Here is a 564,726-nt window from a genome sequence, read left to right as displayed (position 1 = left end):
TTGTCTCTGATGGCCTTGGAATGCTCCTTTTGTCTTTCCCATGTTGACCATGTATGAGTGCTGTTCACAAGTTTGGGGAGAGTCTTAAATAGTCAGAAAAGGCTGGAAAAAGAGATAATTAATCCAAACATGTGAAGCTCATTGTTCTTTGTGCCTGAAATACTTCTTAATACTTTAGGGGAACCAAACAGAATTCTGGTGGTTTGAGGGGTTGAATAATAAATGACCCTCTGAATAAACTTTTCACAATTTAAAAAAAAATTAAAGAAATAACATTCTTTTTTGCTGCAGTGCATTTCACACTTCCAGGCTGATCTACAGTCCAAATGTCACAATGCCAAGTTAATTCCGAATGTGTAAACCTGCTAAATCTGCAGGGGGTTGAATACTACTTGTAGGCACTGTATATAAGCATGTATATGTGGAGATAGAGATAGATATATATACTGCTCAAAAAAATGAAGGGAACACTTAACAGAATATAACTCCAAGTAAATCAAACTTCGGAAAATCAAACTGTCCACTTAGGAAGCAACACTGACAATCAATTCCTCATGCTGCTGTGCAAATGGAATAGACAACAGATGGAAATTATTGGCAATTATCAAGACACACTCAATAAAGGAGTGGTTCTGCAGGTGGGGACCACAGACCACATCTCCTTACCAATGTTTTCTGGCTGATGTTATGGTCACTTTTGAATGTTGGTTGTGTGTTCACACTCGTGGTAGCATGAGACAGACTCTACAACCCACACACGTGGCTCAGGTAGTAGTGTCCAGAGGCTGGAGGCACTACCAGGAGACAGGCCAGTACACCAGGAGACGTGGAGGGGGCCGTAGGAGGGCAACAACCCAGTAGCAGGACCGCTACCTCCACCTTTGTGCAAGGAGGAGCACTGCCAGAGCCCTGCAAAATGACCTCCAGCAGGCCACATATGTGCATGTGTCTGCACAAACAGTTAGAAACCGACTCCATCAGGATGGTCTGAGGGCTCGACGTCCACAGATGGAGGTTGTGCTCACAGCCAAACACTGCAGGACGCTTGGCATTTGCCACAGAACACCAGGATTGGCAAATTCACCACTGGCGCCATGTGCTCTTCACACATGAAAGGTTCACACTGAGCACATGTGACAGACGTGGCAGAGTCTGGCGACGCCGTGGAGAGTGATCTGCCTGCAACATCCTTCAGCATGACCGGTTTGGCAGTGAGTCAGTAATGGTGTGGGGTGGCATTTCTTTGGAGGGCTACACAGTCCTACATGTGCTCGCCAGAGGTAGCCATTAGGTACCGAGATGAGATCCTTAGACCCCTTGTGAGACCATATGCTGGTGTGGTTGGCCCTGGGTTCCTCCTAATGCAGAACAATGCCAGACCTCATGTGGCTGGAGTGTGTGAGCAGTTCCTGCAAGATGAAGGCATTGAAGCTATGGACTGGCCCACCCATTCCGATCCCTCAGGAGACCATCTGCCGCCTCATCAGGAGAATGCCCAGGCGTTGTACAGTAGGGAGGGGTCATACAGGCACGTGGAGGCCACACAATACTGAGCCTCTTTTTGACTTGTTTTAACCCCTTTACTCCCAAGGGTGGTTTGCACGTTAATGACCGGGCCATTTTTTACAATTCTTACAATTTATTCACCCTTCAGGTGCTTTACAGGAATTTTTTGAATGTTTAAAAAAAAGAACATTTAACTTTTTTTCACAAAAAAAATTACTTCAGGTCCAATTGTTTTTATTTTTCCAAGGGTAACAGGAGAAATTGGACTGCAAAAGTTATTGTGCAATTTGTCCTGAGTACGCTGATACCTGATATGTGGGGGGGAACCACTGTTTTGGCGCATGGCAGAGCTTGGAAGGGAGCAATTGCGGTTTGACTTTTTCAACGCAAAATTGGCTGGAATTGAGATTGGGCGCCATGTCACATTTGGAGATCCCGTGATGTGCCTAAACAGTGGAAACCCCCAAGTGACCCCATTTTGGAAACTAGACCCCCCAAGGAACTTATCTAGATATGTGTTGAGAACTTTGAACCCCCAAGGACTTCACAGAAGTTTATAACGTACAGCCGTATAATTAAAAAATCATATTTTTTCCAGAAAAATGATCTTTTCACTCGCAATTTTTATTTTCCCAAGGGAAACGGGACACCAAAACATATTGTACAATTTGTCCTGAGTACGCTGATACCCCATATGTGGGGGTAAACCACTATTTGGGCGCATGGCAGAGCTCGGAAGGGAATGAGCGCCGTTTGACTTTTTCAACACAGAATTGGCTTGATGCCATATCGCATTTGGAGAGCCCCTGATGTGCCTGAACAGTGGAAACCCCCCACAAGTGACCCCATTTTGGAAACTAGACCCTCAAGGAACTTATCTAGATGTGTGGTGAGCACTTTGACAGAAGTTTATAACGTAGAGCCATACAAATAAAAAAAATCATTTTTTTCCACAAACATGATCTTTTAGTCCCCAATTTTTTTATTTTCCCAAGGGTAACAGGAGAAATTGGACCCCAAAAGTTGTTGTCCAATTTGTCCTGAGTCCGCTGATACCCCATATGTGGGAGAAAACTACTGTAGGGGCATACGTCGGGGCTCGGAAGGGAAGTAGTGATGTTTTGGAATGCAGACTTTGATGGAATGGTCTGCGGGTGTCATGTTGCCCTTGTAGAGCCACTGATGTGCCTAAACTGTGGCAACACCCCACAAGTGACCCCATTTTGGAAATGACCCCCCCAAGGAACTTATCTAGATGTGTGGTGAGCACTTTGAACCCCCAAGTGCTTCACAGAAGTATATAACGTAGAGCCATACAAATAAAAAAACATTTTTTTCCATAAAAATATTTTTGCTTTAATTTTTTATTTTCCCAAGAGTAACAGGAGAAATTGGACCCCAAAAGTTGTTGTGCAATTTGTCCTGAGTAGGCTGATACCCTATATGTGGGGGTAAACCACTGTTTGAGCGTTTGACAGAGCTTGGAAGGGAAGGAGCACCGTTTGACTTTTTCAACGCAGAATTGGCTGGAATTGAGATCAGATGCCATGTTGCGTTTGGAGAGCCCCTGAAGTGCCTAAACAGTGGAAACGCCCCAATTCTAACTCCAACGCTAACCCCAACACACCCCTAACCCTAATCTCAGCCCTAACCCTAGCCTTAACCCTAGCTCTAATGGGAAAATGGAAATAAATACTTTTTTTAATTTTATTTTTCCCTAACTAAGGGGGTGATAAAGGGGGGTTTGATTTACTATTTATGGCGGGTTTTTATGTTCGGCAGCTGTCACATGCTAAAAGACGCTTTTTATTGTAAAAATAGCTTTGCATCACCACATTTTGAGAGCTATAATTTTTCCATATTTTGACCCACAGTGTCATGTGAGGTCTTATTTTTTGTGGGACGAGTTGACGCTTTTATTGGTACCATTTTCAGGCACGTGACTTTTTTTATCACTTTTTATTCTGACTTTTGTGACGCAGAATGAGCAAAAGCCAGCATTTCATGAATTTCTTTTTTGGGGGGGGCGTTGACACCGTTCTGCATGTGGTAAAATTGATAAAGGGGTTTTATTCTTCGGGTCAGTACGATTACAGCGATACCTCATTTATATCATTTTTTATGTTTTGGCGCTTTTATACAATAAAAATAATTTTATATGAAAAAATTATTTTTACATAACTTTATTCTGCGAGCTATAAATTTTTTGCTGATGACGCTGTGTGGTGGCTCATTTTTTGTGGGACAAGATGACGTTTTCGGCGGTACCATGTTTATTTATATCCGTCTTTTCGATCGCATGTTATTGCACTTTTTGTTCGGCAGTATGATGATAAAGCATTGTTTTTTGCTTTGTTTTTTTTTCTTTTTAAGAGGTTCACTAAAGGGGTTAACTAGTGGGACAGTTTCATAGGGCGGGTCGTTACGGACGCGGCGATACTAAATATGTGCACTTTTATTGTTTTTTTTATTTAGAAAGCGAAAGAATTTATTAGGGAATATTTTTTTTTATTTAGGATTTTTTGAAAATTATTTTTGCAAGTTTTTTTTTTTTTTACTTTGTTTTATTGTCCCGGGGGGGACATCATTGTCTAGTGTCAGATCGCTGATCTGACACCTTGCACAGCAGTTGTGTCCGATCAGCAATCTGACAGGCAGTGAAGCAGGCTTTCTCAGCGCCTGCTCTAAGCAGGCACTGAGGAAGCCGCCTCCCTGCAGGACCCCGAAGGCCCCTGCGGCCATATTGGATCCGGGAACTGCAGGGAGGAGACCCTTGGAGCAGCGCGAGCACATCACGCTGCTCCGAGGGTCTCAGGGAAGCACGCAGGAAGCCCCCTCCCTGCGCAAATCTTCCCTGTGTCCCCGGTACACTGAGATCATGTTTGATCGCATTGTGTCAGGGATTAATGTGCCGGGCGCGGTCCAAGACCTCGCCTGGCACATTGTGCCGGATGTCAGCTGTGATAATCAGCTAATATCCGGTCTTGATCAGCGGCGCTGATCGCGTGTGACGTACTATTCCGTCTATGGGACTTAGGTCCCAGATCACATGGACGGAATAGTACATCCAATGTAGGAAAGGGGTTAAAGACGTTACATTCCACTTTAATTTTGTGTGTGACTCCAAATCCAGGCCTCCATTGGTTAATAAATGTGATTTCCATTGATGATTTTTGTGTGGTTTTGTTGTCAGCACATTCAACTTTGTTTTCCAAACGTTTTGGAGTTTTATTAAATGGGGAAGAAGGGGAGGGAAGGAAAGATGAAAAGTAAAAAAGGAAGGACAACAATGTCCAAATGTAAAGAATACATAAAATGTAACATGTTAATGCAGAAGCATATTATACAATGAACTATTACAAAGGTAAGTATTTAAGCATATATTAAATTTGTTCCAAGCCAGAGACCTAATCCCAACGGGGCCTAGGCAGACGCACTCTGCACTCTTCCTTCAATGGAAGTCTTCAAACAGGGGCTGGACAGGCATCTGACTGGGATGATTTAGCGAATCCTGCTTTGAGCAGGGGGTTGGAGCAGATGGCCCAGGAGGTCCCTTCCAACTCTACGATTCTATGATTCTATGAAGACCTTAAGAGAACAGCTCCAGCCATCTAGACCATTTACTAGCAAATTGATCATGCATATGTGCAAATTTCAGTTCAAAGGAATGGTGAAGGCTAATTTTGTCTATAATATCGTTAATTTGTGGAGGTTTTGGATTTTTCCAAAGGAAAGCGATATTGTGTTTGGAAACTAGTAAAATGTGCATAATCAACAGCCTGTTAGTAGGGTCAATTTTGTCAGTGTCTAGAGAAAGAAGGGCCAGACGAGGAGACAAAATAAGGTCGCATTCCTAAGATAAAATCGATAAGATTTGAAACCTTTCTCCAAAAGGGAACAATTTTGGGACATTGCCAAAATATATGCAAAATATTTCCTGGCCTTCCACAACCCCTCCAACAGAGCGAAGAATTGTCAGGGTTGATTCTATGGAGTTTTACAGGGGTATAATACCATCTCGTTAAAAGTTTGAAGTGGGTCTCTTGTAGTGATAAGGAAATGGTAGAGGCGTACGAGAGGGAGCATGCCTGTTCAAGGTCAGGAGGGTCAATTATTGTATGTAATTCGTTTTCCCATTTGATAATATTTTGAGTCATGACCACTGCAAAGCTATTATTACACCACTTGTAAGTATACTCAAAACTCCAGAAAATATTATGGTCTATATTACAAATAAGATTAACTGCTGGTTTAGAAATTCTTGGTGAAATAGCAAGGAACTCATGGAGTTTGTCTTTAAGGATGACATATTGTAAGAAAGCAGGATAGTAGATTGAAATCTATTCTTGAGTTTGTTATAAGGTGTACAAAGAGCACCATGGTATAAATCTTTGAGTCTTTTGAGACCAAGTGCAGACCAAACGGGGTCAATAGTCTGATTGGATGCTTGAAATATAACTGATAAGGTCAAATTTTTTAATGTGGCTTCTTTATTAGAGCCTCTTTTGGGAACAGAATTTTTTTGCCAAGCTTCAGAAATACCTTGAAAAATTGGATGAGAGTTTTCAATTAATTTTTTATGAAAGAGTTGGTTGAATTAATAGGTGAAGAGGTTTATAATTGTTAAAAGACAATTCTAGTTCATGCCAAGCTGGTGTCATATCATGTGGCCACCAGAATGCGCTTTGTTTGACTAAATTTGCAGTGTAATAAGCCGTGATATTTGGGGAACCAGCTCCACCACAAGATTTATGACTGTAGAGAATGTTTTTTGCTATTCTGGGTCTTTTGTTATTCCATATAAAGGAATTCAATGAGGCTTGGAGATTTGTAAGAGAAGAAGTGGGAACTTTTAAAGGAAGAGAGCGAAGTAGATATAGGATTTTTGGGAAGATGTATGATTTAACCATCATGATTAGAGTTGAGCGATACCGTCCGATACTTCAAAGTATCGTATCGGATGGTATCGGCCGATCTTTAAAAAAAGTATCGGTATCGCCGATTCCGATACCGGAAGTCCCATTCAAGTCTATGGGACTTCCGGTATCGGAATAAGAAAAACCCTTTCCTGCCCTTGTACAGCCTCTCTGGGGTCTGTACGGGCCTTTCGGGGGGCTGTGCCGGCCTGCCAGGGGGTCTGTGCAGGCTCCGGTGGTCTGTGCCGGCCTGCCGGGGGGCTGTGCAGGCTCCGGGGGGCTGTGCCAGCCTGCCGGGGGGCTGTGCCGGCCTGCCGGGGGGCTGTGCCGGCCTGCCGGGGGGCTGTGCAGGCTCCGGGGGGCTGTGCAGGCATCGTCCGATGGGACTACAAGTCCCATCGGGCGATGCCTGCTACCATGACAGTGATTGACACATTAGCCAATGATGGGACAGTAGTAGTCCCATCATCCGGCTAATGTGTTAAATGTTAAAAAAAAAAAAAAAATACTACATACATACTACATGCATGCTACATACATGCTACATACATACTACATATATACTACATACATACTACATACATGCTACATACATACTACATGCATGCTACATGCATGCTACATGCATGCTACATGCATGCTACATACATACCACATACATACTACATACATGCTACATACTACATACATACTACATACATACTACATGCATGCTACATACATACTACATACATACTACATGCATGCTACATACATACTACATACCACATACATACTACATACATGCTACATACATACTACATGCATGCTACATGCATGCTACATACATACTACATACATACCACATACATACTACATACATGCTACATACATACTACATGCATGCTACATACATGCTACATACATACCACATACATACTACATACATGCTACATACTACATACATACTACATACATACTACATACATACTACATGCATGCTACATGCATGCTACATACATACTACATGCATGCTACATACATACTACATGCATGCTACATACATACTACATGCTACATACATACCACATACATACTACATACATGCTACATACTACATACATGCTACATACTACATACATGCTACATACATGCTACATGCATGCTACATGCATGCTACATACATGCTACATACATGCTACATACATGCTACATACATACTACATGCATGCTACATACATACTACATATATACTACATGCATGCTACATACATACTGCATGCTACATGCATGCTACATACATACTACATACATACTACATGCTACATACATACCACATATATACTACATACATACAATACATTCATACAATACATACATAGACATACAGTACATATAACATATAGTAACATACTTACCAATACTTGTCACATTGTTCCCCGAAGCCATTGTCTTTTCCGGAATAAATATTAACATAACAAACCACAAAAATACTCACCCACGATCCGAAGCAGTCCACGAGTGTGTCCCACGACGATCTTGGGTAGAGAACGGCAGCATCAGATGATGCTGCCGTTCTCTACGGGCTGCAGGAATCCAATGACGGAAGGTAGGTATCCTTCCGCACTGTATTCCTCCGCCACTTAAAAAAAAAAAAAAGTCCCTAGTCTCACTTTATGCCATTGCTGTGTGGGAATTTCCCACGCAGCAATGGCATAAAGTGAGACTAGGGACTTTTTTTTTTTTAAGTGGCGGAGGAATACAGTGCGGAAGGATACCTACCTTCCGTCATTGGATTCCTGCAGCCCGTAGAGAACGGCAGCATCATCTGATGCTGCCGTTCTCTACCCAAGATCGTCGTGGGACACACTCGTGGACTGCTTCGGATCGTGGGTGAGTATTTTTGTGGTTTGTTATGTTAATATTTATTCCGGAAAAGACAATGGCTTCGGGGAACAATGTGACAAGTATTGGTAAGTATGTTACTCTATGTTATATGTACTGTATGTCTATGTATGTATTGTATGAATGTATTGTATGTATGTAGTATATATGTGGTATGTATGTAGCATGTAGTATGTATGTAGCATGTAGTATGTATGTAGCATGCATGTAGCATGCAGTATGTATGTAGCATGCATGTAGTATATATGTAGTATGTATGTAGCATGCATGTAGTATATATGTAGTATGTATGTAGCATGTATGTGGTATGTATGTAGCATGTAGTATGTATGTAGCATGCATGTAGTATGTATGTAGTATGTATGTAGTATGTATGTAGTATGTATGTAGTATGTATGTAGTATGTATGTGGCATGTATGTAGCATGTAGTATGTATGTAGCATGTATGTAGCATGTATGTAGCATGTATGTAGTATGTATGTAGTATGTATGTAGTATGTATGTAGTATGTAGCATGTATGTAGTATGTATGTGGTATGTATGTAGCATGTAGCATGCATGTAGCATGCATGTAGCATGCATGTAGCATGCATGTAGTATGTATGTAGCATGTAGTATGTATGTAGCATGCATGTAGTATATATGTAGTATATATGTAGCATGCATGTAGTATGTATGTAGTATGTATGTGGTATGTATGTAGCATGTAGTATGTATGTAGCATGCATGTAGCATGCATGTAGTATGTATGTAGCATGTATGTAGTATATATGTAGTATGTATGTAGCATGTAGTATGTATGTAGCATGCATGTAGTATGTATGTAGTATTTTTTTTTTTTTTTTAACATTTAACACATTAGCCGGATGATGGGACTACTACTGTCCCATCATTGGCTAATGTGTCAATCACTGTCATGGTAGCAGGCATCGCCCGATGGGACTTGTAGTCCCATCGGACGATGCTTGCACAGACCCCCGGACATCAGCACAGCCCCCCGGCAGGCCGGCACAGCCCCCCGGCAGGCCGGTACAGACCCCCACAGGGTGCACAGCCCCCCGGCAGGCCGGCACAGCCCCCCGGCAGGCCGGTACAGACCCCCACAGGGTGCACAGACCACCGGCAGGCCGGCACAGCCCCCCGGCAGGCCGGTACAGACCCCCACAGGGTGCACAGACCACCGGCAGGCCGGCACAGCCCCCCGGCAGGCCGGTACAGACCCCGGGCAGTCCACACAGCCCCCCGGCAGGCCGGCACAGCCCCCCGGCAGGCCGGCAGAGACCCCCGGAAGGCCCGAAATGACGGCGCATCATGATGCGCACACACCGCGCATCATGATGACGTCAGTCTGTCAATCAACTTTGAACTTCCGATTCCGATGCCGAATTCCGATATTGAAAAAATATCGGAAGTCGGTATCGGAATTCCGATACAGCAAGTATCGGCCGATACCCGATACTTGCGGTATCGGAATGCTCAACACTAATCATGATTCTTCCCCACCAAGAGAGTCCATCATCTCTAGATATACGAAATTCGTTAAAAAGCTTTTTGGTAAGAATCTCTAAGTTTAATTTTATAAGAGAGTTTATATTTTTGACAAATTTTAGGCCTAGGTATGTCAGCCCATCAGTAGCCCCAACCCCAAGGCGAGAGGCCCTCAATTTCTCCTTGGTCTATTCCCAGGTTAAAGCCAAGTATTTTGGATTTAGAGTCATTTATTTTAAAATAAGAGACCTTGGAAAAAGTCTGGATTACAGTTTGTAAGGCAGTGATAGAGTTGCTTGGATCGTTAAGGGTAAGAATTATATCATCTGCATATAACGCTATTTTAAAATCTCTATGCAAGGTTTTAATTCCTGAGATCTTTGTAATATTCCTGTTTAATTGGGCCAGAGGTTCAATGGCCAATGCGAAAAGCAATGGTGACAAGGGGCAGCCCTGTCTAGTCCCATTAGCTATATTAAACGTAGGGGAAAGATGATTGTTGGAATATACCCTCGCCCCAGGGCCCGAGTACAAAGCTATAATACCTCCCGTGAGTCGAGAATTCATTCCAAATTTTTTGAGAGTTGCTTTGAGATAAGACCAAGTAAGGCGGTCAAACGCTTTCTCAGCATCAAGAGAGATAACAGTGACTTTGAGGTTTTTCGAGGAAATGAGCTTAATTATGTTAATGAGCCTTTTCGTACCATCAATGGATTGTCTTCCTTTAATGAAGCCTATCTGATTGTTGGAAATTAGTGTCGGGAGAAATTGATTTAGTCTATTAGCCAAGATTTTTGCGTAAATTTTTACGTCTGTGTTGATGAGGGATATAGGTCTATAATTAAAAACTTGGGTAGTGTCAGAATTTGGTTTAGGGATTACGACAATGGTCGCTTCCAGCATCTCATTGGGAAATTGACCTGATTGGAAAGCTGAATTAAATACTTTTACAAGGTGAGGGGCCAATAAATTACTAAAAGACTTGAAATAATCATTACTAAACCCGTCTGGTCCGGGTGATTTAAATGTTTAAGCTTTTTTTTATAGTTTCAAGGACTTCTTGTTCAGTGAAGGGAGAAGACAAAAAAGATAAGTCTTCAGAGTTGAATTTTGGAAGGTTCATGCTGGAAAGGAATGATCCAATCTCTGAGGTAGTTGGCTGCAAATTAGGGTAATCCTGATTAATATTATGCAGATTTTTGTAATAATCGGCAAAAGCCTTTACAATATCTTTAGGGTGGACCAAAGATGTACCATTAGAGGAAGTTATATTGTCAGTTCTATTCCGTTTCTGTATATTCTTAATTCTGTTTGACATGTATTTTGAAGGGCGATTTATACATAAGTGAAGCTTGCATTTTGCCGATCTAATAGCTGAGTCGTAAAAATTGAATATGAGTTTCCTTAATTGCATTCTAAGATCGATACATTCTGATAATACAGCTTGTTTGCTAGAGGAAACAGAGGATCGACAAAGTTCCTCTTTAGATTTAATTGACTGTTGTAGGGTAAGGATTTTATCTCTGTTAACTTTTTTTTGTCTGGAGGAAATTTGGATCAAAACTCCCCTCAATACCACCTTGTGAGCGTTCCAACAGGAAAATGGATTTAGGAGGACGGAGTCGGTTTCACTAAAATAATTCTGTAAGGCTGAGCTGATTTCAGATTTGGTGGAGGGGTTATGAAGCAAAGAGGAGTTGAATTTCCACATGAATTGGGGGTGATTTGGAGGCCCTATTGTCAATTCTGCAGTTACCGGAGAATGATCTGAAATAGATTTATTAAGTATGGAGACGGAGGAGAACCTTGGCAAGGAGAAGACATCTGTGAGTATCAAGTCTATTCTAGAGACCGACTGATGGCCATCAGAAAAATGAGTAAATTCTCTAGATGTGGTGTTCAAACAGCAGAATGACTCGAATAGCTCGTGATTATAAATCCAGCTGTTCAAGGATTGCGATCTTTGCTGGGGGAGGTGGAGTCTAGTGTATTATCTGGCACCATATTAAAGTCACCTAATAAAAGTAGAGTTCCTGAGCGTAAGGTGTCGATTTTTTTCATTAGCTTATTTAGAAAACTAAGTTGTCTGATGGTGGGAACATAAGTATTAACTATTGTGAAGGTGTGGCCGTTCAATTTGCATAGGAGAATATGATAGTGACCTTTTACGTCCTTGACTTCAGAGAGAAATTCAAAGGAAATTGAATTACCAATCAGGGTTAAAACTCCAGCTTTCTTTCGTGGCCCGCAAGACTCAAATACAAATGGGAAATTTTTGAGATTTATAGAAGATTGGTTGTCTTTTTTGAACTTAGTTTCTTGGGGTTATTTGTATAACCCCAAGGATGTAACCCGTTAATTTCTTTACCAATGGAAAATCTCTTCCAAGGGCTATTTAGCCCCCTGACATTATAAGACACAACTTTTATTTTCATGTTACAAGAGTGGCAAGGACCGTATGAAGTGGGGTAGATGAAATAAGGAAACCAGAGTGCACCTACCTTTGAAGAACTTAGTTAACAAAAAAAGCAACCTAAAACTGAAGACCTGTTTAAAGCCGAAAACAGAAAAATACAAAACAGTAAGAACAAAATTGTCCTTCAGAAAGAACCTAGCTGGTAGGCTCTAATTCCTTAGTGCAGGAAAGTTTGTGCAAGGATCCCATTAGAGGCATCCTTTAGCTGTCAATCATAACTGCACTGTTCCTAGAAGGAAAATAATCTCATGTGATATATGAGTCCATAAAGAAGTAGAGAAGTAAGAAAACCTGTGGAAAGAAGAATAATAAGCAGAGTAATACACTGAACAAATAATCAAAAAGTGTAGCGAGGCCTTTTAACCAGGAGAGCAAATATGTAGGCAGGGTCTTTCCGTTGGATCATCCCGTCTCTGAAGAGGGCCTGGGGTCTTGATAGTTAGAGTTTCTATGGCGATCGGGTATCCTGCAGTAGGACAGGAAATCTCTTCCTTCCTTAGGCGAGAATAGGACGGTCGTCTTTCCTTTGTAGAATACCAAAAGTTTAAGTGGAAAGCCCCATTTATAGGGGATATTATTTTCCCTCGAGGTGACTGGCTTAAAAGACTTTCTTCCTTCAATAGTTTCCTTTGAAAGATCTGTGAATAGCTGAAGGTGAGCATAGGGTTCTGGAAAACCTCCTAGATCTTTAACCAATTTTTGAATTTTTTCCTTGATCTTGAAGAAGTTGACCCTTCAGATGGTATCTCTAGGTAGATCTTTATCGATATTCTGTGGTTTGGGAAGTCTGTGGATCCTATCTATGATGAGATCCTGGTCTGTAAATGCCGGTAGTAATTTTTTGAAAATTGTCTTGACGAAGTCTTCTTGTTTATCCGGTGAGAGAGATTCTTGTATTCCTCTTATTTTCAAGGTGTTTCCTCTGTTCCTGTCTTCTATATCCGCAACTTTAATTTTAAGTCTGTGAAATTCAGATTTGAGGTCATGGGTGTCTTTTGATAAATCATCAGTGTGTTCTTCCACTACAGTTAGACGTTTTTCGTGGTTGTCTAACCTGCTGCTAAATTTATCCAAGGTGGACTGTAAAATTTTATTTTGGTTTTCAAATGATTGAGACATACTGGACGTGATTTTCTGGGCGAGAGTATCCATGTAAGAGTGTATGGATATAACATCCAGATTTTGGGAAGGAGAAGGATAGGTGTTATCCATCTTAAATTTTGACCTTTCCAGCGAAAAGTTTGGTGAATTATCTCCAGACTCAGGACTTAAAGCGTCGGCTGGCGATGTGAATTTTTCAGAAGTTTTACCAGGATATTTCCTTTTTGATGAGAGAGATGTATCCATGACCTCTTTATGAGGAGATCTGGCCTTAAATGGGTTAACGATATCCACTTGATCTTTAAAGTGAGGATTGTAAGAATCCTGAAATTTTTGTGCTTTTTGAGGAGTTGTATTAGGCACTTTCATTGATTTGGACACTGGAGTAGCCTTGTGACTCATCTTGTGCCCTTTTTTGAATCCTGCCTCGCAGGGATTATATTAGAGAGAATTGATATTATTGGTGATGTTTATACTGAATAAACTTTAAAAATATAGAAAATTATTGTGTCTTCCTATGCCTTTTTATAAAAGGGACCGTGAGGAATGAGAGACACCACAGAATCAGATGGCACTTTTAATATTGGGTGATGCATACAGTAAAATCCTTTATTAACTGCGCGCCGATATAGACGCGCCGATATAGACGCACTCCTTGTGACTTTAAATGCAGCCGTGACAGGCGGCTAGTCTTCACACAGGGCTCAGTGACGTAAGTCCCCGCTCATAAAATATGCAACAGGGGAGCCGGCAGCTTTAACACGGCGCCGCTGAAGAAAGGCAGATCCCTCCGCCTCTGTCGTCACCCCAGTTGAGCCGCACAGTAGCGGTGGGGAGCGGAGGTAACATAGGAATAGGCACAAATCCTGGACTATTTTGTGTCCTTCCACCTCACAGATCTTTTATGACAGGAAAATGGCGTACTTGAGATAGGACGTTGAGATGAAAGAGATCCCTCCGCAGCCGTTATAGCGCCCGCAGCCTCACACAAAGGCGGGGAATATAGCTAAATTAGGACACCCTGGGACTTCCAAAGGGTCTAAAACAGACGAGGAGATTCCAAAAAAAGTCAATGTCTTTTAACCCCTTCACCCCCAAGGGTGGTTTGCACGTTCATGACCGGGCCAATTTTTACAATTCTGACCACTGTACCTTTATGAGGTCATAACTCTGGAACGCTTCTATGGATCCCGGTGATTCTGACATTGTTTTCTCGTGACATATTGTACTTCATGTTAGTGGTAAAATTTCATTCAAATAACTTGCGTTTATTTGTGAAAAAAACGGAAATTTTGAAAAAATTTTGAAAATTTCGCAATTTTCCAACTTTGAATTTTTATGACCTTAAATCACAGAGATACGGCACACAAAAAACTTCATAACTAACATTTCCCACATGTTTAATTTACATCAGCACAATTTTGGAACCAAAATTTTTTTTTGTTAGGAAGTTATAAGGGTTAAAAGTTGACCAGCGATTTCTCATTTTTACAACACCATTTTATTGTTAGGACCACATCACATTTGAAGCCACTTTGAGGGGTCTATATGATAGAAAATACCCAAAAGTGACACCATTCTAAAAACTGAACCCCTTAAGGTGCTCAAAACCACATTCAAGAAGTTTATTAACCCTTTAGGTGCGTCACAGGAATTTTTTTGAATATTTAAAAAAAAATGAACATCTAACTTTTTTTCACAAAAAAAATACTTCAGGTTCAATTTTTTTTATTTTACCAAGGGTAACAGGAGAAATTGGACTGCAAAAGTTATTGTGCAATTTGTCCTGAGTACGCTGATACCTGATTTGTGGGGGGGAACGACTGTTTCGGCGCATGGCAGAGCTCAGAATGGAAGGAGCGCTGTTTGACTTTTTAATGCAAAATTGGCTGGAATTCAGATCGGACGCCATGTCACGTTTGGAGAGTCCCTGATGTACCTAAACAGTGGAAACCCCCTACAAGTGACCCCATTTTGTAAACTAGACCCCCCAAGGAACTTATCTAGATATGTGGTGAGAACTTTGAACCCACAAGGGCTTCACAGAAGTTTATAACATAAAGCCGTACAATTAAAAAATCATATTTTTTCCACAAAAATGATCTTTTCACCCTCAATTCTTATTTTTCCAAGGGTAACAGCACCCTAAAAGTTATTGTGCAATTTGTCCTGAGTACGCTGATACCCCACATGTGGGGGTAAACCACTATTTGGGCGCATGGCAGAGCTCGGAAGGGAAGCAGCGCCATTTGACGTTTTTGGCTGGAATTGAGATCGGACACCATGTCGCGATTGGAAAACCCCTGATGTACCTAAACAGTGGAAACCCCCAACAAATGACACCATTTTGTAAACTAGACCCCCCAAGGAACTTATCTAGATGTGTGGTGAGCACTTTGAACCCCCCAGTGCTTCACAGAAGTTTATAACGCCCGGGCGTGAAAATAAAAAATTCGTATTTTTTCCACAAACATGATCTTTTAGTCACCATTTTTTTTATTTTCCCAAGGGTAACAGGAGAAATTGGACCCCAATAGTTGTTGTCCAATTTGTCCTGAGTATGCTGATACCCCATATGTGGGAGAAAACTACTGTATGGACACACGTCAGGGCTCGGAAGGGAAGTAGTGACGTTTTGGAATGCAGACTTTGATGGAATGGTCTGCGGGTGTCATGTTGCCTTTGGAGAGCCCCTGATGTACCTAAACAGTGGAAACACCCACAAATGACCCCATTTTGGAAACGAGAACCCCTAAGGAACTTATCTAGATGTGTGGTGAGCACTTTGAACCCCCAAGGGCTTCACAGAAGTTTATAATGCCCGGGCATGAAAATAAAAAAATCATATTTTTTCCACAAACATGATCAATTAGTTCCCAATTTTTTCATTTTCCCAAGGGTAACAGGAGAAATTGGACCCCAAAAGTTGTTGTCCAATTTGTCATGAGTACGCTGACACCCCATATGTGGGAGAAAACTACTGTATGGACACACGTCGGGGCTCGGAAGGGAAGCAGTGCCATTTTGGAATGCAGACTTTGATGGAATGGTCTGCGGGTGTCATGTGCGTTTGGAGAGCCACTGATGTACCTAAACTATTGAAACTCCCCACAAGTGACCCCATTTTGGATACTAGACCGCCCACGGAACTTATCTAGATGTGTGGTGAGCACTTTGAACCCCCAAGTGCTTCACAGAAGTTTATAACGCTCGGACGTGAAAATAAAAAAATCATTTTTTTTCCACAAAAATGATATTTTTGCCCCCAATTTTTTATTTTCCTAAGGGTAACAGGAGAAATTGGACCCCAAAAATTGTTTTGCAATTTGTCCTGAGTAGGCTGATACCCTACATGTGGGGGTAAAACACTGTTTGGGCGCATGGCAGAGCTTGGAAGGGAAGGAGCACCATATGACTTTTTCAACTCCGAATTGGCTGGAATTGAGATCAGACGCAATGTTGCATTTGGAGAGCCCCTGATGTGCCCAAACAGTGGAAACCCCCAATTCTAACTCCAACCCGAACCCCAACACACCCCTAACCCTAATCTCAGCCCTAACCCTAGCCCTAACCCTAGCCCTAACCCTAGCCCTAACCCAAGCCCTAACCCAAGCCCTAACCCAAGCCCTAACCCAAGCCCTAACCCCAGCCCTAACCCTAGTCCTAACCCTAGCCCTAACCCTAACCCTAATGGAAAAATGGAAATAAATAAATTTTTTTAATTTTATTATTTTTCCCTAACTAAGGGGGTGATAACGGGGGGTTTGATTTACTATTTATGGCGGTTTTTATGTTTGGCAGCTGTCGCACGCTAAAAGACGCTTTTTATTGTAAAAATAGTTTTTGCATCACCACATATTGAGAGCTATAATTTTTCCGTATTTTGACCCACCGAGTCATGTGAGGTCTTATTTTTTGCAGGACGAGTTGACGTTTTTATTGGTACCATTTTCGGGCACGTGACATTTTTTGATCGCTTTTTATTCCGATTTTTGGGACGCAGAATGAACAAAAACCAGCATTTCATGAATTTCTTTTGGGGGAGTTTTCAGCGGTACCATGGATATTTATATGCGTCTTTTTGATCGCGCGTTATTACACTTTTTGTTTGGCGGAATGATAATAAATCATTATTTTTTGCTTCGTTTTTTATTTTTATTTTTTAAGGGGTTCGCTAAAGGGGTTAACTAATGGGACAGTTTTATAGGGCAGGTCGTTACGGACGCGGCGATACCTAATATGTGTACTTTTATTGTTATTTTCAAAAAATGAATTTATTGGGGAAAATTTTTTTTTTTTTTTTTTTTACTAATTTATTTGGCGATTTTTTTAAATTATTTTTACACTTTTTTTTTATTTTTTTTTTACTTTATTACATAGTCCCAGGTGGGACATCACTGTCCTGTGACAGATCGCTGATCTGTCACATCACAGATCACTGTGACAGATCAGCAGTCTGTCACAGGCATTGAAGAAGACTTCCTCTTGCCTGCGCTTTGCAGGCACTGAGGAAGCCAGCTTCCTCCAGGCCCCCGAAGGCCCTCTGTCGCCATCTTGGATTCGGGGGCCTGGAGGAAAGGAGCCCCCCGCAGCAGCGCTGCACATTGCGCTGCCGTGGGGGGCTCAGGAAAGCACGGAGGGAGCCCCCTCCCTGCCGATGCTTCCCTTTAACTCCCGGTACACCGCGATCATGTTTGATCGCGGTGTGCAAGGGGTTAACGTGTCGGGGGCGGTCCGTGACCGCCCCTGACACATTGTGCCGGGTGTCAGCTGTGATAATCAGCTGACACCCGGCCGCGATCAGCAGCGCTCACCACATGGGCGCCGCTGATCGCGGTAGACGTACTATCCCGTCCATGGGCATAGGGGCCCGGGTCCCATGGACGAGATAGTACGTCGGATGTCAGGAAGGGGTTAATTATGCAATGAGAGAAATCCTGTCAGATTAGGAACAGGGTAGGGACTATTTTGTATCCTTCCGCCAATCAGCTGGTATATGACAGGATTTTTGTAAACAAAAATCTCCAAAAGACAATAATCTTTAAAATGTGGTAGACAAGCGTGGAGATACTTTTTCTGAGGACAAGGACTGCCGGTGGGTAATGGAGGGAGCAGGGAAAGGATTTTTTCACTCACAGTTCAAAATGGTGTCACCTTGCAGTAAAATGGCGGGAAAAGGCCTCAGATTTCAAAAATGTCTTTTTTAATGTCCAAAGCTCAGACAAGGGATATCAGAATGTACCTCTGAGTAACGAGAAAACAATTTGAACATTGCTGCCCTGATGAAGTGGCCAGGAGGCCATGTTTTTTTGGATGTGAATAAAGGTTTGCTTGCATCTTCGATTGGTTCCTTGTGGTATAGCGCAGACGAACCTCGGCTTTTCTCTTCTCTACTGTTTTATCTGCATCCCGGGATCTGCAGCGGCCAAAACTTCGTTAGGTGGTTATGACCCTTCACAACCACATCAGGTGAGTGGATTACCTTTGTTATACACGCTGGTGTCCCTCATTTACCGCCTTAGTGCGCTCCCCCTCTTTTTATTTTTATTTTTTGCAGCTTTATTTTTTTTGAGCAGTGTTATATATATATACACACTTTTTTTTCTTTTTTTGTCTCCTGAACTCAATAAAATAAAAGTACAAAATCAAAATAAGTACATTTTATTTCTAAACTAAAACTTGCTCCAACTACAGAATAATTGACTGTGCGGCATAATAACGAGCTAACGCGGCGCCTCGGTAGTGAGGCCAGTATCTAGTTTGACAAGCACTGATCTGGATTTATGGGATAGGAAGGGATAGGTTTAAAGGGGATGTCCAGGCATTTCACAAAAGTCTAAAGTCACTCTATATGACTGCAGACTTTTGAATCCTCGCAGTGCACGCTGTGAGGACTCTACGGTGCATGCTGCGAGACCAAAGCATCATGTGACTAAGTATGCAATATGTATACTCCTGACTACATTCAGGCTAAACGTACACAATCTTATTCAACTCATTTATATTAAGCAAGGCCGCGCATGTCTAGTCGGAATGTGGCCCAGCGTATACATATCGCACACTTCAAGTCAAATGACTGCTCGCACTGCTGACTCTAGAGAATCCTTGCAGCGTGCGACGTGAGGATTCACAAGTCTGAAGTTACACATAGTTCCTATTCAAGGGAACATAGAATGATGCTTTTATCAATACTGAGCAGAAAAGTTGTCTGAATGGGAGAAATGCTGTGTAAATCAGTACATGGAAATGTAAAAGTTCCTGCTTAGTTAAAGCTTGAAAGTATTGCTGAGATTCGTCATACAGGTGTGTCCAATTCTGAAAGGGTTGTTGTGTAGCCATAGATTTCACTACGGAGGTAGGGCATGCTGCAATGTTTTTCACCCCGACATTCAGTCCATTTTAAAAAAAAAATTGGTCCAAGTGCTGTCAGTTTTTTTCCCTGGATAGTACTTGGATCAAAAATAGTCGCGTGAACATAGCTGAACTCAGTTTTACTTGGGCGCCTCAAATTATATTACGTGCAGGAAATTTCTGCATGAGACAAAATTTATAGTCCAGTTTTTGACAATAAAGTGTTAACATGTTAGCATATCAATGTAGAATACCATTAAACCTCCCAATATTGTAAACGCACAGTGGCTGCGCATTCACTGACCTCCTGAGTCTGTTCTGCTACCCTGCTTTTCTAGTAACACTGGCCTTTTAAAAAGCATACAAAAGTGTTCAAACTAATAGCCGTGTCTTCAAAAACATTAGCTGATCACAAAATCTTTATACTAGTTTTTATTTCCAGCATTGGGAACATTGCACATTGTTTTCTAATTCAAAACATGAAGAGAAATGTATATAATCTTTAACTACTTTACAGAAAATAACAAAAAATGAACATTGAGCCATTCTAAAAATAAATAGCAGTGTCTGCATTTGTCTTTACAAACTCACAATATGTACTATTTTTTTAATGATGATTTAGCATTCCTGTGAATCATTAACCTAATATTTAGTTGTGCACCCACAGTTTTTTTTAGATCTGCTTCACATCTATGTTGCTTAGAGTCAGCCAACTTCTGGCACCTGTCAACTATTATTCCAGCCTAGGATGCTTGGACTACATACCACAATATTTGGCATTTGTTGGTTTTGCCTCAGAAATGACATTTTTTATGTCATCCCACAAGTGTTCTATTAAGGTTTGGGGGATTGGGCTGGCCATTCCATAACCTCAATTTTGCTGGAATGGAACCAAGATTTTTCTCGTTTACTGGTGTGTTTAGGGTCGTTGTCTTGTTGAAACACTAATTTCAAGGGCATATCCTCTTCAGTGTAAGGTAACCTGACCTCTTCAAGTATTTTAATATATGCAAACTGGTCCATGATCCCTGGTATACGGTAAATACAGTAGGTCCGGCACCATAGTAAGAGAAACATGCCCACCACGCTTCACTGTCTTCAGAGTGCTCTGTGGCTTGAATGCAGAGGTTGGGGTCATCTGACGAACTGTCTGCGGCCCTTGGACCCAAAAAGAACAATTTTTACTTTCATCATCCACAAAATGATGTTTCTCCATTTCTCTTTAGGCCAGTTGATGTGTTCTTTGGCAAATTGTATCCAGTTCTGTACATGTTGTTGTGTTGTTGTTGTTGTTTTTTTTTTTTTTTTTTTTTTTTTTTTTAACAGTGGGACTTTGATGGGGACTTTTTCCAAGGATTAGCTTCACATAGATGTGGCGCCCCTGAGGCTTCAGTCGCCACAGAGGTACTGCACCTTCTCCTAAGGTGTAGTGCCCCACCATCCAGGTAAGGTGGGAACTCCTGACCACGCTCCACACCTGCATTCCACACACAGGATAGTTCAGTGGGGCCACCTAACAGCTACAGGCTGGGGGCTAGCAGAGCACCCCTCGTGGAACCCTGCTTCGTAACACGAGATGCGTTGGGAGGCTGGTGGAGTTAGATGATTTAAAAGAGAGGGAAAGTGTAGGATTTCAGTTCAGTCTGGGAGAGACCCAGAAGAGTCCAGTCTGGGAGAGACCCAGAAGGGGTCAGTCAGACGAGGGTCTGAGAGAGAGAAGAGAGCAGGCTGACAGCAGGTCAGCCTGAGAGGAGCTCAAGGCGGAGGAAGGCAGTCAGACAGGAGAGGCTGAGGACTGGTCTTAGTGGAAGGAGCTTCTCAGGGAAGAAAGAGAAGGAGAAAGAGACGTAGACTGAAGACTACAGATTCCATAAGAGAGCGATAGAACAGATCGGAACGAAGGAGAAGGAGAACAGAGAGGAGGAGTGGGTTGGATAGGAACCCTGCCTATAGGTTCTCAGCCCAAAGGCCAGGGCCCGGTCCCCGAGGTTGATTGGATCTTTATATCCGGCAACAGACACCGGAGGAGTAGTGAGCCGCTAACGCCTTACTCCCACCATAGACTTGGGACACAACAGCGAAACGGATAGAGAGCCGGGACTCAGGAGAGGAGTCCCCGAAGCAGGCTACAGCTGTCTATCATACAAGTAAAGACTAGGAACATCTAGAGAGAGGCATTCCAGGGTAACTAAGTACTGGAGTGCTTCGCACCTAAAGGCGCATTTGAGGAGTCATTTAGTGAAGGTACATATTGGCAGAGTGTGGAAGGGAGAGTCCTATCCTGCCTGGAGGTTGGCTGGAGCCCTGACCTGGAGAACACAGTACGGAGGCAGGCAGTGGTGTGAACTGCAAACAGTGAGTAAAGCTTTGGAACCGCATACTCTGGTGTCCTCCAGTTATTCCCGCATTGCTATACCTGGGTAACAACATCTACACCATTCTGTGCCTCTCCTCATCCATTGCACCTACTCTGCCCTGGGACTACAGCTCCACCTGTGGGGAGCTATACCAACTCTGCTGCACCACACCATCAGTCCCAGAGGATCTGTACGCAGCGTTGGCTAACACCTCACTTGCCAAATACCACAGGTGGCATCACAAACTATACCAATAAACTCTAACACCTTTAACACCACCGCCATTGATATTGGGCGCCCAGGGCCACTGACCGGGTCACCGCTGCTGTGACACATTCCCCTGACACCGGCCCAGTACCGAGTACCCCACAGCCCTGCAAGGGCGACCCATAGACATCTTCTGTCACTGTAGTCACAGGTACCTTGAGACTGTCTTTCATCATCCTGAAGCTGATCAGTGGCGAAGCCTTTTGCCATTCTGGCTATTCTTCCATCCATTCGCATGGTAGTCTTCCATTTTCTTCCACGTCTCTCTGGTTTGGCTTTCTTAAAGCATTGGAGATCATTTTAGCTGAACAGCCTATCATTGTCTGCACTTCTTTATAAGTGTTACCCTCTCCTATCAACTTTTTAATCAAAGTACGCTGTTCTTCTGAACAATGTCTCGGACGACCCATATTTCCCAGGCTTTCAAGGAGAAATGTATGTACAACATGTGCTGGCTTCACCCTTAAATCAGAGCCACCTGATTCACACCTGCTTCTTCACAGAATGATTGACCTCACTAATTGGAATCCACACTGCTATTATTTTGAACACACCACCTTTCAATTAATTATCCTAATACACAGACTCAAAAACCTGCAGATCATGAATGCAGAGGGTGTTGGTTTTCTTAGAATCTACTGCACCAACTGGTAAATTGCATGTCATGTGGTAATATAATTTATAACAAAAGCAGTGATTAAACTGGTTAGTCATATTGGCCTGCTATTATTTTGAACACTACTGTATTTTGTGGTTCCAGCAGCAAGGATGATGTGATGTAGCAAGAACTACATTTCCCAATGGCGCACTAAGGCCGCGTGTGCTGAGCAGTTCGCACTTGCCTTGTTCTCGGCCAGTACAGTACAGCCTGGATATTATAGTGTGCACTGCTGAACCTGTGCTCAGAGTAAATAAAATGGAACTTAAAAGTTTTTCTGCGTTTTTTTGTTTGTCACTGTAAATATTCTTTATGCATTATTTGTTATGGTGGGTGGGGGTGGAATAGTTAAAAGGAAAGCAGAACATACTCAACCTGTTAGAACTACTACAGGTCATATCCAGGGACAACAGCAAAACATCAAAATGCTGGGGATGGTGTTCCAGTGGTGGTGAGAACGCCTTACTGCTTTTATTTTAAAAAAGACTTTATTTACACATATATTTATAATATAATTGTAAAAGATATTTTCATCTCTAAAGCAATTGACCAACCTCTAAATATTGGGACCAGGGGCAGATCGAGTAGCCAGGACTCTGGGAAGTTTGAGAGCCCCCCACCCCTCGGTACCTGATGTATCACATCACATGTCACATGATTCCCTTGATCGATCATGTTATAGATCCATGTTCTTAACACACAGGTGCTCATCTTTAGATACAAAATGACAGCGACAGCAATTTTTTTTCCCTTATGTACAGCGTTATACATAACATAGAGCTATATATAATAGAGCAGGTAGGGAAATTAATTTTCCTGGGGGCCCACATGAGAGATCGTGACTGTTGTGGAGGCCGAACCAATATGCTGAAATGAAATCTACTCAAATTAAATATTAACTACAATTAATATTAATATAGAATAATTGTATAACTTAATATTGAGCAGAATTAAGTATGCTGACACCGTCTATATACAGCATGAGCCCGCACACAGCCCCCATGTATATAGCATGAGCCTTCACATAGCCCATATATTAAATATGCTCAATATAAATATGATTTCATATTAACCCCTTTACCCCCAAGGGTGGTTTGCATATTAATGACCTGGCCAATTTTTACAATTCTGACCACTGTCCCTTTATGAGGTAATAACTCTGGAACGTAACGCTTCCATGGATCCCGATGATGTTTTTTTTAGGGACCACATCACAAATGAAGTCACTTTGAGGGGTCTATATGATAGAAAATACAAAAAAGTGACACCATTCTAAAAATTGCACCCCTCAAGGTGCTCAATACCACATTCAAGAAGTTTATTAGCTCTTCTGGTGCTTCACAGGAATTTTTGGAATGATTAAAAAAAATTTACTTTTTTCACAAAAAATTTATTTCAGATCCAAATTTTTTTTTTATTTTCCCAAGGGTAACAGGAGAAATTGGACCCCAAAAGTCATTGTGCAATTTGTCCTGAATACGCTGATACCCCATATGTGGGGGACCCACTGTGGGGGAACCACTGTTTGGCAGAGCTCGGAAGGGAAGAAGCGCCGTTTGACTTTTTCAATGCAAAATTGACTGGAATTGAGAATTAACGCCATATAACATTTGGAGAGCCCTTGATGTGCCTAAACAGTGGAATTCCCCCACAAGTGACACCATTTTGGAAACTAGACCCCTCAAGGAACTTATCTAGATGTGTGGTGAGCACTTTCAACCCCAAAGTGCTTCACAGAAGTTTATAACGTAGAGCCGTGAAAATAAAAATCATATTTTTTTCAACAAAAATAATCTTTTCACCCCCATTTTTTTATTTTACTAAGGGTAGCAGGAGAAATTGGACCCCAAAAGTTGTTGTGCAATTTCTCTTGAATATGCCAATACCTCATATTTTGGGGAATACTACTTTTGAGGCAGAGTGCAAAGCTCAGAAGAGAAGAGGCACCATATTGGAGTTCAGATTTTACTGGAATGGCTTGAGGGTGCCATGTCACATTGGTAGAGCCCCTGAGGTGCCAGAACCACAGAAACCCCCTATATGTGAACTCATTTTACAAACTACACTCCCCAAAGAATTCATCTAGGGGTGCAGTGAACATACTGACACCACATGTGCCTCACAGAGTTTTGTACCACTCAGCGGTGAAGAAAATAAATTACATTTTTACCACTAAAATGTTGTTTTAGCCCCAAGGTTTTAATTTTTCTAAGGGCTAATAGGAAATTTTTTTTACAACAATCTGAGATACATTTTTTCCTGAGTGTGCCAATATCCTACAAGTAATTGGGAAATATTTTTCAGACACAGTGAAAACCTCAGAAGGCAAGGAGTGCCAGATTTTACTATTATGGTTTGCAGGTGCCATGACCCACTAGGAGAGGCCAGGAGGTGCCAGAATAGCAGAACCCCCCTATAAGTGACCCCATTTTACAAACTAAACCTCTCAATGAATTCATCGAGGGGTGCAGTGATCGTACTGATACCATGGGTGTGTCATACAATTTTATACCATTGGGCAGTGAAGACAAAGTAACTACATTTTTACCACCAAAAGTTTGTTTTAGACAAAGATTTTACATTTTCACATAAGAAGTTGGTAAAAATTGCACCAAAATTTGTCCCACAGTTTCTACTGAACGTGGCAATACCCAATATGTGGCTGTACAGTACTACTTAACTAAACAGACTCAAGAGGAACAGAGAGCAAATTGCCTATTAAAGTGAATGGGTCTGTGCACATGTCAGTGTGTTTCCATGAACCGTTCGTCCGTGGGCAAAACATGCTGACATGACCATTTTTTAATGTCAGCACGGGCCACAAAACGTCCCACACAAATGGATGTCATCCATGTGACTTGCATGGGAAGAATCATTACAGTAAGCGCTGTTCCCCAGCACCGGGTGCTGACTCAGTGATCAGGGGTGACTTTATAGAGGCTACCTCCGGTCACTGGACTCCGTTGCCAGCCGGGCTGAGATCTGGTGAGATCACCGCTAGCACTGTGAGCACTCATGGCTCACGGTGCTACCGGGGATCTCACCGAAGTCAATGCAGTTATATCCGGTCACTGGGCTCTGTTCCCAGCCAGGCTGAGCTGTGGTGAGATCCCCGCTAGCACCGTGAGCACTCGCGGTGCTAGCGGGAATCTCACCGCCGCTCAGTCCGGCTGGGAACAGAGCCCAGTGACCGGAGGTAACCTCTATGATGTCACCAACTCATTCACTATAGTGGAGTTTGGAGTGTGACTGTTTGAGGTTTTCTATTTTGTCCCACTATGGGACAATCATTTTTTTGCAGGCTGATCGCTTCTATAGCATGCAGATGAAGCAGCATCTGCATGCTATAGAAGCTGTCAGTGCTGCACTGATAGAGAGACTTGCTGATCATGCACTACGCATGATCAACTAGTTTCCTAGCTCTGGTAACCTTGATGTCGTTATGACAACATCGGTTCACCATGGCAACGATCAAGACCCCGCGTCACTCCGCGGGGTCTCTGATCCAAAGACGGGATGTCAGCCATCTGCCAGCTTCCAGAATGCAGAATCAGCTGACACCCGGCGATTGGCTGCGCACCCCCCGTGAGCGCAGCCGATCGCGATGACTTAATATTCCATCCATGGTCAAATTGGCTCAGGTCACATGGACGGAATATTACATCTGATGTCGAAAAGGGGTTAATATTATTTTCATCACTTAATATTGAGCAGAATTAAGTATGCTGACACCTGTCCATACAGCGTATAAGCCTGCACACAGCCCCTATATACAGCATGAGCCTTCACATAGATACCTATATACAGTATGAGACCCCATATAGCCCTCTATATACAGAATGAGCCCTCACATAGCTCCCTATATACAATTTTAAACATCATACAATTTTAACTCCCATACTGTATGAACCCTCACATAGCCTCCTTTATACAGGATGAGCCCTCACATAAATCACTATATACAGTATGAGCCCCACATAGCTCACTACATAGAGTATGACCTCTTGCATATCCCACCTATATACAGTCTAAGGCCTCACATAGCTCACTATGTACAGTATGAGCCTCTTATTTACAGGATGAGCCCCCACATAGCCTTCTATATACAGGATAAGCCCTCAAATAGCCTCCTAAATACAGGGAGCCCTCACTCAGCCCCCATATACACAGGATGAGCACTCACATAGCCTCCTATATACAGAATGAGCCTATCCCCTTCTTCTGGTCAATGCTATAAAATCATCACGCCGGTATGTCACAGAAAAGGCATTGCACTGGCACATCACAAAAATCCCTGACTGGGCATTAGCGACGCCAATGGTGATGAACAAGCATTATAGTAAGGGCAATCTGACCATGAGCCCCCGGAGCATCAGGCCCTAGGCAGTAGCCCAGATTGCCCTCATTCATGGGTCTACAAAAAATATTTTTGTAATCATCGCAGGTGACTTTGTACTTTTCTGACTCATTTTTTGGTCCTGGTTTCAAATCTGGCTATAGTTTTTCTGTAGCATGTATAGTTTCCATGTAGCAGCATCATTATTAGAAGGTATAGGAAATATATTCTGGCGACATTAAGAAAACAGTAATCTACATATCAGAAAAAAAATGCTTCACCTTACAAAACTGGTTTTCTTGAACCAAAATAATTTCACATGCAAAATAGAAACCAAGATATGAGCAGAAAATAAAAGTGCTTGACATTAGACTGTCGTTGATATTATTTTTCAGGGTTGTCCCTATATAACATCCAACAGTAATCTGCCATCATTGAGTCATTCCGAAAACCCTGGTAGCGGTTTTCCATTACTTTAATGTCCTAGTGAAACCGCTCGCCATCTTCATCGCTTACATCCCCAAGATTTTGAGGGAAGAAATCTAAATATGAATGCAAAAAGTGCATTTTCAGAGACATGCGACATCCAAGACACTGGTATGCATTTAGCAGTTCCTCAACACCTTCAACATATTCTGGAGATTTTTTTTTTCCTAAGAAGTTTTCAAAGATCCACTTGAAGCTTTTGCAAGATCTCAATTCCTTATCATTTAGAGAAGTTCCTTCAAACACATTATCTCTCTTAAGCTCTCTAATCTGAGAACCAACAAATACTCCTTCCTTCAGTTTTGCTGAAGAATTTCTGTGAAATGTACTGGAACCCTTGTGAATTTGTCTTTGCCATGGCTTTCACAAAGTTTTTAATCAATCCCAAATTTATATGTACAGGAGGAAGAAAGATTTTTTGTTGGAGCAACTAAAGGATTATGCTGAACATTGTCTCTACCTGGAGCATAGACGTCTCTCTGTCCCCAATCACGATGAACATAATGCTCTACTGCATTTCTACTTTCCCATAAACACAAGAAGCAACAATATTTTGTGAAACCTCCTTGCATTCCCATTAGCAGACCAATCACTTTCAAATCTCCGCAGATATTCCATTGATGATGCTTGTATTGTATAGCATCTACAACAACTGACAGATTTTCATAACTTTCCTTTAGATGACATGAGTGTGCAATAGGGATTGGATTGATGGTTTCATATTTCCATTGAGCAACACTGCTTTCAAACTTTTCTGGGATGAGTCAATAAACAATCACCACTCTGCAACAAAATACTCTTGATTCAGTTCTTCAAAGAGGCCATTCACATTGTTACAGTACACCATTAGTCCATCAACTGTGAAAAATTGTGTTAAATTGTTACTTCTGTTTTGGTAATAACACACTTTGACATCATCATGGAGAAGATTCTTCTGTTTCAACCTACATGCAAGAAGTTCAGCTTTATCTTTTGACAATGAAAGGCCTCTGATGAGATCACTTAATTCATGTTGAGTAAAGCGTTCTGGCTGCTCGGCTGCTCTATCAGGTACATACTCATCTTGACTTGAGGTCTCCATGTCTTCGCCGGCAGCTTCAGCTCCATAGTCTACTTCATTTTCATCCAATCCAGACAACAGTGGTACAGGAACTGGCAAGGTACCATCATGTGGAACTGGACTAATCGCAGATTCAAGTTCAGGGTAATTAATCTTATGTTTGTTCTTTGCAGAAAATCCCTTCAGTTTGACAAAACTAAAGTAACAGTCATCACTATGATTTTTGGGTTCTCTCCAAATCATGGAAACAGCAAGTGGCATAGCCACTTTCCTCATATTCAACCAGTCACGAAGACTATTTGAACAACTTGAGCATATCACATAAAGGGCCCAGCTTTTGTCTTGATCACCAAGTGGACACTTAACCCTCAACTGGTGAGGTGGGGTTTCCAAAACCCCAGTTTTTAGAAATCCCTTATTTTTACAGAAAATGCAAAGATCATGTTTATTTTAATTGTATTCTTATTGGCGAGTGATTACACATGAGTATAACAAATTTTTGACACCCACAAGTATCACGAACAGAAACTTTGTTATAAATTTGTGCAAAAATAAAGTTTTCAAAATTTGAAAATGTGTAAAAACAATTACATGAGTGGTGATGTGGGGTTCAGCAAGGCCAAGACAGCACTTAGAGACAGCTAGCTCTGTTATGCATGGCCAGAAGAGAGAGGCCTTGACAACATCCTGTTGACAAGGAAATGGATGGAAGCTGGTGAGACATGTATCCTCATACCAGCATTTTTCAATGAATGGCAGCCGAACAAAAATTCCCTGGGGTGTGGCAAACCCCACCTCACCAGTTGAGGGCTAAAGTACATCTATGGACAAGAGCGAAAAAGCAATGTGTACAACGGACATGATCACTAGAGTTGAGCGATACCGTCCGATACTTCAAAGTATCGGATCGGAATGAATCGGCCGATCTTAAAAAAAGTATCGGTATTGCCGATTCCGATACCGGAAGTCCCATTCAAGTCTATGGGACTTCCGGTATCAGAATAAGAAAAATCCTGTTTTTCCCTTGTACAGCCTCTCTGGGGTCTGTACGGGCCTTTCGGGGGGCTGTGCCGGCCTGCCAGGGGGTCTGTGCAGGCTCCGGTGGTCTGTGCCGGCCTGCCGGGGGGCTGTGCCGGCCTGCCAGGGGGGCTGTGCAGGCTCCGGTGGGCTGTGCCGGCCTGCCGGGGGGCTTTGCCGGCCTGCCGGGGGGCTGTGCAGGCTCCGGGGGGCTGTGCCGGCCTGCCGGGGGGCTGTGCAGGCTTCGGGGGTCTGTGCAGGCATCGTCCGATGGGACTACAAGTCCCATCGGGCGATGCCTGCTACCATGACAGTGATTGACACATTAGCCAATAATGGGACAGTAGTAGTCCCATCATCCGGCTAATGTGTTGAATGTAAAAAACAAAAAAAAAAAAAAAAATTACATGCTACATACATACAACATGCATACTACATACATGCTACATTCATACTACATACTACATACATGCTACATTCATACTACATATATACTACATGCAACATACATACTACATACATACTACATGCAACATACATACTACATATATACTACATGCATGCAACATGCATACTACATATATACTACATGCTACATACATACTACATATATGCTACATACATACTACATATATACTACATGCATGCTACATACATACTACATACATACTACATATATGCTACATACATACTACATGCTACATACATACTACATATATACTACATGCATGCTACATACATACTACATGCTACATACATACTACATATATACTACATACATACCACATACATACTACATACATACTACATACATACTACATGCTACATACATACTACATATATACTACATGCATGCTACATACATACTACATGCTACATACATACTACATATATACTACATGCATGCTACATACATACTACATGCTACATACATACTACATATATACTACATGCATGCTACATACATACTGCATGCTACATGCATGCTACATACATACTACATACATACTACATGCTACATACATACCACATATATACTACATGCATGCTACATACATACTGCATGCTACATGCATGCTACATACATACTACATACATACTACATGCTACATACATACCACATATATACTACATACATACTACATACAATACATTCATACAATACATACATAGACATACAGTACATATAACATAGAGTAACATACTTACCAATACTTGTCACATTGTTCCCCGAAGCCATTGTCTTTTACGGAATAAATATTAACATAACAAACCACAAAAATACTCACCCACGATCCGAAGCAGTCCACGAGTGTGTCCCACGACGATCTTGGGTAGAGAACTGCAGCATCAGCTGTTGCTGCCGTTCTCTACGGGCTGCAGGAATCCAATGACGGAAGGTAGGTATCCTTCCGCACTGTATTCCTCCGCCACTTAAAAAAAAAAAAAGTCCCTAGTCTCACTTTATGCCATTGCTGTGTGGGAAATTCCCACGCAGCAATGGCATAAAGTGAGACTAGGGACTTTTTTTTTTTAAGTGACGGAGGAATACAGTGCGGAAGGATACCTACCTTCCGTCATTGGATTCCTGCAGCCCGTAGAGAACGGCAGCAACAGCTGATGCTGCAGTTCTCTACCCAAGATCGTCGTGGGACACACTCGTGGACTGCTTCGGATCGTGGGTGAGTATTTTTGTGGTTTGTTATGTTCATATTTATTCCGTAAAAGACAATGGCTTCGGGGAACAATGTGACAAGTATTGGTAAGTATGTTACTCTATGTTATATGTACTGTATGTCTATGTATGTATTGTATGAATGTATTGTATGTAGTATGTATGTAGTATATATGTGGTATGTATGTAGCATGTAGTATGTATGTAGTATGTATGTAGCATGCATGCAGTATGTATGTAGCATGCATGTAGTATATATGTAGTATGTATGTAGCATGTAGTATGTATGTAGCATGCATGTAGTATGTATGTAGTATGTATGTAGTATGTATGTAGCATGTAGTATGTATGTAGCATGCATGTAGTATATATGTAGTATGTATGTAGCATGTAGTATGTATGTAGCATGCATGTAGTATGTATGTAGTATGTATGTAGTATATATGTAGCATGTAGTATGTATGTAGCATGCATGTAGTATGTATGTAGTATGTATGTAGCATGTAGTATGTATGTAGCATGCATGTAGTATGTATGTAGTATGTATGTAGCATGTAGTATGTATGTAGTATATATGTAGTATGTATGTAGTATGTATGTAGTATATATGTGTTATGTATGTAGTATGTATGTAGTATATATGTGGTATGTATGTAGTATGTATGTAGTATGTATGTAGTATGTATGTAGCATGTAGTATGTATGTAGTATGTATGTAGCATGCATGTAGCATGCAGTATGTATGTAGCATGCATGTAGTATGTATGTAGTATGTATGTAGTATATATGTAGTATGTATGTAGCATGTAGTATGTATGTAGCATGCATGTAGTATATATGTAGTATGTATGTAGCATGTAGTATGTATGTAGCATGCATGTAGTATGTATGTAGTATGTATGTAGTATATATGTAGCATGTAGTATGTATGTAGCATGCATGTAGTATATATGTAGTATGTATGTAGCATGTAGTATGTATGTAGCATGCATGTAGTATGTATGTAGTATGTATGTAGCATGTAGTATGTATGTAGTATGTATGTAGTATATATGTAGTATGTATGTAGTATCTATGTAGTATGTATGTAGTATGTATGTAGTATGTATGTAGTATATATGTGTTATGTATGTAGTATGTATGTAGTATATATGTGGTATGTATGTAGTATGTATGTAGTATGTATGTAGTATGTATGTAGCATGTAGTATGTATGTAGCATGCATGTAGCATGCAGTATGTATGTAGCATGCATGTAGTATGTATGTAGTATGTATGTAGCATGTAGTATGTATGTAGCATGCATGTAGTATGTATGTAGTATGTATGTAGTATATATGTGGTATGTATGTAGCATGTAGTATGTATGTAGTATGTATGTAGCATGCATGTAGCATGCAGTATGTATGTAGCATGCATGTAGTATGTATGTAGTATGTATGTAGCATGTAGTATGTATGTAGCATGCATGTAAAATGTATGTAGTATGTATGTAGTATATATGTAGTATGTATGTAGCATGTAGTATGTATGTAGCATGTAGTATGTATGTAGCATACATGTAGCATATATGTAGTATGTATGTAGCATGTATGTAGCATGCATGTAGTATGTATGTAGTATGTATGTAGTATATATGTAGCATGTAGTATGTATGTAGCATGCATGTAGTATATATGTAGTATGTATGTAGCATGTAGTATCTATGTAGCATGCATGTAGTATGTATGTAGTATGTATGTAGCATGTAGTATGTATGTAGCATGTATGTAGTATGTATGTAGTATATATGTAGTATGTATGTAGTATGTATGTAGTATGTATGTAGTATGTATGTGTTATATATGTGGTATGTATGTAGTATGTATGTAGTATGTATGTAGCATGTAGTATGTATGTAGCATGCATGTAGTATGTATGTAGTATTTTTTTTTTTTTTTTTTTAACATTTAACACATTAGCCGGATGATGGGACTACTACTGTCCCATCATTGGCTAATGTGTCAATCACTGTCATGGTAGCAGGCATCGCCAGATGGGACTTGTAGTCCCATCGGACGATGCTTGCACAGACCCCCGGACATCAGCACAGCCCCCCGGCAGGCCGGCACAGCCCCCCGGCAGGCCGGTACAGACCCCCACAGGGTGCACAGACCACCGGCAGGCCAGCACAGCCCCCCGGCAGGCCGGTACAGACCCCCACAGGGTGCACAGACCACCGGCAGGCCGGCACAGCCCCCCGGCAGGCCGGTACAGACCCCCACAGGGTGCACAGACCACCGGCAGGCCGGCACAGCCCCCGGCAGGCCGGTACAGACCCCGGGCAGTCCACACAGCCCCCCGGCAGGCCGGCACAGCCCCCCGGCAGGCCGGCAGAGACCACCGGAAGGCCCGAAATGAGGGCGCATCATGATGCGCACACACCGCGCATCATGATGACGTCAGGCTGTCAATCAACTTTGAACTTCCGATTCCGATGCCGACTTCCGATATTGAAAAAATATCGGAAGTCGGTATCGAAATTCCGATACAGCAAGTATCGGCCGATACCCGATACTTGCGGTATCGGAATGCTCAACACTAATGATCACCCTTAAAATAATAACTCAAAAAATGACAATTTTTATTAATGCAAAAAAACACAAACAAGACAAAGTTTGATTAAAAACAATTAAAAAGGCCAAAGGGGCGTCCGTACTGCTAACAGATCAGGTATACTTATTGGTGTGATTTTCTATTTTGAATCACGACTCGTTCATCTTGATATGATCTCCATCAACCCTTGCTGCTATGCACCGTTGCACTTTGCAAGTTAGATAATTATAATGGATAAATAATTTATGTGAATGCAATTGTTTACAATCTGGTAAAGCTGTATTATTATTGCACCAAGCACTTTTCTCATGTATCTAAAATATGCATTTATTATAAATTTGTTATTTTAAGGGCACCTATTTGCATAACAGTACAAAGAAATTAATTCACTATACAGAACATATGCTATGTGGGTTTTATAACCACAAGCACTTATTAGTATGATATTTAATGCAGTACTATATGCAATGGGAGTCACTTACCATTTAGCATGACCTGTAATCAGCATTAATCATTTGCATGTGTATCTCTGCTATTAACTTTTTAAAATGTTTGCCTAAGGCTATGTGCCCCACGTTGCAGAAATGCTGTGGAATTGTCCGCAGCATCTCCGCAACTCCCCGCCGCGAGTAAAACGCATGCGGAATTCACATGCGTTTTTCCGCAAAACACAAGCGTTTTGCAAGCGTTTTTAGCTTGCAGAATGCTAGAGCTTTCCAAGCGATTAAAAGCATCTCTTGGAAAAGTGATTGACAGGTTGCTCTCACTTGTGAAGCACAGTGCTTGACAAGTGTCACCTACTTTTTACTATTTACTATGCTGCCTATGCAGAATCAATAGTAAACGATAGAATGTTAAAAATAATAAAAAATTGGGATATACTCACCCTCTGTCGGCCCCAGGAGTCCTCCCGGTTCTTAGGGGCGCTGCCAGCAACTTCCGTTCCCAGGGATGCATTGCGCGAATGACCTCTGATGACGTAGCGGTCACGCGAGACCGCTACATCATCAGAGGTCATTCACGCAATGCATCCCTGGGAATGGAAGTTGCTGGCAGCGCCGCTAAGAACCGGGAGGACTCCGGGGACCGACAGAAGGTGAGTATATCCCAATTTTTTATTTTAATTCTATTTTTTACAGGAATATGGTACCCAGGGCCTAGAGGATCGCAATGCGATTCTGAAGTGAAAAATCCACAGCATGGGCACAGCAATTGCGGATTCCCATAGGATTGCATGGGAATGCATTTTGTTAGTGTTTTTTAAGCATTCCCACAGCAGCAAAAACACGGCGGAAATGCTTAAAAAACGCAATGTGGGCACACAGCCTAAATAAAGATGGATCAGGATTTGTTTACATTTGGCGTATACTTCCAAGTTTTTGTAGGTATTTTCTAAAAAGGCCAAAGATTTGCCATATGACAAAACCCCTCGAGGTCCATATAGGGACTAAAAGACTGACCTCCTTAACTGTGCTAGCTGCATTTACAGATAGTCAAATATTGACAAAGATGAAAAACCGGTGTTACAATGTTACAAATCTAAATTTTAATGGAGTGAGTTCCAACTGGTGAGCGTAGCCCATTAAAAAACAAAAAATCCAATATCTATATGATAAATTAAATAGTTAACTAATCAAGAACAATAAATGGGCACCAATCCTATTGACTATACGCAATTATACGGGCTAAAATAAGCATAAAAATGCAACAACTACAGACAAAAAATTCTATAGGTGAGAATATTATCCTGTGTGTTTGAAGTAACAGAAAAAGCATACAACCATAGATTATATAATTGTCCTAAGAAAGCAACATGACAAAATTAATATAAGAATACATAGATTCATGAATAAAGATATTGTCTTCTATGAGCAAAAGGACACGATAAATGAGGACACAGATCTATGAAAGAAGCTAATGTCTTGTACACAGCAAAGAGTCTGTACTAAAAAAAACAGAATATGATCATTGACAAACATATGGAAATGAAAGCCCAAATGAGCTAGAACAGAGGACACAATTAAACATCCTGACTAAGAAATGAAAAGGCCAAAGAGTAAAATGCCAGTTGGAGAACAATAACCTCATGGAAAAATCAGGGTAAGAAAAAGACCTGCTGCCAGCATGATGGTACAAGGGAGGAGTACCCCAGTCATGTCGACACCTGAATGCGTGGCTTCTTCATGGGAAAGTGGACTAATTGTCCAAGTTTGTGTCTTTATATACATAATAAATGAGTAGGAATGACTTACACATGAAATGGAGCATCCAGTGAGACGGCGTCCGGAAGCGGCAACCGCACATGTGCGGCTCACAGGAACCGGAACATCGAACTACCAGCACTGTCATGGAAACAGCATAGCAAACAGAAAAATCATGCGTGTGCAATACAAACAATGCTTCAATAAGCAGGAATGAAATGCGCGTGCACAGTACTATGGGGAGGAAAAAGGAAAAGAAACTGCGCGTGCGCGATAAAGACACGCCGCTTCAATAGACGAAGTAAGATGCGCATGCGCAATGTTTGATAGAGTAATCACACACGCGTGTGTAGTAGATATTCAGCGCGCAGTACAAGCTGCTGTTGTCACATAGATAAGGGGAAAATGATGCACGTGTGCAGGATGAGTGCACATTGCGACTATAAGACAATCTCGTCATGCATAACGCAATGGTCCCTTAATGCACATATGAAGTGGAAGAAAAGACAGACATATACATAACGGGTGAAATGTCCACTATGGTAATGTTTGTTATACCCAGTACATAACGAACCTAAATAAAACATGAATAGATTAATTAAATTATTTATTGACAGTGTCATTGAAATGATTAGATGGAAATGCACAACAAAGTGGAAGAGGGATCTTGAAACGATGAGGCCAAATCACCAAATTTAACTAAAGCAGTACCAGTTCTAATGTGTCTACGGTTACCAACATGTGTCCACCTGTAGGCCTTCTTGCTATCAAAATCACATTTATCTCTAGCAAACTTAAATTTTTTTCCCCGTATTATCCCCTTTTCAAATTTGTCCAAATTGTCCTTTAACCTTTGTTGGAACGGTAACACATACCTTCAATATGTACATAGCACCACTTCGTTGTGCGTTTCCATTTAATAATTTCAATGACACTGCCAATAGTTTCATTAATCTGTTCATGTTTTATTTTTATTTTGGATCGTTATCTACTGGGTATAACAAACATTACAATAGTGAACATTTCACCCATTTTCATTTCTTAATCAGGATGTTTAAATATGTCCTCTGTTCTAGCTCAACTGGACTTTCATTTCCATATGTTTGTGAATGATCATTTTCTGATTTTAGTAGACTCATTGCTGTGTACAAGACATTAGCTCCTTTCATAGATCTGTGTCCTCATTTATCGTGTCCTTATGCTCATATATGACAATATCTTTATTCATGGATCTATGTCTTCTTATATTCATTTTTTCTTGTTGCTTTCTTAGGACAATTATATAATCTATAGGTGTATGCCTCTTCTGTGTCACTAACCGTAAACACGTTAGAACTGGTACTGCTTTAGATAAATCTGGTGATTTGGCCTCATCATTTCAAGATCCCTCTTCCAGTGATTTTTTATCATCGGACACCGACCAAGAAAACCAACCAGGAGGGGCAAGAGGCGGGGCAAATCCACCAAATCCAAGGAAACGACATTGGCAATACATACAAAGCTTGGTCACAGACTTACAGGAGGGAGACGAGATAGAATCAGAGACGTTAAAGGACTTCAACAGGTAGTCTTCAGATTATTAACCTTTTAACGTATTCACTTTCTGCATATGAATCTAGTCTCTTGTCCAGAGGACTCTTCTTCTCCCCCACTAAGGTCCTTGATAAGTTTGAACTGACTAAAGACCTGTATCTTTTTTAAATTATTATACCATCAGTCTTCCATTATTGACACTCTCCTGGAAGAGGATCGACAGACTTTTCGGGACACTTATTAGGGTAAATCAATCAGGCCTAGGTAAGAGAACAAAATTTACACAAAGGTTACCATCCCAGGCTACCTACACCTTCCTTTTCCCTCTTTCCAGCAGTGGAAATCTTTTATAATACCACTTATCGTTACATTCAAGATCTATCCGTAGATGTTAACAAAGGCAATAACCTCAGTAGAGAAGAAAAACTATCTTTAAAGAATTTGCAGAACAATAAATCCATTATAATAAAAGAAGCCGACAAAGAGGGAAATGTAGTACTTTGGTCATTTGAAATGTATATTAAGGAGGCACTTAGAGAGCTAGACAATGTGACATGTTACAGGGCATTTCCCACAGACCCTACAGAGACTTTTAAATTGAAAATTGACAGACTGTTCAAACGGGTTATTGACTTGGGCACAATTAACAAAAAAGAATGGGGCTTTTTGACCACTAAACATCCAGTGGTGCCAACCTTTTACATGCTTCCCACGGTCCATAATTCTATGCAAGAACCCCTGGGACGACCAATCGTCTCGGGCATTGGAAGTTTGGTTGAACGCCCCTGTATGTACTTGGACTTCTTTCTTCAGCCTCTTGTCCTTTCTCTAGGATTTTACATCAGGGATTCTTCCCATCTCATCAACCAATTGGACGGCTTTACCATCAATGAGAGCACTTTGATGATCACAATGGACGTTGAATCCCTGTATACATGTATTCAACATTCCTTGGGACTACAGGCTGTCTTCTTTTTTTACTCAAGAACAACAGGTGACCGTATGCACGATTCTTTTATTCTTGATTTACTCAAGTTTGCACTTGAGAATCATTATTTTGTTTTTGATAGTACATTCTGTAAACAAATTTCCGTCACCACCATGGGTGCAAGATGTGCGCCATCTTATGACAACCTATTTTTATTTTTGTGGGAGGAGAAGGGTGTGCCTCTTCTTCCCTCATTCAAAGCACATATCAAATGGTACCTTATATAGACGAAGTTTTGTTCTTTTGATCTGGATCTCTCACAGAGTGTGAGAGATTTATTTCTGATCTAAATTGTAACTCATGGAATATTTCTCTTACATCTAGTGTTTCCATGGATGTGGTGGATTGGCAGATCACCAAGAAGGGAGTCCTCATTTCACTTTTTCGAAAGGAGACTGCCTCTAACAGCTTGCTCCATTACAGCAGCTTCCATCCACTACATGTCCGCAATGGAATACCAAAGGGTCAGTTTTATTGTGTAAGATGCAACTGCAGTGAACAGGATTTCTTCCTAAGAGAAGCAAGATCGTTCACATCTCGCTTCAAGGAACGGGGTTACCCCAAATAGATCATCGCACAGGCCTTCCAAGCCTCTGCACAAAAGGAACGCAGTGAACTACTCAGGCCCAGATCCAGGAATTAATTTTCAAATACAAATATCATCACTCCATATAATAACCACTGGACTGAGATCTACGGCATACTACAAAAAAATTGGAACATATTGTTGAGTGAGCCGAAAATAATACCTTTTATCACTGAACGCCCAAGGCTTATTGCTAAATGTGCTAAAAATCTTAGACTCTTTATGCTGATTGGCACGTACCCTTGTGGCGGATGCACTACAGTGGGGAAAAATGTATTTAGTCAGCCACCAATTGTGCAAGTTCTCCCACTTAAAAAGATGAGAGAGGCCTGTAATTGACATCATAGGCAGACCACAACTATGAAAATAAATATTTGGTCACCTAAAAACATGCAAGATTTCTGGCTCTCACAGACCTGTAACTTCTTCTTTAAGAGGCTCCTCTGTCCTCCCTCGATCTGGGGCTCCACACAAGATTTCTCCCCATGGAGGCAAAATGATCACAAGAACGGTGAGCAAAAATCCAAGAAGCACATGGGGGACATAGTGAATGACCTGCATAGAGCTGGGACCACAGTAACAAAGGCTACCATCAATAACACACTACGCCGCCAGGGACTCAGATCCTGCAGTGCCAAACATGTTCCCCTGCTTAAGCCAGTACATGTCTGGGCCCGTCTGAAGTTTGCTAGAGAGCATTTCGATTATCCAGAAGAGTATTGGGAGAATGGCATATGGTCTGATGAAACCAAAGTAGAACTGTTTGATAGAAACAAAATTCATTGTGTTTGGAGGAGACACAATGCTGAGTTGCATCCAAAGAACACCATGCCTACTGTAAAGCATGGGGGGGTGGCAACATCATGCTTTGGGGCTGTTTCTCTGCAAAGGGACCAGGAAGACTGATCCGTTTACATGAAAGAATGAATAGGGCCATGTATCATGAGATTTTGAGTGCAAACCTCCTTCCATCAGCAAGGGCATTGAAGATGAAACATGTATGGGTCTTTCAGCATAATGATCCCAAGCACACCACCAGGGCAACGAAGGAGTGGCTTTGTAAGAAGCATATGAAAGTCCTGGAGTGGCCTAGACAGTTTTCAGATCTCAACCCCATGGAAAACCTTTGGAGGGATTTGAAAGTCCGTTTTGCCCAGCGACATGCCCAAAACATCACTGCTCTAGAGGAGATCTGCATGGAGGAATGGGCCAACATACCACCAACAGTATGTGCCAACCTTGTCAAGACTTACAGAAAACGTTTGACCTCTGTCATTGCCAGCAAAGGATATTTAGCAAAAAATATTGAGATTAACTTTTGTTACTGAGTAATGACTGAGTACTTATTTTCCACCATAATTTGCAAAATAAATCTAGCCAATTCAGACAAGGTGATTTTCTGGATGTTTTCTCATTTTGACTCTCATAGTTGTGGTCTACCTATGATGTCAGTTACAGGCCTCTCTCATCTTTTTAAGTGGGAGAACTTGCACAAATGGTGGCTGACTAAATACTTATTTCCCCACTGTATCTGTCCTAACATTGTATCCAATGGATTGACTACTCTCTCAATTTTTCCAGGTCAAGTCCAAACTAACTTTTATTCAAACTGTAGAACAAGGAATGTGATTTACATCCTAGTTTGCAGTTGTCTCAAGATTTATGTAAGTCAGACAGGTCAGAAACTCCGTCGTCGAGGCATACAGCACCATGTTTCTAATATTACATGTGCACACAAGGACAAAGCGCTGGGCAAACCAGTTACTTCTTTGGCTAATCATTTTCTTCTTTACCATAATGGGGTTTGGGGACACCCATGCATCATGGTAGTGAATAAAGGTGAATCTTCAATAAGAGGTGGCCACTGCACCGCTGTCCATCCTGATAAATTTTCACTTTGGACAGCTTAGCGCCGAACGGCTTAAATGAAGAATTATTATTCACTGGTTATTATAAACAGTAGATTGTGTGTTTTTGTTTTTGACATTCTTTTTCCTTTTTTCTCTCCTTTTTTTTTTTTTTACTCCTCCATTGTGCTAGACATTCATGCGGATAGCATGGCGCATGTTATATATATTTAAGCCAACTGAACAATTATGTTGTTCTTATAACTCTCTCATGCGCATTGCTCTCCGCATTTTCATGCATTTATCTTTCATTCATGCTCCATTTTTCATTTATTAATATATTATTTTATTTTTTAATTTTTTTCTTTTCAGGTTTTTTTATCATACGAAAATTACACACTGTCTTTCAAATAAGAGCCTTTTGGGTTTTATTTTTGGTATATTATTGAAATTCATTTATTGCACAAGGATGCTGGATCCCTAGGATCCCTTATCTTTTGTTGGCGTCACATAGGGTTGCAGTTTATCATTTGTTGGTTTCATTATTTATCTTTTCATTTACTTTTTGATACACATGGAACCAATAATATTATTCTATTATGCCATACTTACCTTCAATATGTTCATAGCACCACTTCGTCGTGCATTTCCATCTAATCATTTCAATGACACTGTCAATAAATAGTTTCATTAATTTATTCATGTTTTATTTTGGTTCGTTATGTACTGGGTATAACAAACATTACCATAGTGGATATTTCACCTGTTATGTATATGTGTGTCTTTTCTTCCACCTCATATGTGCGTTAAGGGACCATTACGTTATGCATGACGAGATTCCCTTATATATGTGACAACAGTGGTTTGTACTGCTTGCTAAATATCTACTACACACGCGTGTGTGATTAATCTTTCATACATTGCGCATGCACACCTAACTTTGTCTATTGAAGCGCCATGTCTTTATCATGCATGCGCAGAGTTTCCTTTCCTTTTTCCTTCCCATAGTACTGTGCATGCGCATTTCATTCTAGCTTAATGAAGCGTTGTTTGTATTCCGCACGCGTGATTTTTCTGTTTGCTATGCTGTTTCCATGACAGTACTTGTGGTTGAGATCTTCCGATTCCCGTGAGCCGCGCATGCGCGGCTGCCGCTTCTGGACGCCGTCTCCCTGGATGTTCCAGTGCATGTGTAAGTCATTCATACTCATTTATTATGTATATAAAGACACAAACTTGGACAATTAGTCCACTTTCCCCTGAGGAAGCCACGCTTTCAGTGGCAATACGTGTAGGGTCCTCATCACTTGTACCATCATGCTGGCAGCAGGTCTTTTTCTTACCCTGATTTTTCCATGAGGTTATTTTTCTCTCTGGCCTTTTCATTTCCTAGTCAGGATGTTTAAATGTGTCCTGCGTTCTAGCTTATTTGGGCTTTTCCTTTCCATACGTTTATCAATGAACATTTTCTGTTTTTAGTACAGACTCATTGCTGTGTACAAGACATTAGCTCCTTTCATAGATCTGTGTCCTCATTTATCGTGTCCTTTTGCTCATATAGGACAATATCTTTATTCATGGATCTATGTCTTCTTATATTCATTTTGTCTTGTTGCCTTCTTAGGACAATTATGAGGTCTAAGGGGTAAGGTTTCTCCTTGTGGAGAGTGTCATGCCAGCTCTGGCTTGTCAAGGTAAGGAGGCTTATTCGCCGTGCACTGCTCCTCTGGGAAAATAATATGCAAATTGCCTCTTCAGAGAAAAAGAGGACTTGAACTCTATAGCGCCACCTGTTGGTAGTAGTGATCCTACAAGTCACAATCAACCCTTTACGAGTCTTGTAATATGACTTAGGATAAAAGCCAAATCAGAATCTCAATTTGCAGACACGGTGTTTCAAGCTATTGGCTCTCGTCAGTGCAAAGTATGAGAACTGATTTGGCTAGGTGAGAGGCTCTGGACTGAGGTCTAAAGGGTAAGGTTACTCCTTGTGGAGAGTGACATACCAGTTCTGGCTTGTCAAGGTAAGGAGGCTTATTCACCGCGCAATGCTCCTCTGGGAAAAATATAATCTATGGTTGTATGCCTTTTCTGTTACTTCAAACACATAATAATCTCACCTATAAATTTCTTGTCTGCTTTTTTTAGCCCGTATAATTGTGTATAGTCAATAAGAGATTTGGTGCCCATTTATTGTTCTTTATTTCCTATTTCATTTATCATATAGACATTGTATTTTTAGTAACTCACCCCATTAAAATCTAGATTTGTAACATTGTAACACCAGTTTTTCATCTTTGTCAATATTTGACTATCCGTACCTGCAGCTAGCACAGTGAAGGAGGTCAGTCTTTTTGTCCCTACATGGATCTTGAGTGGTTTTGTCATATGGCCAATCTTTGGCCTTTTTAATTGTTTTTAGTCAAACTTTGTCTTGTTTGTGGTTTTTTTTTTTCATTAATAAAAATTGTAATTTTTTTGTATTACTTTTTGAGTTATCATTTTAAGGGTGATCATGACCGTTATACACATTGCTTTTTCTCTGTTGTCCATTGTTGTTAATTTCCATGTTTGGTCATTGATCCCCTTTAATACTTTGTAGTGCCCTCAGGTCTCTATTTCCAAACTTAAAGTAAACCTGGTACATCTTTTTAATATCATGAGTGATTGAACGTACTAGGCCTTTTGATGTAAAAGAACCACACACATAGCAAAATCTGTTCGGATGATTGATGCACTGTCGGGGCATTTTTCTCTTTTAAATCAGATCAAACAGTAGAGTATGTTCAGTTCAATGGTGGTGAAAACGCCAAAAAAAAAAATGTGATGGGCCGACCAACTATATGTAGATATTTCCCCAGAGATGACAGAGGCAGCTTGTATTGTACTGGAGGTTTTCTGGTGGATAACTATATACAGTTGTGAGGTAAATGGGTCAGCCTATTCCTTACAGATGAACATTTGCAGACAGGCAGTTTCTCAGTGTGATATTGGCTGCTTTCAGGTTCTCAGTGGAGACCCTCACTCAGTTACCCCTCAGTGGCTGTATTCTTCCCTCTGAGGGGGCTTACCCTCACAGAAATGCAGTGAAAATCCTCTCACAATGGCGGCTGTCCGTTGCCTTCCCTTCTATCTCCCTGTGGCAGGGCTCAGATTCCTGTAGAGGCCTATCTCCTGTCAGAGTCTCACATACCAGTCCTTGCTGCCATCACCATCCTTTTCTGACTGACTCAAATCTTACCGCCCTATAACAGTTAGCTCCTCCCCATAACATGCGACTTTCTGAGAAGCAGCCATTGGTTGACTGCATTGTCAGTACTCCTTCCCATAAAACTCACTAAAACCTTTACTGATGTGTCCCTGTAAGAAAATTCACAATTAAGTAAGAAAAGCAAAGAAATGGGAATAACATAGGAAAAACCACATACACTGAAAATGCAGAAACACAACAAAAATACTTCTATCTCAGAAACTTTATGTGATAGAGCAAAACTAAGTATATTTTTGGAATCAGCGCATCAAACTCCATAAAACAGACATATTACCTTTGCTGATGATTTTTTTTGTGTTGACCAGTGATATAATCTGCCTATGAATGGGACATCCCCTTTAAAACCTCACATGGCTATAAAACAATACTTATAGAAATATAAAGAACAATAATGCATCAACTATGGCGAGCTGCAGGAAGAGGGAGCGGGACACACAACAAAACTTCAAACTCCTCTCTGACTCCCATAACCTTTTCCACCCCTTACACCAATCAATTTTATCTTATCAAAAAAATCATTCTCAAGTATTTACCTGTAATTAATCAGGATGATCGTCTCCATGATATCATTCATGATGGATGCAGGGTGGTAGCTAAAAGGGGCACTTCACTTGGACACTTGCTATCTCCCAGCTTCGTACCAGCTCACAAATCACCCACTACATGGCTGTCAATCACAGGTGTGCACAAAGCAGATATAATGCGTGCCGATATGCAGACGGCAATAAACATTCTTTTTCTTCTTCGCTTAATGTTTCTTTTCAGTTTATTAACTGTGACACAACACATGTAGTTTATTGCATTTTTTTGTCATGTATGCCAATCACAATACATAGGGTACACCACCCGTAAATTAAAGGAAAGGATAGCTAAACATCTTACCAACATAGACAATGGAAATGCTGGTTACTCTGGAGCGGCTAAGCATTTTGTCACAGTTCACAAGAAAGACATTTCTAAACTTTCATTTGTTGGGCTTGAAAAGGTCAATCAACCCATCCGAGGAGTCAATTGGTAAAAACAGCTAGCTCTCAGGGAGGCCTACTGGATACAATGAACACTATGCATCCGAACGACCTTTTCTTTATTTATTAATTTTTTTTTTTTCATTCATTAAAAAGTGCAGGCAGTGCTCGTCGATTGCTCGGTAACCAATACATTTATAATTTGTTGACATTGTTTATATTTTTTGATTTAGGAATGATTTTGTTTCTAATTTTTACAACTCGTTTTTTTATTTATTTTTCTGGGGTTTTTCTATATTTTCTGTGATGTGATTTTTTGATATTATTATTCTCACTCATTACAAAGGTTCAGGCAGTGCACATTGTTTGCACTGTCACCAATTCACCAATGCATCTGTGTTTTGAGACTTTGTTTATATCTTTTGATCTGGGAATGATTTTGTTATCTATTTTTGTAACTTGTGTTTTTCATTTATTTGTTTTTCTGAAGTTTTTTTTAAGTTTCCTGCGATGTATATGTTTCATGTTTCAGCTTCCACCTAATGTTTTTTGGTATCAGGTCTTGTCATAGTGTAGCCTAAATTTTTTTATCTAAGTCTACGTTTTTTTTATATATTTCTGCCATTCTATGTATGTTTATGTGGTTAATAATAATTGCCTTGATTTATGGTAGAAACATTTTTGTACCTTTTCATGTGTTTTATGCTTTTTTGCTAAACATTTTTTTTTCTGACCATTAGAATGTGGATCTTATGTGCACTTCATTGCATGCATTGCATTTATTCTATTACTATCATGTGTGTTCCTCTCTCCTCTCCAGCCACAGGTGCCAGATTATGGGCGTTGTCTTTGTTCTAACCTATTGTAATTGTCCTTATGTTAGACAATGTATATATGTTGGATTGTTACACTTATGCCTCAGCCTATAACTAAAGGTGTCAGGTATGAGGCCTCGCCTTTTAATGTTTTAACTACGTTTGAATAAAGAATTTATTTTATCCCTGGGTGGTTGTGCTGGAATCTTTCCCCATTTTTCGTCTACTGCATCAACTATATGTCTGATTACACAAAGTCTAACACTGAATAAAAATCTATATTTTTTTGTCATGAGATGTTATACTAATGGAGTATTCTCAAGTTTGAAATGTATGACCTATCTGGGATAGGGCATAAGTTCTCAATAGCTGGAAGTCTGACCACATGGACCTACTCTGCTCACAAGAGCTGAGTGGAAGGAGCGAAGGTTGATCATGCACACTGCCACTCCATTCATTCTTATGCGAGTGCCAAAGACCAGCTGAGCGCAGCTCTCGGCTGTCTCTGAAGGTTCCATTAGGAATTAACGGAGTGGCAGTGCGCCTGATCAGCTGCAGCTCCTTTCACACAAGGATCTTCAGAGTCCCAGTACTTGTGAGGGGTGTGGGTTCCAGCGGTCTGACCCCCAGTGATCTATTGGATTCGGGATAAATTCCAAACTTGAGCGTATCACTTTAAGGAATTTGTCACTGCTTGTGAGAAGGTTCACCTCCATAACATAGTGCAGTAAAGTACAGCTTTGTAATGTGAAAACACAGGGACTCCAAGGACCAATATTCAGTCTCTGTGAATGGATCAATAGAGGTCATTCTAGAAGCTTCATAGAATGGGAGGAGAATGTTGACCACATATGCTTTATTCTTTGTTAATTTTATCTGTTTATGAGAAGGCACTTTGGCTTTTCCGGGACTCCTACAACAATTAAATCACAGAAGAAAACTAGAATTTTGCTTGGAAGCATTCCTATTGCTGATACCGATCTGGATCACTGCCGTGTTCTGGAGTTTTGCCTGATGAGTCTGTAGAAATAAGTGATACATGTTACTATTTGACTGAAAATGCATAAACACAAGCAAAAGAAATGCTCGCAACCAATTATAAAATCAAGAAATGAAACTTGGAAAAACTAATAAATAGTATTGGCTTTAGCTACAGCCTACATATTACAAGTCTTCATATAAAGAAGATGGGCTACACTAAACTGAGTACATTTTCCTTGTCTAGATTGGTTTTACATATCAGTTTTACAGTCCAAACATCAACAAATGAACCGAACTGAACTTGGATCACCATTGAACTCCATGGTGGCTGGAAGTCTAGATGTGTAAAAACCATGTGAAATCAGCCTACAGCCGGCTGGCCGTACGTGTATATGTCGGCATGGGTAGGTCCACCTACATTTAGGCTGAACACTTGAGCCTCTGATGTGTGTATGCCATGCACCTATGATTAAAGGGCCCATACACTTTAGATAGTTGCCAGTTGACTGCTATTTCTCCCATATTCAGAAGTGTTCCCTCTGGAGAGTGCCCTTGTGTTAGTTATGAGAAAGCTGATGCCAGACTCCTCTGGCTGCATCTTGTTTCACCAGAAACAAGAGGATCAGCAATCCAAACTCGAACACCCGAAATCCTTATTTCTCCCAACATCATCTGTTGGGGAAGAGTTGAGAGGCACCAGTACAGATTAGACCAGTGGATTCAACCGACGGTAGTCTAATGTGTATCAGGGCCTTAACAGCTGATGCTACTAAAATTAACTGGATCTCCCAATGTTCAGCAGATCTCATTTCTTGGCCAACCTATGGGGGGGGTGTCTATACACTACTAGACTCTCCCATACATATGAATACTTTGCTGGGCAGTAGTTTTCAATGATTAGACATGAGAAAACAACTACCAAACATATCTAGTAGCGGTTTATCTCCTGGGAAAACAAATGAAGCAGACATCATCTGCGGGGAAGATTAAGCAAGCTGTAATGAAGATAGGGTAGTTCACTTCTGCCAAAATCATTTAAATTAATGGGGCCTTAAAGGGGTTGTTCTATACTAAACCAATTACCTATCCGTAGGATAGGTCAGCAGTATGAGATTGGTGGGATCCTGGCACCTTCATTGGTCAGCAGAAATTTGTTTCAATGAATGCTGAATATAAGCAAAATACGAGATGGAACACAGCCGCAGTGTACATTGTTTGGTGGAGACTGCCTGGTGTTGCACCTTATCTTCACCTACTTAAGGCATGAATAACAATAGATTCACTAGTAGAGTTGAGCGATACCATCCGATACTTCAAAGTATCGGATCGGAATGGATCGGCCGATCTTTAAAAAAAGTATCGGTATCGCCGATTCCGATACCGGAAGTCCCATTCAAGTCTATGGGATTTCCGGTATCGGAATAAGAAAAACCCTGTTTTTGCCTTGTACAGCCTCTCTGGGGTCTGTACGGGCCTTTCGGGGGGCTGTGCCGGCCTGCCAGGGGGTCTGTGCAGGCTCCGGTGGTCTGTGCCGGCCTGCCGGGGGGCTGTGCCGGCCTGCCGGTGGTCTGTGCAGGCTCCGGTGGGCTGTGCCGGCCTGCCGGGGGGCTGTGCCGGCCTGCCGGGGGGCTGTGCAGGCTCCGGGGGGCTGAGCCAGCCTGCCGGGGGGCTGTGCCGGCCTGCCGGTGGTCTGTGCAGGCTCCGGGGGGCTGTGCCGGCCTGCCGGGGGGCTGTGCCGGCCTGCCGGTGGTCTGTGCAGGCTTCGGGGGTCTGTGCAGGCATCGTCCGATGGGACTACAAGTCCCATCGGGCGATGCCTGCTACCATGACAGTGATTGATACATTAGCCAATGATGGGACAGTAGTAGTCCCATCATCCAGCTAATGTGTTGAATGTAAAAAAAAAAAAAAAAAATTACATGCTACATACATGCTACATACATACAACATGCATACTACATACATGCTACATTCATACTACATACTACATACATGCTACATTCATACTACATAAATACTACATGCAACATACATACTACATATATACTACATACATACTACATGCATGCTACATACATACTGCATGCTACATACATACTACATGCTACATACATACCACATATATACTACATACATACTACATGCATGCTACATACATACCACATACATACTACATACATACTACATACATACTACATGCATGCTACATGCTACATACATAACACATATATACTACATGCATGCTACATACATGCTACATACATACCACATACATACTACATGCATGCTACATACATACTACATGCATGCTACATACATACTACATGCTACATACTACATATATACTACATGCATGCTACATACATACTACATGCTACATACATACTACATATATACTACATGCATGCTACATACATACTACATGCTACATACATACTACATATATACTACATGCATGCTACATACATACTACATGCTACATACATACTACATATATACTACATGCATGCTACATACATACTACATGCTACATACATACTACATATATACTACATGCATGCTACATACATACTACATGCTACATACATACTACATATATACTACATGCATGCTACATACTACATGCTACATACATACTACATATATACTACATGCATGCTACATACATACTACATACATACTACATGCATGCTACATACATACTACATGCTACATACATACCACATACATACTACATATATACTACATGCATGCTACATACATACTGCATGCTACATGCATGCTACATACATACTACATACATACTACATGCTACATACATACCACATATATAATACATACATACAATACATTCATACAATACATACATAGACATACAGTACATATAACATAGAGTAACATACTTACCAATACTTGTCACATTGTTCCCCGAAGCCATTGTCTTTTCCGGAATAAATATTAACATAACAAACCACAAAAATACTCACCCACGATCCGAAGCAGTCCACGAGTGTGTCCCACGACGATCTTGGGTAGAGAACTGCAGCATCAGCTGATGCTGCCGTTCTCTACGGGCTGTAGGAATCCAATGACGGAAGGTAGGTATCCTTCCGCACTGTATTCCTCCGCCACTTAAAAAAAAAAAAAGTCCCTAGTCTCACTTTATGCCATTGCTGTGTGGGAATTTCCCACGCAGCAATGGCATAAAGTGAGACTAGGGACTTTTTTTTTTTTTAAGTGGCGGAGGAATACAGTGCGGAAGGATACCTACCTTCCGTCATTGGATTCCTGCAGCCCGTAGAGAACGGCAGCATCATCTGATGCTGCAGTTCTCTACCCAAGATCGTCGTGGGACACACTCGTGGACTGCTTCGGATCGTGGGTGAGTATTTTTGTGGTTTGTTATGTTAATATTTATTCCGTAAAAGACAATGGCTTCGGGGAACAATGTGACAAGTATTGGTAAGTATGTTACTCTATGTTATATGTACTGTATGTCTATGTATGTATTGTATGAATGTATTGTATGTATGTAGTATATATGTGGTATGTATGTAGCATGTAGTATGTATGTAGCATGCATGTAGCATGCAGTATGTATGTAGCATGCATGTAGTATATATGTAGTATGTATGTAGCATGCATGTAGTATATATGTAGTATGTATGTAGCATGTAGCATGTATGTAGTATGTATGTAGTATGTATGTAGCATGTAGCATGTATGTAGTATATATGTGGTATGTATGTAGCATGTAGTATGTATGTAGTATGTATGTAGTATGCATGTAGCATGCAGTATGTATGTAGCATGCATGTAGTATATATGTAGTATGTATGTAGCATGCATGTAGTATATATGTAGTATGTATGTAGCATGTAGCATGTATGTAGTATATATGTAGTATGTATGTAGCATGTAGCATGTAGCATGCATGTAGTATGTATGTAGTATGTATGTAGCATGCAGTATGTAGCATGTATGTAGAATGTATGTAGTATGTATGTAGTATATATGTAGTATGTATGTAGCATGTAGTATGTATGTAGCATGTAGTATGTATGTAGCATGCATGTAGTATATATGTAGTATGTATGTAGCATGTAGTATGTATGTAGCATGCATGTAGTATATATGTAGTATGTATGTAGCATGTAGTATGTATGTAGCATGCATGAAGTATGTATGTAGTATGTATGTAGTATTTTTTTTTTTTTTTTTTTTTAACATTTAACACATTAGCCGGATGATGGGACTACTACTGTCCCATCATTGGCTAATGTGTCAATCACTGTCATGGTAGCAGGCATCGCCAGATGGGACTTGTAGTCCCATCGGACGATGCTTGCACAGACCCCCGGACATCAGCACAGCCCCCCGGCAGGCCGGCACAGCCCCCCGGCAGGCCGGTACAGACCCCCACAGGGTGCACAGACCACCGGCAGGCCGGCACAGCCCCCCGGCAGGCCGGTACAGACCCCCACAGGGTGCACAGACCACCGGCAGGCCGGCACAGCCCCCCGGCAGGCCGGTACAGACCCCCACAGGGTGCACAGACCACCGGCAGGCCGGCACAGCCCCCCGGCAGGCCGGTACAGACCCCGGGCAGTCCACACAGCCCCCGGCAGGCCGGCAGAGACCCCCGGAAGGCCCGAAATGACGGCGCATCATGATGCGCACACACCGCGCATCATGATGACGTCAGGCTGTCAATCAACTTTGAACTTCCGATTCCGATGCCGAATTCCGATATTGAAAAAATATCGGAAGTCGGTATCGGAATTCCGATACAGCAAGTATCGGCCGATACCCGATACTTGCGGTATCGGAATGCTCAACACTATTCACTAGGTACATTTTTGCAAAAAGTCCAATTAAACCATAATAAGGCCCTACAAATTGGGGTGGTTATTGATGCCACTCCAAAGAATATATAGCAATAAGACAAAAAGGAGTTTATGGCAGAAGAAATTTACACTTTATTTAACAATTATAAAAAACACACACACTTTAAAAATGGATAACAACCAAAAACCAATACCAGGGTGACAGATACAAAAGGAGTTATGTAATGTGACAAAATTAGAGGTCCCAATGGAGGAAAGCGCAGCAAAAAATATTGTAGGGATAAAAAATGCATTGTCTATATCGTAAATATAACTATAACCATTGAAATATATATACAGTGCTGTGCAAATTAATTGGGACAAAGCATTTTTTTTAAGTAAAATCGTAAGTTGGTTACCAGTCAGTCATTCAAACCAGTTTTAACTGCTTTGAACAGGCACTCACACCTGTTCAAAGCAGTTAAAACTGGTTTGAATCACTGACTGGTAACCAACTTACGATTTTACTTAAAAAAATGCTTTGTCCCAATTAATTTGCACAGCACTGTAGCAGGGCAGCACAGTGGCTCAGTGGCTAGCACTGCAGCACTGGAGTCCTGGGTTCAAATCCCACCAAGGACAACATCTGCAAAGAGTTTGCATGTTCTCCCCGTGTTTGCGTGGGTTTCCTCTGGGCACTCCGGTTTCCTCCCACATTCCAAAGACATACTGATAGGGAATTTAGATTGTGAGCCTCAACGGGGACAGCGATGATAATGTGTGGAAAAACTGTAAAGCTCTGCGAAATATGTTGGCGCTATATAAATAAAGAGACTATTATTATATATAGATATCACATCCAAAAAGATCCATACACTATAATTTTCAGTAAGTCATATTCCTAATATTGCACTCTTACCTATATGGAGCCGAATAGCAGTCACCAGGACAAAATAATATATTATTAGCCAGCAGAGAGACAGCTGACAGCTGGAGGCAGATGAACTGAGTTCATTGGCTGTGAACTCCCAGCACCTTTCTGACTGCACAGCAAGCGTGTGAACTTTCTCATGCTAGTGGTGACCTCAGTGAAGTGAAAGGAGTTCACGACAAGGCACTGATCTAAGCAAGCATGCACAGCTCAGTGTCTGCTCAATGGCAGGCTGTATAGTTGCATCATGCAACAATGCAGCTTGCCTTTTAGAAGTAGCAGAGCTTGAGGTGTCGCAGGACAAATGGATTATTACCTTCTCGGCAGACAGGTGAGGAATAAGGCTGTTTATTATTTTAATTCTGTTACAGGAGACAGTGTCTTCAGTGGGTTGGGCATTGACAAGAGTATAGCTGGTTTGGTTTAATTTAGAGTCATTAAAGGAGTCTGTCATTATTTCAATTAAAAACTTTGTTGTGGGTGTTTTTTTTATACAATACAGAGGTGACATCACCCCCCCAACTTTTGTGGGACAGCTGAGAGCTGATGTTTTTAGTCTGGGAGGGGACCAATATCCATATTGGCCCCTTCCTAAGCTATTAATATCAGCCCGCAGCCTGGGAAGCTCCATAGGTATTATCCACTTCCCTGGCTATAAACATCTGCCTCCAGCTGTCCTCTTTCTCTCTGATGGTTAATAAGGATCCGACACCCATTTTTTTTTTTCAGAAAATAATTTAGTAAGTAAAAAAATACATATACAGTAAACTGTACAAGCAATGTCTAATTATATATGTCACTGACATTTTCATATCTATCTATCTATCTATCTATCTATCTATCTATCTATCTATCTACAGTGCCTACAAGTAGTATTCAACCCCCTGCAGATTTAGCAGGTTTGATAAGATGCAAATAAGTTAGAGCCTTCAAACGTCACACAAGAGCAGGATTTATTAACAGATGCATAAATCTTACAAACCAAAAAGTTATGTTGCTCAGTTAAATTTTAATAAATTTTAAACATACAAGTGTGGGTCAATTATTATTCAACCCCTAGGTTTAATATTTTGTGGAATAACCCTTGTTTGCAATTACAGCTAATAATCGTCTTTTATAAGACCTGATCAGGCCGGCACAGGTCTCTGGAGTTATCTTGGCCCACTCCTCCATGCAGATCTTCTCCAAGTTATCTAGGTTCTTTGGGTGTCTCATGTGGACTTTAATCTTGAGCTCCTTCCACAAGTTTTCAATTGGGTTAAGGTCAGGAGACTGACTAGGCCACTCCAACACCTTGATTTTTTGCCTCTTGAACCAGGCCTTGGTTTTCTTGGCTGTGTGCTTTGGGTCGTTGTCTTGTTGAAAGATGAAATGATGACCCATCTTAAGATCCTTGATGGAGGAGCGGAGGTTCTTGGCCAAAATCTCCAGGTAGGCCGTGGTATCCATCTTCCCATGGATGCGGACCAGATGGCCAGGCCCCTTGGCTGAGAAACAGCCCCACAGCATGATGCTGCCACCACCATGCTTGACTGTAGGGATGGTATTCTTGGGGTCGTATGCAGTGCCATCCAGTCTCCAAACATCACGTGTGTGGTTGGCACCAAAGATCTCGATCTTGGTCTCATCAGACCAGAGAACCTTGAACCAGTCTGTCTCAGAGTCCTCCAAGTGATCATGAGCAAACTGTAGACGAGCCTTGACATGACGCTTTGAAAGTAAAGGTACCTTGCGGGCTCGTCTGGAACGGAGACCATTGCGGTGGAGTACGTTACTTATGGTATTGACTGAAACCAATGTCCCCACTGCCATGAGATCTTCCCAGAGCTCCTTCCTTGTTGTCCTTGGGTTAGCCTTGACTCTTCGGACAAGCCTGGCCTCGGCACGGGAGGAAACTTTCAAAGGCTGTCCAGGCCGTGGAAGGCTAACAGTAGTTCCATAAGCCTTCCACTTCCGGATGATGCTCCCCACAGTGGAGACAGGTAGGCCCAACTCCTTGGAAAGGGTTTTGTACCCCTTGCCAGCCTTGTGACCCTCCACGATCTTGTCTCTGATGGCCTTGGAATGCTCCTTTGTCTTTCCCATGTTGACCATGTATGAGTGCTGTTCACAAGTTTGGGGAGGGTCTTAAATAGTCAGAAAAGGCTGGAAAAAGAGATAATTAATCCAAACATGTGAAGCTCATTGTTCTTTGTGCCTGAAATACTTCTTAATACTTTAGGGGAACCAAACAGAATTCTGGTGGTTTGAGAGGTTGAATAATAAATGACCCTCTGAATAAACTTTTCACAATTTAAAAAAAAATTAAACAAAGAAATAACATTCTTTTTTGCTGCGGTGCATTTCACACTTCCAGGCTGATCTACAGTCCAAATGTCACAATGCCAAGATAATTCCGAATGTGTAAACCTGCTAAATCTGCAGGGGGTTGAATGCTACTTGTAGGCACTGTATCTATCTATCTATTCTATGTGTATATATCTATTCTATCTATTCTGTCTATTCTATCTATTTTGTCGGGTCACACTGTGATTTTACTGTACGCGGTAGATGAATTGACGGCTTTTCAAAGGACATGGGTGTGTCAAAATCGGACAGCACTTGCATAGTCCGAGTGACATGCAATTTTTTAATCACATCCATTGATTTGCATTGGCGAGTCTCATCTGACATATGAAGATAATTGCAGTATGCTGCAATTTTTTTCTCACTCCGATTACAGCTGAGAAAAAAGTCATGCATAAGCAGGGAATCAACGGTTAACACTGGTCAGAGTGCAATCCAATTTTTTATCGGATTGATATAGTCAAGGGGACAACTCCTTTATCAGCCATTCATAGAATAGATGATAACTTATAGAATGGTGGGCTTCAGCTGCTGGGAGCCCCACTGTTTTCTAGAATGCATGTTCTGTTGATTGGTGGAGGACCCAGCACTTGTTCCACACCAGTCTACAGATTATCATATAGATAGGTGAAGGCTTACAGTGCCTTGCGAAAGTATTCGGCCCCCCTTTTCAGCCTTTTCCCACATATCATGCTTCAAACATAAAGATACCAAATCTAAATTTTTGGTGAAAAATCAACAACAAGTGGAACACAATTGTGAAGTTGAACGAAATTTATTGGTTATTTTAAATTTTTGTGGAAATTCAAAAACTGAAAAGTGGGGCGTGCAATATTATTCAGCCCCTTTACTTTCATTGCCGCAAACGCACTCCAGAAGTTCATTGTGGATCTCTGAATCATCCAATGTAGTTCTAAATGACTAATGATAATAAATATAATCCACCTGTGTGTAATCAAGACTCCGTATAAATGCACCTGCTCTGTGATAGTCTCAGGGTTCTATTTGATGCACATAGAGCATCATGAAGACCAAGGAACACAACAGGCAGGTCTGTGATACTGTTGTGGAGAAGTTTAAAGCCAGATTTGGATACAAAATGATTTTCAAAACTTTAAACATCCCAAGGAGCACTGTGCAAGCGATCATATTGAAATGGAAGGAGTATTATACCACTGCAAATCTACCAAGACCCGGCCGTCCCTCTAAACTTTCATATCAAACAAGGAGAAGACTGATCAGAGATGCAGCCAAGAGGCCCATGATCACTCTGGATGAACTGCAGAGATCTACAGCTGAGGTGGGACAGTCTGTCCATAGTCGTACACTGCACAAATCTGGCCTTTATGGAAGAGTGGCAAGAAGAAAGCCATTTCTCAAAGATATCCATAAAAAGTGATGTTTAAAGTTTGCAAAAAGCCACCTGGGAGACACACCAAACATGTGGAAGAAGGTGCTCTGGTCAGATGAAACCAAAATCGAACTTTTTGGTAACAATGCCAAACCATATGTTTGGCGTAAAGGCAACACAGCTCATTTATTGGTTATTTTAAATTTTTGTGGACATTCAAAAACTGAAAAGTGGGGCGTGCAATATTATTCTGCAACTTTAACTTAAATACTTTGTTGCACCACCTTTTGCTGCGATTACAGCTGCAAGTCGCTTGGGGTATGTCTCTATCAGTTTTGTACATCGAAAGACTGAAATTCTTGCCCATTCTTCCTTGGCAAACAGCTCGAGCTCAGTGAGGTTTGATGGAGATCGTTTGTGAACAGCAGTTTTCAGCTCTTTCCACAGATTCTCGATTGGATTCAGGTCTGGACTTTGACTTGGCCATTCTAACACCTGGATACGTTTATTTGTGAACCATTCCATTGTAGATTTTGCTTTATGTTTGGGATTATTGTCTTGTTGGAAGACAAATCTCCGTCCTAGTCTCAAGTCTTTTGTAGACTCCAACAGGTTTTCTTCAAGAATGGTCCTGTATTTGGCTCCAACCATCTTCCCATCAATTTTAACCATCTTCCCTGTCCCTGCTGAAGAAAAGCAGGCCCAAGCCATGATGCTGCCACCACCATGTTTGACAGTGGGGATGGTGTGTTCAGAGTGATGAGCTGTGTTGCCTTTACACCAAACATATCGTTTGGCATTGTTGCCAAAATGTTTGATTTTGGTTTCATCTGACCAGAGCACCTTCTTCCACATGTTTGGTGTGTCACCTAGGTGGCTTGTTGCAAACTTTAAACAACACTTTTTATGAATATCTTTGAGAAATGGCTTTCTTCTTGCCACTCATCCATAAAGGCCGGATTTGTGCAGTGTACGACTGATTGTTGCCCTATGGACAGACTGTCCCACCTCAGCTGTAGATCTCTGCAGTTCATCCAGAGTGATCATGAGCCTCTTGGCTGCATCTCTGATCAGTCTTCTCCTTGTTTGAGATGAAAGTTTAGAGGGACGGCCGGGTCTTGGTAGATTTGCAGTGGTATGATACTCCTTCCATTTCAATATGATCGCTTGCACAGTGCTCCTTGGGATGTTTAGAGTTTTGGAAATCATTTAGTATCCAAATCCAGCTTTAAACTTCTCCACAACAGTATCACGGACCTGCCTGTTGTGTTTCTTGGTCTTCATGATGCTCTCTGTGCATCAAACAGAACCCTGAGACTATCACAGAGCAGGTGCATTTATACGGAGACTTGATTACACACAGGTGGATTATATTTATCATCATTAGTCCTTTAGGGCAACATTGGATCATTCAGAGATCCACAATGAACTTCTGGAGTGAGTTTGCTGCACTGAAAGTAAAGGGGCCGAATAATATTGCACGCCCCACTTTTCGGTTTTTGTATTTACACAAAAATGTAAAATAACCAATAAATTTCGTTCAACTTCACAACTGTGTCCCACTTGTTGTTGATTCTTCTCCAAAAATTTACATTTGGTATCTTTATGTTTGATGCATGATATGTGGGAAAAGGTTGAAAAGTTCCAGGGGGCCGAATATTTTCGCAAGGCACTGTATTTTGATCTGACAACCACTTTATCACCTGTTCATAGGATATGTGATAACTTATAGATCTGTGAGGGTATGACTGCCAGAAACTATAGGTGGACAAACCCGAACAGTAAAGTTCGGTGTTCGTACCAAACACGAACTTCACCAGGAAATCCATGTTACTGTTCGGGTCCGGCCCCCTGAACACCGGGTGTTTGTCGCGTTGTCATGTGCAGCATAATCACATGCGGTTATGATAGTGTGTGAGGTTACCACTGCTCACTGATGCTGCGCTCGCAGCAGCTCGGTCATCAGTGGTTTTCAGCCTGGACGGTCGCATCTTGGCACCGTCCAGGTTGAAAACTGTTTCTCTTCCAGACATGGATTACTGCGTAGGACAGAACGTCAGACAGGTGAGGAATATTGTTGTTTTTCATTCTTCTTTTATTACCGGGCACGAGGGATTCGAATGGGAGTATAACTGTGTTTGTTATTTTTAAATGCTGCCATGTCTTGATCCATCTGCTTTCATCCACAGGTAAGTCTGCTGAACCCACTTCTTAATCCAGAATACTCACTGAACCTCTGAACCCTCATGCATTGTTCACCCTCTGTTTTTTAATTGGTACGTCTGTACTCTGTTTTTTCCCCTGAATTTAATTCCATGTATCATACTTCAAATTGACTGTATGCATATTGATATACCCATGCTCCTCACACCTTCCATCCTTCCATCTTATCCCACCTCTTTCTTCAACTTTGATGCTAGTAAAATGTCCCATTAACTGTAATCTGTTAATTGCCCCCTGCTGTGAACCGTCCTCCAACCCCCTCCTCCTCCCTCCCTCACTCACCTGGCTTCATTTCATGGACATTTGAATGGTATAAGTTGAACAGAGAAGGTCAGATATGACCTTGGTCAGATTTGACATCATTTCAAGTGACATATTTAAAGTGATAAATGAGAAATATACCAGAAATAGTCCAGAAATCGGTCAGACGGTAAGACTAACCACTGCTTTCTTACTTTACCTGCTTATTTATTTTTTTTTTTTACTCTGCTCTTTAACCATGCTCACATTTGCCATCACCGTTTTTGCTCCACTAATCTTCACTCTCCTTCGCTATCCCCAAACCCCTGCACCCTCGAACCAAATAACAATCTCCCCCTCTCTCTTACCCCCCCACCTCGCTTTATCTGCAGACATACTCCTTAACCTCAGACCTCTCCTACTAAAATACAATACAAGACGATCACTCTCCCTCAAACCACCTGCTTTCCCTTTCCCTGCTTCTTCTCACTGCTGGTGACATATCCCCCAATCCTGGCACCCCCTACCTCATACATCCCACTAATCCTCACCCCTATCTTTCTCACACTAAGAGAAACTACCGCAATCCCTCACACTTAAAACCTGTGCCACTGACCCCCTCCCTCCCGCACCCTCTTTCTGGAGCACTGTGGAATGCTCGCTCCATCTGCAACAAGCTCCACGTGATCTACGACCTTTTTACCTCTCGCAACCTTTCCTTCCTGGCCCTCACTGAGACCAGGCTGACACCCCCTGACACGGCCTCCCCGGCCGAACTGAGTTATGGCAGCCTCCACTTTACCCACACTCCTGGCCCTGGCAACAGACAAGGTGGAGGAGTGGGTTTCCTCCTTTCTAAAAACTGCTCCTTCAAACCTATTCAACCCCCACCCTCCCTTATCCTCCCTTCTTTCGAGGTTCACTTTATCCGTATTTACTCTCCCTCTAATCTCCAAATGGCTGTCATATACCGACCACTTTGCTCAGCCACTGCCTTCATCGACCAATTCTCCACCTGGCTCCTCCACTTTCTCTCTGCTGACATCCCCACCATCATCATGGGGGACTTCAACATCCCCATTGACACCCACCAGCCAGCAGCCTCCAAACTCCTGTCATTTACCTCATCCTTTGGACTTACTCAGTGGTCCTCCACAGCCACCCACACAGATGGACATACACTAGACATCATCTTCATTCACATCTGTTCCCTATCTAATCTCACAACCTCTTCCTAACCCCCTATCTGACCACCATCTACTCAGCTTCTCATCCTTGTCCTTTTCACCTGCCCCCCCATGTCCAGCCACTAGCAAATCCTCGCAGAAACCTCGCACATCTAGACATCCACAGACTCTCAGACTCTCTTCTACCTCTGTCCTCCATATCTTCACTCCACAACATGGACAGTGCCACCGGTTTCTACAATGCCACCCTCATATCAGCCATAGACTCAGTCGCTGCTCTCATGCATGGCAAAGTGCGACAAACCAATAGGCAACCCTGGCACAGCAACCTCACCAAAAAACTTCAACAAGCATCCAGGGTCGTGGAGCAGCATTGGAAGAAAACACGCCTGCCAGACGACTTCACTGCTTTCAAACAAGCTACACTTGCCTTTAAATCAGCCCTCACCTCTGCTAAACAGACCTATTTCACAAACCTGGTATCTTCATTATCCCACAACCCAAAGCAACTGTTCAGCACATTCAACTCTCTGCTCTGCCCACCACTGCCACCTCCAACTCCCCTCATCTCTGCTGAGGACTTTGCCACCTACTTCAAAAGCAAGATTGACCAAACAAGGCAAACCTTTACAGTTCCACCACCCCAACCGCTCCACATACCAGACCTCTGCCCTTCCCTAATAACCTCCATCTCGAACATCACTGAAGGAGAGCTTACTCATCTCCTTTCCAAATCACGCCTCACCACCTGTGCACTTGACCCCATCCCTTCCCACCTGCTCCCCAACCTCACTAACATGATCATTCCAGCCCTAACCCATCTCTTCAACCTATCCCTAACTTCTGGTACCTTCCCCTCTGCCTTCAAACATGCTACCATAACACCCATCCTCAAAAATCAAACCTTGACCCAACTGCTATGCCTAGCTATCACCCCATATCACTGCTCCCGTTTGCTTCCAAACTCCTTGAACAGCATGTCCATGCTCAACTTTCCTCCAACCTCTCATCTAACTCCCTCCTTGATATCCTGCAATCTGGCTTCCGCCCCCACCGCTCCACTGAAACTGCCCTGACCAAAATTACTAATGACTTACAGCCAAAGCTAACAGACAGTTCTCCATCCTCCTCCTTCTTGACCTGTCCTCTGCCTTTGACACAGTTGACCACTGCCTACTGCTACAGATTCTTTCTTCCCTTGGCAAAAAAGACCTTGCCCTGTCCTGGATTTCCTCATACCTTTCTGACCGCACATTCAGCGTTTCCCACTCCCACACTACCTCCTCATCCCGCCCCCTCTCTGTTGGAATCCCCCAAGGCTCTGTCCTATGGCCCCTACTTTTTTCCATCTATACTCTTGGCCTAGGACAACTCATAAAGTCCCATGGCTTCCAGTACCACCTGTATGCAGATGACACTCAAATCTACCTCTCTGGCCCAGATGTCACCTCTCTGCTGTCCAGAATCCCAGAGTGTCTATCAGCCATATCCTCCTTTTTCACCTCTCGCTTCTTAAAACTCAACGTAGACAAAACGGAACTCATTATTTTTCCTCAATTTCACATATCTTCCCTACCCGATCTATCTATTATGGTAAACGGCATCACGCTCTCTCCAGCATATGAAATCCGCTGCCGCGGTGTAACTCTCGACTCTGCCCTGTCCTTCAAACCACACGTCCAATCTCTTGCCACCTCCTGTCGCCTCCAACTCAAAAATACGTCCCTTCCTCAGTCCTCAATCTACTAAAACTCTTGTACATGCCCTCATCATCTCCCGCCTTGACTACTGCAACACTCTCCTCTGTGGCCTCCCTGCTAACTCTCTTGCACCACTCCAGTCTGTCCTCAATTCTGCTGCCCGACTAATTCACCGCTCTCCTCGCTACTTCCCTGTCTCCCCCCTCTGCAAATCTCTCCATTGGCTCCCAATTCCCCAATGAATCCAGTTCAAACTACTAACACTGACCTATAAAGCCATCCACAACCTTTCCCCTCCCTATATCTCTTAACTAATCTCCCAATATCTTCCCTCACGTAATCTTCGATCCTCCCAAGACCTCCTACTCTCCTCCACACTTATTCGTTCCTCACACAACCACCTCCAAGATTTCTCCCGAATATTCCCTATCCTCTGGAATGCCATGCCTCAACACGTCCGATTATGCACCACCCTCGGATCCTTCAAACAGAACCTGAAAACCCATCTTTTCAGGAAAGCTTACAGCCTGCAATGACCATTCTGCCACCTCACCACCGCCTGAGCTGCCGCCTCATCACCACCAGAGCTGCTGCACCTCGACCTTCTGTCTCTTCCCCACTATCCCGTAGAATGTAAGTCCGCAAGGACAGGGTCCCCTCCCCTCTGTACCAGTCTGTCATTGTAAATTTGTTTACTGTTAATGATATCTATAACTTTGTTTGTAACCCTCCTTCTCATGTACAGCACCATGGAATTAATGGCGCTATATAAATAATAATAATAATAATAATAATAATAATAAATAATAATAATAAAAAAGGAAAACTATGTTTTGTTTTTATTTCAATAAAGGACTTTATTCTTGCTGTGTGTTTATATACAATATAACTATAGGATTATTAATGAAGAGGCGTTTTATAGACGCCTGTCCATTACTTATCTGTGGGCTTGATGTCACCGGACAATACAAAGGTGACATCAACCTCACAAATATGAACCTTTATTGCCGCCGCTACAGGGCAAGTGGGAAGAGCTGTGTAAAGCACCAGAATTGGCGCATCTAATAGATGTGCCTTTTATGGGCGGCTGCGGACTGTTATTTTTAGGCTGGGGGGCAATATACATGGCCCCTTACCAGCATGCGAATTCCAGCCCACAGCTGTCTGCTTTAGTAAGACTGATTGTTAAAAATGGGGGGGGAAACCCACACAGTTTTTAAATAATTTATTTAAATAATTTTAAACATCAGTGTGGGGACCCCTCCATTCTTGATAAACAGCCTTGCTGAAACTGACAGCTGAGGGTTGCAGGCCACAGTTTTGCCTGGCTGGTTATGAAAAATACAGGGGAACCCCTGTCTTTTTTTTTAAATTATTTATTTAAGAGCAGGAACTGGCTGATTAATACTGTCATCAGCTGCCGCCTGCTCTCACTGCTGTTAGTGGCAGCAGGCTTCGGCTGATGGGAGCATTAATCCCATCAGCCGACCCCAGTGACCGAAAGGTAATGTTTTTACCTCCGATCACAGCTGCAGGCTCACACCCTCATTTGACAGTGTGGGAACCATGGCTTTATGACCGGCGGTAATGATTTTACCGCCGATCAGAAGCAGTGTTTGTCATAAACTGTTCATCCGAAGCTGAACTTCCAGGGGTCTGCTCATCTATACTGGAAACTCCACAATGGCATTTTTATACCCTGTGAATCGAATGGCAGTGTGCATGTTTACCATCCGTTCTATTCTTTCTTTGTAGGACTGCCAGAAAAAGCTGAGCGCTGCTCTCCGCAGTCCCATATAGAATAAATAAAGCGGTATGTGTGCACGCGCTTTGCCACTCCATTCTAAAGGACATAAAAATGCCCCATTCTGGCAATCAGTGGGGGTCTCAGCTGTCAGACCCTAACAAATCTATAAGTTATCAGCACTTTTCTGAGGTTGAGTGATAAATTCTTTCAACCGGACAATCCCTTTTATATTCAGGTGTGCCAATACTGTTGACCCACAACTGTACTTAATATCGATAAATTATATTTGAGGAGCACTTATAACTCATACTATTATTTTTCAGACCTTGTACTTCAAGGTGTGTTTTAATTAAATCGTCAATCTTCCCATTCTTTATTAAACCAAATATGGTAAGAACTTGTGTAACTATATTCAGTTTCAAGGATATTTTAGGCTAGTTTCCCATTTCCGACTTTCACAGTCTGAGTATGTACCACGCTGACCATCATCTGCTGGTCTCCCTACTTGGAACTTAACAGCCTTATATATGCTTACGGGCTACTGCGTTCAGATCAGGAAACTTGCGGTCTATCCAAACATCGTAGTCCTTGGACTGTGAAAGTCGTTTGACGTAGTCAAAGGCTGGTAAATATAGTTCAACAGCAACATTAGAGAGGGAGAGGGAGTCACTAGCTGCTCTGCCCACTTTCACTAAATACAAATCAGTACCCTTGATGGCCTGAGGCACGAATACATGAAAAGATTGGTAGAACATGGGAATTTTACTAAACTAATTCAGTAAATTTTTTTCACTTCAAAACTTTTCTAGTATCTAGCGGTCGCAGTTCAAGGAACACTTTATATGCAGACCCTACATATAGAGCTGTGAATGCCCCAGGCATAGATCTTCATTCCTCGAGTCTAGGCACTCTCTGCACCATGATCATTTCTTTGCACTAAGCTTTTGTATAGTGTATGTTAGCAATTGTGAGCCTGTCTTGGTATAACACGGGTAAAGAACTTCCTTGGTGAACCCACAATTTGAGTTTACCTGAATATATAATTTCTCAGAACTAATTGTCTGACAAATCAGAAGTGAAAATTTGTGGGGTTTAGCAGGTGAGATCCTTGCTGAACTGAAGAATAAGTGGACCCCACTCTCTACTGTTGAAGTGGCTGCACCTGCTTTGTTCACCTACTTGAAATCAATGGGGGAAGGGGATAGCCGCAAATGCTTTCATTGTATTTTGGTCATGAAATGGCATTAAGGCCCCGTCACACATAGTGACTCACCAGCGATCCCGACAACGATATCAACATGTCAGGATCGCTGGTTAGTCGCTACATGATCGCTGGTGAGCTGTCAAACAGCGATCAGGACCAGCGACGCCGAGCGCGCGGCGTCGCTGTGTACTTTAGTCACCAGCGCGTTGATGCAGGGAGCTGGTAACTAAGGTACACAGAGGGTTTCTAAGGGACGTGCGTCACTTAGAAACCCGATGTGTACCTTAGTTACCAGCTCCCTGCATCAGCTCGCTGGTAACTATGGTACACAGAGGGTTTCTAAGCACAGCGCAGTGCTTAGAAACCCTGCGTTTACCTTAGTTACCAGCTGATCGCTGGTCTCCCGCCTGCCACACGCAGCGATAAGTGCTGGCCAGCGGGAGACCAGTGACCAAAAAAATGTCCAGGGCTTTCCTACAGCGATCAGCGATACCGGCAGGGGGGCCGGTCGCTGATCGCTGTCACACAAAGCGATCTTGCTGGTGAGATCGCTGTTACGTCACAAAACTTGTGACTCAGCAGCGATCTCGCTAGCGAGATCGCTATGTGTGACGGGGCCTTTAGTGATGAATGAATGTACACTGATAAGGTGTCATCCAAGGCTGCTAACTAAGTGTTTTTGGCGTGTTCGAACAATATGTTCGCGTCCTCGCGGCTGTTCGACAGCCACAACACATGCAGGGATTGGCTGCTTATTAGACGGTCGCAACACATGCAGGAATTGCCTAACAGCCATGAGACATGCAGCTGCAGGGACTCGGACATATTTTTCGAGCACGCCAAAGTCACTTACTTAGCACACGAGCATGCTAGGATAAGGGTACTGTCACACTTAGCGATGTACCAGCGATCCCGACTAGCGATATGACGCGGTCAGGATCGCTGGTGCATCGCTAAGTGGTCACTAGTGAGCTGCCACACAGGCAGATCTCACCAGCGACATCGCTGGGTACGGGGGTCGCTACTTACCTGTCACACCAGGCGATCCTGACGTCCTCCCGCCCGGCTCCACGCGTCACTCGTCGTCACAGCAGGAAGCGCCGCAGGAAGCTGACGATGAGAAACAGTCCAGCCTGTTCTCGCGCGATCAGCGATAAGCAGCGGGGGAGCGGGTTGTAGGTAAGTATCACACATAGCGATATTGCTAGCGATATCTCTTAGTGTGACAGGCCCTTAACACCTTACCCGAGCATGTTTGCTCATCGCTAATTGGCATACCTTATTGTAATGGAAAATATTTAGATATTTTGTATAGTTAAAGCCTTAGCTTTTTCAAGCTTTTAGCCCTTGCTCTTTAAGCTTTAACTGAGAGAAGCTATGCCAGAAAAATAAGACACATGTAAACTAAACTAGGACAGAACTCACCTACTTATAACAAATATTTTGTGACTCCCACAACAAACAGAAAATGCAACTTTCCTAGTGTGACCACATCAAAGACTAAGAAACTGTTATAGTCTCCTTGGTTCTTTGTTACCGGCACGCAATCAGTTACTTTTTGCTCTGTCTTGGACTATATGTGCACAAGTTACTGCTAGTAAGACCTTATAGAAAATGTGTTATCCTTACCTTCTAAGCCCCGGGGATGCATGTTGTCAAGTACTAGCAGCAATACAAACACTGTCAGAGCCAGTATAGACAGACTGACCCCACAAACCAAGAAGCTGTAGCTACCTTGTATCTGGATAACCTGCATTTGAGAAAATATAAAGCAATTAAATTCTGTAACACTGGCTTATTAATGGCATATACATATCCTCTATATACAAAGTCTACACAATACCAGTAATAGTATAGGAAACATTTCATTATTTTCTTTGAGGCAAACAGACTTAGCTGAACTATCAATTGCAAGAAGGGTTTCTCATATTCCATCAATCTGTCATATGCACTAATTTAGCAAGATCTAACATGATAGTTTTTCTTGATTTTCCCACCAAGACTGCAGTGAGAGTGTGCCAGATCTGTGCTTTTTCACCACAATGTCAATGTAAAAATATCAAGTAGCAATATACAGAGATAAAATGTTTTTTAATTAACTCTGCAGGGAGGTTGTGCCAAACATCTTGGAGAACTAACCACAGATCTTCTGAGGATGTAGGCTTGCAAAAGTACTTCTGTCTCTTCATATAATCCCAGACTAAATGATGTTGAGATCATGGTTCTGCAGTGGCCATTTAATCACTTCCAAGACTCCTTGTTCTTCTTTACACTGGAAATTGTTCTTAATGAAAATTGGTTATAAATGTTTAGGGTTGTTAGTCTACTAAAGGATATGTTTAGGTGCCTCCATGATGGTGATGCATGATGGATAAGTATCTGCCTGTATTACTTATCATTATCTTAATCAAATATTCAACTCCATTTTCTCAAATGCATTCTCAAACTTGCAAGGAACCTCCACCATGATTCACTGTTTCCTGCAGACACTCATTATTGTACCGCTCTCCAGCCCTTCAATGAACACATTTTTTTACTCATCTTTTCAGAGCACCTGCTGCCATTTTCTGCACCCTGTACCTATATTTTTGTGCATAGATTAGTCACTTAGCCTTGTTTCTGTTTCAAAGGTACGGTTTTTGGCCGCAATTCTTCCACAAAGACCACTTCTATCCAGACTTCTACGAACAGTAGATGGGTGTAGCTAGATCCTACTGGTTGATTCCAGATTTCTGCTGATGGCACTGCTGGACATCTTCTGATTTCGAAATTAAGTAAAGCACGATGTACCTTTCATCTGCTGCACTGTTTCCTTGTTCAACCACTGCATCTACACTACAGTCCTCAACTTTGCCCATTTCTTGGTGCCCTTTAATACTGAGAAATATAATCAGGTAGTCATCATGCAATATCATCAGAAAGTCATCTCATTGGCTCCTAATATATTTTGTAGCATAAAGATAACTCCAAACATACAATGTCATTAACCCCTTTGTGACATGGCTATTTTCCGTTTTTAATTTTTCCTTTCCATCTTCCAACAGTCATAACTTTTTTATTTTTGCATCAACAAACAGTAGCTATATATCGGGCTTTATGGGACTAGTTGTTCTTTTAGATTACACCATTCATTTTATCATGTGATGTACGGAAAGCAGGAAAAATTGGTACTGATGGATCAGACTTTTACGAACATAATGTACAGGTGCACTCTGTTTGTATTGACTCTATATAATATATGAGTTTTACTTTTTTTATTGAAGAACTGAAATAAATTAACTTTTTGATGATATTCTAATTTTGCACCTGTATATGTGTTATTTTTAATTAATTTATTTATTTTTAATGGGTGGTAAAAGGGGTGTGATTTGAAGTTTTCTATTTTTTTTCTTATTTTTGAAAACTTTTTTTCACTTTCCACTATATTTGTTAGCCCCTTTAAGGACTGCGATCGTCTGATCACTTTTACTACACATTATGCCATTGTGCCAGTATGGCCGTGCCTTAAGTTTATAGGGCTAAATTCTGCTGACAAGTTCTCTTTAAAACAAAAATTAAGAAAAAAAAGTACCATGGTATCACCATGTCCAAAATGATCCGGACTATGTAACTGTCAACTTATTTATTCCAAATGACGAAGACCGTAAGAAAAAGAAACATGGCAAAAATTCATCATATTAACACACAAAAAATGCAATAAAACGTCATATGTAAAGGAAAAATGTCTAAAAGAAAACACCAAATTGTCCTGCAAAAAAACAAGTCCAAATATGGCTCATTTGGCAAAAACTAAAAAGGTTACAGCTCTCAGAATATGGCGGCACAAAAACAAATTAATTTTTGCAAAATATTGTTTTTAGTGTGTGCAAAGTTCAAAAAAATTATATAAATCTGGTATCTGTATAATCGTACTGACTCAAAAAATAAATAGGTTTTATCACTTTTACCGCATGGTGAACCGCACAAAAATAAAAAAAATAACTGAATTGTGGGTTTCGGTCATTCTGTATCTGACCAATCTGCATAAAAACTGAGCAAAAAATGTCATGTAACACAAAATTGTACCAAAAAGTTCTTCAACTCGTCCCGCAAAAAAGAGCCCTCATATACAGTAGCTCTGTTCACCAAAAAATAAAAAGTTACAGGTCTCAGAATATGAAGGTAAAAAAAAAGCATTTTTACTGAGTGATAACAGCAAAACATAAAAAAACAACATAACTCTGGTATCGCTGTAATCGCACCGATCAGAAGAATAAAGTGTTATCACTTATATACTACAGGAAAAGCAAGGCAAAAATAAAAATTAGAACTATTCTTGTACTGTTCCAAAGATAAGATAAGCGTCAGTCACCATGAGCAGTAAACAGGTAATTTCTTTATTGTACTTCTTTAAAATTTCTTGTCAGTGAAGACAGCAGGGGGAGAGAGTAGTAGGTGCAGTGAAACAGGCCGTCTCTTTTTACTGCTGATGGTGAGTGCTGCTTATTTTATGTTTGGAATTGTATCTGCTCTTTCTCCATGGGAACTCTGTAGCTGAGCACAACAGTATCACCTGGCTTCCACATGTCAGACTGTACTTGCAAGTCCTCCACCCCAATCTCATGTAGCTGCCAAACCTATTCAAACCTGTTAAAGTGACTATTCTTGGTACTGTTTGCTCATTCCACCTTTAAAAATCGGAACAAGGTTCAGTTCACATTTATCCTGCGCTTTCCGCTGAGCACGTAAGTCGAGGTTTCCGTGTAAATCCCAAAAACTGCAATTCAGACAAAACCCCCCAAAAAACCACTCACTATAATGAAGCAAATAAAAGCCACTTTGGACTCTGTCTGGTCTCTGTTTTTGCAATATCCCATCATTTTAGCCGTCTCTTTTTTCACACAAGTATGGATACCACCGGAACAGACTCCAAAGTGTTTGCATCTGTCTCAATATATTGAGTAGTTCTGTTGGCGTTTCATCTGAATCGCATTTTTTGTGGGATTAACACAGAAACCACCATATAAGTGCTCAGGGCAGAACACAAGAATATGATCCCAGCCTTGTACTGAAAGCAATCAAAAAATGTTATGTACTCCAAAATGTTACCAATAAAAACCCTAACTTATCCTGCACCAAACCAATCCTACTAAGGATGTCACAAATAGATAAGTGATCAATTATCACTCTCAAGGATATATCATGAGGACCTTACTGAGCATTTATATAGGCCTTGACTGTAGAGTATTGGGAATAATGAGAGAAATTTAATTGAGGGGACATGTGGATCAATTATATGTCCTTTAAGATACACACTAAATGGGAAGGCATAGCTCAGAATCTTTCCATTTCTGATGTCCATATTGCTGGATAGACCTATATAGGCCCGTTTATATACAGGTCCTCATGATATATCCTTGAGAGGGCGTAATAATTGATCACATATCTATTTGTGATGTCCATGCTGTTGGTTAGATGTGTACAGGACTTTGATTGTAGGACAAGTTGTATGTTATACCTATTGTAAACTCCTGTCTAAAATACAATGAATTATCTCCCTATGTATTATGTCCACATTATTGGGTAGACTGATACAGGTCCATGACTGTGTGAATAGTCTGGTGCTATGCCTAGTGTAATATATTGTGTTCATGACACATAAGGACGGTAACACCCTTGATCTGGTCTTCTGCCGGCTCTGTTCAATCTCCCACCTAAACAACTCACCGCTTCCACTCTCTGACCAAAACATTCTCTCCTTCACGCTCACAAATCCTCGCCCACCCCAGCTCATTCCTACCTACCACACAGTCAGAAATCTACAAGCTATTAACCCTCAGACACTTTCAGATTCCCTACACTCATCTCTGTCCCCAATCTCCTCTCTTTCCTGTCCTAATCTGGCTGTTCATCACTACAATGACACTCTTAGAAGCACCCTTGACCAAGTAGCTCCCCTCACCCTCAGAACCTCCAAACACAGAGTAAAAGAGCACTGGCTCACATCGCAAACTCAACTTCTCCAGCGATGCTCCAGGAGTGCTGAACGCCTATGGAGAAAAACCCGCACACCAGAAGACTTCATCCACTTCAAATTTATGTTAAGAACCTATAACGCTGCCCTTCACCTTGCCAAACAGACCTACTTCACCACCCTGATCTCCTCACTAGCCAACAACCCCAAGAAACTTTTTGACACTTTTCACTCCCTCCTCAGGCCAAAAGCACAAGCCCCTATCACAGACATTTGTGCTGATGACCTGGCCTCCCACTTTACAGAAAAAATAGATAATATCCGTCAAGAAATCTGCTCCCAACCACCAAGTGCTGTGACTCCCATCCCTTCCTACATCTCCCCTGGCTCACTCTCCACATTTGATCCCATAACAGAAGAAGAAGTCTCCAGACTCCTCTCTTCTTCTCGTCCGACTACATGCACTACCGACCCCATTCCCTCACATCTCCTCCAGTCTCTCTCTCCAGTCGTCACAACCCACCTAACTACAATCTTTAATCTCTCCCTCTCCTCGGGCATTTTCCCATCCTCCTTCAAACACGCCATCGTTACTCCACTACTAAAGAAACCTGCTCTCGACCCATCCCGCACAAACAACTACAGACCAGTCTCCAATCTCCCCTTCATCTCTAAACTTTTGGAACGCCTAGTTTACTCCCGCCTTACCCGTTACCTCTCCATTCACTCCCTTCTAGACCCTTCACAGTCCGGCTTCCGCCCCCTACATTCGACTGAAACTGCACTCATTAAAGTGACCAATGACCTTCTGACAGCAAAACGTAACGGTGACCACTCTCTGCTCATTCTTCTTGACCTATCTGCAGCTTTCGATACTGTTGACCACCATCTCCTACTCTCTAGGCTCCAGTCACTAGGCATTAAGGACACTGCACTCTCCTGGTTCTCTTCCTATCTCTCTGACCGCTCCTTCAGTGTTTTGTTCTCTGGCTCCACGTCATCTCCTCTTCCTCTTGCTGTCGGGGTACCTCAGGGCTCAGTCCTTGGCCCCCTTCTTTTCTCTCTCTACACGGCCCCAATTGGACAGACCATCAGCAGATTTGGCTTTCAGTACCATCTTTATGCTGATGACACACAACTATACACGTCTTCCCCCGACCTTACCCCCGCTGTACTACAGAACGCCAGTGACTGTCTGTCCGCAGTCTCCAATATCATGTCCGCTCTCTATCTGAAACTCAACCTCTCCAAAACTGAACTTCTTCTGCTCCCGCCGTCTACTAACCTCCCTAAATCTGACATTTCCTTCTCCGTGGGTGGTACCACAATAACACCCCGGCAGCAGGTGCGCTGTCTGGGTGTTATGTTTGACACCAATCTCTCCTTTACATCCCATATACAATCCCTTGCCCGCTCTTGCCGCTTACACCTAAAGAACATCTCTAGAATCCGCCCTTTTCTCACTATGGAAACAACAAAAACCCTCACTGTTGCATTGATCCACTCTCGCCTGGATTACTGCAACGCTCTATTAATTGGCCTCCCCGTCACTTGACTATCCCCTCTCCAGTCCATACGCAATGCAGCAGCCAGGATCGTCCATCTGGGTAATCGGTACTTGGACGCGTCCGCTCTTCGCCAGTCCTTACATTGGCTGCCCATTCATTATAGGATCCAATTCAAAGTACTTGTTCTCACCCACAAAGCTCTCCACAGTGCGGCACCCCCTTACATCTCTTCTCTCATTTCTGTCTATCGGCCTAGCCGATCGCTGCGCTCTGCAAACGATTTTCGACTAACCTCTGCACTAATCCGTACCTCCCACTCCCGACTCCAAGACTTCTCCCGTGCTGCTCCTATCCTCTGGAATGCTCTACCCCAAGAAATCAGGACTATCCACAATTTGCATAGTTTTAGGCGCTCCCTCAAAACACACCTGTTCAGAGCGGCCTATCACATTCACTAATCAAAGTCATTCTCTGTGTAAGTGTGCGTGCGTAGCCCATTCACTATCTCCATCCATCCTTCACTCCTGCAAGATGGCTGGACCTTCATTGTAAATACACCATTGTAAATACACACCTGTACTCTGTATCTCCCTCACCTCATTGTAGATTGTACGCTCTCACGAGCAGGGTCGTCTTATTTCGTCTTATTTTGCTTTAATTATTGTATTGTTAGCGTTGTTACTTATGACTTGTGTTTTGAAACTGTTAAACTGTAAAGCGCTGTGGAATATGTTGGCGCTATATAAATAAAGGTTATTATTATTATTATTATTATTGTTCAACAGATAGATCTATTTTACGCACATACCTATACCCTTTTTTGATTGCTATTAGGGTTTTTTAAGGACAACTCAGGGATATAGACATTGAGCGGGGGCGCCATTCTGCTGAACATTTGGGTGCCAACCTCTGCAGATAAGTAAGGAGTTTAGAAGGGATTGATAAGGAATTGATATATTCGGCTCTGAGTTTTCAGGGCCCACAATCTAGGCTAAAGTTATATTTATGTTCAGCCAGTGTGTGTTGGTCTGATATTCATATTTCTCTGTACCCGTTTTTTCCCTATTCTGTGTATTTGTGCTGTATTTGAACTATAGACACAGTGTTGACCAAGGAACTCAGTGATATCGACGTCGCGCGGGAGTGCCATATCGCTAACATTAGGGTGCCATCTTTCGCAGCTAGGCAGGGCAACTAATAGAGTTTATTAAGGAAACGACAGTCTCCCTTAAATCTTGCCCAGTCTGTTATTTGTAGACTAACAATTGAACTACCCTGAGTGATACATAGTGGCTACACTCCATTAGGTCTTCTTAAAAGGAACCTGTCACCTTGTTTTTGAGCTATGAGCTGCGGCCACTGCCTTTTGGGGCTTATCTACAGCAGTCCGATGGACGATGGACGTCGTAGGTCCGGTGCATCCCATCTTCTTGCAATGTCGTCATCTTCCTTGCTTCGTGATGTGGCTCCTGTGCAGGCGTACTGATCTGCCCTGTTGAGGGCAGAGCCAAGTACTGCAGTGTGTAGGCGCTGGACCTCTCTGACCTTTCCCGGCACCTGAGCACTGCAATACTTGGCTCTGCCCCAACAGGGCAGATCAGTATGCCTGCGCAGATGCGCGGCACGAAGCAAGGAAGATGACGACATCGCAAGAAGATGAGAGTAGCCGGTCCCAGACCTGTGATACCCATCGGACCGGACCGCCCCCGGGTGAGAATAATAAAACTTGATTTTCTTCTCTTTCAGGTTAAAAAGAACTGAACCATGTGTTTTTTTTCCCTTGAGTGGGTGGATCCCTACAGCCTCACAGACTGTACTGTATACTATTTTGTTTTTATCATTATGCCAGAAGGGTGTGTTTATTTACATAACTTTGCACTGGTTTATGCAGCATGTTTTATTAGAATCATAGAATCGTAGAGTTGGAAGGGACCTCCTGGGCCATCTGGTCCAACCCCCTGCTCAAAGCAGGATTCGCTTAATCATCCCAGCCAGATGTCTGTCCAGCCTCTGTTTGAAGACTTCCATTGAAGGAGAACTCACCACTTCTCTTGGCAGCTTGTTCCACTCATTGATCACTCTAACTGTCAAAAAGTTTTTTCTAATATCTAATCTGTGTCTCCTCCCATTCACTTTCATCCCATTGCTTCTAGTCTTTCCTTGTGCAAATGAGAATAAAGTTGATCCTTCTACAATGTGACAGCCCTTTAGATATTTGTAGACAGCTATTAAGTCTCCTCTCAGTCTTCTCTTTTGCAAACTAAACATTCCCAAATCCTGCAAACTTTCCTCCTAAGACAGGGTTTGCAGACCAGTCACCATTCTGGTCGCTCTTTTCTGAACTTGCTCCAGTTTGTTGATGTCTTTTTTTAAAATGTGGTGCCCAAAACTGGTCACAATATTCCAGATGAGGTCTGACCAAAGAGGAGTAGAGGGAAATAATGACTTCACGTGATCTAGACTGTATGCTTCTGTTAATACATCCTAGAATTGCATTTGCCTTTTTTGCTGCTGCATCACACTGTTGACTCATATTCAGTCTGTGATCTATTAGTATACCCAAGTCGTTTTCACATGTGCTGTTGCTTAGCCCTATTCCTCCCATTCTGTATATGCTTTTTTCATTTTTATTGCCCAGATGTACTACTTTGCATTTTTCCCTGTTAAAAAACATTCTGTTAGCTGCTGCCCACTTCTCCAGTTTATTTATATCTTTTTGAATCCTCTCTCTCTCTTCTCTAGTATTAGCTATCCCTCCTAGCTTTGTGTTATCAGCAAATTTAATCAGTTTACCCTCAATTCCTTCATCTAAATCGTTGATAAAGATGTTAAACAATACAGGGCCAGGACAGAGCCCTGTGGTACCCCACTTGAGACATTCTTCCAACTGGATGTGCAGCCATTTACGACCACTCTTTGGGTCCGATCACTAAGCCAGTTATGAATCCACCTAACAGTTGCCTTGTCCATTCCATACTTAGTCATTTTTTCAATAAGGATTGTATGAGATACTTTGTCAAATGCTTTGCTGAAGTCAAGATATACTATATCTACAGCATTTCCTTGATCCACCCAATCAGTGATTCCGTCATAGAAGGAAATTAAGTTAGTCTGACATGACTTATTAGTTACAAACCCATGCTGACTCTGTTTAATCACTTCATTCTTATCCAGGTACTGACATACATGTTGTTTAATAATTTGTTCAAAGATCTTTCCTGGTATAGAAGTCAGACTCACCGGCCTATAGTTGCCTGGGTCCACCTTCTTCCCCTTTTTGAAGATAGGAACAACATTTGCTCTTCTCCAGTCTTCTGGGACTTCTCCTGTTCTGCAAGAATTTTCAAAGATTATGGAGAGGGGTTCATAAATTTCTTCTGCTATCTCCTTCAGTACTCTGGGGTGTAATTCATCTGGACCTGGAGACTTGAATTCAATTAGGTTAGCTAAGTGTTTCCTCACTATCTTTCTGTTTATAGATATCCTGGATTCTTCTATTCCCTTAATAGGACAGTGAAGAACAGTTGATGTTACATTTCCTTTCTGAGAGAAAACAGATGCAAAATAGGAATTTAAAAGTTCAGCCTTCTCAACATCCTGTCTTACCATTTCATAATTTTCATCCTGTAAAAATCCTATAGCATCTTTGACTTTTCTTTTACTTTTGACATATCCCCAAAATCCTTTATTATTGCTTTTGACATCTCTTGCAAGCCTCAATTCATTGTCAGCTTTGGATAATCTGATTTGTGCCCTGCAGGTTCTGCAGACAGCATTATTTTCTTCTTTAGATATGCCTCCCTCTTTCCATTTTATAAACATTTTTTTCTTCCTTTTTAGCATGTGCTTAAGTTCTGTGTTCATCCATCCTGGCTTCCTTAAATGCTTACTATTCTTCCCTCTTTTCGGAATTGTTAACAATTGTGCTTTGAGAATTTCATTTTTCAAGATTTCCCATCCTTCCTGGACATTTTTGTCTTTAAGGATATCCAGCCATTGGATCCCTCCAATTCTCTTTCTGAATCCCTTAAAATCTGCCTTTCTGAAATCTAAACTTGACATCTGAGTCTTCACAGGTATTCCTCTAGTTATCCAAAATTCTAAAACAGCATGGTCACTACCTCCTAGGGTCCCAGCCACTTTTACCTCCTCAACCATTTCCTCCCTGTTTATAAGGATTAGATCCAAGGTAGCAGTTCCCCTTGTTTTCTCCCCTACCTTTTGGAAGATAAAGTTGTCAGCAAGAGAGGATAAGAATTTCCTTGACCTATTTTTTGGAGAACTTGGCCATTTGATGCATAAAGAGTTCATCCATATCTTCAGCTTGCACAGGCGGCCTGTAGTAAATGCCTACAATGGTGTCCTTTCCATTGTTCTGTCCTTGTATTCTTACCCAAAGAGTTTCCACAGAACTCCCAGTCTCTGAAGCTTCAATCTCTGTGCAGATATACGCGTTTCTAACATACAATGCGACACCTCCTCCTCGTTTATCAAGTCTGTTTCTTGCAAATAAGTTGTATCCTTCTAGTCTTGTATTCAATCATGTGTATCGTCCCACCAAGTTTCAGTGATTCCAATGACATCATATTTCTTTTCCTGTGTTAGTAGTTCCAATTCTCCTTGTTTTTTGCCCATGCTTTGTGCATTAGTATAGAAACATTTTAGTTTGTGATTGGTTTCTCTTTCTCCAATATTTTTATTATTTAGATTCTTTTGTCATTGTTCTTCCTTTCCACTTCTAATAGCAGAGTTCTCAATAGCATTTGTCAGGTGTATTAAACCAGTTGAAAAAAGTGTTCCTGTGACTACCTCTTTGAGCAGCTGAGTGAGCCAATCTATCACAATAGATTAATGAAAAAAATTATTTCCAATTTAGAATAAAGCAGAAAAGTGCAAGTGTTCTGAAAACTTTCTATAAGCACTATATGCAGTTATATAGTCACATATTTAGATTTAAAATTTTGAAAAACAATTTGCACGCTTCAGATGCCCAATATAGACAATGATGACTACATGGTAACTACTTGCTTCAATGTACATGACAATAGGGGTTCATCCACACTTTAGTTTTTCTGAGACACAACTGGATCAGATTTCAGAACAGGTACCAAGAAGAGCAATTTCATAACGAAAGATTTTCATTGTCCACCAGGATTTCTTCCACATTTTAAGAACAAAAATAAAGGTTACTGTCACAAATGTGCCACACCCTGCTGGGACCTGTGGTGCTTCTGAGGTCAGAAGATCACAGAGATTAGCTGATCACAGGTCCTTTTTAGAGTCTATGTGGCCATTCACATGATTGGTGCAGGTTTATTGTTTCTTATGGTACGTAAGGGGTTAAGAGTTCCTGGTTTAAATCTGCTGAGATTCCATTTGGCTTTTGTTTCAGCTGGTGCTCATTGGGACCATTCCCCTTCATTATATAAACCCATTTCTGGCTTCCTACCATGCCAGCAATAGAGTTTCTGTCCTGAGCCTGACTTCTGTAGAGAAGGGGTTCTCAGCAGATGCTGTTGTGCCTTCCATTATTGCCATGGAGTTAAATTTGTTTGTGTGTTTTTCCATGCTTGTCTTCTTCCCTGTGTTGTCTTGTGGTAGTAATAAGACCAGTGTTTCACTAGCCAGGACAAAGCCAAAGGTCAGCCAGGGCTTAGGCACGTGACAGCGCACAGGGAGAAGGACCCGTCTAGGGTGAAAGAGAGTGCAGGGCTCAGCATTAAGTAAGTGTTGAGGGGATACTATCTCCCCCTCTCCCTATGGTCATAGCCTTCCTTTTGATGTTTCCATCTTCCTTTGAAGAGCTCGCCGGGCATCTCCCTGCCCTGGCGTGACAGGTAATCAGGGCTGTCACCATAAAATAGGCAATAGCAGAACTATGAACCAAACAGTCCCCACAAACATAATGTTGTCTTACCGTTCCTACTAGTATCTGAAGAACCATCTCACCCATCCCAGCGGCGGTAACAAGAACTGTTGTAGCACATCCTGTGGATGTAAATAGAAGAGAATAGTGTAACAGGTCCTGTGGCAATAAATATAGAAACTAAACATAATATGGTATGATGCACATTTATCACATTTTTTATGTCATATTTGGAGAAAAAAACCACTGTGTGGGTCATATAAATAAATTGAAGTGCTTTTTTAGTGTTCTGAAGTTAGATGACACACTACTGATATTGTCAACTTAGACTTAGGTTGAACGTAAAAAGCAAAAAAGGGTAGCAGTTCTTAATGGGGTTATACAATATTAGAAAACATCATGATGTATTGGTGCCAGCATGGATGCAACAATCTTGCCTGCTATAAGAGGTTTCATTGAAGAAATGTCACACAAAGCTTGTGACCACCATTTATCTCCATATCACTTTATCTATGAAGCTGCTATTAAGCTACTATATGTCGGCGCTATTTCTTGTGTGGCACAGCTTCTTAGCACTGTACAATAGATTATGTTTTGCAGCATATGGCAGAAGAACTGTATCATATTTTTGTTGATGAAACTTTGTTGTAGAAGCTTTTTGGTCAATGTATGGCACCCTTTTGGGGCACCATACTGTATGATATAATCACTCAATGTATGGTATTTGTACTGTACTTTTCTCTGAACTGAGCCGAATGTCAAAAAAGCACTAAAAACACTATAAAAACTTTTAATCTTAGAAAAAAATGCACCATTCTCTCATACTGCCACAAAACCATAGTGATGATCACTTTATGCAATGTACAGTATGCATTACCATTCACCAACTTCAATACGGATATAATACCACATGTGAATCACACAACATATATATATTGTGCCAATTTAAATGCAATATGTGGAAAATGCATCTCAATATTAAAAAACTATTCTCGTTATTAAATTGGTAGAGTTAGACAGCATGAAAATAAGCAAGTTAGCAATTGACATGCTTTTTCTGTCTTCCTGCTATGACAGCTTTTATTTTACATAGTGTACAGCTTGGTGCCAACCAAGGAAACGAGTGACTGGCCAACTATGAGCAGCAGTTACATTTGAAGAGAGAAGTTAACTCCCAAGATACTAGTCAGCTCTCTCAGCTCTCAGGTCCATTAATTTTTATTGGGCAGTTAGCTGCTCATCTCTCTCCCTCTCCAAGTCAGCTCCTAACATCAGCAAGACATTTATGTGATGCTTTTCTCGCAAACAAATGTTCTTAATCATAGAAATCATAGCCATTTATAATTTTCCAGTCAATTTTCGTATCTTTAATATGACCGATTGTATCTTGTACTAATGGCTTCAAATAATGGTCTATCTATGCCCCTAGTTTTTCTCCAAATGAACCAATGCTGGCTACTATGGGTCTGAAAGGGGGTGGAAAAACATTCCTGTGTATTTTTAAAGCAAAGAAACAGAAGACCAGGCTATGAAGCGCTTCCACTCAGATACACTGAGAATCCAGAGGTATGGATGGATGTAAATTTTTAATTTAAAAAAACTAATAAAAAGGGTTGCTAGATGACTTTTGACAAATTTAAAAACCTTAATAAAACATAAACACAACACGTTTCGGCTGTCTAGCCTTCATCAGGTGTCACCCCTGACGAAGCTGTGGTGAAACACGTATCGGGTGGGTGAGATAATCAATGTTGTTTTTGATCTTTGTTGTGTGCATACTGGGTACATTCCCCCATTGGTACTTATCATTCATTACTTTATTATTCCTATGATTACACAGGTCAACGAAAAAAATTTTTTTTTCTGGTGTCCAAAATATTTTAATGAATTTGGGGTATTTTTGGGGTGCTGATTCTGAATATGTCATCAGTTTTGCCAGATTGGCTCAAGTTTTTGAGATTTTTGGTATCTTATTTATAGCACTTGTTGGTAAATGCGACGCATCATCTCATTAATTTCTTTGGATTAGTACTTGAACTGAGCAGTTCTCAATATAGTTTTGTGTTAATTAGTGTTCTAAAAGTTTGTTCATAGCTTGATTTTTGCACTAACTTTATGTTGTTGTCTGTTTTCCAGTGAAAAGCATGAACTCATCATGAAGAAGTTGTCTTAACGATCCAGACTCATTCTGTTACATTTGTGGTGAATATACACTGCCAAAACATAGAAGAAACATAACACACTTCGTAAAAAAAGTGTATTTTGCCTATTTTGGGGTTATGCTTGGGGACCAAGACAAGTTTTGGGCACCACACATAGTGTGCAAAGCATGTATCGAATTATTACGAAAATGGAGCAAAGGACAAAGAAAAAGCTTCAAATTTGGTGTTCCAATGGTGTGGAGAGAGCCAAAAAATCATCATGATGACTGTTATTTCTGTGCAGTGCAAGTGCAAGGATTCAATAAGCATAAGAAACGAAAATGGGAGTAACATGGAATCTGCAAGAAGGCCTGTCCCTCATTGTGAAGATGTGCCTGTACCTGTGTTTACCATAAATAACAGTCATCATGATGATTTTTTGGCTCTCTCCACACCATTGGAACACCAAATTTGAAGCTTTTTCTTTGTCCTTTGCTCCATTTTCGTAATAATTCGATACATGCTTTGCACACTATGTGTGGTGCCCAAAACTTGTCTTGGTCCCCAAGCATAACCCCAAAATAGGCAAAATACACTTTTTTTACGAAGTGTGTTATGTTTCTTCTATGTTTTGGCAGTGTATATTCACCACAAATGTAACAGAATGAGTCTGGATCGTTAAGACAACTTCTTCATGATGAGTTCATGCTTTTCACTGGAAAACAGACAACAACATAAAGTTAGTGCAAAAATCAAGCTATGAACAAACTTTTAGAACACTAATTAACACAAAACTATATTGAGAACTGCTCAGTTCAAGTACTAATCCAAAGAAATTAATGAGATGATGCGTCGCATTTACCAACAAGTGCTATAAATAAGATACCAAAAATCTCAAAAACTTGAGCCAATCTGGCAAAACTGATGACATATTCAGAATCAGCACCCCAAAAATACCCTAAATTCGATGAAATATCTTTGGCACCAAAAATGCTGTTGACCAGTGTTATTGCTACATGTGGGGTTCTTTTCCAGGCGATCTCATTTTTTCACTTATTTTTTGTGACATTTTCTGCACTCAGCCAATAATTATCTTGATTAGCATGTAACTTTATTGTTGCTTGAAACATCATTTTCTCTTTACTTATTTTGTTGAGGTATGTAAAACTATTGTACTTGATTGGCTAACCCACCAAATGTTTTCTGTTTCCAGGTTATTTGCTTTGAATGTGTAGTATGTTATTTGTCATGTGCTTTTAAAGAGCATTATTTAACAAAATTTTATTTTTATTAAAAACTTTTTGACGTACTCCTTTCCTTGGCACATTTTTTTCTTTATTGGTTATGTAATCTATGCAATATTGGACTATACATTTCAGTCGGATTTTTGGGTAGTTCCAGCTATGTATCTGAGTTTTCTAAATCTAACAAATTCATTTTTCTGTACAGTCCTCCCTTGTACGCTTGGCTTGTGAATAAACCTTTATTGTTTTTCACTTCCTTCAAGGCTTCATAATTCACAGTAAATTGTTCTTTGTGAATTCCTTCATTTCCACTTTTTTTTCCAGATGTACTACCTTGTTCTTTTTCGTTAAGTTCTGAAATTGGTCCGGTACTGATAGCTGAGATTGTAAAGGATAAAAAAGGGATTCCCTGTGGTAAAGCTGTCATTACTGTGGCATTCCCATCTCCAAGATGCTATCCCAATATTTAGTAGGTGTAATAATAATAATATTAGCAAATACTACATACTGGGATAGGATCTTGGATATGGGAATAATCCTTTAAGTGTAACTGCAGCAGTCAAAAATTCCACTTCTATTAATTTAAGGTGCAGTAATGTATTTTGTTCCTCAACTGTTCCAATATTTAATGTTCCTTGGTTAATAAATTGTAATTTATAGGGTCTTATTTGTTTGTGATGTTCATTGAATTATCTAAAAAAGGGACTAATCATAAAAAATATCTTTATGAATCACGTTAAAAAAACCATAAAAAAACAAAAATTGAAAAAACCAAGCAACCAAATTGACAAAACAAACACACAAAAAAAGAAAAAGTGATCAGAACATAGGAGGGATGGAAGGCCTAAATACCCCTATTAGGCCCTAACCGATGCCCCTGCCTGACAGCGGAGGTTGACACCCTCTTGAGATTCAAATGGCGACCCCCACTCCATGGCGGCTGTCCCTACAAGCCCTGTTAAACCCTACTTAGAAGGGATAAACAATAAAACAATAGCCACAACCTGGATAACAAAGATGTCTGTCCAATAGCTACAGCTGAGCAGTCCAGGGATGTACAGGGGTGAAGATACACATTAAAAAATACCCCCTTGATACAAAATCACCAACCACAAGCACCAAATCAGATAAACAAATGAATAAGGGTTTAATCAGTAATATCATTAATATTAATATCATCCCCTGAGGAAGAAGTGGTTTTAACTTCGAAACGCGTTGGGACTATGAACAAATCTGCAATTCTTTTATGAATGAATGAATCCGTGTCATGTCTAGCAGCGCAGTAAATCCACAAAAGGCTCCATTAATCTGAATATTCCTGCGGTCACTGGTTTAACTTGTGGATGTGCGGCAGCTGACTGACAATTCCATGTGCTTTACCTCTCCTACATCAGGTGAGTGGAACTATAATATTCTACCCCGTCTATCAGATAAGACCGTATTTGCTTTCTCGATTCCTACAGTGTGAATCAGTGAACCTCCGCTGTCAGGCAGGGGCATCGGTTAAGGCCTAATAGGGGTATTTAGGCCTTCCAAACCCCCTATATTCTGATCACTTTTTCTTTATTTTTTTGTGTTTGTTTTTTGTGCACCATTGTGTGAATTCAATGAGCAATTTGTTTGCTTGTTTTTTTCATTTTTTGTTTTTTGATGGTTTTTAACGTGATTAATATAGATATGTTTTATGATTAGTCCCTTTTTTTGATGAGCCCGGTTGTAGAACTAATCTTTTTTGATCGCTAATAAATAGTTCATTGAATCATCTTTCAAATCTAAAAAATTACATTTTATTATTAGGCTTTGCGCTAATTTCTTGACATCCAAAATGGTTTTTAAAATGTCAAAATTTTTTGTAGGAAAAAATCCCAGTTCTTTAGATCATTAAGAGATTTGTGGTTCCGATAAGATGTAGCTAGGTAGATTCCATACAAAGGTTTCTAGTAGTTGCGATTCCTTTTCCGTTTGGGGTACCTTCTTGTACTTTCTGCCTGAGCTTTTCCTCCGTTCCATGATTCCATGTTGGTTATAAATATTATTTTTCCTAGATCTTCCATCTGAAATGTCTCCCATTGATCCTATTGAGGAATCAGAATAGTAATTTGAGGTTGTTAATTCGGATATATCTGTGGTATTGTCTGAGTCTCTGAATCGTACTTTGCCTTCTCTGTGGACGCATTTGTTGGTGCGATTTTTCAAAATAGAATGTGTATTTTTTTAATTCCAGTTGTATATTTCATTGTTGGAGTAATCTTCACTATCTTTTTGGAATTTAGATTTTTTTGTTATAAAGGATTCCAGTGTGGATAAATTTGTATTCATTTTTTTATTAAATGAATTAAATTCCTTGTGTTGTACATGTTTACTTAATGAAACTTGTACGGTTTTGATGTCTGTTTTTACTTTTGTCAATTATATTTCTTAATGGTTAATAATACGTTGCATAAGTTTGAGTGAGCATTGTCTTAAAAGGTAATTCTGGTTGTTTCTTATTAGTTTAAATTGACATAACTTGGGACCAAAAGGATGTCATGTGTAGCAAAATGTATAACTTTGTGACCTTTATTGTTTATGAAGGTGGGGGCAAAAATAAAAACTTGCCCATTATGATATTTTGGTACAAGTCTTGCTGCTTATATTGGGCACAATTGTGACCAGGTTCAGTGTGTGTGGACTCAATTGTTTTGGGATAAAGCTGAGGTAACGCTTGTGGGTGTGGACCCACTGCGCCACGGGCCGGTCTTACCTTGGAGGGGCAGAACTAAGTGACTATTGGGTATTCACTAGACCATCTGATGATGAGGATAGGCTTTGACACTGGTAGTCACAAGGTACCCCTTCAGAGCAGTTCTTGTGTCTGCAGCATCTGAATGCTGAGGGCTATGAGATACAGAGGGGCGAGACAGAGGTTAGGTCAGACAGTACGAGGTCAAGGCAGGCAGCACAGGAACAGCAAATGTAGCCGAGGTCAGGAGCAGAGAGGTTAGACCGGACGGGTAAACAAGCTGGGTCATTAATGGAGAGCAGAATACGGAGTAATGCATAAACGGGTGCTGTCATTGTAATAACCAATGTTTAGGCGGGGCGTGGTAGGAGGAGCTGCCTAATAAAGGGAGTTCGGCCACACCCCACTAAGGCTAAATGAATGCCATAATAAGAAGTAGCAGACTTAGCCTGACTCAGGGAGAAACCGCACCATGAGTAGAGGGGAGCTTAAGCGGCATCCTCATTACCGCCGTGACAGCTGATTTTTTACTAATAACTCCCTGGATGCTGGACTTATATGTATCTACAATTATAGGCCTATAGCACAGTATTAAATAAGTATTAAGGAGACCCACAACATGCATCGATTATGCAACCTTACTCATGAGGCCTAATTTCAAAATTTTTGTGTACATTTTTTATATCTAGCATGCAGGAAAAAGATGACAGCGTGTGAATTTTGTAGGTCAGACCTACTCTACGCACCTTTGTAATTTAGCATATCTTCAGTATAAGCCAACATACTGGGGAATACACTACTGAGGAACAGACCAAGGAAAGCTGTGCCAATAAAAAGACCAGGTACATTGTTCTGTGACAGCAGCAAGAACAGAAATGTTGCAGACATTCCGACCTGGTAAGAGTAGAAAGAAGATTCACACAATCTGTTACGTTGTGGCGCAGTACATTTACTCCAATGAATTCTAGCTTTCTATCACTAGTAATCATCCTTAAACCAATAGAATCTGAATTTTAGCTTTGGTTACCAACCATGGCTAGTTCTTCTTGAAAAGATATGTTATTTCTGATACAATAGGGCGGGAAATTACCAAGACTAGTATTTCACATGCCAGTCTTGTACTCAAAGCCACTGAAGTAAGGTAGGTTCCCATGCAAAAGAATGACAAAATGGTTTGATACCAGAAAACTAAAGTAGAGAGAATGATACATTTCCTCCTATGTAATGTAATATGTAGTTTTTGTCTTATCATAGCATAACAGTGAACGCTGTTATAGTTTAGTATGTTTCATATAAGCAACAATAATCCGAAAACCAAACAGCAAGTTGTTAGGAAGAACTTTAAGGGACTGTGTTCTTTCTTACCGTGAAGTTACCATCATAAAATGACTGGAGATGGGAGAATCCATTAGCAGATCAGTGATCACAGATCAATAATCTCTGACCACTGGATGGGAGGCCTGAGAGCCTTCTTACCTTCTGCCATTCCAGGCTCATTTTTTGATTAGTCAGGTATGGGCAATGTCTGGCTAATCATAAGAAGAATGCCAGGAGGTAAGGAGATTTGCAGGCCTCGCATCCAGTGGTCATAGATTCAGGTGGTTCCTGCAAATCGATTCTCCCTTATGAAAAAAAATCACCTATTGTTTAAAGCAGGTTTCATGTAGTTTGTATAAAAAAAGGGCAGTGAGTTGTTTTTTTTCAACAAAATTGGTAAACTTGCAAATTTCACACTAGCTATTGAGGCTTTTTTAGACTCATACCTGCTGTCCTTTCAAGAAGACTAAAATGACAGGTAACACAGCCCATAACACAGGCTCCACCATTCACAACACTCCCTGCAACGCCGCCCTTCACAATGACCTTTACCTGGGCTCATTAGACACTTCAATGCAAAATAGTGTCAGGGTCTGTTCATAGTAGCTATGAAACAACAGAAACTTAAAGTATAAAAAGCCCCAGTGTGAAAACTGCAAGAATTTTATTTATTATTTATTATATAGATAGTGATATCTAAAATAAAAAACCTGCCAGAAATATTTCAAAAATAATATTTAACTCAAAACATCATTTAAACAATAGGTCATTTTCTGATGATAACATGAAAGTCTCCCCCTTTTATCTAAACAAAAAATTCTCTCCACATCTCATGAAGTTTGCTGAAGGTGATGGAGTTTTCCCACGTGGGTAGAGTTTGGTTATTTACAGCTGACTAGCCAGGTTCAGATGCAGATTGGTGCTTGAGGTACTGCTAACGTTTCCTGCTGTAAGATGGCGTATGACCCTCTTCATTACCGGACAGGACATACAGTGGTTTGCGAAAGTATTCATCCCCTTAGCATTTTTCGTGTTTTGCTACCTCACACCCTGGAATTTTGCCTACAACTGTGAACATTTAGTTTTCTTTCTATTGTGAAGCAAGCAACAAATAGGGCAAAGTATCTGAAAATTTCAGTGTACATAATTATTCACCCCCTAAAGTCAGTGCTTTGTAGAGCCTCCTTTTGCAGCAATTACAGCTGCAATTCACTTTGGATACGTTTCTATACATTTTCCACATTATGCCACTGGGATTTTTGCCGATTCCTAAAGCCAAAACTGCTCCAAGTCCTACAAGTTCTATGGTTTCCTCTCGTGGACAGCAATCTTCAAGTCTGACCACAGATTCTCAGTTGTATTAAGGTCTGGGCTTTGACTAGGCCACGCCAAAACATTTACATGTTTCCCCTTAAACCACTCGAGTGTTGCTTTAAGTATTTTAGTATTTACCTTTGGCTTATTCTCTTGTTGGAAGGTGAACCTCTGTCCCAGTCTCACATCACTCAGACTGAAGCAGGTTTTGCTCAAGAATATCCCTGTATTTCGCATCATCCATCTTCCTCTTGACTAGGACCAGGTCCCTGTCCGGGCTGCCAAAAAACAACCTTGCAGCATGATGCTGCCACCACCTTTTTTTTACTGTGGAGATGGTGTTCTCGGGGTGATGAACTTAGGGTGTGTGCACACGTTGTGGATTCTGCTGCGGATTTTTACCGTGCGGATTTTGCAAAATCCGCAGGTCAAAAGACCTGCGGTTTATCTGCGGATTAGCCTGCGGTTTTCCCCTGCGGTTTGACACCTGGTAATGGAGCAGATGTAAAACTGCTGCGGAATCCGCACAAAGAATTGACATGCTGCGGATTAGAAACCGCAGCAAATCCGTGCGGAAAAATCTACAGCATGTGCACTGCGTTTTTGTTTTTCATTGATTAGAATGTACTGTACAATGCAGCAGAAACTGCTGCGGATCAGCAGGGCCAAAACCGCTGCGGATCTGCAGCAGAATCCGCAGCGTGTGCACATACTTATTTGGCGCCAAACATAGCGTTTACCTTGGTGGCCAAAAAGTTCAATTTTGGTCTCATCTGACCAAAGCACCTTCCTCCATACATTTGGGGAGTCTCTCAACATGAGATCATATGGACAGATACTCCAGTCTCTGCTTGAAAACTCTGCAGCTTAATATGATGTTTGAATAGAATTACACCCTTCTCCTCTATATATGATTTATTTAGGGCTGATTCATTACACACAAATCAGATTACAAAAATATTTAAGCACAGGTTGTAATTTAATAAGGGTACCGTTACACTTAGCGATGCACCAGCGATCCCGACCATGATATGACCCGGTCAGGATCGCTGGTGCATCGCTAAGTGGTCGCTAGTGAGCTGCCACACAGGCAGATCTCACCAGCGACATCGCTGGGGACGGGGTTCGCTACTTACCTGTCAGATGAGGCGATGAAGACGTTCCCCCACCCGCGTCCACGCGTCACTCGTCGCCACAGCAGGAGCCCCAGCAGGAAGCTGACGACGAGAAACGGTCCAGGATGTTCTCGCGCGATCAGCGATAACCAGCGAGGCAGCCGGTCGGAGGTAAGTATCAGACATAGCGATATCGCTAGCAATATTGCTGCTGCGTCACAAAATCAGTGATGTTATAGCGATATTGCTAGCGATATCGCTTAGTGTAACGGGCCCTTAAGATACGTAAAAAAAAATCAAGGGCAATACTTTTGCAACCCACTGTATAGCTGGACACATAGTTACTTTAGTGACCACACAGAATAATGTTGATAAACTTGAGAATTTACACCTATTTTTAAAGTTGGACGTCATAAGGGAAAAATGCATTCGAAACGTGCAACAGTTGTGAATAGATGGTTAGCGATACTGGCCAAGTTAACCATTGCTACTGAACTTCTTGTTTGCATGATGTGGTTAAGAACCAATGTTCCCCTCTGCTCTGGGACAACTTACAAGGTTAATAAAGAGCATGGAACGTGGAGGCACTTTGTAGGATACAGGTATGGAAATGAGTCTTCCAAGGGTAATGCATGCCCAAAAGATGCTGGGCAGATATCCTGCAGTCTTATGAGTTAATGACAGTGGTTCTTCCACAGCGTAAGTGTAGATAAAGCCAGAGTATTCACCCTATGAAAAATACAGACATATTAATAAGAGTATACTTACACTTTTGAATACATTGTGTTATAGTAGAGGGCCTGAGACGGTGGTACATAACATGTTCTACCTTCTACACCATGATCTGCACTTGGCATAACATAGTGGGTTGTTTTTGGCAAAAATTTCCATTTACTTCACATACTATATCAGTCTTTTATTGCAAAAAAAAGGAATGGGTTAATGCAACATATGTAGGATTGTCATGCCAATAATTCACATGCATGTGTTTTTAGGTCTATATGATATACCAGTACCAAATGCAGGGGGCGACAGACGCAATCAACTATTGCAGAAAGAGTCTGAGCTAATACTACGGATTGAAGCTCTATGTTCAGGTGCACTGAATGATCGCAATGATTTAAGTCCATTTCTGCACAAATAAATATGAAATATAGCAATGATTTTCTGTCATATTTAATAACAAAGTATGTAATGTACTGTAATAGTTTTCATCACTATGTATTTATATTTGTAATATTATTGTTTATCAATTGTTTGGATGTGTTAAGTCTCCTATGTAAGGAGGCAGTGATATACAGTATATTGTATAGGCTCAGAGGAAGCGAGATACACATGCGAAATGGCTGTCAGACAACGTCTAGCTCCATATTCTTTTTTATGGAAGCGCAATAAAGTTCCATTTTAATGAGTAGTGATGAGTGCACCAGTTTTCTTTCTACAGTGTATTTCAAAAAGAAATATATAAATCACAAGACATAAATGTTATATTTAGATGACCATGATTCGGGCTACTTTCCTCTTATCAACTTATGTGGGTTTACAGAGATTTCTAACTATTTAAGCCAAATAATGAAATTAGGAGAGCTTACTCTCACCACTCTAGCCCTAGCGAGCTAACCCTTATAGCGCCTGCCACTACTTCCATGAGCCTCAGGTATGTCAGTCTCCATAAGGAGAAACATTACCCCATAGGCGGGGATCACACTACCCTGTGTGATGCGAGAAACTCGCACGAGTCTCTTGCATCAACACCGCCGGCACTCAGGACCAGAGCTGCGGCTGCATTTATTTCTATGCTGCCGCAGCTCCGGTCCTCAGTGCCGATGGCAGCCCCGGGGTGTTGATGCAAGAGACTCGTGCGAGTTTCTCGCATCACACATGGTAGTGTGATCCTGGCCATAGACCGAAATCAGTGGTCTTTCATACAACCAAATCAGATCTCATGCTTTGCACTGAGAAGGGGCAACACCCTGAAACTTGTGTCTGCAAACTGAGATTCTGGCTTGGCTTTTACCTTAAGTCACATGGCAAGGCTTGTTAAAGGGTCTCTAGTGACTTTTAGGATTGCTACTTACAATAGGTGGACTAGAGTTCAAGTCCTCTTCCTCTCTGAAGAGGCAATTTGCATGTTTAGTTTCCCAGAGGAGTATTGCATGGTCTATAAGCCTCCTTACCTTGGCATGTCAGGCATGTCACTCTCTATAAAGAGAAACATTACCCTTTAGCTCTCTATCCTTTGGGACAGGCAGAAGAATTAAGAATCCTGAAAGAAGTTGGCCGTATAACTTATGGGGCATATATGCAAATATGTCATTTGAAGAAATTGTCTCTCCAACTTTGACTGTCCTGATTCCTTTGTCTATTCCACTCCATTCAATTAGTAAAGTATAAAAAGATGTTGTTTGGGCCAGGGCTGTGGAGTCGGAGTCGTTGAGGCGGAGCCCATTTTGGTAGAGTCGGTATAAAATGGACCGACTCCGACTCCTAAAATATATAATAAATTGGGTACAGTAGTTCAGTGCAGTTTGTGGGGAATATTTTTTTCATAAGAACTTGGAAAAGTTATGAAATATCCTATAAATGTCTGTCCTATTCCTGATCAAAGGTCTAGACTTTTAGGTGAGATGAATCTGTGCTGCAGTTTATGTTCGTGATAAGTAGTGAAGCTCCTCCTCTACAGATAAGGGGAAAAAATAACAAACACACAGGGAAGGAAAGCCTAGATTCATCTCATCTCAGAATTTCTGGAGTGAACAGGAAAGCGGGATTAAATAAGGTAAGTACTTCTTAAAGCATATCTAAACTTTCAATAAACTGTGCATAAATCAATAGTCCAGTATATGTTGTCTTTGTATGTTTGATGTTTTAGTTTGTTTTTCCTCTTAGCTCAAGTTTGGAGAATTTAGCTGCTCTGATGACTTATATACACTATACACAAAATATAAGGAGAAAACTGTTTTCTAACATCTCAAATTCGGAAATACAGTACCAGGATCAATAAGTACATATATATTTGAGTGTGTGTGTGTGTGTGTGTTCTGGAATGTGATTCAGCACAAACATGCTTCCTCCCTCCTACCCTCTTCATAGACTTTGAAGAAATATGATGTGGAGCATTTAATGAGCTGTACCCTGCTGAGACAAGCATTGACAATGAAAGTTCAGAGTAAAGCTATTTAACAACACATTTTACAAACTTTATTCTTATCATCTGTCCTATTGATTTCTGCAAAGATTATTTTATTTCTATCCCAAATTATAGAGTGCATGATTCCCGATTCTTGCAAGAATTACAATATACTTTAGTTTTTTTAGAGTACAAAATTATTTACGTAATTACAAAATGTCTAAGAAGCATCTTATTAAGTCAGCTGTATTTGAGCATTTCACGGTGACTCAAGATAATAAACATTTTGTGTGTCAGTGTATAAATGACCCAGATGAAAACAAATGCTGTGATGCCAAAATCAGTGCATACTCAGGCAGTGGTAAAAATGCTCCTTCAAGAGCATCAAATCTTAAAAATTAGTTGACCTTGATGAAGCTGCTTCACACCTCTTTCCTATTCCTCACATGTGCTGTGTTATGCACAGGCTGCAGCTGGCAATAAGAGATAGTCTGCAAGAGGGACATGCTGGAACTCTGATTAGCAAAGTGAGGAAATTGGCTATTGTTGCCAGAACCCCTACAATTGATTCCATCTTGAAGAAACATGCTGAAAATGGGGCAATTGTGGATCAAGCCACTCGGTGGGGCAGCACTTATTTAATGATTGAGCAATTGCTTGAGCTGAAACCCTTCCTTGTAGATATGGCCAACCCTCAGGTAACAATACATGAAGGTCAATGGACACAGGTGGCTGAATTGAAAGAATTGCTTCATCACCCATTACAGTGACTAAAAGTTACAAGCTGAGGATTTAACTCCTGCCATTTTTATAAAGGAGTGGTAGAACTTGTTGTTTTGCCTGTCCCAAAGATGAGGTTTAATCGCAGATGGCATTGCTGCTTCAATGAAATGGAGAGAGACACTGCTATTAGAAAATAAAATTCTTCTGGCAGCTGTTTATGTGGGCCCGAGTCATCATATATTGCTGGATGATTAACAGCTTACTAAAGAAAAAGAAGTTTTGATTGAGGTAGCAGATAGGATGAGTGATCTACAGGACGGCCAAAAGCAAGAGGACTCGGGTCCTGCCAGTGCTGCTGCTGGCCATCCTTCATCCTCATCAGATGAGGAGTTTGATTTCGACAAGCACAAGTATTTGGATGACATGGACCAGGCAAAGCGTGGCCGCAGGGAAAAAGATTCCACTACCATAGAAAACAGATTGACCATATTTCAGCAACATTTTTCACTTGCTCTCAAAGAAGTAGAAGAGTTCAATCTTTCATCAAAACTGATTGTGCATGAGGCAATTCCTTTATACCCTGAAATTGATAGAGATGTTGCCCATGTGGTAACTGCTTTGCCACCAACCCAAGTTAGTGTAGAGAGGTTGTTCTCTAGCCTTAAAATAATTAGGTCAGATTTGAGGTTATCTATAAAGGAGGATGTGATTGAGGCGATACTATTTCTCAGAACAAATTCATAGACTGCACAAATGCTATTCAGTACGTTTTTGTTGAAAGCTGTTTTTTTTTCCACTTACAGCATAGTGTATAATAAACTGTAAATATGCAAAAGTTTTTTTGTTCTAAAGTTGTTTTCCACTAAATATATTTTATGTTCTATCTAAATGACTTGATTATTGTATCGTAATAATGAATAAAAGCCTGATGTTACAATTTTACTACAGTAAATTTATCACTTAAACTTAAACATGAGCCATGTATGAGGGAGTCGGAGTTGTGGAGTCGGAGTCAGTGTCATGGGAATTGAGGAGTCAGAGTTGGAGTCGGAGATTTGGCTTACCGACTCCACAGCCCTGGTTTGGACAATGATTCTAAAGCAATCCACAGGGAGGCGATTGGAACAAAACAAAATCCTCTAAACTGCATGGTCGCAAATGCCAGAAGCCTGACAAACAAGATGGAAGAACTAGAAGCAGAAATATCTACAGGTAACTATGACATAGTGAGAATAACCGAGACATGATTAGAGGAAAGCTATGATTGAGTAGTTAATTTACAGGATTACAGTCTGTTTAGAAAGGATCATAAAAATCGGAGAGGAGGAGGGGTTTGTCTTTATGTAAAGTCTTGTCTAAAGTCCACTTTAAGGGAGGATATTAGCGAAGGGAATGAGGATGTCGAGTCCAAATGGGTCCTAATACATGGAGAGAAAAATAGTAACAAAATTCTTATTGGGGTCTGTTACAACCCCCTAAATATAACAGAAATCATGGAAAGTCGACTACTAAGGCAGATAGATGAAGCTGCAACCCATAATGAGGTCCTTGTTATAGGGGACTTTAACTACCCGGATATTAACTGGAAAACAGAGACCTGCGAAACCCATAAAGGCAACAGGTTTCTGCTAATAGCCAAGAATAACTATCTTTCACAATTGGTGCAGAATCCAACCAGAGGAGCAGCACTTTTAGACCTAATACTATCTAATAGACCTGACAGAATAACAAATCTGCAGATCGTCGGGCATCTAGGAAATAGCGTCCACAAAATATTGTACAGTTTCACTTGTCTTTCGCTAGGGGGACATGTCAGGGAGTCACAAAAACACTGAACTTTAGAACGGCAAAGTTTGACCAGCTTAGAGATGCCCTTAATCTGGTTGACTGGGACAATGTCCTCAGAAATAAGAATACAGAAAATAAATGGGAAATGTTTAAGAACATCCTTACTGTAATAAGCACTGTAAGCGGTTTATATCTTGTGGGAATAAAAGGACAAGAAATAGGAATAACCCAATGTGGCTAAATAAAGAAGTTAGAGGGGCAATTAACAGTAAAAAGAAAGCATTTAAACTACTAAAGCAGGATGGCACCGTTGAAGCTATAAAAAAAACTATAAGGAGAAATATTCTTTATCTAAAAAACTAATTAAAGCTGCCAAAAAGTAAACAGAGAAGCACATTGCTAAAGAGAGTAAGGGTACCGTTACACCTAGCGATGCACCAGCGATCCCGACCAGCGATATGACACGGTCAGGATCGCTGGTGCATCGCTAGGTGGTCGCTAGTGAGCTGCCACACAGGCAGATCTCACTAGCGACATCGCTGGGGACGGGGATCGCTACTTACCTGTCAGATGCGGCGATCCTGCGTCCTCCCGCCCGGCTCCACGCGTCGCTCGTCGGCGCCACAGGAAGCGCCGCAGGAAGTGACCGACGAGGAATGGTCCAGGAGCTTCTCGCGCGATCAGCGATAACCAGCATGGGAGCCGGTCGGAGGTAAGTATCACATGCAGCGATATCGCTAGCAATATCGCTGCAACGTCACAAAATCAGTGACTTTACAGCGATATTGCTAGCGATATCGCAGTGTGTAACGGGGGCTTAAAAGTAATCCCAAAATGTTCTTCAACTATATCAGTAGCAAAAGAATCAAAAGTGAACGTGTAGGCCCCTTAAAATATTGTGAGGAAAGAATGGTTGTAGATGACGAGGAAAAAGCTAATATATTAAACACCTTCTTCTCCACAGTATTCACAGTGGAAAATGAAATGCTAGGTGAAATGCCAAGAGACAAAGAAAACCCTATATTAAGGGTCACCAATCTAACCCAATAAGAGGTGCAAAACCAGCTAAATAAGATTAAAATAGATAAATGTCCGGGTCCGGATGGCATACACCCATGAGTACTAAGAGAACTAAGTAATGTAATAGACAAACCATTATTTCTTATATTTAGGGACTCTATAGCAAAGGGGTCTGTTCTACAGGACTGGCGCATAGCAAATGTGGTACCAATATTCAAAAAGGGCTCTAAAATTGAACCTTGAAATTGTAGGCCAGTAAGTCTAACCTCTATTGTTGGTAAAATATTTGAAGGGTTTCTGAGGGATGTTATTCTGGATTATCTCAATGAGAATAACTGTTTAACTCCATATCAGCATGGGTTTATGAGGAATCGTTCCTGTCAAACCAATCTAATCAGCTTTTATAAAGAGGTAACCTATAGACTGGACCAAGGTGAGTCTTGGACGTGGTATATCTTGATTTTTCCAAAGCATTTGATACCGTGCCATACAAGAGGTTGGTACACAAAATGAGAATGCTGGGTCTGGGGGAAAATTGTGTGTAAATTGTGTGAGAATCATGTGGGAATAGTGGATGAGGGCAGGTATATCTCGCCCAGATTCCTTTCCTATGTGGCCTAGTCTGGTCAGTATCGCACCTGATTGCTAATGAATAATGGGAGGTGGATATAAAAGGATGCCAGGTGGTTGTGTGAGTGTCTCAGCCTGGGAACACTGAGAGTCTGTCTGTGTGAGAGACACACGTGAGTGGAAGCAGTGCCCACTGCAACTGTGGTTTGGCTGGACGGGAGAAGCCCGCCAGTTGGTAGTTAGGTGATACCTTGTTTAGTTAGTGCCGGACAGGCAAGGATTTGTTTTATGTTTTATTTCTTTATGCATTGCTTTCACCATTAATAAACCTGACCCAGTGTCAGTTATACCCGAATCTCTGCGCCTGAGTTTCATGCTGAACGCACGTGACCTTTGACCCCAGCAAAGGCGATCCCGGAGTGTTTTATCAGATTGTGGTGGAGAACGCGGGCATCACGTTGCAAGCATGAGCATGGAGGACGTGGTGAAAGCGCTGGTACAGTCCACCGCCGTCCAGCAAGAAGCTAATCGAGTGATGATGGCCCAGCTGAAGGAGTTGGTGGACATGACAGCTACCGATCATTCGCTTCTCCAACAGGTGGTGCAGCGCCTGGCAATCCTACATGAGGTTAACGTGGAAGCCGAGTCGAGAGTGATTCACGTGAGTCGGTACTGGCAGAAGATGACGACCGAAGATGACGTCGAGGCATACCTGACCACGTTTGAACGGACGGCGGTGCGAGAAAAATGGCCGAAGGCACGATGGGCCGGCCTGATTGCCCCGTTTCTTTCCGGTGAGGCCCAAAACACTTATTATGACTTAGAGCCTGAAGCTGCGCAGGACTTTGACAAACTGAAGGCGGAGATCTTGGCCCGACTGGGAGTGACGACCGCTGTCCGTGCACAGAGAGTGCATCAATGGACTTATCAGCCGGATAAACCACCGCGGTCACAGATGTTCGACCTGATCCACGTGACGAAAAAGAGGCTACAACCCGAGGTGCTGACAGCGCCAGAGATAATCCAGAGAGTCGTCATGGACAAGTACCTGAGAGCTCCAGTCCTGAGGAAATAGGTAAGCCATGGAAATCCTACGACGGCAGATCAACTGGTGGATCTGGTTGAACGCTACTCCGTGGCAGAAGGACTCCGAGACGACGCTACCCCACCTCGTTCTTCATCGTCTCCAAGTGGAACCGGTAAGACTGTTCCAGGGAGTAGGGGAGATGGAAAAATCCCTAAGACAGTGGGGGAGGAAAACGGGACTGCCCGCACTGCGAGGCCGAGAGTAACGAACTATGGTCTAAGCAAGGGGCCCATTAGGTGTTTCCGCTGCCAAGAGATGGGACACATTGTTGCGAACTGTCCGCTCACTACTGAACCCATGCAGTGCGACGTCACAGACTCTAAAAACCGCATGTCTATGGTTGCACGGGTAGTGAGTGTGAATGCTGGTCAAAAGGAGGTGGAAAAACACTTGTGTGATTTAACTGTTGATGGAAAAAATGTGGTGGCATTGTTAGACTCGGGAAGTGTGGTGACTCTGGTGAAGGCCAGTCTGGTGTCAGCCCCGACTGGACCATCAGACAAATTTTCTGTAACGTGTGTGCATGGAGACACCTGTTCGTACCTCACCACGGTCATATGCATTACTACTTCCTATGGGTCTGTGCAACATAAAGTGGGACTCGTCCCGGCGTTATTGCATGATGTTATCCTGGGCCGGGATTTTCCCCACTTCTGGCAATTGTGGGAGAATCAGTTGATACCCCAGGGTAATAATGTACATGATTCTTCTCCCCGGGCGCGTGTGGGTCCCGAACCCCTGGAAGAGGTCTCCCCGGAAGACTCAGGGGAAGAGTCTGCTGGAAATGACCTACAGTTCCCGTTTTCAGTCATGGCGGGTGATACGGAGGAGACCGGGGAAGAGGAGGAGGCCGACAGCCGTCCACCTCCCCGTTTGCCGGATTTAGAAGTTCAGAAAGATGACTTCCAAAGCGAGCAAATAAAGGATCCTACCCTTTCTCAGGCTAGGACAAATGTAAAAGTGATAAATGGGGTACCCGTAGAATCTGGCTCTAGGCTGGCATATCCTTACATGGTTCTGGAGAATGATTTACTCTATCAGATAGAGAAAAAGGGGGAAGACCCGGTGCAACTATTAGTCGTGCCAAAACCCTACCGGTGGCAGGTGCTGGACCTGGCCCACGGACATGTGATGGGAGGTCACCTGGGCGTCCAGAAAACCACCGAAAGGATATTACACTGTTTTGTTTGGCCAGGCATGCATCACGATATTCGTGTATATTGTGAGTCTTGTCCTGACTGCCAAGCCTCTGCACCTAAGCCCCGGTTCTGTAGCCCTTTGGTACCCCTACCTATTATTGAAGTCCCGTTTGAGAGGATTGGGATGGATTTAGTTGGGCCCCTTCCACGGTCTGCACGTGGACACCAACATATCCTGGTCATCTTGGATTATGCCACTCGTTACCCGGAGGCCATCCCTTTGCGTAACACGGCCACCAAGACGATTGCCAAGGAACTGGTGCATGTGTTTAGTCGGGTCGGTATACCAAAACAGATACTCACCGACCAGGGGACCCCCTTTATGTCCAGGGTAATGAAGGAGCTCTGCTGATTGTTACAAATCGAACCGTTACGCACATCCGTGTATCACCCTCAAACAGATGGGTTGGTCGAACGGTTCAATAAAACTCTGAAGCAGATGCTGAGAAAGGTGATAGACAAGGATGGGAAGAACTGGGACTATTTACTTCCATATTTGCTTTTTGCCATCAGGGAAGTACCTCAGTCTTCCACGGGATTCTCGCCTTTCGAGTTATTGTACGCCCGACGTCCTCGCGGACTGTTAGACGTTGCAAAAGAAACCTGGGAGGGTCAGGTCACTCCGTTTAAAACAGTGATAGATCACGTCACACAAATGCAGGACCGTATTGCGGCTGTTATGCCTATCGTCAAAGAACACATGATACAGGCTCAAGGAGCCCAAAAAAGAATCTATGATAGGGGCGCCAAGATCCGTACGTTTGCACCAGGAGATAGGGTGTTGATCCTGGTCCCCACGGTGGACAGTAAGTTCCTGGCAAAGTGGCAGGGCCCCTTTGAGATTAAGGAAAGAGTTGGTGAAGTAAACTACAAAGCATACCAGGCAGGTAAACGGAAACCTGAACAGATTTATCATGTAAATCTGATAAAACCCTGGAAAGATCGGTCTGCCTTGTCAGCGGAGCTGGCCCGTCCCGTCTGCTCGCATACCGTACCGGAGGTACGGGTTGCAGAGACTCTCTCGGAGCGGCAAAAGACTGAGGTCAGGCAGTTTCTACTTCACAACCAAAAGTTTTTCTCAGAAAAACCCGGGCAGACTACGCTAATGAAAAATGACATCGTAACGGAACCTGGTGTCACAGTTCACGTAAAGCCCTACCGAATCCCGGAAGCACGCCGTGAAGCCGTTTCCCGAGAAGTGAAGGCAATGTTAGAGTTAGGTGTCATTGAGGAATCGCACAGTGCTTGGTCCAGCCCGATTGTGCTAATTCCTAAACCGGACGGCACCATCCGGATCTGCAATGACTTCAGGAAACTGAATGCGGTCTCAAAATTTGATGCCTACCCTATGCCCCGGGTCGACGAGTTAATAGATCGGTTAGGAAAAGCCCAGTATATTACGACCCTAGACCTAACAAAGGGGTATTGGCAGATCCCTCTGGCGGAGGCTGCCAGAGAAAAGACGGCATTTGCTACCCCAGAAGGTCTATTTCAGTATGTGTATATGCCGTTTGGACTGCACGGAGCACCGGCGACCTTCCAGAGACTGATGGATCGAGTCCTGAGGCCACATAGGCAGTACGCTTCGGCCTATTTGGACGACATTGTCATTTACAGCTTGGACAGGGAGACTCATCTCCAGAAAGTACAAGCTGTGATTGACGACCTGTGGGAGGCAGGTCTAACCGCGAACCCCAAGAAAAGTCACATCGGGCTAGAAGAAGCCCGGTATTTGGGGTATGTAATTAGGAGGGGTGTTGTTAAACCCCAGGTTGATAAGATTCAGGCGGTTCAGGACTGGCCAACAAGAAGCAGGTGCAAGCCTTCCTGGGGATCCCCGGCTATTATCGCCGGTTTATACCCAATTTTGCAGCCATCGCTACCCCCCTGACGGATCTTACAAAAGGGAAAGACTCCGTCATGATTAAATGGAGTTTAGTGGCTGAAGAAGCCTTCCATAGCCTAAAACGGGCACTTTGCTCTCAGCCCGTACTGGTGATTCCGGACTTCCACAGCGAGTTTCTGGTACAAACGGATGCCTCTGATACCGGTATCGGGGCCGTACTCTCACAAGTGAGGGACGGAGTGGAACACCCAGTCCTCTATCTCAGCAGGAAGCTGAATAAACACGAGCAAAGGTATGCAGTCGTAGAAAAAGTGTGCCTCGCCATTAAGTGGGCTCTAGAGGCCCTCAAATATTACCTGGTGGGCCGAAAGTTCAGGCTGATCACGGACCATGCCCCTCTCAAGTGGATGCACTTGAACAAGGAACGGAATAGCCGGGTGACCCGGTGGTTCCTTGCCCTGCAGGCCTACACTTTTACGGTGGAGCACCGCCCAGGGGTACAGATGGGAAATGCAGATGCCCTGTCCCGAGTGCACTGTTTGGCGGGTGTCATTGCTCGACCGGAGTGGTCTGAGCAGAGGGGGGGGATATGTGAGAATCATGTGGAAATAGTGGATGAGGGCAGGTATATCTCGCCCAGATTCCTTTCCTATGTGGCCTAGTCTGGTCAGTATCGCACCTGCTTGCTAATGAATAATGGGAGGTGGATATAAAAGGATGCCAGGTGGTTGTGTGAGTGTCTCAGCCTGGGAACACAGAGAGTCTGTCTGTGTGAGAGACACACGTGAGTGGAAGCAGTGCCCACTGCAACTGTGGTTTGGCTGGACGGGAGAAGCCCGCCAGTTGGTAGTTAGGTGATACCTTGTTTAGTTAGTGCCGGACAGGCAAGGATTTGTTTTATGTTTTATTTCTTTATGCATTGCTTTCACCATTAATAAACCTTACCCAGTGTCAGTTATACCCGAATCCCAGCTCTGCGCCTGAGTTTCATGCTGAACGCACGTGACCTTTGACCCCAGCAAAGGCGATCCCGGAGTGTTTTATCACAATGGGTAAGTAACTGGCTTAGTGATAGAAAGCAGAGGGTGGTTATAAATGGTATATTCTCTAACTGGGTTGCTGTGACCAGTGGGGTACCGCAGGGGTTGGTTTTGGGACCTATTCTCTTCAATATATTTAATAACGATCTGGTAGAAGGTTTATAAAGTAAAATATCGATATCTGCAGATGATACAAAACTATGTAAAGCAGTCAATACAAAAGAAGATAGTATTCTGCTACAGATGGATCTGGATAAGTTGAAAACTTGGGCCGAAAGGTGGCAGATGCGGTTTAACCCCTTACCTACAATGGACGTAATATTCCGTCCATGTGACCCTGGACCTAATTTCCATGGACGGAATATTACGTCACAGCGATCAGCGGCGCCCACGTGGTGAGCGCCGCTGATCGCGGCCAGGTGTCAGCTGATTATCACAGCTGACACCCGGCACAATGTGTCAGGAGCGGTCACGGACCGCCCCCGACACGTTAACCCCTTGCACACCGCGATCAAACACGTCCCTCCGTGCTTCCCTGAGCCCCCCACGGCAGCGCAATGTGCAGCGCTGCTGCGGGGGCTCCTTTCCTGCAGGTCCCCGGATCCAATATGGCGGCGGGGACCTCCGGGGGGGCCTGCAGGAAGCTGGCTTCCTCAGTGCCTGCAAAGCGCAGGCATGAGGAAGCCTTCTGGACTGCCTGTGACAGATCGCTGATCTGTCACAGTGATCTGTGATGTGACAGATCAGCGATCTGACACAGGACAGTTATGTCCCACCTGGGACATTGTAATAAAGTAAAAAAAAAAAAAAAAAGTGTAAAAATAATTTTTAAAAAATCGCTAAATAAAAAAAAAAAAAAATATTCCCCAATAAATTCATTTTTTGGAAATAAAAAAAATAAATAAATAAAAGTACACATACTTGGTATCGCCGCGTCCGTAACGACCCGCCCTATAAAACTGTCCCAATTGTTAACCCCATAAGCGGACCCCTTAAAAAATAAAAATAAAAAACGAAGCAAAAAATAATGATTTATTATCATACCGCCGAACAAAAAGTGCAATAACGCGCAATCAAAAACACGCATATAAATATCCATAGTACCGCTGAAAACGTCATCTTGTCCCGCAAAAAACGAGCCACCACACAGCATCATCAGCAAAAAAATAAAAAAGTTATAGCTCGCAGAATAAAGTGATGCAAAAATAATTATTTTTTATATAAAATTGCTTTCATAGCATAAAAGCGCCAAAACATAAAAAAATGACCTAAATGAGGTATCACTGTAACCGTACTGACCCGAAGAATAAAACCGCCTTATAAATTTTACCGCACCCAGAACGGCGTAAACGCACCACCCAAAAGAAATTCATGAAACGCTGGTTTTTGTAAATTCTGCGTTCCAAAAAACAAAATAAAAAGCGATCAAAAAATGTCACATGCCCGAAAATGGTACCAATAAAAACGTCAACTCGTCCCGCAAAAAATAAGACCTCACATGACTCGGTGGGTCAAAATATGGAAAAATTATAGCTCTCAATATGTGGTGATGCAAAAACTATTTTTACAATAAAAAGTGTCTTTTAGCGTGTGACAGCTGCCAAACATAAAAACCGCCGTAAATAGTAAATCAAACCCCCCGTTATCACCCCCTTAGTTAGGGAAAAATAATAAAATTAAAAGAAAATGTATTTATTTCCATTTTTCCATTAGGGCTAGGGTTAGGGTTAGGGCTAGGGTTAGGGCTAGGGTTAGGGCTAGGGTTAGGGTTAGGATTAGGGCTAGGATTAGGGCTAGGATTAGGGTTAGGGGTGTGTTGGGGTTAAGGTTGGAGTTAGAATTAGGGGTTTCCACTGTTTGGGCACATCAGGTGCTCTCCAAATGCAACATGGCGTCTGATCTCAATTCCGGCCAATTCTGCGTTGAAAAAGTCAAATGGTGCTCCTTCCAAACTCTGCCATGCGCCCAAACAGTGTTTTACCCCCACATATGGGGTATCAGCCTACTCAGGGCAAATTGCAAAACAACTTTTGGGGTCCAATTTCTCCTGTTACCCTTAGGAAAATAAAAAATTGGGGGCAAAAATATCATTTTTGTGGAAAAAAATGATTTTTTTATTTTCACGCCCGGGCGTTATAAACTTCTGTGAAGCACTTGGGGGTTCAAAGTGCTCACCACACATCTAGATAAGTTCCATGGGGGGTCTAGTTTCCAAAATGGGGTCACTTGTGGGGAATTTCAATAGTTTAGGTACATCAGGGGCTCTCCAAACGCACACGACACCAGCAGACCATTCCATCAAAGTCTGCATTCCAAAAGTCACTACTTCCCTTCCGAGCCCCGACGTGTGCCCATACAGTAGTTTTCTCCCACATATGGGGTATCAGCGTACTCAGAACAAATTGGACAACAACTTTTGGGGTCCAGTTTCTCCTGGTACCCTTGGGAAAATAAAAAAAATTGGGGACTAATTGATCATGTTTGTGGAAAAAATATGATTTTTTTTATTTTCATGCCCGGGCATTATAAACTTCTGTGAAGCCCTTGGGGGTTCAAAGTGCTCACCACACATCTAGATAAGTTCCTTAGGGGGTCTAGTTTCCAAAATGGGGTCACTTGTGGGGAGTTTCCACTGTTTAGGTACATCAGGGGCTCTCCAAAAGCAACATGACACCCGCAGACCATTCCATCAAAGTCTGCATTCCAAAACGTCACTACTTCCCTTCCGAGCCCCGAAATGTGCCCATACAGTAGTTTTCTCCCACATATGGGGTGTCAGCGTACTCAGGACAAATTGGACAACAACTTTTGGGGTCCAATTTCTCCTGGTACCATTGGGAAAATAAAAAATTGGTGATTAAAAGATCATGTTTGTGGAAAAAAATACGATTTTTTTTATTTTCACGCCCAGGCATTATAAACTTCTATGAAGCACTGGGGGGTTCAAAGTTCTCACCACACATCTAGATAAGTTCCTTGGGGGGTCTAGTTTCCGAAATGGTGTCATTTGTGGGGGGTTTCCACTGTTTTGGTACATCAGGGGTTTTCCAATCGCGACATGGTGTCCGATCTCAATTCCAGCCAAAAACGTCAAATGGCACTCCTTCCCTTCCGAGCTCTGCCTTGCGCCCAAATAGTGGTTTACCCCAACATGTGGGGTATCAGCGTACTCAGGACAAATTGCACAATAACTTTTACGGTCCAGTTACCCATGGTAAAATGAAAATTGGGGGTGAAAAGATCATTTTTGTGGAAAAAATATGATTTTTTAATTGTACCGCTGTACGTTATCAACTTCTGTGAAGCCCTTGTGGGTTCAAAGTTCTCACCACATATCTAGATAAGTTCCTTGGGGGGTCTAGTTTCCAAAATAGGGTCACTTGTGGGGGATTTCCACTGTTTAGGCACATCAGGGGCTCTCCAAACGCGACATGGCGTCCGATCTGAATTCCAGCCACTTTTGCATTGAAAAAGTCAAACGGCGCTCCTTCCCTTCAGAACTCTGCCATGCACCGAAACAGTGATTCCCCCCCACATATCGGGTATCAGCGTACTCAAGACAAATTGCACAATAACTTTTGCAGTCCAATTTCTCCTGTTACCCTTGGTAAAATAAAAAAAATTGAACCTGAAGTATTTTTTTGTGAAAAAAAGTTAAATGTTAATTTTTTTTTAAATATTCAAAAAATTCCTGTGATGCACCTAAAGGGTTAATAAACTTCTTGTATGTGGGTTTGAGCACCTTAAGGGGTGCAGTTTTTAGAATGGTGTCAATTTTGGGTATTTTCTATCATATGCACCCCGCAAAGTCGCTTCAAATGTGATGTGGTCCGTAAAAATAAAATGGTGTTGCAAAAATGAGAAATCGCTGGTCAATTTTTAACCCTTATAACTTCCTAACAAAAAAAAATTTTGGTTCCAAAATTGTGCTGATGTAAAGTAAACATGTGGGAAATGATACTTATCAAGTTTTTTGTGTGCCACATCGCTGTGATTTAAGGGCATAAAAATTCAAATTTGGAATATTGCAAAATTTTAAAATTTTTTTGCCAAATTTCCGTTTTTTTCACAAATAAACGCAAGTTATTTGAATGAAATTTTACCACTAACATGAAGTACAATATGTCACGAGAAAACAATCTCAGAATCACCGGGATCCATGGAAGCGTTTCAGAGTTATTACCTCATAAAGGGACAGTGGTCAGAATTGTAAAAATTGGCCCGGGAGTTAACGTGCAAACCACCCTTGGTAGTGAAGGGGTTAACATTGATAAAATTAAGGTTATACACATGAGAAGAAGGAATCAATATCACCATTACACACTGAACGGTACACCACTGGGTAAATCTGACATGGAGAAGGACTTGGGGATCCTAGTTAATGATAAACTTACCTGGAGCAGCCAGTGCCAGGCAGCGGCTGCCAAAGCAAACAGGATCAAGGGGTGCATTAAAAGAGGTCTGGATACACATGATGAGAGTATTATACTGCCTCTGCACAAATCCCTGGCTAGATCGCACATGGAGTACTGTGTACAGTTTTGGGCACTGGTGCTCAGGAATTATATAATGGAACTAGAGCAAGTACAAAGGAGGGCAACAAAATGAATAAAAGGGAATGGAGGAACTACAATACCCAGAGTGATTAGCAAAATTAGGATTATTTAGTCTAGAAAAAAGATGACTTAGGGGCGATCTAATAACCATGTATAAGTATATAAGGGGACAATACAAATATCTCTCTGAAGATCTGTTTATACCAAGGAAGGTGACGGTCACAAGGGGGCATTCTCTGCTTCTGGAGGAGAGAAGGTTTTTCCACCAAGACAGAAGAGGATTCTTTACTGTTAGGGCAGTGAGAATATGGAATTCCTTGCCTGAGGAGCAGGGGCATAGCTAGGGTTTTGGTTCAGGGGGGGCGAAACTTCTGAGTGGGCCCCTAACTAGGTAACTGTGATTACAACTTGGTGACGCACCCTAATAGTGGATGTAGGAGATGACTGCGCTGTTACTGAAAATAATCCCTATATAAAGATCAATATGGATATTACCGCAATATGGTCAGTGGTAAATACCAGTCCTACAAAACATATGTGATTACTGCACAGGTATAGTTGGTGTCTTACCGCTGACGTTCTTTCTGATGGAATCGGTCACTTTTCACATCTTTTCCATCTGGCCCAGACCGACATGACAACTTCTCCAGCCAGGACTCTGCTACAAAGAATACAACACGACACGTTTCACTTCTCATATTCCAGCCCCATCACCATGTATCCCCAACCTGCACAAACCCCTCATCCTGCTGATACCCCAATGCTGAGCCGCTGCTGCCGTATGTGTCCCTATTATTGCACCTGATACCCCAATGCTGAACCGCTGCTGCCGTATGTGTCCCTATAACTGCACCTGATACCCCAATACTGAGCTGCTGCTGCCATATGTGTCCCTATTACTGCACCTGATACCCCAATACTGAGCCTCTGCTGCCGTATGTGTCCCTATTACTGCACCTGATACCCCAATACTGAGCCGCTGCTTCCATATGTGTCCCTATTACTACACCTGATACCCCAATACTGAACCGCTGCTACCGTATATGTCCCTATTACTGCACTTGATACCCCAAAACTGAGCCACTGATGCCGTATGTGTACCTATTACTACACCTGATACCCCAATACTGAGCCTCTGCTGCCGTATGTGTCCCTATTACTGCACCTGATACCCCAATGCTGAGCCACTGCTGCCATATGTGTCCCTATTACTGCATTTGATACCCCCAATACACACACGGCTCTGCTTCATACCCCCTATACACACACGGCTCTGCTCCGTACACCTTGTACACACGAGGCTCTGTTCCGTACACCTTGTACACATGCGCCTCTGTTCCGTACACCTTGTACACATGCGCCTCTGCTACATACACTCTGTACACACGCGCCTCTGCTACGTACACGCTGTATACACGCGCCTCTGCTAAGTACATGCTGTACAAACGCGGCTCCGCTCCGTTCACCTTGTACACACCTGGCTCGGCTCTGTGCACTTGTATACATGCGTGTTATGAGCTCATTTTCTCCTTCACCTTTGATGTCCGATGAACTCCCTCTGCTGGTGAAAGGAGGTAGTGATATTGATTTGGATGGGAAAAACCTGTCATCTGAACAGGTGGAGTGTGATTGGACATCCGGAATCTCTGAGTGGATATAAGGCCGCCGACGCCCTGCTGGGTTGCTGGTGATCCTCTCTGCTCTGAGCTCTGGCCTCCAGTTTAGTCCTGTCTACTAAAGCTAAGTTTTTGCTCTGCTGTTGTTCCATGAGATTTTGTCTGGTTTACTTAGTGTTTATGTTCAGCCAGCCCTGGTTGGGACTGGCTGAACTCCATTTTTGTCTCTGATCAGTTGATCTCTTTGCTCTGTTTTCAGAATATGCCTGAGTGCTGATATAGTGATTTTGAAGTCTAGTGACTTCAGGGCTTTTTCTATCAGACGTGTTGGATATTATTTTTTGGCAGGGTTTTTGCGTGACTGCAGACAGTTGCTTTACTTTCCTTTCCTATCTAGTTAGTGAGGGCCCCATCGTTTGCTCAGCCTGTCTTTCTGTCTGTGTTTGTGTTTTCATCTGTTTTCACCGTCAATACATGTTGGGGGCTGTCTATTGCTTTGGGGTCTGCTCTGGGGCAGTTTAGATTTCCCCTTTCTTTCTTTAGGTTTATTTAGTTCTCCGGCTGTGAACGAGGTGTCTAGGACCACCGTAGGAACACCCCACGGCTACTGTTAGTTGTTGTGAATAGGATCAGGGGTCTGCAATCCGCTAGCTACCAACCTCTCCGGTTTTCTGGACTTAGCTTGTATTTTTGCTTTTTCCTCCTCTGGTGACTCATTCATAACACATGCGGCTCTGCTCCGTACACCTTGTGCACACGCAGGTTTGCTCCCTACACCCCGTACACACGCGACTCTGCTCCGTACACGCTGTACACATGCGGCTCTGCTCCATACACACTGTACACATGTGGCTCCGCTCCGTACACCTTGTACACACACGGCTCTGCTCTGCACACCCCGTACACACGCAGCTCCGCACCATACACCTCGTACACATACGGCTCCAATCCGTACACATTGCACACACGGCTTCACTCCGTACACCCCGCACACACACGGCTCTGCTCCGTACACCCCGTACACACACGGCTCTGCTCTGTACACCCCGACCCATACACACTTGCCTCTGCTCCGTACACAAACGGGTCCGCTCACCCCATACACATGCGGCTCCGCTCCTCTGTACACCTCATACATGCATATCTCTGCTCCATACACCTTCTACACACACGGCTCCGCTCTGTACACCTCATACACACAGCTCTGCTACATCCACCCTGTAAACCCCTCCTGAGCCCACACAGAAACTTACTTCACCTCATCCAGCACCATGACAACCAGCACAGCAGAGCCCTGCAGCCGCTGAAGCCCCTGATCATGTGACCCCCTGACTCCGCCCCTCCCGTGACCTCATCACAGGTCCTGTGCGCACAGAATAGCCCAGGATGACATTGCTGGCTGTGAGGTGGGAGGCGCACTGCTGGCACCGGGGCACCCCACCACCGCCTTCTCAGGGGCCCATAGCGGCTGGGCGGCAGAGTAGGGAGATCGATTCTCCCTGCTCTGCCGCAGAATGTAACTGTATGGGCGTGCTCTGCACGCCGATACAGTTTAAACAGTAGCGTAGCTCCGGTGGGCCCCCTCAGAGCTCGGGGCCCGGGGCGACCGCCCCCTCTGCCCCCCGGTAGCTACGCTACTGCTGAGGAGGTGATGATGGCGAATTCAGTCAAGGGGTTCAAGAGAGGCCTGGATGTCTTCCTGGAGCTTAATAATATTGTATCTTATAGTTATTGGGTTCTTTAGAAGGATGTAGATCTGGGGATTTATTCTGATGGAATACAGGCTTAACTGGATGGACAAATGTCTTTTTTCGGCCTTGCTAACTACGTTACTATGATTCCTCTATAGCCATTGCTTTCCATTCATATCATGATTAAACATAAATTGTGATGTAAAAAGTGTCGCTTCTCAGCCTTTTGGCTAAGATCAAGTGTAGATGGTCCTGGTCTAGCACACTAGTAGATGGACTCTGGGTTTGGTGCACTTGTAAGTATTCCACGTGGCTTACAATGTCATCTGGTGGAATGCACGCCTCCCTCAGGATTGAAGCCCCTAGCCTGGGTAAGTGAGGCCTAATGGTGCAATATGCCTGAAAAGTGGCCTCTCTGGTGGGAGTCTGAACTTACTGGGTGTGGAACCCCAGCTGAGTCTCAGGTTTCATAGCACACCACCCCTCACTTTTCATACTTTCTGAGCACACCCCTTTATCCCTGGCCTTCTGTGTAGGAAAGGGAAATTTTATAACCTGTGACGATTAGGAGCAGGTTACGTCCGAGAATGGACCCTCTGGATCGCGGATCTGGTGCCCCTGGGGTGAGCACGCCAGGTGAAGACCGACCCCTATACAGAGATCGTTTGGGGCAGGACCACAGCGGACAGAAGCGCGACAGCCGGAACCAAGAGGGACGGCTCGAAGGACAGCAAGGCTATGGGAGACACACGGAACTTAAGGAACTAGAGCAGGAGTTCCTGGGTGGGAAGGAGGAGCAATAGAAACAGCAGGGAAAGGTACAGAGAGACTGGCAGAGAGGCTCATACACAGCCGACAGACAGGGAAGACACTGGGGGAACGCACGGACAGAGCAGGGCAAAGGCAGGCAAGGCGAACGGCACAGGAACAGGGACAGAGGCGGAACAAACGGGTGACAAGGAATGCATGTGAAGTGAGAACTACAGTGGAACTGTAGCGGCCAGAAAGGTGCAGGGGTACGACACGATCACCAGGCGCCCTCCTCATAGGGAGGACGCCTGAAATATCCTAGAGCCAGGAAGTACGTCCTCCAGCCCTGCCCCTCAGCGACGCCCCCCACCAGAGGAAGAGAGCGGGGGCGTGCAGGTGAGGAGACGCTGCGGCGAGCGCCGCCGCTGAAGGGGCATCGGCGGTCACGGCCGCCGATGTCACATAACCCTTCATACAACTCCCTGCTTCACTAGGTTTGAAGCTTGGATGGAAGCTGGGAGCATGAAAATGCCTTTTCCCCTGCTTTGGACAAGGAGGGTACAGAAGATCCCTAACCCTTGCTGTGGCCTTCTAGCTCAGAGGGATCGGGATGGTATATTGGAGCCCAGCTCCTCACGGAGTTTGCTATGATGTATCTTGTGTGCTGTTTTTTTGTGACTCCGGTCACATTTTTCAGTGCCTTGGATGCTGCTTCAACAAAAAAAAATATGCAAGTATATCACTTTGTCGTTCATTGTGAAACGTTACAGGTTCTATGAAGCTTTTAACTTAGACTGTCCTGATTCCTTTGTCTATTCCACTCCATTTAATTAATAAGGTATAAAGAGATGTCGTTTGGACAATGATTCCTGTATAGCCATTGCTTTCCATCCATGTCATGATTAAATACAAATTGTGATGTAAGTATTTTGTGATTCTAATGATACACTTGGCTGTAAACATGTACAACTTCTGACTTTGACTATTGTGCCATGCCCTTTATGTATTCTTCCCTTACTTTTATTCACATATTTGTTTTGTCACCTGATTCTTTTTAAATCTCTTATCCTTTACTGGTTATTCTTATCTGTTATCTGGACAGTTTAGTAGCACATGATAATCGCTGCTACTTCTGTCTTTCAGTTTGTAGTATCTTCAGTTTCCATCAGTTTTTATCTATTCCTCCCTCCTCATTTTCACACACAGCAAATAACGCAGCATTAACAAAAATATACAGTACATACAGTATATCTCACCATTATTCCATCCGTCATGAAGAGGATGATTGCTGAACATACATGAATGCCAAAATATGTGGCGGGGGCTTTCCAAAACGTGTTATTCTGGCAGCAATTTAAGCACACTCCATGACCTGGGGGAACAAGCAAATTACAAATGTACATATATAGCAATCTATGCAGAATTGCAGGAGATGATGGTTGGGCAGTTGTGCATGTTTAATGTCAACTCATTCATTTGCAAGAAAAAGTAAGTGGACCTGGAGTGATTCTAATAATTATAAAAATAATATTTATTAGTAAAATGCAGTCAAGTTGTCTTTTAATCACAATTAAAGACAAAAGCAATGTAACTAATCTAATAATACACAAATAGTTTTAAAGTTCATAGCTGTTGCTAAGCACATTGAATAAACATCCACAATGCAGGGAGAAAAAGTAAGTGCACCTCTGTGATAATGACTTCTGATAGGCAAAAGGTGTTTCCGTTAGTGAAGTGAGATTGGACATGTGAGTTTTGCAGGAATGTTGCTTCATAAAGAAAAGTGCAAGCTCCCAAAGATTGGTTCCTATAGATGGGCAAATTTATTTGAATAGAATTTAATTCTACTTGAATTTTATAAAAATACGGATTCGGTCCACACAAAAACGGCAGCCAGATTACTAAACATTCAAAACACAAATTGCCTAGAAGACAAATGGCTTCGAAAAAATATGCATCCAAAACGAGCAAAAGAGAAGCAATATCTAAAAATCAAACTTTATTGGAACATGATTAATCATAAAATCATTTCATGAAAAGCATTATACAAATGAAATGGAGGACACGACAAACAGATAACCGCACCATAAGGTAAGCAGCAATATTGCAAATATGTATACAAATTTGAGTGGATAAAAATCGCTCCTGTGGGAGTTTGCTATAAAATAGCCATGTGCATAAGTGCTATTATAATCAAGTAAAAACCAAAATTAGTTCAATGAGGTGCATAGATATGCTAATCATAATTGCATAGCCGATATACACATATGAAAAATACAGCAGTGAAAGACTCCAAATGGATGTGATAAAGATCAAAATTTCTACCACAGGAACAAGCCAGAGAAAAATAAATACTGGGACTATCTGGAATCAGTATGCGCATGTGCAAAAAGAAACAATGTAAGATCCAGTAAGAACCTCCAAGCTAGTGACAAAGAAAAACAATGATGTTACAAAAGCATGTTTACCTTGGGGTGCGGGCAAGAGGACCCCGACGTGCGTTTTGCGGTAGCTTTATCAAGGGGCATGTGGTGGAGCCGTTTTTGCGCCCTTTTATATGGCAGTGCGATGTGAGAAGCAGGCGTAATGCAGCGCTTCCGGTGAGCGGTCCGGGCAGGTGCCGCCACGGGCCGGCGTCAAGCAAAGCCGCGCCTCCTCCCAGCTCAACGCGTCAGAGCAGGAAGGAGGAAGCGGCAGCTTAGAGACGCGTCACCATGACGACGCCGGGGGCCGGACCACAAACAGAGCGCGTCCTGCTGCTGAAGAAGGAAGGAGTGTTGGAATTGTTTGAGTACTTGTGGTGAAGATGTGCAGAGCATGTAGGAAAGGAAATTAAGGCCTGTTTCACATTTCAGTTTTTTTGTGTCAGTTAAAATCCGCCAAAATGGCGGAAAGTGGATCCGTTGCTAACTGATGTGAACGGATGCCACCGGACCGTGTTTTTGATGGATCCGATGAATGAAGAATTTTAAAGGAACCGCAGCCCGGGAAGAGAGAAAGAAGAGAGAGAGAATTTTTTCTGTCCGCCAGAAATGATTTCAGGGTTAAATTTCCGGCTGACTTCATTCCTCCGGGCATGTGCACTAAAAAATACGGATCCTGCAGCAAAAAAAAACGTTACATGGTCCGTCCAGGCATGTCGGCGGACGCAAAAAAATTGACGGATCTGCAAAAAAACGGATCCAATGGATGGCCATCTGTCAAGATCCGCCAGTAATGCAAATCAATGGGGAAAAAAACGGATTGGCCAAAAAAAAATGGCGGATCCGTTTTTTTTGCAAAACGGTGGATTTTGACTGATGGTCAAAAACGGAAGTGTGAAACAGGCCTAACACGTGTAAGGGAATAAATAAATAAGTGTGTATACACATCCTACTACCAGAGAGAGAAATAATGAGATTAATTGTGTGCTTTGTGATGACAATATGCAGAACATAAAATGACAATGTACAAAACAAGAATGGACACAAATAAGTGAGTGAGTAAGTAGATTAATGCATATGCACATAAAATAGAAATAAATAAATAACACAATTACATATGCTATAAAAAATAACATAAAAAAGTGTATATATTTAAATATAGAGATCTGTAGTAAAGATCCCTGTATCAATTTATGAAAATTCACAAGATAAAAAGCAATAGTGCAATTATATATATTTATAATAAATAGTGCAATTACATATATATCAAGAGACCCAAAATAGAGGTCCAGAATAGTGACTTCTACATTAAGAGATACAAAAATCCACTAAGTAAAAGAACTATGGTGTAATTAAGAACATCATGAATATATGGAGATCCATGAAGGAGACCCCTTCAAAGTTGTGCAAGTCCATATATAAACAACAGCATGTAACACAACAAACATATACGCATGAAAAATTCATGGAGAAAGATCCTTCCAAATGGGACAGTCAGGGACAAGAAGCGTGAAACACAACATCCGACTTGGCATACAGGCAAGGGTAAAACAGCAACACCTCAATTGAACCAAAAAATCCATAGAAAGATAAATAAAAGCAAAGATAAAATGCAGGTATAAAAAATTAATTAAAAAAAGGGAAAGAAAAACAGAGCTATAGAAAAGGGGCGAAACTGATGACCTCATTAAGACCATTTGGCTGCATTGATCCAATTCTGGAGATCCATTGCGCCTCTAACTGTGCAAGCGCCTTTCTCCAATTACCACCCCTGACATCGATGTGTATCTTGTCTATGCCAAAAGCCTTCAGAAGACCCGCATTACAATTGTGTGTCAATTTAAAATGCCGCGGTATAGGTTTTAAGGAGGAGATGTCTTGTATATCGGTAGCATTAATGATGTCACGATAATGCTCACAATAAAAAAACAGCTCCACCACATGCCCCTTGATAAAGCTACCACGAAACGCGCGTCGGGGTCCACTTGCCCGCACCCCAAGGTAAACATGCTTTGATAACATCATTGTTTTTCTTTGTTACTAGCCTGGAGGTTCTTACTGGATCTTACATTGTTTCTTTTTACACATGCGCATACTGATTCCAGATAGTCCCAGTATTTATTTTTCTCTGGCTTGTTCCTGTGGTAGAAATTTGGTCTTTATTGCATCCATTTGGAGTCTTTCACTGCTGTATTTTTTATATGTGTATATCGGCTGTGCAATTATTATTAGCATATCTATGCACCTCATTGACCTAATTTTGGTTTTTACTTGATTATAATAGCACTTATGCACACGGCTATTTTATAGCAAACTCCCACAGGAGCGATTTTTATCCACTCAAATTTGTATATTTGCAATATTGCTGCTTACCTTATGGTGCGGTTATCTGTTTGTCGTGTCCTCCATTTCATTTGTATAATGCTTTTCATGAAATGATTTTATGATTAATCATGTTCCAATAAAGTTTGATTTTTAGACATTGCTTCTCTTTTTCTCGTTTTGGATGCAGATTACTAAACAGTAGAGGATCAACAAAAGGATAACAGAAAGAACAAACATACTCACCTCACTGCTCACCTTTCTGGTTGGCCCTGCTGCTCCTTGTCAACTGCCCAGTCTTCCATTGCAATGCATCTCCAGCCCTGTGATCACTCTAGTCCTAGGCTTCTGGCTGCGAGCAGACACTGCAGTGCATCCATTTTTAACTCTGGGGTCTGCTCATGACCGGAAGCCCCAGTCTAGAGTGAACACAGTGCCGGAAAGGTGACAACACCGAGGTGGAGGAATGAACAATGAACAGGCTACCGCGGTATTGAGCGCTCATGTGAGCATATTTGTTTTTTCTTACTTTTTACATCTTACGTTTATTATGCTCTAGGGATCGAGTTTCCTGGGAAAATCTGCACAAATAGGCAAATTTGAATTTTGATTGATCTTCTCATCTATACTGGTTACTGACAAATCTGCTCTTCAGTACAAAAATTGGATAGTGTGTGAACGATGCTTTAAGGCCCCATCTCGAGATCGCTAGCGAGATCGCTAATGCATCACCGATTAGTGATGCAACAGCGATCTTGCTACATGTGACACGCAGCGGCGACGGGGCCCCCTGCTGGATATCGCTGATCGTGCAGTAATGTCCTGGGCCATTTTTCGTCATCGGTGTCCAGCTGGCCAGCGCGCATCTTTGTGTTGGATCATTGCTGCATCGCTGAAGAGATCTGCCTGCTTGGCAGCTTACTAGCGATCATTTAGCGACGCACCAGCGATCCCTACAAGGTCGTATCGTTGTCGGGATCGCTGGTGCGTCACTAAGTGAAATGGGACCCTTAGGAAACTAGCTCTCAAAAGACCTGATAAGGTGTGTCATAAGAGACATGTGAAGCTGCAGAAGGCTACAGTAAAGGCCCTTTTACATTTAGCGATGCACCAGCGATCCAACCAGCGATCCGACCCGGTCAGGATCGCTGGTGCATCGCTAAATGATCGCTAGTGAGCTTTCATACAGAAAGATCTCACAGCGATGCAGCAGCGACGCAGCGCACGATACTTACCATTCACACACAGCGATCCTGCGTCCTCCCGCCCGCGTCCAGCGTCGCTCGTCGTCACAGCAGGAAGTCTCAGCAGGAAGCGCCCGACGAGAAATGGAGCCGGACATTCTCGCGCGATCAGCGATGGACAGCGGGGGAGCCGGTCGCTGGTAAGTATCACACATAGCGATATCGCTAGCAATATCGCTATAACGTCACAAAACCAGTGACGTTTTAGCGATATTGCTAGCGATATCGCTTAGTGTAAAACCCCCTTAAGGCTGGTTTCACATTAGCGCTTTTTAAGTGCACACACGGCCGGGGGTAGCTCCGCCCCCGAGCCGGCTCTCTGCCCGGCGTGCCCGCCCCTTGCTTGTAGCGCCACCTCCTAGCGCACAGCGGCGCCTGCGATCGGCACACCCTATCTTTAGCATAGGGTGCGCAGATCGTGCGCAGGCCATGCGCTAGTTGCGCTTTGACCTGCGCTGCGCACTTTTGACGGTGCGCCGTGCGCGCCAAAATCCGAAAAGTTTGATTTTGGTGCGCACGGTGCACCGTCAAAAGTGCGCAGCGCAGGTCAAAGCGCAACTAGCGCACGGCCTGCGCACGATCTGCGCACCCTATGCTAAAGATAGGGTGCGCCGATCGCAGGCGCCGCTGTGCGCTAGGAGGCGGCGCTACAAGCAAGGGGCGGGCACGCCGGGCAGAGAGCCGGCTCGGGGGTGGAGCTACCCCCGGCCGTGCGTGCGCTTAAAAAGCGCTAATGTGAAACCAGCCTTATATTGCTACTCTCCCTAGGAGTGGGCAATATTAATATCAATCTAAGAGCACAATGGTAACCCTGAAAGAGGAAAGAAACAACCTAAGAGAAACAGAAACAGTTCTACTGAAGACTTTACAAAATGCAAAAACCTCTATCCATGTGTTCATTTTTTTTTTTTTTAAAACAATGAACAAGAATAGTACTCTTGCAACTTTGGAATATTTTGTCTGGTAATCTGGTAAGTTACCTATGTTAGGCTACTTTCAGACTTCCGGCTTTGGAATCGGGCGGGCTGCGGTGAAAAGCTGTAGTACCGAATGCAGCTGAAAACACAGACACCGGATGCTACATTTGGCCGGATACAGTGGAGGAGAAATTTAAAGGAACAGATCAGCAAATGTGAGTGAATATGAGAGAGAGTGAGAAAGAGAGAGAGAGAATGAGAGAGAGGGAGGGAGAGTGAGAGTGAGAGAGAGGGAGATTTTATTTTTGCCACCGCTTGCAAGGTTAATTGACGTGGAGAGATCCGCTTGCAGGGTTGACGCGGAGAGATCCGCTTGCAGGGTTAATTGACGTGGAGAGATCCACTTGCAGGGTAAATTGACGCGGAGAGATCCCCTTGCAGGGTTAATTGACGAGGCGAGATTTTATTTTTGCCGCCGCTTGCAGGGTTAATTGATGCCCGAGGAAATATGCCGGGTGTTACGAATGGGTCACCGAGGAGAAAAAACAAAACAAGCTAAGTCACAGAAAACCAGAGAGGATAGTAACTATGCAGACTGCAGATCCCTGATCCCAACCACACAACTAGCAGCAGCTGTGGAGCGTACCCACGATGATCCTAGATGCTTCGTCACAGCCAGAGAACAACATAAGCCCGAAGCAAGAAAAGGGGAAAACTAACTGCCCCAGAGCAGACCCCAAAGGAAAGACAGTCCCCACACATGTATTGACGGTGAAACAAGATGAAAGCACAAACACAGGCAGGAAAATAGGCTGAGCAAACAATGGGGCCCAAACTAACTAGAAAGGATAGGAAAGAAAAGACATTGTCTGCAAAAAACCCTACAAAAATAATGTCCAACACTTCTGATAGCAAAATTAATCCTGAAGTCACTAGACTTCTCCCACTATATCAGCACTCTGAAATATTCTGAGACAGAGCAAAAAGAGGCCAATCTAATAAGGGACAAAAAGTAAATTGGCAAATACAGGTAAATAAGAGTGGAAATTCAGCACAGCTCCAGCCGGGGCTGGCTGACCACACAAAAAACTGAATAGACCAACAAAATCAAGTGTGAACATTAGCAGAAAAACGTAGCTTTAGATGACTGGAACAGAGCTGAAAACCAAGACCTGACAAGCCAGAAGGAATCACCAGCACCAGAATAGGGAGTCGGCTGTCTTAAATCCAGTCTGAGATTCCTGAGGTCCAATCCTCATTCTCATTATCAGGTGGCAGATCTCTACTGATTAAATCAGCCTCACTACCTCCTGTTACCACCAGAGGGAGCCTGGCAGGAGAACTCACAACTGGTGGATCAGAAAATGAACTCACAACAGCCGGGCATGCGCAGTAGAGAAAAGCGGTCCGGCAGAGGAAAAAAACGTTGCATGCAAAGGTTTTTCACAACGCCACATCATCACTTTTCGCCGGATCTGGGAAAAGCCAGACGCGCCGCGTGTTAATGCGGTGTCATCCAGCAACAATGTATCCCAATGGTGTAAAAGCCGGACCCGGCACCACATATCGCCGGATTCGGTTTGGGAAATTTTCGCCGCAGGGTGCCGGAATCAAAAAGCCGGAAGTCTGAAAGTAGCCTTAATCAGACAGAAGTCATTAAAAGAACAAAGTCAAACAGCAGGTTCAGCTTGGGTTGTGGATGTTTGTATATACTTCTTATACTTAAATTCATGGGTGGTTCATTTGTATATTTATGAAGTGTGTCAATGGGAAAACTGGACTGGAAAGAAAAATATTCCAAATATTGCGACAGATACAACCTTATTAGCTGCACTGCATCTTCTATGAATTTACAGAAAAGAAGTGATTGTGATTTCTCCTTTATTAATCGTAAAAAACAAATAACTTTTAAAAATCTAACAAACATCATCCATCATGCGTCGACAACTCTCTTGCTTGAGTAACAGACTTTCAGCATGTTTCCGTTTAATAGGTTTCCCAAGAAATAGAATATAGCTGAGGGTATTACTTTTCATTTTAAGCATTCTCATCCCTTTAAAAATATTTTTATTCTCTGGAAAACTCTTTTAAGGAATATAGTTCTGAACTATTTCAAGTTGTAAAAGACCAATGGCAGAAAAGTTTATCAGTTCTTAATGATATAACTTGAAAGCAACACTGCTTTTCTGACAAATACAAACATTTTGCGGCCATTAAAATTAACCTTACAGCAGATTCATGCTGAATGAATTATGGGCAGCATGAATCACAGATCAGCAGTATATGTTTTACTCTGATACTCTTGAACTAATCATCCGAGACACATTTTTGCAGTCTGGTCTCTGCAGAATTTCAGAATATGCAGCCAGTGTCTAATTCTTGTTGCCCGATGTTCTGGCAGGATGAATCTGATGTTCCCTCTAATGAAAAGATGCCAAGCTACTGCACAGGATGGACAGACATGTTAAATGACCTGCAAACAATACAAATTTTCAAAACATCTCAATTTATTCAGTATTGAATATGAATGCCACAAGCAAAAATACAAGAACTTACATGCCTTTGCAAACTATCAATGAGGTTATTAATAGTTCTGCCGAGCTTCACTTCGGCATTCAACTCATCAAGATCCGCTGATGGCAGCTCCTTTTGCAATTGCCAACTGATGACGTATCAGATATGTTTGGAGGGAGATAAGTCTGGAGATACTGCAGGCCATAGTAACAGGTTTGAGCCACACAGGCTGCACACAGGAGTACAGGCAACATGCTGCCAAGAGTTGTCATGTTGAAAAATGGCTCTTGCGACACTTTGGAGAAATGGCCGTTCTATTGGTCACACAAGCATATCAATGTCACATCAAGCTGTTAGCGTACCTAAAATGAAGACTAGAGAGGTCTAGCAACTGTACATTATACCGCCTCATATCATAATCCTAGGAGTAGGACCAATGTGAAATTCCCTCATGAAGGCCATTTGGGTAATAACACGAAGATGTCTTCATGAAGGAATAACACGTCGGTTCTACTCCTAAGGTGACATAATGTATGGTGGCTGGACACCTCTTATCTGTATTCCTAATACAATAACAGCTTGAAATTTCATTGACTTGGTGGAACCAGTGGTATGGCAATTTCCCTGGAGTGTCCCAAGGGCTCTTTTTCAGCATGCGGAGCCAGGTTGTATGTTGCTTATGCTGCTAATTTTGTTTCCATTTTTTTAGCATTTGCATTTCATTAACACGTCTATCCATCCTATGATTTCAATAATTCCAAGATTTTTACTTCTTGATGTTGGAATTTGAATGATGAGGAGTGTATGTACCACAGATGGTGCATACTATTTGCTTTTGATGAACAGTAACCAATACAATGACATCTTCTTGAAGAATTTCTTACTTTCTTCGTGATGATATATTTCTTGTGTTTCTGATTTCTTCCCATCGTCTATCTCAGTTTCCTCATGAGCCTCCATTGCTAGCTCATCTGCAGTCAGTAGCGATGGACGCCTCCTATTACATCCAGGCACCATGCCTTTTTTGTACATTAACAGAAAAACTGCAATAGGCACAGGAAGCTGCAGGAAAGTGAAAGAAAGAAAAATTCCTGGGTCTAGTAGCTACTTAAAAAAATAATCTATGTCAACTTTACAGATTTTTACATTGACAATAAAAAGATCCTGTAAATATATCAAACACAAATTAGCCATATTGTTAAAACCCCTTGTTAATATTATGTAAGTGCACCTCTTGCCACCCATTGAGGCTAGGACATTATTGACAAAGTCATGTCATTTTAGGTGGCCAAATAAGGCTTCTATGGATTGGATTTGTTTTTCCAGCACATCACACATACGTGTGGTCTACAACAATATTTTTAGGTGGTTGGCAAGTGTCAAAGTAAAATCCATACAGCAGAACCCAAAGTTACCCCTCAAAGAATCACACTGCCCCTGCCAGCTTGCCGTTATCCCATACTGCAGCTCGCCATATGATTTATCATACCAGACCATCTTCTTCCATTGCTCCATAGTGCAATCAGGATTTTCTCATCGTAGACACTGTCTAGAAAGCACAAGTCAGCATGGCCACTGTGACTAGTCTGCGACTACGAACTGTATGTTCTTACCGTTTTCTTTCATAGCACAGACTAATGTATCTATTATGTGATATTAATGATTTCTGCAATTCATTTCTGTCCTCTCTTTTCTCTCCAAGACATTCATCTAAGATCCAGATTGATTTTGATTTCATGATTAATCAAGATTAATTTGATTCAATTTGAGCTTAGATGAGTGTAGAAGAGAGTAAAACATTCAAGCTGCTAATCTAAAAATTTTGATTACTTTTTATTAAAATCGGTTGCAGACATATTTAATTTGATATAATGCATACAATGTAGAAAAACATTACAAAGGTGCCTATAGCCTTTACCCTTTTTAGCAATTAGTACTACAGTATCTTTTCTGAGGGAAAACCCCAGGTGGACAAGCCTTCATTCTGCACAGCATTGATTAACCTGGAATATCCTTAACCCTGTCAGCGGTTCTCTGGTTCATTGAACAACTTTTTGTAGATACTATCCACTGCATACAGGAAGCGCCATACAAGATCTGCCATTTTGGAGATGCTTGGACTCAATCATCTTGCCATCACAAATTTGCCCTTGTAAAAGTCACTTCCTTATGCTTGCCAATTTTTCCAGGTTTCAGCTTGAGAAGAACTCAATCCCCGATTCATGAAGACTGGTGTTTTGTACACCAGTCTTAGAGTGGATAGAGTAAAGTGTGCAAAAATAAGATGCGCTGATTTCATTAAAAGGTCACTTAATGAATGCTGAATTCATGACCTTATCGGTGGCATGCAGGACTGCCATGAGGGCATTACTGCCCTTATTGTTGTTTGGAGCTTGGTAAGCAGAAGCACAAGAGACCTGGCCCAGATCCGACCCAGTCCACCCCCCCTCTTGTGTTTATGCTCATTGGGTCCCAGAGCGTAATAATGTAGTGTGCGCCAGCATGCCACCACCAACGGCACACATCTCGGCGCAGGGAGTCCCTCTGCCTATTCTGTGATGCCGCGTATGCAATGACGTCATCACGTACGCGCCGGCATGTACAATCGCCATTCGCCAGGAGGACACTATAAGTGGAGCTAAGTCTGCAGGGGATTGTGTGAAAGATAAGTATGAAAAACATTTTAATAAATATTTTTAATAAACATTTTAATAAAATGAACTAAATGTACTTGGAGGGAGCAAATGATGATGCATTCAGGGTGGGGGAAGGGGGACAGTGAAAAATGGTGTATTGTGGTGGGGGATGAGAGACAGCAAATGATGGATTGAGGGTGGAGAATGGGAGACAGCAAATAATTATGAATTGATGGTGGGATACATCAAATGATCAATTGAGGTGGGGGACAGCAAATGATGAATTGAGGGTGGGGCGGGAACAGTAAATGATGAATGGAGGGTGGGGATGGGGAACAGAAAATGATAAATTGAGGGTGGGGCGGAAACAGTAAATGATGAATCTAGGCTGGGAGACAGCAAATGATGAATAGAGGGCGAGGACAGGGGACAGCAAAAGAAGAATTGAGAGTGGGGGGTGGGGACAGCAAATAATGATGAATTAAGGGTTGGATACAGCAAATGATAATAAATTGAGGGTGGGGAGTGCAAACGACAATGAATTGAGTTCGAGTGTTGGGAGAACAAATAATGAGGAATTGAGGGTGGGGGAGAGCAAATGATGGTGAATTAAGGGTGGGAGATGGGGACATCAAATATTGAAGAATTGAGGGTGGAGTACAGCAAATGATGAATTGAGGGTGGGTGGGAGAGCAAGTGATGATGAAATAAGAATGGGGGATGGGTGACAGCAAATGATAATAAATTGAGGGTGGGGGTGGGAGAGAGAGATGACATGACATGATTAATTGTGGCGGTGATGAGCATGTAAATAAAATGAATCAGGGGAGCGAGAGGTACAGAGTGCGGGTGCATTGAAGATGCAGGCATGTGACTGGTAATGAATTGTGGGAAAGACTACAGGTTATAACATACAGTATATATATATATATATATATATATATATACACTCACTGGCCACTTTATTAGGTACACCATGCTAGTAAGGGGTTGGACCCCCTTTTGCCTTCAGAACTGCCTCAATTCTTCGTGGCAGAGATTCAACAAGGTGCTGGAAGCATTCCTCAGAGATTTTGGACCATATTGACATGATGGCATCACACAGTTGGCGCAGATTTGTCGGCTGCACATCCCTGATGCGAATCTCCCGTTCCACCACATCCCAAAGATGCTCTATTGGATTGAGATCTGGTGACTGAGGAGGCCATTTGAGTACAGTAAACTCATTGTCATGTTCAAGAAACCAATCTGAGATGATTCGAGCTTTATGACATGGCGCATTATCCTGCTGAAAGTAGCCATCAGATGTTGGGTACATTGTGGTCATAAAGGGATGGACATGGTCAGCAACAATACTCAGGTAGGCTGTGGCGTTGCAACGATGCTCAATTGGTACCAAGGGGCCCAAAGAGTGCCCAGAAAAAATTCCCCACACCATGACACCACCACCAGCCTGAACCGTTGATACAAGGCAGGATGGATCCATGCTTTCATGTTGTTTACGCCAAATTCTGACCCTACCATCCGAATGTCGCAGCAGAAATCGAGACTCATCAGACCAGGCAACGTTTTTCCAATCTTCTACTGTCCAATTTCGATGAGCTTGTGCAAATTGTAGCCTGTTTCCTGTTCTTAGCTGAGAGGAGTGGTACCCAGTGTGGTCTTCTGCTGCTGTAGCCCATCTGCCTCAAAGTTCGACGCACTGTGCGTTCAGAGATGCTCTTCTGCCTACCTTGGTTGTAACGGGTGGCAATTTGAGTCACTGTTGCCTTTCTATCAGCTCGAACCAGTCTGCCCATTCTCCTCTGACCTCTGGCATCAACATGGCATTTCCGGCCACAGAACTGCCGCTCACTGGATTTTTTTTCTTTTTCGGACCATTCTCTGTAAACCCTAGAGATGGTTGTGCGTGAAAATCCCAGTAGATCAGCAGTTTCTGAAATTCTCAGACCAGCCCTTCTGGCACCAACAATCATGCCACGTTCAAAGGCACTCAAATCACCTTTCTTCCCCATACTGATGCTCGGTTTGAACTGCAGGAGATTGTCTTGACCATGTCTACATGCCTAAATGCACTGAGTTGCCGCCATGTGATTGGCTGATTAGAAATTAAGTCTTAAAACACAGTTGGACAGGTGTACCTAATAAAGTGGCCAGTGAGTGTATATATACAGTCATATGTTAAAGTTTGGGCTCCCCTATTAATGTTAACCTTTTTTTCTTTATAACAATTTTGGTTTTTGCAACAGCTATTTCAGTTTCATATATCTAATAACTGATGGACTCAGTTATATTTCTGGATTCAAATGAGGTTTATTGTACTAACAGAAAAGGTGTAATATGCATTTTAACAAAATTTGACTGGTGCAAAAGTATGGGCACCTCAACATAAAAGTGACATTAATATTTCGTAGATCTTCCTTTTGCAAAAATAACAGCCTCTAGTCGCTTCCTGTAGCTATTAATGAGTTCCTGGATTCTGGATGAAGGTATTTGTGACCATTTCTGTTTACAAAACAATTCCAGTTCAGTTAAGTTTGATGGTCGCGAGCATGGACAGCCCGCTTCAAATCATCCCACAGATGTTCAATGATATTCAGGTCTGGGGACTGGGATGGCCATTCCAGAACATTGTAATTGTTCCTCTGCATGAATGCCTGAGTAGATTTGGAGCGGTGTTTTGGATCATTGTCTTGCTGAAATATCCATCCCCTGCGTAACTTCAACTTCGTCACTGATTCTTGCACATTATTGTCAAGAATCTGCTGATACTGAGTTGAATCCATGCGACCCTCAGCTTTAACAAGATTCCCGGTGCCGGCATTGGCCACACAGCCCCAAAGCATGATGGAACCTCCACCAAATTTTACTGTGGGTAGCAAGTGTTTTTCTTGGAATGCCGTGTTTTTTAGCCTCCATGCATAACGCCTTTTTGTATGACCAAACAACTCAATCTTTGTTTCATCAGTCCACAGGACCTTCTTCCAAAATGTAACTGGCTTGTCCAAATGTGCTTTTGCATACCTCAGGCGACTGTTTGTGGCGTGCTTGCAGAAACAGCTTCTTTCGCATCACTCTCCCATACAGCTTCTCCTTGTGCAAAGTGCGCTGTATTGTTGACCGATGCACAGTGACACCATCTGCAGCAAGATGATGCTGCAGGTCTTTGGAGGTGGTCTGTGGATTGTCCTTGACTGTTCTCACCATTCTTCTTCTCTGCCTTTCTGATATTTTTCTTGGCCTGCCACTTCTGGGCTTAACAAGAACTGTACCTGTGTTCTTCCATTTCCTTACTATGTTCCTCACAGTGGAAACTGACAGGTTAAATCTCTGAGACAACTTTTTGTATCCTTCCCCTGAAAAGCTATGCTGAATAATCTTTGTTTTCAGATCATTTGAGAGTTGTTTTGAGGAGCCCATGATGCCACTCTTCATAGGAGAATCAAATAGGAGAACTACTTGCAATTGGCCACCTTAAATACCTTTTCTCATGATTTGATACACCTGGCTATGAAGTTCAAAGCTCAATGAGGTTACAAAACCAATTTAGTGCTTCAGGAAGGCAGTAAAAAATAGTTAGGAGTGTTCAAATCAAGAAAATGATAAGGGTGCCCATACTTTCGCACCGGACAAATTTTGTTTAAATGCAGATTGCACACTTTCTGTTAGTACAAAAAACCTCATTTGAATCCAGAAATATAACTGAGTCCATCAGTTATTAGATATATGAAACTGAAATAGCTGTTGCAAAAACCAAAATTGTTATAAAGAAAAAAGGTTAACATTAATAGGGGTGCCCAAACTTTTACATATGACTGTATATAAATATATATATATATACTGTCTGGAAGAAGTGATGAAGGTCTGTGCTGAAGTAAAAAGAAAAGCGAAGATGAAGGACTTTAACTAGAAAAGTCACCAATGAGTCAGTGTTTAACCTGTACACTTATTCTATACACTGTATACATTTTACAGAGCTCCTGTATATAATGTCACTGGTGATCACTGTATTATCTATCTGTACACTAGATACAGAGCTCCTGTGTATTAAGTCACAGGTGATCCCTGTACACTGACGCTACATAGAGAGCTCCTATGTATAATGTTTCTGGTAATCACTGTATTATCTGTACACTATACACTATATACAGAGCTCCTGTGTATAATGTCATTGGTGATCCCTGCATTACCTGTACGCTGTACACTATATTCAGAGCTCCTGTGTATAATGTGATTGGTGATCCCTGTATTACTTGTACACTATATACAGAGCTCCTGTGTATAATGCGACCAGTGATTACTGTACTACCTGTACACTATACACTATATACAGTGCCTTGCGAAAGTATTCGGCCCCCTGGAACTTTTCAATCTTTTCCCACATATCATGCTTCAAACATAAATATACCAAATGTAAAATTTTGGTGAAGAATCAACAACAAGTGGGACACAATTGTGAAGTTGAATGAAATTTATTCGTTATTTCAAATTTTTGTGGAAATTCAAAAACTGAAAAGTGGGGCGTGCAATATTATTCGGCCCCTTTAACTTAATACTTTGTTGCGCCACCTTTCGCTGCAATTACAGCTGTAAGTCACTTGGGGTATGTCTCTATTAGTTTTGTATATCGACAGACTGAAATTCTTGCCCATTCTTCCTTGGCAAACAGCTCGAGCTCAGTGAGGTTTGATGGAGATCGTTTGTGAACAGCAGTTTTCAGCTCGTTTCACAGATTCTCGATTGGATTCAGGTCTGGACTTTGACTTGGCCATTCTAACACCTGGATACGTTTATTTGTGAACCATTCCATTGTAGATTTTGCTTTATGTTTGGGATCATTGTCTTGTTGGAAAACAAATCTTCGTCCCAGTCTCAGGTCATTTGCAGATTCCAACAGGTTTTCTTCAAGAATGGTCGTGTATTTGGCTCCATCCATCTTCCCATCAATTTTAACCATCTTCCCTGTCCCTGCTGAAGAAAAGCAGGCCCAAATCATGATGTTGCCACCACCATGTTTGACAGTGGGGATGGTGTGTTCAGGGTGATGAGCTGTGTTGCCTTTACGCCAAACATATCGTTTGGCATTGTTACCAAAAAGTTCGATTTTGGTTTCATCTGACCAGAGCACCTTCTTCCACATGTTTGGTGTGTCTCCCAGGTGGCTTTTTGCAAACTTTAAACAACACTTTTTATGGATATCTTTGAGAAATGGCTTTCTTCTTGCCACTCTTCCATAAAGGCCATATTTGTGCAGTGTACGACTAAGGACAGACTGTCCCACCTCAGCTGTAGATCTCTGCAGTTCATCCAGAGTGATCATGGGCCTCTTGGCTGCATCTCTGATCAGTCTTCTCCTTGTTTGAGATGAAAGTTTAGAGGGACGGCCGGATCTTGGTAGATTTGCAGTGGTATAATACTCCTTCCATTTCAATATGATCGCTTGCACAGTGCTCTTTTGGGATGTTTAAAGTTTTGGAAATCATTTTGTATCCAAATCTGGCTTTAAACTTCTCCACAACAGTATCACGGACCTGCCTGTTGTGTTCCTTTGCCTTCATGATGCTCTATGTGCATCAAATAGAACCCTGAGACTATCACAGAGCAGGTGCATTTATATGGAGACTTGATTACACACAGGTAGATTATATTTATTATCATTAGTCATTTAGAACTACATTGGATGATTCAGAGATCCACAATGAACTTCTGGAGTGCATTTGTTGCAATGAAAGTAGAGGGGCTGGATAATATTGCACGCCCCACATTTCAGTTTTTGAATTTCCACAAAAATTTAAAATAACCAATAAATTTCGTTCAACTTCACAATCGTGTCCCACTTGTTGTTGATTCTTCACCAAAATTTTACATTTGGTACCTTTATGTTTGAAGCATGATATGGGGGAAAAGGTTGAAAAGTTCCAGGGGGCCGAATACTTTCGCAAGGCACTGTACAGAGCTCCTGTGTATTATGGCACTTATGGTAATATTAGTATTGTGTTTTTCTATTAATGATAAGTATTGTAGTATTCAGTCACTATTCAGTCACTATATGGTGGTAATATATGGTCTGGTCATGATATGGCGGTATTTGCTCCTTGTATGTGGTATTATTTTGTCACTATGTGGTGGTAATATGTGGTCCGGCCATGATGTGACAGTATTTGTTCCTTGTATGTGGTATTATTGGTCATTTCTAAAATTTATGAGACACATACCCTTAAAGAAAAATAAATAAAAAAATACCTAAAAAGAGTACTGGATATTTTAAGAAATGTGTAATAGGTTAGAGAATAGTAGGGCCTGGCTAAAAAAAAAGTCTATACTGTTGTGGTGGCAGCCCTTAGAAAATCTTTTGACCTAAACAAAAGCTGATGGCTTTGCATGTGATATGATGTGCAATGGGAACTGTTAATGTGTGATTGGTGAGGACGTGGTGCAGAAGTAGAGTTTTTCCAAGAGTGGGCAATGGGACTGTGGAAGGGTCGAGATGTGGAAGCAGAGCTGAGATGAAGCCTGGGCGGAGTCTTAAGGGTGCCCAAACATTTTTGCCACTATGGGGCCCTGAAATTCTTGGTAACAGCCCTGATGGCATGTGCCTCATGAGAAATGTTACAGCAGTCAAGGCCTGGAGTAACATTTATGGCATAAGAAATGGAGACACTTGAATTTGAGCGGGTATGGCCACACCCCGCCCCAACCTGGTTCCTCCCCAGCTCTGCCTATTTTGCAGGAGCTGCTTAAGACTGGCTTGAAAAAGTTACAACACTTTTGTACAACTCATGCAACTGTTCAAAGTCTTCTGATGTAAGTTAATTGATGTATTAGCCCCTCAATGTTTACTAGCTGTCTAATTTACATTTACAGATGCCATAGTAATGAGATAAATAGTGCTGTTTCTTTTGTCAGTGGTTTTTATTGTATGATTGATCAGTGTATGTGTATTTACAAGAAGAACCACAATAAAGAACTCACATTGATAGCAGCCATGATCCAAAACGCATAAGAGACATTTGTCAATACAGGTCCAACAAGAGGAAGGACATAGTGAGATACATTGCCTGGATGATGTGGAACAATTGAATTTCTGATGTGCTCAAGGTTGCTGCTTCCATTCTGTGTGGCATTTGATTGTATACAGTTGGTGTCAGAAAGAAATGGGTCCGCTATTAATGGACTCAGCAGAGCTCCAAAACCAACAAAGAAGTGAAGTACCTGAGGAAAAAAGCAAAGGTTCACTGTCCTGTCATCACTTATTTAGATGGATACTTATTGTGTAAAATAGACAAAATCTAACCAAGAACTACAAAATTTATCATACCCAGGGTTGGACTGGCCCACCAGAGAATCCTCCGGTGGGCCCTAGCTTCTTCTTTAGGAGAGTTCCAAGTGCAAACCTTGCAGCAGCCATGGGACTCTTGAGTGGAGAAGAAAGGTGGGCCCCCAGGATCAAATCCTCTGGTGGGCCCAATGTTCTTCAGTCTGACACTGATCATACCTGTTATTTTATTGCATGATTTTCAAGATGTCTCACTTTTGTGATCTTTGTTATGTACACCCTACTTTACTCAACTGATCCAAGCCAGTCCAGCTTCTGGTACCAATATACACAGACTTACTGTTCTTAATGAGGAGGTGCTTCTCCTAGGCTCACTATTGTTCTCATTGCTAGGAAATTCATTTGGTCATAGATTTCCCATACTTTGCCTGCTGCAGGAAAATGAAATATTACATGTTTGTTTTTATGGTCCTAATGAGCAGGTCTGTGATTTATAAAGTGGAATTTTGAATGAAGGACCACTTCTATGATGTGTACATGTGACTCAATCTCTTTAAAACATTAGTCTACCATACTAATGTATCCATAGGGTGGGTAAGTTGCTGATTGCTGGGGGTCCAAGCGCAAGGTCCACCACAATTACGAGAATGGGTCTCTGCATACATTTCACACTTTTCATTACATATCAAGTTGTACTACTGGTCAAAAACTTGTGAATTGATAGTCAGTCCTTTCAAACCCCCAAAAATTACAATTCACAATTTTGAGTTTATAGAAGTGTTAATAATTTATTTGTATCAATTAACAAAATGTAAGGTGAAAGGACATAAGAGAAATATAAGCCAAATCAATAATTGGTGTGATCACCCTTTACCTTCAATCTACCTTCATCTAAGGATGTAGGCCTGCAGAAATCCTTCTGTCTCTTTGTGTGATTCCATACAGACTTAATGATGTTGAGATCAGGGCTCTGTGGGGGCCATATCATTACTTCAATGACTACTTGTTCCTTTTTACACAAAATATAGCTCTTACTGAGATACAATCAACAATGTGCCACTCTTCAGCCTCTTACAAACAAACTGGCTTCTGTTACAGCCAAATGTTCCAAATTTTGACTCTTTAGTCCAGAACACCTGCTACCATTTTTCTGCTCCCCAGTTTCTATGTTTTCATGCTAGGTTGAGTCATTTGACCTTATTTCCATGTTGAAGGTCTTGTTTTGGCCTCAATTCTGCCATGAAGACCACTTTTGGTCAGACTTCTCTGAAAAGTAGATTTGTGTAGCGTGCTCCCACTGGTTGATGTCAATTCGGAGCTGATGGCACTGCTGGACATATTCTGATTTCGAAGGACAGCAAGCATGATAGATCGTTTATAAGCTGCATTACGTTTCCTTGGCCGACCACTGCATATATGGTCCTGAACATTGCCCATTTTTGGTGTTCTCAATGCTGAGAAATACAGGCAAATACTTATCCATCATGCAATACCATCAGGAGACGTCTGATTGGCTCCAAATTATTTGTGTCGCTGGACAAAGACATCCAACACATGGCCTCCCATAGAGCCTTGTTTTCACTAGTGAGTCTGTCTGGGAATACATGATGTGGTTAAAGATTAGAGAACAGGCACTTCAAGATGATCACGCTGCTGTAATTAGGTTTTACACTCAAGGTAGATTCAATTACTACATGATGATACAGAAGCGTTTGAGTAAGCCTACATCCACAGAAGCTATGGATATGTTTTCAAATGTTTCTAACAACTTCTCTGCCGAGTCCCTTCAAAAACTGTGTGCAAGTGTACCTAGAAGAATTGATGCTGCTTTGAAGGCACACTAAACATTAATGTGATTTAGATCTCTCTTTTGACCATTCGCTTTACAAAATATTATTACAGTAACACTTCTATTTTAGAAACCATTCTTACTTGGCAGTAGTTTTTCAACACCCAGCTAAAACTTTTGTACAGTTCTGCTGTTACATATTTGCTATAGTAAATTTGGTGGCTTAATTTTGGAAGAAAACAAATTCGCAAGACGACTTCACCGCATTCAAGCAGGCAACACTCGCTTTCAAATCTGCCTCTGCTAAACAGGCCTACTTCACAACCCTCGAATGTTCCCTATCTTACAACCCCAAACAGTTATTCAAAACTTTTAACCCCCTCCTCCGCCCACCACTGCCCCCTCCAACCTCCCTCCTCTCTGCCGAGGACTTTGCCACACACTTCAAAAATAAGATTGACCAAACAAGGCAAGTCTTCATCATTCAACCACCACAACCCCTTTGTATACCAGACTAATGCCCAAACCCCATAACCTCCCTCTCCAATATCACTGAAGGGGAGTTTAATTGTCTCCTCTCTAAATCGCACCTCACAACCTGTGCACTCGACCCCATCCCATCCCACCTCCTCCCCAACCTCACCACCACACTTATCCCATCCCTAACCCACCTCTTCAACCTATCACTAACGTCCGGTACCTTCCCTTCTGCTTTCAAACATGCCATAATCACGCCTATCCTTAAAAGCCAACCCTCGACCCAACCGCTATGTCGAGCTACCGCCCAATATCGCTGCTCCCATTCGCTTCCAAACTCCTGGAGCAGCACGTCCACGCTGAACTTTCCTCCCACCTATCATCTAACTTGCTCTTTGACAAACTACAATCTGGTTTCCGCCTCCATCACTCCACTGAGACAGCCCTGACCAAAATTACTAACGTCAAAGTTCCTTACACTTGCCAGTCCTACTCTAACATGAAAACCACAGAAAGAGGAAAGAATCCTCCAATATTTGAAGAAAAAAACAAAACAGGCAGAGATGCTTACTTGTATAAGCAGGCCTCAATACAAATGCACTGACAGGGTGCAGCGGACCCAAGTAAAATGGCAACTGCACAGGTGCAATAATACCTAATGAAACAGCCAGCCTGCAATCAAGGATTGGCCGTGTGGCACACTCCAACAGAAAGGTATTGGTTAATATTATATTAATATATTATATTGTGGTTTTCATGTTAGAGTAGGACTGGCAAGTGTAAGGAACTTTGACGTTAGTTTGCCAGCTTACGTATTATGGCCATAATATTAACGTATACCTTACTTATATTGACATGTTTTTGTGCACTTTTTATCTTTTCAGGGTGCAGTTGGGCCCAAATGGTTCTGTAAACTGTGGCCTCTGTTCACATGGGATGCATTATAGTTAGCACTGGGCAGCCCCCCTATATGGTGTTACTAAGAGGCTGTGAACCATATGCTCTGCATTGCCTGTGTGAACATTGCCACATACGGATTATTTTTTTGCACTGGTGTGCCACACGGCCAATCCCTGATTGCAGGCTGGCTGTTTCATTAGGTATTATTGCACCTGTGCAGTTGCCATTTTACTTGGGTCTGCTGCACCCTGTTAGTGCATTTGTATTGAGGCCTGTTTATACAAGTAAGCATCTCTGCCTGTTTTGTTTTTTTCTCAAAATTACTAACGACCTACTTACAGCTAAAGCAAACGGACAATACTCTATACTCCTGCTTCTAGACCTGTCCTCTGCATTCGACACAGTTGACCACTGCCTCCTACTACAGATCCTCTCCTCCTTTGGCATCAAAGACCTCGCCCTATCCTGGATCTCCTCATACCTTTCCAACCGCACATTCAGCATCTCTCACTCCCACACTACCTCCTCATCCCACCCTCTTTCTGTTGGAGTCCCGCAAGGCTCTTTTAGGACCCCTACTCTTCTCAATCTATACACTTGGTCTGGGGCAACTCATAAAGTCCCACGGATTCCAGTACCACCTTTATGCTGATGACACTGAGATCTACCTCTCTGGCCCAGACGTCACCTCTCTGCTGTCCAGAATCCCAGGGTGTCTATCAGCCATATCCTCCTTCTCCTCTCGCTTCCTCAAGCTCAATGTGGACAAATCTGAACTCATCATCTTTCCTCCATCTCACAGATCTTCCTTACCCGAGCTACCTATAACAATTAATGACATCATGCTTTCCCCAGTACCGGAAGTCCGCTGCCTAGGAGTAACCTTTGACTCTGCCCTGTCCTTCAAACTGCACATCCAAGCTCTCTCTACCTCCTGTCACCTCCAGCTCAAAAATATTTCCAGAATCCGTCCTTTCCTCAACCCTCAATTTACTAAAATGCTTGAGCATGCCTTCATCATCTCCCGCCTTGACTACTGCAACATCCTTTTATGTGGTCTCCCTGCTAACATCCTCGCACCTCTCCAGTCCATCCTTAACTCTGCTGTCCGACTAATTCATCTCTCTCCTCGCTACTCCTCTGCTTCTCCCCTCTGCAAATCTCTTCACTGGCTCCCATTCCCTCAGCGTATCCAGTTCAAATTACTAATACTGACCTACAAGGCCATCTATAACCTGTCTCCCCCATATGTCTCTGAACTAATCTCCCGATACCTTCCCTCAAGTAATCTCCGGTCCTCCCAAGACCTCCTTCTCTCCTCCACACTTATTCGCTCATCACCCAACCGCCTCCAAGACTTCTCCCAAATAGCCCCTATGCTCTCGAATTCTTTGCCCCAACATGTCCGACTATCAACCACATTCGGATCCTTCAGACGGAACCTGAAAACCCACCTCTAAAAGAAAGCCTACAGCCTGCAATGCCCCCTCTACCTCCTCACCACTACCGGAGATATCACCTCAACCAACACCGGAACTGCTGCAACCCACCAACCTACTTTCTCCTTTCCCACCATCCTGTAGCATGTAAGCCCGAAAGTGCAGGGTCCTCTCCCCTCTGTATCAGTCTGTCATTGTTAGTTTGTTTACTGTAAGTGATATCTGTAATTTGTATGTAACCCCTTCTCATGTACAGCACCATGGAATCAATGGTGCTATATAAATAAATAATAATAATAATAATTTTACCTAACCACCTTTTTACTACCTTGTTACACCTCTAATTAGGGCCATTATGTGAACAAACTTCTATCTTAATGTACGGTATGCTTTAAAGATAGATTTTGGGTCTTTGTTTTTAGATAAATCACAGAGAATTACAGAACTAAAGAGAATGGAGTGATAACTTCATAAATATGAACAAATACATTTTATTAGTCAAAATCAATCGTAATAAATATATAGGTATATATATATAGACTATAATAAGCCAAAACAAAAAATCAGCACCTCTTAGGCCTCTTTCACACTTCAGTTTTTTGCATCAGTTATAATCCGCCAAAAAGGCGGACAAGCGGATCCGTTCTCAACTGATGTGAATGGATGGCACAGGATCCGTTTTCAGACGGATCCTGAAAATGAAGAAATTTAAAGGAATCGCTGGCTGGGAAGGAGAGAGAGAGAGAGAGAGAGAGAGAGAGAGAGAGAGAGAGAGAGAGAGAGAGAGAGAGAGAGAGAGAGAGAGAGAGAGAGAGAGAGAGAGAGAGAAAACGTTACAAGCTCCGTTCTGAAATCTTTGAGGATGGTGACGGACAGCAACTTTTGGCGGATCCTCACAAAAAACGGATGCAACGGACAGCAATCCGTCACAATCCGCCATTAATGCAAGTCAATGGGAAAAAACGGATCCTCAAAAAAAATTTGAGGATCCGTTTTTTTTCAAAACCTGGCGGATTGTGACTGATTGTAAAAAACGGAAGTGTGAAAGAGGCCTTAGTGTGAAAGCGTGCAAGCTGCAACATTATCCAAATTGAATGGTTTTAATGTTTTTCTGTGTTTTCACATGGCCTAGATTCAAGCACATGTGCTCATGTATTCTTTTTGTTTGGATGCTGGCTGCCTCCAGTCTGATCTTGCACCCCTCCCATTGGCCTTGCAGGTTCCGCAATCAGCTCTACCAGCCATAAATTGTAGGCTTAGCCCATTAGTGACATGTTTGTCCAAAATTGTAGGCTGGTGGCCCGGAAGTGGCTTGTAGTGTAGAGCAGAGACCCATCAGAGGGAGGTCACCTTGCCATGGTTGACATGAATTGGCCAATTTGTGCACTAAGAACCTTCATTTTCATCTATTACTGTAAGTTTAAAAAAAACTTTTTTGAAACAAATATTTTTCAGGATTATTATCCAAATTGAATGGTTTTAATGTTTTTCTGTGACCTAGATTCATGCACATCTGCTGCTGTATTCTTTTTGTCTATATTGTGCAGTTTTTGCAGCTTGCACGTGTTCACACTAGGAGGTGCTGATTTTTTTCCATTATATATATATATATATATATACACACTACACACTGTATATATATATATGTATATATACAGCTCTGGCAAAAAGCGAAAGACCACTGCAAAATTTTTAGTGTGTCTGATTTTTCTCTTTATAGCTATATTTTTGAGTAAAATATAAATTGCTCTTTTATTCTATAAACTACTCACAACATGTCTTCGAATTTCCAAGCACTAAATTTTGTATTTGTTTTTAGAAAATGAGAAATGGTCAAAATAACAAAAAAATGCAGTGCTTGCAGACCTCAAATAATGCTAAGAAAACAAGTTCATAATCATTGTATGTGGCTTAATTCATATGTCCTTCGCAAAGATTAACCTGCCCAATTCCAGCCTTGCTGAAGCATCCCCAGATCATCACCTATCCTCACCAAATTTCACAGTGGGTGCAAGACACTGTGCCTTGTATGCCTCTCCAGGTCTCCGTCTAACCATTAGATGACCATATGTTGGGCAAAGCTGAAAATTAGACTCATCAGAAAACGAATGTGAACTTCACCATCTCTGCCTCCGCTTCCATTCGTTACACAAGGTATACATCAAGAAGAAAACAACAAGTGTCACCTGGAGAACAGTCACAATGATTGGGCTGTCACAATACAGAGGAGTTGTTTAACTATATACAAGCGTATATAAGTTCAATATTATGAGTCACACATATACAGATCCCTACTATTATGAACATGTCTCAAGTACTTCCATATCCTAGTGATACACTTATCCCAAAGGAGGAATGACATATACAGGTGACTCGTGTAGGCTTATTAAATCAATGCCTACTCCACTGTGGACACAGCTTACCCATATTTAAGGTGCAAGTGCAGATCAATGTTCCCAGATGCGCGTTTCGCATTTGCTTTCTTGCAGGAGTACTTGAGACATGCTCGTAATAGTAGGGATTTGCATATGTCTGACTCACTATATTGAACTTATAAATGCTTGTATATGCTTAAACAACTCCTCTGTATTGTGACAGCCCAATCATTGTGACTATTCCCCAGGTGACACTTGTTTCCTTCTTGATGTACACCATATATACACTCACTGGCCACTTTATTAGGTACACCTGTCCAACTGTGTGTTAAGACTTAATTTCTAATCTGCCAATCACATGGCGGCAACTCAGTGCATTTAGGCATGTAGACATGGTCAAGACAATCTCCTGCAGTTCAAACCGAGCATCAGTATGGGGAAGATAGGTGATTTGAGTGCCTTTGAACGTGGCATGATTGTTGGTGCCAGAAGGGCTGGTCTGAGTATTTCAGAAACTGCTGATCTACTGGGATTTTCACGCACAACCATCTCTAGGGTTTACAGAGAATGGTCCGAAAAAGAAAAAAAATCCAGGGAGCGGCAGTTCTGTGGCCGGAAATGCCTTGTTGATGCCAGAGGTCAGAGGAGAATGGGCAGACTGGTTCGAGCTGATAGAAAGGCAACAGTGACTCAAATTGCCACCCGTTACAACCAAGGTAGGCAGAAGAGCATCTCTGAACGCACAGTGCGTCGAACTTTGAGGCAGATGGGCTACAGCAGCAGAAGACCACACCGGGTACCACTCCTCTCAGCTAAGAACAGGAAACTGAGGCTACAATTTGCACAAGCTCATCGAAATTGGACAGTAGAAGATTGGAAAAACGTTGCCTGGTCTGATGAGTCTCGATTTCTGCTGCGACATTCGGATGGTAGGGTCAGAATTTGGCGTAAACAACAGGAAAGCATGGATCCATCCTGCCTTGTATCAACGGTTCAGGCTGGTGGTGGTGGTGTCATGGTGTGGGGAATTTTTTCTTGGCACTCTTTGGGCCCCTTGGTACCAATTGAGCATCGTTGCAACGCCACAGCCTACCTGAGTATTGTTGCTGACCATGTCCATCCCTTTATGACCACAATGTACCCAGCATCTGATGGCTACTTTCAGCAGGATAATGCGCCATGTCATAAAGCTCGAATCATCTCAGATTGGTTTCTTGAACATGACAATGAGTTCACTGTACTCAAATGGCCTCCTCAGTCACCAGATCTCTATCCAATAGAGCATCTTTGGGATGTGGTGGAACGGGAGATTCGCATCAGGGATGTGCAGCCGACAAATCTGCGCCAACTGTGTGATGCCATCATGTCAATATGGTCCAAAATCTCTGAGGAATGCTTCCAGCACCTTGTTGAATCTCTGCCACGAAGAATTGAGGCAGTTCTGAAGGCAAAAGGGGGTCCAACCCGTTACTAGCATGGTGTACCTAATAAAGTGGCCAGTGAGTGTATATATATACATATATATATACACACACTAGTTATTAAACCCGTTCTACGCCCAGGTGGCGAGCATTTACATTGGTATATGGTCTCCATCCTGGTATGTGCTGCTTCCATCCTGCACCATAATCTTGTCATGTGCTGCTACCAACTTACGCCCACATCCTGTCATATGCTACTCCCATCCTGCGCCCCCTTCCTGTCAAGTGTAGCCCCATCCTGTGCTATCATCCTGTTTTGTGCGCCTCCATCTTGTCATGCATGTGCTACTCTCTTCCTGTGCACTCATCCTGTTATGTGCTCCCATCCTGTGCCCCAATCCTGTCATGTGTTGCTCCCATCCTGCTCCCCAATCCTGTCATGTGGTGCTCCCATCCGGCGCCCCCATCCTGTCATGTGGTGCTCCCATCCTGCACCCCCATTCTGTCATGTGCTGCTCCCATCCTGCGCCCCCATTCTGGTATGTGCTGCCCTCATCCTGGTTTGTGCTACTCCAATTCTGCACCCCCATCCTGTCATGTGGTGTTCTCATCCTGCATCCCCATCCTGTCATGTGGTGCGTCCCCATCCTGTCATGTGGTGCTCTCATCCTGTGTCCCCATCCTGTCATGTGGTACTCACATCCTGTCATGTGCTGCTCCTATCCTGCATCCCCATCCTGTCATGTGCTGCTCCCATCCTGCACCCCCATACTGTCATGTGCTGCTCTCAACCTGCGCCTCCATTCTGTCATGTGCTGCTCCCATCCTGTGCCCCATTCTATAATGTGCTGCTCCCATCCTAATTTCCGCCCACCAACAAAATGGTGCCTGAAGTGCGATATACACATGCGCCATTTCCTATGGAGGATTCATGTCCCGGACTCCAGCCCGAAGAGACCCCGTGGCAATACCGGATAGGTAAGTTGTTGTGCCGGAGATCGCAGTATGCATTCACTGCTTACGCATACCGTGATCTCCTGGGCCACAATCCTCATCCCTAGATGCGTAACTCTGTGGGGTCCAGACTGTGCAGTCTATAAAGGCTTCGGACAGAGTGACGCTCCTAGCATTATAATATAGATATATGTATATATATACAGCTCTGGCAAAAGTTAAGAGACCACCACATCAAAACCTTATCATGGGCAGCCCATTCTCCAGACCTGAACCCCATTGAAAAACTCTGGAATGTAATCAACAGGATGATGGATAGTCACAAGCCATCAAATAAAGAAAAACTGCTTAAATTTTTGTGCCAGAAGCAGTGTGAAAGACTGGTGGCAAGCATGCCAAGACGCATGAAAGCTGTTTTTACAAATCATGGTTATTCCACAAAATATTGACTTCTGAACTCTTCCTGAGTTAAAATATTAGTATTGTTGTTTCTAAAAGATTATGGACTTGTTTTCTTTGCATTATTTGAGGTCTGAAAGAATTGGGTTTTTTTTAATTAATCTTGACCATTTCTCCTTTTCAGAAAAATAAAAACTAAATTTATTGCTTGGAAATTCGGGGACATGTTGTCAAAAGTTTGTAGACTAAAAGAACAATTTACATTTTTCTCAAAAATATACCTATAAAGAAAAAAATCAGACAAACTGAACATTTGGATCTACCTGACAAGGATCTACAGTGAAGACATCGGGATGTCCTTGGGACTGAAGAAGTGCAGCCAGTTGGTAATAAAGAGAGGCAAGGTAGTCATGACTGATGGAGTGGAATTACCAGTGGGGCATATAGCAAATGTCCATACATGCTACAAGTACCTCGGCATCCCACAGGGTGATGGTAACCATGATGAGGAGGCAAGGAAAGTAGCAACATCCAAATACCATCAAAGGGTAAGACAGATCCTGAAGAGCCAGCTCAATGGGAAGAATAAAATTTGCGCTATCAATACATATGCCCTGCCAGTCATCAGATACCCTGCTGGCATAGTGTGCTGGCCCAAAGAAGAGATGGAAGCTGCAGATGTGAAGACACAAAAAGCTCATCACAATGCATGGAGGTCTCCACCCTAAGTCTAATACCCAAAGATTGTATACCAACAGAAAGGAGGGTGGTCGAGGCTTGATAAGCATCCAAGCCACCATCACGGATCAAACCAGGAGTATCCAGGAATACATCAGGAAATTGGCACCAAAAGATGAGATGCTGAGAGAAAGCCTAAGGCAGCAACAACAGATCTGGAAGGAAGAACAGGAACATGTAGCGCCGAGGCAAGACAAGCTACTGCATGGGATGTACCATCGACACATAATGGAGGTGGCTGACATGGAGAAATCCTGCCAATGACTGGCACAAGCTGGAATCCGAGACAGCACAAAGGCACTAGCAGCACAAGAGCAAGCACTAAGTACCAGGTCCTTAGAAGCAGGAATCTACCACACAGGACAAGACCCAAGGTGCAGACTATGCAAAGAAACCTCAGAAACAGTCCAACACATAGCGGCAGGATGCAAAATGCAAGCAGGAACAGCGTACACCGAACGCCACACAAAAGTAGCGGAAATTGTATACAGGAATATCTGCACAGCATATGGGCTAATTCCCCCTAAGTCCAGGAGGGAGACCCTAGAAAAAGTGGTGGAGAATGAAAGGGCTAAAATCATGTGGGACTTCAAGATCCAGACGGATAAGCAGGTGTTGGCTAACTAACCAGAAATTGTGATAATGTAGGTAGGTGTGCCAACTGGGGGGTGACCCCTTTCTTCACCGCGAACAGACTTGAGACAGAGTCAAAGGTGCATCCAACAGGTCCTCTTTATTGCTCGTACTCTTGTAGGGTTGAGCAGGTTCGCAGGATGCAGTGACGAGACACTAGACGAATGGTGGTTTACGAAATTACTTTTATATAACTTTAGCCGCTGGGCTTGGCTGAACAAAACAAGTATTAAGAACAACACAAACAGTCCACGCAGGGACTCATAATCTTAACCACATATAATGCCACTTAGCCTTCCAGGGACTGCTGGTTTCGGTAGCGTGGCCGCGTTGAGGTCGCTGAGGCGGCTATCCTGAAGTCTCGCTTCCCCGGGAAGGAATGGGGCTCAACAGGTCCTGAAGAAAGTGATGACGGTGGGGCGCAACAGGCCCTGAAGAAAGCAATACCGTTGTGGCGCAACAGGCCCTGAAGAAAGCAATGCCGTTGGGGCGCAACAAGCCCTGAAGAAAGCGAGGCCGTTGGGGCGCAACAGGCCCTGAAGGAAACGCTGCCCCTGGGGCGCAACAGGCCCTGAAGAAAACGCTGCTGCTGGGGCGCAACAGGCCCTGAAGAAAGCGAAGCCGTTGGGGCGCAACAGGCCCTGAAGAAAGCACTGCCGCTGGGGCGCAACAGGCCCTGAAGAAAACGATGATGGTGGGGCGCAACAGGCCCTAAAGAAAGCGATGCCGTTGGGGCGCAACAGGCCCTGAAGAAAGCGATGCCGTTGGGGCGCAACAGGCCCTGAAGAAAATGATGGAGGTGGCGCGCGGTAATGACGCAGTTCCCCAGATGACCTGTAGCCGTCCTTTATCAAGGAGTCTCTCCCAAAGCCAGGGTAGCGAGCCTTTTATCTCGCCTGTGACAAGGTGGCGTATCTTCAGGCCGGTGATGGCCGGGTCGGCGTGATGAGGGAAGGCTGGGGGGGAAGGGCCCAGGCCTCTGTCGCCTGGTTACCAGTACTCACGGCCACAACCTGAGGTAAAGTTCCTCTCTCACCAAGGCAGGGGGTAGCGGGGATGATTCTCTCAGAACGGGAGCGGGGAGCAGTCTCTGGGAACAGTCTCTCACGTCTCTCTTGTCGGTAAATGTCCAGCTTTCTACTCGCAGGCTCCTCTCGGCACCCCTGCAAGTCACCCTGCGTCCTGCCTTCACTCCCTCTCTTCCCCAACTGCCACTTCAGCGCGTCCCCTGTTCCTTTTACCCTAGCCCCGCCCCCTGTCGCCCTGACAACTTCAGTCACATGTCTCCCTTTGTAATCCTGATGTGATTCCTTCAATAACTCTGATGGCGGTCCCCTTGGTTCCGGCCCAATCACTATGTGGGGGTCCTCCTCCCCACATTCCCCCACCCTGTAAGCTCGCCAGTCCTCGGGCGAGGGAGTTAGTCTATTGAGATTGGCCTGTAAAGGTGTCAATATTCGTTGCCATACGAACTGGTCTTGTTCATACCGTTCGTGGGGTTTGCCGGCTGTTGACCGCTCGGATCGTCTAAGTTTGACTGGGGTGGAATCTTCTGGGGTGGTGGACGTCGGTGGGCTGCATGATGCCGGTGGGTTAATTGTGTCAACTGGCTCATTATTGGGTGGAGGGCCCTTGGGAACTGGAGGGAAATCCTCGTCGTCCGAGTCCCAGCATATGGACTCCGGTTCGGATGTCTTCGGGACGAGCTCCAGTTGCTTCGGGTCAGTGGAAATACACGGGCGTAACATATTACGATGCACAATGCGGGTGGGCAGTGTTTCATCCTGCTCGGGCCGTATTTCGTACACAGGTCCTTCTGGATGGATACGGCGTAGTACCCGATAAGGACTCTCTTCCCAACGTGACTCCAGTTTATTCTGGGGGCGTTGATCTAGTACAAGCACACAGTCCCCGCTTTGGAGATGGGGAGGGGAGGTTGTATTCTTCCCCGGGTGTTCCCAGTATTGAAGTTTGGTATGTACAATTTGGTGAAGAGTTTGCAGCCTGTGGCGATGATTTCGGACCCAAGACGACACTCCGGTCCAGGGCCGAGGCTCTTCGGGGTCCAACTCTACCTCCGTGATCCCTTTACCCTCTCGTCCGAACAGCAGGAAATAAGGAGTATAGCCCGTAACTCGATGTACCCGATTATTATAAACCCATACTAATTCAGAAACATATTCAGGCCAACGAGCTTTCTTGTCACTCTCCAGAGTGCGTAGCATTTGAATCAATGTCCGATTAAATCGCTCACAAGCCCCATTCCCTTGCGGGTGATATGGTGTGGTCCGGGATTTATCAATCCCATAAAGATGAAGTAGTTCCTCCATAACTTTCCCCAAAAAACATGCTCCCTGGTCGGAATGTATACGTTGAGGACAGCCGTACACTTGTATAAAGTTTCTGCAAATCGCGGAGGCGGCTGACTCCGCGGTCTGGTCTCGAGTAGGGGTGACCACAGCGAACTTGGTGAAATGATCCACCATGACGAGGCAGTGTTCGTATCCCTGGAATGCGGGACCAATGTGCAGATAATCCACCGTCAGGAGCTCAAAGGGTGCTGAAGTCACAATCGTCTGTGTTGCGGCCCTCTGAGCGGGCGGTTTGGCCAATTCACATAAGCGGCAGGTACAGCAAACTTCGTCCACAACAGCCGACAAGCGTGGGTGATAAACTTTCTGTTGTAACCATTGCAAAGTCTTTTTGACTCCAAAGTGGGCCCCTTTTTCGTGAGCCTCTCGAACCAGTTCGTATAGTTGAGCTCCGGGCGTAACCACCTGCCAAACAGTCGTTGAGGTTGTTTGCGAAGTGATTTTACGGTACAGTAGTCCCTTTCAGATAATCAGTCTCTCCCATTGTCGCAGCATCAGCGACAGGTCTTGGGTCAAAGTTTGTCGTTGAGTATCAGTGGGTAATTGACCAGTGGCGACCCATGTCCGGAGAAGTCCAACTTCTTCATCTTCTTGTTGCTGTTGTACCCACTTATCCCGAGATTGTTCCAGGATGCCCCTGTGGGCCTCTGGGGAAGATACTTTTGCATCAACATTGGTGAGCACGGCAGCGGTAAGAGCGAACGGTATTTCCTCTCCTTCTAATTCTTCGTCTCGATTCTGTCCGGGAGTCGTATGTCGAATCCTGGAGAGAGCATCTGCATGAACATTCTCGGCCCCTCTTTTGTAAATAATCTTGTAATTGTACTTTGCCATTCGGGCCACCCATCGCTGCTCCAAAGCCCCCAACTTGGCGTTTTCCAAATGAGTCAGTGGGTTGTTGTCAGTTCGCATTCCACCTCGGAGCCCGCTAGGTACTCTGCGAATCTCTCCATCATAGCCCACACCACTGCGAGGAGCTCGAGCTTAAAAGAGCTGTAATTGTCAGGGTTACGCTCGGAGTCATGGAGTGAACGGCTTCCATATGCGATCACCCTCTCCCGGCCATCCTGAACCTGTGACAACACAGCCCCAAGCCCGTGAAGACTCCCGTCAATGTGCAGGATGAACGGCTGAGAGAAATCCGCATAAGCCAACACTGGGGCATCCGAGAGTGCAGCCATCAGATCTCGGAAGGCCTCTTCCTGAGGGTGTTGCCACTGGATTTTTCGCCCATTGGCCCCAGCGGGAGCCCCCTTCAGCAGGTCATGCAGGGCTCGAGCTCGACATGCAAAATTCTTTACGAAACGACGGTAATATCCAGCTAACCCCAGAAAAGCCCGCACGTCTTTCACCGTCTCGGGGGTAGGTCATTCCTGGATAGCAGCAATCTTCTCCCGGGATGGCCTCACACCCTCTGCCGAAACGACATGACCCAGATACTCAATCTGAGAGCGAAATAGGTGGCATTTATGAGGCTTCACCTTCAACCCGTACTTTTGCAGCCGGCTGAGTACCTGTCCCAACCGCTTCAGGTGGTCCTCGAAGGAGGAGGCATAGACAATGATGTCGTCCAGGTAGATCAACGTGGCCTCAAAATTGAGATCCCCTAGACATCGCTCCATCAATCGCTGAAAGGTCCCGGGGGCATTGGCCAGCCCGAATGGCATTCGATTAAACGCAAACAGTCCCATGGGCATTATGAACGCCGTCTTAGCTCTGTCCTCTTCTGACATGGGCACCTGCCAGTACCCACTGGCCAAGTCCAGGTTTCTTTGCCCAATGCAGACAGAGATTCTTCTATGCGGGGCAGTGGGTATGAGTCTTTAATAGTGCAAGCATTCAATTTACGATAATCCACACAGAATCGTAGTGTACCATCTTTCTTCCGGACCAACACGATGGGGGCCGCCCAAGGGCTTTGACTTTCCCGTATCACCCCTTTTTGCAGCATCTGAGCCAGCAAAGTTTTCACCTCTTGATAGAGTTGTGGCGGTATCTGTCGATATCGTTCTCGGATAGGGGCCGCTACTGCTGTGGGGATCTCATGAGTGATGGCGGTGGTACACCCAAAGTCGTCCTCATGGCTAGCAAATACTTCATGGTACTGTCCCAGCAATGCCTTTACTTGTGAAAGTTAGGCCGCAGTTAGTCCAGAAAGCTCGGCCCGCATCTGTTCCAAAATATTTCGGCCCTTCTCTTGTGTCGAGACTTCGTGGGCCTGTAAGGTTCGTATTGTTACCTCCCAAGGATCCTCGGGGTGTACTCGTAATTGAACCGCAGGAGCGGGCAGCACTTCTTCTAAAGGCTTTACTAGTTTGGCCAGTACAGTCCGTGCTTTCAGAATGGTATCTCGGTCTCCAAGGTTAACGCAGCGGGCCAGGACGGTTCCTTTTCACACCGTAGCGAGGGAACGGGCCACCAGTATGCCAGGAGGTAAGTGCTCTGAGTGACACGGCTCCACCTGCACCTCTACGCCCTCCAAAGGTATCGGGGCCCGAATTGGCAGGGCCACCACTGTCTGTCCAGGAGACAGCACAAGCAGGGGTGCCCCTGACGCGATGACCTTGCCCAGAGCCTCACCCTCCTGGCAGTCCCGATGCACCCGCGCACCTCGCACCAGCTGCTGGAATACCTGTCCCTGAGCTGTGCGAGAACCCCACTGCTTCAGTGTCCTTTATGTGGGATCATTAAGCAACAGGTTACCAAACTCTTTTAAAATATTCATGCCTAGGGTGACGGGGTGTCGTTGATCAGCTTCTCCTTGAGTCAGCACCACCCCTCTGCAGCCGAGGGGTTTACCGCACAACGTCATCTGCACCCACACTACCCCGGCAACCGGGACCGGCAATTGGTTGGCGGCTACTAGTCTAATCATGGGCCCCCACTGAGGCCTTGCTGCCTCCGGAAAGTTTTGTTGAAAGTATGCTGCGGGCATAGTGGTTACTTGTGACCCCGTGTCCACCGGACGGGCCCTCTACTTCTGCCCAAACTACCGGACACTTTGCTACCAAATCTTCGAGACTTCCACCACCCCTAGTTGTGGTTTTCGGCTCCGAGCGGCGTCCCCCCAGCCCGGAGCCCTTTAGTTTAATGGCCGCCGGGGTGGGTATCTCCCACGCCGCGGACACTCTCGGGTGAAGTGGCCTGGTTCTCCACACTCATAACACCGGGCCGGTATAGATTGACCACCCCGCGGAGAGCGTGACCCCCAGGGACCGGGATTAACACTGGGTCGTCCAGTCTCCGGTTCGGTTCTTCTCTTTACTTCAGCCAACTCGCTCTTAATATTTTTCAATTCTCGCTTCATCTCCTCCACCCACTGAGGTTCCTCAACTGTGTTCGAGGAGGCCTCCACACCTTGGACCTTCCCCACGGGGCCGCCATCCCCTGCTCTTGCTCCCGAACCCGTGCCTGACTTCCCACTTCTGAAAAGTCTATTTGGGGATTCATTCTGATCTGTTCCCGTAATGCCTGCTTTATCAGTGGATCTCGCAGTCCAGTCACCAGTAGGTCACGTAGGGTAATGTCAACAGGTCCTACCCCTACCCCGTCTTTTCTTTCAATAGCCGTATGCAATTCTTGGAGTACATTCATATACTGAGTAATCGTCTCCCCCTCTGCCTGCATCCGGCTAAACAGACGGGTCCTTAACTCTCCCACATTAGTGGGATCCCCGTGGGTCTGTTCCACTATCTGCAACACCTTTTCAAAAGTGTTGCAGTGCCCCGGAGGTTTCAACATCACTGACCTCCGCACCTCCCCGTCTAGGGCCATGAGTGCCACTTCAGCTTCCAGGTCAGGGGTCATTGGGTGCATCCGAAAGAGCCCCCGCATTCGCTCTGTCCAGCTCCATAGCATAGTATTGGAGCCGGAGAATCTAGGCAGGTTGTTCAGCATGGCCCCCAATGAAATGCTAGTACGGGGGCCCTCATTATCTACAGAGTTTACGGCTTCCCCCTGACCTGGGCCACCACCGTCTACGCTCGGAGACTGCATCCTGCCGACTACGCCAAGTGTAGGGTTGAGCAGGTTCGCAGGATGCAGTGACGAGACACTAGACCAGGGGTCCTCAAACTTTTTAAACAGGGGGCCAGTTCACGGTCCCTCAGACCATTGGAGGGCCAGAATATAGTTTCTAAAAAAAACTATGAACAAATTCCTATGGCCTGCCCTATGCACACTGCACATATCTTATTTAGAAGAAAAAAGAAACAAAACCAGAACAAATACAATTTTTAAAATGAAGAACAAGTGTTAAATTAACAAACTTACCAATATTTCAATGGGAACTGTGGGCCTGCTTCTGGCTAATGAGATGGTCAATGTCCGGTTCCATATTTGTCACTGCTAGTCGTAACAAGTGATGCAAGTGTTCATCAGTTAGACTAGATCTGGTAGGAGATTTCAGGTGTTTCATTCTGGAAAAAGTCTGTTCACAGACATAAGTGCTGCCAAAGATGGTTGCCATTTTGAGTGCATGCTTCCTGAGATTAGGATATGTCTCAGAGGGGAGAGATGCATAGAAATTAGGAAGGCTGCTTGACTTGAATGCGTCTTTCAGAGAGTCACAATTCTGTAGTTCAGCCAGTTCCATTTGGTAAACTGTATCCACATTTTCAATGTCAATAGAAAATGGGTTACGGAACAGCTGTATGTCCTGTCCATGGAGATGAAGCTCTTTAAATCTAAATTCGAACTGCTTTAGTAAGATTTCCAGTGAATCCACACATGTTTTGTTTGGGAATGCAACCAGTGGTTTTTCCGCTAACAAATTTTGAGTTGTGGGGAGATGGCAGAAATTTTCCTCCTTCACTTGTTTGATGAGGAGGCCTAATTTTACTTCAAATGCTTTCACATGTGATTGCATATCACAGATGAGCTTCCGCTTTCCTTGAAGTTGCACATTGAAACTGTTAAGTAACTCTGTTACATCTGTCAGAAAGGCGAGGTGCCATTTCCATTCTGCATCATTGAGCTCTGGTATTTCTTTGTTTTTTGAAAGCAGAAATTCTGTAATCTGTGGAAGCAAGTCATAGAAACGTTTCAAAACTCTCCCTCGACTCAGCCAATGGACTTCTGTGTGGTACAGAACATCTTCATAGCCAACATTTAGCTCAGACAGAAATTCCTGAAATTGTCTGTGGTTTAATGCATTAGCTCTAATGAAGTTAACACAAGATACCACCATTTTCATAACAGAGTCCCACTTCAGTGATTTACTACACAGCGCCTGTTGGTGGATGAGGCAGTGTATGGCTATTGGATGAGAATTGTTATGCTTGTCCATCTCTTGGTTAATGCGAGCAATTACTCCTTTCTTAGACCCCACCATGCTAGGAGCACCATCAGTTGTCACACTGGCTAGTTTAGCCCAGTCCAGCTCCAAACCATTCACAGTTTGGCAAACCTTTTCATAGATATCCTCTCCTGTAGTTGTTCCTTTGATGCTTTGCAGTGCAGCAAGCTCTTCTGTGACTTCAAAATAATCATTCGTCCCATGAATAAAAATTCGAAGTTGTGCAGAATCACGAATATCATTACTTTCGTCGAGTGCCAAGGAAAAATAGGAAAGTTTTTTTGCGGAGTTTTGCAAATGCTGATGCAAATTGTCTCCCATTTCTTCAATCCTTTGTGTAATTGTAGGTCCTGAAAGACTCACTGTACTAAATAAATCGACCTTCTCTGGACACATCTCTTTGGCTACAGAAAGAAGGCATTCTTTAACAAATTCTCCCTCCACGAATGGTCTGCCAGTGCACGCTATTAGCTTGGCAACTTGAAAACTTGCTTGCAGTGATGAAATATTTAGCTGCTTCTGCTTCACAAACGTATTTTGCTGAGTTGTCAATGTATTTTTTAGTTTTAATATTTTATCTTTTCTCACTTCTCCGACCAAACAATCATATTTATCTTTATGTTGAGTTTGATAGTGTCGACGCAAATTGTATTCTTTGAACACAGACACTATATTCTGGCATATCAAACAGACAGCTCTTTCCTTGTACTGCATGAAAAAGTAATCATAAGTCCACTGTTCCTTGAATATCCTACACTCCGAGTCAATTTTTCTCTTTCTCGATGTCATTGTTTCCTAGAAATTCAAAATCGCTATTAGTAAAATACCAATATATATACAGCTCTACAAAAACTACACCAGAAATAAAATTGCACACACAGAGACATACAGACTGCACTGCCCATCATTGCAATGTCATCAGTGCCTATCAATGCAGCCTTGCCAGTCCCCAATAGACAGGTAAATGTCCCCAATAGGCAGCATAATCCCCCATAGGCAGCATAATAGTCCCTAATAGGCAGCATAATCCCCCATAGGCAGCATAATCCCCCATAAGCAGCATAGTAGTCCCCCATAGGCAGCATAGTAGTCCCCAATAGGCAGCACAGGTCCCCAATAGGCAGGTAAATGTCCCCAATAGGTAGCACAGGTCCCCACTAGGCAGGAAAATGTCCCCAATAGGTAGCACAGGTCCCCATTAGGCAGGAAAATGTCCCCATTAGGCAGGGAAATGTCCCCAATAGGTAGCACAGGTCCCCATTAGGCAGGAAAATGTCCCCATTAGGCAGGAAAATGTCCCCAATAGGTAGCACAGGTCCCCATTAGGAAGGAAAATGTCCCCATTGGGCAGGAAAATCTCCCCAATAGGTAGCACAGGTCCCCATTAGGCAGGGAAATGTCCCCATTAGGCAGGAAAATGTCCCCAATAGGTAGCACAGGTCCCCATTAGGCAGGAAAATGTCCCCAATAGGTAGCACAGGTCCCCATTAGGCAGAAAAATGTCCCCACTAGGCAGGAAAATGTCCCCAATAGGTAGCACAGGTCCCCATTAGGCAGAACAATGTCCCCACTAGGCAGAAAAATGTCCCCAATAGGTAGCACAGGTCCCCACTAGGCAGAACAATGTCCCCAATAGGACCCAGCAAAAAAAAAAAAAAAAGTACTCACCTATGTCCCCGCGCTACTCTGAAGAGGCGCCCGCTCGTCTCCGTCTTTTTCCGGCACAGGCCCAGGCGGCGTGACATCATCAGACCGCGCAGGCGGCGTGATGACAATCACGTCATCTCTGTGCACTGTGCTGCGGGAGGGCTGCGCAACGCCTTTCCTCGGCGCCTCGTCCCGCCCGCAATTACACGGCCCGCCGGCACTGAACTGCAGTGCCGTTCATGAGCTCAAAGTCGGCCTGGCGGGGGGTCGGATAAAAGTCTTTGGAGGGCCGCATGCGGCCCGCAGGCCGTAGTTTGAGGACCCCTGCACTAGACGAATGGTGGTTTACGAAATTACTTTTATATAACTTTAGCCGCTGGGCTTGGCTGAACAAAACAAGTATTAAGAACAACACAAACAGTCCACGCAGGGACTCACAATCTTAACCACATATAATGCCACTTAGCCTTCCAGGGACTGCTGGTTTCGGTAGCGTGGCCGCGTTGAGGTCACTGAGGCGGCTGTCCTGAAGTCTCGCTTCCCCGGGAAGGAATGGGGCTCAACAGGTCCTGAAGAAAGTGATGACGGTGGGGCGCAACAGGCCCTGAAGAAAGCAATACCGTTGGGGCGCAACAGGCCTTGAAGAAAGCGATGCCGTTGGGGCGCAACAAGCCCTGAAGAAAGCGAGGCCGTTGGGGCGCAACAGGCCCTAAAGGAAACGCTGCCGCTGGGGCGCAACAGGCCCTGAAGAAAACGCTGCCGCTGGGGCGCAACAGGCCCTGAAGAAAGCGATGCCGTTGAGGCGCAACAGGCCCTGAAGAAAGCGCTGCCGCTGGGGCGCAACATGCCCTGAAGAAAACAATGATGGTGGGGCGCAACAGGCCCTGAAGAAAGCGATGCCGTTGGGGCGCTACAGGGCCTGAAGAAAGCGATGCCGTTGGGGCGCAACAGGCCCTGAAGGAAATGATGGAAGTGGCGCGCGGTAATGACGCAGTTCCCCAGATGACCTGTAGCCGTCCTTTATCAAGGAGTCTCTCCCAAAGCCAGGGTAGCGAGCCTTTTATCTCGCCTGTGACAAGGTGGCGTATCTTCAGGCCGGTGACGGCCGGGTCGGCGTGATGGGGGAAGGCTGGGGGGAAGGGCCCAGGCCTCTGTGGCCTGGTTACCGGTACTCACGGCCACAACCTGAGGTAAAGTTCCTCTCTCACCAAGGCGGGGGGTAGCGGGGATGATTCTCTCAGAACGGGAGCGGGGAGCAGTCTCTGGGAACAGTCTCTCACGTCTCTCTTGTCGGTAAATGTCCAGCTTTCTCCTCGCAGGCTCCTCTCGGCGCCCCTGCAAGTCACCCTGCGTCCTGCCTTCACTCCCTCTCTTCCCCAACTGCCACTTCAGCGCGTCCCCTGCTCCTTTTACTCTAGCCCCGCCCCCTGTCGCCCTGACAACTTCAGTCGCATGTCTTCCTTTGTAATCCTCCTGATGTGATTCCTTCAATAACTCTGATGGCGGTCCCCTTGGTTCCGGCCCAATCACTATGTGGGGGTCCTCCTCCCCACACTCTCACAACCCGCAGCACCACACAGCAGCTGCACGACAAACTCCGTAGCACCACACAGCAGCTGCTCGACTCTGCACACAGGCCCGGGTACCTTCATTTGCCTCCTCCTCGCCTCTATGACATCCCTCGCGGCTCTTTCACTGTGGCTGCCCTAGGCCTACCACCACAGCGCTTCGCCTGCCCGAGTAAGTCCGTCTTGTGGTACCCCCACGCTCTCTCTCTGCCTGCGGCTTCTCCTGTCAGGGTCACCCGCCTGACCGTCTCTATTGTCAGTCCCTTCCGGAGCATCCATCTCCTGCTTCAGTCTTCTTCTCTCCTTAGCTCCTCTCCCTGGACTGACTCTTCTAGAACTCTCTGCCTTCTATATATCCCCTCCCTGGGAATTCCCCCTAGAGTCCTTGTAACCCCGCCCCCATGACTGTGCAGTTTCGTAGCCATAAGCTGATGTTCAGTCCTGCTCTCACTGCTCCCTGCTCCCATCTTGTGGCCAAACTGCAATACTACACCTTCCTCCATTTCTGCTGTCCTTGGTCCCCCCCTAGTGGCAGAAACCCTGTATTACAACATCCTTCTCCTCTGTCTAGCTGTCCCCCACCTTCCTATACATCAGTCTATGTCCAGCATATTGTACATTAACCCTTCCTGCTGCAGACAAGTCCATATGTCAGCCCACTTCCCCTACAATAGTATACAAGGAAAAGAGATATATATATATATTTATGATTGATTTTGACTAATAAAATGTATTTGTTCATATTTATGAAGTCAGCACTCCATCAGCACTCAAATCTCCTTAGTTCTATATGATACCGGAGTTTCTTTGTTTATTGTTCAGCTGATACATCCAGAGAGGAAGTCACATGATGCAATTATTTTCTACCTATCTATGTATTTTTTTCTGGAATTTTCTTAACCTTAAAATCACAGAGAATTGTAACTATATTCATCATTGCAGTTGGACTCCTATAAACATTGGAGTCAATAGTTATATAATGTTTTAGACTTCTCTCTTTCATTGTTATTATTTCTGAGTCTTGGTGTCCGTGGACATCTATTGCCCACAATGTTTTGCAATATTGTGGAGCTAAATCACATGCATTGTTTGAGCAGCATTTTTAGACCTTGGAATGAGGTGTGGGTCTCTGAGCTATGGCAATCACAAAACTGTATACACAATATGAGTACCATTATACAAACCCAAGTAATGGAATATTATTATTTTTGGCAATTAAATGTCTTCACATCTCTATGGAATTTCCACATATCTCTTACCTGTAAGAAAACTGCTGAGTCCTGCTGATAGATTTTCACAAGCTGCATGTTGGAGATGGTATCAATGTTGCCCATTGCTAGACCAGCCACTGCCATAACCATTGCAAGAACTCCAACATGATCACAAAATGGAATGATGGCGAATACCAATGAGATGGTCAGTGAACATATCAACAAAATGAACAAACACAGCTTCAATCTGTGGATAGCAAAGTAATAAGATCAGCAAGAAGAAACTACAGGGGTACATCATGTATACCCAGAAGATTCATTATAACTTGTCCTATGCCAGGTACCCATTGATTCAACGGGACAGATAAAAATGATTATTAGTAGAAGAATATGTGTGAGGACGTCACAGTAATAAAATAGGGTGCAAGCTATAGCAATGTCAACATATGCACTTCACAGTTTACACTTTTGTCACAATTAAGGTGCCCAAACACATGTGACAGCGGTTGTCTGGGCGCTAGTTTGGTGAACAGCTATCTACTATCAATATAAACCGTTGCCACCAGAATTACAAATCAAATATCACATTGTCCTCTAGGAAAATGGTTCAAAATTGTTTCCATATAATATCTCATTCTGTATGAACAAACAAAGCAGTTAAGTACTGTATATATTTCACACTTAGTACTTTTCATGTATAAATGGGGCCTACCCAGTATAGAAGCTAGGTAACAGGAATAGAAACCATTATCCTTATTAATTAGATCATAAAAATTAACCCAGCACATAATACAAACAGACTGCCCTATTCGGAGCACATAACACAAAACAGACTGCCCTATATCAGAGGGCAGAACAATGTTCATTGTTTTTAACATGTATTGAGTAGAGTTGAGCGAAACAGGTCGGTCAGATTAAAAAGTCGCCGACTTTCGCCAAAGTCAGGTTTCATGAAACGAAACCCGACCACAGTGTGAAGTTGGCCATGTGGTCGGCGGCCAAGCGCCAAAGTCGGGTTTCGCCGAATGCTTGCACGTGACTTTTCAATGAGAGAAGCGTAGCGGGAGCGTAGCTGGAGTGGGAGTGGGAGAGAGAGAGAGGGAGAAGAGAGAGAGAGAGATTTCGCCGCCTCTAGGGTTAAAATTCATGCCAGGTGAGTTTACAGTCCACTCACTGCCGACTTTTCTCCCCATTGACTTGCATTGGGTTTCGTGTTTCACGACTTTTCCCTATAGTCGGCCGATTTCGTTCGACTCGACTTTTGAGAAAGTCGGGTTTCATGAAACCCGACTCGACCCTAAAAAAGCAAAGTCGCTCATCTCTAGTATTGAGCACTTATTCCACCAGGTAGCTGCTTGAAAAAGGCGCTGTGTGAATATATCTTTACTATAGCAGATTCCTATTGCGTATTGTGTTGCAGACTCCTGGGGAGAACTTGTAGAACAAACTCCACACATGGGAACATGGCCTAAGATTTAATAGACACATCAGAACAACTAGTTTTAAGGAAGATTTTCTTTTGTAGTCTTAGACAACGTGAACATGTTGAGTATTTGGTCAGTTTTTTACCTCAGTATTTGTAAGCCAAAACCAGGAGTGGGTGATAAATTAAGAAGTGGTGACGTGTTTCTATTATACTTTTCCTCTGATTGTTCCTCTCCTGGTTTCATCTTACAAATACTGAGGTAAAATACTGACCATATACTGAATGTGTGAATGTGGCCTTATAGATATGGTGTAAGATTTCACAAACACATATTCTCGTAAAATGTACAATATGAGGATATAGTTCTAGTTAGTCATAGAGTAGTTAAGCATTTTATTGCTTTCATAAAAAAATTGTTAAAAACAGAAGTAGCTCCTTTAAGGAAGCGGCTCAAATCATTTCTAGCTATTGTGTAAATACAATATATTTTATATCTTTACCCTTTGTCTGTCCTTCCAAGTCTTCTGTAAGTTCTTATCTTTTTTTTCTACCTCACTGTATGTGACAAACAGTATGAATAAAATGTGGAGAGAATGAGTCTATATTGTGGTTCTCACTTGGGCCTCATTCAGACTTCCGTGTTTCACATACCGTATATACTTGTGTATAAGCCGACCCGTGTATAAGCTGATCCCCCTAATTTTGTCACAAAAAACTGGGAAAACTTACTGACTCGTGTATAAGCCTAGGGTGCACAGTGAGTGGCCCCAGTTTTGCTGCACAGTGAGTGGCTCCAGATAATGCTACACAGTGAGTGGCCCCAGATAATGCTGCACAGTGAGGGGCCCCAGTTTTGCTGCACAGTGTGTGGCCCCAGATAATGCTGCACAGTGACAGTGTGTGGCCCAGATAATGCTGCACAGTGTGTGGCCCCAGATAATGCTGCACAGTGTGTGGCCCCAGATAATGCTGCACAGTGTGTGGCCCCAGATAATGCTGCACAGTGTGTGGCCCCAGATAATGCTGCACAGTGAGTGGCCCCAGATAATGCTGCAGTGTGTGGCCCCAGATAATGCTGCACAGTGAGTGGCCCCAGATAATTCTGCACAGTGAGTGGCCCCAGTTTTGCTGCACAGTGTGTGGCCCCAGATGATGCTGTACAGTGAGTGGCCCCAGATAATGCTGCACAGTGAGTGGCCCCAGATAATGCTACACAGTGAGTTGCCCCAGTTTTGCTGCACAGGGAGTGGCCCCAGATAATGCTGCACAGTGTGTGGCCCCAGATAATGCTGCACAGTGTGTGGCCCCAGATAATGCTGCACAGTGTGTGGCCCTAGATAATGCTGCACAGTGAGTGGCCCCAGATAATGCTGCACAGTGAGTGGCCCCAGATAATGCTGCACAGTGAGTGGCCCCAGTTTTGCTGCACAGTGTGTGGCCCCAGATAATGCTGCACAGTGAGTGGCCCGAGATAATGCTGCACAGTGAGTGGCCCCAGATAATGCTGCACAGTGAGTGGCCCCAGATAATGCTACACAGTGAGTGGCCCCAGTTTTGCTGCACAGTGAGTGGCCCCAGATAATGCTGCACAGTGTGTGGCCCCAGATAATGCTGCACAGTGTGTGGCCCTAGATAATGCTGCACAGTGTGTGGTCCCAGATAATGCTGCACAGTGTGTGACCCCAGATAATGCTGCACAGTGTGTGGCCCCAGATAATGCTGCACAGTGAGTGGCCCCAAATAATGCTGCACAGTGAGTGGCCCCAGATAATGCTGCACAGTGAGTGACCCCAGATAATGCTGCACAGTGAGTGGCCCCAGATAATGCTGCTCAGTGAGTGGCCACAGATAATGCTGCTCAGTGAGTGGCCCCAGATAATGCTGCACAGTGTGTGACCCCAGATAATGCTGCAGTGTGTGGCCCCAGATAATGCTGCACAGTGAGTGGCCCCAGATAATGATACACAGTGAGTGGCCCCAGATAATGCTGCACAGTGAGTGGCCCCAGATAATGCTGCACAGTGAGTGGCTCCAGATAATGCTGCACAGTGACTGGCCCCAGATAATGCTGCACAGTGAGTGGCCCCAGATAATGCTGCACAGTGTGTGGCCCCAGATAATGCTGCACAGTGAGTGGCCCCAGATAATGCTGCACAGTGAGTGGCCCCAGATAATGCTGCAAAGTGTGTGGCCCCAGATAATGCTGCAGTGTGTGGCCCCAGATAATGCTGCACAGTGAGTGGCCCCAGATAATGCTGCACAGTGAGTGGCCCCAGTTTTGCTGCACAGTGTGTGGCCCCAGATAATGCTGCAGAGTGAGTGGCCCCAGATAATGCTGCACAGTGAGTGGCCCCAGATAATGCTGCACAGTGAGTGACCCAGATAATGCTACACAGTGAGTGGCCCCAGTTTTGCTGCACAATGAGTGGCCCCAGATAATGCTGCACAGTGTGTGGCCCCAGATAATGCTGCACAGTGTGTGGTCCCAGATAATGCTGCACAGTGTGTGGCCCTAGATAATGCTGCCCAGTGTGTGATCCCAGATAATGCTGCACAGTGTGTGGCTCCAGATAATGCTGCACAGTGTGTGGCCCCAGATAATGCTGCACAGTGTGTGGCCCCAGATAATGCTGCACTGTGAGTGGCCCCAGATAATGCTGCACAGTGAGTGGCCCCAGATAATGCTGCAGTGTGTGGCCCCAGATAATGCTGCACAGTGAGTGGCCCCAGTTTTGCTGCACAATGTGTGGCCCCAGATAATGCTGCACAGTGTGTGGCCCCAGATAATGCTGCACAGTGTGTGGCCCCAGATAATGCTGCACAGTAAGTGGCCCCAGATAATGCTGCACAGTGAGTGGCCCCAGATAATGCTGCACAGTGTGTGGCCCCAGATAATGCTGCAGTGTGTGGCCCCAGATAATGCTGCACAGTGAGTGGTCCCAGATAATGCTGCACAGTGAGTGGCCCCAGTTTTGCTGCACAGTGTGTGGCCCCAGATAATGCTGCAGAGTGAGTGGCCCCAGATAATGCTGCACAGTGAGTGGCCCCAGATAATGCTGCACAGTGAGTGACCCAGATAATGCTACACAGTGAGTGACCCCAGTTTTGCTGCACAATGAGTGGCCCCAGATAATGCTGCACAGTGTGTGGCCCCAGATAATGCTGCACAGTGTGTGGTCCCAGATAATGCTGCACAGTGTGTGGCCCTAGATAATGCTGCCCAGTGTGTGATCCCAGATAATGCTGCACAGTGTGTGGCTCCAGATAATGCTGCACAGTGTGTGGCCCCAGATAATGCTGCACAGTGTGTGGCCCCAGATAATGCTGCACAGTGAGTGGCCCCAGATAATGCTGCACAGTGAGTGGCCCCAGATAATGCTGCAGTGTGTGGCCCCAGATAAGGCTGCACAGTGAGTGGCCCCAGATAATGCTGCACAGTGAGTGGCCCCAGTTTTGCTGCACAATGTGTGGCCCCAGATAATGCTGCACAGTGTGTGGCCCCAGATAATGCTGCACAGTGTGTGACCCCAGATAATGCTGCACAGTGAGTGGCCCCAGATAATGCTGCACAGTGAGTGGCCCCAGATAATGCTGCAGTGTGTGGCCCCAGATAATGCTGCACAGTGAGTGGCCCCAGATAATGCTGCACAGTGAGTGGCCCCAGTTTTGCTGCACAGTGTGTGGCCCCAGATAATGCTGCACAGTGAGTGGCCCCAGATAATGCTGCACAGTGAGTGGCCCCAGATAATGCTGCACAGTGAGTGACCCAGATAATGCTACACAGTGAGTGGCCCCAGTTTTGCTGCACAATGAGTGGCCCCAGATAATGCTGCACAGTGTGTGGCCCCAGATAATGCTGCACAGTGTGTGGTCCCAGATAATGCTGCACAGTGTGTGGCCCTAGATAATGCTGCACAGTGTGTGGTCCCAGATAATGCTGCACAGTGTGTGGCCCCAGATAATGCTGCACAGTGTGTGGCCCCAGATAATGCTGCACAGTGAGTGGCCCCAGATAATGCTGCACAGTGAGTGGCCCCAGATAATGCTGCACAGTGAGTGGCCCCAGATAATGCTGCAGTGTGTGGCCCCAGATAATGCTGCACAGTGAGTGGCCCCAGATAATGCTGCACAGTGAGTGGCCCCAGATAATGCTGCACAGTGAGTGGCCCCAGATAATGCTGCACAGTGAGTGGCCCCAGTTTTGCTGCACAGTGTGTGGCCCCAGATAATGCTGCACAGTGAGTGGCCCCAGATAATGCTGCACAGTGAGTGGCCCCAGATAATGCTGCACAGTGAGTGGCCCCAGATAATGCTACACAGTGAGTGGCCCCAGATAATGCTGCACAGTGAGTGGCCCCAGATAATGCTGCACAGTGAGTGGCCCCAGATAATGCTACACAGTGAGTGGCCCCAGATAATGCTACCCAGTGAGTGGCCCCAGATAATGCTGCACAGTGAGTGGCCCCAGATAATGCTGCACAGTGAGTGGCCCCAGATAATGCTGCATAGTGAGTGGCCCCAGATAATGCTGCACAGTGAGTGGCCCCAGATAATGCTACACAGTGAGTGGCCCCAGATAATGCTGCACAGTGAGTGGCCCCAGATAATGCTGCACAGTGAGTGGCCCCAGATAATGCTGCACAGTGAGTGGCCCCAGATAATGCTACACAGTGAGTGGCCCCAGATAATGCTGCACAGTGTGTGGTCCCAGATAATGCTGCACAGTGTGTGGCCCCAGATAATGCTGCACAGTGTGTGGTCCCAGATAATGCTGCACAGTGTGTGGCCCCAGATAATGCTGCACAGTGTGTGGCCCCAGATAATGCTGCACAGTGAGTGGCCCCAGATAATGCTGCTCAGTGAGTGGCCCCAGATAATGCTGCAGTGTGTGGCCCCAGATAATGCTGCACAGTGAGTGGCCCCAGATAATGCTGCACAGTGAGTGGCCCCAGATAATGCTGCACAGTGTGTGGCCCCAGATAATGCTGCACAGTGTGTGGCCCCAGATAATGCTGCACAGTGAGTGGCCCCAGATAATGCTGCACAGTGAGTGGCCCTAGTTTTGCTGCACAGTGTGTGGCCCCAGATAATGAGGACAGTGAGTGGCCCCATCATGTTGCTGCTGCTGCCGTTGCCCCGTTACAAAAAACAAAACAAAACTGTATACTCACCTCCTGCTGCCCGCTGCTCATCAGCATTGCCGGCTCTGGAACGGGGACAGGTGAATATGGCTCCCCCCATTCATACTCATCCCCACCTGGCACTCGTCTCTGCAGCGCAGCCCCTGCTTGTTCCATGTTCTCGGTGCCGCTGTGCTTTTCCTGCTTCAGCGGTCACGCGGTACCGCTCATTAAAGTCATAAATATGCGCATATTCATGAGTTTAATGAGCGGTACCACGTGACCGCTGAAGCAGGAAGAGCAGGGGCGCTGAGAACCCGGAGCAAGCAGGGGGGCTGCAGAGACAAGCCAGGAGGGGGTGAGTATGATCTCTGACACCCCCGATCCCCCTCCCCCGCCGACTCCCCGGTATATGACTCGTGGATAAGCTGAGAAGGGGACTTTCAGCCCAAAAAAATGGGCTGAAAATCTCGGCTTATACACAAGTATATACGGTATGTCTTCATGTTTTTCACAGACAGAACTTGTATATTTACCTATTCTAACTTACTAGCTTGTTCACGTGTCAGTTTTTTAATTTTTTGAAGACAGACTGATAAAGATAAAAAAGGCAGGTCTGATTTTAATCCAATTTGTGGGTCAAAGGCCAGGGTCAGACATGTGAGAAACTCGCATGAGTCTTGCATGTCAATACCCGGCACTGCTGCCAGCACTTGGACAGGAGCATGCAGCGGCATGTATTTCTTTGCAGCCACATGCTCCGGTCCCGAGTGCCGGCGGCAGTGCTGGGTATTGACATACAGTTAGGTCCATATATATTTGGACAGAGACAACATTTTTCTAATTTTGGTTCTAAACATTCTGTAAAACATGGCGGAGGCAGTGTGATGGCTTGGGCATGCATGGCTGCCAGTGGCACTGGGTCACTAGTGTTTATTGATGATGTGACACAGGACAGAAGCAGCCGAATGAATTCTGAGGTATTCAGAGCCATACTGTGTGCTCGGATCCAGCCAAATGCAGCCAAACTGATTGGTCGTCGTTTCGTAATACAGATGGACAATGACCCAAAACATAAAGCCAAAGCAACCCAGGAGTTTATTAAAGCAAAGAAGTGGAATATTCTTGAATGGCCAAGTCAGTCACCTGATCTCAACCCAATTGAGCATGCATTTCACTTGTTAAAGACTAAACTTCAGACAGAAAGGCCCACAAACAGCAACTGAAAACCTGAAAACCACCGCAGTGAAGGCCTGGCAGAGCATCAAAAAGGAGGAAACACAGCGTCTAGTGATGTCCATGACTTCAAGACTTCAGGCAGTCATTGCCAACAAAGGGTTTTCAACCAAGTACTAGAAATGAACATTTTATTTACAATTATTTAATCTGTCCAATTACTTTTGGTCCCTCTAAAAACAGGGTGGAGCTGAAACTCCTAAACCCTTCATCCAATTTTAATGTGGATACCCTCAAATGAAAGCTGAAAGTCTGAAATTCAACTGCATCTGAATTGTTTTGTTTAAAATTCATTGTGGTAATGTCTAGAACCAAAATTAGAAAAATGTTGTCTCTGTCCAAGTATATATGGACCTCAAGCCCCCGTTACACACTGCGATATTGCTAGCAATATCGCTGTAAAGTCACCGATTTTGTGACGTTGCAGCGATATTGCTAGCTATATCGCTGCATGTGATACTTACCTCCGACCAGCTCCCCCGCTGCTCATTGTTGGTCGCGCGAGAAGGTCCTGGATCATTTCTCGTCGGACACTTCCTGCTGCGCTTCCTGTGGCGCCGACGAGCGATGCATAGACGCGGGCGGGAGGACGTCAGGATCGCCGTGTCTGACAGGTAAGTAGCGACCCCCGACCCCAGCGATGTCACTGGTGAGATCTGCCTGTGTGGCAGCTCACTAGTGACCACTTAGCGATGCACCAGCGATCCATATCGTTGTCGGGATCGCTGGTGCGTCTCTATGTGTAACGGTACCCTAACTGTACGAGACTCATGTGAGTTTCTTGCATGTCTGACCCCGGCCAAACTCTGCTACTCAAATGAGTAGGTTCATGATCAAAATGGACATCACTCGGATGTCATCTATGCTTCATCTGAATGCTGTTTGTTTTTTCCTGTTTAGTGGGTAGGAGAAGCTTGGATTTTTTTGTTTGCACACAAGAAAAACATATGCTACACTGATTGTAAAAACCGACGCACACCAAAAATGGATTAAATCAATCTAGCAACTGATAAAAAAACATATTTACTTAGATACTAAGAAATGGTTATCTGTGGCCTTCGGTTTATGTTCATTCCATAATCATTAGATCATTCTCATTTCTTTCCTTTTCTTTTCTTCCTTCCTTCTGTATTGAAATAGCTATGTGTCTACAGAACTTCATTTGCCAAATATATGAAAAAAATGAGAAAAAATAAGCACACAATACCTGAATTCAAAGGTTTTGCACATACAAAACACCTGGTCCTTAAAAGGTCTTAACATCAGGTAAATGCAGCCTCAAATGAACAATAACAATGTTCTTTACAACATTTCTTAAAGGGAATATCCAGGATTTTACAAAAAGCAAAAATGTATCTAAGCACTAACAGGCAGGTAATTGCAGCTTCCCTGCCTCTTGTGTGCAGCGCCGTTCTTCCCCGGCACAGAGCAGTTACAGACCGCTCCTGTGGGGGATACAGAAGCCTCTCTTAATGTCATATCTACAGAGTGGAGACTTATTTTCGGGTCTGCTCTGTTGACGGGGTGGGACTGCGTAGGTCATTCTGATTGACAACCGTATCTGCGCTGCCTAACTAGGGGAGCCGGCTGTCAATCAGAATGACCTCAGAAGTCCCACCCTGTCACGTCAGCAGAGGCATCTGAATCCCCAGCAGAAGCAGTCTGTGACCACTCTGTGCCGTTGAAGAACGGCGCTGTGCACCATAGGCGGTTAAGTTTCAGTTACCTGCCTATTAGTGTGAAGATAAATTTTTTGCTTGACTTTTGGATAGGGGACGGATCCCCACTCCATCTTAGGACAACCATAACTACAGTAAACCTAGGCACTAGAATAAATACACATGCTATTTTGGTTGTCAAACTGGCCACAGCTTTATTTAAATCACAAGATTAAAACAACCACAGTAGGAGTCAGGTGAAGTGCTTGTACATTGAGATTCACAAGTACTGTGATACCCCCAGCTGTCTGACATATAGCACCAGGACAGACAGCCATAAAAGGGGTGGCACGCACTGGCTTGCCATTCAAGCATAGCCAGTAAACTTTCAGGGCACCAATAACCCTATTATCCTCACTCCTGTGCTTAGCCACTGTGCCCGCCCCTGATTGACATTACCATTACAACATCCTTGAGGCTGGCCACCAAAGCCTAGCCTGTTCACCACTATGAGGTTTTTACCTGCTCTATTACTTAAAATGAGTCCACCTTAACTTGTTTTCAACTTTCACCCGACTCTTAAACGGCAAAGATGTGACGGGTTATCAATTCCAAGTCACATTTTTTTTTACACTTTTTTATAAATCACTTTTGTAAACTTATAAACTGAAAGTCCCTGCAAAAGCATTAAGGGAAGTAAACTTGTCAAACCTCTGACTCACAAAGAGTCATCCTACAGCGCTCAGGAGAGGAAAAACCCCCTGTGGAGGAAACCTCTAGGCAACTATGGTTGAAGGATTGCCCTTCCCTTGGGCTTAGAAGGTTAATGCCAATGTTAACTCTTTATAATCATGATAAAATTGGACCTGGTAAAACATATACAATAGCAAATTCAGAACAAAAAAAATACAATAAAGCATTCATCATTATACAAATAATAATTAAAATGTTTTAGGACCGTGATTATAACAGGGCAGGAGGGCGGGTGATGTCTTCTCCATTTCATCTTTTGAAATAAAGAGGTAGAAAGAAAATTTACCTCCTCTATATAAACCCCCACCCCCCTCACAGAGAGAGACCAGCCCCCGCCATCCTCACAAAAGAGACAGACTTACCGCACCTAAATAAGCCCCACCCTCCTCACAGTGGCACACCAGGCACAAACTCTTGCTTAAAATCAACACCACTATACACACAAAACTGCAGGAGTTAAAAGATCTGCCCATCCCAAAAGTCATGCCCTCCTGCGCTTATAGCTCCTGTGGTTTCTTTTCGTAAAGTCCTGGATACACCCTGTAAGTTGATTGAGGTTTGTGGACAATAGCTCTGCTAAGGTCTCACCAAAACATGTCAATTGAGTAGATATCTGGACTCTGGGTCATTGCAACACCTTGATTCTTGTTGGCAGCAGATTAATATCTATACTGTCCCGCCATTTAACAGTGAATATATATTTATTCAGGAACAAAGATAACACAGCTTACAACTGGCATTTCTTATAGCTTAGGATCTTAGCTTCTTGTCTGTCAGCTTGCAAAGTTAAAATAAAGTGTCCTCCAGCTACACACACAGTGAGTGAACAGGTGCTTCCTGTTGTTTTGTTGTTTTCTTTTTTTAACAGAGTTTTATTGGCAATATAATACTATTTCTGGAGACAGAAACTCATGTCTATTAAACAGCAGCTAATAGTACTTGATGCAATATATACAATAATATGCATTATTCCAACACCTCCACTAAACAACTACTTATCCTGTTGGTCCCATAGTGGTTCTGAATTCTTCAAGTTTGGCTCTTGGAAGTGGCTTTATCAAAACATTAGCTATCATCTGGTCAGTCTCGCAACAACAAACTCAATTATGCCATGTTCTTTCAACTCACGCAAGTGATGATGTTTAATGTCAATGGGTTTGGTTCTCACATTGATTGTCTCACTGCATGCAAGTTTAATGTATCCATGGTTGTCTTCATAAATCACCATCGGCTGAATTGATTGATTTCCAAGATTGCCTAACAATTGGTTTAACCAAATTACCTATTGATTTGTGTGGACTGCAGACACATATTAGACTTCTGTAGATGACAAGGCTACAGACACCTGTTTTCTGCTAAACCAAGAAACTGAACTTCCTCCAAGCTTTAACAAATAGCCACTTGTCAATTTATGATCACTTAAGTCACCAGCCCTGTCTGCATCCACATAGCCTGTGAGTTTTAGATCTCCTGTTGCAGATATCCTTAAATTTGTCTTGAGTCTCTTTCAAATCTCAAAGAACTCTCTTAACTGTATGCCAGTCCTTTTGGTGCAGTTTTTCCACATATCTGCAGAGAATTCCAATTTTTGCTGTAATGTCAAGTCATAGGTGTTATGTATAGAAGTTCCCCCCCACTGCCTGACTGTATTTCTCATTGCTAGGTAACAGATCATCTTCTCCTTCCAACTTTAAGTAGCATGGTTCCTTTGGCCTTTGCCATTCCACTTTAGAAAAAATGTCCACAAGACAAGAGAGAGAAAAAACGTTTGTGAATATGTAATCCCTTAAAATATTAATTTTATTCTGATTCCTATATATCTCTAACGTATCCTTCAGACAAACAAATACCTAAATGGTCTCTAGAAGCATCCTAGACTGATCCTACCTGATTGCGAAGGTTGGCACCCTAAGGCTGTGTGCACACGCTGTGGATTAGGTGCGGATTCATCCGCGCGGATTTTGTAAAATCCGCAGGTGAAACCGCAGGTCAAAATACCTGCGGTTTTACCTGCGGATTGCTCTGCGGTTTTTCATCTCCTCATTGGAGGAGATGGCAAACCGCAGGGGAATCCGCAGAAAGAATTGACATGTCAATTCTTTCTACGGATTGAAAACCGCAGATAATCCGCGCGGAAAATTCCACACCATCTGCACTGCGGTTTTTGATTCCCATAGGGAATCATGCTACTGTACACCGCAGCAAAAACTGCTGCGGGTCTGCAGCGGCCAAAACCGCTGCGGAACCGCAGCAAAATCCGCAGCGTGTGCACACAGCCTCAAAGGTATGAGATGTGGGGCCCCCACTCGTCGGCAGCTGACCCTGTCTTCCCTAGCTGTCCCTGTTGTAAGCAGGTGGGAAAAGAAAGGTTAAAAAGTGATGAAAACACAATATAAAAATGTGAAAAACCTTATCTATAAGGTATAATAGCTTATCGGAAAAAAGGATATTGGATGTTTAGGAAGATAATAATATCACTCTCATAGGGAATGGATGATATTGTCACGCCGCCTGTCACACCGCTCCCACCTGGGGGCAGGACCCCAGGTTCGTCCTCACCACTTCCGGTGCCGCGGCCGCTCCGAGGGTCCCGTCGGGTGCGAACGCGCACCTCTCGCTCCTAGCTCCGTGGTTGCGCTATGTTCCATTGTGCACGCGCGCTCTCCTCTGCTCTGTCTCCAGGCTTGTCCTCTCTATGGTATTGGAGGACTTGACCCGGAAGTCCTAGTGATCATGTGCTATATCAGGCTACCTCTTCCTATGGAAGGTGCCTGATTATTGTTGTGCTTCCTGGCTTGGTCTTCCTTGTCTGGCTGTGCGTTGTATTCGGGTCCTCTGCCTCGCACTCAGTTGTGCCTCCTGGCACACACTCTGATTCTGTCCTCTGCCTTGCCCTCAGTTGTGCCTCCTGGCACTCGCTCTGATTCTGTCCTCTGCTTTGCACTCATTTGTGCCTCCTGGCCCTCGCTCTGATTCTGTCCTCTGCCCTGTGCTCGGTTGTGCCTCCTGGCACATGCTCTGATACTACACTTTGCTCTATGCTCAGTTGTGCCTCCTGGCACACTTTCTGCCTAGCCTTGCACTCTGGCGTGCTTCCCTGCACGTGCTCCGTTTAACTCTGTACTCAGGTGTGCTCCTTAGCACGCACCCTGCTTTGCTCGCTCCCAGGCATGCTTGTCTGTGCACACCATACGTGCTCTCGTGTAACCACCTTGCACGTTCCTGCAGACACACTCACTCGTGTCTCCTGTGAGCCGGCCACCTGGTGCCAGCAGTCGTGGTACCTTACCCCCTGGGGCTTGCCCCTGACACTCCCCTGTACAGGGGGTGGTCCTCACTAGGCCAGCTCGCCCTGGAAGGGTTGGTGCCTCGACCCAGAGGGCCCACTCCAAGAGTCGTCACAGATATCTCCCTTGTAGGTACGGCACGGTGGCTCAGTGGTTAGCTGAGGGTCCTGGGTTCGAATCCCACCAAGGACAACATCTGCGAGGAGTTTGTATGTTCTCCTCGTGTTTGCGTGGGTTTCCTCCGGGCACTCCGGTTTCCTCCCTCATTCTAAAGACATACTAATAGGGAATTTAGATGGTGAGCCCCATTGGGGACAGTGATGATGATGTGTGCAAACTGTAAAGCGCTGCGGAATATGTTAGCGCTATATAAAAATAAAGATTATTATTATTTATTATTAGGTATTCATTAGGAGCTGAAAGATAAGTGAAAGCTGAACTTCCAGATGGCTATGATTTATCCTAGGGCTGAATCTGTCTAGCAGTGGAGGTTATCGAGATGTGGCGCCCCTACTTGTCGACACCTCTACCTACCTTTTCCTACTAACACATTTGTAGGAAATAAGGATGAATGGGAAGACAGGTAAGATAAAAAAAACTACAGCTGGTTAGTCCTTATAAAGAGACCCCAAATACATATAAAGATATAGAAGTCCAAGAGAATATATAATTGTCTAAAAGAGTCATAGTGAATGAGAGGGAGTTATCATGGAGGTCAGCAGCCATATTGATTCAGAGTTGAGTTGATTATTGCATTTTGATTTAGTAGAAAGCTTCTATCTTCTACTCATTGGACCTGGATTCCTAGATATTTCATATTTCCAAGGTATTTTGTCTCAAAATGCTGATTCAGAATTTTAGTCATCTTTGCAATTTCTGTTTCCTTTTGATGAACCATAATCACATCGTCCACATATAAAAGCATATACATCCACTTTCCTTTTGTACATTTTGTGGATAAACATGGACCAGATTGACCTGTTTTAAATCCTTCTTCCAATAAGATTTTGTTTATTTTGGTGTTCCATGCTCTTGCTAATTTCTTAAGATCATAGAGAGATTTTTTTAGTTTGCACATGAGGTTCTCTTTACTCTCTTCGATATAACCCTCAGGTTGAATCATGTACAAGTCATCTCCAATGTCACCATTTTAAAAGGCAGTTTTAATGTCCAAATGTCTGACAAACATCTTTTGTACAGTACATATAGCCATTACAGTCCTGAAAGTGGTCTTCTTAGCAACTGGATAAAATGTGGCATCATAATCTTCACAATATTTCTGAGAATATCCTTTTGCGACTAATCTTGGTTCAAATCTGTGAACCCTGCCTTTACAGTCATACTTGGTCTTATAAATCCATTTACGTTTGATTGCTTTCTTACCTTGTGGTAGTTTGGTGAGTTTCCAAGTTTGAAGTTGAAGAAGGGACTTCATTTTCTCATTAGCAGCATTAATCCACTTCAGATTTTCATGGAAAAGTAGTTGTTGCATCTCATCTCATGACTGTGGATCTGACTCAGGTAGTGTTTTGACAAAGTAGGATAGATGCTTAGCTGGTATACCCTTGTTTGATCCTGATGATTTCCTGACTTCAGGTTCACCTGATTTTTCTGTTGCTTTCTCAGTTGTTGAATACCCTAGCCAAACTTCTGCATTCTTTTTCTAGTTATTTTGAAATTGTGACTGAAATTGCTGCTTCAGAAGAACTACAGATATGATGTCATGAAATCTGAGAGACACGAAGTTCACATCAATCATTACATCTCTGCTTATTGTGACCATGTTTGTTTCTGGGTGCAGGATTCTATATCCTTTTTGGGTTTCACTGTAGCCCACTAGGATACTTTCTTTTGCATGAAAATCTCACTTGGTACATTTTTTTTAATATGTACATTTAGTTTACTTCTTAATATTTTTATGTGTTGAAGTTCAGGTTTGTTGTTGTTTCATTGCTCAAATGGTGTTTTCTCAGTAGCATTAGCTGGTAGTCTGTTTTATAGATAGCAAGCTGTCATAATTGCTTCACCCCAAAATCTGCAACAAATATCATACTTCTTCCACTTTCACAAAGTGTTCGGTTTCTTCTTTCAGCTCCACCATTTTGCTCAGGGTTATATGGGCGGGCCCACCTCACCATACCTCTGCAGCATAAAGGTAATATTACCATCACCATATATCGTTCTTTTCATGGCATACTATGAAGCCGTTTATTCATGTGAGCACTTGCTCCTTTCAGCCTAAAATGCATATGCAATATAGGCTATTCATTGCTGCGGTGTGGATGGGTGGAGAGTGAGCCCGATTTGATGTGTGATCATTGGGTGGTTGCATTTATCCCCCCTCTCTTCCAATATTCCTGGTTGTTCACTTTTATATTTGCAAATTTAATAAAGTAAATATTTTATGGGACGTTCTGACTGCGCTTTTGTTTGGTGCTTATCTGCATACTGCAGTTTGTCCTAATAAGTCCAAAATTACATGGATATACATGTGTGGAGTAATTGATCAATTCTTTTCCACTCTGATCCATATGGTCTTTCTTTCTCATGTATAATGCGTGCCACAATTCTGTTATGCTGTATGCTGTTTTGCGTATTGTAGATGTGATACTTTGTGGCATTTGCTCAGTAATGGCTTTCTTCTGGCGACTCGACCATGGAGCCGATTTGACTTCAAGTGCCTTCTTATTGTGCATCTTGAAACTGCCACACCGCTAGTTTTCAGAGAGTCCAGTATTTCAGCTGATGTTATTTATGGGTTTTTCTTTGCATCCTGAACTATTTTTCAGGTAGTTGAGGACAAAGTTTTTGTTGGTCTATCTGACCGTGCTTTTGTTTTTACAGAGCACCTGATTTTCCATTTGTTAATCACAGTTTGAATGCTGCTGACTGGCATTATCAATTCCTTGGATAACTTTTTGTATCTCTTTTCTGTTTTATACAGTTCAACGACCTTTTATCGTAGATCCATTGACAATTATTTTTCTTTCCCCATGACTCACAATCCAGAAATGTCAGTGAATGAAAGATGCAAAAGTCTGTCTGGATCCCAGAAACTCAGCTTTCATGCACACACACTGATTACAAGTAAACAGGTCACAGGTGAGGATGTTACCCTTAGTAGCCAGTCAAACCCATTTGTGTCAACTTTTGTGCATGTTATCAGGTCAAAACCACCAGGGTATGTAAATTTTTGATCAGGGTCATTTGGATGTTTTGGGTTGTCATTATAATTTAAATAGAGTAAGCACAGTAGTTTGACAATAAATGGCTTCACCATGAGGGGAGAAAAAGTTTTAGTGTTATCATTCATATTCTCTGAATAAAAGGCAAAGAAAGCAAAAATTCTGCCAGGTTATGTAAACTTTTGAGCACAACTGCGTGTGTGTGTATATATATATATATATATATATATATATATACACACAGTGGGTACGGAAAGTATTCAGACCCCTTTAAATTTTCCACTCTTTGTTTCATTGCAGCCATTTGGTAAATTAAAAAAAAGTTCATTTTTTTCTCATTACTGTAGACTCTGCACCCTATCTTGACTGAAAAAAAAACAGAAATGTAGACATTTTTGAAAATGTATTAAAAAAGAAAAACTGAAATATCACATGGTCATAAGTATTCAGATCCTTTGCTCAGTATTGAGTAGAAGCACCCTTTTGAGCTTGTACAGCCATGAGTCTTCTTGGGAATGATGCAACAAGTTTTTCACACCTGGTTTGGGGATCCTCTGCCATTCTTCCTTGCAGATTCCCTCCAGTTCCATCAGGTTGGATGGTGAACGTTGGTGGAAAAATTTAAAGGGGTCTGAATGCTTTCCATACCCACTGTATGTAAATATATACATATATATATATATATATATATATATTGTATATATATGAATAGGAATCTGCACACAAATTTAGAGGAAGCAAACACAAAATGTACATTGTGTTAAGCTGTATTGTCGGCATCATATTGTTTTAGTACTTGCTTTCACATTTGTTTCTTAGTCTTATATGTATATATAACCTTTTTTTTACCTATCTAGATGCATTATAGATTGCCCCACTTTATAATGCTGGGTGCAATTTTCCATATGCTATTGTTATTTGATTTTATCTGAATGTAATTACCTTCAATAAAGATGAATTTGTGTCATAATTCTAATATGTGCAGTTTACCATTGTTTCTAGGAGTTGAGTTTTCAATTGCGATAGCATGACCATACACACAAATGTTATACTGCTCATTAGCAGTGTCACCACTAGAAGGAGCCTTGGAGGTTACTACCTACTATTTTATTATTGAGTTACACGAATAGCCAGTGCTTACCAAGCACCTTATGTTGTGTCTATAGGTAAACCAGAAAGCTTTATTATGGGTCAGTAAAAATATTCTATTTATGCTCTCACATCTCAAAGTACGTCAAGACTTCACCAATTTTCCAGGTGGAAATCAACTAACAAAAAGTAGCATAGTCTAGTAAGTAAATATGGAAAGAAAAACTAAACTGACATATATACTTTCACGATGATCTATCATCGGAAAACAATACTGTTAATTATGTTATCCCATGACCCAGGAGTTCAGAAGGAACTGCACCACAACTGAGGGATTGAACATCACTTTGCTTACTTATATAGTTTCTATATAATGAGTCTCCATTACATAAAGATTGAGAAAAAGTATATCTGAAACAGGACAATTGAGATTAGGGAAAACAAGCCCAAATGTTTGCTTTTGCAAGTCACAGAGACACCAGTACTGTAGAGTTTAAAAGTGGAACTTAGGCCTGTTTCATACATCAGCTTTTCACAATCAGTCAAGATCCGCCGTTTTGTGAAAAAAACGGATCCGCCAATTTTCCTTGCGGATCCGTTTTTTTCCCCATTGACTTTCATTATCGGCGGATTTTGACTAATGACTGTCCGTTGCATCCGTATTTCTGCGGATCCGCCAAAATTTTGGCGTCCGCAGAGATCACCGAACCTTTTTTTGCAGTCCGGATCCGCATTTTTGCCTTTTAACCCTGAATCAAGTATCGCTGCTGGTTGAAATCGCGATCTCCAGCCCCCACATCGCGCGATCTCCAGCCCCCACATCGCGCGATCTCCAGCCCCACATCTCTCATCACGTGATCTCCAGCCCCATCCCGCGAGATGACCGGTATTAATTTTTTTTTTTGTTTTCAACTTTTCTTATCTTGAGAAACCTATTTCAGCTCTGATAGAGGGTCGTGAGCTTCTTATAGAGTCTTTGAAACCAGAAAAAGAGTTAGACCCCTAAAAAATTAATTTTATTGATATATTGTTAAAGAAAATATTGGACTCAGAAATATCAAACACATCAACAACAAGAAAGCTCAGGGTATTTCAGGATCTGATCAGGGTTAATCTCATTATGCCAGTGATATAGACAGACCTATAAAGTCCCTATTCGTCCATTTCTCTCACCTTACCTGGTAGTGGAGGTTGCCACCCTAGTATTTTGCGAAATGTTCCCCCCACTCAACGACTGTGTCCCTGATACCCTATCAAAGTTCAAATAGACACAAACAGTAAAGGAATGAATAATAATAATTTTTATTTATATAGAGTAAACATATTCCGCAGCACTTTACAATTAAGTGGGGACATGTACAGACAATAAATTCAAGTTAAGACAATTTAAACAGTGACATTAGAAGTGAGGTCCCTGCTCGCAAGCTTACAATCTACAAGGAAATGGGGGGACACAGTAGGTGAAAAGTGCTTGTTATTTCAGGTCTGGCAATTATAATAAATAGGGATTTTCATATAAAGCTGCATGATCCGGTCATCAGCCTGTGTGTTAAAGTGCAACAGTCAAGTATCAAGTGCAGTTATCGTGTGCATGGAGGGGGTGGAGACAGATGAATAGTAGGGTGCAGATTCAGAATAATATTTGGAAGGAGGGAACAGGGCAAAGTTAGTTTACTGAGTAGTTGATGTGGTAGGCTTCTTTGAAGAGATGGGTTTTCAAAGCGCGCTTGAATAGGTCGGGGCTAGGTATCAGTCTGATCGTCTGGGGAAGTGCATTCCAGAGAGCTGGCACAGCACGAGAGAAGTCTTGGAGACGGAGGTGCGAAGTTCGGATTACGGGGGATGTTAGTCTTAGGTCATTTGTAGAATGGACGGCGCGTGTAGGGCGATAGACAGAGATGATAGAGGAGATATAAGGCGGTGCAGAACTGTGGAGAGCTTTGTGGGTGAGAGAGATGAGTTTATACTGGACCTTGTAGCGAATAGGTAGCCAGTGTAATGACTGGCACAAGATGGAGGCATCGGTGAAGTGGATGGACAGAAATATGACCCTGGCTGTCGCATTCAAGATCGATTGGAGAGGAGAAAGTTTGGTAAGAGGGAGACCGATCAGAAGAGAGTTGCAGTAGTCCAGATGAGAATGAATAAGAGTGACAGTAAGAGTCTTAGCAGTTTCAAAGGTAAGAAAAGGTCGGATTCTGGAGATGTTTTTAAGATGCAGGTGACAAGAGCAAGTGAGTGATCGGATATAGGGAGTAAAGGAAAGTTCGGTGTCGAATATGACCCCAATATAGAAAATATAACATGGCACTGCTGTGAGTGGTGCCTAAGTAGGATCCCAGCCCGTGAGTAATATCAAGAGAAAACTTGGCACTCAACTTTTGATGATTCTGAAAATTTTAATGCGGTCCAAAATCAACAACTTTTTGTCCCAAAGTGAACCTTCATCAAGTACCTACTGCTCAGTGTGAACACACTCCAATATGTTGGGATAGAAACCAGCCGTGTAGCCTGGGGTGCACCTTCAAGAGGTATAAAAAAAGAAAAGAGAAGCCAGCGTTGCCAAGGTCAGAACGCATAACATAAAGTGCAAATGCACATAACATCTAACTGTATTCAAAATGAGATATTTAGCAAAAAAATTGATCAATTCAATTGAGCCACCCCGCCGTGCCAAGGCAATCTCATGTGGGGGGTCCTACTCTACGATTTTAATAAACACTGTGCCATTACGGCCTCCTAGATACATTAAAAGCAAGACCACTTTAAATGCAATTCGTACCTGAGCATTTCTGGATCGCTCCCATGATGCCAGAAAAGGCAAGTGCGGATGAAGGCCAACCAGGTCTGAATGTAGACGTGTCAGGTTTAGCCTCCACACATTGCCTGACCAGCAAGCATAGATGAAGGGCAATGCAGGTTCAGATACAGGTGCACAATTAAATAAAGCTTGGGGCAGGGTGGGGCTGCTGTGTATGTGTGCACAGCAGCCTAGATCCATCACAGTGAACACAGAAAAAATGGCGAACATAACCCAGCACGCACGGTGGTGGTCAGCCACATACCAATGTACAAAAAAAGAAAAGAGAAGCCAGCGTTGCCAAGGTCAGAACGCATAACATAAAGTGCAAATGCACATAACATCTAACTGTATTCAAAATGAGATATTTAGCAAAAAAATTGATCAATTCAATTGAGCCACCCCGCCGCGCCAAGGCAATCTCATGTGGGGGGTCCTACTCTACGTTTTTAATAAACACTGTGCCACTGTTGCCGTGCGCGCTGGGTTATGTTCGCCATTTTTTCTGTGTTCACTGTGATGGATCTAGGCTGCTGTGCACACATACACAGCAGCCCCACCCTGCCCCAAGCTTTATTTAATTGTGCACCTGTATCTGAACCTGCATTGCCCTTCATCTTTGCTTGCTGGTCAGGCAATGTGTGGAGGCTAAACCTGACACGTCTGCATTCAGACCTGGTTGGCCTTCATCCGCACTTGCCTTTTCTGGCATCAATGGAGCGATCCAGAAATGCTCAGGTACGGATTGCATTTAAAGTGGTCTTGCTTTTAATGTATCTAGGAGGCCGTAATGGCACAGTGTTTATTAAAAACGTAGAGTGGGACCCCCCACATGAGACTGCCTTGGCGTGGCGGGGTGGCTCAATTGAATTGATCAATTTTTTTGCTAAATATCTCATTTTGAATACAGTTAGATGTTATGTGCAAATGCACTTTATGTTATACGTTCTGACCTTGGCAACGCTGGCTTCTCTTTTCTTTTTTTTTTTTTCAAGAGGTATAGTTAAATAATCAGTGTCTAAATTGACCCAAATTGCTCATTTGTATAAATTTCATCTAATGAGCATCCACTACCATGGGTATCAAAAAGTTTTCATGGATGGCATAAGGCACTTAAATATGGCCAGATGTATTCAGGAGAAAATGTCCTCTAATAGGATAATGGCAAAGTGTTTAAATCTCTCATATAGGGAAAAGCCTTTACTTATGTATGGTCTCACTGTGTCCCCAGGCAGTATTAGCATCAGCCCAGTGGTGGTTCAGTGGGCGATGTGCCAGGCTAATCAGCACGGTGTCCATCGGTACTTGATGAAGGTTCACTTTGGGACCGAAACGTTGTTGATTTTGGACTGCATTCAAATTTTCATAATCATCAAAAGTTGAGTGCCAAGTTTTCTCTTGAATATGACCCCAAGACAGCGGGCATGCTGCTTAGGAGTTATGGTTGAACCCTCCAGGGTTATTTCGATGTTAGGTAGAGTGAGGTTAGTAGAGGGGAGAAACACAAGAAGTTCAGTTTTGGAGAGATTTAGTTTCAGATAGAGGGAGGACATGATGTTAGAGACAGCAGACAGACAAACCTTGGTATTTTGAATTAGGGTAGGGGTGATGTCAGGGAAAGAAGTGTATAATTGGGTGTCATCAGCATAGAGATGATACTGGAACCCAAATCTGCTGATTGTTTGTCCAATAGGTGCAGTGTATAGAGAGAAGAGGAGGGGGCCAAGGACTGAGCCCTGCAGGACCCCGCTAGTAAGTGGACGAGGAGAGGAAGAGGAGCTGGGAAAAAAAACAGTGAAGAAGAGGTCAGAGAGGTAGGAGAAGAACCAGGAGAGGGCTGTGTCCTTGAGGCCTATAGAGCGGAGCATAGTGAGGAGGAGCTGGTGATCCACAGTGTCAAATGCGGCAGAGAGATCCAGGAGAATCAGCAGGGAGCAATGACCTTTTGATTTAGCTGTTATTAGATCATTAGAGACTTTAGTAAGGGCAGTTTCAGTGGAGTGTAAATAGCGGAAACCAGATTGTGAGTTGAGAAGAGAGTTATCCGAGAGACAGCGGATTAGACGGGCGTGGACCAAGCTTTTCAGGAGTTTAGAGATGAAGGAAAGGTTAGAGACAGGTCTGCAGTTAGCAGTGCAGTTCTGGTCCAGGGATGGCTTTTTAAGTAAAGGGGTTATGATGGCATGTTTATATGAGGAGGAAAATATACCTGAAGAAAGAGAGAGGTTAAATATTTTAGTCAGATGAGTGGTGACCACTGATGAGAGAGACTGCAGGAGATGTGAAGGAATGGGGTCACTGTTGCAGGTTGTAGGCCGTGCAGAAGCGAGGAGCTTGGAAACTTCTTCTTCTGAAACAGGCTCAAAGATGTCTTGTGAGCTTGAGGTGCGGCAGGGAAGGGGATCCAGGCACTGAGGAGATTGGGCTGAGATATCCTGATGGATGTGGTTGATTTTTTCTAGGAAATAAGTGGCCAGACCCTCACAGCTGAGGTTGGTGATGGGGGCCTGTACTTTAGGTTTCAGGAGGAAGTTTAAGGTTTCAAAAAGTCGTTTTGGGTTGTTGGATAGTGAGGTGATGAGGGTGGTGAAGTAGGATTGTTTGGCCAGATGAATGGCAGAGTTATAGGTTTTGAGCATGAACTTATAGTGGATGAAGTCTTCTGCTAAGGCCTCTTTCACACTTCCGTTTTTGACAATCAGTCAAGATCCGCCAATTTTGACAAAAAACGGATCCGCCAATCTCTTGGCGGACCCGTTTTTTTCCCCATTGACTTTCATTATTGGCGGATCCTGACTGATTGCCGTCCGTTGCATCCGTTTTTATGAGGATCCGCCACAATGTTAGTGTCCGTCAACATCCTCAAAGATTTCCAAATGGAGCTTGCAACGTTTTTTTGGCCGGCGGATCCTCCAGACACTGATCTCTCTCTCTCTCTCTCTCTCCTTTAAATTTCCTCATTTTCAGGATCCGTCTAAAAACGGATCCTGTGCCATCCGTTCACATCAGTTGAGAACGGATCCGCTTGTCTGCCTTTTTGGCGGATTGTAACTGATGCAAATAACTGAAGTGTGAAAGAGGCCTAAGAGAGATTTTCTCCACTGCCGCTCTGCACACCTTGAGCAGCGCTGAAGAAAGCCTGTTTGCATTGTGTGCCTGGGCTGCCGTTGTCTGTGTCGGGTCTTTCTGCATGTAGAAGGTGCTGCTTCATCTAGGGCATTCTTAAGTGTATTATTGAAGCGTGACAATGCTAAGTCTGGACACGAGAGGGAGGAGATGGGGCTAAAGATGTGTGGAGATTGTCCATAAGCTGCTGGGTATTAATGGTACGTGTATTCCGATAAGTGTGGTAAGTGGGGGTGTCCCGGGTGAGGAGACAATTTTTGACAGAGAAGGAAAGAAGGTTGTGGTCCGAGAGCGGGAGAGGGGAGTTAGTAAAGTCGTGCAGTGACCCGGGACGGGAGAAAACCAGGTCCTCATGTGTAGGAGAATTACTAAACTGTGAGAGGCCGAATGAAGAAGTTAGAGAAAGAAGATGAGAGGCAGATTGGGAGAGGGGATCATTGATGGGGATGTTAAAGTGAAAATTGAAAAAGTTAAAATGAATGTATATTAGGATATCTCTGCCAAAGATTCCAAATGATAGGCCAAATTATATACCATGTGTGGAGCTGGCACTGTATCAATGTTTCAGGTTCAGAACATGCTGAGAACAAATATTATCTAAATCCCTCTAGTTCAATCCCAAAGGGATAAAAAACAAATCTCAGGTGACAAGTTAAAACAGACTGTATACCATATGTGCAGTTATCACCTTATCAGAGTTTCAAGTTCAGGGTCAGTGAGAAAAATTATTACTCCAGGATATCTCAATCTCACTGGTCCAATCCCCAGGGGGAGGGGGTACAAAGACAAACTTAGGTAATTAGTTAGGGCAGGCTATATACCATTTATAGAGTTGTCATCTTATAAGTGTCTCTGGTTCAAAACATAAGGAGTAGGGTTGATCAAATAGCTTTGGATAACTGTTTATCCGAATAGCTAGAGCGCTTACCAAATAGCTGCATCGGTAACCTGGATACATGGAGCGTTCCCAATAATCAGCTGTTCGGCGCCGCAGCTACATGTGTAACGGCTGTGTGACAGTCACAATACAGGCTCTCAATACATGTGTTGTGACTGTCACACAGCCGCGAGACATGCAGCTGCGGCGCCGAACAGTTGATTATAGGAATTTTGGGTTTCCGTGTGGTCACCGCACACATCAAATAGCCGCATGCTAACGCATGCGCATAAAAGGCATGTCCCTGCGTACCCAATGTTAAATATAGGTGCGCAGGGAAACGCAGGACGCATGCAGAAGTAGGCGGAGAGTAGGCGGAGCTTCAGGGAGGAAGAAAGGAGGAAGTAGGCAGCCATCCGCAGCCCTCCTGAACCCAAATGTGAACTTAGCCTTAGACATGCAGGAATTGCATAGCAAACAGGCAATTCAATCATGCAGCTGCAAGAATGCAAACATATTATTCAAGCATGCACAAGACACTGGGATAACAGCTGAGCACATTCGCTCATCACTAATAAAAAACAAATCAGAATCTCAATTTGCAGACACAGTGTTATGGGGTATTGCCTCTCATTAGTGCAAAGCATAATAAATGATTTGGCTGGGTGAGTGACTCTGGATTGAGGTCTAAGGGGTAACGATTCTCTTTGTGGAGCGTGACATATTGTCTCACACATGCCAAAATAAGACGGCTTATTTGCCGTGCAATGCTCCTCTGGGAAATGTAATATGCAAATTGCTTCTTCAGAGAGAAAGAGTACTGTATTTTCCAGTGTATAAGACGACCCCCCCAATTTTTCCAGTTAAAATATAAAATCTTCTTAAAAGTTGGGGGTCTTCTTATATGTCGGGTGTCATCTTATAGGGGGGTGCGGACCAATCTGCATATAGTGGGGGAGAGGGGTCCCGATGACGAAGGGAGGAGGTGTCTCAAACTGAAGGTGTAAGTGGAGTATCCCCCTATTACGTCATTGTGGCAGCGGTGCTCTCTGCGGGTCTCTGTGCTGGGGGGCGGCGGCAGCGGCGGCTCCTCTTTCAGCAACGTGGGGGCTCAACGTGGGGGCTTCAGCAACGTGGGGGACGGCGGTGGCTCTTTGTGCAGCGTCGGGGCTGCGCCGGCATTTCCTCAAAGCTCGGAGGCCCAGGCAGCTCCATTGCTGTGATGCGGTGGCCTCCGGGAAAATAGTCGCTGGGGGCGGCGCATGCTCAGATTCAGATTTCGGCTCCCGGAAAATATGGTACTTGAACTCTATAGCGCCACCTGTTTGAAAGCAGCGATCCTACAAGTCACTATTGACCCTTTAACAAATCTTGTAATTACGATGAAAACTAAATCAGAATCTCAATTTGCAGACACGGTGTTTTGGTGTTCAACCCACATGATAAGAGCTGAATACAGGGGCTCCTAGAAAAAGAACTCTTTTTTTCCATCCATCATGAACACATGCCTGTTTTATGTCAACCATTGATTTCTACGTTGATAGAAACATAATCGTCTGTGAGACAGCAATGTCACCGCTTATCTTAGAAAAACAACAGTTTTGAACAGGTTGGAATCCAATCTGTCCTGTTCCAACTTTCCTTAGAGGTAAACGTCTTGTCTAGGGCCAACTTTAATCTGATGTTCTAAAGACTCAACATCTGATCTTGGATGAGTCACAGTATATGTTAAAGAACAGGAATTGTTGGTATATCCTTATGCCGCACCTGTCTCTAGGTAATATTTGCTTAGAGGGAGGCTCCAGGATGTACTGAAGGCAATTAAATGACATCTTCTCACGTCTCCAAAAGCATCCATTATAACTGTTATTAACTTTATCATTGTGAAACACTAGGATGAACACACAATGATGGACCAATTTTGGAGGCTTAATGTAAGGCTTAATTGCTATTTTAATGAAATACCGTAAATACTCGAGTATAAGTCGAGTTTTTCAGCCCCCTTTTGAGGCTGAAAAAGACCCCCCTCGACTTATATTCGGGTCACGGTGCCAACTTACCTGGTCCCCGTCATCTCCGCGGTCCCAGTCGTCTCCGCGGTCCCCGGTGTTCGTCTGCTGTCCCCTGCAGCGTCCTGGCGGCGGCGGCGGGTGATGATAGGGCCGCGCCGGCGTTCAAAATCTCTGCGCGCCGCTCTCTCCCGTCCTCCGGCAGTGACGTGCAGGGGGCGCGATGACGTGGAAAGCACACGCCCTCTGCCTGAGTCACTGAAGAGCCGGCGACGCTCAGGAGCAGCTGTCATCAACGTAGGTGAGTATATAGTGTTTTTTTTTTTAAATTCCAGCAGGGGCAGCGGCAGCGGCAGCAACATGATAGGATTACCAGTAATCCTTTCACTTTGGGGGCAGCATTACGGTATTTGGGCCACCATTCACTGTGCAGCATTTATGGGGGCATATGTTGTGCAGCGCTATTTGGGCCACCATTCACTGTGCAGCATTTTGGGGGCATACTGTATGTTGTGCAGCATTATTTGAGCCAGCATTCACTGTGCAGCATTTTTGGGGCATACTGTATGTTGTGCAGCATTATTTGGGCCAGCATTCACTGTGCAGCATTTTGGGGGCATACTGTATGTTGTGCAGCATTAAATTTACCAGTATCTTTGGCAATTCCCACCCTAGACTTATACTCGAGTCAATACGTTTTCCCAGGTTTTTGCGGCAAATTTAGGGGGGTCGACTTATACTCGGATCGACTTATACTCGAGTATATACGGTATTTATATTGTATATCCAAGATAAAAAGCAAAAAAATCCACAAAAAACATTGCCATAAGATATTTCAGCATTATAGTATGAAACATCAAGGCTTTTTTATAACTGAGCTGACTGCCATATTCCTGTATATGATTGGACTATGTTTCATGCTGGGGTCCTGGGTTCAAATCCCACCAAGGACAACATTGGCAAGAAGTTTGTATGTTCTCCCCGTGTTTGCGTGGGTTCTACTGTTTCCTCCTACACTCCAAAAAACATACTGATAGGGAATTTAGACTGTAAGCCTCAATAGGGACAGTGCCAATGATGTCTGTAAAGTGCTGTGGAAGTAATGGCGCTATATAAGTGAGTAAAATACATGGCCTGCTATACTACAGCAGATATACGGAAAAAGGAAGAGGCTGGGACAAACATATGTAAGTCAATTACTACATGGAATGGGGAGAGCAATGTTTATGAAATAATTCAATTTTTTTTAATGGCACATGCTAAATTAATGTTTACTTTATGAAATATAATATTCTTTATGTCTATATAGATTCATTTTCTGGGAACCTCTTGAATTGTCTATTATTCAGACAACCCCTTCTCAATCAGAATATTTCCCCCATGTATAATAATAACAGCTACAGTGGCATGTAAAAGTTTGGGCACCTCTGGTCAAAATGACTGTTCCTGCGAACAGTTAAGCAAGTTGAAGATTATATGATCTCTAAAAGTCCTAAAGTTAAAGATAATATTTCCTTTGTATTTTAGTATATACGTATATATATATATATATATATATATTGTGAGGAAGCGCTGTCGTTCAGCTAGGGGATCCTCGCTAGGCAGCGAATAAAACTCATCCAACACCGGGTTTTCATAAACGATAATATAGTCCATGCGGTTTATGCCTCCATCATAAACCCACAGAAGCAACATAAACAACAGCTTAGCGTCCATAATAGAGCTTCACTCTGGTTATCCTGTACTCACACAGGTTAAACAAATGTCCATTACACAGGCTCTTCAGCCTCAGTGTTATCTCACCCACGTCAGGGTCACTCATGGTTCCTTCACCATCATGCGGCAGACGTCCATTCCCTCCAGGGAATTCTCAGGCACATGCAGCCATTAACACAGCATTCCCTTGCTGTCAGAAGGCAGCCCCATCTCACTCAGACGGGACCTTCCACACTGGACCAACCAGGTCCCAGCGTTTGCCACATGTGACCTACCCTGGCCACATTATGTGGTCCATAGCCACGCCCACCGGGTCACATGAGGTCATAGTCATCACAGGGCCTTCACCCACTCACACTCTTTACAACAGTGTTCTTTAAACAAACCCCCTCGGTGGGTTTGTAGGTAACCAGGACTGCCCATCTCCCTAGTTACCTGGAGACTTCTCCCTGACACATTGAAGCAACACCTCAGCAATGTCATTGCTGATCCACACACATACATAAGTCTCCATCTCAAGGCCACCCACCTTGCGATACATAACAGTCCTTCCATATTCTGCCACTCATCCTCTCTCTTGGGACATCCACACAGCGCCCCCTAGTGGACACAGTGGTCATTACACCACAATATATACACCGTATTTTTCGCTTTATAAGACGCTCTGGATTACAAGACACACCCCAAATTTTGAGGAGAAAAATAGGAAAAAACTTTTTTTTTAATAAAATGGTGGTGCTTCTTGTAATCCAGGCGTTTTATTGCTTACCGCTCTGTCCCCCGGTGCTGACACCTGCTCTGTCCCCTGGTGCTGCCACCGCGCTCTGTCCCCCGGTGCTGCTGCTCGCTTTGTCCCCTGGTGCTGTTGCTCGCTCTGTCCCCCGATGCTGCTGCCCACTTTGTCCCCTGGTACTGTCGCCCGCTCTGTCCTCCGGTGCTGCCGGCATGCTCTGTCCCCGGGTGCTGCCGCCTGCTTTGTCCCTTGATGCTATCGCCTGCTCTGTCCCCTGGTGCTGCCGCCGCACTCTGTCCCCCGATGCTGCCGCCTGCTTTGTCCCCTGGTGCTGTCGCTCGCTCTGTCCCCCGGTGCTGCCGCCGCGCTCTGTCCCCCGGTGCTGCCGCCGCGCTCTGTACCTGGTGCTGCCGCCCGCTCTATTCCCCAGTGCTGCCGGGTGCTGGTGCTGCCACCGCTGCGCTGTGTCCCCTGGTTGCTGCCGCCGCCGCGCTGTGTCCCCCGATGCTTGCCGCCGCGCTCTGTCTCGTGCTGCGTGGGGGGCTCTTCCGTTCCATCCCTGCTTGCAATGCCCTGTGCGGTGGACTGCTTCCGGGAAAATGGCCGCCGCACAAGCGCAGATGGAGATCTCGGCACTGAAATCTCATCTCATCTCCCGAGATTTCAGTACCGAGATCTCCATCTGCGCTTGCGTGGCGGCCATTTTCCCAGAAGCAGTCTACCGCACAGGGCATTGCAAGCAGGGATGGAAAGGCAGAGCCCCCACGCAGCATGGAAAAGGGCGCGGCGGCAGCAAGCACCGGGGGGACACAGCGCCGCAGCGGCAGCACCCGGGGGGGACACAGCGCGGCAGCGGCAAGCACCGGACACCCGCAGCGGCAGCACAAAAAAAGGTATTTCCGCATTGCAACTCGCACCCCTATTTTCCCCCAAAATTTGGGGGAAAAAAGTGCGTCTTACAAAGCGAAAAATACGGTATATATATTTACACTGCTCAAAAAAATAAAGGGAACACTCAAATAACACATCCTAGATCTGAATGAATGAAATATTCTCATTTAATACTTTGTTCTGTACGAAGTTGAATGTGCTGACAACAAAATCACAGAAAAATCATCAATGGAAATAAAATTTATTAAACAATGGAGGCCCGGATTTGGAGTCACACACAAAATTAAAGTGGAATGTAATGTCCTTAAAACAAGTCAAAATGATGCTCAGTAGTGTGTGTGGCCTCCACATGCCTGTATGACCTCCCTGTGCCTGTATGACCTCGCCACAACCCCTGTGCATGCTCCTGATGAGGCGGCGGATGGTCTCCTGAGGGATCTCCTCACAGACCTGGACTAAAGCATCCACCAACTCCTGGACAGTCTGTGGTGCAACGTGACGTTGGTGAATGGAGTGAGACATGATGTCTCAGATGTGCTCAATCAGATTCAGGTCTGGGGAATGGGCAGGCCAGTCCATAGCTTCAATGCCTTCATCTTGCAGGAACTGCTGACATACTCAAGCCTCATGAGGTCTGGCATTGTCCTGCCAGAGGACAGGAACCCAGGAGGAACCCAGAAGGTACCCAGGGCCAATCGCACCAGCACATGGTCTCACAAGGAGTCTGAGGATCTCATCTCGGTACCTAATGGCAGTCAGGCTACCTCTGGCAAGCATATGGAGGGCTGTGCGGCCCTCCAAAGAAATGCCACCCCCACACCATTACTGACCCAATGCCAAACCGGTCATGCTGAAAGATGTTGCAGGCAGCAGATCACTCTCCTTGGTGTCTCCAGACTCTGTCACGTCTGTCACATGTGCTCAGTGTGAACCTGCTTTCATCTGTGAAGAGCCCAGGGCACCAGTGGTGAATTTGCCAATCCTGTGGCAAATGCAAAGCGGCCTGCACGGTGTTGGGCTGTGAGCACAACCCCCATCTGTGGATGTCGGGCACTCAGACCATCCTCATGGATTCGGTTTCTAACCGTTTGTGCAGACACATGCACATTTGTGGCCTGATGGAGGTCATTTTGCCGGGCTCTGGCAGTGCTTCTCCTGTTCCTCCTTGCACAAAGGTGGAGGTAGCAGTCCTGCTGCTGGGTTGTTGCCCTCCTATGGCCCCCTCCACATCTCCTGGTGTACTGACCTGTCTCCTGGTAGCGCCTCCAGCCTCTGGACCCTATGCTGACAGACACAGCAAACTTTCTTGCCACAGCTCGCATTGATGTACCATCCTGGATGAGCTGAGTTCATCTCTTGCTACGAGTGTGAAAGCACAACCAACATTCAAAAGTGACCAAAACATCAGCCAGAAACCATTGGTACTGAGATGTGGTCTGAGGTCCCCACCTGCAGAACCACTCATTTATTGAATGTGTCTTGATAATTGCCAATAATTTCCAACTGTTGTCTATTCCATTTGCACAACCGCATGTGAAATTGATTGTCAATCAGTGTTGCTTCCTAAGTGGACAGTTTGATTTCACAGAAGTTTGATTTACTTGGAGTTATATTATGTTGTTTAAGTGTTCCCTTTATTTTTTTGAGCAGTATATATATATTTTTTTCGTCTGTTGCATTTTAAAAATTACAAAAGGAAAATGGGCTGATCCAAAGGTTTAGGCACCCTGCATGGTTAATACCTAGTAGCACCCCCTTTTACAAGTATCACAGTTTGTAAATGCTTTTTGAAGCCAGATGAGAGTCTTTCACTTCTTGTTTGCAGGATTTCCATTCATTCTTCCTTGGAATATTCTTCCAGTTCTGTGAGATTCCTGGGTTGTCTTGCATGCACTGCTATTTTGAGGACACAGATTTTCAATGAAGTTCAGATCAGGGGACTGTGAGGGTCATTGTAAAATCTTCAGCTTGCATCTTTTGAGGTAGTCTATTGTGGATTTGGATGTGTGTTTAGGATCATTATCCACTTGGAGATGCCATCCTCTTTTCAACTTCAGCTTTTTACAGATGATGTTATGTTTGCATCAAGAATTTGTTGAAAATCTCATTGAATCCATTCTTTCATTCAAATCAAATGGTTTTTTTTCATTCGAAAAAAACACCGGTACGGCGTTGAAATGTGCTGTGGATAAAAGGCCTTTTCTTCATCTTCCTTTCTGAAGAATCAATTCACTCCAGCAGTGAAGCCCACCCACATTTATCCAACTGGATCCATGAAGGCCATATTGGTGCAGGTGTCTCTGAACATTAGAACAATGAACCTCAATTTCAGAGTATGCTAATCTTTTTGACAGTCTTTTGCAGTCAATCAGAGGTTCTGATCTGCCTCTTTAGCAATTCTACGAGAAGCTGTCACTGAAATTTTGCTTGGTCTTCCAGAACTTATCTTGAATTGCACTGTTCCTATTAACTGACATTTCTTAATTACATTTTGAACTGAGGACAACTTGAAAACATTTTTCTGTCTTATTATAACCTTCTCCTGCTTTGTGGACCTCCACCATTTTCATTTTCAGAGTGCTAGGCAGCTGCTTAGAAGAACCTATGGCTGCTATTTTTTTTGTACAAGGTTAGAGGAGGCTGGTTTTTACAAAGCTGAAAAATTTGCATCACCTGGCCTTTCCTAATAATGATATTAAACAAGACATAACTCTAACTGGCTAGTTAATGTCTGAAACCTTGGCCAAAGTTATCTGAGTACACAAATCTCCAAGGGTGCCCAAACGTTTGCATCGGCTCATTTTCCTTTTTGTAATTTTTAAATGTAAAAGATGAAGACAGCTTAACTGTTCACATTAGCAGCAATTTTGACCAGGGGTGCCCAAAAGTTTACATTCCACTGTATACTCAATTCCTGTGCTGGTGCTGTAAACTTTTTTTGGTCAAAACGGACATTCGTAGGATGTCAGCGAGCAGTAGCAGAGCTCTCACTACTTTCGAGTGTCAGTTACGTTCAAGGGAAGTAAGAGTGAAGCCGTCGCTGATTGACTGTAGGGTTCACGTGACATATCACCTGAGCCCCGAGTGACCAGGTACCAACACTGCTGGAACTGCAGCCGCATCGAAGGGAAGAGTAGATGCTATAAATTTACAGGGGGGAAATATAGTGATTGAGAATGGGTTGTCCAAGTAATGGACAACCCCTTTAATGCAAGTGTGAATGGAGCGCTTCAAAGATTCCTACTGGATTTTGGCTTTTTCTATAACCTTGAAAATCTCAGTGACTTTACAAAGTAAATGAGTTGTCCCCTTTCAGAAGTTTTTTCCTAAACGCTTAATTAGTAGTAAAAAAACGAAACATGCTTTACTCGCCCTCCCAGGTCTAGCTCATAGTTCTACACTACTGCTCCCGATGTCAGTAGCAAATAACTGAGCTCAGCGGCTCTGACCGGCTTGTTCCATCTGCATTGGCAGAACTGCTAAGCTCAGTTAAAGGTGTTATCCAGGCCTATATTAATTTTTTGTTGTGGTCCTATCAACTAACAGGAAGGAAGTTGCTAGCGAGTTACTTACTGCTCTTGCTGGAGATTCTGCGGATTCTGCTGACGTCACTTTGACAGAGCAGCTACTTCTCTCCAACACTCTGCTCTGTTGATGATGCGGGACTGTGGACGTCATGCTGATTGACAGCTGGCTCCCCACTGCCTAACTGCTGGAAGCCGTCTGTCAATTAGCATGACGTTGGCAGTCAAGGCCCGATGACAGAGAAGTCTGGAAAAAGAAGAGAAGTCTGGAAGAAGAATAGCTACTCTGCTAACATGGAGCAGCTGAATTGCCAGCAAGGTTGGTCAGTGACTGTTCTGACCTGATGCTGGGTAGAACAGGCAGGTAGTTGGAAATACCTACCTGTTAGGGTTTTGGCTGTTAGTAAAAAAAATAATTTAGCCCTGGATAACACCTAAATGTCTGAAGCACTGTTGGAGTGATATCAGCACTGCATACAACAACAGAAACAGGGAGCAGCAGCGGAGACTCAGGACTGGATCAGGGGAAGGTGAGTAAAGCAAAGTTTGTTTCTTTACTACTAACGTGTTTTTTTTTCTGACAGCAGACAACCCCTGCTTCGCAAGTCTTACAAAGGCACAATTTCCAAGTTACGGAAATTACTATGTGACAACTGCCTGGTTTATGTTTTGTAACCCAACTAGTCTTTACCCCACTGAGGCTTAGGCGTATGTGTACTGCTGGATCATAAATGTACAAATTTTTAGCTTACCACCTAGAAACTGTTACGGACCCTCACTGGACTTCCAGTTTTATGTCATGCCATGCAGCATGAGATGTAGTGTCTATAACACAGGTCAACGAAAAAAATTTTTTTTTCTGGTGTCCAAAATATTTTAATGAATTTGGGGTATTTTTGGGGTGCTGATTCTGAATATGTCATCAGTTTTGCCAGATTGGCTCAAGTTTTTGAGATTTTTGGTATCTTATTTATAGCACTTGTTGGTAAATGCGACGCATCATCTCATTAATTTCTTTGGATTAGTACTTGAACTGAGCAGTTCTCAATATAGTTTTGTGTTAATTAGTGTTCTAAAAGTTTGTTCATAGCTTGATTTTTGCACTAACTTTATGTTGTTGTCTGTTTTCCAGTGAAAAGCATGAACTCATCATGAAGAAGTTGTCTTAACGATCCAGACTCATTCTGTTACATTTGTGGTGAATATACACTGCCAAAACATAGAAGAAACATAACAGACTTCGTAAAAAAAGTGTATTTTGCCTATTTTGGGGTTATGCTTGGGGACCAAGACAAGTTTTGGGCACCACACATAGTGTGCAAAGCATGTATCGAATTATTACGAAAATGGAGCAAAGGACAAAGAAAAAGCTTCAAATTTGGTGTTCCAATGGTGTGGAGAGAGCCAAAAAATCATCATGATGACTGTTATTTCTGTGCAGTGCAAGTGCAAGGATTCAATAAGCATAAGAAACGAAAATGGGAGTAACATGGAATCTGCAAGAAGGCCTGTCCCTCATTGTGAAGATGTGCCTGTACCTGTGTTTACCATAAATAACAGTCATCATGATGATTTTTTGGCTCTCTCCACACCATTGGAACACCAAATTTGAAGCTTTTTCTTTGTCCTTTGCTCCATTTTCGTAATAATTCGATACATGCTTTGCACACTATGTGTGGTGCCCAAAACTTGTCTTGGTCCCCAAGCATAACCCCAAAATAGGCAAAATACACTTTTTTTACGAAGTCTGTTATGTTTCTTCTATGTTTTGGCAGTGTATATTCACCACAAATGTAACAGAATGAGTCTGGATCGTTAAGACAACTTCTTCTTGATGAGTTCATGCTTTTCACTGGAAAACAGACAACAACATAAAGTTAGTGCAAAAATCAAGCTATGAACAAACTTTTAGAACACTAATTAACACAAAACTATATTGAGAACTGCTCAGTTCAAGTACTAATCCAAAGAAATTAATGAGATGATGCGTCGCATTTACCAACAAGTGCTATAAATAAGATACCAAAAATCTCAAAAACTTGAGCCAATCTGGCAAAACTGATGACATATTCAGAATCAGCACCCCAAAAATACCCTAAATTCGATGAAATATCTTTGGCACCAAAAATGCTGTTGACCAGTGTAATAGATTGTGGTGCTTCATAGGGTCAAACAGACTCTGTATTAGGGACTGACAGGGACTGTGTAGGACACGTTACAGGTTCCTACATATAGGCCTTTTGTGGAGAAAAAAAACAATATTTCAGGTGTTTCCAGTAAGCAATGAGTCAGAAATGTTGTGTTTTCATAAGAGGGCGCATTAGGAAGAATACGTCTTGGCATTTCAGTGTTTGTTTCATTTTAACACGTCAGCGCTAGCAATGGCAAGTAGGTAAGACAATGTGACACTAGGCTAACAAAAATAATCTGCTTGTTTAAATATACGAGCCTTTGATGGTAAAGCAGGAAATACCACATGACAGCACTACCTGAGAGGCGGCGAAGCATTTACACATGAATGGCATTCAGGTAGAATCGATGTTCACAATTATACAGGTAGCGCTCCTAATATCGTTAGCAAGCACTTCATGACTTTTGCCAAATTCTAGTTAGAATTATTACCAAGATGTGCAGGTGTCAAGAACAGCATATTTCTTGAGATACTTTCTCCAATTCTCCCAACATAACGTTCACTCCATTCACTCCAATTCAGAGCATTAGTACAATACATAATATTTAGCGGGGCAGAACAAGATGAATTTTGTAATTTGCTATACAGTATTACAGATTGACGTATCCATTATTCCATTATCCTGCAAGATTTTTTAGCTTCTCAAACAGTGTGTGGTTGCCTAGGAAGTGCCCCCTTTAATGGGAATCTGTCAGCAGGTTTATGCTATAGAATCTGAGAGCAGCATAATGTAGACGCACTTATTGGACTGCATTTTGATAAAATCCCTGTTTTGTCTGCTGAAGATATGGCAGTGCAATGAATGCTGAGCCCACACCATTGATTGGCATCATCCTTTGTACACTTTGCATAGGCAGAAAGATGCCAGTCCAAGTGCAGGCAATGGAGGAAAATGAGAAACTGCTTTCTCCGTCTCCTCCGCACCTGTGCCGCGATTCTCTCATGCGAGAGGATCGGAGCACAGAGCACTGACACTCGGCTCCAACTGTGACAGAGTTTCAGCAGAGTATCATTTGCATAATCGGCACGATTCTCTTGCATGAGAGAATGTAAACTCGTGTAACCCCGGGTCACACTTACGAGTGCAATGCGAGAAACTCGCCTCAATGCCCGGCACTGCCGTCGGCAGATCGGACCGGAGAGTTCAGCGTTCCCGAGTGTCGGCGGCAGTGCCGGGTATTGAGGCGAGAGACTTGTACGAGTTTCTCGCATTGCACTCGCGAGTGTGACCCCGGCCTAACTCCTCTCCTGGGAATACAATCACACATTGTGGGTGTAAAATAGCATGTGCATGGGTATGTGCAAACGTTAAGTATTTGCTGCAGACATTTCTAACCAAACAATATTTCATAGCAGTAAAATGAAATATAAAATGCGCACGTTTTTACTGCATTTTTTACTTGCATTTTTTGGGGGGGATAGGGTGAAAAATTCTGCAAAAACGCTGAAAGAATTGACATACTGCATATTTGAAACTGCTTGAAATCTTCAAGGAAAAAGCAAGCAACGCGTGCATGAGACTTCAGGATTCTCATTCACTTTGGGAAGGGGGATTACGAAAACACAACAGATACCTAAATATACACATACCCAAAAGCTATAATCTACACTCTGGACTGCAGAACCACAAACCTATCCTGAAGTGGCAAATTTCCATTTCTGAACTTTTGTTTTTTCCTCATCTTCCCACAGCCATAACTTTTTTATTTTTCTGTTCAAATAGACGCATGTGGACTTGTTTTTAGCGGAACGAGTTGTACTTTTCAGTGACACCATTCAGTCTACCACACAGGTTACTGGAAAACAAAAAAAATCCAAGGGTGGTGATATTGCAAAAAAAAGTGCAATTCCACAAAAAATGTTTGTTTGTTTTTTATTTACCAAGTTCACTATATGATAACACTGACCTGGCAATATGATTCTCCAGGTAGGTAAAAGTATGCAGATACCAAACATGCATAGTGTTTTTTTATTTAACTGGTGAAAAAACTGTGGAAATTTGTTTAAAAACATTTTTTTGCTTTAGTCACCATTTTCATTTTTCCTGGATCTTGAGCTGGGTGAAGGTTTACTTTTTGTGCTGTGAGCTGACATTTTTACTGATACCATTTTGGGGTAGATATGATGTTTTGATCGCCTCTTATTGATTTTATTGCAATGTTGCGGCAGGAAAAAAACCCATAATTCTGCTGTTTTGATTTTTTTTCTCATTACGCCATTTACTGATTGGATTAATTTATTTTATATTTTGAAAGATCTGACATTTCTGAATGTAGTGATAGCAAATATTCATACTTTTTAATCTTGTATTTACAGTTTATTTATTTTTTTCCATGTTTTTAAAAACTGTTTTTTTTACTTTATACTGTATTTGTTAATCCTATTAGGGACCAATAGTCCGATTGCTTGTGCTATACTTAGCAGTGCATCAGCACAGCTGACCCGTGACTATCATTATAATTATAATGTCATTATAGCTCTGGCATTATGTTTAGGGTCTTTGTCCTGTTGGAAGGTGAACCTATACCCCATGTATAAAGTCTTTTGCATCCTCTAGCAGGTTTTCTTTCAGGATTTGCTATGTATTTAGTTCCATCCATCTTCCCATCAACTCTGACTAGCTTCCCAACCTGAGGAAATGCAGGCCTACAGCATGATGATGCAACCACCCCCATGCTTGACGGTGGGGATGGTGTTTGCAGAGTGATGTGCAGTGTTAGTTTTCCACCACACATAGCGTTTTTTATTTAGCCTCAAAAGGTCCAGTTTGGTCACATCTGACCAGTGCGCATTCTTCCTCATGATAGCTGTGTCCCTTATATGGCATGTGAAAGAAGGTCTTTTAAAAAGAGGCAGCTACATAATACCTAAACCCTTCCTTCAATTAGAATATGAATACCCTCTAAGTAAAGTGGAGAGTCTGTGCTTAAGCCCATATCTAATATATAAAGCTCAATGTGTGTGTATGTATGTGTGTGGGTGTGTGTGTATGTCCGGGATTAGCATCCGCACCATCGCAGTTACAGCCACAAAATTTGGTACAGTCACATGTCTGGACCCTGAGAGCGTCATAGGCTATGTTGTAAGGCAAAATTTTAACCCCATGCGTTCCAATTCACCAAACAATTTTGCCCCTATCTACATAATGGGGAAAAAGTGTATGTATTGGCATCTGCTCCGTCGTAGCTACAGCCACAAAATTTTGCACAGTCACACGTCTGGACCCTAAGAGCGTCATAGGCTATGTTGTTAGGCGAAATTTTAACCCTGCGCGTTCCAATTCACAAAACAATTTTGCCCCTATCTACATAATGGGGAAAAAATGAAAGTAAAAGTTTTGGAGGCAAATTGACAGCTGCCAGATGTGAACACGGGGGACTTGAAGAATGAGAGCGATGGCGCCAAAGAGTACAAACCGTACAGTTGCTAAGGTGGGACCCTGACATGGGATACTCACCACACACGGGGATATAAGCACACACACAAAATGCACCACACACTACCACGTGCTTCAACACATATACCACCCTCAGCACACATTTCACCACACATACACCAACCTCGCCACATAACAGTCGAAACACAAAAGTCGCCACTCAGAACTCACCACGCTGTCCCAGGGCTGTTTAAAAGATGAAAAATGAGCTGTGATTGGTTGCTATCAGCAACAGTTTTCTTTGTAGACAGTTGTGGTAACTGAGGCCTATTATTCTTATCATTTCTATGGTGTTATCGTCTATTAGATACACGGCTCAGCAGTCAGTATCACACAGAATAGGATTAGATACACGGCTCAGCAGTCAGTATCACACAGGATAGGATTAGATACACGGCTGAGCAGTCAGTAACACACAGGATAGGATTAGATACACAGCTCAGCAGACGGTATCACACAGGATAGGATTAGATACACGGCTCAGCAGTCAGTATCACACAGGATAGGATTAGGTACACGGCTCAGCAGTCAGTATCACACAGGATAGGATTAGATACACGGCTCAGCAGTCAGTATCACACAGGATAGGATTAGATACACAGCTCAGCAGACAGTATCACACAGGATAGGATTAGATACACGGCTCAGCAGTCAGTATCACACAGGATAGGATTAGGTACACGGCTCAGCAGTCAGTATCACACAGGATAGGATTAGATACACGGCTCAGCAGTCAGTATCACTCAGGATAGGATTAGGTACACGGCTCAGCCGTCAGTATCACACAGGATAGGATTAGATACGCGGCTGAGCAGTCAGTAACACCCATGATAGGGTTAGATACACAGCTCAGCAGACGGTATCACACAGGATAGGATTAGATACACGGCTGAGCAGGCAATAACACACATGATAGGATTAGGTACACGGCTCAGCAGTCAGTATCACACAGGATAGGATTAGACACATGGATCAGCAGTCAGTATCACACAGTAGAGGATTAGATACATGGCTGAGCAGTCAGTATCACACAGGATAGGATTAGATACACAGCTCAGCAGTCAGTATCACACATGATAGGATTAGATACATGGCTCAGCAGTCAGTATCACACAGGAGAGGATTGGATACACGGCTGTGTAGTCAGTATCACACAGGATAGGATTAGATACACGGCTCAGCAGTCAGTATCACACAGGATAGGGTTAGATACACGGCTCAGCAGTCAGTATCACACAGGATAGGCTTAGATACACTGCTCAGCAGTCAGTATCACACAGGATAGGATTAGATACATGGATCAGCAGTCAGTATCACATAGGAGAGGATTAGATACATGGCTGAGCAGTCAGTATCACACAGGATAGGATTAGATACACAGCTCAGCAGTCAGTATCACACATGATAGGATTAGATACATGGCTCAGCAGTCAGTATCACACAGGAGAGGATTGGATACACGGCTGAGTAGTCAGTATCACACAGGATAGGATTAGATACATGGCTCAGCAGTCAGTATCACACAGGATAGGGTTAGATACACGGCTCAGCAGTCAGTATCACACAAGATAGGATTAGATACACTGCTCAGCAGTCAGTATCACACAGGATAGGATTAGATACACGGCTGAGCAGTCAGTAACACACGATAGGATCAGATACACAGCTCAGCAGAAAGTATCACACAGGAGAGGATACTTGGGTAATCGTTTAGTTAATTTGTGCTGCAAATCTGTAGTGTTGAATATATGATGTGAAATGGTTTTATGTGCAATATAATCATTATAATTTGTTATAACTAACCACAGTTGGTTACTATGCCCGGGCAACGCCGGGCTCTTCAGCTAGTTGATTATATAACTGTATCTTGAATATGTTTTGGTAAGCAGCTAAAATGCCAAAACTTGTGTCACTGTCCAAATATTTCTGGACCTGACTGTACATTATATTTAAAAAAATATTTTTTTTTCCATGGGAAATTGTTCTATTTATAAATGTTTCTTCTTATATATCCTGTTCTGACGTTCAGTGATTAAACTGAAAACTGCAATATTTTTGCCATTTGAAGCAATGTTTTGGGGTTTTTGCCACTCAACATAGAAAAGGGGGATAACTGGTTGGCTGGATGAGAGGTCTTTGACAGAGAGGTAAGGGGAAAAGGAGAAAACTATTTCAGTGTAGGGAGTCTTAAAGAAAATACAATGCTGCTCAGAGAAATGAAATATGCAAAAAGCCTCATCACAAAGGAAGATAACTGTGTCTCTAGTGCCATCTTTGAAAGTGGCAATCCTAGAAGTCAATATCAACCCTTTAAGAGCCTTTCCACATGTCTTTGAATATACAGCCAAACTAGAACTGCCATTGGCATATACATGTTTCTGGGTTTTTACCCCTCATTACTGCAATCAGCAGAACTGAATGGCAAACATTTGTAGCAAGGGATTATAAAGCCTCTATATTGAGTTTTAGAATTGCCAAAGTGATGTATTTCCATAATATGAATGAGTTATAGTGTAGGGTGGTGGTATCATATATAGAGTAGAGTAAGCTGTACTGTGTGCTGTGCTCTTATGGTAGACATGGTAAAGGTTATTACCATATATACTTGTGTATAAGCCGATCCGAGTATAAGCCGACCTCCTAATTTTGCCACAAAAAAGTGGGAAAACTTATTGACTCACGTATAAGCCTAGGGTGGAAAATGCAGCAGCTACTGGTAAATTTCAAAAATAAAAATAGATACCAATAAAAGTAAAATTAATTGAGACATCAATAGGTTAAATGTTTTTTAATATCCATATTGAATCAGGAGCCCCATATAATGCTCCATACAGTTCATGATGACCCCATAAGATGCTCCATACAAAATACGCCCCATATAATGCAGCACAAAGGTTACTAATGGCCCCATAAGATGCTCCATAGAATATGCCCCATGGGCTGCCCCATAAAATGCTCCATAGATTATGCTCCCATAAGATGCTCCATACATTATGCCCCCATAAGATGCTCCATACATTATGCCCCCATAAGATGCTCCACACATTATGCCCCCATATGATGCTCCATACCTTATGCCCCATACGATGGAGTTCTCTTCTCCGAAACGCGCGTCGGGGCGCGTTCCCAGGCATCCATCTTTGGCTCATGAGGTATTAATTCTCTTATATTCTTTTTGCTCCCAATTGTACAATACGATTTTTGCTCCTTGCATGATGAATCTCTATTACACATTGGAACTCACTGTTCTTTGATTTATGTATATTTACATTGTTATTGTATTTCTCTTTAGCACCATACATTATATTATATATAACTTTTTTGGGGACCCTATTTAGTATATATATTTTTTGTATTTTTTATTTTTGAGCCTGCATTATAGGGCTATTTATACAACTTTATGTTATAGCCTACCATGCTATCATTCTATGTATAAACTTTGGTGATGCCTTTTTATGTTTTTTATGTGTACACCCATTTTTTAATAAAGGGTATTTCATCTATTTTGCATGTTGCCATATCTATTACAAGTATATGATACCTTGTCAGTTTCAACTTCCACCTCACTCAGTGTGCATAGTGGTCTTATGCCCCATAAGATGCTCCATACATTTTGCATCCATAAGATGCTCCATACATTATGCCCCCATAAGATGCTCCATAGAATAGGCCCCATATGCTGCTGCTGCTGCAAATAAAAAAAAATGACATACTCACCTCTCGTTGCTTGGGGCCAGGTGCTGGTGTCCTGAACAGGTGGGGACACTGGCGCGCTATGTGGGACAGGTGTTGGTGTCACCACTGGCTCAGGACCCTGGCATTGGTGATATTCACCTGTCCCCGGTCCACCTCTGTCTTCCGGGTCCTCTGTCAGTGATGTTCAGGTAGCAGAGGGCGCGGCGCGCACTAACTACGTCACCGCGCCCTCTCATCTGAATATCACAGCCAGAGGACACGGAGGACAGAGCCGCCGGCAGTGGACCGGGGACAGGTGAATATCGCTATACTCACCCCCTCCTGGCGCGGTCTCTGCCGCCCCGCTTCTCCCGGTCTCAGGCTCCTTCCTTCAGCGGTCACGTGCTACTGCTCATTAAAGTCATCAATATGCGCATATTCATGACTTTAATGAGTGGTACCATGTGACCGCTGAAGGAGGGTGCCTGAGACCGGGAGAAGCGGGGGAGCTGCGGAGACTGCGCTGGGGGGTCAGTATGATCTGACACCCCCCGCTCCACCTCCCACGCCAACCCCCAGTATATGACTCGCGTATAAGATGAGAGGGGGACATTCAGCCAAAAAATGGGCTGAAAATCTTGGCTTACACGAGAGTATATACAGTATTTATTGTGAACTGCCTGTGCTACATCATAGTGCACTGTGTGTTTGTGTTTGACAAATGTTAATAAAGTATTTTCAGTTACACCTTCACTATTTATTTTGATTGTTTTCAAACTGTGTAACATTTCACTGTGGCTTTTCAGGTGTAATCCTATTACAGGTTCTGTAATAGTGTCTATAAATGAAGGTTCTGGCCTGTCGTTATATAATAAGTTTAGCGTTAAGAGTTGATATTTACTTTTAGGATTGCTACTTCTAATACATGGCACTGCACCCCCTGTTCTCTTCTATTTGCATGTAAAATATGGTGCTTCATTTTTATGTCATTGTCATATTTTCTTTTTTTTGCTATCAGTCGATATTGGTGAAAAGATAACCAAAATAAATGGCTGTTTTCCCATTTCTTTTAACGCTCCATATGCTGCTCCATAAAGGTTATGGCCCTATTAAATGCTCCATAGATTATGCCCCCATAAGATGCTCCATAGATTATGCCCCCATAAGATGCTCCATAGATTATGCCCCCATAAGACGCTCCATAGATTATGCCCCATATGCTGCTCCATAGATTATGCCCCCATAAGATGCTCCATAGATTATGCCCCATAAAATGCTCCATAAAATATGCCCCATAAAATGCTCCATAAACTATACACCATATGCTGCTCCATAGATTATGTCCCCATATGCTGCTCCATAGATTATGCCCCCATAAGATACTCCATAGATTATACCACATAAAAAGCTCCATAGATTATGCCCCCATATAATGCTCCATAGACTATGCCCCCATAAAATGCCCCATAGATTATGCCCCATAAGGTGCTACATAGATTATGCCCCATATGCTGCTCCATAGATTATGCCCCCATAAGATGCTCCATAGATTATGCCCCATAAAATGCTCCATAAAATATGCCCCATAAAATGCTCCATAAACTATACCCCATATGCTGCTCCATAGATTATGTCCCCATATGCTGCTCCATAGATTATGCCCCCATATGATGCTCCATAGGGTATGCCCCCATAAAATGCCCCATAAGGTGCTCCATAGATTATGCCCCATAAGATGCTCCATAGATTATGCCCCATATGCTGCTCCATAGATTATGCCCCATATGCTGCCCTATAAGATGCTCCATAGATTATACCACATAAAAAGCTCCATAGATTATGCCCTCATATAATGCTCCATAGATTATGCCCCCATAAAATGCCCCATAGATTATGCCCCATAAAGTGCTCCATAGATTATGCCCCATCTGCTGCCTCATAAGATGCTCCAGATTATGCCCCATAAAATGCTCCAGATTATGCCCCATAAAATGCTCCATAGATTATGCCCCCACATTCTGCTCCATAGATTATGCCCCCATACAATGCTCCATAGATTATGCCCCCATAAAATGCCCCATAGATTATGCCCCATATGCTGCTCCATAAAATGCTCCATAGGTTATGCCCCCATAGGCTGCCGCTGCTGCAAGAAAGAAATGACATACTCACCTCTCGTCCCTGGGGGCCAGGTGTTGGGTCCTGAGCAGGCGGAGACACTGGCATGCTATGGGGGCCAGGTGCAGGTGTCACCGCTGGCTGAGGACCCAGCACCTGAGATATTCACCTGTCCCCGGTCCCCGTTTAGGCAGCAGAGGGCGAGGTGATGTGGTTAGTGCGCGCTGCGCCCTCTGATGCCTAAACGTCACTGACAGAGGACGCAGCAGACAGCAGCAAGTAGCGATGGACCGGGGACAGGTGAATATTGGATATATTTACCCCCTCCTGGCGCAGTGTCTGCAGCTCCGTTCTCCCACTGTCTCCCTTCCTTCCTTCAGCGGTCACATGGTACCACTCATTAAACTCATGAATAAGCGCATATTCATGAGTTTAATTAGCGGTACCACGTGACCGCTGAAGGAAGGAAGACTGTGGGAGAAGCGGGGGGGGGGTTGCAGAGACGCGTCAGGGGGGTCAGTATGATCTTTGACAACCCCGCTCCCCCTCCCCCACCGACCCCCAGTTATATGACTCGTGTATAAGCCGAGGGGGGGACTTTCAGCCCAATAAAATGGGCTGAAAATATCGGCTTATACACAAGTATATATGGTACTAAGAGACATGCTGGTAGCCTTCAGCAGTTCTATGCAAAAGGACACTGCCACTTTAGTATTGCCTATACAAACTCTAAGCTATGTGCACATGTTGTGGATTTGCCTGTGGAATTTTCTGCACAGATTCTTCCTCTCTTGACAGAAAACGCAGGTAAAAATCCATGCAGATTTGATGCATTTTTCATGCGTTTTTTTATGCGGATTTGTATACGTTTTTGTAAGCTAAATAAAGATATATTATTTAACAAAAAAATTGTGATGTCATTTCTTTGTTAACCACTTCTTTTACATTCTCCATTGGATACCATATGATCACATACCATGTTCACATATAATGTTTACACACACAAAACAAATATAAGTGAATATCTATAGATAGATACAGTAGATAGATAGATAGATAGATAGATAGATAGATAGATAGATAGATAGATAGATAGATGTGTAAAAAATAGGAACAGCACAAAATACCTTAGAGCAGTGCACGCTTCTGCAGACACCTCAATGTCCTTAGATAATAGCAAAAAAAAAAGAAAAAGCAGCACCAAAATAGTAGTGGTGTGAACTGTTTAATAGCCTAGTGGCGTGTCGACGTTTCGGATATGGCAATCCTTTCTCAGATCTATCTATCTATACATCTAAATGGAAAAAAATCAGGCAGCACTCCAGTTCAAGGAAAAATTGTGGACTTTAATCCAGCACCAAGTGGTGCAACGTTTCGACCTCACAACACGGTGTTGGAAGGATTGTTTGCACCCCTTGTATTCTTTTGGTGCTGCTTTTTTATTTCTACTTTTGTATCTATAGATCTATCTATCTATAGATAGATATATTCTTTTTATCTATATATCCATCTATAGATGTATCTATCGTATGGTATGGTGAGTATGTACTGTATGTGTATGTGTTTTTTTCTTAGGCTGGGGTCACACTAGAGAGGAATACGGACGAGTGAGAGGCGTTAAAAGCACGCATTACACACGGACCAATGATTCTCTATGGGGCAGCTCCCATCAGCCGTATATTTCTCGTCTGTATTCTACGGTCCGTGCCAATCGCAGCATGCTGCGATTGTCAGCGTACTACGCCCGTAGTACGCCAATGCAAGTCTATGGGTGCGCTAAAAATACGCATTACACACGGACCACACATGTGACTTGCGAGAAATACGCACCCGGTGTCCTTTAGAAAAGCCGGCAATTCAGTGCACGATACAGTAAACTCCCGCATGGACAATTTACCGCGGGAGCCCACACATTTTTTTACAACGAATTAACCCCTTAAATTAACACCTACACCTCCCAAATTTTACACATCAACCCTCATCTAATTACTAATGAAAGACATAAAAAAAAAACCATGAAATGAAATGGTTTACTGAATGTAAACCATGTATCATTTCATGTCGGGTTGGGGAATGATTTGACAAAAGCCGGCAATTAAATTATCGGCTATTCTGCTATGAAGAACTCTGTGAAATATAAATATATATATATGTGTCTCAATGACTTGTGTGTGTATATATATATATATATATATATGTATTCTACGTGTCCATATCTATTCTTTCTTTTGTGTTATAAAACCTGTCATAGGGCTCCATTATATGTCCATTTTGCAAGCCGGCGAGAAAATCTCAGCATACGGATGGCATACGGATTACATACGGACGCTTACATGCGCAAAATACGCGACCACACCTTGCTTACGGATGACATACGGAGCACTATTTAGGGGTCATTCATCCGTATTATGCCTGTAAACTACGGACCGTATTTTGCGTTGGGTAGTGTGACCCCGGCCTTACACTAGAACACAGTAGCCGGATGATGGGACTCCATCATTGGCTAATGCTGTAACTGTAGCAGACATAGTTGGATGGGACTAGTAGTCCCATCAGACGATGCCTGCCTACACACAGACATTACCAATAATAACAATAATCTTTATTTTTATATAGCGCTAACATATTCCGCAGCGCTTTACAGTTTGCACACATTATTATCACTGTCCCCGATGGGGCTCACAATCTAAATTCCCTATCAGTATGTCTTTGGACACACACACACACAGCCGCGGACACACCCGCACACACACACCCGCACACACACACAACACTAAGGCTGTGTGCACACGCTGTGGATTTTGCTGCGGTTCCGCAGCGGTTTTGGCCGCTGCGGACCCGCAGCAGTTTCTGCTGCGGTGTACAGTACCATGATTCCCTATGGGAATCAAAAACCGCAATGCAGACGGTGCGGAATTTTCCGCGCAGATTATCTGCGGTTTTCAATCCACAGAAAGAATTGACATGTCAATTCTTTCTGTGGATTCTGCTGTGGTTTGCCATCTCCTCCATTGAGGAGATGGAAAAACCGCAGGGCAAAACCACAGAGCAATCCGCAGGTAAAATTCACCTGCGGATTTTACAAAATCCGCGCGGATGAATCCGCACCTAATCCGCAGCGTGTGCACACAGCCATATACACACACACACTCGCACACAGACATGCACATATTCACCGCACACACATAGTCTCCGCCAACACACTCTTCCTCTTGATCTGCAGCGTTTCTTGCACACAACTCCACAGAAAAACCGCAGATCTTTTTAAACCTGTGGTTTTGCTGCGGATTTGACTGACTCAATGGAAGTCAATGGGTGTAGAAACGCTGCAGATCTGCAAAAAGAATTGACAGCTGCGGAAAAAAAACGCTGCAAATCCAAATTCAGGATTCCCATAGATTAACATTGTTTGTGCACTACTGTACATTGCAGATTTTGTGCAATTCTGTGCGTCCAAAAACACTGCAGATCCGCATCAAAATCTGCAACGTGTGCACACAGCCTAACTAAGTGACTAGATAAGAGAGTATCTCACATGGAAAAGAAAATGGGAGACTTTGCTAAATCACCTAACAAGCTCATAGATGCACATAATGAACTCTCAAATGATTTGGAAGCCATTCAAGATAAACTTGTGGATTTGGAAGATCGCTCTAGGTGAAACAATGTAAAATTGCAAGGGATACCAGAAGATGTGCCTCCTCAAGAACTGAGGGGATTCCTTCAAGGTTTGATTAAAGCAGCTATCCCTAACTCCTCCTCATTAGGCACTATCATTGACAGAATCCACAGGGAACAACGCCCAAAGCATATACCTGACTCAATGCCCAGAGACATCTTGGCTCGTATCTATTTCTTTCATATAAAAGAAGACCTACTACTCTTTTCTTGAAAAAAAGGGAGAACTCCCACACCCTTATCAACAAATTAAAATCTTTGCAGATGTTTCGGCAGCGACTCTCTGTTTCCGCAGATTATTGAATCCCATCACTTCCACTCTGAGAGGAAAGTAAGTGGCATATAGATGGGGTTTCCCACTGAACCTTCTCATAAATTACAGAGGAGAGTGGCACATGGTTAACCTCCTGCTTAACTGGAACTTTACACTAATAGAACCCACTCGCCATCACAGATCCCACCCACAATTCGTGGAAGCTGGCTGGCAACTTTCTTCAACTAAAAACAAGCCTAAGCGCTGAATGATAGAATCTTCTTCATCTGGGTAGAGAGGGAATCGTGTACCTTTTTCGGCCAATCAGGCAGAACTATTCCCCCCTCTTCTGGGCTACAGACTAGTCAGTCGCACAGAATAAGTAGATCCTTTAGTTGATCTGCTACTTAATTGTTAATGTTGGTCAAATTAATGTTTTGTATTTTTATGTTCTCTTTTACATACAGGCTAATTCTGAATGTTTGGTGGCTTTTGGTTAAGATGGAGTTGATGTTGCACATCTGTATATGGTTGGTCCTAGATTTTATCTATTTTCAGCATTTTCCTAAGTATAAAAATGGTGATTAACATGTGTTTAATTAATGTTAATGGTCTTAACAGTCCATAGAAAAGATCTTTTATGTAGAAAGAGGCAGTTTCCTCGAAATGCGACATCTTTTGTACCCAGGAAACTCATAACATTCATAGAGATGCTGGTAGACTGTGACACCCCCTTTTTCCACATGTGTTACAGGCCAATTATAAGACAAAACAGAGGGGTATGATGCTAGCTATCAGCAGCTGTGTGGCTTTCTCTCCAATATGCTTGGATTCTGACTCACAAGGGAGAGATATAATTCAAGTATGTTCCATTAATAATGTAATATACTATTAAACTTTCTGTGTAAGTTAATGAAAAATGTAAGCAAGGTAAAACAAGGCCATGTCATCTTCTGTGGAGATTTCAATTTAACACATGATCATGAATTGGACTCTTCATCAATTTCCAAAAGACACTCCCCCCAGTTGGCATCTTTAATTAACAAAGAGGATCTATATGATATTTGGCAAATCCATTATATGACTTCTTCTCATGTCCATAACACATAGTCACGCATTTATTCTTGGTGAGCAGATCGCTTCTAGATGATATTGTACTCTCGTCCATAGACCTTATTACATGGTCGGACCATGCCCCATTAATGTTACATGTGGGGGAGAGACACTCGTCCCCTCCCAATTATCTTTGGAAAGCTAATTTTTCCAAATTGACGCCAATTCAGTAGATAATCCTTTCCCCCGATGGAACTCACACAAGGCATACATGTGAGGGATTCTCAGTAAACTCGGCCATAAAATTAAACGAGAAAGGGATAAAAAAAATTCAATGAAATTCTCTCTGAAGTTCAGAATCTAGAAGTCTTAAATGTTCCTTCAGTAGAGAAAGAGGTGGTAAACTATGTAATCTTCAAATTCAATTGAGAGAATGTTTATTGTATAAATATGAGAGAAATCTTCAAACAATAAAAGCACATTATTATTCTCAAGACAATAAAGCTAGGAAATTGTTAGCGGATAGACTAAAATCCTGGGAAATTAAAGCAAAAATCCCCTATCTCAAAAATGGCCCTCAACAACAGAAATTATACAGATCTAAAGACTTTGCACATAAATTTAAGGAATATTATCCCTCACTTTATAACTTATCATCTGCTCCTGACCATATCCCTCCCAATTTGTTGGACATTGAGTTCTTCCTAGCTAATCTTAAGGCCCCGTCACACTAAGCGATATCACTAGCAATATCGCTATAACGTCACTGGTTTTGTGACGTAGCAGCGATATTGCTAGCGATATCGCTATGTGTGATACTTACCTCCGACCGGCTCCCCCGCTGATTATCGCTGATCACGCAAGAACGTCCTGGACCGTTTCTCGTCGTCTGCTTCCTGCTGTGGAGACGAGCGACGTGTGGACGCGGGTGGGAGGACGTCAGGATCGCCTCGTCTGACAGGTAAGTAGCAACCCCCGACCACTGCTATGTCGCTGGTGAGATCTGCCTGTGTGGCAGCTCACTAGCGACCACTTAGCGATGCACTAGCGATCCATATCGTTGTCGGGATCGCTGGTGCATCGCTAAGTGTGACAGTACCTTTAGTCTTCCTTCTCTGTCTAAGGATCAGTTGGCACAGTTGAGTGCCCCTCTTACTAATGCAGAAATAGAGAATACCATCTTATCTCTAGCATCACATAAAGCGCCAGGCCCTGATGGTTTTTCAAACATGTATTACAAAGTCTTTATAGATAAATTAACTCCATATCTGACAGAGACCCTTCAGTATGCGGTTTTTCAGGGTTCATTTCCCAAAGAGATGTTTTCAGTCACAAAAATACCAAAACCCGGCAAGCAGCCGCACAGCCCACAAAATTTTAGACCCATATCCTTATTAAATGCCAACATTAAAATCTATGCTAAATGCCTAGCGTTACGCCTCGCCTCCAGTCTCACATCATTAATATCAATAGATCAAACTGGATTTATAAAAGGGAGACAGGCAGTATAACACAAGGAGGGTCATAGACTTGATTGATGTTATAAACAAAAGGAGGGCTCCTGCGGTCCTGGTGGCTTTGGAAGCCGAGAAGGAATTCGACCGGGTTAACTGGTCGATTGCCTTTTCGGTGTTGGATCGAATGGGGTTCAGGGACTCAATACTAAATGCCATTAAAGCCCTTTAGCCCACACCCTCAGCAAAAGTTTATGCTAATGGCACCTTATCGGATGAATTTTTAATAACAAACGGAACAAGACAGGGATGCCCCCTGTCGCCCCTGGTGTTTGTGTTCATTATTGAACCATTTGCACAAGCTATTAGGCAAAATGAAAGAATAAAGAGGGTGGAGATATCTGGACGTTCACATAGCATTTCATTATATGCTGATGACGTGATTTTAATCTTAGAGGAACCTGAGAATTCACTTGGGGAAGCTTTAGAGACAATCAAACATTTTGGAAACATGTCAAACTATAAAATAAATGAAAACAAATCCCAGATTCTGCCTTTAAACACCCCAGATGAGGTTCTACTACATTTACAAAAGAATGATCCTCTTGATTAGCATCAGGACCATATTACATATTTAGGAACATCAATAACTATATCTACATCAACTTTATATAAATCAAATTATCTTCCTTTATTGCAGACTCTAGAATGTGACCTAAATAAAATAGGCCAATATGAGATTTCATAGGTGAGACTTGTTGCAGCCTATCAGATGTTCTCATTACCCAAATTATTATACTTGTTTCGCACTTTTCCAATCTCCTTCCCAAAATCTTTTTTCTGTCAGATAAACAGAATCTTAAACACTTTTGTGTGGAGGAACAAAATACCTCGTTTATCTAATCACCTCATGAGAAGACCTAAGAAATTTGGAGGGCTCAACCTCCCTAAAGGCCCCATCACACTAAGCGAGATCGCTAGCGATATCACTAAAGCGTCACCGATTTTGTGACGCAGCAGCGATATCGCTATGTGTGATACTTACCTCCGACCGGCTCCCCCGCTGTCTATCGCTGATCGCGCGAGATCGTCCTGGATCATTTCTTGTCGGCCGCTTCCTGCTGGGCTTCCTGCTGGCGCTGACGAGCGACGTGTGGACACGGGCGGGAAGACGTCTCCATCGCCGCGTCTGACAGGTAAGTAATGACCGCCATCAGCGCGCACGGCGCACCATCAAAAGTGCGCAGCACGCTACTTTCACACTGGCAGCGCATGATCTGCGCACCCTATGCTAAAGATAGGGTGCGCCGATCGCATGCGTGCAAATGCGATAGTAGGCGGTGATCCCGGATGGGGCGGGCAGGGAGCCGGATCGGGGCGGGGCTTACCGACGCAGTGCGCAGCGTTGTTTCAACGCTAATGTGAAACCAGCCTAACTCAGTATTAATAGTGTCTCTTTCTATATAATTTAATAGACATGAAAATTGTTTTTATAAAGTCAACTCCCTTTTTATTGTGGGAAAAAGAATTGAATAAAACATTCTCCAGCAGTGAATGGACAAGCTCACTAGTTTTTGCTGCTCACACCTTCAAATGTGCCTCTTATCTTGAGTCCTATATGAAAACAGTTTTAAGATCCCATTACACCCCAATGAGGCTTCACTATCTGTTCCCCTCTTCTACTCAACTCTGCTGGCGTAACTGTGGTCAAAAAGGTTCTTTAATCCACACATTTTGGAGCTGTCCAGTAATCACTTCCACCTGGTCATTTACTTTTCATCTGATCTCTTCTCTACTCCACCAAAAAATAAAACCATCTTCTTCTTTAGCACTACTTTTGTTAGCTATACTGTGCTGTGCAAATTAATTGGGACAAAGCATTTTTTTAAGTAAAATCGTAAGTTGGTTACCAGTCATTGATTCAAACCAGGTGTGAGTGCCTGTTCAAAGCAGTTAAAACTGGTTTGAATCACTGACTGGAAACCAACTTACGATTTTACTTAAAAAAATGCTTTGTCCCAATTAATTTGCACAGCACTGTACATTCTATTCCCGCCAATGGCGGAGTAATTGCTCTCATATTCCAGCTACAAAAATAGTGATTACAAGTAGTGATGAGCGAGTAGCATTGTTGCTCAGGTTTTCCCGGAATGCTCGGGTGTCCTCCGAGTATTATGGCGTGCTCGGAGATTTAGCTTCTGTCGACGCAGCTACATGATTTGCGGCTGCTAGACAGGCTGAATACATGTGGGGATTCCCTATCAAACAGGCATTCCCCACATGTATTCAGCCTGTCTACAAGTTGCAAATCATGCAGCTGCGTCGACAGAAACTAAATCTCCGAGCACGCCATAATACTCGGAGATCACCCGAACATGCTCAGGGAAACCCGAGCAATGAGTATACTCGCTCATCACTAATTACAAGATATTGGAAGTCCTCAATAATTCCTGCCAAAGAAGAGATAATACAATCGATAAATAAAACTTGTGCTTTTGAAAAAATGATAGCACACAAAAATATTAAGTTACAAGTTTTCAATGTTAACTGGAAGAGTTGGTTGAATTATCCAGAAAATATTGTTCTAATTTAATTGTAGTCATTAATGATTGTGATCCTTGAAATCTGTTGAATGGCAGCCCTGTATGTTATGTTGCATTTTATTTTCTGTTGGTTTAATCCCTATGTAGACTTTAATGTTTATCAGTTTAAAGTATTGTATACACTCTTGTTGTTATTTTTTTTTAAACCAAATAAAAAGATACTGTTTAAAAAAATAGAGTAATTTGTATTGACAGTCACATTTCTATTTTGCATTTATTTTTTATTTATTTTGAACATGGTGACCCTCTAAGGTCATAAAAGACCTTTAGGGGCATTTAAATAATGAAATATTTTTATTTTTTTTATCTTACTTCCCTTGTAACTGGGGCTGGTATATCAGTCACAGTTACAGGGGAAATGCAAGCTCCTGTGTAGGTCTCCTATGACCCAGAAACTCGTGCTCTCTTCCTATACAGTGCTCACATAACTACTGTGTATGGAGGAGGAAGTGACATCAGCATTTGCTATTACAGTGATCTCAGACAGCTGGATCCCTGCTCCCACAGCTAAATGATCAAAATTAGGCTGCGTTCACACGTCACATTTTTTCGCGGCGGTTATAAACGTGCGATTTTGCAGCGAAAACGCAAAAAATAAGCATCCCATGCAATTCTATGGGATTCCGCAATGCTGTCCTAATGCTGCGTTTTTTTCCGCGGTGGAATCGCTTTGCGGTAAAAAACGCAGCATGCTCATTAATTTAGCGGAATCGCGGTGATTCCGCCCACATAGGAATGCATTGTTCTGCTTACTTTCCGCATGTGGCTGTGCACAACATGCGAAAAGTAAGCAGAACATTTGCGGATAGTACTCATGGACCGGAGGAGAGGAGACCATCCTCCAGGCTGTGGGTACCATATCCCTGTAAAAAATAGAATTAAAATAAAAAATATTGTCATTCTCACTTTTCGGCATCCCACGCAGCCTTCCCGCCTCTCTCCATGCTTCTGGCATCTTCTGGTCCTAGTAATCCTTTGCAAGAATTACCGCGATGACGTCACGGTCTCGCGGTCATTCGCGATAGCGTCTTGCGGTCATTCGCGCAAAGGATTACTGGGACCGGAAGATGCCGGGAGCGTGTAGAGAGGCGGGAAGGCTGCACGGGACACCGGAAGGTGAGAATAACAATATTTTTTATTTTTTTAATTATTTTTTACATCCTATCTTTTACTACTGATGCCGCATAGGCAGCATCAGTAGTAAAAACTTGGTCACACTCGACAAACACTGTGTTTGACGAGTGTGACCAACCTGTCAATCAGTTCTCCAAGCGATGCTACAGATCGCTTGGAAAACGCTAGCATTCTGCAAGCTAATTATGCTTGCAAATCGCTAGTTTTTCCGGGGGAAAATCGCGGGAATTTAAAATGCGATTTTTTCCACGGAATGGAATTCTGGAATTCTCGCGGTAACTTACGCAGGAATTCCGCTACGTATGAACTTAGCCTCAGCTATGCTAATATGCAGTGATGTTTTAGAACATAATTTTACTGTACATATGGATTCACTATGTATTCATATCTAGGATGTGAAATTGTAAATAATAATTAGACACAAAGTGCCATAGGACTGGAGTGGAACAAGGGAGAGGAAGGGACGAAAATATAGATTTGTAAAGGCATCATTTCTCAAGTTGTCGTCTACTTACTGGTCTTCTTGCCAGCAGACCATGAAGCCACACAGATTTTGGGCTCAATTCATAATATTACTGGCACTTTTTTCTGTCTAGTTTTGGATGTTCTATGCTGCTTTTGATTTGCACAAAATTCTTCTTTTAATTTGCACCTTATTTATGTTTGTTTTATGTGTTCACTTGTTTTTTTGGGGAGAAACTGGCACCAAAATATGCAAAAAATTTTGCACAACTTTGCATTGTGCAAAATTTTTGCATCTTTTCAAAGCAATTTATGCCACAATTCTGTTAAAATTGCTCTGATGAATTGGGGCCATAGTTTAAAGGAAACCTGTCAGCAGTTTTGGCCTATATAAGATGCGACCATCACCCATCAGGGCTTAGATACAGCATTCTATAATGCTGTATATCGGCCCCCAACCCGACCTGGAAGAGAAGAAAAATAACTTTTATTATACTCACTTGCGGGACAGTCCGGTCAGTGTCGCTGATCTTGGTCAGGCGCCTCCCATCTTCTTATGATCGCCACCCTCCTGCTTGCTTATTGTGGATGATGCGTTGCTGCATCATCCACACAGGCTCCCAGGCATTAAGCACCTGCACCGGCGTACTTCTTTGCCCTGTTGAGGGCAGAGCAAAGTACTGCAGTGTGCTGGTGCCGGGAAAGGTCATAGAGCTCGGGCACCTGTACTCTGCAGTACTTTGTTCTGCCCTCAACAGGGCAGAGAAATACGCAATGCTGGGTAGACTGTGTGGATGATGCAGCGATGCGTCATCTACAAGAAGCAAGCAGGAGGGCGGCGATCATAGGAAGATGGGAGGTGCCGGATCAAGACCAGCGACACCCATCGGATTCTACCACACCGCAGGTAACTATAATAAAACTTATTTTTCAGTTCTTCCGGGTCGGGTTGGGGGCTTATATACTGCATTATAGAATGCTGTGTATAAGCCCTAAAAGGTGATTGCCATATCTTATATCGGTCAAAACTGCTGACAGGTGCACTCTAAAGTTTTGGCAGAAGACTATAAAGAAAGATGAAACTAATATGGCATCAGTACTAGTCAGCTTCTTCCCACAAAAGGTGAATGACAGATCTCTCACAACACACGTGGTCAAAATTGTTGGTACCCCTCGTTTAATGACAGAAAAAACCACAATGGTGACAGAAATAACTTGAATCTGACAAAAGTAATAATAAATCACAAATCTATGAAAATGAACAAATGAAGTCAGACATTGCTTTTCAACCATGCTTCCACAGAAATATAAAAAAAAAACTAAAACTCATGAAAAAGGCCTGGACAGAAATGGTATCTGCAAAAATAATGTGACAAAAGGGACATGTTAAATCAAGGTGTGTCCACTAATTAGCATCACAGGTGTCTACAATCTTGGAATCAGTGAGTGGGCCTGTATAGAGGGCTACAGATACTCACTGTGCTGTTTGGTGATATGGTGTGTATCACACTCAACATGGACCAGAGGAAGCGATGGAAAGAGCTGTCTCAGGAGATTAGAAAGAAAATTATAGACAAACATGTTAAAGGTAAAAGGTATAAGACGATCTCCAAGCAGCTTGATTTTCCTGTAACTACAGTTGCACATATTATTCAGAAATTTAAGCTCCATGGGACTGTAGTCAACCTCCCTGGACGCAGCCGCAGGTGGAAAATTGATGACAAACCAAAGAGACGGATAATACGAATGGTAACAAAAGATCACAGAAAAACTTCTAAAAAGATTAAAGGTGAACTTCAAGCTCAAGGAACATCAGTGTCAGATCGTACCATCCGTCGTTGTATGATCGAAAGTGGACTTCATGGTAGATGACAAAGGAGGACGCCATTGTTGAAAAAATATCATAAAAAAGCCAGACTGGAATTTGCCAAACTACATGTTGACAAGCGACAAAGCTTGTGGGAGAATGTCCTATGGACAGATGAGACAAAAATGGAACTTTTTGACGAGGCACATGTTCACAGACAGAAAAATGAATCATATCAAGAAAAGAACACTGTCCCTACTGTGAAACATGGAGGAGGCTCTGTTATGTTCTGGGGCTGCTTTGCTGAATTTGGCAAAGGATGTCTAGAATCTGTGCAGGGTACAAAGAAATCTCAATACTATCAAGGGATTCTAGAGAGAAATGTGCTGCCCAGTGTCAGAAAGCTTGGTCTCAGTCACAGGTCATGGGTCTTGCAACAGGATAATAACCCAAAACACACAGCTAAAAACACCCAAGAATGGCTAAGAGGAAACCATTGGACTATTCTGAAGTGGCCTTCTATGAGCCCTGACATAAATCCTATTGAGCATCTCTGGAAAGAGCTGAAACATGCCGTCTAGAAAAGGCAACCTTCAAACACGAGACAACTGGAGCAGTTTGCTCTTGAGGAGTGGGCCAAAATACCTGTCGAGAGGTGCAGATGTCTCATTGACAGTTACAGGAATTGTTTGATTGCAGTGATTGCCTCAAAAGATTGTGCAACAAAATATTAAGTTAAGGCTACCATCATTTCGGTCCAGGCCTATTTCACGAGTTTTATTTTTTTTTAAATTCTGTGGAAGCATGGTTGAAAAGCAATGTCTGACTTTCATTTGTCCATTTTCATAGATATTTGATTTATTATTACTTTTGTCAGATTCAAGTTATTTCTGTGATAATTGTGGGTTTTTCTGTCATTAAACAAGGGGTACCAACAATTTTGACCACGAGTGTGTGCACACACACAGGAAAGATCTATTGATCAATTCAATTACAGCAGTGCAGAAATATTTTAACAATGTTTTCTTTGAAACGCTAAAAAGCTTCCCTGACTGCAATTGTGCAGCCAGACATTGATTCATGCTGCCGATAGTTTGGACAGCATGAATTGATTGATAGGTTCCCCTTAATTTTCAAAAAATGGTATTTCTATTCTTTAGTTGGGACTGCCATATTACTTCAGTTAAAGGGAGAATAAGGCCTCCTGAGACATACAGCAGAGTTGTTCTGGGCCTTCCATGACTAAGTGCTCTTGCAGCTAAATTACCATGACCGGAGTGGGAATCCTAATAGCTGCTTCCTGCATTGCATTCATTGTGTATACAGCAATCTGGAGAAAAGCATAGACACAAATAAATCATCTCTGCCTTCTCTATGGGGAGTCCTGGCTGCTGCAGATACAATATCTCCATGCAGCTGTAGACTCTAGCTGTCGACGAATCCGTGGTTTGGCTATTTCTCCTGACTCATCCATGCTCATGGGCACTCACTCTGCATCACACTCTTGTGTCCTCTACAAGAGAGCAGCTACCAGACTCCTCTGGCGGGGGCTTACCAGACTCCTCTGGCGGGGGCTTACCAGACTCCTCTGGCGGGGGCTTACCAGACTCCTCTGGAGGGGGCTTACCAGACTCCTCTGGCGGGGGCTTACCAGACTCCTCTGGAGGGGGCTTACCAGACTCCTCTGGCGGGGGCTTACCAGACTCCTCTGGCGGGGGCTTACCAGACTCCTCTGGCGGGGGCTTACCAGACTCCTCTGGAGGGGGCTTACCAGACTCCTCTGGCGGGGGCTTACCAGACTCCTCTGGCGGGGGCTTACCAGACTCCTCTGGCGGGGGCTTTTCGTGCTGTGAACGAAAGTAACAACAGTCTAAAATTGGATGCGATGGATCCTTATCTCCCTTGACATCATCTGTTGGAGGAGAGTTGAGAGGCCCCATAGACAGTAGACTGTTGTCTGTGTCAATCAATATCGGGCCATAAAGGGGATGCTGGTTTTGTGTTGCATCCTCTTGGTTGTTGTTCCTCAGCACAGAGGAATGTTTGGAAAAGTTTTTGTGGAGTCATATGCTGTCCGTCACGATATTTAAAGTCGGCCATTGGTCTGCATTTATTTTAATAACCACTAAATAGAACCACTTTTTGTAAGAGCCCCTTGCACCAACTATGCATGTTTTGAATTATTTACCGTAAATAGATAATACTACTGCACCCAATCTTCCCCAAAACAACTGATCCGGTAATTAATCTACAGGAGCCTTCCGAACAGACAAGAGCAAAATTCATTAGCAATTACTGTTGGCATCTATGTTTGGCTCTGCCATGCCTGATCTAATCCAATTCTACCAGCTGTCACAAGACATATGCACGTAAATATGCAGAGACGCTATATTCTTCATATATAAAACACATGGCCATATGCTTCACCATTCATTTAGGGAAAAATATAACTCACTAAGAAGCAGAGACAATGTAAGCTGTGAACGTCACTGAAAATACCATCCTGTTGCTGAGAAAAGGCTACCATGTGGAGTGCTAAAGCTCGAGATTTTTGTATGTGTGTAGGCAGTCGTAAAATCTTACCTATTGGCTGTGTTCGGACGGCTGTATTTTCAGCCACTTTGATGGATGGCCCCAAGTCCCTTCTGAAGAGGATGAGAAGGTTCTCACCCCACCACATCCCTCACTCTTGAATCCTAACCAGAGCAGGGGCGCTGCTTCAGCGATACATCTGTGGGCCCATGCTTTATCTTTGACTGCTGATGATTTTTAAGGAAATCAGTCACCAGTTTTTTTCCACCTAATCTGAGCACAGCATAATGTAAAGACAGAAAAACTGATTCAAGTGATGGGTCACTTACTGTGCTGCTTGCTGTAGTTTTGATAAAATCAGTCTTTATTAGCAGAAGATTATCACCAAAGGACTAGTAAACCTGCTGCCATGTATTCTATTATATTCATGAGCTCTGATCCCAACACTAATTGACAGGTTTCTGCCTATGCACACAATACACAGAAAGCTGCCAATTGGTGGTGTGGGCAGGGATCCGCTTTCAGAGAACTGCTGGATCTGCAGCAGAAAAAACAGTGATTTTATTAAAACTGGAGCAAGCAGCCTAGTAAGTGACACATCACTGGAATTAGGGTCTCTGCTCCTACAAAATGCTGCTCTCAGATGGGGTAGCAAACCTGGAAACAGATTTAATTTATATTGAAACATAAAAGTGCATTAAGCATAATAATATATAACTGAGATAATCGCCCCTGGTCTGGTCATCTTGTGAATCATAATGGAAAACCCAGGCTATCAGGAGTGGAATATATGGCATTAACATGCATTTGTATACCTCTCCTGAGGGGTTAAATGATGGGAAATAGTTTCCCACCTAGTTTTCATGCTCTTGCACAAGGGGAAGGAAAGATTTGGATTAGGTATAACCATTAGCCAGTCAGCGGCACATCACAGGGGAAGATTGTGTTTCTTCCACTGCGACGCCCGTGATAGGGCACAGTACGAGGAAATATGGGGACCTTATGGGTTAAAAGATGACAGCACCGAAGGGCTGTGTCAGTCCTCAGCACTGCCATATCAGAAGTGATGCCCAACCCTCTCTTCTCATTTCTTTACTATTTGTCACGGCCTGTGTCAGTCAAGGAACTGAATGGACAACATATATTGTAAATGGTAAACAGGCTGGAGCTTTGGCTATGCTGCGGTTTTGGTTATAAGTAGTTTATTGCATGAATTGTTTTAAGGGTATATACAGAGAGGAAAATAAGTATTTGAGACACTGCCAATTTTGCAAGTTTTCCCACCTACAAAGAATGGAGAGGTCTGTAATTTTTATCGTAGGTACACTTCAACTGTGAGGGACAGAAACTAAAAATATAAAACAGAAAATCACATTGTATGATTTTTAATTAATTAAATTGTATTTTATTGCATGAAATAAGTATTTGATCACCTACCAGCCAACAAGAATTCTGGCTCTCACAGACCTGTTAGTTTTTCAAGAAGCCCTCCTACTCTGCACTCATTACCTGCATTAATTGCACCTGTTTGAGCTCATTACCTGTATAAAAGACCCCTGTCCACACACCCAGCCAATCACACTCCAACCTCTCCACCATGGCCAACACCAAAGAGCTGTCTAAGGACACCAGGGAAAAAAAAGTAGACCTGCACAAGGTGGGGAATGTTTACAGAACAATATGCAAACAGCCTGGTAAGAAGGCAGTACTGTTGGCATGATTATTAGAAAATGGAAGAAACACCAGATGACTGTGAATTTTCCTCAGTCTGAAGATCCATGCAAGGAGGATTCTGAGAAAATTCAGGAATGAGTCCAGAAGTACAAGGAAGGACCTGGCCAATGACCTGAAGAGAGCTGGGACCACAGTATTAAACATTACCGTTAGTAACATACAATGCCGTCATGGATTAAAATCCTGCAGGGCAAGCAAGGTCCTCCTGCTCATGCCAGCACATGTCCAGGCCCATTTTAAGTTCGACAATGACTTTCTGGATGATTCACAGGAGGCATGGGAGAAGGTCATGTAGTCAGACGATACCAAAATAGAACTTTTTTGTATCAACTCGACTCGCCATGTTTGGAAGTAGAAGAAGGATGAGTACAACTCCAAGAACACTGTCCCAACCGTGGACCATGGTGGGAGAAACATCATACTTTGGGGGTGCTTTACTGCTAAGGGGTCAGAACATCATATTGAAGAGAGGATAGATGGGGTTATGTATCACAAGATTTTGACCAAGAACCTCCTTCCCTCAGTAAGAGCACTGAAGATGGGTCGTGGGTGGGTCTTCCAGCATCACAATGACCCAAAACACACAACAAGGACAACTAAGGAGTGGCTCCGTAAGAAGCATTTCATGGTCCTGGAGCGGCATAGCCAGTTTCCAGATCTGAACCAAGTAGAACATTTTTGGAGGGAGCTGAAACTCAATGTTGCCCAGAAGATCTAGAGAAGATCTGTATGGAGGAGTGGGCCAGATTCCGTGTTACAGTGTGTGCAAATTTCATCAAGAACTACAGGAAACGTCTGACCTCTGCAATTGCAAACAAAGGTTTCTGTACCAAATATTAAATTGTGTTTTTCTATTGTAGCAAATACTTATTTCATGCTATAAAATGCAAATTAATTATGTAAAAATCATACACCATGATTTTTTTGATTTTTTTTTTTTAAGATTCTGTCTCACACCTGAAGTGTACCTACGATAAAAGTTACAGACCTCTCCATTCTTTACAGGTGGGAAACCTTGCAAAATGGCAGTGTATTAGATACTTTTCCCCATTGTATGTATTAAGAATTTTTAATAAAGGTCATGGCCAAATTTTTTTCCATTAAGTCAACAAGTTTTTTGTCTATTTATTAAATATACAGTTGTGCTCAAAAGTTTATATACCTCAGCAGAATTTTTGCTTTCTTGTCTGTTTTTCAGCTAAGATAACACCAAAACTTTTTCTCCACTCATGGTTAGTGGTTGGGTGAAGCCATTTATTGTCAAACTACTGTGTTTTCACTTTTTTAAATCATAATAACAACCCAAAACATCCAAATGACCCTAATCAAAAGTTTACATACCCCATTTCTTAATACCGTGTATTGCCCCTCTAACGTCAATGACAGCTTGAAGTCTTTTGTGGTAGTTGTGGAAGAGGTTCTTTATTTTCTCAGATGGTAAAGCTGCCCACTCTTCTTGGCAAAATGCCTCCAGTTCCTGTAAATTCCTTGGCTTGTCTAGCATAAACAGCGCACTTGAGATCTCCCCAGAGTGGCTCAATGATGTGGAGGTCAGGAGACTGAGATGGACACTCCAGAACCTTTATTCTGCTGTAGTCTTGTGTTTTGGATTGTTGTCATGTTGGTATGTCCAAGTATGTCCCAGCTTCCGGGCTGATGTTTGCAAATTTGCCTCCAGTATTTGCTGATAACGTGCTGCATTCATCTTTCCTTCAACTTTGACCAAGTTGCCTGAGCCATTGTAGCTGAGACATCCCCAAAACATCAGTGATCCACCTCCATGCTTTACAGTAGGAATGGTGTTCCTTTTATCATAGGCCTTGTTAACCTCTCTCCAAATGTAACATTTATGGTTGTGGCCAAAAAGTTCAATTTTGGTCTCATCACTCCAAATTACCTTGTTTCAGAAATTTTGAGGCTTGTCAATGTGCTGTTTTGCGTATCATAGGTGAGATACTTTCTTCTGGCGACTCGACCATGCAGCCCATTTTTCTTCAAGTGCCTCCTTATTGTGAATCTTGAAACAGCCACACTGCTAGTTTTCAGAGAGTTCAGTAATTCAACTGATGTTATTTATGGGTTTTTCTTTGCATCCCGAACAATTTTCCTGGCAGTTGTGGACAAAATTTTTATTGGTCTACCTGACCGTGGTTTTGTTCATACAGAGCCCCTGATTTTCCATTTGTTATTCACAGTTTGAACACTGCTGACTGGCATTATCAATTCCCTGAATATTTTTTTGTATCCCTTACCTATTTTATTCAGTTCAACTACCTTTTAGAATCATAGAATCATAGAATCATAGAATCATAGAATCGTAGAGTTGGAAGGGACCTCCTGGGCCATCTGGTCCAACCCCCTGCTCAAAGCAGGATTCGCTAAATCATCCCAGTCAGATGTCTGTCCAGCCTCTGTTTGAAGACTTCCATTGAAGGAGAACTCACCACTTCTCGTGGCAGCCTGTTCCACTCATTGATCACTCTAACTGTCAAAAAGTTTTTTCTAATATCTAATCTGTGTCTCTTCCCATTCAGTTTCATCCCATTGCTTCTAGTCTTTCCTTGTGCAAATGAGAATAAAGTTGATCCTTCTACAATGTGACAGCCCTTTAGATATTTGTAGACAGCTATTAAGTCTCCTCTCAGTCTTCTCTTTTGCAAACTAAACATTCCCAAATCCTGCAACCTTTCCTCATAAGACAGGGTTTGCAGACCGGTCACCATTCTGGTCGCTCTCTTCTGAACTTGCTCCAGTTTGTTGATGTCTTTTTTAAAATGTGGTGCCCAAAACTGGACACAATATTCCAGATGAGGTCTGACCAAAGAGGAGTAGAGGGAAATAATGACTTCACGTGATCTAGACTGTATGCTTCTGTTAATACATCCTAGAATTGCATTTGCCTTTTTTGCTGCTGCATCACACTGTTGACTCATATTCAGTCTGTGATCTATTAGTATACCCAAGTCTTTTTCACATGTGCTGTCACTTAGCCCTATTCCTCCCATTCTATATATGCTTTTTTCATTTTTATTGCCCAGATGTAGTACTTTGCATTTCTCCCTGTTAAAAACCATTCTGTTAGTTGCTGCCCACTTCTCCAGTTTATTTAAATCTTTTTGAATCCTCTCTCTCTCTTCTCTAGTATTAGCTATCCCTCCTAGCTTTGTGTCATCAGCAAATTTAATCAGTTTACCCTCAATTCCTTCATCTAAATCGTTGATAAAGATGTTGAACAATACAGGGCCCAGGACAGAGCCCTGTGGTACCCCACTTGAGACATTCTTCCAACTGGATGTGCAGCCATTTACGACCACTCTTTGGGTCCGATCACTAAGCCAGTTATGAATCCACCTAACAGTTGCCTTGTCCATTCCATACTTAGTCATTTTTTCAATAAGGATTGTATGAGAGACTTTGTCAAATGCTTTGCTGAAGTCAAGATATACTATATCTACAGCATTTCCTTGATCCACCCAATCAGTGATACCGTCATAGAAGGAAATTAAGTTAGTCTGACATGACTTATTAGTTAGAAACCCATGCTGACTCTGTTTAATCACTTCATTCTTATCCAGGTATTGACATACATGTTGTTTAATAATTTGTTCAAAGATCTTTCCTGGTATAGAAGTCAGACTCACCGGCCTATAGTTGCCTGGGTCCACCTTCTTCCCCTTTTTGAAGATAGGAACAACATTTGCTCTTCTCCAGTCTTCTGGCACTTCTCCTGTTCTCCAAGAATTTTCAAAGATTATGGAGAGGGGTTCAAAAATTTCTTCTGCTATCTCCTTCAGTACTCTGGGGTGTAATTCATCTGGACCTGGAGACTTGAATTCATTTAGGTTAGCTAAGTGTTTCCTCACTATCTTTCTGTTTATAGATATCCTGGATTCTTCTATTCCCTTAATAGGACAGTGAATAACAGTTGATGTTGCATTTCCTTTCTGAGAGAAAACAGATGCAAAATAGGAATTTAAAAGTTCAGCCTTCTCAACATCCTGTCTTACCATTTCATCATTTTCATCCTGTAAAAATCCTATAGCATCTTTGACTTTTCTTTTACTTTTGACATATCCCCAAAATCCTTTATTATTGCTTTTGACATCTCTTGCAAGCCTCAGTTCATTTTCAGCTTTAGCTAATCTGAGTTGTGCCCTGCAGGTTCTGCAGACAGCATTATATTCTTCTTTAGATATGCCTCCCTCTTTCCATTTTATAAACATTTTTTTCTTCCTTTTTAGCATGTGCTTAAGTTCTGTGTTCATCCATCCTGGTTTCCTTAAATGCTTCCTATTCTTCCCTCTTTTCGGAATTGTTAACAACTGTGCTTTGAGAATTTCATTTTTCAAGATTTCCCATCCTTCCTGGACATTTTTGTCTTTAAGGATATCCAGCCATTGGATCCCTCCAATTCTCTTTCTGAATCCCTTAAAATCTGCCTTTCTGAAATCTAACCTTGACGTCTGAGTCTTCACAGGTCTTCCACCTCTAGTTATCCAAAATTCTAAAATAGCATGGTCGCTACCTCCTAGGGTCCCAGCCACTTTTACCTCCTCAACCATTTCCTCCCTGTTTATAAGGATTAGATCCAAGGTAGCAGTTCCCCTTGTTTTCTCCCCTACCTTTTGGAAGATAAAGTTGTCAGCAAGAGAGGATAAGAATTTCCTTGACCTGTTAGTTTTGCCTGAGAGAGATTCCCAACAAATGTCTGGATAGTTGAAATCTCCCATGACAACTATGTCATATTTTTTGGAGAACTTGGCCATCTGATGCATAAAGAGTTCATCTATATCTTCGGCTTGCACAGGCGGCCTGTAGTAAATGCCTACAATGGTGTCCTTTCCATTGTTCTGTCCTTGTATTCTTACCCAAACAGTTTCCACAGAACTCCCAGTCTCTGAAGCTTCAATCTCTGTGCAGATATACGCGTTTCGAACATACAATGCGACACCCCCTCCTCGTTTATCAAGTCTATTTCTTGCAAATAAGTTGTATCCTTCTAGTCTTGTATTCCAATCATGTGTATTGTCCCACCAAGTTTCAGTGATTCCAATTACATCATATTTCTTTTCCTGTGTTAGTAGTTCCAATTCTCCTTGTTTGTTGCCCATGCTTTGTGCATTAGTATAGAAACATTTTAGTTTGTGATTGGTTTCTCTTTCTCCAATATTTTTATTAATTAGATTCTTTCGTCTTTGTTCTTCCTTTCCACTTCTAATAGCAGAGTTCTCAATAGCATTTGTCAGGTGTATGGCTTTTTCTGGTCTTTTGCTTCCCTTCCCATGTTGTTCTAGTTTAAAGCTCTCCTTACAAGTGTAGCAAGGCGACTTCCAAATACATGCTTTCCAGTCTTCGTAAGGTGCACCCCATCTCTAGCAAGTAGTCCATCGTATAAGTAGTTCACTCCGTGATCCAGAAATCCAAATCGTTGCTGACGGCACCATCGACGTAGCCAGTTGTTCACCTGCAGAATCTTATTCCACCTCCTTGTTCCATGGCCATCCACTGGGAGGATGGAAGAGAAGACCACCTGCGCTCCCAGTTCTTTCACTTTCTTGCCTAAGTCTTCCCGTAGAACCGTTAACAATTCATTTGCTTTCCCCATGACTCACAATCCGGAAGCATCAGTGGCTGGATGAAAGATGCAAGAGCCTGTCTGGATCCCAGAAACTCATTCAGCTTTTATGCACACATTGATGACAAGCAAACAGGTTACAGGTGAGGATATTGCCTTTAGTAGCCACTCAAATCCATTTGTGTCAACTGCTGTTGCGTGTTATCAGGCAAAAATCACCAGGGTATGTAAACTTTTGATCAGGGTCATTTGGATGTTTTGGATTGTCATTATGATTTAAAAGAGAAAACACAGTAGTTAGACAATAAATGGCTTCACCCAACCATTAACCATGAGTGGAGAAAAAGTATTCGTGTTATCATCCATATTCTCTGAAAAAAGGCCAAGAAAGTAAAAATTCTGCTGGGGTATGTAAACTTTTGAGCACAACTGTATTTGGATGAGGGTACACTTAAGGTTTATTTAGTAATATGCTGTGTAATGCCATGACTTATTTGTAGATCTGTAAACCTTTTATATACAGTATATATCATTGATCAGTGGTGTTAATATGTTTTATTAAATACTACTGATTTTTATTACCTTTTGCTAGTAATATGCTATTTAATAATTAATAAAACATTTTATTATGGATCTATCATCACACTATGATGTACAGTATAATGGCAGTTTATTACAGAGACCGGACCACTGCACTGCTTTCATAAGGGAAGCACTTCCCCCAGCTCTCTCTGCCTCCTCCTGCCCGTCTGACCAGTTCTTGGTGGCTATAGAAGTTAGAAGTTGGGAGGAGAAAGACTGGCACACTGTCCTTTTAAAAGAATTCTGTGCTTGAGGAAGGGAATCGTGGCCCAGACTAGTAGAGGTAGGAACCTCAGTACCACAAAAGAAGATGAGACTGTAGGTTTTCTTTTGTTGTGGTGAGGTCCCTACCGCCAGGGCCGCTATCAGGGCATGACAGCCCTTACTGCTGTATGGGGCCCGGTGAACAGCTGTACAGAAGGGGCCCCACAGATCAGGGGCCCCGCTCCTGTGCTTCCAGTCATCGGGCTCCAAGTGCTGTGTGTCTGCGGGCGCCGGGCAGGCCCCAAGTGTGCGCTGCGGCCGGGCCCCAAGTGTGCGCTGCGGCCGAGCCTGCAGCGCACACATCAGCAGAGCCGCCACAGCGGTCAACATCGGAAAGCTGCAGAAGTGATGAAAGGACCTGTGGTGACGTCATCTTTATCACAGGCCTTCAGAATTGATCAGCTCCGCCCCCTGATAACATGATGATGACGTCACCACAGGTCCTTTCAGCTCACACAGCAGCAGCTCTACCTTCATTGCAGGAGCGCGGTCAGGTAAGAAGAAAGTTTTTATTTTATTTTATTATTTAAAGGGGCAGAATGGAGACACACAGAGGCAGAATGGAGATTTGGGGGCAGGAATGGAGAGACACAGGGGCAAATATGTAGACACGGGGGCAGAATAGAAGACATGGGGGCAGAATGCAGACATGGGGGCAGAATGCAGACATGGGGGCAGAGTGCAGACATGGGGGCAGAATGCAGACATGGGGGCAGAATGCAGACATGGGGGCAGAATGTGAGCCATGGGGGCAGAATGCAGACATGGAGGCAGAATGTGAGCCATGGGGGCAGAATGTGAGCCATGGGGGTAGAATGTGAGCCATGGGGGCAGAATGCAAGACATGGGGCAGAATGCAAGACATGGGGGCAGAATACGAGACATCGGGGCAGAATGCAAGACATGGGGGCAGAATGCAAGACATTGGGGCAGAATGCAAGACATGGGGGAAGAATGTGACAGTAAGAAACAGGAGGGGGCAGAATGTGAGACATGGGGGCAGAATGCAAGACATGGGGGCAGAATGTGACCGTGAGACACATGAGGGGGCAGAATGTGACAGTGAGACACAGGTGGGGGCAGAATGCGAGACATAGGGGCAGAATGTGACTCACAGGAGGGGGCAGAATGTGACCGTGAGACACAGGAGGGGGCAGAATGTGACAGTGAGACAGGAGGGGGCATAATGTGAGGCACGGGAGCAGAATGTGACAGTGAGACACAGGAGGGGGCAGAATGTGAGGCACGGGAGCAGAATGTGACAGTGAGACACAGGAGGCGGCAGAATGTGACAGTGAGACACAGGAGGCGGCAGAATGTGAGGCACGGGGGCAGAATGTAACAGTGAGACACAGGAGGGAGCAGAATGTGACAGACACAGGAGGGGGCAGAATGTGACAGTGAGACACAGGAGGGAGCAGAATGTGAGACATGGTGCAGGATCATGGGGCAGGATGGATACGATGTAGACAGATTGGGGCAGGATCGGGAGATCATATGGGGGCAGAATGGATGCGCATGAGGGCAGGATGAGAGAAAATATGGCTGGAGCCAGGAATGAGACACACAGGGGTCAGGATAAGGGATATTATTACCATAGGGGCTAATTAAGGGATATTATTACTGCAGTGATGTATTTCTTTTATTTTTTTGAGGATAAGGTTAAATGGGGGAGGTTCTGTTACTGTGCAGAGGGATACCATGTCGCCTTTTTTTCTTCATCTGGTGTAGTGTAGAAGTTGGGAAAAAATTAAGTAATGTGTTCTGCAAGTGGAGCTCTAGATAACTGTGTTATTTCCTGCAGAGACGAGTCCTGGCTGGAAGACGTGAAGGCGGTCTGTGCTGGATGAAAGATGAAAAGCAAAGATGAAGGACTTTACCTAGATACGTCACTGGTGAGTCAGTGTGTTACCTGTACAATGACACTATTCACAGAGTGCCTTTGTACAATGTCACCAGTGATCACTGTATTACCTGTACACTGAAACTATATACAGAGGTCCAGTGCATAATGTCACCGGTGATCACTGTGTTACCTGTACACAGACACTACATACTAAGTACAGATCTCCTGTGTATAATGGCACTTATGGTGATAGTATTATGTTTTTTTTCATTAATAATCAGTATTGTAGTATCCAGTCACCATGTGCTGGTAATATGTGGTCTGGGCATGGTGCGGTGGTATTTGCCCTTTGTATGTGCTATTATTCTGTCACTGGTGGTAATATGTGGTCTGGTCATGGTGTGGCTTTATTTGATCCTTGTATGTGGTATTATAGGACACTATGTGGTGGTAATATGTGGACTGGACATGGTGCCGTGGTATTTGTCCCTTTGGATGTGATATTATTGGTCATTTAAAATTTGAAAAATAAATAAAAATATACCTAAATTGTATTGGATATTTTAGCAAATGTTTAATAGGTTAGAGTAGAGTAGGGCCCGGCCAAAAGAGTCTACCTTGTCGTGGTGGCAGATTTAAAAAATCTTTTGGCCAAAACAAGAGCTGCTGACTATGGGTGTGATCTGGAGATGGGAACTGTTAATGTGTGATTGGTGTGAAGTGGTGTTTTTCCAAGAGAGAGCGGAGGGGCTGTGGACAGTTCAAGGGGTGGAGGGCGCGGCTGTGGACAGTTCAAGGGGTGGAGCCTGGGCGGAGTCTCAAAGGGGCCCTGAAAATTTTGCCAGTATTGGGCCCCGAAATTCCTAGTGGCAGCCCTGCCTACCTCCATAGAGGACAGAAAGAGAGGGCTCCCTATTTAAATGCACAATGTACTAAATGTAAATGTATTAAAGTTTAGAAAGACGAAGGAGCATCCTAGAAATTCAACCAGTGTCGGACTGGAGCACCGGGACACCAGACGATTATCAGATGGGTCCCGGGTCCTCGGCGGGCCCCCGAGCAGGACATAGAGGGGGGTCTGCTGGTTTCACCTGAATGTGCGTCCGAGGATGCATAATCAGTTGAAATGTATTGAGGTGCAGCAATTAACATGGCTGCTGACCTCACAGGCGGCGCATGACAATGACCTCATAACTTGGCAATGTCGCCTCTGATAGGTCAGCGGCCATTTTAAAACAACCGTGCCAGATCAGAAGGAAGAGGACACCGCGCGGCACTGGAAGCGCAGGCAGGTAAGAGGAAAATATTTTTTTTCCTTTCTTCTGCAGATGTGGCATTATGCGAGCCAGCACAAAGAACATGAGCCCTGGATAAGGGACATGGTGCCAAGACAAGGTACATGGGGCCGTGACAAAGGACATATGGGCCAAGACAAGGGATCGGGAAGAGGAACATGGGGCCAGGTCAAGGGACATGGGGCCAGGTCAAGGGACATATGGGGCCAGGACAAAGGACATGGGTCCAGGACAAGGGACATGGGTCCAGGACAAGGGACATGGGGCCGGGACAATGAACATGGGGTCAGGACAAAAGACATATGGGCCAGAACAAGGGACATGGGGCTGGGAAAAGGGACATATGGGCCAGGACAACAAGGGATAATTTGGTCCAGGACAAGAGATATGAGGCAGGGACATGGTCCCAGGAAAAGGGACATGGGGACACTACAAAGGGCATATGGACCAGGAAAAGGGGCATAGGGCCACGAAAAGGGACATGGGGCCAGGGCAAGGGACATATGGGCCAGGACAAGGCACGTGGCATTGGGACAAGGGACATAGGGGCTAGGATAAGGAACATAAGGGCCCGAGATGGGGTAACATTGACTCCCAGGATTGTGGACATAGGGGTCAGGAAAGTGGACATAGGGGCCCAAGATGGGGCACATAGGGTCCCAGGATGGGGGACATTATTAAATAAAAGGGCCAGGTTGAGGGACTGAATTACTGTATGGAGGCCAAAATTAGGAACATACAATATTAGTGTATGGTCACAAGTTGGGGATATAAATACTGTAGGGGCCAATTAGGAAACATTATTACTACGCTAATATAATTTACTTTTTAGAATACTGTTTTTACTGTTTTACATGGGGGGGAGGAAATGGGAGGTCCTGTTACTGCGCACAGCAGCACTATGTTATTTTTTTTCCTTATCTAGTGTAGTGTATTAGTTGGGGAATAAGTGGGGAATGTCCTCCGGAAGCAAGCAGTTATACATAACTGTGTTATTTTCTGCATAGACAAGTCACGGCTAAAATAAATTATGGTGGTCTATGCCAGTAGAAGAAGAAAAGTGAAGATGAAGGACTTCATCTAGAGATGTTATTAGCAAGTCAGCGTGTTACCTGTACACTGACAATATACACTATATACAGTGCTCCTGTGTATAAGGTCACTGGTGATCTCTGTATTACCTGTACACTGCATACTATATTCAGAGCTCCTATAATTTAACCTGTGGTAATAACAATGTTGTTAGTATTGTGGTTTTTATTAATGATCAGTATTGTAATATTTGGTCACTATGTCCTAATATGTGGTCCAGTCATGGTGTGGTGATATTTATCCCTGTATGTGGTTTTATTCGGTCACTATGTGGTCTGGTTACAGTGAGGCGGGATTTCTCTATCGTATATGGAATTATCTGATCGCTATATGCTGGTAATATGTGGTCTGGTCACAGTGTGGATGTATTTCTCCTTAGTACAGTATTTGGTATTATTCTGTCACTATGTGGTGGTAATATGTAGTCCAGTTGTGGTGTGGCGGTATTTCTCCTTTGTATGTGGTATTTTTTGTCTTGCTATAGTGGATTGTGTTGTGTATGGTAGTCATTTGTCCTCTCTACTATTAATTAGGAGAAGATTGCTTATTTCCATAAGTGATTAAATACTGTACTTGGAACAAGATGCACTTACAGGGTTTCTCCCGTGAAAACAAGTAATCACCTCTCCACAGGATAAGTGATAACTTATTGATTGGTGGGGTCAGACTGCTGAGACCTGCACCGATTGACAGAATGTGGAACTCTTATCCTCACTGAACTGGAGCGGCATGTGAGACTTGTCCACTGATCCATTCATTCCCTCAGTGGCTGTGAGAGCTGTACTTGCATTTTTCTGGGAGCCCAAGGAGAATGAATGAGGCTGGGGTCAGACATCCCACCTGCCGCTCCATTTTAAAATGGGGATAACAATGTCCCGACAGGTATAAAATTTCCCCATTATTTTGATTAGATAGAATAGTCGGACCCAGATGACCAATAAGTAATCATCTATCCTGTGGAGCCCATGGATCAGTGTGTTTTAACCATAGAATACATTTTATGCAAACTACTGCAATTGTACATTGCAGTTATGGTGTGGGAACAGTAGATGAGCAGGAGCCGCCTGTGTTTTACAGTCGATGCTCCATTATAACGGGGATAATGTATAACTGGAATTTGAATATACAGTAGCTGTAGGATGGCTTTTTTTAATAAATTGGTGAACAAGGGAAAAATTTGGGGAGTGATTTTTAAAATAACCTGTTTTCGTGTTTGTGTTTTTTTTATATTTATACTTACTGAATTAGTAGTGGGGGTGTCTGATAGATGGCTCTCCATTACTAACACCAGGGCTTGATGCCAGCTGACATTACACAGCTGACATCAATCCGAAAAACCATTACCCTGATTGCCGCTACACCAATCTGATGTGATGCGCCAATTCTGGGGCGGCTGCGGGCTTGTATTTTTAGGCCATGAACATTCTCAACCTGATAATATCAACTCACAGTTGTCTGCTTTAACTGGGCTGGTTATTATCAAAAGTAGGGAGGATCCTACGCTGTCTTTTTAAATTATTTATTAGGTTAAACCAGGCTAAACATCATTTAGTGCCACATTAAAGACAAATTTATAATATGCCAGGGGGTTTGGAAATTAGATATTTGCAGGATATCTATCTATTGTATCTCTATTCTATAGATAGATAGTTTTGAGGCCGGTTTCACAAATCCGTTTATTTCCAGTAGCGAAAAAAACAGTACCGGAGATATCTGTGTCCATGTGTGTAATACGTGCGGCACACATGTGGCAAACGTGTGCCGCCTGTGTGCCGCATCAGTATCACATGGACGGCTTCGGGGGAAGAAGCGCTACAGTAAGCGCTGTTCACTGGCGGCAGGTGCTGAAGACGGCTCTCATCATTCTACCCTGCTCTGTCGGCGATCAGCACGAGCAGAGAATGATGAGAGTTAATTTAAAGTCAGAACGATGACAGCATGTGGGGGTTTTTGGGACAATTACTCCCATCAGCCGACAGTTGCTGCCACTGATAACAGTGACAGCAGGAGCGGATGATCGGGGTTTTCCTCAGCCGTCGCCTGCGATAATATATGAAAAACCCGACGTGGGTTCGCCCCTATATTCTTGAACCAACCAGGCAAGACTCACAGCTGGGGGCTGCAACCCTCAGCTGTCAGCTTCAGCAAGGTTGGTTATCAAGAATAGATGGGTCCCCACGCTGTTTTTTTAAATTATTTAAATAAATAATTAGTGTGTGAAGTGTGAAGTTTCCACAATCTGTGATGGTTTGGGGAGCCATGTCATCTGCTGGTGTAGGCCCACTGGTATCAAGACCAAAGTCAGCGCAGCCGTCTACCAGGAAATTTTAGAGCACTTCATGCTTCCCTCTGCTGACAAGCTTATTGGAGATGGAAATTTCATTCCCCAGCAGGACTTGGCACCTGTCAACACTGCCAAAAGTATCAATGCCTGGTTTAAAAACAATAGTATCACTGTGCTTTATTGGCCAGCAAACTCCTCTGACCTTAACCCCATAGAGAATCTATGGGGTATTGTCAAGAGGAAGAGGAGAAACACCAGACCCCACAAAGCAGACAACAAGGTGAAGGCTGTTATCAAAGCAACCTTGGCTTCCATAACACCTCAGCAGTGCCACAAGCTGATCGCCTCCATGCGCCGCCGCGCCGCATTGATGCAGTAATTGATGCAAAAGGAGCCCCGGCCAAGTATTGAGTGCATTTACTGAACGTATTATACATTTCAGCTGGCCAACATTTTGGATTTTAAAATCATTTTTTCAAGCTGGTGTTATAAAGTATTCTAATTTACTGAGATAATGACTTTTGAGTTTTCAGTGGCTGTAAGCCATAATCAACATTAACAGAAATAAACACTTGAAATGGATCACTCTGTTTGTAATGACTCTATATAATAGATGAGCTTCACTTTTTTCATTGAAGAACTGAAACTAATTAACTTTTTGATGATATTCTAATTTTGTGAGATGCACCTGTAGATAGATAGATAGATAGATAGATAGATAGATAGATAGATAGATAGATAGATAGAAAGAGTAAACAGTCACGTAACAAGGTAACACTTGTGGCTCTCTGGTACTCACGACTTTTTGAAGCTTCCTCCCAAGGTGCTGCCAACAAGGAGGCAGAACTGCTGAGCGAAGAAGACCCAGGTAATATCCTGCAGGCTGCTGTGTGTCTGGCACCTTAGATCCAAGAGTGTGGGACCCAAAAACGCAATGCACAGACCAAAGCTGAAGAACACACTCCAATAAGTGATTGTAGGCTGCAGGTTCCTCTTGAAGAGGGTGAGAAGGTTCTCATCCCACCACATCCTTCACTTCCCCTGACCTGGCCAGAGAAGCTGCTCCAGTATCTCAGGAACTAGGGAAAAGTTATCAATATCAATAGAGGTTGGTAGTATCTTGCAGATGAGAAGGGTAGGCAGATTGCGAGGAGGACAGGCAAACTGTGAAGAGGGCAGGAGGGTTGTGATGACAGTAGGCAGGCTGTGAGGAAGGGAAGTAGGCAGTGAGGAGGGCAGGTAGGCTGAAAGGAGGGTAGGCAGGCTATTAGGAGGGGGCAGAAGGGTTGCGAGGAGGGGTGTAGGCTGTAAGGAGGGCAGGTAGGCTGTGAGGAAGGCAGGAGAGTTGTGAGGAGGGCAGGTAGGCTGCAAGGAGAGCAGGTAGGATGTGAGGAGGGGAGGTAGGCTGTCAGGAAAACAGGTAGGTTGTGAGAAGGTCAGGAGGGTTCTGAGGAGGGCAGTTAGGCTGTGAGGAGGGCAGGTACGCTTGTGGGGAAGGCATGAGAGTTGTGAAGAGGGCAGGTAGGCTGTGAGAAGGTCAGGAGTTTTGTGAGGAGGGCAGGTAGGCTGTGAGGAGGGCAGGTAGGCTGTGAAGAGGGCAAGAGGGTTGTGAGGAGGGCAGGCATGCTATGAGGAGGGCTGTGAGAGGCGCAGGCAGGTTGTGAGGAGCCTCACCTTCTCTGCACTCCTACTAAGTAAACTTGTCAGATTCTTGTGTTGCATGAACTTTACGCTTCACCCTTGTATCGTTCTCCACCTCCTTCCTTCTTCTGAGGCACTGAATGTGTCTCGTTTCTTCTCTCCTCCCGTTATTTGCTCCAGGGTTAACTTCTTCCTTTGAATGCAGTTACTTAGAAGAGGTGAGAGAAAGGAAAAAGGAGCCGCCCAGAGACTGGCATGGGAGGGGGCATCACTACAGGGCCCAGGATGTCCCCATCCTCATATCTTTACATCTGGACTCCTTCCTTTCACAAGCACTTATTCTTCAGCCTCACATCAGTTCTGGTGATAGTATGAAGAATTACTACAGCTTGTTACATTGTTCCTTCACTTCAGTACTTTCATTTTATCTGGAGTGTAATCAAGTTCAGCCCCACAATGACTATTGTGTGCCACACTGTGGGGACAGTAGAGAGGGACCACCAGTGTTGTAGGGTGTAGGAACCCCACCTTCTGTTAGGAAACACTAAGATAATTTGCTAAATAAAAGGGAGGTACAAAACTTTATATAGGATACATTGGAAGAATGTTAATGCACAATAGTTAAGAAAACCGGTCACAATAAAGTATGATTAGTCCCTGATGGAGAATAGGATCACTACACTTAATTTTCATGGCTCTGAAATGTGTCTGCAGAGTCACCAAAGGGCCTTTCCACACACTGAGGCTCCTCCAGAACAATGTCATGTTAATTATTTATAAAACACTACATCCTGTATCCTTCTTTCCTCCATGTTCGGTCATAACAGGCACAGGGGAATGGGGATATTACCATTTGCCATCATAGCAAAATTAGCTCTACTACATGCTACCTTTATATGCCAGTATTTGGAGCTCATAAATACCCATTTTTCACCCATACCTATTAGTTATCTTCTATGGTCCCCTCAAAGCCATTACCTTTCATCTCTTAAAGGGAATCTGTCAGCAGGCTTTTTGCTACAAGATCTGAGAGCATGTGAAACCAGAACCCAGTTAAAATTCCAAGAACAAGGAGTGTATACAAAAAATAGAACAATAGACAATATTTTATTAATAAATCATAAGAAAATTAATTGATTAAAACAGATGCCTCTTGTCAGACTCCACAAACTGTGCCATAAGCAATTACATACTGAAAATAACATACTATATGGGTTGAAACAAATGCACTTACATTGAACATAATGTGGATTCAACCCTTATAGTATGTTATTAATTGCTTATGGCACGGTTTGTGGAGTCTACCATAACCATTTATGTAATGCTTTTATTGTCTAAATCTTTAGTAACACCCAGGGCTGGTTTCAGAAAAAGTGGGGCCCTGGGCAAAAGTTTAAAGTAGGGCTCCAAATGCTTACATATTCCACATCACACAAACATTTCTGCTGCATTCACAGGTGCAGCGTTCAAAACGTTAAACGAGCATGATGAACGGCATTGAAGTTGTTTGACGCTTGTTCCTGGGTTTCTTTACACTGGCTGAGGAAGAATGATGGGGACAGATAGTCCTTGATACAGTATAATGTAGGTCCAATACAGTATAATGCACTCCCCATGGTCCATGATAGAGTGTAATGCAGCCCCCCTCATAGTATACTGCAGCTCCCCTCATAGAGTATAATACCGCAGCACCCCTCAGAGTATACTGCAGCCCCCTTCAGAGTATACTGCAGCCCCCCTCAGAGTATATTGCAGCTACACACACAGTATAGCGCAGCTTTCCCAGCATACAGTATAGTGCAGCTCCCCCAACAAACAGTATAGTGCAGGTCCACCAACACACAGTATAGTGCAGCTCCCCCAACACACGGTATAGTGCAGCTCCCCCAACACACGGTATAGTGCAGCTCCCCAACACACAGTACAGTGCAGCTCCCCTAGCACACAGTATATTGCATCTCCCCCACACACACTACAATGCAGCTCCCCCAACACACAGTATAGTGCAGCCCCCCAATACACAGTATAGTGTAGTGCAGGTCCCCCCTAATACACAGTATAGTGCAGCTCCCCCAACACACAGTATTGTGCAGCTCCCCAAACACAGGATAGTGCAGCTCCCCTAACACACTATAGAGCAGGCCCCCAACACACAGTATAGTGCAGCTCCCCCAACACACAGTATTGTGCATCTCCCAACACAGGATAGTGCAGCTCCCCCAGCACACAATATAGTGCAGCTCCCCCAACACACAGTAAAGTGCAGCTCCCCTAACACACAGTATAGAGCAGCTCCACAACACACAGTAAAGTGCAGCTCCCTCCAACACACAGTATAGTGCATCTCCCTCCAACACACAGTATAGTGCAGCTCCTCCAACACACAGTAGAGTGCAACTCCCCCAACACTCAGTATAGTGCAGCTCCCCCAACACACAGGACAGTGCAGCTCCCCAAACACACAGTATAGTGCAGCTCCCCTGACACACAGAATAGTGCAGCTCCCCTGACACACAGTATAGTGCAGCTCCCTCCAACACACAGTAGAGGGCAGCTCCCCCAACACACAGGACAGTGCAACTCCCCTAACACATAGTAAAGTGCAGCTCCCCAACACAGGGTAAAGTGCAGCTCCCCAACACAGGGTAAAGTGCAGCTCCCCCTAGCACACAGTATAGTGCAGCTTTCCCCAACACACAGTATAGTGCAGCTCCCCCACACACAGTATAGTGCATCTCCCCCCACATACAGTATAGTGCAGCTCCCCCCACACACACACATGGCATAGTGCAGCTCCCCACACACACAGTATAGTGCAGCTCCCCCAACACACAGGATATTGCAGCTCCCCCAACTCACAGTATAGTGCAGTTCCCCAAAACACAGTATAATGCAGTTCCCTCAACACACAGTACAGTGCAGCTCCCCAACACACACTATATTGCAGCTCTCCCCAACCCAGTATAATGCAGCTCCCCCAACACACAGTATAGTGCAGCTCCCCCAACACACAGTAAAGTGCAGCTCGCCAACACACAGTAAAGTGCAGCTCCCCCAACACACAGTATAGTGCAGCTCCCCATACACACAGTATAGTGCAGCTCCCCACACAAACAGTATAGTGTAGCTCCCCACACACACAGTATAGTGCAGCTCCCCCAACACACAGGATATTGCAGCTCTCCCAACTCACAGTATAGTGCAGTTCCCCAACACACAGTATAACGCAGTTCCCCCAACACACAGTACAGTGCAGCTACCCAACACACAATATAGTGCAGCGCTCCCCAACCCAGTATAATGCAGCTCCACCAGCACACAGTATAGTGAAGCTCCCCCAACACAAAGTATAGTGCAGCTCCCTCAACACAGTATAGTGCAGGTCTCCCAACACACAGTATAGTGCAGCTCCCCCAAAACACAGTATAGTGCAACTCCCCCAACACCCAGTATAGTGCAGCTCTCCCAACACAGAGTATGGTGCAGCTCCCCCAACACACAGTATATTGCAGCTCCCCTACACACAATATTGTGCAGCCCCTGCATTCTCACACACACACACACACACACACACACACACACACACACACACACACACTAATGCATATATACATAATACAACACACTATATAATGCAGCCCCTGCATTTTCACATACAATAATGCATACACACACTCGCACAATACTCACCCCTCCTCCTTGTTCACTGCACTGCTCCAGGCTCTGCTGCTCCAGTCTCACCGGCTCCATTGCTGGCACAGCGTGGCATCAGCAGATGCTCTCTCCTCCATCACTGCTTTCAACTTTATCGGCGTCTGTGATGCCGATAAGTTGAATCAGCGATGGGGGGGTGCTGGGTCCCTTAGTGGCCGTGTGGTGTGCTGCTATTAGCGGCATGCCACTGGCTCAGCTGGGGACCCCTGGAGGAGTGAGGGCCTTAGGCAGCTACCTGATCTGCCTGCCCCTAACCCCAGCCCTGGCAATACCTTAAATTACATGCACTGAGGCACTTTATTGCAATTTGGTTCTGACTTATAAATACAAGTATATCCATGTGTACACAGATATAATCTTACCTGTGCTGAAACATAGCATGGTAGTCTTCTCCAACTGTCTATGGTCTTGTGGTCATGTATACTTTTATCTGCATACAGTGAAGGGCACTTTGCCCCATGGTTCCACTATTGCCTTCAAAATAAGGCTATGTAAATTACATCGTCAAAAGGATAGTCTCCACAGAACCAAACAGTTGTCGTACATATGATTACCTTGACCATACTGTCAAAAGAAATTTAATATATGAACTACATTTTTTGCTGTCTCTTGTCTGACATGAGGCATCTGTTTTAATCAATTAATTTTCTTATAATTTATTAACAAAATATTATCTATTGTTCTATTTTTTGTATACACTCCTTGTTCTTGGATTTTTATCTGGGTTCTTCTGGTTTCATGTCATTATGTGGAATGTAATCTTCTGTTGCAAAGGTTTTTCTATGGACTAATATGTATTCAAGATCTGAGAGCAGCATGATGTAGATGCAGAGACCATCACTTAGTTTACTGGTTGCAGCAGTTTTGCTAAAAAAAATTATCTTCTGCAGATCTATCATGTTTCTGAATGCCGAGTTCTGTATAACCCCTCCCACCCCACTGTCAGATTTCTATATACACTGTGCATAGGCATAAATCTGACAACCAGTGATTGAATAGGGTTGTACTACATGGCAGCAGACCATATAGTCCTCTAGTTGTAATTTCCTGTTGATAACAGTGATTTTATCTAAACTACAGCAAACAGCTCAGTAAGTGATACATCACTGGAATCAGGGACTCTGTTTCTGCATTACCCTGCTCTCTGATTAGGTGTCAAAAACCTGGTGACAAATTCTCTTTAAATGTGTAAGTATATTTACCATATTATTTGGATAAGTCTTATCAGTCAGTGAAAAAGGTCCATACTGAACCTTTGCTCCACTTTATTTTAATAAATGCAATGGGGATTTTATTTTGTGCCACATATATACAGGTATTAAAGGTCCAGCACATCTTCTCATTTTAAAATAAAGATGATTTGGACAACCCCTTAAAGAGGACCTTTCACAGGTTTTGAGCATGCTAACAATGGCTTACCACCAATGGCGGCATCCGGCAGGCCACGCGGCTGCTATGGGACCCGTGAGTCAGGGGGACCGGTGCAAGCACTGGTGATGGTCCCCATTCAGCATTGCGCGTTCAACTGTACTGGCATGCTGGATACCGAAACAGTTGAAAATTACAGTTATACTTTATAGATGACTATGGGCTGTGCATTATACTTTCTGGATGAGTATGGAGTATGAGGTGCATTACACTTTATGGAGGACTATTAGCTGTGTATTATACTTTATGGATAATACTTTATGCATTATACTTTCTGGATTACTATAGGCTGTACATTTTACTTTATAAATGACTATGGGATGTGCATTATAATTTATGGATGACTATGGGTGAATTAACCACTTCACCCCCAAGGGTGGTTTGCACGTTCATGACCGGGCCACTTTTTACAATTCTGACCACTGTCCCTTTATGAGGTAATAACTCTGGAACACTTCTATGGATCCTGGTGATTCTGACATTGTTTTCTCATGACATATTGTACTTCATGATAGTGGTAAAAGTTCATTCATATAACTTACATTTATTTGTGAAAAAAATTGAAGTTTGGCGAAAATTTTGAAAATTTCGCAATTTTCCCATTTTTAATTTTTATGCCCTTAAATCACAGAGATACAGCACACAAAAAACTTAATAAGTAACATTTGCCACATGTTTACTTTACATCAGCACAATTTTGGAACCAAATTTTTTTTTTGTTAGGAAGTTATAAGGGTTAAAAGTTGACCAGCGATTTCTCATTTTTACAACACCATTTTATTTTTACGGACCACATCACATTTGAAGCCACTTTGAGGGGTCTATATGATAGAAAATACCCAAAAGTGACACCATTCTAAAAACTGCACACCTCAAGGTACTTAAAACCAGATTCAAGAAGTTTATTAACCCTTCAAGTGCTTCACAGGAATTTTTTTGAATGATTAAAAATTGAACATTTAACTTTTTTCACAAAAAAAATAATTCAGGTTCAATTTTTTTTATTTTACCAAGGGTAAAAGGAGAAATTGAACTGGAAAAGTTATTGTGCAATTTGTTCTGAGTACGCTGATACCTGATATGTGGGGGGAAACCACTGTTTCGGCGTATGGCAGAGCTCAGAAGGGAAGGAGCGCCGTTTGACTTTTTCAATGAAAAATTGGCTGGAATTCTGATCGGACGCCATGTCACGTTTGGAGAGCCCCTGATGTACCTAAACAGTGGAAACCCCCCACAAGTGACCCCATTTTGGAAACTAGACCCCCCAAGGAACTTATCTAGATATATGGTGAGAACTTTGAACCCCCAAGGGCTTCACAGAAGTTTATAATGTACAGCGGTACAATTAAAAAATCATATTTTTTCCACAAAAATGATCTTTTCACCCCCAATTTTTACTCTCCCAAGGGTAACAGGACCCTAAAAGTTATTGTGCAATTTGTCCTGAGTGCGCTGATACCCCATATGTGGGTGTAAACGACTATTTGGGTGCATGACAGAGCTCAGAAGGGAAGCAGCGCCATTTGACTTTTTTGGCTGGAATTGAGATCGGACACCATGTCGCGTTTGGAAAGCCCCTGATGTACCAAAACAGTGGAAACTCCCCACAAATGACACCATTTTGGAAACTAGACCCCCCAAAGAACTTATAAAATCGTATTTTCTCCACAAACATGATCATTAGGCCCCATTTTTTTTATTTTCCCAAGGGTACCAGGAGAAAATGGACCCCAAAAGTTGTTGTCCAATTTGTCCTGAGTACCCTGATACTCCATATGTGGGAGAAAACTACTGTATGGGCACACGTCGGGGCTCGGAAGGGAAATAGTGACGTTTTGGAATGCAGACTTTGATGGAATGGTCTGCGGGTGTCATGTTGCCTTTGGAGAGGGCTGTACCTAAACAGTGGAAAACCCCCACAAATGACACCATTTTGAAAACTAGACCCCCCTAAGGAACTTATCTAGATGTGTGGTGAGCACTTTGAACTCCCCCAGTGCTTCACAGAAGTTTATAACGCCCAGGCGTGAAAATAAAAAAATCGTATTTTTTCCACAAACATGATCATTTAGTCCCCATTTTTTTTATTTTCCCAAGGGTACCAGGAGAAAATGGACCCCAAAAGTTGTTGTCCAATTTGTCCTGAGTACCCTGATACCCCATATGTGGGAGAAAACTACTGTATGGGCACACGTCGGGACTCGGAAGGGAAGTAGTGACGGTTTGGAATGCAGACTTTGATGGAATGGTCTGCGGGTTTCATGTTGCCTTTGGAGAGCCCCTGATGTACCTAAACAATGGAAACCCCCCACAAATGACACCATTTTGGAAAATAGACCCCGTAAGGAACTTAACTAGATGTGTGGTGAGCACTTTGAACCCCCAAGGGCTTCACAGAAGTTTATAATGCCCGGGCGTGAAAATAAAAAAATCGTATATTTTTCCACAAACATGATAATTTAGTCCCCAATTTTTTTATTTTCCCAAGGGTACCAGGAGAAAATGGACCCCAAAAGTTGTTGTCCAATTTGTCCTGAGTACCCTGACACCCCATATGTCGGAGAAAACTACTGTATGGACACACGTCGGGGCTCGGAAGGGAAGTAGTGACGTTTAGGAATGCAGACTTTGATGGAATGCTCTGCGGGTGTCATGTTGCCTTTGGAGAGCCCCTGATGTACCTAAACAGTGGAAACCCCCCACAAATGACACCATTTTGGAAACTAGACCCCCGAAGGAACTTATCTAGATGTGTGGTGAGCACTTTGAACCCCCAAGGCCTTCACAGAAGTTTATAACGCCCGGGCGTGAAAATAAAAAAATCATATTTTTTTCCCACAAAAATGATATTTTTGCCCCCAATTTTTTATTTTCCTAAGGGCAACAGGAGAAATAGGACCCCAAAAGTTGTTTTGCAATTTGTCCTGAGTAGGCTGATACCCTATATGTGGGGGTAAAACACTGTTTGGGCGCATGGCAGAGCTTGGAAGGGAAGGAGCACCATTTGACTTTTTCAGCGCAGAATTGGCTGGAATTGAGATCAGACGCCATGTTGCGTTTGGAGAGCACCTGATGTGCCCAAACAGTGGAAACCCCCCAATTCTAACTCCAACCCTAACCCCAACACACCCCTAACCCTAATCTCAGCCCTATACCTAACCCTATACCTAACCCTAACCCTAGCCCTAACCTTAGCCCTAACCCTAACCCTAGCCCTAACCCTAGCCCTAACCTTAATGGGAAAATGGAAATTAATACATTTTTTTAATTTTATTATTTTTCCCTAACTAAGGGGGTGATAACGGGGGTTGGATTTACTATTTATGGCGGTTTTTATTTTTGGCAGCTGTCACACGCTAAAAGACACTTTTTATTGTAAAAATAGTTTTTGCATCACCACATATTGAGAGCTATAATTTTTCCACATTTTGACCCACTGAGTCATGTGAGGTCTTATTTTTTGCGGTACGAGTTGACATTTTTATTGGTATCATGTTCGGGCACGTGACATTTTTTGATCGCTTTTTATTCCGATTTTTGGGACGCAGAATGAACAAAAACCAGCGTTCTTTTGGGGGGTGCGTTTACACCGTTCCGCGTGCGGTAAAATTGATAAAGCGGTTTTATTCTTTGGGTCAGTATGGTTACAGCGAAACCTCATTTAGGTCATTTTTTTATGTTATGGCGCTTTTATGCAATAAAAACAATTTTATATAAAAAATAATTATTTTTGCATCGCTTTATTCTGCGAGCTATAACTTTTTTATTTTTTCTCTGATGATGCTGTGTGGCAGCTCATTTTTTGTGGGACAAGATGTCATTTTCAGCGGTACCATGGATATTTATATGCGTCCTTTTGATCACGCGTTATTGCACTTTTTGTTCGGCAGTATGATAATAAATCATTATTTTTTGCTTCGTTTTATATTTTTATTTTTTAAGGGGTTCGCTAAAGGGGTTAACTAATGGGACAGTTTTATAGGGCAGGTCGTTACGGACGCGGCGATACCAAATATGTGTACTTTTATTGTTTTTTTCCAAAAAATGAATTTATTAGGGAATTTTTTTTTTTTTAATTTATTTAGCGATTTTTTTTAAAATTATTTTTACACCTTTTTTTTTTTTTTAGCTTTATTAGGTTGTCCCAGGGGGGACATCACTGTCCTGTGACAGATGGCTGATCTGTCACATCACAGATCACTGTGACAGATCAGCGATCTGTCACAGGCATAGATGCAGACGTCCTCATGCCGGCGCTTTGCAGGCACTGAGGAAGCCGGCTCCCTGCAGGCCCCCGAAGGTCCCCGTCGCCATCTTGGATCCGGGGACCTGCAGGGAAAGAGCCCCCCGCAACAACGCTGCACATTGCGCTGCCGTGGGGGGCTCAGGGAAGCACGGAGGGAGCCCCCTCCCTGCCGATGCTTCCCTTTAACCTCCGGTACAACGCGATCGTGTTTGATCGCGGTGTGCAAGGGGTTAACGTGTCGGGGGCGGTCTGTGACCTCCCCTGACACATTGTGCCAGGTGTCAGCTGTGATAATCAGCTGACACCCGGCCGCGATCAGCAGCGCTCACCAGGTGGGCGCTGCTGATCGCGCTAGACGTACTATCCCGTCCATGGGCATAGGGGCCCGGGTCCCATGGATGGGATAGTACGTTTGATGTCAGAAAGGGGTTAAACTTTAGGGAGGACAATGAGGGTGCTTTATATTATATGAAGAATTATGGGCTGTGCATAGCACTACGTGGAGAATTATGGGCTGTGCATTACATTATATGGAGGACTATGGACTGTGAAAACCTCAAAAAGAGGAAAAAAAAATCCTCCAAAAAATTCAGTTACAAACCAGACAGGCCTAAATGCATCTGCACTAATACAGGGTGCAGCGGACCCAAGTAAAATAGCAGCTGCACAGGTGCATAAATACCAAATGAAACAACCAGCCTACAATCAGGGATTGGCCGTGTGGTACACCAGTGCAGAAGAAATAATCCGCATGAGGCAGTATTCACACAGGGAATGCAGGGCTTCTGGCTCACAACCTCTTAGTAACACCATATAGGGGGGCTGCCCAGTGCCAACTAGAATGCATCCCTTTCGCGCCATTCAAAATAAAACATCAAAACTAATTTCAAACATACACATATTCGGTATCGCCACGCTCAGATTCACCCGATCTATCAATAAAAAAAAGATTAACCTGATCGCTGAACGGTGTAGTGAGAAAAAAGTCAAAATGCCAGAATTACGTTTTTTTTGGTTGCCGCGACACTGCATTAAAATGCAATAACGGGCAATCAAAAGATTGTATCTTCACAAAAATGGCATCATTAAAAACATAAGCCCGGCATGCAAAAAAATAAGCCCTCAACCAATCCAAGATCACGAAACATGGAGATGTTTCGGGTATCGAAAAATTACGCAATTTTTTTTAGCTAAGTTTGGAATTTTTTTTCACCACTTAGATAAAATAGCACCTAGACATGTTTGGTGTCTATGAACTCGTAATGACTTGGAGAATCATAATGGCAGGTCAGTTTTAGCATTTAATGAATCTAGCAAAAAAGACAAACAAAAAACAAGTATAGATTTTTTTTTTCTAGTACATGACATGGTAAAAAAAATGGTGTCGCTAAAAAGTACAACTCATCCTGCAAAAAATAAGCCCACACATTACCATATTGATGGAAAAATAAAAAAGTTATGGCTCTGGAAAGGTGGGGAGTGAAAAAAGAATGAGCGAAACCGAAGAAAGCTACGGTCATGAATGGGTTAAATAATTAAATCGCATTTTATTGCATGAAATAAGTACTTAATCACCTACCAGCTAGTAAGAATTCTGGCTCTCACAAGCCTGTTAGTTTTTCTTTAAGAAGTCCTCCTACTCTGCACTCATTACCTGTATTAATTGCACCTGTTTGAACTTATTGCCTGTATAAAAGACACCTGTCCACACAATCAATAACATTCCACGCTCTCCACCGTGGCCAAGACCAAAAAGCTGTGATGGACTACAGGACAATAGGCAAGCAGCTTGGTGAGAATTCGGCCACCAGTTGTATCCTTATTAGAAAATGGAAGAACAAGATAACTGTAAATTTTTCTCGGCCTGGGGCTCCATGAAAGATCTTGCCGCATAGGGCAAGGATGATTCTGAGAAAAGGCAGGAATCAGCCCAAAACTACAAGGGAGGACCTGGTAAATGAACAGAAGTACGCTGTGACCACATTCTCAAACATAACGAATAGTAACACACTACGCTGTCATGGGTTAAAATCCTGCAAGGGACACAAGGTCCCTCTGCTCAAAACAGCACATTTCCAGGCCCGTTTGAAGGCCAATGACCATCTGGATGATCCAAAGGAGGCATGGGAGAAGGTCATGTGGTCAGATGAGACCAAAATAGTACTTTTTGGAATTAGCTATACTCGCCATATTTGAAGGAAGAAGATGGATGAGTACAACTCCAAGAACACCATTCCAACCGTGAATCATGGTGGGGGAAACATCATACTTTGGGGATGCATTTCTGCAAGGGGGTCAGGACAACTGAAGGGAGGATGGATGGGGTCATGTATCGTGAGATTTTGTCCAACAACCTTTTTCCCTCAGTAAGATCATTGAAGATGGGTCATTCAGGGCTGCCATCAGGGCAAATGCCCTGACTGGCATATGGGGCTCGATCAGCAGAGGGGGCCTGCATCGGGCCCCAGAGGCAGGATTCTGCGGATGCAGAAACTAAACCTGCGTCCAAGACGCATGTTCAGTTAAACTCTATTGCCTGTACACTAATACTATATGCTAAGTACAGATCTTCTGTGTATAATGGCACTTATGGTGATATTAGTATTGTTTTTTATTAATGATCAGTATTGTAGTATTCAGTCACTATGTGGTGGTAATATGTTGTCCGGTCATGGTGTGGCGGTATTTGTGTGGCACCCCAGGAGTCCGGTTGCCACAGTGGCATTGCCTACCTCATAGGGGGTGATGTCATGCCTAGAAGCAAGGAGGGTTCCCCTTGCCAGGTAACACCAGCATACAACACTTTTCCTGACTTCTGACCAGAAGTGGGAGCTCTAACATCTGGTTTCAGGAGAGCTTCCCTATAAGTTCTGGCCTGGAGGCGGAGTTAGTCAGTCTGTGAGAGAGAGTGAGAAATGAAGGAGGGAAGTGAAAGAGAACCTCGGGAGCGGAGCTGTGACCAAGCTCTCCCCAGAGCTGAGTGCTAGAAACCGGACACCGGAGTCCGTGGCTGCGTGGGCACAGAAGTCCCAGCAGCTAAATCCGGAGGGCATGGGACTGCAGGTCTCCTGGTCCCATCAACCACCCGTCAGCACAGCAGCACCCTAGAGCCCGGAGCCACCACAAAGGAGCGAAACCTGTAATAGGCTCAAGCTGCCTGCCATGCGGGCAAGAACTTAAGGACAAGGAGGAACAGAGGCCCAAGCATAGCTTTAGGCAGCCAGGACCTCAGAAGACAGCGCAATAGGAAGCCCTCCAATCCCATCTGGCTTAGGGGAACCTAAATTGCTTCCAGGCTGCCTGGATCTCCATACCAACTATTATCCATGCCCCGGTCTGCATTTCAAATCATCAAGTAAAGGTATAGGAAACTACAACCCCTGTGTCTTCAGTCATTCCACACTCCCTCAGTCCTGCACCCCAAGATCCCTTGTAAGAACTTTACTGGTAGCCCTGGGGCCCCGCTCTACCTGTGGGGAGCAGTACCATCCCAGCTGCGTCACCATCGGCCCCAGTGATCTCCTTAAGCAGCGTCGGCCATCCATTGCCGAACACCAAAGGTGGCATCACGTTAAATCCACTATAAACTTTCCCTCAGCATTTTTTGCATGCCCAGGGCCACGGACCGGGTCACCGCTGCCGTGACATCCCCTGAAGAACTGACTGGCCTGGACCGACTGCCCCATGGCCCTAGCGGGTGCCACATTTGTTCCTTGTATGTGTTGTTATTTGGTCACTATGTGGTGGTAATATGTGGTCTGATCATGGTGTGGTGGTATTTGTTCCTTGTATGTGCTGCTATTATTTGGTCACTATTAGGTGGTAATATGTGGTCTGGACATGATGTGGTATTTATTCCTTGTATGTGATATTATTTGGTCACTGTGGTGTTAATATGTGATCTGGACATGGTGCGGTGGTATTTGTTCCTTGTATGTGATATTATTCAGTCACAGTGGTGGTAATATGTGGTCTGGACATGGTGTGGCGGATCTGTCCCTTGTATGTGGTATTATAGGTCACTATATGATTGTAATATGGTGTCTGGTCATGGTGCTGTGGTATTTGTCCCTTGTATGTGATATTATTGGTCATTTTAAAAAGTGATAAAAATATGCCAAAATTGTACTGGATATTTTAACAAATGATTAATAGGATAGAGTAGAGTAGTGTTCAGCCAAAAGAGTCTACCTTGTCGTGGTGGCAGCTTAAAAAATCTTTTGGCCAAAACAAAAGCTGCTGGCTATATGTGTGATCTGGTGATGGGATATGTTAATGTGTGATTGCTGAGAAGTGTAGTTTTTCCAAGAGAGAGCAGTGGAGCTGTGGACGGTTTGAGGGGTGGAGCCTGGGCAGAGACTCAAGGGGGCCCCGGAAATTTTGCCAGTTTGGGGCCCTGAAATTCCTAATAGCAGCCCTAGGGTCGTGGCTGGGTCTTCCACCATGACAATGACCCAAACACACAGCCAGGGCAACTAAGGAGTGGCTTCGTAAGACATATTTGAAGGCCCTGGAGTGGCCTAGCCAGTATGCAGATGTGAATCCAATAGAAAATCCTTGGAGGGAGCTGAAACTTAATGTTGTCCAGCGACAGCCTCGAAACCTGAAAGATCTGGAGAAGATCTGTATGGAGGAGTGGGCCAAAATCCCTGCTGAAGTGTGTGCAAACTTGATCAAGAACTACAGGAAACGTCTGACCTCTGTAATTGCAAACAAAGGTTTCTGCACCAAATATTAAGTTCTGTTCTTCTGTTGTATCAAATACTTATTTCATGCAAAAAAATGTAAATTAATTATGTAAAAAACATGCAATGTGATTTTCTAGATTTTTTTTTAAAGATTTTGTCTCACACAGTTGAAGTGTACCTCCGCAAAAAATTACAGACCTCTCCATTCTTTGAAGGTGGGAAAACTTGCTAAATCGGTAGTGTATGAAATACTTTTTTTTCCCTACTGTGTACCTATTCTCCCCTGTTCTTGACTGTATCAATGAAGATTCCGCAAAGCCAAACACCAGGAAGTATAAAACACAAAGCAGATTTACCGTATTTAAAACATGACATGCCAAAAAAAGACAAAAAACACAGCATCAAAAAAGGGATAGAAATTCATGTAACCCCCCCCCCCCCCCCCCCCGAAAAAAACACAATACAAAAAAAGTAGCCTAATTGAGCTAATAGCTAATAGGGGCAAAAATGTTGTAGAAAATCTGCAACATCAAAAACCTCACCAAATACTCCTTGTGGGAATGTAGCCCAAGAATCAAAATCTTCATTGTACTGGCTTATGCTGTGATTCTGGGTAAGGTCTCAAGAAATTTGGAATTTTCCATCAGTTTTTCACCAGTCACAACAAAGTAACAATTAATTTTTTTGCTTTTAGAGTCATATAATGGTAGAGTTGGAAGGGACCTCCTGGGTCATCTGGTCCAACCCCCTGCTCAAAGCAGGATTCACTAAATCATCCCAGACAGATGTCTGTCCAGCCTCTGTTTGAAGACTTCTATTGAGGAGAACTCACCACCTCTCGTGGCAACCTGTTCAACTCATTGATCACACTCACTGTCAAAAAGTTTTTTATATTATCTAATCTGTGTCTCCTCCCATTCAGTTTCATCCCATTGCTTCTAGTCTTTCTTTGTGCAAATGAGAATAAAGTTGATCCTGCTACAATGTGACAGCCCTTCAGATATTTGTAGACAGCTATTAAGTCTCCTCTCAGTCTTCATTTTTGCATGCTAAACATTCTCAAATCTTGTAACTGTTCCTCATAGGACACGATTTGCAGACCGGTCACCATTCTGGCCGTTCTTCTCTGAACTTGCTCCAGTTTTTTATCACAACATAAAAAGAAAATATAAGTAGGGACATATGCTTTAAAGGAATTTCGTAATAGAAAATAAAAATTTGTACAACATGATAGCATTGCTTGTTGTCAGTGAATGTAAACATGCTTACTTACATTCAGATGCTGAAAACAATGCAAAGGATCCAGAGGCGTAGCTAGGGTTTTGGTTCAGGGGGGGCAAAACTTCAGAGTGGGCCCCTAACCAGGTAACCTTGATTACAACTCAGTGACGCACCTTAATAGTGGATGTAGAAGATGACTGCGCTGTTACTGAAAATAATCCCTATATAAAGCCCAACATGGATATTACCGCTATATGGTCAGTGATAATTACCAGTCCTACAAAACATACAGTGCCTTGCAAAAGTATTCGGCCCCCTGGAACTTTTCAATCTTTTCCCACATATCATGCTTCAAACATAAATATACCAAATGTAAATTTTTGGTGAAGAATCAACAACAAGTGGGACACAGTTGTGAAGTTGAACGATATGTATGTTATTTCAAATTTTTGTGGAAATTCGAAAACTGAAAAGTGGGGCGTGCAATATTATTCGACCCCTTTAACTTAATACTTTGTTGCGCCACCTTTTGCTGCGATTACAGCTGTAAGTTGCTTGGGGTATGTCTCTATTAGTTTTGTATATCGACAGACTGAAATTCTTGTCCATTCTTCCTTGGCAAACAGCTCGAGCTCAGTGAGGTTTGATGGAGATCGTTTGTGAACAGCAGTTTTCAGCTCTTTCCACAGATTCTCGATTGAATTCAGGTCTGGAATTTGACTTGGCTATTCTAACACCTGGATACGTTTATTTATGAACCATTCCATTGTAGATTTTGCTTTATGTTTGGGATCATTGTCTTGTTGGAAAACAAATCTCCGTCCCAGTCTCAGGTCTTTTGCAGACTCCAACAGGTTTTCTTCAAGAATGGTCCTGTATTTGGCTCCATCCATCTTCCCATCAATTTTAACCATCTTTCCTGTCCCTGTTGAAGAAAAGCAGGCCCAAATCATGATGCTGCCACCACGTTTGACAGTGGGGATGGTGTGTTCAGGGTGATGAGCTGTGTTGCCTTTACGCCAAACATTTCGTTCGGCATTGTTACCAAAAAGTTCGATTTTGGTTTCATCTGACCAGAGCACCTTCTTCCACATGTTTGGTGTGTCTCCCAGGTGGCTGGTTGCAAACTTTAAACAACACTTTTTATGGTACCTTTGAGAAATGGCTTTCTTCTTGCCACTCTTCCATAAAGGCCAGATTTGTGCAGTGTACGACTATGGACAGACTGTCCCACCTCAGCTGTAGATCTCTGCAGTTCATCCAGAGTGATCATGGGCCTCTTGGCTGCATCTCTGATCAGTCTTCTCCTTGTTTGAGATGAAAGTTTAGAGGGACGGCCGGGTCTTGGTAGATTTGCAGTGGTATAATACTCCTTCCATTTCAATATGATCGCTTGCACAGTGCTCCTTGGTTTGTTTAAAGTTTTGGAAATCATTTTATATCCAAATCCGGCTTTAAACTTCTCCACAACAGTATCACAGACCTGCCTGTTGTGTTCCTTGGTCTTCATGATGCTCTATGTGCATCAAATAGAACCCTGAGACTATCTCATAACAGGTGCATTTATACAGAGACTTGATTACACAAAGGTGGATTATATTTACTATCAATAGTCATTTAGAACTACATTGGATGATTCAGAGATCCACAATGAACTTCTTGAGTGAGTTTGCGGCAATGAAAGTAAAGGGGCCGAATAATATTGCACGCGCCACTTTTCAGTTTTTGAATTTCCACAAAAATTTAAAATAACCAATAAATTTCGTTCAACTTCACAATTGTGTCCCACTTGTTGTTGATTCTTCACCAAAATTTTACATTTGGTACCTTTATGTTTGAAGCATGATATGGGGGAAAAGGTTGAAAAGTTCCAGGGGGCCGAATATTTTCGCAAGGCACTGTATAAGTGATTACTGCACAGTTATAGTTGGTGACTTACTGCTGATGTTCTTTCTGATGGAATCGTTCACTTTTCATGTCTTTTCCATCAGACCCAGACCAACAATGACAACGTCTCCAGCCTGGACTCGGCTACAAAGAATACAACAAAGACACGTTTCACTGCTCATATTCCAGCCCCATCACAATCTATACCCAACCTGCACAAACCCCTCATCCTGCTATACCCCAATGCTGAGCCGCTGCTGCCGTATGTGTCCCTATTACTGCACTTGATACCCCAATGCTAAGCCGCTGCTGCCGTATGTGTCCCTATTACTGCACTTGATACCCCAATGTTGAGTCGCTGCTCCCGTATGTGTCCCTATTACTGCACCTGATACCCCAATGCTAAGCCGCTGCTGCCGTATGTGTCCCTATTACTGCACCTGATACGCCATTGCTGAGCCATTGCTGCTGTATGTGTCCCTAGTGTGGTTCTGTGTGCCCTCTAAATTCTAAAGCATCACTTTATAATTTAGTAATGCCGGGTGCAAGTGCCCTAGAAAAGAGTCCACATTTTGTCCCCTAGAATGTAATAATGCCCTCTGTGTGCCCCGTTTGACAGTTACAGTAACCTGAGTTCCCCTATAACAATAAGTGCCCACTTTACATTTAATAATGTCCTGAGTCTCCCCCCTGTACAGCTCCCCTATACACAGTATAATGCCCCCTCACTGTATACATAGTGACCCCTTAGTATGTCCAATGATGGCTCCAACACTGTATGATAGCCCCCTCACTGTAATCTCCACATTGCATGATGGCCTCCTTACTGTAATCTCCACACTGTATGATGGCCCCCGAGATAGCCTCCATATAGTATAATACACCAGATAGTCCTCAATATAGTATAATGCAGCCCCCATAGGCAGACTCTACAGTATAATGCAGCCCCAAATAGGCAGACTCAATAGTATATTGCAGCCCCCCCAATAAACAGACTGTAATGTAAGGCAGCACTCCCCCCATAGGCAGACTGTAATATAAGGCAGCACTCCCCCATAGGCAGACTGTAGTATAAGACAGCCTCCCCATCCCCTATGGGCAGACTGTAGAATAAGGCAGTCCCCCATCCCCTATAGTCAGACTGTAATATAAGGCAGCATCCCCACCCTATAGGCAGACTGTAGTATAAGACAGCCTCCCCATCCCCTATAGGCAGACTGCAGTATAAGGCAACCTCCCCAATCCCTATAGGCAGACTGTAGTATAAGGCAGCCTCCCCACCCCTATAGGCAGACTGTAGTATAAGGCAGCCTCCCCATCCCCTATAGGCAGACTGTAGTATAAGGCAGCACCCCCACCCTATAGGCAGAATGTAGTATAAGGCAGCCCCCCATCCCCTATAGGCAGACTGTAATATAAGGCAGCACCCCCCATCCCCTATAGGCTGACTGTAGTATATGGCAGCCTCCCCAACCCTTATAGGCAGACTATAGTGTAAGGCAGCACCCCCCTTCCCCTATAGGCAGACTGTAGTATAAGGCAGCCCCCATCCCCTATTGGCAGACTGTAGAATAAGGCAGCCTCCCCATCCCCTATAGGCAGACTGTAGTATAAGGCAGCCCGCCATCCCCTATAGGCAGACTGTAGTATAAGGCAGCCTCCCCATCCCCTATAGGCAGACTGTAGTATAAGGCAGCCCCACAATCCCCTATAGGCAGACTGTAGTATAAGGCAGCCCCCTATAGGCAGACTGTAGTATAATGCACCCCATAAAAAAATAAATAAATCCAGTACTCACCTCTCTTGCTCCAGGCTCCTGCGCTGCTCACTGCTCCTGCTCATCTCCTGACAGCGGGCGTCGGGCAGTGACATCATCGTGCACGCTGTCAGCAAGAGGATGATGGGAGGTCAGCTGTATCCGCAGCTGAACCTGCGATCGATGACAGGTGGGGGGCCCACTGCTGGCACTGGATGTGGCAGGGTGGCAGAGCAGGGAGATCGATTCTCCCTGCTCTGCCGCAGAATGTAACTGTATCGGCACGCTGCGATGCCAATAGCTACAGTAGCGTAGCTCCGGGTGGGCCCCCTCAGAGCGCGGGGCCCGGGGCCACCGGACCCTCTGCCCCCCTGGTAGCTACGCTACTGAAAGGATCAAATTACTCGGGTCTCGGACCACAATGCACGGATAGCTGCTGCTCTCCTGACCTGAGCATGATAGCCTCATAGAAATACATGAAGCCTTCACAATCTGGTCAGGAAATTTGTAAATGCATTACAGTCTGATATCAGACTGATTTGCACACACATCTGCATGAGCCTTTACCATCTGAAAATTTTAGAGTGTATGTGTAATTGTCCAGAACAAGAGAAAGGTTTATACTGCTGTTACATTAAATTCTGACGATTTTCTATACTGGCATATGTTTAAGTATGACTTCTTCAGGAAGGTGTTCAGCATTTAATTGTAAAGAACAATGGGCTCGATTTATCGTTTCATTTCTAGACATTTTTTCGCATTAATTCCTCTCAGTTAGGACGGGATCACACATGCGAGTAATACGGCCGAGTCTCGCCTGTTAATACCCAGCACTGCTGCTGGCACTCAGGAGCGGAGCCTGCAGCTCCATGTATTGCTATGCGGCCGCACACGCTGATCCAAGTGCCGGTGGCAGTGCCGGGTATTAACATGCGAGACATATTTCTCGCATTTGTGATCCTGGCCTAAGTGACATTTGATTTGCAACAATTTCATCAGGCAACTTGTGACTTTATTCTAATTGTTTTGTGGTTTAGTTTTCAGCTTTTTATGTCAATGTGGATTTTCCAGATGTTTTAGGCAGATTCATGAAAATTTGGTGAAATTCTACTCCAGTCCCCCATATAATAATTTTATGTATGCCAGCTTTTTTCACGTATTTCTTGAAGTCATAAAACACACTTAAAGACAATAAAGACAATTTTGGACGTCGTGCAAAATTCAAGAACTGAGTGCATCATTTTGATGAATTTGGTGCTAAAAAAATCAGCGAAAATCACAAGTCATAAAGGAAAAGTAACTTAGAAAAATTAGGAAATGATTAACCTAATGTTTTTATTGTCTGTCATCAATCAGAGGAATTGGAACGTGAAATATAATAGAAAGATGAACTTTTTTTATTATACAGTGATTAAGCTTTATACACAGAAAACTTGGCAACTCATTGCACACAGATTATTAATCTTGCCCAATACCATCACCGTCCAATACCTATGCAGACGACTGTGGATCTCTTCCTGATCATGGACCGCAATGTACGGACTGGGCACGGGTCTCCCTGGAGCAAGATCCACGGACGTCTATATGAGCCCTTAGTTCAATCATTATCAACACATGCAAACTAAACAAAGTCAGAGGCCTTAAACTGAAAAGATATTTTATAGTTTCTAAGTAGTGATGAGCAAACGTGCTTGGGTAAGGTGTTATCTGAGCATGCTTGGGTGCTAACCAAGTGTCTTCGGCGTGCTCGATTAATATGCTCGAATCCCCGCGGCTGCTTGTCTCATGGCTGTTTAAAAGCCACCTCACATGCGGAGATTGCCTAGCAAACAGGCAATCCATGCATGTGTTGTAGTTGTCGAACAGCCACGAGACATGTAGGCGCAGGGACTCTAACATATTTTCTGAGCACGTTGAAGATTAGCACCCGAGCATTTTCAGATAACACCTTATTGGAGCACGTTCGCTCATCACTACTTATAAGTTTGGGAGCAGGACTCTCACTCCCCTTGGTATTTCTTGAGCTATGTATTAAGGCTCCGTCTTACACAGCGAGATCGCTAATGCGCCACATGTAACACATCGCGGCGACTGGCCCCCCTGCTGGATATCGCTGATCGTGCTCTAATGTCCTGGGCCATTTTGTTATCGTCGGCGTCCCGCTGGCCAGCATGCATCGCTGTGCTTGACGCCGATGAGCAGAACTCAGGGACGCAGGCTGGAATCTTTCAGAATAGCTGCTGTGGGACAACGCACCAGCGATCCCTACCAGGTCGCATCGTTGGGATCGCTGGTGCATCGCTATGTGAAACGGGACCCTTACTCTGTAATGTCTGATATTGTTTGTACATTTACCCTCTGAATTGTAAAGTGCTGTGAGCACCATAGAAATAAAATTATCATTACTTTCCTGTGTGCACGCAGCTCAACACTCCATACACAAGGTTAATCAACCATTTAAGGTCCAAGCGTATTGTTTGATTAAGTGATTAAAAAAGCTTTTGGCTGTATTGAAGTCAAAGGCTGCCAAAGTTCCATGTACGTACTAGTCTGCAATGTCACTGCCAACTTTTTTATATTAGAGAAATAATTTTTAGATTTATTACAGTCTTTAGAAAATTACATTGTACAGGTTATCTTGATTTAATAAATAAACCCACAGTCTAATAGCTATAGAGCTATAAGGGGTCAACATGCCATACCCATCCATCATCCATCACAAATAAAACAAAAAAACACATCAGTAACTAAAAATGTTGTGGCTTGACCTACAGCTTTAGTGCCACAGTTTCTATGTTAAAAAATGTATAGAAAATACTCACTGAATGCATATTGTCCCTAAAGTGCAATTCTTTCAGGAGGAAACGTAGAAAAAAGCAATGTAACTACCCTCTATCTGACTGTCTCTTTTATACATGTTAAACTCCATCCCTTTTAGACACCTGTCCTGACTCACAGAATCAGAGAATGTTAGAGTTGGACAAAGGTGCCGCAAGCAGCGACACACGTTGGGTCCTAGAAGCAATAGAGATCCTGGATTACCCTGGTAAATTACACTGAAAATCATGTCTGCTGATTTATTCTATTGATGTTATATTACTGTATGTTTTCATCTATTTATATGAATTTATGGTATTTATTCTCTATTTACTCTATTTCTATCTTCATGATCTGATCTATTTCAATGTTTATGCATACATCACTCTATTAAAAGTTTGCCTGTTCTGATAGACCCTTTGGACTATCTTGTCCAGGGTCCATATTCTGTTTCTTATGTATGTACATTTTTAATCACGTTTTTACTGATTTTGCTGACTGTTGTTTTGGCTATTCGTTGTTTCAGTATAATTGAATGATTAATATATTTTAGGTGTGCGCAAAAAATCTGTTTCCCTCTACTTTTCTCTCCAATCCAGAGATGGAAGGGACCTCAAGGGCCATCGTGTCCAACCCCCTGCTCAATGCAGGAATCACCAAACTATCTCAGACAGATGTCTGTCCAGCTTGTGCTTGAAAACTTCCATTGAAGGAGAACTCCCCACCTCTCGTGGCAGCCTGTTCCACTCATTGATCACCCTCACTGTCGAAAAGTGTTTTCTAATATGTAATCTGTATGTTTTCCTGTTCAGTTTCATCCCATTGCTTCTCCTGCTTCCATAAGCAAATGAGAATAATGATGATTCCTCTACACTGTGACATCCCTTCAGATATTTGTAGACAGTTATTAAGTCTCCTCTTACTTTTTTTTGCATGCTAAGCAATCCCAGATCTTTAATTGTTTCTTGTAGGACATAGTTTTCAGTGCGCTCACCATCCTTGCTAATGTTATCTTTCATAGTTTACTGCTGCACACTGATTTTTTTTTGGAGAACTGTTGTAAATGTTGGTTGTACACATACTAAAGCACAGGCAAGTAATAAAAGATGTCCAGGATGGTGAGATGTCCGCTCTGTGTCCAAGACTGTTAGAGGCTGGGTGGGGCAACAATTGGCCTCTGTGACTAGCTGAAAGAATATCTACTGGTCATCTCAGCCGTCATGATTTGTTCTATGTCAGCTTGTAAATTAATTCCATTCTTAGAGGCCAAAATGCCATATTTTCCCAGTAAAATAGTAACCAGAGAAGGTAAGGACTGCATGTATCCACCAGATTAAGGCTACTTTCACATTTCAGTTTTTCAAATCCGGCGGGCTGCGGCGAAAAGTTGTCAAACGTGATCCGGTAGAAGCCGCAGCCCACCGGATCATCTGTTTAGGCTGGAGACGGTGCGGGAGAGGGAGAGAGAGTCTTCGGGCATGCGCTGTGGAAAAAAGCAGTCCGGCGCTGTCACAAAACGTTGCAGGGAACGTTTTTTTTGCAGACGCCGGACAGACATTTTTTGCCGTATCCGACAAAAGTCGGACACGCCGCATGGCCATCAGGCGCAATGCGGCGATAATGCTACTCTATGGGAAAAAAGCCGGATCCGGTGGCAACCGGCGCCGGATCTGGTTTTTACATTTTTTGCCGCATCGCGCCTGATGTTTAAAAATGGAAATGTGAAAGTAGCCTAGGCCAATGCACATTAAATAGCTGTTGGTATTGTGTATGGCCAGCTTATGGGATTGAAAAATTTTGTTCTGATAAGGTCTCATTCAGGTATCCAAGAAAAAAACAAACTGTTTTTCATTTGTGCTGTAACAAACAAACAGCACTCAGGTGACACATGGATGGATGGTGACACATGGATAGTGCTCTGTTTTTCCCCTGACCTATTCATTTGAATACTTTGTTTTCTTGGTAGCTGGAACTGGGGCTCTAGTCATGGTGGAGGGAATTATGAACAGTTTCAAATATCAACTAATTTTGAATTAAAACGTCCAGACTCCTACTAAAAAGCTGAACATGGATTTCACCTTCATTTTTTTTACATGACAAAAACCTGGCATTTTAACAGGGGTGTATATACTTTTTATATCCACTGTATAAAATTAGCAAGTAGAAGCATGTTTTCCAAACTTCTTAACCATTTAGTTGGTAAAATTCAAGCCCCCTCCTAGGATCAGTTCTGAAGACTTGTAATCCCATTTACAATTTTAGTGACATTTCACACCTGCAAATCAGGTGCTTGACACCACCACTCAACATTTGTTTTCAATAAACTTTATTGTCTTTTTATTATATAACATTCACAGTTCACAAATAATTTGTCAGCAACATCATTTAAGTTATCACAGCATTTCACATACAAAAAAAGATCTAAACTTTTTTTTAGAAAACATTCAGAGCGGCATTTCCTGAATACAATCTCTGTCGTTTTTTATCAATACAGCCAATAATCTTAAATACAAGGCCTAAGGCCTACAATTAACAAATGTCAAAAAATACTCTCTAAAAAAATCCTCTCAAACCCATCATTAATCTTTGGAACCTAATATTTCAAGCAGATATTTGATATACCAATCATTTTGCCAAGATGGGATATGACTATGAGTAATTTATTAAAGGATCGACACCAAAACGCCACAAAAAAAGATCTACATAGTAATATTGCAAGGGTTAAAAACAACAGAATTTTAAAAGAGTTACTGAACTATTGTGTGAATGTATGATGACACCAAGCCACAGCTTCAATCTCTTATATAAAAATTTACACCCGTACACATTAGATTAACGTCAGCCAAACAGGTTCAGATGACACTAAGGTGTATGGGGCATCCGGTCAACTGATTTTTCTCATCGGAGAGATGTCGATTGGGCATGTCTGATTTCACACTGGCAATCGTATTGATCTTCTGGACATAATCTCTAGGCCAGTATAAAAGAACTTGGCACACACAAGTGTGTGTGCCAAGTTCTTTTATACTAGCATACGGATTGGGACCCTACTTGTGCACCACCACTTTGAAGTTGTGCCAAAACGTCTTTATATATTATAATCTCCAGGCCGACCCATCAGAAGCTGCTTTATCATAGAGAACATAAGAGTGCTTTGTTGGCCGAGTGCTTCTGTATATGGGAGATACGACTGAGATGGCTGGCGATGAAGCATCGTTTGGCCGACTGCCATCTATTGTGTATGGCCCGACTTAACCCAGTAGTTGTAAAAGCTCAAGACTTACATAGAAAAATGCAAGTCATCCAAAAATCTGCTTGAATCTACAATGCATGGCTCTGTTGGTCATCAAAGGTTTATCTTAGAAATAGGCATTTTAAGGCCAAAAGGAAAACAGACAGCTTGGAAATGCTGTGCAATCTAAGGTCAGCATATTATAGAGCAGAAGGCGCTGAACAGATTCATATACAAGTAGGAAAAGATTTAGTAGAACTTACATTTTATTTCAACCACCAATGAGGATCACTACCTGTTAAGCTCATCATTAGCAAGGAATAAAGGGAAAAAAATGATTTTACTGAAAAGTGAAAAAAAATGCAGGTTTTACAGAACCTTACTCACAAACCTATACACAAATCTGCCCAGCTCCTCAGGCGCTGTGACATGATGCTGGCAAAACAGACTGCGTATTCAATGTGACAGGTTCCCTTTAATCTTTATTTGGTGTCAAACTAAGAAAGTTAAGCCTGATAACAGAAGCCAGAATGAGATTATTAGTAATGACACAGTAGTTAATTTACAGCCATGTGTCCCAGACACAAAATGCAAACTGGACTTTACAGAATCACAACATGTAAAGTCACTTGTACCATTATTGCTCCATAATCCCAAAACCAATGCTTTGCATCATAATTTTTATTCATTTAATATTTCTATTCTCTAGAAGAGTAGACTGCAGAATCTAAAAAGAAAAAAAGGAATATAATAATAAAGGCATGATTTTATCAATCAATTTAAAAGAGCATAAGTATTTAAATGTTATAAAATTAGAAAAAATATATAAAAAGGTCTGAAACACAATACGTGATATAACAACAACAAAAAGATACAATAAAAGGGAATATATCCTACCTGAATAGTGAGAATGAGGTATATGTGGGTAATACACAGGGAGATTAACTTGCTACTTTACCTGGAAAAATTGCTGTAACTTCTAAAAGGGACAATGGACTGTACTGAAATTTAGACTGTATATACTGGTTTATGAGAAGTGAGAGTGCAATTAGCCTCAGTGACAAGAAACATCCTTGCGCCAAGTAGTTTCGCCGACTTGTCGCCTTGAGATAGACTTGCAGCACACCCTTCTGCGTGTCGGTAGTTTACGTGTTGTCTTTGCATTACACTCCTGCTGAATTCCTTCTCCATATGCTAACAATGTGCAGACACAATTTGGAAGAGTGTGTTTTCATTGTGAAAACTTATTTGAAAACTCAGTTCTTAAGAAGGTGCTAAAGTGTGTTTCTAAAGGCGTTTAGAAGTCGAAATCCCCCATCCAAACCTTGTGTTTTGTCACTGGTGAATAAGCTGGAACATACAGGAACATTACTGGATAGGCATGAAGGAAGATGTCTGAAAATGTCTGAAGAAATTCAAGATGTGAAACAGCAAATTCCGGCATATTCACATAAATCGTTGCACAGGTTTTCACAGGAGACGGGCATGTCATATTCCATATGTCTATGAACGGCCTAAAATGGATGTGTTTGACCGTACAGTCACTGTCATTCATCAATTGATCTAGACAAAAGAATTTATTATTGCAGGATTTTTTTCCTTTGGGGTCATTTGAAGGGTCAGGTGTACAGTAACAAGCCATGAACATTACAGCAACTCCAAGAGAACATACAGTGAAAAATTCAGGCTATGACCACAGAAGTTCTGCGGAACACATCCAACAATATGGACCAGAGTGTGCAGGTATGCTTGGAAGGGAATGGTGGACATTTTCAACACCTGCGTTAAAACATCAGTTTCTCATGAACCAAGATATTTACATTCCAAATTTCAGTACTTCTTTTAGAAGTTACAGCAATTTTTCCAGGTAAAGTAGTGAGTGAATCACCCTGTATATGTTGACAATATAAATCACAAAGAAGAAATTAATAACATTTTTTAAATATTATGCACGTATACCTCATCCCGTCTGGCTACGTAGCCTATATTCCATTTTTTATTTCGCTCATCTGGCTTCTCTTGTACTATCACCTATTGTGTTTCTGATCTTTATATATAAGTTTTTAATTTTGTAATATTATGTCCTTTTAATTTCATCAATAAAATCATCATTATTAGTAATAGTCTTTCCCCTCGTTCCATTTTTTTCCATTAATATTTGTGCTAATTAAAGACTTTATTCTGTAGGATAATTTGATATTTGCGTTTAGACTCCGGAATCTAGTGGCAATCTGTGGCCATGACTGTTTTAAGCTGAAGAACCTAGAATTGTCATGAAATGTCGTTATGGACAATTGGCTAATATATAACTATCATCAGAAGCACTCCCGTTACGGCTGAGGGCAGCTCAGGTTATGGTGTAGGGAAGCCACTAGGAATTTAAACGACCTGCTCTCCTGCCATATACAGGTACCATTAGCATATGCTGTATTTTCTGAGTTAAGTGAGAAGAGCACTCCTTACTGCCCATGAAGGTAACTACTATGACAATATAAGTTTTCAAACTGCTGATAATGCATTTCCCAAATTCGCAAGTGAGCATCAATAAACGTAAGGGAATACACTGAGCCTTATTTATAAAAACTGTCTTATGCTAAAAAAATATTGCGGCTCATAGCAACCAATCAGAGCTCATCTTTCAATATTCCATAGTAGTTTGAAAAAATGCAAGCTGTGCAGTTATTAGTTGCTATGTGTGACAAAGGCAATTCTACTATTAGACAGTTTTGAGAAAATAAGGGCAACTGTGTTATGTCTGGAGCATGCTCTGAGGATTGGAAGGGGTGTGTCTCAAAAGTTCCCTTTTTGGTGATCTTTGAGTCCATATACACATCTCAAAATTTAATTTGCAATGCCAAGAAGGAAAACTTGTGAAGTTTTTGAAAACAGAGGATTGATAGACATGTTAATGATATGAAAATAATGGCGGAAAAATGGAAACAACTACTTTTAAACATCTCAATGGATCAGTGCGACATTCCTTTATGAATGCCTCTACATGGAGTTTCCCACATGGACTCCTCAGTGTCGAAGAACGATGCAGAGTGATTCATTCTGTCCTGCAAGTGAAATTAGAACTCTCATACCAAGCCTAAGGGATCAACCCATGTTTACGAAACCATCAGAATGCATTTGCACAACATTAGGCTACGAACCAGATGTTCAGTGACAGGTGTACCATTGACCTCACACCATCACGCTCACTATGCACAACAAGATGGTACTGGAGGTTGCAATGGAGGTCTATCCTCTTCAAAAATAAACTCCATTTTTATATTGTATTGTGAAGATTGGTCTGGAGACCATGTAGGCAACGCCATGAAGAGGCCTTCACGAGGGAATATGGAAGTGTCTCAAGAGCCTTTTTTCAACACTATTGTGATCAGCCTGCGTGGCCTAAATATGCTATCATGGCCTAGAGCGTCTCCAGACTTGTCTAACATTGAGCACATCTGTGACATTATTAGTCCGCAATTGCATAGGGAGATGCCAGTGGTGGATCTTAATGATTTGCGTGTCAATGTAAACTCAGCATGGCAAAACATTACTCATACCAACCATTCATAACCTCATTGATAGTGTGCAAATGCATGTAAGTGCGGGTATTTCTGCTTATCACTTACATATTATTAACATGTCTATCGATCCTGTGATTTTAAAAATTCCACGACTTTTCTTTCTTGGTGCTGGTATTCTCAATGTTGAGGTGTGTATATGGATTCAAAGAACATCAATAAGGGAATCCTTGAGATTTACCCCTCCAAATTCTCAGAAAATACTCTAGACATAAAACAGTGGCCCTCAATGATCAAAACCGTCTAATAGTAGAATTGTCTTTGTTGCCGAAGGCAACCAATCACAGGACAGCATGCGTTTTTTATACTACCACGCAATAATGAAAGCGGAGCTCTGATTGGTGCAGCATGGAAAACACACTTTGAAGTTATAATTGTGCGCTTAATGCGAGTTAACCATAGTGTGAGAAATCTGCTCAGCCATCGTCTTATATGAGGTTGACCATTGGTTGGTTGTCTTGCAACCCTTGAAATCATTGCCTTATAGCTATATTTATTTTTACTTTTTAGTTCTTTACTGCTGGGAGACATTATATCCCACTTGTTCTCATTCTCTGAAGATTTATTGGCATATTTCTTTATAAAGAAAGACTACTCCACTTAATATTCAGCATAGTCCTATATTTATGACTGTTGATCAGCTTACGTCATCTTTCATGTATGATAGAATTATTACAGACACTGATAAATTAGCCTCATATATTAATGACCGATTTTCCCACTGGAATTTTTTTCTTTTACCCAAAAATCTAGACCAGTGCTCCGACTTTGTAATCGTAAAGTATTCAACATTAATAATAAAACATTAAATATATATGTTTTACATCTTTAGATAAACTTTATTTATACAACTAGACAATAAAATGGATTTAATCACTTGCAGCACGGAGTTCTGGGGTGTATTCGTATATACAATTCAGATACACACATTCAGACAAACACACACACATTAGACCTCAGCTCGGATAAATAGATTTTTTTTTCCATCACATTAGGCAGCATTTCTATCTCTCAGGCACAAATCTGGGGATGTATTATAGACATACCGGTGGACTCCCTGTATTTTCTAGTCAATTACTGAAGAACTGTACATTTGAGACCAGTGGTGTCCAAAATGAGGCCACTGCTTAGTAAACGTATCATTCTTAATTCTTGACATCTGAAATGACCAGAAATTCCTCATAATCCAAAATCCAGAGAAGGACATTTCTTTCGAAGAGGAGTTGTCTGTGAATGTGTGGTCACTCTTCATTGTAATGAATTACCGATACTCGTAAGTGCTCTCAATCGTAGGTTTATGCCATGGATATTCATTTCAGCGGAGAGTGATATGGAACTATGTTAAATATAGGAATGGTGGTTCCAGAAATATGAATTCTACTGATTCAATTTACAATTCTGGAATCCCACTTTACCCTTGTCCATTAAAACTAGGTGGACAATTGGATTGTTAGTTTATGGTCTCACTGGTTTATGAGACTTTTGCTAATATTGATTAAAAAGGATAATACAAATCAGCATTTCAGACGCCCGTTTTGCGTTTGCTTGGTATGGAGTCCAGAAGAGTAAGGAGTTTTTACACCGTACAAGTGCTTCTAGAAAGTGCAAAGCTCAGGAGGGAAGCATAATGAAAAGTGCTACATGAAGAGGTGACTCCCTGAACATCGATGCAAAATGAAATGTGCCTCTTTTAAAAAAAAAGGATCGATGTTGTATAACTTCAGGGGAATTGTAAGGATGTTTCTATTATCTTAAAGACCCCTTAAATGTCATACATATTAAAAACTATCTGTACCATTTACAAACTGATATCACATATTACAGAATATTATCAGAAATGTTATAAAACACATGTGCGGATAGGCACCAACCAGTCCATAGTGGTGGTAGTGATCGCATTTAGTGGGTACAATTACACTTACCAGTCTACCCATCTTACAGATCACCTGATATATTGGGGTCCATGAGGTAGAGTCTCATTTACAAATATCAGTAAATGTGTATTGTGGGAAATAGAAAACACACTATAATTTAGATATAAGGGTTAAAGGAGTGATATCCAGATAAACAGGGACCTTGTGGTTATCCAACCTTTAGGATTGGTGTAATATGAGATGTGCAAGAATTTTATAATAGTAAGTGCATATAACCCGCTCACCTGTTCTGGTCATGCACGAGATCCCAAATCTACAACGTAAGATGCATCCCCAAAAAGCCGGATGTAGTATTTAGCAGAAATCTTGCTTTTTATTAAATATCAATTCAAATTACAACGAAACATTCCATTTTGTCCATTAAAGGTTTTTCCTCATAACCAAGGGCTGCACCGAACTAAAGTGACATTTTAAGCCCCCCTTTGGTTAAACCACGCCATGTCACGTGACCTGTTAAGTCATTGACCAATTAACATAACTTCCAAATAGAATAATGGCAGAAAATATTACATTGTTTCTCAATAATGTAAAATCAAATGAGTGCCAATGATTTAGACCTCATGGATAAGAGGAATCTAATGTCAGAATCCAATAATTACATGTACAGACAAATAGATCTAGAGGTAAGAACCTTAACAAGATCGAGGAATTAGAAAATGAGGCCATAAAAATAATATAGCATTGCCAGAGAGAATGGCAGACAGAGGAGGGTCAGCGGGTTTATTAAAAATTTATATCTGAAATTGAATAAAAAGACATTGAGAGATTCAACTACATATGAAAAATTTAAAAGTGATCCCAAAAACATGTTTCAAGAAGACTTCAAATCCTTATCTATATATATAAAACTGAATGTTTGTATGTGTGTATCACCAACCAATCACGAAGCATCTTTCATTTCACCAGAGCTGTTCAAAAGAAGCTGAGCTGTGATTGGTTGCAATGAGCAACAGTTTTCCTTGCCACCAATCACTAAGCATCTCTCATTTCAGCAGAGCTGGTTAAAAGTAGCTGAGCTGTGATTGGTTTCTATGAGCAAGTTTTCCCACTTGACAACACCTCAGCAGACACTGACATGGTGGGAGAAATCTAGCATCCCTGGGAACATAAGCTCCCAGCCATTGTCTGCCCTGCCCCCCAAAAAGGAGCAGCGAGCACATGACAGAAATAAATCCCCCCTCCTGCGCCCATAATTACATCACACATCCTCCATCCTATAGGCACATCTTCCCTCTTAAAGGGATCATTGGTATGAAAGTCAGAGCAAAACCATCCAGCGCTTTGGTTTTGAACCCAGGACGCTCTTAAAGGGATCCTCGGTATGGAAGTTAGGACCGTTCCACTCAGCTCTGTGGGTCTGACCCCAGGGTCTCTTAAAGGGATCACTGGTATGGAAGTTAGGGCAAATCCACTCTGTGCTTTGGTACTGTCCGCAGGCTCTCTTAAAGGGATCTCTTGCATGTAAGTTAGGGCAAATCCCTCAGCGTTTTGATTTTGACCCCAGGGTTCTATTAAAGCGGGGTTGGGGAATCTTTTTTCTGCCAAGGGCCATTTGGATATTTAGACCATCCTTCGGGGGCCGTATAAACTCTGCCCACAAATTAAATCCTGACTGTGGCACTGGTGTCAGGACGTAATCTTTCATTGCATGCCCTTCAGTGTTCACTAGTGAACGCTGTGTGTGTGTGCTAACAGAGCAAGAAGAAATTAGTGTGTGAAATTAGTTTGTGGCAACCAAAATACAGCTCCCTGCCCAAGAATGCAGTCCCTGAGAATCGTCCCGGGGGCCTGATAAAAGGACATCGAGGGCCGTAAATGGCCCTGGGGCCTGAGGTTCCCCATCCCTGTATTAAAGGGATCATTGGTATGCAAGTTAGGACAAATCCACTCTGCGCTTTGGTACTGACCCCAGGCCAATCTTAAAGGGATTTCCGGTAAGGAAGTTATGGTAAATCCCTCAGCGCTCTGATTCTCACCCCAGGCTTCCATTAAAGGGATCATTGGTATGGAAATCAGGGCAAATCCACTCAGCACTTTGGTTCTGATGCCAGGCCTCTCTTAAAGGGATCCCCGGTATGGAAGTTAGGACCGTTCCACTCAGCGCTCTGGTTCTGACCCCAGGCTGATGGGATGATATGGGATATTAGGGGTAGTAGTCCGGTGGCTCTGGCTGACGGGATGATGTGGGATATTAGGGGGAGTAGTCCGGTGGCTCTGGCTGACGGGGTGATGTGGGATATTAGGGGTAGTAGTCCGGTGGCTCTGGCTGACGGGATGATGTGGGATATTAGGGGTAGTAGTCCAGTGGCTCTGGCTGACGGGATGATGTGGGATATTAGGGGTAGTAGCCTGGCAGCTGTGACGGGATGATGTGGGATATTAGTGGTAGTTGCCCGGTGGCCCTGGCTGATGGGATGATGTCAGAGAAAAGAGGGAGACAAAAAAGCGCATATAGGGTCTTATCAAACGTTACACAGAGTTGCCCACCAAGAGAACTACTCACCTGGTGAGAGTGAAGGAAAAACATATTAAATGGCGGCTGCTGCAGATCCACAGGTCAGTGCAGGACCTGGTTGAAGCATACACTTAGGAAGGAAGGAAGAATCATTCCCGCGCTGCCGCAAGAAGAATTCCAAAAATTGTAGAGGTTTCAACGAGGTTTATTCTACGCGTTTCAGAGTTCAGGTGACCCCTTCATCAGGACATACCACAAATATTGTACAAGAGTCATAGGCATACAGAGTTTAAGTACACATCAGCATTTGAAAACGACACTCAATGGATCAGATGACACGCAGTGTCAAAGTTCAGGCTCATCAAAAAGTTCACACGACAAGATTAAAAGTCATCAGAGAAATTAATATCTTACACATTTAACCTTATTTTTGTTTGTAGGATAACGAGACTGAAAGAGAGAGATATCAAGGAAAGAGAAAAAAAAATGTCGAGAAACACAGTCTCACTGAGAAAAAAGGTGGAATCGAACTCACACAGGAGTAATGGAATAAATTCAGAGGTGAAGGAATTTATTTTGAGCTACTGAGTTGGAGGGATGGACCCTTGAAGAACACAGATTGCCAACGTTGAACCGTAGTTAAAATACTTTATTAATAAATATTAAACCAATTTTTTTATATATTAAAAGTGGAATTGTGTTTGTCAAGTTATTTGGGAGTATGTTATACCACAAAAAGAAATTTTCTTAAATGAAAAGGGTAGAGAATATAATTGAAACAAACTAATAATTAAGAAACGGGGAGTTAAAACGCTGAAGCATACACCAAATGAGTATCTGGTCCAGAATATAAAAAACAATTATAAAAATGAGTTTACAGGATCCTGAATTAAACTGACGAGAGAGATGATGAAAAAAAAACGATCATGTCCATTTAGAAGCATTCGAGTAAACACTCAGCGAGGACAAATGCTGATGCTTGAAACTGTCGGCTCTATTCCATATGATTGGAGGAGCATTTGTCCTCTGGACTCGCCATGAATTGATCAGATGTGCCCATTTCCTCTCACTCCTAGTGAAGTGATCCTCTCCTTGGATCCCAATCCTTTCCTGCTTGTCTTTAAATTTACACCTCTCCGAGTGTTTACTCGAATGCTTCTAAATGGAAATGATCGGTCTTACTAAATATTGATGCATACACATTAACCTTTTCGATATCTCCATGTGATATATATAACATTTCCGCATTAACTGGCTCCTTTATGTCTGTTCCTTATTAGTGGCAAAATGAAATGAAGTTCTAGAGATCTTCGTATAGAAGTTTCCTCAGCTCAGGATGTCCTCTGGCTTTGAAGTTGCTTCTCGGCAGCACAGAGAAGCTGTTTGCACTTTCACATTTTAAAAGGTCTTTTTTTTTATCATCTCTCTTGTCAGTTTAATACAGGATCCTATAAACTCATTTTTATAATTGTTTTTTATATTCTGGACCAGATACTCATTTGGTGTATGCTTCAGCGTTTTAACTCCCCGTTTCTTAATTATTAGTATGTTTCAATTATATTCTCTACCCTTTTCATTTAAGAAAATTTCTTTTTGTGGTATAACATACTCCCAAATAACTTGACAAACACAATTCCACTTTTAATATATAAAAAAACTATTTTAATATTTATTAATAAAAAAGTATTTTAACTATGATTCAACGTTGGCAATCTGTGTTCTTCAAGAGTCCATCCTTCCAGCTCAGTAGCTCAAAGTAAATGCCTTCACCTCTGAATTTATTCCATTACTCCTATGTGAATTTGATTCCACCTTTTTTCTCAGTGAGACTGTGTTTCTTTTTTTCTCTTTCCTTGATATCTCTCTTTTTCAATCTTGGTATCCTACAAACAAAAATAAGGTTAAGGCCATGTGCACACGATGCAGATTTGCAGCGTTTCCGCAGCGGATTTTACCGCGCAGAAACGTTGCATATCCGCATTGTGATGTACAGTACCTTTAAAATGAATGAAAAAAAAAAACGCTGTGCAGACGCTGCGGATTTTTCCGCGCGGTTTTCCTGCGGTACAAAATCCGCAGCATGTTACTTCTTTTGTGCGGTTTTCTATCTCCCCTGTTACCAAATCCGCAGGGGGAAGACCGCAATGGAAAACCGCACAAAAACCGCATGAAAACCGCGTGAAAAATGGAAGAAATCCGCAGGAAAAATGCAGGTCATTTGACCTGCGGTTTTCTTCCATTCTGCACGGAAAAATCCGCAGGGCTCAAAACTCCGTCTGCACTCAGCCTAAATGTGTAAGATATTAATTTCTCTGATGACTTTTAATCTTGTCATGTGAACTTTCTGATGAGCCTGAACTTTGACACTGGGTGTCATCTGATCCATTGAGCGTCGTTTTCAAATGCGGATGTGTACTTAAACCCTGTATGCCTATGACTCTTGTACAATATATGTGGTTTGCATCATGTAAACTAGGTCAAAAATGGCCAAATTGCAAATGAAGGTAGACAACACCGCATAACCCAATTTTTAAAACACAGTGGCACCCAATTATTATAATGCACTCTATGCTATATTAATTAGATTGGGTGCACCACCTGGAAATTGCAGCAAAGCATTAATGAACAAATCTGGGAATAAGATAACCCGTCTACTAAAAATAAATATTTTCTGTGAATAAACATCAAGGTGATCTCACTTGTTTTGAATATTTTGGGCTAGAAGGAACAAATACGTTGCCGAGAGGTGGGGATTGGAGAGAGACAGACTCTTCTAAGTAGATTATCTTATTGGATTCTAATATTAAATTCCTCTTATCCACCATCGTACTGATATGGCTTTACAATATTGAAAAAAATTCAATATTTTTATTATATGATTCTACATGAAAGTTAAGTTCATTGGTAGATGATCTAACATAACCCATACCAAGAGAAGGGCTTTTAGCAAAGTGTCACTTTTTTTTTGGTGTAGCCAAAAAAACTGATCTGAAAAGCGTCAACTAGTAGCGCTTCACCAGGGACTTGCGGTTCTTTTGGACAAAATTTGCACAAAATGGAATGGAAAAGATTACTACTACATGTTGGATCCATATTTTTTGGACTGCATCTTATTTTAGAACACTCCTTGCTACAGGTTACGTCATCGGTGTGCTTGAGGAGCTTTGTATATTGCAGACATACAATCAAACTGGAGTGGACAGGAATGTAAGAGGATAGATACTTGTGTGGTAGGAATGCCTACAAGTATGTGTACATTCGTAACCGATAATGAACGGCAAGCAGCTTAGTTTAGTACTCACAGAGGTAATTCCATGGGTATAAATAGTAAAGAAGGCCTATAACACGGGATAAATGGACATTGCTGAACTACTGCGCTTCTTTCAATGTGCTTCTTTCAAGTTGCATATACATTATATGTTTGCAGTCAGCTATACTGCGCTGAAGTTTAAAGAGAACCTGTCATGTCCCCAAACACTATTAACCTGAAGACATGGGGTTAATCTTCAGGTTATAATCTAAAACTGCCTGGCTGCTGCACTGAAAGCCTGGCTGTTGGGAGGAAATTAACTTTATCCAATGCTTTCGGCTCCAATGCTTTCAGTCATTGAGGAACAACCAATGCGCTTCAGTCACTGCTCAGTGTACAGTGAGCTACAAGTGCGCCCCGGCACATTGACTGACAGCTGGCTCTGCAGTGCCTCAGTGCTGAGCCGGCGTGGTTACAGCCGCTGCTCACTATGTACTGAGCAATGATTGAAGCCTCAAGAGCATGACCTAAAGTCGAAAACTGCAGCAGTCCATTCAAAGTGTAGCGGCCGCTGCCAGTCATTGACAACTGCTGCAACACAGCTCCAGTGCGTTTGAATGGAAGCTGTGCTGCAGCAGTCGGCAACGGCTGTTGTAACAAAAAAACAACCTATTGGTGGGGCGATGGGTGTCGGACACCACACCGATCTCCTATTCTTGAGCTATCGTATAGATAGGTCATGAAATCCCAAGGCACGGACAAAATTTTAAAGGGGTTGTTTACTACTCAGACATCCCTTTCTCAAACCCTATGTTTCCCCCTTGTAAAATCAGGACACTTATACTCACCTCCGGTGCCATTCCAGCAGCTCTCACTTCCTTGGGATGTATGTGATTTGTCTGAAGGCAGGAAGAGACAAGCAGCGCAGCTTGGCCGCAGGGATCGCGTAACAACAATATCACAGATCCCCGGGAGAGCCAGTGCCGTCAACGCTGCAACGCTGCCAGCACTGGAGGTGAGTATAAGTGTTATTATTTTACAAGGAGGAAACATAGGGATTGAAAAGGGGTTGTCCGAGTAGTGGACAATCCGTTTAAATGATGACAATCTATGTACATACATATGTATCTACAGAATATGTTGTAGCTATATAAGCAATGAGTAATAATGAATGGTGCTCATGAGCACATCTGAGTGTATGACACTTGTTCTCAAAGTAAAGTTAATGTAAAGAAGAGGCTGAAGACCTCAACAGTAGGTCATGGTTTTGATATATGCTGCATGGTTAAGATTTATACTTTATTACTACAGCCGGCAGGATGCCACACCTGGATGCCACACCTGGATGACAGACACAGGTAACCCTTTCCATTGGTCACTAAGGTTTCCTGAGACAAAGCAGGCCATTGTAGTTTTCAGAGGCAGAGTTTTAGAGAATGATCTGTTTATAAACCACTGATGCGCAGTGACGATTTTGGAATGTACTACATTAACCCTATGGTGGGAACGTACATATGTATTCTTGCTCATGTAATTTATCTGCTTCCTACCAGTATATGCCAATCTAGACATGGAAAATAGTGTCTGTGGTAAGAATAAAAGAAGAAAATCCACATACATATTGTGGGAAACATTTCAGCTGTTTCCTTATGAATGGGGGCAAATAAGGCGCTAGTGGGATCCCTAAGAGTATTCACTCATATATATGTCCTTGCACTCAGCACTGATACCCACATGATAGTACATTTAGCACAAGACTCACTGCAGACTAGCACTGTAAGTCAATGTTAATACTTATAGCTTTCAATTACTGCAGGAGCCTCAGGCAGTGGAGAATGGAGGTTATCCTGTGTGCAAGTGCTGCTTTAAAATATACTCTGTCGTCTGGTCTTTCCACGACCTGCAAAATAAAAATCCCATTTAATAGGTATCAGGTAGAAAGTAGTTAAGAGTATGTAAACATGTGTTTTCTATGCCATTACTGAATATATGAAACGTGGCACAGAGGTGAGAGGATGGCGATATTCATGTTAAAATGCTTCATCCAGTTACCATCCCCTATACTATTGAGGAAAAGAGTGCTATTAACCTGAAGATATATGGTTAATCTACAGGTTAATAGCGTTCTGAACCTGCCCAATGACTGCACTTAGAGCCCACTGCCGGGAGGAAATTAACTTTATTCCCCCAGTCAGTGTTCGGCCTCCAGTTTCAGGAGGCGCCGGCGCTGGTTCAGTCATCAGTGCAGATCATGTCAGTGCATAGATATTTAACACTAGATGGAGGCCCGATGCTATCGCATTGGGAGGGCGGTAATGTCATGATAAGGGGCAGGCTTTGCAGCGTTGAGAATCTCTCCCCCCCCATGCGCTCACCCACCTATTCACTCTCTCTTTCCCCATGTGCCGACTTCTCCCGTCTGTGCTCTCTTCTTTGACCTGTCTACCCCATGTGCGATCCCCCTTGTCTGCTGTCTTTCTCCTTCCTGTGCTGCGTTCTCCCCTTATGCGCAGTCCTGTTTGAGCTGTCTCCCCCCCTGTGGTCTGTCTCTCTCACCCCTGTGTCCGACCATGTACAGAACATACCACAGCTCCTGGGCAGGGGAGGAAGCAAAAGACAATACTGACATTACAGCAGGAGATCGCAGAGGATACATTTTGTGAGGTAAAATATTGTTTAAAACAGTCATTGAAATATTTGACCTCACAAAATGAATCCTCTGTGATTCCCTGCTGTAATGTCAGTATTGTCTTTTGCTTCCTTCCCTGCCCAGGAGATGTGATATGCTCCGTACATGGTCAGACACAGACAATTTTTAAAATGAACTTTCATTCGTGGGAAAACCCCTTTAATGTGACCGGCTTCCTCTGCCTGTAGACACGTCGCGCATCTGCCGCCGGGATCAGCCGAATGATTCACTGAGCCTGCACGGAATTTGCGCAGGCGCAGTAAATTAGACCGCCGCCATCTTTGTGCAGACAGATAGCGGCGGTCACAATAAAACTGCGCATGCGCTCATCCTGTACAAAGATGGTGGCGGTCAGTGAATCATTTGGCTGATCCCAGCAGCGGCGTGTTTGCGCCGGTGTTCCGCTGGTGGTACTGTACAAGAGGCTGCGTACGGCATATACAGTGTGTGTTTGTGTGGTGTGTATGGCGTATACAGTGTGTATGTGTGTGTGTGTGTGGTGCGACAGTGTTCCGCTGGTGGTAACGCGCAAGAGGCTGGTACCACCAGCAGTTTCCATATTGAAACACTCATCACTTGGTTGTCCCAATATGGCGGTCGGTGAACTTCCGCCGCTTGGAATTCTGGGATCCGGAGACATCTTGACGGAACAGGATGTGAAGACATTACAAGGTAAGTATATATTAGATGTATTTGTTTTACCCATTACAATACTAGAGGAAAATTGTGACCCATAATACTAAGTAGTATGTGAGTGATTTGATATGGTACATTACAATTGTAGGTCCCTGCTTACACACAGCAGCATCTGTGCTTTATATTGTTATATGCATATTTTAATTATATTGTAAATAATAAAATTATTTTATTGGGCTCAATATACTCTTGTTGGGTTTTCTTGCCCTGTACTCTAAGGCTATGTGCACACGTTGCGGAACTCCCGCGGAAGTCACCGCGAGAATTCCGGAATGCCATTCCGCGGGAAAATCGCATTTTAAATTCCCGCGATTTTCCCGTGGAAATACTAGCGTTTTGCAAGCGTAATTAGCTTGCAGAATGTAAGTGTTTTCAAAGCGATCTGTAGCATTGCTTGGAGAACTGATTGACAGGTTGGTAACACTCATCAAACATAGGGTTTGACGAGTGTAACCAACTTTTTACTATTGAGGCTGCCTATGCAGCATCAGTAGTAAAAAGATCTAATGTTAAAAATAATAAAAAAAATAAAAAATCGGTTTATAGTCACCTTCCGGCGTCCCACGCAGCCTTCCCGGGCCTCAGCGATGCTCCCGTTCGCAGTAATGCCTTGCGAGACCTTTGATGACGTTGCGGTCTCGCGATGTCTCCTCTCCTCCGGACCGTGGGTACCATCTGCAAATGTTCTGCTTACTTTTCGCATGGTGGGCACAGCCACATGCAGAAAGTAGGCAAAACAATGCATTCCTATGTGGGCGGAATCGCCGCGATTCTGCAAAATTAATGAGCATGCTGCGTATTTTTCCATGATGCGTACCGCCGCGGTAAAATCCGCAGCATTAGCATAGCATTGCGGAATCCCATAGGAATGCATGGGATGCTGTTTTTTTGCGTTTTCGCAGCAAAGTCGCGCGGTAAAAACCGCCGCGAAAAAAACGCGACGTGTGAACGCAGCCTAATTGTTCTTTATCTATACCTGTCTGATGGAAGATGGAGCCGCGGTGACCAGGATCTTTCTGGAGCTGGATTTCCTTCAGAGTAAAGATTGAGGTATCTATAAAGAGGTGAATGAATGTTATACAATTTGACACAAGATGACATCTTTTTACAGACTTTACTTTACAAAGCATTAAACCAAGGCCGCCTATATCACTGAAAAACTACAGTGAAGGAAAAAATTATTTGATCCCTTGCTGATTTTGTAAGTTTGCCCACTGACAAAAACATGAACAGTCTATAATTTTAAGGGTAGGTTAATTTTAACATTGAGAGATAGAATATCAAAACTAAAATCCAGAAAATCACATTGTATAAATTTATTTGTATTTTGCAGTGAGAAATAAGTATTTGATCCCTCTGGCAAATAAGATTTAATACTTGGTGGCAAAACCCTTGTTGGCAAGCACAGCAGTCAGACTTTTTTTGTAGTTGATGATGAGGTTTGTGCATGTCAGGAGGAATTTTGGCCCACTCCTCTTTGCAGATCATCTCTGAATCATTAAGATTTTGAGGCTGTCGCTTGGCAATTTTTGATATTTTATCTCTCAATGTTAAAATTAACCTAGGCTTAAAATTATAAACTGTTCATGTCTTTGTCCGTGGGCAAACTTAAAAAACCAGCAAGGGATCAAATACTTATTTCCCCCACTGTACATGTAGCATGCAGTCACTTACTGTCTGATAGTGAGAGCACTCTCTCTCCAAGCGTCTTAAAATAAGGATGTTGTAGCCCGGCATCTGCTGATATCCTCTTCTTGTCCTCATACTGAAAGATGTGAAGCAGATGTTTCATAAGAAGTCAGAATTAAACTAGGAAATAGTTAGGATCACAACAAGGTGACCAATTCATTTATTTTTCATAAAGCTCCTTTTTTAAAAAATGCGGCAGTTATAAGAATAATAAAAATGACCTTCCGCCATGACAAACAGTCTTTCTTAGGCCGGTTTCACACGTTCTGATATTTCCGGTACCGGAAAAAATTGTACCGGAGATGTCAGTGTCCGCGTGTGTAATACTTATGGCACACGTGTGGCAACCATGTGCCACATCAGTACCACACGGACGGGTGCCAGGGAAGCAGCGATACAGTAAGTGGTGTTCCCTGGCGCCGGGTACTGAAGACAGCTCTCATCATTCTCCCTTGCTCTGCCAGCGATAAGCGGGCACAGGGGAGAATAGTGAGAGTTGTATTCAAGTGAGAACAATGACAGTAGTCGGCAGCTGATTGGACTATTACTCCAATCAACCTACACCTGCTGCCGCTAATAACAGCGACAGCAGGAGCGAATGATAGGAGTATTCATCAGCCAACTCCTGCGCTGAAAATAACTAATTTAAAAAAAATCCAGCACAGGGGTCCCCCCCATTTTTGACTGCCAGCCTTGTTAAAGCTGACAGCTGGGGGCTGGTATTCTCAGGCTGGTAAGGTGCCATTGATATAGACCCTCCCAGCCTAAAAATAGCAGCTTGCAGCTGCCCAGAAAAGGCGCATCTAATAGATGCCTGAAAATACCAGCTGTCAGCTTTAGCAAGGCTGGTTGTCAAAAATGGGGGGAAACCTACATTGGATTGTTTTTAATTATTTATTTACAGCGCAGTAGCCGGCTGATGAGTACTCCCAACAGCCGCTCCTGCTGTCACTGTTATTAGTGGAAGTAGGTGTAGGCTGATGGCAGTAATAGTCCCACCAGCCGCCGCCTGCTGTCATTGTTCTCACCTGAATACAACTCTCATCATTCTCCCATGCGAGCTGATCGCCGGCAGAGCAAGGGAGAAGGATGAGAGCCGAATCAGCACCCGGCGCCGGGGAACAGCGCTTACTGTACCGCTGCGGGACGTGTCATACGGATTACATCCCAGTGTTTCATCCGTGTGCACTTGTGCGGGACGTTTTGAGGTCCGTGCTGAACCATTAACTTGAATGTGTCTATGTGTGTAAGTGTCTCGGGAACGTGTGAAAACTGTCACCACACGTACCAGAGACACTGACGTGTGAAAGATCCCTTAAAGGGGTTTTCCCAACTTATAACTTGACAGCATACAGATAGGTTAAAGCATGACTTTATGATCGTCAGGTTCCCGCCTCTGAGACTTTCACTGATACTAAAGCCCCCCATACACAATAAATAGGCGACTGACAATTCCTCTATAGACAGGGGATACTGACTCTGCCAAGTGCTTCTGTGTTTGTGAGAGAAACACTGTCAGACTATACTGGTGGCTTATTTCACTGAGAACAAAAGGATCTGCAGTCCAAAATCAGGCATGCTGTATCCTTCTCTTGCCCAAAATCATCTGTCAGGGTAGATTTGGGAGGCCCCCATACACATTAGTCTGTTGGCTGAGCACGTCAATATCGTGGCTCCGGCTAACATCTGGTCTAGTACTGCACTATCTTGGTGGTTTTACCTCTGCACAATGGTAGTAGAGTCACTCGCCATGCAGCTACACCATTTAAGTGAAAGGGACCAGCTGCGTATTCCCTTTATATGAATCATTCCCTTTATAAGAAAACAACTGACAGTTGTACATTATTTTCACAACATAAAATCTTCCTGTCTATTTTCATATATACATATCTCTCTTGTAAATGAAAAATGCCAGTCTTCAGCAGATGTACGCTATTCTAACATTTCAATGGTCTACTCACCAACAGGAGGCTGTACAGTAATTCAATCCCGTCAGAATCCAACCTGAAAAAGAAGCTCCACTATTAGCACTAATCAGTAGATAAATACAAATCTAAACACAACTTTTGATTTATCTAAGACAAAATGTACTTGGATTCTCTTCAAGAAGATCCTAAACTCATGATATTAAGTAAAATCTCTGGAACGCTGCAGTCTGAGTGTCCTCTGGTGGTTAGACCCAAAGGACCAGCGATAACACATTACCTAGGCGTGTGACTTTTCAGCGGTTGTGCGCGATATTGAGGAAAACCATAAGCCTTAAATTCTTTATTGGAAGATATGCCTGGCCACGTCTCCTCGGTGGGTGTTCCTGAAGAAGATAGCAGGTAGATATATAGATGATATTTTAGATTTTAGTTATTTTAGACTTTTAGGGCATGGAGGTGCCAAGCACTGCACTTGTTTTTTTCCAGCTGTCCAATAGAGAATTAATGGACCAGCAGTTGGCCATCCTGGCGCTCCATTTAGTATAGGGCGAATAGTATCCTATCAGCGATAAAAATTCCCAGCAGTAACTTATCATCCAGATGACTTGTTTTCACCGGAAAACCCTCTAACTAAAGCTTGGGACTTCATAAAATTCACCATAGGAAAAAATTTTGGGTTCAGCTACTGGATCCATATGAATCAGGATGGTTTCAGTCTTGGCCAACAGTGTAGCAGTAAAAGTTGTGCTGGTAATCTGTTAACTCCCATTCATGTCAATGGAGAGTGAGGCTGGCACAGAAAATACCCAGGTATAAGTCTAGTCTTTTTCCCTCCTACACAAGTTTTAGCATAAGAAAATTCCCCCAGTCTTCATCCTGTGGATGAAAAGGCTGTATACTCACCAAGAAACCTAAAGATTAAATGCAATTCTTCCTTAACTGTGGAACCAGGAAACATGGGTCGTCCTGTGGACATTTCATATAAAATACAGCCAACTCCCCTATACAAAATATATAATATTTTTTAGAAACCCTTGCAATTAAATATTCTCCATGCACTTGTGTATACAACATTTCCAATATTTTTATTACCTGAACTTGATTTGACAGTAAAATGCATAAACCGATACCGGTGGCGGGCGCAGTAATATATCGGCCCTGTCATGCTTCAGCATTAAATTTCATGTTTTATTACAGAGTTTCTTTGCAGTACACAGGCTCCCTCTAGTGGTTGAATTTGCTTATTGACACTAGCTTTTTATTCCTCTGCTCTTCCTATCTCCTTGCTCTGTAGTGGTGCATTGTGGGAAGAAGAAGCTCATTACCTCACAGACTGGTGTTCACAGGACACCCACCATTTTATTCCCCTTAGTGTTAGCATTGCTCGTGGTCCTTGTTTGTAGCTACCAGATACCTAAGATTCCCATCACTGTATTAGTCACATTTACATGGCTGGATAGCAGACTGGTTTAACAAGTGTTATGGTAGATCGGTTTAGCTGCCTCTCAGTCTCCGCACACACCTCAGGGTTAGTGAGGACAGAACGGGCCCTTTACTGACTAATAACGCATCAAAATGCACAATTCCATCGGCTTTGACGAGATTGAGTTTCATAGTTTCAACATTTTTTTTAACCCATAACAAGAAAGTAAGGTTAATATAAGCTTCATTACAAAAGCTTCAGTTTTACTCAAATTAGTTGATGCAAAAATAAATAAACCCCACATCAAAAACTACCACATATAGTATTTTGAACTACCTCCATGATTTTTGTCCAGGCCAAATGGATAAGTCTGCAGTCACTCTGTGTGACTGGAGACCTATGAATCCTTGCAGCGCACGCTGTTATGAACGAGTCACCGTAGGAGGCAGACACAAAAATAGAAGCTATGTCCAGAAAACCGGAGAAGTTGGCAACTATCAGATTGCAGACCCCTGAACCTATCAACACAACTAGCAGTAGCCGTGGGGGGTTCCTACGGTGCCCTAGACCCCTCGATCACAGCCAGAGAGCTAAATAGCCTAAAGACAGAAAAGGAAATCTAGACTGCCCCAGAGCAGACACCAAAGTAAAAGGCAGCCCCCAACATATAATGACGGTGAAGCAAGATGAAAAAACAGATAGAAAGATAGGCTGAGCAAACGATGGGGCCCAAGCTAACTAAACAGGACAGGAAAGCAAGGTTGCTGTCTGCAATCTGCCAAAACCCTATCAAAGACATAAGCCAACAGGCTGATATGGAAAAAGGCCCTGAAGCAGCTAGGCTTCAAAAACTAAATCAGCACTCAGGTATTTTCTGAAGACAGAGCTAAAGGAATTCAGCTCACCCCAGCAGGGAATGGCAGAAATCCAGAAAAACAAAGCAAAACAAAGTCAAAGCACAAATGCAAAAAGCAGAGCAGAAAACCTAGCTTTAGAAGAGCAGGAATTCAGACTGGTCTCCAAGGATCCCACAGAGAAATCACCCGCAGGGCAGAAGGGCGTCGGCGGCCTTATATCCAGTCAGTAACTCCACTCAGCCAGTCATCATCATTAGGCTCAGGTGCTTGATAATCAGGCTCACTACCTTTCTTTACCAGAAGAGGGAGTTCATCGGGCCTCAGTGGTGAAGGGGAAAATGAACTCACAACAGTACCTCCCCCTTGAGGAGGGGTCACCGAACCCTCAACCACGCCACCAGGGCGATCAGGGTGAGCCCGATGAAAGGCACGCACCAATCTTTTGGCATGAATATCAGAGGCAGAGACCCAGGAATTATCCTCCTGACCATAACCCTCCCACTTAACCAAATACTGGAGTCTCCGTCTAGCCAGACGGGAATCCAGTACTTTCTCTACCTCATATTCCATGTTACCTTCAACCAATACAGGGTCTGGAGGTGCCACCCCCGGAACAACAGGTTCAACAAATCTCTTCAACAAAGACTTATGGAACACATTATGGATTTTAAATGTGACAGGAAGAGCCAAACGAAAAGAGACCGGATTAATAATCTCCAAAATCTTGTAAGGTCCAATAAATCTAGGCTTAAACTTAGGAGAAGCCACCTTCATAGCAATATTTTTTGATGATAACCACACCATATCACCAACCTTAAACTGGGAACCAATGGTCCTATGTCGGTTGGAAAACCGCTGGGCCTTTTCCTGGGAGAGAGATAACTTATCCACCACTTGGTCCCAGATCTGGTGCATTCTCTCCACCACAGTGTCAACACCTGGGCAGGCAGAGGGCTCCACCTGCCCTGAAGAAAATTGAGGATGAAACCCAAAGTTACAAAAAAAAGGTGACATCAAAGTGGCAGAACTAGCTCTATTATTTAAAGCAAATTCGGCCAAGGGCAAAAATGAAACCCAATCATCCTGATAAGCGGAAATAAAACATCTCAAATATGACTCCAAGGTCTGGTTTGTTCTCTCTGTCTGCCCATTGGTCTGAGGGTGAAAAGCAGAGGAGAAGGACAACTGAATTCCCAGCTTGGAACAGAAAGTTCTCCAAAATCTAGACACAAACTGATCTCCTCTGTCAGATACAATGTTCTCAGGAATCCCGTGCAAGCGAACCACCTGTTGCAAAAACAGGGGTACCAACTCAGAGGAAGACGGCAACTTAGGGAGTGGTACAAGATGAAGCATCTTAGAGAACCTATCACAAATCACCCAAATAACAGTCATCCTTTGAGAGACAGACATATCAGAGATGAAATCCATTGAAATATGGGTCCATGGCCTCTTGGGGACAGGCAAAGGCATCAACAACCCACTAGAGCGAGAACACGATTTAGACCGGGAGCAAGTCCCACAGGACTGCACAAAATTCCTGACATCACGAGACAAGGAGGGCCACCAAAAAGACCGACTCACCAGATCTCTAGTACCAAAAATACCTGGATGACCAGCCAAAGCAGAGCAATGAACTTCAGACATCACTCTCTTCTTCCACTGGTCAGGAACATACAACTTTCCACTGGGACAACGCTCAGGTTTGTCCTCCTGGAACTCTTCCAGAGCACGTCTCAAATCGGGCGAGATGGCAGAAAGAACTACCCCTTCGCCTAAGATGGTAGCAGGTTTGGTCACCACAGGAGAATCAGCAAAGAAGCTCCTAGAGAGGGCGTCTGCCTTGACATTCTTAGTTCCAGGAAGAAAAGAAACCACAAAATCAAAACGTGTAAAAAACAAGGCCCACCTAGCCTGTCTAGGGTTCAAGCGCTTAGCCGACTCTAGGTAAATCAAATTCTTGTGGTCAGTGAGGACCACGACTTGATGCTTAGCTCCCTCCAACCAATGTCTCCACTCCTCAAATGCCCATTTCATGGCCAACAGTTCCCGATTCCCCACATCATAGTTACGTTCAGATGGAGAGAACTTTCGGGAAAAGAAAGCACAGGGATTCATTTTAGATGTTACAGGATCCTTTTGGGACAAAACAGCTCCTGCACCAATCTAAGAAGCATCCACCTCTACCTAGAACGGAAGTGAGACATCAGGTTGCCGCAAAACCGGGGCGGAGGTGAATCTTCGCTTCAGCTCCTGAAAGGAAGAAACAGCCTCTGGAGACCAATTTAACACATCAGCACCCTTCTTAGTCAAATCAGTCAATGGCTTGGCAATACTAGAAAATGTTGCTATAAATTTCCGATAAAAATTAGCAAAACCCAAAAACTTCTGAAGGGCCTTCAAAGAAGTGGGCTGAACCCAATCGTAAATGGCCTGTACCTTGGCCGGGTCCATTTCAATAGTTGACGGAGACAAAATAAATCCCAAAAGAGAAATCCTCTGTACTCCAAAAAGGCATTTAGATCCTTTGACATACAGGGAATTCTCCCTCAAGATCCGGAACACAGTCCGAATATGTTCCACATGAGAAGCCCAATCCTTGGAGAAGATCAAAATATCATCCAGATAGATAATCAAAAATTTATCGACAAAATCTCGGAAAATATCGTTCATGAAGCACTGGAAGACAGAAGGGGCATTAGTGAGCCCAAAAGGCATCACCAGGTACTCAAAATGTCCCTCCGGAGTATTAAACGCCGTCTTCCATTCATCCCCATGCTTAATGCGAATAAGATTATACGCCCCCCTGAGGTCAAGCTTGGTAAACCAGCAAGCACCTTTAACTCTAGAGAACAGATCCAAAATCAGGGGTAACGGATACTGATATTTAACAGTAATTTTGTTGAGGGCACGATAATCAATACAAGGTCTTAATGACCCATCCTTTTTGGCTACAAAAAAAAAACCGGCACTTAAGGGTGACGAGGATGGTCTAATATGACCCTTCTCCAACGCCTCCTTAATATAGGATCGCATAGCCTCGTGCTCGGGTACATATAAATTGAAGAGTCGACCCTTGGGGAATTTACACCCCGGGCTCAGTTCAATTGCACAGTCATAACTCCTATGAGGAGGCAGAGACACAGACTCATTCTCACTAAATACATCATAAAAGTCAGCCAAATAATCAGGAACATCATGCGACTGAGGAGAGGTGGAAAACACCAGAGCCTCACTAAAGGCACACCGACAACCCCAACTCACCACAGACACAGATTTCCAATCCAAAACTGGATTATGAATTTGCAACCAGGGAAACCCCAGAACAATGGTATCATGCAGATTATGCAACACCAAAAATCTGCAATTTTCTTGATGGTCTGGGGCGACCCGCATTACCACCTGGGTCCAAAACTGAGGTTTATTTTTTGCCAAAGGAGTAGCATCAATCCCCCTCAAAAGGATAGGCGTCTGCAGAGGTGTCATCGGAAATCCACAACGTTTAGCAAAATCCAAGTCCATTATGTTTAGAGCTGCTCCCGAATCCACAAAAGCCTTGGCGGAAAATGTGGACAGGGAGCAGTTCAGAATAATAGCCAGAAGAAACTTAGGTTGAACACCACCAACAGAAAACATGTGTGCAAAGCGTTTCTCTCGTTTAGGACAGACAGAAATAATATGCGAGGCATCTCCACAGAAAAAACACAACTTATTACGCCTTCTGAACTCCTGACGCTGCTCTCTGGACAAAACTCTATCACATTGCATAGGTTCAGACATTTGTTCAACAAGTGGCAACACTTCTCTTTGCAGTTTTGCGTTCGCGCAAACGCCGATCAATCTGAATGGCTAATGACATAGAATCGTCAAGACCGGAGGGAACAGGAAATCCCACCATAGTATCTTTTACGGCTTCTGACAAACCCTTCCGAAAGAGAGCAGCCAGGGCATTATCATTCAAGGTAGTAAGTACCGCCCACTTTCGGAATTTTTGACAGTACAATTCTGCAGAATCTTGACCCTGGTTCAATGCCAGCAGGGTCTTTTCAGCCTGATCAATGGCATTAGGTTCATCATACAACAACCCCAAGGCTTGAAAAAATGCGTTCACATTAGTCAGAATAGGATAATCAGGTTTCAAAGAAAACGCCCAATCCTGGGGATCGCCACGCAGCAAAGAGATGACAATTTTAACCTGCTGCGCGGAGCTCCCTGACGAGTTAGGCTTCAAGGCAAAAAATAATTTACAATTACTTTTGAAATTCAAAAATTTAGACCGATCCCCAAAAAATACATCAGGTGTAGGAATCTTTGGTTCAGCAGCATATGAATGAGCAAGGTAGGCGGAAATTCCCCGCACTTCCGCAGCGAGCTGCTCCACGCGATCAGAAAATTGCTTTATCTCCATTGAGAGAAAAAAAATTCCCCCTATGGCCTCAGAGATATAGAGGAAAAAATATACACACTTTTTTTTTTTTTTACAATTCTTTCCTGCTATTGAGTACCCTAGGATCTGCGGTATGGCGGGTGATTCTGTTATGAACGAGTCACCGTAGGAGGCAGACACAAAAATAGAAGCTACGTCCAGAAAACTGGAGAAGTTGGCAACTATCAGATTGCAGACCCCTGAACCTATCAACACAACTAGCAGTAGCCGTGGGGGGTTCCTACGGTGCCCTAGACCCCTCGATCACAGCCGGAGAGCTAAATAGCCTAAAGACAGAAAAGGAAATCTAAACTGCCCCAGAGCAGACCCCAAAGTAAAAGGCAGCCCCCAACATATAATGACGGTGAAGCAAGATGAAAAAACACTCACACAGATAGAAAGATAGGCTGAGCAAACGATGGGGCCCAAGCTAACTAAACAGGACAGGAAAGGAAGGTTGCTGTCTGCAATCTGCCAAAACCCTATCAAAGACATAAGCCAGCAGGCTGATATGGAAAAAGGCCCTGAAGCAGCTAGGCTTCAAAAACTAAATCAGCACTCAGGTATTTTCTGAAGACAGCTAAAGGAATTCAGCTCACCCCAGCAGGGAATGGCAGAAATCCAGAAAAACAAAGCAAAACAAAGTCAAAGCACAAATGCAAAAAGCAGAGCAGAAAACCTAGCTTTAGAAGAGCAGGAATTCAGACTGGTCTCCAAGGATCCCACAGAGAAATCACCCGCAGGGCAGAAGGGCGTCGGCGGCCTTATATCCAGTCAGTAACTCCACTCAGCCAGTCATCATCATTAGGCTCAGGTGCTTGATAATCAGGCTCACTACCTTTCTTTACCAGAAGAGGGAGTTCATCGGGCCTCAGTGGTGAAGGGGAAAATGAACTCACAACAGCACGCACTGTGTGGTGCGGTGATTCCCTGGTTTCAGAGCCAGTATCGGCGATAATGTATGCGTTATGATCAGGGGGCGCGGCCTTGCTGCATACACTTGTATTGAGCGAGGCCACAACCAATTGGCCACGCTCAGTGGATGGCCTCGCCACTAGACAGGGTGCAGCCTTGCCTAATACAAGGGTATGGAGCGATGCCCGGCCCACTAGTCGAGCGCTGGCTGGGAATATGTTTAATGCATACGTATCCACCAGTCCCGGCTCAGAAACCGTCGAATCTCCACAGCACACAGTGTGTGCACTGGGGAGATTCATAAGTTTGCAGTCACACAGAGTGACTGCAAACTTATCATTTTGGATTGGTCAACCCCTTTAAGAACAGCACCTAGTCTTCTAGGCATGGAATGAACAAGTTGGCGACATATTGCATAATCTATCCTTTCCATTTTTCAAGAATGATCCCTTTTAGAGTGTGGATGTTGTATGGAGAGTGATACTCAACTTGTCTCTCCAGAATTCCCTATAGGTGTTCAATTGGGTTCAGCTCAGGAGATACACTTAGCCACTGAATCACTTTCGCCCTGTTCATCGGAAATGAAATAGTGGCCTGAGATGTGTATTTAGGATCAGAGCGAGCAGTCGCATCACTGATGTCACCACTCAATAAACCATCCGAATCATCGTGGGACAAAGGCTTAATGGATTATCGTCAGAAAGGTGAGCCTAACTTTGCTTTTTTATTTTTGTTAAATAAATGGGTAAAAGAGGGTAAGGGAGTTTTTATTTCAAAGAAAGGACTTTGTGTGCTTATTACAATTAAAGGACTTTAATCTGTCTGTGTCTTTATTACATTTGACTATGGGGTTAGTAATGAGGGTGTCTTATAGACGCCTCCATTACCAAATCCTGGGTTTGATGTCAGCATCCATAAAACTGCTGACATCAACCCCACAATTATTACCCCACTTGCCACTGCACCAGGGCAAGTGGGGAGAGCGGGGCTAAGCATCAGAATTGGCGCATCTTATGGCCCCTTCTTAGGCTATTACTACCAGCCCGCAACTGTCTTGTTTAATCTTTGCTGGTTAGTAAATATAGGGGGACGCCACGTCATTTTTTGGGGGGAGGTCTCCCTTATAATAACCAGTAAAGGCTAAGCAAACAGCTGTGAGCTGATATTAACAGCCTGAGAACCTTTATGGCTATTGGCCCCTACCCAGAATAATAACATCAGCCGTCAGCTTTCCTTCAGCTGGTTATTAATCAATAAATAAATAATTTTAATAGCTGGTGGGTCAGGGTGGGAAATGCCGGATGTTCGGGTACCGTTCTGGTACCTGAACCAAACTTTTTTTAAAGTTCGGCCGAATTTTTTAAAGAACTTTTTAAAGTTTTTTAAAGTTCAGACAAACTGAACATCCACTGGTCCACCCATCACTAGTTTATACTTTAATAGATTTTTTTTTATGGAAAGAGGGGGGGGGACACTTCAATTTTCACCTCAGGGACCAGGAAAGCTAGAATTGGCCCTGGTAGTGGCACACTTTTTTTTATAAAGAATGACTGGAACAATTTATACACAAATCCTCTGTCACTCACCACATATCTATCGGTGTGCTATATTCTGTAGATCCCAGTAGAACATCTGGAGGTCGGTACCATAGTGTTACCACTTCATTGGAGTAAGTTTTAGTTGGTACAGATTTGGCTCTGGCAAGACCTTGAAACACGAATATATACATCAAAAAATGTATCATATTGTCGTATAAGTCATTAACATGCAAGAAGAATGACACACAAGATAGGGCAAACACTTGTATTTTCTGTTCATCCTAAATTACATGGAATACAGAGAGACACAGTACAACAAACGGGAAAAAATACTCTGCTGTACAAAAAATTCCAATAATGAACAGCAAGTGCTAGTAAAAAGATGATAACAAAACAGGGTATTTAGTTGATACGTTTCTTGTAAAAAATTTACACTAAGCCGCTCCACCAACGCCAAGGTATACCCCTCAGAGTAGACCTATCCAATGTATTTAAAACCTGTTCCAGTTTCTTGGTGGTGTGAACACTGTCTTACCGACCTGTTCACTGTATGCGCACATGGCCCATGCGTTCGTTTTTATTCTATTGGTTTCTTGCTTTTGCAAGTCTTTGGGAGGTTTCCACCCCTCCCATGTGAGCCATGCACATATAAAGCCGTCTCACACAGCATGCCCATATCAGACATTGCCTCTCTGAACCCTGCTCATATACATACTGGTCACATGGTCAGATTTTAAATACATTGGATAGGACTGCTCTGAGGGGTATACCTTGGCATTGGTGAAGCGGCGTAGCGTACATTTTTTTGCAAGAAACGTATCAACTAAATACCCTGTTTTGTTATCATCTTTTTACTAGCACTTGCAGTTCATTGTTGGAATTTTTTTTACAGCAGAGTATTTTTTCACATTTGTTGTACTGTGTCTCTCTGTATTCCAGTTTCTTGGTGGTGTGAACGCTGTCTTACTGACCTGTTCACTGTATGTGCATGGCCCATGTGTTCGTTTTTATCCTAAATTACATGCGGAATAATATATCTCCTCATCACATGCCATGGAATAAATAGAAAAAAAGCTGCCAAAGCTAGTGTACGTATATGTGCTCTATGAGAAACATGATTACCTGGGTAATTGCTACAAATCTTCATTATAGATTATGAATTTACATTTTTCCTTTATTAAGAGCAGATGGTTTTACATTTCGTTTATCCTAAGCAAACAAATGGGATTACTGTTTTCTTCTAGATCAAACATAATTGAGGTCGAGTCATAGTTTGCTGCTTTTCATATTGCCACTAGCACATTGCGGCTTCACCAGACAGAGAAATTACTTATTAATTAGACTATATCTGAGAATTCACTAGTGCAAAATCAACTGAGGTAGGTAATAATCCCAAAGTTTTGTAACTTGTGTTATCTTGAAAAAACAGCTGTGTTCCTAAAACTTGTCACCCTTTGGTTCTGTCTTTTAGTAGGGAGGTCGTTCAATAGACAAATACATGTCACTAAAGTTTTTTCTTAATGATTAAATTAGTAATTTATACTGCTCTGGCACATCATGTATATGCATAAGGCATCAACGTATTCGATGAGCTTGGATTGTAACAAATTTTCAGATTATAGGGTCCTTTTTTTTGACAAAACATTCAATTGCATACTAAAAATGTGATAATACCATTTACTAAGCTACTAACCAACTGAGGCTGCTTGTAATTTATGGATTTTCCAATGTGGAAAGTCCACAGCAAAATTGTCATGATTCAGTCCGGAGTTTGTTTTCTGTTATCTTCTCTCTGGACTGGTCATGCGGGGATGATCCCCTCTGCCTCGTTTTGGAGCTGGCTGGCCTAATTCAGTCCTTTGCAGCCTGATGACCAGCATCAGCTATAGTTCATGCTTTCTGGCTAGAGCCGCTGACCCATATACCCTAGTGATCCTTCTGCCTCTGACTTCCCGTATTTGTGTATGACTCCGCCTGATCTCTGATCTCCGCCTCTTGTTTTCCGTCCCTGATACCGCGTTCCCCAACTGGCTTTGACTCACTGGCTTGTACCTCGACTACGTCTTATGTCTCACGTTTTGGATATCACACTCCTGTTAGGCTGACTTCTGGCTTGTCTCTGACTACGTGCATTGCTGGGACTTGTGGTAATTCTGCTCCTGACAGCGTAAGACTCGACTTGTCTGACCACTCTTTCGTTACCTGTGACACCTGTGCTGCTGCTCAGTATTGCTACGCTGTGTGTGTGCAACCTCTCTTCCATCAACAGCACCCCCTGGTGGAGGTTGCGATATACTGTACTGCAGCAGCATTACAAAAATGAGGTTTTTATTATTTTAACCTTTCCATTTAATAGGGTAAAATCGCAGTGATAATATAAAACGTAAACAGGCACATATTTACACTGGAGTTTTTTCTGTTGAGTGTGGATGAGATTTTGTAAAACCTAGTCCACTTTCTTTGAACTGTAGTATGCTGAAGACTTCCAATATGCGAATAAACAAGGTCAATTTTTAAGTGGAAATGTACACTAACGATCAGTTCCCACAGGGTAGATTTTCTGGATTTTTTTGTGGAAAATTTGCTTTGTAATATAGTCACAGCATTGTGATTTTAATCTTATTCATGGACATTAGGGAAAACTCACAGCGTAACGCGACCGATGCCAGGAATTAAGAATCCAGAACATGTCAATTTAGGCTACCGATAATAATTCCACCCAAGCTTTAGCATTTCAGCTGTGAAATATAGGATCTGAAGAATTTCTCCTTGTGGAGCGTGACAAGCCAGGCCAAGCATGCCAGAGTGAGGAGACTTATATGCCGTGCATGCTCCTCTGGGAAACAAAACATGCACATTGCCTCTTCAGAGAGTAAGAGCACTAGAACTCTAGTGCCACCTATTGGAAGTAGCAATCCTAAAAGTCAGGTCAATATTGACTTTTAGGATTGCTACTTCCTATAGATGGCCCTGGAGTTCTAGTGCTCTTTCTCTATTAAAAGGCAGCCACAAAATTTGAAAGGTTTTTTTTGCTGTTAAAATTTATTTGCAGATAAGAAATGTGCGATCATACCTTTAGGCCCACGTGCACACTGTGACAAAGTCACTGGCAAAGTGCAGGAAGGAAGATACGTTTCACTGAGACTATTACCTTCAGTGATTTAAAACCTAGAAGTTTGCTCCAGCACACTATGTGTTGAGAGGGGTTAATTTTAAAGGCTGGGTTTTTGTGGAGAACCATAGAGTGGGTGGGAGGTTGTCCACCTTATCTCCACCCCAGGGTGTGGTCTGGGGTTTAAATAGTGGCCTCCTGAGGCACTGAGTGTTCAGTAGGTCTGGAGCTGGCTGCTCCAGACAAGTCTTTTTTTTGTGTTAAAATGTATAGAACCTGGTTGTTATATCCTGAGCGGGTGGATCCCCAAGCTGCAGAGACTGTTTACCATTTTGTTTCCTTTCCCTGTTTTGCCCAAAGGGCTGTGTATATTTTCTCTTTGCGCTGGTTTATGCCACATTTATAATAAACCAGTGGAAGATTTAAAGAGACAGTGTACCGGTGTATTCCTCTGTGTGCAGCTGAGTGAGCCGATCTACTACAATACGTTGAATATTTGGTCAGTATTTTACCTCAGTATGTGTAAGCCAAAACCAGGAGTGGGTAAAAAATTAGAAGTGGTGACGTGTTTCTATTATACTTTTCCTCTGATTGTTCCTCTCCTGGTTTTGACTTCCAAATACTGATGTGAAATACTGACCAAATACTGAACGTGTGAACGTGACCTTAGAGTACTCAATGTTTATCTTATATGCAGGTAGTCACACAGATTATACCTGCACTGACTATAGGATGATGGTGCTGCAGTTCCTATAAAGCCAATGGGATGATGCCATAACTTTTAAGTTCTGTGTCATTTTCCTCTGAAATCACATAGAATAGCATGGTGGTATCTTTTCCATACAGCTGCACGCTGTACAAGGCATGTATGGAGACTTTATAAGGCACTATGAGTGATAATAGCGGGTAGCACAGGTATCGTAACAATTAGCAGAATTTACGCACCAAAGTCTGCCAGCTTCAGCTCTCCCTTTTCATTGATTAATAGATTCTGTGGCTTGAGGTCTCTATGCAGAATCTTTCTACGATGACAGTAAGACAGGCCTCGAAATAGCTGGAACATGAAAATCTAAGGGGATAGAGAAGGCTTTGGTAAGTGACACATAGGCTGAGTTCACACTAAACGTATAGAAAATCGGTCCGAGTCTCCCTGCTGAGAGTCGCATGAGTGTTCTCCGTATGGTCATCCGTGTGTAATGCGTTTGCAATTGCGATGATGGGATTTTCTCTCACCTACAGTATAATGGATAAATAATTTTTTTGATGATTGCAAATAAGGGATAATTAAGCACAATGAGTTATTTGCTACAATGATTTAGCAGTGCGTCTTGCTATATTTTATGGATATTTCCACTCTAGATAATTCCTTAAGTACCAACAGATGGCGCTATTATCCTTTATGTAGGGAAGCTGTTACATTGAATGTAACACAATATTAGTCATTGGCGCGAAAGGATGTAAATATAAATGTGTGTGAAGTAAAGCAATCAATGGTAATTCACATGCTGGTATCATGATTTGGCAGCACCGTACAATAGTATCCTAAGGGTTCCTCACATACATATTAGAAAGAATATCAGAAAAACATTGGGGCCAGATGTCTGTAAAGGCACTGTCACACTAAGCGATATTGCTAGCAATATCGCTATAACATCACTGGTTTTTGTGACGCAGCAGCGATATTGCTAGCGATATCGCTATGTGTGATACTTACCTCCGACCGGCTCCCCCGCTGTCCATCGCTGATCGCGCGAGAACATCCTGGACTGTTTCTCGTCATGAGCTTCCTGCTGGGCTTCCTGTGGCGCCGACGAGCGACGCGTGGACGCGGGCGGGAGGACGTCAGGATCGCCTAGTGTGACAGGTAAGTAGCGACCCCCGTCCCCAGCGATGTCCCTGGTGAGATCTGCCTGTGTGGCAGCTCACTAGCGACCACTTAGCGATGCACCAGCGATCCTGACCGCGTCATATCGCTGGTCGGGATCGCTGGTGCATCGCTAAGTGTGACAGTACCTTAAGTCAAAAATGTAATACAGAGTGCTTTTTTTACTGTATTGAGACATTTTTCATTGATTGTCTTGCTTTTTGGTGGTCATTAGCATAACATGATTTGTAATATGATAAATAGTAAAAATTAAACAAAGAAATGTAAAAAGTCATGGAACTATGGAAATCACAGGATTGATAGACATGTTGATGATATGCAAATGATAAAAAAAGGAAACAACATTTTCTAAACATCTTGATTTATCCAGGATCAAGTATGAGGAACACGTGCAGAAATACCCACAGATACATGCCTTGGCAAGCTATCGATAAGGTTAGAAATGGCTATCTGAGGAATGTTTTGCCATGCTGAATGCCCTTTGTCACATAAATCAAGATCTGCTGCTGAAAGCTCCCTTTAGGCTGTGTTCCCACGTTGCGTTTTTTTAAGCGTTTCCGCAGCGTTTGTGCCGGCTCAGACGCTGCAGAAAAGCTTAAAAGAAGCTTCAAATTAATTAGCATGCGTTTTTGGCTTTTTGTGCCAATGCATGCGTTTTTGGCTTTTTGTGCCAATGCATGCGTTTTTAAACGCTCAGGAATCGCTTAGCGGCTTAAAACGCAGCATGCTCATTAATTTCCACATTGCTGAGCATTTTTAGCATTCCCCAATGTTCCCAAAAAATGCGCGTCAAAAAACGCCTAAGGCTATGTGCCCACGTTAGCGTTTTTAAACGCTCCGGAAACTGATCCCCTTCCCAGAAAACGCGTCTTTTTTCTGCGCGTTTTTGATGCGTTTTTTGACACACCACTGAGACAATCGTGATTGATTGATTATATGTTTAAAAGTCAATGCTGGAGGCCAGAATTCAGAGACAATCAGGAAAGTGGTGAAATAAGAGGAGCATTGAAACAGTAAGGTGAGTATTAAGTTACCCCTAGAATGTTTGCTGATATCGAGAGGTTCAACTAACACTCCAATGTGCAATGGGGTGCTGGCTAACTGATTGGCTAAAAAAAAGTTGATTGAGCCCCTATTTCGGACTGCCGATTGCTTTGTTCTCCCCAAGATGAGCTGCTGACAGATATGTTGGTTGTTGGCCTTCTCATAGAGAATACAGGAGTGCTTGGCTGAACAAGCGCTTCTGTGTATGACTGTCAGCTGTACCACTGAGATGGCTGTTGGCCGAAACATTTGTTCGTCCGATAGCCATCTATTGTATATGCGGGCCTAATACATCATACCATCCTAAGCCCATAGAAAAGAATTAAAGGGGCTTGGCAACCAGTTTTTTTGTTTGTTTTGACTATTGAAGGGCAATGACGACAATCCATTTCATGATTCTTCAGTGTGCATAATGAGGTTCGTGATCAATGACAGGAGCTGTGGGCACAATCTTGAGTGGGTTATCCTGTATCTTGTCTATTTGATAGAAAACATTTCATCTTGCCAACAGAGTAAAGCAAGAGATCATCACTTTTAGATTTGTAGCTACTCTGTTTGCCTATGTGTCTGATAACTGCATTGGCGGAAGTCCTGCCATCTTTTAAAGTGCCGTGTAGGAAAAACCATATCTATTAACATTTGTTTCTACTTTACTAATGTGCTTGGACAAAACCATCTGTCGGTCAGTTAATGTCACCCCCTCAAGGTGAGACTCTGTGCAGACTGTGGTCATGCCTTTTGGCTCTCCCCGATGTGAGACGTCAACCTATGCTATTATAAAGGCATACAGTAGCATACAACACCAATTGTAAAGAAAATGTAATGTTATGTGGTTCCATATCAGTCTCTTACCTTCACGTTGTGCATGCACATCAGATTGCCACAGTTGTCCAGGTACTGTTTTAGGTCACTGTCCTGTTAGTAATAAAATTAAACACTGGGATCAGGAAATCTGACAGAGATAGATAAACTTCCACCCTGCGGGGAGCATGGAATTATTTTTTATACCTACATAAATGCTGGTAAGCTGACGTTCTAAACAGTAGCATTATATAAACTTCATGTTCTAAAGGTTAAAGATTAGGCTGCACCACGGAGAAGATGCTGTGACACTTTCCAGCTGTGTGGGGCCACATGGTGTTATCATAAAGATCTGAAGTGTAGAGATGAAGAAATGAAATTCTACAAATTATTATGTGCTTTGGATATGATTAAAGGGAATCTGTTACCAGGTTTTTTGCTTCCAAATCTTAAGGCAGCATAAAACAGGGACAAAGACCCGGATTCTAGGACTGTGAAACTTACTGACTTCTTCCTGTAGTTTTGCTAAAATCACTGTTTTATCTCCTGAAGATCTGCTAGTCTTCTTAATGATGAGCTCTGTCTTGTCCCGCCTGTACACTGTACGTAGACAGAAATAATGATGGAGGTGGGGATAGCCGGAACGATTGAATATTGAGGACTAGACAGCAAGAGCTATTCATTGAGAGGACCAACAGAGCTGCAGCAGATAAAAGTGTTTGGACAAAACTACAGCAAGAAGCCCAGTAAATAACCAAGTGTTATAATCGGCACTTTATGAAGATCTCAAACAGAAGCAGCAAAAATCTGGTGCCAAATTTTCTTTGACAGGGTTGGCCACTGCTTTTTATTGATTACCTATTTTTTGGATAAGCCATGAATATCTGACTGGTAGGGGTGCAACATCTGGAACCCCCACCGATCAGCTGTTACTGGTGCTGCAGAGGCCAAAAGTTCTCCATCATTTCTATAGAGGCCATGGCCAGGTACTGCTGATCTGTGATCAGTTGTTCACTTGTGGGAATCCAATTGTCGGGACCCTAATGATCCTTAGAAATAAATGACTGCTCAACTGATTTCTCTCGCACATCAATGCTCCAATAACCCACTGTGCAGAGATCTGCAGCACAGTCACACTCAATTCATTGGCGCTGTCCTGCAGTTTTCTGTACAGTTGTCCAGATTGACAAGGGTCCAAGAGGTAGGCCCATCAATGATTAAAATGTTCTACAAAAATGACAAAAATGCAATAACATTAAATAATAGAAATACCCTTTTAAAGGGATAATCTGACAACAAACATTTATGAAATATCCATAGCGAACTTATGGGTGTTTCCAAATCTCTCCATGGGCAGTAGAGGGACAGTCTGGCACAAGAAAGGGTTTATTAATTACTGCCATCTACATCTATGCTATATGCAAACGCCAGTTATAGGAAATACACAAAAGAAAACATTTTTTACTTACCAGGTACTCAAAGACCAATGTTAGGGAATATTCTGTATGGATGATGTCATGTAGTGTTACAATATTAGCATGTTTCAGATTCTTCAGTAGGGATACTAGGAAGATATAATTGATGTACAGTTTTATAAACCTTAAGCACAAAGGTTATGGAAATAAAAGTTCCCATATAGAGTATATTAGAATCATAATATATCTATAATCTTCTTCCATAGCCTCACGTCCTGTGGAAGGTGCTTGGATAGAGTTATGCCAACCTTAGCTATCAAAGACTGAGATGGGATTGACCCTTAAAAACCTTGAGATCACCCTAAAACTCCATTTTCCAATATTTATTAAAATCAACATAAAAGTTATGTTAGATATTATACTCACTTATTACATGCTTTTGTTGTGTACAGGGCTGGACATTCTTGCAATCAGAGGACAAGCTTGTCATAAACTGCTTTGCTATGATTTATACTATCTTTGGAGGAGTTCTTTCTACACCAGATCATTGCAATGTATTTTGTTTAAAGAGTTTAACACAAATTTAACACAAATTTCCAGAACGAACCCTTCACGGACAATCCAAGCAAAACATGCTAGAAGAGCTTGGCTTAGAATGAAGTAATATTGTGAATGAAGCTGTGAGAATGGCTCAAAGGCATACTTGAATGTGAAATTTTAAGGGACATTATACTTAAAAGAGTTCTCTGAGAATAGAAAAAAATAAAGTAAATATCATTATTCATAAATTCATAAATAATTTTAATTAGCAAATTAAGCTCGTTTTATCTGGGGATGTAATCACTGTACTATATCAAAATAGCCGCTGTCTTGTTGCACTAAAATAAACCTGTCCAAGAATAGGACAGGTTGTGAGCATGTGCAGTAAGAAGCTCCACTGCTGCAATCTAGAGATATCTTGACAGCAGCATGTTATAGGTTATCTTAAGGTCACAGCAGCCGCTCAGTATTGAGAAAGAAATGGTAGATAGCAGTGTGAGCAGTCTCTTCATACCTCAGAACCCTTGGTATGTTGTTTAGCATTACAATAGAAATACAGTGGACAGAAGTGTCAGCAACGTCCTCTTAGGGCCCCATCACACATAGCGACTCCCCAGCGATCCCGACAACGATATCAACTTGTCAGGATCGCTGGTGTGTCGCAACATGATCGCTGGTGAGCTGCCAAACAGGCAGCTTCACCAGCGATCAGCACAGCGACGACGAGTGCTTGCGTCACTGTGTACCTTAGATACCAGCGCGCTGGTGCAAGGAGCTGGTAACCAAGGTAAACAGCGGGTTTCTAAGCGCGGCGCTTAGAAACCCGATGTTTACCTTGGTTACCAGCTCCCTGCATCAGCGCGCTGTTAACTAAGGTACACAGCAGGTTTCTAAGCGCCGTGCGGTGCTTAGAAACCCGCTGTTTACCTTGGATACGAGCTGGGAGCTCGCTGATTGCTGCTCTCCCGCCTGCCACACTCAGCGATGCGTGCTTGCCAGCGGGAGACCAACGATCAAAAAAATATCCACCCCTTTCCACAACGATCAGCGATACCTGGCAGGGGTGACGGTCGCTGATAGATGTCACACACAGTGATCTCGCTGGTGAGATTGCTGTTGCGTCACAAAACTTGTGACTCAGCAGCGATCTCGCTAGTGAGATCGCTGTGTGTGACGGGGGCTTTACTTAAGCCCACCTGATATCGCTAGCATTACATCTGAAAGACATGGTGGACAGCATTGTGAGTGGGTTCTTCTTACCTCAGCACCCATGGTTTCTCTAGCATTACATCAGAAAGACAGGGTAGAGCAGTGTGAGCAGTCTCTTTTTACTTCAGCACACCTGGTGTCTCCAGTATTAGATCAGAAAGAGTGGACAGCACTATGAGCAGCCTTTTCTAAACTCAGCATCCTTGGTATCTTTCATATTACATTAGAAAAACAGGATGGACAGCAGTGTGAGCAGCCTCTTCTTACCACAGCACCTTCAGTATCTCCAAAATTACATAAAAAAGACAGGACGAACAGTAGTGCAAACAGCTTCTTCCATCTGCAGTATTAGATCAGAATATCCACTAGGAGCCAGTGCTGTACATAGAGATCATGGAACACCATGGGGAAAGTCTTAGTTGGGCATCCCCCCCACCCCCCCAACAAAAAAAAATGCAGTGATGCAGTGGTGTAAGTGAGGTCATGACACAGTATGACCTTCGCTTACAGTATGATGGCCACCACCACCCCCTACACAATATGAGGGCCCCCCCAGAATCTCACACAGTATGATGGACCCGCAGTCCCCACACTGATGTATGGCCCCCACACCCCACACACAGTATGATGCCCCAGCAATCCTCCCCTCCCCACCATGCAGCAAGGGGGCCAACTAATGATGTCATTGTGCTTGCTGCAGTGATACTCAGATACACAGGCTGAATAGCGGAGCACTTTTATATTCAGTTGCATCTGCATCCTGAGGCTGCAGATACCATCGAAATTGAGGCATGGAGCTTGTTCTGTGTGGGGTTTGTTCTGGATTTCCATGTTCTGTTCTTTTTATGCAGTTTTTTTTTTAACTCAAAACCAGAAACGGATAATAAATGGAAGTCAACTCTATAGAAAAAATTGCATAAAAAATATGGTCGTGTGAATACAGTCTTAGTGGTACGCCACTGCTTAGAACAAACGAAGGGATGAGGCAAGCCTTTCTACGGCACATGCTCACAGGCACCTGTCCTCTTACTATTCAGGACAGATTTCTGTCAGTGTAACAAGTCAGCGGCTATTTTAATTTTAGAATGATTGTAGTTCCTTCATAGAACAAGTGTAATTTGCTAATTTGTGGTATTTAGGAAGTTATTGTAATTGCATTTCCTTGAGATATTTCTTTTTCTTCTCCAGTAAAATCACCTGATTTACATGTGACAGCATCACATTCCCTAAAAGCGATATTCTTTTATTTTTACTATACGCATAGTCAGCATTCAGCATTTATGGAAATGAGTATTATAGCAGTCCGGTAAGTTTGCGCACACTCACTATATGTATGCTTACAAAGCATTTCAATGGAAACATCTGCAGGAAATAAAATGAATTTTCTTTGTAAGTATTATATAGTTGTTATATAGTGGTTAATGAATTAACCAGAATGACTTTCAGCCTTATCTAATCTTCCCTCCACTCATACCTTCTCTGATTGCCGTGCATGGGGCTCCTTCCTCATGCTCCAGTCTGATTTCTTTTAGGGCCACTAAATTTTCGGTGAGTTTGCTTCGCCCCTTGAACACAGTGGCATAAGTACCCTAGAGGAGCGTTAACAAGAGTGAGATGTTGAGGTGCTCATGAGCATTTTTATATTTTATATGAATACTGTACGTTATGTTACACAAACCATTTGAGAGACTGCAGAACTATAGCTACTGTGCAAAAGTACAAGCCAATGAAACAGTCCATGTATTGAGTTCACAATATCCAATCTCAGGCAGTCTACAAAAGTGTTGGACTTCATGATCATTAATTTTACTTGCATGTCTCCAGTTCTAAGAACTTACAGAAGCATTCAGTATGTTTTGTTCAAAGTATGTGGACATTCATCCTACTTCTTGTTTAAAGGTGTTGCAAACAGGTGGCATGCACATAGACAAGCATGATGGTAGCAGCATGGGTCGTACTTAAAAACTTAGTGAATGTGCCACGGCCACTGTCATGCCTCAACCTTTTAGAAGAGATACATGTCATTAGCTTTGATCGGTTAGGAAGCGGGGGCTGAGACCCCACAGATTGATAAAGCAAATAATCTGAGGCAATCAGTTGAACACAACTCCATTCTGAGAGGGTCTATGACCCTGATTCATCAAAGCAATTACACCAGAATTCAGACATAAATCTCTTTGAAAAGTTGCAAAAATTTGCGCAACGCCGAGCTGCATAAAAATTTTGCAACTTTTGGCATTTTCACGCCAGTTTCACTTGGCTCCACCAAACTGGGAGAAGCTGGGGCGGGATGGGGGCGTGACGCCACAGCTAGTCTAATTCATGAGCTCAGGTGTTCCTCAAGCCATAAATCTTAGGATTTGTGGTGAGGCGCACACCGCTTGTCAGATGCCTCTTAGAGAATCAGGAGAGTCTGACTCCAGCACATCTATTCATCAAGACCAACGTTGTTCACCTCGGTCTTGATGAATCAGGGCCATAAAGTCTATTCTCAGTCTAGGAAGAGAGCGGTGCTTGGCTGAGCTCTTCTTTTTTAGTGATCAGTTCATTGAAGGGTCCATACTAACTTTTAAGATCATGCTTCCAATAGGTGGCACTAGAGTGCTAGTTCTCTTTGTCTCTGCAGAGACAATTTGCATATTTAATTTACCAGAGAAGTATGCATGGCTTTTAAGTCTCCTCACTCTGATATGCTCGGCTAGACATATCAATCTCCACAAGGAGAAACTTTACCTTTTAGACCTTAGTGATGGGTGGAATTCTAGGCACCAGGACACCCACAGATGAAAACATCTTACACTGTTCTATGACAATCAAAAGTTTTCTAAAACTGTTTTTACATTTTAACATAAAACTACACAAAACAGGGATTTCCTCTCACCTCTCCCAGTTTATCCAACTTCACGTATGTTTCCAGTTTTCCAAATCCAATATCTGACTGTAAGCAACATTCAGATTAGTATACATTTTGGCTAATATCATACTGCATATACGGTACATTCTACTGACCTTATCTACTTTACGGTTGCATTTTATCTGAGCTATGTAATCGAATTGTGTATACAGTATATAATATGTTATCGGCTGTTTTATTTTATCATCACTATTCACATTTTTAAAAAAAATTATGAATGTATAAAATATATATTTTTTGCGTTTTTTGAAAGTTAGGGTACCGTTACACCTAGCGACTCACCAGCGATCCCGACCAGCGATATGACGCGGTCAGGATCGCTGGTGCATCGCTAGGTGGTCGCTAGTGAGCTGCCACACAGGCAGATCTAACCGGCAACATCGCTGGGGACGGGGATCACTACTTACCTGTCAGACGCGGCGATCCTGCGTCCTCCCGCCTGGCTCCACGCGTCGCTCATCGTTACAGCAGGAAGCGCCGCAGGAAGTGACCGACGAGAAATGATCCAGGAGCTTCTCGCGCGATCAGCGATAACCAGCGGGGGAGCCGGTCGGAGGTAAGTATCACATGCAGCGATATCGCTAGCAATATCGCTGCAACGTCACAAAATCGGTGACGTTACAGCGATATTGCTAGCGATATCGCAGTGTGTAACGGGGGCTTTACTGGTTAAAAAAGGTTACATTACAAACAGGTAAAAATTATGTTAGCTTCTCATTATCTTTAACAAGCAACAGTTAGGCTAAGTGCACACGTACCGGAACTCTCGCGGAAATTACCGCGAGAATTCCGGAATTCCATTCCGCGGGAAAATTGCATTTTAAATTCCCTCGATTTTCCCGCGGAAAAACTAGCATTTTGCAAGCGTATTTAGCTTGCAAAATGCTAGCGTTTTCCAAGCGATCTGTAGCATCGCTTGGAGAACTGATTGACAGGTTGGTCACACTCGTCAAACATAGTGTTTGACGAGTGTGACCAACTTTTTACTACTGAGGCCGCCTATGCGGCATCAGTAGTAAAAGATAGAATGTAAAAAAAAAAAAAAAATAGTGTTATTCTCACCTTCCGACGTCCCGCGCATCCGTTCCCAGTAATCCTTTGCGAAAATGCCCGCGATGACGTCCGTTCTTGCGGGATCGCGATGTCTCGCGGTAATTCGCGATGACGCCGCGCGAATGACCGCGAGTCTTCGCGATCCCGCGAGAACGGACGCCATCGCGGGCATTTTCGCAAAGGCTTACTGGGAATGGGAGCGTGGAGAGAAGCGGGAAGGCTGCGCGGGACGCCGGAAGGTAAGAATAATAATATTTTTTATTTTAAATTCTATTTTTTACAGGGATATGGTACCCAAAGCCCGGAGGACAGTCTCCTCTCCTCCGGACCGTGGGTACCATTCGCAAATGTTCTGCTTACTTTCCGCATGGTGTGCACAGCCACATGCGGGAAGTAAGCGGAACAATGCATTCCTATGGGTGCGGGATCGCCGCGATTCCGCAAATTAATGAGCAAGCTGCATTTTGTACCGCGAAGGAATGCATGGGATGCTTATTTTTCGCGTTTTCGCGGCAAAATCGCGCGGTTAAAACCGCCGCGGAAACGCGAAAAAAACGCCACGTGTGAACTCAGCCTTAATGGCAGAATGACATGTATATTGGGCTGCCTGACCAAGATAAGCAGCTTTCACACAGAAGATATTAAGTGGAAGCTGACAGCTGACAGAGAACAGCGAGAGATGTCTGGGTTATCTGTGCTGGTATCACTCAGCTTCACCTCCACTCCCAGACTCGGTTGACTTCACTGTGAAGCATAGTCTTTCATGCTGTGAAAGGAGGTTAGAAGCCTCCCCAGAAGATCACATCAGGGAATAAATATACCACAATACAAATAAAATCCAGAGCATTTAGGGACCGATTTATCATTTACAGTTTACTGTGCCAACTTTATTAAAATGAGGCATGCGGTTCATGAATTTTGCAAAATGGTCTTTAATTCTGTCTTTTACTATTTTTGTGATAAAAAGATGAATTTTTTCAAAAGGTCATAAAAATGGCTCAAAAAATTCGACACTTGCGACAAATTTTGTGACTTTTTAAAAAGTCGAAAGTGATGAATCACACGAAAACATCTGGAAACCTCTTACTACGCCCACAGTGGAAAAGCTAAAAAAGAAAAACAGGCAAACACATATAAAACATATTTTAAAAAATGCGCTAATGAAATGGTAATTTGACGCAAACAGAAAAAGATGCAAAGATGCAATAATGAGTCAGGCACTCAGTCTTTGTGAATTAGCAAAACATGATGACTCCTTTTAAACATACTACTAATATGAACTATATAAGGAAATAACTAAAATGAAATATATTGTATGGTTGCAAAATATAAAGTTACCCAATTTTGTTTACACTAACCAAGGATGCTCTTCTTGACATTCGACTTTCTTGCTTCGGAAAGTCTTCTGGACTATTTATTTGTAGTTTGTCCAAGAGCTCTGGTGGTAACCGGAGGTCCATGGGAAGAGAGAATGGTTTGCCCACATGCTGTCCGGGAAATACAGGCATAAAAAGAGTAAGGACAAGTAAGCATGAAAAAGATCATAACTTAACTGACAAGCTTTTTAAAGTGGCAGTACAGTGGCAGAGCAACACTGCACACAATTATCAGGCAAGTGAGTATTTTGATCACATGATCATTTTTATGCAGATTTTCCAACCCTAAGATTTATAAACCTAAATGCTTTTTGGATAAAGATTAGATGATGTGCATCTGTGTAATGAGGCAGAGTGAGGCCTAGGGATATCAACACCCTTTATCAAGGTGTGCAGAATTATTAAGCCGCTCGTTTTCCTCAGGCAAAGTGGGCTAAAAAGAGATTTAACTGACTCTGAAAATTCCAAAAATTGTTAAAAATCTTACAGAAGGATGCAGAACTCTTGAAATTGCTAAGTTATTGGTTTGTGATCATAGAACCATCAAAAGTTTTGTTGTACATAATCAACAAGATAGTAAAAATGTGTTGAGAAAAAAAAGACATTAACTGCCAAATTTGTGAGAAGAGTCAAACATGAAATGACCAGAAACGAATTATCCTTCAGTGCTGTCATATTCCAGAACTACAACCTTCCTGGGCTGCCCAGAAGTACAAGGTATTCAGTGCTCAAAGACGTGGCCAAGGTAAAGAAGGCTGAAACCCGACCACCACTTAATAAGACACAGAAGTTGATATGTCAAGAATTATCTAGAAACACTTTATGGACTGATGAGATGAGAGTGACCCTTGACAGACCAGTTGGGTGGGCCTGTGACTAGATCAGTAAGGGGTACAGACCTCCACTTCTACTGAGAAGCCAGTGGAGGTAGGGAACTGCTATTGGCTAGCATTAGATATGAGCTAGTTGGAAATTTTTGGGTTGTAGATGGATTGAAAATAAATTCCCAAACCTACTGCCAGTTTTTAGAAGACCGTTTCTTCAAGCAGTGCTACAGGAAAAAAATCTGTATCTTTCACGAAAACCATGATTTTTATGGAGGACAATGCTCCTTTGCATGCATCAAAGTCCTGCACAGCTTTGCTAGCCAGTAAATGCCTAACGATGAGAGAATAATGACATGTACTCCTTCCTCATCTGACCTAAACCCTATTGAGAACTTGTGGGCCCTTCTTAAACGGGAGATTTACGGCAAAGGAAAACAGTCCACTGATCTGAGGGTGATCAACAGTTTCCATCTTCAGCAGTCAGTATGGGGGAGGGGCAGGACAGCAGAGTTGGTAGTACTGCCCTTGCTTTGGCAATACTAATATGTATTTTGATCTGGCAATAAAACTCATTTGAATTTGATAGAAGAGATACTGGAAATGTTTGTATTGAGACTCAACTTCAACAGTACTACCTCTCCTCCCACACTTCCTGCCAGATGAGAGTTGAAAGCTGTCGGTTAATCACACTCAGGTCTGCTGTGCACCTGCACTTGTAAACACTCTGCAGTGAGGAGAGCAGTTTGTCAATACATCTTATACTGAGCCTGTTCTAAATTATTATGATGGTGCATTCTTCTTTCCCCAGTGTGTTACTACTTGCTTATGATTGATCAGTGTCATATACAGGGAAAAAGTAGACACTACCAGTGAAATAACACTTTCTGCTAATGCACACTTGGGTTTGCCCATTAGGTGTCAAATACTTTGAGCACTAATATTTCTGCAAAGGAGAGGTGAAATAAAAAAAATCAACAATAAAACCCAATGTTTTATTCTATTCTGCAGCTACTACATTGTGTGTCCATTTCAACATGAAAAAAATGGTGAAAGGTCCTCTTTAAATAGTCACTATATCCAAAAGATGATCATGATGTAAAACACTGGCGTTCTCCACATGCTGTAAATATACAAGGTTCAATAAACTGTATGAGTTTCTCTAACTTGCGGCACAGTGGATAGTGATGCCGAAAAGGGCTTGCATAGTGGCCATGACTGTCCAGCCAATGATAGTCAAGAGCACTATTGGTGTCTAGAAAGTTGTAATTATTCCAACTTGGTTTTTGCTGGTGTGCCAGTTTTGATGCTTTGTATTACCTGTCCTGTTTTGAACAGCTTTTTGGTACCAAATACATGTTTTGTCCAATCTCTTTCTGCGTTTCCTGGATTATATGACTACAATTCTATTCACGGAACCACACACCCAGTCGGTATAATCTACAGGGTGGGCCATTTATATGGTATGGATACACCTAAATAAAATGGGAATGGTTGGTGATATCAACTTCCTGTTTGTGGCACATTAGTATATGGGAGGGGGACACTTTTCAAGATGGGTAGCGGGAGACCAATTTCTTGCCACAATTTTCCTAAATGAGGGAATTCACCTTTAAAATGGGTGTTAAATGGCTGTTACAGAAAAAATAAAGTCTTTGATCTCTAAATGAGATTCAATATTCTTATCATTTGGATTTTTTTCTCCATTGCTGATACCCAATGGTGTCACTGCTATAGTCCCAGATAACCACTGTTTTCAAATGATGTGCTGTAAGTATGATTAAATAGCCACTGATGATGGCTGGCAAGCTGTAGCACTAACAAAACGTCTGAGCATGTGTAGTGGCTTGCGGAAGTATTCACCCACCTGGGCATTTTTTGGGATTTGCTACCTCACAACCTGGAATTTCACAGTTTTTTTGAGGGTTTGCATCAGTTCATGTAAAGAACATGCCTACAACTGTGAACATTTGGTTTTCTTTTTATTGTTAAGCAAACAACAAATAGGACAAAAGAACTAAAAACTTCAGTATTGTCATGGTTTGAACAGGGTTCTTGCCCTGCACTCACAGGGATAAGTGTTCATGGCCTCTTTCTGGATCTGGGAGGGGTATTTATACTCACTATTTACCAGGGTTCTCTGTCAGCTATACTGTTGTTCTGGTGTGTCTGACCCCTGGTGTGCGTGTATTCTGCATTGCTTGTTTGATTCCCGTGTATGACCCGGCCTGTTCCCTCACTCTGTGCTCCGTCTCTCGCTTTGGTACTACTGTCTTCTCCGGTTCTGACCTCCTGGCTTGGCTATCGTTACTCCGTTACAGTTTGTCCCTATTGTACCGTCTATTGCCCGTTCTGGTTTTCTGACCTATTGCTACGTCCTGACTGTCCTTTCTGTCTAAACCCCGTGGTACTGTATTGCTATCTGGTGCTTTGACCCTGGCTTCGTCTGGTTTCTGTCTCTGTCTATGCCCCTTGGTAACATTGCCCCGTAGTTACCTTTCTAGGAGTTTCCCTGCAGCTCCTAGATCTGTGGAGCTTAGGCCACGCCCCCAGCAGTCATGTGCTTCAGGTCCTGATACTCTGAAGCACGCATCGTCACCGCTGCTGCCCTGCTCCACAGGTATCTGTGAGTACTGTCTTTGTACTCAGGACACCCGCACTGGCACAGTGAGCAAGTGCAGTGCGGTGTTCCTGACATTATAGCTGACCATTTCAGTTTTTTTTTTTCCCCTCTGAGAAAAAAAAAAAAAAAAAAGTGTGTTATCCTCATGGATCCCATACAAGCCTTGGCTGATCAGGTCAAGCACCTGACCCAAATGTTCCACAAACTTAATGTGGAACAGCGCATGATGGCCCAGACCCAGCAACAGTTGGTGGATACGGTACAGGGGGCTGCCTCTACAGGGGATTCTTGTGCTGGGGATAGAGATGTGTCATTGGCATTCCCAGAATCTCCGGTCAAATTGCCAGACCTTTTCTCAGGGGATAAAAAGGAGTTCAGGTCTTTCAGAGAAGGATGCAAGCTTTTTTTTTTCTCTGAGGCCCCGCTCTTCCGGGGATGAGTTCCAGAGGGTGGGGGTCGTCATTTCCCTACTTTGGGGGGCTCCACAGGCATGGGCTTTCTCTCTCTCTTCCTCTGCTCCTGAACGCATGTCTGTGAATTTGTTCTTTGAGGCTCTGGGGCACATTTATGATGAGCCTGATAGAGTGCGTCTGGCAGAGGATATGGTGATGAGTGTGACACAGGGAAGGAACTCTGCTGAATGGTTCTGTTCTGAGTTCAGACGCTGGGCAGCGGAGGTCTCCTGGGATGACGCTGCCCTCCGGGGTTTGTTCTGTAGAGGCCTGTCCGAACGTTTGAAAGATGCCCTAGCCCTTCATCCTCCACCGGATTCTTTGGAGGACGCTATGATCCAGGCTGTCCGCATGGACCGTAGGCTGCGGGCAAGAGGGGTCATGCTGCAGGAGACCCCTTTATTCTCCAATCTGAGAGACTCTGCATCTAGTCCTGAGCCCATGGAGGTTGGTGCCACGTCATTGGAGGAAAAAGAGAGGAGACACCGAAGAAACAACCAATTGTGCTTTTACTGTGGATCCGCTGGACATTGGAGAAGGAACTGTCCTTCTTGCCCTTCTTCAGTGAAGCCGTCAGGAAAACGACTGAGTCTGGGTAACAATCGAGGAGGTTGCCCAGACTCCCAGGTACCCTTTTACTCGCTTACTAAAATTCTGCTTCCGGTGGAACTGGAACTTACAGGCGGCCCGGTTGGGATTACCGCCTTTGTTGACTGTGGTTCTTCTATTAATCTGATCGATGCCAAAGTTGTGACTTTTCATAAGATAGGGACAGTCAGGTTAAAAGATCCTGTTAAAATCGTGGCAATTGCTTCTTCTCCTATCACCCAGGAGGGAATTTGTTTCATGACTGATACCTTTTCTCTGAAAGTGGGTTCCACTCACGTGGAAAAATTAAGATGTTTTGTCATAAATAATCTGCCGGCTGGACTGATACTGGGTATGCCTTGGCTTCAACGTCACAATCCTACTATTGACTGGGTCACAGGGGAGATCATTCAGTGGGGTTGTATGGCTAATGGTCTATGTTGTAACTTGACAACCCTTGTCACCCCAGTAAAATCTGTGTCAGTGTCGTCTGTCGATCTGGAAGGTATTCCGGAGTGCCTGAAAGATTTTCAAGATGTATTTTCTGAAAGTGAGGCTGAGGCTCTACCACCACATAGACCCTTTAATTGTGCCATTAATCTAGTCCCTGGAGCCAAGTTACCCAAGGCTCGCCTGTTCAATTTGTCCGGGCCCGAACGTCTAGCCATGAAGGAGTACATTACTGAGAGTCTCCGCAAAGGGCATATTAGGCCTTCTGTTTCACCTGTGGCAGCGGGCTTCTTTTTTGTTAAGAAAAAAGATGGTGGTTTGCGGCCGTGCCTCGACTTTCGGGAATTAAACAAAATTACTGTGAAAAATACATACCCTCTCCCCCTAATTCCTGATTTATGTAACCAACTCACCAGGGCCAAGTGGTTCTCTAAACTGGATTTACGTGGGGCATATAACCTTATGAGTCCGTGAAGGGGACGAATGGAAAACAGCATTCCTGACGACTGAAGGGCTGTTCGAAAACTTGGTTATGCCCTTTGGTCTCACCAACGCTCCTGCTGTTTTTCAGAATTTTATTAATGTAATTTTCTCTGATTTAATCGGTCGTTTTGTGGTTATCTATTTGGATGACATTCTGGTGTACTCGGTGGACAGTCAATCTCACTTGCACCATTTGCGGATGGTTCTCATGAGACTGAGGGTGAATCATTTGTATGCCAAGCTGGAAAAATGCTCATTTTTCATGCAAGAAGTATCCTTTCTGGGGTTGATTGTGTCAGGAGAGGGGTTCCGCATGGATCCTAAGAAAGTCCAGGCTGTTACGGAGTGGGTGCAACCTCATGACTTGAAAGGGTTGCAACGATTTTTGGGCTTTGCCAACTTTTATAGGAAATTTATTAAGGGCTTCTCGCAGGTGGTAAAGCCTCTAACGGACCTCACTCTCAAGGGAGCTGATGTAAAAAATTGGTCTGTAGCTGCAAAAAACTCTTTCATGACATTAAAAAAGTGCTTTTCTTCAGCCCCTGTATTGGTACAACCCGACCCGTCAAGACCTTTTGTCGTGGAGGTTGACGCCTCGGAAGTGGGGGTGGGGGCAGTTTTGTCTCAGGGCCCTCCTACCCTTACTAACCTGAGGCCTTGCGCCTTCTTCTCTAAAAAATTTTCCTCTGCTGAGAGAAATTACGATGTCGGCAATAGAGAGTTGTTGGCGGTAAAGTTGGCTTTTGAAGAATGGAGGCACTTCCTGGAGGGGTCTGTTCATCCCATTACAGTCATCACTGATCACAAAAATTTGGCCTATATCGAGTCTGCCAAGAGATTGACCCCCAGACAGGCTCGGTGGGCACTTTTTTTTTCTCGTTTTCAGTTTACCATCACATTCCGCCCGGGATCTAAAAACATCAAGGCTGATGCCTTATCCCGAAGCTTTGATTCGGTGTCCCCTCCAGAACCTCCCTCCTCCATTCTTCAGCCAGGAGTAGTGGTGGCCGAAATCTCATCTGAGTTACAGAGAGGGATTTTGGAGGCCCAGGCTCGGGCTCCTGGTGGTAAACCCCCGGGTAAATTGTTTGTACCGGAACGTTTCCGTCTCGGACTTATGCAGGAATTTCATGATTCTGTGTTGAGTGCTCATCCTGGGATTGCAGCTACCCGGGGGGGCAATTGCGAGGGATTTCTGGTGGCCCTCTATGGTAACAGATATTAAAAAGTTTGTGACTGCATGTGGGGTGTGCGCTCGTTCTAAAAGTTCTCAGGTCCGGCCGGCCGGGGAATTGGTGCCTTTGCCAATTCCGGATAGACCATGGACACATTTGTCCATGGATTTTATCACAAATCTTCCCCCTTCCAGGGGCAACTCGGTGATATGGGTGGTGGTGGATAGGTTTTCAAAACAAGCTCACTTTGTACCTCTCCCCGCGTTACCATCTGCTGAAACCCTTATTTATGCAGCATATAATTAGGTTACATGGAGTGCCTATGAATGTGGTGTCAGACAGAGGGGTACAGTTTGTAGTCAGGTTCTGGAGGGCTTTTTGCAAAAAGCTGGGGATTTCGTTGTCCTTCTCCTCTGCCTACCACCCAGAGTCTAATGGACAGACGGAGCGCACGAACCAATCGTTGGAGCGGATTCTGAGATGCTTGGCCTCTTCCAGGCAGGAGGACTGGTGTGAGGTATTGCCCATGGCAGAGTTTGCATTCAACGGTCGTGTGAGTCAGTCTACTGGGAAGTCTCCTTTTCAGGTCAACTATGGCTTTAACCCACATTTTGGAGAGTTTTCCCGTATGGATTCAGGTTGTCCTGGTGCTGAGGATGTGACACAATGTCTTAGAATTCTTTGGAGGGAGGTTCAGAGGAATATTTCCAAGGCCCAGGAAAACTATAAGCGGTTTGCTGACAGGAGGAGGGGGCCAGGTCCAGCATTTGCAGTAGGGGAGAAGGTGTGGCTATCCACCCGCAATATCAAGCTTAAGATACCTTCTATAAAGCTGGGCCCCAAGTTTATTGGCCCATACAAAGTTGTGGAGGTTGTTAACCCAGTAGCCTACCGACTGCAGCTGCCCACCTCCTTTAAAATTTCTAATGTCTTCCACAGGTCCCTGTTAAAGCCTGTGGGGACGGTGAGAGAGGATCCCTCATCAAATGCTCCGCCAGTGCTGGTAGAGGGGCAGCTGGAGTATGAAGTAGGGCGCGTTGTTGACTCCCGGTGGGTGCGCCGGAGACTCCAGTATCTGATACACTGGAAGGGGTACTCTCTGGAGGATCGGTCATGGGTTCCGGCCAGTTCGGTGCATGCCGATCGTCTGGTGTGGGCTTTCCACGCCAGATACCCAGACAAGCCTGGGGGTCCAGTGGCCCCCCATTAAGAGGAGGGTACTGTCATGGTTTGAACAGGGTTCTTGCCCTGCACTCACAGGGTTAAGTGTTCGTGGCCTCTTTCTGGATCTGGGAGGGGTATTTATACTCACTCTTTACCAGGGTTCTCTGTCAGCTATACTGTTGTTCTGGTGTGTCTGACCCCTGGTGTGCGTGTATTCTGCGTTGCTTGTTTGATTCCCGTGTATGACCCGGCCTGTTCCCTCACTCTGTGCTCCGTCTCTCGCTTTGGTACTACTGTCTTCTCCGGTTCTGACCTCCTGGCTTGGCTATCGTTACTCCGTTACAGTTTGTCCCTATTGTACCGTCTATTGCCCGTTCTGGTTTTCTGACCTATTGCTACGTCCTGACTATCCTTTCTGTCTAAACCCCGTGGTACTGTATTGATATCTGGTGCTTTGACCCTGGCTTCATCTGGTTTCTGTCTCTGTCTATGCCCCTTGGTAACATTGCCCCGTAGTTACCTTTCTAGGAGTTTCCCTGCAGCTCCTAGATCTGTGGAGCTTAGGCCACGCCCCCAGCAGTCATGTGCTTCAGGTCCTGATACTCTGAAGCACGCATCGTCACCGCTGCTGCGCTGCTCCACAGGTATCTGTGAGTACTGTCTTTGTACTCAGGACACCCGCACTGGCACAGTGAGCAAGTGCAGTGCGGTGTTCCTGACAAGTATGCATTCAACTCCCTAAAGTCAGTAGTGTGCAGCTCCTCCTTTTGAGACAATTACAGCTGCAAGTCATTTTAGAAAAGTCTCTTTGAGCTTTCCACCCTTTTGCCACTGGGGTTTTTACCAATTGCTCAAGGCAAAACTGCTCCAGCTGCTTCAAGTTAGATGGTTTTCTCTGGGGAACAGCAATCTTCAAGTCTGACCACAGATTCTCTAGTGTATTAAAGTCTGGGCTTTGACTAGGCCACTCCCAAAACATTTACACATTTCCCCTTAAACCACTCGAGTGTTGCTTTAGCGGTATGCTTTGGGTCATTGTCTTGTTGGAAGTTGAACCTCTGTCCCAGTCTCACATCACTGACAAACTGAAACAGGGTTTGCTCAAGAACATTGCTGTACAGTATTTTGCACCATTCTTCTTCCCCTTGACTTGGACAATTTTCCTTGTCCCTGGTGATGGTGTTCTTGGGGTGATGTGTTCATTTGGTGCTAGACCTAGCGTTCACTTTGGTGGCCAAAAAGTTACATTTGGTCTTATCTGACCACAGCACCTTCTTCCATACATTTGTGGAGTCTCCCATGTCTTTTGGCAAACTCAAAACGAGCCTTACAATTTTTGTGCGTAAGTAAAAGCTTTTTTCTGTCTGAGGCTATGTGCACACGGTGCGGATTCTGCTGCGGATCCGCAGCGTTTCTGGCCCTGTGGATCCGCAGCAGTTTCTGCCGCGTTGTACAGTACCATTGTTTTCAATGGTGAAACAAAAAACGCCGTGCACATGCTGTGGATTTTTCCGCGCGGATTTGCTGCAGATTACAATCCGCAGCATGTCAATTCTTTGTGCGGAATCCGCTGCGGTTTCACACCTTATCCATTATGAGGTGTGAAACCGCAGGGCTAAACCGCAGGACTTTTGACCTGCGGATTTACCTGCGGTTCTTTACAAATCCGCGGGGACAAATCCGCAACCCTAAAAAGTATGTGTGCACATAGCCTTATATTGTGGTCGTATGGGCAGATACTCCAGTCTCTGCTTGGGAACGCTGCAGCTAATTCAGGGTTACTTTTGGTCTCTGTGCTGCCTCTTTGATTAATATCCTCCTAGCTCGGGCTGAGAGTTTTGGTGGGTGGCCTTCTGTTGGCAGGTTTGTTGTGCTACCATGTTCTTTCCATTGGATGATAATGGATTTGATAGTGCTCTGGGGGATCATCAGAGATCGGGATTTTTTTTTTATAACCCAACCATGATTTGTACTTCTCAACAACTTTGTCCATGACTTATTTGAAGATATCCTTGGTCTCATGGTGTTTGCTTAGTGGCGCTTCTTGCTTAATGGTGTTCCAGCCTCTGTGGCTTTTCAGAAAAGGTGTATATATAATGACAGACCATGTGACACTAAGCATGTGACTTATGAAGATAATTGCTTGCACCAGAAAGATTTAGGGAGTTTATAGCAAACAATCCAATGTTAAGTTATTTCATCCACTAAATTTAATTTATTTCTATATTTTTCTCACTTCACTTCAGCAACTTAGACTATTTAGTGCTGATCCATCAAAGACAAAACAGATTACAAAAATATTTATACACATGTCGTAATGTAACAAAATAGGTAAAATGCCAAGGGGGAGAATACTTTCGGAAGCCACTGTATACAGTTTAATAATGCCAATTGTTGTATTGTCCGCCCCCCGAAATCTGTATCTATAAACCCAGCCTAAGATACTGCATAGCTGTCAATTACACATAAGTATGCATGCTTGGATCAGCCAAAGGATAATATCCTATCAGACACCTCTGGTGGATGCTGTTCTCTTAGGCTTTGTTCTGGCACTTATTTCCGTTTTTGGATCCTTTTTGGGATAAAAACTAAAATAAAATATTGTAGTACAGGACCCATGAAATGTCTTCAGTTTACAGTAATGGAGATGCATACCTCCCAACTTTTAAAGACAGGGAGAGGGACACATATTGCAGCACGAACACAGTAGTTGTGCACCTACTGATGCTCAACTACTACAATATCGCTTTCATCGCCTCGTAGAGTATGATGCCTTTAGTCCCTTAGTGATGGGGCCAATTTTTTTTAATTCTGACCAATGTCACTTTATTTGATGATGACTCTGGAATGCTTCAACAAATCTCATTGATTTTGAGAATGTTTTTTCATGGCACATTATAATTTCTGATAATGGTAAATTTAGGTTGATATGTTTTGTGTTTATTTATAAAAAAAATATCAGAAACGTGACAAAATGTAAAAATAATTGCAGTTTTCAAACTTTGAATGATTATCCCTTTAATCCAGATAGTTATACCACAGAAAAACATTAATAAATAACATTTCCCACATGTCTACCTTACATCAGCCCCATTTTTAAAACGCTAATTTATTTTGTTAGCCTTTTAGGAGGTTTAAAAATGTAGCAGTAATTTTTCATTTTTTCAAGGAAATTTACAAAATTTATTTTTTTGAGGGACCTATCCAGGTTTCAAGTGACCTTGGGGTGCTATATATTGGAAAACCCAAAACGTGATACCATTTTAAAAACAGTGCCCTCTGACATATTGAAAACTTCTGTCAGGTAGTTTATTAACCCTGTTACGTGTTACAGAACCACTCAGCACCCAGAATATGTTGTGCAGTTATATGTATGTATAATAGGTTCTATGTGAGATGCATGTCCCTAATGCATCAGCCCACAGGCTGATCTCCTGGGCAGAGGGGACACGATATTCTCCTTTTGTCCGCCCTCCCCCCACCTTTGTAATTCCCACAGTAAACATCGGCAGGCTCCGGCCACCTGCGGCTTTTGTAATGCATGTCTGGCCTGCCGCTTTTCTATTGGCCTGCCCTCTGTATCTGTGTGATATATTCTGTGTCCTGTGAGTAAAGTGTTGTCAGACTGGAAATACGTGGAGAAGCAGTGATCTTTTATATGCGCCCATGTAACCAAGGAATTCCAGCCAGCGTCATTCATTCAGACTCCAGCCAACGCAGAGCGGACCTCCGAAAACACGGGGTGGTACTGAAAGAGGTACCCCAGCTTGGGTAGACCCCATTACACTGGTGGCAGACAGCAGGATTTGATACCCCTTCTACAGGAGGAAAGGAATGAATGGAAAATAACTACCAGAAGTTAAAGAGGACTACATTAAAAGATCTGGTGGAAGCCCGAGGGTTGATCGCCAGCAACAAAACAAAAGCGGATTTGATAGCAGCCATCATGGAATACGACAGTGCAGCGCCCCCCTATGTGAATGTGGAGGAGACCAAATTCCAGAGGGAGGTAAAGAACAGACTGGCGTTCTATGGCCTAAACCCTGCAGTAGAGATCATACGAGAGGTGATGGCTGATGTGCGTACTGACCTGAAGGAAAAGATGGCCGAGCGGACCAGGATAGAGCTAGCCAAGTTGGAGATGGCAGAGCGGACCAAAGTGGAGCTGGCCAAGATGGAGATGGCAGAGCGGAGAGAGGAAAGACAGCGAGCAGGGGGAGCTCTGGCCTTCGACCAGGTACCTTCAACAGTAAGCCACAAAAAGATCCAGTATAATGCCTTCCAACAGTTGGGGGAGGCAGAGGAAGACATTGATGGCTTTCTGCAGGACTTTGAGCGGCAGTGTGCCCTTCATCAAGTGAAGCCGGAGGAACGGGTTCAGATTCTGGCCAGCAAGTTGACAGGCCGGGCAGCGGACGCCTATCGCATGGTACCTCATGAGGACTGTATGGACTATGACCGAATCAAATAAGTGATCTTGGCCCGGTATGCCCTGACAGCAGAGGCCTACCGCCAAAAGATCCGCGGACTTATAAAACGCGTAACCGATACCCACACTGAATGGGCCTGTAAATTATGGCGGTCACTGCTACAGTGGGTACAAGGGAGCCAAGCAACCACCAAGGAGGATGTCCTCCAGCTCTTCCTGTTAGAACGATTCTTTAATAGACTAAACCCCGAGACAAAGGAATGGCTTCGGGACAGGCGGCCAATGGACTCTTGAGAAAGCCGCTCGTCTGGCCGATGAACACCATGATGCCAGGAGGCCGCAGTTGTCCGGATCAAAGGTGGTCACTAGGGGCCCGCCCATGGACCTGGAGGGCCCCAAACCACCGAAGATTGTAGGGGGACCAGCTAGAGACACGGCCTACCACAGTCCCACTGGGGCGCGATGCCACACCTGTCGGCAGTTGGGCCACCTGCAAAGACAATGCCCCAACCGGACTCAGCATACCCAGTGGCCAAAGGCGGGAACAGCTACCTTCAGCCAGGCTGCTGTACACTGCTACCAAGGCGAAGCTGACCCGGCATTGGGGGCTACGATTAACCAAGGGGTGGAAGACATGGAGGAAGTGCTGCATGAAGTAGATCCCGTGCAGGCAGCCCGGGCAGATAATCGACAACACCATCGACAGGTCGTGTGGGTTAATGGGAAACGTATGCAGGGACTAAGAGATTCCGGGGCAACTTTGACCCTTGTTAAGCCTCATCTCGTCCGGGACCAAGAGAAGACGGACCGGACAGTGGCAGTCCGTGTAGCAGGGGGAGCTATACATCGACTACCCACTGCCAGGATTCACCTGAACTGGGGAGTCGGGGATGGCCTTGTTGAGGTCGGCTTGATGGAGGATTTGCCTGCAGACGTCTTGCTGGGAAATGACTTGGGACCCATGTTGTCTACATTCTCGGTTGCCCCTCTGGCTGAGACCTATCCTGTGACCACCCGGAGACAAGCTCGAGCTGCGGAGGCGGAATCACACTCAGAGGAGGCCCAGGTAAGACATCCCAGCCCTGCACGTATTCCCATAGCCAGACACATTTCCTGGGCCACCCCAGAGGAATATAAGAGGGAGTTACTTGAGGATCCTTCATTAAAGGGATATCGTGGGAAGGCACAGGAGGGGAGAGGAGTACTGGAAGGGGAACAGTTTGTAAAAAGCAGGGACTCCTCTACCGGATCACAGAGCAGCACCACACAGGGATGAGCCCCACTATAAAACAACAGCTGGTAGTTCCCAAGAAGTATAGGCAGGAGTTACTGCGCATCCCTCATGATATACCCTTGGCCGGGCACTTCGGCGTCAGTAGCACCAGGCATCGTCTGACACAAAACTTCTTTTGGCCGGGGGTAACCTATGATGTTCGTCAGTACTGCCAGACCTGTGACAGTTGTCAGCGCATTGGCAAGAGGGGGGATAGATGCAAGGCCAAATTACGCCCCCTCCCCATTGTGGAGGAACCATTTAGCCGAGTAGCGGTCGATCTGATAGGACCGTTAGCCAAACCCAGTCCGTCCGGGAAAAAGTATATATTGACAGTGGTAGATTATGCCACACGGTATCCAGAGGCGGTTGCGTTACCTAACATATGGGCAGAGACGGTGGCGGCCGCCTTGCTCCAGGTTTTCTCATAGGTTGGATTTCCCCGAGAGATTATCTCGGACCAGGGTAACCAGTTTACAGCAGAGGTGACCAACCGTGGAAGCTGTGCGGCGTAAAGTCCATTAGAAGCGCCCCGTACCACCCGCAAAACAATGGGTTGTGTGAACGCTTTAACGGGACATTAAAACAGCTCATTGGGACTTTTACCAGGACCTACAGGGACTGGGAGAAATTTTTGCCACACCTCCTGTTTGCCTATCGGGAGGTGCCCCAAGAATCCACGGGGTTCTCCCCGTTCGAGCTGGTATACGGGAGACGGGTAAGGGGACCCCTAGACTTAGTGCTGGAACACTGGGAAGGGGAGGGCCTCATAGAAGGGGTACCTATTGTACCCTATGTGCTGGAATTCCGGGACCGCCTACAGGAGCTGACCTAGGTTGTACGTGAGAACCTGCAGGCGACACAGCGGCGCCAGCGCGTATGGTACGATCAGAGGGCCAGAGAGTGCACTTTGGAAATAGGACAGAAGGTCCTGGTGTTAGAGCCCACTAAGCAGAGTAAGTTTCAAGCTGCATGGCAGGGGCCCTACCAGGTAGTGGGGAAAATAGCCGACACAACCTATAATGTCGCCGATTGTGACGGCCCCAGGGTTATCCGCAGGTTCCACGTGAATATGCTGAAGCCCTACCGGGAGCGCCCTGAAGAGGTAGTGGCCATCTGTGCACCTGAAGCAGAGGATTTAGCCGGACTTCCCTTGCCGGATGTCTTAGGCCTCTTTCACACATCAGGTTTTCGCCGTCAGGCGCGATCCGTCGCTTTTGACAGAAACCGGATCCGGCGAAATGCAATGCCGGATCCGGTTTCCCCCCCATTGACTTGCATTTGCGCCGGATCGCGCCGGATGGCCATGCGTTTCATCCGGTTTTCGCCGGATCCGGCAATGTGTCGCAATGTGTCGCGATCCGGCGTCTGGAAAAAACGTCTACTGTAACGTTTTTTGTCTCCGGCGAAAAAGCCGGACACGCCGGATCCGGCGCGTCCGGCTTTTTCACACAATGAAAGCCTATGAGCACCGCAATGCGCCGGATCCGGCGAAAGCCGGATCTGGTGGCCGGATCCGTTTTTTTTGGTCTGAGCATGCTCAGTAGCTCTGCCCACAGGAGATATATAAAAGCAAGACAATGGGACCCTCAGCCACACCCAACATGCCACCCAAGACAGCAACCAGGCGCAGGAGAAGGCAGCAGACATCTGCAGCAGCAGCACCATCAGCAACACCCCAAATGGAGCAGCATGCTGAACGGGAGGGGAGTCCAGAAGCAGATGAGAGACGGTAATTATCAAATCCCCCATTCCTCCAAACTAGGGCCATGGAATATCAAGATATTCATTGGCCCTTTGTTTCTCTTTATTCAACAGCCGCCAAAGAGATGCAGCAGCAGCAGCAGAAATGGCATCACTGGCAGCAGCAATACCCACAGCCATGGAGTCTGGCCATCAACAGGACAGCACATCTTCTTCTGGGAGCCCTCCCTCGCATCGTCAGCGTTTGACGGTAAGTTTTTATTTCCAAAATCCATCATCTCTGTAATATATGTCTATTCATTGCCTTTTATTTCAAAACAGGAATCACAAGATGAAGAGGAGCTCCCAGAAGAAGAAGGAAGGGGTGGACAGACGCTTGGAGTGGGCTCACAATTTGTAAGTTTTTTGCATCAAACGCAGAAACACAACATCACACTACACACAACACATAGAAAACAATGTTCTGCAGACCACACACAGCAAACAAATGCCTACATCCAAACTCATAACATTTTTTGTTTTCTTCTCTAGTCTTCCCAATCTGGTGCTCGGCCAAGAGGTCCTCGCAGTGCCTCCAAGGGTCGTCGGCGACAGCAACGCGGCGGTCACCAGCGTGTAAGTATAAATATTTTTGCTTTGTTTTTTGGCACTTTTTATTTCATTTCTTTTGTGGAGGCTAATTATGTTATTTTTGTCTTTTTCTTTAACAGCCTTCACAGCGTGCTCCCGACTCTGACGGTGAGGATGGAGGGATTGATGTGGACCGCCTCATCGATCTCGTCAGAGAAAGGGAGCCGCTCTGGAATATGGCTGACCGCCGCCACGCTGACCTGATCATTACCCGACGACTCTGGGAGGAAATCTGTTCTCTCCTTGTGGGCCGCTGGGAGGACCTCGAAGCTCGGGACCAGATTAAAGAGCGTAAGTATATACAGTAACGGTTGCTTGATGTAAACCAGTGTTTCCCGAACTCCAGTCCTCGTGGTCCCCACGGATCATGTGTTCAGGATTTCTATTTACTATTGAAATCCTGAAAACATGACCCCTGGGGACCATGAGGACTGGAGTTTGTGAAACACTGATGTTGTATACTAACCACTCCTTTCTCGTTTCAGGGAACAGAATTGTGAATCGGTGGCGGTCTGTGAGGGATCGTTTCAAGAAGGAGTTCAATAAAGAGATGCGGGCCCCGAGTGGATCTGAAGGACGCAGGAGCAAGTACAAGTACGCACAAGCCCTGTCGTTCCTCCGGGAAACAATGCTCACCAGAAGGTAAATATTACACACCACATGTGAAAAAGATGTAACTTTTTTTTTTCAGCCAGGGCCATACCATGTCAGTATTTTAATTGTTTTTTTTTCTCTTTATTCCACAGCACGGTGAGCAGCACTCGGGAGCCTGCACAATTGGACCCTTCTGAGGCGATCCCTGAGGAGACCGGCACCGAGGGACACTTCGACCGCCCCGGTACATCTGCACCTTCCCTGCCTTCCCACACATTCAACCCATCTGTCCCATCCACCAGCACAGGAGCATCGTGGCCGCCTACATTACATGAAGCTGCTGGTGAGGAGATCGCTTTCCCTTTACCCCACCCTTCTGCCCCTGCCGCCTCTAGTACACCTGCGGGTACTGGGCGGCAGCGGCAGAGGGGTCAGGAAAAGAGTTATGCGCAAGAGTTATTGCATCTGAATGCATCTTTCCAGAACTGTCTCAAAGTCTTGTCAGAGCAAATCTCCGCAGGCTTTCAGCAGATCAACTCCAGCATTCTGGAGGTGAAGACACTTCTGCAAACCATGCATTCAGAAGCAAGATCTTCGCCAAACCACACCTTTTTCAGGTCTGTTGTGGAGCGCATGGAAACGCTCTCTCCTGCCCAGCAGATGCATGTAATGCATTCGTGCCACGGTGCTCTACAGCAGGTTACCTCCCAACCTCCACCTCCCACCACTGTAGTTCCTCCACCTGCACCCCCTCCAGCCACTTTCCATCCTCCCCCTCCTATTACATCTGCACCCCCTCCAGCCACTTTTCATCCTCCCCCTCCTACTACATACCAGCAACCTGCCCAGTACCAGCAACCTCCCCAGTACCAGCAACCTCCCCAGTACCAGTCATCTCCCCACTTCCAGCAACCTGCCCCGTACCAAACTCCTTCCCCGTACCAAACTCCTTCCCCGTACCAAACTCCTTCCCCATACAACTTTCCATCAACATCATCTGCTCCTACAGTCCCTGCCCAACCCTCCACTCCACCACCCACCACCTCTTCTGCTTCCCACATGTCCACCCATTCTGTAGTTTTTTCCACACCTTCACCTCTAACTGTTCCTTCCCCACCACGATCCCAGTCCTCTCTCCACACACCCAGTGTCGAAGTGTCCCGCAGCCCCTCCAGCAGTATTTCCACCCCACAATACACAGAATTGTAATGTGTGTTTTTTAATAAAAATGCCCATTGGGTTTAAAACCTTTATTAAAAAAGTTATTTGCACTTTAAAAAATTTAAAAAAAAAAAAAAAATTTTTAAATAAAAGTTAAATTATCGTTTCACAATGGTTGTCTGTCTTTTCTTTCTGCGGCGAACTATGTTTAAAAAAAAGGTTAAATACAGGGTATTTCAAAGGTAAAAAGGTATTCAAAACCAGGTATATAACTGTGGGTAAATTTTAGCTTTTTGCCACAGTTGTGTTCCTGGTTGTGTTTGAAGCAAAGTATTTCACCTAAAAAGTTGTGTTTATTGTTGGTGATTTCCTAACAATGTACACAACTTTTGTTAAAAGGTGAAATACTTTGCATAAAACACAACCAGGTACACACCTGTGGCCTAAAGCTAAAAATAGTAAGACCATGACAAGATAGCCAACTTTGGTTGGCAAAGGTATATACTGTTGGTCCAGAAGGTACACAAGTTTGGTTAGGGCACAAATCTTTCACACTCTGTCATCCTGCCAGTGTGCTCTGCCTTGAGGGGCCACAAGGGTCAATTTTAAAAACCGGATCCGGCGTAATCCGTCGAAAAAACGGATAGAAAAACGGATGAACCGGATGAGACGGATCCGGTTTTGTCTGTCAAGAACAAGACGGATCCGGCAGAAAACCGGATCCGGCACATCAGGTTTTACAAAACATTTGCCGGATCGCGCCTGACGCCGAAAACCTGATGTGTGAAAGTAGCCTAAGGGGAAAGGACTCAGTATAAAACATGGGACCAGGTACACTTGGGTGAAGACCTAGGCCCCCGGGAGAGACAGCAGGCGGAGGCGCTGTTGAGGCTGCGACAGAGGATGTTTTCAGAGAGACCGGGGTACACTCACCTGGCACAACACAAGGTTGAGACCCAGGATCAGACCCCCCTGCGACAAAACCCCTTCCGCGTCCCTGAGTCTGTACGAGAGGGGATGTGACAAGAGATAAAAGAGATGTTGCGTTTAAGGGTCATTGAAGAGTCAGATAGTCCCTGGGCATCCCCTGTAGTGTTAGTGCCCAAAAAGGATGGAACTACACGGTTTTGTGTAGACTATCGTAAGATCAATGAGAAAACAGTGACGGATGCATACCCCATGTCGCGTGTGGATGAGTTGTTAGACCGGCTGGCGGGGGCAAAGTATTTGACCACAATCGATCTATGCAAAGGCTACTGGCAGATTCCCCTTAGTCCTGACGCTATTCCTAAGTCGGCATTTGTCACCCCGTTCGGCTTATTCCAGTTTCAAGTTATGCCATTCGGGATGAAGAATGCCCCGGCGACCTTCCAAAGGCTGGCTGACCGGCTTCTGGATGGTCTCCAGGACTATGCTTGTGCCTACCTGGACGACATCGCCATCTACAGTGCGACATGGGAAGAGCATCTAAATCACCTAGAGACAGTATTGGACAGCATCCACCTGGCCGGAATCACCCTGAACCCAAACAAGTGTCACGTGGGCCAAGCAGAGGTTCAGTATTTAGGGCATTGGGTGGGAAGTGGGAAACAGTGACCAGAACCAGCCAAGATTGAGGCCATAGCCAAATGGCCCATCCCACGCACTAAAACCCAGGTCATGGCATTTCTAGGGACAGCGGGGTATTACAGGAAATTCGTTCCCAATTACAGCAGCGTAGCCAAGCCCCTCACTGATTTGACCCGTAAGAACCAACCCCGCCAGGTAACCTGGACCTCAGAGTGTGAGGAAGCCTTCCGCCAACTAAAGGACGCCCTCACCAATACCCCTGTATTGGCCGCACCCGATCCAACTAAACGTTTCCTTGTTCACACAGAGGCTTCTATGTTTGGATTGGGGGCAGTACTGAGCCAAGTCAGGCCGGACGGCCAAGAACACCCGGTAGCTTACCTGAGTCGGAAACGACTGCCCCGTGAAGTAAGCTATGCGGCCATCGAGAAGGAGTGCCTGGTGGTAGTATGGGCACTCAAGAAGTTGCAACCATATTTGTATGGACGACAGTTTTCCCTCCTAACGGACCATAATCCCCTAGTCTGGCTTAATCGGGTCTCTGGAGACAACGCCAGATTGCTGCGGTGGAGATTAGCCCTACAACCTCTGGACTTCACCATCCACCACAGACCTGGCAAACAAAATGGTAACGCCAATGGACTAAGTTGACAAATGGAACTTGTACCAACCCCATAAACTTCGGTCATCCCCAAACCGATCCATTGAGGATCAGACTGTGTATGCCGATCGCGTCGCTGAAAAGGGGAGCCGTGTTACGTGTTGCAGAACCACTCAGCACCCAGAATATGTTGTGCAGTTATATGTATGTATAATAGGTTCTATGTGAGATGCATGTCCCTAATGCATCAGCCCACAGGCTGATCCCCTGGGCAGAGGGGACAAGATATTCTCCTTTTGTCCGCCCTACCCCCAACTTTGTAATTCCCACAGTAAACATTGGCAGGCTCCGGCCACCTGCGGCTTTTGTAATGCATGTCTGGCCTGCCACTTTTCTATTGGCCTGCCCTCTGTATCTGTGTGATATATTCTGTGCCCTGTGAGTAAAGTGTTGTCAGACTGGAAATACGTGGAGACGCAGTGATCTTTTATATGCGCCCATGTAACCAAGGAATTCCAGCCAGCGTCATTCATTCAGACTCCAGCCAACGCAGAGCGGACCTCTGAAAACACGGGGTGGTACTGAAAGAGGTACCACAGCTTGGGTAGACCCGTTACAAACCCTTCAGGTGATTTTCAGGAATTAATGCAAAGTGTTATAGCAGGAATGAAAAAGTGTTTGTTTACCACCTAAATGTTGCTAACTACTGAACTGACCGCTATAGCTGGGAGACTCTAAGGCCGCGATTTGGCCATGAACTGCTATGACAAACATCAGGACCACACATTCATGATCTCGGTGTGTCAACTAGATTAAAGCGGAAATCCCCACAATCTATTAACCATTTATTTGATGTAGTCACTTTGACAGCAGCAACTAAGGGGTTAAACAGATATGGACAGTGCCAACACTGATCGTGGCTAATACAGCAAGTTGTCAGCTATAGTGTACAGCTGACAGCTGCTGGATTGTCACCTGTATGGGGATGATATTCTCTTATATATCAGGTCAGTAAAAAGACATATTGGCTGTTATTAAGGGTTTAAAATGTCCTTTAAACACAGCATGATACCACAGTATGTGGTAGCACTTTTCACGGCCAAGCTGTAAGTCAGAGAGGTCAAGGAGTTCAAGGTCAGAAGCCAGGAGGGTACGTCATAAACAGAAGGAAGTGACAAAAGCGTAGTCAGGTAACATTCCAAGGTGAGAGTATCGGGAGGATAACGGATCAGAGCTGAAGGGGTTAAACAGGCAGATGGTCAGAACGAAGCCCAAGGTCAGGCAACAGATCAAGCATACAGAACTCAAAGCACAGGAAAGAACAAACCACACAGGCAGAATGTACATCTGGCAGAGTTCTGGGAGACACAGCTCAGTTAAGAAGCATGGCGATTAACTGGAATAGTGAACACATGGAGACAGCCGACGCTTCACAGTCTCAGATTTGATAGCTGAGTTGTCAATCAACACATTGACAGCTCAGCACGCCCCTGTACCAGATTTGACGGCCAAGCTGTCAAATTACCCACAGCCTCAGCACATCCCTTTACCAGATTGGACGGCCGAGCTGTCAGTAACTAAGGGGCAGAATCGGGACAGTACCCCCTCTTCTAGAAGGGGCCACCGGACTCCCAGGCTTTCCAAGAAATTTTAGATGGAAGGCCCTGACTAACCGATCAGTCTTCAGATCTCGAGAAGGGACCCAAAATCTCTCCTCTGATCCGTATCTCCTCCAGTGGATGAGGAACTGGAGGGAATTACGGACCCTCCGAAAATCCACAACCCTCTGAACCTCATACTCCAGGCCACCGACTACTGAAAGCGGAGGAGACGGGGATGAGGGAGATAATACAGAAGGGGCATACCGCGACTATAAGATGCATCGGACTATAAGACGCACCCTCAATTTTCAGAAGGAAAATAGGGAAAAAAAATAATGTGTCAAATGGGGGTCTGTTTTACAGTCCAAATTCAGATTACCCTGGGGAGGGTCAGCAGCACTTGTGGAGCGGGTTCACAGGGGGTGTTCGGTGGTCCGGCGATATGACTCCTATCCCAGGCTGATGCGGCATATGCTGTGGCCTCTGGGAAATCCCATCCCAAGCAGGTTCGGCGGTGGTGCTCAGGGTTCCGCCGGCATCTTGTGAAAGCCCGAAGGCCCCACATATCCATTGCTGCAATGTGGTGGCCTCTGGTAAAATGGCCGGGGGTGGTGCCCCCAGCGCCTAATTTCCCAGAGGCCACCGCATCGCAGCAATGGATGTGCGGGGCCTCCGGGCTTTCACAAAATGCCGGCTGAGCCCCTCAACCACACCACAGAGCACAACCCGCTAAACCTGCTGCACCAGCCTGGGAAGGGAGTGTGATTATAGCCCGGCAGCGTCCGACCGCCGCAGATTCGCTTGACTCCTGCTGCTGCCACAGTATTTGTAAGTATATTCTGACTATGAGACGCACCCCCAATTTCCCACAACATTTTTGGCGAAAAAAGTACGTCTTATAGTCCGAAAAATACTGTACTCCTTTAATAGGGATTTATGGAATAAGTTAGGGATGCGAAGGGATTGGGGAAGCTTTAAACTAAATGCCACAGGATTGACCACCTCTAGGTTCTCAAATGGACCAATAAACTTTGGACCCAACTTTGCCGACGGTACTTTAAGTTTGATGTTCCTGGAAGACAACCAAACCTTATCCCCAATCTTAAAAACAGGACCCACCGAACGTTTTCTATCAGCCTTTTGTTTTTGGCGAATATGGGCAGTCCCAATATTCTTTTGAACCTCCTTCCAGACATCCCCAAGTCTCTGCATGGTGACCTCCACCCTAGGGCATTCTGAAATAATTCTAGAAAATTCACCATAATGAGGATGAAAACCACAAATACAGAAGAACGGTGAGGTTCCGGTAGATTAATTTACTTGACATGGTAGGGATTCTACTTGCTCAGGTGCATCGGGAGACAATCATGAGGCAGGTTCTTTTAAAGTTCATGAGGTTTATTTGCATCATAAATCCATAAAGCAGCACGTCACAAAATAAATAGCCTTTACCTTAGGCAAAAGAGAACACAAATGTCCGTTACTTCAGGCTCAGACCTGGAGCCTCTGCACACACGGGAGGCTTAGTCCTCCCCACATACAACTCCCTGTTTCAGGAGCAGTCTACATTGTAAGGGTATAGCCACACCCACAAACTCAGCAGCTGACTGGTCACGTGATTGTGACCTCACCACAGGTCCTTGCAAAACATTAGGAATATAGTGATATTAAATAGGGCTTACACTACATTACAGAGACAAGCCATCTCTGAGACACATACCTCCCATCAACTTTACAACCCTTAGCCATGCCACAACTGTTAAAAGCAAACTCAGCGACAGGTAAAAACAAAGACCAGTCCTCCTGTCACGCTGCCACAAAGCATCTTAAAATTTATTCCAATGATTAATTTGTTCTCTCAGTCTGACCATTGGTTTCAGGGTGGTAGTCAGATGAAAATGACAAGTCAATCCCTAGTTTACTGCAAAAGGCTCTCCAAAATTTAGAGACAGATTGTACTCCCCTATCAGACACAACGTTCAGAGGGAACCCATGTAACCTTACGATATGAGAAATAAACAATCTGTAGAGTGTCTCTGCATTAGGTAATCCTGACAAAGGAACAAAATGAGCTTGTTTGCTGAATCGATCAACTACCACCCAAATAGCAGTCTTCCCATCAGACAGAGGCAAATCTGCAATGAAATCCATGGAAAAATGAGTCCATGGTCTTTCTGGAATAGGCAATGGAGCCTATTCCCTAGCCAGCCAGCTATGACTGATTTTGGAGCATGTGCAGACTTCACAAGCAGATACAAAATCTTTAATATCATTATGCATGGACAGCCACCAAAAAAGTCTAGCAATGGCTTTCCCTGTGGCAGTAACCCCAGGATGACTACTTAAAACCGAGTCATGAAATTCCTGTTTCACCAGCAATCTTACATACACAGGCACAAATAATTTGGGCCCGGAGGAAGTGGAAGGAGCCAACGACTGGGCTTTATAAATCTCCTCTTCCAGCTCCAAGGTTATCATAGACACCACAATACCCTGAGGAATAATGGAGGATGGAGGTTCTTCAGTTTTCACATTCTTAGACCCTGGCCTGAATGTAATAGAAAAATTAAACAGAATGAAAAACAAAGACCATCTGGCCTGTCTAGGAGTTAACCTTTTAGCAGATTCAATGTAAGCTAAATTCTTGTGATCCGTGATCACCGTAACTGGATGAACCACCTCCTCCAAAAAATGCCTCCATTCCTCAAAGGCCAATTTCACAGCATATAACTTCAGATTCCCAACATCTTAATTTCTCTCCGTCGGTGAAAATTTTAAGAAAGAAAAGCACATGGACGCAGGTTAGTCAGAGTTTTGGGCCTCTGCGATAAGACTGCCCCACTCCGATCTCCGAAGCATCAACCTCCACAATGAACGGTTCTGGGAGATCAGGTTAGATCAGAATGGGTGTGGACATAAAACACTCTTTTAATCTTTCAATAGCCCTGATAGCACTTGGCGACCAAACCCTGAGAGTCGTCCCCTTAAGTGTAAGGTCAGTAAGTGGTTTAGCATTCTGTGAAAACGCCTTGATAAATTTTCTATAATAGTTAGTGAATCCCAGAAAACGTTGCAAAGCCTTAAGATCACAGGTTGAACCCAATCAGTTATGGCCTGCACCTTCCCAGGGTCCATCTTAAACCTTTCTGCTGACAAGATAAACCCCAAGAAAGAGATTTCCTGCACAGAAAAAACACATTTCTCTAATTTAACAAACAGAGAGTTCTCCCTCGATCTCTGTAACACAACATGAACATGTTCCGGGTGAGTGTCCAAGTCTGGTGAGAAAGTTAGAATGTCATTGAGGTAAATCACAACAAATCTTCCAATGCAATCAGAGAAAATATCATTCATAAAATTTTGAAACACATCAGGTGCATTAGATAATCCAAATGGCATGACATGGTTTTCAGACACTCAGACGTTAAAAACTCAGTTTTCCACTCATCACCTTTCCAGATGTGTATTAAATTGTAAGCCCCTCTAAGATCTAGTTTAAAAAACACCCTGGCCCCCAGAAGCTGATTATATAGGTCGGGGATGAGTGGAAGTGGGTAGGACGGGGGAGCCATGCGATATTCACCTGTCCCCATTCCACCGCTGCGTGCCGCTCTGTCTTCCGCATCCTCTGGCTGTGACGTTCAGGTCAGAGGGCGCAATGACGTGGTTAGTGTGCGCCCTCTGCTTGAACAGTCACTGCAGAGACCAGGAAGACAGAGCGGCGCGCGGTGGTGGAACGGGGACAGGTGCCAGGGCCCTGAGCCAGCGGCGACAATGGCACCTGACCCCCATAGTGCCCAGATGCCCTGCCTGCTCAGGACACCGGCACCTGGCCCCCAGCAATGAGAGGTGAGTATGTCATTTTAATTTTTTTTTAAATCGCAGCAGCAGCATATGAGGCATATATATCTATGGAGCATCTTATGGGGCCATAACCTTTATGCATCATTTTATGGGGCATCTTATGGGGCCATCAACCTTTATGGAGCAGCATATGGGGCATATATATCTATGGAGCATCTTATGGGGCCATCAACCTTTATGGAGTAGCATATGGGGCATATTATTCTTTGGAGCATGATATGGGGTCATCAACCTTTATGGAGCATTATATGGGGGATATTTTTCTATGGAGCATCTTATGAGGCCATCATTAACCTTTTATGCAGCATTATATGAGGCATATTTTAATATGGAGCATCTTATGGGGCCATTATTAACCTTTTATGCAGCATTATATGAGGCATATTTTAATATGGAGCATCTTATGGGGCCATTATTAACCTTTTTGCAGCATTATATGAGGCATAATTTAATATGGAGCATCTTATGGGGCCATTATTAACCTTTTTGCAGCATTATATGGGGCATATTTTTGTATGGATCATCTTATGGGGCCCATCATGAACTTTATGGAGCATTATATAGGGCGTTTTTTGTATGGAGCACCTTATGGGGCCCATCATGAACTGTATGGAGCATCATATGGGGCATATTTTGTATGGAGCATCTTATGGGGCCAATCATGAACTGTATAGAGCATTATATAGGGCTCCTGATTCAATATGGATATTCAAAAACATTTAACCTACTGATGTCTCTATTTTTATTTTTGAAGCTTACCAGTAGCTGCTGCATTTCCCACCCTAGGCTTATACTCGAGTCAATAAGTTTTCCCAGTTTTTTGTGGCAAAATTAGGGGCCTCGGCTTATACTCGGGTCGGCTTATACTCAAGTAAATATGGTAACTGGAACAGTGAACACATGGAGACAGCCAACACCTCACAGTCTCAGACTGGATAGCCGAGCTGTCAATCAACATTGACAGCTTTAGCACACCCCTTTACCAGATTGGACAGCCGAGCTGTCAGTAACTGCATCCCAGACACACTGAGGGGCGGAACCGTCACAGTTTTCCCCCACACGTACATTATGACCCCACAATGCTCCTAGCAAAGTATGATGCCCCCACAGTTCCCCCTGATAGATTTCCCCTAAAACTATTACCAGACGAGGTAGAAGAGACCCCATCAATCCCAGAGCTGGAAGTGTCCAGGGAACATTTGGGACAGCCCAGCTCCAGGATCCCACACTAACCCAGATCTTGGAAAGAGTGATAGAAATAAATAGGGTGGCTCAGCAACCTGAGGCAGAGACGGGTTTCACCATGCATGGCAGTCAACCAGAAGTTGCTATATTATATACCAAACAGATCAAGGAAGCATAATGTCATAAAATACAAATAGCTTTATTGAAACACATACAATAAACATGAACATGATAAAAGGAGATGAATATATTAGTGGGTATCACACGTACTAGTGTGTCAATCATGTGCAAGTATACACAAATAATACCTGGCAAAGTGCACCAATGTAAGACATAGGGGTATGCAAGACATATACATACATGGGCAAAAGACTTTGGTTGCTTGCAAAAAATGATGCCGACTTAATAAGGTACTGAAGGCATCCTAATATTACATAACGATATGATAAACATTGCACAAATATATGTCCAGCATAAGGAATTTCACAACAGATAATGGTCAGATTAAATGTATGACAAGTCTATGACAATTCAAACACAAAATAAGACCTAAGATCTAAAGAGTATATGTCTGGATCTAATATCCTGCTAATGACCCTGAGCAGACACAAATAGTCAGAAGACGTGACCTATAATATGGCCAGAGTCCTGCATATCCGTAAAATATATTGTCAATAATACTGTAAAGTATTATCTGGATCAGGGGCAAGAGGTAATGTATACCCACAATATTATGCCATCACATAAATGCAGTACACAACACAAGTGTGTCCACGGCATATGCCTCCATCCTAGATATTGCGCAACCCCCCAGAAAAAAAAATAAAATAAAAAATGAAAGGCACACGTGACCTGTGATACCGCAGTCCCCGACGCGCGAGTCACCTACCTCCCAGGACGAAGCTAAGGCGAAACGCGCATCGGGGACTGCGGTATCACAGAAAATAAAATAAAAAAAAATAAAAAATGAAAGGCACACGTGACCTGTGATACCGCAGTCCCCGATGCGCGTTTCGCCTTAGCTTCGTCCTGGGAGGTAGGTGACTCGCGCGTCGGGGACTGCGGTATCACAGGTCACGTGTGCCTTTCATTTTTTATTTTATTTTTTTTTCTGGGGGGTTGCGCAATATCTAGGATGGAGGCATATGCCGTGGACACACTTGTGTTGTGTACTGCATTTATGTGATGGCATAATATTGTGGGTATACATTACCTCTTGCCCCTGATCCAGATAATACTTTACAATATATTTTATGGATATGCAGGACTCTGGCCATATTATAGGTCACGTCTTCTGACTATTTGTGTCTGCTCAGGGTCATTAGCAGGATATTAGGTCCAGACATATACTCTTTAGATCTTAGGTCTTATTTTGTGTTTGAATTGTCATAGACTTGTCATACATTTAATCTGACCATTATCTGTTGTGAAATTCCTTATGCTGGGCATATATTTGTGCAATGTTTATCATATCGTTATGTAATATTAGGATGCCTTCAGTACCTTATTAAGTCGGCATGTATATGTCTTGCATACCCCTATGTCTTACATTGGTGCACTTTGCCAGGTATTATTTGTATATACTTGCACATGATTGACACACTAGTACGTGTGATACCCACTAATATATTCATCTCCTTTTATCATGTTCATGTTTATTGTATGTGTTTCAATAAAGCTATTTGTATTTTATGGCATTATGCTTCCTTGATCTGTTTGGTATATGCATTAGTTGGGAAGTGCCATGTATTTTCAGGCCTTGGTTGTGAAAATTTGTATATTCAGAAGTTGCTATATTAGTTGGACAAAATTCGGGACAAAGTAATGGAACAGCTCGTAGAGCCCCAATTGTACCACTGGCTGTCACCCATGGGTTAAAAAGGGGCAAGAGCGGATTCTGAAGCGGTTCTTTTGGCTCGGGATTTATGCTGAGGTGCAGAGTCTTGCCTAGATTGTCAGCTGACCACACCCATTGAAGTTTCCGTAGTCCATAGGTTCCTCTGCCTATTATAGAGGTAATTTTTGAACAAATTGCTGTGGATCTGGTAGGGCCCATTGTAAAGTCAGCTGGGCGACCAACACATATTAGTGGTAGTAGACTTATTGACTACGCTACCCGGAGCCAATTGTACTTCGTCACACCTCGGCTAAACTTATTGCCCGGGAGCTGTTTGCCATGTTCTGCTGCCTTGGGCTACCCAAGGAGATCCTCATGAATCAGGTGACTCCTTTTATATCCAAGGTGATAAAGGAACAGTGCAAGCTATTCCAGATTAAACAGTTGTGCACATCAGTATACCATCCATGCTAAAAAAGTGGTCTCCAAAGATGGAAGGGATTGGGATATGTTACTGCCCTATTTATGTTTGCCGTCCGAAAGGTACTGCAGTCTTCAACGGGGTTCTCTTCATTCGAGACATCACCGAGACTGCAGGACATAGCCAAAGAGATGTGGGAACAGGAGCCAACTTCACATAAAAGTGTAATAGAGCAGGTGGCGAGTATGCAGGACCGGATTGTAGCAATTATGCCTATAGTAAAGGAACACCTTCAAGGTGCCCAGGCAGTGCAATAGAAATGCCAAGGTCAAGTCCTTAAATGACCGCCGATACGCCTTTTAACAACGGCAGCAGTTAAAGGGAATCTGTCACCCCATTTTTGCTGTATGAGCTGCGGAGACCGCCATCAGGGGCTTATCAACAGCATTCTGCAAAACAGTGGTTTTCCCCCGCATACGGAGTATTGGTGTACTCAGGAGAAATTGCACAACAAATTTTGCTGTCCATTTTCTCTTGATACCCATGTGAAAATACAAGTTTGTTTTATAAATTACATTTTTTGTGAAAAAAGTTAAATATTAATTTTATGGCGAAGCACCTGAAGAGTTAATAAACTTCTTGAATATGGTTTTGCGCAGCTTGAGGGGTGTCACTTTTGGTTATTTTCTATCATACTGACCTGCAAAGTCACTTCAAATGTGAGGTAGTCCCTAAAAAAATGGTTTTGTAAATTTGGAAAAATGAGAAATTGCTGGTCAACTTTTAACCCTTATGACGTCCTAACAAAAAAATTATGTTTCTAATATTGTGGTGATGTAAAGTTGACATGTGGAAAATGTTATTTATTACCTATTTTGTGTGACACGACTCTGATTTAAGGGTACAAAAATTTAAAGTTTAAATATTGCAAAATTTTCAAAATTTTTGCCAAATCTCAGTTATTTTCAAAAATAAACACAAGTCATATTGAAAAAATGATACCACTAACATGAAGTACAATATGTCACGAAAAAAACATTCTCAGAATCAGAGGAATCCGCTGAAGTGTTCCGGAGCTATAATCTAATAAAGTGACAGTGGTCAGAATCGGAAAAATTGGCTAAGTCATTAAGGTCAAAATTGGCTCGGTCACTAAGGGGTTAATGAAGGGGATCGGGTATTAGTCTTAGTGTCCAAGGCAGAAAGTAAGCTCATGGCCAAGTGGCAAGGGCCATATGAAGTCTGGGAAAAGGTTGGGGAGGTGAATTACAGAGCATACCAGCCTGGGAAGAGAAAACCTAAACAACTATATAATGTAAATCTGCTAAAAGCATGGAAAGACCAGAAATGTATGATTACGGATGCGACTCCGGTTGTATCGTCTGTGGACCCTCTGACACTGGCCCGGGAAGAGGTCGGGAGAGAGGTAAAGATAAGCTACGCTCTGTCTAAGCAGCAGTGATGGGAGGCTCGGAAATTGGTGCAGCAGAATACGGACGTATTCTCAGAACTGCCCAGCTACACATCTTTAATCCAACATGACGTTGTAAGGGTACGAAGGAAACAGTACCGTGTGCAGGAGGCAGAAGATCCCTGAATACAGTACCCATAGAAGGGAGGATGAGACATGTATTTCTGATCGAGTGCAAGTGCGAAGGATTGTGGGGCTGTAACTGATGCTGATGTTAAGAGGTAAGTAATACAATGAAGACAGGAGGCACGGATTTCTTCCTGGCACAGCACGCCCCGAAGCCTGGAAGAAATTATTAACATAAAGAAAGAATATAACATTTCTCAGCAACAATACCATTACTATGAGGCATACAGGTAGGACTAGCTTACCATTTCTATTACCTGTATGCCCATAGTAATAGGAAGTGGCGGATTAAGTGGACTATGGGCCCGGGGCTGTTCATAAAACCTGGGCCCCTGTACCCCCCTTCCCACCTGAGCGCTGCGGTCCCCGTGCGGGAATTGACAGCCGTACGGACCGCAGCACTTGGTTTGCTGCGGGTCCATACGGAAAACCCGCCACCATTCCACCACGTGTGGACATGGCCTAAAAAGACATTGCACATAAGCTGTAGGCCTACGGCCAATACGCACAAAATCGCCCAACGTGATCCTGGCCATAGGGGATCCACTTTAATGTCCCCACTTTAATTTGAAGTCCCCTTACTTCATCCATTGCAGTCCCCTATCACCCACTCACTTCATCTGCAGTGCCGCTTCATCATTTGCAGCCCCTTATCCCCCCTTCCATTTCATCATGTGCAGCCCCACTCCCCCATCATCATGTGCAGTTAATTTTACCCCCACATCATGTGCAGTCCCCCTTACCCCCAATTCATCATGTGCAGTCCCCCTTACCCCCAATTCATCATGTGCAGTCCCCCTTACCCCAATTCATCATGTGCAGTCCCACTTACCCCTTAATTCATCATGTGCAGTCCCCCTTATCCCCCACTTCATCATGTTCAGCCCCACTCACCCCCCTTCATCATATGCAGCCCCACTCACCCCCCTTCATCATGTGCAGCCCCACTCACCGCCCTTCATCATGTGAAGCCCCCACTCATCCCCCCTTCATCCTGTGAAGCCCCCACTCATCCCCCTTCATCCTGTACAACCCCAGTCACCCCCCTTCATCCTGTACAACCCCAGTCACCCCCCTTCATCCTGTACAACCCCACTCAACCCCCTTCATCCTGTGTAGCCCCACTCACCCCCCTTCATCATGTGAAGCCCCCACTCATCCCTTCATCCTGTGAAGCCCCCACTCATCCCCCCTTTATCCTGTACAACCCCAGTCACCACCCTTCATCCTGTACAACCCCAGTCACCCCCCTTCATCCTGTACAACCCCACTCAACCCCCTTCATCCTGTGTAGCCCCACTCACCCCCCTTCATCATGTGAAGCCCCCACTCATCCCCCTTCATCCTGTGAAGCCCCCACTCATTCCCCCTTCATCCTGTACGACCCCAGTCACCCCCCTTCATCCTGTACAACCCCACTCAACCCCCTTCATCCTGTGTAGCCCCACTCACCCCCCTTCATCATATACAGCCCCCAGTCACCCCCCCGTCATCATATACAGGCCCCAGTCACCCCCCCTTCATTGTGTACAGCCCCCACTCACCCCCTCCCCCATTTAATTCATTTTATAAATAAAAAAAAATAAAAAAAGTTCCCCATACTTACCTCACAGCCGGCTCGCTCCCCAGCAGCGCCTCTGCTTTCAGCATCCTCCGGGACATGTCGGCGCGTGCACGATGACGTCATTGCTCACGCCCGACATCTGACCCGGAAGTACAGCCGGAGGGAGCCGGAGCTGAGCAGCCGTCAAGGTGACGGCCATGCACAGCTCCCGGCCCCGGCCTCATAGAATGTGACGCGGGCGGCTGTCTGCTGCCGGCGGCGTCACAGCACAGGGCACGGCCGGCACTGTACAGGTGCTGGGGGAGCGGCCCGGGGGGCATTTGCCTCTCTGACACCCGGCCCAGCCCGCCCCTGCTCCTGGGCCCCCAAAAAACCTTGGGCCCGGGGCGACCGCCCCATCCGCCCCTATTAACATCCGCCACTGGTAATAGGTCATATACACCCCAGGGGTGACAGATTCCCTTCAACGATTTCTGAAAATTGAATGAAGTGTCAAAATTTGACCTTTATCCAATGCTCGGGTGGATGAGCTGATAGAGAGACTGTGGCAGGCCCAGTACTTCACGATGCTCGATCTGACCAAGGTTAACTGGCAGGCCTTCATAATGACAGTCTCTATCAATATGTCATCTTGCCTTTTAGGTTACATGGGGCACTGGCCACGTTCTAAAGGCTGATAGACATAGTTTTAGAGCCGCATCAGAAGTATGAATTGGTTTATTTGCATGATATTATCATCTTTAGTACTGACTGGCATACCCACTTGTCCTAAGTGTGAGGGATAGTGGATTCGCTCTGAGCAGCAGGCTTGACCGCAAACCCAAAAAAAGTGAGATAGATTTTGAGGAAACCCAATACTTGGGGTACGTGATTGGCCGTGGGGTTATGAGACCCCAAATAAACAAAATCAAAGCCATTCAAAACTGGCCCTGACCTCTTACTACAAAACAGATTAGAGCGTTCCCCAGCATCACTGGGTACTACCGACGGTTTATAACTAATTTTGCCAGGAGATCGGCACCCTTGACTAATCTGTTAAAGAGAAGAAAATCTGCCATGTTTCGGTGGAACCCCCAGGCGGAGGGAGCATTTCAATCCATAAAGTTGGTGTTGTGTGAACAGAGTGTCCTCACCAACCCTAACTTCAAAAAAGGCTTTATCGTGCATCTGAGGTAGGACTAGGAGCGGTTCTGTCACAGGAAGTGGACGGAGAAGAACATCTGGTCACCTACTTGACTAGAAAACTTACCCTGGCAGAAAAAAATTATAACGTAGTGGAGAAGGAGTTCTTGGCCACTAAGTGGGTCTTGGAGTGCATTCACTATTATTTGCTGGGGTGACAGTTTAATTTGGTAATGGACCATTTACCCTTGGTCTAGATGAGAAATGCCAAGGAGAGGAATACTCGAGTCACCAGATGGTTTCTGTCCTTGCAAAATTCTTTTTTTTTCAGTTGAACATTAAGGGTAAGTGCACACGTAGTCTTTTGGTTGTGCGGATTTTGATGAAAAATCCGCAGGTGAATCCGCAGGACAAAAGTCCTGCGGTTTATCTGTGGATTAACCTGCGGTTTTGCTCTGCGGTTTCACACCTCATAATGATAAGGTGTGAAACCGCAGTGGAAACCGCACAAAGAATTGACATGCTGCGGATTGTAACCCGCAGCAAATTTGCGCGGAAAAATCTGCAGTATGTGCACAGCGGTTTTTTTTTTCATAGGAAATAAAGGTACTGTATAACGCAGCAGAATCTGCTGCGGACCCGTAGAGCCAAAACTGCTGCAGATCCGCAGCAGAATTCGCAGCGTGTGCACATACCATGAGCTGTTGCGGGCATCCTATATGATGACAGGTGTTTAACCCCACAAGTTTGAACAGAGGGGGGTATGTAAGGCAGTTAGGCGAATCATATACGAGGGTCGTTGTGTGTCCTTCAGGATGAACATGGACGCATACTGAACCCGCTGGAGTGCATTGTAATCACAGCCGCAGCTGTGGTTACAATGCAAAATAAAAGAGAGAGTGGATTTAGTCAAACTATTTGACCAAGTCAGATTTAAGAAAACCTGACATGGGCTTTCATTTTTGGAGAGATCTGTATGATTGGTAGTGGGATGGATTTCTCCCTCCACTTCGGGTTTTGAGAGTGGCCCATATCCATGAAACCCATTTAAGCTTTCAGTTGAGGTTTGGGTGTGTGTTTTTGGTTTGCAAGCACAGAGCAAGAGCTCTGTGTATGATAGGTTTGTGTGATTTTGAACACAGACCAGAGCCAGAGAAGCAAAGCCACTGACGCAACTACATGTGATACGGTGGTGCAGGCGCCAACGGCAATAAGTGTTATGGACAATCCGGCTGTGATCCAGAGCAGGGTTTCCCAACTCCAGTCCTCAAGGCCCACCAACAGATCATGTTTTCAGGATTTCCTTTGTATTGCACAGGTGAAGCAATTATCACCTGAGCAATACTAAGGAAATCCTGAAAACATGATCTGTTGGTGGGCCTTGAGGACTGGAGTTGGGGAACCCTGATCCAGAGGATAATGTGTGCTTTTATGTTGTAAGTTGCCAAATTAAAGACTTTTACTTTGGAATATCTTGGGTCACTGTCTCATGGACACATAAACCGTTGCCTTTCAACCTCAAACAAAATATGATGTCCCCAAAATATACCAGTGCAGTCAACACATTATGATGTTCCCACAGTGACCAACCCATATTATGATGCTTCTACACTACAGTTTTATTTCCCTGCTGATCTCCAGCACAGTACAATGCCCCCCCACAAACTTCCAACAAAGTATGATGTTCCCACCGTCATCCCACCTGCAGTACAATGTCCTCCCACAATATATGAGTTTTTATTTGACATTTTAATGTTTGTTTAGAAGTATATGATGTCACAGATCAGGAATAATTAATATGACAATGTTAGTCATATCCCCACCCTCAAGGCTATATCCATCCTTTAAAATATATGTCTCCGTCAAAGCTATATACATCCTTGAAAATATGTCTCAGCTCAGGAAAGGATTTTGGAATGAGGGCAAATGGCTAAATTGTTATTCCATCTGTACATCTAAGCCACAAGGTAAAATGGAACTTAATTAAATTTTTAAGCATTAAAACATTAACAAATGTGTTTACTTAATTTTGCAGAAATACTATGATGATATGGTTACTCTGAGGAATTTTTTTCACATCTATAACTGACACATTAAAAAAAATACAAAAGCTCTTGTATTTCTATGTACTTCTAGGTGTTTCTATGGTAACATCTTGGTATTATCCCTTACGATAAGGCACAGGAAATGCATCTGTCTTGGCGCTTTATTATTAAAGTTGCTTTGTTTACTGGAAAAACGATTATCCTTGTAATGACATACACCTAGTTGGTAGGATTTTATTTCCACCACTTATATTATAATTATGAATACGGAAAAATGCAGAGCTCAGGTATTTGTGGAAACTAGATGTTGCATTAGGCTCTGTTCACATCTGTGTTGTTATTCTAAGAACAATATTACTACAGTACAATAACTAAAATACTGGACCCTTTGCATCAAGGACATTTACTATATTGAGGTCCCCCTAGTTTCTATCATGGAGTTCTGCATATCTGGGCTGAAATAGGACACAGAAGAAGCCTTCAATGTGAACAGGGGTTGTATTCGGTATTGATGATGTATTCTTTACTCAGGTCATCAATTTTGGATTGGTGGGGGTCCGACACCTAGAACCCCAATGATCAGTTGCTATTAGCTCCAGTGGCAACTGTAAACATTGAAAGGAGCTACACATCTTCTATTTTCTTGTATAGGAGCTGTCCTGCAGTACTCAGCAGCAGCTGCCACGCATTAAAAGGAGCTGCACAGTGCAGCTCCGTTAATGTTTACATATAGCCACCACTGGAGCTAATAACAGCTAATTGGTGGGGATGCAACCCCACAGGTCTGATAATGATGACCTATCCAGAGGATAAGTTATGTTATCTATATCAGAAGACCTGACAGCCCCTTTAAATGCAGTCAGCTCATCGAGAACTAGTGATATTGCAGGGACCATACTTTCCTTTTAGAAAACTTTTTTTCCCATGTATACTTGAACAGAAACACACCATATTTTGGATTTGGAGCATATAAAGAAAGTATAAAGAGATAGTATGATATACATTGCCCTCTGTAATAAACAGGTCCACTATGACCGTCACCACTGATGGTTGGAATTGCTACATGGCATCATCTTAAAATCTATACATACAGAGCGTGCCATGAGACAGATTGATACATAACTGACATTCAATGTATCTGCATACATCTTTGAGATATCCATCCAAAATTAATATATTCCACTTATTCAGTGGTGGTCTTCCAAACAAGATGTCCATTATGAATTGTCCATATAGGTCAAAGGATTTGGGATGAATTTTTTTTCCAGACTGCGCTATGAAGTTAAAAATTGATGTAATGTAAAATAATTCACCTCTCAACACCATACACATTGCATGTCACAAACAAGAACAGGGACAGTGCATTCATGTTTAGCATAATGTACAATTAAAGGGAAACAACAAAAATGACACAAATAAAAAAAGCCATGTGCTTAACTGCAAGAAAAAGAATGAGATGACACCTATAAAAATCAATTATTTTTTATGCCATCCAATATTTTAAAGGTATCCCCTGTGGTCCTACAGTGTCATACACTGCAGCTAATTAAAAGGAGCTCTTGTGAGATAAAAAAAAAAAAAAAGAGAGTGAAGCTGAAGGCAGAAAAGAGGTTATTGCGATTGTAGATACCCAGTGCTGTATCTTTGCACAGCATGCAATCACACTATTGCCTATATATAACTAAAGGCCCCCCTGCCACATAGGAGAAGGCAATGCTACAGTATATAGGCGCAGAGTCTTCTCACGTTAATAATTGTGATTAGAAGCATACCAGGCAGAACTTCTCCTGTGTATATAAAGAAGTCATCCTACCATAACGTGTTTAGAGGTGGTCTAATTTTGTGCTCTCCCAGATATGTATGTAAGGAGTAGCAGTCAGAAAGCTATATGTTACGGTTTGTTGTCTGTATCTTTTATAGCAGATATAATACACACTATAGACCATTGTGAAACAAGGGAATCCCTTTTTACAGAGAGCATGATAGCTACTGGATGTTTCCAAACTTCCTAGCTTTTCCCATACTTAAAATATTACACTAATATTAATGAGAGATGATGAGGATCGTTTTACAGGACCTGGCCCATTAGCCACATTAGTAATCTCTGGCCATTGGACGGGAGCTCTAAAAATCACCCAGAACCAGACGGTTCTCAGGGCTCTCGACCAGTGGCCACAGATTAATGGCATGGCCGAAGGGCAGGGTCTTGCGAATCTATTTGCACTAATTCTACTAATAACACATGTTGTTATCATACATGACCAACTTCTCACATACCGTATATATAGAACTATGGTAAATACAAATTATCAATATAGTAATCCCATTCTGGCGCAAGGCTGAGTTCACATCAACTTCAATATTTACCAGAAACCAAAACACAAAGCTGTATCCATGGTACAAAAGATCCTTACAACACCCAAAGGGTGGCCTGGTGTTCATCATTTTTATGCCAAGACTAGCAATGGATGCTATGTTGTTCTTGCTGTTGGGAAGCAATTAAAAGAAGTAGCATGTTCATTCCTTGGGTGGCTTCTGCTCGCTATTTAAAGTTTACATCACAAAAACAATACACCAGTGGAAGTCGTCGCATAAACAACAGAAAGAACATCCTTCAAGAAAAACACCACTAAACATCTTCACCTTGGAAAACGTGGCGAGTATGCCGTTGTCTAAAAGATGATGTGTACACGTACCTTAAGGCTATTTTTAATCAGCACTGGAATCTATCTGACCTTTACATTTGTAGGGGTTTGACCTGGGAGAGACAAGTCTGGGAGAAATGGTTAGGGTCCCATTCAGAGGCAGATACACCTCTCATGAATTGGCCAATTTAAGTACCTTCATTTTATAAGTATCGTTTATATATGCAGTCTATATTTCATTTGCACACATACATGCACATACAGAATGCTGCTTTATTCTTTGGTTTGAATATTACCTAGTCACATCATCTTGCATCTCAGATTTTGGAATAAATTCTCGGACTTTTGTGCGCTGCCAGATAAATTCACCAATCCAATATTTAGGAGAAAGATTAATCCATTTATTTCCCAACGCGTTTCGAAATGTATACCATTTCTTCATCAGGGGATGACAATATATGATCAAACAGAACTGTCACAGGTTATATACAGCATGATTTCAAAAAGCGGCGCCAAAAAGGTCACATGTCATCTGGTGCAAATGTCAGGGTTCAAAGTATCACAGTTGAACTAATGCACTAATTAATCTCAATTCATTAAAAGCAATGTTTTTATTATAGAAAAAATGAAGAAAAGAAAAAAGAGAAGAAAAGAAGACCGAAAGAAAAAAAAAAATATATATATATATTAAAAAAACGAACTCATGACATCTAAAAAACTTTTTGGCAAAGAAATGTATATCTTAGTGCACTGAACCACGGTCAGGTCATACCTGGCAGAGAGGGAGAAAAAGGACTAGTGGAGAAAAGATAAAATGTTATAATTAAAAAAGATATGTATAATTTATTTGACAATAAAGGAAGCTTTCTCTTGCTTTTTTTAAAAAATGTATGAATCACCAATTAAAAAAAATATATATGTGTCCGTGGATACTGCAATTGATTATAAAAAACTCTCACACGTCACTTGAAAAGGAGACGTTGGTTTCATTCACAAATATTCAGAATATCTGATAGTAGGAGGGCAAAGACACTGACTACGAAGAGCTTGCGTAGCGTTCAATGAAAGAAACCAGGATCGCTACCCGTATTGTCCCTCATACAGAGGGAGAGAAAGATAAAGGAGGGGAAAAGGAAAAAAAACACTCATCTTCAATACAGGAAAAATAACACTATTTTCTACAGAAAAAATAAAAACATGCATATAAAAGTATATAGTAAAAATATATATATAAAGGAATAAATTAATTCATCCACATTATAGAAATAAAATACATGGAATAAAAAGTCGCACATAAAAAAGGGGTTAAAACATACCAGATTAGATAAAATTAATTCTGAATAACAGGTACATGCATCATTAAAAATTATTAAAAGAGAAAATCATCAAATTTATTCCATTCTAAAGAAAAACCTCTGAAATTTCGTTTAAACCAAATGGCTTGAGTGTATTTAACCTATAGATCCAAAATACTTCTTTTCTATTTAATTGCCCTATCCTGTCAGGAAAATTAACAGGAATATGTTCAATTGGGCTAATTTTTAGTCCACTTGGATCCTTATTATGTTTTATAGTGAAATGTCTAGAAAGACCATGTTGTAAAAAACCTTTTTTGATGTTACATCTATGCGAGTTAACCCTTAAATGTAGCGGTTGGGTTGTTCTTCCAACATATTGTTTTCCGCATCCACACTCAATAAGATATATCACAAATTCCGTAGTGCAACTCAAATAATTCTTTATAGGAAAAATTTCATTGGTGGTAGATGATTTTACAGATTTTTCTCTATGAGTAATAATATTACAACAGAGACAATTTCTCCTTCCACATTTATAAATCCCTTTCAAAGGGGCCTGAATTGGATTCAATGTTAATTCAGTTTTTTGTCGACTAGGGGCCACCAATCCCTTAATAGTTGGTGCCCTTCTGAAAGTTATTCCTGGATTATTAGGTAGAAATTTTTGTAATATAGGATCATTTAAAAGTATATACCAATTATCACACAAAATTTTCCGTATTCTTGTGTGTTCGGCACAATATTGAGTAATAAAATTAGTCATGAATTTTTTATTATCGGGTTTGAATATTTTTTGTCCATAAATGAGAGTGTCTTGTGATATATTGACACATCTATTATAAGCACTTTTGATCAGATTATTGGGGTATTTTTTATCCATGAACCTATTTTTTAAAATATCAGCCTGATCTTTGAAGTCCTCAAAGCTAGAACAATTTTTTCTAATCCTCTTAAACTGATTCTCTGGGATATTCCTCAGCCATTTTCAATAATGTCCACTATCAAAGGGAATATAACTATTAATATCCACATTTTAAAAAAGGTTTTGGTTAAAATGGTGTTGTCCTTGATAAAAATAGTTATATCTAAAAAATTGATACTCTCATGTTCATAAACTGAGGAAAATGATAGTCCCCAGTTATTGTTATTAATGTCATGAATAAAGTTATTAATGCTACTATCAGAGTTATCCCAGATAAAGAAAAGGTCGTCAATAAATCTCTTATACATGATTAAATTATTGCACCACTTGGTATTAAAAATATAAAAATCTTCAAAAACCCCCATAAAAATATTTGCATATGTAGGTGCGACCTTCGAGCCCATCGCGGTCCCGAGCTTCTGGTGGTATAAATATCCATCAAATGTAAAATAATTATTTCTCAAAATAAAATCCATGCCTTTTAATAAAAACTTCTTTTGATCTTTAGACAACCTATTGTCTCTTACTAAAATCTTGTTAAAACAGGCTAACCCCAAGTTTTGTGATATATTTGAATATAGTGAGGACACATCCATAGTGAGTAAAAGATAGCCTGATTTCCATTGAATTTGCTGTAGACATTGGATAAGATGAGTAGAATCTCTAATGTAGCTTTTTAAAAGTGGAACATTAGTCACCATAATTCTATCGATATAATGGGATAGGTTGCTCGTTAAAGAACCTATCCCTGAGATAATCGGTCTCCCTGGGGGGTTTACTAAACTCTTATGAATTTTTGGTAGGTGATAAAAGAAAGGAATTCGTGAATTTTGAACAGTAAGAAATTTTAATTCCTTTTTATTAAAAATGTTCGTTTTTTTGCCCTCCTGGATTAATATATCATAGTTTAGTTTTATTCTTGGGATGATGTCAAATGAGTTTTTGCTATAATATTTTTCATCGGATAGTATTCTCATTGCTTCATTACAATAATCAGATCTGTTCTGAATAACTATCCCTCCTCCTTTATCTGCTGACCGAATTATAATATCAGTATTAGTCTTCAATGCCTGTAATGCCAATTTTTCACCCCTATTCAAATTATTTTTATAGTGATATTTGTCTTTAATAGAGGTAATTTCTTTAAATTTCTTTTGTACAACATCATTAAATACATTCAAAAAATGACCCTTATTTTCAATGGGATAGAAATTAGACTTGACAGGTACATCCAAATGAAATCCAGTTTCAATAATTTCATTATTTGAGAAATCACTTTCTTTAGACATGTTATCATCTTTGGAGTTTGATATCTGATTTGATTCTTTTAATAAGAAATGTCGTTTTAATGTTAATTTCCTAATAAATACTTGTAGGTCTAGGAAAAGATCAAAGTCATTGGTTTTATGCATAGGACAGAAAGTTAAACCTTTGGAGAGAACTTTCTTCTCTTCTGTTGTGAGGAGATATGAAGATAGGTTAAAAATATTATTTTCATAGCTATTTTTGCTTTTATTTCTTATTTTATTTCTTAAGTAAAATAAGAAATAAAAGCAAAAATAGCTATGAAAATAATATTTTTAACCTATCTTCATATCTCCTCACAACAGAAGAGAAGAAAGTTCTCTCCAAAGGTTTAACTTTCTGTCCTATGCATAAAACCAATGACTTTGATCTTTTCCTAGACCTACAAGTATTTATTAGGAAATTAACATTAAAACGACATTTCTTATTAAAAGAATCAAATCAGATATCAAACTCCAAAGATGATAACATGTCTAAAGAAAGTGATTTCTCAAATAATGAAATTATTGAAACTGGATTTCATTTGGATGTACCTGTCAAGTCTAATTTCTATCCCATTGAAAATAAGGGTCATTTTTTGAATGTATTTAATGATGTTGTACAAAAGAAATTTAAAGAAATTACCTCTATTAAAGACAAATATCACTATAAAAATAATTTGAATAGGGGTGAAAAATTGGCATTACAGGCATTGAAGACTAATACTGATATTATAATTCGGTCAGCAGATAAAGGAGGAGGGATAGTTATTCAGAACAGATCTGATTATTGTAATGAAGCAATGAGAATACTATCCGATGAAAAATATTATAGCAAAAACTCATTTGACATCATCCCAAGAATAAAACTAAACTATGATATATTAATCCAGGAGGGCAAAAAAACGAACATTTTTAATAAAAAGGAATTTAAATTTCTTACTGTTCAAAATTCACGAATTCCTTTCTTTTATCACCTACCAAAAATTCATAAGAGTTTAGTAAACCCCCCAGGGAGACCGATTATCTCAGGGATAGGTTCTTTAACGAGCAACCTATCCCATTATATCGATAGAATTATGGTGACTAATGTTCCACTTTTAAAAAGCTACATTAGAGATTCTACTCATCTTATCCAATGTCTACAGCAAATTCAATGGAAATCAGGCTATCTTTTACTCACTATGGATGTGTCCTCACTATATTCAAATATATCACACAACTTGGGGTTAGCCTGTTTTAACAAGATTTTAGTAAGAGACAATAGGTTGTCTAAAGATCAAAAGAAGTTTTTATTAAAAGGCATGGATTTTATTTTGAGAAATAATTATTTTACATTTGATGGATATTTATACCACCAGAAGCTCGGGACCGCGATGGGCTCGAAGGTCGCACCTACATATGCAAATATTTTTATGGGGGTTTTTGAAGATTTTTAGATTTTTAATACCAAGTGGTGCAATAATTTAATCATGTATAAGAGATTTATTGACGACCTTTTCTTTAGCTGGGATAACTCTGATAGTAGCATTAATAACTTTATTCATGACATTAATAACAATAACTGGGGACTATCATTTTCCTCAGTTTATGAACATGAGAGTATCAATTTTTTAGATATAACTATTTTTATCAAGGACAACACCATTTTAACCAAAACCTTTTTTAAAAATGTGGATATTAATAGTTATATTCCCTTTGATAGTGGACATTATGGAAAATGGCTGAGGAATATCCCAGAGAATCAGTTTAAGAGGATTAGAAAAAATTGTTCTAGCTTTGAGGACTTCAAAGATCAGGCTGATATTTTAAAAAATAGGTTCATTGATAAAAAATACCCCAATAATCTGATCAAAAGTGCTTATAATAGATGTGTCAATATATCACAAGACACTCTCATTTATGGACAAAAAATAGTCAAACCCGATAATAAAAAATTCATGACTAATTTTATTACTCAATATTGTGCCGAACACACAAGAATACGGAAAATTTTGTGTGATAATTGGTATATACTTTTAAATGATCCTATATTACAAAAATTTCTACCTAATAATCCAGGAATAACTTTCAGAAGGGCACCAACTATTAAGGGATTGGTGGCCCCTAGTCGACAAAAAACTGAATTAACATTGAATCCAATTCAGGCCCCTTTGAAAGGGATTTATAAATGTGGAAGGAGAAATTGTCTCTGTTGTAATATTATTACTCATAGAGAAAAATCTGTAAAATCATCTACCACCAATGAAATTTTTCCTATAAAGAATTATTTGAGTTGCACTACGGAATTTGTGATATATCTTATTGAGTGTGGATGCGGAAAACAATATGTTGGAAGAACAACCCAACCGCTACATTTAAGGGTTAACTCGCATAGATGTAACATCAAAAAAGGTTTTTTACAACATGGTCTTTCTAGACATTTCACTATAAAACATAATAAGGATCCAAGTGGACTAAAAATTAGCCCAATTGAACATATTCCTGTTAATTTTCCTGACAGGATAGGGCAATTAAATAGAAAAGAAGTATTTTGGATCTATAGGTTAAATACACTCAAGCCATTTGGTTTAAACGAAATTTCAGAGGTTTTTCTTTAGAATGGAATAAATTTGATGATTTTCTCTTTTAATAATTTTTAATGATGCATGTACCTGTTATTCAGAATTAATTTTATCTAATCTGGTATGTTTTAACCCCTTTTTTATGTGCGACTTTTTATTCCATGTATTTTATTTCTATAATGTGGATGAATTAATTTATTCCTTTATATATATATTTTTACTATATACTTTTATATGCATGTTTTTATTTTTTCTGTAGAAAATAGTGTTATTTTTCCTGTATTGAAGATGAGTGGTTTTTTTCCTTTTCCCCTCCTTTATCTTTCTCTCCCTCTGTATGAGGGACAATACGGGTAGCGATCCTGGTTTCTTTCATCGAACGCTACGCAAGCTCTTCGTAGTCAGTGTCTTTGCCCTCTTGCTATCAGATATTCTGAATATTTGTGAATGAAACCAACGTCTCCTTTTCAAGTGACGTGTGAGAGTTTTTTATAATCAATTGCAGTATCCACGGACACATATATATTTTTTTTAATTGGTGATTCATACATTTTTTAAAAAAAGCAAGAGAAAGCTTCCTTTATTGTCAAATAAATTATACATATCTTTTTTAATTATAACATTTTATCTTTTCTCCACTAGTCCTTTTTCTCCCTCTCTGCCAGGTATGACCTGACCGTGGTTCAGTGCACTAAGATATACATTTCTTTGCCAAAAAGTTTTTTTAGATGTCATGAGTTCGTTTTTTTAATATATATATATATATTTTTTTCTTTCGGTCTTCTTTTCTTCTCTTTTTTCTTTTCTTCATTTTTTCTATAATAAAAACATTGCTTTTAATGAATTGAGATTAATTAGTGCATTAGTTCAACTGTGATACTTTGAACCCTGACATTTGCACCAGATGACATGTGACCTTTTTGGCGCCGCTTTTTGAAATCATGCTGTATATAACCTGTGACAGTTCTGTTTGATCATATATTGTCATCCCCTGATGAAGAAATGGTATACATTTCGAAACGCGTTGGAAAATAAATGGATTAATCTTTCTCCTAAATACTGGATTGGTGAATTTATCTGGCAGCGCACAAAAGTCCGAGAATTTATTCCAAAATCTGATGTGTAAGCGGTCACAGAGCTGACCTTTGGACGTGCAGCAAGCAGATTACTGATCCTACATGCTTGAACCTCTCCTAAAAAGGGTGAGTATAATCTAAATTACTTTTCCAGCATTAACCCGGATAAGACCCTATTGCGCTCTTTGTGTTCCTTTAGTTTTGACACTTTATCATCTTGCATCTGTCACACTTGCATAATTCTGTTATAACTTGCTGGTAGACTTATTGTTTTTTTGCAAATAAAGGAGTGGTCTGGGTACAATAAAATTATGTCCAGGGAATGGGTATGTAGAAAACAAACCTAATTATATTCGCCCAGACAGACAGGTTGCAGTGATGTCACACTCCACCAGCTGTCAGACTGCTGCGACCTTTGATAGATTACAGCAGTCAGGTGAGTTGAGTAGCACATCATCGGCGGTCAGTCACAGACCGCAGCAGTGGAATGTGGTATCACCACTTCCAGTCTCTGTACAGACAACGAAGTGTCCTACACTTGATCTTGGTGAGTGCTGGTAGCTGTGGATGGTTGGCTTTGTTGTTTTTTTACATATCGCATTACCTGGGCAAAGTTTTATGCTACCTGGACAACCCCTTTAAGCTTTTTCCACTGCACGACTTCAGTAAGAAAGGGGACCCTTTTCTACAGTCTTTTCGGCCTTAGCTTTGTATATTGTAGGATTTCACAGACAGGGCCCTCTTTTCTACTGAACCAGTCTTGAAAGTGGACCGAACTGTGTTTCTACAACCCATTCAATTTGCGCCAGATTAGGACTGAAATTTTGCCTTGGCATCTGGAACACACATGCCCCCTTGTCATTTGGTTACTGATTAGTAACTTCTGTAATTGTGCAATTGTTTATTCAGAGTACACGATCTCACAGTAGAACTCAAGATCTTGTGTCCTGACACTAGAAGTTGCCGTCATGGTGTACGAGACCCTGAAGTGCATGTGGGGATCCTGTGTCTCGAAAGATTACCCTGACTTTTCTGCATGGGAGTCGGTAAGTTATTGAGGTGTAGTGCTTTTTTTTCTCACATTTTCTAAAAGTTTATATTTACATTTCTTTTTGTTGTGATAGATATTCCCATCTTTAATATGTGGCCGAGCTTGCATGAAACCACATCTCTAAAAGTATATGACAACTGCATTGGGAAGATCTTGGCAGCAGGGTCAGACATATCATTTGTGCAACCTGTACAGCTGCACAGAAGCCTAATAGGTAAGAGGGCCCATTTCAACCTCCAGAACTCACTGAATTGTGCATTATGTGGATGTAAGACTGCAAAGGACACATATATTGTTTTTGCACAAGGGCCATCTTCTGTCTGTGTTTGCTAGTGATTAGGAGGCCATTGTCTGTGCACACCTTTTCTCCCAATAGGTAAGGATCCCAAAGATGGCAGCAGGTCCACAATTTCTACAGCTCTCTGTCATTTCCATGGGGAACTATAATACCCAGCATGCCTGTTATTTGTTTGCCAATGTACTTTTTTAACCTATTCTTTACTAATGTTAAATTCCCTGCAGTTCGAATTCCAATACTTTGGTGGTCCCTGCCTTTTAATGTTTACTGAATTGCAGCTACAACGTAAAGTGTAGTAACATGAACACGGCAGCCAAGTGCCAAAACTGGCGCGGACTACCGAAGCATTGGCACTGGAGATGCAGGGGAGTAAACAGGTTAGTAATGGTAATTATTTAAATTTACCATATTTACTACTGTTATGCTAACTTTTTATAATCCTGGAAAACCAATTTAAGGTACGTCCTAACAAAACTTTTCTGCAAGGCAATAAAATCTCCACCAAATTCTACAGGTTATGTTGTGTAAATTCTGCTGTTTCACTGAAAAATATTCAGAATTGAGAGTCCTCAGTGGTTGATACCTTTTAATGGCTAACTGAAAAGATGGTAACACATTGCAAGCTTTCGAGACTACTCAGGTCTCTTCATCAGGCATAGACTAATACAAAATCTGAAGAGTCACATATTTATGCACAACACAGCACAGAAAAAATGCAATAGATAAGACAAGTGACGTGAAGCAGAACTATCAATATGGGAGAGGGAGAAACATAAATACTGGACCAGTTCATAGATAAGGAGTCTGGATGTTTTATTGTCCTCTGATAGGGGTCTCCTAATGTGTTGTGATGCCCCCACAAGATCTTAGGAGCAAATTCCTTAACTGATGTAAAAAGACATAAATCCATGCGACACATTCATTCCAGCATTGAAAGTGTCAAAGGTCATCATGAGCTTGAACTCCCAAACTCTTCTCTCTCTCTGGGATGTGAAGTTACTTTTCAATACCAGTAACTTCATATCCATGGTGTTATGATCAGGCGTACTGTTTTACTGCACATTTTATCCTTTGCAATGCAAAAAGATAAAACTATGGTGAAAATCCACAGTATAAATTGACATGCTATGGATGCCAAATCTACGGTGCCGTACAAACTTTGCTGCCTAATTTCTCCACATAATGTGGATGACATTTCATAAAAATGTTATCCATAATACTGGTATTGCAAACAATTTCAGGTCCGAAAAGTTGCTATGTATCTACGACATGTGGAAGTATTGTTGTTCTTTTTTGGGCTGTGAAATATACTATATATTACATTCATAATATTTACAATAATATGTAAATAAAATATATAAAATTATACCTTGCATACTGTATAAAACATTTGCTGAAACAATCTATCATATACTATATATATCATATCTATAAATAATGTGCTGGGTTAGATCGGGCTCACAACTCCTTTAGTGTGTACGCTAGGAAAGATCCTGATACACACGCTAACTGTATCCATAAGGTTACATTAGCCACGAGAAGGTTGAAAGAGTGTCCATTTACTGTCTATCTGGCGAGTTTTGTTGTTGGTACCACTTTATATGATCCAAACTCTCAAGAGTAACTCCTCTTGAAGAAATGAAGAATGGTTGTAGAACATTAGTTTAAGAAAAACTCCGTAATCCAGTGCTGCAAGGAAGTTAATGATGTAAGAAGCGCCATCACCCTGAGAAAAAAACACTGAACTAGACTAATAGCCATATTGAGCTAGTAGGTACCAAGGATTGTGAATCCCATCCCATCCATCTCGAGTAACCCCGGAAAACCAGTGACTCTTAAAAGATTATGATTTCTTAGGTGTCCACACACATCGGGGGAAAGTCGTTTACAACAGGTCTAGACAACTGTACATATAAATGCAGACTACTATTGAGTAGCACAATGTGAATATTAGGCAGATGTAAAGGGAAAAATGGACTAAGCATGTTGGATTTCAACATGCCCATGCAGAAGAGCCTGAGAGTGGTTCCCTAATTGAAACAGGTGGAAAATGTATGGACAACTTTTGCATCTTGGTATCAGACAATGTCAATGTTAAAAGTGTTGTAGAAAACTTGGCAGTTAGGTTAATGTTGTAGGAAGAGTATTTTATTGTGTGCAGGCAACCCAAAAATAAAGAAGACACTTCGGTCTTACAACCTTCATCAGTCAGACAAATTGCTGTCAGTGGGGACTGTGAATTCTAGTATTTTCTAATTATTGCATGTGAAACTGAATAACCTAAGTTGAATGTAATAAATATCAGAAAATGAAAAAGTCAGAGTAGTCATTTGTCTATGTTACAAGTTGGTCACTTGCTAAGCTCATGTTTATTGTACTTGATTGTTGTTATGGTATATTTGTGGTATGTATTTAAATCTTCACAAGAAAAAGCAAAAAAGCAAGGCGAAACCCTGGTTTAGGCAAGAATTGGCATACTGTGAGGTTTAATACTATAAAAACTGCTGGTGCTTTAATTTTTGTAAGTATATGGAATAAAGAATTTTCCCACTCCATTATCTAGTAGTAGATGGCTGCACTATGCTTGTTAGCCTTTTATACATCTTCAGGATACTACTGAATTGATCTGGACCTGTAGGAGTCAAATGAAAAGGAAGTGTGATTGTGCAAAAATATATCAGTCAAAAATGGGATATAGCATTTTTTCGTGTACCTCAATGGTGGTGAGTGAACTTTGTAGAGACTGTGGAAGTTCTCAAATTCAGTGTGGAACCGCGCATGTAGTGATATACTATATCCACAAACTTTCTCTCTGATTTTCAGATTGTTAAAGAAAACCCAGCAATTGCTATTTAAAACTGATAAATTATTAGACCTCTGCACTCACATCCATGGACCGACGCCGGGACCCTGGATTCCTGTAACGCATCTCATTGGGAGACAAGCCTTCTCCATCTGATGGTGATAGAGCAGGATTTCCAGGGCTCAGGTGGGAAAATTGTAGGTGAGAGTGTCCAAGACCTTGAGAGAAAGTGAAAAAGAAAGAAGATTTGTCATGTGGGATATTTCACTAGTTATATTTTGGTAGATGGGAATAGAGAGAAATTGATTCAGATAAACCTTTTTTCATTATTTAATACAATGTAAAAATCAGAACTACAGCTTCATGCTAAAAACACAACGGGGACATGACGATGCCAATGGTCCAAGCAAAAGTGCATTGTTCCCTGACAAGAAGAGGTTGAAAAACTCTTCCTACGGGCTCAATATAAATTATTTGAAAATCGTCCGAATCTGCTGATTTCAGTGTGACTATCCAACTCCTCTACCAAAAGATGTTGGACTGTCAGTGGCTGCTCCTTTTTTTCAAGAGTAAATCCATGGTTTCTGGCAGTGGCTTTCTACTCTCTCGCCATTGAAAACATATGACTGCCAAGCACTCATGTGTATGGAGATGTCGAGATAGATCTCTGACAAATGAACATTGTATATAGACAGCAATGCTAGCACTTTTTTTCTGCATCCAACAATATAGATTCAACAACTGATTGTTTACAGCTGGGGTGGGGAACCTCCGGCCTGCGGGTCGATTACAGCCCGTGATGACTTTTTCTCTGGCCCCATGGACCAGCAGCTGTGTTTTGATGGCCATCGGACTTTTATTTTCTATTTGCTCTGTGAGCACGCACTTACAGCGTTCACTACTAAATGATGGTTTAAGTATCCAGATGGCCCTTGGCAGAAAAAAGGTTCCCCACCCCTAGTTTACTGACTAATATATACTACTCTTTGATAGGTGCAACTGTAATGACAAAATCAATGTTATTTATTCTACCTGTCAGTGATTTTAGCAAAGTTGCCTATGACTGGGAGGGGTTAAGGAAGTTTTCAACAACAAAGATTGTTAGTTCTGGCTGATGTACAGGAAGTCTGATAGGCTCATTTTACGAGGGAGGGTCAAAAAGGGGTTATAAGTCAGGGATAGATGGCGAACGCCCCACTTTTCCCCTGTTAAGTTTGGACCATCACCGTTATCATCCCTGATGTCGGACCTACTGGAGAAGCTGGTGCTCAAATGTGTGCAGCACCAGTTATCTTCATGACCGTGGGACATGCTGGTCCTGTTCCATGGCCGAGACAAGGTATTTTGGTGACCTAAGCAGATGAAGGCAATTGCGCCCCACTGCCAATTAATGAACACTTATCCCCAAAATAAAGGATTGGATAGGATATTAAAGTAAAAGAAGCCCTAACGCACCTCCCTCCCCCTCCGATGGGTCAGGTAACAATCTCTGATGACCACTTTCACTAGAATTGTTACCTTTTTCACCAAGGAATACCATCAAAAGTAAAAAGTGAAGTACTTTAGAGGTGAGGCTCAATAGACAGTGCATTTTCAAAGTTATATATAGAATCATTGTTTGAGAATCATATACCCAACACCAGAGACAAATAGTGATATTCATTACGATATTTTAACATCAGGTTCAAGGACAGTCATGGAAACTAATATAACTATAATGGTGGCTAATTAGTTTCCAACAAGGTGTCCAGAATTTGGCAGATACCCTAATGGAAACTAAACAGACCCCTTTATAGATAAAGGAATGCTTATGATGTCTTTTATGTCCGTCATGCGACAAATACAGTTTGCAGTAAAAAAGATGGTGGTTCTGGTGCTTTATCCCTGTACTGATGGTGGTTCTCAGCCTGTGGATCATGTACTGATGGTGGTTATTGTGTGAGATTCCTGTTCTGATGGTAGCTCTGGTGATGAATTCAGGTAGTAATGGTTGTTCTGGTTCTATATTCATATACTACTGACAGCTCTTGTGATGTATTCATGTAGCGATAATGGTTCTGGTGCTTTATTCATCACCAAAACCATTATGAGTACAGTAATACAAAGCCAAAATCATCAGTTCATAAGTAGAACACCAAAGCTATTGATAGCACATGAATAGATCACCAAACCAACATTAATGAATCACCAGATCCTCAATCAGTACATGAATACATCATAAGAACTACATCAGTAAATAAATACAACACCAATACATGTATATGTCACCATAACCACCATCAGTACCTGAATACCTCACCAGATCCACCATCTGTACCTTAATGCATCACCAGAATATCAATCAGTACATGAATACATCACGAGAACCAATGTCAGTAAATACAACACCAGTACATGTATACATCTCCAGAATCACCATCACTATATCACCAAGCTTAGTACAGCAGTCAAATATAATATCAAGTCAGGCCCATATATATTTGTATCTCAAGATCTTACAACTCTCAGTATGTCCTGTGAGGAAAAATAAACAGAGCTTTCTGGAATAACAGTGAGACAAAACCAAAGGTAAAGCTGAAACGAAGTCCTTGCCCTGCAGGCTTCACTGCAAGCAACATGCACAGCGTCCTTAGCTCCTCAGGGAGCTACGTGGGAGATCCACCAACACACCACACCCACTGACTCTCATGGCCAGGTAATTAACACCACATGTAATGATCACATGATCCTGACATCACACAGGTCCTGTCAGTACTCTGCAGGTGGAGATACGGTGGACCTCCTCCCACCCCATCTATGAAGGTCCTCTAAAACCAGCCCATAACATAACTTAACCCTGTCAATACATAGCGTGCTGGAGGAAAAACTATTCTAGCTTCACATCACTGAAGATAATATGCGCAGTGATACATATCTCCCTTCATACACTGTGCCAGTGACCCTGCCACAGTCTTTAACAATGGTAAGGAGATACTGGGAGTTGTTGTTATCAGTCTTTATGACACTGTGGACCATGCAGAAACAACAGTACTGATGAGATGTATCAACATTTACATCCAGGTACCATATAGGTGACATCTATTATGACGGAGTCATTGCTTTCTTTTCACTTCCATCTTGTCCTGATGCCATGATGACTTTCCACATCCATATGTCATGAATGTGCCACACCTTGTTGAGACCTGTGGTGTGTCTGGGATTAGAAGATCACAGTGGTTAGCTTATCACAGGTCCTCTTTGGTATCTGTGAGGCCATTCATGAGTTAAATAAGTTTTTAGTTTCTTGTGGTATGGAAGGGGTTAAGAATTGCTTAAACTCTGCTGAGTTTTCAATTGGCTCCTGTGTCAGCTGCAGTTTATTGGGACTACTCCCCTTTAATTTTTGAAACCTTCTCCTAGCTTCCTCCCATGTCAGCTATAGAGTATCTATCCTGTGCCTTACTTCTCTGGAGAAGGTATTCCTTGGGAAGCTGTTGTGTTCCTGTTCATACTTTTGGAGTTCCATTTGGTTGTGTAACGAATGGAAGCGGAGGCACAGATGGTGAAGTTCACATTTGTTTTTTTATTTTTAGAGTGGAACCTCGGGACCACGGTCTCATTAGTAAGGTTCCTCAAACAGGACCAGAGTGGAATACCTGGGGGACACAGGTGCTACCTCCAGTTAGACCCCGGAAACGTGGCAGCTGTCCCAGTGGGACAAATGGGTAACAGATATAACAGATCTGTTGAAGCTGACCAGCGGACACCGGGTATGAGTGGTGAAGCTGGCACTGGTGAGGAAGGTCAGGTTCCGGGTAGGTGATAGGAAGCTGGCTCCAATAACCTTGACGTAGTCCTCGGGTTCGGAGGCGAGTGGTGGAATGGGATGGCACTTGAATTGATCAATACTGATGCCTCAACATGTCCGATTATCCACCACCCTCGGATCCTTCAAACGGAACCTGAAAACCCATCTTTTCAGGAAAGCTTACAGCCTGCAATAACCATTCTGCCGCCTCACCACTGCCTGAGCTGCGACCTCATCACCACCAGAGCTGCTGCACCCCCGACCTTCTGTCTCTTCCCCACTATCCCGTAGAATGTAAGTCTGCAAGGACAGGGACCTCTCCCCTCTGTACCAGTCTGTCATTGTAAATTTGTTTACTGTTATCGATATCTATAACTTTGTATGTAACCCCCCTTCTCATGTACAGCACCATGGCATTAATGGCGCTATATAAATAATAATAATAATAAATACTGATGTCGTCTTGAGATAGTTGAACACTGGTCACAGCGGAGACAAACAGTATGAGCAAGTGCAAACGGATTCCTAATGCAGTGCAGACAGAACAGGGACTGAACTTGATGCAGAAAGAGTAGATACGCGTTGCTCCGGCACTCTCCCTGTGGAGAGGCCAGAAATAGTAATCAGTGCTCTGCCATTGGATAATTGCTATTTTCAAAAAATGTGCGCTGTCCCTTTAAGAGACCAGAGGGAAGCACATGGGGGTCCTAAGCATTCTCCCTGAAGGCCTGCTGGCAATGTGCCAGGAAGTGGGGGAGAGGGAAGCAACAGCAGGATGCCGAGGGACAGACAGAGCACGAGGATCCAGACAGGGACCTCGCTAAGGTACAGGGGCAGCATGGAGAGCGGGAGCAGGTGAGGGACCAGAACTGGGGGCAGCGCCAGAACCGGGTACAGGGCCAGAACCGGGACTGCGTGTAACAGGTTGTGTGTTTTCCCCTGTCTGTCTCATTCCCTGCGTTGCCTTTTCAGAGTAGTAAGAAAAGTGTCTTGCTGTTCTATACACTATTCATGACTAGGCCCAGGGTCAGCCAGGGCTTAGTCACGTTAAGGCACATGGGGAAAAGGACCCGTCTAGGGCGATAGGGAGTGCAGAGGGTTCAGCATTAGGTGAGTGTTTAAGGGTCACCATCTCCCCCTTCTCAATATCGTCAGGGCTGCCATTTACCTGTTTCCCCACTTAAATATAAATGTATCATTATAATATCCTATGCATAAAAAAAATCTGTTCATACTATGGCTTAAATAAGCCTCCAATGGTACACACATGGTCAAAATTGTTGGTACCCCTCGTGTAATGACAGAAAAACCCACAATGGTCACAGAAATAACTTTAATCTGACAAAAGTAGTAATAAATCAAAAATCTATGAAATGAACAAATGAAAGTCAGACATTGCTTTTCAACCATGCTTCCACAGAAATATTAAAAAAAAATAAAACTCATGAAATAGGCCTGGACCGAAAAGATGGTACCTCTGAAAATAATGTGACAAAAGGGACATGTTAAATCAAGGTGTATCCACTAATTAGCATCACAGGTGTCTACAATCTTGGAATCAGTGAGTGGGCCTGTATAACAGCGCCAACCTGACACTGTCTGTAGTTTACTGAGCAAAATCATGTTGACAAGTTCGCTTTAACCCCTTTACCCCTGAGAGTGGTTTGCACGTTAATGACCAGGCCAATTTTTACAATTCTGACCACTGTCCCTTTATGAGGCAATAACTCTGGAACACTTCCATGGATCCCGGTGATTCTGACAATGTTTTCTCGTGACATATTGTACTTCATGATAGTGGTGCAATTTCTTTGATATGACTTGCGTTTATTTGTGAAAAAAATGGAAATTTGGGGAAAATTTTGAAAAATTTCCAATTATCCAACTTTGAATTTTTATGCCCTTAAATCACAGAGATACGGCACACAAAAAACGTAACATTTCCCACATGTTTACTTTACATCAGCACAATTTTGGAACCAAAATTTTTTTTGTTAGAAGTTATAAGGGTTAAAAGTTGACCAGCGATTTCTCATTTTTGCAACACCATTTTATTTTTACGGACCACATCACATTTGAAGCCACTTTGAGGGGTCTATATGATAGAAAATTCCCAATAGTGACACCATTCTAAAAACTGCACCCCTTAAGGTGCTCAAAACCACATTCAAGAAGTTTATTAACCCTTCAGGTGCTTCACAGGAATTTTTTGAATATTTAAAAAAAAAATGAACATTTAACTTTTTATAAATACTTCAGGTTCATTTTTTTTATTTTATCAAGGGTAACAGGAGAAATTGGACTGCAAAAGTTATTGTGTAGTTTGTCCTGAGTACGCTGATACCTGATATGTGGGGGGGAACCACTGTTTCGGCGCATGGCAGGGCTCAGAAGGGAAGGAGCGCCGTTTGACTTTTCAATGCAAAATTGGCTGGAATTTCAATCGGACTCCATGTCACGTTTGGAGAGCCCCTGATGTACCTAAACAGTGGAAACCCCCCACAAGTGACCCCATTTTGGAAACTAGACCCCCCAAGGAACTTATCTAGATATGTGGTGAGAACTTTGAACCCACAAGGGCTTAACAGAAGTTTATAACGTACAGCCGTACAATTAAAATATCATATTTTTTCCACAAAAATGATCTTTTCACCCCCAATTTTTATTTTCCCAAGGGTAACAGGACCCTAAAAGTTATTGTGCAATTTGTCCTGAGTACGCTGATACCCCATATGTGGGTGTAAACGACTATTTGGGCGCATGGCAGAGCTCAGAAGGGAAGCAGCGCCATTTGACTGTTTTGGCTGGAATTGAGATCGGACACCATGTCGCGAATGGAAAACCCCTGATGTACCAAAACAGTGGAAACCCCCCACAAATGACACCATTTTGGAAACTATACCCCCCAAGGAACTTATCTAGATGTGTTGTGAGCACTTTGAACCCCCCAGTGCTTCACAGAAGTTTATAACGCCCGGGCGTGAAAATAAAAAAATCGTATTTTTTCCACAAACATGATCCTTCAGTCACCAATTTTTTTATTTTCCCAAAATAAAAAGCGGCCGATCGCTATAACATACTATGCCGTCCATGGTCAGACACACCCAGGGCACATGAACAAAATAGTACGTCAGCTGTCAGAAAGGGGTTAATTACATATTATTTATAGATGATTTACAAAGCAGACAGTGAAATTAGGTTTTACAACCACCTAATTCCAGGTACTGTTGCAATCAAAATCAGTTATTCCCCATTGAAAATTAGATTTATTGTGACAAACAAAAACAATTTTAATAGCGCAAGATAACTAATAAAAAAAGTGGTTTCTCCCAATCAGAGAAAAAATACCATTTCCACTACTGCAGTCTCAGAATTATTCAACCAACTCAATGTAATATTTCAACATAGTATACATTTACAAATAAGATGCTGCCCCAACCACACCTAACTAATCAACAGCATTTGTTGCATCAGTGCTTAAAATACAACACATCAAATAGTTGAACTGGCTATGGTTTATTGACTTTGATGTTTGATTGTATATTAGAAAAATAGCTAAGGGAGCATTTACGGTATACTGCACAGCTATGGGGAACACTCCTAATGGGACAGTGTACATATACTGCTACTTAGCGATGAGCGAGCTTGCTCATGTACTAATTAAGTATCTTCAGCATGCTTGAATACTATGTTCGACTTGCCGTGGCTGATTTTCTCGTGGCTGTTCGACATCCGCAACACATGCAGGGATAGCCTGTTTGTTAGGCAATCCATGCATGTGTTGCAGCTGTGGTGACTCGAACATAGTATTCAAGCACGCCGAAGACACTCTTTTAGCAGACGGGCGTGCTCAGAGAACACTTTATCCGAGCACGCTCACTCATCACTAGTGCTAATCACTAAGAATAAAACACTTGTTCATTGGGTGAAATGATTTTTAGGGTTGGTTAAAACTGATTGTTCTCGGCAGTACATCGTCTTGTGTAAACAGGACGTGTACTTCCAAGAACGACAGTTTATGCACAGAGAAAGATAACTTGCTGATCATTCTGTGAGCAGCAGTTTAGTTGTTCTGTGTAAACAGGTTGTCTAAAGCCCCCTTCACGCATAGTGAGATCGCTAGCTATATCGCTAAAGCGTCACCGATTTTGTGATGCAACAGCGATATCGCTAGCGATCTCGTTACATGTGACACTTACCTCCGATCGGCCCGCCCACTGGATATCGCTGATCGTGCGAGATCTTCCTGGTCCATTTCTCGTCATCGGCTTCCTGCTGGCACCAACGAGCGACTCCATGGACGCGGGCGGAAGACGTCATCAGAGCTGCGTGTGACAGGTAAGTGACGACCGCCGACCGCTGCTACATCGCTGGTGAGATCTGCCTGTTTGGCAGCTCACTAGCGACCATTTAGCAATGCACCAGCGATCCTGACCAGGTCGTATCGTTGTCAGGATCGCTGGTTGATCGCTAAATGTAACGGGACCTTAATGTAAATGCGCCCCAAGTCAACTGGGTGGTTCTGAGTTAATTGAACAGATCATTGCCTTGAACAAACAAGGAAAAAGATACAAAAAGATAGCAGGCATTGAATGTTCCTACAAATAAAGTTGAAAGAATAGTTCGCAATTTAAATTTAAAGGAACACTGAGTACACTACCTGTGTATGGCAGAAAAAGGAAGCTATGACTGGCTGCAACCAGCCAGCAATTAAGAGAAAAGTTAATTATTTTGCACAAACAAGGAAAAAGATACAAAAAGATAGCAAAGGCATTAAATATTCTTAGAGATACAGTTGGAAACATAGTTCACAAGTTCAACGTTAAAGGAACTCTGATTACACCTGCCTGGATGTGGCAGAAAGAGGAAGCTACGACTGGCTGACACCAGATTCAAGAGAAGGCAGGTGATCACCTGTATGGTTATGACAGGTCACTGATCCCACACTGACCTGCACCCTATTTTACATAGTGCACATATTAGTAAGGCACAGCAAGTGAATGTGGGGGAAGTTTTCACGATTTTTGGGCTTCGTGATAATTATGAAGTAAAAATGACCTGGCGACATGATTCTTCAGGATAGTACGAATACAGTAATAGCAAATATGCATACTTTTTTTACTTTGATTTTCATTTTAATTCTCATAGGGGACTTGAACCTGCAATCGTTTGACTGCTTATAATCTATACCATGGCAACCCATCGGCCATCCACAATGGATTGAAGGGGTTGATAGGTGCCTGGCAGGGCCGGTGTCAGCACCCGGCGCACCGGGGCAAGGCCTGGGGCCTTGAGCAGGAGGGGTGGTCTACTCACCGTTTGAGCCACGGGCACAATATGGGGGCCTGCGAGTGGGCCCCCTACCTTGTTCAGGGCCCTGGCACTTGCAATAGTTACCGCCCCATTTCACTGCTGCGACGTCTTCCGCGTCCTCTGACTGTGATGTTTCAGTACAGAGGGCACAATGACGTCACTACTGTGTGCCCTCTCCCTGAACAGTCACAGTGCACAGAACTGGAAGATGCCGGCGCTGAGGAGAGGTACAGTGGGGAAAAAATGTATTTAGAAAGCCGCCAATTGTACAAGTTCTCCCACTTAAAAAGATGAGAGAGTCCTGTAATTGACATAATAGGTAGACCACAACTATGAGAGTCAAAATGAGAAAACAAATTCCGAAAATCACTGTGTCTGATTTGGCAAGATTTATTTTTCAAATTATGGTGGAAAATAAGCATTTGGTCACCTAAAAACACTAAAAACATGCAAGATTTTTGACTCTCACAGACTTGTAACTTCTTCTTTAAGAGGCTCCTCTGTCCTCCACTCATTACCTGTAGTACGGGCACCTTTTTGAACTTGTTATCAGTATAAAAGACATATGTCCACAACCTCAAAAAGTCACACTCAAAACTACACTATGGTGAAGACCAAAGAGCTGTCGAAGGAAACCAGAAACAAAATTGTAGCCCTGCACCAGGCTGGGAAGACTGAATCTGCCATAGGCAAGCAGCTTGGTGCGATGAAATCAACTGTGGGAGCAATAATAATAAATGGATGACATACAAGACCATTGAAAATCTTCCTCGATCTGGGGCTCCATGCAAGATTTCACCCCGTGGAGTCAAAATGATCACAAGAACGGTGAGCAAAAATCCCACAACCATATGGGGGGACCTAGTGAATGACCTGAATAGAGCTGGGACCACCGTAACAAAGGCTACCATCAGTAACACACTATGCCACCAGGGACTCAGATCCTGCAGTGCCAGACGTGTGCCCCTGCTTAAGTCAAATCTGGCACTCTTTCTGAGCTGGGAAAACCATCCTGTCTGGCCTAAGCTTTTACTAGTGTTTCAGCCGCTCAGTCCTTGTTCACATTCACGTCACTTGGCAAGTGAAAAGGTTTTAAATACTAGAGTAGGGACTGTCCCACAAGGGTTGAGGTGACGTGGCGGGATGGCTTGTACATTATTTTGATCAAAATTATGTTTACTAAATACCCTTATTATTACCTTTATGCATTATTTGCAGTTTATTTTTAAGTTTTTAGTTCAGGATATTTGTGTTTTTTGCTTTCTGTTTTCTCTGGTTAATGGTCATGTGTTAATATGCACTCACATTGTGCATACACATTAACTTACTTTTCTCAGTTCAGATTCGTTTTTTATTCATTTCATTGTGCATTCTGTGCATATATGGATGTGACCGCCCTCTTTCTGAGCTGGGAAAACCATCCTGTCTGGCCTAAGCTTTTACTAGTGGTTCAGCCGCTTGATCCTTGTTCACATTCATGTCACTTGGCAAGGGAAAAGGTTTTAAATACTAGCGTAGGGACTGTCCCACAAGGGTTGCCGTGACGTGGCGAGATGGCTTGTACATTATTTTGATCAAAATTATGTTTACTAAATACCCTTATTATTATTATTACCTTTATGCATTATTTGCAGTTTATTTTTTACTTTTTAGTTCAGGATATTTGTGTTTTTTGCATTCTGTTTTCTCTGGTTAATGGTCATGTGTTAATATGCACTCACATTGTGCATACACATTAACTTACTTTTCTCAGTTCAGATTCGTTTTTTATTCATTTCATTGTGCATTCAGTGCATATATGGGTGTGACCGCCCTCTTTCTGAGCTGAAGGAAGCAATTTTTCATACTTCTAATGCAGTAATGCAATTCATTATTAATTTTTCATGTTTGCATGGTTTGGCGCTACAGTGTGCTTTCTTTTTTGCTTGAATGTATAGGAGTTGGTGACTCTAGGTTAAGCACCTGTTCACACTATGCTTATGCTTGGATGTGACGGTCAGTTTTTGAAATTTGTATTCATTTACCTTCTGACTGAGCACTCCACCTGTTAGCTGCAGGCATTTTTAATCAATCCAGGGCCATTTCCCCTCCACAGAGATATAGACTTCAGTCCTAACAGAGGATTTTTCATAGGCTCCCATTCAGATGGGGACTACAGTCTTAGTGAGGATTGGCATATAATAGGGACCTGGACAACGAGAAATGCCTTAACGGGGCTTCCAGGTACATATAACTTGGCCATTTTATGCGCTAAACTTTCTCAATTTTTCATACTTCTAATGCAGTAATGCAATTCATTATTCATTTTTCATGTTTGCATGGTTTGGCGTTACAGTGTGCTTCCTTTTTTGCTTGAATGTATAGGAGTTGGTGACTCTAGGTTAAGCACCTGTTCACACTATGCTTATGCTTCGATGTGACGGTCAGTTTTTGAAATTTACATAAAACGTTTGACTTCTGTCATTGCCAACAAAGGATATATAACAAAATATTGAGATGAACGTTTGCTAATGACCAAATACTTATTTTCCACCATAATTTGAAAAATAAATCTTGCCAAATCAGACAAGGTGATTTTCTAGATTTGTTTTCTCATTTTGACTCTCATAGATGTGGTCTACTTATGATGTCAATTACAGGCCTCGCTCATCTTTTTAAGTGGGAGAACTTGCACAATTGGTGGCTGACTAAATACTTTTTTCCCCACTGTATGTAATTTTTTTTTAAATGTTTGGAGCATCTTATGGGGCCAATTGCATATGGAGCAGTATATGGGGCCCATTATTCTATATGGAGCACTATGTGGTGCCCATAATACTGTATGGAGGACTATCCTGTCCGGTTTCTGAGCTATTGATAACACTCATGTAATGTAAAAAGTAAGTAAAATCTTTGGCAACGTACTATTCTTATATTTCTATGCCGTATGTGTACATCATGAATTGTAGTATGTGTTAAAGGGGCCTACTGAGACTCTTTCGCCCGGGGCCCTCAAAAACCTGGAGCCGGCCCTGGTGCCTGGCACAGTCACCTGGACAGAATCGCATGATTTCAATGCTGTAAATGATTGACAATGATATTTAACAATTTAACAGCAGCAAACGGACCTCACTCTGGTCGCTGCTGTTGAAAGCAAAAGTTGGCTGTGAACCCTGGGGCCAGCTTCTTGCAGCAGTGAGTTTTTAATCAGGTGTTTATCCTGGAAAATCACTTCTTATAACAAGGAGAGATGTTGGAAATTGGTTGACTGTTTATGAGCGCTCTTTCTTGATTTAGCCACAGCAACTGCCAAATTGCACGGCATCTCAGTCCAGATGTCATGAATGTCATTATAGACACTAGAAAGAAGTTGACTCTTGGATGAAATTGGCAGAGGAATACAAGACTCAAAGGCAGATTTCCCAGACTCAGAAACTGAATTAGGCCTGTTTCACACATCAGTGGCTCCGGTACGTGTAGTGACAGTTTTCTCACGTACCGGAGACACTGACATATGTAGACCCATGTCCGTATGCAAATCATGCAGACATGTCCTTTTTGACCCGTACACTGGCCACAACACGTGCAGCACACGTGCACAAGGAGAACAGTGTACACAGTCCTCTGTGAGTACGGACGGCCGCCGGGGAAGAAGCGGCCACTGTAAGCGCTGTTCCCCTGCATGTGGTGCTGAACATGGCTGTCATTCTCCCTGCTCTGCCTGCAACAGCACAAACAGGAAAGAATGAATGAAAAAAAAAACACGTGGGGTCCCCCTTATATTTTGAACCAACCCAGCAAAACTAACAGGTGTGGGCTGCTATTCTCAGGCTGGTAAGGGGCCAAGAATAAGGGCCCCCCAGCCTAAAAACAGCAGCCCGCAGCTGCACAGAAAAGGCACATCTATTAGATGCGCCTATTCTGGAGCTTTGTTGGGTTCTTCCCACTTGCCCTGCAGCAGTAGCAAGTGGGGTAATAAGGGATTAATGTCACCTTTCTATTGTAAGGTGACATTATGCCCAGCTTAGTAATGGAGAGGTGTCAATAAGACACCAATACATTACTAATCCTATAGTAAGAAAAGGGTTAAATAAACACACACACAGTAAGAATAAAGTATTTTAATGAAACAATGCACCACATATTTTTTCCATCTTTATTACACTGCTGATCCCATCTCGAATCCCTCATCTCCTGTAAAAAAAAAAAAAAAAACTTAAAAAAAAAACAAACAATATACCATACCTGTGATAACAGGAATCCCATATGAACTGCCACAAAACCAGAGGATGGAAACAAAACAATTTGTCCACCTCAGGTAAAGGCCACATCAGCTCCCACAAACAATTGTGAACCGAAGAAAAAAAGGAGCAAACAATGTTTAGCAAAAAAATGTCAATAAATTTTATTAAATGTCATATAAAGTGCATAACATCATATAAAGTGCCAATTAAATTGCAGATGAGAGTACACACACAAAGCAGCCCACACCTCCAGACAAGATGGAAAAAACATCCCCCAATATGTATAATGGTAAACCCCACAAAGAGTTGTTAATTGTATATGTTCATTACATGTCTGCCCTAATGAATATGGCTCCATGTGAACACTTGCAAAATATAAATCCCAAAAATGGACTGCAAAGTGATATGAGATATTAGCAGACCGACCCAATGGTCCAGGGAATGCAAGTTACCTATATGTAATGTAAAGGGGCTAGCAATGAGTCTAAATCATAGTCCACAATATAAGGGCTTACCAGTGAGAGCGGAGGGAGGGTGGGAGTCTGGCAGGAAACCCCCGACGCGCGTTTTGCGGTGCGCAGAGCCGCTTTATCAAGGAGGATATTGTCTATAGAAAACTAGTTTACATTTTGAATGCATTGTGCTTCTTCAATTATATATCCCTTTTTGCATAGTCCTTGTTTTTTGCTGTGCCCCCAGTAATTATGTGAAATTCCCTTGTTCCATTTTAATGAGTTAGTTAATAAATTAATGAATTTTAACAAAATATTGATTTATTTACCTTTGCCTCTTTCCCTCTATATATTTATGGTGGATTTGGCTAAAGATTTATTCTTACTGTGTGTGTGTTTATTTAACCCTTTTCTTACTAATGGATCGGTGTCTTATTGACACCTCTCCATTACTAAGCCGGGCTTAATGTCACCTTACAATAGAAAGGTGACATTAACCCCTTATTACCCCACTTGCCACCGCTACAGGGCAAGTGGGAAGAACCCAACAAAACTCCAGAATAGGCGCATCTAATAGATGCGCCTTTTCTGGGCAGCTGCGGGCTGCTGTTTTTAGGCTGGGGGGCCCATATTCATGGCCCCTTACCAGCCTGAGAATAGCAGCCTGCACCTGTTAGTTTTGCCAGGTTGGATCAAAATATAAGGAGGACTCCACATCATTTTTTTTTTATTCATTCTTCCCTGTTTGTGCTGTTGCAGGCAGAGAAGGGGGAATGACAGCCGTGTTCAGCACCACATGCAAGGGAACAGCGCCTACTGTAGCGCTACTTCCCTTGCGGCCGTCTGTGTGGTACTGATGCAGCACACGAGCGGCACATGTGTGCCACATGTAGAACACACACAGACACACAGACATGGATATCTCCAGTACCGTGTTTTCCGGTACCGGAAATATTTGGACGTGTGAAACCGCCCTTATTGTGGGCAAATTCAGCCCAAGGCAGGAATTTTGTCAACTATAATTTTAGACTTTTCAGGTTGAATGACAACTGTCCATCGAGTTCAACCTATAACTAACCTAATGTTAAGATCCAGAGGAACATAAAACCCCACAAGTCAAATGCTAAATGCCCAATATTAGGTGAGAAATGCCTTCCCGACTCTACATATTGCAATCAGACAATTTCCCTAGATCATTATCTACAAGATACAGTACCGATAACTTGTAATACAATATTTAAAAAAAGACATCCAGGCCATCCTTGAGTTAGTCAATCAACCATTTACAATTTGGAAGAGAGTTCCATACTCTCACAGCTTGCACATTTTTTCAGTTTTGTAATAGACCTTGTCATTCCTGAGATATGAGCTTATAAACTTTCTGGTCAGCCAAATGAGTGGCAACAAATTATTCTCAGAGGGCGTGTTTTTTTTCCACCTCTTTGATGCTGGTCAATTATAGAACATGCAGCGTCAGGTGGAACATACAGAATACACCCCAGAGAGGTTAGACCATGGATTCTCAGTGTGAGTAATCCTCACTGCCAATACTTCATGGTTCATACAGTGTGGAGACAGGTGAAGTTGCAGTTGTGGGAGCCACTGATGGACAGTCCAGCTCTTTTTGGTGACCAGGATCATTTAGCTCTGCTCACCAAAAAGAACTGGCTCCTTTGGATCTCAAACACATCCCTATTAAATAGGTGTTTACTGCAGATGGCCACATATTTAATATAAAATCATGGTTTCTGATGCCATAAGCTGGAGTCTGTATATGTATCATGCTTGAAGCAGATCATAACAGCCAAAATGTTCTTCACTTAGTACTAAAGATGCTTTTCATATAGGGGTTGAATAATTCTGAAACTGCAATAGTCAATAAAAGTGGTATTTAGAGATTTGGTACAGTGGGTACGGAAAGTATTCATACCCCTTTAAATGTTTCACTCTTTGTTTCATTGCAGCCATTTCTCATTAATGTAGAGTACCCCATCTTGACTGAAAAAAACAGAAATGCAGAAATTTTTGCAAACTTATTAAAAAAATAAAAACTGAAATATCACATGGTCATAAGTATTCAGACCTTTTGCTCAGACACTAATATTTAAGTCATATGATGTCCATTTATTTGTGATCCTCCTTGAGATTGTTCTACTCCTTCATTGGAGTCCAGCTGTGTTTAATTAAACTGATAGTACTTGATTCATAAAGGCACACACCTGTCTATGTAAGAGCTCACTGTGAATGAGTAATCATGGGAGAAGAGCCTTGGTGAGAGAGGTAAAGAAGAACCCCAAGATCACTGTGGCTGAGCTCTACAGATGCAGTAGGGAGATGGGAGAAAGTTCCACAAAGTCAACTATCACTGCAGCCCTCCACCAGTCAGGCCTTTACGGCAGAGTGGCCCGATGGAAGCCTCTCCTCAGTGCCAGACATATGAAAGCCTGCATAGAGTTTGCTAAAAAACACACAAAGGACTCCTAGACTATGAGAAATAAGATTCTCATTCTCAAGATGAAGATATAACTTTTTGGTGATAATTCTAAGTGGTATGTGTGGAGAAAACCAGGCACTTCTCATCACCTGCCCAATACAATCCTAACAGTGAAACATGTTGGTGGCAGCATCATGCTGGTTGCAATTGATGGAAACATGAATGTGGCCAAGTACAGAGATATCCTGGATGAAAACCTCTTCCAGAGTGCTCTGGACCTCAGACTTGGAGGAAGGTTTACTTTCCAACAAGATAATGACCCTAAGCACACAGCTAACATAAAAAAGGAGTGGCTTCAGAACAACTCTGTGACCATTCTTGACTGGCCCAGCCAGAGCCCTGACCTAAACCCAATTGATTATCTCTGGAGAGACCTGAAAATGGCTGTCCACCAACGTTCACCATTCAACCTGACGGAACTGGAAAGGATCTGCAAGGAAGAATGGCAGAGGATCCTCAAATCCAGGTGTGAAAAAGGGTGCTTCTACTCAATACGGAGCAAAGGGTCTGAATACTTATGACCAAGGAAGAATGGTAAGGAAGAATGGCAGAGAATCCCCAAATCCAAAGTGTGAAAAACTTGTTGCATCATTCCCAGAAGACTCATGTCTGTACTAGCGCCAAAGGGTGCTTCTACTCAATACTGAGCAAAGGGTCTGAATACTTATGACCATGTGATATTTCATTTTATCTTTTTTAATAAATTTGCAAAAATTTCTACATTTCTGGTTTTTTTCAGTCAAGATGGGGTGCAGAGTGTACATTAAGGAGAAAAAAAAAGAACTTTTTTGAATTTACCAAATGGATGAAATGAAACAATGAGTGAAAAATTTAAAGGGGTCTGAATACTTTCTGTACCCACTGTATATTAATTGGGTTGTTCTTGTTTAAGTAGTTTAGTGCAAGCAACAGAAAGTTTGATAATTTTGCTAAAAACCTAATTTGCAATGGGGGTTAAATAATTTTGACTATTTCTGACCATGCATCTCCACCTCTACAGGAGACTATTTCACCATCTATTATGGTTTTTTTTTTACTATATGAATGCTAGACAGTTTTCTCAAGAAGAATGTTCAATGCTTATTGTTCTCCAGGACTGGTCCATGCATATATTCAAAGGTGAGTTAGCTTTTTACTTGTATGTGAATACTCTCTTACATCTCACTGGTACAGCTGTATAGAAAACAAGCTACTGAAAAGTATCTATTAATATCTGATGAAGTGTTATGAACAGCACTAATTTGCTAATGTACTAAAATACACTGTGAACAAAACAGTTTACTTAGTCACAGATATCTTGCAAATCACGTTATAATAGAAATAGTAAAAAGCTAGCGGTAGCTGTCACAGAAACCATCACACAGAAACTGTATGGTGTCTGACATGGGCCTACGGTCGGTGTAGCCTGACCGGGAAGCCGCTCAGGGTAAGGACCTATCCTCTGATTTAGAGGACCGAAGGTCACTCACCGGTCGCATAGACACCTTTGGTCACGTGGTACCATCTGCTCCCGTGACACTCATGCTGGTCCTGAACTCCGTCAGCAACTGCTGAACACTGTTTGCCAAGGAACTTGAGGATTCGGCCAGTTCCACCCCGTGGATGTCAGATTCCATGGCTGTGCACTCGATCCCACGCTGGCGTAGCTCCGGCACGGCCTGTTCTTCTGGCTTCAGCTCCTCGTAGGTGGGCATCGTTTCTGGTGCCGGTCCCTGCTGTTGTGGAACTAGCCCCGACGACAAAAGTTCCGTCACTCGTCTAGGTTCCCGCTCTGGCTCCTGACGTTGCGGAAGCCGTTCCTCGTGCCTTCGTGACTCCGATAAAGAACGCTCATTCAGCTGATGATCCGCTGGTGCAATCCCTGGCTCCAGCGTGGAGGAATGACGCTCCGCACTCTGGCGTCGTGGAGGCTCAAGTCCAGGCAGCCACTGCAGGTATTTTCTCTGGCATCAGCTCACCCCGTAAACGCACGAGTCAGACGTTTTCAATCTTCTTCCGCAACCACCATTCCATCCGTCCGATACTCCAGCAGTGGAAAACACAGCAGTGGTTCATCACCGCCGTCTTCATCTCGTCTCGTGCTGGCGTCAGGCAGCTGCATCCGGGACTTCCAGCTGGGCCCCACCCGTTCCAGAGTGGGCTTGTTTCGGGCCTCTCCACCCATTTCCTAGGGACCTGGTGCAGGGGGCGTGTTTCTTCCCTTCTTTGGTGTCCCCACCACAGGTGGGCCAGGCGTTGTTGACAGCAATCTGTTGGCGCCCTTACTGCGCCGTCACACCCACGAAGGGTGTCATTACAGTCCTTTTTGGCACCAAAGTCCTCCATCTTCATGGCCGACATCTTGTCACTCACTTTGTCAGACACAATCACAGTCTTTTTCACATTTAGTTCTTCAGTCACATCCGGTATTTTACTCACATTTTCAGTTTCTTCTACCCGCACTCTTCGGGTCAACTTCGTCACATTCAATTTCTCTTCAGCATCTCTTTTCACGGTTCCCCCGAACTGTAAGGTGTCAGCATCCTGCTGACTACTCCAATTGTAAAGGTCGGCCAGGGCAGTAGTCATGGCTGAGTATCTCGGGCATTGTATACCCTGGCCTCCCTCTACAGGAAAACGGTACCTCTTCTCTTGCATGGTACTATCAGTAGTCACGGTGCTGTCAGCATCTTCTTTGCTGCGCTGACTTAAAGCTGATCCTGGATCCCAATGAATAGAGACACAGTCCAGGGCAACTCTTAATTGAACAAATTTATTTGCTTCAGGACACAGCACATCCACATAGTTTCCAGCATTTTCATGACATTAAAGACGGCACATTACTTCATCTTTCCCTTGCGTCACTAGTGGCCATAACACAGACTGCACTGTCCCTATCATACACATGGTGCAGCAGGTAATATAGCAACATAAAATATACACGATATTACGCAACAACGGTATTAAATATATATATACATATATACATGCACAATAACAACATGGAGGTTTAAAGGGGTACGACTCTCAACCCCTTAGGCTAGATTCACACTAGCGTTGGGAGGCGCAGTGCACGACCGTCGTGTAGCTCCACCCCCTGCCGCAACCCCTCCGGTCAGCTCCTCCTATGGGCGCATGACGCTGCATGCGACCTGCGTACCCTATCGTTAGCATTGGGTATGCAGGCCGTGCGTTAGTATGATTTTGACGGCGCATGCGCCCTTTAGACGGTGCGCCCCCGGAAGAAGCAAAGGGGAAACGCGCGTTGGGGTGAAGGAGGCAGCACCACTTACATCTACCATTATCTTGGCCATCACAGGTATTATTTATTTTTTCACTTATGCTGGATTTGTGGAACTTTACTGCATTTAGGAGACGCCAAGGCTTAGAGCAATATAACTCAGGGAGACATTGGAATTATTTCATGTGGCTGGATATTTGAACAAATTGCATAGCCATTATATTTGCCTATATGTCCCTTGGATAATTAGCATAAATGTTGGAGATAGTATATTATTGGTTTTGATATATATATATATATATATATATATATAAAATTCCTTACAGAATCTATATGCGCATTGAATATTGTATTAACTGTGTTACCACATTAATAAGTGTATGAGCGCCTCCTGCTGGGCATTTTTGTTGTTTTAAACCTTTTAATATTTGATCACTAAAAATTGAAGCTTTATTCATACTGGATCTCTTCTTGTTTTTCGGATTCAGTAATCTGATATAGATCCGATTAACGTTTTGTTTGACATTATGTAGAAGTGCCAGAATTTATTTACTTTTTGGACTAATTTTGGTATATTTAGTTTCACACTAGCGTTAGGAGGCCCAGCGCATGGCCGTCCTGCAGCTCCGCCCCCTGCCGCACCCCCTCCGGTCAGCTCCTCCTATGGGCGTATGACGCTGCATTCGACCTGCGTACCCTATCGTTAGCATTGGGTACGCAGGCCGTGCGCTGGTATGATTTTGACGGCGCATGTTGCATTTTTGTGTGCTCGGCGCACCGTCAATAGGGCGCATACGCCATCAAAATCATACCAGCGCACGGCCTGCATACCCAATGCTAACGATAGGGTACGCAGGTCGCATGCAGCGTCATGCGCCCATAGGAGGAGCTGACCGGAGGGGGCGCGGCAGGGGGTGGAGCTGCACAGCGGCCGTGCGCTGTGCCTCCTAACGCTAGTGTGAAACTAGCCTTACAGTTACATGTCTCACACTGGTGACATCTCCTTTTATTTAAACTAATCCCTGGAGGCAGATTCTCATGCATGTCAGTGTCCTCCCCATAGCTTGGATCAGCTTATTTTTATATAAGGAAAATGTGGATTTATCTAGAAGTAGACAAGGATCACAGATATCAAGGTATCATTTTATTCAAATTCCCATGTCCTACACGCCCATATAGATGTTTTAGGAGGGTTGATCCTACTGACAGATTCCCTTTATTTGAAAAATAATTTATTCAAATTCCCACTTTGATAAAATTGTCAGGTTTAAGTATGGGGGTGGAATAGTGGGCCCTATAGGTTTTGAGAAAAGGTAAGAGCTAGAATACAGAATACCAAGTGTCAATGATCTACAGTTACTACAGCATTACATGATATGTAGGATGGTGGCACTTGTTTGAATGCTAATGCAGTCACAGAAAGCAGCACCTACTCACATTTGACTAATTTTGTCAGGAGGTGCTGGTTTTTGCGGCATACATTTGAAGTTAGTGACTACATCAATATTGGGCTGAGCACTCCTGGCACCTAAGGATGTTTTAATAAATTAGAGCAGGATCATTCTTGCACTTTAAATTTGTAAGCCTTGGCTCAGGAAAGGTCATTTTTCATTTCATAGTGTAGGTTTCCATTTTTGAAGTACTCCTTTGTCATTCCGGATGGCCATAGAAAAATTGACCAATTTGTGTACTATGCACCTCAATTGAATGTATGGTTTATTTAGTAATAATGCAGGTCGATATTTATATACCGTATTTTTCAGATTATAAGACGCTCCGGATTATAAGACGCACCCCAAATTTTGAGGAGAAAAAAAGGAAAACTTTTTTTTTAATAAAATGATGGTGCTTCTTATAATCCATGTGTCTTATTGCTTACCGGGGGTGGTGGCTGCAGTGAAGCGGGGTCCCAGGGTCGCTGCTGGAGGAGGCAGGAGTGGGGAGATGCTGCAGACCGCAAGCTGGGATGAAGGGGCGTCCTATGTGCAGTGCTCCGCTGCAGGTGTCCAGTGCTGCAAGGGTGTCCGGCAGGGCTGCGTGGCTCTCCGGTGCTGCTGCGGGGGGCTCTGCCGACATTTTGTGAAAGGCCAGAGCCCCCCTGGTTTCCTGTGCGGTGGACTTCGGGAAAATGGCTACCGAGGGGCAGCGCATGCGCAGATGGAGATCTCGGCATCAAGATCTCGGAAGATGAGATTTCAGCTTACCCATAAAGATATGCAAAATAGACTCCTTTAGTTCTAGTATATGTTCTTCTGCTATCATATGTTTTGGACTGATGGCAGAAGACTACAGAAGGCACAGTACTTCAGCACAAAGACCATGAGATGAATAGGTAACTACATTGTGTGCACAATTATTAGGTCATTATTAGGTTATTAGGTCATATGTATTTTTGATGATTAATTTTATTATTGAACAACTACAGTGGTGACCATCAATGTAAAAGGTTAATTAACCTGAAACCTGAATTAAAAAAAAAATAAAAGTGAGTTTTTGTCTGTCTTGGGAGGGCAGAATTGGGCATCTATTAGAGTGCAGAATTATTATTTAACTAAGTGAAAAATGTAATTTTTCCTAACTGTTAATGTGAAAATAACCAAAACAACGCAAAATGTACAAAAATACAATTCTGACATTTCCCCTCAAAAAACAGTAACTGATATAGCCAGCCTTCCTTTCAGTAACAGTCGTAAACCTTCCATCCATAGAGTCTGACAGTTTTGTAATCAACTTTTTGGGTGGCACCAACAACAACCTCCCAAACACTGATCAGAGAGGTGTAGTATTTTTCTCCACCGTATTAAGAAGGGACCAAACGTTCTCATCTTTAAGTTCTTTACCTTTACTAGCTAGCCAAGCAGTGGAGACTTCGATGATTGCGATGGAGTACAGTCATGTATAAAAATAATGGTTTTCTTGAAAGAAGCAGACTTATTCCTGTTCCAATTCTTGAAGAATGCCTACTGGCTGTAGGCTTGAGAGTTTTGAGCCTATCTTCAACCCAAAAAGGTCCAACTAGCTCATCTTTTATACCCCAAATCCATCTTACTGGCATCTGAGTTGAAGCTGAGGTCTATGGCTGTTACTGATCCAGCCATGGGTCAGCCATCTTGTCTGTCCAAAGTCATCTCATCAGTCCATAAAACATTCCAAAAATCTGTCTTCAGATATTTCTTGGCCAGTCTTGACTTTCACCTTATTATTCAGTGGTGGTCGGGTTTCAGCCTTCCTTACCTTGGTCATATCTCTGAGCACTGAACACCTTATACTTCTGTGCTCTCCAGGGGGGTTGCAGTTCTGGAATATGACAGCACTGGAGGATAATGGTTTCCTGGGCGCTTCAAGTTTGATTCTTCTCAAACCTTTAGCAGTAAATATGTCTTTTTTCTCAACACATTTTTGTGACCCTGTTGACAATTTGAAGCAAAACTTTTGATGGTTCTGTGATCATGTCCCAATATTTTAGCAATTACAAGAGTGCTGCATCCCTCTGTAAGACTTGTAATAATTTCTGACTTTTCATAGTCAGTTAAATCTCTTTTTAGCCCATTTTGCCTGAGGTGTTATGAATGAGTCACCGTAGGAGGCAAAAACAGAAATGCTAGCTAAGTCCAGAAACCAGAGAAGTTGGCAGCTATCGGATTGCAGACCCCTGAACCTATCAACAACAACTAGCAGTAGCCGTGGGGGGTTCCTACGGTGCCCTAGACCCCTCAATCACAGCCGGAGAACTAAATAGCCTAAAGACAGAAAGGGAAATCTAAACTGCCCCAGAGCAGACCCCAAAGCAATAGGCAGCCCCCAACATATAATGACGGTGAAGCAAGAAGAAAAAAACACTAACACAGATAGAAAGATAAACTGAGCAAATGATGGGGCCCAAGCTAACTAGATAGGACAGGATAGGAAAGCTGCTGTCTGCAATCTGCGAAAAACCCTATAAAAAATAAGAGCCAACAGACTGACAGGGGAAAAGGCCCTGAAGACGCTAGGCTTCAAAAAGACTATGTCAGTACTCAGGTATTTTCTGAAGACAGAGCAAAAAGGCAAAAAGGAATTCAGCTCACCCCAGCAGGGAATGGCAGAATCCAGAAAAGAAAGGCAAACTAAAACCAAAACACAAATGCAAAAAGGCAAACCAGAAAACTTAGCTTTTGAGGAGCAGAAATCAGACTGGTCTCCTAGAATTCCACAGAGAAATCACCAGCGAGGCAGAAGGGCGTCGGCTGCCTTATATCCAGTCAGAGATCCCCGTCGTCCAGTCATCCTCTCCCAGCTCAGGTGCTTGGTAATCAGCCTCACTACCTTCCTTCACCAGAAGAGGGAGTTCAACAGACCTCAATGGTGAAGGGGAAAATGAACTCATAACACTGAGGAAAACAAACTGCCGAATAATTCTACACACCTTGATAAAGGGTGTTGTATTCTTAGGTCTCATCCCACCCCTCATTACATAAATACACATCATCTGATTTGCTTCATCCAATAAAAATTCAAGTTTATACAATTTGGTGTTGGAAAATCTGCATAAAAATGATGATGATATGGTGAAAATCATCAATTGCAAAATAATTGTGCAAGCAATGTAAATTTTGGTTCTACTAAAAACAGGTATAGTGCATTGCTGCAAACTGAAGAAACATCTAAGTGATGTCAATGCAAGACATCTACGAGGCAGAACAGAAATGGGGGGCAGGGAAGGGGAATAAGCAAAGGAGTCATTGTAGAGAATCCTTGATTAGAGGAAGAAAACATTTTGGGTCTTCCATACTGTGTGTTACAGATAATGAGCATTTCTAAATGAGAGCCTCCGGACTGCAGCTACTGTGTCTGTTTGATGCTCCCTCCCTTGCTATCCTTGTGCCCACACACCCAGCACTGCCCCCTGCAAAATCTCTCTCTAATTAAAGATCCAACTCTCCATCCTTTCCTTAGCTCTACACATTGAAAGCCAATTTATCATCCATGGGCACTGCCAGCTTTTGCCATTTTAACCTCTATATCCTGTTTGATGAAGGATTGTCAAACAGTAGGAAAACTGCTGGAGGTAGGAGCAGCAGGAAGCAAGACTTATTCAAACGTCCCGCCTACCAGTAAAACCATTTATTTCCACAGTAAAACTTCTTGTCTTAAAAGATCTTTATTTCTTTTAGACAAAAAAAGTCTATCACTGCATAATTCACATGGGGTTAATATGAGCAGCATCAACGACCGAAGAAAAATCCTTAATCACAAAGGTGCCTTTAATTGCGTTAGAAGCCTCAGTAACATATGGTACAAAATGGCTGTGAATTAAATGAGCCTAATGAATATAGGTCACAACTCTGTTTGTGCAAGTTCCCTAATAGCAAGGTTAAAAGGTTACTTTCACTAAGATTGAGCATTAACTAATGATGGCGATGACTTCTGCGTAATGTCATTCTTTGATAGCCATCTTGCTAGAAACAGAGCCAGTCATATTTAGAGAGGAACCTCCTGATACTGAAACCCATGACAACATTCACCTTATGTGAAGATACAAAATAGACATAGAGAAAACAGCTTCTACAAAAAGTCTTAGGAAAGTTTTACAAAGTTAATAACCTCGGATTGCGAGTAAATGTTAAAGTAAAGAAAGCCTGTCAGCTGTTTCATACTGCCTGAACTATGGGAGCATGAAATCTAGACAAGCTGCCTCATTAGAGAAAGCTAGGAGTTATTTTGAAGCGCTGTGGCACGATGAGAGGTCCACTGAGTAGCGCCGATACCCCCAACTCAGCTTGAACGACAGGTCTTCCCCAGTAGGCCTTTCAATTATGCCGAGTCGGGCTGGTAGAAGTCAGAGGGAACTGCCCAGTGGACTTCTCTCCCCATGTTCGGACGTGGCTGTTTGTTCCCATTTCATTTTTCAAGCTATTTCTCCAGAAATTCGATGGCGTTTCACAGTAAAACATGCCTTTTCGTAATCAGAAAGTCTGTATGTACAGTACTAATACATCTGTGGTTTGGGCAGCATGAATCAGCTGCCAGATTCCTTTTAATCCTTTCACTCCCCAGCCTGTCTTCACTTTTCTGACCAGGCCAATTTTTCCCATTCTGACCAGTTTCACTTTATGGGGTAAACTCTGGAACGCTTCAAGATATTCCAGTGATGCTGAGAATGTTTTCTAATGACATGTAGCACTTCACGTTAGTGGTAAAATTTTAGTCAATATGATTTGCATTTATAACTGAAAATATCGAAAATGTAAAGAAATAAAATTGAAAATTTTGCAATTTACAAAATTTGAATGTTTATGCCCTTAAACCAGATAGTTACATAACACAAGATAGTTAATACATTTCAATTGCTACATGTCTACTATGCAACAGTCATTTTTGAAACATTATTTTTTTTATATTAGGAAGTTAGAAGGATTAAAAGATTATCATCAATTTCTCATTTTTCCTAAACAGTGGAAACTCCCCAAAAGTGACCCTATTTTGGAAACTACACCTCTCAAGGAATTAACTAGAGGTGTGTGGAGCACATTGAACCCACAGGTGCATCACAGAATTTTATAACGTTGAACCCTGAAAATGAAAAAATACATTTTTCCAGCACAAATGTTGCTTCAGCCCCAAATTTTTCATTTTCACAAGGTTAACTGGAGAAAATGGACCATACAGTTTGTTGTGCAAATACTTCTGAGTACACTGATACCCCATATGTGATGGAAAACTACTATTTGGGAGCACGGCAGAACTTTTAAGGGATGGTGTGATATGGTGTTACGAAGACAACGTGCCTAAACGCGCATTGGGGTGGACACCATCCAGGAGTCTGAAAGCCAAATCTCCACTGCGAGTATTCCCACATCTGATCATTATTTTACTCTTTTTGTTTTTTCACTCGTAGTACACCTTTAGTTTGATTGTGATTCAATGTGCAACTACCTTATGGTATATTCTTATACCGTCTACACCAAATACCCCTTTCTCACATTTTTTTGCACACATTTTGTGTTTTCTCAACAGCACACTTATACTAGTTATTGCTGCTATCTGGTTACATATACCAGCTATATTGCACTGGCACTTTAAGTCACTTTTTGATAGTTAATTGTTTTCAGCATTTTATATATTTCTGTACAAGTGTATGTGACAGCATTATTTTGCACATATCACCCAGTTTTTCCATGCAACATCTATACCTGGGTGTGCGTCCTTTGTTTTAGCATTGTACTTGTACATTTATTACTGCAGTGCTATGCACAGCACTGTACCTGTATTTTCTTTACCAATTATACTTAATAAAAAATAATTTTATTGGACTTTTTGGTGGGTTTATGTTCTTCCCCTCCCCCTTTTATCATTGCCCTGGACCCTAGTGGTCGATGAGAGAAGACAGTCCACATCATCATGATGAAAGAAAATCACAACCGATCTTTGCCTGTTCTAGCTGTCTGCCACACCCTGGTGATACCTCCAAGGACGAGTATCTCCCTGATCTTCTCCTTGTCGACCAAGAGGGAGGATCCCTGGAAGAAGTGCACCTGGGCTCCCCTTTATTGGATATACAAAAGGACAATATTTTCTCCATACTAAGACAGAGGGCTTCTGCTTTCTCCTCAAAGCTGGGGTGGACAACTCTCACCAGCCACCATGTGCAATCCTCAGAACAACGGCAGGCTGCCTACTGGGTTTCAGAGGCCGTTCAAGGCATGATGAATAACGAACTGGAGGAGATAAAACAACTGTTATTCAGCTGTCTCACAGCTCCAGGGCCTCTCCTGTCGTCATGGTCCCAAGAAGGATAATACAATACAGTTCTGCGTTGATTTCTGGAGATTAAACGATCCCACCAAGAGTGACGCTTACCCCATGCCCAGGATTGATGATCTATTTGATCGGCTAGACAGTGCCCAATTTGTAACCACATTAGACTTGAGCAAGGCAGATACCTCTAATGGAGAACGCTTGGGAGCGCTGGGCCTTCATTACTCCATTTGGGCTTTTTGAGTTTCAGGGAATGCACCTTGGAATGAAAAATGCCCCCGGCTACTTTCCAGAGACTGGTAGATCGACTGTTAGAACAATGTCAAGACTATGCTGTGCTTACTTGGATAACATTGCTATTTTCAGCATAACCTGGGATGAACATCTTAAACACTTGAGCATAGTGCTAGACCATAGCCTGACTTTAGGACTGACCATTCACCCTGATAAATGCCAGTTGTGGATGGCTGAGGAGCAGTACCTCAGGTATAGAGAAGGGAATGGGACTAGTGTTGAGAGATACTTTCCGATATCGGATTGGATCGGACCGATACCCCAAAAATATCGGGTATCGCCGATTCCGATACCGGAAACCCATGCAAGTCAATGGGGCACAAATATCGGAATGAAAATAAACCCTTTCTTTACTTGCACATCCAGTTCGGGTGGGGGGAAGAGTGTGGGCAGTGCGTGGGAGGACACTGTGCATGTCAGTGTGTGCGGGCGGGGTCTGTACGGGCCTCTCGGGGGTCTGTGCGGGCTTGCCGGGGGTCTGTGCAGGCTGCCGGGGGTCTGTGCGGGCTGCCGGGGGTCTGTGCGGGCCTGCCGGGGGTCTGTGCGGGCCTGCCGGGGGTCTGTACGGGCCTGCCGGGGGTCTGTGCGGGCCTGCCAGGGGTTGTGTATGTGTGCAGGCATCGTCCGATGGGACTACAAGTCCCATCGGGCTATGCCTACTACAAAGACAGTGATTGACACATTAGCCAATGATGGGACAGTAGTAGTCCCATCATCCGGCTAATGTGTTGAATATAAAAAAACATACATACTACATACATACTACATTCATACAACATACATATTACATACTTACTACATATATACTAAATTCATACAACATACATACATACTTCATATATACTAAATTCATACAACATACATACAACATACATACATACATACTACAAATATACTACATTCATACAACATACATACATACTACATACATACTACATATATACAACATACATACATACTACATACATACTTCATATATACTACATATATACAACATACATACTACATACATACTTCATATATACTACATTCATACAACATACATACTACATACATACTACATACTACATACTTCATACATACTACATACATACAACATACATACTACATACATACTACATACATACTTCATATATACTACATTCATACAACATACATACATACTACATACATACTACATATATACTACATTCATACAACATACATACATACTATATATACTACATTCATACAACAGACATACTACATACATACTACATACTTACTACATATATACTACATTCATACAACATACATACATACTTCATATATACTAAATTCATACAACATACATACAACATACATACATACATACATACTACATTCATACAACATACATACATACATACTACATACATACTACATATATACAACATACATACATACTACATACATACTTCATATATACTACATATATACAACATACATACTACATACATACTTCATATATACTACATTCATACAACATACATACATACATACTTCATACATACTACATTCATACAACATACATACTACATACATACTTCATATATACTACATTCATACAACATACATACATACATACTACATATATACTACATTCATACAACAAACATACATACTACATACTACATACATACTACATTCATACAACATACATACATACTATATATACTACATTCATACAACATACATACATAGTACATACAACATACATACAACATACATACTACATACAATACAGTAACTAACAGAATGGTTTTTAACAGGGAGAAATGCAAAGTACTACATCTGGGCAATAAAAATGAAAAAAGCATATATAGAATGGGAGGAATAGGGCTAAGTGACAGCACATGTGAAAAAGACTTGGGTATACTAATAGATCACAGACTGAATATGAGTCAATAGTGTGATGCAGCAGCAAAAAAGGCAAATGCAGTTCTAGGATGTATTAACAGAAGCATACAGTCTAGATCACGTGAAGTCATTATTTCCCTCTACTCCTCTTTGGTCAGACCTCATCTGGAATATTGTGTCCAGTTTTGGGCACCACATTTTAAAAAAGACATCAACAAACTGGAGCAAGTTCAGAAAAGAGCGACCAGAATGGTGACCGGTCTGCAAACCCTGTCTTATGAGGAAAGGTTGCAGGATTTGGGAATGTTTAGTTTGCAAAAGAGAAGACTGAGAGGAGACTTAATTGCTGTCTACAAATATCTAAAGGGCTGTCACATTGTAGAAGGATCAACTTTATTCTCATTTGCACAAGGAAAGACTAGAAGCAATGGGATGAAACTGAATGGGAGGAGACACAGATTAGATATTAGAAAAAACTTTTTGACAGAGTGATCAATGAGTGGAACAGGCTGCCACGAGAAGTGGTGAGTTCTCCTTCAATGGAAGTCTTCAAACAGAGGCTGGACAGACATCTGACTGGGATGATTTAGCGAATCCTGCTTTGAGCAGGGGGTTGGACCAGATGGCCCAGGAGGTCCCTTCCAACTCTACGATTCTATGAATACATTCAAACATTCATACAATACATACATATAGACATACAGTACATATAACATAGAGTACATAGTCACCATCACTTGTCACTAATCCGCAGAAATCTATGAGTGTCCCACGACGATCTCCCGTGGAGAACAGCAGCATCAGCTGATGCGACCGCTCTCTAGGGGCACCAGGAATACAATAACGGGAGGTAGGTATCCTTCCGCACTGTATTCGTCCGCCACTGTAAAAAAAATAGTCCTTAGTCTCACTTTTGGCATTGTTGTGTGAGAAAGTTCCCACGCAGCTTTTGCCATAAGGTGAGACCAGTGAACTATAGTAACCTCTCAGTGATGCACTGCAGGAGATTGTCGTGGGACACTCGTGGATTTCTGCGGATCAGGGAGTATATTGGTTGTTATTTTAATATTTTTTACAGTGAGATGACACTGGCTTCGGGGATCAAAGTGACAAGTGATGGTGAGTATGTACTCTATGTTATATGTACTGTATGTCTATATGTATGTATTGAGTGAATGTAGTATGTAGGTTGTATGTATGTAGCATGTTGTATGTATGTTGTATGTAGTATGTATGTATATATGTTGTATGAATGTAGTATGTATGTAGTATGTATGTATGTTGTATGAATGTAGTATATATGTAGTATGTATGTATTATGTATGTATGTTGCATGAATGTAGTATGTAGTATGAATGTAGTATATATGTAGTATGTATGTAGTATGTATGTTGTATGAATGTAGTATATATGTAGTATGTATGTATTATGTAGTATGTATGTATGTATGCTGTATGAATATAGTATATATGTAGTATGTATGTAGTATGTATGTATGTTGCATGAATGTAGTATATATGAAGTATGTATGTAGTATGTATGTGTTGTATGCAGAGGTCGCACTACATATTTTTCAGAGGAGTAAAAATGCTCCTCCCAATATTTTTGAGGAGTATTTTTCACCACGGAGTACGCAATTTGTACGAATTAAAATTGATGCTACACACGCTGAGATGCACAGAGAGAGAGCACGCCGCGATGACGTCAGTCGCGCGGGTCACGTGTCCGTACGGCCGCTGCTGCACGCTACGCTGAGAGACAAGCACAGAGGGCGCGCCGCGATGACGTGAGTCGCTCCGCAACATCTGATACTGCCCTTTCCCCAGCTCCGTCCAACTCGCTGCCACTGTAGCTTAGAACGATGCGTCCAGTGGACGTATCGTACTAATCTGAAGGCGTTTTTTCGCCTGCCTGTGCGTCATAGACGCCCAGACAGGCGTTAATGCGACCTCTGGTGATATGGGCACTGTATGTCACACTACACAGTGGGCACTCTCTGTGGTATAGTGATATGGGCACTGTATGACACACTACACAGTGAGCACTCTCTGTGGTATAGTGTTATGGCCACTGTATGTCACACTACACAGTGGGCACTCACTGTTGTACAGTGATATGGGCACTGTATGTCACACTACACAGCGGGCACTCTCTGTGGTATAGTGATATGGGCACTGTATGTCACACTGTCACACTACACAGCGGGCACTCTCTGACGCACAGGCAGGCGAAAAAACGCCTTTCGGATTAGTACGATACGTCCACGGGACGCATTGTTCTAACTTACAGTGGCAGCGAGCTGGACGGAGCTGGGGAAAGTGCAGTATCAGAGCTGCACTTGCGCTCAGTGACAGGCCGTCTACATTGCAGCTGCACTTGCGCTCAGTCCTTCCCTCTCCTTCTTCTTCTTACCAGAAGTATCCCCGCTCCCACCACGGGCACCGGAAACACACTCGGCGCCCTGAGTTATTGTGCGCGGGAGAGCGAAATATGGCAGCGAATATGTACCGGGTGGACGGTGAGTGCCGGGTCCTCAGCCCTCGGGGACTGTGGGGAGGGCTGTGTGCTGCTCGTCCATGCTCCTGTCGGCTGTAATGGAGTGCGGGCCGCGGTGACCGGCCACAGGCCTCCGTGCTGCCTGCTCCCCTCACTGTGAGAGGACCGGAAGCGGTTCGGGTGGAGGCGGGGTGTCCGGTAGTGGTGCTGTCAGTGTCACGTCTCCGATCAGCGATCAGAGCAGCTGTAGCTATGTGTACATCACAGGTGTGACGGGGAGGAGACCACCTACACCAAGGGAAAGGGGGGACAGGAGCAATGTCATAGCAACCTACGGACACCCCTCATGGGTATCAGTGACCTCACCACACCCACACAGTGCCCCAGAAGCAGGGCCTGCCATACAGTGCCTTCCCGATGTACTGCCTATCTATAACACTATGCCACAGACAGTGACCACTGTGTAGTGTGACGTACAGTGCCAATATCACTATACCACAGAGATTGCCCAATGTGTAGTGTAACATACAGTGCCCATATCACTATACCACAGAGATTACCCACTGTGTAGTGTGACATACAGTGCCCATATCACTATACCACAGAGATTACCCACTGTGTAGTGTGACATACAGTGTCCATATCACTATACCACAGAGTGCCCACTGTGTAGTGTGACATACAGTGTCCATATCACTATACCACAGAGTGCCCACTGTGTAGTGTGACATACAGTGCCCATATCACTATACCACAGAGTGCCCACTGTGTAGTGTGACATGCAGTATATATGTAGTATGTATGTTTTTTTTTTTTTTTTACATTCAACACATTAGCCGGATGATGGGACTACTACTGTCCCATCATTGGCTAATGTGTCAATCACTGTCATTGTAGCAGGCATAGCCCGATGGGACGTGTTGTCCCATCGGACGATGCCTGCATACACACACAACCCCCGGCAGGCCCGCACAGACCCCCGGCAGGCCCGCACAGACCCCCGGCAGGCCCGCACAGACCCCCGGCAAGCCCGTACAGACCCCCGACACACCGCACAGACCCCCGGCAGCCCGCAGACCCCCGGCATGCCCGTACAGACCCCCGGCAGCCCACACAGACCCCCGGCAGGCCCGCACAGACCCCCGGCAGACCCGCACAGACCCCCGGCAGGCCCGCACAGACCCCCAGCAGGCCCGCACAGACCCCCGGCAGGCCTGCACAGACCACGCATCATGATGACATCATTTCAGCAGCCAATCAAAGCCATGCCATTAGTTAACATGGCTAACACAACTGGCTCATTGCATTATGGGAACTTCTGATTCCGGTATTCGATATTGTAAAAATATCGGTACTCGGTATCAGAATGCGCAATACTAAATGGGACCCTAAGGCCTGAAACTGCCAAGGTGTAAGCCTGTAAGAACTGGTAAATAGAACTTTTACCACCCAAACACATTGTTAGTAAATGTTAATTACTAATGCCTATCTATATCATCTAGGACCATGTAACTTTAATATAGACTTAATAGGAACCTATCATCATATAACATAGAAACGGCGGCTCAGTGGTTAGCACTGCAGCACTGGGGTCCTGGGTTCAAATCCCACCAAGGACAACATCTACAAGGAGTTTGTATGTTCTCTCAGTGTTTGCGTGGGTTTCCTCCGGGTACTCCGGTTTCCTCCCACATTCCAAAGACATACTGAATGTGAGCCGCATCAGGGACAGCGCCAATATTGTCTGTAAAACACTGTGGAATTATTGGCGCTATATAAATGAGTAAAATAAATAAATAATAAATAGAAACACAGCAAAAGAAAAAGAAACAATATTGCGGCCCAGAATTATAAATAATTTCTCAATGTATTAGTTGTACAATTACAAATGAGGTGTACATATCATGATTCGCCCCTGCGCAATCCATGGGGACTGTTACTGCTTCTCTGTACAGGTATGATCCCTTATACTATATGCCTGCCTGCACATGGCCATGGTAGCCATTTATTATAGTTATATATGTGGACTGGGTTGTTGGATTTAATATTCCCTATACAGAGCATATACTGCTTGATGGTTTTCTATCATGAGAGATACTATTTTTATAAAAATTGTTATGTCCTTTTTCAAAGGCGAATCCTGATATATGTACTTGTTTACACACAGTCACACTAACATTATTATTGTTATTATTTATTTACAGCGCCGGCACCGGCTGATGAACTCTCCCATCAGCCGCTCCATCTCTCACTGTTATTAGCAGCAGGCGTAGGCTGATGGGAGCAGTAGTCCTATCAGCTGACACAAGAGAACAGAAGTAAACTTTATGCCTTCGATCACAGCTGCGCACTCACGCTGTCATTTGACAGCATGGGAACAGCGGCTGTCTGATTGGCGGTTATGATTGTACCGCCGATCAGAAGCAGTGTTTGCCACGCTGTCATGTGCATGACAGCGCGACAAACACCCGTTGTTCGAGGGCCTGAACAGTAACACGGACTTCCTAGTGAAGTCTGTGTTCAGGGTCCCTGCCCGAACAGTAGGTGATTGGAACGCCGAACTTTACTGTTTGGGTTCTCAATTTTTTTTTTACTTATTTTTAACTTTTTTACTTAGTCCCTATAAGGGACTTTAACTTGAATTACTCTGATTACTGGTATAATGCATTGAAATGCATTATACCTGTCAGTAATATATTGACAGAGTGCCTTATTGACCATGCTCTCAGCATAGTCTAACAGTCTTGCCGTAGCTGGGAGACCTGGGGGTCACCATGCCAACCATGGGTTGCCATGACGACTATCAGGTCCTCGTAATGACGTTGCAGCGGCACCCTGCCCTATTCTAGCCTCCTAAATGTTGCGATCGATATCGATCACAGAATTTAGGGGGATAAACTGCCGGTAGCAGTGCAAGCACCACTTCTGGCAGTGACAGCTGGGGCCGGGTATCATGTAAGCCCAGCTCGTGGTGATAATCACATTGGCATAGCTTCTTTGCCCGAACGATCGCCATGACGTATGATTATGTCAAAGGTAGTGAAAGGGTGAAACAATGGTATTTTTTCTTTTTTTTTTCCCATATATCAATAGTACACATGAAAAAAAAAAATCTAATATAGCTTATTAGAGAAATTTTCGCATTAGTGAGGCAATAGGTGAGAATTGGTGCTCATAAAGATCCATGGAAAACTATAATTGTAGTTTCAGGACATTTTGCAGCAGAATGTCTATGTATGTTGCTAGCTCCTCCATCCTCCTACCAACCCCCACTCCATAGAATTTGAAAAGCACCAACTGTTATGTTCTATATCAGTAAAGGGAAAATTTGTCTTCACTGGATACAGATTTTAGAGCTTTCATCCATAAATTTAGAGTGAAATATTAGTCCAGGAGGAGAAAGTAGCAGATTTCTCTGATAAGATATATTACAGAAGTTGCTTATTTGTATGTGTAGTATTGATTTATGAAATAAAAATTTAAATCACAATTACTCTACAAAGACTTTAAATGACATATTAATGTTTCCCCATCTTAGGATTAGAAGATAAGTAGGCAGTTCTAACCGAAAATTCTACCCTGTGACAGTAAGGGTACCGTTACACCTAGCGATGCACCAGCGATCCCGACCAGCGATATGACGCGGTCAGGATCGCTGGTGCATCGCTAGGTGGTCGCTAGTGAGCTGCCAAACAGGCAGATCTCACCAGCGACATCGCAGGGGTCGGGGATCGCTACTTACCTGTCAGACAAGGCGATCCTGCGTCCTCCCGCCCGCGTCCACGCTTCGCTCGTCGGCGCCACAGGAAGCCCAGCAGGAAGTGGCCGACGAGAAATGATCCTGGAGCTTCTCGCGCGATCAGCGATAACCAGCGGGGGAGCCGGTCGGAGGTAAGTATCAGACATAGCGATATCGCTAGCAATATCGCTGCAACGTCACAAAATCGGTGACTTTACAGCGATATTGCTAGTGATATCGCAGTGTGTAACGGGGGCTTTACTGTACTGGTTGCCCATACACCACAGGATCCAATATCCTTGGAGATCCTAGTTAATGATAAACTTACCTGGAGCAGCCAGTGTCAGGCAGCTGCTTCCAAGGCAAACAGGATCATGGGGTGCATTAAAAGAGGTCTGGATACACATGATGAGAGCATTATACTGCCTCTGTACAAATCTCTGGTTAGTCCGAACATGGAGTACTGTGTACAGTTTTGGGCACCGGTGCTCAGGAAGGATATAATGGAACTAGAGCGGGTACAAAGGAGGGCAACAAAATTAATAAAGGGGATGGAGGGACTACAAAACCCAGAGAGATTAGAAAAATTAGGATTATTTAGTCTAGAAAAAAAGACGACTGAGGGGCGATCTAATAACCATGTATAAGTATATAAGGGGACAATACAAATCTCTCTCCGATGATCTGTTTATACCAAGGAAGGTGACGGTCACAAGGGGGCATCCTCTGCGTCAGGAGGAGAAAAGGTTTTTCCATCAACATAGAAGAGGATTCTTTACAGTTAGGGCAGTGAGAATCTGGAATTCCCTACCTGAGGAGGTGGTGATGGCGATCTCAGTCGAAGGGTTCAAGAGAGGCCTGGATGTCTTCCTGGAGCGTAACAATATTATATCTTACAGTTATTGTTTAGGTTCTTTAGAAGGACATAGATCTGGGGATTGATTCTGACAAAATTTTATAGGCTGAACTAGATGGACTAATGTCTTTTTTCGGCCTTACTAACTATGTTACTATGCTAATATAATGATGAAACCGATAATATTCCTCAGAATAATAAAGTAGATACGATCCATGATAAATATCATATACCTGTAGTGTCATTGAAGGAGCAACATGATCAAATTAATATAAAATCTAGTTTTTTATTTACAAAATACAAAAAAATGGAACAGCACAATCTTATATCACGGGTGCACAGGCCTCCACAGCAATATATCCAATATGCCAAAATCCAAATATTAGAATAAAGGAAGGCAGCACTCCATTTCAAAGTGAAAAAAAGCATTTGCAGTAGAAAGCATTACACGCTGGCGAATCTGGCATCCTCCATGTGTATCGGTGTAACCCTAATAAAGTGAGTTTTATACATATGTATTTTTACACAGCTGCACTAACTTTGCAATGATGATTCAATTATTATTAACTGTGAATTTATGTACACTGTAAAGCAGCACTTTATGCACAAGGCACTTTTATAAATGGAAATATTATGAAGTTAATGCACATTGAATGAAATTATGAAAAGTTTTAATATAACATTTTATTTGCACTTTAAGGAATAATTTGGAGCAATTGTTGTACTTCTATATATACTCACAGTTGTAAAGGATTCACTGCTTGAGAAAGGCTCGGAATGAGCTGAAACGTCGCTTGCCATGTGGGTCTGAATAAAAACCACATTTTTTTTCACTTTGAAATGGAGTGCTGCCTTCCTTTTTTTAATATTTAGTTTTTTATTTAAATATTTATAAAAAATGAGGCACAAAATATAATGACTAAAGGATGAATGAATTCATTGTCAACATAGAACATGATAACAGAAACCAAAGAACAAACCAATACATCCTATAAAGCTAAGTATAGAGTAATGTATAAATTGGACACTTAGTATAGATATTAGCAGAAGGTGTCAATGGTAATAACCTTGACAGCCACAGGATTTATAAATTATACACAGGTAAAAAGTTAGAAAATAGAAAATATAAATATGACGAAACTGCAGAGGCGGTGAAACGCGCGCCGAGGTGCGGTGAACTTGATCTACATCCATTCTACTACAGCCACAGGTAGTGGATGTAAGCATTAGTCCATATATTTTCTATGATCTACATGTGTTATTTATGTATGGCAATGTAGCCGTTACATTGTACAATTCCCAAGAGTTCTTGAGTTGCCATAATAGCTGTGTGGACATTCATGATATTCTTGAGCTACGTACTCTTAAGGCTGAGTTCACACGTGGCGTTTTTTTCTAGTTTCCGCGGCGGTTTTAACCACGCGATTTTGCAGCGAAAACGCGAAAAATAAGCATCCCATGCATTCCTATGGGATTCCGCAATGCTGTGCTAATGCTGCGGTTTTTACCGCGGCGGAATCGCTTCACGGTAAAAAACGCAGCATGCTCATTAATTTTGCGGAATCACGGTAATCCCGCACCCATAGGAATGCATTGTTCCGCTTACTTCCCGCATGTGGCTGTGCACACCATGCGAAAAGTAAGCAGAACAATTGCGGATGGTACCCACGGTCCGGAGGAGAGGAGGCTGTCCTCCGGGCTTTGGGTACCATATCCCTGTAAAAAATAGAATTTAAATTAAAAAATGGTGTTATTCTTACCTTCCGACGTCCCGTGTAGCCTTCCCGCCTCTCTCCACGTTCTCGTTCCCAGTAATCCTTTGCGAAAATGCCTGCGATGACGTCCGTTCTCGCGGGATCGCGAAGTCTCGTGGGATCGCGAAGTCTCGCAGTCATTCACGCGACGTCATCGCGAATTACCGCGAGACATCGCGATCCCATGAGAACGGACGTCATCGTGGGCATTTTCGCAAAGGATTACTGGGAACGAGAGCGTGGAGAGAGGCGGGAAGGCTGCGCGGGACGTCGGAAGGTAAGAAAAACACCATTTTTAATTTTTTTATTATTTTTTACATTTTATCTTTTACTACTGATGCTGCATAGGCGGCCTCAGTAGTAAAAAGTTGGTCACACTTGTCAAACACTATATTTGACGAGTGTGACCAACCTGTCAATCAGTTCTCCAAGCGATGCTACAGATCGCTTGGAAAACGCTAGCATTTTGCAAGCTAATTACGCTTGCAAAATGCTAGTTTTTCCGCGGGAAAATCGCAGGAATTTAAAATGCGATTTTCCAGCGGAATGGAATTCCGGAACTCTCGCGGTAATTTCCGCGAGAGTTCCGCTACGTGTGAACTTAGCCTTACACTTTACCTATGTCTAAATCCTGGGATATCAAGGTTTTAAACATAGGTTTTTGGCCTGATGAAGAGGTCGTGCAGAACCTTGAAACGCATTGACTTGTAAAACATGTACTATTAAACGCCTTTCATTTTACCGCAGCCATCAATCGTTTATCAGCAGCGCAACTGAATGACACCACCTTTTGCACATGGTTTTTCCTGTAATGTTGTTTGGAGCGCACTTCATAGTACAGATGGACAAGGACCCAAAACATATTGCAAAAGCAACCCAGGAGTTTCTTAAGGCAAAGATGTGGAATATTCTGCAACGGCCGAGTCAATCATCAGATCTCAACCTCATCAAACATGCATTTCACATACGTAAGACAAAATGTAAGGCAGAAAGACCCACAAACAAGCAACAATAGAAGTCAGCTGCAGTGACTGCCTGGCAAAGAATCACAGAGGTGGAATCCCAGCGATTGGTCACGTCCATGGCTTTTAGACTTGTCAGTTATTGCCAGCAAAGGATTTCCTTCAATCCTGTCTACGACCCTATAGATACATAGTGAGAGACCTGTCAGTCTAGCTGAATGGATGGTGAAAAGCCAGCCTGGCCATACCTTTGTGACTAATCAGCCACACTTTTAACTGTTTTCTCTGCAGCTGCCATGCAACATGTAGGAAAGGCTAAGTGCAACACAAAGGTATAAGGGAAAGGGAACCAAACACTAGGGAAGGGGTAGTGGAGACCCCTGTGCAGATCTAACATCACCCTGTCTGCCCTATCGTCCATATATAGGTTCCGCACCTATCGCTGAGCAGGATGCCTAATCCCTGCCTGACCCTGGCTATAAGCCCTGCACTATGAAGGACAGGAAATGCGCTTGTCAATCCCCACTACCACTAAAGTCAGATGGGATACACAAACAAGGGGGAAAACTTAGCTTAGGTACACTCAAACAGAAACACGGACATCCTACAAATACCAGACAGGAAGACAGCCGACTGTTATACCTCTAAGCCGCAACAGGGAACTGGAAATAGAAATATGAACCGCACCTTCCAGCTGCAGCTGGGAGTTATATACACCCCGGTCCAGGTATGTCAACTAGAGACGGGGGAGATTGCCACTGGGTCCTAAAGTCAGAAGGCCCAGGAAGAAGTCTGCAAAGCAAACTGCTGAGACCTTCTGCAGTCAGATGCAGTGCGACGATCTGCAACCTTTGACACACCAGTGACAGCAGCGTTTTAGCCTAAGACATACATTTTTGTAATGCAGGAGCTGGTGTCCTATTTAAGCTGCCTGTGGTTGAGGGCAGCATGAATCAAGTACCAGGTTCCCTTTAACCCCTTTCCTACATTGGAAATAATATTCCATCCATGTGACCTGGGACCTAAGTCCCAAGGACGGAATATTACGTCACAGGCGATCAGCGGCGCTCACGGGGGGAGCGCAGCTGATCGTGGCCAGGTGTCAGCTGATTATCACAGCTGACACCCGGCACTATGTGTCAGGGGCGGTCACGGATCGCCCCCGGCACATTAACCCCTGGCACACTGCGATCAAACATTGGAGAGAAGCGCGCAGGAGAGGGGGCTCCCTGCGTGCTTCCCTGCGACACCCAGAGAGATGCGATGTGCTTTGTCGCTCCGAGAGTCCTCCTCCCTGCAGGCCCCCGGATCCAATATGGCCGCGGGGGCCTTTGGGGTCCTGCAGGGAGGCGTCTCCCTCACTGCCTGCTGAAAGCAGGCAGGAGGAAGCCTGCAGAGCGCCTGTCAGATCGCCAATCTTACACAGCGCTGTTCTAAGTGTCAGATCGACGACCTGACAAAAGACAGTGATGTCCCCCCCTGGGACAATATAATAAAGTAAAAAAAAAACACATGTAAAAATAATTTAAAAAAAAAATCACAAAATAAATAAAAAAAAAAAAAATTCCCTAATAAATTCTGTTTTTTATTCTAAATAAAAAAAAGAATAAAAGTACATATATTTAGTATCGCCACGTCCGTAACGACCCGCCCTATAAAATTATCCCACTAGTTAACCCCTTTAGCGAACCCCTTAAAAAAAAGAAATAGCAAAAAACAATGCTTTATAATCATACCGCCAAACAAAAAGTGCAATAACGCGCAATCAAAAAGACGTATATAAATAACCATGGTACCTGAAAACGTCATCTTGTCCCGCAAAAAACGAGCCGCCATACAGCATCATCAGCAAAAAAATAAAAAAGTTATAGCTCGCAGAATAAAGCGATGCAAAAATAATTATTTTTTATATAAAAATGTTTTTATTGCATAAAAGCGACAAAACGTAAAAAAAGACAAATGAGTTATCGCTGCAATCGTACTGACCCGAAGAATAAAAACGCTTTATCAATTTTACCGCACGCGGAACAGTGTGAACGCACCCCCTAAAAGAAATTCATGAATTGCTGGTTTTTGTTCATTCTGCGTCCCAAAAATCGGAATAAAAAGCGATCAAAAAAATGTCTCGTGCCCGAAAATGGTACCAATAAAAACGTAAACTCATCCCGCAAAAAATAAGACCTCACATGACTCTGTGGTTCAAAATATGGAAAAATTATAGCTCTCAAAATGTGATGATGCAAAAACTATTCTTACAATAAAAAGCGTCTTTTAGCGTGTGACAGCTGCCAAATATAAAAACTCGCCATAAATAGTAAATCAAACCTCCCTTTATCACCCCCTTAGTTAGGGAAAAATAATTAAAAATAATGTATTTATTTTCATTTTCCCATTAGGGTTAGGGCTAGGGCTAGGGCTGAGATTAGGGTTAGGGGTGTGTTGGGGTTAGGGTTGGAGTTAGAATTGGGGGTTTCCACTGTTTGGGCAAATCAGGGGCTCTCCAAACGCAACATGGCGTTTGATCTCAATTCCAGCCAAAAAAGTCAAACGGCGCTGCTTCCCTTCCGAGCTCTGCCATGCACCCAAATAGTGGTTTACCCCCACATGTGGGGTATCAGCGTACTCAAGACAAATTGCACAATAACTTTTGGGGTCCTGTTTCCCTTGGGAAAATAAAAATTGGGGGTGAAAAGATCATTTTTGTGGAAAAATGATTTTTTTAATTGTACGGCTGTACCATTATAAACTTCTGTGAAGCCCCTGGGGGTTCAAAATTCTCACCGCACATCTAGATAAGTTCCATGGGGGGTCTAGTTTCCAAAATGGGGTCACTTGTGGGGGGTTTCCACTGTTTAGGCACATCAGGGGCTCTCCAAACGTGACATGGCGCCGATCTCAATTCCAGCCAATTTTGCGTTGAAAAAGTCAAACGGCGCTCGTGCCCTTCCGAGCTCTGCCATGCACCGAAACAGTGGTCCCCCCACATATCAGGTATCAGCATACTCAGGACAAATTGCACAATAACTTTTGCAGTCCAATTTCTCCTGTTACCCTTGGTAAAATAAAAAAAATTGGACCTGAAGTAATTTTTTTTGTGAAAAAAAGTTAAATGTTCATTTTGTTTAAACATTCAAAAAATTCCTGTGAAGCACCTGAAGGGTTAATAAACTTTTTGAATGTGGTTTTGAGTACCTTGAGGGGTGCAGTTTTTAGAATGGTGTCACTTTTGGGTATTTTCTATCATATAGATCCCTCAAATTGACTTCAAATGTGATGTGGTCCCTAAAAATAAAATGGTGTTATAAAAAGGAGAAATCGCTGGTCAACTTTTAACCCTTATAACTTCCTAACAAAACAAAATTTTGGTTCCCAAATTGTGCTGATGTAAAGTAAACATGTGGGAAATGTTATTTATTAAGTTTTTTGTGTGCCATATCCCTGTGATTTAAGGGCATAAAAATTAAAAGTTGGAAAATTGCGAAATTTTCAAAATTTTCGCCAAATTTCCTTTTTTTTCAAAAATAAACGCAAGTCATATCAATGAAATTTTACCACTGACATGAAGTACAATATGTCACGAGAAAACAAGGTGAGAATTACCGGGATCCATGGAAGCGTTCCAGAGTTATTACATCATAAAGGGACAGTGGTCAGAATTGTAAAAATTGCCCTTGGCATTAACGTGCAAACCACCCTTGGGAGTAAAGGGGTTAATAATTATGTAACCATACAATTATAACCATATATTCTACAATACTTGTCATGTAATCAAAATGGACAATCAGTGTCTGCTAGTCATGTGACAAAACATCAGACATTCATATACACTAAGTAGCCCCTTATTCTTTTGGCTCCAAGAAAAAGGAAAATATTCTTAATAAATGAATAATAGTAAAGTAACAAAAGTGCCAAAATATAAGGCTTTGATTGCTATTAACATACTTGCCGAATATTTACGTGCGCCGCTTGGTATGTTCAGAGTTCATCCACTTAGATCTAATTATTCCCGTTATGCCAACTTAAGCATGTTTGCTTTTCATGAAGCAATTGCACGTTGCTAAATATCTTTATGATGCACAGAATTCTAATTTGAATAAAGCATAATATATGCAGGTTTTAAAAAATCAGACCTATTACAGCACTTATGTAATTGATTCTGTACATTGTCATAGTTACGTCATTACCGCATTAACATTATACTCTGCACACATGCATAAGGAAAACCTGACAAAAACCATATGGCAAAGTCCTGGCTAATGCAAATGAATAAAATAATGCAGGTATCAGGTTTTGCTGCGTTTTTGGTGCAAAATCTTAACCCCTTAAGGACCAGGGGTATTTCCATTTTTGCGTTTCCATTTCTTGCTCCCCTATTTCCCACAGCCATAACTTTTATATTTTTCCATGAATATGGCCATGTGAGGGCTTGTTTTTTTGCGGGACGAGTTGTACTTTTGAATGGCATCATTGATTTTACCATATTGTGTACTGGAATACGGGAAAAAAATTCCAAATGCGGTGAAATTGTAAAAAAAAAAAAGCGCAACTCCACAATTGTTTTTTTGGGATTTTTTTTTACCATGTTCACTAAATGCTAAAAATAACCTGCCATTCTGATTCTCCAGGTCATTACGGCCGAGTTCTTAGATGCCAAAGATGTCTAGGTTCTTTTTTATTTAAGTGGTGAAAAAAAAAATCCAAAGTTTGTAAAAAAAACAAACAAATGTTGCCATTTTCCCAGACCCATAGCATCTCCATTTTTCGGGCTCTGGTGTTGGGTGAGAGCTTATTTTTTCCACCGATCTGACATTTTTATTGATACCATTTTGGTGCAGATATGATCTTTTGATTGCCCATTATTGCATTTTATTGCCATGTCGCAGCGGCCAAAAAAAGTCATTCTTTTGATATATTGATAAATGGGGCGATTCTGAACACGGCGATACCAAATATGTGTATATTTGATCTTTTTTATTGTTTTATTTTGAATGGGGGGTGATTTGAACATTATACTTTTTTTTTCCTTCATTTTTTTTTTAAACATTTTTTTTTACTTTTCACTTGCTTCAAAAGTCTCCATGGGAGACTAGAAGCTGCGATCATCCAATCGCTTGTGCTACATGTAGAAAAAATGCTAACTTACTATGAGCGCCGACCGCTGGATGGTGTTCATAGCTATCCAGCTATTACAACCACAGGAGTCTCCTGCAAACCCCCGGTTGTCATGCCAACCCATCGGCGACCCGCGGTCATGTGACACGGGCGCTGATGGGCGGTGTCAATGAAGCGCTTCCTGCGCGTGCATGTTAAACGCCGCTGTCAGAGTTTAACAGCAACATTTAACATGTTAACAGACGCGGCTGGATCGCAATTCCACCCGCGACTGTTATGGGCACATGACCGCTGATCAGATCAGCTGTCATGTGCCGGAAAAGGTGTGGGCTCATCACCGGAGGCCGCACCAAACAGGGGGAGGTGTCCAATGTTGGATATATCCATCACTGGATGTTAAGGGGTTAAGGAAGTTTCATCATGATTTTTTGGAGGGCACTAAACTTTATCAACATGCACAAAAGACAACAAAAACTCACCAAAAATGCAGCAAAAAATGCAGCAAAACCTGCTTTTTGTAAGCAGATTCTTTACTTCCAAGAGAGCAGGTTTTGCCTGCGGAAAAAAACGCTGCAAAAACTAAATGTGTGACGATAGCCTAAAACTGCGGTTCAGTGTTTTTCAACCTGTGGCATAAGTATTGGGTAGACTATTTTGTAGGCCACAATGATTAGAACCGAAAGAGGTTTTTAGATGTGAAGGGCAGATGATTGGTTCATTATATGTAATGTCTTAAGGCCCTGTCTCACATAGCGAGATCGCTAATGCGTCACCGATTTTGTGACGCAACAGCAATCTCGCTACATGTGACACGCAGCAGCGACCGGCCCCCTGCTGGATATCGGTGATCGTGCTGGAATGTCCTGGGCCATTTTTTCATCGTCGGCGTCCCGCTGGCCAGCATGCATCGCTGGGTTTGATCGCTGGATCGTTGCTGCGTCGCTGAAGAGATCTGCCTGTATGTGTCATGGTTAGGACATGGTTAATGTCCTGTTCTCACATGGTTAACTTTTGCCGGCCTCTCTTTGGATCTGAATGGGGTATTTATACTCACTCCAGACTAGGATTCCCTGTCAGCTATACTGTTATTCTGACTGTGTGTCTGACCCCCCTGGTGTGCGTGTATACTGCATTGCTTGTTTGATTCCTGTGTATGACCCGGTCTGTCCCCTCACTCAGTTCTCTGTCTCACGCTTTGGTATTATTGTCTTCTCCGGTTCTGACCTCCTGGCTTGGCTATTGTTACTCTGTTACAGTTTGTCCCTATTGTACCGTCCATTGCCCGTTCTGGTTTTCTGATCTATTGCTACGTCCTGACTATTCGCTCTGTCTAACCCTTTGGTACTGTCCTGCTATCTCGTGCTTTGACCCGGCTTGATCTGGTTTACGTCCCTGTCTATGCCCCTTGGTAACTTGTCCCATAGTTGCCTTTCTAGGAGGTTCCCTGCAGCTCCTAGCTCTGTGGCGCTTAGGCCACGCCCCCAGCAGTCACGTGCTTCAGGTACTGATAGTCTGAAGAATGCATTGTCACCGCTGCCACCCCACTCCACAGGTATCTTTGAGCACTGTTTTTGTACTCAGGACACGCGCACTGGCTCAGTGAGCAAGTGCAGTGCGGTGTTCCTGACATTTTGGCAGCTTACTAGTGATCATTTAGTGACGCACCAGCGACCCCTACCAGGTTGCATCATTGTCGGGATCGCTGGTGCGTCGCTAAGTAAAACGGGACCCTTATTGTTAGCAGTTGAGGAGACCATCATTGAGGATAAGTGCATCGCTGTAGCTGAGTCTAATAAAGGGGGCATTTTTGGTGAAACTGTTTTGGGTAGAATTTTTAAGAATGCGCTATGGTTGACACTATTATTCAGGTACAGAGACTCTAAAAAACTGGCTTTGACAGTTTCCTATTCCATGTCCAGAAATTGGGTAGTATGCACCGACTCACTCGTCAGACGCCAAACATGTAACTAAAGGCCCCGTCACACTAAGCGATATCGCTAGCAATATCGCTATAACGTCACTGATTTTGTGACGCAGCAGCGATATTGCTAGCGATATCGCTACATGTGATACTTACCTCCAACTGGCTCCCCCGCTGATTATCGCTGATCGCGCGAGAACGTCCTGGACCATTTCTCGTCGGACGCTTCCTGCTGGGCTTCCTGTGGCGCCGACGAGCGGCGCGTGGACGCAGGCGGGAGGATGTCAGGATCGCTGCGTCTGACAGGTAAGTAGCGACCCCCGACCGCTGCTATGTCGCTGGTGAGATCTGCCTGTTTGGCAGCTCACTAGCGACCACTTAGCGATGCACCAGCGCTCCATATTGTGTCGGGATCGCTGGTGCATCGCTAAGTGTAACGGTACCCTAAGCGAGCGGGGCCCTCACTTATCTTGTTTAGATTATAATTTGGTTTGTTAATATGTAATGTCTGATTTTAGTTGAAAGCGCTACTGAATACGTTGGTGCTATATAAGAATTATTACAATAAAGTATAATACAAGTATGTTGCCCTCTGTCCAATTACCTTCAGAATGGTGACCTGAGGAGAACTTGGTTAAAATATTTTTGACAATATTTTACTTGCGTTAAAGACGAAAACAACCATGGCTGCAGTATCGGATTTCCAAGAGTCTATAGGTCCAGAATATCTGCTGTGCCACACATCAATAGGCCGTAAAAATGCACCACAAAACAAATCCCACCATTGTGGTGCTCTATGTAAATTCCCATTTAGCCAGTGTCCTTCCTGAAGGACCTACTGTTCCAATAAGTAGATCAGGCCCTTCACTGATGGAGGTAACAGATTATACTTCATTATAACAAATTCTATTTTCTGTTCGAAACAAATCAAAATTAAATTAACATTTCATTAATTAATGATATTTTAGTTATTTTCAAAATGTCCGAACATATGAAGTCAAGTCTAAACAGAGTTATTATAATTAACATTTACTCTACTTAAGGGGAATCTAACTTGTTTTTCCTTCAGGTTAGATCAGGGGCTTATCTACAGCATTACAGAATGCTGTAGATAAGCCCCTGATGGCGGTGGCCGCAGCTTATAGGCCGAAAATGGGGTGACAGATTCCCTTTAATGCATCCTCTTTTGCTTTATCATGACCCGTAATGAAAGTATTAACATATAAGGTATGTGTTGGTAAGAGAATTGAACAACATGGCCGATGAAACGATATTAGTCTTGCCTGCTGCAATGAAGAATCCTTAGGGCCAAGATGATCTGAACATTTTTTTAGTTCCCCAACGCGTATCAACACTGGACTAGCGTCTTTTTTTTTCCAAGGGAAAAAAACAGTTGCATGTTGTGAGTTCATTTTCCCCTTCGTCACTGGGGTCTGGTGAACTCCCTATTCTGGTGGAGGAAGGTAATGAGCCTGATTATCAGGCACCTGAGTCTAATGAGGATGACTGGCTGAGTGGAGTCACGGACTGGATATAAGGCTGCCGACGCCGTTCTGCCCTGCGGGTGATTTCTCTGTGGACTTCTAGGACACCAGTCTGATTCCTGCTCCTCTAAAGCTAAGTTTCTGTTTTGCCTGTTAGCTTTTTGTTTTGTTTTTTGTTTTCCTTGCTTTTCAGTATTCTGCCATTCCCTGCTGGGGTGAGCTGAATCTCCTTTTGCCTGTAGCTCTGTCTTCAGTATATTCCTGAGCACTGACATAGCTTTTTGAAGCCTAGCGTCTTCAGGGCCTTTTTCACTGTCAGTCTGTTGGCTCTGATTTTCATAGGGTTTTTTACGGATTGCAGACAGCAGCCTTCCTGTCCTTTTCTATTTAGTTAGCTTTGGCCCCTCTTTGCTCAGTCTATCTTTCTGTCTGTGTTAGTATTTTCATCTTGCTTCACCGTCATTATATGTTGGGGGCTGCCTATTGCTTTGGGGTCTGCTCTGGGGCAGTTTAGATTTCCCCTTTCTTTCTTTAGGCCTATTTAATTCTCCGGCTGTGATCGAGGGGTCTAGGGCATCGTAGGAACCCCCCACGGCTACTGCTAGTTGTGTTGATAGGTTCAGGGGTTTGCAATCCGTAAAAAACCCTATGAAAATCAGAGCCAACAGACTGACAGTGAAAAAGGCCCTGAAGACGCTAGGCTTCAAAAAGCTATGTCAGTGCTCAGGAATATACTGAAGACAGAGCTACAGGCAAAAGGAGATTCAGCTCACCCCAGCAGGGAATGGCAGAATACTGAAAAGCAAGGAAAACAAAAAACAAAACAAAAAGCTAACAGGCAAAACAGAAACTTAGCTGTAGAGGAGCAGGAATCAAACTGGTGTCCTAGAAGTCCACAGAGAAATCACCCGCAGGGCAGAAGGGCGTCGGCAGCCTTATATCCAGTCCGTGACTCCACTCAGCCAGTCATCCTCATTAGACTCAGGTGCCTGATAATCAGGCTCATTACCTTCCTCCACCAGAATAGGGAGTTCACCAGACCCCAGTGACGAAGGGGAAAATGAACTCACAACAGTTGCAATAGTTTTTTTCACTTGAAAAAAAAACCCTAGTCCAGTGTTGGGGGAAATAAAAAACGTTTATCTCATCTTGACCCGAAGGATTCTTCATTACAGCAGCGCAGACTATTATCGTTTTAACGTCCAAATAGGTCAATCCTGGATGAGATCATCCTCCAGCCATGAGGAAGCAAAAGGGTATCGCCCGATGGTCTTGTGGCGTTTTTGTTCCCCTACAGTTCTTCTACTAGGTGAAGAGTATTGGTATTATCAATTACATAACTTCATCATTATAGCATGGTAATTCACACCAATGGTGGTTATACGCCGAAGTCCTGGTCGAGGGCGGACATGCCATCAGGTCATATTGTGCAGCCGCAGAGGGGCTCAAGAGATAAGGGGGCTCACTTCTACGTCCAAAGCAGCTTCTATCACAGACGCATAAATGGGTACATTATGATGAACTACAGCGCTGCGAAAGGCCCATATGCTGTTCTTGCACAGGGCCCCTCTTCTGTCTGTGTTGGCCTCTGCTCCATAATATTTCTATGTGAATGCCATGTTTAGCTTTGTCACATGATGTTAAATGGATCAGAGGACCTTATTGGACAAAGTCCTCCTAAGAAACACTGGCATGTAGAGTAGATAAAGATTTTTGGGTGAAGACAGGGAAAATGGTGGTGGTGGTGGTGTACAAGCAGAATGTATATACATTTTATAGGTGTATTTTGCCTGGGATAAAGAAACAACATGAAAAATACAATAGAGGCACAAGAAAAGGCATGATTACAATCTATATACAAGTGCTTCTCACTAAATTAGAATATCATCAAAAAGATAACTTATTTCTGTTCTTCAATACAAAAAGTGAAACTCATATACTATATAGAGTCATTACAGAGTGATCTATTTCAAGTGTTTATTTCTGTTAATGTTGATGATTATGGCTTACAGCCAATGAAAACCCAAAGGTCATTATCTCAGTAAATAAAAATAATTAACAAAAAAACATCTGCAAAGGCTTCCTAAGCATGTAAAAAGTTCCCTTAGTCTGTTTCAGTAGGCTCCACAATCATGGGGAAGACTGCTGACTTGACAGATGTCCAGAAGGCAGTCACTGACACACTCCACAAGAAGGGTAAGCCACAAAAGATCATTGCTAAAGAAGCTGGCTGTTCACACAGTGCTGTATCCAATCATATTACTGGAAAGATGAGTGGAAGGAAAAAATGTGGTAGAAGCATTTTGTACAGGACTGCTATTATGTGTTATCAAAAAATACTGATACATTGCACTTAATCTCCTTTAAATAGGTCCAAGTATGTGCTTATATGATTAGCCTAGTTTTATGCTGCCCCTTAGTCAAAATTAGACTGATAATAATAATCTTTATTTTTATATAGCGCTAACATATTCCGCAGCACTTTACAGTTTGCACACATTATCATCACTGTCCCCGATGGGGCTCACAATCTATACTCCCTATCAGTATTTCTTTGGAATGTGGGAGGAAACCCACGCAAACACGGGGAGAACATACAAACTCCTTACATATGTTGTCCTTGGTGGGATTCGAACCCAGGACTCCAGCGCTGCAAGGCTGCAGTGCTATCCACTGAGCCACCGTGCTACCCGTGTCATGCTGACCGATAGTATGATAGTACTTAACTGTTGGCAACATACATAAATATAGTCGATATAAAGAAGGAAAAAAACTTGGCATGCCAAGATATAACCTACACATACCAATACAAGCTACCCACTGCCACACATTCATCGCCTGATTGATCTTTATGCAATATTCAATCCTTTTGTTTCAAGACACTCACCTTCACTATGTTGACTGTTTTTCTGGTTGTATTGCTCTGTGAATTCTGGGATGGACTCTTCTATAGTTTCTGTTCGAGGAACAGAGAGGGAGAACCTCCGGGTAAAATGTTTCATCTTGTTCATGATGACAAGATAGACCTAGGAGAGATACATCTGAGTGTGAGAAAGATTTCATAGAAGAAAAGAGGTAGGCAAACGCAGAGCATGAGAGAGAGGAATGGGAGTGAATGGAAGAGAGAGTAAAGCAACAAGAGATCGAAAGAAGACGGAAGAGGACTGGAAATGAAATCATAGAATAGTGGAATGGTCCCATTAATGAGACAACTAGTAAAGCTGGAGAACATCACCAAGAAGGTTCATGGGTTAAGGGGATTATTTTAAAGAGGTGCCAGTTATGTTCCATAATGATACGAGAAATAGCTTATTAAAAGACATTGCACAGAATGGTGGAAGCAATAGATGACCATAAATCTGCATTAGAGTTAGGAATATAGGAAGAAGTAGAGAGAAGTGCAGGCTGCTTGGCTACGAAGCGAACACGAGCATGTGGGAGGGCTGCATCTGCTGCATCTCTTATCATAGAGATGAGCCTCTGAAAAACGAGGCTTTACGTACCTGATCATATTGGAAATGATCGACTGCAAGCTCTTCTGCCTGGAAACCCAGCCTAGCCCTGCCCTTGTACTGCCCTTTGCTGTGGCATTCCTGATCCAATGGTTTTATGAGGCAATAATACTGCACTACTTCTTCATTTGTACTCTGCTTTTTCCTTACTCTTAATCACATTTCAACCAAATACATAAACTCGGCTCATGTGCCAGGTTTTATGGACCTGACCCAACAGCTGTGCAGAAGGGATATTACACTGCTGGCTGGAGCTTGCATTTCTAGTGTTCCTGGCTCTGGAGGTGTTAATAATCCTTCTCTGATATATGGCTACTTCTGCTTTTTGGCTATAAATTTGTTCCCAGGCATTTCCCACCCTGCCCAGGTAAATCAAAACTCCCCATCCTTATGATAGGGAGAGTATGAACCTGTTGTCCTCCCCTATAAATAGCGCACTATAGGCAATGGTATTTTTACATAAGAAAAGGCCACCTTACCGCTGCCGGGGCAGCAGAGTTCATGGCGCTTGTAGAAACAGGTTTAGCTGTGCACAGTGTGTTCTTTTGTGCTTACTGATTTGCAGAGATTTCAGCAGTTAAATACTAATTTAAGGAATAGTTTCCAGAGTACGAATGAATGTAAAAACATAGTAACATAGTAACATAGTAACATAGTAATTAAGGTTGAAGGGAGGCTTTAAGTCCATCTAGTTCAACCCATATCCTATCCTAACTTGCCCTAACATGTTGATCCAGAGGAAAGCAAAAAAAACCCCATGTGGCAACAGTAAGCTTCACATTGGGGAAAAAAATTCCTTCCCGACTCCACATCCGGCAATCAGACTAGCTCCCTGGATCAACGCAATATTAAGGAGACTAGTGTATATACTCTGTAATATTATACTTTTCAAGAACGGCATCCAGTCCCTTCTTAAATTTTAGTAGTGAATCACTCATTACAACATCATATGGCAGAGAGTTCCATAGTCTCACTGCTCTTACAGTAAAGAATCCGCGTCTGTGAGTATGCTTAAACCTTCTTTCCTCCAGACGTAGAGGATGCCCCCTTGTCCCCGTCACAGGTCTAAGAGTAAAAAGATCATTAGAAAGGTCTTTGTATTGTCCCCACATATATTTATACATTGTAATAAGATCACCCCTAAGCCTTCGATTCTCCAAACTAAATAACCCCAAGTGTAATAACCTGTCTTGGTATTGCAGACCCCCTAGTTCCCTAATAACCTTGGTCGCTCTTCTCTGCACCCGCTCCAGTTCAGCTATGTCTTTCTTATACACCGGAGACCAGAACTGTACACAGTATTCTAAGTGTGGTCGCACTAGTGACTTATATAGAGGTAAAATTATGTTCTCCTCATGAGCATCTATGCCTCTTTTAATGCATCCCATTATTTTATTTGCCTTTGCAGCAGCTGCTTGACTCTGGCCACTAAATGTGAGTTTGTCGTCCACCCATACACCCAGGTCTTTTTCAGTGACTGTTTTGCCCAGTGTTTTACAATTAAGCACATAATTATACAACTTGTTCGTTCTACCCAAGTGCATGACCTTACATTTATCCCCATTAAAGCTCATTTGCCATTTATCAGCCCAAGCTTCTAGTTTACATAAATACTCCTGTAATATAAAATTGTCCTCCTCTGTATTAATTACCCTGCAGAGTTTAGTGTCATCTGCAAATATTGAAATTCTACTCTCTATGCCCCCTACAAGGTCATTAATAAATATGTTAAAAAGAAGCGGGCCCAAAACTGACCCCTGTGGTACCCCACTGCTAACCGTGACCCAGTCCGAGTGTGCTCCATTAATAACCACCCTTTGTTTCCTATCCCTGAGCCAGCTCTTAACCCACCTACACATATTTTCCCCTATCCCCATTGTTCTCATTTTATGTATCAACCTTTTGTGTGGCACCGTATCAAAAGCTTTTGAAAAGTCCATGTACACCACGTCCACTGCATTCCCTTGGTCCAGTCCGGAACTTACCTCTTCATAAAAGCTTATCAGATTAGTCTGACAGGAACGGTCTCTTGTAAACCCATGTTGATATTGGGTCATAAGGTTATTCTTCTCCAGATACTCCAGTATAGTATCTCTTAGAAAACCATCCAGGATTTTACCCACAGTTGAGGTTAAACTTATTGGCCTATAATTTCCAAGTTCAGTTTTTGTCCCCTTTTTGAATATTGGCACCACATTTGCTATACGCCAGTCCTGTGGTACAGACCCTGTTATTATGGAATCTTTAAAGATTAAAAATAGTGGTCTATCTATGACTGTGCTTAATTCCTGCAGTACTCGGGGGTGTATCCCATCCGGGCCCGGGGATTTGTCAATTTTAGTGATTTGTAGACGCCGCCGTACTTCCTGCTGGGTTAAGCAGGTGACATTTAATGGAGAATTTTTATCCCTGATCATGTTATCCGTCATGGGATTTTCTTGTGTAAATACTGTTGAAAAAAAGTAATTTAGCATATTGGCTTTTTCCTCATCTTCATCCACCATTTCACCCAGACTATTTTTAAGGGGACCAACACTATCATTTTTTAGCTTCTTACTATTTATGTAGTTAAAGAATATTTTGGGATTATTTTTACTTTCTCTGGCAATGAGTCTCTCTGTCTCAATCTTTGCTGTCTTGATTTGCTTTTTACAGAATTTATTTAATCTTCTGTATTTATTTAATGCCTCATCACTACCTACTTGCTTTAATTCTCTAAATGCTTTATTTTTATCTCTTATTGCGCCCCTTACAGTTCTATTTAGCCATAGTGGTTTCCTCCTACTTCTCGCATGTTTATTCCCATACGGTATATATTGTGCACAGGTCCTATTCAGGATGCTAATAAACGTCTCCCATTTTCTTTGTGTATTTTTATGTCTCAGGATATCGTCCCAGTTAATTGCACCAAGATCATCTCTCATCCGTTGGAAATTTGCTTTCCTGAAGTTTAGTGTCCTTGTAACCCCTCTACTACACATCTTATTAAAGGATACATGAAAACTTATTAATTTGTGATCACTGTTACCCAAGTGACCCCCAACCCTTACATTTGATATGCGGTCTGGCCTGTTGGTTAATATTAGGTCTAGCAGTGCCCCCCCTCTTGCTGGGTCCTGAACCAGTTGTGAAAGGTAATTGTCTCTCATCGTTGTCAGAAACCTATTACCCTTGCTGGAACTCCAGGTTTCGGTTCCCCAATGTATTTCAGGGTAGTTGAAGTCCCCCATAATAATGACTTCTCCTTGAGTCGCAGCTTCATCTATTTGCTTTATGAGGATATTCTCTGTAGCTTCCGTTATTTTTGGAGACTTATAACAAACCCCTATCAGTAATTTATTATTTTTCCCCCCTCCCCTTATCTCTACCCACAGGGACTCTACATTTTCATTAGATTCATATATATTATCACGAAGGATAGGTTTTAAGGATGATTTTACATATAAACACACGCCTCCCCCTCGCTTATTTGTACGGTCATTTCTGAACAGACTATAGCCCTGTAAATTAACAGCCCAGTCATGGCTCTCATCCAGCCATGTCTCAGATATCCCCACCATGTCATAATTATGTTCCAACAACATTAACTCCAATTCCTCCATTTTGTTGGCGAGACTTCTGGCATTAGTATGCATGCACTTTATGTATCTCTCTGTACCTCTATTCTTTCTTAAATTATTAACTGTTCTAACCCCACCCCCCATGCCACCTCCACCCCCAATGTCATTATTTGTGCCCAGGTCTCTATCTGCACTGTCTTCCCCTCCTATAAAAGGAATACCCTCCCCCCCGTCCCTAGTTTAAACACTCCTCCAACCTTCTAGCCATTTTCTCCCCATCACAGCTGCACCCTCCCCATTGAGGTGCAGCCCGTCCCTAGCGTAGAACCTGTAGCCAACTGAGAAGTCGGCCCAGTTCTGCAGGAACCCAAACCCCTCCTTCCTACACCAATTTCTGAGCCACTTATTAACCTCCCTAATCTCCCGTTGCCTCTCTGGCGTGGCACGTGGTACAGGAAGTATTTCCGAAAATACCACCTTGGAGGTCCTTGCTTTAAGCTTACAGCCTAATTCCCTGAAATCATCTTTAAGGACCTTCCACCTACCTCTAACTTTGTCATTTGTGCCAATGTGCACCATGACCGCTGGATCCTTACCAGCCCCTCCCAGTAATCTGTCAACCCGATCAGCGATGTGTCGGACTCGAGCGCCAGGTAGGCAGCACACCGTTCGACGATCCCTGTCTTTGTGACAGATTGCCCTATCTGTTCCCCTAATAATTGAGTCTCCCACTACCAGAACCTGTCTGGCCTGCCCTGCTCTCCTATTTCCCCCCTTACTGGAGCAGACACTCCTCCGGCTTTCAGAGGACATGCCTTGCTGCAGCAGTGCTACTCCTGCACTAACACTCCCCTCATCTGCCAACTTAGCAAACTTATTGGAAACATCCTGTCTCCCTGGAAATGTCCCTTTTTATATACACAACAACATTTCAGTAAAGTTGCATTTACAGAGCGAACAGATTTAATTATACTTGATGGATATCTGAATTGTTATGGACTAATAACATTACAAATGCACATTATTTAAGAAAACTTTTAATAGCTCAATTGTATTACCTGTCAGGTGCTTTTTTTGGGGAATTAAATCCTTATCCGTTTTGCCTTACCTGAGAAATCCATCAATGAAATCATATGTAAATGAGCTACAAGTACATCTAGGTGGGACATTGCACTTGCAGCTCTCATGCCCTCCCTCCTTATTACCCTGCCTCCTGTGTCTGCTTGACAGGTCAAGGGAGGCAGGTCACTGAATCAAGAGTGACCAGTCAGTCAGAGACAGGATGCGGGTGGTAGGTGGGGAATAAAGAGGATGGGCAGGAAAGCTAAAAGTGCAATGACCCACTCAGAAGCACTTGCAGCTCACTGGCATTCAATGTCAATGCTAGAATTCTCAGAACGGCACAACATTTTACAATTAAGGTAAGGATTTAATGACCATGAACGCGTCAAATACATACATCTCATAAGTTTGAAGTAAAGAATCTCCATGACAGGTTCTCTTTAAAGAGGTTGTCCACTACTTTTACATTGATAACCTATCCTTAGGATAGGTCATCAATGTCTGATCACCCAGCACCCCCGCCGATCAGCTGTTATCGGTGTCGGCGTCCGGAGGTACTCACTTGTGGAGCTGGCCATCTTCTGATAGTGGCCCCTCAGTGTACTTCACATCCACCTTCCATTGCTTTGAATACGAGGCAGATGTACAGTTCCAAGCCTCGACCATTACCAGAAGACAAAGCTGCTTGGCAAATGAGTACTTCCGGCCGGCAGCCACTGCCACTGATAACAGCTGATCGGCGGAGGTGCCAGGTGTCGGACAATCTCTTTAGCATTCACACTAGCACTTTAGATCCACTTATTATTAATCCAGTTAAAGAAACAAACAGAGAAATAGAACCAAACCCCAGACAGAAAGTGAAGACAAAGCTTACGGTACATTTTTTTTTAAAACAGATCCATTTGATGGATCTGTAAAAAAAAAAATGGAAACTTTGTCCTTTGTATTTGTTTTTTTCCTGTTTTTAATTGATCCGTTTTTGCTGGAGAGGTCTCTGAACACCTCTAGTTTTCTTTGCATGCATAGTATTTAAAAACGGATCATTTAAACAGAAGGATTTGTTATGATGTGTTTCCTATCTTTAATAAATGTAAAAAAAAACCTTAAGTGTCCCATCTGTCTGCTATATATATTTTTACGTGGAAAATAAAAGTTTTACAGACCATGTTCTTTTCTCTGGCCACAAAATCGATGAAATGACGTGGAAGTGCAATAAGGACTGCGCTTGATTCTGGTAGAGTAAAGGGTTCTTTATTCAGCCAACGCGTTTCCTGAGCCTGCTGGCTCACTTCATCAGGGCAGATTACATTGGAAGACAGTGAAACATACTTATAGACAAAAAAGGCGCCAATACAGGGTCAAACAGAATCATCAAAGGTCAAAAAAAAACAAAAAAAAACAAAAAAAACAATGAAACTTTATTACAAGCATAAAAAACACAACAATAAGAGTATATATAGAAAAGAAAGAATAAAAATATGTAAAAGTACAAAAAATAAAATATAAAACAGAGTGCTATGGATCACGGGGTTAAAACATGGCTATAGTTAAAAAAGGTGAGTCCTCAAGGGGTATTAGAACCTGGCTCATAAAATGAAGATGGAAGGTATTAAGGTACTGTCACACTTAGCGATGTACCAGCGATATGACGCGGTCAGGATCGCTGGTACATCGCTAAGTGGTCGCTAGTGAGCTGCCACACAGGCAGATCTCACTAGCGACATCGCTGGGGACGGGGATCGCTACTTACCTGTCACACTAGGCGATCCTGCGTCCTCCCGCCCGGCTCCACGCGTAGCTTGTCTTCACAGCAGGAAGCGCCACAGGAAGCTGACGACGAGAAACAGTCCTGAACGTTCTCGCGCGATCAGCGATAAGCAGCGGGGGAGCCGGTCGCTGGTAAGTATCAGACACAGAGATATCGCTAGCAATATCGCTATAACGTCACTAGTTATAGCGATATTGCTAGCGATATCTCTTAGTGTGACATACCCTTTAGTCCACTAGACCATAAAGTTGACCGTGGCGGTGTGAAGAGTAAATTGAGGGGTTGTTTGTCACTTTATTTAGGAAAAAAAAAAAAATATATAGAAGATACATTGATGATTTATTCTTAATCCTGGACACCGGTCACGTTTCAGTTGATGCTTTTATTTCTTCTATACAAAATAACACATGGGGTTTGGAATTTACCCCCCACATTAGTAATACCCAGATGGACTTTCTTGATATCACTTTTTTTATAAAAAATTCCAAAATTCATACTAAAACCTTTTTTAAGAAAGTTGACTCCAATAGTTATGTCCATTTTAAGAGTAGCCACTATTCCAAATGGCTTTTTAACATCCCTCATAATCAATTTCAGAGAATCCGAAAGAATTGCACAGAGGACGAGGATTTTAATAATCAAGCTGAGGTCCTCAAGGGAAGATTCCTTGCTCAAAAATACCCCTCCCAATTGGTTCATTCTACTTTTAATAATGTTTTTAAAAATTTTAATCAGCAAACTCTTTTAAGTGAGAGATCTAAAGAAAAGGATGCACATGATAACTATCAGGCCAACTTCATCACTACTTATAACTCCCAACATAAAGAGATAAAAAATATGTTAGGTGACCTTTAGTATATTGTCAAAAAAGATCCAATACTCAATAAAGTTCTGCCTGATAGACCTACTGTCACTTTTAGGAAGGCCAGATCACTAAAAAACCATCTGGCCCCTAGCAGATTGACCCAGTGTACTCCTGATAACTGCACTGGCTTGACACCAGGCATTTTCAGATGCCTGAAACCCAGGTGCAGCTTATGCAGTAATATTGCTCATAATACATTCATCTTTTCACATCCATTCACCTCAGAAAAATTCACCATCACTAACCACCTGTCCTGTGTGTCTTCCTTTGTCATCTATGTCATCCTTTGTCCTTGTCCTAAATTGTATGTTGGCAGAACCACACAACCCCTTCACTGTAGAATGAATTCTCATAGACACAACACTAAAACTGGGTATCAAAAACACGGTTTGTCACGTCACTTTGATTTATTTCACCAAAGAGATTTTTCTAAAGCTATCATTTTTCCTATAGAACACATCCCTGAACACATTTCCAATAGAACCCAAGCACTGAATAGAAAAGAGGTCTATTGGATTTATAAATTAAAGACAATTGGTCCCTATGGCCTCAATATTATCAATGATGCTTTTATTTGATAGAAGAGGGGGAAAAGATTTATTCTTCACACCATTACAGTCAAGCTTAATGGTCTAGTGGCCTAATACCTTACATCTGCAGTTTATAGTCTGTACTTGCACTTCATGAGCCAGGTTCTAATACCCCTTGAGGACTCACCTTTTTTAACTATAGCCATGTTTCAACCTCGTGATCCTTAGCATTCTGTTTCATATTTTTTGTACTTTTACATAATTTTATTTTTTCTTTTCTATATAGACTCTTATTGTTGTGTTTTCTATTTTTGTAATTTCATTGTTTTTATTCTTTACCATTTTTGACCTTTGCTTATATTGTTTTTTTTTTTTTTTTTTCCTAAATAAAGTGACAAACAACCCCTCAATTTACTCTTCACACCACCACGGTCAACTTTATGGTCTAGTAGACTAATACCTTCCATCTGCATTTTATGAGCCAGGTTCTAATACCCCTTGAGGACTCACCTTTTTTAACTATAGCCATGTTTTAACCCCGTGATCCATAGCACTCTGTTTTATATTTTATTTTTTGTACTTTTACATATTTTTATTCTTTCTTTTCTATATATACTCTTATTGTTGTGTTTTTTATGCTTGTAATAAAGTTTCATTGTTTTTTTTTTTGTTTTTTTTTTGACCTTTGCTGATTCTGTTTGACCCTGTATTGGCGCCTTTTTTGTCTATAAGTATGTTTCACTGTCTTCCAATGTAATCTGCCCTGATGAAGTGAGCCAGCAGGCTCAGGAAACGCGTTGGCTGAATAAAGAACCCTTTACTCTACCAGAAGCAAGCGCAGTCCTTACTGCACTTCCACGTCATTTCTGCAATTCTGTCCTAGGACCCTGTGCAGACTTGCTGCTGCTTCTTAAGCGTTCATGGGTGTTGTGACTTCCTCACAACCCCAATAGGTGAGCACCTTCCTTACTATTCCACCATTTTAATTGTTTTATACGGATTTCACACAGTGGATGCGCCCTGTATCTCTCCTTTTATCTCACAAAATCGATGGCAGACAGAACAAATGCAAACAAATGACATTTTGTGTAATTAAAACCCCATTTAAATTAGTGGATCCTTTAACCTAATGTTTTACTTTTTTTCTTCTCCTCTGATGGATCAGAATAACGGAAAAAAAAATGCTAATGTGAACAGAGCCTTAATCAATTTCTTTACACATCAATAACATTGCTGTCCATCAAACCTCTTGATTACAATACTGCATAGCGCAAGTGTATCTTCCAGCAGTATAGGAGACTACTATAAAATGCTGTTAACTGCATGGTCCGCTTACTGTTTTACTTTAAAGGGTTTTCTGGCAAAGAAAAATATTTTTCAAAACAGATCAGAATGCTATAACAGAAAATAAAAATGGGGGCATATCAATCTCCATTGTTTCCCAATCCCAATTTTGCAAAGATGCATAAGGACTACTGACTAAAACATTGGCTGGAGCAGGTTTAGGATGGCCACAGTGGGCGCATGTCCCTGTGTTGGCACATTATATCAGCAGGAAGCACACCATTCTAAGTTTATTAAAAATAATTTTTAATCTCTGGACAACTTTTTTAATAGTGTTGCCCAATGAAAACATCCCCTTACTACATACCCTATAAGTGCATATGTACCAACATGACAGGCTACAGGTTGAACTTTAAGGGGTTGTCCACTACTAGGACAACCCCTTCTCATAGTCAACGCTTGGCCTCATTAAAATGAAAAAGCCTATACTCACCTCCCGTGCCGGTGCAGCACCCACGATACCAGCACTCCTGGTCCGGGGGCTTTCGTGCGGCTGCATGACACATGGTGCCAGGTGTCCAATCATCGCTGGAGTCATTGTCCCCGAAACATGACAAGGAAGTCAGAGAGCAGCTGCAGCCAAAACTTCTTCTCCATGTTCGATTTGTCTGAAGGCGGGGACAGTGACGTCAGTGGTGATTGGGTGCTGAGGTCATGTATCATAACAACGGCACATGAGCCCCGGGGAGAGCAAGTGTTGACACCGCGGGATCGGCGCTGGCATAAGAGGGGAGTATAAACCTTTTTATCTTATTGGGGGGCCAAGGATTTGTCCAAGTAGTGGACAATATCTTTAAGTCTACATTCAACCTTAAAAAGTATGAAACTATGAAACCAACCCGTTGGAACCTATTGGAACCAACCCGTGTCAACCAGACGAAATAGATACTTACGAAAGGTCACCAACATATTACACGGACGGTAATCCTACTGAATAACCTGTATATAAAACGAGATTGTTCATGCAGTGGCCAGGCACGACTGCCGGTCAACGATGATAACTGATAGTGAATTTTTTTTGCTTGCAGTCAGCTAATTACAAAGAGTGTCTATCTAACTTTGTAAGTCTAACCTATGTAATGTTTTAAGTTTTCCAACCTCTTTGACAGAAATACTAGCAAATATCTTTAAGTTTCCTGAGCCTATTACTTTATGAAATGTTATTAACTATTAAAATTTCACTTAAAATTCACTGCCGAAGAAGGTGCCCAAAAAGAATATTGATACATGTTGCAAATAAATGACATTAGTGGTTTCTGTTACCAATGTCTGGGATCAAACGCCCTATTGTACTACTCAGAGACTGCGATCATTGAAGAACTTCTGACGCAATCTTCTAGGCAAAGGAAATTCGATGTATTGTCCTATAGATTGCCGCAGTCCTTTTGGCTGTGTAATCTGTGATGACCCAAGCTTAATGATTCCACAAAGATGAGCTTCAGAGAACTACCCATGACATATCAAAAAGAGCATTTTCAGCTGCATATCCTCTATGTATGTACAGAAAATGTTACTGACACAACTCATGGCTGAACAAGCAAAAAAATATAAAAAAGAAGATAACAAAGATTTATGTGGATTGTCGGGGAGCAAAATGTTATGTCTTTACAGACCTTCCTTCGGCTCAGAATAGCTTTATAGTATGAGGTTATGCCTTATTGATTAATTGAGCAGAAGTAACTTTCAAGGGTCATAAACACAACTGTAAAATGTATCTTACACACAAATATTTGTATGAGATACAGACCGGCGGATAGGACTACATATCAGAAATGCACTATGAAATATTTTTTGTAAAAAAAAAGATGTAAAATCAGTATTACCAGTACAGATAGGTATATGTTCTGAAGTATACAGGGGTTGGACAAAATAATGGAAACACCTGGAAACATCAACAAAAGTTAGTTTAATATGGTGTAGGTCCACCTTTTGCAGCGATCACAGCCTCAATTCTCCGAGGTATGGATTCATACAAGGTGTGAATTGTTTCCAAAGGAATTATAGCCCATTCTTCAGTTAAAACACCCTCCAGTTCTTTGAGCGACGATGGCGGCGGAAATTGACGTCTAACTTGAATCTCTAAAATCGACCATAAATGCTCAATAATGTTGAGGTCTGGGGATTGTGGGGGCCAGATGAGATGCTCCACTTCATTACAATGTTCCTTGTGCCATGCATTAGCGATTCTAGCTGTATGAATTGGTGCATTATCATCCTGAAAGATGGAGGGGAACAGTGCTTGAACCATAGGATGCACTTGGTCGCCCAAAATGCCTAAATAATCGCGGCTGTTAATTCTTCCATGAAGGGATATCATTGGCCCGGCGGATCTCCACGAAATAGCACCCCAGATCATCACAGAGCATCCGCCATGTTTTACGCTTGGGAGAAGGCAGTCTGGATGGAATGCTTCTTTCGGCTGTCTCCAAACGTACACTCGGCCGGAGGTCAGAAATAGGGTAAACGATGATTCGTCCTCGAATATCACATGTTTCCACTGCTCGAGGGACCAATTCTGGAGGTTTCTACACCACTCGAAACGCTTGGAAACATTTGTCATTGAGAGCAGCGGTTTTCGAATTGCAGCTCTTCCGTGGAATCCAGATTTGTGCAGCTCCCGACGAACAGTTTTTGTGGAAACTGGGTTCTGTAGGTGTTCATTGAGCTCAGCAGTGATTTTCGGAGCCGTGGTCTTGCGATCCTCTCTCACAATTCGCTTTAGAGTCCGACGATCTCTCTCAGTCAACTTCAACTTTCGGCCGAACCTGTGCTTTGCTGCGGACATTTTTCCTTCTCTTTCAAACGCAGTCATTACTTTGGAGACAGTACCTCTTGACACGCCAAGCATTAGGGAACTTTCTGTTACACTAGCGCCTGCCATACAAGCACCAACAATTTGGCCTCTTTGAAAATCCGAGAGGTCTGCCATTGGTATCAGGTTCTCATCAATCTTCTTACAATTCTGCAAAACAGTTAATTTACATACACATCACATAACACAAATAATCAACTACAAAACATTACCATATGTCACGGTTTGCATGTTTATAACATGTTCGAAGATTATGATGCCAAAACGTTAGGTGTTTCCATTATTTTGTGCAACCTCTGTATGTTTGTAAATATTGAGTACAAACAGTGATATTGGTACTATATAAATTAGTACGTATCTATCAGGATGGTATACTTTATCCATGGAAAGTTGAAGTAGATATGTCACCAGAGTTCACAATATAAACTGTAACAGTATTATTAATTAGCTCTCTTGGACTTAATGAGACTAAACCCTGTCATACACATTAGACTAAGGTTGATACCGCCCACTGATATCAACTGACAGTCTAATGTGTATGGGGCCCTAGACAATTTATTGTTATGGGAAACATTGATCCAGTATGTTCGATTTTGTACTGTCTCCCAGAGATAAGACATGTCAGTTCATGAGTTTCTCACGAAGAACACAAGAGAGCTCGGGAAAAAGAGCGCTCCTGTGAAAGAGCTTGCAGACTGAGATGGCTGCTGGCTGAACGATGGACAGCCATTTAATGTGTATGACAGCTTTTAGTAACTTGAAAACCAATGTAAGAATGATAAGAAGAACAATATATTCTTGATATTAAAATGAGCATTTTATGAATCCAGTTACAGAGGTGAAGAAATCATAAATCCAAATGTATTAAATCTCTGCCCTTCCAGCATGACGGGCAGCTGCAGCCTGTACTGAGCAGAGTGAGATTTCAGCATGGAGGAGAGACACTGAAGAACTGTGGGTAGACTGGATGTGTAGATATTATTAATAATAATAATCTTTATTTCTATAGCGCCAACATATTCCGCAGATGTACGGTTTAACAGTTTCAAAACACAACAGTCATAGGTAACAACGTTAACAATACAATCATTAAAGCAAAATAAGACGACCCTGCTCGTGAGAGCTTACAATCTACAATGAGGTGAGAAAGATACAGAGTACAGGTGTGTATTTACAATGGTATATGTACAATGATGGTCCAGCTATCTTGAGGGAGGGATAGATGGAGATAGTGAATGGGCTACACACGCACACTTACACAAAAAATGACTTTGATTAGGGATCGCAATAAGCCGCTCTGAATAAGTGGGTTTTGAGGGCGCGCCTAAAACTATGCAAATTGTGGATAGTCCTAATTTCTTGGGGTAGAGCATTCCAGAGGACTGGCGCAGCACGGGAGAAGTCTTGGAGTCGGGAGCGGGAGGTATGGATTAGTGCAGAGGTTAGTCGAAAGTTGTTTGCAGAGCGCAGCGGTCGGTTAGGCCAATAGACAAAAATAAGGGAGGTGATGTAGGGGGGGTGCTGCACTGTGGAGAGCTTTGTGGGTGAGAACAGTACTTTGAATTGGGTCCTATAATGAATGGGCAGCCAGTGTAACGATTGGCGAAGAGCGGACATGTCCGAGTACTGGTTAGCCAGACAGATGACTCTGGCTGCTGCATTAAGTATGGCCTGGAGAGGGGAAAGTCGAGTAACAGGGAGGCCAATTAATAGAGCGTTGCAGTATTCCAGGCGGGAGTGGATCAATGCAACAGTGAGGGTTTTTATTGTTTCCATGGTGAGAAAAGGGCGGGTTCTAGAGATGTTCTTTAGGTGTAAGCAGCAAGAGCGGGCAAGAGATTGTATATGGGATGTGAAGGAGAGATTGGTGTCAAACATAACACCCAGACAGCGCGCCTGCTGCCGGGGTGTTATTATGGTGCCACCCACGGAGAGGGCAATGTCACATTTATGAACATTGATTTTAAACTTTCAAAAACTATTATACGTAATGTGCTGGACTCATCAGGTCTAAGATATCAATTTAAAATCTTTAGTTTGTATTGTAAAAATCTGGGGTCAGATCCACTTTAAACTAACAATTGAAGATCTATTAATAAGCTGCAGTTAAAGGAAGAGATACAGCCCCTATGCAAATCATACCTTTATAATCCCTGAATTTAGTCATGGCCAGATGACTGGCACCACCCTCACTGAGGCAGTATGGTAGCTCAGTGGTAAGCACTGCAGAGCTGGAGTCCTGGGTTCAATTCCCACCAAAGACAATATCTGCAAATAGTTTGTATGTTCTCCTAGTCTTTGAGCCCCAATAGGGACAGTGATGATGTCTGTAAAGCACTGTGGAATTAATAAGTATATAGTGTATATATAATAAGTGAGATTAATAAAAGGCTAATTCAAATGTCAGTTTTTCTCATAAGAGTTCTAGGTGTGGTCTATGGAGCTGTTCACATGTCAGTGTATTTTTTGCAGACTGAATGGGACATTATGGAGACATGTCTGATATTGATCCATGTCTTAGATCAAAATCCTGTCTATAGGTTCCTGAAGAAATTGTACAGCACTCAGATGCCATCAGTGTACTGTCCATTATTTCACAGAGTGTTTGATAAAAGAAGCTTGAAAATACCAACAATTTTATTTTTCATCGGGTGTACAGCGAGTCCGAGTATTTCACTACTCGCTCATCCCTAGTCCTGAGAGAGGACGCCTGGCACAAAAGGCCCAGAGTTTAAAACTCATAAACGTAACGAGCCTAGACAGGACTGAGTATGTGAGACGAATAAAGTGCCCTGTGCGGGAGTTCCAGAGCGTCCGCATTACAGACGATGAGTACCGGTTATACTGGCACTCTGAGGGGAAAGAACATGCGGAACCGCTGGTCAGGTAAAGGACTCTTGCTAAGCAGGATTGTAGTGTCAAGCTGGGTTGAGGTGACATTGTGAGAAAACAGTGGAAACAGAGGACTGTAGAGAAAAGTAAAGAGAAAAGGTGAAGATAAGAGGACAACAGCGAATAGAAGGAAGGAAACTGTGTATGGAAAATGCTTTGAGTTATGAAGGAAATGTTCATAAGGCTGTTACCCACTATCTCTTGAATATATTCCATACCAAGTTCCTGTTCAGTAAAAAGTTAATTTTTGACTATATATATATAGCTATTAGTCTCCTTCATTGAACTGTTCCAACATCTGGTTCTGGCAAACCAGTAACATTGGTTAAATGCTGCCTGCACAGGTGTAATGCCCTCACAGCACAAGTCCACACACCCAGCCAGAACCCCCACCTTCATGTAACGTGCTGGAGTGCAGGAGATGAGTACTCGCCCATGGCTACCACTCCCGCGCCACATTACACCTGTGTAGCCACCTCATTCTAATAAGTTTTATTAGAGCCTCATTCTCGGGATTAGTAGGTGGACAAGTGGTGGTCCTGTAGACAAATGGAAACATGCCATATTGGCAATAATTTTTTAATCACTTGACGAAATAATGGTAAAGGTCTCATAAAATAGCGACACAAACCAGGCTACATCAGGAGACACACTTGCAATGATGTAGCAGTGTTCATCTGCACCGACGAACTCTGCTACATCATTACAAGTGTATATCAACACAAAAGACTGACCAGACAATGAGAAAACATAAGACAGACACACTCTGAAATTAATCAACCGGAGTGCACACAAAAGTCTTATAAAAATTAACAATTTATTAACTCCTTTCCGACATCAGGCGTAATAGTATGCCAATGTCGGACTCCCTCCTTTTGATGTGGGCTCTGGCGGTGAACCCACATCTTTCCAGGGACATGTCAGTTGTTTTGAACAGCTGACATGTGACCTCAATAGCTGAGGGTGGAATCGCGATCCACCCGCAGCTAATAAACCGTTAAATGCCGCTGTCGAACTCTGACAGGAGCATTTAACAAGCGCTTCCGGCGATCGCGCTGGAAATAAGGCCACCGGCTCCCATAGTGGCGTAGCCCACTCCAATGCCCTGCCCGACAGAAGGGAAACAATAAACCCCACCTTAGCCCGTTCCGTAGGGAATCGCGCAGCCAGTAACTCCAGCTGGATAAAGCACTGGCTCACGAAACCCCTACAGGAGGCACCATCGCCAGAAAATTTATCGGGCAACGGGAGGCGGGAAACTGACGGCACAGGAGAGGACGTGGACATACGTGAAACCGCCTCTGCAATTGCCTGTATTGCAGCCTCAGTAGACTTTGCAGCTGAGATAGCAGCCTCAAGAGTAGCCAACCTGCCCTCTAACTTCCGAATGTACTGTAGGAGTTGCTGCTGATCTGCCATTACTAGCCAGACCCTGGCGCTAGTATAATGTTAGGAACGGCAGAACGCACTAAATAAAAATAAATAATAAAGTGCGTTCGCCGCTCAGGGTCCACAGTGCAGAGGTGTTAAACTGCTGCTATATAGTGACAGACGAGCAATATGGCGGAAATGCACACACGGGTTGAACGTCACCCAAGTGCGCTAAGCAATCTCTGTTTGCTCACAGAGATGTCAGCAGGGGTAAACACAAAAGGCTGATCCTGTTAGTGTCACAGGTCTCAGGTAAATGCACACACGGTATCTGGTCACAGGAGCAGGACCCGAGACACAGGAGCTGCGTCCGTCTAGACCTTCTGTGCGTGCGGTGCCAATACTGCGAACGCCAAAGAGGACTGCAACTGCAGCGCGGCGTAGGACACTGCCGCTGGTCGACAAAGCAAGGAAGCAGGCGCAATGTCGGACGCTAGCACTGTGGATGATGCTGTAGTGGCTTGAGGCTTGCCACGCGCTGGCGCTGACTCTAATCTAAGTCCCTGTACACATTCGCAATATCAGAGGGAGGGGATCTTAATGAGTCATTTGCAGGTTCATACATCCATCATCATTCACACAGTAGCAACTAGAGACTGTACTATAGCCGGGATCTTCCGAAAGCTTCCAAATCTCCGAGATGGACCAATGAGATCTGGAGCAGGACCTGGGCACATGACTCCCAATCTCCAATGGGAGATCGCGTCGTCAGCATGCCAAGTAGGAGAACAGTGGGACTTAGTCTCTGGAGCGATCTGCTGCAAAGTAATCTCCTCTGCAGTAGATAGACAGCAGGAGACTGCAGAATGTGAGGCTCTGGATTCCTGCAGAGCAGATGCAGAAACCTGACGCCTAACAGTGGGTCACCGGTGTGTTGGCATGACAACCAGAGGTCTCTTGGAGACCTCGATGGTTGTCAGTACTGGATTGCCGTGAGCACCACCCAGTGGTCGGCACTCAAGCAAGTGAGCAATTCTACTACATAGAGGCGATCTGATCATTGCTTCTATGTAGCAGATCCGGTCAGGTTGTGGCAGCTTCTAGTGTCCCATGGAGACTATTGACGTACGCCAAAAGTAAAAAAAAAATGTTTTTAAAAATACATAAAAAATAAAAAAATATAAAAGTTCAAATCAACACCTTTTCGCCCCATTCACAATAAAACAATGAAAATAAAATCAAACATTCACATATTTGGTATCGCCGCTTTCAGAATCGCCCAATCTATCAATAAAGGAAAAGGATTAACCTGAAAGGCATAGCAAGAAAAAAAGTCAAAACACCAGAATTAGGTTTTTTTGGTCGTGGCGACATTGCGTTAAAATGCAATAACGGGCGATCAAAAGATCATATCTGCACCAAAATGGTATCACTAAAAATGTTAACTCAGCACACAAAAATAAGCCCTCACCCAACCCGAGATCACGGAAAATGGAGACGCTACAGGTATCAGAAAATGGCGCAATTTTTTTTTAACCCCTTTACCCCCAAGGGTGGTTTGCACGTTCATGACGGGCCAATTTTTACAATTCTGACCACTGTCCCTTTATGAGGTAATAACTCTGGAACGCTTCCATGGATCCCGGTGATTCTGACACTGTTTTCTCGTGACATATTGTACTTCATGTTACTGGTAAAATTTCATCCATATAACTTGCGTTTATTTGAAAAAAAAGGAAATTTGGCGAAAATTTTGAAAATTTCACAATTTTCCAACTTTGAATTTTTATGCTCTTAAATCACAGAGATATGGCACACAAAAAAATTAATAAGTAACATTTCCCACATGTTTACTTTACATCAGCACAATTTGGGAACCAAAATTTTATTTTTGTTAGGAAGTTATAAGGGTTAAAAGTTGACCAGCGATTTCTCATTTTTACACCATTTTATTTTTAGGGACCACATCACAATTGAAGTCACTTTGAGGGGTCTATATGATAGAAAATACCCAAAAGTGACACCATTCTAAAAACTGCACACCTCAAGGCACTTAAAACCAGATTCAAGAAGTTTATTAACCCTTCAGGTGCTTCACAGGAATTTTTTTGAATGATTAAAAAAAGTGAACATTTAACTTTTTTTCACAAAAAAAATTACTTCAGGTCCAATTTTTTTATTTTACCAAGGGTAACAGGATAAATTGGACTGCAAAAGTTATTGTGCAATTTGTCTTGAGTACACTGATATCTGATATGTGGGGGGAATCCACTGTTTCGGCGCATGGCAGAGCTCAGAAGGGAAGGAGCGCAGTTTGACTTTTTCACTGCAAAATTGGCTGGAATTCAGATCGGACGCCATGTCACGTTTGGAGAGCTCCTGATGTACCTAAACAGTGGAAACCCCCCACAAGTGATCCCATTTTGGAAACTAGATCCCCCAAGGAACTTATCTAGATATGTGGCGAGCACTTTGAACCCCCAAGGGCTTCACAGAAGTTTATAACGTACAGCCGTACAATTAAAAAATCATATTTTTTCTACAAAAATGATCTTTTCACCCCCAATTTTTATTTTCCCAAGGGTAACAGGACCCAAAAGTTATTGTTCAATTTGTCCTGAGTAAGCTGATACCCCACATGTGGGGGTAAACCACTATTTGGGCGCATGGCAGAGCTCGGAAGGGAAGCAGCGCCATTTGACCTTTTTGGCTGGAATTGAGATCGGACGCCATGTCGCATTTGGAAAGCCCCTGATGTGCCAAAACAGTGGAAACCCCCCACAAATGACACCATTTTGGAAACTAAACCCCCCTTTGGAACTTATCTAGATGTGTGATGAGCACTTTGAACCCCCAAGTGCTTCACAGAAGTTTATAACGCTCGGTCGTGAAAATAAAAAAATCATATTTTTTTCCACAAATATGATCTTTTAGTCCCCAATTTTTTTATTTTCCCAAGGGTAAGAGGAGAAATTGGACCCCAAAAGTGGTTTTCCAATTTGTCCTGAGTACGCTGATACCCCATATGTGGGAGAAAACTACTGTATGGGCACACGTCAGGGCTCGGAAGGGAAGCAGTGACGTTTTGGAATGCAGACTTTGATGGAATGGTCTGCGGGTGTCATGTCGCGTTTGGAGAGCCTCTGATGTGCCTAATCTGTTGAAACCCCCACAAGGGACCCCATTTTGGAAACTAGACCCCCCAAGGAACTTATTTAGATGTGTGGCTGGAGCACTTTAAACCCCCAAGTGGTTCACAGAAGTTTATAACGTAGAGCCATAAAAATAAAAATATATTTTTTTTCCACAAAAATGATATTTTTGCCCCCAATTTTTTATTTTCCCAAGGGTAACAGGAGAAATTGGACCCCAAAACTTGTTGTACAATTTGTCCTGAGTAGGCTGATACCCCATATGTGGGGGTAAACCACTGTTTGGGCGCATGGCAGAGCTTGGAAGGGAAGGAGCACCGTTTGACTTTTTCAACGCAGAATTGGCTGGAATTGAGATCAGACGCCATGTTGCGTTTGGAGAGCACCTGATGTGCATAAACAGTGGAAACCCCCCAATTATAACTCCAACCCTAACCCCAACACACCCCTAACCCTAATCTCAGCCCTAACCCTAGCCCTAAACCTAGCCTAGCCCTAACTCTAACCCTAGCCCTAACCCTAATGGGAAATTGGAAATAAATACATTATTTTTTAATTTTATTATTTTTTCCTAACTAAGGGGGTGATAAATGGGGGTTTGATTTACTATTTATGGTGGGTTTTTATGTTTGGCAGCTGTTGCATGCTAAAAGACACTTTTTATTGTAAAAATAGTTTTTGCATCACCACATATTGAGAGCTATAATTTTTCCGCATTTTGACCCACCGAGTCATGTGAGGTCTTATTTTGTCCGGGACGAGTTGACGTTTTTATTGGTATCATTTTCGGGCATGTGACATTTTTTGATCGCTTTTTATTCCGATTTTTGGGACACAGAATGAACAAAAACCAGCATTTCATGAATTTCTTTTGGGGGGTGCGTTTACACCGTTCCGCATGTGGTAAAATTGATAAAGCGGTTTTATTCTTCGGGTCAGTACGATTACAGTGATACCTCATTTATGTTTTTTTTTAATGTTTTGGTGCTTTTATACAATAAAAACAATGTTATATAAAAAATAATTATTTTTGCATCCCTTAAGGCTGTGTGCACACGCTGCGGATTCCGCTGCGTTTCCGCAGCGGTTTTGGCCGTTGCGGACACGCAGCAGTTTTAGCTGCGGTGTACAGTACCATTCATTTGAATGGGGAAAAAAAAACGCTGTGCCGACGCTGCGGAAAAAAACGCGCGGATTTGCTGCGGTTTTGAATCCGCAGAAAGAATTGCATGTCAATTCTTTCTGCGGAAACCGCTGCGGGTTCCTATCTCCACCATTGTGGAGATAGTGAATCCGCAGGACCAAACCGCAGGCAAAACCGCAGATAATCCGCAGGTCCAAAGACTGCGGTTTTTGCAAAATCCGTGCGGATTAATCCGCAGCGGATTCCGCAGCGTGTGCACGTACCCTTATTCTGCGAGCTATAACTTTTTTGTTTTTTCGCTGACGATGCTGTGTGGCGGCTCGTTTTTTGCAGGGCAAGATGATGGTCTCAGCGTTATTTATATCTGTCTTTTTGATCGCGCGTTATTGCACTTTTTGTTCGGCGGTATGATGATAAAGCATTATTTTTTGCTTTGTTTTTTATTTTTTAAGGGGTTCACTAAAGGGGTTAACTAGTGGAACAGTTTTATAGGGTGGGTTGTTATGGACGCGGCGATACTAAATATGTGTACTTTTATTTTTTTTATTTTTTTTATTTCCAAAAAATGAATTTATTAAGGAATATTTTTTTTCTATTTAGCGATTTTTTTTATAAATTATTTTTACACTTTTTTTTTTTTTTTTCTTTATTACTCTGTCCCGGGGGGACATCACTGTCTTGCTTCACACAGTGCTGTGTCAGATCAGCGATCTGACAGCCGCTGCAGCAGGCTTCCTCATGCCTGCGCTCTGAAGGCACTGAGGAAGCCGCCTCCCTGCAGGCCCCAGCGGCCATCTTGGATCCGGGGGCCAGCAGGGAAGGCAGCCCCCAGAGCAGCGCAGCATATTGCGCTGCTCTGAGGGTCTCAGGGAAGCAGGGAGGCAGCCCCCTCCCTGCCGATGCTTCCCTGATCCTCCAGTACACTGCGATCATGTTTGATCGCAGTGTGCCAGAAGTTAACGTGTCGGGGGTGACCGCCCCTAACACATAGTGCCGGGTGCCAGCTGTGATAATGAGCTGACACCTGGCCGCGATCAGCGGCGCTCCCCCCGGGGGGCGCCGCTGATCGCTATGACGTACTATCCCATCCTTGGGAATTAAGTCCCAGGGCACATGGATGGGATAGTACGTCATATGTCAGGAAGGGGTTAACAAAGTTTGGAATTTTTTTTCACCACTTAGATAAAAAAGAACCTAGACATGTTTGGTGTCTATGAACTCGTAATAACCTGGAGAATGGCAGATCAGTTTTAGCCTTTAGTGAACCTACTAAAATGCCGAACAAAAAACAAGTGTGTGATTGCACTTTTTTTTGCAATTTCACCGCACTTGGAATTTTTTCCCTGTTTTCTAGTACATACCAATGATGTTCAAAAGTACAACTCGTCCTGCAAAAAACAAGCCCTCACATGGCTATATTGATGGAAAAATAAAAAGTTATGGTTCTGGGAAGGAGGAGAGTGAAAAACGAAATTGCAAAACCGAAAAAGTCTTCGGGGGCTAAATATACACTACCGTTCAGAAGTTTAGGGTCACTTAGAAATTTACTTATTTTTGAAAGAAAAGCAGTTTTTTCCAATGAAGCAAACATTAAATGATTCAGAAATACACTCTATACATTGTTAATGTGGTAAATGACTATTCTAGCTGCAAACGTCTGGTTTGTAATGCAATATCTTCATAGGTGTATAGAGGCCCATTTCCAACAACCACCACCCCAGTGTTCTTATGGTACTTTGTGTTTGCTAACTGTGTAAGAAGGCTAGTGGATGGTTAGAATACCCTTGAAAACCCTTGTGCAAGTATGGTAGCACACAGAGGCGTATCCAGGGGGGGCAGCTGGGGCAGTTGCCCCGGGTGCAGGCAGCAGGGGGGGCGCAGTCGGGCCGCCTAATGCAGAGGTCCGCAGTGTCTCCCCCGGCGGCTGCGTTCTGCCGCTCCCCATCCTGTGAGTCGGCTGTTCTCTGTGACGGCTGTCAAGCTGACAGCTGGCGCAGAGAAGGAGGCCGCCCCGGCTCCCAGGCAGCAACTGTACTGGCGTCTATACAGACGCCAGTACAATTGAAGCTCTGACCGCCGGGTCAGAGCGACGTCAGCAGCGTGATCATGTCATGTGATCACACTGCTGATGTCACTCCCCGGCGCCCAGAGCAAACGCTGGTGGTAAGTGTGCTCCTCTGTGGAGCTGAAGAACCACCGAAGATGGGAGATGGGGGGGTGTTAATGAGTGGGGGGTTGAGTGGAGATGGGGTTTAATGTGGGGATGGGTGTTAATGAGTGGGGGGGTTAATGAGTGGAGATGGGGGTTAATGTGGGGATGGGGGTTAATGAGTGGAGATGGGGGTTAAAGTGTGGGGGTTAATGTGGGGATGGGGGTTAATGAGTGGGGGGGTTAATGAGTGGAGATGGGGGTTAATGTGGGGATGGGGGTTAATGAGTGGGGGGTTAATGTGTGGGGGTTAATGTGGGGATGGGGTTAATGAGTGGGGGGTTAATGAGTGGAGATGGGGTTTAATGTGGGGATGGGTGTTGAGTGGGGGGGATATTGAGTGAAGATGGGGGTTAAAGTGTGGGGGATAATGTGGGGATGGGGGTTAATGTGTGGGGATTAAAGTGTTGGGGTTAATGTGGGGATGGGGGTTAATGAGTGGGGGTTAATGAGTGGAGATGGGGGTTAATGTGGGGATGGGGGTTAATAAGTGGGGGGTTTAATGAGTGGAAATGGGGGTTAATGTGTAGGAGGGGTTAATGTATGGGGGGTTAATGAGTGGAGATGGGAGTTAATTAGTGGGAATGGGGGGTGGGGGGTTAATGAGTGGAGATGGGGGTTAATGAGTGTGGAGGGGTTAATGAGTGGGGATGGGGGTTAATGAGTGGAGGGGTTAATGAGTGGGGATGGGGGTTAATGAGTGGGGGTACATAATGTGTGGGGGGATTTGGGAATAGGGACGAGGGGTTATTGAGTGGGGATGGGGGATACTTAATGTGTAGGGGGATTTGGAGTGGGGATGGGGGGTACTTAATGTGTGTGGGGGATGGGGGATTGGGGATGGGGGGATTTGGAGTGGGGATGGTATTTAACGTGTGTGGGGAGATTTGAGGACACAAAATGAAGAGTATGTATGAGGGCATATATGAGGAAACAGTATGGGGGATGGGTGGAGACAGTATGGGGAGCGAACGGGTGAATGTATGTGGACACAGTATGGGGAGTGAGGGTGATGGGATGTGTGCAGACACAGTATGGGGAGTCGGGGGTATGTGTGAGCAGACAGTATAGAGAGTGAGGGGGTAAATATATGAGGAGACAGTATGGTGAACAAGTGGGATGTGAGAGGAGACAATATGAGGTGGGAGGGGAATAGTGTGAGGCGACAGTATATTGCAGATATTTTTATTTAGGAGCATTATGACACTTCTATCTTTAAGGGCATCGTGTGGAGATTTGCTGCAGAAGACCAGAGAAGATGGAAGTCTGCAGAGACGGCTGTGGATGAGAAGACTCATCATGGGGTCTGTACAAGAAGAAGGAAAGGAGAACGACTTCAGAGACGACGTCATCTATAAAGTACCTGGATGTAAATATTATTTGTGATACTGACTAATTCTCATGTTTTTATTTGCTAGGAGCATTAAAGGGGTTGTCCTGGTCTGTGCTGAGTCTGCAGACATTCTATGTGACCGCAGACTTCTGAATTCTCACAGTGCTCACTGAACGCTGTTAGGATTCTCTCATGCCGGTAATTTACATACATGCGGTCACATGCTGACTAGACATGTGTGGCCTCACTCAATGAAAATGAACGGAGCGAGGCCGGGCACGTCTAGTCGGAATGTGGCCAGATGTATACAAATCACATACTTGTGCTGACATGACTGTATATCGGCAAGGGAGAATCCTAAAAGTGTGCAGTGCATTAGTTGTGAGAATTCAGAAGCCTGCAATGTCAGGACTCAGCTCTGCAGGTTCCAGTGTCATCACATGGACACTTCGCTTATATGCGATTTTCATAGTTATGGTCTTGTGACAACGAGCTTCTCATCCTGCTTTCAGTTTTTTACTGAACATTGAGAGCATTAGGAAGAGCGGCTCGTGGGTACATGGCTAAGTGTGCAAGTCGCATATGTAATTGGGGGGGGGGGCGCCGAACCAAATTCTTGCCCCGGGTACCAGAAAGCCTAGATACGCCTCTGGTAGCACAGCTAAAACAGTTTGGCTGATTAGAGAAGCTATAAACCTGACCTTCCTTTGAGCTAGTTGAGAATCTGGAGCATCACATTTGTTGGTTCCACTAAACTCTCAAAATGGCCAGAAAAAAAGAACTTTCATGTGAAACGCGACAGTCTATTCTTGTTCTTAGAAATTAAGGCTATTCCATGCGAGAGATTGCCAAGAAACTGAAGATTTTCTACAACGGTGTGTACTACTCCCTACAGAGGAGAGCACAAACAGGCTCTAACCAGAGTAGAAAGAGAAGTGGGAGGCCTCGTTGAACAACAAGACAAGTACATTAGAGTCTGTAGTTTGAGAAATCGACGCCTCACAGGTCCTCAACTGGCAGCTTCATTAAATAGTACATGCAAAACGCTAGTGGCAACGTCTACAGTGAAGAGTCGACTCCGGGATGCTGGCCTTCAGGGCAGAGTGGCAAAGAAAAAGCCATATCTGAGACTGGCTAATAAAAGGAAAAGATTAATATGGGCAAAAGAACACAGACATTGTACAGAGGAAGAATGGAAAAAAGTGTTCTGGACAGATGAATCTAAGTTTGAGGTGTTTGGATCACACAGAAGAACATTTATGAGACGCAGAACAACTGAAAGATGCTGGAAGAGTGCCTGACGCCATCTGTCAAGCATGGTGGAGGTAATGTGATGGTGTGGGGTTGCTTTGGTGCTGGGAAAGTGGGAGATTTGTACAAGGTAAAAGGGATTTTGAATAAGGAAGGCTATCACTCCATTTTGCAACACCATGCCATACCCTGTGGACAGCGCTTGATTGGAGCCAATTTCATCCTACAACAGGACAATGACCCAAAGCACAACTCCAAATTATGCAAGAACTATTTAGGGAAGAAGCAGGCAGTTGGTATTCTATCTGTAATGGAGTGGCCAGTGCAGTCACCACATCTCCACCCCATTGAACTGTTGTCGGAGCAGCTTGACCATATGGTACGCAAAAAGTGCCCATCAAGACAAACCAACTTGTGGGAGGGGCTTCTGGAAGCATGGGGTGAAATTTCTCCAGATTACCTCAGCAAATTAACTGCAAGAATGCCAAAGGTCTGTAATGCTGTAATTGCTGCAAAGGGAGCATTCTTTGACGAAAGCAAAGTTTGAAGGAGAAAATTATTATTTCAAATAAAAAATTTTTTTTCAACCTTGTCAATGTCTGGACTAGATTTTAAATTCATGTGGCAACTCATTTGATTAATAAAAGTATGAGTTTTTATGGAAAACGGAAAATTATCTGGGTGACCCCAAACTTTTGAACGGTAGTGTACTTAAAAAAGATTTTTTAAAATACAAAAGACATACATACTGTATACCAAACAGAAAGTTCCAAAAGTGGAACCAGTAACATGTACAAAGAGATGTAAAGCAACACAACAGATTCCAAACAGGACAAAGGACCCCATCAACGTAATAATACGAGTCAACAAACAGGTGTCAGTGTCATGACTGGTACTAAATAATTTAGTGAGAAAATGCACACAGTTAGTACTTACAAAAGAGATGGTATGTCAGTGAAAGGGGGTCTTGTACATGTGTCCAGGTCCACCATCCCCAACGCACTTTTCACCCAGAGGCTTCGTCAGGGGGTGTGTTTAACAGGGAGCTACATGTGGGTGTTTATAGGAGGTCCTTCACATTTCCTGCCATTTGTTCTTTCCCCCTGTTGGTGGCATGAACTGTCTATATCTGGGATTCTCTGTCCTATTGGCACGGCCATAAAGGCATATTGATTTAATTGCTCCTCACGTGTTTTGGCAGCAGCTTCTTATTGGCCAGTTATTTATCAATCCTCCTATAAATACCCACATGTAGCTCCCTGTTATACACCCCCCTGATGAAGCCTCTGGGTGAAACGTGAGTTGGTGCTGATGGACCAGGACACATATACTAGACTCCCTTTCACTGATATACCATCTCTTTTGTACGTACTGACCTTGTTCATTTTCTCACTAAATTATTTAGTACCAGTCATGACGCTGACACCTGTTTGGTGACTCGGATTATTACATTTATGGGGTCCTTTATCCTGTATGGAATCTGTCGTGTTACTTTACATCTCTTACTTTATACATGTTACTGGTGCTACTTTTGAAACATTGTGTTTGGTATATGTACAGTATGTCTTTTGTATTCAAAAAAATCTTTTTTAAGTATATTTAAAAAATTGTTAATTTTTATGAGACTTTCGTGTGCACTCGTTTTCATATGTTGGTTGGTTTCAGAGTGTCTCTGCTAGGTTTTCTCCTTGTCTGCTCAGTATTTTGTGTTGGTACACACTTGTAATGATGTAGCAGAGTTCATCAGTGCAGATGGGTATGCAGTAATGTAGAGGATCACAGCAATGTAGAAAAACTGATATTGTCAGCAGACAAAAGGTAATGCAGCAGAACCGAGTGGTGTAGTAGAGCTGGGTTTGTCAGGTGGTACATTTGTAGTAATATAGCAGAGTCCAAGAATTGTAGTAGAGCTGGGAATTTAAAGTGGCATATGTTTAATATAGCAGCATAGAGTCCAGGGATTGTAGCAGAGCTGGGATTGTTAATTCGCTTAAAAAGAGATATCAAAGCCTGATCAAGTAGTGTTAACTACCTGAAAACTTGTCACACAAAAATAAACCTTCCTAGAACTATATTGACAAAAAGTAAAAAGTTATGGAAAAAATAAATGTGCAAAAATAAAAAAATCACCAGATAGGGAAGGGGTGTCATGATCTGCTGAGTTCGTGGGATCAGGTAGTTTAGAGGTTAATCTGGACAGCCTCACTCTGAGATTCTGGGAGGCTTTTTATAGCCTCATTGTGGGTTCACTCCTTGTCGCTTATACTCAGACCCTTGGCCGAGTGTGTGACCCTGGTGTGCTTTGTGACTGTGATACTTTGTGCTTGCTTGGTTTTGATCCGGTTCTGTCCCTGTTACGTGTTCTGCCTGTTCCTTTTGTACTGCTCTGCTATTCCCGTGTATGACTCTTTTGCCTTGGACCTAACTACTCTCTGACTGCCTCCCTTGTACTGCGTTGCTATCTCTGTGTATGATTTATTGCTTACGTTTTGACTATTCTCTGGTTGTCCCTCTGGTACCGCGCCGTCCTCCCCGTGTATGACCCCCGCTTGTCTGACCCGAGTTTCCCTAGCCATGGCTCCAGGATTCCTGTAATAGAACCCTATCCTGCAGCAGGACACTAAGCTATGGCCCCTGTGGTCACATGATCGTAGGTCCTTGTACTGCTAAACTACTTTCAGTGTCGCAGGTCCTGTTGTCTGAACTTTCCCTGCAGTATCGGACCCCGGGTCCTCCCGTAGTCTGGGTGAGTTACCTTGTTCAGCCACGGCAGCCCGCCGGCGCTGACAGGATCCCGATAAGGGGATTAAGATGGCTATACACAGTAGTGTGGGGAATATCACCCATCTTGCCCCCATACGAGATCCAGCTGCCAGGCAAAACAAAGTTCAGACATTTAAATTATTTCTTTCTCCTGACATCATCTGAGTTTGGAAGCCCCCTTCACAACAGATATTCATCAGGTTTGGCAGGCTTTACTCTAATGTGTAGGGGGGGGGCTTTAGTACCTAGACTTTATACCTCACAATGAGTAATATTGCACACTTTTGTCAATACTGGCACACTAGTAGCAGCAGAACAAGCTCTCTAGATGTGCAAAGCATAGGTAAGTTTAAGTGTCTTCATGGGAAAAAAAAGGCAGTAATTTAGACTCGCAAGACTTGGATTTATTTCATGCTTTTTTGTGGCAGATGCTTTTTTTTTTTTTTACATGGGTGCAATGTACTGCCAACAAATGATTTTTTTAGGTTGGCTAAGAATGTGCAATCAATGACAAATGAGTAAATTATTTTTTATTCTTTGCTCACTGCACATGTAGACAAAAATTGGGGATATTTCTTCAACCTAACGATTGATCAGGCAATTGCCATCCTTAAAAATGGGAACACTCAACCTCAATGTTTTACAAGATAGCTGTAATTCATATAATTGCTCTAGTCTACACAGTATGTGTGCCCCACTTTCCTGCCAATCCGTCAGACAATTGCCTGGTTTGGCCAACTTTTCTCTAATGGGCACCTTTTATGTTTCATTTTCTTTCTCACAATTTCAGTTCTCAGTGAAGGACTGGTATGTACTGTATGCATTAGTTTTTTAGGGTACATTTACCACTCTTCTCCGAGTTTCAGCCGTCACCTTATTTATATACACCGTGTGCAGAATTTTTAGGCAAGTTGTATTTGAGAGGATTCTTTTTATTATTGAATAACAACTATGTTCTCAATCAACCCAAGACTCATACAGTTGTGGCCAAAAGTATTGACACCCCTGCAATTCTGTCAGATAATTCTCAGTTTCTTCCTGAAAATTATTGCAAACACAAATTCTTTGGTATTATTATCTTCATTTAATTTATCTTAAATGAAAAAACACAAAAAGAATTGTCCTAAAGCCAAATTGGATATAATTCCACACCAAACATAAAAAAGAGGGTGGACAAAAGTATTGGTACTGTTCAAAAAATCATGTGATGCTTCTCTAACTTGTGTAATTAACAGCACCTGTACTTACCTGTGGCACCTAACAGGTGTTGGCAATAACTAAATCACACTTGCAGCCAGTTGACATGGATTAAAGTTGACTCAACCTCTGTCCTGTGTCCTTGTGTGTACCACATTGAGCATGGAGAAAAGAAAGAAGACCAAAGAACTGTCTGAGGACTTGAGAAACCAAATTGTGAGGAAGCATGAGCAATCTCAAGGCTACAAGTCCATCTCCAAAGACCTGAATGTTCCTGTGTCTACCGTGCGCAGTGTCATCAAGAAGTTTAAAGCCCATGGCACTCTGGCTAACCTCCCTAGATGTGGACGGAAAAGAAAAATTGACAAGAGATTTCAAAGCAAGATTGTTCGGATGTTGAATAAAGAACCTTGACTAACATCCAAACAAGTTCAAGCTGCCCTGCAGTCCGAGGGTACAACAGTGTCAACCCGTACTATCCGTCGGCGTCTGAATGAAAAGGGACTGTATGGTAGGAGACCCAGGAAGACCCCACTTCTTACCCTGAGACATAAAAAAGCCAGGCTGGAGTTTGCCAAAACGTACCTGAGAAAGCCTAAAACGTTTTGGAAGAATGTTCTCTGGTCAGATGAGACAAAAGTAGAGCTTTTTGGGCAAAGGCATCAACATAGAGTTTACAGGAGAAAAAAAGAGGCATTCAAAGAAAAGAACACGGTCCCTACAGTCAAATATGGCGGAGGTTCCCTGATGTTTTGGGGTTGCTTTGCTGCTTCTGGCACTGGACTGCTTGACCATGTGCATGGCATTATGAAGTCTGAAGACTACTAACAAATTTTGCAGCAGAATGTAGGGCCCAGTGTGAGAAAGCTGGGTCTCCCTCAGAGGTCATGGGTCTTCCAGCAGGACAATGACCCAAAACACACTTCAAAAAGCACTAGAAAATGGTTTGAGAGAAAGCACTGGAGACTTCTAAGGTGGCCAGCAATGAGTCCAGACCTGAATCCCATAGAACACCTGTGGAGAGATCTAAAAATGGCAGTTTGGAGAAGGCACCCTTCAAATATCAGGGGCCTGGAGCAGTTTGCCAAAGAAGAATGGTCTAAAATTCCAGCAGAGCATTGTAAGAAACTCATTGATGGTTACCGGAAGCGGTTGGTCGCAGTTATTTTGGCTAAAGGTCGTGCAACCAAGTATTAGGCTGAGGGTGCCAATACTTTTGTCTGGCCCATTTTTGGAGTTTTGTGCGAAATGATCAATGTTTTCCTTTTTGCTTCATTCTCTTTTGTGTTTTTTCATTTAAGACAAATTAAATGAAGATAATAATACCAAAGAATTTGTGTTTGCAATCATTTTCAGGAAGAAACTGAGCATTATCTGACAGAATTGCAGGGGTGTCAATACTTTTGGCCACAACTGTAGATATCAAAGCTTAATATTTTTGGAAGTTGGAGTGGTTTTTTTTTTAGATTTGGCTATCTTAGGAGGATATCTGTTTGTGCAGGTAACTATTACTGTGCAGATTTATTAGGCAACTTAATAAAAACCAAATATATACCCATCTCACTTGTTTATTTTCACCAGGTAAACCAATAGAGCAACACAAAATTTAGAAATAAACATTTCTGACATTCACAAACAAAACAAAAAAAATCAGTGACCAATATAGCCACCTTTCTTTACGATGACACGCAAGAGCCTTCCATCCATAGATTCTGTCAGTTGCTTGACCTGTTTACGATCAACATTGCATGCTGCAGCCACCACAGCCTCCCAGACACTGTTCCGAGAGGTGTACTGTTTTCCCTTTCTGTATACCTCACATTTTATGAGGGACCACAGGTTCTCTATGGGGTTCAGATCAGGTGAACAAGGGGGCCATGTCATTATTTTTTCTTCTTTTAGACCTTTACTGGCCAGCCACGCTGTGGAGTATTTGGATGCATGAGATGGAGCATTGTCCCACATGAAAATCATGTTTTTCTTGAACGATACCGATTTCTTCCTTTACCACTGCTTGAAGAAGGTGTCTTCCAGAAACTGCCAGTAGGTCTGGGAGTTGAGCTTCACTCCATCCTCAACCCGAGAAGGTCCCACAAGTTCATCTTTGATGATACCAGCCCATACCAGTACGCCACCTCCACCTTGCTGGTGTCTGAGTCGGAGTGGAGCTCTATGCCCTTTACTGATCCAGCCTCGGGCCCATCCATCTGGCCAATCAAGAGTCGCTCTCATTTCATCAGTCCATAAAACCTTAGAAAAATCAGTCTTAAGATATTTCTTGGCCCAGTCTTGATGTTTTATCTTATGTTTCTTGTTGAAAGGTGGTCGTTTTTCAGCCTTCCTTACCTTGGCCATGTCCCTGAGTATGGCACACCTTGAGCTTTTTGATACTCCAGTAACATTGCAGCTCTGAAATATGGCAAAATTGGTGGCAAATGGCATCTTGGCAGCTTCACACTTGATTTTCCTCAATTCATGGGCAGTTATTTTGCGCCTTTTTTTATCAACACGCTTCTTGCGACCCTGTTGGCTATTTGCCATGAAAGGCTTGATTGTTCGGTGATCACCCTTCAAAAGTTTAGCAATTTCAAGACTGCTGCATCCCTCTGCAAGACATCTCACAATTTTTGACTTTTCAGAGTCCGTCAAATCTCTCTTCTGACCCATTTTGCCAAAGGAAAGAAAGTTGCCTAATAATTAAGCACACCTTATATAGGGTTTTGATGTCATTAGACCACACCCCTCCTCATTACAGAGATGCAAATCACCTGATTTACATAATTGGCAGTTGGCTTTCAAGCCTATACAGCTTGGAGTAGGACAACATGTATAAAAAGGATGATGTGATCAAAATACTCATTTGCCTAATAATTCTGCACCCAGTGTATTACATATGTATATTTATTTGATCAGTCATAATTATATAACTAAGGATATGTTGGTAGCCGGGAAAAATGGACCAGTATAAGAATCAGCACAACTTGTGACGGATTTGAGCATCTCCAGGAAGTCAGGTCTAGAAGGACATTTTTAGGATACAGTGGTTGGTACCTACAAGAAGTGGTTAAAGGAAGGACAACCAACAAACTGGTGACAAGGTGTGCCCCAATATTCATAGGAAGGCTCAAAGTGCATGAGGGACAAAAGCTAGTTTATCTAGTCAGTTGCCACAGAAGAGCTACTGTAGCACAAATTGCAAAAGACAATATTATTCTGTCTATAACAGAGAGTTGACAGAACACAGTGCATCACAGTCTCTCTACTTATTTGGCTATAAATCGGTTAGAGCAGGGGTGGGCAATTAATTTTCCCCAGAGGCCACATGAGAGACAGTGACTGTTGTGAAGGACTGAACCAACAGGCCGAAATTAATTCTACTCAATATTAATATTGATATATTATAATTATTATATTATTGTTAATTACAATTACTGTATTTTTTCAGATTATAAGACGCACCGGACCATATGACGCACCTAGGTTTTCAAAGAGGTAATTAGGAAAAAAAAATTGAAGCAAAAAATGTGGTCAATTCTGTACTTAATATCCCCTATCCTGGTATATATGGTCCCCTCATCCCCATCCTGATACACATGCCCCCCTCATCCCTATCCTGGTATGCATGGCCCCCCTCATCCCTATCCTGGTTTGCATGGCACCCCCCTCATCCCTATCCTGGTATGCATCACCTCATCAGAAAACATTAAAAAAACAAACCATTACATTTACCTTCCTGGCGCTCCCTTGCAGCATCCTGCTCCGATGCCAGCAGCTGCTTAATGCTTGTAAGCAGCGCACGGCAGGGATGTCATGCGCTGCTTGCAAGCCGAAGGGCAGCTGTCGGATTGCTCAATGCTCTGCACGCCAGGACTGTGTGTGCAGAGAGCATTCATTGCTCTCTAGTGAGCACAGTGTCAACCAGAGCCTTCCTGCTACTGCCGGCGATCACGTGTGCCGATACTTAAGACAAATTAATATTCACCCCATTGCATGAATATTAATTTCTCTTAAGAAGCAGCACACGTGACCGCCGGCAGTAGCAGGAAAACTACGGCTGACACTATGCTCGCTAGAGAGCAATTAATTCTCTCTGTGCATGCAGTCCCAGCATGCAGAGCATTGAGCATTTCGGCAGCTGCCCTTCAGCTTGCAAGCAGCGCGTGACGTTCCTGTCATGTGCTGCTTACAAGCACTAAGCAGCTGCTGGAATCGGAGCAGGATGCTGCAAGGGCGCGCAGGGAAGGTAACTGTAATGGTTTGTTTTCTGATGGGGCCATGCATACCAGGATGGATGTGGGGCCAATCATACCAGGATAAGGAAAGGATGGGACCAATCATACCAGGATGCCTTTGAAGAGAAATTACTGTTCATTGCCCTCCACGCCCTTGGGCATGGAATGCAGTGAATATTCATTTCTCTTTCGCAGCTGGCACAGGAGTTAGTCACAGCAGCCGGCTCCAGCCTCTGTGACCCACTGCTCCACCAAAACCGCTCCCCCACCTCCTCATCATAGCCAGAGCTGGTACATCCGGACTATAAGACACACCCCTGTTATGAATGGGTCATTGAGGAGGATAGCAGGACCAGGCTAAGCCACCAGAAAACCCGAGAGGTTGGTAACTAAGCGGATTGCAGACCTCTGATCCTATCCACACAACTAGCAGTAGCCGTGGAGCGTACCTACGATGCCCTAGTCGCCTCGGCACAGCCGGGGAGCTAACTCAGCCTAAAGCAAGAAAGGTGAAATCTAAACTGATCCGCAGCAGACACCAAAGGAATAGATAGCCCCCAAACATATATTGTCAGTGAGACAAGATGAAAGCACAAATGCAGGCAGAAAAATAGACTGAGCAAATGATGGGGCCCAAACTGACTAGGCAGGACAGGAAAGGAAAGACACTGTCTGCAATCACGCAAAAAACCCTGAAAAAACCAACACGTCTGATGCACAAAAAAACACTGAAGTCACACGACTTCGCCCCCACTATATCAGCACTCTGGTATATACTGAAATCAAAGCAAAAAGAGACAAATATAACAGGGGACAGAACAAACTGACACAAGCAGTAACATATGGGCGGTGATCCAGCACAGCCCCAGCAGGAGCAAGCTGACCCGCACAAAGCAGAGATAGACAAAACCAGATCAAATGCAAAAAGATTAGCAAATGAACCACTTAGCTGAACCATGCAGGAACAGAACAGGAGACATCAGACCTCAGAAGGCACAGGAAGAAAATCACCAGCAGGGATGGAAGGAAGTCAGCTGTCTTAAATACTCCAGTCAGAAACCCCAGATCTCCAATCGTCATCATCATTATCAGGTGGCAAGCCTCTGTCAATCTGACCAGCTCCACTACCTCCAGTAACCACCAGAGGGAGCCCAGAAAGAGAACTCACAACACCTCTGTCAATCTGACTAGCTCTACTACCTTCAGTAACCATCAGAGGGAGCCCAGAAAGAGAATTCACAACACACACCCCCATTTTAGGAAAAAAGTGTGTCTTATAGTCCTAAAAATACAGTAATATTAATTGTATCACTTAATATTGCGCAGAATTAAGTATGCCGACATCCGCCTATATATCGTTTTAACCCGAGTACAGCCCCTTCTGTATATCGAATAAGCCCCCCCACAGCCCCTTATACACTGTAAGAGCCCCACACAGCCTTCCCCATTTGCGGCATGAGCCCCACACCTTCCTCCCCTATATGCGGTATGAGCCCCACACCAGCCTCCCCCATATGCAGCAATGAGCTCTAAACAGTCTCCCCCATATGCAGCATGAGCCCCACACAGCATCCCTACCAAAACAATATTGAAGAACAAGCATGATCCTTTATGCTAATATTGATACTCCCTAAAGGCAGTGACCTTTTCAAGCACAATAATGTGCCCTGCTAGATTACAAAAATTGTTTCCTTGATCCCAGTTAACGTGTTCTACTCAAGTTGATTGATAGGTCTCTCTAGTTTTTGTATATAAAGAGAGACTTAACAATCAGCTGAAGTGGCTTGGGGAGGAGCCGGCTGGGGATCTCATCAGACTAATCAGGTCTCTTTCTACAGTCCCCAGACAGCTTTCACAAATGATAAAATGATATTTTCTCTGAAAAGCTTCAAAGTTTCAGAGTAAAATATACCTAGATGCCCTAGTTTATTCTTGCTGCCCATAGTCCGCCCAACATGAATTTGATGACAGCTTCCCTTTAAAGGGAATATACGGTTAACAGCCTTATGTACTGTACTTAAAAGTGCAACACCCGGGAGAAAATGAACTTTATTCCTCTTAGTTTTCAGTCATGCATTCGTGCGAATGTGACTACAGTCATCACGCACTATACTATTGGTGGCAAAAACAGCCTCGGAACTTTGACTGACAGAGTTGCAGTGCATCAATGCAGAGCCGGCTATCAGTAAAAGTGTTGGGGCATGCTTACAGCCTCATATTCATGCCTGTATGACTGAAAGCCGGCGGCTCCAGAGAAGAAAAAAGTTAATTTTCTCCAGGGTACCACATTATCAGAACGGAGGCTGGGCACCTTCTTAACAAAAATTAACTGCAGGTTAATAGCGTTATTGGACATGACAGGTTCCATTCTACTGTGAAGGATCTTATGATAGCAATGCACTGGTGAACACAGCAATATCTGGAAGACCTGGAAGAATTCAGAAAAGTGTGATCACAGAATTCTTTTTTTTTTTGTAAAGTAAAACATCCTTACAACATCTAGCCAAATGCTGAAAACTAGCATGGAGATGGGAGTCTACAATTAAGAGATATCTTAATGATTGTTGATTTAGAAGGTTGATCACAAGATGCCACCCATTGGTAAATACAAAATAGCTAAATCGAAAAAAAGATTCTATAGATACATGAAACCAGGATTAACTTGTACCATAATGACAGGAAGAGAACAAAATGAAGGGAAGGATGGGCTCATGATCCAAGTAGTACCACATAATCTGTCAAACATGGTGAAGGAGGTGAAAATAGAAGTAGCAATAACAAAATGTACAGCAAATGCAACTAAATCGCTAGTGCATTCCAAATTTTTAAGACTGTACTAGATTCTTGATTTGGTCACTCCTAAAGTTTCTGTAATCGCTTGTGGGTTTTTCATTAATATGATGTCATCCACTTACATTGCCATAATTGTGGACAACATATTGTGAGTTTTCCTGAACCAGTACCAAAAGCAATGATATAATTTGTGATGAACTGCAGCCCTCTGACTCCTTTAAGAGGCTGCCCCACAATCAAAACTTAAAACCTATTGTCAGGAAAATATGAGTAATTCCTAAATAACCAAGGTAACCATCCAGAGCTGCCTGTTGCCTTTCCTTGGTTTGTGAATGACAAGCTCACAAACAATCCCCCTCCCAGCTTCCAGCCCCCCCCCTTTCTCTGTCTGTGTGTAATACTATCCACCTTCCCCCCTACCCCTTCCTTTACATCTGCTGGTCACTTTGATGGCTTCTGATCAGTCAAATGTGGTTTGTTTCCAGCCACATGGTCCTTTGTCTGTTCAAACTCGAATTGTATAACACACATTTATCCTAGAGACAGCAAACACATATTTTCAGAATCAGTATAATATGGGCTACACCCAGCAACGTTTTTGCAACCTGTGCGCCATCAGAAACCGAGAAAGCAGTTTCTGCTTCCCAGTGGCACATAGATGTGTCATATTTGGTTTCAAAAGAAAGATTATTTTGTAAGAGAAAATATGATGTCCCTGGTGTCACTCTATGAGTTCCCCGGCCAGAGATATGGCAAGTATAAGTTTTAATAACTTTTAAGAAATGGGCGTACATCCCCTAGCTCAGCCTACCTTGTGAGGTCAGCAAGAGAAAAGCATAAAGCTGAGACGTTCATTGGGGGGGTTGTCAGATGCCTGGAGAATCAGCTACACCAGGAAGGACCCATTGCGCTGGGAAGGTTCTCCTCCCCTTTATCAACACATCATATCTGTGACTGAGATAGAGTAAGTCTCTTATTTTAATCCCTTTTATTTGTAACTGTTGTACATACTGTATTTTGTCTCCCTTTGTAACATCTTTGTATTTTTGTAAACACTGCCTATAATTTTGGAGTAAACTTACAATTTTAGCAGCTTCGTTCTTTTTCCTCTGATTGAATCGACATGTACTCCGTGCCTTGATATGCTCCCTGAGGGTTGGTTCCTGGCCCGATATATATTTTGATATCAAACGAGAAACTGGTGGCAGCATAGTGCCCCTGGTGGTATTGGGAAGCCCTGGCAGTGACGGATCGGAGGTTTATGTGTGTATTTCCGACCTGGGACTGGTGATATACACACCGCCCTCACTGCAGAATGCCCAACAATCAGGACGCAACAAGGCAGCCTTTCCGGCAATTATTTCACCTAGGTGTAGTTCCCTGACAGACTTGAGAGTAAGGGGGGCGCCAGACAGCTGCAAATTTCTAACCAGGACTGAAAGTGTAAACCAAAAGTTGTGGGTTATAACCCTGACAAATTGGTTGGCAAACAAATAAGTGGAATTGCACGACACCTATCCACAGGCAAGGCTAAAAGTTTTGCTGTGGATCCCGAAGCAAGAATAGAAGAGGGATCAACTTAACACATTCTGTGAATAGGTCATAAGTTGTAAATGGGAGACAAACTCTTAGACACACACAACATATACTGTGTGTGTGTGTGTGTGTGGGTGAAAAAAAAATCCTTCTCACCCCCACTGGGGGTGGTCTTTGTTGTCCTTTCTCATTCTCGGGTTCTCTACCAGAGGCCAGGGAGTTTGAGGGTTCTGCGCAGGATCTTAGTTGTTCCCAGCATTGCGCTTTTCTGGACAGAGAGCTCAGATGTTGCTCCTGGGATCTGTTGTAGTCATTCTTCCAACTTAGTGGTCACTGCTCCAAGTGCTCCTATCACCACTGGAATCACTATAGCCTTCACCTTCCCCATCCGCTCCAGTTCTACTCTGAGGCCCTCGTATTTCTCCTGCTTCTCATATTCCTTCTTTCTGATGTTGCTGTCACTTGGCACTGCCACATCTATTATCATTGCTGTCTTCTGATCCTTGTCTACTATGACGATGTCTGGTTGGTTAGCCAACACCTGCTTATCCGTCTGGATCTTGAGTCCCACATGATTTTAGCCCTTTCTTACTCCACCACTTTTTCTGGGGTCTCCCACCTGGACTTAGGGGGACTTAGCCCATAAGCTGTGCAGATGTTCCTGTATACAATTCCCGCTACTTGGCTGTGGAGTTTGGTATACGCTGTTCCTGCTTGCATTTTGCATCCTGCCACTATGTGTTGGACGGTTTCCGAGGTTTCTTTGCATAGTCTGCACCTTGGGTCTTGTGTGGTTTATTCCTGCTTCTATGGATCTAGTACTTAATGCTTGCTCTTGTGCCGCTATGATTAGTGCCTCTGTGCTGTCTCGGTGTCCAGCTTTCTCCAGCCATTGGTAGGATTTCTCCATGTCAGCCACCTCCATTATCTGTCGATGGTACATCCCATGCAGTGGCTTGTCTTGCCATGGTACTTCATGTTCCTGTTCTTCCTTCCAGATCTGTTGTTGTTGCTGACTTAGGCTTTCTCTCAGCATGTCATCTTTTGGTGCCATTTTTCTTATATATTCCTGGATACTCCTTGTTTCATCCGTGATGGTGGCCTGGATGCTTATCAAACCTCGACCACCCTCCTTTCTGTTGGTATACAATCTTTGTGTGCTAGACTTAGAGTGGAGACCTCCATGCATTGTGAGGAGCTTTCATGTCTTCACATCTGCAGCTTCCATCTCTTCTTTGGGCCAGCACACTATGCCAGCAGGGTATCTGATGACTGGCAGGGCATATGTATTGATGGCGTGGATTTTATTCTTCCCATTGAGCTGGCTCTTCAGGACCTGTCTTACCCTTTGATGGTATTTGGATGTTGCTGCTTATCGCCACCCCAGGGAAGGGTCTGGGGCTTAAATAGCTGGGCTCCAAAGGCAGTCTTGGCTCAGCAGGGCTTGAGAGAGGATCTCCCCAGTGGTTTGTGTTGTGAGGAGGAAAGACTGAACCTGTATTGCTTCAGAGTGGGCAATTCTCCGCAAAAGTATGGACTGTGTTACAGCATTTTGTTTTTTTTGTCGTTTTCCCTGAAGGGCTGTGTTTTACTTTTCCCTTCATGTTGGTTTATGCCACCATATAATAAACCAATAGAAGATTTAAACAGAAAGTGTTTCTGTTTTCTACCTCCCTGTACCGCTGAGTGAGTTGGACTGTCACAATATATATATATATATATATATATATATTGTGATAAAACACTCCGGGATCGCCTTTGCTGGGGTCAAAGGTCACGTGCGTTCAGTATGAAACTCAGGCGCCGAGCTGGGATTCGTGTATAACTGACCCTCGGTCAGGTTTATTAACGGTGAAAGCAATGCAAAAGGAAATAAAACATAAAACAAATCCTTGCCTGTCCGGCACTAACTAAACAATGGACAACCTAACTACCAACTGGCGGGCTTCTCCCATCCAGCCAAACCACAGTTGCAGTGGGCACTGCTTCCACGCACGTGTGTCTCTCACACAGACAGGCTCTCTGTGTTCCCAGGCTGAGACACTCACACAACCACCTTGCATCCTTTTATATCCACCTCCCATTATCCATTAGTAAGCAGGTGCGATACTGACCAGACTAGGCCACATAGGAAAGGAATCTGGGCGAGATATACCTGCCCTCATCCACTATTCCCACATGATTCTCACATATCCCCCCCTTCTACTCAGACCACTCCGGTCGAGCAATGACACCCGCCAAACAGTGCACTCGGGACAGGGCATCTGCATTTCCCATCTGTACCCCTGGGCGGTGCTCCACCGTAAAAGTGTAGGCCTGCAGGGCAAGGAACCACCGGGTCACCTGGCTATTCCGTTCCTTGTTCAAGTGCATCCACTTGAGAGGGGCATGGTCAGTGATCAGCCTGAACTTTCGGCCCACCAGGTAATATTTGAGGGCCTCTAGAGCCCACTTAATGGCGAGGCACTCTTTTTCTACGACTGCATACCTTTGCTCGTGTTTATTCAGCTTCCTGCTGAGATAGAGGACTGGGTGTTCCACTCCGTCCCTCACTTGTGAGAGTACAGCCCCGATACCGGTATCAGAGGCATCCGTTTGTACCACAAACTCACTGCGGAAGTCCGGAGTCACCAGTACGGGCTGAGAGCAAAGTGCCCGTTTTAGGCTATGGAAGGCTTCTTCAGCCGCTAAACTCCATTTAATCATGACGGAGTCTTTCCCTTTTGTAAGATCCGTCAGGGGGGTAGCGATGGCTGCAAAATTGGATATGAACCGGCGATAATAACCGGCGATCCCCAGGAAGGCTTGCACCTGCTTCTTGTTGACAGGTTGTGGCCAGTCCTGAACCGCCTGAATCTTATCAACCTGGGGTTAAACAACACCCCTCCCAATGACATACCCCAAATACCGGGCTTCTTCTAGCCCGATGTGACATTTCTTGGGGTTCGCGGTTAGACCTGCCTCCCACAGGTCGTCAATCACAGCTTGGACTTTCTGGAGATGAGTCTCCCAGTCCAAGCTGTAAATGACAATGTCATCCAAATAGGCCGAAGCATACTGCCTATGTGGCCTCAAGACTCGATCCATCAGTCTCTGGAAGGTCGCCGGTGCCCCGTGCAGTCCAAACGGCATATACACATACTGAAATAAACCTTCCGGCGTAGCAAATGCTGTCTTTTCGCTGGCAGCCTCCACCAGAGTTAGGTCTAGGGTCGTAATATACCGGGCTTTTCCTAACCGATCTATTAACTCGTCGACCCGGGGCATGGGGTAGGCATCAAATTTGGAGACCGCATTCAGTTTCCTGAAGTCATTGCAGAACCGGATGGTGCCGTCCGGTTTAGTAATTAGCACAATCGGGCTGGACCACGCACTGTGCGATTCCTCAATGACTCCTATCTCTAACATTGCCTTCACTTCTCGGGAAACGGCTTCACGGCGCGCTTCCGGGATTCGGTAGGGATTTACGTGAACTGTGACACCAGGTTCCGTTACGATGTCATGTTTCATTAGCATAGTCTGCCCGGGTTTTTCTGAGAAAAACTTTTGGTTGTGAAGTAGAAACTGCCTGACCTCAGTCTTTTGCCGCTCCGAGAGAGTCTCTGCAACCCGTACCTCCGGTACGGTATGCGAGCAGACAGGACGGGCCAGTTCCGCTGACAAGGCAGACCGATCCTTCCAGGGCTTTATCAGATTTACATGATAAATCTGTTCAGGTTTCCGTTTACCTGCCTGGTATACTTTGTAGTTTACTTCACCAACTCTTTCCTTGATCTCAAAGGGGCCCTGCCACTTTGCCAGGAACTTACTGTCCACCGTGGGGACCAGGATCAACACCCTATCTCCGGGTGCAAACGTACAGATCTTGGCGCCCCTATCATAGATTCTTTTCTGGGCTCCTTGAGCCTGTATCATGTGTTCTTTGACGATAGGCATAACAGCCGCAATACGGTCCTGCATTTGTGTGACGTGATCTATCACTGTTTTAAATGGAGTGACCTGACCCTCCCAGGTTTCTTTTGCAACGTCTAACAGTCCTCGAGGATTTCGGGCGTACAATAACTCGAAAGGCGAGAATCCCGTGAAAGACTGGGGTACTTCCCTGATGGCAAAAAGCAAATACGGAAGTAAATAGTCCCAGTTCTTCCCATCCTTGTCTATCACCTTTCTCAGCATCTGCTTCAGAGTTTTATTGAACCGTTAAACCAACCCGTCTGTTTGAGGGTGATACACGGATGTGCGTAACGGTTCGATTTGTAACAATCGGCAGAGCTCCTTCATTATCCTGGACATAAAGGGGGTCCCCTGGTCGGTGAGTATCTGTTTTGGTATACCGACCCGACTAAACACATGCACCAGTTCCTTGGCAATCGTCTTGGTGGCCGTGTTACGCAAAGGGATGGCCTCCGGGTAACGAGTGGCATAATCCAAGATGACCAGGATATGTTGGTGTCCACGTGCAGACCGTGGAAGGGGCCCAACTAAATCCATCCCAATCCTCTCAAACGGGACTTCAATAATAGGTAGGGGTACCAAAGGGCTACAGAACCGGGGCTTAGGTGCAGAGGCTTGGCAGTCAGGACAAGACTCACAATATACACGAATATCGTGATGCATGCCTGGCCAAACAAAACAGTGTAATATCCTTTCGGTGGTTTTCTGGACTCCCAGGTGACCTCCCATCACATGTCCGTGGGCCAGGTCCAGCACCTGCCGCCGGTAGGGTTTTGGCACGACTAATAGTTGCACCGTATCTTCCCCCTTTTTCTCTATCTGATAGAGTAAATCATTCTCCAGAACCATGTAAGGATATGCCAGCCTAGAGCCAGGTTCAACGGGTACCCCATTTATCACTTTTACATTTGTCCTAGCCTGAGAAAGGGTAGGATCCTTTATTTGCTCGCTTTGGAAGTCATCTTTCTGAACTTCCAAATCCGGCAAACGGGGAGGTGGACGGCTGTCGGCCTCCTCCTCTTCCCCGGTCTCCTCCGTATCACCCGCCATGACTGAAAACGGGAACTGTAGGTCATTTCCAGCAGACTCTTCCCCCGAGTCTTCCGGGGAGACCTCTTCCAGGGGTTCGGGACCCACACGCGCCCGGGGAGAAGAATCATGTACATTATTACCCTGGGGGGTCAACTGATTCTCCCACAATTGCCAGAAGTGGGGAAAATCCCGGCCCAGGATAACATCATGCAATAACCCCGGGACGAGTCCCACTTTATGTTGCACAGACCCATAGGAAGTAGTAATGCATATGACCGTGGTGAGGTACGAACAGGTGTCTCCATGCACACACGTTACAGAAAATTTGTCTGATGGTCCAGTCGGGGCTGACACCAGACTGGCCTTCACCAGAGTCACCACACTTCCCGAGTCTAACAATGTCACCACATTTTTGCCATCAACAGTTAAATCACACAAGTGTTTTTCCACATCCTTTTGACCGGCATTCACACTCACCACCCGTGCAACCATAGACATGCGGTTTTTAGAGTCTGTGACGTCGCACTGCATGGGTTCAGTAGTGACCGGACAGTTCGCAGCAATATGTCCCATCTCTTGGCAGCGGAAACACCTAACGGGCCCCTTGCTTAGACCATAGTTCGTTACTCTCGGCCTCGCAGGGCGGGCAGTCCCGTTTTCCTCCCCCACTGTCTTAGGGATTTTTCCATCTCCCCAACTCCCTGGAACAGTCTTACCGGTTCCACGTGGAGATGATGAAGAACGAGGTGGGGAAGCGTCGTCTCGGAGTCCTTCCGCCACGGAGTAACGTTCAACCAGATCCACCAGTTGATCTGCCGTCGTAGGATTTCCATGGCTTACCCACTTCCTCAGGGCTGGCGGTAGAGCTCTCAGGTACTTGTCCATGACGACTCTCTGGATTATCTCTGGCGCTGTCAACACCTCGGGTTGTAGCCACTTCTTCGTCACGTGGATCAGGTCGAACATCTGGGACCGCGGTGGTTTATCCGGCTGATAAGTCCATTGATGCACTCTCTGTGCACGGACAGCGGTCGTCACTCCCAGCTGGGCCAAGATCTCCGCTTTCAGTTTGTCAAAGTCCTGCGCAGCTTCAGGCTCTAAGTCATAATAAGCCTTTTGGGCCTCACCGGAAAGAAACGGGGCAATCAGGCCGGCCCATCGTGCCTTCGGCCATTTTTCTCGCACCGCCGTCCGTTCAAACGTGGTCAGGTATGCCTCGACGTCATCTTCGGTCGTCATCTTCTGCCAGTACCGACTCACGTGAATCACTCTTGACTCGGCTTCCAGGTTAACCTCAGGTAAGCTTGCCAGACGCTGCGCCACCTGCTGGAGAAGCGAACGATCGGTAGCTGTCATGTCCACCAACTCCTTCAGCTGGGCCATCATCACCCGATTAGCTTCTTGCTGGATGGCGGTGGACTGTACCAGCGCTTTCACCACGTCCTCCATGCTCATGCTTGCAACGTGATGCCCGCATTCTCCACCACAATGTGATAAAACACTCCGGGATCGCCTTTGCTGGGGTCAAAGGTCACGTGCGTTCAGCATGAAACTCAGGCGCCGAGCTGGGATTCGTGTATAACTGACCCTGGGTCAGGTTTATTAACGGTGAAAGCAATGCAAAAGGAAATAAAACATAAAACAAATCCTTGCCTGTCCGGCACTAACTAAACAATGGACAACCTAACTACCAACTGGCGGGCTTCTCCCGTCCAGCCAAACCACAGTTGCAGTGGGCACTGCTTCCACGCACGTGTGTCTCTCACACAGACAGGCTCTCTGTGTTCCCAGGCTGAGACATTCACACAACCACCTTGCATCCTTTTATATCCACCTCCCATTATCCATTAGTAAGCAGGTGCGATACTGACCAGACTAGGCCACGTAGGAAAGGAATCTGGGCGAGATATACCTGCCCTCATCCACTATTCCCACATGATTCTCACATAATATATATATATATATATATATATATATATACACTATGTTCCAAATTATTATGCAAATGATATTTTTCTCTGATTTTCCTAAATAGTCAGTACAAATGACAGTCAGTCTAATAAAAGTCATCACCGGTTAGAGTATACATCAAATTTTATTGAAGAAACCTCCCAATGATAACAGTATAATCTCCAAAATGAATAAAAACTCAAATTGCACTGTTCCAAATTATTGGGCACAGTAGAATTTCTAAACATTTGATCTGTTTTAAAGAACTGAAAATGTTCATTTGTGGAATTTGCAGCATTAGGAGGTCACATTCACTGAACAAAAAAGTTATTTAACTCCAAAACATCCTAACAGGCCAAGTTACATGCTATCATAGGAACCCTTCTGTGACATCACCTTTACAGTTCTTGCATCCACTGAACTTTGGAGTTTTTGGAGAGTTTCTGCTTGGATTTCTTTGCATGAAGTCGGAATAGCCTCCCAGATTTGCTGTTTTGATGTGAACTGCCTCCCTCATAGATCTTTTGCTTGATGATACTCCAAAGGTTCTCTACAGGGTTGAGGTCAGGGGAAGATGGTGGCCACACCATGAGTTTATCTCCTTTTATGCCTGTAGCAGTCAATGACTCAGAGGTATTCTTTGCAGCATGAGATGGTTCATTGTCATGCATGAAGAGGATTTTGCTCCTGAAGGCACATTTCTGCTTTTTATACCATGGAAGACAACTGTCAGTCAGAAACTCTATAAACAGTACTTTGCAGAGGTCATTTTCACACCTTCAGGAACCTTAAAGAGCCCTACCAGCTGTTTCCCCATGATTCCGGCCCAAAACATGACTCCTCCTCCTCCTTGCTGAAGTCGCAGCCTTGTTGGGACATAGTGGCCATCCACCAACCATCCATCTGGACCATCCAGGGTTGCTCGACACTCATCAGTAAACAAGACTGTATGAAAAATAGTCTTCATGTATGTCTGGACCCACTGCTACAATTTCTGCTTGTGAACACTTTTTAGGGGTGGCCGAATAGTAGGTTTATGCACCACAGCAAGCCTTTGAAGGATCCTACACCATGAGGTTCGAGGGACTCCAGAGGCACCAGCAGCTTTAAATATCTGTTTGCTGGTTTGTAATGGCTTTTTAGCAGCTGCTCTCTTAATCCGATGAACTAGCCTGGCAGAAACCTTCCTCATTCTGCCTTTATCAGCACAAACATGTCTGTGCTCAGAATCAACCACAAATCTCTTAACAGTACGATGGTCACATTTAAATTTTTGGGAAATATCTAATGTTTTCATCTCTTGACCAAGGCATTGCACTATTTGATGCTTTTCAGCAGCAGAGAGGTCCTTTTTCTTTCCTAAATTCCTTGAAACCTGTGCCCTGCTTAATAATGTGGAACATCATTCTTAAGTAGTTTTCCTTTAATTGGGCTCACCTGGTAAACTAATTATCACAGGAATTTGAGATTGATTTCAGTGATCCAAAGAGCCCTGATACACAATACCATCTATGAGTTTATTTGAAAAACAAAAAATTACATCTTTATGACACTTAAATCCAATTTGCATAATAATTTGGAATGCAGTGTATATACTGATCCAAGAATCTACTGCCTGTGTGAACGTTCCCTAGTGCCTACCTGAGAGTGTGAATCCCTCCAATATATACAGTGGTGTTTGAAAGCTTCTGAACCCTTCAGAACAAGTCTGAGAGTGAACCTTTAGGAATAGCAGATAATTTTAAGGTGAGATTAGTTTTTTTTTTCAATCAATGGGGTGAAAATCAGGTGTAAGTGTGCGACCTGTTTTATTGAGAGTACAGGAATCTATTAAAGTCGAACTTAAGAGCAAATATTTGTGGAAGTTTATCATGGTACAAACAACAGAGATTTTGGATGCCATGAGAAGAAGAGTTGTTGATGCTCATCAGGCTGGAAAGGTTTATAAGACAGATTGCGTATAAATGGAGAACATTCAATACCATTATTACCCTCCCCAGTAGTGGCCAACCAACAAAGATTACGAAAAGTGTAAGACATATAATAGTCTGCATGGTCACAAAGGAACCCAAGGTAACCCCTAAGCAACTAAAGGACTTTCTCACATTAGCTAATGGTAAGCTAATGTTTAGCTCTCCAACAGCAAGGCCGGTATATGCACGTCCAAATCTGCTTTTCTGTGTGAGGCTCCTCATAAAAGTCACCTTCTGAAGACCTGCCCTTCCTAGCTATTTGCTAGACCTGGCACTAAAGGACCAAGCTGGCAGACGGTCGTGAGCGACACACATCATGGTTCTGTTAGCCATATGAGTCTCCCGAGCTACAGGTTGTGGATCCCTGCTCTTAAGCAGGGTTCCGTAACCTGTGGCTAACGAATCCATGATGTGTGGCTCACGGCTGTGTGCCAATTTGGCACATTAGCACCAGGTCTAACAAACATTTATGTAGGGCAGATATCCAGATGGTGATTTTTTGTGAGTAAACTGGAACAGAAGAGCAGATCTGGATGTGCATGTACTTGTCATGGGGGTGGAGAGATATGGTAAACTGGAGATATGATGTTTTTGCCAGTTATAGGGTTGCATAAAGCTGGATGCAATAGTGTGGTGGGAGTGCCTGATGTGAGAATACCAAATGGGGGTAAGGTGGGAACCTCATTAGGTAAGTATACTGCCTCTATGCGATTTCTATGGGGAAGCTTTGACTGTTGTTATACCAGTATAGGGGGCTCTGAGTGTCACTACTGTGGAGGAGGCAGGAGCTGGATGTCACTGCTCAGGGGGGTTCTGAGTGTGGCGCCTGACCATCTATCACAGCTGATTGTGGCTATCAAGTTAAGAAAGGTTAGGGACGACTACTCTACTCCATGCTGTCCTCATTTGAGCCTTACACAACTGTCTACTGTTCCATCTACCCCTTGAATTACTGTACTTGCTCAATTTGGATTTATTGTTTCAGTGAGCAGTCCAACTTAGCAATTGACAACAACTTTTGATTACACACTCGCTTGGAAAAATCAGAATGTCATCAACTAATAGGGAGCAGGGATTTGAATCAGTAAATCCCAAGTCCCAGACAGATATGACACATGTGCGGCAGCACAGAGGTCCTTTGCCAGCTCAAAATAAGCTTCTGACTTTCCATTATATTGTATGTATGGGGCTGACGCAATGGATTCCATAGATTACAAAACCAGTTGTATCTTTTAGAGAAAAAAAGGGGATTCTTTATCATAAGGAAGTGAAAACCAAGGGGCAAATACTTTTTTCATACATGGACCCCAGCTACCTGTGTATGTAACTGTTCCACATAATAGTGAATTTTTCCCAACAAAACTTTATATCATCCCGCTTAGTTCTGTCCGCCATATAACATGAGGCAGTGATGCATTAAACAGGTTCACTTTACAAATTCACTGTGAATTATAATATTACACTTTGCATTACTTATTTTGCAATGAGCTACATTATGCTTTACAGCCCAGAGGTCCATTTGCAAGTCTTACGGGAAACAATGGACAAGCTGATTGACAGAGCAAACCCTAATTTCTAGGCTGCTGAGCTACTATAATGCAATTTGAAAAGAAAAGAAGAAGGAAAAAACTCTAGCGTATATACTGAGAAAAGTTAAAATTCCAATTTAATTCAAGACTTCTTAAAAAATATGTAAATCCATTGCTGGGTAGTACACATGATGGACGGAATCTCTGATATAACCAACGCGTTTCAACCAAAAAAAGGTCTTAATCATGATTAAGACGTTTATTGGTTGAAACGCGTTGGTTATATAGGGGATTCCATCCATCATGTGTACTACCCAGCAATGGATTTACATATTTTTTAAGAAGTCTTGAATTAAATTGCAATTTTAACTTTTCTCAGTATACCCGCTGGAGTTTTTAATCTTCTTTTCTTTTCAATTTGGACTACGCCCTTGATCAAGGTGTCTCCGTGCTTGTCTGCCAACCAGGTTCCTGCAGAGATTGGTGAGCTGACTTTTCCCTTTACCTTGCTATTTTTTCACTATAATGCAATGGGGCAGTAAATTTATTCCAGCTGTATAATTCCTCATGTAACGCCTACCTACCGGATTGCAAACAGCGCCCAACATGGAAATAAACTTTGAATGCTGGTAAATTTCAGCTCTGAATCCAGAAGAAATAAATTGGGTATACATAGAGTGGTGACTGTCTTGTTTGTTGATAGGAATTTAATATTTGATTTTGCTGTTCTGTACTAGCTGGTAGATTTCACTTCAAGGGGTCGTCTACCACTTTTACATTTATGGCCTATCCTTAGGAGGTCATCAATATCCGAAAGGTTGGGGTGTGACATAACGAGTACATGGTGCTTGTGGTGGTCTTCCACTACTATCTAGTGGGCAGTGAGGGTCTGTCAAGCCTGCTGCATGAGATTGTTCTGATAGAATACTCCAAGCCGGTGACAGGCGCTGACACTTTCACTGCCATCAGCTGGACTCCAAATTAGTATATTATATCAATGGAGCTAAAGACAAGCAAATAAATTGGGAAAAGGTAGGGGTTTGGAAGCCACTTATGTGTTCTTTTTTACAGGCTTGAAGACAAATCCTCTAATAAAAAGTGATTTGCAAAGTTTCATAACTTTCCCATGCTGGACAAAATGGAAATGTAGTGACTATTTAACATGGATCAGCCCATTGCTGCTGGGTACATCCATGCATCCTTGGATTAACATGAAGAGAAGAGGTCTCAGGTCAAGATAGGTGATAACTTGCTGATTACTGAGGGTCTGATGGCTGGAAACACAGACGATTTTGAGAATGGGCTCTAAAATGCAGCAATAAAAGGAGCGGTGGCTGCGAGTGCACTGTGCTCAGCTGTCTCTGGAACTCCTATAGGCAATGAAGAGAGGCGGCGCGCATGGCTTGTTAGAATGGAGCAGTAGTGTGCAGGTGCAGCTTCATTCTAATGGGGCATGTCAGAGCTGAAGATCAATGGGGGTCCAGGAGTCCGACCCCAGCTATCAGCAAGTTATACCTTCTCCTGTAGATAACTTGCCGACATGGGACAACCTCATACATTGTAAATGGAACTCTTGAATATATAATTGGTTTCTAAATAAAAATTTCAAAATTGTAATAAATGCTGAGAGCACATTTTTACCATTTTCTATTTGAATCGTAAAGAAAAAAAAATCAATGTTACCTATGTATAAGGATCATGGTGTAGATTATACTGTACGTTAAGTAATCTTGTATTGCTTTCACCCATTATTAATGTGCATTTTTTGTGTTTTTCAGATCTTGTTTCAGCCAGAAACATTGCCTAATCACTTTGTAAGTTCAGCGGCATACTTTGCTTTTAGACATCAAGTAAAAAATCAGAGACAGCCTAGCCCTGCGTGACCCTGTTATGCCTGAAGCATAATCCAGCAGGAGGGTGGATGGCAATCTCATAGATCGCTGCGCATTGAGTTTATGCCGCCAAGCAAGCCTACAGAAAGTTGCACGCAGCAAGCTTACAAACCCGTCCACAGACTTATTACCTTTACTAAAGAAATTTGTGTGCAGATGTCATTTGTACGGTAACTCTGCAGGTCGCATTACCTGCATGGTAGAGAAGGGTGTATGAAGGCACATGCCAGTGACTCTCTTGCACTTATCATACTGTTTTGTGATCGCACTTGGAGCTGGGAAGTGAAACTTCCTCTGTGATATTTCTCTAGCTGCCTTCGCTTCTATTAATAAACCCATTCTCCCTCCTACACGCCTGTGGGGAGAACCACAGTACACTGGTGTCTGTAGACGTATAACACTAGAAATACCTGCTCTGTATTATCTGCTGTATATAGGCAATTATTAGTGGGCTTCCTAAAGCATAATAACGGCGCACCTCCGACAAGTCTAATGGATTACTGCACCGCCGGCCTTTTTCTGGATTTGTAGATAGGAGGAGCGCTTAGATTCAAGAAGCTGATCTGCGGAGGATTTTATCAGTTCTGCCCAATATGCTATCATCAGAAAATGACCTATTTTATGTTACATGTATTTGGCAATTTTTTTTTTTCATATGACAATTAGTAATGAGCGCAAGTACTTGTCACTGGAGTTTGCCTAGGGTGCTCTGGCGGGCACAAAGTATCGCGGGGGCTCAAGTGACATGTTCGAGTCCCCACGGCCACGTTTCGAGGCTGTTACACAGCCACAAAACAGGCAGGGATTGCCTGCCAAACACAGCCAATGCCTGAATATTTTGTGGCTGTCTAACAAGCGGCCACCGAGACTCGAACATGTCTCTTGATCACCCGCGATACTCGGTGCATACCTGAGAAGACTAGACAAACTCGAGTAATGACTACTTGTGTTCATCACTAATCACAATCTTTATTAAAAATTAGTCATCTAACAACATTCAGAATGGACGCTGGGGCTTTTTTAGATTCCTGCTTCGTGTCCTTTCTGGAAGAGTTTTCAGCAGGCTCTTTATCAGCAGACACAGGATTACAATGACAGATAACACCTCTATACATAGCTGATAACCCAGGATCCATCAATCATAATAGGAGATGCCATATTTGAAGAACCTGTGCAAAGGTGATTTTGAAGGGAGGAGGAACACGGTCAGCCATTTCAATACAAAATGTAGAGTCAGTGTTCACTGTGGCTATGTGCATGTGTTGTTTCCTTAAAGGGAATCTGTCACCCATTTTTTTGTGATATCAGGTAAAGATATCACTCAATTGTGCGTCCCATATGTAGTACCTAGTATCTAGTAGTACCTTTCATAGCCCCTGAACCGCCACTTTTGATGCAAAAATACCTTTTTAATCTATCGATGTATGCAAATCGCCGCGGTCCGATCCGATGGGCGGGGCTTATTCTCCTCCCCCCTCCTGTCTTGCCCTACGCAAATGTTTCTTCTTATTACTGCGTTCACATAGGGTTTCCACGCGTGCACATTGAACTGTGGGCAAAGCATAAAATTAGTATTGTGCATGCGCTGGTATTTTGCATCACTTTCTATGCCCCGGAAGTCTTCCAAGGCAAGCTGTCTGTTCCTGGACGCCGAAAATCTTACTGAAGCCCTGCACATAAACCGGTTTATATATATTATATATATTAGATATATATATACAGGGTGGTCCAAAAGTAGGTGGACAGAAAAAAATAACATTTATTTTGATTTATATATAAAATTATATTTACTAACACAAGCATAACATTGACAGATAAATTTTATTCTGAACAATAATACAAAAGTCCTTAAATTTTATCAACGAAGGTGCTCAAGCTGTTTTCCATCACAATTTGCACAGCTTTGAAGTCTGTCTCTTACTCATTGGGTATTAATTGGGTATTAATTTCTTGAAATGCATCTCTGATGTAGTTTTTCAAATCACTGACACTTTTTGTGGGGGGTTCCTACGGTGCCCTAGACCCCTCGATCACAGCCGGAGACTACATAGCCTAAAGACAGAAAGGGGAAAAACTAAACTGCCCCAGAGCAGACCCCAAAGCAATAGGCAGCCCCCAACATATAATGACGGTGAAGCAAGATGAAAACACTAACACAGATAGAAAGATAGGTTGAGCAAATGATGGGGCCCAAGCTAACTACATAGGACAGGATAGGAAAGCTGCTGTCTGCCATCCGCAAAAACCCTATCAAAATGAGCCAACCGACTGATAGGAAAAACAGGCCCTGAAGTCGCTAGGCTTCAAAAGACTATATCAGCACTCAGGTATATTCTGAAGACAGAGCAAAAGATCAACAGATCAGAGACAAAAATGGAATTCAGCTCACCCCCGGCCGGGGATGGCAGAACTCCCAAAAAACAAGGCAAAACAAAAACAAAACTGAAGAGTACAAAGCAGAGCAGAAAAACTTAGCTTTGAGATGCAGGAATCAGACTGGTTTCCAAGAATCCAGCAGGAAAATCACCAGCCAGGAAGAAGGGCGTCAGCAGCCTTATATCCAGTCCTCAATTCCAGCCACCCAGTCATCATCTAGCTGCCCAGGTGTTTGGTAATCAGCCTCACTACCTTCCTTCACCAGAGGAGGGAGTTCATCAGACCTCAATGGTGAAGGGAAAAATGAACTCACAACAGATGTATGTTATGAGTTCATTTTCCCCTTCACCATTGAGGTCTGATGAACTACCTCTTCTGGTGAAGGAAGGTAGTGAGGCTGATTACCAAGCACCTGAGCTGGGAGAGGATGACTGGGCGACGGGGATCTCTGACTGGATATAAGGCAGCCGACGCCCTTCCTCCTCGCTGGTGATTTCTCTGTGGAATTCTAGGAGACCAGTCTGATTCCTGCTCCTCAAAAGCTAAGTTTTCTGCTTTGCCTTTTTGCATTTGTGTTTTGGTTTTAGTTTGCCTTGCTTTTCTGGATTCTGCCATTCCCTGCTGGGGTGAGCTGAATTCCTTTTTTGTCGGTTGCTCTGTCTTCAGAAAATACCTGAGTACTGACATAGTCTTTTTGAAGCCTAGCGTCTTCAGGGCCTTTTTCCCTGTCAGTCTGTTGGCTCTTATTTTCATAGGGTTTTTCACGGATTGCAGACAGCAGCTTTCCTATCCTGTCCTGTCTAATTAGCTTGGGCCCCATCATTTGCTCAGTCTATCTTTCTATCCGTGTTAGTGTTTTTTCTTCTTGCTTCACCGTCATTATATGTTGGGGGCTGCCTATTGCTTTGGGGTCTGCTCTGGGGCAGTTTAGATTTCCCTTTCTGTCTTTAGGCTAGGCAGTTCTCCGGCTGTGATCGAGGGGTCTAGGGCATCGTAGGAACCCCCCACGGCTACTGCTAGTTGTTGTTGATAGGTTCAGGGGTTTGCAATCCGATAGCTGCCAACTTCTCTGGTTTTCTGGACTTAGCTAGCATTTCTGTTTTTGCCTCCTACGGTGACTCATTCATAACAGATGCAGCAGTCTTGAAATTGCCAAACTTTTGAAGCGAGATCACCGAACAATCAAGCGTTTCATGGCAAATATCCAACAGGATCGCATGAAGCGTGTTGATAAAAAAAGGCGCAAAATAACTGCCCATGAATGGAGGAAAATCAAGCGTGAAGCTGCCAAGATGCCATTTGTCACCAGTTTTGCCATATTTCAGAGCTGCAACGTTACTGGAGTATCAAAAAGCTCAAGGTGTGCCATACTCAGGGACATGGCCAAGCTAAGGAAAGCTGAAAGACGACCACCTTTCAACAACAAACATAAGATAAAACGTCAAGACTGGGCCAAGAAATATCTTAAGACTGATTTTTCTAAGGTTTTATGGACTGATGAAATGAGAGCGACTCTTGATTGGCCAGATGGATGGGCCCGAGGCTGGATCAGTAAAGGGCAGAGAGCTCCACTCCGACTCAGATGCCAGCAAGGTGGAGGTGGGGTACTGGTATGGGCTGGTATCATCAAAGATGAACTTGTGGGACCTTTTCGGGTTGAGGATGGAGTGAAGCTCAACTCCCAGACCTACTGGCAGTTTCTGGAAGACACCTTCTTCAAGCAGTGGTACAGGAAGAAATCGGTATCGTTCAAGAAAAACATGATTTTCATGCAGGACAATGCTCCATCACGTGCATCCAAATACTCCACAGCGTGGCTGGCCAGTAAAGGTCTAAAAGAAGAAAAAATAATGACATGGCCCCCTTGTTCACCTGATCTGAACCCCATAGAGAACTTGTGGTCCCTCATAAAATGTGAGATCTACAGGGAGTGAAAACATTACACCTCTCCGAACATTGTCTGGGAGGCTGTGGTGGCTGCTGCACGCAATGTTGATCGTAAACAGATAAAGCAACTGACAGAATCTATGGATGGAAGGCTTTTGAGTGTCATCGTAAAGAAAGTTGGCTATATTGGTCACTGATTTTTTTTTTTGTTTTTGAATGTCAGAAATATTTATTTCTAAATGTTGTGTTGCTCTATTGGTTTACCTGGTGAAAATAAACAAGTGAGATGGGTATATATTTGGTTTTTATTATGTAATAGTTACCTGCACAAACAGATATCTTCCTAAGATAGCCAAATCTAAAAAAAAAAAACTCCAACTTCCAAAAATATTAAGCTTTGATATCTATGAGTCTTTTGGGTTGATTAAGAACATAGTTGTTGTTCAATAATAAAAAGAATCCTCTCAAATACAACTTGCCTAATAATTCTGCACACGGTGTATATCTAGTGTTTTATGAGCTGTCAGTGTGATTTTACAAAAGCCGACAAATGAATTATCACCTATTCTACTATGTATCTCTCTATGAAATATAAAGATATACATATATATATATATATACATATACAGTATATATATATATATATATATATATATTCAACTATTCTATGTGTGTACATGTATTCTATCTTTTGTATTCTAACATGTCAGTATGATTTTACTGTATAGCCGCATATGAATTACCGGCTTTTCTTCTATCTATCTATCTATCTAAATACATATATATGTGTTTGTGTCACTGACATGTATATATCTATGTATTCTATGTGTATACATATATTCTATCTATTCTTTTCTGAGCTGTCAGTGTAATTTTACAGTAGCCGGACATGATTTGCTGGCTTTTCAAAGGACACCGGTGTGTATAAATCGGACAGCACTCACGTGGTCCGAGTGCTGTCCGATTTTTTATCGCACCCATTGACTTGTATTGGTGATTTTCATCTGAAAATCTCAGCAAATTGCAGCATGCTGCAATTTTTTTCTAAGTCCGATTTCAGCTGAGAAAAAAATCGCTAATGAGATGTCACCTACTGAATAAACATTGGTCCGAGTGCAATTCGATTTTTTATCGGATTTTACTCATACGTTTTTATCTCCTGTGAGTAAGAGCCCTAAATAGAAAAATCAGACAAACTGAACATTTGGAAGTGGTCTCTTAATTTTTGCCAGAGCTGTATATGCAGCAGCAGCCCTCTTATCACAATTATGTAAGATCAGCTGCCAGCTGTATTAACCTTTCCCCCCGCAATGGATGCCTGAGAGATGCTAGAGGTAAAACTGCAGACTTGTCTGTAATGAGACAAAGTTCAGCTCTGCTGTACTGTCTTAGCTGTAAAACTTAACCTTTCTTGAACAATCCTACTTATAAAATACAGATAGTGTACTAAGAATTGACACCCTAATGGTTAGTCAGTGAGTGACTAAAAGACAAACATATACTCCATGTCTCTATATATAGAGTGCGGTACCACACGTACCATCATTAAACAAGTCCCTTGCATCTACGGCTAAGTGCACACGTAGCAGAAATTTTCTGCTGAAAAACCTGACTCCCTTCCCAGAAACTGCGCGTTTTTTTCTGCGCGTTTTCCGCGCAGAAAATACGCGTTTTTTAAGCGTTTTTTTCCGAGCGTTTTCAAAACGCATAGAAATAGCCAGAAACGCGGAAAAATCCGTGAAATTAATGAGCATGCTGCGTTTTTTACCGCGATGCGTTTTTTTCGCTGTAAAAAATGCATCAGTATGCACAAAAAGTGCAAAATGCATAGAAATGAATGGGAAGCTTATTTTTAGCGGTTTTATTGGAAAAACCGCTAAAAATACCACTAAAAAAACTATGTGTGTGAACACAGCCTACACGTTTCGTCGTCCACACCACAAACAAATTATTATTATTTAGTCTCGTTTAAGTTAATATAGGCTAGCAATTAAATAAGTCTCCTGATGAGTTGTTGTGGTGTGGACGACAAAATGCGTAGAGACAAGGGACTTGTCCTTTATAAGTAGGATTATTTAATAAAGGTTACGTTTTATCCCTTGGTCAGTGAGTTTTTTATTTTGTTAGTTGTAGTCACACACAGCTCTACAGTGAGATCAGGAGAGCAGCACTCAGAGACCCCGATTCCAGCGATGTATCACTTAATATACTGGATGTAGCAGTTTTCTCTGCTGCAAACTGGGCAGAGCTCAGTTGTAGAGCTGTGTATAACCCCATCCACACCACAGCTTTCTGTATAGTGAAAGAGAGCTGCTAATCAGTTCTAGGGACTACATTGCATGTGCAAAGTTGTCTTGTAATGATAATCTCCATTACATTCAATGCATTGAAAAAGAAACACACAACCTAGTAAGTGACCCATCACTGCATTCAGGGTCGCTGCTATATTATGGTGTTCTCATATTATATAACAAAAATCTGCTCACAGATTCCCTTTAACACAAAAGTTTTTCTGCCCCTCATTGTTCTGTCTGTAATTTAAATAACACTCTTAAAGATTCTGGGTATGCAAAGCCTTGTCATTTTCCAGCATTTAGATTGCTACAAACTATCACCATGCTAACAATTCCATCTTTGGTTAACATTGACTACATGGTCAATAACAGTAAAATCTGACAAAGCTGTGATAAGATTAGCACTGGCAGCTGATCTACTGCATGGCAGCTAATTACAAGGAAGCAAACACTGCCTATAGGAAAAACAAGCAACTAAATAAGCAAATACTAATGTGGGAGGAAATATGCTAACAAAGATATTACTAAGATGGTAGATCTGATATTATAATTAGAGGGGTTTAGGCAACCACTTTTCAATTTGCGAACACCCTCTTCTAGTTAGGTTCTTCCCACAATGACTTTTAGGTGAGGTTTTGACACTGTATTTTGTCAGCATCTGAGGCTATGTTCCTACGATGGGTTTTTGGTGAGTATTTTGTGCTGCAGCGTATTTTCAAAATAATGCAAGTACCGGTAATCTATTTTTACTTAATGGGTACAGAAAATCTGTAACATCAAAAACGCACCAAAAGCTCATCGCGCGAACGTAGCCTTAGGCCACATGCACATCGCACACGTTGAGTAATTGGTGATTTTTTTACCTCAGTATTTGAAAGGGAAACCCAAGAGGTTTGCCCGTACAATTGCATTAGATGTGGAAAATCTGCAGAAAAGATAACGCATATGAGTGTGTTAGTGCGTTTCTGATGTGGGAAGCACTAAAAATGCATTTAATACACTCAAGACTGTATCAATAAATTTTGTCAATGAGAAATACCAGGTAGTGTCAAAACCAAAGCAGTTTTAATTAAAACATGACATACTAAAAAGAAACAAAAACTGCAGCATCAAAAAAATTGTGATAAAAGCACAAACTTCAAAACACAAATAGCCTAATTAGCAGAAAAGCTGCAGAAAATCTGTAGCATCAAAAACTAACCAAATCACCAAATACTCATTGTGGCAACTAAGCCTTAGGTTTTTAGACACCGTCACCGCCACCCTGTTTTCCCTGGAGAAGCTGCTTCATGAAAATAACAGACTTTTCCTGAAGTGCCTTACTGACGCGTGTGCCGTGTTCTTGAGGCGGCTCCTGTAGCAGAGTGTATCTTTTGAGAATCCACCAGTACACAGGAGAACTTCACTGAGCAAGATATCTTGAGTAAACAGCATTTACTTCTTATGGGTAAACATGAGATAAGAATTCAGAAGCACACAGCCCATGCTGCTGGTATAATACAGTCAAAAGCGAAAGTAAAACTAACAAATACAATAGTGCTTCCCTCCCCACAATACAGCAAACGTATAACTTTACACTATCGCCATCTGCTGTCAGGCTAGTGTAAAGTCCTCTTTTATATAAACAATAAGTCGATTTCTGTTGCATATGCCAACACCCTTTCTCAACAGTAAGGACTTATTCAGTTAAACCCAACTTTTTTATTAGTCTCTGGTGTTTATCAGCATTCAACGCCTTCGTGAAGATGTCTGCTGTCTTTTCTTCAGTAGTGTAATCCTTCAAGAAATGATACTTCACATTTCCCAAGTCTTTGATTTTGAAATGTTGCTTCAGGACTTTTAGAATGTTTTCTTTATCCCCTTCTTGTTCAGAACAAATCAAAATGTCGTCTACATATATGAGTACATAAATCCATCTATTCATCAGCCTTTTTGTGTACAAGCATGGATCAGCTTTGCTTCTTTGAAAATTTTCATTTGTAAGCACTTCTGTGATTTAGCTGCTTGCTTTAAACCATATATGCTTTTCTGTAATTTGCAAACTTTGTTTGGGCTTCTTTCATCTTTGAATCCTGGAGGTTGTTTCATGTAAATGTCTTCTGCTAAATCTCCATTCAAAAATGCTGTCTTTACATCCAGATGTATCAGTTCAATCTGTTTCAATGCTGCAACTGTAAGTAAAGTTCTTATTGTAGTATGTTTGACAACTGGAGCAAATGTCTCATCATAGTCTTCTCCATATTTTTGAGAATACCCTTTAGCTGCAAGTCTTGCTCGGTATCTTTCAGGTGTGCCATCTGTTTGGTATTTTACTTTAAAACTCCATTTACATCCTATGGCTTTTCTTCCTTCTGGTAAATCTGTCAGTGTCCATGTATTTGAGTCATGCATGGATTTCATTTCTGTTTCTGTTGCTTCTATCCATTTATTAGCTTCTTCTTTAGGGAGTTTAGATATGTCTTCCCAAGAGGTGGGTTCATAAATTTTACTTGTGCTTGTCTTTTATGAGAGACGTTTTGGTGGTTTACCTTTGTTTTCTCTCATTGAACGTCTTGGCTCTGTGTCTGTTTGTAGTTGTATTTCTTCATTTTCAGTATTCTGATCTTCATCAATTTCAACTACTTTCTCATCAAATACTTCTTCAGCTATGTCACTGCTGTTTTTCTCATTTTTTGTGTCAATTGAAATCATAGTGTCTTTGTCATGATCCAGGACGGGGTTTTGTTTTTGGCCTGTCCTAGTCAGGCAGGGCGGCTATTTAGTGGCCACTCGACCTAGGTCCAGTGTCAGTTATACTCCTGCCCTCGGCTGAGTTAGTAGACCTCTTGCGTACATGTGCCTTGTGCCTGTTAACTTGTTGCTTGTTTGGTTTTGATCCAGGTCCGTCCCTGTTACGAGTTCTGCCTGTCCCTCTTGTACTGCTACCTTCTCTGTGTATGACTCTCTGCCAGTGACTTGACTATTCTCTGCTCGTAACTCTGGTACCGCACCGCCCTCTCTGTGTATGACCTCTGCTTGTCTGACCTGCGTTTCCCTCTCCTCTACTACAGTATCTCTGCAGTAAGTATATTACATCTTCTGCAGCAGTAGGACACCAAGCCCCGCCCCCTGCAGTCACATGATCATAGGTCCTTGTACTCCTTACTACTTTCAGTGTCGCAGGTCCTGTCTGCTTAAACTTTCACTGTAGTATCGGACCCCGGGCCCACCCGTAGTGTGGGTAAGTCACCCTGCTCAGCAGTGGCAGTTTGCCGACGCTGACAGGATCCTGACAGTCTTCATTTAGATCCTCAATGAATGTCACACTGTTACTCACCGTATCTCTGTCTGTTTTGGGATGTAGGATTCTGTATCCCTTGCAATTTTCACTATATCCAACAAATATTCCCTCTATGGATCTGTTTTGAAGTTTGGAACATTTTTCTGTTGGAATGAATACAAAAACTTTACATCCAAAAACTTTTAAATGATTGACACTTGCTTTCATACCTTGCCACAGTTCATATGGAGTTTTCTTCAGTTTTCTGGAGAAAAGTCTGTTCTGTAGATATGTAGCTGCCAATGCTGCCTCACCCCAATATTTCTCTGGTAGTTTGGAATCTGTCAGCATACATCTTATCATTTCTGTCAGAGTTCTGTTTTTCCTTTCTGCTACTCCATTTTGTTCAGGTGTGTACAGAACAGTTTTCTGGTGTTATATTCCATTTTGTCTTAACTATTTTTCTATTTTGTGACCTGTAAATTCACCTCCATTATCACTTCTGATGACAATTAGCTTCCTATGAAATTTGTTACTCGACCTTGTTACATAGTCTACAAGTTTATCAAAAACTTCACTTTTGTTCTTAATTAAGTATGTGACTGTGTATCTTGAGTAGTCATCTATGAAAGTCACCATGTATCTATTTCCTCCTGATGTAGTCACTTGCATGGGTCCACATACGTCAGTATGCACCAAATCAAGTGGTCTTTTGCTTTTCATCTCACTTTTTTTTGGAATAGATATTCTTGTGGCTTTAGATTTTATACAACATTCACATCTTACGGTAATTGAGCAATCTGATATCTTTCGATCTTTTGTCAATTCTTTTCTTTGTAGTTCCCTTATACTGTCAGGGTGTGTGTGTCCTAGACGTCTATGCCACATGTGAATACAGTTCTTGTGATCATGTGTACATACCTTAATCTGTTCCTTTGGTGTGTCAAGGTGATATAATTGTTCATCTGCCTTGACATTGGTTATCACCTTGTTTCCTGGTAGAATTGCACACTCATTGTCTTTGAATTTTACAGTGAGTCCATTGGCTGTTAAACGCTTCACAGATAACAATCCGCCTTCCAATTTTGGAACATACAACACATTCTGTATAAGTATCTTTGAATCTTGTCCGAACTTGTTTGAACAGTTAGCATACCTTGTCCGATACCTTCTGTGGTTATTTTGCTCCCATCTGCAAGATAAATGGCTTCTTTCTTATCTAAATCAAGATCAGTGAAGAAATTTTTGTCACTTGTCATATGACTCGTTGCTCCTGAATCAATAAACCAACCAAGAGATGATTTCTTGTCTGTTACTTTAAATGTGCCATTCCAATTATTCTCACATGAATCAGAAATTGTGTTTTTTACTTTCTGTGTATGCTCTCTTATGTTGTAATTTTTGTTGTTCTGCTTTCCATATGGTAGTCTTTCTTAAAATGACCTTTTTTCTTACATCTGAAACATTCTCTTGTCTCTTTATTATAGAGTTTTTTAAATTCTGTAGCTTTAAGAGCATTTCCACTGTCCTTTTCAGTAGAAGAATCATTTGCTTGTTCTTTTCTTCTCTGATATTCATTTATTAGTCTGGTTTTCACAAAATCTAATGTGATGTCTTTTTCTGGTCTTGTCTCTAGGGCATTTATTAAGGCTGTATACGAATCTGGTAAACTGCACAATAATATTGCTGCTACATGACTTTCTTTAATGACTTCACCAATAGACTTTAGCTGTGATATAACTTCCATCATTGAGAATATGTGCTTCTGCATGTCGTCATTTGCACTCAATCTCATACTGTAAAGCTTTCTTAATGGAAATAACTTATGATTTAAACTGGATCTTTCATGTAATTTTCTTAATGCGTCCCACATTCCTTTCGCTGTTTCTTCATTTCTTATGTGTATTAATTGAGCATCATCCACTAATAAGCTAATGGTGGCTCTAGCCTCTCTTTTCTTTCTATCCCATGTCTGATTATCTTCATCAGGTCTATCTGCAATGATTACTTCCTATAAATCGTCCTTAGAAAACAACATCTCTACTTTGAATTTCCATAACTGATAATTTTCACTGTTCAGCTTAGCTACTGTGAGTTTCAGCTCAGTGCTGCTCATCATTTTTATATAATTTTACTTGTTTACGAAGATATTCTTCTTTCTTGTTTAGAGTTCCTGTATATCCTGTGATGATTCTCTGTAATTATCTCCAGTGTGCAGCCCTCCAGTTCCTGGGTCATAAATTCCTTTGTCCCTCTGTATCTGGAGAACTTCACTGAGCAAGTTATCTTGAGTAAACAGCATTTACTTCTTATGGGCAAACATGAGATAAGAATTCAGAAGCACACAGCCATGCTGCTGGTATAATACAGTCAAAAGCGAAAGTAAAACTAACAATAACAAGAAAGCTTCCCTCCCCACAATACAGCAAACCTATAACTTCACACTATCGCCATCTGCTGTCAGGCTAGTGTAAAGTCCTCCTTTATATAAACAGTAAGTCCATTTCTGTTGCATATGCCAACAGCTCCAATGCCGGCATCTTCTACTCTACACTGTGAAGAATGAGCAAGTCCCTTCTTGTAATCATATCAAGGTTTCCGAACCCTGAAACAGTTAAAAGGAGTGACATAAGACACAAATCCAAGCAACAGTCACAGATAAATCCACCAAACGCCTACTCTTATAACTACCAACTACTCACTATGCCTTAGCTCCCAAAGCTCTCAACATGGCAGATTAACCCTTGCACTGCCCTCAAAAAATTACACTGTTGAAAAAGAAGGTTAAGTGCTTTTATTCAGCGCAGCAGTAGGCGCAATCAGACACTGCGGTCTTCTGGCTCCTCTCTGTTGTGGTAACCCCATAACAGGAAAATTGTCTGGAATTGATAGCGGATGGCATGTCGCTTTTCCAGAGCCCCTGTTGTGCCTAAACAGTGGACTCCCAACACACACTGTTTTGGAAACTACACCCCTTAAGGAATTTATCTAGAGATGTGGTGAGCTACTTGAACCTGCAAGTGCTTCACCGAATTTTATAAATTAAGCCTTGAACAAATACATTTTTCCTATAAAAATGTTGCTTTTGCCCCAAATCTTTCACTTTCAAAATTATAACAGGAAAAAATTGACTGTACAATTTGTTTTGCAATTTCATCTAAGTACACCAATACTTCATATATTGGGGAAAACTATTGTTTGGGCACAAGGCACGACTTGAAAGGGAAGGAGCGCTATTTGAATTTTGGAGCACCACTTTGGCTGGAATAAACTGAGGACACCATGTCGCATTTGAAGAGTCACTGACATGCAAAAACAGCAGAAACCCCAACAAGTGACACCTTTAGAGGAATTCATCTAAGGGTGTAGTGAGCAGTTCAACCCTAAAGCCCCCTTCCCACATAGCGAGATCGCTAGCAATATCGCTAAAGCGTCACTGATTTTGTGACACAACAGCGAAATTGCTAGCGATCTCGCTACATGTAACACTTACCTCCGACCCGGCTTCCCGCTGAATATCGCTGATCACGCGAGATCGGCCTGGTCCATTTCTCGTCATCGGCTTCCTGCTGGCGCCGACGAGCGACTCCATGGACGCGGGCGGAAGACGTCACCCTTGCTGCGTGTGACAGGTAAATGCCGACCGCTGCTGCATCGCTGTGAGATCTGCCTGTTTGGCAGCTCACTAGCGACCATTTAGCGATGCACCAGTGATCCTGACCGGGTCGTATCGCTGAATTAATATAAGGGTGCAGTGAGCATGTTGTTGACACCACATGTGCCTTACAGAATTTTATACCAATGGGCTTAAAGAAAGAATAACTAACTCAAGTTTTTAATGTTTGTAAGGGCTAATAGGAAAAAATGGACAGCATAGTTTGGTGTGCAATTTCTCCTGAGTGTGCCAATACACAATATGTAATCAGTTACTCCTTTGCAGGCACAGAGGAAAGCTCAGAAGGGAAGGAGCATAATATTATAGTGCAGATTTTGCTAGAATGGTTTTTCGGGTGCCATGTCACATTGGTAGAGACCCTGAGGTGCCAGAACCCCTCCATGAATGATCCCATTTTACTTCACCTCTTAATGAAATCATCTAAGGGTGCAGTGATCATATTGACGCCACTTGTGTTACAGAATTTTATACCGTTGGGTGGGGAAAAAAATTACCTTTTTACCACAGAAAATTTGTTTTAACCTCACATTTCTCATTTTCACAAATGGAAATGGGTAAAAATGGCCCCAAAATTTGTGACACTATTTCTGCTGAATGTGGCAATACTCCATATGTGGCTGTACTATACTGCTTAGCAACACGGCGAGACTCAGGAAGAGAAGGGGGGCTATTTGACTCTTGGAGAACAAATATTTGCAGAATTGTTTGGGGACTCCATATACAGAGGCCCTAAGTGCTAGAAGATCAGAATACCCCCCTAAGTGACCCATTTGGAAATTACACCCCTCTGGGAATTTATCTACAGGTGTAGAGACAATTTTGACTCCATGGGTGATTTCCAAAAACAAGCAGTAAAGGATGTTGCCGATTGAAAATTGCAAATTTTACATTGTATTGCCCAGTACGTTGTAGTGCCCATACAATGTATTAAGCGACTCTCATTGCTATAGAAATGGCAAACAAGTGGAGGCTAAAAGTGGTTTAGGCCATATTGTGGAGCTCAAAAGGGAGTGGGGAATTTGGGAGAACAGATTTAGCTGCATTTCTCTTTGGGGGCTGTAGAGTGGCCATGGCACTTTTCCAAAGCCTCTGTGCTACCAGTAACATGGAAGCACCCTATAATTCTGCTAATAGATGACAAACCTGAGTAGGGGCTTGTTTTTTATGGGTTGACTTGAAGCTTTTATTAGTAGAATTTTGCAGTACAGAACATTTTGGATCAGTTCACATTTATCCTGTGTTCTATGCTAAGCATTTACATCAGGTTTACCATCTACATCTCCAAAATATGAGATCCAGACAAAACACCTGATAAATGCATTCATTATAAGGCAGCAGAGTTACTGTATATTGGGACTTTGTCTGGTCTCTGTTCAGCAGTGTCCATCTTTTAAAACTGTGGTTGACCATACTTTTGTGCATGCCTAAGAAGATGCATAAATGTATATTGCCAGATCACAGACCAGACGGGAGTTCAAAATTATTCCACCTGCCTCGTTACAGTGAATTTTCCATTTGGAATTTTTCTGAATCACATTTTTCAGAGAGTTACGCAAAAACCCCGATGTAAGTGCTCAGCATAGGACAAAGGATAAATGTGAGCAGATCCTTACTGCGATCTTTGGGAAGCAGAATGAAAAATCAACAGCAGATTAAGAATTGTTTTTCTTTTTTTATGCTGTTCCTCATGCTGTATAAGTGATTAGGTGACTTTATTAATAAGCAATATCACTTTTATATTCTTTTCATGTGTGGCTACTATCCCACTAAAAGCGCTGTATGACAAAACAAAGATTTTATGCATCACCATATTTTGAAGGCTGTAGTATTTTTGCATTTATATGCTAACAGAGTTATGTCAGGGCTTATTTTCCGAGTGATGAGTTGGAGTTTTATTGGTACTATTTTTGGGCATATAATATGTTTTGATCGCTTTCGTTTTTATTTTTTTGCTTTTTTACACTATTCATCGTGTCGTAAAAATTATAAGAATGCTTTATTCGTCACGTCAGTTCGAATACAGTGATAACACATTTATAATTTTTTTAAAAAAATATTTTGTTGCTGTTACACAGTAAAAACAATTTTATAGAAAAAAAAATGATGATTTGCATCACCTGACTCTGACAGTTATAGCTTTTTTATTTTTACGCTGATGAAGCTGTATGGCGGTTTGTTTTTTTGCAGAACTAGATGATGTTTTCAGCTATACCATTTCTTTTCACATATGACATTTTTTTTATCAGATTTTATTCTACTTTTTTGTACACTGTATGATAAAAAGCATAGTTTTTTTCAATTATTTTTTTTTTACAGTGTTCATTGAAGGGGTGACGTTTGACATGTCGTACTGATACCTTCATTTCTGGGAAGGACCCACAAGATATGACATACTGGTACATGTCTGCAAGGAGTTAATCTGTTGGTGATCAACTTATTGGGTAGCTCCAACCATAGTCTCCCAGACACCGTTCAGAGAGGTGTATTATTTTTCCTTCACTGTAAATCTCTCATTTAACATGAGTCAACAAGTTGTCAATAGGGTTTATGTCAGATGAGAAAGGGGCCATTTCATTATTCAAGCTGTGGAGACCTTGATGCATGTGATGGAAAATTGTCTGGCATAGGAAAATTTTTGAAAAATTCAGACTTTTTCCTGTACCACTGCTTGAAGAAATGTCTTTAAAAATCGGAATTAGGTTTAGGAGTTGAATTTGAGTCCATCTTCAACCCTAAAAGGTCCAACTAACTCATCTTTAATAAAAAAAAAAGCCCATATCAGTTCCCCACCTTCCACCTTGCTGGCGTCTGAGGTGAAGTGGAGGTCTGTACCAGTTCCTAATCCAGAGATGGGTCCATCCATCTGGTCTGTCAAGACTCACTCTCATCTCACCAGCTCATAAAACCTTTGAAAAAACCTTTACCTTCAGATATTTCTTGGCTCAATCTATACGTTTCAATTTATGTGCCTTAGGCTAGTTTCACAATTGCGCTTTTTAGCGCTGCGTTTCGAGTGCACATCAAACGCATGGAAAAAAAGTTTGCAAACGCTTGTAAACGCTGCAATATTTAGTCGCATCATCGTGCGCATTACGACAAAAAAATGCAGCGTTTGTATGCGCTTTCAAGCGTTTTCTATGCGTTTGCATTTTTATGCGCATGGTGTTACAATCACAGGAGGAAAATTCTAGAAAAATTCTTGCAACAGACACCACCAATGGGACATCAGTGGGCGTGTGTTATGGTAATTCTTTATACAGACCCTGTCTGCAGCCTTACTCTTCACATTTGCTTTCTTTTTCTCGTGTCAACATGGATCTGCGCTGGAAGAGTTTTCACTTTAACTTGGATCTGGACATCAGGATGGCTCAGGCTTATGCAGTTGCTTGCCATCAACAAAGGGAGAGAGAGAGACAGCGAAGACGGCAGCGGCGGTGTTTGTGGATACATCCGATTGTTGAACTCCGGGAGAGCCAGGGAGCGTACCACACCCTCTACAGCGAGCTACAGGCAAACCCGGAGAAATTTACGGACTATACACAGATGTCCCAACAAAGCTTCAGTGATTTACTTGCTCGTGTTCAACAATCCATCCGGAGACAGGACACGCAGCTCCGTCATGTGATTCCTCCTGAGGAACGGTTCCTGGTCACATTATGGTACGTTATATTTACAAACCAATGCCTGCATAATTTTGTTTGCTGTGACATGTACTTTTCCAAACCTGGCAGAATTATTTTTCTGCAATGTACTAAATTGTTTTTTTCTTTTATTGTTTTAAAAAACCATATACAGAAATATTAATTTTACTTCTTTCTCTGTTTCACAGATTCCTGGCGACTGGAGAGACACTATCTTCACTACACTTCCAATACCGGATTGGAATCTCCACCTTGTCGGGAATTGTTGCGGACACCTGTCGGGCTTTGTGGAACGTTCTTTGTCCAGAATTTATGACCCGCCCACAGCGGAAAAGTGGATGGAAATTGCTGACAAATTCTGGACAGTCTGCAATTTCCCCAACTGTTTGGGAGCTGTTGATGGTAAACACATACGGATAATCAAACCCAAAAGAACTGGATCTGAGTACTACTATAACAACAAAAAGTACTTTTCTACAGTACTCATGGCCATTGCGGATGCCGGATGTATGTTTGTAGCAGTGGACATTGGGGCATTTGGCCGTGGTAATGACTCCCAGGCTTTTAAAAACTCAGACATGGGCCAGAGGTTGTATGGCAACCAATTTAATTTCCCCATGCCACGGCCTCTTCCCCACACCGAAGCTCCGCCACAGGCCTTTGTAACGTTGGGGATGAGGCTTTTCAAATGTGCGCAAACCTACTAAAACCCTACTCCAGCCGTGACTTGGACCACACAAAAAAAAATCTTTAATTACAGGCTGACCAGGGCCAGAAGAACTGTAGTGTGTGCTTTTGGGATTTTTGTCTCCAGATGGCGCATTCTTGGCACAGCCATTAATCTTAAACTGGAAACAGTAGATGAGGTGGTGAAGGCGTGTGTGGTTCTACATAATTTTGTAATGGCACCCGACCTTTGAACTCGATGATGCTGCTCCTAACCCATTGTCTGAATTCACTCAGCACCCTCTCAGGTCATCCGTTGAAGTTGGCCAAATGAGGGACCAATTTGCGGCCTACTTCATCTCAGATGTAAGACGGGTGGAATGGCAAGATCAAATGGTGTAAAAATATTTTCTTGTGTGTATGTTAATAAAAAAACCTGTTTTGATACCTGTACCGAGTGCACTATGTCTTTTTACACTCCAATACAATAATCAACTGCCCAGGTATACCTGTGAATTCATGATGCTGTGTTTTGTGCATCATGAATTTACTAGCACTCCTGAATAGGTGACTATACATACACACAATTGGTATGACCTTTATCAACTCTACAGTTTGCAGCGACGGTGGAAAATACAAATAATATTTGTGTCACATGACCTGAATTTAAAATTTGTCAGTTGGTTACGCACTAGCATCCGTCATTCTTTATGACAGCTGACCATGTGACTCTAAATATTATTTGTAGGATCACCACTGTGGCTTAAGTTTGAACGGAGACTTGAGAGATAATTAAGTTTATAAAACTTCTACAATCCCCAGGCCTAGTATCATGCTGAAGTGAGGACGCCAAAAATAACATATGAGTTAAACTACAGCATCGCTACAGTCTGCGTGAAATATATTCAGACTGAAGCGACGCTGCAGGTGAAAAATCATATGTGTATTCACCAGCCCAGTTTTGATATATAGTTGTGATACTAGGCCTGGGTATGACGTGTATTTTACCCATCATTTCCTCAGTTTATTCAACACTCACTGAATAGAGGATGTCGTTAATTACAAGGTATATCTAGAATCCCATGGGGCTGGTTAACTGAATTGAGGATGGTACAAAACAGACCATCCTCAATTCAATTTTTATGATACCTGCCAAGGTGACAATAGATATGCCTTGCACTCAACACCATCCTCTATTCAGTCTGTGCAATTTTAGCAAACTGAAGAGACTGGTGGTGAAAATATGTCATATATTTGTGTTTTTGACAACACATATCTCCTTGACAGACACAAAAAACATGTGTCAGTAGTGGAGTTATGAGTTGGCATATACACAAAGTGTACGGCGCAGTGTGTGTACGGCGCAGTGTGTGTAGGTGGCGAAAAACACGTTAATCAAACTTTATTATGGTAAAGCAGAAATGTAAATTTATTTTAAAAAAAAAAATGAAAAAAAAACGTTATTTTTTACCTCGTTTGGGGGAAGATGAGAGCAAGTTTGGGGTGTGCAGTGATGAGGAACGACTTACAGTGGATGAAGGTGTTCTAGGGGAAGGGGTGACAAAAGTTGTGGGGGAAGGGAGGTCAGTGATGGAAATGGAGGTAGACACACTAGTAGGAGAGGGGGGAGGTACAGTTAAAGTTTTGCAACCTTTTTTGTTTCTCCTGAGACTGTCCTGCCTGGACCTCTTTGTGCCCAATGACCGCCTTGATTCTTGGCTCGGGCTGGAACTTGGGGCAAATAAGGAATGGAGGTCCCCCGTTTGCTGCTGCTGCTGCTGCTGCTGCTCAGTGGTGGCGGTGGCAGTGCTCGTCCTTGCACGTGGACTGGTGGCGGCAGTGCTGGTCCATGTTTGCGGAGTGGTGGCGGCAGGGCTACTACATGTAGAAGTGGTGGCGGCAGGGCTGTTCCACATTTGAGGAGTGGTCACGGTGGCTGTGCTCCAAGCAGGCATGGGGGTGGCGGTGGTGCTCCAGACAGGAGCAGCGCTTGCCATGGTGGTGAAGGGAAAGTGACCAGCAGCACTATGACTTGTGGTGGTGTAATGTTGGCTGTCAAGGCTTTGAATAGAGGTGGCCGTGCAGTGCTATGCAGCAGAAGTCGGTAGTTCGGTGTGGCGAGTCAGTGGTGGCACAGTTGGAAATGACACTACTGACTGCTGCACGTACCGATTCTGCTGCATAGCCTGCAAGTAAGCAGTGTTGCAGGCCTGCAACACACTCAGCCGTTGATCAGGACTAAGGTGTTCTGCCGTGCGCCATTCAATTTTACTGAAAAAATGGTGCGCTAGTCTGTTGAGGTCGGCCTCCAGACGGTCAAGGCACTGTTCGACAGACTGGAAGCGGTGTTCCATGTGGTTAAAACCTCGTTCCATGAGTGAAAAACCGCTTTCCACTCTGCCTGACAGCGACTTGAGGCTGGCATGAAAGGCCTCACTCAAGTGCATGAACTCGGGCAAGACAGGCCTGTCCAAGGCCCTCTGCCGCTGGCGGGTAGTGCCCGCATAACCAGTGGCAGAGACCTGGGACAGGGGAACACCTGATTGACCGGCTTCCTTGTCACCAGCTGTCCGTGTTGCTGACCTGCAAGCTGCTTCCTTGCTGTCGGATGGCTGGGACGGGTCCGAGGTCGTCTGATGAAGGACCGCTCCAGGGACAGGTTGCAGGGTGCTGCTCCAGGTGCTGTGGAAAGAAAAGAAAAACATTGCTATCATGCATTTACAAGAAGCATCAGCTGTGGAATAGAAAAGCATAGATTTAAGGAAAAAATATATACTTACGCTCTAGTGGCAAGGACCGGTCTTAGGAACTCCAAATTGTGATGGTACCGGTATTTGGTTCTGGTCCTTGCCGCTGACCCACTGCGAACCTGTCCCTCAGCATGAACATCAGTGTTGAAGCGGTCCTTCATCGAGCGCCAACGTGTTCAGTGTTTGTTCACTGTTGGAAAAACAAAGAAAAGACATTTATGTGTATGATGCAAGATATATTCTATCAGTAAACACAACAGTGCCATCAGGAAAAACAGTGAAGGCAGCACAATTCAGCAATACAATACCCAAAGCAATCACTGTTGATCCTGATATTACTGTTGTGTTTCCTGCTAGAATATATCTATCAGTAAACTCAACAATGGCATCAGTAAAAACAGTGAAGGCAGCACAATTCAGCAATACAATACCCAAAGCAGTCACTGTTGATCCTGATATTACTGATGTGTTTCCTGCTAGACTATATCTAGCAGGAAACACAACAATGCCATCAGTACAAACAGTCAATGTAGCAGAATTCAGCAATACAAAACCCAAAGCAGTCACTGTTGATCCTGATATTACTGTTGTGTTTCCTGCTAGAATATATCTAGCAGTAAACACAACAATGCCATCAGTACCAACCGTCAATGCAGCACAATTCAGCAATACAATACCCAAAGCAGTCACTGTTGATCCTGATATTACTGTTGTGTTTCTTGCTAGAATATATCTAGCAGTAAACACAACAATGCCATCAGTACAAACAGTCAATGCAGCACAATTCAGCAATACAATACCCAAAGCAGTCACTGTTGATCCTGATATTACTGTTGTGTTTCCTGCTAGAATATATCTAACAGGAAACACAACTGTGTCATCAAGGACAATAGTCACTGCGGCATCATAGAGCAGGGAAATACTTACGAAACGCCTTTTTGGAGGTTGCAGGGGCGCTGTCCCAGCCATCCATCAACGCTGCGGCCACCTCATTCCATAGCCGCTGGGTCACCACAGTGTCCTTGTGCAGCAGGTCATGGATGTCCCACAACGGGACACGCTCCTGGACCAGGCGGATCAGGTGTTCATTATCCAGGTAGACGTCTTCATCCCGTTGCGGAACCTATAAAAATAACATTCATTAGAATATTGGAATGTTGTGTGAATTAAAAAGTTCTAAAAAGAAACAGAAAAGAAGAAAGAAGGGAAAAAAAAAGAGACATTCAAAATCATTTTATACTTACATTGCGTCTCACCGCCGGGCCTTGGCTTTGCTGCTCCCCCTGTTCGGCCTCACTAGCCATGTCCGCTGATGATGATGTCTGAAAAAAAGAACAAAAATTATTAGACATTTGTAGATGCAGCAGCTATACTTACCCAAAGGCACGAAAATAATCACCTCACGCTCTGCTTGGGCCAGTTCCTCCCGAGATGGTGAATAATTTGATCCAGAAGACATAATGCATGTTAAAAAAATACAAAGCATTAGTACATAATACATTTGACAAGACAGGCATACATTTTAGATGTAAGAATACTCACATTCTTGCTGCTGAAGCTTTAATCCAAAATGCTCTCTTGTTTTGCAAGCTGTCTGCTCTCCAGGCTGTCTGTAGAGTTGTGGTACAGTGCAGGCAGACATCTTCTTTATCTAGACTCATCTCAAACAATGTTGCTTGTGTAGGGGGTGGTTTGAACCAGTGTCTAGACATTGTTTACTCAAACTTTAAATGCGCTGATAAGCGCTGACGTGCACTGAGCCATGCGCTCACCAGCGCACCCATAGACTGTAATGTTATTCTTTTGCGCATTACGTGCGCATGCGCTTTTTTTAAGAGGTTTGGCGGAACAAAAAATGCAACATGTAGCGTCTGGGCGCACACCTGGAAAATGCACAGCGCTGATGAACGCGTGCAAGCGCTAGTCCATGCGCCCCCATGTTAAAGATAGGGGAGCAATGTGCATGCTTACTATAGCGCACGTTGCGCTGCGCGATAAAACGCTAATGTGAAACCAGCCTTATTCAGTGGTGGCCCCTCCTCATCTCTGTCCATTTCAATGTGAAAACGCCAATAAACACTATATTTTGGTACTTTTCAAAGTTTTTATGGCAGAATTCCAGAAAGGCAGCTTTGATGAATCAGGCCGACAGTGCTTAATTATAAAATGAGAGTAAGTCACATGCGCCACCAGTTTTTCAAGAGGACTACTACTATTGCTATGCTATTTTTGTAGTATTTGGCAATAGAAGCCTATGGACATGTTTAGCTTGTGTGTTAGAAGCTTTTCTGGCATCCATAGCAATATGAGCTGGGCCTAACACACATGAGGGTGGTCCAAAATATATTTAAATGTCACATGCACATACGTTTGTGAGTATAAGCGTATAAACAGTCTTAAATGTAGATTTTTTATCTACATGAATAAGATTTTGGAAATTTCCTTTGCCCACGGGCTCTGTTGGTGTTGTCACTCATCTAAGCAGCGAGGATTTCTCATGTCTGTTGTTCTATTTCTGAAGCATCTTTAGAAACCTACCTTTACATGATAAGTGTGGCTAATACCAGGTTTGCGATAAGGCACAAGAAGCTTTGCATTTACAATCACACTTTTAATCTTGCTGTATCCATGGCAACTGGATGCTGCCTGCACCGCTGACATGGATGGCAATATCTGCAGCACGTTCTATTGATTAGCAGGCACCTTTTACAGAGCATTTTCCCACATTGAAACCTGACCAAATATCTTTTTGTAAACGAGGTAATGTTGTTCATGCATTTACCACATTACTAGAGTAGAACAATTTCAACACATAAAAATCGAATGTAATCTACAATCCTTAACCCCTTTACCCCTGAGGGTGGTTTGCACGTTAATGACCGGGCCAATTTTTACAATTCTGACCACTGTCACTCTGCGAGGTAATAATTCTGGAACGCTTCAATGGATCCCGGTGATTCTGAGATTGTGTTTTCATGACATATTGTACTTCATGATAGTAGTAAAAGTTCTTCGGTATGACTTGCGTTTGTGGAAAAAATAAAAATTTGGAAAATGTTGCAATTTTTCAACTCTGAATTTTAATGCCCTTGAATAACAGAGATATGTCACACAAAATAGTTAATAAGTAACATTTCCCACATGTCTACTTTACATCAGTACAATTTTGGAACCCCCCAATTTTTTTTTTTCATTACGAAGTTATAAGGGTTAAAAGTTGACCAGCGATTTTTCATTCTTCCAACAAAATGTACCACACAATTTCTTTTAGGGATCACATCACATTTGAAGTCACTTTGAGGAGTCTATATGATAGAAGATACCCAAAAGTGACACCATTCTAAAAACTGCACCCCTCAAGGCACTCAAAACCACATTCAAGAAGTTTATTAACCCTTCAGGTCCTTCACAGGAAATTTTGGAATGTGGAAAAAAAATTGAACATTTAACTTTTTTCTTTTTTTCACAAAAAATTTACTTCAGATACAATTTTTTTTATTTTAACAAGGGTAACAGGAAAAAATGGGCCCCAAAATTTGTTTTGTAATTTCTCCTGAACATGGCGGTACCCTATATGAGGGAGAAAACCACTGGGTGCACGGCAGAGCTCGGAAGGGAAGAAGTGTCATTTGACTTTTTGAATGCAAAATTTGCTGGAACAATTGGTAGATGCCATGTTGCATTTGGAGAGCCTCTGATGTGTCTAAACAGTGAATATCCACCACAAGTGACACAATTTTGGAAGCTAGACCCCCCAGGAAACTGATCTAGATGCATGGTGAGCACATTGAACCCTCAGGTGCTTTAAGAAGTTTATAATGTTGAGCTGTAAAAATAAAAAACAACAAATTTTCCCCACAAAATTGTTTTTAGCCCAAAATATTGCATTTTCATAAGGGTAACAGGAGAAATTGCACCATACAATTTGTAGTGCAATTTCTCCTGAGTACGCAGGTACCCCACATGAAGGAGAAATCTACTGTTCGGGTGCACGGCAGGGCTCGGAAGGGAAGGAGCGTCATTTGACTTTTTGAATGTAAAATTTCCTGGAATCACTAGTGGACATCATGTCCCATTTGGAGAGCCCCTTGTGTACCTAAACAGTGGAAACCCCCCCAAGTGACCCCATTTTGGAAACTAGACCCCTCAAGGAATGTATTTAGATGTGTGCTGAGCACCTTGAACCCCCAGGTGCTTCACAAAAGTTTATAACGTTGAGCAGTGAAAATAATAAAATCACGTTTTCCCCACAAAAATGTTATTTTAGCCCCAAATTTTTACATTTTCATAAGGTTAACAGGAGAAATTGCAACATACAATTTGTAATGCAATTTCTCCAGAGTAAGCCAATACCCCATATGTGGGGGAATACTACTTTAGAGCTGTTTAGTGGTGCTGCTGATGCTGAACCATTAAAGTAAGGCACACACTCAGTATCTGATTTGTAAGCCAAAATAAGGAGTGGGTTATAAATGCAGAAGTGGTTTCAATTATACTTTTCCTCTGATTGTTCCTTTCATGGTTTTATCTTACATAGACTGATGCAAAATACTAACCAAATACTGATAGTGTTAACGTGGCCTAAAAGTCCTCAGGGTTCATACTCACCCTGCATGTTCCAAGAGGGACAGGAGAACATGCTGTTTAGTGATGCACAAAACTTAGAGCAGTCACAACTATGGGCTTAGCAAAGGGGATGGCTTATAGACGCAGCTTCATTACTAACCCCTGGGCTTGATGTCAGCTAACGTTACAAAGCTGATATCAACCCCAATACTATTATCCCCAATTGCCACCACACCAGGGCAAGTCAGAAGAGCGGAGGCAAAGTGCCAGAATTTGCGCATTTAATGGATGCGCCATTTATGGGGTGGCTAAGGGCTGATGTTCTTAGTCTGGGAGGGGGACAATATCCATGGCCCCTTCTTAAGTTATTAATATCAGCCTGTAACTGTCTGCCTATCCTTTGTTACTTATTAATAATAAGGCGGACCCCCTGTCTTTTTTATGGGGGTCACCCCTTGTTAACCCCTTTCTGACGTCTGACGTAATGATCCGTCCATGTGACTTGAGCCTGTCTGACTATGGACGGATCATTACGCCATCGCAATCGGCTGCCCTCACGGGGGGTGCGTGGCCGATCGCGGCCGGGTGTTAGCTGATTCTCACAGCTGACACCCGGCATTAGGTGCCGGGAGTGGCACTTTAACCCCCGAAATGCTGCAATCAAACACGATCGCAGCATTCTGGGAGCAGGTGGAGGACTAACAGCCCCTCTGGCTTTGGATCTGAGACCCCACGGTGTGACACAGGGTCCCGATCGCTGCAATGGTAACCCAATGTCGTCACGACAACATCCGGGATACCAGAGCTAAGAAACTTCCTGGTCATGCACAGTACATGATCAGGAAGTCTCTCAGTGTCAGTGCACTAAGTGCAGCGCTGACAGCTTCTATAGCATGCAGATGCTGCTTCATCTGCATGCTATAGAAGTGATCAGCCTGCAAAAAATGATTGTCCCATAGTGGGACAAAGTGTAAAAGGAAGAATAAAGTAAAATATTTTTTTAAATAATTAAAATATTAAAAAAATTAAAAATAATAAAAAAATCAATATATATTCTATCACTAAATAAATATTTGAATGAAAAAAAAATCTAAACAATAAAAAAGCAAATATTTGGTATCGCTGTGTCCGTATCGATCCGACCTATAAAACTGTCCTACTAGTTAACCCCTTTAGTGAACACCATAAAAAAACAAGGCAAAAAACAATGCTCATCTTGTTCTTTTTATGTTACTATGCGATACATTCTGCATTTAGCCTAGGGACAACTGCTGGAGCAAAGAGAGTGGCTGAATACAGCCTCTAGGCAGCACTTAGGACTTTGCAGTTCGTTGCTAAATATGTAGCTGCTGCACGTGATCAAATTTTTTTATTATTTTTGGGGTGACAAAATTAACTATATTGTAATCCATACAGTTTAACGTGCTTTATGTAAAATTACGGTGGTCTAAAATTTCTAAAAATCACTTGGCCTGCTACAGTTCACAACAATTTTTGTTCCAAAAATTGACTATTATCATTCATACAATTCAACGTGCTTTGTGTAAAATTACGGTGATTTGAAATAAAAAAAAACGCTTGGCCTGCTTCAGGTGACTTTTTTAATTAAAAAAATGACTATATATTCGTGTAAAAGCCTACCCGAGTATAAGCCAAGGCACTTACTTTTGCCACGAAACACTGGGAAAACGTATTGACTCGAGTATAAGCCCATCCTTATCCTGGTATGCATGATTCCTCATCCCCATCCTTGTCTGCATGGCTCCTTATTCCCATCTTTGTCTACATGGCTCCTTATTCTCATCCTTGTCTGCATGGCTCCTTATTCCCATCCATGTCTTCATGGCTCCTTATTCCCATACTTGTCTGCATGGCTCCTTATTCCCATCCTTGTATGAAAGGCTCCCCATCCCTGTCCTTGTATGCATGGCTCCCCATCCCTGTCCTTGCATGCATGGCTCCTCATCTTATGCTTGTATGCATGGTTCCTCATCCCTAACCTTGCATGCGTGGCCTCCCATGAGAAAAGCATAAAAAAAAATCCTACTTACCTTTCCTCCCCGCCCTCGCAGCATCTTGTTTCGCTGCCAGCAGCTCCTGCAGCTGGGCAATGACGTGTCCCTGTTCATAAAGGGAATGAATATTCACCTCTCTTCATATCAATGGGAGTTGAGAGAGGTGAATATTCATTTATTCATTACCTTAACAAGTGGGCACCCATGATAGCCTGGCAGCTGCTGGAAGCCGGCGGCTGCGGCTGTAACTGTGCACGCTAAATATTCATTGCAAGTGCAGTGAATATTAACCTCTTCAGCAGCAGGCACAGGCTTTAGCCGCAGCCGCCACTTCCTGCCTCCTGTGGCCCGCTGCTTTGCCGCCCCCCCCCGCCGTTTTCTGGGACAATGAATCGTGTATAAGCCGAGAAGGGCATCTTCAGCACGAAAAAATAATAATCTTTATTTTTTTATATAATAATCTTCATTTTTTTTGTATATAGCGCTATCATATTCCGCAGCGCTTCACAATTTGCATACATTATCATCGCTGTCCCTGATGGGGCTCACAATCTAAATTCCCTATCAGTATGTCTTTGGAATGTGGGAGGAAACCGAAGTACCCGGTGGAAACCCACGCAAACACGGGGAGAACTTACAAACTCCTTGCAGATGTTGTCCTTGGTAGGATTCGACTCCAGCGCTGCAAGGCTGCAGTGCTATCCACTGAGCCACCGTGCCACCCTAAAAAATGTGCTGAAAATCTCGGCTTATACACGAGTATATGCGGTAGTTTCAATTTATCAAGTAAACTTGATTTTCAGAGACCTAGCAATTACAAAATGGGCAAGGCATACGAAAAAGGACAGGGAAGTTGAATGACTGATGATGGTGCATGCAGATGATGAGGACATGGGGCAGGTGCGACTGCGCCTGTTGCTGGAGCACAAGCAACATGCCCATCCATAACACATAGCCTCCTATCCCATTTTGCAGGGAGACACTGCTTCTGAAGCCACACCAGTAAAAACAAGTGGTCGTTTGAATAGCAGATGTTTCCAGCATAATTGCCAGCACCACCCAGTCTTTCACATGGTCCATTCTCACCACCCAATAGTGTGGATCACTTAATCCTCTGCTGCCGCTCTCTCGTTTTGGTGGGCTGAAATTTTCACATACCGCCAGACCTGAGAACAGACTGGGTGGAGGTGTTGGTTCACTCCTTTCATCAGAATGTGCTTTCGAGGTCATCCCCCCGGTTCCCTCACTTACATTTCTTTCCTTTGAAGTCCACGCCGTCAGACTCTTTAAGCCCTTCTCCTTACGAGTGGCGGTTGTTTATCACCCTCCAGGCTCCTCTCGCCAGTTTCTAGACCACTTCGCCACCTGGCTTACTCACTTTCTATCCTGTGACATCCCCACCCTCATCATGGGAGACTTTAAAATCCCCATCAATGATCCCCTCTCCCAATCTGCCTCTCATCTTCTTTCTCAAACTTCTTCATTTGGCCTCTCACAGTTTACTAATTCTCCTTCACATGAGGACGGGAATACTCTGGACCTGGTTTTCTCCCATCCCAGCTCGCTGCACGACTTTACTAACTCCCCTCTCCTGCTCTCGGACCACAACCTTCTTTCCTTCTCTGTCAAGAAGAAGGAACACCTCACCCGGGACACCCCCACTTACCACACTTATCGGAATACACGTACCATTAATACCCAGCAGCTTATGGACAATCTCCACACATCTTTAGCCCCCATCTCCTCCCTCTCCTGTCCAGACTTAGCATTGTCACACTTCAATAATACACTGAAGAATGCCCTAGATGAAGCAGCACCTTCTACATGCAGAAAGACCCGACACAGACATCGGCAGCCCTGGCACACAATGCAAACACGCTTTCTTCAGCGCTGCTCAATGTGTGCAGAGCGGCAGTGGAGAAAATCTCTCATAGCAGAAGACTTCATCCACTATAAGTTCATGCTCAAAACCTATAACTCTACCCTTCATCTGGCCAAACAATTTTACTTCACCACCCTCATCACCTCACTATCCAACAACCCAAAACAACTTTTTGAAACCTTAAACTCCCTCCTGAAACCTAAAGTACAGGCCCCATCACCAACCTTAGCGGTGAGGATTTGGCCACTTATTTCCTAGAAAAAAATCAACCACATCCATCAGAATATCTTAGCCCAATCTCCTCAGTGCCTGGATCCCCTTCCCTGCCGCACCTCAAGCTCACTAGACATCTTTGAGCCTGTTTCAGAAGAAGTTTCCAAGCTCCTCGCTTCTGCTCGGCCTACAACCTGCAACAGTGACCCCATTCCTTCACATCTCCTGCAGTCTCTCTCACCAGTGGTCACCACTCACCTGACTAAAATATTTAACCTCTCTCTTTCTTCAGGTATATTTCCCTCCTCATTTAAACATGCCATCATTTTATTTAAAAAGCCATCCCTGGACCAGAACTGCACTGCTAACTACAGACCTGTCTCTAACCTTTCCTTCATCTCTAAACTCCTGGAACGCTTGGTCCTCTCCCGTCTAATCCGCTATCTCTCGGATAACTCTCTTCTCGACCCCTTACAATCTGGTTTCCGCTATTTACACTCTATTGAAACTGCCCTCACCAAAGTCTCTAATGGTCTAATAACAGCTAAATCGAAAGGTAATTGCTTCCTGCTGATTCTCCTGGATCTCTCTGCCGCATTTGACACTGTGGATCATGAGCTCCTCCTCACTATGCTCCGCTCTATAGGCCTCAAGGACACAGCCCTCTCTTGGTGCTCCTCCTACCTCTCTGACCGCTCCTTCACTGTATCTTTTGCCGGCTTCTCTTCCTCTCCTCATCCACTCACTATCGGGGTCCCGCAAGGCTCAGTCCTAGACCCCCTCCTCTTCTCTCTATACACTGCCCCTATTGGGCAAACAATCAGATTTAGGTTCCAGTATCACCTCTATGCTGATCACACCCAATTATACACTTCTTCCCCTGATATCACCCCTACCCTAATTCAAAATACCAAGGATTGTCTGTCTGCTGTCTATAACATCATGTCCTCCCTCTATCTGAAACTATCCAAAACTGAACCTCTTGTGTTTCTCCCCTCTACAAACCTCACTCTACCTAACATTGAAATAACCCTGGAGGGTTCAGCCATAACTCCCAAGCAGCATGCCTGCTGTTTTGGGGGTCATATTCGACACCGTACTTTCCTTTACTCCCTATATCCGATCACTCACTCGCTCTTGTCACCTGCATCTTGAAAACATCTCCAGAATCCGACCTTTTCTCACCTTTGAAACTGCTAAGACTCCTACTGTCGCTCTTACTCATTCTCGTCTGGACTACTGCAACTCTCTTCTGATCGGTCTCCCTCTTACCAAACTTTCTCCTCTCCAATCCATCTTGAATGCGGCAGCCAGGGTCATATTTCTGTCCAGCTGCTTCACCGATGCCTCCATCTTGTGCCAGTCATTACACTGGCTACCTATTCGCTACAGGGTCCTGTATAAACTCATCTCTCTCACCCACAAAGCTCTCCACAGTTCTGCACCGCCTTATATGGAAGACTTCAAACAGAGGCTGGACAGACATCTGACTGGGATGATTTAGCGAATCCTGCTTTGAGCAGGGGGTTGGACCAGATGGCCCAGGAGGTCCCTTCCAACTCTACGGTTCTATGATTCTATATCTCCTCTCTCATTTCTGTCTATCGCCCTACACGTGCCCTCCATTCTACAAATGACCTAAGACTCACATCCCCCGTAATCCGAACCTCGCACCTCTGTCTCCAAGACTTCTCTCGGGCTGCGCCAGCTCTCTGGAATGCACTTCCCCAGACGATCAGACTGATACCTAGCCCCGACCTATTCAAGTGAGCTTTGAAAACTCTTTGTTTTCAAAGAGCTTTGAAAGCTCTTCAAACAAGCCTACCACATCAACTGCTCAGTAAACTAACTTTGCCCTGTTCCCGCCTTCCAAATATTATTCTGAATCTGCACCCTACTATTCATCTGTCTGCACACCCTCCATGCACACGATAACTACACTTGATACTTGACTATTGCACTTAAACACACGGGCTGATGACTGGATCATGCAGCTTTATATTAAAATCCCTATTTATTATAATTGCCAGACCTGAAATAACAAGCACTTTTCACCTACTGTGTCCCCCCATTTCTTTGTAGATCGTAAGCTTGCGAGCAGGGACCTCACCCCTAATGTCACTGGTTAAATTGTCTTAACTTGTATTGAATTTATTGTCTGTACATGTCCCCGCTTAACTGAAAAGTGCTGCGGAATATGTTGGCGCTATATAAATAAAAATTATTATTATTATTATTATTATTATTATTAATCCTCACCCTGATCCCCTTCCTCCCCCCATGTCAAGTCCCTAAGAGGCCAGTGATCAAAAACAAGGACACTCTGAGCTGCTCTTTACATCATCATTTCTTGATTGTGGCCTCTCACCCTGCATATTTCCAAGAGGGACAGGAGAACATGCTGTTTAGGCTATAAGCCCACGTAGCGTTTTAAAACGCTCACTAAAAACCGGACTCCATCCCAGAAATCGCGCGGTTTTTTCCGCGCGATTTCACCGCGATTATGATCGCGATTTTGCCGCAATTTTCGCGCGCGATATTCAAGCACTTTCCAAGCGATTTGAAGCATCGCTTGGAAAGTGATTGACAGGTTGGTCACACTCGTCAAACATAGTGTTTGACAAGTGTGACCAGGTTTTTACTATTGAGGCCGCCTATGCGGCATCAATAGTAAAAGATAGGATGTTAAAATGCTAAAAAAACTAAAAAAATCGGGGTATATTTATCTTCCGGCGTCCCGCGCTGCATTCCCGGGCCTCAGCGTTCCCAGTAATGCCTTGCGAGACCTGTGATGACGTAGTCTCACGTTACTATAGCGATCTCACGAGACTGCTAGAGTCACGCGAGACTACGTCATTACAGGGCCTTGCCGCAAGGCATTGCTGGGAACGCTTAGGCCGGGAATGCAGCGCGGGACGTCGGAAGGTAAATATACCCCGATTTTTTATTTTTTATTCTTTTTTTTACAGGGGTATGGTACCCAGGGCCTGGAGGACAGACTCCTCTCCTCCACACCGTGGGTACCAACCGCACATGAGACGCTTAACTTCCCGCATGGTGGGCATAGCCACATGCGGGAAGTAAGCGATTCTCATGCATTCCTATGGGTGCGGAATCGTGGCAATTGTTTGCGATTCCGCACAAAAGAATGAGCATGCTGCGATTTTTTCCGCGATGCGATTCCGCTGCGGAAAAAAGCGCAGCATTAGCACAGCATGTGCGGATTGCCATAGGAATGCATGGGGGGGCGTTCTGTACACGATTTTTAAACGTTTTCGCAGCGTTTTCGTGCCGAAAATCGCAGCAAAAACGCTTAAAAATCGCATCGTGGGCACACAGCCTTAGTGTTGCACAAAACTTAGAGTAGCCAGTCGCAAGAACATGGTGGGGGAAGGCAAATTTTGTGTATGTAGGTAGATGATGATGAAACACAGTTGTCGATAAGTCAGGTTGTTGTTAAGTCACCAAGTCAGGAGAACCAGGATGCAGCGGTGGAAGACAAGGTGGTGGATGACAAAGTCGCTGACCAACCCTAGAAAGCTGGCATGCAGATGGAGGACAGTAGTGCTGAGGGGGAGGGATCAGCAGCACTGAAACAGGCAGAAAGAGGCAGTGGGGTGACAAGAGGGAGAACTGTTCCACAGAGCACCATCACTTGTGAATTTCTCCGTCAAAGACTTAGGTGTTCCCCAGTCTGGGACTTAAATTTTTTTTTAAAAATGGTAATTTGCAACCTGTGCTATGCCAAGATCAGCAGGTGCCTGACAACTAAGAGCCACATCCAGCATGATCAGGCACATACCATCTAAGGCACCGGATCCGTTTTTTTTCCCATAGACGTTCATTATTGCCGCATTGTGCCGGATGGGCATGCGGCGCGTTCATTTTTTGCCGGGTACGGCCAAACTTCGCCGCCCGACATCTGCAAAAAACGTTCCATGCTACGTTTTTTGACAGCGCCAGACCGTTTTTTTGAACAGCGCATGCCCGGACACTGTGAGTTTTAACCCTAGATGTGCCTGGCGTATGACGAAAAAATCTCTCTCTCTCTCTCATCTCGGATCTGCTACTACGGCTTTTCACCACACGCCGCCGGAGTACAAAAGCTGGATGTGTGAAATGTGTGATCTCCAGCGTCAATCTAGTCATCTTCTGGCCCACGTGACTTGGAAACAAACTAGCTGAATCCCAGAGGGGTTTATGTGTGTTGGGGAAGTTGCTTTTTCAATGTAAGTCTACGGAGCCTTTTTTTGGGTTTGCATAAGACTTGCATTGAGTAAAAAGCACCGCCACACTGTGTACCCCGGCAAAGCAAAAGTGTCCACACACACCAGAAGTGGACCAGAGTGGTGCTGTAATCAATGGAAGATGGTGATAGGTAAGTATTTTAATACACCTACACTACATCAATTTTTTTTTACTGACAAATCTTTAACCTTGCTTTGGCGCCTGCTCCCTCCTCATAAACGCCATTCTGCTGCTTGCTCCATGTAAACAACATGTCCTACGTCATCCACATGGTGTCCACAATCGCGCTCGTGTGCAGGTGTACTTCTCTCTGCCCTGCTGAGGGAAGAGCAATGCACTGTACAGTAATGCGCATGCGCAGGCTTTGCTTCCGGGTCATTGGCCTCTCCCTGCACATGCGCATTACAGTACTTTGCACTGCCTTGTGTGGATGACATAAAATGTATCATCCACATAAAGTAAGGGCAGAGAGAAGTATGCCTGCGCAGGAGTATGATTGGGGATACTATGTGGATGACGTAGAACATGTCATCCACATGAATCAAGTAGGAGAACAGTGACGCGGAGAGAGGGGGTGCCGAAGCAAGACCAGCGATGTCCATTGGACGTGACCGCGCTGTATGGGGGGATAATAAAAGGTATTTTGCAGAGGGTGTGTGGGACTAAAATACAGACTGCTATAAAACAGGCAGTAGAAGTGGTGGCCATAGTTTATATTAGGAAAACCTGGTGACGGGTTCCCTTTAAAGGTACAATACAAGGATATAAAATTCTATTTGATGACTGAGAGATGAATATTCCTATTCAATCACAGACATCATGAAGCTTCCTTCTCTCATCAGACACTACCACAAAAGCTAATGCACTAGAAGTAATTACCATTTGATGCATATCGTATTGTCTGTGCCATTTACTTTACAGAAGTATTTGCTCTGGGTACTTCACAATGTACTACAAGCTACTTTGATCTCTCCCACACACACACACACACACACGTCTCTTTATATCTGTTTCTTAGATATGGAAATCAGGCCTAGTTATCGAAAGATAGGAAAGGTCAAATATGTACATAGTTTATTGAAAGACATAATAAGAAGACATGTCGCCTCGTAGAGATCATTATGCATCTATTTATTTGGTTAGAAACAAAAACAGTGATTGCAAGTTATTTGTTATGAGCGAGTATACTCGTTGCTCGGGTGTCCTCAGAGTATTTTGGCGTGCTCTGAGATTTAGTTTTCGTCCTCTTATCTGCATGATTTGCGACTTGTAGACAGCTTGAATACATGTGTGGAATGCCTGTTTGTTAGGGAATTCCCTCATGTATTCAGCCTGTCTACAAGTCACAAATCATGCAGATAAGGCGACGAAAACTAAATCTCCGAGCACGCTAAAATACTCGGAGGACACCCGAGCATGCTCGGGGAAAACCCAAGCATCGAGTATACTCGCTCATCACTAATTCCTTCCTACCAAAATCTATAAATAAGAAAGTGTGTGTATATAAAAATAAAAAAAGAAATATTCATATACATTATATGTATCTCACAAATAAAAGACCTCAACCTCTATGGCAAATCTTCCTATAGTCACTTTATTGAGATCAAGGTGGGCTTTATGTAGTCCATGTATGACACAGTCCTAGAATTGGGCTACATTCACACTAGTAAAGTGCTCTGCACTAAGCACTCCTCTGTTAGCGGTTATGTCCTTACCACCGAAAATGGGATTCAGATGTCCCAGCTGACGCTTCCCATTACTTCAGGGGTGAGGAATCTTTTCCTTTCCATTATTGAGATCAAGGTGGGTTTTATGTAGTCCATATATGACGCGGTCCTAGCATTGGGCTACGTTCACACTAGTAAAGTGCTCTGCACTTAGCACTCCTCTGTTAGCAGTTATGTCCTTACCACCGAAAATGGAATGCAGATGTCCCATCTGACGCTTCCCATTACTTCAGGGGTGAGGAATCTTTTCCTTTCCATTATTGAGATCAAGGTGGGTTTTATGTAGTCCATATATGACGCGGTCCTAGCATTGGGCTATGTTCACACTAGTAAAGTGCTCTGCACTAAGCACTCCTCTGTTAGCGGTTATGTCCTTACCACCGAAAATGGAATGCAGATGTCCCATCTGACGCTTCCCATTACTTCAGGGGTGAGGAATCTTTTCCTTTCCATTATTGAGATCAAGGTGGGTTTTATGTAGTCCATATATGACGCGGTCCTAGCATTGGGCTATGTTCACACTAGTAAAGTGCTCTGCACTAAGCACTCCTCTGTTAGCAGTTATGTCCTTACCACCGAAAATGGAATGCAGATGTCCCATCTGACGCTTCCCATTACTTCAGGGGTGAGGAATCTTTTCCTTTCCATTATTGAGATCAAGGTGGGTTTTATGTAGTCCATATATGACGCGGTCCTAGCATTGGGCTATGTTCACACTAGTAAAGTGCTCTGCACTAAGCACTCCTCTGTTAGCGGTTATGTCCTTACCACCGAAAATGGGATTCAGATGTCCCAGCTGACGCTTCCCATTACTTCAGGGGTGAGGAATCTTTTCCTTTCCATTATTGAGATCAAGGTGGGTTTTATGTAGTCCATATATGACGCGGTCCTAGCATTGGGCTACGTTCACACTAGTAAAGTGCTCTGCACTTAGCACTCCTCTGTTAGCAGTTATGTCCTTACCACCGAAAATGGAATGCAGATGTCCCATCTGACGCTTCCCATTACTTCAGGGGTGAGGAATCTTTTCCTTTCCATTATTGAGATCAAGGTGGGTTTTATGTAGTCCATATATGACGCGGTCCTAGCATTGGGCTATGTTCACACTAGTAAAGTGCTCTGCACTAAGCACTCCTCTGTTAGCGGTTATGTCCTTACCACCGAAAAAGGGATTCAGATGTCCCATCTGACGCTTCCCATTACTTCAGGAGTGAGGAATCTTTTCCTTTCCATTATTGAGATCAAGGTGGGTTTTATGTAGTCCATATATGACGCGGTCCTAGCATTGGGCTACGTTCACACTAGTAAAGTGCTCTGCACTTAGCACTCCTCTGTTAGCGGTTATGTCCTTATGTCCTTACCACCGAAAATGGAATTCAGATGTCCCATCTGACGCTTCCCATTACTTCAGAGGTGAGGAATCTTTTCCTTTCCAAGGGCCATTTGGATATTTATACAATTATTCGATGGCCAAACAAATCGCGTGCTAATTCCCCACAAAGTACATCCTGGCGCTGGTGTCAGGACGCAATCTTTCATTGCATTAGTAGCTAACAGAGCAAGACGAAATTAATGGGCTGGTGGCCGTCAAAATACAACTGTCGGCCCAAGCACTGCGGTGCCAGGAATCTGCCCGACGGCCGGATAAAAGGCCGAGTGCCATGAACGGCCCGCGGGCTTGAGGTTCCCCACCCCTGCTTTGCTTCAATGATGGAAATGAAGCCAAACGATGATCGCTTAGAAGATTTTTTACCTTATTTGTGTTGGTGCTTTTCCGTTTACGTGGAAGACGGCGATTTTTAGACCACAAACGCGTAGTGAGAGCATAGAAGATTCTTCACTGAACCCCAACTGTGCAAGGAGCGGCAGCACAGCCTCACTGACGTGAATGAGGTCGGTTGCAGTTCCCTGGAGTTAAAAAATTACTAGGTGAAGTGCTAAACCAAGGATGGGTCCTAGAGGTTGGTCTCCCTCCGATCATATAATGATCGCTTATCCTTGTGGTATGCCATCATTCTATAACATGGGGAAAAAATTTAAAATACAAAAACAAGACCACCGGATAGGACTGATAACGTTACACTGAAGTTGTCTAGTTAAGTCAGTGAAATATATACAGTCCCCACGAGCCTTGTGGAAAAGGAAAAGGACATAACACAAAAGAACCTTAAGGTCTCACGTGGCGACACGGCTCAGCTAAAATTGTGGTTATACCACCGGTTGAACCCTGTAAATACACATTAGAGAACAAGACGTGTGAAAGTGCAACCTCAGTAAAGTATGAAGTCTTAATGGGTCCCTAAAGTAATCTATAAAGTATTGCACATCTGGGCACTCGTATGTCTCTTAGATTTTGGTCAGGCTTATAGTATAGGTCAAGACTCACAAACGTGATTTAGGTTTTAAATCACATTTTTTTTTTAAGAACAAATCTAATTTTCAAGACTAAGAGAGTTAAATGTTCTCCCATCTGTTTCGCTGTCATATGCAAATACTGCATCACTTAGGAACAGCATGTTTGGAAGATGTCCGTCTGGCGTTCCAGCTATACATACTTATGTCCTAGAAGAATACACCGGCACCCTACTATTGGCTTCCCAGCGTCCTCGTCCCTAAACAGTGACATGTTTCTGGCAGTGAGCATGCAGGAGACACGAGGAATCTTGCACTGTACCAACCGTGAGAAATGCATTTATATAACATTATCTGGTTCTATAGTATAGATCTTCAAATCCTAGTACTGGTTTATTTACTATGAAAACTTTTTATTAACATTTTCTATACATGAAAATTGGTATTTTAATCCGACTAGGCTTCGTCACGTACGGGTCCAAAGTGTTCACCAGAAACACGGCTGATGACTTTGTTGTATCATGAGGAGTACGATGGTGATTGACAGCTGACTGCAAGGTCCCTGCATTCTTCTTATGTGCCCAGTGTGTTCTCCGATTGCTACTGTTAGCTAAGACACAATCATTTTTGGTGGTGTTTTAGCCATGTTAACCTTACAGAAGGGTGACCTAAAAAGGAATCTGTCAGCAGGATTTATGCTATTCAATCTGAGAGCAGCATGATATAGGGAGAGAAACCCTGATTCCACTGATATGTCACTTATGGGGCTGCTTGCTGTAGTTTCAATAAAACTAAGTGTTTTATCAGTAGGAGATTGTCACTGTCTTTGCCAAGTAGTTCTCCTGCTTTGTATAACCACACCACATCAGTGATTCGCTGTTTTCTGCCTATGCAGTGTAGGCAGCAAGATACCAATCAGTGGTGTGGGCGGGGTTCTACAGAGCTCAGCATTCAGAGAACTGCTAGATCTGCAGCAGAAAAACAGTGATTTTATAAAAAATTAGCAGACCAGTAAGTGACACATTGCTGGAATCAGGGTCTCAGTCCCTGTATTATGCTACTCTTCGATTACACAGCAAACTTGAGGATATGTTCCCTTGAACGGGGCAGCACAGTCTGATGACAGATCCACTTTAATTAAAACTAGTATTACAAAGTTACACAGCGGTATATATGGTTCTTTTCATACAGAGTTCTCAAAGTACTGTTATCTAGTATTATCATTGTGCTGAATGGCGTCTACATTTGAATTACTGCACACAACAGTGAATTATCCCTCCCCGTTAGAAGGCTCAACCCCTGTGGGATCCCCATAGGCACCATATCATTAAAAATCATGTATATTAGGCTAAAAGAGCCTTGAATCCAAGGGCCTATTCCTTTTGTCCTCCAGACAGATAAGTCGCTGCCAGATGTGCTGTCTCTTCAGAGAACACATGAACGCTCATCAAAATTGAGCATTCATGTATATTGGAGAGTCAGCTGTCAGCCGAATGAGCTTTTGAATGACACTTATATAAGGTTTATGGGCATCTTTACCAGCAAAGGAATGGAGACAACATGGCTCAGCGCTAAATTGCCATTTTTTTCACACAAAAAAATAACAACAACTCTGTTTCCATTGTGGGCAATGTAGAGAATAACCTATAAGTGTAAATCGAAATTTTCTGGTAAAATAAGAAATGAGCTCTGGCTGCTGTGGGCGACAAAGGCAGTTTTACTGTAAGATAGTTTTGATAAATGAGGTCAGATGATCATTATGAATACAGAAAGCAGGGTTCTGTTTTTCGTGGCCCCCATCTCGTACAAATTAATACGAAAAACTTTTGTGCTTTGTTTTTTAAGACTCAATATGAGGAGGGAGAACCTTGTTTTCATATTTAATAGGACTGCTTTGTATGTCAATCAAATCATTTTTTTAACCCCATAGTGACCAGGCCAAATTTTTGAAATCCGACGTGTCACTTTATATGGTAATAACTCCGGAACGCTTCAACGTCTATATCATTGTTTTGAAGAAATTTGCTTCGTGACACATAATTTATGATGAAGGTAAATTTAGGTCGATATGTTTTGTGTTTATTCATAAAAAAAAATATTAGAAATTTGACAAAAATGTAAAAAAGTTTGCAATTGTCAAACTCTGAATGATTATCCCTTTAATCCAGATAGTCATACCACACAAAACCAATGGTAAATAACATTTCGCTCATCTCTGCTTTAAATCGGCACTATTTGTAAAATGTTATTTTATTTTGTTAGCATTTTAGGAAGTTTAAAAATGTAGCAGTCGTTTTTCCTTTTTATAAGGAAATTCACAAAATAATTTTTTTAGGGACTTATCCTGGTTTGAAGTGACTTTTGGGGTCATATATATTGGGAAACCCCCCAAAATTGATACCATTTTAAAAACATCGCCCTCAACATATTGAAAACTGCAGTCAGGTAGTTTATTAACCCTTCAGGTGATTTTCAGGAATTAATGCAAAGTGTCATGACAGGAAAAAAAAAAAAGGAGAATTTTTACGACCTAAATGCTGCTATAGCCGGCAGACTCTAAGGCTGCTATTTGGTCGTGAATTGCCATGGCAAACCTCAGGATCGGAGGGTGCCAATGGGGATAAAAAGGGAGCCCCCACACGCTGTTAACCATTCACATGATGTAGTCACTATTGACAGCAGCATCTAAGGGGTTAAACAGATATGGACGGTGCAAACACTGATCGTGGCTGATACAGCAAGTTGTCAGCTGTAATGTACAGCCGACAGCTGCTGGATTGTCACCTGTATGGGGAGGCTATTCTCTTATGTCTCAGGTTAGTTAAAAGACGTATTGCTGGGCATTAAGGGGTTAAACTGGCCACAAAGCTGAGGATTCATTAAAATAACAAAATAAGGCATACTCATACTCACCCAGTAAATCCTATGCCACTCCATAGGCATCAGTATGGAGGTCCACTGGTCTTTGTTAAAGGCGTATTCCCATCTCCAAGTTCCTATCCCATATGTAATAAGTGTAATAATAATATTAGCAAATCCCTCCAATTAGTAATGTAGTGTAGTTTTTCTGATTCGCTGTGTCTCTTTCCTCATGTGCGGACACTGCAGGACCTTAGGTATCCATGGTTACAACTAGAGTTGAGCGAAACAGGTGGGCCAGATTCATAAGTCACCGACTTATGGCAAAGTCGGGTTTCGCCGACCGAAACCCGACCACAGCGTGAAGTCGGCAAAACAAGCGCTAAAGTCGGATTTCCCAGAATGCTTGCCCGTGACTTTTTTCAGGCACTGAGCAAGGACGTATACTGTGGGCAACGAGATGACATGTGCAGCGTCCGGAGAGATACACTGTGGGCAACAAGTTGACATGTACAACATCGAGAGAGAGAGAGATTTTGCGCACTTTAAAAAAGCGGTCCGGCATGTAGGTGTGTTTACTGTCCTCCACTCCCTGCCGACTTTGCTTCCCCATTGACTTGCATTGGGTTTCGTTTTTCAGTCGGACCTTTGACTTTTCCCTATAGTCGGCCGATTTCGTTCGACTCGACTTTTGAGAAAGTCGGGTTTCATGAAACCGACTCGACCCTAAAAAAGGCAAAGTCTCTCATCTCTAGTGATAACCATAGATACCTAAGGTCTTGCAATGACTGCACATGAGGTGACCACTACAGCCAATCACAGTTCTAAGAAGTAACATGATGACTGCTGTGGCAAAGTGATTGGTTGCGGCTATCATTAAAGGGTGTTAAAAAAAATCACCATGACATCACTAACAAGAACCGGAAGAGTATGGGAAGTGGTGATGCTGGAGTGACAGAAGATTAGCCAGAAAGTGTAATGTCGGACACTGTTCGCACCAGGGTGTCCGGCAGACAGCGGTAATACCCCATCCTACTACATGGTTCTCAGCGGCGCTGGTTGGTCTTCTTATCCGGCTTGGATTGGGTTAACCAGGTTGTCATTCTGGCTGAGGGCTTAGCCACGCCCTCTGTCTTTAAATTGCCCTGTGTGACTATGGGCGTCGCCGACTATAGCTCTTGCCTTGTGCTAAGCGATACCGATCTGGAGTGGTGGTCTAAGGAGCATACTGTTTCTGGTGTAGTATATTCCGTTGTTGCCATTTTGCCTCCCTGTGTTGTATAATTTGGTTGCCCTTGCACATAACTGTATTCCCCTGTGTGTACGTGGTGTGGTGCATTTCCGTTATCCCTGTCCATACTTATTTGTGGGGTCTGGTGTTTGGTCTCCTCACTGGGTGGAGGGTGGTGGGTTCAGCTTAGGGCTGGACAGGAGACAAGGACAGGGTGGAGGCCCAGGCAGGCACACCTTCAGTGTAAACCCTGGGTTGAGGGACAGACAGGGTTTCCCCTAGTCTGAGGGACACCGCAGGGGCCCCGGGGTTTCAGCCTAAAGTTACCTAGGCTTCCCATGACATTATAGTCGGCCCAAAAAGAAAAAAAAAAAAGGAATTATTTACCATGGATCCTATAGTCTCCATAACCAAGCAGCTGGAGGCTCTGTCCATACAGGTCATTGAACTGATGGGGGCGGTCCAGCAACAAGGCCTGTCAGTTCCTGCTGTGCAAACTGAGGCAGCAGTCAGGGCAGCTGAACCCAAGTTACCTCTCCCTGAACGATTTTCTGGTGATCGCTCTTTAGTTCGTTGTATTTCGTGAATCCTGCAAATTGTATTTTCGCATGCGTCCTCTCTCCTCCGGAAATGAGGCTCAGCGTGTGGGCTTGGTAATTTCCTTGCTGAGTGGTGACCCACAAGCATGGGCGTTTTCACTACCTTCTGATTCACCAGCATTTGAGTCCGTAGACTTTTTTTTTTCTGCTCTGGGTTTAATCAATGACGATCCTGACAGACTGGCGTTAGCAGAGTCTAAAATACGCTCTCTACTCCAGGGTGAGCGACTGGCGGAGGATTATTGTACGGAATTTCGTCGCTGGGCTGTGGACACGCAATGGAATGACCCTGCACTAAGGAGTCAATTTTTGCATGGGATTTCTGAAAGGGTAAAACAAGCTCTGCTAATGTATGAGACTCCCGCTTCTCTGGAGGCTGCTATGGTGCTTGTAGTACGCATTGATCGCCGTTTTCGTCAGAGGTCGCAAGAGACATTGCCTGTGGGGGGAGGGGCAGTCTCTGGTGAGGTCGCCTCAGGTGAATCCGTGGAACCTATGCAGATCGCTGGTATATCACATACACATAATAACAAGCATAAATGTCCCTTGCCCAGAAAGCAAGGGGTCTGTTTTTTTTGTGGCAAAAAAGGACATTTTATTAATGCTTGCCCCCTGGTACCTAAGAAAGACATGCCGGCGGAAAACTGCTAGGCTCAGAGGGTTTGGAGGAGTCTAGTCTGAGCCTTTGCATATCCTCCGTGGTGGTCTCCCAGTGTATGCTCCCTGCCAAGGTAGTTATCGGGGGCCAAGAGCTGTCGATTACTGTATTTGTAGATAGTGGTTCAGCCGCTAATCTCATTGATGAAAAGTTTGCGCGTACTGCGGGATTTAAGGTGGAGACGCTACCTAATCCTATCCGGGTGGTTACCATCAATGCCTCCCCTCTCTCACAAGGGGAGATTAAAGAGTTTGTGGCTGATGTAAAACTCCACATTGGGGTCCTACACTCTGAGCGGGTAACATGTAAGGTGCTCAGTAATTTACCTGCTCAGATAGTTCTGGGGTTTCCATGGTTGTCTATGCACAATCCGGTGATTGATTGGAAAACCCAGGACATAATTCAGTGGAGCAGATACTGCCAGGAGAGTTGTCTGGCCACGTGTATCTCCGCTGTGACTCCTAGCATCCCGGAGCCACTGCTGGACTTTGCTGATGTATTTTCTGAAAGAGGTTGTTCAGAGCTGCCACCGCACCGACCCTATGACTGTGCTATTAGGTTAAAACCGGGGGCCAAGTTACCAAAAGCCAGGATGTTTAATATCTCAGGTCCTGAGAGGCAAGCTCTCAAAGAATACATTGCAGAAAGTCTAAGCAAAGGGCACATCAGGCCCTCATCATCTCCACTGGCGGCGGGGTTCTTCTTTGTCAAGAAGAAAGATGGCGGATTACGGCCGTGTCTGGATTTCAGGGAACTCAACCAGATTACGGTTCGTGACCCCTACCAGATGCCACTGATACCCGATTTGTTCAACCAGGTGTCTGGTGCCAAATGGTTTTCCAAACTTGACCTCAGGGGGGCGTACAATCTCATAAGAGTCCGTCAAGAGGATGAATGGAAGACGGCATTTAATACCCCTGAGGGTCATTTTGAGAATTTGGTGATGCCATTTGGGTTGACGAGCGCGCCAGCGCTCTTTGACACTTTTCATTCTCTACTCAATCCAAGAGTACAGGCCCCAACCACGGAGCTCCGAGCTGACGATCTGGCCAATTACTTCAAAGAAAAAATTGACCAGATCCGACAGGAAATTATCTCCAAATCCCCTCATACCATGCACTGTCCTCCCTCCCCACTGCATCTAACTCACTCTCTGATTTTGAACCAGTCACAGAAGAAGAAGTAAGCAGGCTCCTTGCATCTTCTCGCCCAACTACTTGCACCAGTGACCCATTTCCGTCACATCTCCTCCAGTCCCTTTCCCCTGCTGTCACCCCTCACCTAACTAAAATATTTAACCTCTCTCTCTCTTCTGGTATTTTTCCCTCCTCATTTAAGCATGCCATCATACATCCACTACTTAAAAAACCATCCCTCGACCAAAATTGTGCCGCTAACTATAGACCTGTCTCTAATCTTCCCTTCATCTCTAAACTCCTGGAACGCCTGGTCCACTCCCGTCTTATCCGCTATCTCTCAGAAAACTCTGTTCTCGACCCTCTCCAATCCGGTTTCCGCTCTTTACACTCCACTGAAACTGCCCTCACTAAAGTCTCTAATGATCTGCTAACAGCTAAATCAAATGGTCATTACTCCATGCTAATTCTCTTGGATCTCTCTGCAGCATTCGACACTGTGGATCATCAGCTCCTCCTCACTATGCTCCGTGCCATTGGCCTCAAGGACACCGTTCTCTCCTGGTTCTCCTCCTATCTCTCCGACCGCTCCTTTACTGTTTCTTTTGCCGGTTCCTCCTCCTCTCACCTTCCTCTTACTGTTGGGGTTCCTCAAGGATCGGTTCTAGGCCCCCTCCTCTTCTCCTTGTACACTGCCCCTATTGGTCAAACAATCAGTAGATTTGGTTTCCAGTACCATCTCTATGCTGATGACACCCAATTATACGCTTCTTCTCCTGACATCACGCCAGCCTTTCTAGAAAACACTGGCGATTGTCTAAACGCTGTGTCTAATATCATGTCCTCACTATATCTGAAACTGAACCTATCAAAGACTGAACTCCTTGTGTTTCCTCCCGCTACTAATGTACCTACACCCGACATTGCCATTTCCGTCTGTGGTTCCACTATTACTCCCCAGCAACATGCCCGCTGTCTTGGGGTCATACTTGATTCCGAGCTTTCCTTTGCCCCCCACATTCGATCACTGGCTCGCTCTTGTCATCTGCACCTCAAAAACATTTCTAGAATTCGACCTTTTCTTACTTTTGACTCTGCAAAAACTCTTACTGTTTCTCTTATTCATTCTCGTCTCGACTATTGTAACTCTCTTCTAATCGGTCTCCCTCTTACAAAACTCTCCCCTCTCCAATCTGTCTTGAATGCTGCAGCCAGGATCATATTCCTCACCAATCGTTACACCGATGCCTCTACCTTGTGCCAGTCATTACACTGGCTACCCATCCACTCCAGAATTCAGTATAAACTTATTACCCTCACCCACAAAGCCCTCCATGGCTCAGCACCACCCTACATCTCCTCCCTTGTTTCAGTATACCACCCTACCCGCGCCCTCCGTTCTGCTGATGACCTGAGGTTAGTATCCTCAATAGTCAGAACCTCCCACTCCCGTCTCCAAGACTTTACACGTGCCGCGCCAATTCTTTGGAATGCACTTCCCAGGTCAATACGATTAGTCCCCAGTCCCCACAATTTTAAGCGTGTCCTGAAAACGCATTTATTCAGACTGGCCTATCGCCTCAACACATTAACCTAACCTATCCCTGTGTGGCAGAGCCAAAAATTTTACCATAACCAGGTTCCCAGCATCATGTTCCCACATGCTTTATGCATCCATTAGCCCTCTGTGTCTGTACTGTTACACACTTAACATTATGGCTGGTCCGTACAATCAGGGCAACTGTTACCACCCACCTTTCGTGTCTACCTCTTTCCTCATAGACTGTAAGCTTGCGAGCAGGGCCCTCACTCCTCTTGGTATTTGTTATAATCTACTGTATGTGATTATTGTTATGCTGTAATGTCTATTGTCTGTACAAATCCCCTCTGAAATGTAAAGTGCTGTGGAATATGTCGGCGCTATAAAAATAAAATTTATTATTATTATTATTATTAAATTTATTATTTCAACATTTCATAAATGATGTCTTTTCTCATCTCTTGGGGAAATTTGTTATTATATACCTTGATGACATTATTTACTCACGCGACCGTGATGCACACATAGAGCATGTTAGGCAGGTGTTGCAGTTGCTCAGGGAAAACAAGCTCTATGCCAAGCTGCAGAAATGTGAATTTGTCGACAAAGAATTACCTTTTTTGGGTTATGTAATTTCCGCCTCAGGGTTTAAAATGGACACCGCTAAGGTGCAAGCGGTGCTGCAGTGGGATCGGCCTGATAATCTCAAGGCGCTTCAGCGATTCCTGGGCTTTTCAAACTATTATAGGAAATTTATTAAGAATTTTTCTATGATTGCTAAGCCGCTCACCAATATGACTAAAAAAGGTACCAATTTTTCTGACTGGTCTGAGGCTACTGTGCGCGTGTTTGAATTCCTCAAAAACAGTTTTGCTTCAGCTCCCATCCTGGTTCAGCCTGATGTCTCCCTACCTTTTACCGTGGAGGTGGATGCATCTGAGGTTGGAGTGGGGGCGGTACTGTCTCAGGGTCCATGCTTGGGCGAATTGCATCCGTGTGCCTACTTCTCCAAGAAACTGTCGCCGGCCGAGCGTAACTACGATATTGGTAACAGGGAATTGTTGGCCATCAAGTTGGCATTTGAGGAATGGCGACACTTCTTGGAGGGGGCTGTCCATCAGATTACTGTCATAACAGACCATAAGAATCTGCTTTATTTAGAGTCTGCTAAACGCCTGTCCCCCAGACAGGCTCGCTGGGCGTTATTCTTCACCCGGTTCAATTTTTTTGTGGCATACCGACCAGGTTTTAAGAATACTAAGGCGGACGCCTTGTCCAGATGTTTTCCGGGTGGAGAGCCACGTGAGGATCCGGTGCCTATCCTCCAAAAGGAAGTTGTGGTCTCGGCTCTCACGACAGAAGTTGAGGCAGAGATTGCTGATGCTCAGGAGGAGGTACCGCCAGATCTGCCTCCTAATAAATCGTTTGTGCCACTACACCTACGCTTAAAAGTGTTAGGGGAACATCACAATACTGTCCTGGCGGGTCACCCAGGAGTTAAGGGCACTCTGGAACTTGTATCACGTCGTTTTTGGTGGCCCAAAATCCAGCAGGACGTGGCCTCATATGTGTCAGCCTGTACCACGTGCGCACGGGCCAAGACACCACGCTCCCGTCCTGCTGGCACATTGCATCCTCTCAGTGTGCCCAGTAAGCCATGGACTGAGATTTCCATGGATTTCATTACGGATTTGCCCTCCTCGGCTGGGAACACGGTCATTCTGGTAATAGTTGCTCGGTTCTCTAAAATGTCGCATTTCGTTGCTTTGCCATCTTTGCCCAATGCGAAGACCCTTGCTCAGGTATTTATTCGCGAGGTGGTCAGACTTCATGGGGTCCCGTCTGACATTGTATCTGATAGAGGTACACAATTTGTGGCAAAATTTTGGAGAGCTTTTTGTTCACGCCTAGGGATTAAATTGTCTCATTCATCGGCTTTCCATCCTCAGTCGAATGGGCAGACAGAGCGTATGAACCAAAACCTGGAACAATACTTACGCTGTTTTGTGTCTGACAATCAGGAAGAGTGGTCGGCGTTTCTTCCTCCGGCTGAATTCGCGATAAACAATCATTATCAGGAATCGTCTGGGGAATCTCCTTTCTTTTGTGTTTATGGTCAACATCCCCAATTCTGTACCTTGCGCCAAGGGAGCTCTGCGGGCGTCCCTGAGGAGGACCAGTTGGGAGCACAATTGTCATCCATTTGGAGGAGAGTAAAGCAGCGCTTGCTGAATGTAGGTTCTAGGTATAAACGTGTGGCTGACGGTAGACGTGTGCCTGGTCCAGACCTGTGTGTGGGTGATTGGGTGTGGTTGTCTACAAGGAACATCAAGCTCAAAATACCATCGCTTAAGTTGGGGCCCAGGTTCATTGGTCCATTTAGGATCTCCGCAATTATCAACCCTGTGGCATTTCGTTTAGAGTTACCTGCCGTATACAAGATACATAATGTGTTTCACAAGGCGTTACTTAAGAAAGTCGTGGGTGCTGTTGATGTTTCTCCCGTGCCACCACCTCCCATCTTGGTGATGGCACGTTGGAGTTTGAGGTGTCCAAGGTGCGTCGCACTCTACAGTACCTGGTCCACTGGCGTGGCTATGGTCCTGAGGAGAGGACTTGGGTGCCGGCCTCGGATATACATGCGGACTGACTGATTACAGTGTTTCATCGCCGCCATCCGGACAAGCCGGGTCCATTGTGAGGTTCCTGGGGTCCCTCGTAGAAGGCGGGGTACTGTCATGTCGGACACTGTTCGCACCAGGGTGTCCGGCAGACAGCGGTAATACCCCATCCTACCACATGGTTCTCAGCGGCGCTGGTTGGTCTTCTTATCCGGCTTGGATTGGGTTAACCAGGTTGTCATTCTGGCTGAGGGCTTAGCCACGCCCTCTGTCTTTAAATTGCCCTGTGTGACTATGGGCGTCGCCGACTATAGCTCTTGCCTTGTGCTAAGCGATACCGGTCTGGAGTGGTGGTCTAAGGAGCATACGGTTGCTGGTGTAGTATATTCCATTGTTGCCATTTTGCCTCCCTGTGTTGTATAATTTGGTTGCCCTTGCACATTACTGTATTCCCCTGTGTATACACCGTGTGGTGCATTTCCGTTATCCCTGTCCATACTTATTTGTGGGGTCTGGTGTTTGGTCTCCTCACTGGGTGGAGGGTGGTGGGTTCAGCTTAGGGCTGGACAGGAGACAAGGACAGGGTGGAGGCCCAGGCAGGCACACCTTCAGTGTAAACCCTGGGTTGAGGGACAGACAGGGTTTCCCCTAGTCTGAGGGACACCGCAGGGGCCCCGAGTTTCAGCCTAAAGTTACCTAGGCTTCCCATGACAGAAAGGCTACATTCCCACAGTGATCTTTTGTAGAGTTTTTGATGTTGCAGATTATTTTTCATTGCGTTTTTGAGTGCTTTTTTTTATATGAGTTTTTTTATCACATTTTTGACATTGCGGTTTTTTCTGTCTCTTATTGGTATGCAAAGTTATGAATAAAGCTGGAAGTGATGAAAAAGGTTTTTCAATCTAGCAAAGTGAATTAAAAGCAAAACAAAATCGTTATTTTGACTTCATTAAAATAGTAGCATGGGAATAGAAAAATATTTTCATGTTTCGAGAATGTCTGACTGTTAATCGCAGATAATGTTAAGAAATAACAAAACTACTGGTATAAAAACACATAAAACCCAAAGTTTTGTCACTTTTGAACTTTATCTATGATTAAAGGTCAGACAGACTCAAAATGCGCCTGAGATTTTTCTATGCTTATGCTACTATTTTAATGAAGTCACAGTAAAGAATTTTTTTTTGTTTTTCTCTCACCTTGCTGCATGGGAAAACCTTTTTCATCACTTCGAATAAAGCTGTTTAATACAGGTGCGTCTCAAAAAATTGGAATATCATCAAAAAGTTCATTTATCTCCGTTCTTCAATACAAAAAGTGAAACTCATCTATTAGGCCGGTTTCACACGTCCTGATATTTCCAGTACCGGAAAAAACGGTACCGGAGACATCCGTGTGTCAATTTGTCACATTTGTGTGGCATACGTGTGCTACCCGTATGTCCGTGTGTACCATCCGTGTGTGATCCGTGTGTCTGTGTCCGAAAATTGAAACAATTTGTTTCAATGTTAACCCTATGACTTTTAAAACGCACACGGATGGCACACGGACGCCATCCGTGTGCGGTACATGTTTACACGGACCCATTGACTTGTATGGGTCCGTGTAATCCATGCTGTTGCTCAAAAATGGACATGTCAGCGTGTTTTGCACATGGACACACGGTCCGTGAAAACACGTTGACATCTGCATAGACACATTCATTCGAATGAGTCTAAGTGTGTCAGTGTCTCCGGTAAGGCTAGTTTCACACTAGCGTTTATGAGCGCAGCGACGGCCTGCGCATGGCCGCCGCTAAGCCCCGACCCCTGCCCGCCCCGCCGGTAGCTCCGCCCACCGGCACATGACGCTGCATGCGCCCTGCGTCCCCTATCTTTATCACAGGGGGCGCAGGCCGTGCGCAGTATGCGTTTGGCGGCGCATGCGTCCTTTTGACGGTGCGCCGACCTGCGCCAAACGCAACCTGCTGCAGTTTGGTTGCGTCGGCGCACCGTCAAAAGGACGCATGCGCCGCCAAACGCATACTGCGCACAGCCTGCGTCCCCTGTGATAAAGATAGGGGACGCAGGGCGCATGCAGCGTCATGCGCCGGTGGGCGGAGCTACTGGCGGGGCGCGGCAGGGGGCGGGGCTTAGCGGCGGCCGTGCGCAGGCCGTCGCTGCGCTCATAAACGCTAGTGTGAAACTAGCCTTAGTGAGAAAACTGTCACCACACGTACCGGAGACACTGACGTGTGAAACCGGCCTTATATAGAGTCATTACAGAGTGATCTATTTCAAGTGTTTTTATTTCTGTTAATGATGATTATGGCTACAGTCAATGAAAACCCAAAGACATACTGTTAGGGAATTTAGATTGTGAGCCTCATCGGGGACAGTGATGATAATGTGTGCAAAAATGTAAAGCGCTGCGGAATATGTTAGTGCTATATAAAAATAAAGATTATTATTATTAACCCAAAAGTCATTATCTCAGTAAATTAGAATACTTTATAACACCAGCTCAAAAAATGATTTTGTGAGAAGCACCTGTATCTCACAAGCCTTAGGCCTCTTTCACACATCAGTTTTTCGCCGTCAGGCGCGATCCGGCTTTTTTTTGGTAAAACCGGATCCGGCGAAATGCAATGCCGGATCCAGTTTTTCCCCATTGACTTGCATTAGCGCCGGATCGCGCCGGATGGCATTGCGTTTCATCCGTTTTTTGCCGGATCCGGCTACTTGTCTCATTCCCGTGTCTGGAAAAAAACGGCTACTGTAACGTTTTTTGTCTCCGGCGAAAAAGCCGGAAGCACCGGATCCGACGCTTCCAGCTTTTTGCCACAATGAAAGTCTATGGGCGCCGGAATGCGCCGGATCCAGAAAAAGACGGATACAGCCACCGGATCCGTTTTTTTAAGTCTGCGCATGCTCAGATCCAATTGGCCAGCCCCCAAGAAACAGATATAACCTGCTAGACAGATCCGGCAGAAAAACGGATCCGTTTCTACAGTTCTCCAAAATTTATGCCGGATCCGTTTTTTTCTAAAAATAGCCGGATCCTGCCTGACGCAAAAAACTGATGTGTGAAAGTAGCCTTATCCGTGCACAGTGGAGTGGATTGCCCAGAACCAGATTGAACAACATCCGTACATTGGATGGGGGGAGCTGTATCCGCAAACTTTATTGTATTACTCCTTATACATAAAGCTGCTTTATTTTTTCTTCATGTGCAGATTACTTGCGTTTTTAGTAAGTTTCCATAGTGGAAATGCACTAAAGCGCAAGTGCGTTTTTTATCTGCAGATGTTCCGCATCTAATGAAAGTTTATAGGAAAAATCTGCACATGAAACTTGGCGTACCCGAAAGAGAAATTGACATGCTGCAGATGTGAAACGTGCTCCGCTGATCAAATCCCATCCTCCGTGCTGGAATTTTAAGACGATGAGTTTTTGACGCAGCGAAAACATGTAGGGTCAAAAATTCGCAGTGCGCACACAGACTAAGATTTTGTTTTTATTGAATTTCTTGCTTTCTGACTAGTTAAAAAAAAATTGGGCCACCCCCTTTAACTAATTTTTCAGTCTGAAGAGGATTTGCCGGTTTCAGGATGTGATGTAAGATCACTATTCACGCTAAAACTAATCTACATGCAAAACGTATTATAAGATTACAGTGGAAAAAGTACTCATTAATGGATCTGATCCCTTTTAAGGCAGAAACAGGCTGCTACTGCTGTGCCGGTCAATAGGTGGGCTGGATAATTTGATCCTCCATTAATTTAGAACAGCCTATGTATTGTGTAGCACAATGCGGACTTTAGAGTTCAGTAAAACTGGACTCAGAAAAGATTGGCCGTACATACCGAATATTCCCACACAGCAGAAAATATGGAGCAAACTGAAAGACATTTTGTAATTTTAGAAAAAAAGTGCTGCCGATTTCAATTAGATTGATTAAGAGAATTTCACTCATTACAAAGGGTGAAAAAAATCATATAGCAAAAGAACACATCAGAATATGGACCCCAATGCTTTACGCCTTTTGCAAAAGAATTCTGTTGTAAAACTGTTTGAAATATTGCAAATTACTTGTGAAGTACAAACTGGCTCTGGGTCTCCTGACCTGAGACCAATAGCCTCATAAATGCCTATAGGGCTTTTGAGTTCAGAACGGGAGACTTGTGACCGGTCAATACATCACGTGTTTCACGGACACGGCCAAGACCAGATTGGATCCAAAACACAGAACAGGCGTGAATCTCTCCAGTAGGCCTTATCCACATATCTGTGCTCTTATGTGAAAAAATGGTACCGGTGTCATCAGTGTTGGGTCCATCAGTATGTCATCGATGCTTTTCACTGATGGGTGAATAGTTAAATGATAAAGCTTCTCCCATAATTTGCAATGTTAAATACAGACAGCACATGGACTGTACTGATGCCATCCGTGTATGTGTTTTTCATGACCTATAGACTTGTATTGGCATTTTTCATCCGAGATACCGAAAAAAAATATGAATTTTGGGCAGACACACAGTCCGTTAAAATACACAGACATGTGAATAGCACCATAGATCATAACGGGAATGTTTTGTATCCGTGCAAAACACAGAGAGAACACTCTGATCAGAGTGTGATCATTGTGTGATCCAATTTTCTCGGATGAGAAGAAGATGAAAAAAAAAGTCTCCATCTTCTCCATTCTGTCAGTCTACGAAATTCAGACTGCACTCTGATGCCACCCGAGTGCAGTCTGATGTTTTCCACGCACTCAGTGACTTGCATGGCTGAGTGTGATCTGAATATCAGATGCAAATTGTGCATGCTGCAATTTTTTTCCTTGCACATGTGCACGGCCCTAAAAAATATCATTGGTCGAAGTGCGATCCATTGTTTAGTTGGATTGCACTAGGACCGATAACACGGCCGTCTGCACAAGCCCATATAACATCAATTGGAAACTTGAATTCACACACTGTTGTCCACTATTCTTTATAATTTGTCTTCATTACTTTTTTCCAATTTGAACACATTGTAGTTTTGATCTAGAACTGGCCATGACATTCTTTAATGGAATTACTGTACGGATCCCTTGTACATACCGTAATAACAACAAATAACATTGTAAAGAGCTCCTGTCCTTTCTTTTTGAAGGTTCTTTATGCACTCTAGATTTCATAGCTTTGTGTGATGAAAGGTTATACTGTGGATCGCCTAAAGAATCTCTCTACAGTGTAACTTAAAGGGAATCTGTCACCAGGTTTTTGCCACTTACCGTATTTTTCGGACTATAAGACGCACTTTTTCCCCCCAAAGTTCGGAGGAAAAACGGGAGTGCGTCTTTTGCTTCTTATAGTCGGAATATACTTACAGTTAGGATAGTGGCGGCAGGAGTCGGCGATTCTTCTAGTGGTCCGACGCTGCAGGCCGATGATCTCGTTGCCGAGATCTAAATTTGCGCATGCGCCACCCTTGGCGGCCATTTTCCCGGAGGCCACAGCATCAAAGCAATAGAAATGAGGAGGCTCCGGGCTTTAACAAAATGTCGCCGTAGCCCCCGCACCACCGAGTACCGCCGAACCTGCAGCACCAGACTGGGATCCAGGCTGCGGGGGCTCCAGGCTTTCATATATCGCCGGGGGCTGACCAGTCTGGGTCATATCATTGCCAGATCACCAAACACCCCCTGTGACTCTGCCCCACCAGCGATGCCGATAACCCCTGGCTAAGCTGAATTCAGGACTGTAAGACGGACCCCAATTTGACGCATTAATTTTTTTTCCCCATTTTCCTTTTGTAAATGTGCTGTGCGTCTTATATTCCGGTGCGTCTTATAGTCCGAAAAACACTGATCTGATAGCAAAACAGAAAATAATCAACTGGAGTATAAGATGGTATGCATGCAAAATAAGAGCATGTTCACACTGACCATTAAACAGACAAATCCCAAGACAGAAACAAAATAACAATGTTTTTGATATAAAAAAATAAAATTGTAAAAGCCATCCCACCGTCAAGGTGTACCCAAATTCGGGATGGTCCTAACCTCTAATATTAAAACCTTACCCTGTGTCAGTGACGTCTTGTGTGATTAAGGGCTGAGCAGGATGGGGTCACCTTGACGTTGGTTTTTATGCTTTTTTTTTTACTCAAAAATGGTGTTTACTAAGTGCCCAATGTTATTTTATGCACTATTGCTTTTACTTAGAGCAGTCTCACATGTCCAGATAATTCCGGTGCCGGAGCTATCTGTGTCCATGTGGATACGTGGTACATTTGTGTTGCACACGTGTGGCAGCCTGCTTTCTCTCTGGCGCTCTCTTCCCTGTCTCTGGTGCGCTCTGCTCTGTGCTTGGCGTGCTCTCCTTCTGTGCCTTCTGCCTGCACAGGTTCCGGTCCACCGCCCCTTCCTTTCCCTCACTGCCCCTTGCAGTCATGTGGTCCAGTCGGTCCAGGGCAGAAAGTCCCCCCCCCCCCGACAACCCTGCTGTCTGGCTTGGTGGTCCCAGATATGGAGCAGGGAAGGTAACCTCCTTTAGGCTCTTCTTCCTCTTCACCCCCTTACATAAGGGCGGTCTCACACGTCCAGATAATTCCAGTACCGGGAAAAACGGTTCCCGGAGCTATCCGTGTGTCCGTGTGAATACGTGGTACCTTCGTGTGGCACACGTGTGGCAACCGTGTGCCGCATCAGGACCACACGGACGGCCGCCGGGGAAGAAGCGTTACAGTAAGCGCTGTTCCCCTGCGGCTGGTGCTGAACGCGGCTGTCATTCTTGTCTCCTGCTCTGCTGGCAACAGCGGGCAGGAGAGAAAGAATGAAAAAAAAAACGACTGTATGTGAGTACGTGGACTCGGTTGCCTCTGTGACCAGAGGAGACCTCACTCTTGACAGTGCTGAGAGAGTGACCCGAGCGTGCAGTTCTGGGGACCGCAGTGACAAACCTGGGCCCCTGAGTGATGCAAAGAGACTTCCCAGTGTGAGCAGCATCGTTACTGCAGAGCGACTGTCAGTGTACCATACAGTTAAAGCAGGGGAGACTCAGGTTCGCAGCATCTCCCTGCTTCCTGCTTTAACCTCTGAGGTTCCAGCTTCATCCAGAGGAGAGACTACAGAGACTGCAAGCACCGCTGTTGCCGGTGCCCACGTGGTAGAAAGAAACCCTGCAATCAAGCTTTCCCCGGACTGATAAGTTACAAGAATTCCAGTTTAACCGTTCCAACTGTGCATAACTGTTTAATAGCTTTCTCTAGCTTTTCTACTGTTTACCGTTTACTCTGTCACTTTTATCCCCCACTGCTTCTCCCTGAGTGGAGAATCTATCCCCTGTAAATAAACCCTTTAACTCTTGGTCTGTCTCTGATCCATGGTGACATCCTTCAGTACCTGCAGGTTATTACACGTGGCGTAGTCGGCAGGATGTCGCACAACGGCGCGGAGGAGGCAGACTAAGCAGTAGGGGGAGGCCCCAGGTCTAGCATCTCCCTGGGAGCCATGTTAATTAATTTGCCAAAATTCTCTGGGAGCAATGTTATGTTGTGGAGTTGGACGGAGCACATCCGAGGGATGATACGGATGCACCCCATGATGCTGGCCCTGGAGACAGAAATAGCTGTGATGGCCCTAGAGGGGGATGCATGGGACTCTGTTATGCTTAGAAACCCCCAGGCGAGAGATATCCTGGACAAAGTTTTATGTGTACTTGATGAGACGCATGGGGACCCCCCTGACGTAGTGGAACTGCGCATGCGACTGTTTCACCGAGTACAAAGAGAGGGGGAGACCGTGACGCAGTTTATGAATGCCCTGCAGGAACTCCATACTGCCATCGTATGGAAGGACGGCAAATGTGTAGGGCCAATTGACGTTGTGCTAAGAGACCAGCTGGTGACAGGCTTGGGAGATGTGATGACGAAGCATGCACTGCAAGAGCGTATGCAGGTTTAGCCAGTCATGACTTTTTCTGAGGTTGGGAGTGAGGCGCGCACACGCTAGCAGGAGCAGGGAGTGATAGTGCCGGTGGGGAAAGTATGGAGCAGGGAGGTAGCTGCCACCACAGCAGCTGCCCCCCAATGGGTGTAAGACTTGAAGAAGGAGATTAAGCGGATCCGCGAAGAAATTTCTGAATATAAGAGGACCCCTGCTGTGGAGTCCAGCCCACCGGTGAGAGACAGAGAGACTGCCCCCCAACGTGAGACTAGTGCCGCTCGGCGAAGAAGACCGCCCACATGCTAAACTGCGAACTACACAGCCCGAATGAAGAAGAGACTAAATGGACCCGGAATGCACGGCTGAATATACGAATTTCGGAAAAGATCGAGAGTCTGGGCTAAGCCCTTACTGCTGTCTTGGGGACCAACGGCATAACCCGAGCTCCAGAGCGTAACCCCATATCCTGGAGTGAAGAGCAACTGCAGATGAGAGATCGACGATCCAGAGGTCGACGATCCAGACCAAAGCGCCCACCAGACAGATGCAGAAGTTAGTGCTGGGCGTGCAGAAGAGTGGAACACCTGTCCAGAAATTGGCCTACCCAAGAAAAGTGATGGCAAAGATTCGCTCACCCCTCTGAGGGTCCTGCTATTTGGAGGGAATGTCGTTCCTGGAGGGAATGGTACGGCGGGAGAAGGAGAGCTCCACTCAGAGCAAGACAGTGTCACGGCTTTGGACACTGAGAAGAGATAGAGACGGTGCCGACTGTCCACGGTCAAATGTCTGTGCTGTCCCGACGCGTGGAGGCGGGCGTAGCAGAATTCCAACCTGGGTCTATAGGTCTCGACGGTGAGATTCGACCTGAAGAGGAGGAAGGGACGACTGCCCGAGTGGTCCATCGGAGTAAGTCACCACCAGGCTCGCCACAAGCTACCGGTAAAGGAGAAGAGATAACAAGAGTTCACGAGACGCACGCTCCTACAGTTCCCGTCAATAACCGAAAGAGCCGCTAGTGTCGTCCCCTGAGGTGGAGAATGTCCCGTCCGTCAGCTCATGAGATCCTGACTGGATGGAAGAGATGGAGCAGCTGTGTAAGACAGGAAGTGTGGCTGAGAAGCCATGGGAAGTGATACCCGCAGAGCCAGGCGCAGATGACGAAGGGTCCGGCCTGCATGGTCTTAATCCATCTAATTCTAGTCTTGACGAGGATGCTCCTGTCAAAGAAGGGGGAGCTATGCAGAAGAATTACCTGTACTAAGCCCCCAGACCGAGGAATCCAAGAAAGGAACCCCCCGAAGTTGTCGATAACGACAGAGAAAAGGACGTATTGTCTACTCAAACGTCTGCTAGCAGCAAAGCAAAAAAAAGAAGAAATGAAGAAGACAAAGCCAAGTTCATCCGATGTATTTTCTTCTGCAGCTGAAGATGAAGACTGGAGTATCTTCGACCAGCCTTACTGGAAGAAATTGGAGCCAGCAAGACAAGAGAAGTTGCAAAAGTTGTGGGCAGCTGTCGGTCCTCAGGTGGACATAGTGGAGTACAACAAACCGTCGCCCGTGGAATGGTGAGCTTTAAGAGAGGGAGAATGTAAGGGGATGAAGAGGAAGAAGAGCCCAAAGGAGGTTACCTGCCCTGCTCCATATCCGGAACCACCTAGCCAGACAGCAGGGTTGCCGGGGGGGGGAAGACTTTCTGCCCTGGACCGACTGGACCATGTGACTGCAAGGGGCAGTGAGGGAAAGGAAGGGGCGGTGGACTGGAACCTGTGCAAGGAGAGCGCGCCAGGCACAGAGCAGAGCGCGCCAGAGACAGGGGAGAGTGCGCCACAGAGAAAGCAGGCTGCAGCACCGCTCTCCCAGAGAGAGAGAACTCCCCATCAGAGATCTGGGACTGAAGTACGAAACATAGTGCACGCTGTATGTGAGTACGTGGACTCGGTTGCCTCGTCCCCAGAGGAGACTTCCCCCCTGACAGTGCTGAGACAGTGACCCGAGAGTGCAGTTCTGGGGACCGCAGTGACAAGCCAGGGCCCCTGAGTGCGGCAAAGAGGCTTCCCAGTGTGCTCAGCATCGTTACTACAGAGAGACTGTCAGTGTGCCATACAGAGACTTAGAGCAGTGGAGACTCAGGTTCAAGCATCTCCCTGCATCCTGCTTTAACCCCTGAGGTTCCAGCTTCATCCAGAGGAGAGAGTACAGAGACTGCAAGCACCGCTTTTGCCGGTGACGATGTGGGAGAAAGAGACCCTGCAATCAAGCGTTCCTAGACTGATAAGTTACAAGAATTCCAGTTTAACTGTTCCAACTCTGCATAACTGTTTAATAGCTTTCTGTAGCTTTTCTACTGTTTACCCTGTCACTTTTATCCCCCGCTGCATCTCCCTACGTGCAGGGCCAGTTTTAGGCAAAGTGGGGCCCTAGGCAAAGTTTAAAATGGGGCCCCAAATGCTAACATATTGCACATCACACAGAAGTATTTTGATTGTATTTATATGCGCTGAGTTCAGGCTGCTAAATGAGTGTGATCGACAATATTGAAGTCGTTCAACACTTGTTTCCCGGCCTCTTTCCACCGTCTGAGAAAGAATGATGGGGACAGAACAATCACTAATGGATCACTAACAGATCACCATACAGTATCATGTTATCAGCAGCACATCTACATACCATAGTCCTCCATATAATATAATGTGCCCCATAGTCCTCAATATAGTATAATACACTCCTCAGTCCTCCATATAATATAATAAACTTCTCATTGTCCTCCATATATTACAATACACTGCTCAGTCCTCCATATAGTATAATAAACTCCTCATAGTGCTCCATATAGTATAATACACCGCCAGTCTTCCATATAGTACAATTCACTTCCCATAGTATATTGCACCCCATAGTTCTTCATATAGTATAATGTATTCCCCATAGTCCTCAATACAGTATAATGCAGCCCACATATAGTATAATGCAGCCACCCCATAGAGCATAATGTAGCCACCCCACAGAATATAATGCAGCCACCCCAGAGTATAATGCAGCCCCGCCATACAATATAATGTAACCCCTCATAGAATATAATGCAGCCCCCCTCATATAGTATAATGTAGCTCTTCCATAGAATATATGGCAGCCCCCTCATAGAGTATAATGCAGCCCCCCCATAGAATATAATTCAGCCCCTTATATAGTATAATGTAGCCCCTCCATAGAATACAATGTAGCTCTGCTCATATAAAATAATGCAGTTCCGATAGAATATAATGTAGCCCCCTTATAAAGTATAATGAAGCCCCCATACAATATAATCTAGCCCCCCAGAGAATATAATGCAGCCCCCATAGAATACAATGTAGCCCCCATCATATATTATAATGTAGCCCCCTCATAGAGTATGATGCAATCACTCCCCATAGAATATAATAAATATAATACAGCCCCCCATAGAATCTAATGTAACCCCTGAATAGAATAGAATACAGCCCACCTCCCCATAGAATATAATGTAGCCCCTCCCATATTATATAACAGCCTCCCCCATAGAATATAATGTACCCCCCATGGTATATAACACAGCCACATAATATATAGCACAGCCCCACAAGGTATATAGCACAGCACCACAAGGTATATAGCACAGCACCACATGGTATATAGCACAGCACTACATGGTATATAGCACAGCACCACATGGTATATAGCACAGCCCACATGGTATATAGCACAGCACCACTGTCATGATCCCTGTGCAGGTTTTTGAGCTGCACGTCAGGGGTTAATGTCTGGAGCTCAGTGCAGGTTTTGACCTGCACACCTGGGGTTAATGATTGTGGCCTCTTTTTGGTTCTGGGAGAGCTTCTTAAACCCCTGGGAAGCTCCAATCCCTGTCAGTTATACTTTTGCCTTTGGCCGAGTTTGGTGATCTCTGTGTGCCTGTGCCAGTTCGTTGTTATAGCTTGTTTATATGGTTCTGACCCGGTTCTGTTCCCCGTTGTGAGTTTGCCTGTTAATTCTGTACTTCGCTACCCTCCCGGTGTATGACTCATTGCCTGTGATCTGACTACTCTCTGCTCGCCCCTCTTGTATCTTGCAGCTCCTAGCTCTCTGGAGTTTAGGCCATGCCCCTAGCAGTCACGTGCTTCAGGTCCTGCTGCTCTGAAGTACGCATCTACTCGGCTGCTGCCCACTCCACAGGTATCTTTGAGCACAGTTCGCTTTACTCAGGACACACGCACTGGCTCAGTGAGCAAGTTCAGGGCGGTGTTCCTGACAACCACATGGTATATAGCATAGCACCACATGGTATATAGCAGAACATGGTATATAGCACAACCCACATGGTATATAGCACAGCAACACATGATATATAGCACAGCACCACATGGTATATAGCACAGCACCATATGGTATATAGCACAGAACCACATGGTATATAGCACAGCCCCATGGTATATAGCACAGCAACACATGGTATATAGCACATCACCACATAGCATGGCCCCACAGTCCAGTACTCACTGTTACATTAAAAAAACTCTCCACCTCTCCTCGTGCCCGCACTGCTCCTGCCTGTCTCCTGGCTCAGCCTGCACTGCCTGGTACACAGCGAGTGCGCGATGACGTCATGTCAGAGGCAGAGCGGGGAAGGATGGGAGAGTAAGCGTCAGCTGACGCTCTCTTCTCCATCATTGCTTTGAACTGTGCCGGCATCTTATAGTTCAATGCGGCGGCGGGGGGGTGTCGGCGCTGGCGGCAGGCGAGCCCCCATGCCTCACGGGCCCCATAGCGGCTGTGTGATGTGCCGCTAGCTGGGGGCCCCGGGGGGAGTGGGGGCACTAGGCAGCTGCCTGGTCTGCCTGCCGCCAACGCCGGCCCTGCCTGTGTGGAGAATCTATCCCCTGTAAATAAACCCTTTAACTCTTGGTCTGTCTCTGATCCGTGGCAATATCCTTAATTACCTGCAGGTTATTACACTTACACAGAGGAAAAGAGCACAATGGGCAGGAGATTTCATTAAATCCCATCCACTTTGCTGGAAATGTAATGAGCTGATCCGGCGCCTCCCATCTTGTAGCGATGACGTCCTCTTCTTTGCTTCCCGACTCTGCTCCGGCGCAGGCGTACTTTACCTGCCCTGTTGAGGGCAGAGTAAAGTACTGCAGGGTGCAGGCGCCGGACCTCTCTCACCTGGTCCGGCGCCTGCGCACTGCAGTACTCTGCTCTGCCCTCAACAGGGCAGAGCAATGCACATGCGCCGGAGCTGCAACAGGAAGCAAAGAAGAGGATGTCACCGCTACAAGATGGGAGGCGCCGGACCGCGACACCCATGAGACCAAGACCGGACAGCCCCCAGGGTGAGTATAATATAACTCGTTTTTCTTCTCTTTCAGGTTACATCGGAGGCGACAGATTCCCTTTAACTGTGTAGGTCAGTAAATAGGAACTGATTAAAACTTATTTTTTTCCACTCTTTTAGAAACTTAGGGTCCCAAAAAATGCAAGTTTTGTATTCAAGTGAGAGGTAATGATGATTCTTTATAGTAGGCGTTTACGTTTTCCCTTCTAAGACATCAATCATAAGAAGCTAGTGTCATAAAGGAAAAAAAGCAAACACCCACAGAGAAGGTTTAAACGGGAATTTTTGGCATGATCTGGTGAGACTTGATGTGTTTCACCTGATCAAGCTGAGATCTCCTCACTCCTGTTGCTTCCTGTTATTACAGCACCACCAAGGGAGGAGAGCAGCAGAGTGGTTGCACTGAATCAGTGAAGATTATCATGGAGCAGCAGCTTTCACGTACAACGCTCTTGACCTACTACAGGTATCAGGAACTAAGGAGATTGAAGGTACTCTCTGATACCTGTCGTAGCTCCAGAGTGTTGTATGTGACAAACGCTGCAATCCTGCAATGATCTTCTCTGCTCCTGAGCTCCTACCCTCCAGCTCTCCTCTCCCAGGAAGCGACAGAAGTCAGGCGTTTTCAGAGGGGTTAGGTGAGATACATCAAGTCTCACAAGATCACGCTGAAAATGCCCGTTTTGACTTTCTGTGTGGATACTTCTTTTTTCCTTCTATGATGCTTCCTTCTTATGACTGAGAAAAAAATAAAGGTCCACAGACAAGAATCTGTAACTGCTGAATTGCTGAAGGCTAATTTTGTATATAGAGGGCCTTAAAGTTTAATAGTCCATATCTCAGCAAAAGAGTGGTGAGAAAAGTCTCTTCAAAGTTTTTATTTCATAAATCCTCCTAATTATTTGTTTAATGGAATGAATTAAAGTAAATTAAAATACTTATCAATCAAACACCTATGCCCAATTTCGGTGCCATCGCCGTTCCAGAGGTGCCTCCTCTGTTTGAAATCTCTGTGGTGACCTGTCATTCAAAAACCAGAGGGGATGAGGAATCACAGACAGGGAGGAGAAGACCCAGTGCACAATCCAGACCCTGTACACCGAAATCTTAGCAGACTTCTTCATATGATGATTAAAGAAAAACAACAAAGCCGATTTCTTCACCAAAGGTTTCAATGTATTACAGCACCAATACAGGCCTGCCTTTACTTTACATTACAAAATCACGAGAATAGGGTCTCCTTAAATTACTTGCAAAAAGTATCTAAAACACATAATAAGCAAGTCTTAAACTAGGTGTGAATATTTACGCTTTGTTGAACCCAAATTTGGTGCATTTTACACCAAAACTGAGGAACACTTACATTAGAGATCTGTCCCAGTATTTCTGCACTTTGGATGCAAATTCTTATTGTATGGCCTCATTTAGTTATTTGGGGTTTTTTGCACGTGGCAAAAACTAAATCATTATGCATCAGTGTGCTGGATCTAATTTTAATCCGTTTTTGATCAGTGCATCCATTACCACAGAAATCAGTGTGGTATCAGTATTTCTTACATGCAAAAAAACGCCTTTTCCAAGCATCTATTTCCCACCAGCCCGTAAAAAACAGACAGTACTCATAAGACACATGGATGGTGATAGTTTTTTTTTTTCCGACTGACCCATTTTTTTTTAAAGACCCACCAATCAGATCAAAAATGGACATGTCTCTGTTTTTTTCTTCTTTTTTGCAGACATGGTATATATTATCACTATGACCATTATAATAGATGTCATCAAGTGTAATGTATTTTGGTGTAATTTTTTTTTTTGTCACGGAGCCAAAAGAAAAAATATTTGAAAATTAGTAAATGTTTTCCTACTTTTCTTTCTAGCGATGTAAAACATATGCAGATATTTGCCCATTTATTTCATCGTTATGTTTTGGCAGGCCTTGTTTTCAAACGTTTCGGTACATGATCCCATATGCTGTAGGTTATACCACCTCTGGGTGCGCAGGAGACGGAACACATGATGATCCCGGTGATGGAGGCAGCTGCTTTGATTCCCACTTAGTCATACAGCTGCTCCTGTTAATTAGTAATGAAGCAGATGGAAGACAAAGGTAGAAAAAAAAATATAGACAAGGTAACGGGAGGTTTTCGAGTCAAATAAAGGGTTAAAGGAAAGTTCCTGCAGAATTAAGTGCCTTATCTTCACTGATTATTTTACCATTTCTCTGCATGAAACTAACACTCAGGTTGTAAAAACCTGTGACAAAAGGAGAGGAGACCTGGATTTTTTTTAGCCCCCCTTATATATATGGTAACGATGTCACACTGGATGATATCTTGATTGTGCTGTTGACGCATACCCTCCCTATCATTCTTTCAATGAAATACTATTTTTATATCCTCTGTGGCTTGTTGCATCCCCTAAAGATTATTTCTGTCACTCTGCATCCGCTTTCTTCTACTTCTTTGCACATTTAGCTCATAGGACGGGAAACACGGTTTTAAAGACCCCAAACTGTTGCTAAAAATATATTTCCTCCAGCTGATGAAGAGTTAATTTACTACTGCACTGCAGCTAACCACAGCAGGGAAGGGGTTGCACTGACAGCAAGTTACTGCCCAGGACAGACCCCACACCGATCTGTAATAGGGCTCCCATTCAAGTTCATGGGTCTTCTTATGTACCTTTATGTGCCTTGATATAAACTCAGACTTCCCACGAATGGTACAGAAAAATATATGAAAGTATTTTCTGCAAGGTAACTAGGTCTACATGGTGAATCTCAGATGCACAGACAAAAACATATACGGTATCCAAATTGCTGTCGAGCTACTAAAAAATTATGATTTGGCTGACAGACAAATCTCAGACAGGTGACATGTAAGTCACATTCAATTTCCATTAAAGGGAATCTGTCACCCCATTTTCGGCCTATAAGATGCGGCCACCGCCATCAGGGGCTTATCTACAGTATTCTGTAATGCTGTAGATAAGCTCCCCATGAAACCTGAAAGATAAGAAAAACAAGTTAGATTATACTCACCGGGGGCGGGGGCAGTGGGTGTCGCGGTCCGGTCCGGCGCCTCCCATCTTCTAGAGATGACGTCCTCCTCCTTGCTTCATGCTGTGCTCCTGCGCAGGCGTACTTTCTCTGCCCTGTTGAGGGCAGAGTAAAGTACTGCAGTGCGCAGGCGCCAGGAAAGGTCAGAGAGGTCCGGCGCCTGAACACTGCAGTACTTTACTCTGCCCTCAACAGGGCAGATCAGTACGCCTGCGCAGGAGCCAAGGGAGAAGTAAGGAGGAGGATGTCATCGTATGAAGATGGGAGGCACCGGACCGCGACACCCATCGGACCGGACCGGACGCCAGGGTGAGAATATTCTAACTCTTTTTTCTTAACTTTCAGGTTACTCGGGGGCTTATCTACAGCATTACAGAGTGGCCGCATCTCATAGGCCAAAAATGAGGTGACAGATTCCCTTTAAGGCTTCTGAGGCGTGTACAACTTATCTAACAGGTTTGGATTTTTCAGTGTTCGCATTGTGGTAAGCTGTGGTCACAATGTAACCCTATTGCCATCATTAGATGCGCAATTCAACACCATGATTTTCATGTCATGGGACACATCTCACCATGTAGCCCTAGCCTTAGACATCATGCACACAGTTTAATGGGGATGCTGCACTGGAACAAACTGAGAGGAAAAGTTAGACGTCAGTGATTTTTCCGATATGCAAAAAAACTGAACAATTTTCATCAGTGTTTTTTTTTAATCAAATTTTCACTAGAGTTTGCTCATTGTGTCAGTTTTTATCATGAGAGTTTTATCAGCTTTTTCGTATGCAAAAAAAAACCTGATTGAGGTTTCTGGAGTTTCTCCGATCAGTCAATGAAAGACAGACTGCACACAGATGGCATCTGAGAGCGGTACAAATTTTTTTCTCTGATTTTTCATAGACTGGCACTGGTAAGGCTGGGGTCAGACATGCGAGAAACTTGCACGAGTCTCGCGTGTCAATACCTGGCACTCGGACAGGAGAGTGCGGCTGCATGTATATCTATGAAGCCGCACACTCCGGTCCTGAGTGCTGGCGGCAGTGCCAGTTATTGACGTGCGAGTTTCTCGCATGCCTGACCCCGGCCTGAGTTTGATTTGTTACTCAAATCAAAATTGGACATGTGTAAGTGTTTTAGTGAAAACCGCCTCTTTCCTCTTGAGAGAAAGGTCGGGAGAGTTGTAGAACTGCAGTATTAGTACAACTACAAAGCTCAGCGCAAGATCTGCTATAACATATTTAGCCATAAGGCTTTGTGCACACACAGCGTTTTTTTTAGCGGATTTGCCAATACGCTATAAAAACGCTAAAAATAAGCTTCCCATTCATTTCTATGCATTTTGCACTTTTTGTGCATATTGATGCGTTTTTTACCGCGAAAAAACCGCTTCACGGTAAAAAACGCAGCATGCTCATTAATTTTGCGGATTTTTCCGCATTTCTGGCCATTTCTATGGGTCTGGAACCACGCGGAAAAACGCATAAAAAAGTGCGTTTTTTTGCGAAAAAAACACGCAAAAAAACGTGCAGAAAAAACGCGCGGTTTCTAGGAAGGGAGTCCGGCTTTTAAGCAGAAATTTTCTGCTACGTGTGCACATAGCCTAAGCGTTTTGTTCTGAGTCTATTTAAAAACCTAATTAATAATTTATCTTTTAGGTCTGATTTTTCTTTAGATTTGTAATTTGTTACATCAGACCTGACATTTTTTTTTTTTTTTTTTCTTTTGTTCTGAGTCTACACTGTTATTACTGTATCTACACAAAGACAACTGGGCATTTGACCAAGCACACAGCTACAGAGAGGGAGAGCAGAGAGACATGATTAGCAGGACTATTCTGACAGCTACTGGGCGTATGATTTTTCAAGATTAATAACAGCAGCTCTTGAAAAGCTGAGAAGGTAATGGAGGTGAGCAGCTAACTCCTGTATACAAATCAATGGGCTGGAGAGAGGTGGCTAGTATGTTAGGAGCTAACTTCTCTCTTGGAATGTCAATACTGAGCACTCGTGGCCAAGTTATGGGCAGACAGTAGTGGCCAGGCTGCATGGACACCAGCTGTACACTATTAGAGATAAAATCTCTCATTGCAGAAGAATAACGTGTGATTGAAAAAGCAAGTCAACTTCGACTTGTTTTTTTATGCTCTCTATTTAAAGTAATTTAATAACTCAAGAGTACTCCTTTAAGGCCTCATTCAGATCTCTGTGAGTCATGTACCTGTTTTAGCCATATTTTTGACAGAGAGAACATATGCCCTTCTAGCACTACTCCAGTCCATCCTACACTCCGCTGCCCGACTAATCCACCTGTCTCCCTGCTATTCCCCAGCCTCCCCCCTATGCCAGGCCCTTCACTGGCTTCCTATTGCCCAGAGGCTCCAGTTCAAAACCCTAACCATGACATACAAAGCATCCACAACCTGTCTCCTCCATACATCTGTGACATGGTCTCCCGGTACCTACCCACACGCAACCTTCGATCCTATCAAGATCTCCTTCTCTACTCTCCCCTTATTTCTTCTTCCCACAACCGCATACAAGACTTCTCCCGTGCTTCCCCCATACTCTGGAACTCCCTGCCGCAACACATCAGCTCTCACCATCAACGGAAACCTTCAAGAAGAACCTGAAGACCCACCTGTTCCGACAAGCCTACAGCCTGCAATGATCCTCGGTCTACTGAACCACCGCCCGACCTGCTCTACCCTCTCCTAGTGTATCCTCACCCATCCGTGTAGACTGTGAGCCCTCGCGGGCAGGGTCCCCTCTCCTTCTGTACTTGTGTTTCCTTTGTCTTACACATGTTTATTGTACTTGTCTATATTTCCCCTTTTCATATGTAAAGCGCCATGGCGCTATATAAATGTATAATAATAATAATTATAGTCTATGAGGTTGTTTAAATGTCCATTTTTTTTGCGGAGCGAGTTTTTCACAAAAAAATCACAGCAACAAGTCAGTTTTTTTAATCTCCGTGAAATATCAAAATTACCCAGATCAGTTTATGGAACCATGAAAATCTCGTAGCCATCAGCAGCTTCATTCTACCGTGCGTCTGTAGTTATGCAAGCATGGCTTAATCTTTGAGAAAAGCATATGCTACTGGCAGGATCAACCAGTGTGCAATCCGTGTGCTGTCGGTCATTAATATTGGAATGAATAACAGAATCTTTGCAATTTATTAATTTTTTTCAAGCAGTGAAAATCACTGACCAAATGCTGATGGCAAAAATTGACATGCAGCTGCTGCTCTCTGCCTTTCTCCAGATGTACAGTGGGGAAAAAAAGTATTTAGTTGGCCACCAATTGTGCAAGTTCTCCCAATTAAAAAGATGAGAGAGGCCTGTAATTGACATCATAGGTAGACCACAACTATGAGAGTCAAAATTAGAAAAATCCAGACAATCACCCGATTTAGCAAGATTTATTTTGCAAATTATGGTGGAAAATAAGTATTTGGTCACCTAAAAACATGCAAGATTTTTGGCTCTTACAGACCTGTAACTTCTTTAAGAGGCTCCTCTGTCCTCCACTCAATACCTGTAGTAATGGCACCTGTTTGAACTTGCTATCAGTATAAAAGACACCTGTCCACAATCTCAAACAGTCACACTCCAAACTCCACTATGGTGAAGACCAGAGAGCTGTCGAAGGACACCAGAAACAAAAACAAAACAGCCCTGCACCAGCCTGGGAAGACTGAATCTGCAATAGGCAACAGCTTGGTATGATGAAATCAACTGTGGGAGCAATAATAAGAAAATGGAAGACATACAAGACCTCTCCTTGAATCTGGGGCTACACACAAGATCTCACCCCGTGGGGTCAAAATAATCACAAGAACAGTGAGCAAAAATCCCAGAACCACACAGGGGGGGACCTAGTATATGACCTGCATAGAGCGGGGACCACCGTCACAAAGGCTACCATCAGCAACACACTATGCCGCCAGGGACTCAGATCCTGCAGTGCCAGACGTGTCCCCCTGCTTAAGTCTGTACATGTCTGGGTCCATCTGAAGTTTGCTAAAGAGCATTTGGATTATCCAGAAGAGCACTGGGAGAATGTCATATGGTCTGATGAAACCAAAGTAGAACTGTTTGGTAGAAACAAAACTCATCATGTTTAGAGGAGGTTTAGAATGCCGAGTTGCATCCAAAGAACACCATACCTACTGTGAAGCATGGAGTGGCAACATCATGCTTTGGGGTTATTTCTCTGCAAGGGGACCAGGATGACTGATCCGTGTATATGAAAGAATGAATGGGGCCATGTATCGTAAGATTTTGAGTGCAAACCTCCTTCCTTCAGAAAGGGCATTGAAGATGAAACGTGGATGGGTCTTTCAGCATGATAATGATCTCAAGCACACCGTCAGGGCAATAAAGGAGTGGCTTCGTAAGAAGCATATGAAGGTCCTGGAATGGCCTAGCCACTCTCCAGATCTCAACCCCATAGAAAACCTTTGGAGGGATTTGAAAGTTCATTTTGCCCAGCAACAGGCCCAAAACATCACTGCTCTAGAGACCTGCATGGAGGAATGGGCCAACATACCACCAATAGTGTGTGCCAACCTTGAGAAGACTTACAGAAAACGTTTGACCTCTGTCATTGCCAACAAAGGATATATAACAAAATATTGAGATGAACTTTTGTTAATGACCAAATACTTATTTTCCACCATAATTTGCTAAATAAATCTTGCCAAATCAGACAAGGTGATTTTCTGGATTTGTTTTCTCATTTTGACTCTCATAGTTGTGGTCTACCTATGATGTCAGTTACAGGCCTCTCTCATCTTTTTAAGTGGGAGAACTTGCACAATTGGTGGCTGACTAAATACTTTTTTTCCCCACTGTATGTGATTTGTCCGTAGGAGAGCAGAGTGATATCAGTGCTGCTTGGCTACAGGCATTGCGTGACATAACAATGTCACATGATCCCTGGGAGAGCCAGTGCCAACACCACTAGACCAGCTCCGGCACCAGAGGTGAGAGCGTTATTATTTTACAAGGGGCAAAATAGTGATTGAGAAGGGGCTGTCCAAGTAGTGGACAACCCCTGTAAAGGCCCAATTAATTTTTGAATGTAATTATTGCAATAGATATGTTAAAACTGGATGCTATAAGGATGGTGGCAGTATGCGCTCTGTTTTATAAATGCACCCATTCAATTTAACAGGTGAGTAATCATGGGAAAAATAGAAGAGACTGGTGAATGCTTTCTTTACACATACAGTTAAAACTCTTGTCTGATTGTAGCCTTTATAAGACGAATCTCATAATTACCGTAGTTATTTTTGCATATGGTTTGCTATACTACGCCACATACTCAGTTTTCTTTATGTAACAAAAATCATTGCAATTTACTTATTGTAATTGTAACCATTAGCATTTGTGTTCTTAATTAAAACGATAAAATAACAAAAAAAAACATACAAAAACATTAATGGTTGCTATCTTTTCACGAAACCACAAAATCCCTTCCAAACACCTTGTGTAAATGAGACTTCTCAGCAGCCGCTTTGTGTTTAAAGGGACTCTGTCAGCACAGAATTGCTGTTAGAACCAAGTACAGGCGCTAGTTTTCCATCTATGTCCTCCCTTTCCCCGCTCCTTGAAGCCGGAGCTGTTCATCAAATAAGAGGAGGATGAGAGATAGAGGGGAAAACAAGCAGGTGGCAAGGTGTACATAAATGACTGGCCCCGCCATGAAGCACCAAGTGCTTGTATTTGGTTTCAACAGTCAGTGTGTGCTGATAAAGTCCCTTTAAAGGGAGTCTTTCGGCACAGAATGACTGTTCTAACCAAATACAGACGCTCGGAGGACTTTTAGCCTGGCCAAACATCTAAATGAACTTTCTGACCTTCTTATATTCCACCCCACCTTCTTTGACTGACAGCTCTGGCTTTATATGGCCAGAGAAGGGCAGAGAAAGATGGAAAACAAGTAGGTGGCAAGGTGTACTAAAAAGAGCTGTCCATGCTTGGGGTTCAAGTCTGCACTCACTCTATGTGACTGCAGACTTGTGAATCTTCACGGTGCGCTTAGTGCACACTGTTAAGATTCTCAGGTGTCATGTGCTGACCAGATGCATGTGACCTTGCTGAATAAAAGTGAATTGAGCAAGGCCTTGTATGTCTAATCGGAATATGGCACCGGAAGTATGCAAATTGCATACTTGGAGACACTTGACCACCCACTTCTGTTGCTGCAGAATTCTGACAGGGCGCACTGTGAGGATTCACAAGTTTGCAGTCACAAACCGTAACTACAGACTTGATCCCAAGCCTGGACAACTACTTTAAGTGCACCTTCTCACATACTTGTTTTCCATCTTTTGCCACCCTCCCCTGGCTCTATAAAGCTAGAGATGTAATCAATGGGGGGGGGGCAGTTGAGATAAGCAGCATACAAGTAGGTTGAAAGGTTCACTTAATTGTTTGGCCACACCAAGTGTGCACCAAGGTTCTGTTTTTAATTTGAACAGTCATCTTGTGCCGACAGATTCCCTTTAATAAATGAATACTTTTCATAGTATGTTTTTTTTGTACGGTTACTGATCTGGTATCTGTTTCAATCAGTTCTTTTAACGACCCCCAATAAAGAAATAGATTGCCAAAGCCTTCATCTCTGGCGCATCTGAGATTTCACTCTTTGTGACAGGTTTGGCATTAGAGAAGACCTCACAGAAAGGAATGGAATCAGACACTGAAATCGTTTCCGTTTGCTATTTCTTGTAACTTCAGGTTTTACAAAGTGCAGTGTTATCGCAGAAATGAGTAATTATAATGTTGTAGTAGTAAGATGTATTACCTCAGACTGTGGAAGAGTAATTACACAGAACACAAATATGTTCAAGAAAGTCGTTTTGGAATTTTAATGGATGGAAAATCCTGCCAAATTATTACGCAATCCTTATTCTGCTGGATCTGATATTCTACAAAACATTATAAAAACCTGTCTGTTGATCAGATAGTGGTGGACTATCTTCAGGATAAAATCTCTAACAACTATTCCTGGAAACAATTACCATACAGATTAATCATCCACTACAATGGTTGATACCCAAGTTTAGAAGCCAGCTGTCACGGGTGTGTCAGATGCTACAGACAGTCACTCTGCATCTGGCTGCAGAAGGTCTCTGCGTTTGGCATTACAGACGCCTCCTTAATCCTTCTGATTCTTGGACACAGCGGCAACCTCCCACCGGCTCTAGTTGACACACCTGGACCAGGGGGTTTATAAACCCCCAGTCTGGTGCAGAGAATCGCCAGTGACATTCACATTTTCCCTTATGGAGGCTTGGAGCTGTTTGATGATGTTTGGTGTTACCTCTCTGAGTCTGCTCAAGCTAAGTTCAATCACCTTGTCTGTCGACCCTTTTGTCTTTAGTTTACAGTGGGGACTGACCAGTGCTTATCCCCTCCCCTTCCCTATCCAGGGCCTAGCTCTAGGGAGATACAGGGCACAGGTTTCCTGGGCGGCAATTGCTGAGGAACAGGCAGGGCAGGTAGGGTGTAATCAGACCTGCCTAGGGGTCTCCACTCCTCCTTTCCCTAGTGTCTGGGCGTCCTTCCCCTCATCCCTTAGTGTCACACTTAGACTTCCCACACTGTACGTGACACCAGCCCCTGAAAGTTAGAAGCCAACAAGGATGCTCTCAGAAGACACTGTAAGTTTTGTTCAAATATGAGAAATATTTTCATATAAGAAAAACTAATATCTTATAACGTGTTGACTTAAATCGGAAATTGTAAAAAAAAAAATATTTACCGTACCTAATTAATTATTTAAAACTGTGTATAAGATTTGTGACCTTGGTGCTAGGGTATGTTCACATGTGTCGTTTTTACAGGGTATTTTATGCCACGCATTAGATGTATAAAATACGAAGTGTTTTATACTGTAGTACCAGCATAATCAATGTGATTTCAGTAATCTGTGCACAATGTTTTTTTCCTAGTATAATTCGAGCCCTGCTGTTTTTTGCAAATTCTTTCATTGATTTTTGCAGTGCCTTTAACCCATTAAAATAAATGGTTTTTAGTTCAGAAAAAAACCCACTGTAAAAATGTGTGAATTTATCCTTACGCAAGATTTTAGGCTGCGTTCCCACGATGAGTATTTGGCATTTATTTATGTTGCAGATTTTCTGCACCTATTAAGTTACTTGTTTTTTAATGCAGTTTTTTTACATGCTTTTTTTTATTGTGTTTTTGATTCGTTTCGGTTTTTGCCTACTTTTGGTATGTCATGTTTTACAAACCGTTATTGATACATTAATGTGTGGACTACATGAGTTTATAGTGCATTTCCGCAGTGGATTTTCTTCATCTAATGCAATTCTATGGGGAAAATCTACAAAACTCAGCCTACTTGCAAGAGATATTGACATGTGCATTTGAAAAACGCACCGCAGGTCAGTTTGCGCAGGTCGAAAAAAAAACTCAGAGTGGGCATGAGATTTCTATCAACCCCATCCACTTTGCTAGAACTGTAAGACGCTGCATTTTTTTTCCCCAACGAAAATACGCAGTGTCAAAAATGCAACAAAAACTCATTATGAAAACTTTATTTCGCCTTACTTGATAACAGGACCAATCTGTGACCACCATAGTATTAAAGCACAAAGTTCACATCAAAACGCGTGCACAAGAACCTTAGTAGGCTACGGGCAATGCCGCCATATTTCTCTCGCACTAGTTTAGATTATTCTCTAATATCTTCTCTTATATATTTTCCAGACAAGCTTCCCAATATTAAAATGCTTGTAGCTTACCTGTAATTCTTCTATATAATGTTTACTGACCTACAGAATGGAAGGGCCTGATATTTATTAGAAATGGCCGGAGCATATCCAGAAGTCATTTTATATTGTCAGACTCTACAGACACCTAAAGGTGTGACAACGCAAGGTCTGAGGCCCGAATCCAGCCTGCCACGTCATTATATGTGGCCCATGAAGTCAGGACATGGAAGGATCGGCTCTCTACATTCCCAGTACGGGGAGCCGATCCAAGCAATTTGGAGGTGAGGGCCGCAGCTAAAAATCTAAGATGGCTCCCTGTGCTGGCACCATCCCCTCTACTAAGTGCTGGCTTCATTCTACATTGACACGGGTAGTGCTTGGCATAGGGTGCGGAGCCAGCACTGGGAGCTGATGCCATCTTGGAATCTGAGCGAATGAGGCCAGCGCTTAGGAGAGGGCGCAGTGCCAGCACAAGGAGCGGGTGCCATCTTTGAAACCGAGTGAACAAAGTCAACCAGCATAAAAAGCGAACGCAGTCAGCCACTTTAGTGTGGCTACAGTTTTGAATTAAAGCAGTCACAGCCAGTACTTAGCTTAGAGAACAGTTCACCTTGGACTCTGAGGTCAGGCACGGCTCTCTTCTAGCCCTTCTACCCAAGGGCTGTGCTCTTATAGTCCCACTATCCAGGGATAACTCACTAATAGCTCTACCACCCAGGGTCCAGGGACAGCTATCTTATAACACTACTACCCAGCGGCACCTCTCTTACAAACCTACTAGCCAGAGACAGCTCTCTTATAGCCCTACTACCCAGGGGCACATCTCTTACAGCCCTACTACCCAACGGAAGCCTTTCTACCCCAGGACAGATATCTTATAGCCCTACGACCCAGAGACAGCTCTCTTATAGCCCTACTACACAGGGGTACCTCCTATCTTATAGCCCTACTACCCAGGGGCAGCGCTCTTATAGCCCTACTACCCAAGGACAGCCCTATTATAGCCCTACTACCCAGGGGCAGCTCTCGTATAGCCCTACTCCCCAGGGGCAGAGCTCTTATACCCCTACTACCCAGGTACAGCTGTTTTATAGCCCATGACCAGTCCTTGCATTGTAAGCGATGTTCATACCGTGTTGTACCGATATCTGCATGGGCCGTTACAATTACAAGAGGCCCTTTGAAGGCAACAATAATGCTGATATGGCCCTTGGTGAAAATTAGTTTGACACCCCTGAACTAGAGTGTTGTCTTAAACCCAAGCCCAACAAAAATGTGGACCCTAAATTGAATTGCTCAACTTGAAGCCTGTGGGCCCCAATTATAAAATCTACAACTGGGCCCCCGACTATCACAGGTTATTAATTGTATTGATCTTCTTAAATGGACCAAATAATACTTTTGAGCCCCCATTGAGCCCCTCATAGGCTCTAGGGCCTGCACCCACTATAGCTAAGTACCATTTTACATTTACAGAATACGGTAATAGCACTCATATATAACCAATAGGGACTTCTCTCTATGAGCCATAATAAGGAGTTGCTCTGATGCACCCGACCTGTCCACAAATTACATTGGTGGAGGGGAACATCAAGTTTGTGGGTCGTTTACAGCCTTTTATCCGGTCCTGGGGCAGATCCCAGGGACTGCAGTGCTTGGGCCGGTAGTTGCATTTTGATGGTCGCCAGCCCATTAATTTCTTCTTGCTCTGTAAGCACGTGTACGCAGTGTTCACTACTGAACGCTGAGGCGCGTACAATGAAAGATTACGTCCTGACACGGACACCAGTACCAGCATCAGGATGTACTTTGTGGGCAGAGTTCGAAAGTGATTTGTACGACCCCCAAAGGATGATCTAAATACCCAAATGGCCCTTGGCTGATAAACGATTCCCCACCCCTGCATTACATGAGTGGCAATTAATCCATTGGTAGCATGGCATGGCACCAAAGCCTTATTTTAGGAGAATCTGCCTTTGCAGGAAGAATGAATGGCGGCTCAATGCAGCTTCAACTCCATAAGAAAAGATCACCGGGATTTAATAAAGGACATCAAATAAAATGAACCCATCCCGTTGGGTCCAGTGAGAGGTCCTATTCAGGGATTGACAATCTTTCCTGTATGATTGTGCATGCAGAGATAGCTGTCCATCACTAGTAGGACCGCCCACTGGACTCTTATGCATACAAGAGCCAGGGATTTCAATGACTAAAAAAACAAATTATACTGAATCTTTTCCAACAAACCTATGTATCGTTCTGCTAAGCTTCTCCTTGTCTTTTCCGCCTGTCCACAGATTGGACTGCAGATAGAATGTGACCGGTTCCCTTTAATATCTGCTGTCCTGTTTATCTAGAAGTGGCTTTAACCCTGATATGGAGAAATGTAGTCACCTCCTTTCAGCTTTATCAATTTACAACTATGGATTGGGTAACGTGACACATGAGAAAGTTAGGGCATGTTCCCACGTCTATGGTAGAACACCTGCAGTATATTCACAATGTAGTCCTTATAAGTCCACATATCAATATAGAATGGCATAGACATATATGTATTAATACAAATAAATAAACTGACCAGCACTCCCTGACAAAATTCCTCAAATGTGCACAGGTGCAAGTTGCTCAGACTGCAATACAAACAGCGCAGCAACATAAAGAAATGCCTTAAAGGGAACCTGTCAGTAGGATTTCATACTCTAAACTATTTAACTGCATATGTAACTCTTTCAAAGACACGTCCAGCAACACCTTTCCTTGGCCAGTCCATTCTTCCATTACTGAGAAATCAATGTTTGAATAGATATGCAAATGAGATCTGTAGATCTCAAGCCTCTGTCACTCCAGCCCTAAGAAGAACTGACTGCTTCTGTGTCTGCAATGTCTTGGAGTCTGGAACTCATATTGGAAGAATTTGTGCCAAAAGAAAATGTTTACAATTGCCAAACAAGGACATTTCATCTGTGTAAGGTAATATACAAAATATGAAATTGTTATTGAAATTGTATTAAAACAAATTGCATACAGTAAAGAGTTTTTTATAGCATTTACTCCAGCTCTATTCCCAGCCCTTCCTCCTCCTGATTGACTGACAGCTCCACTGCCTGAAATCACACAGCATAGAGGCTGTCAGTCAATCAGGAGGAGATGTTGCTGCTGTGCAGGGAATAGAGCTGGTGTGACAGAGGATTCACATCGACAGCCTCATTTGCATATGAACTCAAATGCTAATTTCTCTGTGATGAATGGACTGGCCATGTTAAGGTATTGCTCATCTTCTCTTTGGAAGAGCTACATGTGCATATAAGTAGTTTGGGGGGTGAAATCCGGCTGACAGTATAAAGTATATTGACTATATGAATTTTGGACAGCATTACTGCTATGTAGACTGTACTCAAAGAACTGAGGCACAAATAGGCCAATGTATGTGTGCCTACCTGCCATTTCAGGCATATCCCTTCATAGATGGGAATCTACACTAGCAAACTTGGCCTAGGAGATGTTTGATAATTTAGGTTCCTATCGATCGTTGTGACAGATGGGCATAAACATATTGGCCAATTTGTACGCGAAGTACCTCAATTCTTATAAGGGATAACTTGAATTTTGGAAATAACCTCTTATCTACCTTGCTGATGGCTGGGAGTCTGACAGATGGGACCTTGATTGGGGCTCTACAGTCCTGTCCTGAACGGTGATGTGGTCTCCGCTCCATTCATTATCTATGGGACCACGAATGGAGTGAAGGCTGTGGGCACCACCACGCAAGTCCCGTACTCGGGGTTCCAAAGCTCCGATCTTAAGATCGCTGGGACCTTCAGAGATCAGAGTAATCCCCTATGGATAACTTGGTTTGGGGGGATTAATCCTATAAGTAGACCTTGCTGTCCAGGTTCTTCCCTATATACTGATGGCAATACAGGCTATATGCAGTACAACACATACAGCTGTAACCTGGGTCCAGTGCCATCTGCCTGGCAGCATGAGTGTGCCCTTACACTGGCAGGTGTCCCAAGTAACTACAAGGCACAGCATTATATGCCAGCAGCCAAACTTACTGAATAGAAGTCCTTGCAGTCACAGAGAAGGGCTGACGCACATGAGAGCAGGCAGTGGGCAGCAGCTGGCCGGGCATGTGCCCGCTTACCTTGGCTCCGTGAGACTGGTGGCGGCTGTGCCTGACGATCCGGGAATGCCTTCCCTGGCCACCTTTGCCCAGGACCAGACAGCAGGAGAGAGCAGCAGCTGCCCTGTGAATGTGAGCCAGAAGCCCAGCCTCCTCCTGGCTCCCAGTTTACAAGCCCTTGATGTGTCACGTTGGCTCCTCCCCAGGAAAGGTCTCAGTGATATGCCAGGCGGCTGCCTACCCCGAGGGGAAGAGCTCCGGGCAGCATGGGGATGTGCCAGGGTCAGAGGGAGGAGGCAGATGCCATCTACATGCAGTGCAGGGCAAGGTGGAGCAGAATGACTGCCCACGGTCCTGGCGATGGCTGTGATCAGGAATTGCTCTCTGTGCCATGCTGCACACATCAATCCCACTTCATAGGACAGGATTGTCTCTACTGGGGCAGAGCTGGTCACAGGAGAGCGAGTTGTCTGACCAAAACCGCTTGTGTGACCTGTCTGTGGTCACATGAGGGGCATTAAATTTATGGCGGCCAAGCTGCGTCCCACTGGTGACTGGCCACCAAAAATCAAACCAAACTAGTGGATTTTTCGCCACAATCTAGTACGTAGTCATTCCGCCACAGTCTTTATATCATGTAGCAAGTGTTAACGTATAGCCCTCGGCCTTGCAGCGCTGGGGTCCTGGGTTCGAATCCCACCAAGGACAACATCTGCAAGGAGTTTGTATGTTCTCCCTGTGTTTGCGTGGGTTTCCTCCGGGCACTCCGGTTTCCTCCCACACTCCAAAGACATACTCATAGGGAGTTCAGATTGTGAGCCCCATCGGGGACAGTGATGAAATGTGTGCAAACTGTAAAGCGCTGCGGAATATGTTAGCGCTATATAAAAATAAAGATTATTATTATTATTATAATGTACAGTAGCTGGATTTACCCCATGCCTTGGATTTACCCCAAGCCATAGATCATCACCCCACAACAGGACACTGTTGGTGGGATTAGTACCCTGTTGGAATGGACAGTGCCATTGGCGCCTGGGGATGGGCAAGCTGCTCACCTTATGAAGATAGCTGTGAACAGCCAGATTTCCAACAAAACGCTGAATGATAATTTACTGAAAGCTCAGTTATTGAGCCTGTCACCAGAGTTTCTGTAGTGATGTCAGTAGAGAAATCACAATTACAGTGCCGGCAAAAAAAAATCTTTACGAGTTCAATGAAACCACAAAATCTTAATATTCAAGTGAATTCAAGTGTTTTATTGTGGATATTTTATTACAATTAGTATTTTGTCATGTCACCCGTACATTTTATCACCATCTGCAGTCGTTTAGGCATGGATTCAGCAAGGCTGGCTAAGTATGTGGAGTCCTTGTTTACCTACAGTGTCTTCAGCACCTCCTTTAGATTGTTGATGTTGCTGGGTCGTGTCTCTTGAACCTTGTTTTTCATTAAATTCCAGGCATTTTCTATGGGGTTAAGGTCAGGGGAATTACCTGGCCACTCTAAAATGTTAATGTTATGGTCACTGAGAAACTTTCTCACGGCCTTGGCTTTGTGGACAGGGGCTCCATCATGCATAAAGTAATCACACTGATGTATGACCCAAAAAGTAAGCATGTGTTCTTCCAAAACAGTAATATAATTGCTTGCTTTCATAGTTACTTGGGAAGGAAGTACAAACCTGCCCTGCCCATGCTTCCACTGAATGCACCCCACACCATCACACTGTCAGGGTGTTTAACAGTCTTAACTGTACACTGTGTTCCAAATTATTATGCAAAAAGAGTTTAGGAGTGATAAGGTTAGAATTTTTTTGTTTGTCATTTAAACTCATTGATGGTGATGTGTGTCAGGGCTCTTTATATCACTGACAGCAATTGCAGATACCTGTGCAAATTAGTTTGGCAGGTGTGTCCAAATAAAGGCAAGACTACTTAAGAAGGCTGTTCCACATTATTAAGCAGCCTACATTTTTTTGCCAAAATGGGAAAGAAAAAGGATGTGTCGGCTGCTGAGAAGCAACAAATTGTGGAGTATTTAGGTCAAGGCATGACTACAATCAACTTTGCCAAGACAATTCATCGTGATCATCGCACAATCAAGAAGTATGTAGCTGATTCCCAGCACACACGTGTGCGTGCTGAAAAGGAAAAATTGAGGACTCTTTCCAACAGGCAATTGCGTCAGGTTAAAAGAGCAGCTGCAAAAATGCCTTGTCATAGCAGCAGACAAGTTTTTGAAGCTGCTGGTGCCTCCAACGTCCCCCAAACAAGATGCAGGGTCCTTCAGAGGCTTGCAGCTGTGCGTAAGCCATCCTGTCGACCACCTCCATCCACTGCACACAAACAGAAATGGCTCCAGTGGGCCAAACGATACATGAAGACTGACTTCCAGACTGTTCTGTTCACCGATGAGTGCCGTGCAACTCTCGATGGTCCAGATGGATGGAGTGGAGGATGGCTGGTTGATGGACACCCCATGAAAACACGGCTAAGGCGCCAACAAGGAGGAGGTGGAGTAATGTTTTGGGCTGGAATCATGTGGAGATTGTTGGCCCCTTTAGGATCCCTGAAGGGGTAAAGATGAACTCCATAATCTATGTGGAGTTTCTAAAACAGCACTTCCTGCCATGGTTCAAGAGGAAGAACCGTGCTTTCCACAGCAAGATCATTTTCATGCAAGATAATGCACCGTCTCATGCTGCAAATAACACATCTGCATCTCTGGCTGCTATGGGCATAAAAGAGGACAAACTTATGGTGTGGCCACCATCTTCCCCTGACCTCAACCCCATTGAGAACCTCTGGAGCATCATCAAAAGGAGTGTCTATGATGGCGGGAGGCAGTTCACATCTAAGCAACAGCTCTGGGAGGGTATTCTGTCCACATGCAAAACAATTGAAGCACAAACCATCCAAAAACTGACAAATTCAATGGACGAGAGAGTTCAGACGCTTCTTTTGAACAAGGGGTCCTATGTGCAAATGTAACATCACCTAGAATAAAGTTTTGACTTGAAAACTGTTTGATTTCATTTTGTAATAAGCTGATAATGCTTATAATTTCACAATTGACCATTTTTTTGTTCAAAATAAAAATAAAAAGGTTGAAAACTCTGCTGTGCATAATAATTTGGAACATGCATTTTGAGTGTTTCTTATTTTTAAAAATATACTGTTTTCATAGGCAGTTTGTTCAAAAACATTGCAATTATACTAGAATAGTAGATGACTGGAAAATAACAATGACTGCAATTCATATAGGTAATGTAGAGAAAATATGAGGAAATATGTTTTGCATAATAATTTGGAACACAGTGTATATTTTGGGTCATACCGTGACACGGTACTCGGACGACGCACAACCTTTGAGCCTCCCCTGACCAGCCTGAAAGTGCTCTCATCACTAAACATCACTTTCTTCCACTCTTCAGATGTCCAATCTTGATATTTCTTACACAAGGCCAGCCTTTTCTTCTTCATTGCTGCTGTGAGCAGGGGCTTCTTTGCGACACGGCAACTTGGTAGACCCAGGTCCTACTGCAGGAGGTGACGAATTGTCCTAGTTGTGATATTCTGGAGGAGCATAGGGTACTTGTTTTTTAGTTCAACAGCAGTTATAGAAGGATGTGACATCACTTCACGCTTCAGAAGCTTATCAGTCCTTGGTGAAGTCTTCTTAGGTGCGCCAGAGCCTGACTTCCTCTGCGGTACCATCCCAGAAGGCAATGATGCCGCCGACCGCTTCAGTTGATAAATTGCTTCTCTTGACACTCCCAGATCTCTAGCTACAGCCATCACCGAATCCCCCTTCTCGAGCAGAGCCAAGGACCGGATTTTTCTTCCATTTTAAGCTTCTTTCGACCCATTGTGGGAGATAATAAAAAACTGAGGGAGATAATAAAAGACTGCCTAATAGCAAAACTGGCTGAGCTGCACATATCAACCAATCAGAGTGCAGCTTTCGCTTTACCAGAGAAGTGAAAACTGAGCGTTGATTGGTTGATATTTGCAACAAAGCCAGCTTTAATATTAGACAGTTTTTTATTATCTCCCCCATTGTGTACACTTTTAAAAAATGAAATTATGATGTGGAATTTATATGTGAAGTTTTTATTTGCTGCGCAAGTGTAAAGATTTTTTTTGCCGGCACTGTAGTATGTATAGTCATGCCATTATCAACTATGTAGCAATGTGATCAAAGGGGCGTGTATATATAAGCATACGCGTGGTAAGAAAAATATCATAGTTGTAGTAACTCCTTCACTGTCAGTGATTTCTCAAAATGTTGCCCCTCTGGTTGTCAGAAAAATGTTCCCACTTTTGACGAGTACAAATCAAACCTAATTTACTAAATATTAAATTGATATAAACCTCCCATACTTATATATTCTCTAGCAGTAGACACCTGTCATATTGTCATAAAGCCACTCAGCACTTTATACACCCAGGCACCTTCGTGCAATTTTGTGTCAAAGTGAAACACATGCAAATTGATATTAGTGGCTAAAAGTGTGACCCAATCGAACATTTTAATTTTCCTTCCCCCTCTTCAAAGATCCAAAGTTTTCTCTTTTATATTTCCTCGACATAGCTGTACGAGAGCTTGCTTTTATCACATAACAAATTGTAGTTGTGAATGACACCATTCATTTTACCATACAATATATTGGAAAATGAGAAAAAAAAAACGAATTGTAATGAAATGGTGGAAAAAAGCAATTCTGCCTGTTTTTTTTTTTTTTATAACGGTATAAAAAATTGACCTGGAAACACAACTCTCCTGGGCAGTATAATTGCAGAGATACCAAACTGGCATTGAATTATTTTTATTTCAGTAGTAAAAAATATTCATAGGTTTGCAGAAAGAACTTCAGTTCCAGCTACTGGGAAGAAATGAACTATTATCCTCCTGGAAGTCACTCGCCTAGGGGTGTATATAGAGTGATTATAGTCATCGCTCACTATGCTGTGAGTGTAGGTTGTAGTCACTCTCCAGCACTTGGATTAGAAGCTCACTCTACTGCACATCTGTAAAAGATTACAGCCACCGCTCACAGAATACTGAGTATAACCACTCTGTGCACTCCCCTATGAATGAAAGCATGAACGGAATGTCCATGTTTCACTGTGGGTACCATGCATGCAGAAAAATTCATTTAATAACAATGCATGACGCCTACAGTGAAACCTGGTGGTGTCCATGTCCTTATGTGGGGCTGTATGAGTGCTGCTGGGGTTGGGAAGCTTCATTTCATTGATGGTATCATGATTTCACAGATGTTCTGCTATATATTGAAAGAGACGATGCTACCATCACTTCATGCCCTTGGTGTAAGGGTACTTTTGTAATGTGACAATGATGCAAAATGATAATATTGTAAGTATAAGGGTTCGCACCAGTGTCCTTATCATGCTCAGAAGGAAAATTAGTAATCACAGCTAAAAGAAGAATCTTCGGCACCTAAGTGAGGATACATAGGATATGTGAATCCAAGAAGTAATTTATTAAACCAACACGTGAAGGACAGATAGGTGTTCCAATGTTTCGGCTATACAGCCTTTCTCGAGAATATCTGTTGGGTGTCTGTTGGTATTTATAAGACCCACGTGACGCTGTGTTGTGAACTGCATTTAGTTCCTGTAATGGCATTGATTGGCATTCATCAGAGGCGAAACGTTGGAACACATATCTGTCCGTCATGTGTTGGTTTTATAAATTACTTCTTGGATTCACTTTATGCTATGTATCCTAACTTCAGTGCGGAGGCTCTTCTTTCATCAATGATACAAAACACACAACTGCTGCATTTCTGAAGAACAGGGTGAAAATAGTTTTGTGGCTGTAACACACGTGGATCCTGGACCCACTGCACCACGGTCCGAGGAGAGTCTGGAAGGGCTTAGCTAGATGACCACCTGGGTTTTTCACTAGAGCCCCTGATGGTGTAGTTAGTCTTGAGCCACAGGTGGAAACCAGGTGCTACTCCAGGAAAGATTCTGGTACGGCGGCAGCTGACCCCAGGGGTCAGGAGAGTAGACACAGACTCGGTGTCCAAGGTGAGACTGGATACTGGTGGAATGGGTAGTAGTGCTAATATAGACTGGACAGGGTAGTAAGCACTGGTACCGGTTTATGGACCGCCGGAGCAGTTTCAGGCTCTGGTATCTCGGGGGGGTCTCAGGTTCAGGAACTGCCAGAGCAATTTCAGGTTCACGTTCCGACAGAGCGATTTCAGGCTCAGGTACCTTAGATGCAGTTTCAGTTTCACGTAAAGCCGAAGCTATTTGGGGTTCAGGTACCGCCGGAGCATTTTCTGGCTCACGTTGGTTTAATCATGAATTAGTTCCAGTAACATGACAGTGAGTTTTTACTTGCTTCCCAGAAGCTACAGTATATTGCGAATAAAGTGTCCACAGCATTGATTTGCCCCTGTATATTCGACAGTGTTTCTCCCTTCACAGTAGCACTCCAGGTAACGGTAGGTTCAGAAGGCTGATTTCTCCACATCTGAGGAAAACAGTCTAATTTCTTATCAGACTTTGTACTTGGAAAGATAAAGATATTTAAGTCATCTGTGTTTTGTCAGTCGGTGAAAATCGGACTGCACTTGGATATTATCTAAGTTTTGTCTGATTTTTTTCACCGAACTATAGTTTTGCATTGCCAAGTTTCATCTGACAGCCAGAATCATATTCCTCCCCATCCATTACACTGATTCCTCTGTCCTGTGTCAGTCATTGCACTGGTTACCCATCAACTCCAGAATTCAATATAAACTTATCACTTTCAACTACAAAGTGCATCACGGTTCAGCACCACCCTATACCTCCTCCCTTGTCTCAGTCTACCACCCTACCTATGCCCCCCATTCTGATAATGACCTAAGATTAACATCCTCAATAATCTGAACCTCCCACTCCTGTCTCCAAGACGCCTTTGCATGCTGTGCTAATTTTTTGGAATGGACTACCCTGGACAATTCGATTAATCAGCAATCCCCTCACTACACTCTCGTTTTATTTTTTTTACTACTTCCTGTTTTGATGACTCTTCTTCTGAGAATCCCAGAGCTTGTAGCTATAAAATAAATAAATATTCACACAAATCAGGGGGCAGAGGATGCGGTCACTGCCACAGACTCTGCCCTCTTCCTGAAACGAAGAGTGATCAGTGATGCCCATTTCAGAGGCTGGGCTAGTCCCTGCTCTACTGAGCATGAGTTTCGACATTTCCAATGGATGCTCAGTAGATTCTTGTCAATGTGCAATCCTCACAGTGACAATGCGCTCCCGCACCGATTCTGATCAGAATTAATGAGCCGCAAAGAGAGCGCATTGTCAGTGTACGTTGTAAGAATACCTGGTGCGCAATTGAAGGAAACATGAATGCGGCCACATAGAGATATCCTGGGTGAAAACCTCTTCCAGAGTGCTCTGGACCTCTAACTTGGCCGAAGGTTCATCTTCCAACAAGACAATGGCCCTAAGCGCACAGCTAAAATAACAAAGAAGCGGCTTCAGAACAACTCTGTGACCATTCTTGACTGGCCCAGCCAGAGCCCAGACTCTGGAGAGACCTGAAAATGGCTGTCCACCAACGTTCACCTTCCAACCTGATGGAATTGGAGATCTGCAAGGAATAATAGCAGAGGATCCCCAAATCCAGGTGTGAAAAACTTGTTGCATCATTCCCAAGAAGACTCATGGCTGTCCTAGCTCAAAAGGGTGCTTCTACTCAATACTGAGCAAAGGGTCTGAATACTTATAACCATGTGATATTTTAGTTTTTCTTTTTTAATAAATTTTCAAAAATTTCTACATTTCTGTGGTTTTTCAGTCAAGATGGGGTGCAGAGCGTACATTAATCAGAAAAAAATTAACTTTTTTGAGTTTACCAATTGACTGCAATAAAACTAAGAATGAAAAATTTAAAGGTTTCTGAATACTTTCCGTACCCATTGTAAGTTCCTTACACAATGTGGATGCTTCTGCCGCTTTATATAACACCACAATAGCTGTAGCTCTCGAATCAGTTGCTCCTCTCACACATACCATAGCTCGCAAAATCAACAGACAACCCTGTCACACCAGCTTGACCAAACAACTGAGGTGGGCTTCCAAGGTTGCTGCACTACCTGTGCACTTGACCCGGTTTCATCCCACATCATCCCAAACCTCACCACATTCTTCATCCCAACCCTAACTCATCTCTTCAACCTATCACTAACAGATCATTTAATTCTCAACTTGCTTAACTGTTCACAATAACAGTAATTTTGACCAGGGGTGTTCAAACTTTTACATGCCACTGTATGGGTTTCTTCCTGGTACTCCAGCTTCCTCCCACACTCCAAAAGACATGCTGAAAAGGAATTTAGATTGTGAGCCCCATTGGGGACTGTGAATAAGCTCTGTGGAATAAGATAGCGCTATATAAGCAAAGCACAATAAATAATAAAATAAATGTGTGCCTTCATTTTCAAAATCACTGGACCCACACTGATATGGCATCACTTAGTGAAATGGTAATGACCCTTTTAAAAGGTTTTCCCTATCATGTTTTTTTGACCCATCGATATTGCCACGTACTTAACGCGACACAGAGGAGACAAAAGATTGCAGCGTCTGATTTCTCCTACTCTCGGCACTGATTAGAAGCAGTTCACCTTCATATTAAACAGTGCAGGTTTCTTCTAGCAGTACAGGGGTTACTCTGTTCAGTTGAGAGCTCCTGTAACCTCTCTGAGTTGATGCTCTGAGATGTTCAGTGTTGGTCTCTCCCCTCTCCTATGTATGCTGACCTCTGGCAAGCTGGCATTACCAGAGTTAGCTTCATGCTGCATGGTTCAGGAGCTGGAGGAATTTTGTTGTTTGAGGAGGCGTTTGGTGGATTGGTTTTGGCCCTATGCAAATTCTCTTCTTCTCCTAGTTTGTTTTTTCCCTTCCTTCACTCCCCAGTGTTGCCTTCTGTTGTTTGTGAGAGCATATTTTTATGATTAGTATTTTGCTTTATCCCTGTACGTATTCCTTTGTTAGTCTGGTTAGTCTGGTTGTTGTATTTCCATACACTACTACTCCCCTCTTCCCTGGGTGGGGGGACAGAACAGAATTAGGAGCTCAGCAAGGTACGTGGCCCCGACGTCTTCACACTAGAACTACTGATGGAGTCATTTTGACTCCTTTCGTTTTTTATTTCTCTTCTGTGACTACATTTTTCAGAATTCCGGCTTGAAACTCGGTGACTTTTCCTCAAATATGATGTGAAAAAAGATTTTGTGAGAATAAATAATTTTGGTGAAAAATTTGCGCGTTTTTTTCAAAATTTACCAAGAACTACTGAAGGGAGTCATTTTGACTCCCTACTATATTTTGAGGTCCTTTTGTCACTAAATGTTGCTATAAAGTTTTGTGCATAATTTTTTCACTCTGTCTTATTTACCCTGATGTTCATATAGATGTAGTTCAATTTACATGTCAACTTTTCACATTTTCCTTGTGTTTTACCTGCTTGTATTACTGTGTAATACTGAACAAAATAGCTTGTTTACTCTAGGCTCTTATCTTATCAGATTTGATGAGAAATCTACTCGATCGGAGAGACTGCAAACGGACAAGTTTGCTCTATTTTCTACTGTGTGGGACAGGTTTATTGAAAAATGTATTGCGTGTTACAAACCTGGCCCATACATAACGGTGGATGAGCAACTTTTCCCAAGCAAAACTAGGTGTCCATTCACGCAGTACATGCCTTCCAAACCAGATAAATATGGCCACAAATATTGGCTAGCTGTTGATAAGGAGAGCAAATATCTGGCAAATGGCTTCCCTTATCTAGGCAAAAGATGACACACGCCGTGCTGAGGACCGTTTAGCTGACCATGTGGTAATGAAGTTATTGGACCCGTTTTTGAAAAAAGGTCGCAATGTTACAACCGATAATTATTTTACTTCAGTAAAATTAGCTAAACAGCTAAAAAGCAAAGGAACAACCATCGTGGGAACACTGAACAAGATAAGGCGAGAAGTGCCTAAAGAAATAAAATCCATGAAAGAGGAATTGTACAACACTAAAGTGTTTAGAAATGAAGACAATTTTACACTTACAGTATATCAAGGAAAGCCCAACAAAAATGTTGTAATTTTGAGTTCCGTCCATCCAGATGTTGTTGTTGCGTCTGATTCCGCTAAAAAAACTCCAGAAACGGTAAAGTTTTACAATGAAACAAAATATGGAGTAGATGTCGTGGATCAGATGGCACGAAAATATACCACACGAACATGCACAAGGAGATGGCCTGTTCATGCATTTGAAAATGCCTTAGACTTTGCGGGTATAAATGCATGGATAATATTCAAGGAGATTACCCACCAAAAAATGTCATGCAAGGCATTTTTGCAAACGCTTGTGAGAGAGTTGAGTGGTCCTTATGTCACAGATAGGGAAATGGGTTCCACGTCCCAAGTTTCTACATGCTCAGAAGTGATGGTTCAAACAAAATTTTGCCAGATCAAAGAAAAGTGCAAGAAAAATAGATCTGTCGGCAATTGTAAGACTTGTGGTAAGTCTTTGTGTGGGCAATGTACTGCCATAAATCAAAGGCAATGCCTAAAATGCGAAACACCAAATGTTTAGAAGGTGAATTCTGCGCCATATTTTCATTTTTATGCTCCTCCACCTACATTTTCTCTGCTTTTTGTTCTTCAGTTGTTGTTTATATGTGTGCACTTGAATAAAAAAAAATGTTTGAAAAACGTCTATTATAATTATTGTTATTTTCTGTAGAAAAATAAGAAAAGGAGAAAAAAAACAATCAAAAGCATTACTGTTGGATCTCACAATAATACATTACAAAAAATATAATTATTAATAAATAACCACAAATGAAACTCTAAAAATAAACGAAAACAAGCAAGGAGTCAAAATGACTCCTTTCAGTAGTTCTAGGCGGGGTCACGAGTCCAGTAGTCCTAGTGTTAAAGTAATCTGGGGAGCAGGGATAGCTAAGGCACCTCTAGCGCTTTCGACAGTGAAGGAGCCCCTGGCCTCAAGATATCTGACAACACAATAACCGAGATATTGTGACAGATATAATAAGCCATAAAACAATGATTGGAGGTGAAGCATCAGTTCAGACCTCACCAAGAATGGGCCAATTTTGCTCCTTTGCTAGGGGACTGGAGCCTTCACATGCACTTACTTTATACATTAAAAAATGAGTGGGGGATGATGGCATCACGAAACTGCTAAATGAAAGCATTCGGCATTTTGCCTTATCCTATTGATACATTCATAACTGATTATGGTGAAGAGACGATCTGATACATTACATCCATATGTTATACTTTGCTTTACTGTTGACTCAGCATGTCGTTTTGTTCACCTTACAGGAATAACAATGGCAGCTCCTTGCAGCCGAGTACAGAATAGAGTCTGTGTACTGAAATATACTGCCATTGTGTCAATAATGTCTGCATACACCGTGTAGGCCGGGCAGGGAAAATTGATTATCAGACAATTAATGAGTACAGAAATAGAATACTGCAAGAGAAAGTCAGAAAGTCGAAATGGAACCAGCAAAATAAACAGATATTAAGGCGGTAGGTGAAAGTGTTTACTCGCTTTCATAGGATAATGAGAAATACTTGGCGCAGTGCATTTTTTTTGCCCACAGGTTGGATTAAATTGAGAGTGAAGAAACTAATGAAAGACGCAATACTACATTAGGGAGGGGGTTCCCTTAAAAATATTAAAAAAAATGAGATGTCATTACAAGAATGGTGTATAAAACAGAAAATATATACATATATAGACTAACTGAAGAGCCCGGCGCTGCCCGGGCATAGTAACTAACTACGGTTACGGTTAGTTAGTGTGCAAAGCTGAGTGTATAGCCCCGCCCACGCCGCATAGCCACATTCACTATTAAATCCCACATCATCCCCATCATCCCATCAACCAGAGCTACCGGACAACTACCGCTAATATCCCATACCGTCCCGTCAGCCAGACCCACTGGACTACTAATATCCCACATCATCCCGTCAGCCATAGCCATCAGACTACTACCACTAATATCCCACATCATCCCGTCACAGCCGCCAGACTACTACCCCTAATATTCCACATCGTCCCGTCAGCCAGAGCCACCGGACAACTACCCCTAATATCCCACATCATCCCGTCACAGCCACTGGACTACTACCACTAATATCCCACATCATCTCGTCAGCCAGAGCCACCGGACTACTTCCTCTAATATCCCACATCATCCCGTCAGCCATAGCCACCGGACAACTACCCCTAATATCCCACATCATCCCATCACAGCCGCTGGACTACTACCCCTAATATCCCACATTATCCCGTCAGTCAGAGCCACCGGACTACTACCACTAATATCCCACATTGTTATATATATATAAAGCTGAGTGTAGAGCCCCGCCCACTCTGCATAGCCACATTCACTATAATATTCCACATTATCCCGTCAGCCAGAGCCATCGGGCTACTACCCCAAATATCCCACATCATCCCATCAGCCAGAGCCACCGGACTACTACCATTAATATCCCACATCGTCCCGTCAGCCAGAGCCACCGGACAACTACCCCTAATAGCCCACATCGTTATATATATATAAAGCTGAGTGTATAGCCCCGCCCACTCCGCATAGCCACATTCACTATAATATCCCACATCATCCCGTCAAAGCCAGTAAAAGTAGAATAGTGAAATTGCACAGAAACATGGTTCACTAAGATCCCAGATCAACTTGTAATTTGTCCGGCTGAGTTGCTCATGGATGTACAGCATCTGTATGCAGTATAGTGTCATATTTAATGGGTTGTTATGGGAAAAGCATTACGTGTTATATGGGTATATTCAGGTGAATTATGGGGAAAGTAGCACTTTAAAAAAACTCACAGCATCAGAGCACAGTAACACATCAATAATGCATAAAAGTGTATGTGAGAAAATATTAAATCCACATGACATTTAATATGTGCACTTTCCTACATTCATGTGTGTCACTTAATGATACCACACGGGAGGGGGGATTAATTTCTGTCATGTACTCACTGCTCCTTTCTGGGGGAAAGACGAGGGCTGGAGCTTATGTCAGTGTTTGCTGTGGTGTTGTCAAGTGGGAAAACTTGCGCATAGCAACCAATTACAGCTCAGCTACTGTTAACCAGCTTTGGTAAAATGAGAGATGCTTAGTGATTGGTTGCAAAGAAAACTGTTGGTCATAGCAACCAATCACAGCTCAGCTTCTTTTGAACAGCTCTGTTGAAATGAAAGATGCTTCATGATTGGTTGGTGATACACACACACACACACACACACACACACACACACACACACACACACACACACACACACACACACACTGATTTTTATATATAGAGATATACTGTACACCATTACACCATTCTGATATATCAGGATTGGTTTAAGATCATACTGACCCACTTGGGGTGGGGTGTTAATACCAATTAAATGTATAGAGATTTTCAATGGAGAGGGGAGAGAGGAGTGAGAGGGAGAAGAGGTGAATGAAAGATGAAAAAAATATTTTTTTATTTTCTCCTTTCCGAATTTTTAAATTTTGCTAATACGATATGTAATTTAATTGTTTTATAAATACTTGTGGAAAGGAATACAGGATCCACTGTGTATGTTTACAATTTAAAATATGTTTTGCATATGTATTTTTTATTATTATTTTTTAAAATATTTTTTTCAGTTTTTTTTTATATACCGTTATACCATTCTGATATACCAAGATTGGTTTAAAATCACACTGACCCACTTGGGGTGGGGTGTTAATCACAATTAATTGAGGCACACCCATGCTACATGTCAGGAGTCACCAGTCTATAAAGACAACTTTCTTATAAAAAATTTTTAAAAGCACATATTATACCTAATGAAGGCTGTTGTGGGCTGAAACGCGTTGTTTTGTTCCTATTAACCCCTTCACCCCCAAGGGTGGTTTGCACGTTCATGACCGGGCCAATTTTTACAATTCTGACCACTGTACCTTTATGAGGTCATAACTCTCGAACGCTTCCATGGATACCGGTGATTCTGACATTGTTTTCTCATGACATATTGTACTTCATGTTTGTGGTAACATTTCGTTCAAATAACTTGCGTTTATTTGTGAGAAAAACGGAAATTTGGCGAAAATTTTGAAAATTTCGCAATTTTCCAACTTTGAATTTTTATGCCCTTAAATCACAGAGATACGGCACACAAAAAACTTGATAACTAACATTTCCCACATGTTTACTTTACATCAGCACAATTTTGGAACCAAAATTTTTTTTTGTTAGGAAGTTATAAGGGTTAAAAGTTGACCAGCGATTTCTCATTTTTACAACACCATTTTATTTTTAGGACCACATCACATTTGAAGCCACTTTGAGGGGTCTATATGATAGAAAATACCCAAAAGTGACACCATTCTAAAAACTGCACCCCTTAAGGTGCTCAAAACCACATTCAAGAAGTTTATTAACCCTTTAGGTGCGTCACAGGAATTTTTTTGAATATTTAAAAAAAAATGAACATCTAACTTTTTTTCATAAAAAAAATACTTCAGGTTCAATTTTTTTTATTTTACCAAGGGTAACAGGAGAAATTGAACTGCAAAAGTTATTGTGCAATTTGTCCTGAGTACGCAGATACCTGATATGTGGGGGGAACGACTGTTTCGGCGCATGGCAGAGCTCAGAATGGAAGGAGCGCCGTTTGACTTTTTCAATGCAAAATTGGCTGGAATTCAGATTGGACGCCATGTCACGTTTGGAGAGTCCCTGATGTACCTAAACAGTGGAAACCCCCAACAAGTGACCCCATTTTGGAAACTAGACCCCCCAAGGAACTTATCTAGATATGTGGTGAGAACTTTGAACCCACAAGGGCTTTACAGAAGTTTATAACGTACAGCGGTACAATTAAAAAATCATATTTTTTCCACAAAAATGATCTTTTCACCCCAATTTTTATTTTCCCAAGGGTAGCAGGACCCTAAAAGTTATTGTGCAATTTGTCCTGAGTACGCTGATACCCCACATGTGGGGGTAAACCACTATTTGGGCGCATGGCAGAGCTCGGAAGGGAAGCAGCGCCATTTGACGTTTTTGGCTGGAATTGAGATTGGACACCATGTCGCGTTTGGAAAACCCCTGATGTACCAAAACAGTGGAAACCCCCCACAAATGACACCATTTTGGAAACTAGACCCCCTAAGGAACTTATCTAGATGTGTGGTGAGAACTTTGAACCCCCATGGGCTTCACAGAAGTTTATAACATAAAGCCATACAATTAAAAAATCATATTTTTTCCACAAAAATGATCTTTTCACCCTCAATTCTTATTTTTCCAAGGGTAACAGGACCCTAAAAGTTATTGTGCAATTTGTCCTGAGTACGCTGATACCCCACATGTGGGGGTAAACCACTATTTGGGCGCATGGCAGAGCTCGGAAGGGAAGCAGCGCCATTTGACGTTTTTGGCTGGAATTGAGATCGGACACCATGTCGCGTTTGGAAAACCCCTGATGTACCAAAACAGTGGAAACCCCCCACAAATGACACCATTTTGGAAACTAGACCCCCTAAGGAACTTATCTAGATGTGTGGTGAGAACTTTGAACCCCCATGGGCTTCACAGAAGTTTATAACATAAAGCCATACAATTAAAAAATCATATTTTTTCCACAAAAATGATCTTTTCACCCTCAATTCTTATTTTTCCAAGGGTAACAGGACCCTAAAAGTTATTGTGCAATTTGTCCTGAGTACGCTGATACCCCACATGTGGGGGTAAACCACTATTTGGGCGCATGGCAGAGCTCGGAAGGGAAGCAGCGCCATTTGACGTTTTTGGCTGGAATTGAGATCGGACACCATGTCGCGTTTGGAAAACTCCTGATGTACCAAAACAGTGGAACCCCCCCACAAATGACACCATTTTGGAAACTAGACCCCCTAAGGAACTTATCTAGATGTGTGGTGAGCACTTTGACCCCCCCAGCGCTTCACAGAAGTTTACAACGCCCGGGCGTGAAAATAAAAAATTCGTATTTTTTCCACAAACATGATCTTTTAGTCACCATTTTTTTATTTTCCCAAGGGTACCAGGAGAAATTGGACCCCAAAAGTTGTTGTCCAATTTGTCCTGAGTATGCTGATACCCCATATGTGGGAGAAAACTACTGTATGGGCACACGTCAGGGCTCGGAAGGGAAGTAGTGACGTTTTGGAATGCAGACTTTGATGGAATGGTCTGCGGGTGTCATGTTGCCTTTGGAGAGCCCCTAATGTACCTAAACAGTGGAAACCCCCCACAAATGACACCATTTTGTAAACTAGACCCCCCAAGGAACTTATCTAGATGTGTGGTGAGCACTTTGACCCCCCCAGTGCTTCACAGAAGTTTACAACGCCCGGGCGTGAAAATAAAAAATTCATATTTTTTCCACAAACATGATCTTTTAGTCACCATTTTTTTATTTTCCCAAGGGTACCAGGAGAAATTGGACCCCAAAAGTTGTTGTCCAATTTGTCCTGAGTACGCTGCTACCCCATATGTGGGAGAAAACTACTGTATGGGCACACGTCGGGGCTCGGAAGGGAAGTAGTGACGTTTTGGAATGCAGACTTTGATGGAATGGTCTGCGGGTGTCATGTTGCCTTTGGAGAGCCCCTAATGTACCTAAACAGTGGAAACCCCCCACAAATGACACCATTTTGTAAACTAGACCCCCTAAGGAACTTATCTATATGTGAGGTGAGCACTTTGACCCCCCAGTGCTTCACAGAAGTTTACAACGCCCGGGCGTGAAAATAAAAAATTCGTATTTTTTCCACAAACATGATCTTTTAGTCACCATTTTTTTATTTTCCCAAGGGTACCAGGAGAAATTGGACCCCAAAAGTTGTTGTCCAATTTGTCCTGAGTACGCTGACACCCCATATGTGGGAGAAAACTACTGTATGGACACACGTCGGGGCTCGGAAGGGAAGCAGTGACGTTTTGGAATGCAGACTTTGATGGAATGGTCTGCGGGTGTCATGTGCGTTTGGAGAGCCCCTGATGTACCTAAACTATTGAAACTCCCCACAAGTGACCCCATTTTGGACACTAGACCCCCCACGGAACTTATCTAGATGTGTGGTGAGCACTTTGAACCCCCAAGTGCTTCACAGAAGTTTATAACACTCGGATGTGAAAATAAAAAAATCATTTTTTTCCACAAAAATGATATTTTTGCCCCCAATTTTTTATTTTCCTAAGGGTAACAGGAGAAATTGGACCCCAAAAATTGTTTTGCAATTTGTCCTGAGTAGGCTGCTACCCTACATGTGGGGGTAAAACACTGTTTGGGCGCATAGCAGAGCTTGGAAGGGAAGGAGCACCATTTGACTTTTTCAACTCAGAATTGGCTGGAATTGAGATCAGACGCCATGTTGCATTTGGAGAGCCCCTGATGTGCCCAAACAGTGGAAACCCCCAATTCTAACTCCAACCCGAACCCCAACACGCCCCTAACCCTAGCCCTAGCCCTAACCCTAACCCTAGCCCTAACCCTAGCCCTAACCCTAGCCCTAACCCTAGCCCTAACCCTACCCCAACCCTACCCCAACACACCCCTAGCCCTAACCCTAGCCCTAATGGAAAAATGGAAATAAATACATTTTTTTTATTTTATTATTTTTCCCTAACTAAGGGGGTGATAACGGGGGGTTTGATTTACTATTTATGGCGGTTTTTATGTTTGGCGGCTGTCGCACGCTAAAAGACGCTTTTTATTGTAAAAATAGTTTTTGCATCACCACATATTGAGAGCTATAATTTTTCCGTATTTTGACCCACCGAGTCATGTGAGGTCTTATTTTTTGCGGGACGATTTGACGTTTTTATTGGTACCATTTTCGGGCACGTGAAATTTTTTGATTGCTTTTTATTCCGATTTTTGGGACGCAGAATGAACAAAAACCAGCGTTTCATGAATTTCTTTTGGGGGGGGTGCGTTTACACCGTTCCGCGTGCGGTAAAATTGATAAAGCGGTTTTATTCTTCGGGTCAGTACGGTTACAGCGATACCTCATTTAGGTCGTTTTTTTATGTTTTTGTCGGTTTTATGCAATGAAAACTATTTTATATAAAAAATAATTATTTTTGCATCGCTTTATTCTGCGAGTTATAACTTTTTTATTTTTTCGCTGATGATGCTGTGTGGCGGCTTGTTTTTTGCGGGACAAGATGACGTTTTCAGCGGTATCATGGATATTTATATGCGTCTTTTTGATCGCGCGTTATTGCACTTTTTGTTTGGCGGTATGATAATAAATCATTATTTTTTGCTTCGTTTTTTATTTTTATTTTTTAAGGGGTTCGCTAAAGGGGTTAACTAATGGGACAGTTTTATAGGGCAGGTCGTTACGGACGCGGCGATACCTAATATGTGTACTTTTATTGTTTTTTTTTTTTATTATTTTCAAAAAATGAATTTATTGGGGAATATTTTTTTTTTTTTTTACTAATTTATTTGGCGATTTTTTTAAATTTATTTTTACACTTTTTTTTAATTTTTTTTTTACTTTATTACATAGTCCCAGGTGGGACATCACTGTCCTGTGACAGATCGCTGATCTGTCACATCACAGATCACTGTGACAGATCAGCAATCTGTCACAGGCAGTGCACAAGGCTTCCTCATGCCTGCGCTTTGCAGGCACTGAGGAAGCCAGCTTCCCCAGGCCCCCGAAGGCCCCCGTCGCCATCTTGGATTCGGGGGCCTGGAGGAAAGGAGCCCCCCGCAGCAGCGCTGCACATTGCGCTGCCGTGGGGGGCTCAGGGAAGCACGGAGGGAGCCCCCTCCCTGCCGATGCTTCCCTTTAACCCCCGGTACACCGCGATCATGTTTGATCGCGGTGTGCAAGGGGTTAACGTGTCGGGGGCGGTCCGTGACCGCCCCTGACACGTAGTGCCGGGTGTCAGCTGTGATAATCAGCTGACACCCGGCCGCGATCAGCGGCGCTCACCACGTGGGCGCCGCTGATCGCGGTAGACGTACTATCCCGTCCCCGGTCATACGGGCCCGGGTACCGTGGACGGGATAGTACGTCTCATGTCAGGAAGGGGTTAAAGTGTCCTAATAAATTTGTTACTGAGCAAATCATCTCAACCACTAAACAACTATCCTTGTCCTCCAGAAGGGCCAAGAAAGGATATATACATTTTTTTTAACATTGTATCCACATGCAATCCTTGGATCAAGTTTGGCATAGTTCCTGCAATTGTGCTGCATACCGGAAGATTATAAGGAGTGGATCCATCATACGGATCAATTACAAGACATCCAAAGGGTGAGTGCAACAATATATATTTTCTTGCAGTGAAAATACACCTACACTTCGACTCCGCGCCCCTTGTCTCCCTTTTATATCTCTTTCTGATATCCTTATTAAACAAACCTTGTCAACCCCCTCATTAAATTAAATGTCCCAGAGCGGAAGAAACACAATTCATGCACATGTTTAACAAAAAGATATAAAACGCTCAAATAATAAAACATATATAAAAAAAATCTTTCCTGTTGTAATATGTAAAAAATCAGACCTATAAAATCCTGCACATAATAATTGGTATTCGTATGAGTAGTAACAATCCAGTCTATAAAGTTATCTCGTTATCTAACCTACATGGTAAAAAATATTAGTTACATTTATATTTGTTCCAACTACCAAAAAACTGAAATAAAAGTGATCAAAACATTGTATGTTCCCCAAAATAGTATCAATAAAAACTGAAGCTTATTGCCGGGAACGAAAAAAAAAAATTGTCCAATTCTCTGCATGATGTGACCTGTTTATGAACTAAAGGAAGTGCTACAGGACGTGCAAGCAGGGCTGCCACTAAGAATTTCGGGGCCCCATACTGGCAAAATTTACGGGCCCCCTTGAGACCCCGCCCAGGCTCCACCCCCAGTTCCGCCTTCACCCTAGCGCCGCCTCCACCGTGCGAACCTTTTAAAATCTCTCTACCCTTTCTTGGAAAAACTCCACTTCTGCACCACGTGTTCAGCAATCACACATTAAAGGGAATCTGTCACCTCATTTTTGGCCTATGAGATGCGTTCACCGCCATTCTGTAATGCTGTAGATAAGCCCTCGATGTAACCTGAAAGATAAGAAAAACGAGTTAGATTATACTCACCTGGGGGTCCGGTCGGAAGGGTGTCACGGTCCGGTCCGGCGCCTCCCATCTTCTAGCGATGACGTCCTCCTCCTTACTTCTGCCACGGCTCCTGCGCAGGTGTACTATATCTGCCCTATTGAGGGCAGAGTAAAGTACTGCAGTGCGCAGGCGCCGGACCTCTGACCTTTTCCGGCGCCTGCACACTGCAGTACTCTGCTCTGTCCTCAATAGGGCAGATATAGTATGCCTGTACAGGAGCCGCTGCAGAAGTAAGGAGGAGGACGTCATCACTAGAACATGGGAGGACCCGAACCGGACCCCGGGTGAGGATAAGCTAACTCGTTTTTCAGGTTATATCGGGGGCTTATCTACAGCATTACAGAATGCTGTAGATAAGCCCCTGATGGCGGTGGCTGCATCTCATATCGGAAAAAATGAGGTGACAGATTCCCTTTAGCACCATATCACAAACATAGCCATCAGCTTTTGTTTTGACCTGTATTTCTGATTGCAGATTATTGTATTCTGTGTTCTAGGGGGAGGCTAATGGGGACTAGGGGCCAGCATCCAACAGGGTCCAGGAACAGGGGGAGGCTAGTGGGGACTTGGGCCATCGTCCAACAGGGCCCAGGGCTAGGGGGAGGCTAGTGGGGACTGTGAGCCATCGTCCAACAGGGCCCAGGACCAGAGGGAGGCTAGTGGGGAATGGGGGCCCTCGTCCAACAGGGTCCAAGGGGAGGCTAGTGGGGACTGTGGGCCCTCATCAAACAGGGCCCAGGGCCAGGGGAGGCTAGTGGGGACTGGGGCCAGCATCCAACAGGGTCCAGGGGAGGCTAGTGGGGACTGTGGACCCTCATCCAACAGGGCCCAGGGCCAGGGGGAAACTAGTGGGGACTGGGGCCAGCATCCAACAGGGTCCAGGGGAGGCTAGTGGGGACTGTGGACCCTCATCCAACAGGGCCCAGGGCCAGGGGGAAACTAGTGGGGACTGGGGGCCAGCGTTCAACAGGGTCCAGGGGGAGACTAGTGGGGACTGGGGGCCCTTGTCCAACAGGGCACAGGGGAGGCTAGTGGGGCCTGGGGCCTGGGGGCCCTCGTATAACAGCCAGGGCCCAGGGGGAGGCTAGTGAGGACTGGGGCCCCTCATCTAACCAGGGCCCAGGGGGAGGCTAGTGGGGACTGGAGGACCTCATCCAACAGGGCCCAGGGGAGGCGAGTGGGGACTGGGGCCTGGGGGCCTTCGTATAACAGCCAGGGCCCAGGGGGAGGCTAGTGGGGCCTGGGGCCCCTCGTCTAACAGCCAGGGCCCAGGGGGAGGCTAGTGGGGACTGGAGGCCCTCATCTAACAGGGCCCAGGGTGGCTAGTGGGGATTGGGGCCTGGGGGCCCTCATCTAACAGGGCCCAGGAGGAGGCTAGTGGGGACTGGGGCCTGGGGCCCTCATCTAACAGGGCCCAGGGGGAGGCTAGTGGGGACTGGGGCCTGGGGCCCTCATCTAACAGGGCCCAGGGGGAGGCTAGTGGGGCCTGGGGCCCTCATCTAACAGGGCCCACGGGGAGGCTAGTGGGGACTGGGACCTGGGGGCCCTCATCTAACAGGGCCCAGGGGGAGGATAGTGGGGTCCCCGACTTGGCTGGGGGCCCTGTTGAATGCGCCGATGCGGACCCCAGGCAGTCACCACTCGCCTCGCCTTTGCTCCTCAGCCTGAGCCACACTCAGCAGCGGCACGCTATGCTGCTTCCAGATGCAGCCCAGGCAGCAGTCATGGTGAGCCGCCCTCTTCTCATCACCACCGGAAACTAGTCTGACTCACTCACCCTGCTGCTCGCTCGCCCGCCCGCTTGCCTCCGACTGTCCGGTGCCAGTGCCGCCGCTGCCGTCCGACCGCCGCCATCCGCTGGGCTTCCACATGGCACGCACGCTGCTCCTCCAGACCGGAAACAGGAAGTGGAGCAGCTTGTGACGTCAGGAGTCCCATGGTGCAACGGGCCGGCCGCCGCAAATTAAAGGTACAGTAACCTTTTATGTTCGCCAGATACTTTAACAACAATGTGGTGTATCTTTAAAACACCACAGTGTTTTAATGCATCCGGCGTTCATGTACAGGGGCCTGGGTCCAATGAGGAGAAGCAAAGAGATGGGGGCCTGCTGCCCAAGTGCGGACCGGGCCCCCCTTTTTGCCTCTAATCACCGGGCCCCATACAGCAGTAAGGGCAGTAGTGCCCTGATGGCGGCCCTGCGTGCAAGTGCTGCTATATTCTTTTCTACTCCACATTTAGAGAAGAAAACTGTTATGGGCATTGAATATCTCATGTGTATTGCATAGAAAAAAAAAGAACAATGGTATATAGGAAACAGGTTTGTTTTAATTCATATAACTTGTAGGTAATTAGTGCATCTAAAAAAACTACATTAAGGCTGAGTTCACACGTGGCGTTTTTTTCGGGTTTCCGCGGCGGTTTTAACCGCGCGATTTTGCCGCGAAAACGCGAAAAATAAGCATCCCATGCATTCCTATGGGATTCCGCAATGCTGTGCTAATGCTGCGGTTTTTACCGCGGCGGAATCGCTTCGCGGTAAAAACCGCAGCATGCTCAATAATTTTGCGGAATCGCGGCGATCCCGCACCCATAGGAATGCATTGTTCCGGTTACTTCCCGCATGTGGCTGTGCACACCATGCGGAAAGTAAGCAGAACATTTGCGGATGGTACCCACGGTCCGGAGGAGAGGAGACTGTCCTCCGGGCTTTGGGTACCATATCCCTGTAAAAAATAGAATTTAAAATAAAAAATATTGTTATTCTTACCTACAGGCATCCCGCGCAGCCTTCCCGCCTCTCTCCACGCTCTCGTTCCCAGTAATCCTTTGCGAAAATTCCCGCGATGACGTCCGTTCTCGCGGGATCGCGAAGTCTCGTGGTCATTCGCACAACGTCATCGCGATCCCGCGAGAACGGACGTCATCGGCGGCATTTTCGCAAAGGATTACTGGGAACGGCTGCGCGGGACGTCGGAAGGTAAGAATAACACCATTTTTTTTTTACATTTTATCTTTTACTACTGATGCTGCATAGGCGGCCTCAGTAGTAAAAAGTTGGTCACACTCGTCAAACACTATGTTTGACGAGTGTGACCAACCTGTCAATCAGTTCTCCAAGCGATGCTACAGATCGCTTGGAAAACGCTAGCATTTTGCAAGCTAAATACGCTTGCAAAATGCTATTTTTTCCGCAGGAAAATCGCAGGAATTTAAAATGTGATTTTCCCGCGGAATGGAATTCCGGAATTCTCGTGGTAATTTCCGCGAGAGTTCCGGTACGTGTGCACATAGCCTAAATTATACCAAAACATAAATCAAGAAAAGATAGAGACAAGTGCACATATGGTGACACTGTTCTGAAGGGTAGGGCAGGAGGGTGAGGTGGTGCTTGTGATGTAATCAGCCACTGCAGTCACGCCAGCAGTTTGAAGATCTTCTTCTGTATACAAATGGATAAATGGTGGCGTGCAGACGTTTCATACTGACCGTGCCGCTGTAGAATGTGAGTAGTTTCACACTCTGATGCAAGGTCAAGTAGCTTTTATTAACGTGTTTCTGGTTTGAACCTTTTTTCAAAACAAACTGCAGAAAAGGCCTCCTTCACATGTCCGTATTTGCAGTACATGTCGCATCCGTTTTTTTCATGGCTGCTACACATATCTGATATAACCTTTGCTGCTATGCACATGTCCGTGTTTTTACATAGACCATGTGTCCGCATGAACCACACAGAGATGTAAGGGGGAGGCTGGGATGAAGAAGACATCATGGCAACATGGAGGTTGTGACGATGCTGTTGAGTGTGAAATTGCAAAAAAAAGAAGTGCAATCCCCCAGTTGTTTTTGTTTGGCTTTTTTACTGTGTTTACTAAATGCTAAAGCTGACCTGTCATTATAATTCTACAAGTCATTACAAGTTCATAGACACCAAACAAGTCTAGGGTCTTTGGCGCGCCCCACCAGGGCCTAGCGGGGGTCACGGAAGCTGTGACCCGGCCCGTGGCCCTGAGGCTCCATGGCAAAAAGGGGAATGAACAATGAAATAAAGTTTATGAATAGTTCGTGACGCCACCTGTTGTGTTCGGCAAGTGAGGTGTTAGGCCGACGCTGCATGCAGATCCTGTGGGACTGGTGGTGGGTTGCAGCCAAGATGGTGAAGCTCCCCACAGGTGGAGCTGTAATCTCAGGGCAGTGTAGATGTAGCAATGGAGGAGAGGCACAGACGGTGTAGAGGCCGGTGCCCAGATGTAGTAGTGCGGGGTGTAGTGATGCGGGAATAAGTGGAGGACACCAGTGCATGCAGTTCCAAAGCTTTACTCACAGTCTGCAGTTCACACAGATGCCTGCCTCCGCGCCGTGTCCTCCGGGTCCTGGGCTCAGTCAATCTCCAGGCAAGATAGGATGCTCCCTTCCCACACTCCGCCAACATGTACCTTTCTGAACGTCTCCTCTATAGCGCCTTTAAGTGAAGTACTCCTAGTACTGAGTTGCACTGGAGTGCCTCCTGACAGATGTTCCCAAGAACTCTACTTGTACGGCAGACAGCTGTAGCCTGCTTCGGGGACTCCTTACTCCTGAGTCCCGGCTCACTATCCAAGTTGCTGTTGTGCCCCCAAGTCTTAGATGGGAGTAGTGCATTTACAGCCCACTACTCCACCGGTGTCTGCTGCAGGACCTTCAGTATCCTTACAACCTCGGGGACCGGGCCCTGGCCTTGCGCTTAGAACTTCTAGGCAGGGTTCTTCCTCTAACCCACGTCCTCAGTGTTCCCTTTTACTCCTTCGTTCTGTACTAATCCCTCTCTCTCATAGAAGGTCAGGTTTCAGTCTAATATCTTTCTCCTTTCCTTTCCTGTGCCAGCTGGCTCAGATCACTGAGGCAGCTGCAGCACTCCGTGCTCCATCCCTCTTCCAGGGATCCTCACTCCTCTCCGAGTGACTCTCTCGCACTCACTGACTGACTGACTAAACCTTCCTGCTCTTTATGTATCCTAAACTCCACCCGCCTCCCAGCACATTTCGTGTTCCAAGCAGGGAACCACCAAAGGTGCTCTGCTACTCTCTAAGCAAGGAGCCGCAATGTGGCTTTGCTACACTACTTTGTGGTGAGCGGTGCAGGTGTTGGAGCGTGGTTAGGAGTTCCCACCTTACCTGGATGGTGGGGCACCACACCTCAGGAGGAGGTGCAGTACCTCTGTGGCGACTGAAGCCTCAGGGGCGCCACATCTTTTTTTATCTAAGTGGTGAAAAAGAATTCCAAACTTTATTAAAAAAAAAAAACAATTGTGCAATTTTCCGATACCCGTAGCGTCTCCATTTTTCGTGATATCGGTTTGGGTAAGGGCTTATTTTTTGCACACCCAGCTGACGTTTTTAGTTACGGTATACCATTTTGGTGTAGATAAGATCTTTTGATCGCCTGTTATTGTATTTTAATGCAATGTCGTGGTGACCAAAAAAACGTAATTCTTGCTTTTTGTCTTTTTTTTTCTTGCTAGGCCGTTTAGCAATCAGGTTAATCCTTTTTTTATTGATAGATCGAGCGATTCTGAATGCGGCAATACCAAATATGTGTATGTTTGATTTTTTTTATTGTTTTATTTTGAAAGAGGTGAAAGGGGGGTGATTTAAACTTTTATATATTTGTTATTTTTTAAATTTTTAAAAACATTTTTTGTTACTTTTGGCGTACGTCAATAGTCTCCATGGGAGACTAGAAGCTGCCATAACCCGATCGGCTCTTCTACATACACTCGAAAGGTGGAGGGTAACAATTGCTTTTATTGTTCGGACCAGCCATAGTGTAAAAGAATGTATAGAAATAGTACTTAAAAAACATCTTCTACTGCAAGACCTGAGAATTGTAAGGGAAAGTTATTCTCTGTAGTGTAGAGAAGACTATACACAACGCCACTCCTTGTAATGACAGACTACTAAGCATTCAATACACTTTATTAGTATGCGTCTTTGATCAAGCGGGCCTCAGAATATCCTTCACATTATATCATCACTAAACAAGACCACATAGTCCTTCCTACAGAACTAACTCAAGATTCTCCAGTGAGATCTACAATTATAATCCACCAAAATACTTTCTCAGTAAAAAGTCCTACCTAAACCTTCTTAATGGTCCTTGACAATCCAACTTTCCCTTTCAGGAAATCCTATGGAAGTTATTTATATTGTAAAAATTATTTAATTTAAAAAATATTGAAATTGGCATGTACATGACAGAATGGCATTCAATGCCATTTCATGGCTTATTGCTTTTTTTAAATATATTAATTATTCTTTTACTAATTTTTTAATTTTCTATACTAACTACAATCGTAAGTAACATAACACTCAGGAAGGAATAATTAATTCCTATGACAACCTGCATGGTTTGCTTTAACAGGCAACTGTGGAAATTGGAGCACAGATGGAACTCAAACAAGGATGACAGTTACTAAGATTTACTACTTTGAATCAGGGCTTCATTGGTTCCACTCTATACAACCCCTTGCACTATTGTTTCTATGAAGCAAATCTCCATTCCAACCATCTAATTAAAGAAGCACTCCGACTAAGTTTTGTATTCATTATTACAGACGACTTTTTGAAACCTTAAACTCCCTCCTGAAACCTAAAGTACAGGCCCCCATCACCAACCTCAGCGGTGAGGATCTAGCCACTTATTTCCTAGAAAAAATCAACCACATCCATCAGGATATCTCAGCCCTATCTCCTCAGTGCCTGGATCCCCTTCTCTGCCGCACCTCAAGCTCACTAGACATCTTTGAGCCTGTTTCAGAAGAAGAAGTTTCCAAGCTCCTCACTTCTGCTCGGCCTACAACCTGCAACAGTGACCCTATTCCTTCACAGCTCCTGCAGTCTCTCTCACCAGTGGTCACCACTCACCTGACTAAAATATTTAACCTCTCTCTTTCTTCAGGTATATTTCCCTCCTCATTTAAACATGCCATCATAACCCCTTTACTTAAAAAGCCATCCCTGGACCAGAACTGCACTGCTAACTACAGACCTGTCTCTAACCTTCCCTTCATCTCTAAACTCCTGGAACGCCTGGTCCACTCCCGTCTAATCCGCTATCTCTCGGATAACTCTCTTCTCGACCCCTTACAATCTGGTTTCCGCTCTTTACACTCTACTGAAACTGCCCTCACTAAAGTCTCTAATGATTTAATAACAGCTAAATCGAAAGGTCATTGCTCCCTGCTGATTCTCCTGGATCTCTCTGCCGCATTTGACACTGTGGATCACCAGCTCCTCCTCACTATGCTCCGCTCTATAGGCCTCAAGGACACAGCCCTCTCCTGGTTCTCCTCCTACCTCTCTGACCGCTCCTTCACTGTATCTTTTTCCGGCTCCTCTTCCTCTTCTCGTCCCCTTACTATCGGGGTCCCGCAGGGCTCAGTCCTAGGCCCTCTCCTCTTCTCTTTATACACTGCCCCTATTGGACAAACAATCAGCAGATTTGGGTTCCAGTATCATCTCTATGCTGATGACACCCAATTATACACTTCTTCCCCTGACATCACCCCTACCCTAATTCAAAATACCAAGGATTGTCTGTCTGCTGTCTCTAGCATCATGTCCTCCCTCTATCTGAAACTAAATCTCTCTAAAACTGAACTTCTTGTGTTTCTCCCCTCTACTAACCTCACTCTACCTAACATCGAAATAACCCTGGAGGGTTCAACCATAACTCCCAAGCAGCATGCCCGCTGTCTTGGGGTCATATTCGACACTGAACTTTCCTTTACTCCCTACATCCGATCACTCAGTCGCTCTTGTCACCTGCATCTTAAAAACATCTCCAGAATCCGACCTTTTCTCACCTTTGAAACTGCTAAGACTCTTACTGTCGCTCTTATTCATTCTCGTCTGGACTACTGCAACTCTCTTCTGATCGGTCTCCCTCTTACCAAACTTTCTCCTCTCCAATCCATCTTGAATGCGGCAGCCAGGGTCATATTTCTGTCCAGCCGCTTCACCGATGCCTCCATCTTATGCCAGTCATTACACTGGCTACCTATTCGCTACAGGGTCCAGTATAAACTCATCTCTCTCACCCATAAAGCTCTCCACTGTTCTGCACCGCCTTATATCTCCTCTCTCATCTCTGTCTATCGCCCTACACGTGCCCTCCGTTCTACAAATGACCTAAGACTAACATCCCCCGTAATCCGAACCTCGCACCTCCGTCTCCAAGACTTCTCTCGTGCTGCTCCAGCTCTCTGGAATGCACTTCCCCAGACGATCAGACTGATACCTAGCCCTGACCTATTCAAGCGCGCTTTGAAAACCCATCTCTTCAAAGAAGCCTATCACATCAACTACTCAGCAAGCTAACTTTGCCCTGTTCCCTCCTTCCAAATATTATTCTGAATCTGCACCCTACTATTCATCTGTCTCCACACCCTTCATGCACATAACTGCACTTGATACTTGTCTATTGCACTTAAACACACGGGCTGATGACCGGATCATGCAGCTTTATATGAAAATCCCTATTATAATTGCCAGACCTGAATTAACAAGCATTTCTCACCTACTGTGTCCCCCCATTTCCTTGTAGATTGTAAGCTTGCGAGCAGGGACCTCACTCCTAATGTCATTGTTTGAATTGTCTTAACTTGTATTGAATTTATTGTCTGTACATGTCCCCGCTTAATTGTAAAGTGCTGCGGAATATGTTGGCGCTATATAAATAAAAATTATTATTATTATTATTATTCATTAAGTATATGTACAATACATATATGTAATGTAGTGTGAGTGTATTAATATAGTCACCTACCGCTGCACCTTTCTGACCCTCTTCTCAGAGATGTCACCGCTCTGCAGACTTCTCTGGGTCACACTGCACTCTGCATGACTGTAAGGTTTCTACTCACTCGGTTGTGTATGAGGTAGCTATGGGAATGGGTTTAAAGGGAACCTGTCAGCAGGATTGTGCACAGTAACCTACAGACAGCGTCAGGTCGGCACCGTTATACTGATTAAGATGATACCTAGGTTGATGAAATCTGTCTTATGGTTGTTCTTTAATTTTTACTTTGTTTTGAGTTAAGGACATGCCTGTGCTTCAGGGCGGCCTGTGGGGGGTCTTCATGTGGGGCTCTGATTAGGTATTCATAAGTATAGCTTCTGACAGGTCACTGATCCTGCAGTAGCAGCTATCGGATCTCAGCTATATACACCGATAGCTGCTACTGCATAGACGTGGCGGCGCCATTTTCACATCTTTTTTTTCTTGCTGAATAACATGAAGAACAGTTATTATTGGCACATAAAATATGTGATTATGCAGCAGGGCAGGTGCCACGGATGGCACCTGCCTGCAGAAGTTTTTTTTTTTTTTTTTTTTTTAAAGTATGTACAGATATTCATTATGCAAAGTAGGAGGCAGGTTACTGAGGGATCAGTGATCTGTCAGAAGCCATACTGATGAATACCTAATCAGTGCACAACATGAAGACCCCACGCAGGCCACCCCAGAGCACGAGCATATCATTAATGTTCTGTTATTTGTTTCCTGTCATGGATCAAACTCCTTGGATATCTCCAGGCTTTTTTATTACATGAGACTTGCAAAACATTCCTCCATTACAAGATGTCTGCTAACAACCACTAACCAACAAGTTGTTAAACTCTATAGTACACACATCAACGTAGTGTGACCCCTAGAGGCCACATCACATATAACATATTGCTACAATTAATTCAAAACTGAAAATAAAGATTAAATAAAAACCATAATACAGAATTCATCAACCTAGGTATAATTTTAATCAGTATAACAGCGCCGCCCTGACTCTGTGTATAGGTTACTGTGCACAGTCCTGCTGGCAGGTTCCCTTTAAGTAAAACATTCATTCTGGTGCACTAATACTCCATAAACCATGCTACAAGCAAAGTGCAGGCAAACTATAGTAAACAGTTCAAATGACAGCACTTTAGTGATAGTCTAGTAGACTCAGACTGGATAACATCCAGTATACCAGCTTAGTCTGTAGACATCACACAGGAGACCTTCTTACCGGCACTTAATGTGCACTAATAATACAGCTGAACCTCCTAATATCGGCATATCTGCCATACCACACCCCAGGGTGGGGATATGTGAGCAGCGAGTCCTACCCTCCTACCCTTCTCTCTGACTGCTCATAAACCCGGCCCTTGCCATGCCCTATTAACACTCTCAGCACTACACTGCTGAAACCTGATTCCGAGCTTACATCACTGAGGACAATCACCTCCATGATACATATCTCCCATCAAAGACATGTCCGGCGGCCATCTTAGGCTAAGTTCACATTAGCGAACCGGGGCTCTGCAGACGACTGCGTACTTCCTCCCTGAAGCTTCACCCACTTCCACACTTCTTCCTGCGTACCTATGTTTAACATTGGGTACGCAGGACATCCGGATGTATGCGGATGTACTGTATGTAGATGCATCGTTTTGCCGCGGATCAAAACGACGCATCCGCATGTCCTCCATACCCAATGTTAAACATAGGTATGCAGAATGCATGCAGAAGTAGGCGGACCTAAACGGAAGAAGTGCGGAAGTGGGCGGAGCTTCAGGAAGGCCCGATACGCTAATGTGAACTTAGCCTAACAATGACCTGAAGGCAGAGACGGACTGGGACTAAAATTCAGCCCTAGCATTTGAAAACACACAGGTCCATACCTTATGTAAGATTTAATAACATTGCAATATAATAGATAAATATCACCAGATATACAGTGGTGATAATACCGCCATACTGATCATGAACCCAAACCTCTGTACTAGACCATACAATGACCATATATTATTATTATCAGTTCTACACCAGTGCTCTGCAGACCATATATGTGTACTGTAGAGGTTCTCAGAAGTTACGTTTTACTGATTGCTGTCATTCATTTTTCTTTTTTATTCGGCCCAGACCACCATTACCTATTCTTCTATCCATAACTGATTCCTGCAAAATGTAACACAGCCCCCTCCTCACATTCCCCCAAACCCCCACCTCTACACAAGCCACATATTGCTATAACCAGTGCCCTAGAAAGTAATACCATATATACTTGAGCATTAGCTGATTTATACAGCAAGCACATTTTTTATGCTGAAAAAGCTGCCCTCGGCTTATACTCGAGTCAGGGTCTCATAAGGCGGAGGGGGAGTGACAGTGGCAAAGCAGTGGGTCACAGGATGCAGGAGTCAGCTGCTGCGGCTAGCACCTGTGCCCGTTGCTAAAGAAAAATGAATATTCACTGTGCTCGCAATGAATATTAATTTCTCTTTAACAGGGGCACAGTAGTGGCAGCCGCCACTACTGTAGTAGCTCACCTGTGCCAGCTACTAAATGTAATGAATATTCACTGCTCTCCACTCTCATAGACGTGGAGAGCAGTGAATATTCATTACCTTTAGTAGCAGGCACACATGCTGGCCCGGCTGCTGCAGTAAGTCAGCGGCTGAAGTTACTGTGCCAGTGTGGCGCCCTGCGTCTTTATCGCCACAAAAGGGTTAAATATGTACAGTTGTGTATGTGTTTTGTGAGCAATGGGAGTTATGCTTTCTCTGCTAGACACATACAATTTGCCTCATTCCCTCATTTGTCTGAAGCTGCGAGCTTTGCAGACATACCCTAACTAGGAGGGGGAGGGGCCAACTTGTTCTCAGAGTGCGAAGAAGGAGGAAGAATGCCTGGACACCATGATGACAAGTGGCTGAACCAGGAGTGAGAGCTTATAAGCAGGGAACCAGCCTCTAGATCATCCATGCTTTCAGAGCTGGGTGGTAAGCTGAGAGACTGCGTGGGATTACACAACCAGCAGAAAAGTGTTTTCCCTCAGAAATACTGCAATAACCTGGAATCAGTGAAGGACAGTGCAAGTGGGAACTTGAGCTGCGTCACAAAGGATTCAAACTGCAAGTTGCTGAAGGCGAAATACACAGTGAGTAGTGGCTATACTGGGAAGTTCTAAACTCCAGAAAGCCTTGGTCCCAGAAGGCACTAGAATAGCAGGAGGTTACACTGAGTCACCGCAAGGAAAGATAGCTCCCATTCTCCAGAGCAGACTGTAACCTGATGAGAGTTGTACTATCGCCTCTGAACTGCACCTGAACTACAGTAAATGATAAAGTGACTTTCCTTGTCTCCTGCCTTATTACTTCTTGCCTTCTACTTGCATCACAATCTTTGGGGGTCTTGCCCTGGTTGGAGAGGATTTTAACATCTGCACTGCCATCACCATCTACTCCCCCAGGGATCATCTGCAGAGCCGGCTATACTACAGTCGAACACTCCAACTGGCGTCACGAATGGCATCCTTGCCATGCGTTGCTTACAAGCATAAATCAACTGCTGGCACCGGAATAGAACGCTGCGAGGGAGTGCAGGGAAGGTAAGTAGGATGATTTTTCTTTTTAATATTTTTCTGATGGAGGCCATGCATACCAGGATGGGAATGATGGGGCATGCATACCAGGATGGAGATGAGGAGACCATGCATACCAGGATAGGGATGAGGGGGCCATGCATACCAAGATGGGCATGAGGAGACCATGCATACCAGGATAGGGATGAGGGGCCATGCATATAAGGATGGGGACGGGGATGGAGGCCATGCATATAGGAATGGGGATGAGGGCTATGCATGCCAGGATAGGGATGAGAGGGCCATGCATATGGCGATAGGGATGAGGGTGCCATACATACTAGGATGGGGATGAGGAGGCCATACATACCAGGATGGGGATAAGGAGACCATGCATACCAGGATAGGGATGAGGAAACCATGCATACCAGGATAGGGATGAGAGAACCATGTATACCAGGATGGGGATGAGGGTGCCATGCATACCAGGATGGGGATGAGGGTGCCATGCATATCGTTTTTAGGGGTGCGGGGGCCATGCATACCAGGCTTATACTCGAGTCAATAAGTTTTCCCAGTTTTTTTTTTTTTTGTGCTAAAATTAGGTGCCTCGGCTTATACTCGAGCATATACGGTAATTCCCATATGTGCCCTGTACAGTAATCTTACTCTCTTTTTGTGCCTCACACAATAGCAGTGGCTCCTCTGTGTACCTACATAGTAATAATATTCGCTCAAGATTTCTTCATAGTAACCATGAGGAACGCTAGAGGGATTCCCTTCTTTCAGTCATACAGCATCCTATAGTAATAATGTCCCTGTGTGCCTCCTTATAATAATTACCTTTGACCCCTTATGGTATAAACACCCCTGTGCATTCTTATAATAATGTTATTATAGGGACACATAGAAATCACAGGATGTTTTTGCAGAAGTCCTATCACAGAACATAGGCTCAGTCACAGCAGGGAAGACTTTCCAACTTTAGGAGAAACAAATGTATTTATGCCCTTAAACAGTTATTTTTCCCCTACTTACTGTTCTTGCCCACTATGTTATCCTTTCCATTGCCCCCCACACAGTTTAATGGTCACTAAGCACAGTATGATGGTCGTCATACACATAATGGTGATCCTCTCCACAGCCTTCCATATAGTATGATGACCCCCCCCACAGTAAAATGGTCCCTGCACGGCCCTTCACATAGTACGATGGTTTTCCAAAGATCCAAAAAGTATAATGGTTCCCCATACCCCTATATAGTATAATGTCCCCCCACATCACTAGATAATATGCTGATTCCCCCATAGGCCCCTATATAGTATATGAAAGTCCACTCACAACCCCAATACAGTGTGATGGAAACCCCACACAGTATTATGTGCCCTCTATCCTACCATATACTATATTGGCCCCTCACAGCCCCAATACAGTTTGATAGTCCCGCCACAGCCTTCCATATGGTATTATGGTTCTCCTTACAGAATAATGGTACCCCATAATCCCAAAACAATATGATGATCACCACAGCCCCACATATATTATTATAGTCCCACTGAGGCCTCTATATAGTATGATGGTCCTTCACAGCCCCAATATAGTATGAGGGTCCCTCATAAGCCCCCATATAGTATGATGGCCCCCCACTGGACCTTATATAGCATAATGGTATTCCCCACAGGCCCCTAAATAGTTTAATGATCCCCCATCGCTTTTCATACAGGACCCTATATAGTATGATGGTGTCCCTATAGGACCCTCTATAGTATAATGACCCTCCACAGCTTTCCATGTAGTATGCTGGTCCTCTCACAGTTTTCCATTTAGTATGATGGTCCCCCAACAGAAACCTATATAGTATGATTGTCTCCCATAGCTTTCCATATAGTATGATTGCCCTTCGCCCAGGCCCCTATATAGTTTAATGATCCCCCACAGCTTTTCCTATAATTTGATTGTCCCACCCATTGGCACCTATATAGTATGATGGGCTCCCACGGCTTTACATATAGTATGATGATTCTCCTTTAGGACCCTATATAGTATAATGGTCCCCCGCAACTTTCTATATAGTATGCTAATAGAAGAAAAAAAGCAGTGTGTATAGAAGTCATGATCACCCACAATTGTACTCAATCAAAGCAATCAATATGAAATTGTAAATTTTTATTATACAAAAGCACACAAATCTGAACACACAATGGTTAAAACCAATTAAAAAGGCCTAAAAAAGGCCAAAAATAGAACCACCCAGAGTCCATGTTAAGACCCTTATAAACACATATACACCAAGCTGGCAGTTATTAATGATCAAAATATTCTATCATATGAATATGAGCAGGTAAAAAACCCAAAAATGATGTCACAATACATATACAACCATCATTCATTTGGCAGCCAATATACATATAAATGTGTACAGACAGCAAAAGCCCAGTAAATAAAGTGATGAGTAGTGTTGAGCATTCCGATACCGCAAGTATCGGGTATCGGCCGATATTAGCGGTATCGGAATTCCGATACTTAATTCCGATACTTTTTTCATATCGGATTCCGGGATCGGAATCGGAATAGGAAGTTCCCATCATGCTATGAGCCTGCTTGCTTTGATTAAGCCAATGGGAATCCTCCGAAGTGTGGGCACATCCTGTTAGGCATGTAGGCATGTTAACTATTGGCATGGCTGTGATTGGCTGCCGAAATGATGTCATGATGCACTATAAAAGCCACCGCAGCCGCCATTTCTGGTCACTCTGCTGTGAATTCAGTTAGGGACAGGCTGCTGTAGAAGACTGTGAGGGACAGTTAGAAATAGCGATTCCACCAAACATCTAGTGCTTTACCCAGGCTACATAAACCACCACTGTAGCCTTCTTTGCCCTAGCAGCAGTGTTCACAGCTGTCTGCAAGGGCTGTGTGAGTGCAGCTCACGCTGTGGAGTGGGTCCTGCAGCCACGTCAGGCTGTAGGCCACCCAGTGTGATCACTGCTGCCTCATACATCTTTTATTTTTTGAGCTGCATTTTTTAAATAATTTCAATCTAGTGTGCTTCCATCCGTATCCATATACGTTGGTTGCAAACACTAGTAGTAGACAGCGGAGCCTTTCTGCAGCCTTTCAGTGCTAGTGTCCACTTTGCTGCACTGTTCACGGCTGTCTGAGAGGTCTCTGACTGTGTGTGAGTGCAGCTCACGCTGAGTAGTGTGTCCTGCAGCTACGTCTGGCTGTAGGACGCTCAGCGTGCGTCACTGCCTCACACATATTTTTATTTGAGTGCAGCTCATTTTTTCTTCTATTAGTGTGCATCCATCCGTCTCCATCTACGGTGGTTGCAAACACTATATAGGAGTACACAGCGGAGCCTTTCTGCAGCCTGTCAGTGCCAGTGCCCACTTAGCTGCACTGTTGACGGCTGTCTGAGAGGTCTCTGACTGTGTGTGAGTGCAGCTCACGCTGAGTAGAGTGTCCTGCAGCTACGTCTGGTTGTAGGACGCTCAACGTGCGTCACTGCCTCACACATATTTGTCTCTGAGTGCAGCTCATTTTTTCTTCTCCTATTAGTGTGCATCCATCCGTATCCATCAACATTGGTTGGTTGCAAACACTATATAGGAGTAGATAGAGGAGCCTTTTTTTCTGGCTTGTGCCCTGCCGGCGCAGCCAGATTAGTATTACCCAATTTTTTTGGAGCCTCATCTTTTGCATTGTAGGTTACCTGCCTGCATTGTAATAGCTCCAAAAAGTTGGTGATACTATCAGTTTCAATTCTTTGTTCTCATACTTTGAGTTTCTTTCAAACAAAGAAACCACATAAAAAGTTCACCAAACACTACATTTTGAACTTGTGTAGGCCACATCAGCTCCTATTAAAGTCTAGTCCACACACACACACTTCATAAAATTAGTGTTTCTTGTACCTGTAACCAGCTGTTCAGGAATAAGCACACTAAGGCCCCCCTTTGTACTTTTTTGCCTATCTTAAGCAGTCTTGCAAGATGAAGAAGGCAGGGAGTAAGGCGCGGGGGCGTGGGCGTGGGCGTGGAGTTTCAGCAGGGAGAGGACGTGGGGATTCTGCAGGGAGAGGACGTGGGGATTCTACAGGTAGAGGACGTGGGGATTCTGGGCCTGCTGCGGGCACCAGTGGATCAGCATCCCCCAGTTTTAGCAGGCAACAGTCCTTTATGCGCAGCTTTGTAGGACCTCAACGTACCCCACTGCTGCGGGAGGAACAAATTGAAGCCGTTGTCGGATGGATGGCAGCTAACGCATCGACTTCAATTACTTCCGCATCCTCTCAGGGTCAGAGCACCGAAGAGCAACCATCTGTCTCTTCACCACCTGCCAAAGTGCCCAGGCAGTCAGAGAGACATGGACAGGAGCCATCACAGTCTCTACTTCTGTTCTCGGAATCTGTTGGCTTGGAAAGAGGGGGCCAGCCAAGCAGCATTCCTGAATGTGAAGAAGAGGGAGTATGCAGTGATGCGCAACTTCTTTGTCCCTCTGAATCTGAAGAGGCGAGTGGGCCAGTGCCTATGGTCAGCACACCTCAGTACGCATCAGATGATGACGAGACTCAGTTGCCACTTTCTGGTGCGTACGGTGCTGGCGAGACAACCCCGGAGAAGCAGCTGTTTGAAGAGGGGAGGGAAGATGATGAGGTCCTTGACCCATCATGGCGTGAGCAACAGGAAGGTGGTGGGAGCAGCTCGGAGGAAGAGATTCCCCTACCGGCCAAAACAGGAGGCAGAGGGAGGGGGAAGACTTGGTTGCCTGTACCCTCCACTTCGGCACCCGTTAGGAGCATTCCTCCTTCCAAAGGCAAACCGGGCGCTCACAAGAGTTGCAGTGCGTGGTCCTTTTTTGACACAGTTGCAGATGACATTTGCTTTGTCAAATGCAAGCTGTGTCATCAGAGAGTCAAAAGAGGGAGAAATGTCAGCAACCTCAATACCACAAATATGTGGAAACATGTGCGCACCAAGCACGAGTTGGAGTTGCAGAGACACCCTGAAGACGTAGGCCAACGTACAGCACCACCTACCACCTCTTCAGTTCGTGTTGGGCCCTCTTCCTCCAGCTCACACACTGCTGGTTCGGCTTCCTCACAGGATCGCCAAGGAAGAACCTCTGCCACTGTTGTCCGGAGACCCTGTCAGATTCCACCCATAACAGCACGTTCCCATCCATCACAGCCATCGGTAGCACAGGCATGGGATAAAAGGCGCCCTTACTCGGCAAACCATCCCCGAGCACAGTCTCTGAATGCTGGCATTGCCAAACTTCTGGCAGTTGAAATGCTGTCATTCAGGCTGGTGGACACTGACACCTTCCGGGACTTAATGGCATTGGCAGTCCCCCAATACAACGTGCCCAGCCGCTTTTATTTCAGCAGGCGAGCCGTCCCTGCCCTGCAGAAACATGTTGAGGGCAAAATAAAACATGCGCTACTAAACGCCGTTAGTAGCAAGGTCCACCTGACCACCGATGCGTGGACCAGTAACCATGGACAGGGACGATACCTTTCCCTCACTGCCCACTGGGTCAATGTTGTGGAGCCGGGTACGGATCTGGAGAGTGGCGCTGTACGTGTTCTTCCAACGCCACGGATTGCAGGACTCCAGTCTGTACACATAGACTCCTCCTCCTACTCAAGTTCCTCAGAAACAGCAGAGCAGGAGCCTGTTACGACCGATATGAGCACAGCCGTGGCCAAACGTCAACAGGCTGTACTCAAATTAATTTCTTTGGGGAATCGAAGCCACACAGCGCAGGAGCTCTGGAATGCTATCAAGCTGGAGAGCGATGTGTGGTTTGGGCCAGCGAATCTCCAGCCGGGCTTGGTAGTGTGTGACAATGGCCGAAATCTGGTGGCAGCTCTTGGCCTAGGCAACCTCACACACATCCCATGTCTGGCACATGTTCTTAACTTGGTCGTGCAGAGCTTTCTGAGGGACTATCCGGATCTTGATGCACTGTTGCACAAGGTCCGCATAGAGTGCGCTCACTTGCGACGTTCCAGCACGGCAAGATCGCGCCTCGCTGCTCTGCAGCGACGATTTGGCCTTCCGGAACATCGCATCATATGTGACCTACCCACCCGGTGGAATTCAACGTTACATATGTTAGAGCGGTTGTGTGAGCAGCAGGCAGCAGTCATGGAGTACCAGCTGCATCAGGCGCAAACAAGTCGCACTGTGCGCCGTTCACAATTCAGCACCATTGAGTGGGCCTCTATGAAGGACATCTGCCTCGTTTTGCGTGCCTTCGATGAATCCACGCGGATGGCGAGTGCAGACGATGCACTAGTCAGCATGACTGTCCCCCTTATCTGCCTGCTTCAACAAACACTGCAAGCACTAAGGGATGAGGTTTCAGAAGAGGTGGAGGATGAGGAGTCCCAAATGCCATCTGCTTCTGGACAGTCTGCGCTACGTGTTTCCTCACAAAGGCCTAGGCAGGGGACACTTTGTGAGGAGGATGAGGAGGAGTCGATGGAGGAGGAAGACATCTCTCCAGAGGAGGGAGGTACACAAACCTCTACTCAGTATGTACAGCGAGGGTGGGGTGATGCAGAGCAGGTCGAGGTCACGCCTCAAACAGGGGACAGCGGTTCTTTGGCAGTTGGGAGTCTGCAGCACATGGTTGATTTCATGCTGCAGTGCCTGAGAAACGACCGCCGCATCGCCCACATTCTCGTCTCGGCTGATTATTGGGTGTACACCCTCCTAGATCCTCGCTACCGGGACAGCGTACAAAGGCTCATACCAACGTTGAACCGGGAGCGTAAAATGCGGGAGTACGAAGAGTCACTGGTGCAGTCCATAATGTTTTCCATTCCACCCGACAGCATTGTTGCTAGTGCTTTACAAAGCAGCTCTGTGCGTCGAGGCAGTGGAGGAAACTCTGCACAAAGAGGGAGCAGAGGCAGTGCCGCAGCACAAGGCAAGACCACTATGGCCCAAATGTGGCAAAGTTTTGTGTGTCCACCACAATTGTCTACACCATCAGCGACGCCTCGAGTCAGCAGGAGGCAACGCTTCCGTCAGATGGTGTCAGACTACATGTCTTGCCCTGTCGCTGTACTCCCAGATGGCTCTTCCCCCTTCAAGTTTTGGGTCTCTAAGCTGGATACATGGCCAGAGCTTAGCCAGTATGCATTGGAGGTGCTGGCTTGCCCTGCTGCCAGTGTATTATCGGAACGTGTCTTTAGTGCCGCAGGTGGTGTACTAACAGACCGTCGCACGCGACTATCTTCCGATAATGTTGACCGGCTGACTTTTCTGAAAATGAACAAGGCCTGGATCTCCAAAGACTTTGCCATTCCTCTTACAGACTAAATTAGTGGTTGGCAACTGTATCCAGGTCTGCTGGTGTGTTCATTTTTCTACCACCTGAACTATAATCCCTGTGCTTCAACACAGCCAGTTGTCGCTCAGATGTGTCGTCTGCACAGAGAAACACACTAGCTCCTGTGTTACTGGGGTTCAGTAATGCCAGCTGATCCCCTGCTGTGTGGACGGCAGAGTCACCAGCTCCATCAACATTCAAACCACTACTGATTTTTAACCGTGCCCAACTTAGGTCTCTGGCTCCACTGTCTCTACTATTTCCCCTGACCTCCAACCCCGCCATCTACATCTCTGAAGTGGCGTCAGCACAATCTACACTTGTTCCTGTGTTCCTGTGGCTCAGTCCCATCAGTTTATCCCCTGATGTGTGTCCGGCAAGGTCTCCTGCTCTGTCCACATTCCCATAACCAGTAGTGGGAATGAGGACAGAGCTGGCGAACTTGCCGGACAAACATCAGGGGATCAACTGATGGGACTGAGCACCAGTAACACAGGAACAAGTGTAGATTGTGCTGACGCCACTTCAGAGATGTAGCTGGCGGGGTTGGAGGCCAGGGTAAATAGTAGAGACAGTGGAGCCAGAGGCCTAAGTGGAGCATGGTTAGAATCAGTAGTAGTCCACAACCTCCATAAAAACCGATGCCCATTGGCCTCTGCATGCGGCATGCGTAATCCTGGGCTCCAACAGCGTCAGTTGGTGTTCAGAAGTGTCGTCTCCACAGAGCCAAACACATTCGTTCAAGTGTTAGTGGGGTTCAGCACTGTCAGCTGTTCCCCTGCTGTGGAGATGGCAAGTCTCCTGCTGCATTCACCTGCCAAAATCCAGTAGGCCCCAGCCTGCTCCTTGCCTAATCCTGAGCTCCAACAACGTCAGTTGGTGTTCAGAAGTGTCGTCTCCACAGAGCCAAACACATTCGTTCAAGTGTTAGTGGGGTTCAGCACTGTCAGCTGTTCCCCTGCTGTGGAGATGGCAAGTCTCCTGCTGCATTCACCTGCCAAAATCCAGTAGGCCCCAGCCTGCTCCTCGCCTAATCCTGAGCTCCAACAACGTCAGTTGGTGTTCAGAAGTGTCGTCTCCACAGAGCCAAACACATTCGTTCAAGTGTTAGTGGGGTTCAGCACTGCCAGCTGTTCCCCTGCTGTGGAGATGGCAAGTCTCCTGCTGCATTCACCTGCCAAAATCCAGTAGGCCCCAGCCTGCTCCTCGCCTAATCCTGGGCTCCAACAACGTCAGTTGGTGTTCAGAAGTGTCGTCTCCACAGAGCCAAACACATTCGTTCAAGTGTTAGTGGGGTTCAGCACTGCCAGCTGTTCCCCTGCTGTGGAGATGGCAAGTCTCCTGCTGCATTCA

At 43.3% G+C, this 564,726-nt stretch overlaps 2 protein-coding genes and 1 long non-coding RNA gene across 4 annotated transcripts; 1 reads left to right on the top strand and 2 right to left on the bottom strand.

Annotated features, from left to right (window-relative positions):
- Positions 1 to 45,348: 45,348 nt before the first annotated feature.
- Positions 45,349 to 228,214, bottom strand: MFSD4A (major facilitator superfamily domain containing 4A). 2 transcript variants are annotated; one of them, XM_073587218.1, is made up of 11 exons: positions 228,036 to 228,214; positions 227,161 to 227,440; positions 151,912 to 152,110; positions 128,341 to 128,580; positions 119,617 to 119,794; positions 110,569 to 110,684; positions 88,852 to 89,025; positions 85,297 to 85,444; positions 78,495 to 78,565; positions 66,746 to 66,866; positions 45,349 to 47,400 (listed from the first exon to the last, which is right to left on the bottom strand). In XM_073587218.1, the coding sequence occupies exons 2-11, from the start codon at positions 227,388 to 227,390 to the stop codon at positions 47,345 to 47,347; spliced, it is 1,533 nt and encodes a 510-aa protein (XP_073443319.1). In that variant the 5' UTR covers positions 227,391 to 227,440; positions 228,036 to 228,214; the 3' UTR covers positions 45,349 to 47,344. The 2 variants fall into 2 exon arrangements, with proteins under 2 accessions (XP_073443319.1, XP_073443318.1); XM_073587217.1 differs by lacking the exon at positions 228,036 to 228,214 and having other exon boundaries at positions 227,161 to 228,019.
- A 21,667-nt stretch (positions 228,215 to 249,881) lies between these two features.
- LOC141099108 (uncharacterized) lies at positions 249,882 to 250,875 on the top strand. The gene is made up of 2 exons (XR_012234412.1): positions 249,882 to 249,988; positions 250,359 to 250,875. It is a non-coding gene; the product is annotated as an uncharacterized lncRNA (long non-coding RNA).
- A 12,504-nt stretch (positions 250,876 to 263,379) lies between these two features.
- CDK18 (cyclin dependent kinase 18) lies at positions 263,380 to 523,562 on the bottom strand. Its single transcript, XM_073587216.1, has 16 exons — positions 523,404 to 523,562; positions 395,221 to 395,359; positions 344,696 to 344,829; positions 295,698 to 295,826; positions 293,254 to 293,310; positions 291,847 to 291,961; positions 288,678 to 288,772; positions 287,260 to 287,322; positions 284,424 to 284,547; positions 280,415 to 280,535; positions 272,111 to 272,208; positions 271,485 to 271,590; positions 271,241 to 271,283; positions 269,265 to 269,355; positions 268,567 to 268,644; positions 263,380 to 266,105 (listed from the first exon to the last, which is right to left on the bottom strand). The coding sequence occupies exons 2-16, from the start codon at positions 395,342 to 395,344 to the stop codon at positions 266,071 to 266,073; spliced, it is 1,413 nt and encodes a 470-aa protein (XP_073443317.1). The 5' UTR covers positions 395,345 to 395,359; positions 523,404 to 523,562; the 3' UTR covers positions 263,380 to 266,070.
- Between the last annotated feature and the right edge of the window lie 41,164 nt (positions 523,563 to 564,726).

Source organism: Dendrobates tinctorius, unplaced genomic scaffold (assembly GCF_039654945.1).
Source record: "Dendrobates tinctorius isolate UK_male_01 unplaced genomic scaffold, ASM3965494v1 ptg000098l, whole genome shotgun sequence".
Lineage (NCBI taxonomy): Eukaryota > Metazoa > Chordata > Amphibia > Anura > Dendrobatidae > Dendrobates > Dendrobates tinctorius.
The sequence above is the reverse complement of the archived record's forward strand: the minus strand, read 5'-3'. Positions and strand labels throughout refer to the sequence as shown.

What these genes read in the sequence shown, in the direction of transcription:
- CDK18 (XM_073587216.1), bottom strand. Translation starts at nt 395,344, where the DNA reads ATGAACAAGATGAAACATTTTACCCGGAGGTTCTCCCTCTCTGTTCCT. An exon ending in CCCGGCGTCGGTCCATGGAT is followed by an intron (nt 295,827 to 344,695) that starts GTGAGTGCAGAG and finishes TTTCCCGGACAG; the next exon opens with CATGTGGGCAAACCATTCTC. An exon ending in TGTCAAGAAGAGCATCCTTG is followed by an intron (nt 293,311 to 295,697) that starts GTTAGTGTAAAC and finishes TGTTGCTTACAG; the next exon opens with TCAGATATTGGATTTGGAAA.
- MFSD4A (XM_073587218.1), bottom strand. Translation starts at nt 227,390, where the DNA reads ATGTGGTGGGATGAGAACCTTCTCACCCTCTTCAAGAGGAACCTGCAG. An exon ending in AATATATCATCACGAAGAAA is followed by an intron (nt 110,685 to 119,616) that starts GTAAGAAATTCT and finishes TTGTTCCCCCAG; the next exon opens with GTCATGGAGTGTGCTTAAAT. An exon ending in AGATATGCTAAATTACAAAG is followed by an intron (nt 78,566 to 85,296) that starts GTGCGTAGAGTA and finishes TTACATCCACAG; the next exon opens with GATGTGCTACAACAGTTCTT.